Genomic DNA, 465867 nt, shown 5'->3' with positions numbered 1-465867 from the left:
TGGTCGAGCGATCAGGGATCCGCTCCTTCAAATTACACAGGTAATATTGCTGTGACCGTACTGCTGTGCTGCATTTATGCATTCTGTTTTAAAATAAAAGAGAACGTCAAATAATAAAGCAAACACTACTTTTGTGTATGATAAATTTGTACTTTCTCTGTGTGTGATATATACTGTAAGCTTAACAAAGGGCAAAACACACTTATAATTATTATGAATTCAGTTATCTTTACTTGAATTGCATTACTGTTTAAATGATGATACTTGTTAATAGTTTACGTAAAATGTAAGTTTACCTATGCAAAGTTAATTTACCTGCTGTAGGGTAGTGGCGCTTTCTATTTTCGAGCGAAACTGTCTCATTATACCAACGGGATAAGTATACAGGCCTAATTATGTCCAGTAACTGGAGGTCGTGTAAGCATATTAAACAAGAACAACATATTGAAATAAGCAGAAGAGAACGAAATAACAAATTACCTTTTAGCCTTATCGCAGTAGTAGAAATGCAACTTTAAAATTTTCGGAAAAGTATATCACAACTGTGTCAATTGGTATAGTAGATGGATTAGATGGTTTTGTTTTCAAGGGAGCAAAAATTGGGAGAACTTTAACGTTTTCGGGAACGTAGAATCGGCGACGGATGCTGACTACAAGAACCAAGCCTATGCCGCATTGCCTGTAAGTAACGTGAATTATAATTATTAGAAGTTCATCATGGAATTAGTATGTCAACATGCATCGTATTGCGCTGCTACAATGTAACTTGTTTGTTAAATAGTCGCAATAACAGTATTTTCCACAGGCTTATAAGGGTTTAATAATCGGTTATATTGTAGCTTGCTTAACGTAAACCATTGAATAGCGTGACAAAACCGATATTATATAACATTGGTGACTTTTATTGCATGCCGATTTGCTAGGCCTAATAAATTAATGAATAATTTAGTGTTACACTGCATTTTAGAAATTTGAAACTTTATGATTAAGCCCATGCTTTCGTTTTACGTTCAGCCCAAGATGTGACTTATGTGCTTCGACTGTGCTGGTAATTTATACTACATACTTAATAGGTGACTTTTTGTCAAGCTTAACTTGTTTTATAACGCTTAAAGGGTAATTAATCATTAACTGAAACGCAAGGAAACGACAGAATACTTGCTGTCCAAGCGATTTGAGACGTGAACCAGAAATATTTGAATTAAAAAGAACCACTATGTTTACTCTTATAGGCAACATGAAAACACAATTTTAAATTGTGACGCTAATTACCATACTGTACTCATTTACTTTGGACCCACAGGCCAGTGACGTCATGATTTGGCACGTTCCCAACGGAGCCGACGTGAGCCAGTGGTCGAGCCTTGCCTTCCTCAAGTATTACACAGACAACGGGTTCCTGACCGACAACGGTGGCAATCTACAGTCGATGTACTCCAAGTACTTCCCACTGAAGAGGGTCAGCAATGCAGGTGTGGAAAGATATTGTCTTACATAGGTTTGTTGTCTGGAACTGGCTAGCTCAGGGATGGGTAACGTACGGCCCGCGGACCAGACCCGGCCCGCCAACACAAATCATGCGGCCCCTGACCAATTTTACCAAGAGGGCAGAGGCCATGTCGTATATTTTTTGGCTAAAAGCATTTTTTTTACATTTACCGCAAATATTGTTCATCCATCGTTTGGTATCAATAGCTTGACTGAAAATGCCGCCGTTTTGCTGGCGGCAAAGCTAATTTAGAGTTATTGAATAAAAATTGTCGATTTATATCTGCATTTTGAAAGACAATAAAGAGATTGTTTATGCAAATTCATGCAATCTAAGATAAAATGGCTTAAAAGAGAACTAAAAATCAAGTATATTTTGTCAACCGTCATGCTCACATTCGTAGTCCAGCTATTTAAACAAAGTCTCTAGGTTATAAGAGACTTTTCAACCACATTAGAAGTCTAAGCCATTTAGGGTTGATTCTGCGCCATTTAAGCTTGCTTGTGCCCCAAGAAAAGCGCACAGCACTCGCAAAGGCAAACTGCTTCAGTGCTCAAAACTTTACCCCCACGTACAGGTACAGCACAAGAGGGCGTGGTGAGCATTCTGCGGGCTCTTAATGCTTCGGCCTCAGCCGTACGAAGCTCAATACCGAACTGGTACAGCTACACTTACGACTTCACGAGCGGCGCCACGCAAAACTACATCAGCGACGGCGGCGGGGACATGTACGACACCGGAAACAAGGCAAGGGCTTTAAATCCGAGCCTGTGTTACTCAGTGTTTTAATGTAGTTTGGGTGTTTACTGGTTATTAGGGAAAGTGGGAGATTGTTTTTATGCGTTGAGCCCTGTAGAGCACGATTGGCAAATTACCACACCTTGCTAGTTGTGAAACACTTTTTTACGTTTACAACACTTATACGTTTACAACGTTATACCATATCCTTAAACACACAAGGGTGTTGGGCGAGAATGATTTCTAGAGTTTTTACCTGCTAGATTATGCTAGAATGTTCACCAATCGTTTAGTTATTAGTGAATATTGCAGGCCACTTTTACAGATAATCTAAATTTCATGAATGACACTATTATTTAATCGATTATTTCAGGTCTATTCTACGTTAAAATGGCATAGAAACACGGTTAAGCTTTAAAGTTTAAACACAATGCCTGCTTGAATTGTAGGCCCAACCTAGTGAGGCCTAACGCAATAATACCCAATTAAGACAAACAAGTTTCTGTTTTTACGTATTCTTCAAATTTGATTCCTAGATGTACGATAGGTTTGCAAACTGCTTTTTCGTCACAACTATACGTTGTATGAATGGTTTCTTTCCTGTAATCGATATTTTATTGTTGTTTTTTTCGCAGGTGTACTACAAAATCGGCACTGGATCTTTTCAACAGATTACGTACAACAAGGTGTACAGGTAATTTACTTCACTGGTCCTGTAAAATGATGTAGGCTAAAAGCTTGCATAACCTATGGGAGTTATTCGAAATGCGCCACCATCAGTATTGCGTCTAAAATATAACGTCTACCTTGAGGCAAAGTACTAGTTTTGACAGCTGTGTCAAACGTGTTCCATTCCAACTCTCACTAGTTTTTTCGGCTTGTTTGTAAAGAAACCGTTGTTTTACTGTTGATTGACCATCATGTTATTTTCAGGGATCTGGTAAACGGCATAGAGGTGTCCAGTAGCACGGAGCATCCTTTTGTCATGTTGATGTGGATTGGAAACAGGGGTGGTGCCATCGAAAGTTTCCGCATTAAGGTGAGAAACCGCTCACAAGGCAAATTTCTTGTGTACAACCTGTATAGCATAGGCGACAATGTGCAGCGTTTTAAAGCCTTCCAACCCAGACAAAAAGTATATTTTTCAATTAGGGTATATTTGTGCGAATATGCATGTGGGTTATCAACCATTCTATAAATAATATCAAACATTTTCAAAAAGCAGGAAAACTGTGTCTTACCGATTGGAAAAAAATCTTTGTGAGGAGCAACGCAGTCAATTTTAACAAGTGGTCATTTCGAATTGTGTTTAATGCCGAGTGAAATTTTCCTAATTAAAAACACAATATTAATAATAAACTCAGAAATATACCGAAAGCCATTGCACATATGTGTGTTCAGGTTTCTTCAAACTCAGAAATATTAGAATTGTGTTCAAGCTTTTATAAGTGGAATTTTTACTCACAATAACTGATGGTTATAGAAGTGCTTATCAACAAGTGTTTATCAATTACTCGACCTTTTTGCATTTCAAATTTATATTTTCAAGCTATATGTTAAAAACAATATGGTGAAAGATACACAGTAAGGATGGGGTCCTTCTTGCCTAGTGTGATATCTGAATTGTCAGTATAAGGTTTTTTTCTATTTACTGCAGTGTTGTAAAAAGAGTTTTGAAATTAGTAAATCCCAGTCAGGTCATTTGTAAAACAAAGTCACGTCAAGTCATTTGAAATCAGTTACTTAAGTGCTCTTAAGTCAAGTCATTTACTAAAGTCATTACAACACTGCTATACCGGCACACTAAACTAAACCGATGAAACGTCAGTTTAAAACAAGCAGTTTTGTTGTGTTTTATTAACAAGTTGCATATGCAGGTTCAATCAGGAACGGGTGCTGACGGTAGTGGGTCCCATGCCAGCTATCGAGGCGAGATTTCCTACGAGGGCCTCATGGCTAAGTACAAGGCGTACAACGTTTACGACGCCAACGACCCCTCCATTTGCGAGGTCTATTTCTACGTTGCCAATCAAAACGTAAGCCTGTGTTGTGCTTTTTTGACACAAGTGGCCTAAACTTCGGTTGAGATACTTATCCGTAGAACATCGTTTCATTATAATCAAGATACTTATTCGAAGTAAGCTGTCGTTTAATTACATTTTCCTATTTTTTTCTAACCCCGTGTTAAAATTTTAAAAGTAATTTGTATGAATTTATTTTTTTTACTAGCTTTGTGTTGAAATGTTAATAGTAATACGAATAAATTCTGGAGCAACTTTTACCCTTTTTCTCCCTGTTTTTGTACCGTCTGTGTAAGGTAGTTCGCTTTAAAATTGACAAATTTATAAAATATAAAAAACATTTCTAGACATGGGGGTCGGTTCTTCCGAGCAATTTTGATAGCGTAGACTGGAGCACAGGAACCGATAGTTTGGTGAACAGCGTCCGAGCATCGGGCAGCCCGCAGAACATCTTGATGGGCTACACACTTTTGTCCAGGTGATAACAATACTGCAACGGCTGCACGTACTTATGTAATGCTTTAGATTTGCTGATCTTTATTTTTTCCTGGACACAGAATGTGCAATTGTGCCTATTTGTTAAAAAAACGTTTTTTACGACTCAAGTTGATATCGTTTTTGTCATAATTTCCAACAGCCTATATTGTGCAAAGGCCATCCGATTCGATGTAGCATAACCTGTTAAATATGACAAAATATTCAAAGAGATGAAATCACAACTTGCAAATGCAATTATTTTTAATCTGTTAAAAAATGACAAGTTATGTTTAAATATCAATCCTTTTTTTTCGGAAAAATTTACATTCTCAATTGTGAAAAACGTTACTTCATGGATGAAATATTCAAGTAAATTTGGTATCTGATCGGTACCGATATAACATGGATATCGACCAAGTGCCGATACTAGCACTTGGCATCGAGTATCTTTCCATTTACGATACTATCGGATCTCTGTTTTATTTCTTGTAACAAAAATATTTGTTTCCCTATACATTCCATAAGCGGCATTGTAGCTTGAGTTTCGATATAGTTTTTTTTTTAGTTTCGATATCTGGGTGTTTTACGTAACTTTTTGACGCTTCCTTTAGGGAGGATGATTACCAAGTGGAAGAGTCCCACGTTAGACGAGCACTTGAGCATATGCTGCAAGATATTGCCCACTTCAATCAAATTGAGAGTAAGTATATACTCTTTCTACTTGTCAGTGATAAAAGGTGTTTTCAGTTGCTATAGATATTGCGTCTCACATTTGCTCTGTACTGCAATTTTCGAAAAAACAAATCACTTCGAAATAACTGTATCCGACATGCTAATGAATATAAAACGTTAATCGCAAGTGATAATTTAAAAAATTAAATTCTAAATTTAAACAAATTGATGAAAAAAGTGCTGATACTGCGTTGGAGCGAAATACAATTAACTTTACATTGACTATAACCAACTTGTCGGGTTCACTGTAGGGTTTGAACTCAAACTTATTTCAGTTTATCCTGTTCATTGGGTTCAACACAAGATAAAGGCAACCGGTTGTCAATGAATTAACGATAAAAAATGATTTACTGCAACCTGGTTAGAAAGTTAAAATAATTCGTGACGAGTAATGCGACCGATCACTATGAGAAATAAGGACACAATTGTCATTTTGGATTGCTTTTATTTTACGTTTAAACGAAAAAATATTGAACAATATTTACAAGTTGGTTGCGTTTAAAAAGGGTCAAGACTAAATACAGTAAAATCAGTTATCACGGATATATACGACAGGGATAGATCACAGTATGTTCCCATGCGGATTCCATGGCTTAGTTGCTTGTTCCAGGCTTTCGATTCCCTAACATAGAGGCTTCAAAATTGTGCGTCGCGATGCTCTGGTGCATCGTTTTAATTTTCCAAAGGCGCCGCAACAAAATTCTGTTTGGTATCTCAACTCCATTGACTCAATGCAAAGCTTGCATATATGTTATTATCTCTAAAAATTTGCATTCGAAATTTTCGAATCGATTGTAATTTTCTGAAACAACAAATATATAAATAAATAAATAAATAAAAATTAGTAGCCTTAAATTCCTATATCTAGTGGCGTCGTAAATCTAATAAATCAGGCGTGGCAAGACAAATCTGTTTACAACCGCCTAATATCTTAATATGTGTAGTTGTATGTACGAACGCATACAGCAGACAACAGTGCTGTGATATTTTCTCGACCTGATCCCTCAGTTCTCACTGAACCTGTGTAGTTCAGTTGGTAAAGCAACGGCCCCGGTGTGGCTGAGGTCACGTATTCGAACCTCACCGCCGGCTAGATTTCTTTGGCTTGCCTTACTTCACCTTCCGTCCTAGTTAAACCTATTGATTTCAGTAACGCAGCCTTCCCCACGGCTATTTGTACACCGATTTAATTGATGCAAACCGAATATTTGAAAAAGAAGATATCTCCTCGCCCTAATGCACGTTAGTGACGACAATGACTTCGAATGACTTCTAGCTTCTATTTGAAATAAGAAACTGGCTTCTATTTGAAATAAGAAACTGGCTTCTATTTGAATAAGAGACTGATGATGCCGTGATTGGCGAAATATATTTCTCTTTTATAAACTAGAACCTATAGTGACTGATTTTGACTGAGACAAGAAAGTCTATACTGTTTTGCCGATTTAATTGATTGTGTTTCGTTGCAAGATTTCAACTGCAGTCGAGTCAACGAAAGTTTGGTGACCCCGGTACGCTACTTGTTGGGCGACAACGATGCCGTCATGGCCAGGGTTCCGCCAAATATACGCTCACAGGTGCAGCCCGGGTACATTCACTTTAGAGCCTACAGTCCAAAGGGAATCCCCAACGCCCTTTGTCCAGGAGTCAAGTAAGTGTTGAACGAAATTGTGTTATTGTTTTTGTCTTGCAGGGTTACGAATGGCGTTTTTTGGGAGTTGATCCGTTTACCTTATACTGTCTGTGATTTATGGATGGGTGTGGCATTGATGCAAATAGGTATAAAAATTCTAAGACCTCAGAAATTATGGCGGAAAGGTTTTGTTTATTTTATATCAAATCGAAAACTTCAGTTGAGCAATTGTTTTGGTCATAGCTTGTCAGGTAGCCTAATCTATGTTTGTATGGCGTCTTGTTTCTTGTAAAACAACAATATACTAATATTACGTAAAAAAAAATACTGTTAGCAAACTATAGTACTTTCAAGCATACCAGTGCTTATTTTAGTGCTTAGTAGACTAAAACTTCTCATCCCATATAGTTCATGCCTCCTTGTAAAAGTTTTTTGCGCACAAAATGCCGCCCCCTAAAAAAAAACACTATGGTTTATTTACGCCGCAGATCGGATGCTTGTTCACCGGCTTCTGTTTGCGTGGGAGGAATAAACACCTACAACAGCGACAGGCAATCGTGCGGAGACTTTGCAGGTACGTACCGTCCCAGGCATTGCAAAAGTTGCACTATACAGTTGGCTTTGTGTTTTACACTTTATCTCAATTCTCCAGGGTTTTTACAAAAGCGTATACTTTCAGATCGACACGCTTAAAGTTATAGGTATTTTTTTTTTGCTCTTAACTCGTATTATGTGGGTTTTATCAAAACACAAAATTCCTGCTTGATATTTGTACTTTTGACCTTGGATGCCGAAAATGACAGCTCATACAATTGGGCGGACGCATTATATCTAAAAACGCCATTTGCGGTATTTTGCAAGAAGAAAGATCTTTATTTTGACATATCACTGTACCGATTTCGTTATGTGCTAATAAAGAAAACCGGAAGCGCCAAAATTAAACGTTTTACAGAACCCTGAACAACTAGGCCATCGAACAAACAGTGATTTAATAAGGGATGGGCGGTTGATAATGACATAGACCGTATAAGTATAAGCAAAATTCTTAGGGATCGAGTGAAAAAATAATCCAAAATACATCAAGAAAGAATTTTTTAAATAAAGCTGTAAATGAACATTGTTTTGACAAGCTAGGCAGATTAGGAAAAACTAAAATTGCAAGTGAAATTCAGTTAACCAACGCAATCACAAATCACAATAAAACGTAAAGAGTTATTTTAACTTAAAAATATTACGTAAGTCGCGTGTTAGATTAAATTGCTTTGCAAATCGGACCCGGCACGCAGGCCGTACTTTGCCCAGATACGGATTAAAGCAATGATTTTCAACCGGGAGGCCGCGGCACTCTAGGATGCCATTTTTAACACTCAAGGGTGCCAAGAGATATTTAAAATTCTTTGGTATTCCAGTTTTTGCTCTATTGGTAAGCTTCTTGATACAATTTGTGTGTACGATTAAATTGCCAAAAAAAAAAAAAAAAAATTACACCTTGTTACACAGTTAATGTGCTGTTTCAATCTCGTTTATTGTAACGTTACAGTTAACCACTCAGCAAAAATACGAGCAAGGGTGCCGCGAACTATTGATAATTTCTGTAGGGTGCCGCAAGCCAAAAAAGGTTGCGAAACACTGGATTAAAGCAACTGTTTCTCGACACAGGATGGGCCGGCAATAGCGGCAACCAACCGACAAAAACGGAGCCGGACGGGATGGCGCATTCACTGGACGACATCGACTCCAGTATTCTGATCTTTACGCGAAAACAAACAACTGGAAAAGTTGTGACGAAGCCCAGGAAAACTTAAAGGTCCGGAGTTAAAGTTCCAGCAAAGGACCGCATTGAAAGTGTAGAGTTGAACCACGGATTTACTCAGATTTAATTTCGCTGTAATTACTTTTTATTTTTTTTTATTAGAATCGTTAATAGTACACCTGTATCAGAACTCAAAACACCATGTGTAGATTTTTACAGCGTTTTTCTTCTGAAAAAAGGCATGTGTTGATTTCTCTCGTCCCTTATATGTCGTAATCCCCAATTTGTAATTTCCCAGGTGCAGAATTTGTAAATAACTTCTCAATCACGTACGGAATAAATCGTCGATGAACTTGTGTCAGTTGTGTTGTAGTCAGCACGTATTTATCATTAACAAGAACAAGACCAATGATGAATTGAGTTCAATTAAACTAAAAAAAAATTAATAATTTTGAAAAATAACATCACAAACACATTGACGTCATTCGATCGGATGAGCACAAGCGGAAACACGTGTATCACATAACTTATAGAAATTAGAATAATAACGTGCATTGACGTGACCTTTAACTTAAACCAGTGTTATGTCATGGTTTTTTTCTAGTCGACCGCACGACAGTGTTTAACATTATCCTGTCATTCTGCTTTATGTTTATCTTAACTAAATGCTGATTTTCGCAAAAGCAATAAGAAATCTGGCCCAAAAGTATGCTAATATTTCTTTGGACAAAAAGCATAAAACAGTTATCGTTGCTGCTTGATAGTATTTATAAGTTATTACTAGTGGAATTTATATTGATAAGAAAATTCGTTTAAATTATGTAAATCCCCTAGTCGTGATTAACCGTAGATTGTCGAGTTTCGATCACGGTTACTCTTTCACAAATCGGACTTTTCTTACCTTAAAATATCCGATACTTAATGATTTAATTCGATAATCACGCTCACGCAAATTTTACGATCAAATTTTGCTGCTTTACGCTTAAATTTCCCTACTTAAAATATGGTTTCGTGTCAGGTCGTAGGGTCAACAACTCGGATTTTTCGACTTTTTTCGACATTGCCGACTGGTAACCATTAGCTTGCAATATTGGTCACGACCAAAATTTCCAACATTACAAACATAATTACCACCGCATGGGACAAAATAGATTCGATACTAAAATTCGATACTATTGCGAATTGTAACATTATCGTCTTATATATTAAGAAATCCATAGAAATCAGACCTACATTGTGACTCTGCTAGCACATGCTCTGAACGAGTTTGGCCTTGATCGTCAGAAAGGTATTTTAATGAATTAATGAAAGTCACGTGGTCCCGAAATGGGTAAAGTTAAGGCCTTAGTCCAGGGGCGTGCAACCTGCGGCCCGCGGGCCAAATGCGGCCCGCAGAATTAAAATATGTGGCCCGCGGTGTGCTTTGGTTTTTGACCCGCACCACTAAACATTCAGGTAACTGTTAAAATATTGAAACTTCTTGACTGTTCCTTAGTCTAGGTCGCCTTATATAGAATGTAAATTTTTAGTTTATTAGAATTAGAATAGAATGTGACCTGCTAACAAAATAAAACTACAAAATGTGTTTTGGATACTGTTGCGGAAAGTGTACAACTTTGTGTGAAAGTGAATTGCACTGAGCGCTGCAATTTATTTGTTCTTGAAATGCTTTCGAATAGCTACTTATGGCCACATAAAGAAAGCATATTAAAATGACCGTTTGATCTTTTTCGCTCATTTGAAATGTAATTGTTTTATATTCAATTTTAATGTTCATGTGAGTTGTAAAAAAAAGAAACCAATTTCTCTCTGCACGGCTAAAAGTACTTTTTTACCGCGAACATCTCGATATAAATAAGTTTCCACAGCTGAGAAAATTTGTTGCTTTTAAGGTGGCATTAAGGTGACATTGTTCGGTTCAACGTACGTGTATGTGTTTTTTTGTGGTAGTCCCTAACACAGTGGTAGGTCAACTGTGGACCGCGAGTTATTTTTGAATAGTTTGGTATTATCATGTACCGTAGTTGTTGGCCGCATGATAGCCGTACATTCATTGCACTTTATTTTAACAATTGGTGTGGCATATAATTTTTTAAATTGGGTCAGCTTAAAAAGACCCACGTGCCAAATGTGATCTTGTGAGCCTGTAAAACTATATTTTTTGCCAACTTTAACTCTATGTAAACGCAAATTTTTTCGCTCTTTGCGCGCATATTCTTTTTTATATAATGTTTTATATTGTAGCATGGCAGTGTTTTGGCCATTAGGCGCCGTAGAATATTTCACCTTAAAACCAAATATCCTCCTGAATTTGCCACTGTTTCTTCTCTTTTTTTTTTTTTTTTTCTATTCCACCGTGGTGAGTAAACTAGAATGGGCCTAACGAATAAATGACACAAGCCTTTCTAGCTTGGATAATTGGCAATTTACATAACACAGACGAATAGTAATCAATTATAGAAACACGTGACTGTGAAATGCGCTTACGCGATTACTGCCAAGGAAATTACACGAAGCGGGACCACAACAGTTTCCGTAGTGGTTTTACGTAGTGGGCCTTTAAGTAGTTCTGAAAACAGTACTTTGGGCCGCAACAAAAAGTTTGCCGACCACTGCACGAACAGGTAGACGACGAGATATGCAAGTGGCCCGTGGTCTAATCCGAATACACATATTTGGCCCGGCAGTATGAAAGGTTGCACGCCCCTGCCTTAGTCTATTTATTACGAAAACACGTTCTTTACAAAAATCGCTTAATTGAAGGGTATAGGGCTAAAGCATTTTATTTAAGATTTGTCTAGATAACGGCTGTGAAGTTATCTGAACTGCCTAATATATGTCACGATTGAATTTCCAAGACGGTAGCATCATTACGGCAAATGAAATGTTGCAGATTGAGCTCTTAAACGAGTGGATAATGCTGGCATATGGCAAATCACGAAAATGGTCTATTCGCTTAGTCAAACATGGCGCTTGAAGAAAATACCATATTCGTCATATTGAATGCGCGTTTCATGCTAAGTATTACCGTGGTTTTGTACAATAAAGGATTCCAGTGTAGCCACTTGCACTATTTGATGATTTCGATTATAAAAAATACTGTCTTCAAATATAATAAAAACTTTTTTTCAGAGCATTCCGCATTTAAAACGAGATTGTTAGAGAAAACTTACGATCTGTTTGACAATTTAATGTGGGTCCCATCGCTATTCTGTCAAAGTAAAAACCACAGAATCGAATGTTTGTGTGCGGTAATATTCTAGAGGACATGGCTTGGTAAAAATATATTATTATTTTACAATAACATTTTTTTTCGTAAAATTTTAACGAAACGCCATTCCCGGACCGTTTCGAATTCTTTTCACTACTGTTTCCAAGTAAATCAGAGTAAATCAGAAGTTGTTTGGATATGTTTGTAATATGATGCGGAATTTAAATATCTTTTGTCAAGTCCGTCTGTAATGTTGTTAAGATATAAGCTGTTCTTCATATTTGCCAACCAAACACTTACAAATATCTTTAAAACTGCAAAATTGCTACAGAAATAGCGCAACGCCCCCGTATATGCTTCGTCGTCAATGAGCACTGCAATGATTATCGACAAGATATAACTTTTAAACGGCGACGCTATTTTAGGCTGCGGTCCTTGGCGCTATCACGTGTTCGAAACTAATAAAATGGTACATGTTTTTCAAAGTTCGCGATCTTTGCGGTTTTGCATTTATATTTAGATCATTTTTGCAATGACAGTTGAAAAACGTTCCACACACATTTTTTTCTGTTTGTTCACAGACAAGTTCACTTTCGCAAGATTAAAAAATTCATCACTTTTCTTGAAATATGAATACATTAGGAGTTTAAATCCGCGTCAAAGGGGATCGCTTTTTTGCGCTAAAAAGTCCGTATTTTGGCAAAAATTTCAAAATCTGTACAATGTGTTTTTTTGCAGTTCGTGTGAACATTTTATGTTGCTTCTGTGCATCCCTACAGCTGTGCTATTAAAAACCATCACGACTTGTTTGCCAAAATCCACATGTCAATATTCATTCAAAAATCTGAATTAAAAGTTTTGCCTACAATTTTTTCGGAATATTTTTTATTTACATTTTTTCACACTCTACACTTATCTTGCTTGTTGAACAGCAGCTTTCTCAGATGCTCAGAAATGTTATAACTGCTTACTGTTACGTGTACCATAAACACAAATCCGGTTTGTAAGCGATTGTGCGTTTTCCAATATGTCAACCCTAACCTACTTAAAGGTCATGCCATCACCAGGACCCTCTTATAAGCCTTATAACTTGCAGTGGAAACCCAGCAGCATGCGTTTGTAAAATTATGCCAGTCATTGCCGACAGCGGTTCAAGCCACAAATAGACAACATAACGTGTTTGGGTGAAACCTTTCCCAGAAAACTGGCACACACAGGGTCAATAAGTCATGCCCCCAACCAGCAGCAAAACCGTGGACTTGGGCGCACGACTTTCTTGCTCAACCAATCACGGATACATTATTAGCCGAGGCTAGTAGTCCGTTGGAATTGCTCTTTAAGAAGTAACGACCGAACAAAAACATGCCCGACTGGCGTATTTCGGTGTATAATCGTTAATTATCCGGAGTTTCTTTTGCGCCCATTATATCCATAGTAGGATGGACGAGGCTAGTTAGCAGGATCGAATACCGAAAACAGATCGTAATCGCCATAGCTTACAAGTTGCACACGTTTTATTTTATTGCCATGACAGAAGCGACAAGAATAGGCGCACTGCAAAATCGCATTGCAACAAGAAACATTTATTGCGCCAAAGTGATTGCTTAAAAGCGTGTGGTTTAAATTGTACTGTGGCACTGTGGCAGCGTTGGTCGATTAAAATTGGGTATTTTTAAATCGCTTTTTGGCGACGTAATTTCCCCGTAATGGTAACAGAACGAAAGCACGTGAAACCATTTTAGGAAAAGCGGGGGTGGGCCAGATCAAAGGCCGTGATGCTTGTTTAATTACTGCAAACATTGTCACCAGCACGTTTATATATTTTCAATACATTCCAAACCAAATTAGAAAGTGGAATCGAAGCAACACTGCCAAGCAAAAAGAAAAGCTGTGGTTCTACGAGACGTTAAATATTTTACTTTAGACCGCCCGGCTTTACAAGATATGTTGCGAAAAAACAATTAAATGGATCAAATTTTCTATGCGCCTCGTTTTATCGCATCGAAGAAAAAAAAATACCGAATGTAGATATCAAAGTGTATGGCACATGTTCTAACCATGTGTCACATTTAAACATATTTTAAGTGTTAATGTGGAAATGTAACATAAAAAGTATTTGCATTTCTAAGGAATATTACCATGACAAAAAGCGATACCCCAATAACCGTTTTACAGATTCTAAATCATGTTTTATCGGGTATAATTGCCAAAGCAAACTTGGTGGGTTCTTTCTTAAAAAGAAGACCTTATTTTAGGGGGACGCTAAGATATTTAGGGCCCAAGTCACATTCTGGTTAATTTGGGAATTAAAATCGGTATTCGGGAATTTTTAATTCTCTCGGAGAGAAAACATTCCTTTTAGTAAAATGGCTGTTCAAAAAACTACCAGCTAGAAATTAACACGCCTCCTTGTACGTACACAATCCCCCTTAAATGGCACGCGACGTAAAACTCTGACCTCGGCCCTTTCAACTTAGACGTGGAACTTGTCGTAAAGGCGATCACGTAATTACTTAAGCTTCTTGAACATAAAGTTACGCCAAAGCGCCGCCGAACTGCTACGTTATAAATATAGCTGCTCACCATATAATAATGACTCAGTCACGATGCGCCTCCGCCTGATTTTTGGCGCGCGTGCCACGTTCATTTGTACAATGTGTTGTTTTTAATGTCTTTATCGGTCGCTTGGGAATTTTTTCGCCCACCATGATCTACCAAGCTGGTTGATCAATCAAGGTAATGGCGTCGTCCCACTCATTTCGCGTCGAGGCAGCGGCAACGAACGTTACAGTGAGATTAGACACCAACTTTCTTGAGGAATGTTTAATTTTAGGGGATATGTCAATATAAGGCGAGTGCAAAGTACCAGGCGGCAACAAGCAAGTATGAAACCACACTGGACTTAGGCTGCAGAATTTAGTGCCACAGTTTAATAATAACAAAACATACTGTTGGGATAGAATTTTCTATGCTGTTCAACCAATACGCCATGTACGATACAAATGCAAGATTTTTTATTTTGTGTGTCAAAAGTAAAACAAGCTGGTAATTTTTTTATGTAAAGAAATGAGAAATTAAAACGCAAATAAGAATTTCTAATTAAAAAGGAACACATATTTAACGTCGTAAAAGAGTCGTATTTAATGAAATCTACCGCAGAAAATATATTGTAAAAGAAAAAATCGTGCATTTTTTTTACTAATTTTACAAAATGATTTTATGCTTTATCCCTGTTTTTGAAACATTCTAATTATCAACATATTTTAAGGGGTTTAGTTATTCAGAAAAATATTTGGAAATACAAAATAAATATATGTTTCAAATTCGAGAAAATTAAATAAACCAAAGACTCGATAGCAGGGATTTATTTTCTAATATTTATAATTTTTGTATGGAATAAAGTGATAAAGTGGGCGCTTAGTTCTACTGAACAACATACGTAGCGCTACATGAATATACGGGAATGTTTTCAATCGTTTTTTTTTTATCAACTCGCCGAACGAAAAAATCATAACTCTCTGAGCAAGCTTACCAGCATTCAAAGCACGGATCGGTATTTCGGCTTTAACCTGTATAACGAAATAACAAACGGAGCATTGTATTTCGCGCATCAAACGACCATGAGGTTTGTTGGTGACAGTAAAAATTAAATAAGATCAGCCAATATGCGGCAGGCGCATGCTCAGAGAATACGTGAAACTATTTATGCCCACAATTGGTCGACTTTATTGCGGCATGCTGTCCTCTCGAGATTCATGTCTCGTAATCAACTATATAGTTTTATATTGGGGTTTACAACATGGGCAACAATAAGCCACTGGCACTTTAATGCCAAAACTAATCCATGCAGCCAATTCATCAAGGCCTATAACAGAATTCGAAGTTAAACAGGAGTCGCGAGCAAGTTAAACGTTTAACCGAAGTTTTTCGCGAAAGTGTTTTCATTTGCTTAAACTGAGTTTTAATATTAATGGTTAATGTCAATCAACCAGTGTTTACTTATCTAATTGTCTAATCGTACACACTGGTATAGAATGTTGACACATTTGCTTAGGTTAATACTAATTTGACTATTTTAGAGGGCGGAAAGTTTCCATCATATACATTTGAAATGCATTGTTGCATTTCTAGTATTTGTCAGTGGAAGATGTCTTGCGGTAACTATATTATGAATCTTTGTATATGGCCGTATTTGTCCTAATTCTAAATAGAGAAATCAGGTGGCACCGTATAAAGACAAATTGTATTTGATTCTCGACAAGCTTTCGCACAACCGTGCTTCATCAGGTCAAAGTATAAATGAAAAAATTTGTCTTTATACAGTGCCACCTGATTTCTCTATCTTATGAATGAAACCTAATTATATTAGTAACAAAACATCGAAAATAAAATGCAAATAAATTGCATTAAAATCGAGTATTGTTTTGAAAGCAAACGTTTCCAGACATGCGCAACCATTAGTTTTAAAACGTTTTAATGTACAGTAGCAATCGAGTCATCACAATAATTAATCAAGTTCTTCGCGAATCAAACGCTTAAGAAACATGATTTGCCATATTATTCTCCGTGGGCTTTGTTCGAAATCTTATTTAAATAATGTCATGACAAGGGCGATTATTTTTTGACCTAAAAATTGAGAAATTTTGACCTGAAAAATTGAAATTTTGACAAATTTTGACCTGAAAATATATTTTTTTGGCAAAATTTTAACCTATTAGAAATACATTGATTTAAACAACACGTTGACGTTTAATGTACTGCATTTGTGTCTTGGGGTCGTCAAACACACGTTTTTGATGTTTGGCTGACTACCGGTCGAACACAAATCAGTTATATTTCGGCTAATGCAAAACTTATGAAAACGCATAGTTAATATTTTTGTCATTAAAAAAAGACAAACAACTATTAAAATGGCAAAGAAAAACAACACGCTGTTTTTTTTTTAAAAACATTTGTGTAAATAGTTGAAATACTAAGCGATTTATGTGTATTTTTTAACGATTTTCATTGGAAATAATTTTGACAAATTTTGACCAAACGTGAAAATTTTGACAAAATTTTGACTTTTTTTGACAAGTCAAAAAATAATCGCCCTAGTCATGACAATTAATCGAGTATAGAATCTGGAGTCGTACTCGTTACTCTTTCTAGCTCAAGTTGGGTGCGTTGTGGCAAAATTCCACTCCAGTATGGTATTTTTTTAATGAGTCGCCGCCATAAACTTTTGGTGCCATTCCGAGATTACGTAAAGCGTGGGACAAAATTGGCCGTCCAATCACAATTGATACATTTCAACCAGCCCGATAAAACAGAAGCGCCTTATCCGGTGATTTCGCCCGGCTTAACGCTGTCGTCCTTAGATTTCGGACGCTCGTACCTGCTTCTGTTGGCCCATCCCTAATTACGGCGCTGATGAAACGAGAATTATTGCGGAGTGTTGTTGTGGTTGGTTTGACGATGGCGAGATTATTTACATGACAGTTATATGCAAGATGCATTGATAACTGGTTTGAGCCGTTGCGAACGTTGTATGGTGGAAGTTGAGGTATGTACAGGTTCAGTCTAAATAGAAAAGTTGAACTCGCCAGTTTGACGGGATTTTTATTTATGTTTAGACACTATGTTAAACAATGTGTTTTTCGACGTACAATGTATGTATAGGCCAATAACATTATACGCACAAAGGCCATACAGAAATAACAAATAAGGAATTTAAAAAATGACTTATTCCATAGGTAACAGCTAAAACACTTAGGTAAAACATTGTCAGGCAAAAAAATTGTAAAAAACACACAGGAAAATTTAGGTTCGTAACAGCTGCTTATTGAAATTACTTTACGTTAATAGAATCGTAAAGCGATAAGGTTGACTTTTTATTGACAAAATAAAATATTGGCTTAAGCAAAACAATCGTATCTTATGATTGCCTCTTTTCGATGAGATCACAATATACGCAAAATAAACAGTTTGTGATTTTAACGTAAAACGCGAGTCAGCCTAAGAAAAAAACTGCCAGCAAAAATTTTAAACTGTTAGAAATTAAGCTAAAACTTCACACCACATATAGCTTACGTTTGCTTTGGCGTACAGCTTTGAGTTCCGCAGATTTCACGAAAAAAACGTCGGATGGCTTCGCAGGGTTTTGCGCGATCGCTTGTAATAGTGACGTGCGTTTATATTTCAAACGCGATACTAATTAAAAGCGTCCTCCTTTATGTACGGGAGTGACAATGTATTAGGCGGTTTGTATGCAAACGGGTGTTTTGCTTTGAGGGGCCGTTGTGCTGGGTCCCGGGCCGGATTTCGGCCAAGGTGCCAATTAGCACAGACTGAATGCAAATCGTCCAGACTGGGTTTCGACTGGACAGCGGGCGGTTGTATAACTCGCCTATCGGACCAGCACCGCGCTAATTGCTCCTGTTCACTTCGCCTGGTTTTGCTTTGAGTTTGAGGCGGGAAACCGTCAGGCACGCGTCTCCAGCAACGAGCATTTTTTTGAGAGACGAGTTTGAATCTGATAAAGCATTAGAAAGCGGGCTGATAATTGTATTTAGCTTGTGTTTTTAGCGTTTAACCACAGGTTCTATTACGTGTATCGTCAGGTTGAACCAGGAAACATGCTTTGGTGTTTTTGTTAAACTAAGCTGCAAAAACAAACAGCGAGAAGAAACGATGAAGTATCAGATTGTACTAATGCTAGCTTGGACTCTCTCAATCGCCGCTCAGCAGCGCATCTACAGGGGTAAGTTTTATAAGGAGTTGTGGTAGGCAAATAACACGCCCAAGTCTGGTTTCAGTTTTACAACAGTTACTTGCCGATACATGTAAAACAACTATACACAGTTGCGCTCCTATGTCCTCCTTTCTAACGCCGAACAGGTCGTCTTGGTATAAACAAACATGGCGGGCAATCGTGAGCGCAAGTCGGCGTCAAAACCACGTCGACCCACGACAGCGCGCCGAGGTGCCGTTTATGACGCAATAAACTGTTGCGAACGCGGATGGATCGTATTTCAAGGAAAGATAAGCGTGCTCGAGACACATTTGTTGCGTTTTGAGCCCAATTTTCTCCGTTTATTACTCGGTCTGTTAAAATTGTCATTTGGAAGACGCCCAGGCTCCTTGTTTTGATACTATTTTGGATGCGTTAAGGTTTATAAACGATTAAAACACTAGAGCTAAAGTCTTTTAAAGCGTATATCGCAAGCAGCTAGGGTGAAAAAATGCACATTTGAAGCCTTGCACTCAACGACAAGACCATTGATCCAGTTCTGCTCTGTCGTAATATGCCTTGAGTCATAGTAATTGCAGAAGCAATATGCTGCTCATAATGTATTTTACCTAGGGACAGCGCAAATTGCTATGTGTCTAGTTCTACTATTTGAACACTTACAGTTGTATTTATTTTCTATTTCAGGTCAGGCTCATAACGCGGGAATTCCAGCAAAAGTCGGTGAGTTGCGATTCCAGTTTATCAGATCTACTCGGCTGTGTGTTGTTTATCTTGGAAATACCTATATATTGTGTAAACGTTTTACGCTGTTACTTTCGCCGGGTAAATCACGTACAATTAGCAATCGCAATTCGTAAGCCGTCTATACGAGGCAGATTTGGAATATATTTAAAATTGCTGTGGGTGCGTAAAAAGTTCTAATCTGTTTGGCTAATATTTTTATTATGTGAGTCGGCTTAGCGAGGCTTGAAATCACAGTTTGATTTTACTAAAGTGGCGAAATAAAGTGGCGAAATATAGGCTAACGACAAATTATATTGGATGTTGACAAGCTTTCGCACAACCGTGCTTCATCGGGTCAAAGTGGAAATGAAAGCAATTAAAATCCACTAAATGCTTTCATTTCTACTTTGACCTGATGAAACACAGTTGTTCGAAATCTTGTCAAGATTTCAAAACAACTTGTCTTTATATATATTTCCACCCGACTATAGGCTGTTTAGAACTAGACAAATAGAGTGATTTACAAATATTTATTAAACAAGTGTACAAGTAGATCTACCGATTGGCCTTGATCAGTAGATAATAGTGGGTGTCGTATCCTACTTTTGTGTGGTATTTGTATCTAATTAGCGGTACACACAGTCCATTTGACGGTGTTCAATCAATTACAGTCCGCGGAATATCGTGCCAAATAAATGACCACCACGAAAAGAGAGCAAATGTGAGGGATTTAGCGTGATTAGACTGGACTTTGTCAAAATTCTACTTTAAATTATAATTAAGTTCCAGGAACAAGTTTGTCACTTGATCTTAACAATAAAATCAAAACGTTGATTCTGGCGCTCTTGAAATTCGAAATTCGTCGAATCACGACAAAAAATAATCGAGCTTCGCCTGCGGCCTGTGCAGCTAGACATTAAACGTTACTCTAAACAAAGCACAAGCTAACGATATACGTTTTGTCTCAATTTACTGTAAATTGCGGGGTGCACCACGTTACCAAACCGCAGAGCATCAAACATTTCAGGATTTTGTAAACAGTGACGATTTTTAATAGCCACCCATTCAAAACAGCCTATACAATCTGCATAATGAGTTTCACATTTAAAAAATGCTTAAATTCAACGACAGATAGTTTTGCTCGCCCACGTCTGCCAAAGTAATGCTGAAACCCTTCATATATACCAAAGCAGTGGTTTTCAAACTTGTTATCTTACGCTACATGAAAAAAAACGCAGGGGCTTTTTATTTACAACTTATCCTACAATATTGCTATTATTCTGATCTAAGCCTCTTCCAACACTGTCAGATGTTGAACTTTTATCAATGTCATAGACCCAAAAGAACCACAAAGGTTAAAAAAATATCTAAAACAACTAAAACACAGAATACTACAGTGAAGCCAAAAACGACATCATCAATTTCTGCTAAAAACTTAATCCGTGTTTAAACACACATAGCTTGTGTTCGAATAACAAATATAGTTCCGCGTCCCATTTATCCTTTTTTCCAAAGTACACTGGCTGAGAAGCCCTGCTGCCACGATAAGAACCAACAACCGAACTGGTAAACTACAGCTTTTCTCAGTATACTGGCGCTTTTCGCTTGTTTTACTCATTTACCTGCAAAATTTCCGGCGACATACACTTTCTGCTGAATACAGACAAGGACTGCAAGTGTTGGGTGGAATGGTACAGGCGTGTGCCTTGCTCTGGTGGTGCCTACCTCTCCCAATCCTTCTGCGAGGCGGCCGGCTGCTGCTACTTCGCAGACAAGGAACACTATTCGGCACACAGGTGCTACCAGGCTTCAGGTATGTAGCCCATGCACTATTGTAGGAAGTAGTGTTTGAGGGTTTCATTTTTAGGTTTTGGCACGTTCTGGTTATCACTAAAGTGCTGTCATTATTTTTTTATCAGGCTAATGTACGTGTTTCTTTTTTCTATAAGGTGTTTAGGTCATCCATTTAGGTCATCTTTCGCTTTGTTTCATTTGTGATGTTTAAATTAAGTTTGAAACAATAGTCTTTAAATAGGAAGAATTTAAAGAATGGCTAAAAAGCAAGATACTGTTTTTTCCTGTGTTATACAGTTACCAATTTCTTTTTAATGCTTCCATTTTTTGACCGAGGATGTTGTTTTTGTCATTTATTACGCGATTTGTTCGCCGATGAGACGTTTCTTGTTTTTTGTTTCAGCTTTGAAGTCACTTATTAACTTATCAGTTATTTTTACTGGTTTTGTTTTAGATAATCGTGCAATTTTTACGACTAACCAGTTAACCACACCTTTCTCACTTTTAGGCCGCTGCCCGTCGCCCGAATGCATTGTCGACGTCACAAAGCGGAAAGCGTGCGAAAGCCAAAACCGCTACTTCGTTCCCCAGCATTTGTGCGCCAACAAGGGATGCTGTCACTCCAAGTTCGCCAAACCGAATTGCTACAAGGGAAAAGCGGGTAACTATGGGCTGCAAATGTCAAAAATCCGATTTTGTATTAATTTGTCGGTTTACTCGTGTAAATGGAAAAGTGTTAGGCTATAAGTTTATCATTTTTAATTTGCTTTAGGCGTAGCGGTGTGAAGTAGTTTTCTAAGAAGATTTAACAAATTTGTTGACGCTTGAGAAGGATAGATCGCACCCAGTATTATAGGGTTGTTGTCCAAAACTGATCTGAGCCGATACCCGATACCCGATACCAAGTGACAGGAGTATCGGTAGTCGTTCGATACTTAGGTGGTGTCAGTTCAAATGCGATACGAAATTTATGTCACGATTGTTAGTAATTTAATAACTAACCGTATTTCCACTTGGTGCACATTAACAATAGAGCGAACCTATTTCTCATAGCTAAATCAGATTTTGACTTACTTAACAACCTGGAAAACGATTTTATTTTATTTTTATTTTATTTTATTATTTTTTTTATTTAGTTAGCAGATTTGGGCTTAACAACCTGGAAAACGATTATTCATTTTCTTGGTACAAACTTTGCAGTGGCCAAGCCGACCCCATATTCACCCCCGGCTCCACACCCTTACTTCGCCCAAGACCGCCTCAAGCCCCACCTCTTCCAAAAACTCGACCGACTGGGACCCTTCCACTTGGTGGCGACCTGCTACCTCGAGCGCAAACGCTGTGGGGGTTACGGAGTTAGAAGGTTCGTGCTTTAGGCTTTGTAGTGGCTGTTCGGCGTATTCTGATTCTGGTCTTATCGCATCGAATCCCCTATTCCATTTTCTCGCATACCTTGTTACCGTGGGTCCCTTTTGCTTTGTTTAAGAAGGACATTTAATAAACATCCCACTACGATAATTACTCGAGCACATTGCCTGCAGTTAAAGCAATTTACCACCAATTCTAGACTGTTCTGCGTGACTTACTTTAACGGTTTTGAGTTTTGGGATTAACCACTAAATATCTTACATAGCGACTATAACTATTAGGCTGTATCACGGTATTACTTATACTAAGATTTAAAGTAGAAGCCTTACGACCAAAGCATTTGATTCTTATTGTATATTTTAAATCTAAATCACGCAATGGACTGTGATCACTATTTTATACAGTGACAACCGTGGTGGAAATATTTAGCTGCGCTGTCCTACTTAGGCGCCAAAACATACTAATTAAATAAACAAGAATGGGATTAAAATCACGTAAGCAAGATCGCTTAATTTGTATACTTGGCCTTCCTACGGAGAAATGGGACACCTGAGGTAATGTCTTAATCGTGGCGCGCCATTTCACCGAGCTAACGGCGACTTTTGACTTCCGCAGAGATCAGTGCATCCGCTTCGGCTGCTGCTGGCAAGCGAACGAAAACTACGGACTGATCAAGGCGGAGTGCTTCTCGGCGGTTCGGTTCTGGCTTGATTACCCATGTGAGTCCTTTGTTAGGGGCTTCTTTCAAATTTCGAACAGCTATGTTCCTGCTAATAAAGCTTTCACCTAAAACTGCTCAAATCAAAAACTATTTGTTCACACTTTTAGCAGTTCTAGATCATTTGCCAAGTCTTATTTGAATACATAAAATATCGTGTTCTGGCAACATAAAATGGAGAATATGAAAGTCGTTTGTTCATATAACCTTTAAATATTTCGTTTTACCAGTTTACTTCATTACCCTAAATGTTGTTGCGTTAATTAATAGTTGCCATTTGGCGCTACGTAATGACGCATTGCGTCAAAGCGGCATTAGAAAATATTGGGAGAGCCCCGTTATAAATACGTGATTGCCGTTGGCGCATATTTTGTGTCGCAATTAAACATATTCGGTCATTGGTTGATCATTGAGCATATTATAAAAAGTTGGTGGATCTTCTAAGAGTCTGCATGTTATTGTAAGGCCAAACGACAAACGAAAAATTTTGGTATTGAAAAAATATTAAACAATTAGAAAAATTATGTTTTTAATTGATTATAGTCAACGGTTTTAAATAGCAACGACCCGGTTAGTAATTACCCAAGGTATGTGTTTATATATTGCGGAGAAAAATTGCCCTGAGGGCTTCTATACCTTTCTGGTTACAGTCTTGATCAGGTTACATTTAAAAGTATGTCTGCAATTATTACACTGGGTGCAAAGTTTATCGCACACAACTAAATATGCATTTTTTGTCAGACATTGGGCTTTTCGTTTGCGGTAAAAAAATCCCACCGTCATTTTGACACAGCGTTTTGATTTAATCGCCGAATTCATTAGTGCTGCCTTATAATATGTATCACAACTCCAAAAATAGACTCGTTATCGCTTTTTTTTCACGTGACTAGCACAACGTCGCCTAAATTTTCGAAAGCGCTCATCGGCAAACCTATTTGCGTTATTCTAGCCTAAGGGGGAAAACAAGCCTGACAAATAACCGTACTAAAATAGTGATTTATCAAATCTGCTCTGTACTGTAACGCGCATTACCGGTAATAGGCAATCAACAATTTGTAACTAAATGTTAAATCGGAAATCTTCGCTTATCAAAGCGATGCCAATTTCATATTTTAATGCCTATATTGGACGCAGCCTTTGCCAACTATACGCAAGCCAAGCAATTAACGTTTATTTTCGAATTGGCAGGCGTTTTGTGATGCCAGGCGAGTCACGACCTTGCAATTAAGAACTCTGGTTTAAACAAAGCGGTGAATACAAGTTTCTTTGGCTTGGTCAATCATCGCCATTAAGCCGTGCCCACGTGGTTATACAACAACAACCGCGGATTTTTTGTCGGCCGCTGAAAAACCCACCGAACTAAATTGGGATAAACGTGACTATTTATTTGTGTCTAACCTGATCGGTGTGTATGCAAATCACATATCGTCAGTTCTATTTCGAATCCAAGTAACGTTAATTGAAAATTGAACCTTCCTCCATTACGCTAGGGTTTATTCATAACCAACTACCTGTAGTCATTAATCATTTAATCGTTGCGATATGTAGTTAGCAATATCTTTTAAACGTAACACAAGGGCTTCCTTATTAGCATTCTGATTGACAAATAATTTATCTAAGTCAAAAGCTCAATTGTAATACCAGCGATTTAAGCCTACTGCATTATAAAATGTATTTTCTTGCTTATCATTTATAATTATGCTAGTTATTTACTGATAATAATGACAACATTAAATTATCGAACAACCTTGACAAGAGTATTTTAAACGCTTTATATATGCGTTGCTTACTGCAGATCAATCACCTCCTAAAGCTGTATTATGGAGCATTTTTACTGAAGGTACATATCCCTGTTGTGTAATAAAAATAGCAATACTTCTATTGTTGTCCTTTTGAAGGTACACAATGCTATTTTGTCGATTGAATTTTGACACACAGCATGGTATTTTGGTGACGGTCAAATTTGTTTTTAAAAGACAAATTACCGTTTTTTGCTAGCTTGTTATGGGCTTGACGTTTGTTGGATGTTTCTATTTGCACATAGCTAACACCCTTCTAGCCATAGGATAAAAGTCAAGACCCAGGAAAGGACAAAGTACATCCTCAAACAATTCAAAATACCGTTTTGCAAAACTTTCAAACACCAAAGCAATAGTTAATTGTGGCAACAGCAATAATCGGGTTTCATGAGAAGTTGGTGGGGTTGTGGGTTTTTTTATTTTATGAGTACCGCGTCAAGTATAATTTTTTTTTTGTTTGATGATGCAATTGGTGAGTTTGTGCTTTGCTTTGATTTAATTAACCTGTGCTTCGATAAATACTTTTTTATCGAAAGTTTTATTCCTCAAAGGTAGGCCTTTTGCCGCCTTTACTGGTATACGACTGGTATAAATTAAACAAAATCGGTCTTGAATTAAACTGTTGGTTCGTGACATAAACTTTTTTGCCTACTTTTCATTTTTTTAAACAGTCAAACTCAAAGTTTAAAAACCCGACTAAAACAAGTATCAGACATTTTTTTAAAGGAATATATATTTCGCCTTTACTGGCATTGTTAGTTCCCCCCATTGTTTTATTCGAATTAAGGAACTGTGACGATGCCAGTATAGGCGAAATATATTGAATTAAGAAACTGGCGATACCAGTATAGGCAAATCATATATTCCTTAAAAAAATGTCTGATTCTAGTTTTACTTGGGTTTTTACACTTGTTTTTTTTTAGTGTTAATATACGCGTCAGCGGAACAGTGATCGACGCAGAAACCTGAAAACGGTTTTGGATTCCATAAACAGATACCCTTTTATATATATACAGTATATATATTAGCTTTTCATAGATTCAACAGCAGGAACAAATTAACGCAAACTTTATACATTTTAGTTGGTGACGCGACTTGGAACAATTGGAACAACTGGACTCCCTGCTCTGGGGCGCCGTGTGTATCAGGAACGCGCAAACGCACTCGGACCTGCAAAGGAGACTATCTGCCTGACAAAAGGTAACTATCTAGTTATACAATTATATTTGTATATGTATATAATAGCATGCGTTTTGCAGTATTGTAAAGTTGGAGAATAATCGCACCATACAAGCGACAACTGAATTTACGTTGAGCTGAGATTATGCATATTTACCAATTAAAGTCTAACTCTAAACAAAGAAAATTGAATATGTCAAGGAGTTTTCGAAATAAAATAGTCACCACATAAATAATTAGCCAATTTCGCGTTCATCTGGTAGAAAAACAATATGATCTGAAATTCTGAACACACTTCCTCTAAAGCAAGGTGTCTAAGAGACGATTGTTAGCAAGGTGTCTAAAAGACGATTGGCCTTAGAGTGGTTCGCACAATTTTATACTTCGCGGACCCGCCTTTGGTTCCTTAAATCACTAAGGATCTCATTCATTTTTAGGAAAAAAAACAACTAAAAATGTTACCAAATAACAGTTATTCTTATTACTTTTATATTTCAACTTCCGAGGGGCTTCCGAGGGGCTAGATCACAGATGTTATTAAACACATATGTTTGTGTGTGTCTTTCATTCATTTTATATTTCAGTTAGTTCTCTTACATACTATTTACTGCATAAAAGCTATCAATGATAGATTACAGAACAAAAGCTATCGATGATAGATGGGATTTTCTCTTGCTAATAATATCAGATTTGATATTGAGAATTCAACTGCGCTAATCCAATTGCAATTTGTACATTTCTATGTGGCCAAAAGGCTTTCTCTGTGTGTTCAAGTTTGTTTTCTGTCTCGATAAACAAAAAAGTGGAGCTTTATGATTGGCATTTTTGGCAAAACGTTTTCCCAACTAAGCTAATCAATAAAAGGAATCTTGATTAGCCAAAATATTGGTAAAATTCCAAAAGATGCACATTGTAAAAAAGTGGAAATACACGTTTCGCAGACATTTAGTGAGCTAACATTTTTTCAAACATTGAAAAAACGAAAATTGCAATATTTTCTGATAGGTGTCAATGATCTACTCAGGTTTATATGTTGTTGGGTTGTACATGTTATTCAAAATGCATTTTCTGCACTCCAACTTGAACTTCTTTCCAGAAAACCTTGGTTGAGCTAGTGAAAAAAAACGACATTTTAAGCTATAAGTCTCTTCATCAAGGTTTTAGAAAGACGGAATAATTGAAAGTACCTGATAGAATTTCTATCGTGACGACCTGAGTTATGTTCATAAAAAATGTACGTTTTAGACGTTTTAAAGGGCCATGTATTTTGATGGCCATGTAAACATTTTTAAGGGCCATGTACCGGTAATGCGCCACAGCTGTGCTATTTTTTTACAGCGTTTTTTCGGAAAATTTAAATTTGACGATATTTTAAAAATGTGATGTGCTAGAGAAAAACTAAAGGTAAAATCGAAATCAGCGCGAAAAATAAATTTAATTCCAACATAATTTTTTTTTTTCAGTTGTAGCGGGCCAACGCAAGAAGAGGAGCCGTGCAACGGAGACTGCGCTGGAGCCAGCTGGTCCCAATTCGTTCCGGGAACCTGCAACAGCCCGGAACCGGCCTGCGTATCCGGCCAGACCGTCGAGACCAGGACTTGCCTCTTAAGCGGAATGCCGGTGGCCGACTTCAATTGCGCGGGCTTGTCGACTAGAGTAAGTGTTCACGGGTGGTTTTTGGTAAATGTATTGCAAAATGCATTCAAGCAACAAGAATCAGATAGAAAGAAGCAATTAATCCATGTTTTATCTATATTACGTGGTGAGAGCATTTTTGGAAATGTGGCACAATATTAGAATAAATAGAGTTTCAAACAACCGCAAAACATACTAGGGAAACTCATTCCAATAATAGCAAGTCTCGACCTGAAAATCCCCTTGACAAATGTTGTAGGCCTAACCGTCGCTTCGCGAGTTTCACTAAGTTTAGTTGGTGACAAGAAACTTGGTCAAGACATTTTCTTGACATAAAACATTTGGGGCAAGGTATCACTTAGTTCAAGTATATTTCAACGTTAACTTCAAATAATACTTAGCCTATTTTTCTACGTTCGAGAGTAGTAACTAATTGATTGGACTTATTTAGGATTGCATTATAGTAAATGGAAAATGCCCTTTCAAACGCGAAATTGTTCATAAAAACGAGCTTGGTTCAGCCTATTTTTTTGGTTTCACTTAAAATCCTAAATGTGATTGACGTTTTAAATAGATGCGAGTTATTTTTTGTAAAAAGGCATCTACCTTTTCGTGTGGTTTGTACTGCATTCTCTTAACATCGTTCTATGTAAAGTGTTAAGAGTTCGAATCCAAATTACCAGATTACAATACATACCAATTACCACAATTATATTTGCTCAGTGGAAGTACACAAAAACACTAAAAAACATGCGTAAAAGACCTAAAAAAAGATTTTTTTAAGTTAACTTTGATTTAATCCATTCACATTTAGACTGCTACTTGCAACGGCCACCTTTGCTCTGCTTACGACACCTGGACACCATTCGACGGTTGTAGCGCGGAATGTGGAGCAGGTGTGAAGAGACGAACACGGACGTGTACCTCTCCTGGAACTGGCGTGTCGCCGGCCGAGTGCTCCCGACAGGAAATGAGCTGCAATTTGGGAGGTTGTCCAGGTAAGGACTTCGATAAACGTGTAAGACACTATAGAACTTGGCATGTCACTCCATTGACGGTCATTTTTACAACTAATTCGTAATTTACCAACATAGGTCCTATTAAGGCCTGGACTAACCATTAAGGAAAATAAGAAAGTGCTTGGGGCGCCAAGCGAAGGGGATACCACAAAAAGTTCATATTTGAATTTGCAATGGTGCTTCAGCGTTTAGTAAATAATTCGAATTTGTCAGACGACTCAGACCTCAATAGTCGACCGTTGTAACAAATTTTTGCTTCTTTTTCTTTCTCCATCTTAAACCACCATAAAACGCTTTTATCGTGCATAGCTTTTTTAAATAACACATATAGGGCACCAACGTCTTAAGTGATTTGTACCTATAAACATGACCTGGGAATGGTCCTATTATTCGGAAATTTGTTATCCTTTCTTATTTGAAATGACCCCAAATAAAATAATGACCGTGTAGGGTGTATTCTACAACATTAGTTATAGACTGCAAGAAATGGATTCAGCCACAATACGAAGTTAAATCTTGATTCTCTACTATTTCAGTTGCGGATTGGGGCCCTTTTTCGATCGGAACAACTTGCGCGAGCGATGAGCCCACTTGCTTGGCTGGCATTCGCAGAGACACGAGGCAATGTTTGTTGAAAGGGCAAGTGGTGGACGACAGCGAATGCACAGGAGTAAATTTCAGGGTAAACATTCCTGAATATAATTGTACGTAAAGCATATTGACAAACAAATAAAGCCAAGTAAGGTATGGCCCCGGGTAGACACTGTTTGGGTCATCAAAATTAATACAAAACGATTAAAAAATGCGGCATTCATATACACTATAATGAGAAGATAAGATCTACAAACGGAACTCCCAAAAATCGATCCATATTAATTTATACAGTCGATTCCCCCTTATAAGTTTAAAAAATTAAAGGAAATATTATCGATGGAAAAACCGTCTAGATTTATCTAAACAAACTTTTCTCTTCAAATGTAGGATGTCAGTTGCAATACGAACCTATGCCTTGTGTTTGACAACTGGATGCCATTCAGTACTTGCAGCCTGAAGTGTGGTAGTGGCATGAGAGACCGAACGCGAAATTGTATTTTACCTGGAGATCAACCTTCGTCTCCTGGATGCTTAGAGCAAACAGAAATTTGTAACAGACAAGATTGTGAAGGTAACTACGACAATCTGGTATTCAGAAGAGTGCGAACTACTTTTGTGACATTGTCCCTTTATTATCGGAAATATGGCGTTAAACAAACACAAATTTGTCATATGAAAGCCCTTGGCATGTAAAAACTTACTGAACAGATTTAGATTACAGGTTTTATGACAAAAAATTAACAAAGTTCTCGTTCCAAAAACAACATAAACTACAATGTCATTTTAATTAAGACTATAGGCCTATACTCTTTTGTAGGGGTTTAGGATAAAAAATGTAGATATAATGAGATTTTAGTCGGTTTTACAATATAGCCTACAAACCCAAGAATTAAGATTGCTGCAATTTTGAGTCACAATTAAAATTATTTTTTGTTGCATTTTTTTCAGGCAGCTTATGTTGGGAGACTTTATTTGTGTTCTCAAGGTTGACAATTTGTTTTTTTAGTATGCAAACTATTTTTAAACATCAGAAACGTTTCAGTTTACACATATCAATGGTCACAGTGTGAATTGTCTAAAATTGAGCAGTTCAATAAAGGACACAAGTACTGATGCGGGGAAAATATTTAATGTTTCTTCTTTTGTATTCCAGTTGCAGATTGGGGTGATTTTACGATCGGAACAACTTGCGTGAGCGATGAGCCCACTTGCTTGGCTGGCATTCGCAGAGACACGAGGCAATGTTTGCTGGTAGGGCAAGTTGTGGACGACAGCGAATGTTCGGGATTGAATTTCAGGGTAAACATTTCTAGATATAAATGTATTGAAAAATGATTGACAAACAAAGGTCGCCAGCAGGTTATGACACCAAACACACATTTCTCGACACATCAAACAACCACAAAGCACTCGTTTGAAACGAAAAGGTCTCAAACCCGAACTACGGAAAATGTTGTTCTAAAATCATTCACCTGTACCAGATTTCTCTCTAAAAAAGAGAAGAAATCTTGTCAAATAGGGCGAATTGTTGTTCTGACCACTTGTTGTATTTCAAATTAAGCTCATATTTTTTTATATAAATATAACGAAATTATTTCCTAATGTAGGAGGTCAGTTGCAACACGAACTTGTGCCTTATGCTCGACAACTGGATGCCATTCAGTACTTGCAGCCTAAAGTGTGGTAGTGGTGTGAGAGAACGAACGCGAAATTGTGTGTTACCTGGAAGCCAACCCTCGTCTCCTGGATGCTTAGAACAGACCGAGATTTGTAACCCACAAGACTGTCCAGGTAATTAAACAAACCTGCTGATCAATGGTTGTAATTATTTGAAGTACGTTAATTTATTCTCCCACACTAGTATAAATCGAGTTGAAATAAGTAAAGTCGTTACTCTAAAACAGGACAACTTTTTGTTAACACGGACCCCTAAAACCTTTTTTTAGATTGCGTGTTCGAAGGGATAACGTCGTATAACAATTTGACGTTTAACAAAAGTTTAAGAACCCGTCTCTAAAGATTTAACCGTAAAACAAATATACAAGGTTTTGATTAGGTCCTCATGAACCCTACAAAATAAAAAGGGTCTGTCGACCACAGACAATGTAGCTCTTCTTAAAGTGAAACATTCAGACCAGGCTTGTGGGGTCAATAGAGATGGTTGGGATAAGCTCGCAGCCCGATAAGACTATTTTATGAAAAAGGACATTTTCAAGAAAAATATTGAGGGCAATTATAAATTTAAGGATTTAAGCATCAGCTGAACCGATTCGGGTAAAGTTAGTTGCAAATATGTGCAACTATTAAAGTACAAAAATAACTAGTAATAAAATTCGGTTTAATTGTTGTGTTTCAATTAACAAACTTAATTGTGGGTCCTTTACTACATATATTGAGCTGAGATTACCTATGAATATAGCATGGTAAAACACTATTTCAGGAAAGCAATGGGCTACTCCTAGTAAATTATCCAATATAGCATTGTCAAAGACTGTGTGTTTCAAGTCAGAAAGAAACTAATTTGGAGAAGTTAATTCAAGTTTTGATTTGTGTGTGTGTTTTCAGTTGCAGATTGGGGGCCTTTTACGATCGGAACAACTTGTGTGAGTGACGAACCCACTTGCCTGGCAGGTCTTCGTAGAGATACAAGGCAATGTTTACTGGGGGGACAGGTTGTGGCCGACAACGAATGCATGGGATTGAATTTCAGGGTAAGTTTTCCTGCGTCTAAACCTGTAGTAAAATCGAGCATGAAAAAAAAGTAAGATACGCCTGTCACGCCAAAATTGGTCCGGCCAAAATCTGTCCGGGGTTAGGTTTAGGGTTAGGGTTAGGGTTAGGGTTAGGGTTAGGGTTAGGGTTAGGCCGGACCAGTTTTGGCCTAGCCGGACCTGTTTTAGCGGCTGTTCCAACGCTAAAATTGATCCGACCGGATCAGTTTTGGCCCCGGACCAAATTTCACGTTACACGCCCCAGGTACAGGCTTCTGGCCTGTGGAGTCTAAACTCAGATCTTGACTAACTCGGTTTGTTTGGCTGGAATCGGACTTGGGATTCGGTTTTGAGTTTGAAACCGACTCCGTGTTCTGTTTCTAGCCTCTATAAGTCACACCACTAACGACGTACACATACACAAATTGAAAAGCTATATAGCATTCTAATTTAAGTTGTGTTTTTGAAATTCATTTATAAGAATACCTTTCCAAATGTAGGAAGTCAGTTGCAACAAAAACCTGTGCCTTGTATTCGACAACTGGATGCCATTCAGTCCTTGCAGCTTAAAGTGTGGTAGTGGTGTGAGAGAACGAACGCGAACTTGTGCGTCACCTGGAAGCCAACCCTCGTCTCGTGGATGCTTAGAGCAGATGGAGATTTGTAACCCACAAGACTGTCCAGGTAGCTAATCAAACCAATAATTAAGATTGTATTATTATTTGTTTCTAATTAGTTTTACACCTGTCATAGTTAAATTATATTTCGCTCACACTTTTTTTATAATGTCTTTGGGAAGCATCACTTACGTTTTGCGGCTTGAGATTTTTATTTGTATTATAGTATAATTTTACTAGAACTAAACATAACCTACTTCAGTGCCAGCATTGCACATCATACAGCAGATATAATTGTCCAAAGCTCTAAAAATATATTAAGGCCTAAATTAAACAGCATTGATCCTTGTGTATTCCAGTTGCAGGTTGGGGCCCTTTTACGAACGGAACAACTTGTGTAAGCGACGAACCCGAGTGCTTGGCAGGTCTTCGCAGAGATACCAGGCAATGTTTGTTGGAAGGACAAGTGGTAGCGGACAGCGAATGCACAGGAATAAATTTTAGGGTACGTTGTGTTATTACACAAAGATGCCCCCGAAAAAGAATACCGAAATAAGTCAGCCTTATCAGGATGTCAAGGCCTGCGGCTAGAAAATTGTACACTATATATGGGATCCGTTATCGTTGACCAGTAGGACTACAAAAGGGCTTAATCAAAGAATTCACTTTATGTAGATGTATGTTTTATCTCGGCTACATAACAAACGCCACTTTCAAAACCAGTAATGTATACAATTGTTTTGGGGGAGCAGAAAGTTAGCTGCAATACGAACCTGTGCTCTCTGTTCGGCACTTGGACGGATTGGACGACTTGTGACCAACCCTGCGGCAATGGAAACCGGCAAAGAATACGAGACTGTGATAGCCCTGGCACTGAACTTCCAGCAAACCAGTGTATTTTCCAGTCGGAGACCTGCAACCTGGGAAGCTGCAACGGTAGGCATTTTTACAATAGCAAGCAACCTTTGATAACGTTGTACTGTCTGGAGCGGGAATAAGTTGTGACCAGCAATTAAGATTTTGAACAAACAAAATATATATATTTTTTTTTGGCGTTATAAATAGTTTACAGATGTCCATTGAAATAGAGCTGGCTATAACTAAGTATATGTATATCATGACATACAGGTACAGAAATTGAAACGCTTAATGTACTGCTGTGGGGTTAGTTACTAACAGTTTAGGAAACCCTGTGTTTGTGTATGACTTTATAAATCGTTAATCAATATGTCTTATTTAGAATTATATAAAAAAAATAATAAATGTTGTTAATTGTCAAACAATTCTACAATCTTCGTCAATTTTTTGCCTTCGTATAACCTTTGTATTGATGTTGTAATGATTACATAAGTCATTGTTTCCAAATAACTTGACTTGACTTAAGTATTTTGGAGAAAGGAATTGACTTGGCCTTGACTTAAGGCATTGTGTCAAATGACTTTGGTTGGAATAAAGCACTTTATGTTTTTCATTTTTTTGTATAAATTGAGTTATTTATTTTAATTGTAGCTCGTAAAACGATCAAATAGCTTCATGTTGTTTTTTCTTGTTTTAGATGACCTATGCTTTACATCGGACGAGTTTACAAATTTTAAAATTTATCGTTTTATTTCAATACAAAAGATTTAATTTGGAGATGACTTGCTCTAATAATGACTTGGACTGGGACTTGTCATTTTTTCAAAAGACTTGACTTGGAATTAATTTTTTTCACAAATGACTTGACTTGGCTGTAGTAAGAATATCACTACAGCCTCCAACCATTATGCTCCAAACTTGACTTGGAATTGGGTCATTTCAAAATGACTTGTTTATACACTGCCGTATATCATCCATTGGCTAATGCAGTTTGTACTGTTTTGCTTGCGCGGTGCGCGACTGAGATTTAAATAAATTGTATGTTGCTCAGTGGCGGTCGATGTAATCTTTCTCCTGGATGGATCGCTTCCAGTGGTCTCCAACGAGTTTGCTGCACAGAGGGCCTGGCTCCAGAATTTCGTCACCTTGCTGGATATCAGTTCTACGTCTCAAAATTCAAGGGACCGCGTTGGCATGGTAATTAAGCAGCTCACGAGGGTTTGCTGAGTGGTATACAAGATTGGGTGCCTCTAGCCAAAATGACCTATATGTAGGGCTTTTCAAACTTTGGTTTGCGTCAGAATTTTGGAATTGCGAGCTACCATAATGCTATGCGAAGTGCTACAACTGCTACATTCATATCAATTTGATCATTTCGAAGCAAGAAGAGTAAAACCAATGCGAACTATAACGGGGTTAAGATAAGATTTGCTGCAAAAAATCTGAGGGTGCAAAGGCAAATAAAAATAAAAGTTCTGTGTATTTCTGTTAAATCTTAAAGGTCGTTATCAATTTTATCAAATTAAAAAGGAGCCCACTTCGTTGTCGCGGCAAAAAAAAAACTTTCGTCGCATTTTGCTATAGTTCTTGCTAAATTATTCCTTTTGATTCAGATACGCTATGACGACGATGCTATCACACAATTTATACCAACTTCAAGGGATATTTTCGGACTACAAATATCTATTTCCGTTATCCGGGTAAGTCCAATCTCAATTATATAATTGATTTAATAGATTGACAGAATGTAGTCCAAAGAAATCATTATCGTTTTTTTATGATAAATCGGTGTATTTGACGGATTGCAAACTCTAAAAAGTTAAATATAACATAAATTATATTTTTAGGTAAAATGAGAAATTTTACAGCCACCTTAACAGTATAATTTTATTATTCCTTTTTATGATTATAAGTGGTATATTCATAACATAGATGGGCTTTATTATCGGTTATTTCAATGCCATTAAACACTATTTAAACAAACTGTAACAACCCAAACTCCAATAAAAGACAATGTTTTTTTTGCATTTTATTTATGCTCTTTAGGTTGTTTAAAGTCTAGTGACACAACACCGCTTGTAAAAAAAACACTGAGCGGTTGTGAAGCGCTGTGTTTAATATTCAATGACTTAAAACGTGCACGGAGCAAATTAGCCTAAACAAGTTTTTTTTTCTTTAACTTAGCAACGACCAAACAGCAGAAGATCGGCCATTGCAGCTGCCATAAACCAGGCTGTTATGTTTGATTTCCCGCTGGATCGTCCGGCCTCGAAAAAGGTCTTGGTTTTACTTGCCAGTGGATCTGCTACAGACCTACAGTACGTATATAGGAAAACAATATTTCATGAGCGATTGTCTTGTCATTTGAAATGGTAGCTTTCTAAGGAAGTATTAACCAGGTGATAGCGTACTACCCTGTTTTTAAAACAGTAAGCCACAGAAGGACTCCGTTACACTCACGAACAGAAATCCAATGACTTATTCGCACACACAACTTAAGAACAGAGGGATACTGGTGTATTCGCACACACAATTGATACACTTACAACACTCATACAGTCACGGCTCGCACACACTTAAGTACTTCGGCACCATTAATCACTCACGCACTAAAACCAGGGTTGCCAGATGGAAAAAATAAAAAAAGCCAAACTCACCTAAAAAAAAGCCAAAAAAGCCAAATCTACTACAAACTCTAACAAGCCTATGTTTTTCCTTAAATTAATAAAAATACAATAAATGATCATGCTTGTACATTGAATTTCTCTTTTTGTGGCAATTTTTCTCAATTTTTTGTCGCCTTTTGTAAAATTTTATTGGTATTTTATCTCTTTTTGTACATTTTTTTGGGCAATTTTTCTCTTTTTGTGATAGTTTGATCTCTTCTTAACATAAAACTCATGAAATTCTGGAATGAAACAAAAAAAGCGTAAAAAAGCCAAATTTCATTTGGATTTTTTTTTGACAATAAAAAATCCCAAGAGGTTCAAAAAAAGCCTAAATTTTCAAATTTGGCTTTAAAAAATCCAAACTGGCAACCCTGACTAAAACATCATCTTAAGTTAAATATACGAACTCACATTATCACAATATGTTACATTCATACATAAATACATAATCATAGTTCCAGTCGTCTAATTGGACGAATCGAGCAAAATGCTGGTTATTCTACTTATAGTATAATCAAATTTGTGGATGATTTTGTATCCTCATGCAATTTCTAATTTCCGATTTTGCCCAAATCCTACTTTGTCCAATGGTGTTTTTCAGTTTAAGTATATATAGTTGCGATTCTATATAATAATTTAGAAAATCTGAAATAATTAAATTTTAACTCAAACATAATTTGTAAAATAGAATTAGGCTATAGTTGTTCAATAAATATACTGTCACTACCAGGCATAGTATACTGAAAAGAAGCGTTTCCAGTAGCTACTTATTTTCTCCAACGTTTCGGTTATCCATACTGAATGCCTTCATCAGGAAATGCAACAACAGGCTACTGATGAAAGGTATCCTATATAGAAGGGGTGGGCAATTGTATTTGGCAGCAGGCCGCATAATAAATAAAAAAGTGGCGGGCCATGTTAAAAAAGGAATTTGGAATACACATAGTACAAAGTGTAATTCCTTTTAAAATATTCTTTAAATATCCTTGTTTTGACAAGCTGGTAAGAGTGGGAATAGGCAAGAATGCTTAACAAAAGTAATGTATAGTTAATACAATCTTTTCTGAAATCAAGAAAATAAATGTTAAGGCTTGAAAATGAGCCGCGGTCAGGTTATATTGTGTGGCGGGCCGGAGGTCGTAGTTTGCCCAGGTCTGCTGTATAGGTAGCCGAAGCTTTGGAGAAAATAGAAAAGTACTGCGAGAGATTTTTTGAAGTATAGTTGTCCAAGTGTGCCAGTTGCTGAAGCTGTCTTTCAGCGCCTTCGAACAACTTCCTTTAACGATGTGTGCTTGTTTTGAACAGAAATATTCCGGCGGCGATTGCAACAGCCGACGCAGCTAATGTGGAAAGGTACGCGGTTGGACTTTTAGGAACCGACAACACCGCCCTGCTCACGCAAATAGTCGGAGGCGATCCGGCACGAGTTTTACGGGAAAGTAGCATTAATAACCTGAGCGTTATCAACACTGCGCTCCTCAATCTTATTTATTCCTAACGAAGGGCCGTGCTAAGCCACTGCGGTTGGGGTAGATTTTAAATGTGGAGAGGCGAATCAATGGTTGGGCGTTCCAAGATGGAATTCTCTTTTGTTTGCGGCCGTCAAAGTGCGCAAAGATGAAAAACTAAAGAGCACAACAAAACGACACTTCGCACAATTCGCATTAATAAGATCCAGGCTTTTTTTTATGATTTTGAGGCCGATTGTTTGAAGCGAAACCGAAAGCAACTTTTCACAAGCCAATATTTTACATACCGGTCGGTGGTTTGTCAATCCAGATAAAACATCCCAACGTTGTCGGATCAGTCAATGACTGGCCCGCATACGCAGCTATTTATCCTGTAAAGTTCCTCTTTTATTTATTTTGTTTTTCTTTAGTTTTAGTTTTACGTTTGTTGTTACGTAAAATAGTTAATTTATAGAAATGTTATGCTGCGTTATGACGTTAAACGATATTCGTAACTGTGATACACTTATATTAAATGGGTCACGGACTTGCAAAGAAGTAGAAAACTCAACAAACAAACCGTTTATCACTTTTTCGAAAAGCTGCTTTGAGGCCGAAAAGAACTCTACAAACTCCAAAGTACTGCTTTTGCGGGTCAACAAAATCAATCCAGTTTACAATACAAGAAAAACGTCCCCCTTTACGTTCGATGCCACAAATTTTATCTATTTCTATTTCTCCTTCTAAACGAGACCATTATTTTAAGAAGTAACGAACAGAGAACAACTTTTATAAACCTCTCTAGCCTATATGTCTTGTCTATCTTGTTTCACACTTCCAGTCAAGGTATCTTGTTATCACAGTCGTCATGATTTGATGACGTATTTCCACAAATCATAGTTCAATTATCTTACGTTTTGTTTTTATTCCCGTATTGATTGTGGGCACTAAAAAAAAAATTGCACCCGGTAATATATTTAATATACGTGAAAACACCAAAGTTTTTTACAAACGTGCCCTACGTATTAGTTTTGCATTCTGTTGTAATTTTTTATTGATGATCGTTATTCTTGCCATTATGTTCCATATTTTATGCATTAGCTAATCGTCCCGTTGCCAATAAATTTGCATCTACAAATGGTATTTCAATTCCAAAACATTAAGTATTGAAACAAATTGTACCTAGGAGTTACGTTGGGTTAAATGATATTATTTGTGCTTTAAAACAGTTTGCAAGACCGCTAAAATGCAGCCTTTGTCTCGGTTATCTTGAATAAATTTATACTACCCAAAAAATAATAAATTAGTAGAACACACTAATAAAATTAGTAGAATTTTTTTAACTTCTTATTGCCAAGAACATACTACCTCCTACAAGCATACTAATACTGAACTAGCTGTGTGCTAACAATCAGCCCATCGTTGACCAATTGTACGCTATAATGACGTTTACGAATTTTTTTGCATTTTTCCGTAGCTCAAGCCCTACTTCTGTCGGCCCTGTGGGCTAGTAAAAGTTACTTGAATTTTCTAATTTTTCTATTTTTAATTTAAACGAGAGAGCAAGCGAATCCATTGCAATTTACCCTAAATTCTACTGGTATAGCGGTTTCCTATGCATAATGCGTGTACAACACTGCTTTATGATTTCCGTCGCATAATATTTAACGTTGTGAAAGCAATATATAATTTTTCATGAAAAGGGCACTTTTCCCCCCTTGTCCCCCTTAGCAAAGGACAGGGGTGCGCGAAATGAAAAATACTGGGAATTTTTATTCAAGAAATATATATACATTATATAAATATGTGTTAAAAGTAGAATCTGATAAAGCTGTTTAAATTAACCTTTGAGTTAAATACACGTATAGTGTAGAAACATTAATAAAATAAACAATATTACCGTTAGCCTCGAAGACCGCACATAGAACACAGAAAAAAAAAACATACATTTTTTGTAAGATTTCACAATCGTTGAACTAAACACGGAATAATCTGATTGTTTTAGTTTTAGTCGATCATTGGTAACGAAAAGTGTTGTTTGTTACGGATTATAGTAATTAATAGGTCCCTCTTATACGTTGTATAACTTGAAGTGAAAATCCAGCAGCAGTGAAAATCCAGCAGCATGCCCTCGACATTTGCGGAAATTTATGCCAGTCATTGCCGACAGCCTGTCAAGTCACTAAAAGACAATATCGTGTGTGGAAAAACCTTTCCCAGAAAACTGACATACATACGCAGGGTTCATAAGTCATGCCAAAATCAGCAGGTAGACATGAATGGTATTTTAAACTCCGTCGCGCGACATTTACACTTGGCAAATTGCAAAAAACGTTATCTGGCAAGAGTAAATAACTGTCTGTTGAATTTGCTCATTAGGAAGTAACGACCAGGTTTAAACATGTCCGACTGGCGTATTTTCGGTTAATGTTTCACGAGATGTTAAATCAGGGGTGGGCAAGTGTATTCAATGGAAGAGCCATTTGCAGAAAATACAAGCACGAAAAAGCCTCAAAATTATTTCAATACGTAAACGGTTAATAATACAAGGCCAGTCGCAATAACAACAGAATTGTAATATAACAAAACGGTAATAATCAACACAATAATAACGGTAATAGCAAAATAACACGCACAATATTTATTAATATCAGTCTTTTGTTAACTAACTCTTCGGCCTCTATGTCTAGTGTGACGTCATAAACGAAATGCTGGCCTAAAATAAAGAAAAGAAAAAGAGAGAAACGTTTATAAACGGTATTCTTGGTAACCTTTAGATTTTTTTTTTTTTGAAATATTACGATTCAACTAGAAGAGCCACAAAAAACAAGCCGGAGAGCCGCATGCGGCTCGCGAGTCGCAGTTTTTCCACCCTTGTGTTGAATGTTATACGCTAGAGCGCCCGGCTTTACAGGAAATGCTACTGATGAAAACCAACCAAATCGGTCACATTTTGTATTCGACTCTTTTGTCGCTTTGAAAAAAGATACCGAATAGCTATCAAAGTGTATGTGTATGGTACATCTTCTAACCATGTGCGGTATTTAAACATTTCACTATGACAAAAAAAAACGATACCCAAATAACTGTTTTACAAAAAAAAGTGTTTTATCAAGTTATCATTGCCAAAGCCAACCTTTTTTGGTGGGCGGTTATTGCGTAAAAAAAAGGTTATTTCAGGGGGCCACTAACATATTTAGGGTCCAAGAAAAATTGGGATAATTTGGTGATTGAAATTTGGGTTCGGGGATTTCACTTTTCGTAAAATATTACTTTTAGATAAAATGACTGTTCAGGAAATAAATTAACACGCCTGGTACGCACACAATCCTCCTTAAATGACCAGCGACGTAAGCTTCGACTGGAAACTTGGCGTACAGGCGATCACGTATTTACTCAAGTTTTAAAGAAAAGTTTTTCTTCTTTAAAGAAAAGTTACGTTATAAATATAGCTGTCGAACAATATGACTCAGTCACGAAACGCCTCTACCTGTTTCGACGCGCTAGCCACATTCTCCTATTTGTGTACTGTTTCGTTTTTCTTATGTGTTTTACCATGGCTTGGGAATTTTTAGCCCTCAATGATCTACCAAGAAAATTTGAGCTTATATGGCAATGTAAGGCTAGTGCAAAATATCAGGCGGCAAATAGCAAGGTTAAAAATCCAAACCTATATGATATTCGCTGTTATGTAATTGAAATTTATTCCAGTTTCACCCCTGGGTCACAGTTTAATCAAGTAAACCTTTTTCCAACTTAATTAGTAAATTAGTTTACCGTATTTTTTATTTTGCCAACTGTTTGAAGCTAACGTTGAAGTATCTTTGACTTAGTAGTTTTCAATGAAAAAGTAGGACAAATATAAAGAAATTTTAACCAAACTATTTGATATTTTGACAAATTTTGACCTAAAAATATATTTGTTTGACAAAAGTTTGAACTATTAGAACTACTTAGATTTAAACAACTTATTATTGATTTAACTATTGCATTAGTGTCTTTGCGTCGTCAACCACACGTTTTAGATGTTTTAGCCTACTGACTATCGGTCGAACGCTAATCAGTTGTTTTGGTTATTTTAGAAAAATGTTGCGTAAACAGTTTAAATAGAACGTAAAAATTATTTTAGAAAATTAACAAAGACCTAGTTATCGAAATAGGAATTGGAAAAATTGCAAATCACAAGCGATAAAAGACAGCAAATACTGTTCTAAACATTTGTCCAAAGCAGAGATAGGCTTAAACATTGAAGAAATATATTTAACTTACTGAAAATTCTTATAAAAATGTATTCCCAAGGTGTTTGGGAACTTAATCTAACTAGATCAATGCTGAAGTTATCAATAGAGATTTCAAAATGACTGATCGGAAAAAAATATTTTTATCTTAAAAAAATAAACAACTTTAATTATCTTTGTTTTATTTCCATTTAATTAAAAGACCTAGTTATCGAAATAGGAAGTTGGAAAATCCAAGCGAAAAAAGACAGCAAATACTGTTCTAAACATTTGTCCAAAGCAGAGATAGGCTTATAATGAAAAAACGAAGCAAGCTCATGTATATCGCATATTACTCTAATTAAGACATAATACAGTTAAAATATCGTTGAATAGAACTCAAAATTATTTTTTCTTAACTAAACGACATTTAAAAAGCTGACTATATTTTTTTTCTGATTTCGTAAAAGATTTATGTGCATTTTTAATCGATTTTGACTTAAACTGATTTAGTCAAATTTTGACCTAAGGTGCAAATTTTGACAAAATTTTGACTTTTTTTTAAAGGTCAAAAAGTAATGGTTCTTCTGATAAGACATTATAAATAGAGCTGATAATGGTTCGGTGCTTGTGTGTTTCTGCGTATAACAACGGGTTCTATTACGTGTATCGTCAGGTTGAAGCAGGGAAACATGCTTGAGTATTTTTGTTAAACTAAACTGAAAAAACAAACAGCAAAAAGGAACGATGAAGTTTCAGATTGTTCTATTGCTCGCCTGGACTCTCTCAATCACGGATCAGCAGCCCGTCTACAGGGGTAAGTTTTTTAAGTCGTAGGCAAATAACACGCCCGTCTTGACATAATAAAACATGGCGGGTAATCGAATTTCGTTTTGAGCCCACTTTTGTCTTGCCGCTTCAAAGACGCCCAGCAGGCTCTTTGTTTTGATTCTTTCGGAGTGCGTTTAGGTTTATAACTACTAAAAAAATGACGGTTTTAAGGTATATATGTCAACAATTCGGGGTGAAAGATGCAACAAAATATGTAAGAAGCCTTGCATTTAACTGCACGACCATGGAACCCGGTCTGATTTGCCGTGAAATGTAATATGGTATGGTAATGGCAGAAGCAATATGCTGCATATAATATATTTTAACCTATAGGAACACTGCAAATTACCTTGTGGCTTGTTCTACCATTTAAACTCTTGCAAGTGTATTTATTTTCTCATTCAGGTCAGACGTATGGAATTCCAGCAAAAGTTGGTGAGTTCCGTATCCAGTTTATTAAATTTACCCCGATATGTTGTCGTCTATCTTGGCAATACCCAGATTATATAAACCAGTCGTTCTCAATCTTTTTTCTACCGTTTCCCCCTTTGGTAATCATTCTGTGCCTTGCGCCACCCTTAGATATTAAACATTAATCAGACCAAAATAAATTGGGTATTTTTCAATCAGACAGCAGTAAAATAGAAAAGTTAACCTTTTATCGCGTGAAACGCAAAAAACTACAAAAATTGCTCGTGCTCGATATATTGGTTTACATCGAGCTGATTTTGACAAATTTGTAATGCGCAAAGTTTGTTGTTAAGTTTGGCCCCTGCGAATTGCTTGGGCGCCGTCTATTTAATATGTGACGCCACTCAGCTTAGTGAAGATTGAAATCACAGTTTGTCTTAGCAAGTGACCACAAAGACCGCGTCAAGTCAGTCTCATTTTAAAATAACGTCCTCTGAAATTAAAATTTTGTAATTTCATTTGACTGAAGTGGCGAAACGCGAACCTACTAGGCCTATGTAGCATGGTCAATATTTATTTGAAATATGATGAAATGATTTACCTATGATTTGAGGCATGACTCAATTGTGACGTACAGCTTTGAAACCTTTCTTCGACCAGCATGAATCCCCGCATAGTACGTGTACTGTACAGTCACTTAATTTTGTAGGGTAAAGAATTGTTTTTTTTTGTAAATTTGATAAAATGGAGGGAAATTTAGTATCAAAGCTGGGAAGTTTTTTAAATAAACTTTTAATCTAATGTTAAATAAGACAGACCTGTTCGAGATTTAAAAATAAATAAGACAGACCTGTTTCAGATTTAAAAGGTTTGCATCAGACGACTGGACGAAAAAAAAATAACTCGCAACTTTCAAAAAGATTGGTAGGCTACTCAAAAAAGGAGGGCTGTGTGGCTATGCTTTAAAAAATCGGCCTTTGTGCTTTACCTGTATCTTGATTTAAATTTTCTAACAAGTGTGAAAGCATATAGGCTAATGCTACTGTTTTTTAATTTTATTAGTACGATAACGTTTATCTTATGGCGAAAAAAGATTGTAACGTGACTTCAAAAAGAAAAAAAATAGTGCCTCACCATTTGGGAGCTTTACCGAAATTCACTGGAAGTACGACATAAAATACCACCTGGTTACCATATTTAGAATTAGACAAATACGCCATTTACAAATATTCATTAAACAAATGAAGTTCGATCTACCGGTTGACCCTTGATCGGTAGATAATAGTGGTTGCCGATAATAGTGGTAGCACTTTTTCATGGTGTTTGTGTCTAATTAGCGATATGGGTGTTCATAGTTCAATCATTTACAGTCCGCGGAAAAATCTGGCAAAATAAATGACCACCGTGACAAGAGAGCAAATGTGAGAGGATTTGGCGCGATTAGGATGAACTTTGTCAAAATGCTACTTTAAATTCAAATGAAGTTCCAGGAACAAATTTATCACTTGATCGTTAGCGTAAAATCAAATCGTGATTCGACGCCGCCTTGAATTTTCAAATTCCTTGAATCACGACCAAAAAAATGTCGAGCCTTACTGGCGGGATGTGCAGCTAGACATTAACCGTGGCCCAAATCAAAGCATATTTAAACGAAATAAAGTTGTTTTAACTTACTGTAAATTGCGGGTTGCACAACGTTCCCAAAAAACTTGTTAGGGTTTTGTAAACAACAGTGACTTTCAATATTCAAATAGGGATCTGCAAGTGGTTTTACATTTGAAACTCGTGTAAGGCTTAGATTTAATAACAGAACATTTTATTCGTCCCGGCCAAATTAAGACTAAATCTTTCGCATGTACCTATTCAGTGTTGTTTAACTTACTAAGTTTCGGTGCATATTTTACAATTTGACTTGTCAGTAAATCTACATGGCAAATATTTTTTTAGAAATCACAAAAAAGTGACAAATGGAGTGCATTGAAGTCAGGAATATTTGTCTGCGTCATACATAATTTTATATTATACGAGTAGGTTGTGTTTAAAAATTAAATAAAGTTCAGCGGCACCCTTAAACTTATTCCGATGCACACTGGTTGTAAACACCAGGCGCGGACCTAGGATTTCAGTTTGGGGAGGGCCATGAATTTTTTTCAGATATGACGTCACAATTTTTTCAGATATGACGTCACAAAAGTATACCATTGCGTGACGTCATAATTCAGGTAAAAATAACATCGGCTGGCCGAATAAACTAACTCCTGCAAAATAACGCGAAAAATAGACCTTTTGAAAGCACGAAAAAGTAATAAGGTTAGCCTCTACAATGGGTCGGTTTCCTAGTTTGACCCGGTATGAAGAATATAGCTGAAAGACGCTACCATGTCTATTGTCTACACACCTTGCTTTTTCCCAAAAAGGCGAGAGCAACCGCACATGCCACCAAAAACGCGCCGAGGCCACGTCGCAGTAAAACCATAGCGTTGTCTTCTGCGGTCAGCTGTGGTTCTTCCATGACACTTCTCTCAATTTTTAAGTTACCGTAGTTGGTTTGTGCCAAATAAGGTTGCTGAAATGAGCAAAACTCTATGCAGAGTTAATCCTAACATTGGATAAGTTATTCAAATCCGTACACAAGGGTCGGTAACCTTTGTGTAGTATAGTCGCGGGCCAAAACCAAACTCAGAAAGGTCTCTGTTATTAGAACTTTATGACAATTGTGAATCAGGTGGGCCTCGGATTTTTTTGCACTTTAAAACGTGTTTATAATTACTTTTAGGGAGGCAGTAAAGTCTTGGCGCAAATTCGATAAAAAAAAGCGTATACTTGGTTTAAAATTCGAGTCCACACGTCATCATCCCCCTACTACTATTAAAAAAGTGTAATAAAACTACTTTGAGAAAACGCGCTAAATTTGATAGTTAATCTATTTTAGTGTTTGTTAACCATTTGAGGCACACCTGGCGAGCGAAGCGAGCGCGATTTTTTTAGTATACCGGATTTCTTGTTTTGTTACATTAAAAAAAAATGGTTAAAATATATTTGTCGATTATGTTTGAATACGTTTTCCGTTTTTCCGCGACGCACTTGGCAGCTTTCCACGGCGCAACAGTAAAGAAGCGCTGATCTAGTTCAAAAAGAGCATCAAAACGTAAACACACTGGATGCACAAAGATCATTAGCGCGAAGCGCGAAAATTTTTCGCATTTACACGCATAAAATAGTCAAAACGTATTTAAAATGGACTCGTGTTTTTGTCAAAAGAGTTTTTTGTCAAAGAGGCGGCGGGCCGGATGAAGTATATTGACAGGCTGGTTCTGATACAGATGTGCATTAACAACAAAAAAGCTTTTAATTGTACTTGGATATAAGTTAGTTATTATATAGTCGAGGTCAGCGTACGGTCACTTAAGTCGTCTCTGCAAATCTGAAAAACGCCGCTTTGCGCGAGTGCGCGAAACGAATTTTACCATTTTTTGGAAATATTCATTATATGGCGCTATAAGCTCGTACACCACTACAAAGCTTAAAAATATGTCTTATTTTGGCGAAAATAGGCCATACTACCTAGGAAACCGCGACCCCCCCTAGATCCGCCCCTGGTAAACACCTGCTGAGCGACAGTTTCACTAGTGGTTGGGCCGGAACATTAACCAAAATTTCAACAAAAGAACTGTTATAACAACAGCGTCGCTCAATATGCTTGCACCATTGCTTGTTTGACTCATTTATTAAGTGTTGCTATAAAAGCCAAATTTCTGACGACTGACACTTGCTGCTGATCACAGACAAAGACTGCAAGTGTTGGGTGGAATGGTTCAGACGTTTACCTTGCTCCGGTGGTGGCTACCTCTCCCAATCCTTCTGCGAGGCGGCCGGCTGCTGCTACTTCGCAGACAAGGAACACTATTCGGCACACAGGTGCTACCAGGCTTCAGGTATGTATGTAAATGTACGGAGTATTGTATAAACAGTATGACGGGTAATTTTTGAAGACACGTTTTGGCTATAACTATAAGCTGTTGTTATTATTTTTTCTTAGGGTTTTTATTCTTAGTGTAATATACGCATTTTGCATGGCATTCTACTTGTTTATTTTGTCCTAGGATTATATAGTGTTTGGTGACACCCATCACTAATTATACTTCGTTTCGTTTCACTCAAATATGATGTTTATATTGAAATCAAAGAAGAAACGTCATCAAATAGGATGAATCTTAAAACTGCCTAAAAAGCAAGATGTTGTTTTTACCTCTGTTTGTTAAACACTCAATTCTTTCTTTTTAATGCATCTATTTTTCGACTAGGATGTGTTTTTCATATATAACGCAATATGTTCGCTGAGACGTTTCTCGTCTATTTTTACAGCTGCTACGCACTAATTAACATCAGTTATATTTCCTATTTTTATTTTGGTTTTTGCGCCATTTTTACGACTCGCCAAACCTGTCTTGCTTTCAGGCCGCTGCCCGTCGCCCGAATGCATTGTCGACGTCACAAAGCGGAAAGCGTGCGAAAGCCAAAACCGCTACTTCGTTCCCCAGCATTTGTGCGCGACCAAGGGATGCTGTCACTCCAAGTTCGCCAAACCGAATTGCTACAAGGGAAAAAAAGGTAACTGTGGGTTGCAAATTTTAATAATCCAACTTGGTCTACATATGTCTGTTTACCCGTTAAAAAAAATGTGAGTCCAAGTTTGCTATTTTTATTTGCTTTAGGCGTAGCGGTGCTATTTTTAGTATTTTTACTATAAGCAATTCAGGCCAGGCACTGTTGAAAAATGTTAAAATATATATATACATATTTCGCCATCAAGGTTTCGTCAGTATATCTTAATTCAAATGAATATATTCCTTTAAAAAAAATCAAAGTCATCTTTTAAAGTGTGATATACATAGCACGGCGTCTTTTAACTTTAACGATAGAGTTTCAAACTTTACAGATCGAGGCCAGCGTTATAGGCAGGGTTGCCACCGACATAGAACCCAAAAGAAGGAGAGTCGATTTTTTTTCTATTATAAACTAAATAAACGTTTTATAACAATTCTTTGCATTTATATGAGTGGAGCGCCGACGATAAACTGCGCACTATAGCTTCCAAATGGGTCGGGTGCGACATCTCGCAAAACCTCTTGACGTAAATGGGAAAAACGTTTTCAAACGTTTATAGGCGTGACCTAAAAATCAAGTCAAGTACATTGCCTTGGTAAAAATAAAATCTCATGAGTTTAGACTTTAATGTTTATAATGGCTTCTTGCCGTTTGTTTAACCACGTAAAACAGTCTCTTTCGCAAAATATTGTTGATTGCAGCGTTTTCTTTACCATTTTTTAGTTAGGAATCATGGTACACAAAGACAGCGTACAACAACCCTAAGCGAGTATAAGCTTCATAAAAATTGAACCGCGTTTGCAAAATACTGTGTTTATTGATTGCAGCGGTTTGAACACTAATTTACTTTTTAACCGGGATTTTCTTTTATTGGCTGCAATATGATACCTATTACGTACTTGAATTTTGCAGCAATTTGAACAATTGCAGCTACGACTTAAGGTTTTACTTTGTTAGTGGTTTAAGCAAAAGCTAAAAACACTTTGATGTTAAAAACCCCGATATTTGTTTGAATAATCGGCTATAACATGCGACTTCAGCAAGCTTAGAGTAGTGGTTCTCAAACTTTTTTAGAAAACTTGCGCAACGGTCCCTCAGCAACTTCTTAAATTGCTCACGGTCCCTTAAAAATATACACAAAATAACATTTGTTTTTATGGTATCAATGGAACGGGCGTACTTGCTACTATGCTATCAGCTCGGATTGTAGATTTTTTGTTGGGTGCTTCGCGGTCCCAGAAAATTGTCTCGCGGACCCCAAAAGGACCGCGGACCCCAGTTTAAGAACCACTGGCTTAGACCATGCTGGTACCACGCGATTTAGCGATTAAATGGCCACAGCGCGTTTGTGCCTTTACTTTAGTGACCTATTTCGGACACAAATCACAAAACTTGTTTTTAATTTATATTGTTGTTTTTTTCATTTTTATACGTCGGAGACAAAGAATTGATCTTTAAAGCCACGCAGATAAATTCGATAATTTATTAAACACGCCATTACAATACCGCCGCTTCCCCACAGAATGTAAGGCGTTAGATTGATAGTGGGAAAGCATTAGGTTTGCCGAATTCAGAAACACTTAGCGTCAAATAAAATAGGGACGACCAGCGCGTTAGCTTTTTGCAGTGTAGGCCTAACGCCTTTAGATTACTGCATGAAGCATAAAAACACATTACATGGTTTGAAATTTTTGTATCTAGTGACACGTTGTGCAAACGTTTGGGCATAAGTAAAATGTTATGCTATTTGAAAAAAATGGACTGATTTTTGTTTTTGTTTTACCGAGACAAAATGCAGGCATAGAATTCGTACATTATCGTGATTATTGTAGAAGTAATCAATTTTTTACCAGTTAGAATCAAACTGGTAAATATACTCTATTTATCCTGCTGGGCAACGTCAGGAATTTAATTTTATAGTTAAATATAAAGCGAAACTATTTCTCAAAGTTAAAGCAAAATTGGGCTTAACAACCTAGAAAACGATTTATTTATTTTCTTGTTTACAAACTTTGCAGTGGCCAAGCCGACCCCATATTCACCCCCGGCTCCACACCCTTACTTCGACAAAGACCGCCTCAAGCCCCACCTCTTCCAAAAACTCGACCGACTGGGACCCTCCCACTTGGTGGCGACCTGCTACCTCGAACGTAAACGCTGTGGGGGTTACGGAGTTAGAAGGTTCGTGCTTTAGGCTTTGTAGTTCTTTAGCTGTTTCGCGATTTTTTTTTATGCTGGTGTATCACATAACATCCCCTGATCCAGGTTCCCAACCTTTATTGTCCTGTGCACCCTTTTAGTCGAAATTCAAATCTAATTCCTCCCACTACAAATTTAGTTTGCCAAAATATCGTTTACATTAGTACTTTAATGTACTTTTACAACAGAAATTAAACTCTCGATTAGCTCTATAAAAATGACGTCACAATCAGCTCAATCCAGTGACCTAGACTTGCACAATAGTTCGTAAATAAGTACAAAGCTCTGTATTTTGTTTCTTTTCTTGAAATTTCTTCGTATATCCACTTTCTTCATTGCTGCCTTAAATCGATTACACAAGAACTTTCTTTTTCTCAGATCATAAATGGCATTTGCAGCAATACCACATATTGACACAAATCGCCCTACAAATTACACCCCCCCCCCCCGCGTAGTGGGGAATTTCCACCTGGTTGGGAACCACTGCCCTAATGCATTTGCTCGTAAACCCTTTTAGCGGGTGGGACCCTTTTGTTTTGCAAAGAAGGACAATAAAAACATCCCACCACAATAATTACTCGATTGCTTGCAGTTACGGCAATTCATTACCAAAGATAGACTTTTTGTTTTGCATTTCTTAATTTTAACGGTTTTTGGTTTTGGGATTAGTATCTCGAAATAGCCACTCTGACTATTTAGGCAGGGTTTTACCTGTATTGAGATTCAACGTCGACGCATTAGGACCTATACGCAGTTGATTCTTGTAGTATGTTTAAACCACGCAATGGTCTAGTCACTATGCAATACACATTAGCAAACTTAGCATGATAGCCTATACCGGTCATATTCAAATGGCGGATCGCGATCCGGTTCCGGATCTTTTCAGCATTTTGTGCGGATCTTCTAATGTAGTAAAAAAATAAACTTTCTACAGTGTTTTCATGTGAATACCAATTGTCGGTGTTAATGAATTTTGTAAAAAATCAAGCATAGAACGAGACTCCCAAATGCTAATCTTTGTGAGCGTTGGAGGATATCAGTAAGCGATAGAAAGCCCCAATTCGATGCTATTGTAAGACCTAAAGTCTGAAATAGGGGTCAGCAACCTACGACCCGCGAGCCGGATGCGCCCCGCCAATGTAATTCATTCGGTCCGCCGCCTCTTTGACAAACTAGATATGAGTCCATTTCAAATACTTTTAGACTATTTTAACTACGTAAGTGCGAAAACTTTTCCCGCTTCGCGCGAATCATCTTTCTAGATCAGTGCTTCGTTACCGTTAATGGAAAACGCATTAAAAAATATTGGACATTTATTTTTTAACATTTTGTATTTTCGGCAATGTACTAAAAACTTGCAAGAAATTTAAAAGAAATGTCGGTATACCTAAAAAAATCGCGCTCGCTTCGCTCGCCACGTGCGCCCTGACTTCTAAAGGTTAACAAATACTAAACAACATTAACTATTAAAGCCATGGCGTTTAAATAAATAAACCACCATAAAATTAAAGCGTATCCCATATGTTTACTATTCGTATTTGGTGGATCATCATGTTGTCAGGTTTGACTGTGGTGGATCATGGCAGAAATCATTTGAACACCCCTGGCCTACACATTAGAAACATTTAGCAGCGCTGTCCTTTGTCGAAAAATAATTTTGCCGAAACAAAACATTCTTGTTACCTCAAATTGAGTTTCTCAGTTATGAATCGGATCTACATCACTTTACAAAAGCGCATACAACAAGGCTTCGACATTGAAATTTGACACCTGAGAAAATGGCCAAATCGTGCCACGGCATTTTGAGTTAATGACGACTTGATTTATGCAGAGATCAATGTATCCGCTTCGGCTGCTGCTGGCAAGCAAACGAAAACTACGGAATGATTAAGGCGGAGTGCTTCAAGGAGGTTCGCTTTTGGCTTGATTACCCATGTGAGTCATTTGGAGCTTCTTTTAAAAATTGAACAGCTACTGTTCCTGCTAAATTAAGCTTTCGTCCAAATCTGTTTAAATGAACAAACTAGATGTTGACACATGTGTAGTTCCATTTGACAAGTCTTATTGGAATGCACGAAAAAAATGTGTTCTGGCAACTTCAAATTGGGAACATGGCAGTCTTAATTTGTCTGTCAGTTTGTTTTCCATATAGCCTTTAGAATTTTGGTTATACCAGTTAATACACTAACCTAAATGTTGTTTCGTTAATTGAAAGATTTCTACTGCCGGCGTAACGTCATGAAGTATTGCGTCAGAGTGGACTTTGGAAATCTAGAGGAAGTTAAAACTACTTGATTGTCTTTGGTTCCTTTTTCACAAATTTTGAGCTTTGTGTTAAATAGTCCCTATGGCCCCTCTGGCTACGCCTATGCTGATTATGCATATATTTGTCAGAAATTGGACTTTCTATTTGTTGTAAAGATTTAGCACAATCATTTTGACACAACAGTATTATATTAATCGCGGAACTCATTAGTGCTACCTTACATTTATCACAAATGAGAAAATAGACATGTTATCGCTTTTATTTTCTCATGATGAACACAAAGCCGCTTGAAATTTCCGAGTGCGTTCACCGGCAAACCTATTGTGTCAACCAAGCCCAGGGATCATGAACCACTCAACTGACACACTACAGATTTTTGATGAGCCACTTGTCTCTCTAGAAATAAGTGTTATCAATCATTTTCGGGAAAGGATAAATGTAAAAAAAAATCTTCGTTAAATAGAACTATGGTTTGACTAAGCTGTGCTTTGATAAATACTTTTATCGTAAGTTTCGTTTTGCAAAGGTGGGCCTTAATTGGTTATTGGTATCCCACTGGCTACGACTAAAGCGAAATCGGTCTTCAAGAAAATCGTTGGTTCGTCACATAAAAGCATTTGGCCTACGTTTCATTTGTTTAGATTTAAAATCAACAGCAGGACCGAAGTAACGAGAATTTTGTTAACTTCAGTCGGTGATGCAACTTTTAACAATTGGAACAACTGGACTCCGTGCTCCGGGGGGCCGTGTGTGTCAGGAACGCGCAAACGCACCCGGACCTGCAAAGGAGACTATCTGCCTCACAAAAGGTATCTATCACAAAACTCACATTTTTCAGCCCGTCCTGGTGCAAAAAGTTATATTTTTTTTAAAGTTATACGATTATTTTTATATATACAGAACTTCGTTCTACAAAGACAACGTCTTCTTTTACTATTACATTCTTAATTTAAACCAAACCAACAACCTATTCTTGAGATTAAAGTAGTTGCAAGAACAGACAATCACAAAAGGAAAATTTCTACAATTTTAAAAATTAGCACAAAGTATAAATGTTAAGCCAACTTGCGAACTTAACCATTGTACATCTCGAAACACTTGTGCTACTCGGATCTCAAAATACGGTGTATCAAAATTCGTGAGACGGTTTTATAGCTGAATCCCGCCACTGTATATATATGTATATAATACAGTTGACATCAGTTTTGCGGTATTGTAAAGTTGAAGAATAATCGCAATATAAAAGCGACAACTGAATTTGCGTTGAGCTTAGATCATGCAGATTTAACAACAAAATGTATAAAACAAACAAAATTGATTGTGTCAAAGGATTTTTGGATTGAGCTATTGAACTTGTGCTATAGTCACCGCATAAACAACTGGTAAACACTTTTATATATAGGTAGGAACACAATAAGACTAAAAGAACACCCAAACCAATTTTTCCGAGCAAAGTGTATAACAGGTAGTTGTCAATGATTGACTGACCTTAACCCCCCTAAGTGCGATTTTCGTTGGCCAATAGTATTATAGTTTATGTCAAGTTGGGTTGGTAATGTAATATATTTTCGCGCTTGGCAAATCTTTTGTAATAGAAACTTCTTTTTGTCGGAGTGACAAGATAAACGCACAGTTGCTTTGACTAAGTAAGGGCACTACGACAATTGTGAAAGCCTAATTTAAGCCTATAATGTGTGTGGTACACTTCGACAAGACGACCAGGTGTTAAAAGCCGTTGGCAAATCGCCCGCTTCCCACTTTTAATAACTATACGAACACGAAACACAATCACGCTTATGAAGTTGCCCAGAACCGGCCTGCGTAGCCGGCCAGACCGTCGAGACCAGGACTTGCCTCTTAAGCGGAATGCCGGTGGCCGACTTCAATTGCGCGGGCTTGTCGACTAGAGTAAGTTCACGGGTGGTTTTTGTATATTAAGGCTGTCAGAATACTTTCGGGCAACTACGGCCTTATCAGAACAAAGCAATTAGTTCATGTTTTATTTTGTTAGATTCCTCCGCAGGATCGTTTTTTGGAAGCACTATATTAGAACATTAGAATTCAGACAGCAAACATGCTATAGAGGAACAAATTGCAACAATAGCAGGTAATAACCTGAAAATCACCGTGACAATGTTGTAACTGTTGCTTCGAGGGTTTTGTTAAGCTTAGTTTTTGACAAGAAACTCCGCCAAACCATTTTTTTGATAAAAGACATATGGTGTATTACTTAATTAACGCAGATTGTAACATACTTTAACTGCAAATTTAAATTTATTTTATTGTAATGAACTTCAGGCTATAAGCATTCGTTAATTTTCAGGGTATAAACATTCGTATAAATATAATGAACGCATATAGAAGGCAGAACAAGCCAGGTAAGGTATGGCACCGAATATACGTTTCTTGGCTCATCAAAATGCTACAACGACCTAATACGCCAACTATATTCACTATAAAAAAGATAAGATCTTCAAGCGAAACTCTCCAAACAATAATCCATATTTATTAATGTAGTCTATTTACCCTTAACAATTAGGAAAAGTGTAGGAAATCTTATCGATAGAAAAACTGTCAAACTGCTTAAAAAAACTTTTTCTTTAAATGTAGAAGGTCGGTTGCAACACGAACTTGTGCCTTGTGTTAGGCAACTGGTCGCTATTCACTGCTTGCTCAGCAACATGCGGTGATGGTACCAGAATAAGAATACGAGATTGTCCGTCACCTGGAAGTGAATCACCGTCTCCCAGCTGCTTATTTGAGGCGGAGAATTGTAACTTACAAAACTGTCCAGGTCCAGGTAACCAATAAAACCTGCTTTAATCAAAGATTGTAATTAGTTTAAAGACGGTACTTTATTCTCCCAAAAATAGCAGCATTCGAGGCGAAATTAATAAAATCGCTACTCTATGGCGGCATTTGGCATTTTAAACTTTTCTAAAAGAAGTACCGTTCTTCTTATAAAAAAGATTGACAACTCAGTGATTCTTGAAGTACAACATACAGACCAGACACGTGTGTTCAACAACAAAAATGGTGGCAGGTTAGCTCACACCCCAATAAAACTATTTTGTCAAGCTAGTTGCAGATATGTGCATTGTGCAACCTTTAATGTCAAAAATATCTTGTAGTAAAATTTCGTTTTTTTTATATTTTGATTAAGACACTTGATTTTAAGTGCTCTACTTTACATATATTGAGCTGAAATTACTTAGGAATATGGAATAGATAAACACTCTTTCAGGAAGGCAATACGCCCAAAAAATATCCAACATCATTGTCCGAAACTATGCATTTTAAATGACAAAAACGTTTTTTTCAAAACAACATAAAATATAATGTCTATTAAGACTATATCTTTCAAGGGTGTGTGGGTTTTAGGCACAATGAAAGGATATTTATTGCAAATATACAAACAAACGACAAACAATACTTACAGGTACTTACGATACATACATACAATAATTACCTCCGTGTACGGTACGTAGCGATCTGACTCCAGCTAAGTGAACAGTGGAACTGCTGAATTAACGATTTACAACATTTCTTATATAGCCTACATCGGACAGATGTGAGTAATTACCAATTCGTTAGAAAACGCGACACAAAACACGACTTAGGAAATCGGCCATACGACCAACAAAATTACAATACGCGACGGGAAATTAAAGTGACAGCATGAGCGATTCAGCCGGCAGGCTGTTCATAGAATGGACAGAGTTGACGGGGTCACAGAGTTCCAAAGAATCCACTACAGGTGTGCGTTTTTTTAAAGATATAGATAAAGTTAAGTTTTGATCAGTTTTACAATAATCACATTTGAGATGGAGAATTAAAACTCAGGTATAGGCCTAATCCATGAAACCTGATGCAATTAAACAGAAGATTCTTCGTTCCGACAACGTAAAGTTTGGCAACATATGAGTAATCAAGCAATAAGAGTAAACTTCTTTTTTCAATAATTTTCTCTCTTTGTAAAGTAGAATTCGCTGCTTATTTTCCGCGTTAGTCTTGTGTCAGTTTTGCCATGCTTTTGTTAACACCCCAAATATTTGTTTTTAATACAAATAACGTAATCTAGGTGGGTCAGCATGACAAGGTCAACACTCAATCCGAAATACACCCTCAACTTTCAAATATACACACTACGGCCCTTCAACGTGGAACATAACTAACTAGAAGAGAATCAAATTTTGCATGCACAAAAACCAATATGCGGAATAAGAACCTTCAATCTACTCTATCGAAATACACAATAAATCTGTGAAACAACTTACACCAACAATTTGTCCGCTGGGAAAGGATCAATGTCGATTGCACCATAATCCTTATCCAAACCTTTTTACTTATCAAACCCTTTTACAAAAGAACTTTATTTCCAGTCCCTTTTGAATTGTCAGATAAAACCCAACAACCCCTTTCCTAAGGACAAAACTGTGGGGAATACAACAAACACGACTAGTTGTCACATAAGATCCATCCGAAATCAGGAATGGTTATGTCCATATACTTTTGGACAACCCAATAATTGTAATTATCACATCAGAAATATCAATATTTTATCCAACTGTCCTTTGGAACCGAATGTCGATTTTCCAGCAGAGAGGCACTGGTCGAACCAGTGCAAACAGCAACAAAAGTCATCCTCTGCAGCCTGTAACAAAATCAGCAACAACCAAGTTCTGGAGGAGCAATAAAAATATATCTCAACTGATTTCCATCGTTAATAAACAATCAAAACCAACCAGCAAACTGTCCTCCTTCACATGTCGGAAAAGGCAGCAGCAACGCCATCAGCGTAAAAACAAAACACCATGACGTAAACAATTTCCCTGCGCATACTCACACCCCTACCTAATCCCTCCCTGCCTCCAGACCAATCCACTCACTCCCTCTACAACACGCCCAGCCATAGGCGCCGCCCGTAGCGACCCCACCCCAGCGGGTAATCTAGCCCTATATGCCACCAGTAAAAACCTAATTAATTTACTTCAACAAGAAATAACAGACACTGTTTCAGAAGAAGCGTAAATTACACTTTCAAATATATTTGTTACAAATAATGCTTAGCGTAAAAATAATACATCTATATATGTTTACTCTTCTGGCCAACTGCCCCTTTACTTTTATATTTTCAGTGATCTCTCCTTGATATAATGGACGTGGATGATGAAACTCAAGTAGCGTCTGTCAACAAAATTCACAAAGTAAAGAAACTGGACAATGTTCTATCAACTTTGATAAAATCCTATGTAAATAAATATCAAATTGTATGTTAACACCACAAATTCTCGATAAGTTTACCGGAAATGCTTTTTTAGTTAACAGTCCCTTTCTTAACACATTATATAAGTATAGCACAACTCACAGCATCATAGTACGAAACCGGATACCGAAAATATTACTACAAATAAGGGTCTCAGACGGCAAAAAGCATCTACTTAACATTCACAATGTATACTTGCAGTCTGGAGATGTACAAATAATATGCTAAAAAACGTACATATGCTTAAAATAGTCATAACGAAACCATTGCAATGACCATGACCATAGCTGTAACCTTAAATATACCCATATTCATATCATCCTGGAGAATTTCTATTGTACTGAATAAGGATAATACATCAACAAGGCAAAAACAAGTACCGAAAACAATTAGAAGGTGGATAGTAGAAATGAGTCAACTTGTCCTGTTTAACTCCTTTCGGCCAATCTATCCACACAAAAAAGCATACCTGTAGGTTACATAACACCAACTCGACATCCAGGATTGACAGGATCTATAACACAAGGAGCCCGTCATCCTGGGTCAAATAAACTGGACACTTTCCTATGCCTTTTTGAACCATTTACCTTTAATTGAGATTAAATTTAGCTTAGTCGTTTGGATTTCCAGATAAAACATCCTTACGTTGTTACATCAGTTAATGACTCAGCTATTTATGCTCTAAAGTTACTTCTTTTATTTTTTTGGTTTTCTTTTGTTTTAGTTTCAAGTTTGTTTTTAGGTTACACGTCAAATAGTTACTTTATAGAAGTGTTATTCCGCGTTATGTCGTCAAACAATATTTGTAACTGTGATATATTTATCTCCAAAGGGTCACGGACTTATCAAAAATAGGAAACAACAAACATACTTTTTAACATTTTTTTAAATAACTGTTTACGAGGTTAAAAAAAGGTGTTTGCGAAGCCCAAAGTACCGTTTTCTTAGAGCGGGCAAACAATAATGGATCCAATTAGATTTCGTGGGTCGTGAACACAAATAAAACTTCCCCTTTACTTGGGACCCCACAAATTTGGTCCATGTGATTTCCTTTGAGCGTAGTTTTATAAAAGCACTCAAACTGCCATAATCCTGCCATACGAATCCTTTTCCGTCTAGATAAATTTTTGAAGAAGTAATCGACAGAAAACAACTTTTATAAACCTCTCTAGCCTATATGTTTTGTCTATCTTACACATTTGCCAGTCAAATTATGCTGTTAGCACAGTCTTAATGATTTGATGGCGCATTTCCACAAAGCATAATTCAATTTCCTTACGTTCTGCTTTTATTGCCTTATTGATTGTGAGAACTTGAAAAGTTCGCAAGAATTGGACCCGTCAATATAATTAACTTTAGTGAAAATAGTCACTTATCGCCAATGTGTATTTTGCAAAAGCGCCCTACATGTATTTGTTTTGCATTTTGTTGTATGTTTATATTAATGAACGTTATTCTTGCCATTATGTTCCATATTTTAGGCCAATCAATTACCTAATCGTCACTTTGTCAATACATTTGCATCGACGAATTGTAGAACTGTATTTCGAAGCATTAAGAGCTGAAGAATTGCTAGTGCTTTAACAATTAGTCCACCACCTAACGCAAAGAAAACAAAAACAGGTAAACGGCCATGAGGTATTACTCTTCGTCAAGTTGGGAAATCAGATTAATTACAAAAGCTAATATCGGTGTAATAAACAAGAAAAATTTGGCTGATTTAAAAACGAAACACTTTGGTTGACAAACCGGAACTCCGGGACAAAACCCTAAAAATCAGGACTAGGCTATGGTAAAGCCTGATGCCAATATTAGGGCTACCATATTTTCAGCACCCAAAAAGAGGACATTTTTTTTGCCGGCAAGTTAAACGAAAATAGAATTGTTACGTTTTAGTTTGACGATGTTTTACATTTCCTTGGTAGATGCAGGCAAAAATTTTAAAAACGAGCTAAAGCAAAAGTTACAAAAACAGACACAAAAACAACAAATCAAATCTATTTTTCAGATTAAATACTTTGCGGTTCCTTTAACTTTTACCAATAAGGAATGATCATTTTAAACGAGATCGTGAAATTGTTTTACACGACATCATTGAAATTATTTACAACCGTCAAAACAGTACTTTTTTGAAATAATACAACGTCTCATTAACATCTGTAAACCTGTTAAAATTAACCGCAAAACATTTTAATCATAACTTTAGGATTATTCACACATAGTGTAGTAAGAGAACACAGGGAAAGCAATATGCAGTTTATTAGGATTTCACAATCGTTGAAATCTTTTTAGTGCTGATTACAATTTCAGAATTTTAGCTACCACAAAAGGGAAAGCACCCAAAATAGCCTTATCAGAAATGCCGAGTCATCATTATAAGTTGTTTATAAACAATGATAGGACACTATAATTTAACGCTGGAAAATTCTTCACACTAGGTATAAAACCACTACTGTTGCGTACGTTTACTATTCTTTGTCAAGAATATATTGTTTGCTGTTTGATTTCGGATTCACTAAAATGTATCAAGAGTGGGCTAAAAATAGTTAGATGCATAAAAATAAAAACTTACACAGGCTTTAATTGATATTTTTGTTACTTTTAATTTTGTCGAATGATTAGCTTATAATCGCATTAAAAACTAATACTATTATATGTTAAAACGGGGTTATGAGATTATTAGTATAGCTTTTAGCAATAAAATTTATTCAACTCTTTCAATAGTTACAGGTTAAAAATGGCTGCTCTAAAAAATATTCACATCAAGGTGATTTCTGATATCATGTGACCCTGGTGTTGGGTCGGCAAAAGGAACCTGGAAACCGCCATGTCTGCCTGTAAAGATCAGTACAACTTTAAGGTAAGGCATTGTAAAAAATAAGTCATTTGTGAGCGTTTTGGATAGACCAAACCTGTAAATATTAAATCTGATTTTTTTTTAATTACAATCGTGTATACTTCTTTCAATTTGACTGTGACTCACCTGCTAGAATTTTAATTGCAATTTGTGGCCTCATCACATTTAATAAATTGCACACTTGATTATTTCTGACTTATAAGTGATTATTTTTCCCCTATTATTATAAAACGTTCAGGATTTGGCAAATTTTTTGTGTTGTGCACTGTTTTGATTGTTTATGTTAGGAAATAACTTTGATTGCTGAAATCTGATTTAAAGTAATTGACAGTGGCTGCTCATGTTCTGTAGCACTTAAAATATATAACTTACTGTAATGGAATGTGTTATTTATACCAGGTGACATGGGAGCCTTATCTTTTGCGACCCGATATGCCACCAGAGGGAGTTCTCAAGCCTCCGAGAAACAACCCAAGTGGCACTGGGTAAGTAAACAACAAAAGACAATTTTGAAACCAAATTAAACTTCCTAAGTTATTTGCAAAATATAGTAAAACTCAAAACGATGCCAACAAATAGAAAGTCAAGTTATCATCTATAAAATTAATGACATTGGTGTAAAAATGTTTAAATTGAACTGTTACTATCAGTAAATTTATTGGATTTTAAAGTTAAATGTCAAAAACACGGATACTATATTATAGTGAAAAGATTTAATTTTATAGTATCATTGTAGTTTTCTAATATTGTCTTGGTAAAGAACAACTTATCTTAATTTTTTATCATACATGTATTAAGTTTAAATGACATCTGCAAAAAAGTGTACATTTTAGTGAAAAAATTATGTTTTGGCCGTTTCTTCTGCAGAGATCGGCTGGTTACAATTGGAAAGTCAGTTGGCATTGATTTCACTTACAAGACACCAAAGTACCCCAACACTGTAGTGGCACATTGTGCACTGGAGCTTGCTTTGCAAAAAGACCCAAGTGGAAGTTTGCAAAACCAGGTAAGCTTTCAGTGAGTCTGTAGGTCCGTTTACAACAGCGGAGATCATATTCCTGCTGTGTTGTATCAATTGCCTTCTTTTTGTGTCTGCTTATATGCTTCTGTCTACTCTCTTCGGAAAAAAACGCCGTCTCTTGCATAGGCCAAAACACCTTCTCTGGTCTTCCTTGCTTCACAACCTTCTGTGATGCACTGTAGGGCATATCATAATGCATATTGCCGACTACTGGTTTACTTTAATTAAAGGCATATAAAATATTTCAGTTAATTTGTGAGTAATTTAGTGTATTTTAAAAATATGTTTGTTTTAAAATAAAAATTGTTTTGTTTTCTGACAAAGGTGAATAATTTATAACAATCTATTAACACCCCACTGTGATTTTTTCAATTTAGCTTCAGGAAGCATTATTCAAAAGCTATTTCACTGATGGAGGATATCCAGATGTAGAGTGTGTTTCGGATCTGGCCGCTGGCCTTGGAATGGACAAAGAGGAAGTGAAAAGCTATGTCAGTGCCGAAGCAAACCAGCACAAGATCAGGCAGAAAGCTGCTCAGGCATCAAGAATAGCAACAAGTGGTAAAGATTAATTGTTTTAATATAGATATGATGTATCTATTGCTTTCTTCACAATGAAGTATGTTTTTTACTTGACCAGAGAGTTGCTTTATTTTATGCATTCCATAAACTGCCATCTTAACACCTAACAGTAACAGTATTTGCACACAATTTTGACCTATTTGGCACTTCTATGTGACATGCAAACTTTATGTTAAAACGTTAGTAACATCTTTAATATACCACAACACATGCTTTTTCATTCTCTTTGCAAATTTTGGGATGGCAATCTTCAATAACCTTTTAATTTGATTTATTTATAGAATTAGTTTATTGCATTATAAGCATTTGTTTAGCTTCATCTTATAAAACTGAAATCTAGTACCATAATTAGTCACTTACTTCAGTAAATCACATAGAAGTTTAAGATTAGCTGGCATAGTATATCGGAGCTGAATTGCAATAAAATATATCAGTGGAATAAAACGCCAATGGACTATTTACACTATTTGTTAAGATTTAACTAACATCCACTAAAAATTAACACCTTACAAACTAAGTGTATGTGTCTTGCTTTGCGAGATGCCAACAAAATGTAAAGTAAGGTTACAATAAATTTGCGCACATAAAACATAAATAGATCGTTCACACAAAAATCCATATTTGCCTCTTTTTCAGGTGTGCCGTATTTTGTGGCCAATGGTCTCCCTGCCTTTGCTGGAGCACAGGAACCAAGGGCTTTCCAGAGTCTTTTCAATAATGTGGCTGAAAAGTTTCCCTTGCAAGCTTTGTAAATGTGTTTTTCGCTTTGCAAAGACGAATATTTAATGAAAAAAGAATCAAAACCTCTTTGAGGAAAATTCTTTTCGATGGTAATATATTCATTTTTGCTCATAAGTGAATCATACTTTTTTATATCGTGTTTTATAATTATGTTGTGTGACTTTGTGTGATAAATCGATGGTGTAACTAAAATTCTGAAAATATTGTTTTACTAAAATGCCACGTGTGAAAACCTGCTTGCAGTTATACTATGAATTATAAAAGGCAGTATTACCAAATGATGCAGCACTACGCTGCTACCCTTACTTTCAAGTCGAAGAGAGATTTGTTTAAAAAATGAGTCCCCTCTGAAATAGCTTTTAGGGGCAGCTAGTGGCCTCGTATGGCAAAGTCACAGATGTTATTGGCAAGACATTTTTTGTAATTTCCGATGCGGTAAACTGCCCTGTTGCGCCTGTTGCGGCCTTTTATCTTGATGCAAGGGGAGCCACATTCCGAATGCCATCCACATTTTATATGTGTCCGCAACTAGGATGCGGTGTAGGGTTTTGCGTTTTGGGCGATAGATAAAAATCCCCAGCGGAGAACTTAATTTCTAACCTGGACTGCGTGTCTTGAGACTCTCCTTAATGGTACATTTTTGTGTAACAACTAAACACAGTTTTAGACAGGACTGCGGAGTCGGAATCGGGACTCGACGGAGTCGGTTTGTTTCGCCGGAGTCGGACTCGAGTAAGACCGCGTAAAACTACCCGAGTCCGACGTGCGCATGCGCAGTATCAAATTTTTAAACTATTAAGGCGGCAAAATTTAAGTTGCAAAAGTGCAAATGGTGAAATATTTTTAAACCATGTATTGCGGATGGATCAATTATGACACCATTATGAGTGGTTTGCAGAAAATCCACCTTAACTTAGTTGCGTAAATGGGTAAAATACAGGCTGTAGCGTCAGACCTAGACTCGGAACTCGACAAAATCTCACATTTTGCCGGAGTCGGACCCGGGAGTCAGAATCGGGTGTATTTTTTTGGCCGGAATAGGACTCGGGAGTCGGACTCCGGTTGTTTTTAACCGACTCCGCAGCCCTGGTTTTAGTTATGCGAAGTGCAAAACGCGGTACACCACAACACACTTGTCAAATTGAAGCAACTATAACACTTGAAATGTCAATAAGTAAGTCAAAATTGAAGTTTGACGAACGTCAGAGACTCAACTAATTGTTTGCAACACTTTTGAGGACACAATGAAGAAGACTCACTCAAAGCTAGAACAAAATAATTGCTCTAATTAAATGACTTTAAACGTGTAGATTTAACTGCTTTTGTCGCTATTCGACAGGTGAAAAATAAAAATATAACGCTACGAAATATTTTACTGTAGTGTAGGCCTACAGTTATTTCACTAATATAGGAACAATTTTTAGGTTTCTTATGAGGGGAGAACACACTTTTTTGGTATGTTTTAAAAATGTAAAACAGCATGAAATTGAAAAGACGAACATCACAAGCAAAACTTGATTCCGTGAACAAAAAACGCGCATAAACCCGGAAAAAATAAAGAAAATTTTGTTTAATTACGTAATAGCTTCGAAAGAGGGGAATCACTGCAGTCATGCTTGGTTGGTTACGCATTTAGTGTTTGTTTGTTTCGACGAAATGTACACTAGCTTTCCATATAAGGTCTTCTTGTAGTTTTAGCAAACGCTTCGGCTTGATAGCAGATTGACTTCAAGCCAAGTATGACAGCCAATATTGTTGCGGAGAAGGCTAATATTAACTGTGGTTTAGGCATGTAACAGATAAGTTGTAGTGCAAAGAAAATATTTAGGTAAAAAAAATTGGGAAATCTATAAAATTTGTATTATTTTTTTATTCTTTTATTAATAAATAAGTGTATGATGTTTTAGAAAACATGTAAACATTATACCCCTTTCTTCAAACCATTTAATTAATTAATTACTTCTACAAAATAAATCATTTGATTTTATTTTGTTTCTTTTAGTGTAATCGCTACAAATTCATGGAATATTTAACCTGGTCAAGCATTCCTGAGCATATTTTGGTTGATATTTTTCAATGTTTGCCTGTTAACGACCGACTGAATGCCAGCTTGGTTTGCAAGTACTGGTCAGAGTGCTTTCACAATCCCAAGCTGTGGAGTAAATTTCTGTTTAAATTTGACACTGAAATTGACAATGAAGGTCAGGCGATAACTTGCATTGAGAAATACTGCAACGCTTTGCGAGATGTGGAGATCTACATTAACCAGTCACAAAAGATCAGCAGGGACAGAGCGTTGCAAGTTGTGGATGAGCTGTCGCTCGTCAAAAAAAAAAGACTGCAGAAATTTACTTTTAATTTCACAGGTCACAATCCTTTATGCTTCCGCGGTCAAGACATATTGGACAAGCTAAAACTGCTCTTTTCAAGACGGGAAGACGATGAAGTCCTGTTGCAATTAACATACGTGGATTTGAATCACTGTGACATTGCATTTGACAATGAACTGATTCTTTCTTTAGCAAAGCAACATAAAGCCTTGAAGTGTGTCCGTCTGCAGAATTCCTGCCTGGTCGACAACGTGACCCCAAGCAGCATTAAGAAACTGGTCACAAGCTGCCCTCTGCTAGAAGAACTGCATGTGTTTTATCATTACCTCGACAAGGAAGTAGTCGAAGAACTTTGCTGCAAGCGTGCTGCTAAATTAAAAGACCTTTCCCTCATGTGCAATCGCTGTGACAAGTATAAAGAAATTATTCAGGAAGAAACATGGCAGAAATTGACCGAGTCAAATCCAGATGTCAAGGTGGAGATTCATTTTCACCAAACAATGCCCCACCACCTCATCATACCAATCCTCTCCCCTGGCATACCTTTGACCAGGCTGTCTTTAAAAGTGTACGGCTGGCTCACAGATGAACTGACCCACGTAGCCGCCACTTTTTCCTGTACACTAACCTACATTAGTTTCAACACCAGTCTTGACCTGAGGGCGAAAGCACACCCCGGACTGGAAACTGCACTGCTCGAACTGGTGAGAAAATGTCGCAATCTCACAGAGCTGCATTGCCACTGTGCTCTCAAACAAGACACTGTAGAAAATATTAAATCATTGAGGCAGCTGGTTGCTTGCACACTTTATGCAACTCCAACGGACTGATAAGTGAAGCACAATTTTATTAAAGATTCATTGTAAACCTAGTTTTTATTATAAATGTTTAGACCTGTCACTGTAGCTCAATTAAGTTCAAAGCAGAAACGCCGCATGTTGCTGTTGATTTGAATGGCAAAATATTTTTTTATTTAATTGTTGTTGTGAACCGTTGAACTTTTAATAGTTGAATGTACTTATTAATAATTTAGTTTGCGATGTATGTAAATGTTTGTGATTTTACCTATTGACAATCCTTGTATAATGATATTTTATGTGATGAAAACTTGTTAGCACAACGTTTCCATAGATATGTGGGGATCTGGTTACTTTCCACATCTATGTAAAAAAAATTTTTTTCTTTGGTATTGTTTTTGTCAGTATTACAACTGTTTTCACTGTACATATATTTTGAAAGTTTTGTAAAGTTGCATTGTGCGCACTTATACCAGATATGTTACAAGTGAAAATGTGTAGATTTGGGTCACACTTTTTTTTTGTACGAATTGCAGTAATTTATTTCTATATCTTCATACGCTGTTGTTTAATGCATACAATTCATTTCAAACCATCATATGTCTGAAAGTTTATTTTAATTATTAGAGCATTTGGTATGAACCTTTCTTAGCTTGCTGGACAATTTAGCAAAAATACTCTCCACTCAGGTTTTTTACTGAACAACAATCAAGGCAATAGGAAAATGGCTTAATATCATTAGTTTTCTCATGGATGGAAAAAGTACGTCAAAACGCGACGGTAGAAAGTTTAACATAAACATGACGTCATAAATATACTTTCGATAATAAAACTACTTTGCCAAGATGTTGAATCGCGCTAAGCTAAAAACGCCTTTATATCGTTTGGGCTGCCAAATCCTTTACTTTTGAGGATACGATGAGACCCACGATGCTTTTTTGGCTAAAACGATTTTATCAAAATGGGATAAGACAGGGGAATTCAAGTCTTACTATTCACAAAAGCAGAAAATCCATCCACTGAAAAAAACATCAAAACGTGATATGTGCCGCGGCCGCCAAAATATGGACATATTATGCGGGTCGAATATGTGTGTGTGTGTGCGGAAAGAGCGACATGTGGCCCGAAGACCAAGTTTTACACATCTGGTTTTGAACGATATTTCCAATTCTAAACTGGCGAACCGGGCAAGTTTAGGATAGACTTCATTTGTTGGCAGTTAATTGGCAATAAGCTATTAAGCACATGGCAATAGTCTCTAATGCGACTATAGTGTGGTTTGTTTAAAGTTCACCCTAGCTGTACAAACCTCAAACTGACACAGCGTGATTTGTACAAAATGTGCTAACCCAGGGTGGTCCAAGGTTGACTGCATCGCGGGCCACAATATTTGTTGCATATTCTTTGCGGGCCGCATAAAGTAGGCTACATGTGTGCCAGGAGCGGATCAACGATTTCCGTTTGGCCGGGGCACAAAAAGTTTAAAAATGGCGTCGCAAAGTAACTTTGAAAGACACTTAAGCTCAATAAACTTGCTTGCATCGTCAAAGTTGTGCGCAATTGAAATCGAATGTTATGAGAATGGGGAAAAGGTGCGCGCGAAGCGCGAAAAATTTTCGTATTTAACAAAAATTTTTTTATAAGCGTTAAAATATTCGCGTAAGCCATAAACCGTGTGCGTATCTTACTCAAATTTTAAGAGAGATGTTGCATACTTCACAATCGCTAAATTACAAAGACGTTATAGTTTGGCGCTAAAAGGGTTTATTAATCACTTCGATTTGGTTTAAATTGCATCTTGGAAAGGGTCAGGGCGTTTAGCCTAAAGTCACAGTGAAAGCCTGTAAAACAATACTTTCGAGTTGCGCGATATATTGTATCGTACATTTACTTTTAAACGCAAATATAACTTATAAGTTCGCAAAACATCACTTTAGAAAGTTCCATATAGGACGCACTGCGGCTTCTCTCAAACCGGTCCAACACCTACCAAAAATTAAGTGTTCTTGCCACACCCTGGATCCGAATTTGGTGAGCGATAGGGAACTGTTTTTTACATGGTATAACCGGAAAAATGTAATCATAACCAAACAATTGCAGTATGCTTACTGTTCGTTGGTTAGCTTTCTTTGAATAAACCCTCAACTTTACGCTTTGCAATAATTCAACAGTGCTTCGCGGGCCACGAACAATGGTGTCGAGGGCCACATGTGGCCCGCGGGCCTGGGTTTGTACCACCCTGTGCTAACCTATTTATAAGCACTTGCCCAAAAAAAAATTATTTTTATTTTAAAAGGTTTTGGAAATTCAATTGTCCTGAGGGACCGCATGCCGCTCGCGGGCCATTGGTGAACAAGCCGACACTGTGCGAAATAACACTTACGTAAAATATTTATACCCGGTGGGCCACAGAATCTGAAGCTCTAAAAATGTTACTAAATACTAATAGTTATACTATGTCATGCTTTTACGTAGCTTGGTCCATCCATTCCGCTAAGAAAACATTTGAACGTTTCGGTAAGAATTTTTTTCCACATGTACCCATGCATATAGAATTGTAGCTAAATAGTATATTTAGTTTCAGCTTAAAATCCTATTGGCAACAACAAACAGAGGTGCAAACACCCGTTTACTGATTTTACAGCTGCATGTTTTATCATTCACAACTTTGGGGCCGTAAACTTTACCAATTTACTTTTACTGTATAATAGACTGTGTGATAAAACGAAACGATTTAGGCCACAGCGCAACAATGTTGAGAAATTTAAACAGTCGTAAACTGTGTCTACAAAGCGGGGCACTATGAGAACGCACTATTAAGGTGATTACTGTGACCAGGAATGTATTGTGGAATTTTGCTCTGTAAAATGCAGTCCAGCGTTCAGTTAATCGTTACAACCCCAAGAAGTTTATGGTGGGCTATTTTTCATTCTTCAAAGATTGCGTATTTATGCTGATATTAATTATATTAGTATGCTACAAATTGCCATAAAGAAGATTAGTAGTTTTCTGAAAGTCCGTTACCCTACCTAGTGGCTTTCAAACTGTTTTGATCCCATCTCACTTTAGTTTAATAACAGTTGAGTACCAAATTGCAATGAAAGAACTTAATGTGCTCCAACTATAGGCCTACCTAACAGTAAAACTATATACCGCTAGTTGTTCGATAATATCGAATTGAAACCGATGGCCGATAAGTGTAACGTGAATTTTGCTTTTTATAATTCAGTTATGCTGCTGAAAATAGAATAGTTGTTCAAAGATTTGCAGGAAAAGCATATGGCGCATCTACAAGCAGACTATCATTTCAAGTTAATAATAATTGGCGACGTCAGTGTTGGAAAAACGTCAATAGTAAGAAGAATAACAGACAATGAGTTTTCGCCCAACTACGTCGCCACCATAGGTAAGATGTTGTCAATTTTGTATTTGCAGCGTAGTGCCAGTCTGGTAAGCAACACCGTCAACAAAACTTTACCGTATAGCACAATTTTTATGGCAACCATATGCGTTCTAAAATTACATTAGTGGAAATGGACAGCTTTATCCTTTACAGGATAAGCTGGCGTAAAATCAATTGTAAGATATTTTAATTTTACACATTCTTTGTATAGTTAGAATTTTACACAGCTTTTTATAATAAGGATTATATTACAGTGAGTATCACAAATCTACCAACATTGATTCGAATTTGGTTGCAGGTTTATTGATAGACTTTATTTTAAGGACTTTGGCAACATTCAGATTATATAAGACTTCATTTTTGCTCCATGAGCCGTATCCTTTGCAAAAACGAAAGTCCATAAAAGGATTATCATGTGTGGGTAATGTTTCGGAATACTTTCAGAAAACATTGTTTGGCGGACAATAGCATATATGCAAAGCTATAAAGGTAATGTAAATAGGGATTTTTGGCCCAGAGTCGAACATTCACCTTACCTTTCACGTGTTAATCGTTTTCCGTTTTACCACTCAGAAAACATTAAGCGTTCTCGATCGTTAGTGCGTTAATGATATCGGTGTTTTTTATTTGACAGGAGTCGATTTTAGATTGAAAAAACTGACTGTTCGAAACAAATCTATCGCAGTCCAAATATGGTAAGACACTAAAAATAAAAAATAAAACAATTTACTTTTTTTCACTTAAAAGTTGATTGTTTGTAAATAACAGTTGTAAGTCAATTCGAAGTGACTTAAGTCCCAGCTATGTAATTTGAAGAAAAACTGAACGTCAAAGTCAAGTAAGAGTTAGTCTAGTCAATCTGAAACAGTTCACTAAATGCACAGTTACTTACTATAACACTGGTTTATAAGGACACCCTAATCATAAACAACGGTGAGAAATGCTGTACAATGATTTAACATGCAGCATAACACACATACGGTAAACGGAAATATAGAACTAATTAGGATTTAAAAATCCAAAAACGAACAGCTCAACGGTTTATTTATATACAACTAATATAATGTGCATTTCTAATAGGGATACAGCCGGACAGGACAGATACCAGGCAACCACAACCGTGTATTTAAGAGGTGCCAAAGGAGTGCTTGTGGTCTATGACATCACTAGCGATGTTTCGTTTCAAAATGTGAAGAAGTGGGTGCGACAATTCAGGCGGGTAAGAAAAAAGAAAAACGCCCTTAATAACGTGGGTTAATTAGGAAAAAAAGTTTAGTTTTCCTCTGGATTTTATGACAGTTTATAGCTTAGGAATTGCAATGCCCGATATTGTATTTTGTATATTAATACCAATACCCTATGTAGATATGTTAGTCAAAACATACCGCTGATTCAATTCGATACCAAATGACGTCAGGTCATACCAAGGTCAATTGAACAAAACAGATGAAATCGTAATGTATTCCGTATAGGTCAAACTTTTAAGCGCAGAACAACTCAGTTGTTTGTTGTTAATATGATATTTCCAAAAAGCAGTTACATTACAGAGTTGAAAGCGCTCAGTTGCAGCATACCATTGCCGAATTCCTTGAAACAATTTGGTATCGGTTAGCTCCGATACGGATGTTATCGAACATCGGAAATTACAAACTGCTATTGTTTTGTGTTCAGGTAACCAGGGAATCGTCAGTGTCAATGTTAATCGGCAATAAGTGCGACAAAAATACAATGAGGCAAGTACCTAAGGATAAAGCTGAGCAGGTAGGCAAGTAGCTTCGTGTGTAAAATGTATTACATGTGCACCACTCATAGCATGTTGTATTCCTGTTTATTTTAGGTGTATTTAAACAATAAGTTTTAAAGAAGATCTGTCTACGAAAATTCTGTTACTCAGTGCTCTACAACCCGTATGCACTATGCACCCTAGGCTGCACCAAACTAAACATGGGGTGCGGTACACAATTACGAAGTGGTACACAAGGGGGCATAGCAAATTTGCCAAAACCTATTATTTTAATAGTCGTTTTAGCCAAAATTTTCTATTAACCAACAAACGACTTTTAGAATTTAGCCTAGATGTGTCAAAGTCGTATAAAAAATATCGAAGAGTTTGAAAAATGATTTTTCCATCAACATTTAATTGCTAAATTCTGTAATACATTGGCATGACCGCATTGTTTATCGCATTTACAATTTTTTGCAACCAGAGCAATCTTTTTAAGATGACTGTCATACTGCCATTTCGCTATTCGGATAGGTTTACCTTCAAAGTATAGGTTGCCTGATTTTGTTACACCATCTTTCAGGGTGCCCCATAGAAAAAAGTTAAAGAGCACTGCTGTAACGCTTACTAACGGATACACTGAAATGGAAATGTTCGTCGAAACTTGGTTGATGCCAATTTGTTGCAGGTCAACCGATTGCGCACGTTGGAAATGCAAAACTGAAATTAAACTAATCACAAGCAATTTTTTGCGGCAGGTGGCTAAAGATTACGGCATGCTGTTTGCAGAAACAAGCGCCAAAACGGGCAAGAACGTAGATTCGGCCTTTCGAGAACTTGTAACAGCCATGGTAGACAAGGTATGTACTTTCAGTGACGCATTTGGTTTATTTAATAGGGTACTTTAAAAGTTTAAAACAAACCCAGTTGTTCGAAATGTTGCAGATATTGTAATGGCGTTAGTTAACACCCAATTTTAATTACATTGATAACAAATACGTATACCCTTTTTCAACAGCACCGAATGAACCAACATATGGGTCAAGGTTGTGAAGAAGCGAATGACACAGTGGACATCACCCAAAATAGTGAAACTTCCTCGAAATGTTGCTAAATAATACAATTTAATTGACGGACTTAATCGATCTGTGTTGGATTAAATCGATCTGTGTATTGTTGTATTTTTTACACCCTTGAAAGCTAGTTAGCTGATTCAAAATAATAAGTTTGGCGGCCACGTGTAAAATGTTGAAGTGTTGAAAACAGGCTTGTCTACAGCTTGAAATGTTACAAGCTACACAACATGATAACTTATATTTCGCGGGTCGCATACTAACATTGTAACCCAGTATTTAGAACCGTATATAGAGTCACTATACACACTGCGGGGCCAGTTCTAAAGCATATCAGTGCCTAGGCATTTTTAAATCGGAAGGATTATAGTTTTTGCGTTATCCGTAAGTTTCTTGTTGAAATTGATGTGAGCTGTACGATTTGAGTGAAATAAATTAAAACAAAACATTTTCCAGTATTATACAGAGCTGTTGTACGTTGTATAAATTTCGCTTAATGTGACATCACAGCTACTGAACTAAATCACCCAGCGATAATGCAAGTAAGAACGATTAAACTGTATGTTTAACCACGCAAAACTTAGACAGAGAGTTTGCAAAAATATATGTTGTGAGTTTCTTATGTTGGACGCCGTTTTGTCCCGGGATTACGTGTTTGCTTATATCACGCTAGTCCAGTGGTTCTGAAACCCTTTTTCTTGCGACGCCTTAAAAAAAGTTTGGTGGACTTGCGACGTATCGAGCTTGTGACGCAGTTTACTTATTTGTATTCATTCATTCCTATCAATATGGTACCACAAAATCAACATCAATTTGTGCAGTTTTCTTGAAAAAATGAATTCCAACGTATCTGTCGCAACACGTCAGCACATCAAATTAATTCTTTGTTTTATCGCCTTAATGTTGCGTCATGAAAGTTTTTCTTTAAATTCGATTGCCGATATCTCTTGCTAGAGTTTGCAACGAATGCCTTGTTACACCAATTTTTATGCGTCAGAGCTGTATGTGATGTTACGTATATCCGTTTAATGTGAGCGCTTTGTTTTGAAATTCGCCTTATTGTCAACAATCCATTATTTTAGAATCGAACGCCAGTTACGTCGCAATGTAGAGCGAAGCGCTTTTGTTCAAGCCATATTTGGACAAAAATATTATTTCCGTCTATAAGAGTCGAGAGAAAAAGGTTTAGACCACGCCTTGTTGTCACGTGATTTATTATTGAAAATCGTAAGAATATCTACGTCAATATTTCCTGTGCATTTTAGAAATCTTTTCGCCTATAAGTATAGTCGCACAATCGAATAAAAATCAGTATCAACTAGTATCAACCAGTATCAGTCAGTATCACCCAGTACTGCCTAGTGCAGGGAGAAAATACTAAGACAGCAAAATTGACTGTTCATGTATCTGAACTAAAGGAAGAATTGGACCTGAATGGCCTCACGAAGACAGGCCATCTCAAATCTTGTAGGAGTGTGGTCGATTCATCTTGGCAATTATATAAATGAAGACTCATTAATCGGACCCATACCCCCACATATCTATCATTGGACAGAAATACCTGAAGGCATACTGCTATTTAGTTGAGATAGAAAACAAAATCATTGTGTGGCGCGTCGCGCAGTTCGAGAAACACTGCGCTAGTCGAACAACTATACTGCTACCACCCAGGTTGTGTCCTTCACATATTTGATTCAGCATCAGAAAACTTACGCGGACATTGTACAACAAACCTACCTGGTAATCATTTGATGGTCATTTTGACCAAAGCTGACTTCGTCAAGAGTATTTAAGCACGCAAAGTTTAAGAAGAGTTCACACATTAGCGCGGTTATTGCAGTTGTATTTAAATAACATCGCCGGTACTGCGCGTATAGTTCTTTACCGGCTATACATCGGTCTGTGTGCTTGAACACAAAATGGTAAAAGGCGGCAAAACGGATATTTTATTCTCTTGACACATTTGTTTGTGTACGATTTACGTGCAACAAATGATTCTATTTCTCGCATTGTGTAGTAGGTTGTTTTCATTTTATTGTGACTATATATAACCACTTCTTATTATAATAAAGCACCACTGAAGATACTAGTAAGGTTGCCGCAGCTTATTTATTATTTGGTGAGAAACCTAAATCAAGCAGGTTTTGTCCACTGATGTAACCTATGTGAGGTGTAGTTCATAAAATGCGATTAGTAGATTAGGACATATCGACAAGTTAACAATTTGCCACACATCGGTCAGGCCGAATTTTGTTCAATTCGAATTTACAACCGAAAAATTGTTTTACAGTGAGAGCCACATTATAAGGTTGTGCGGAAAGCATGTTGTGCAGGCTGGTTTGAAGCTTTACCTGTAGCTCTTTTATCCATTAAAATTTAAAAACTCATAGACAGAAGTCACCATCGGAATTTTACTAGAAAGATAATATTTACTTGTAGTAAAAAATAGAGATCTACAGCTCTATTTTAAAGTTGTATGGACCTTTATGTCTGTATAGCAGCCTTTCTTAACCTGGGTAAATTTCCTCCTTTTGGAGGGTAAATCAATCAAAATATCCACATTGGTTGACGGGACTCATTTTCGTTGTGCATTATCTACCACTTTACCAGACATTGAACAAATCGTTGCCAAAAAGCAAGGGCATTCACCACATTCAATACAACTGGTGTAATTTTTTACTTACGTTTTTTAATGAGCACCATTTTATATATTGGGGATAAATCTGCTATTCATCTTTGTTAAACGGGAAAAACATACAAAAAATGGTTAAGAACCACTTTGTTGTCAAAAAGATTCGTCAAAGCCCCGCTTTTTACATACTACCTATAATGTTGAGATAGAAAGAAAGAAAGAAACTTACTTCGACCAGTGTTTCCTAATCAATACTTTATTTTACAACTTTTTAGGGGCGTTACTCCTAATGGAATTTAAGGCCATATTGTAACACATTCCATTCTTTGTGTTGAAAAATTCCTTTGAATTTCCAGTTACCTAAATTGAAAAACCCATTTCAACGCTTGAATTTATCATTGTTAAATTTCCAATTTGGAAAATGGAACTCTTTCGTATTAAATACCTTTGTAGGAGTTTATAAAAACTCAAGCTAACCCGTGCTATATCGTACATGGCTTTAAATGCTCTTATAAAAGTGAGTATTTTATTTGAATTGGAAGCTGTTAAATGCTTCGCAATATCATATTGCGTTTGCCGGAAATTTGCAGTCTTTTTGTCTCCCCTCAGTCATTAATTTCGCCTTCAATATATTTTAATTAAAAATCGGTGATGCTGTCGACTTGTTTTTGTTGAATTGTTTTTTTCGGTTTGTCGCATTCAAACAAACAGAGCACTGAACAAATTCGTGCGAGTTTGATAAACACACTGAAAAACTTAGAGACTCTATCAGAACCAATGTTTCAAATTCTAAAAAACATGGTTATGTATTGACATGTCTTTCGGAATTTGCATTCGTGCCTTCTGTTTTACCCCACAACAAAAAACGGTATAGAGAATAACGGAAATACACAAAACTAATACCTAAAAAGCAATAATATCCAAAGCAAACAATCTACATCATTAGTATTAGGAACAACATTATAATAAAGCCAATTCGTTAGTCGTATTTTGGTCTTCCGAAGTGTGTTTTATTCCGACGTTGATGTTGTTCTTATTTAGGTCTTATGTCTGGAGTCCACAAAAACTATTTCACGAAGCCAATAAAATACTAATCAGATTGTGATAAGTCAGTTAATTTTTTCGAAGTTAAGTCGTTGGGAATATAGTTCAAAAATACATTTAAGTAGCCAGGTCGCCACAGTTTATTCTCTCCTTTCTGTAATTGACCGTCCAGTGGATAAGCAAATTCAACACGACAGTAAGATGCTCGCCTAAGGAAAACATTTTCCAAACATCCATCATAATTTTTAATATTTAACTAAAGAGAAATGCTTCAAGTCATGTTCGAGATAGTTTCGATACGATCCGACGCTACGACCCTCAAGTCATAGCGCAAATTTCCGTGCGTTCCGGCTATCAATTCAGCCACAGATCCGCGCACGGGAAAAGCGCATATAAGTTCCCGCAGTTGGCCACATACGTTGGTCAGGTGCTTCAGGCCGTCTTCGAACTCGACGCTTTGAAGGGTTTTGCCTTCAAAAACGCCGCTGTTAAGTCGGAACACCTGCAGCGAGGAGGCGTACTGGTCTGCGATGTTAAACATTAGGTTACCTCCGGGCGCGTACATAACGTTCAAGTCCAACTGGACGAGCGGGATGTTCTCGCAAAGGATGCGCTCCACGGAAGAAATGGACGCGGTGTCTTCAACGAGAAGGGTGACCTGAAGTGGACACCCCCGAGTCGCCAGAGTGGCCCAGGCGCCGGCGGACACCGCCTTTCCGTGTTTATCACGATGGTTGCACACCAAACACAGCCGTTTTAAGACACAGTCTTCCGTGGCGCCGATTCCAGCCACCACGCTGTCGTCGATGCTGTGATAGAAGAGCTCGAGTGTTTCGAGGCGAAAACAGGAGCTGACAAGCTGGAGAACTCCGACGGGGCTCACGTTGTCGAACTCGCACTGGTTGCGCAGCCAGAGAGACTGCAGGTGCGGGTGGTTGGCGGCCAGCACGGAAAGGAACTCGTCGTCGAAAGGCACGTTGCAATGGCGTAGGTCGAGCACGCGCAGACGCAGCACGAACTCACGCTCTAGCGACTGCGAGAAAAGACTCTTGAGCGCTCGCAGAATTCCCGTACCGTCCAGAGCAGGTGGATTGATGCCTGTAAAGTGGAACGCGAAGTTCTTGAGGCGCTTTGACGGCGACGAGGCTATTTCGTTGAGGGTGTGAATCGCCTTTTCGCGACTAACGACCTGACTCGGGTTCAGGTACATCTCGACGTCGCGCAGCAAGCTACAGTACTCGTCAATTTGGCAGATAGCCTTAGTCTCGTCGGCTGCGTTTGAGTCGAACTTGAACTCGAACTTGGTCCAGAGACTCGGACTTTGAAAGCACTCGTTCCACCAGCGACAGACGCGCCGAGCGCTCAGTCGGTCGTTAACCGGCAGATAGGACACGATTTCACATAGGATTTGCTCGGGTATGACTGACCACGTCTCGTATTCCATCGTGGTATAAAATGTTATAATCAAACACCGTTACCTCGAGAATCACACAAGTTTCTAACTTGCGAAAGTTAGTTAGAAACGGCGCAACTCCGCATACCATCGCCGTTAAGGATAAAACTGCACGTAGACTTGTCTGATGATTAAACTACCAGTTAGCCTGTATACTAATAATTGTTCACATTAGTCGCGTCGCTTATTGTCATCATATAGCGCCTTTTTTGTAACAACAATATGTGCATTCACATGCTTATTTTTTAACCCGTAATGACAGGAACAAATGACTAGCAAGGCCGGAAATTGAACGCTTCTCAGTTTCTATACAGTACAAAGTAAATTATCGACAGCCCATCAACAACAATTAACACGCGGTTAAATGAGAGAGTAAAATGAGCAACGTGAAATTTAAAATCAACTTTTGATGCAATTTAGGGCAAATTAAAAGAGATCTACATACTCAAACATAATTTGAAAAGGCCACTAATATTTGTATTCGCAATATTATAAGAAAAGGTGCGGAAAGGTATCCACTCTTTTTACAAAATAAGTAAACTCTCCTGACATTTGACGTCGGAATGAAGCCTTGGAAAATCCTAAAACATGTAAAATACAAATGACGTTTCACTGTGTTGCTAGACGGCGTGAATATAAAGTACAAATAATAGGGTATTCTGTTAATGTATGCGATTTCCTTGCATACAAGTAATAAAAAGACGTTTCGTTACTTGCAGAAGTTGATAAGTTGCATCAAGAAAAAAACAATTAGTTAGAAAACTAACTATTTTATGTCCTTTCAAACAAACGGCTCTTTAAGGACGCTCATAAAAGGTTCGTTTCCTATCCCAGTAACTTTAAGCATCATACCTCTGCCAAGGATTGTAAGCGTGAGACAACAATATGCAAATTTCTACTTGATTGCTATTGTATGGGCAAATCGATGCCCGATAAAAAGACGGAACTGCTATTATTTTAAGCACAATACCCATCCACACCTTTCCTGGGCAACAAAATAGAAACGATAATAATATGCAACTTTAAAGCCAACGACGTATCGACTTTAAAACACTGCACAGTTGAAGAAAGGCAGTCAAGTTGTATCATTCTTTAGCGTCATTTACAAAGGTGAATTGGTATTTTTCAGTGGTATGGATTCGTATCTGGAGGCGTTATTTCAACGTTTACATAAGCAAACATTTCGTTTGATGTAAAGCAATTAAAATCAACACAGCTAATTCAATCAGTATAGATATGTCAGTTTTGCTCAATTTACGGGTCGCGACCCAAAATTGGGTGACTGTTTAGTTTGGTTGCTAAATATTTTGATCACGGCGAAAAAGGTTGGGCAACTCAGATAAGTGAAACGACAGTCGATTTCCATCCTTTTGGGATTAGGCATTTTGAGTTTCTCGCCCAAAATCAACAAATCAAGAGCTCCTGTAAGATCCAATTTGTTTGTTGTCTTGAAACAATTTATAGCTTTTGCGTTGCCTAAATGATTTTTAACGTATTACTTTGCCCGATTGAATGCAGTGCCTTCCTGCCAAAGATACATTGTTAATACACGCCAGTGACGTAATTTTGTGTGCAATATCGCCGGCTTAGGGAATTTACAATGAAAAATGGCCGTTTTTGCCGTATACATCGTCCTACTTTAACATAGGACTTAGGCCAAGAAACTTACGGCGTGAATCTTTGGCGGCCAGAAAAATTTTAGAATGCAGTCAATATACTGTGCAGCAAAATTAACTTAGAATTGATACAGCGGAAAAAACAAGTATCTTAGCTTTGGCTTTAAGTTGAACCTTAATAATGCAATAATTAGACTTATGCAGAAATTTCTGACAACTTAATCTTTACTCCAAAACGTGTTGCCGTAGACCAGTGGCCGGCAAACTATATTTGTCGCAGCTACAAATGCTCAAGAGCTCCCACTACGTGAAACCACTAAAACAACAGGGGCGGATCCAGGATTTTGTTGAGGGTGATAGGAATATAAAAAAAAACAGAAAATTACATTTATAAAAATTACATTATCAAAGTTCATCCTAAAACCTGTTGTTTTCAAGCGCGGATAATCCTTATATGGAGCTAAAAGCCTAGGCGTCAGCCTATAGTTTCGCGTAACGCGAAAAAATACGGTAATTGTTTAAATTAGCAAAACGTCAATTAAAAGCATATGTAACCCATAAAACATTTAAAAGATCAAAAATGAGCCTTAATAAAAATCTCATAACCACGCTATTTTTTAAATAAAAGACAATGGATGTACAGTAAGGCTATCGCGCATCCCACAACTAGTCCTATATGATAAAACTGAAATAATAAATAGTAGTTCGGCTCACTTTTGGGCCGCGGCCTACGGTTTGGCGACAACTGTTGAAGTAGTCCTATTTATATCCTACATATAATCTGGCTAGTAAATTAAACTTTAATGTTCGTCACAGCAAGTTACGTTTGAGCAGGTAACTAATACATAGGCTACGTTTTTATATAATACATAAAAATTGAAAAGAATACAGCAAATGAGAAACTTATTTGCCTTGTGACCGCATTACCGATGTTAGCCAAACGGCGTGGTGCCTCATGACGCAGTGTTTTTACGGCACGTTGTAAAGTAGACGCCACTGGTATGTGATCATCCAAGAAAAGCAAGTGTAAGGTCTCGTTTTTTGACAAACCGCGGTCCGTGCAAAGAATCATAGAGCACAATTTAGAACGACAGTTATTGTAAACATAGCTTGTCTAAGGCAGTATCCTGCTTTAAGGCTGGTTTAATGGAGTACCCATTTCATAACGGTTTGACTGCGAACATAAATGCCAGCAACACCAGGGAATCTGTCATTACAAACTACGTTGCATGTTAATCTTGCGTCGTCGCCTAAAAGGCGTATTTTAAACCTGGGTGGTTTTTCAGTCGCCGACGTTAGCTAACTGCGACTCGGCTTGTTCCACATGAACGGCCATAGCCATTGTGGCTCGTTAGCATATGATGAACTGATGCATGTTAATATGCTACTACTATTGCGTCGGCCGTCGGTGCAAATATATGCAGAGCGAAAAGCACAGGCGCAAAGGCTTTTCAGGTGCGACCACAGAAGTTAAGCTCAGTGGCTAAAACGTGTTGTTATTACTAAACGCTGTATTAACATTGGGGAAGATAGCTGTGATTTACTTTCGGCTAAATTCACTTTTGTGAGTATAATAAGGGGTGGAATGAATGTAACGGGCGGTTTATAAATAGGGTAATACGAAATACAATAGTTTCTACTAACTGAATCGGCTGTGGTAGCACGTACTGTTCAGTAGCCCAAGTTTATAACAGTTAATTGGCATTGTTTCTGTCATAAAAGCCGCAAAAGATTTTTTAGAATTTGTTTATGTCGCAAAGGAATGCAAACAGATTCAGGTGTAGGTGCTGACAGCGTACATACCAAATCAGTAAAGCACGTGCAACAACACTTGTCGTATTACCTACAGGACGTGGTCGAAATTTTAGCGTAGGTGTACACTCGTTTAGTGTTCGTGCGCAACGCTTCTCGTCAATATAGCCGTAAGTAAATACCGCCCACTTAATATCAATTGCAATTGTGTGCTGTAAGATTCAAATTTACACTCCAATGAGTGAATAAATAGTTGTAAACATTTTTCAGCAGTTTAACGAATTAATCGCAAAGCAAGGCGACTTTGCCGCGGTTGAATTCATTGCTAGCCGTTTACAATTCAGCCGTTCAGCCTCTTTATTATTTTGCTTTACAAAGTCAACGTCGTACAATAAGGGTAAATAGTCCTAAAATAGTATAACAGCGCAGCGCTAAAACATTTACGCCAAAATGTCAAAATACAAGCGTTAAATACTTGTAGCATATACGTTTACTCACGTTACTTCAGCTTTTCACTGACAGTTATTATTTAGAAAAGTTTTGTTTATAAATATGTATTTGTCCATTTGTGCCTGTTAAGTGTAAATGAATCAAACAAGAAGTCAGGGGTGTTCGTGTTCCATTGCCGAATTTAATTTCTCACAGGCCGGTCGTCTTAGTAACATTTGCGAAATCATAACTAGAGAGTTAATTGAGATGTTTTCAAACTAGAAAAACGAAAACTATTTGTACAGTATGGTGACGGAAGATTGATCCATCAAACAACTTCCAAAAGTCAATTACTGTCTAGTCTAGATTGAGACTTCTACAATACTGTTATACAGCTTGGTTTCGTACTCTGAATAGTAAAACACTTTTGTTAAGTTGGTATCATCGATATTGTTTAAATCTGGTAATCAGGCGTGGTATCGGTTATCAAATGCGATTCTATCGGTCATCTTTGAAATTATAGACACAACTATTAACAGCCATAGATTTGTCCTGCATTTTGCATGTATTGCGGAACTTACTCAAAGACTATACGCTTTATAATTATTTGTACTTTAGTTTCAGGCAATGTAGATTTCACTTGGCGTTACAATTGCTACGATGGATACCCTAAAGGCCGACTGGCAATGCAAGCTGATCATAATCGGCGACAGTGGAGTCGGCAAAACCTGCGTGATGCGAAGATTCACGGACAACGAGTTCTCCTACAATTTTGTTGCTACTATAGGCAAGTTCCTGCATTATAAACATAATTTAAGGTATAAAGGGGAGGGATTTAAATGTACATAGGGCAGGTATATATGACTCGAGCAACTAGTATACATAAATATTTCAAGCAGGCTGGAAAATATATCCTGGTGTTGGTGTAAAAGGTCTCTTTTTGCCTAATAACACGTTACTTCAAATACCATATTTCTACTGCATTTGAATGATGCCCCATAACAATGGGGCGCCAAACGTTTTAAAATCCCAGTTTAATTTCGTTTTCCAAGACGAAAATCCGAATTAACGGGGGAAACGACATTTAGAAAAGCCTCCGTTGTTTGCAGTGTTATACAGTCCGGTGGAAAATGCATATAGTTGTATATATACTTGGTATCCCTCGGTTATGTTTGCCAACATGAGAAGGCCAAACACGCCGTGGAAGGCTTTGACTGGCACCGAATGTGTGCTAAGCAATATAGTGCGAACGTTGTTTTTTAACAGCGAGGGCAAATGCGGGCAATTCACAAACAAGCGCCTGACCGCAATTGATTTCTAACTACAGGGACAGAGACATTTAATAGACGACCTGACGATTTAACGTCTTTCTAGAATCTAGATGAACTTAACTGTGCTCGTACAAACCAGCACTTTCACTTTTAAACAACTTTCGTTGAACGTTGTTTTGACGAAGAATGTTTACGATTAAACTAAGAATCCACGTGTGTTGGCCGCTTCGTTTTTTAGTGAATTTTTAGTAGATTTTATACTTCACAATAAATACACATGGTTTAAAAATTAAATTTTTTAGGAATCGACTTCAAGTTGCGAATGGTCAAGGTTCGAGACAAAGTAATTAAAGTTCAGATATGGTGAGCTTATTTTGTTACTCCAGCGCAGAATGAAGTAAATGCATTACTACAAGTTAATTAAAAAAAAGGATACTATCAAACATACCCAAAAATAGGTAAAATAACATTTTAGTTGCAAATTCCATATCCATATATGTCATTGAACTCCTCATCACCTTGTGGCTGACTTCTATTATGTAGGCCTGTCACGCCAAAATTGGTCCGTCCAAAACTGGTCCGGTCGGATCGATTTTGGCGTTGGAACAGCCGCTAAAACAGGTCTGGCTATTTTTGCAAATTTTTAAACGTTTCTACTAATAAGAAAACTTTTATTTTGCGCCAAAATTTATTTTCTTTTTTGTCTTTAGGGACACGGCTGGCCAAGAAAAATTCCGTTCTATCACCACCGCCTATTATAGAGGCGCCAAGGGGGTACTGATTGTCTATGACATCACAAGCGAGCTTTCTTTTCAAAACGTTGTCAAGTGGGTGAGGAACTTTCGCCGGGTAAGTTTTTGTACCAAAAAATGCAAAAAATAAAAGGTTTATTTAAAAAACTTGACGAGGCCAACCGTTCGCTTTAACCATGAGCACGTACAGTTATGAAAAATTGGCGTGGTTTAAACCAGTGCTTCCCAACCAGCTGTTAGTGACCCTTTGATTGACCGCAAAGCATTTCTAAGTGTTGCAGTTTTCTATTAGATCGGGAAACTATTGCATTATCATTACGTAACAATTCGATGTGCGTATTTAATATTTTACTACCGGTACGTTGAATGTGTATACATTGTTCCTTTTCTTATTAATTTATTGTTCATTCGTTTGGTCATATCTCATTGTAGGTCGCACAACAAAAACTTGCATTAAAAGTGGGCCGCGAACTGAAAAAGGTTGGGAAACACGTTTAAACTTAGAGGCAAAACAACGATCGGTCATGACGAAATATATCAGTTTTACATTTTTTGCCGCCACTTGTACTATCAAAGTTCGCTATACGTATTTGTAATTAAATATTAACTGTACAAGTTAACCGATTTACTTAACACTTGAACAGCCGATCAAGCCTGTTCATATGAGTAGCCTATACGACGTCGACAATGTTTAGTCTAAACTTGGTGTTTGCTCAGTGGGCCGGCGACGACATTGAGTCGATGCTGATCGGTAATAAAAATGACAGGGAGGAGGCAAGAGAGGTCACAAAGCACGTGGCAGAAAAGGTAAGGGCGTTCGATCAGAGATGTAATTTCTAGAATCTAAATCAATAACAAGTGCAAGTCACTTTTTTAAATGCGTTGGCTTGGCTTAAAAGTCATTCATGCCAAACGACTTGTCTATTGGACTTAAATTTATCCTGACATGATTTAATGAATTGGAATTTTAGAAGGAAATTAAGAGCCATACTTAAACACAATTTAGGCTTGCAAAATTTGGTTATTCACGTCAACTTCATTTTTTTCGTTTATTTTGCCAATAACTTGATTCTGATTTGCTTCGCTAGGCTTTGGCAATGACTCCGGCGGCTCCACAGATCGCAAATCGCAAAATTATGAACCGTTTTTCTTCGTTACTTACCTAAACATGTGTAATTTTAATATAAAGCGCAAGACAGCATGAAAGCGCAATTACCAACTAACGTAACATGGAAGCAATAAAATCATTATAAAAAGTTAAATATTGGAGTAGACCTCGCTCACCGGAGAATTGGTTGGCTGAATGGGAACCATATTTTTGGTCTTTTATAGCAAATATTTAAAACTAGACAACATTAGAACGTTGCCAAGGTTAAGCAGAGTCATATTAAATTATTAAATGTGGCCTCGTACTACATTCTTTGCATTTGTTGCAGGTGGCCAAGGAGAACGGCATGCTGTTTGCAGAGACAAGCGCGAAAGACGGCGTGAACGTAGACGCTGCTTTCAACGAGATTTTAACAATCATTGTCGATAAGGTTCGTCACATTTTTATTTGGAATGATGTAGCCTCATTATCCATACATGGGTTTCAACATAGTAAAACTTATTTTCCCGTTTCTACAAAGTGATACGTATTTTTATGTTTACACTAACCGAAAGACATAAAATAGACGCTCTTTTCCAAACAAATATAAAATATTTCTTTCTTTCTTGTAATATATACATTTTCGATCATACCATGTTCGGTGTTGAATATCAACCCAGAAACACACCTACATATATAAACGCGCTAAAGAAGCGTCCTTATTCTGCGAGCCAAGGCAGACTGCGGGTAGAACAAGGCTGCTTTGATCAAAATCTAGTCACCAATTAACAAATCACTTTTCTTGCAGCACCTAAAACGACTGGCCGAACAAACGGACGAAATGGACGGGAGAAGCGTCACACTTTCTAGCAAGGCTGGATCGGAAGACGGAAAAACATTTCCCTGCTGCGCAAAATGAAACGTAGAAAATTACCTGTTTTGCAAAAGATATATGACTGCTTCAGATGATATTCAACGGTTAGCTGCAAATTTACACCTTCTACGAATTTCGAAGGCAATTGGAAGCTGTGCATGTAGATGTGGTAATATTGGGCTATAAAGTGAATGCTTCGAGCATTTTAAGGTAATATCAAATCATGAAAGAAATGACGTTTTTAGAATTCCTTTTGTTCTCCTGGCCTCCTACCTTTCTGTATAGTAGAACGAAGAACCAAAACAGAAGAATATCGGCATATATTTTTACGACATGAAACAGAACACTCCCTAAAATTTCCTTTTTTTCTTTTGTGTTGCGTTTAAACTGTATCAGTGTCATTTAACTAAAAGTGTAAACCGTAAATCTAACGTGAGAACTAGACAAAGCACTGTGCTCCTTTGTTGTTGGGTTGAAACTGCATTGTTTTACTAGCAGTGACATCAACACGATTTTGTGATTTTTCTTTCCTGGTTGATAAATAATTAATTTTATGCAAATTATGGCAATCGTTTTGAGCAAAGCAAAGGTTTTTTTTGTGAAAGGAATTGCATTCTAATGCACTTATATGTACAGGGGTTATTTATTAGTATGAATAGGTATGTACACCATACGACAGTTTTTATTTTGAACTTTGTTGACAAAACATCTAACTATAACTTATTTAATTAATTGTGTGATTGTTATAATATTTCTTAAAACAAAAGTTTAAAGTTACGACCGAAGGGGCTTGAATGTTTTTTTTAGTTCTTCGATGCATCAAGCGTTGCACAACCAATGGTTAACAAAACTTTTCGAAATATTAAAAATAAACATCACTCGGATAAATATTTTACGCCTAGTCCTTTATCGAGTGAGTTTTAGTACCTGTTTCTTCTCTTTGCAGTATTTTTAAGATGTTTGAATCAAAGCTACATGTTAAAATTTATGTTTAGCCCAAATATTATCCATTCAATTGTGTGCAATAACAACGATTTAATATTTTAACGATAACGCAAAAAATCATTAGAACAATACAAGATTGTTTGATGTCAGTTCAAAGAACCTTCCTATTTTAAGTTCATCAACTGTTATTACCAATGGTTTAAAATGCCCTGCCAAATATCTTGTGTTCATTACATAACAAAAACAAAAAAGATAAATAAATTTGTAAACTATTTGATGCAGTGTGACACTAACAGTATTTATGTGAGGAACATCAGACCACAATCTGCATTTACCACTTCACTCTGGTGCAGCTAACACTGAGGCACTATGGTTCAAAAAGAGCTGGTGTGTCTTATTGGTAATACATCGACAAAGTCTTTCGCATGTGGGCCATTTCTTGTTTTTTCTGCAAAAAAATGCACACAAGTGTTTGACACATATAAGACCATTTTTTGAACTAATTTAAGATAAGCTTATGCACAGATCAACCATTTATATTGCACTTTTGTATAATATTAGGCAGTTCCTCAATAATAACTGAAGCAAAACTTTACGGTAGTGTTAAAACTTATTACACCATTGCTACATTTAAACACACCTTCGGACAGAAAAAGTATTGGTCACATTTATTTCATAGATAAAACCACAGTTTTATAAAAATTTATATTAAATGAAGTGGTTAGAATCAAAAGATTTGTAAAAGACTAATGTAGACAATAACAAAGGTATAGAAATTTATTTGAAATGAAACAACTTCTTACTGCATTGGTGATAAACTTGTTTTGAAGGACAACCATATCTCTATCGACTTCATCTGCCAAATCTTTACGTTCGGTGCCTTGGAGCTCAGCCACTTCTAACACACTAAAAGTGAAATTCCAAGTAAAAGTAATAATTTAACTAATACTTCCTCTGTGTGTAAGTCTAACACTGGGGTGGCCAACGTATGGCACATGTGCTAACAGTGGCAAATTCCATGATTAAGTGGAACTTATACAACAGAGATAATGCAAAATGAGGCATGTCTACTTGTAAAACAGTTACAACTAATTTCTAGAAAAACGGTACAGCAGGTACTGGAATAACGTATAGGAAGAAAAGTGAGTTTTAGTGGGAAAATTCTGGTCTCAGCATAACAGCAGTTGTTAGTATCAGGGCTGGGGAGTGGGACTCGAGTAAGACCACATAAAACTACCCGAGTCCCGAGTCCAACGTGCGGATGCACACTATCAAATTTTAAAACTGTTAAGGCGGCAAAATGTAAGTTGTAAAAGTGTAATAGCAATGGTGAAATATTTTTCAACCATGTAATGCAGGTGGATTAATTATGACACCAATATTAGTGGATTTCAGAAAATCAACCCTAATTTAGTTGCATAATTGGGTAAAATACAGGCTATAGAGTCAGAGCTGGACTCAGGACTCAACAAAATCTTACATTTGGCCGGAGTCGGATTCAGGTTGTTTTTAACTGACTCCGCAGCCCTGGTTAGTATGGTGCGCCTGGTAAATTTTTGAATATATACAAAACTATAAAAAAGTTTTTCCGAAAAGGTACGTAGTTTAGTGAAGCTTGTCGGACATTAAATATTATTATACAAATAAATATTAATGACTTAAAGGGATTCCAATTTACGCTATATTCATGTATGTTTTTATCTCCAGACTTTTGATTAGGGAAAAAGTTAATACATGCAAAACACAAAAATTTCCCACACATTACTCTCAGAGCTGCATGATATTCCACACAGGTCACATGCATACAGAAAAGAGTGAATGGCTATTGCAATTAAATGTAAATAATTGATTCTTTAATTTAGACATAGCTCTAAGAATTTGGAAAAAAGTTTCTTTAATTTAAAAAGATGTTGTGCAAAAATCCTGTTTAACAACACAAACATGCCCACTTGATAATAACAAACCTCTTGGTATATTGTTCGTGAAGTTGCTTTATCGATTTAAATCGTTGATTTTGAACTGCTCGGAATTGAGAGAGAAGTTTCAACTGCTGGTTGAACAGATTCTTTAAAAATCAATTAGGCTTATCAATAGGCATAAATTTATCACAAAATTCATGGATGAATAGTGTTGCATGTAAATTGTGGCACATTTAGAAATAAAATTATTAAAAAAACAAAAATTGCATGGAATTAGTTTTAAAATTAGTTTAGGACTATTCACTGTCGAAAATAAAGAGTTAATTACCAGTTTAATCCTGATTGGGTACTTAAAGTTGGACATATACTATTGCTATTAAAATTTTAAAATTTTTATTTGATATTGTATTAAGTTAACTAAACTGACATTAATTTTTTCTTCGCTTTCTTTTGCCTTCCCCACATCTTCTTCCCATTGTGACAAAATAGCGGCCACTTTCTTTTCATATTCTTCTAACAATTTCTGCCGGATCGAAGCCTGACCATGCAATTAACATGTATATATAATGCATTTATCACCATTAAATCTTGATCATAAAATAAACTTCTAAATAGTACTGACCAAAGTCACACATACAATTTTCTTTAACTGATTTCTTTCTGACCGTGGTTTCAACATTTTTTCTAAAAAAATACCTGACTTTGTAGAACGGTACCAATCTTTTCCTGTGAAGTCTTATAATGTTTAGAAATCGCTTCCATTTTTCGACGCTTTTCGCCAATAGTTTTTTGCACATCTGAGCCAAACTGTTCTAACATTGAAGTGACAGGCCTGAATTCGTAAATAAAACACCTTTGAACACTTTCTCAACAATACTACCTAGGTAAACAGCTTTTTCAACCTTGTTTTTTTTATAAATAAATCTGTTTTTAGGTAAAACCAAAGCCTAATGGTATCTAATTTAATCACCAACATGCGACTATAAAACTTGCTAATTTTCTTATTTTTTTAACATTTTACATTAAAAACATCAATTTTTTGTGATGGTCCTTTTCGACTATAAGCAATGCTGGCACTAGTTTTATATATACTAGGTCAATTTAAAAAAAAATTGTGTTAACTAGTATTGAACTACAAATTTATATAAAATTGCAAATATTAAACTAACAGAAATGAACTAACATAAAATCATCCCCTCTTTCTTGTCCTTCTTCGTCTGATTCATCTTTGGACTTTTCAATTTTTGTTACTTTTCGTTTACCAGCTTTGTTCGATTCTGAAAATAGCTTAGCTTGGAATTCTCAGTTAAACAGCTCCAAAAAATATCTAATATGTCATTTAGATTGGACACAACAGAAATAAATCAAGCTCACTGGAACTTTGTCAAACTTTATCTTCTAATTCGGTTTTACAGCATTTAAAACAATGTCAATATATAAGTCTCTATTTGAAGAATAATTAAGTCGATGTTGCAAATGAAGGCTTAAGTGCAAACTTTCGTCAAAGTAAAAGTGCATTAAATACATCTACATTGATTATACAGCTCTTCTGTATTCCATAATAAGTATAATCCTACTTTTTAAACATATAGGTGATAAAATTATAATTTAGTTGTACAAAGTGTAGGTTAACGCGGGCATTATAACTGCAGACAACAAGTATAACATGATCACTTACGTTTATTTTCTTTTTGTTTAGGTTTCGATTCCGATTCTTCTTCCTCACAAAAATCTGAAATGTACGTTTCTAACTTTTTAGGAACCAACTTTCGCGGCATTTTGGTATGTTATTTGGTCGGTGGAACGGCAATAGATTTACAATACAAACTTTTCAAAAAAAATTACTAACGCTTCTCTTAGGTTACAAAGTAAGCACAATCCTGGGCCCTTCGAGTTGCCACTGTCACGTGATGTTATTTTCACTCATCCGTGACGTCCGATCAAAGTTCCACCGTCACGTGATGCGGTTTTCACTCAACCGTACAGACAATCCTGGCCCTTTCGAGTTGCCACTATCACGTGATGCGGTTTTCGGTAGAATTATTTTTAACAAAAAACAACGGAGCCTTTCCTTCCTTCTACATATTATAAAAATACGCTTTTACCTACAATTGAATGTTTAAACTTTTAATGTTATAGAATATCGCAAATGTCGAATGTGTGTACCTATACTCATGTTTTTATTTTAATTAAAAAAGTGTTTCCAGACGAAGTGCTTTAAACCTGGGCGAACCTGACACGCCAAGATCTCCGAAAGTTGTGCCGCTAATAAGCTAATTTTTTTATACGTTCCCTGTGTTGGCTTTAACAGCAATCCCACTTTTGGCAAAAAATATTACTATTCAGCTCTATTGCCATATACTTGTCTTTCTCCGAGCTAAACTCAAGTCATACTCTTAAAAATGAGCATTCAATTGTAGTCAATATCAATGGGGCTATGCTTTTAATATTCGATAAAAAGTTCATTACCGCTCGTGTTCGACATATGGCCTTTTGATTTCAACGTCCCCAAACCACATTATGGTAGAGATGTAAAATTTTCACAAACACTCTGTATTGGCTTTAGCATTGAGAGGCGCCACACATTTGCACTATGCCGTGTTTTACATGAATAACTAATTATAAAGGAGTCCAAACTTATAGTTATTTATCAGCGTCATAAAATCTGCTCTGCCTCAGTTCAAGGAATTTGAACAAACACAGTTAAGTTAAAGCTTGCTGCATTTATTAAAACAAAAAATCGCAATTTTGAAAACGATTGCGTAAAACAAAGCACATGAGTGACATTAAAACTCAGGATTGCTACAGACGTGTCAAGTTGGGCTTAATCTTATAGCAATTTATTTGCAGAATTCCTGCTAGGCAAAAATAATTAATTAAGTATCAAGATTTTTTTTATAATTTTTATAACATTTGTCATTGGAATAATTATTATTTTATCACGGAACTTCCAGATCCGGTCCCGCTATCGAAAAAAAAACGAAAAATTATAATCACAAAAAGCTAAAATACATTCCAATGTATTAATATGTCACTACAACATTGAATGCAGCTGAAAAAGCAGTGTATAACATACTACATGTTTTAACAATTGTAACTAGGTAGCACTATATAAAAGAAATTGTATTAAAATCATGACAAGCTTTCCCACAACTGTTCTTTATCAGGTCGAGGTAGAATTTCTGTATTTCAAACCTTTTAATATATTCTGTCTTTAAAAAGTGCCACCTGATTACCCGATTAAAAATTAGACAAATACAGCGATTTACATAAATGTTAACATTCATTTTTGAAAGAAACACACATTTTATGTTTTTATACCAGCATAAACTTCAGATACAGTTTTTTGTACAATAACCATTAAAGTTTACTTTTAGTTGTTATTTACAAGCATCATCATACAGTTTATGCTCATAACACCCACAATACAGATAAAGCCGCATTCAAGTGGTTTTATAATTTAATATAAATCATTGTATTTATAATTAAACAGACCCCCAGTCAACATTAATTGTAATTTAATAAGGTTTTAAGAACTAGATTTTTCACAAAAAATCCAGATTTGAAAATTAATTGATAATTTATCATGGTAGAAAGATTATCGAAAAATTTAAAACCCAGGTCAAACATACAAAAAGCCAACGATGGACATGCAATACACTAAAAAATGGATAATAACAAGTGTTTAAATGTATGCAATGTTCAAACAAGTCAAACAAAAATTCATACCGTTAGTGACCAAGTTAAGAAGGTCTTATGAAATGTAACTAGTAAAGTTAAAGAAATTAACCTCATGCAAACCAATAAACAAATCATGCAATCCAATAAACAAATCATGCAATCCAATAAACAAATCATGCAAACTAAAATCAAATAAGAATAGAACTTTTTTTTTTCTTTTTTTTCAAAAAATAAGAGTTTTGGCTCTAAAAAGAGCCGGTTTAAAGTTTTGGCTCTAAAAAGAGCCGATTTAAAGTTTTGGCTCTAAAAAGAGCCGTTCTGTTACCCATTGTGGAATTGCAAATGTCGAACTGTGTGACCCTTTTTGCAGCAAAGCTGATGACTGGTAGTGTATTTCTAGTACAAAACAAAGTACAATTTACTTTTAGTTGAAGAGATAAATTAATATAAATTGAGTTTCTGGTTTGTAAAAGAACCTTTAAGAAATACATATACCTGAAATAAAAACCACACAATGACGTTTATGTCCTAAAATTAAAATATGTTAACTTACATGCATGATTACATATCCAAGACATATAGCTGAGTAGACTATATTTTAAGTGCACCAAATGATCCACCTTGACAGCAACAGCTGAATTTTGCTAAATGGATCACTTTTTTTCAATGACTCATTTCTAAGAGAATAATACACAAAGATAGGAGTAGTTTTAACAAACACAATAAATTACTTACATGTCTATAAACCTTATTTTGCCAAATAGATAGCTGAGTAGACTATATTTCAAGTGCACACAGAATGACCTATTTTGACTGTTGCAGCAAAACTTCATTCAAAATAAAATCATTCTTTTTCAACGACTCATTCATACCTAAAACAAACAGCGGTGAAAAACAAAATACCCAAGGTTTATAAAATTATCAATAATAATTTATCTTACATGCATGTTTAAATATTCAAAGTAGAACTTCAAGCTGAAACTTCTTTTAATAGAACTTATGGTTATAGTAGTTGTTTTGTTTTTGAACCAATTGTAAAACCTTCGATTGCAGCATTTTAGATTGCAAAAATTTTTGATTGTTCAACTTTGTAGAATTTTGAATTGTAAAACTTCTGATTGTAGGATTTCTGATAGTAGAACTTTCAATTAAAATTTCTGATTGTAGAACTTCCCATTGTAGATTTTTGTTAGTAAACTTCTCGTCGCAGAACTTTTGATTGTAGAGCTTCCGATTGTATAACTTCCAACAGAAAGATTGTTGACTGAGGTGTATCAGATTAGTGCACACTTGTTTATTAGATTAACTTTTATTTTCGACTAACACAACCCATACACATTCATATTAAATAATCCACAATATATATTGCACAATTTGAAACAGTAATAAAAAAGCACAGTAATAATAGAAATAAAAAACAAAAAATTTCAATAAATGTAATACATAAATTATGTTTAATAAAATAGTTTTGGAACCACAAGTAAACATAAAAAAACATTACAACCAACAAAAGAAATATGAAAATTGCTATAGTATTATCATGCAGATTGCAGGTCTTGTTCTTGTACTGTTGAACTCTGGTGCTTTGAACTGAAAGATGTTGACCCAAGGTAATCAGAATAGAGCATATTTGTTTAGTATATGATTTTTATTTTCGATTAAAAATACAGTTGTACAATTTTAAATAAAAATAAACAAGCAAATATTTTTCCCAATAAAATCACATAAGACATGTAATACATGAAGCAAGTTTACTCAAATTGATTTAAAATTGTTGTACATAAACATGTTACAACAAAAAGTATTAAACACAAAAGGTGATGCAAAACCATTTACACCATAAAAACGGTTAACCAACTGTTATATTGTAGACTTCAGAGATTCCAATTGTAGAACTTCTGGTTGTATCACTTTAAATTGCAGGACTTTAGGTGTAGACATTAGGACGGTTTCATTTGATTTAACTTCTGATTGTGGAACTGCATATTTTAATGAACGGAGAGGGGCTGAGGCTCTAAGGAGGGCCATTTCAACAATTGATTTGTCATGCTTAAATTACTTCTTGGTATCTGATTGTAAAAATAACCGGAGACTGATCGATTGATGGAGCAAGACTGAATTGTTTACGAAGAGCAGAACAATTGATTTATAAAAAATAATTGGAAACTGATTGATTTGGGAGCAAAACTGATTTGTTGACGAAGAGCAGAACAGTTGATGATAAAAAAAAATGATTGGAGAGGGGTTGATTGTTGGAGCAAGACTGATTTGTTGACGAAGAGCAGAACAATTGATTTATAAACAAATGATTGGAGAGGGGTTAATTGTTGGAACAAGACTGATTTGTTACAAAATGATTGAAGATTGATCTGTGAAGCAAGACTGATTTGTTGACGAAGAGCTGATAGAACAATTGATTTGTAAAAAATAATTGAAACTGATTGATTGATGGAGCAAAACTAACTTATAGAAAAAATGATTGGAGAGGGTTGATTGTTGGAGCAAGACTGATTTGTTGACGAAGAGCAGAACAATTGATATATAAAAAAAATGATTGGAGAGGGGTTGATTGTGGGAGCAAGGCTGATTTGTTGACGAAGAGCAGAACAATTGATTTGTTACAAAATGATTGAAGATTGATATTCTGCAGTGTTTTAGCGTCCATAGGTTGCCTTCTTTAGGGTGAATTTAACTAAATCTCCTAAAAAATTAATTCTTCTGGTTATTTCATATGGTATACTAAACACTTGTTATCTTATGCTTTATAAATACCTTTTCCAAACAAATAAAAACAAACTAACCTTATAATCGGGAAACACTTTTACTTCCTTTATAATAATTTTAGCTTTGCAATTCATTTTTTTTGATCCTTGAATGAGTAACTGTTTCTTTGTTGATTGTGGATGATCTAACAGCTGTGTTTTTTTGTTTTTTAAAAATGTTTTCAAAAATCATGCAAAACATCATCACCATCACTTACATGTTGTGGAGTTTTGGTTCTGCGTTTTTCATTTCTTGCCTTATTATAATCTTTCCCGTGCTGGCATATTAAAGTCTTTTGCTTCACAGCAATGTATGGAGTAACTTTATCTTCCTTCCACTCAACACAATTCTTTGTTATATCTGATTGCAAGTTATGTAAAATAAGTCAAAACTTTGGTAATGCTTAATTCTTGCTAAATAAGGTTACAAATTCTTACCAATGGTACGGCTGTTATAAAAAATAAATTTTGTTAAAGTAGATATTTCAAAATCTTCAACAGCTTGATTTGCTGAATCATAGGAAGAAAGCCACTAAAAATGAATTATAGTCTTTAATTTGAAATTTTATAAAATGATATATGTTTTATGGTATGTTACCTGAATGTTACTAGGTATATTATTTAGGCAATCCACATTTGATGTTTGACATTCATTAAAATTCTGCATTGTAAAATTTTGAAAGTTCAGAGGTGTTCATACAACTACTTATCACAACATAATAATTACCCGTAAACATTCTTGGGAAAATTTTAAACAATATGCTTGCTGTTTTTTCAATTTGGTGTTGTTGCTTGAAAGAGCTTTCCTAATAACTTGATTAGCAGTTTTTTTAAGCTGGAAATTATTCCACAATGATGCCTACAAATATATATTAAATAAGAAATTTAAATTTCCCAATCACATTTTTATATTTCACACAATATACAGTCAAGAAACAATATATTTAATTTACATACCTCATGTTGTGAAAACCTTAACACCTTTGACAGAACTGCTTTAAAATCTTTTACTGGCACAAATTTAGTGTTTGCATCCGTGCGCAAAACATATACTTCACTTTGCAAAATAATGTATGGGAAATTAGAATTTTCATCCCAACAAATGAAACTTTTTGAAGAATCTAAATATTTATTTTAAAAAACTATTACGTCAGTGGTCTCCAACCTTTTCAATAAGCGACCCTACGTTAAATAAATTGAAATCAGAATTACCATTGCAACCCCATTTTTGTTTTTATATATAATACTGCTGGAACTAAATAACACGAGAGACTATGCATATATTATCCACATTTGCAGAGAACAGTTACTACATATGTGCAACAAAATGATTTATTTTAGAAAATTTTACTGAAATTATGTATTTGAATTTAGCACACAAACGAACAGAAAATTTTTAATTTGTTTCAAACAGGGATGCGGAGCAGAGTCGGACTCTGCGGAGACCGTTTGTTTTGCTCGAGTTGGACTCAGGACTCAAATAAGACAATGTAAAGCTACCAGAGTCCGACATGGGCAGTTTCAAATTTAAAACTGAAACTGTCATCAACTATAATTCTTAAAAGTGTAATAGCAAATGGTGAAATATTTACCAAACATGGATTGTAAGTAAATGAAATATGTCACACCCTTATTCATGGATTTCTGAAAATCCACCTTAAATGAGTTACATAAATTAGTGAAATACGTGTTGTAGAGTTTGAGCCTGATTTGGGCTTTTGGGGAAATTGCACATTTAACAGGAGTCGGACTCTGGTTATTTTTAACCGACCCCGCAGCCCTGGATTCGAAACTAAATTACATTTAGTGTGATGGTTGCGCCTGCATATAGTGTCCACCAGTTCTGAATTTGGACAAAATCGGATAGATTAATTGCATCATAGTCCAAAAGTAAATATCTATTTGCTGAAATCTTTGTAACCTATAGCACAGCGGTTCTTAACCGGGGGTGGCGCCAAGCAATTCTTAGGGGCGCAAGCTCTACTTCATTATTTAGTTGTTTTTTTTCAGTAATTTATTGGTTTTATTTGGGTTGGGCACCACTCCTACAGCTGTAAGTTAAAAATAAATAAAAATATGATTTGATCAAATCATTTGTCTGCAACAAGTGGTACGCTTGACAATACAGAGCGTTGAAGTGGTACATGATCGGAAAAAGGTTGGGACCCCTGCTCTATGGTGATTCAATCCTGCGCAAACTAATGTTTTTCGTTTCTTTTTTCAAGTATTTCTAATTCAATCATGACTAAATTTTGCATCATAATCATTTCACGTGGGCAACCTATATTATTGCACCATAAGTAGTTTTTCGCCCGTTTTGATTATGGCAGTCAGCTACAGGAGCGTCTAGAATCCCACCACTTTTTTGCAGTAACAAAACGAGTTGTGAAAAGCAAAATAGCAAGAAGGAAATAAATACAATAAGAATACTTGACTCACGGACTCACCCAAGCCAAATCTCTTACCCTAACCCAAATATAGTTGCAATATAAACCCCCAGGCGACAATCCGACTAGACTAACTCGTTTAATATTCAAACACAACCCCAATATTATTTACTTTGAAATATTTAGACATAACTATAGGAACAAATTGTCATACCAAATTCTTTGGTACTTAATATCTTTAAAGACACATCTTTTGATTCCAATTTTTGTAAAGTATCTTTAGCTGCTGCATAGGACTCAAACCACTTCAAAATCTAAATATGAAAAGAATTTAACATATTCATACGTTCACAACGTTCACGTAATGTTTTAAAAAAATGCTATACCTGTATTTCATGGTTTGATGAGAATTTTTCTTCCGTAAGCATTCGCCGCGGAGTGGGCACACACATTCGACATTTACGGTATTCCCTGGGCTCGAAAAAATCCATCAAACAGGAAAACATCGTAATATATTTGCAATATGAATCTTTTGATATAAAACGCGTGTGGTTTCGTCGTTTTTTTCATAAAAAGTGATTAACGCGGTAAAACTAACGTCCCGGATGAGTGAAAATAACATCACGTGACAGTGGCAACTCGATAGGGCCAGGATTGTGCTTACTTTGTAACCCTTCTCTTAATCCAGTTGGGCGGGAAAAACCCAGTTTAAGCATAGAATACTAATAAAAAGAAGACTCAATACTGGGTCTTTGCATACGGTTACCTTTGTTAGTATAAGTGAATATATTAGAAAATAATTGGTTTAACATTTAACAATTGACTTTACAAAATAAACAATATCTTTTCATTTTTCATGTCCTACTTTTTATTCATAAAACACATTCTACGTTCTTTTTACAGTTGTAAGGGACTTCCATCATGTTTTACGCCAGGGGTCGGCAACCTTTTTCTAGTCGCGGGCCAAAATAAAATCAGAAAGATCTCTGCGGGCCGCTCAAAATGCTAACTAAGAATTGTGATATTTTAATGTTAGAACAACAGTAAATCAGCGGGGCATCGGATCGTTTTTGCACTTAAAAACGTGTTTTACCTGGAGGAAGTAGCGGGAAAAAGCGTTTGTTTTGTTTAAAATCCACACGCAGGCATCCACTCTATGATATACAACTAATGAAAAATGTAATAAAACTACTTTGAGGGAACACGATAACATTTCATGTTAATCTAGCTCAGTGTTTGTTAACATTTTGAAGTCAAGGCACACCTGGCGAGCGAAGCGAGCGCGATTTTTATGGGTATACTGGCATTTCTTTCAAATTTCTTGCAAGTTTTTATTAAATTGCCGAAATATATTGTTAAAAAAATATGGCCAAAATTTTGAATAGGTTTTCCGTTTTTCCGTTACGCATTTGGCGGCCTTCCACGGCACAACGGAAATGAAGCGCTGGTGTAGGTGAAGACACAGCATGAAAACGGAAACAAACCGGACGCAGAATAATGATTCGCGCGAGGCGCGAAAATTTTTTGCAATTGTTAAAATAAGTTAAAATAGTCAAAAAGTATGTGAAATGGACTCGTGTCTAGTTTGTCAAAGAGGCGGCGGGCCGGATGAACTACATTGGCGGGCCGTAGGTTGCCGACCCCGTTTTACGCAGTCAACGTAGTAATCAGTACCTATTCTATGGTTTAAGATAAGGCTTCAAGCATCTATCAATCTGCAATTGGGGTACGTGATACTTTCCAACGGGAACACACAATAAGACCTAAAAAGCAACAAGTCCGAAAGCAGAAAAACCTATAAACCTATAGTATTAAGACCAACGACATAATACAGAAAATTACGCAGTAATATCCCGTAAAGCATAAGATCAAAATCGTCTGAATAAAACCTAAATCTGTCGGAATAAGGCCTACATTCATCGGAATGAAACCTAAATTCATCGAAATTAGTCCTAAATCCATCGGAATAAAGACTAAGTTCATCGGAAAAAGGCCTAAATTCATTGGAATAAGTCCTAAATCCATCGGAATAAGGCCTAAATTCATCGGAAGAAGACCTAAATGGTCATAATAACGCCAGAACCTGTGGTTAGAGGGTATGGGACGATCAAGGGCTATCGGTCTAGCATCGGCCGTTTTGGTTCCAAGGTTTGGACGCCATAGTCTGACCGGCGCCGTCAGGGCGCCGCTGTTTTGGTAACGGAGTTTCGGTCCTATTTGGGGTTATTGGTGGGCAATTGGTGGGGTTTGAAAATGGGTTAGTGCTGAAATTATTAGGGGAATTAGTGATGTACTTAGGGGTGGGGTTTGGGGTTAGTTAAAGTGTTATTTAGGCCTGATTTTGACCTTTTAGGTCTTATTCTTACGGATTTGACTTATTCTGATTTAGACGTTAGTAATACCATAGTTATTAGTGCTATTTTGGCATTATTCCGAATTGTGTTTTATTCTGACGTTGGTGTTGTTCTTATATCGGTCTTATGGCTGGAGTCCTTTCCAACCTGTGATAAATCACGTGATGTGTCACTAGTCTGCCCGTTACTTTTCCCTCGATACTCACTTTTATGCTAAGAACGACTAAGTAAACCACGCCTTTTACATATAACCAAAAACTGCTTTCAACTAAAATAAATTTTAACTATATTACAATGTTTTCACGTTTATTGGATTTGATTTAGCCACAGGCAGTGGCGTAGCCAGCCGAAATTTATATTTGGTGGGAGGGCCCAAAAATTTTTTGTCTAGCTTTTATCATTGTATTAACTGCCGTAACGAACACAAATAACAATGTTAGCAAACGGTTTTGAGCAGCAAATACTCAAAAAAAACAGTCTAAAAGCAAAAACTGTCTAACTCTAAAAGTAGTAAAACCACATTATTGTAGGCAGGGCCGGATTTACCAATAGGCTAGGCAGGCTAAAGCTTAGGGCCTCAACCTCCAGGGGCCTCGAAATTCGGTTTCGAAGTTTGCAATTCTTTTAAAAACTTGAAAAGTTTAAACCCTACCTAAAGTATATTATATCAAGCTTTTCAAAGTAGAAAATTCTATACACAACTGGTTTCAACCACGTTGTAACAAAGTCATTATTACGTCGTTTGCATCACAATAAAGGCAATTATTACGCGCATTTTGATGAAAGCTTCTATGTCAAAGTACCGTAGTTTTCTCTGCAAACAGTATCGGTAGTTGACATGTTGCTGAAATAACTAATAGACATTGTGTTGCTTACTGTTAATGTGGTAAATTATACGTTTTATCAATTGAAATTTACTAATGTTATCGACTTACCTTATTATAAGATACCGTATTGCTAACCTGCGTTTAGATCAGCGGTCGGCAACCCACGGCCCGCGGGCCGGATGTGATTCATCCGGCCCGCCGCTTCTTTGACAAAAACGACACGAGTCTATTAAATATACTTTTTGACTATTATAACAACGTAATTGCAAAAAATTTTCGCACTTTGCCCGAATGTTCATTATATTTGCGGGTTGTTTGCGTCTTGATGCTGCCTTTTCAATGTAGCACAAAATGGGAAAAGTATAAAAACCAGACAAACGCTTTTTTTCGCGATTTGCACTAACACTTTATTGCCTCCTTAAATGTAATTAAACACGTTTAAGTGCAAAAAAATATCCGAGGCCTCCCTGATTTACAGTTGTTCTAACATTTTAATAACACAATTCTCAGTTATCATTTTGTGCGGCCCGCAGAGTCCTTTCTAAGTTTGGTTTTGGCCCGCGACTAGAAAAAGGTTGCCGACCCCTGGTTTAGATCAAGCAATAATCTTATTTCATAATTTTTTTTACTTCTTTTAATAAAAAAATTGCACTCGAAGAGCGTGAAAATAACGAAGAGTTTAATACCCTCATATTTTTAAAATTAAGCAATGACATGTGATGTTGTTTAGAGAGAAATTCTGATCTCTTGGGAATTTGGGAGGGGCCTCACAAAATGGAATAGCCTAGGGCCTCTCATGGTCTAAATACGGCCCTGATTGTAGGCTATAAGCAAATGTTATATTGACAAATTAAAAGTGTGGCATGCCTGTGATCGACTGTTGAGACACTGCTAATCAATGCTAAAAAAGAAGTTATTAAAAGTAAAATATTTATACATTTTTTTGGGGGGCCATGGCCCCTCAGGCTCCCCCCTATTACCACTTTAGCATTAATTATAGGTGTTACGCTGAGTCGCTGATCTAAAGTTAAATGTTTTAATAGCAATTTTTTTAATTTAGTAACAGTAGGCTCCCGGATCAAATTCTTTATAGGAATATACAGCCGTACGATAATTAATTAAACCCAACAACCAAATCAAAGCAACACTTTTTCACAAAACTCTAAAAAGGGACCTTTCGAAATTGTGACTAAATAAGAAAAGTGTATTTCCGAGACCAGTATGCTCAATTATAAAGTTTTTCAGACTAGCAATTTCGTAGACATAGGTTACGGTTTAGCAGTATTGTCCCGAAAGACCGGTGTTCAGAAAGAGAAAATCCCCATCCAGTCTATAGCGGTCCTGATTTAGGTTCCACATTGGAGCAGCATTCGGGCCGATCGTTGGATCACCGTTCTTGTACAGCGGCTGTGTGGCCAAACGCTTTCCTGCATAGAGTAGCTCGAACATGACTCCCATGCATTTCGACATGTGTGTCGGTTCACCGTTCAGGGTCCGTTCTGTGTCAACATAAAACTATAGTCGTTAAAAATGCAAACTATTCTAGGTGTTGGCCTAATCATATGATGAGCCGTTTTACCTAAAGTAAATGTAATAGTTTTTGTAAAAAATTGAATGGTGTAGCCTAGCAACAAGTCGAATATCCAAATGATCCAAATCAAGTCATATTTTCTTAACAAATCAAACTAAGATATTGAGAAAAAATGACAGATCTATATACTCACCTACGTAAAATCATTGACTGGTGGTGTACTAATATAACACATAATTACCACGGTAACTACAAACACTGCGTTACCCATAGATAGGAATAAAATAAGATTGACATAGACGCACTCAAACAAAAATATTGACTAAAGAAATTACAACACAAAATTAAATAAGATTGACTAAAGTGCACCGACAACCAGTTTCTGGCAAAATGCGCCCAAGGCTGCTTTACCCACTTACATTTTGGGACTATTTCTCAAATGTAGGTAAACCTAATTATGAGTAAAGTATATTAAAAACTATGACATACCCAAACATTGCAGCAGGCCAGTGTAAAGGTCGTCGAATTGATTCAACAGCGCAGCGGTTTCCTTATTAAGCTTGTGCTTTTTCGCGTTAATAAATTCTATCCCAAAAGGAACCGTCTCAAGCGGCCAGACGCCGCCCCTCTCCTCAAAAGCCAACGACCTTCCAGAAAAGCAAAACGACCAGCAGCTGGTCGCATTTTTGGGGTCGCAGACGCCGCAGAGCCCCTCGACTCGGGGCAGACACTCGACCTCGGACCAGGTAGGGGGCTTTCCCCGAACTGCAACCAGTTCCCTACCGTGCGCAATCTCCATAAAGCGAACGTAATGCGACTTCTCGAAGCTTGGCGACAAAGCGTCAGCTGCAAACGCGTCCGAGGCCCCGTACGACCCCAAGGCAGCCGATAGCTCGCGCGTCTGCTTCTGTGACGTCATAAGGGGTGAGCACGGGCTGCTGCCCTCGCCCTCGTAGACAATCTCGAAGGCGGCCTCCAGGGCGGACGTGAGGTCGCACACCGGGAACAGAAAGGCGCTCGAGCGCTTCTTTGTGACGTACCACTGACGGAAATCGAGCTGTCGCGAGAGGTTGGCGGTGAAAAGTGTCGCAGAGCTCGAGTTGAGTTTGACGCAGGCCTCAGCTCGCACCAACTGTAGCATTAGGTTGGCGTACAGGGCTCCGATGCTGTACACGTCACTGATGTAGGGAAGCTCGAGCGCTGCGTCAGCCATGCGGAACACCTTCTTCCAGAATGAGCCCGAGTTGCTTTTGGGAATCTGCAGGAAATTTAAACAATGTTTTTTTTTTGTTGGTGCTTTGCAACTATTGACCTTTCACCAAGTGTTCACACCGTATATAATTTTAATCTGACTCTCAAATTTTTTAAGAATTCTCTTAAAAGAGGATATGGTAGGCCCACGTAAAACAATGCACCTTTAATTTCGAACCAGCTTGAACAGCAACGTCAAACCATCTCGGTCCTCCAGAATCAGAAGGTTCCTCGTCACCTTCTTCATCAAAGTAAACATCTGCAACGACAATGTTATTTTGTTGAGGAGATATTTGTAATTATGCAATTGGGGATCGCTATTTGAAAACGTGTAATCTACATGTTTTAACACGAATTTAGCAACAAACGGAAAAGAACACTTCGAGAAATCACAAAGCCTAATAGAGGCTGTGTGAATTGAATGTGCACTGATTTCATGTTTTGGTAATATGGTAACAAGCTCATATATTTCACAAAGGCAGTCAATAATATTCGAGTTGGTAATTCAAGATTTGAGTATTTATTCTCATGGAAACAAATAGTTGTGTAATTCGAAAAAATAATAATGCACTTAACCTCTTTTAAAACAATCCTTTTAGAATACCCTGTACGTTGATAAAGCCATAAACTAATTAGCCACTTGTGTATGTTTTTTTATTGATTTATCGGTAATCGAAAAGCTCTATTAAATAAGGATTGAAATTAGAATAAATTTACTCAAAGGAACAGTTTCCTGCAAAGCCACAGACTCTGACTTTCACGTTACCTCTGAACTTTGTTTTCCCCGATGAGTCGGTGTACTTGCGCCACCTGCCGCAATTTGAAACCGGTAAATTATTCCACAAGAGAGCGATAGAGTGCAGTACTTCGTAGACCTCAGGGGAAGCCGGTTTCTCAATCTCGGCGAAAACTTCCTTGATAAGGTTTGTCGAGAAAGGCTTCAGTTCCATTATTAGATTTGGCCGCAACTGAAAAATCCATATTTTTGTTTCAGGCAATCGACGTTTTTGTTGGTGGAAAAACCTCCTATTTGTTAAACTGAATGCGAATATACTACGACATTTATTTTTGGTGTAAGTGTGAATTATCCAGGCGCGTTAATACAAGTAATATGTACAAATAAAATGGTCAAAACTTAACTTGTTTACCATTTCACCAATTTAACGCAACAACTGAAATGCCAGAAATGGATTTACATACCAAAAGAAAGGGCTATTGGTGCTCTATACCCGATTAGTCTATATACTTTAAACCGGTATTAACAATGATCTTGTTGTTTTAGTATTCTCCATTAAGTAAAAAATTATTAAAATGGTGGCGATAAATCGAACAGTCGTACTTCTGTTTTTCATTCTTTTGAAGAAAATAAAAAGTTGACATTTTCATCAAAACAAAAGCTTAACATTTCATCTAATTTCAAAAGTTATGTTTTCGTTACCTCGTAAAATTCCCGGGACGGAAATGACGTCGGATAGTTTGGAACCCAGTCGAGGTTCGTCAAGTTGGGACTTCCCCCTATTGAGTTTAGAACGTTCGCGGCCAAACTAAGGTGAAGCATCTCTTCCGCTGAAATGCTGCCGTTTGATTGGAAAATAAAAAGTTCGATACAAAATAAAGTTTCTATTAAAAAAATTGTTAAGTTTACCAGAAATAGAGTAACATGGTTATTTAAACATTTTTTCTGTTTTAAAGATGCTAAGTTGTTTGGCAAGCCGGGTCCAATTTAACATATATCACGTTTTAAAGCGTTTAACGAGATTAACGCTGCTTATTGGTTACCTCGGAAACAAATTACTAAATGTATTTTTCCCGCTCTGTGTTTACCTGAAAGACACAAAAAGTAACTGTAATTAAGTTCGTTTTTTGTCCGCTTCGTATCTACTGATGATAATTAATAACCGATTGTTTTCGCAGCTCGCAAAAAATGTGAACGCACTATCGATGGAAATCTAGTCATTAACCCTGAATCCACATTTGCTCTGAGGTTCTTAGATTGAGGGAAGGATTGGAAAACTACTTTTTAATAGGAAAGCAAGCAAGGAGATGTCAAATTAAATATTTTTAATGCCTCCTAAAGCATATCACCTCTTCAGCAACTTGGAGACTTGTTTAAAGCGGCCACGCTTGAGTGAGAAAAGGGCGGTCAGGTAAGGAGGGATCGTGTAAAGCTCGACCAGCATCGCAGTCTGGAAGTGGCGCCGGAGGTCGGTCAGCGTCTTCTCCAGGGCCGCCGCAGTTCCGCACACTTGGTGGCGTGCTTTTTTAAACTTTCTGAAGCAAAGACTTCCAAGGTGAACTACTTCTCAGACATTTAAGTATATGAAAGGAGTAATTCAATAGGCAGAAAATTCCGCATTCGTAGCTCGGGTCAATGGTTATTTGAGTTTTACCAGCTTAAAAAATGTTTTAAGAGCCTTAAATAACAATATAATCTAAATATAGGATATATGACATTAGGATAATGTGGTTAGGTTAGAGCCCAGAAGCCCAGTATTGTTGCAGGATGTTTTGTTTGCAGACGAAATACCATTTATTTAAGAATGCCCACCATCAAATCTGCCTGCTTTTTCTAAGTTGCAAGACACATGTTATCCTAAATAAAAACGCTGAAACTTAATTACAAAGTCTAGTTTCCACGGTTTATAAGACTAAAGAGCTGCAACGATAAAAGCAGCTTGGTAAACCACTTGCTTTTATAGTTTAAAGCTTGTTGTTTCTTCGCTAAAATGTATTTTAACAATCTAATGTAATTACCAACAATCAGAGAAAAATACCAGACGTCTCTACTCCTAATACCCCTTGTAAATCAGGTAAAATTCCAAGGTTTTACTTTCAAAAAGCATTTGAAATCCTCACCCAGACAAGTTCCTTGTCTTCTTGGATTTTCCCCCAACCTCACACTCTATCCACCTTCGCACGATCTCGGTTTTATCGGGCGAAAGATCGCGGGTGACCGGCATAAAGTTGGAGTTTTCCCAACCGTACGTGAACATCGACATGTTGATCAGGTGCATCTTGGACCTGAAATTTAATATAAACTTATTCGATAAGCTTGCATTTTTGAGAGACATATATCAATGAAAAACAACATTAGTGGTGGAGTTAACACTAGATGTCTTCAGAAAATCTTACTAAACCAGTCAGCTTGATTAGGATTTTAATGCAAGCTAAGCCAGGCTCGGAAAATCATTAGCCTGCAGCGAGGTTTCAATACACGTCCTCCGGCCATACCGGGACCGTTGCTCTACCAACTGCTCACAGTCTTAGAGGGGAATTTGTCGAGAAACAACCACAGCACCATTGCCTGCTGCATTCTTCGTAAATAACGTGGATCAACAGCATATATTTAGTTGTTGGTGGGGCTAAGTTAATACTCCTGCCGTAACACGGTAATGATTTTTTTTCCAACTTAGTGTTGTAATGACTCATTAGGCAAATACTTTAGTGCACTTAAGTCGCAATTTTTAAATGCCTTGGTTTTAGTCGTTCGGACAAATAAATGACTTAACTTGGACTTTGATTATTGAGGCAAACGACTTAAATAGGACTTACGTATTTTAAATAATTTTGTAAAATATATTTAGTTGTAGACCGAATTTCCAAAATTTTGATATAGCTTAATTTAAATAAGAACCAAGCGTACGAGCTAAAATTAATAAATTTGTAATAATAAACCTACAATTAAGTCTGTCAGTGTCCCTTCAATAAAGTAATGCAGTTCACTCCCCCTAGACCTCTACGCGTTTCGATCAAGGTTTGTTTGATCACATAACATATTTAATAATTAAAGTCACAATATTTTAATAATTAAAGTCAAATCTCCAAGCTATGCATAAATTTTTTATAAAAAAAAAGGTAGTATCCAAAATCCTTACTTTACGCTTTCAATCGATCTCAGGTTGATGATGTCATAGTGGGCCATAACAGGGAACATGTTGTAGTATAACTGGAAGATGGGTCTGATGTCCTCATCCCAAGTTGGGCACTCCTTCTCCATTACCGACGGCGACAAAGAACTAATTTAAAGTTTAATAAACGGTTTTGTTGTTGAAAAAGATTCATGAACATAGGATTGAGTTTTAATTTCATTGGATTAGTAAATATTATTAGGCAAAATGGTTTCATTGAAAGCAGGTGGTACTCAGTAACATTAAAAAGTCACTGTGCATGCATGGTACGCGGCCAAAGTGGGGTATGAAAACACTGCTATGAAGTCTGCATAACTACATGCCATTATATTTAATTCATTTAAAGGTTAACAACGTCTTTTAAAGCGGCCTGGTTAACTTACAAGCGTTAAATTGTCAACCACGAGACATCAAAGAGGTCTTAAGTCGAGTATATAACAAACCTGAAAACTTTCAATGCGAATGGAAAAGTATTGTATCCTGAAGTGAGCGAACACTGCTTGAGCATTTCATCGTATCCGGGTATCTTCTGATTTTTAAACTGACCCCCGTCCCCTACTCTGACCCTTACCCCGCTGGGTGAGGTGTAGCTTGCGATGATACCCATCGGGTAAATCTGCGGAAACACGGCAACCTTCAGGGTTTTGTAATAAGCAAACAACGGGCTGAAGTTTAACTCGTAACAAGTAAAGGATTGTTAATCTTCAAGCCCGTGTCGAATTTTCAAACCACGAAGCTTTTCCACTTATAAACGCAAATTAGATTTTATTCGGTTTTACTCATCTTTTGGTATTCTTTTGAACTGTGTTTTATCAAGCCGTTGCTGTTGCTTTACTTTTTTTATCTTATGGCTTGAATCCATTTGGAACGCTGTAAAAAAAACCCTGTGGAGGTCTGTTATTATGGGTTTACAAGCACAATAAAATTCCTTGTATATCCAAAAGGAAAAAAAATAAAAGTTTAAAACAAAACTAAAGTTATTCGATTTTGTATTATATGGGCAGAATGACTTCTATGGCGTAACAAGATCTACTATGACGTAATAGTGACCTGCCCATCCAATCCGCATCTTCTCGGGTGTCCGATGTTTCTGGTCACGTGCACAGAAAGTGTTCCCAAGCCGTTAAAGTCGGTAATCGCGTTCTTGCTCATTTTCAGGGCGTCTTGGGGCCACGACAAGTACGGGTCGCACTGTTTCTGTTGGGGCGTGAATAAACAATAAAGTATACAGGGTAAACGCGTGTTTCTGGGGGCAAAAATACACAAGAAATGTTATTTAAAAATAATGGCTGATTTGGTGTACGGTCCCCATAATAAAAAGAGGGTAAAGTAAAAAATAAAAAATAAAAAAAGATCATTATAACAAAACAAATTTCTAAAATAACTTTCAAGTATGGAATTCTTTCATTCCACTGCCGCGGTTTCAAACGGGATAGTTAGCAATATATTTGATTAATGCTTAAACAATCAATTTCGAGATTCGCAGGCCATAACAAACGTGAGGTCAAATTTTACGGCAATAGCTCTATTTTACCAGGATGATAAATGCAGAAAACTGCCAAAATAGTTTTTTACTCCATCAACATAAAGCCTTTTATGGAGTTGAAAGGTTATACTTTACACTGCGCTCCTTCCATAAGCAAACACAGGGCGATGAAAAAATGCATTTTCCGCAATGTTTTTACCAACTGACCTTCGGGTCGTAAACACACTTGGTCTGAGGTATGGACCTTTTCACGGCACTTAGATCGAGCCTGGCGCCCTGCAGAGGCCTCCCGAAACTAGTGACCAAAGTAGGAATCCTCCATGTTTGACCACGACTCAGGCGGTTGGTAAAGTGACTCGTCATCTGCGTGTAAAACTTAAGTTTAAAACCCCCCGATCAAAGTGGGTCAGGGATCCTGAATTGGTTCATGGCATGTTTGTGTTTCTTCCGATTTATTCAATCTTTGCAATATAAGTCAGCTATATCGCAAGAAACACATCGGCAACTTAAAGCCCTAAAAATCAAAAAGGAACATTGTAAGTGGTTCTTTACAAATTTCTATTTTACCCTTGAGGTGTTGGTTTAACACCCCCATCACCTTATTATTGCCAATAAATCGACGAATGTATACATATAGTTTATCTGTGCTTTGTATCGCGTCACCCATAGAAAGCCTGATGTTTCAAATAGGGATGTCCTATACTTTTACCAGATATAGGGCAACAAATATCGCGATTTGATTTTATTCCAAATGGCGTCAATATTGTTCTATATTTCGCGCAGGAATGCCACGATATTTTCCCAGTTGCGCATATATCAACGAAGCACATGTTTACCTTTACGTAAACCTGATCATAAAAATCACCTTGAAGTTGAATCCGAGCGGGTCTTCCAGTGCTACCACGTTGCACCTGCCCACACTGTTGCCGTTGTGCTCGTAGCAGTGATGGGGTAACATATCGCAAAGCTCGTAGCGCAGGCGCCGGCTACGGTAGGAAAACTCACTGGCTAGGACGGAGCGGTTGACCAGGGCCAAGCGGTGGTCGGGTAGAGCGTCCAGGATTCGATCAGGGATCCCATCAAGGGACTGCTGTACTATTCCTCCGAGGTAGTCGTACCTGATATTTTAAATAATCAGCCACCCTTAAAATTATAGGGCTTGGGTGATATTCGAACTCACGGCAGCAGGTTTACGCGACCATTGCTTTACCTACTGATCTATTAAGGTAATTTTTTTTTATACATATGGATACTGTATTTATTACTGGAAACAAAAGTATTGCCAGTTGAATTCCAATATAAAAACAGACTCCATAAGAGATTTGAGTTGAAATCTTTGTTCTGTTGCGACCTTGTAATTAGCTAACTAAGGTTGCACCACAATACTGATTAGTTAAATTGTTTCTGGATATAGTAGCTTTTAGTTTGTATTCGAATTCGCGACATGTCGTGCAAATACAAGAAGAGTCAAAAAAGGTCACCATGTTGCAGTGTTGTAAACAAGTCATTTTGAAATGACTTAAGTCCCAGTCAAGTTTTTTTGAATAAATAACAAGTCAAGTCCCAGTCAAGTCATAATTAGAGCAAGTCAACTTCAAGTCCAACCATTGTCAAAAAAACTAAAACTTTAAATTATGAAAACCGGCAAACTCCTTCGATTATTATGAGCAACTCAAGTAAAAACCAACATAAAAGAAACATATTACAAGCAAATTGTTTTATGTGCAACGATCGGGATAAATAACGCAATTTTATAAATAATTGCTTAATTAAAACAATTTATTTTAACCCAAGTCATTTGTCCAAATGACTTAAGTCAAGTCAAGTCATTTGCCCAAAATACTTAAGTCAAGTCAAGTCATTTTGCCCAAAAGACTTAAGTCAAGTCAAGTCATTTAAAAACAGTGACCTAAGTGCACTTAAGTCAAGTCATTGACTTAAGTCATTACAACACTGCCATGTTGAGCCATAAATATATGGCAAACCATAAAATATCTACGAGGTATGATTATGTACATGAAAAATTTCTCTAAGGCCAAGTTTAATCTTTTAAGACTAATCCAGATAATAGTGGTCTTGTTACGTATAAACTGGGCGCTTTTGCTTTCTACGGGGCTCTTTACCAGTGGTCGTTTTGGTGAATTCGGTCCAGTGCGCCTCCGGTGGTCACCAAGTAAAAATAATAGTCGCCGCACGATAGCGCTCGTGAGTAGCAGTCGGGGCTCTGGTCTTTACACAGGTTGCGATGGCTGAGTACGGCGATATCTACGTGCTGCAGCGTCGAGAATCTGAAACTTTCGTCAGGGTTGCTCTTTACCACAAAAGACAGGTCGGCGACAATTTGCTGCGGAAGAAAAGAGAACTCCGGTAATCTTCTGCATATTAGAGCTCACTTGTGCTTGCAGGTGTCTTTAGCGTTCTTGGTTAACTACAAGGGTAGGATTAAGAGGGAGACGGGGTGCACCAGTCATTGCCTAAACCTCTGCACTATTTAAATTTTTTTGAAACGAGGTTAAGTCTCTAAACTTAATTATATGTCAATATGTATCACGTTATGGCAAAGTAGTTATATTTTATCGGCCCAATGCGTTACGTCTCTGCTGAATTGTTTTTTGCCAATTTAAACTCAATAATTAAATTTCTTGTAAAGAAAATTTATGTTTTAACAACAAAATAACCAATATGTTCGGACAACAAACTATACAAGAACAAATATGTTGAAGCAACAAACTCCAAAGCACAATATGTTCTAACAACAAACTCGCACCATTTGCCGCAGGTCCAAGTTGAAGGGGACTTCCCATGTTGATTCCACATTGGGTGTGTGCGTTCTCATCACCCGACCCCCCCAAAGGTCGTCAGGGTCGTCTGGTGATGTCATCCCGATCGTGCCGGTCAGTCGGCCGCTTCTCAATTTGTACAGGCTGAGTAAATAAATACGATACGCCAATCAGATGTCCGAAAATTTATGGATCTCTCTATTAAACAAAGAAGTCATTTTTCAGTTGTTAGGCCTAAGTTTGCTTTCGCGATATAAAGTTGTGTTACCCTCAGTTGTTAACCTAATACTATTCAATATCCTTTCAAGATAGCATCGCAGCGTTTGATAAAAAATCATGGCTGAAATTTCTATTCAATGTAATGACGTAAGTAAGTTATATAAGTACACTTAAGTCACTGTTTTTAAATGACTAGAGTTGACTCAAGTCTTCCTGTCAAATAACTTGACTTAAGCTTCACTGTTTTTATTGACTAATTTTATATAAGGCTTGTATTTGTTTATGCTACCATTAGAGTTAAAAACAAAGTTGCAAATATATGTACATAGAGAAACTTACTAGTGGTCCAAGACAAAAGAGATCGAAAGAGAACTGGAATTCTTGAACTCGGTTTTAAATTTGTCGTTCAGCCATTCCACGTTGACCAACTTGCTCTTCATGTTGGGCGACATTTTGCTAACTACTGCACTACAAAGAAAGAAAGGCCTTGTTTAACAGGTTAAGAAAAATGAGTAAGGTGCTATTGTTTTGGTTACTGTGAAAATTCTTAAGGTGCTACACAGCGGTGAAAGAAGTACAATTCCTCATTAAAATTATAAAAAAGTCTTACCGAATCGCAAACATTTTACAGATGAGATCTGAAAGTTTTGTCATAAAACAATTAATATTGGAAAGCCCCAGGTTATCCTTTAAACTTGTGCACAAACAAGTTACTGGAATCTCAGCATTAATAAATTCCGAATGTCAAAAAATAATCGGAACAGCATAATTAAAACATTTTTTTGAGGTACAGCGTACCGGCAAATTTCTTTGGCGAAACGGTGTTGTGGACCATGCCGACTCACTTCATTACACTGCTATATCTCTTCAAAGTGGTAATACCCATTTAGTACCCCTTATTGGCGGTTGGTGTTCAACCTGTTGGAACAACTGTTACGCAAAAAAAAACATTCTATTTTCCCGTCTGAATTTAATTTAAAAAAAGCTTAAGTTAGGACATCACTTTAGTCAGTCGAAAATTAAATAGTTCTGAAGTCAGTCGAAAATTAAATTGTTCATCCAATGGTTAAAAAGAATAAATTAACTTTTAGTATCCAGCGCAAAATGCTTCACGTCATTATTACTTAACATCGGTAAAAATGCGGTAACGGACGCAGAAATTATATGGTCGAAATTGGAGCAATCGCAAGGGTCAGCCAAGCCCCTTAAAGTCTCCTTAAAAATCGCCCACGTGATCACGTTTTGTTTATCTCTTAATAGTGCGCCCATTTGCACTTGTGGTAGCAAACTAACAAATAAATACACCGTGATTCACTTAAAAGGGTACATGCTTACCCCGGAGAACGGAATGCGTTGTAATGCATCGGGGTGCGGAGCATTCAAGCTTTTAGCACGCCGTCCACCACTAGGTGGTATCCAATCACTTCCGATGCAAACTGCCAATCCGTATCAAGATCCACAATTCGCCCATGGCTCACACCTAAGGAAACGATTTTGGACAAAATGTCAGGCGAAACTAGCTGACAAGCGTAATACAAGTTAAAATAGCTTCTGGCTATTGTGTTGCACTGAAGCGTTGTTTGAATTCATATTGTACATCTTTGGTGTTCTGGTCTAGATGAATGGCTCATACAATGCCAGCCAGGGCTGCGGAGTAGGAGTCGGACTCGGGACTCGAGGAGTCGGTTTGTTTTGTTGGAGCTAGACTCGCGACTCGGGACTCGAGTAAGCCCACGAAAAACTACCCAAGTCCCGAGTCCGACATGCGCATGAACAGTAACAAATTTAAAACTTATATTGCCGCTAACTGGAAATTGTAAAGGCGGAATAGCATGTGGTGGATATTTTCCAACCATGTATTTTGAGTGAATGATTTATACGACACCCCTATAAGTGGATTGCTGAATATCCACCTTATTTTAGTTGCGTAAATTGGCAGAATACAGGCTGTAGAGTCAGGGCCGGACTCGGGACTCGACGAAATCGCACATTTGACCGGAGTTGGACTCGGGTTTTTCTTTTTTGACCGGAGTCCGACTCGGGTTATTTTTAACCGACTCCGCAGTTCTGATGTCAACTATGGCATTATTTCACTTATCTACATAATAAAAGAGAAAGTTTGTGAGATGTGTGTGTGTGTGGAAACATGTACGCACAGTCATTTTGCAATATATTTGTGTTACATCACAATGGAAATGTTACGTTACACTCAATGCGATTTACAACATGGTACAATGTTACCAAGATTGTGTTTAAGCATGTATCCAAAGCCCCAGCGTTAGTTAATTTAATATAGGTATATTTAGAAGTTTTTCTGGACCCCCGGTTGCGAACCACTGTTATAAACTATACTAACAAACGTATGCAACGTTCCAAGTAAAAACTTAAGTTTAACAATGCCAAATTTAGGCAGAGTTCGCAAAATATCGCGTTTGTTGTCGCAGTACATAAAATATAGTCCAAGTTTAACGTATCAAACTTTTTTTCACGCGCAATTACCTGCCGGGAAATAAAAAAATAAAATTAAGTATATTTCCTTAGTAAGGTACAATTTTAATGTTGCGAACTAAGACTATTATGTTTAGGAACTTATTGATGCCTGTTTATGCGTAAAATTTAGGTAGAGTTCGCAAATTTACGAAGAATTTCATTTTTATTTTAAGCCGTTTGTTAGCGATAGTGATTAAGGCAAAGCCTAATGACTTCTTACAATGTGTTTACCCACGCAATACTTAGCAGAGTTCGCGAAATATTGCGTTTATTGCAGTAGTTAGCAGTAAGCATTTGTTTTTTCAATGAGGATTTTTCTCACGTTTGACGCAGTTTAGCACCGGGATTACGTATTTGCTTAAACATGACGCTACCAAGCAAGTCTAAGCAATTGCTGCAGCAACCTAAAGTTTTACGTTTGGAAGTTATTCTCAATTGACAAATGTCACAGGTTTTCGTTACTTAAAAGATGTATTGCATGCTTAGCCAAGTGTTGTGCGCTATAGTTAACCGACTTCACATCTCATGATTTGAAATTTCTATTTAGAGACACTCATTTCAAACGTTTCGGCATAAGCAAATTTGTTATGACATTTAAAAAAACATGTTTGCATTATTTATTTCATCTACGAAGATCTTATGAATAATCGGTAAATATTCTATTTAACCTGGCCAACGCCGGGTATTTCGTCTAGTCTCTAAATAAAGCAGGCCATATTTTGGTATTCTTTTAAACAAAATCTAATTAAAACATATCAACTTCTTCGGGGTAAATATCACAGGAAATTTCAAGGCCACAGACACTGGCTAATAATCCAGCAAGGTTTAGCGCAATTCTTATACTCACCACCTACTGATCGCTTTACAGAAGCCCGGCACTTTTTCGTTGGTTCAAAGCACTCCGCAGTTGTAAAGGTTTTTTCAAAGTGGAAGTGCCCGTTTCCCATCGGAGTTTGTGACCTTATATTACGCTTGAACGTCTGAAATGGATTGGTTCGAGGAAATATTTAAAGCTGACTTGTCAAACATATATGTTAAATTTTATATGTGTATTGATATAGTGGTTTTCAATCCGACAACCTTGTTGTTTCTAGATCAATGGTTGTTAAACTGTAGGTAGATACTGCAAAACAGATGACTTACCAGCTAACATGTATGCTATAGGCTAAGTCTTTGATTTAATTTTATTCGACATGACCAACCACGTTCACGTTATACCAGTGGTTCTTAACCAGTGGGAAACTTTTAAGGTGGGCCACTGAACCAATTTAAAAAAGCGTGTGACTATACCACCTAGTTTTACAGCAATTGGAAAGGAATGTAAATGAACGCAAATTTATTGTTCAGAAGCAATACCTAATGCACAGTTGAATAAATAATCTGCTTTATTAAATGCTCCGCTATGTTTTGTTCTAAACCTTTTTATAGTTTGTTCTTTCATACAATTTTATTGGGCCACAGAATTTTTGTGCAACGAAAATGGTGCAAGAAAGAAAAAAGGTTGAGAATCACTGCCTTATACCAATGTTGTTGTTTACTAGGCTACGTAACAATAACCCGACGTAACAATGGTTTGGAATTGGCTTTGTTTTCTCAATTGCTATGTTTTCCGTTCATATTCTTAAAAAATTGGAGAAGTAAGCTGTGCTGTACCTTGCTAAGTAACTAATTGTTGGAATTTGTGTTTAGCAAAACTTAGGCAAATAAGCATATGTAGGGCTACCATATTTCCAGCACCAAAAAGAAGACAGTTTTTGCCTGCAAGTGAAACGAAAGTAGAATTGTTACGTTTGAGTTTGATGATGTTTTACATTTCCTTGGTAGTTGCAGGCAAAAGTTACAAAAACAGACACAAAAACAACACATCAAATTTATTTTTAAGAGTCAACCTATGATTAGCCTACTTATTCGCGGCACCCTTAATTTTTGCCAATAAGAAATAATCATTTTTAACGAGATAGTTTAATTGTTTACACGAAATATCATTAAAACTATATACAATCGCCAAGATGCTCGAAACGGATCCAACTAAAAAGCTGTCTTTTTTGCGCCACTGTAGCTGCATTAAGGAAAACATGCTTTCAACATTTGTATTATGAGCAACAATGCTAAAGTAAAATTGCGCGAATTTCAACAGTTCACTAAACATTTCTTCGGTTCTGGAATGTTGGAAATATTCTGTCCATTTTTATGTGCCATCATTTTAGAAAATGCAGTTGCATCAGTTTTATGTAATCAAGAAGGTAGGGCTTGTAGGACAATTTGTTGGAAAATCATTTTTAAGCCAGCAATTCAGCATGTTTTATGGCTACAGAATATTTTTGAAAATAAATACAACGTCTTGCATAAAAGTCTTCTTGAAGGTATAAGCAAGTAACTCGAAATGCGAAAAAGAGGACATTTGGGCGTTTTTGACCGTCCTCGGAGGACCATTTTCTTTTCTTTACAAAAGAGGACAAATCCACCTAAAAGAGGACATAGGGTAGGCCTAAGCATATGTGAAAAAATGAATGTAATTGAATAGACGCGAAAACAAATTTGGTAAGTTTAACTGACTTTGTTAATACGTTTATGTTCGTTATTTAGCAGTTGACTTTTTTGTTTAGAAACCGTGCTTCGTCCTATCGTACCACATAAAAGTACTTCGTTGCCGTGTTACGTTCTTCGCTGCTAATTGTGTGTACTGCGTGAATTTGGCGTCATTACACCAGGATTTGGAGACTGTCGTCGTTGTACGTTAGGCAAGGTGCGCGTTTCAACGTGGCAACTGACAACCTCCTTTGTGAGACTTAGACTGCAGATCGGCCGTTCAGAGTCTTCATATAGGGCAGGGGTGTCCAACTCAAACTTGCTGGCGTGCCAAATTTTATCCTATAACTTCTTCCCGTGCCAAAGTTTAGTAATATAATTCTTTCTAATAATAAAACCGTTTTTTTTACAAATAATGAAAACGTGTAGTTAGCAGTGCACATTACTGCATCTAAATGTCCGTCGGTGAGCTGACTTTTGCTTTTTGTTTTTTCACACCAAACTTTGTAGTTATGTGAATGCTAGCCTCCACTACAATATAATGTTATAGTATTAGAAGTAATTGTTAGTTGTCGTGATTGCAGCGATTATTTTATATTGTGAACAAACAATGGCAATTTACTGTATATAAAATTAGGTATTTTTTTACAATTGGCTGAATAGCAAATTAAGTAATTTAGGGGGCTTGCGTGCCATTTTTTATTTGGCACTTACATCGCCATGCTGGTGTGCCGCTGTCTGCCTCCGGGTGTTGCAGGTCGGACAGAAGGTCTCCGTGTTAAAAAAGCAGCGAAGGTTATTGGCGGTAGGAGCGTTAGCACTAAAGCGCCCATAGAAGTGAATCCGGGGCCAGCCGAGATAAGCTGCAAAAATGAAAGGCGAATGTATTTATCATAATTTAGTTAGTTGCGTAGATTCTTTCCACTAAGTTTGATGTTAAATTTTCCAGTTTCCAATATTGAGTTTTTAGGTGTTTTCCTGAAAACCGTTTGTTAATCGTTGCCGAATGCGTGTTTAATTTTCTGTGCTTATATTCGAATGATGTTAGTAATATATCTTTAACGCTTTTCCGCAAAATAGCACACTTTGATCGTGATATCTATCCAAAATATCAATTTATTTAAAACTAACGCTTCCCTGATTGTCTATTCGGCATACGCGGTTATCTAAAACAATTGCATAAGCTTCATGGTCATATGATATAATCTATGAGGCCACGCCGCTGGCTAAAGAACTGCAAATATGAATGATAAACTCAAGTCTGCTTACAGGGACATATAGCGTCGTGGCAAATCTTTTTCTGTTTCCATCCGCCTTTACACCGAGGTTGTCCGACCGCAAGGTGGCGGTAGCACAACCGTATTCGCACCTGAATTCCCTGGTCACAAGAGGCGCTGCAGGGAGTCCATTTTGACCAACGCGACCAAGCTAAAATACAGGGTGGGTAGAAATTACATGTTGGATTTAATCTAAATTTGATTTACTTATAAAAAAGCACGTAACTGATTGGTACTTATGGTTATTCTGAGATGAGGAATTGTTAATCATTTCAGTGCCGTTTGTTAAACACCATTATGAATATCAAAGACAGTGCCAACGCTCGTTATTTTCCGCTTTATATGTAAAGTGGAAAAGCGCTTATAATAAATCTGTTCAACAAACACTATAGGAAACTACCAACGTATTTGTTAAGTAGGCTTGTCGTCAATCCAACCTGGCGTCCGAATTTTTCTTTTTTGATACACCTAAAAAAGATGAATCAGCCAGCTTCCGGAGTTGGTTGAAGCCTATTGCCTGACATTTAAACAGAATTACGTTCTACGTATGGCCTAGGGATCCTTATACTCAAATAATTGCTCGTAAAGCTTGTCTTACCTTAACAATATGTTTCTTGTAATACAACGACTCGAATCGGTAATGATCAGACGGATATAATTAAATGTATGGTCGTAACTTGACTCAAAGCGATTAAAAGTATCTACTAATGAAGTAATAAATCATGGGAACCTGTATAACAATGTTTGGAAAGCAAGCAATTCGTTGTGTTTTCTCAAAGACAAAACAAATTACTTGTCAAAATGGTTTAATTATATTACTGTAATCATTAAATAGGAATACATTTTATGTAGTAATGGCCATAAACACATGGCCTAGATAACAAATATTGTTTAGAAATCACCATGGTCTGGTGTATTCTGGAATTTAAAAATGGATACCATGCACTATATGAGGCTTATTGGCGTAAACGGTAAACATGCTTGAGAACAAATTCCTTTTAAACAAACGACATCCTACTTGAATTTACAATGCTTAATTTTATATGGAAACAGTTAACTTTTGAGCAGCTCTCCACACCTTTCGCTGGACAAACTAAACATGCTTTCTTTTGTCTAGCTAGGATTCACAGAACGAAAAAAGAAATGCTTGCCTCAGCCGTCTGCTGATGACAGGATTCGGGCAGACTTAGATTAAATTAGAAATCCATGTACAGTTATTAAGACGGCATAGGACGTTAACTATAATACCTAAATTCAATTTTAACCCACTTTAACATTGCATCAATGATCGACATGTTCGGTGAGTCTGCAATGGCTTTTCAATGTACTTTAACAGCCTTTGTATTTTGTTTTACTTGCCACCTGACCATCCAATTTACCCAAACCTTTAAAACTATAATGTAGGCTAGTTTTCCAGAGTTTTGCTAGCGCTCTAAAGTATCACCAAGATTTATTTAAGTTTAAGCTTTACCAAGTAATTTGATCAATATCTCGATAAAAACAGTTAAGATCAGGGGTGTCCAACTCAAACATGCCGGCGTACCAATTTTTATTCTATAACTTCTTCCAGTGCCAAAGTTTAGTAATATAATTCGTTCTATAACTAAAAGCGTTTTTTTACAAATAATAAAAACGTGTAGTTAGCAGTGCGCATTACTGCATCTAAATGTCCGTCGGTGAGCTGACTCTTGCTTTTTGTTTCTTCCCCCCAAACTTTATAGTTATGTGAATGCTAGCCTCCACTACAATATAATGTTATAGTATTAGAAGTAATTGTTAGTTGTAGTGATCGATTGTTTTATATTATGAATAAACAATGGCAATTTACTGTATAAAAATGAGGTATTTTTTACAATTGGCTGAATAGCAAATTAAGTAATTTAGGGGGGCTTGCGTGTCATTTTTTATTTTGTCGCGTGCCGCTTGTTGGACATGCCTGAGTTAGATGCTTTCGAAGCGTTACTTTCAAACATAGAAAAAATAATGCTGAAATGTGTGGTAGAAAAAAGGGCCATATTAGTATTAAAAAGAAGCCATTTTAAAGTTTACAAGACGGAATTTAAAAGCACTAAGGCCACTTTTCGGCAAAGATTTTCCAGATTTTTTTTCATAAAAAAAGCCAAATTTTTAGTCTAAAGTACGTGGTTCCATTTTTACCTTGTTTATCACAGCGGTACGAAAACGTAGGTGCAAAACAATAATCAAAAAAAAAAAGAAACGCGGTGGGTAAACTTCCAAATAAACAAGTCTACAACTTATAGGCTTCCCGCTTTTTGACCTGGCCACTTACCCCTTGCATTTGTTCCATTGGCGAATAATAGAGCTGCCAGCGTTAAAAGTGAAGCAAGGGAAAGGAACAACCGACAGGCAATACGCATCTCCAAACCTCCTCTTGGGGCCTATGTTGGCACTACACGGCTCGTTTTCAAGAAAAAAGCTGAAAGTCAAACAACCATTGAAGTAGTTTTATAAAATAGCTAAAAGTAAAAGAAACATTAAAATAGTTTTCGTTTTTCAGACACAAACGCTGGAAACACAAGTTGGGGATGTCACTTCGTCTTTCTACGGCTTTGCAATTTAATGTGAAAAGAATATATCGGTAACTTAAATTTTTATTCAATTGTGTTGACCTTAGCACTGTGCAAGCTTACGACAATTGCATTTCCTATTTGGAATTGATAACTTAAATTTTTATTCAATTGCGTTGACCTTAGCACTGTGCAAGCTTACGAGAATTGCGTTTTCCATTTGGAATTGATAACTTAAATTTTTATTCAATTGCGTTGACCTTAGCACTGTGCAAGCTTACGACAATTGCGTTTCCTATTTGGAATTGATGCAAGATTAGAGCAAGTAGGCCTACAACCGACGATAATACCAGTGCGAGCTTAGTACAGTTTATATAAGAGACAACGCTTTTTTCATGTGCTCTAATCGAAAGTACGGCTGCCTGAAACAACATCAGCAAACTTTACGTTGCTGTACATCACATGGAACACATCAGCACTGCATGTGTTCCTATTCAACCTTTCTCAACTTTGCCAGTTACTTTGCTTTATTTCATTCTATACGTTTCTTTTGAATATTGAGAGACTTAAATCTTAGTAAGTGTGAGATTAATGCGGCAGAGGCTTCATTATAATATCATGTTCTGAAATGTACTTCATAGGCCTTATTTACAAATTGCATTGTAGGCGCCCAACCTACTTTTTAACTGCGTAGGGGAAGTTGTTGATTGAAAAACAACTAATTTTCAAATAAGCTAAAAAGAATCAAACGGCCTTGTTTATTACGCTTGTTACATGGACCGCAAGTAGCTATTCAAAAGCATACAAGATAAAAAAGCAGCGCTCAGCGTAATCCACACAATCAACTTTACCACAACTTGCACTTTCCGCAACCTAATAATACACAGCATTCACAAGGCATTTTGGCACTGGTTAAGAATCCTACCACTTTTGTTTTTACAATAACGAAACGTGTTGTCAAAATTAAGATTGAAATAAATAAATAAATATTGGAGAACAAATTTAATAATAATACTGGGTAATACTAATTTACGGAATGATGAATGGTCGGAATGGTCGGAACGCTCACTAATTTAAGTGTTACCCCGTTAAAACAATTATTAAACCAACGCACAATATTTGAGTTAGGGTGGGGGTTAGCGTTTGGGTGAAGGTGGGTCAAGTGTTATTATATTTAATAATAATACTGTGAGCGTTCCGACCATTTCGACCATTCATCATTCCGTAAATTAGTGTTACCCATAATACTTGGTCATCCCGAACCCAAACGCTAACCCGCACCCTCACCGTAACAATGTTAACAATTTAAACGCCTGGATAAAAATGTGATAGGATTTCAGACCATCGCCGGCAGTTTTCCAGTTTTGTGTAATTGGTAGTTAACATTCGTGTGGACTTACTGCCCTTTCTGCTTCCGCCCAGAATCGAATTTTGATAAAAATTGTTGGCTAACAATGTAACTAACTGTTACCAGCTACCGCAGCTTATGTTCCATGATTGTTTCAAAACAATAGCACAACAAAGGGTTATCGTTTAAGGCGATTTTAATCGTCGAGGAATTAGAATTTGCTTTACGCTCAAAATTACCGTTGGCGGTAATTTAAGGTCAACTGCTTTCTACGTCATAATGTGGTTATTTTAATAATCTAAACTATAAAGATTTGCATGCTAAATGCTGATCCAAACCTGGGGAAAATCGAGTATTATATTCTAACAGGAACCTAGGCAAAGATATAAACGATTAAAAATCAAAAACGGTCAAAACGACGGCACCGGTAATTCTAGTGTTGACAATACATTTTTAGAATTTCGATAATTCGAAACTCTGAGCTATATATCGTTCATACTAAAGTTTTAGTCAAGGCCAAGATATATCAAACATTACGAAAATACCTTTTTAATGTAAAAAGTTCACTTACTCGATGTTTTTAGGAGCCTTCAAACTGACAAATGTAATAAAATTGCATAAACGCACAGGCATACAAAAAACTACAAATTATGTTTGCTGACTATAGCCCATTGCGTTAGCGTGCCTAACAAAGCTTTAAACGGCTTTGGTAAATTGTGTTCAATATATTCGAATATCAATTGTTGGTAATGTTTTTCTCAGGAAAATACAACAATATAGATTTTTTTTTCAGGAAATGCTTTACACAATATATCTACTATTGTTTCGACTCGTGCACCCGACTAATATGGTTGCTAAATATGTCATGAACTAAAATAAATACTACATCAAATAATAAATATCTCTCGTAAAAAACATAAATACAAATAATGCAATCAATTTTAAAAAAACTGAAGATACACAAGCAATTTATTTATTTATTTTAGAGCAGTGGTTCTCAACATATTGTTTGCGACCAAAAAAAGGTTAGTCGTTTCAGGCAATACGAAAACGTGTCTAATGTGTATCACAAACCAACGTGTGAATGCTAATATCTTATGGTATGTTTGTTTACAACAGGGGTATACGGGGCCGCGCCGATGTAATTCATCCGGCCCGCCGCCTCTTAGATAAATTAGACACGAGCTAATTTCATAACTTTTTGACTATTTTAAGTAATAACGGCGAACAATTTTCGCAGTTCGCGCGAAGTTTCATTCTACGTTACGTTTGTTCAGTTTTGGTGCTAGTTTTTCAACTAGATCAGCGATTCTTTACTGCTGCGCCGACGAAGGCTGCCAAGTGCGTCGCGCAAAAACGGAAAACGTATTAAAAAATGTTGCACATATATTTTTTAAGATTGTTTTATTTTTTATTTTCGGCAATGTAATACAAACTTGCAAGAAATTGAAAGAAATACCTGTATACAACCAAAAAGTCGCGCTTGCTTCGCTCGCCAGATGCGCCTGTACTTAAAATGCTTAAATGAAATTAAACACGTTTTTAAGTGTTAAACTCGTTTTTGCAAAAAATATCCCAGCCCCGCCTGATTCACAGTTGTTCAAACATTTCAATACCACAATTCTTAGTTAACATTTTGTGCGCCCCGCAAAGACCTTTCTGAGGTTGGTTTTGGCCCGCGACTAGAAAAAGGTTGCCGACCCCTGGTTTACAATATGTCCAATAAAAAACATATGATCGCCAAAGCGTTACTGTTATATTTACGCCTAATATATTGGGTCGCCGCGAAAAAGGGTTGGGAAACTGTTTTTTTCATTTCGGCAACATATTTAAGCATGTTTAGCATGGTGTTTAGCATGGTACATTTCGCATGTTTAGCATGGTACATTTCGGCAAATATTTTAGCATGTTTAGCATGGTGTTTAGCATGGTACATTTCGCATGTTTAGCATGGTACATTTCGGCAAAATATTTAAGCATGTTTAGCATGGTGTTTAGCATGGTACATTTCGCATGTTTAGCATGGTACATTTCGGCAAATATTTAAGCATGTTTAGCATGGTGTTTAGCATGGTACATTTCGCATGTTTAGCATGGTACATTTCGGCAAATATTTAAGCATGCTTAGCATGGTGTTTAGCATGGTACATTTCGCATGTTTAGCATGGTACATTTCGGCAAATATTTAAGCATGTTTAGCATGGTGTTTAGCATGGTACATTTCGCATGTTTAGCATGGTACATTTCGGCAAAATATTTAAGCATGTTTAGCATGGTGTTTAGCATGGTACATTTCGCATGTTTAGCATGGTACATTTCGGCAAATATTTAAGCATGTTTAGCATGGTGTTTAGCATGGTACATTTCGCATGTTTAGCATGGTACATTTCGGCAAATATTTAAGCATGCTTAGCATGGTGTTTAGCATGGTACATTTCGCATGTTTAGCATGGTACATTTCGGCAAATATTTAAGCATGCTTAGCATGGTGGTTTGAGCTTAGACGCTGCACACAGTAAGCCTAAACTTAAATCACGAAACGTTAGCGGCGATTTCCTGAAATCATTGTTACGGAAAATCGAACATTATAACCAACATAACATCCATGCATTTTAACTTGCATAAACATTTCCCCTGGTACAATATCCAAAGTTTTCAATCTGGTATACTAGCAGGTTGCTTATATACTTGTTTGTTTAAGATCCTCTTTTTGACCCAGCCAACCTCAATAGTATACGTTTCTCATGCAGGCCCCTATCAAAATAATTGCCCACTCCTGCTATATCCAAACCATAAGAAGTTCCTTTAGGCGAGCAAGGCCAACAGAGGACGTGGCGTTATTTTACACAATGTGCGCAAAAATGTACACGCTAAAATGTGCAAAAAATGTGCGCACATTTTAAACTGCCTTCAAAAATGTGCGCACTTTTCTTACAATGCACAATTTTCAGAAGCCTTTAAATTGTGCGCACAATTTTAAGGTAGATTAGAGTAAGAGTAAGAGTTGGCAGCTCAAAATGTGCGCATATTATTGAAAAAAGTGTGCACATTTTTGAAAGCAGTTCAAAATGTACCCACATTGTTAAAAAGTGCGCACATTTTAAAGGCAGTTCAAAATGTGCGCACATTTTCAAAAATAGTACGAACATTTTAAAGGCAGTTGAAAATGTTTGCACATTTTTTGCAAATTTTTGCGCACATTGTGCAAAAAATGATCGCATCCCCGTCTCACAATTGCGCCTAGGTGAAAGCCAAGGAATCTAACCACTAGACCAGGGATGTCCAACCTGCGGCCCGCCTGATGTTAACGTACGCGGCCCGCCACTTATTCTCATATTCAGTAGCCTTTATTAAAATCCATTATTTCGACCATCATCAAAACGTGTAGAACGCGCAGTATTTGATGTAAGCCTAATCTTATGATTTTTTGGAGACTATAATCGAATCTAATGTCGCATTTCAAAATCCATCGAACACTTTGTGTACCCATCATTGCTAAGCAAGATGTGTGTTTTTCTTACAGTGTGTTTTGCGAACCGTTTTAAGGAAACATATCAGCCTAAACATGAAAAAACTCATATTTCGCGCATTCGCCGTAAAAATAAGGTCGAGATTACTTGCATATTTGCGCACAAGTTCACTATCGAAGAGCGGGTGTTTACAGGAAGTTGTTTTATGACGTCACGATATTACGTAAATTATAACGTCACCCATTTAATTTATGATCGTTTGCGGCGAAAATTTTTTAAGTAGCAATGCGGCCCATTTTGCTAAAAGTTGGACATCCCTGCACTAGGCCATCTGGGAGACGGTGACTACTTACAACGGGAGGTATGAAGCAAATACCATACATGAAAAATCAATTTCAATAGTTTTTTTTTCAAGACGTAAAGGAATTGATGCAGATGATCCTAAACAAGATCTGCTCATATACGAACGAAAATTCTAATTTTATTTAGAAATTTGTAATAAAATTTGCGCCCAATAAGGGACTTAAACCCTTGCCCGTTGGATTAAAAGTCCAACGCTCTATCGACTGAGCTAACCGGGCGTTGAAAAATGTTTATTTCTCTCAAAATAAGTGTATTGCCGACAAAAAACGGTCAGATAATGAGCTATAAAAGAGGGTAAACCATCGTTGCATCAACAGTAAAATCTTAATTTATATTTGCATAGAGGCACATTCTGGTAGCAGGGGGATACCAGTTCAGTTCAAAAGAAAAAAGTTTTCCAGACCGGGAATTGAACCCGGGCCTCCTGGGTGAGAGCCAGGAATCCTAATCACTAGCCCATCTGGGAGATGTCTTTGCTCAGTACAGGGATATTTGAAACCAATACACAATATTTATCTCGGCAGTTGAAGGTCTTTTAGTAACAAAGAAATAATTCCCAGACCGGGAAATGAACCCAGGCAGCCTGGGTGAAAGCCAGGAATCCTAACCACTAGACCATCTGGGAGACGGTGACTACTTACAACGAGAGGTATAAAGCAAATACCATACTTAAAAAATCTATTTCAATAGTTTCGTTTTTAAATCGTAAAGGAATTAATACGGATGATCCTAAACAAAATCTGCTCATATACGAACAAAAATTCTCAAAATTCAAATTTTATTTAGAAATTTGTAATAAAATTTGGGCCCAATAAGGGACTTGAACCCTTGACCGGTGGATTAAAAGTCCAACGCTCTACCGACTAAGCTAACCGGGCGTTGAAAAATATAAATTTCTCTCAAAATAAGTGTATTGCCAACGAAAAACGCTCACAAAATGAGCTATAAAAGAGGGTAAATCATCGTTGCATCAACAGTAAGAATCTTAGTTTATATTTGCATAGAGGCACATTGTGGTAGTAGGGATACTAGTTCAGATCACAAGAAAAAAGTTTCCCAGACCGGGAATTGAACCCGAGCCTCTTTGGTGAGAGCCAGGCATCCTAACCACTAGACCATGTTGGCGATGTCTTTGCTCAGTACAGGGATATTTGAAACAAATACACAATATTTATCTCGGCAGTTGAAGGTCTTTTAGTAACAAAGAAATAATTCCCAGACCGGGAAATGAACCCAGGCCGCCTGGGTGAAAGCCAGGAATCCTAACCACTAGACCATCTGGGAGACGGTGACTACTTACAACGAGAGGTATGAAGCAAATACCATCATTCAAAAATCAATTTCAATAGTTTCCTTTTTAAATCGCAAAGGAATTAAGACAGATCATCCTAAACAAAATCTGCTTATATACGAAAAAAAATTCTCAAAATACACATTTTATTTAGAAATTTGTAATAAAATTTGCGCCCGATAAGGGACTACCGACTGAGCTAACCGGGCGTTGAAAAATGTTCATTTCTCTCAAAATAAGTGTATTGCCGACGAAAAACGGTCACAAAATGAGCTATAAAAGAGGGTAAACCATAGTTGAATCAACAGTAAGAATCTTAGTTTATATTTGCAAAGAGGCAAATTGTGGTAGTAGGGGGATACTAGTTCAGTTCAAAAGAAAAAAGTTTCCCAGAGCGGGAATTGAACCCGGGCTGCCTGGGTGAGAGCCAGGAATCCTAACCACTAGACCATCTGGGAGAGGTCTTTGCTCAGTACAGGGATATTTGAAACCAATACACAAGATTTATCTCGGCAGTTGAAGGTCTTTAGTCACAAAGAAATAATTCCCAGACCGGGAATTGAACCCGGGCCGCCTGGGTGAAAGCCAGGAATCCTAACACTAGACCATCTGGGAGACGGTGACTACTTACAACGAGAGGTATGAAGCAAATACCATACTTAAAAAATCTATTTCAATAGTTCCGTTTTGAATTGTAAAGGAATTAATACAGATGATCCTAAACAAGATTTGCTCATATACGAACAAAAATTCTCAAAATACAAATTTTATTTAGAAACTTGTAATAAAATTTGCGCCCGATAAGAGACTTATAACCTTGACCGTTGGATTAAAAGTCCAACGCTCTACCGACTGAGCTAACCGGGCGTTGATAAATGTTTATTTCTCTCAAGATAAGTGTATTGCTGACAAAAACCGGTCACATAATGAGCTATAAAAGAGGTTAAACCAACGTTGCATCAACAGTAAGAATTTTAGTTTATATTTGCATAGAGGCACAATGTGGTAGTAGGGATACTAGTTCAGTTTAAAAGAAAAAAGTTTCCCAGACCGGGAATTGAACCTGGGCCGCCTGGGTGAGAGCCAGGAATCCTAACCACTAGACCATCTGGGAGATGTCTTTGCTCAGGACAGGGATATTTAAAACCAATACACAATATTTATGTAGGCAGTTGAAGATTTTTTAGTAACAAAGAATAAATTCCCAGACCGGGAATTGAACCCGGGACGCCTGGGTGAAAGCCAGGAATCCTAACCACTAGACCATCTGGGAGACGTTGACTAATTACAACGAGAGGTATGAAGCAAATACCATACTTAAAAAATCTATTTCAATAGTTTCGTTTTTAAATCGAAAAGGAATTAATACAGATGATCCTAAACAAGATCTGCTCATATACGAACAAAAATTCTCAAAATTCTGATTTTATTTAGAAACTTGTAATAAAATTTGCGCCCGATAAGGGACTTGAACCCTTGACCGTTGGATTAAAAGACCAACGCTCTACCGACTGAGCTAACCGGGGGTTAAGAAATTTTTATTTCTCTCAAAATAAGTGTATTGCCGACAAAATACGGTCACATAATGAGCTATAAAAGAGGGTAAACCATCGTTGTGTCAACAGTAAGAATCTTAATTTATATTTGCATAGAGGCACACTGTGGTAGTAGGGGGATACTAGTTCAGTTCAAAAGAAAAAAATTTCCCAGACCGGGAATTGAACCCTGGTCGCCTGGGTGAGAGCCAGGAATCCTAACCACTAGACCATCATGGAGACCTTGACTTCTTACAACGAGAGGTATGAAGCAAATACCATACTTAAAAAATAAATTTCAATAGTTTTGTTTTTAAATCGTAAAGGAATTAATACAGATGATCCTAAACAAGATCTGCTCATAAACAAACAAAAATTCTCAAAATTCTAATTTTATTTAGAAATTTGTAATAAAATTTGCGCACGATAAGGGAATTGAACCCTTGACCGTTGGATTAAAAGTCCAACGCTCTACCGACTGAGCTAACCGGGCGTTGAGAAATGTTTATTTGTCTCAAGATAAGTGTATTGCCGACAAAAACCGGTCAGATAATGAGCTATAAGAGAGGGTAAACCATCGTTGCATCAACAGTAAGAATCTTAGTTTATATTTGCATAGAGGCACAATGTGGTAGTAGGGATACTAGTTCAGTTTAAAAGAAAAAAGTTTCCCAGACCGGGAATTGAACCCGGGCCGTCTGGGTGAGAGCCAGGAATCCTAACCACTAGACCATCTGGGAGATGTCTTTGCTCAGTACAGGGATATTTGAAACCAATACACAATATTTATCTCGGCAGTTAAAGGTTTTTTAGTAACAAAGAAATAATTCCCAGACCGGGAATTGAACCCGGGCCGCCTGGGTGAAAGCCAGGAATCCTAACCACTAGACCATCTGGGAGACGTTGACTAATTACAACGAGAGGTATGAAGCAAATACCATACTTACAAAATCTATTTTAATAGTTTCGTTTTTAAATCGTAAAGGAATTAATACAGATGATCCTAAACAAGATCTGCTCATATACGAACAAAAATTCTCAAAATTCAAATTTTATTTAGAACTTGTAATAAAATTTGCGCCCGATAAGGGACTTGAACCTTGATATTTGAAACCTATACACAATATTCATCTTGGCAGTTGAAGGTCTTTTAGTAACAAAGAAATAATTCCCAGACCGGGAATTGAACCCGAGCCGCCTGGGTGAAAACAAGGAATCCTAACCACTAGACCATCTGGTAGACGTTGACTACTTACAACGAGAGGTATGAAGCAAATACCATCATTCAAAAATCAATTTCAATAGTTTCCTTTTTAAATCGTAAAGGAATTAAGACAGATCATCCTAAACAAAATCTGCTCATATACGAACAAAAATTCTCAAAATTCAAATTTTATTTAGAAATTTGTAATAAGATTTGCGCCCGATAAGGGACTACCGACTGAGCTAACCGGGCGTTGAGAAATGTTTATTTCTCTCAAAATAATTTAATTGCCGACAAAAAACGGTCACATAATGAGCTATAAAAGAGGGTAAACCATCGTTGCATCAATAGTAAGAATCTTAGTTTATATTTGCAAAGAGGCAAATTGTGGTAGTAGGGGGATACTAGTTCAGTTCAAAAGAAAAAAGTTTCCCAGACCGGGAATTGAATCCGGGCTGCCTGGGTGAGAGCCAGGAATCCTAACCACTAGACCATCTGGGAGATGGCTTTGCTCAGTACATGGATATTTGAAACCAATACACAATATTTTTCTCGGCAGTTAAAGGTTTTTTAGTAACAAAGAAATAATTCCCAGACCGGGAATTGAACCCGGGCCGCCTGGGTGAAAGCCAGGAATCCTAACCACTAGACCATCTGGGAGACGTTGACTAATTACAACGAGAGGTAGGAAGCAAATACCATACTTAAAAAATCAATTTCAATAGTTTCGTTTTTAAATCGTAAAGGAATTAATACAGATGATCCTAAAAAAGATCTGCTCATATACGAACAAAAATTCTCAAAATTTAAATTTTATTTAGAAACTAGTAATAAAATTTGCGCCCGATGCGGGACTTGAACCCTTGACCGTTGGATTAAAAGTCCAACGCTCTACCGACTGAGCTAACCGGGCGTTTAGAAATGTTTATTTCTCTCAAGATAAGTGTATTGCCGACAAAAACCGGTCACATAATGAGCTATAAAAGAGGGTAAACCATCGTTACATCAACAGTAAGAATCTTAGTTTATATTTGCATAGAGGCACACTGTGGTAGTAGGGGGATACTAGTTCAGTTCAAAAGAAAAAAATTTCCCAGACCGGGAATTGAACCCGGGTCGCCTGGGTGAGAGCCAGGAATCCTAACCACTAGACCATCATGGAGACCTTGACTTCTTACAACGAGAGGTATGAAGCAAATACCATACTTAAAAAATCAATTTCAATAGTTTTGTTTTTAAATCGTAAAGGAATTAATACAGATGATCCTAAACAAGATCTGCTCATAAACAAACAAAAATTCTCAAAATTCTAATTTTATTTAGAAATTTGTAATAAAATTTGCGCACGATAAGGGACTTGAACCCTTGACCGTTGGATTAAAAGTCCAACGCTCTACCGACTGAGCTAACCGCGCGTTGAGATATGTTTATTTGTCTCAAGATAAGTGTATTGCCGACAAAAACCGGTCAGATAATGAGCTATAAGAGAGGGTAAACCATCGTTGCATCAACAGTAAGAATCTTAGTTTATATTTGCATAGAGGCACAATGTGGTAGTAGGGATACTAGTTCAGTTTAAAAGAAAAAAGTTTCCCAGACCGGGAATTGAACCCGGGCCGTCTGGGTGAGAGCCAGGAATCCTAACCACTAGACCATCTGGGAGATGTCTTTGCTCAGTACAGGGATATTTGAAACCAATACACAATATTTATCTCGGCAGTTAAAGGTTTTTTAGTAACAAAGAATTAATTCCCAGACCGGGAATTGAACCAGGGCCGCCTGGGTGAAAGCCAGGAATCCTAACCGCTAGACCATCTGGGAGACGTTGACTAATTACAACGAGAGGTATGAAGCAAATACCATTCTTAAAAAATCAATTTCAATAGTTTTCGTTTTGAATTGTAAAGGAATTGAGACAGATTATCCTACACAAAATCTGCTCATATTCGAACAAAAATTCTCAAAATACAAATTTTATTTAGAAATTTGTAATAAAATTTGCGCCCGATAAGGGACTTGAACCCTTGACCGTTGGATTAAAAGTCCAACGCTCTACCGACTGAGCTAACCGGGCGTTAAGAAATTTTTATTTCTCTCAAAATAAGTGTATTGCCGACAAAATACGGTCACATAATGAGCTATAAAAGAGGGTAAACCATCGTTGTGTCAACAGTAAGAATCTTAGTTTATATTTGCATAGAGGCACACTGTGGTAGTAGGGGGATACTAGTTCAGTTCAAAAGAAAAAAATTTCCCAGACCGGGAATTGAACCCGGGCCGCCTGGGTGAGAGCCAGGAATCCTAACCACTAGACCATCATGGAGACCTTGACTACTTACAACGAGAGGTATGAAGCAAATACCATACTTAAAAAATCAATTTCAATAGTTTTGTTTTTAAATCGTAAAGGAATTAATACAGATGATCCTAAACAAGATCTGCTCATAAACAAACAAAAATTCTCAAAATTCTAATTTTATTTAGAAATTTGTAATAAAATTTGCGCCCGATAAGGGACTTGAACCCTTGACCGTTGGATTAAAAGTCCAACGCTCTACCGACTGAGCTAACCGGGCGTTGAGAAATGTTTATTTCTCTCAAGATAAGTGTATTGCCGAAAAAAACCGGTCAGATAATGAGCTATAAGAGTGGGTAAACCATCGTTGCATCAACAGTAAGAATCTTAGTTTATATTTGCATAGAGGCACAATATGGTAGTAGGGATACTAGTTCAGTTTAAAAGAAAAAAGTTTCCCAGACCGGGAATTGAACCCGGGCCGCCTGGGTGAGAGCCAGGAATCCTAACCACTAGACCATCTGGGAGATGTCTTTGCTCAGTACAGGGATATTTGAAACCAATACACAATATTTATCTCGGCAGTTAAAGGTTTTTTAGTAACAAAGAAATAATTCCCAGACCGGGAATTGAACCCGGGCCGCCTGGGTGAAAGCCAGGAATCCTAACCACTAGACCATCTGGGAGACGTTGACTAATTACAACGAGATGTATGAAGCCAATACCATACTTAAAAAATCTATTTCAATAGTTTCGTTTTTAAATCGTAAAGGAATTAATACAGATGATCCTAAACAAGATCTGCTCATATACGAACAAAAATTCTCAAATTTCAAATTTTATTTAGAACTTGTAATAAAATTTGCGCCCGATAAGGGACTTGAACCCTTAAGCTTTGGATTAAAAGTCCAACGCTCTACCGACTGAGCTAACCGGGCGTTGAGAAATGTTTATTTCTCTCAAGATAAGTGTATTGCCGACAAAAACCGGTCAGATAATGAGCTATAAAAGAGGGCAAACCATCGTTGCATCAACAGTAAGAATCTTAGTTTATATTTGCATAGAGGCACAATGTGGTAGTAGGGATACTAGTTCAGTTTAAAAGAAAAAAGTTTCCCAGACCGGGAATTGAACCCGGGCTGCCTGGGTGAGAGCCAGGAATCCTAACCACTAGACCATCTGGGAGATATCTTTGCTCAGTACAGGGATATTTGAAAACAATACACAATATTTATCTCGGCAGTTAAAGGTTTTTTAGTAACAAAGAAATAATTCCCAGACCGGGAATTGAACCCGGGCCGCCTGGGTGAAAGCCAGGAATCCTCACCACTAGACCATCTGGGAGAGGTTGACTAATTACAACGAGAGGTATGAAGCAAATACCATACTTAAAAAATCTATTTCAATAGTTTCGTTTTTAAATCGAAAAGTAATTAATACAGATGATCCTAAATAAGATCTGCTCATATACGAACAAAAATTCTCAAAATTCTGATTTTATTTAGAAACTTGTAATAAAATTTGCGCCCGATAAGGGACTTATACCCTTGACCGTTGGATTAAAAGTCCAACGCTCTACCGACTGAGCTAACCGGGCGTTGAGAAATGTTTTATTTCTCTCAAAATAAGTGTATTGCCGACAAACAACGGTCACATAATGAGCTATAAAAGAGGGTAAACCATCGTTGCATCAACAGTAAGAATCTTAGTTTATATTTGCATAGAGGCAAATTGTGGTAGTAGGGGGATACTAGTTCAGTTTAAAAGAAAAAAGTTTCCCAGACCGGGAATTGAACCTGGGCCGCCTGGGTGAGAGCCAGGAATCCTAACCACTAGACCATCTGGGAGATGTCTTTGCTCAGGACAGGGATATTTGAAACCAATACACAATATTTATCTCGGCAGTTAATGATTTTTTAGTAACAAAGAATAAATTCCCAGAACGGGAATTGAACCCGGGACGCCTGGGTAAAAGCCAGGAATCCTAACCACTAGACAATCTGGGAGACGGTGACTACTTACAACGAGAGGTGTGAAGGAAATACCATACTTAAAAAATCTATTTCAATAGTTTCCTTTTTAAATCGTAAAGGAATTAAGACAGATCATCCTAAACAAAATCTGCTCATCTACGAACAAAAATTCTCAAAATTCAAATTTTATTTAGAAATTTGTTATAAAATTTGCGCCCGATAAGGGACTTGAACCCTTGACCGTTGGATTAAAAGTCCAACGCTCTACCGACTGAGCTAACCGGGCGTTCAGAAATGTTTTATTTCTCTCAAAATAAGTGTATTGCCGACAAACAACGGTCACATGATGAGCTATAAAAGAGGGTAAACCATCGTTGCATCAACAGTAAGAATCTTAGTTTATATTTGCATAGAGGCAAATTGTGGTAGTAGGGGGATACTAGTTCAGTTTAAAAGAAAAAAGTTTCCCAGACCGGGAATTGAACCCGGGCCGCCTGGGTGAGAGCCAGGAATCCTAACCACTAGACCATCTGGGAGATGTCTTTGCTCAGTACAGGGATGTTTGAAACCAATACACAATATTTATCTCGGCAGTTAAAGGTTTTTTAGTAACAAAGAATTAATTCCCAGACCGGGAATTGAACCCGGGCCGTCTGGGTGAAAGCCAGGAATCCTAACCGCTAGACCATCTGGGAGACGTTGACTAATTAAAACGAGAGGTATGAAGCAAATACCATACTTAAAAAATCAATTTCAATAGTTTTCGTTTTGAATTGTAAAGGAATTGAGACAGATTATCCTACACAAAATCTGCTCATATTCGAACAAAAATTCTCAAAATACAAATTTTATTTAGAAATTTGTAATGAAATTTGCGCCCGATAAGGGACTTGAACCCTTGACCGTTGGATTAAAAGACCAACGCTCTACCGACTGAGCTAACCGGGCGTTAAGAAATTTTTATTTCTCTCAAAATAAGTGTATTGCCGACAAAATACGGTCACGTAATGAGCTATAAAAGAGGGTAAACCATCGTTGTGTCAACAGTAAGAATCTTAGTTTATATTTGCATAGAGGCACACTGTGGTAGTAGGGGGATACTAGTTCAGTTCAAAAGAAAAAAATTTCCCAGACCGGGAATTGAACCCGGGCCGCCTGGGTGAGAGCCAGGAATCCTAACCACTAGACCATCATGGAGACCTTGACTTCTTACAACGAGAGGTATGAAGCAAATACCATACTTAAAAAATCAATTTCAATAGTTTTGTTTTTAAATCGTAAAGGAATTAATACAGATGATCCTAAACAAGATCTGCTCATAAACAAACAAAAATTCTCAAAATTCTAATTTTATTTAGAAATTTGTAATAAAATTTGCGCACGATAAGGGACTTGAACCCTTGACCGTTGGATTAAAAGTCCAACGCTCTACCGACTGAGCTAACCGGGCGTTGAGAAATGTTTATTTGTCTCAAGATAAGTGTATTGCCGACAAAAACCGGTCAGATAATGAGCTATAAGAGAGGGTAAACCATCGTTGCATCAACAGTAAGAATCTTAGTTTATATTTGCATAGAGGCGCAATGTGGTAGTAGGGATACTAGTTCAGTTTAAAAGAAAAAAGTTTCCCAGACCGGGAATTGAACCTGGGCCGCCTGGGTGAGAGCCAGGAATCCTAACCACTAGACCATCTGGGAGATGTCTTTGCTCAGTACAGGGATATTTGAAACCAATACACAATATTTATCTCGGCACTTAAAGGTTTTTTAGTAACAAAGAAATAATTCCCAGACCGGGAATTGAACCCGGGCCGCCTGGGTGAAAGCCAGGAATCCTAACCACTAGATCATCTGGGAGACGTTGACTAATTACAACGAGAGGTATGAAGCAAATACCATACTTAAAAAATCTATTTTAATAGTTTCGTTTTTAAATCGTAAAGGAATTAATACAGATGATCCTAAACAAGATCTGCTCATATACGAACAAAAATTCTCAAAATTCAAATTTTATTTAGAAATTTGTAATAAGATTTGCGCCCGATAAGGGACTACCGACTGAGCTAACCGGGCGTTGAGAAATGTTTATTTCTCTCAAAATAATTTAATTGCCGACAAAAAACGGTCACATAATGAGCTATAAAAGAGGGTAAACCATCGTTGCATCAACAGTAAGAATCTTAGTTTATATTTGCAAAGAGGCAAATTGTGGTAGTAGGGGGATACTAGTTCAGTTCAAAAGAAAAAAGTTTCCCAGACCGGGAATTGAATCCGGGCTGCCTGGGTGAGAGCCAGGAATCCTAACCACTAGACCATCTGGGAGATGTCTTTGCTCAGTACATGGATATTTGAAACCAATACACAATATTTTTCTCGGCAGTTAAAGGTTTTTTAGTAACAAAGAAATAATTCCCAGACCGGGAATTGAACCCGGGCCGCCTGGGTGAAAGCCAGGAATCCTAACCGCTAGACCATCTGGGAGACGTTGACTAATTACAACGAGAGGTATGAAGCAAATACCATACTTAAAAAATCAATTTCAATAGTTTTCGTTTTGAATTGTAAAGGAATTGAGACAGATTATCCTACACAAAATCTGCTCATATTCGAACAAAAATTCTCAAAATACAAATTTTATTTAGAAATTTGTAATAAAATTTGCGCCCGATAAGGGACTTGAACCCTTAAGCTTTGGATTAAAAGTCCAACGCTCTACCGACTGAGCTAACCGGGTGTTGAGAAATGTTTATTTATCTCAAGATAAGTGTATTGCCGACAAGAACCGGTCACATAATGAGCTATAAAAGAGGGTAAACCATCGATGCATCAACAGTAAGAATCTTAGTTTATATTTGCATAGAGGCACAATGTGGTAGTAGGGATACTAGTTCAGTTTAAAAGAAAAAAGTTTCTTAGACCAGGAATTGAACCCGGACCGCCTGGGTGAAAGCCAGGAATCCTAACCACTAGACCATCTGGGAGATGTCTTTGCTCAGTACAGGGATATTTGAAACCAATACAAAATAATTTTCTCGGCAGTTAAAGGTTTTTTAGTAACAATGAAATAATTCCCAGACCGGGAATTGAACCCGGGCCGCCTGGGTGAAAGCCAGGAATCCTAACCACTAGACCATCTGGGAGACCGTGACTACTTACAACGTGAGGTATGATGCAAATACCATACTTAAAAAATAAATTTCAATAGTTTCCTTTTTAAATCGTAAAGGAATTAATACAGATCATCCTAAACAAAATCTGCTCATATACGAACAAAAACTCTCAAAATACAAATTTTATTTAGAAATTTGTAATAAAATTTGCGCCCGATAAGGGACTTGAACCCTTGACCGTTGGATTAAAAGTCCAACGCTCTACCGAGTGAGCTAACCGGGCGTTGAAAAATCATTCTTTCACTCAAATTAATTGTATTGCCGACCAAAAACTGTCATAAAATGAGCTATAAAAGAGGTTAAACCATCGTTGCATCAACAGTAAGAATCTTAGTTTATAATTGCATAGAGGCAAATTGTGGTAGTAGGGGGATACTAGTTCAGTTCAAAAGAAAAAATTTTCCCAGAACGGGAATTGAACCTGGGCCGCCTGGGTGAGAGCCAGGAATCGTAACCACTAGACCATCTTGGAGATGTATTTGCTCAGTACAGGGATATTTGAAACCAATACACAAGATTCATCTTGGCAGTTGAAGGTCTTTTAGTAACAAAGAAATAATTCCCAGACCGGGAATTGAACCCGAGCCACCTGGGTGAAAGCAAGGAATCCTAACCACAAGACCATCTGGTAGACGTTGACTACTTACAACGAGAGGTATGAAGCAAATACCATCATTCAAAAATCAATTTCAATAGTTTCCTTTTTAAATCGTAAAGGAATTAAGACAGATCATCCTAAACAAAATCTGCTCATATACGAACAAAAATTCTCAAAATACAAATTTTATTTAAAAATTTGTAATAAAATTTGCGCCCGATAAGGGACTACCGACTGAGCTAACCGGGCGTTGAGAAATGTTTATTTCTTTCAAAATAAGTTAATTGCCGACAAAAAACGGTCAGATAATGAGCTATAAAAGAGGGTAAACCATCGTTGCATCAATAGTAAGAATCTTAGTTTATATTTGCAAAGAGGCAAATTGTGGTAGTAGGGGGATACTAGTTCAGTTCAAAAGAAAAAAGTTTCCCAGACCGGGAATTGAACCCGGGCCGCCTGGGTGAAAGCCAGGAATCCTAACCACTAGACCATCTGGGAGACGTTGACTAATTACAACGAGAGGTATAACCTATACACAATATTTATCTCGGCAGTTAAAGGTTTTTTAGTAACAAAGAATTAATTCCCAGACCGGGAATTGAACCCGTGCCGCCTGGGTGAAAGCCAGGAATCCTAACCACGAGACCATCTGGGAGACGTTGACTAATTACAACGAGAGGTATGAAGCAAATAAATCAATTTCAATAGTTTCGTTTTTAAATCGTAAAAGAATTAATACAGATGATCCTAAACAAGATCTGCTCATATACGAACAAAAATTCTCAAAATTCAAATTTTATTTAGAAACTTGTAATAAAATTTGCGCCGATAAGGGACTTGAACCCTTGACCTCTGGATTAAAAGTCCAACTATCTACCGACTGAGCTAACCGGGCGTTGAGAAATGTTTATTTCTCTCAAGATAAGTTTATTGCCGACAAAAACCGGTCATATAATGAGCTATAAAAGAGGGCAAACCATCGTTGCATCAACAGTAAGAATCTTAGTTTATATTTGCATAGAGGCACAATGTGGTAGTAGGGATAATAGTTCAGTTTAAAAGAAAAAAGTTTCCCAGACCGGGAATTGAACCCGGGCCGCCTGGGTGAGAGCCAGGAATCCTAACCACTAGACCATCTGGGAGATGTCTTTGCTCAGTACAGGGATGTTTGAAACCAATACACAATATTTATCTCGGCAGTTAAAGGTTTTTTAGTAAGAAAGAATTAATTCCCAGACCGGGAATTGAACCCGGGCCGCCTGGGTGAAAGCCAGGAATCCTAACCACCAGACCATCTGGGAGACGTTGACTAATTACAACGAGAGGTATGAAGCAAATACCATACTTAAAAAATCAATTTCAATAGTTTCGTTTTTAAATCGTAAAGGAATTAATACAGATGATCCTAAACAAGATCTGCTCATATACGAACAAAAATTCTCAAAATTCAAATTTTATTTAGAAACTTGTAATAAAGTTTGCGCACGATAAGGGACTTGAACCCTTGACCGTTGGATTAAAAGTCCAACGCTCTACCGACTGAGCTAACCGGGCGTTGAGATATGTTTATTTCTCTCAAGATAAGTGTATTGCCGACAAAAACCGGTCAGATAATGAGCTATAAAAGAGGGCAAACCAACGTTGCATCAACTGTAAGAATCTTAGTATATATTTGCATAGAGGCACAATGTGGTAGTAGGGATACTAGTTCAGTTTAAAAGAAAAAAGTTTCCCAGACCGGGAATTGAACCCGGGCCGCCTGGGTGAGAGCCAGGAATCCTAACCACTAGACCATCTGGGAGATGTCTTTGCTCAGTACAGGGATATTTGAAACCAATACACAATATTTATCTCGGCAGTTAAAGGTTTTTTAGTAACAAAGAAATAATTCCCAGACCGGGAATTGAATCCGGGCCGCCTGGGTGAAAGCCAGGAATCCTAACCACTAGACCATCTGGGAGACGTTGACTGATTACAACGAGAGGTATGAAGCAAATACCATACTTAAAAAATCTATTTCAATAGTTTCCTTTTTAAATCGCAAAGGAATTAAGACAGATCATCCTAAACAAAATCTGCTCATCTACGAACAAAAATTCTCAAAATACAAATTTTATTTAGCAATTTGTTATAAAATTTGCGCCTGATAAGGGACTTGAACCCTTGACCGTTGGATTAAAAGTCCAACTATCTACCGACTGAGCTAACCGGGCGTTGAGAAATGTTTATTTCTCTCAAGATAAGTGTATTGCCGACAAAAACCGGTCAGATAATGAGCTATAAAAGAGGGTAAACCATCGTTGCATCAACAGTAAGAATCTTAGTTTATATTTGCATAGAGGTACATTGTGGTAGTAGGGGGATACTAGTTCAGTTCGAAAGAAAAAAGTTTCCCAGACCGGGAATTGAACCCGAGCCTCTTTGGTGAGAGCCAGGCATCCTAACCACTAGACCATGTTGGCGATGTCTTTGTTCAGTACAGGGATATTTGAAACCAATACACAATATTTATCTCGGCAGTTGAAGGTCTTTTAGTAACAAAGAAATAATTCCCAGACCGGGAAATGAACCCAGGCCGCCTGGGTGAAAGCCAGGAATCCTAACCACTAGACCATCTGGGAGACGGTGACTACTTACAACGAGAGGTATGAAGCAAATACCATCATTCAAATATCAATTTCAATAGTTTCCTTTTTAAATCGCAAAGGAATTAAGACAGATCATCCTAAACAAAATCTGCTCATATACGAAAAAAAATTCTCAAAATACAAATTTTATTTAGAAATTTGTAATAAAATTTGCGCCCGATAAGGGACTACCGACTGAGCTAACCGGGCGTTGAAAAATGTTCATTTCTCTCAAAATAAGTGTATTGCCGACGAAAAACGGTCACAAAATGAGCTATAAAAGAGGGTAAACCATAGTTGAATCAACAGTAAGAATCTTAGTTTATATTTGCAAAGAGGCAAATTGTGGTAGTAGGGGGATACTAGTTCAGTTCAAAAGAAAAAAGTTTCCCAGACCGGGAATTGAACCCGGGCTGCCTGGGTGAGAGCCAGGAATCCTAACCACTAGACCATCTGGGAGAGGTCTTTGCTCAGTACAGGGATATTTGAAACCAATACACAAGATTTATCTCGGCAGTTGAAGGTCTTTTAGTCACAAAGAAATAATTCCCAGACCGGGAATTGAACCCGGGCCGCCTGGGTGAAAGCCAGGAATCCTAACCACTAGACCATCTGGGAGACGTTGACTACTTACAACGAGAGGTGTGAAGCAAATACCATACTTAAAAAATCTATTTCAATAGTTTCCTTTTTAAATCGTAAAGGAATTAAGACAGATCATCCTAAACAAAATCTGCTCATCTACGAACAAAAATTCTCAAAATACAAATTTTATTTAGAAATTTGTTATAAAATTTGCGCCCGATAAGGGACTTGAACCCTTGACCGTTGGATTAAAAGTCCAACGCTCTACCGACTGAGCTAACCGGGCGTTGAGAAATGTTTATTTCTCTCAAGATAAGTGTATTGCCGACAAAAACCGGTCAGATAATGAGCTATAAAAGAGGGCAAACCATCGTTGCATCAACAGTAAGAATCTTAGTTTATATTTGCATAGAGGCACAGTGTGGTAGTAGGGATACTAGTTCAGTTTAAAAGAAAAAAGTTTCCCAGACCGGGAATTGAACCCGGGCCGCCTGGGTGAGAGCCAGGAATCCTAACCACTAGACCATCTGGGAGATGTCTTTGCTCAGGACAGGGATATTTGAAACCAATACACAATATTTATCTCGGCAGTTAAAGATTTTTTAGTAACAAAGAATAAATTCCCAGAACGGGAATTGAACCCGGGACGCCTGGGTGAAAGCCAGGAATCCTAACCACTAGAGAATCTGGGAGACGGTGACTACTTACAACGAGAGGTGTGAAGCAAATACCATACTTAAAAAATCTATTTCAATAGTTTCCTTTTCAAATCGTAAAGGAATTAAGACAGATCATCCTAAACAAAATCTGCTCATCTACGAACAAAAATTCTCAAAATACAAATTTTATTTAGAAATTTGTTATAAAATTTGCGCCCGATAAGGGACTTGAACCCTTGACCGTTGGATTAAAAGTCCAACGCTCTACCGACTGAGCTAACCGGGCGTTGAGAAATGTTTTATTTCTCTCAAAATAAGTGTATTGCCGACAAACAACGGTCACATAATGAGCTATAAAAGAGGGTAAACCATCGTTGCATCAACAGTAAGAATCTTAGTTTATATTTGCATAGAGGCAAATTGTGGTAGTAGGGGGATACTAGTTCAGTTTAAAAGAAAAAAGTTTCCCAGACCGGGAATTGAACCCGGGCCGCCTGGGTGAGAGCCAGGAATCCTAACCACTAGACCATCTGGGAGATGTCTTTGCTCAGTAGAGGGATGTTTGAAACCAATACACAATATTTATCTCGGCAGTTAAAGGTTTTTTAGTAACAAAGAATTAATTCCCAGACCGGGAATTGAACCCGGGCCGCCTGGGTGAAAGCCAGGAATCCTAACCACTAGACCATCTGGGAGACGTTGACTAATTACAACGAGAGGTATGAAGCAAATACCATACTTAAAAAATCAATTTCAATAGTTTCGTTTTTAAATCGTAAAAGAAATAATACAGATGATCCTAAACAAGATCTGCTCATATACGAACAAAAATTCTCAAAATTCAAATTTTATTTAGAAACTTGTAATAAAATTTGCGGCCGATAAGGGACTTGAACCCTTGACCATTGGATTAAAAGTCCAACTATCTACCGACTGAGCTAACCGGGCGTTGAGAAATGTTTATTTCTCTCAAGATAAGTGTATTGCCGACAAAAACCGGTCAGATAATGAGCTATAAAAGAGGGCAAACCATCGTTGCATCAACAGTAAGAATCTTAGTTTATATTTGCATAGAGGCACAATGTGGTAGTAGGGATACTAGTTCAGTTTAAAAGAAAAAAGTTTCCCAGACCGGGAATTGAACCCGGGCCGCCTGGGTGAGAGCCAGGAATCCTAACCACTAGACCATCTGGGAGATGTCTTTGCTCAGTACAGGGATATTTGAAACCAATACACAATATTTATCTCGGCAGTGAAAGGTTTTTTAGTAACAAAGAAATAATTCCCAGACCGGGAATTGAACCCGGGCCGCCTGGGTGAAAGCCAGGAATCCTAACCACTAGACCATCTGGGAGATGTTGACTAATTACAACGAGAGGTATGAAGCAAATACCATACTTAAAAAAATCTATTTCAATAGTTCCGTTTTGAATTGTAAAGGAATTAGTACAGATGATCCTAAACAAGATTAGCTCATATACGAACAAAAATTCTCAAAATACAAATTTTATTTAGAAACTTGTAATAAAATTTGCGCCCGATAAGAGACTTATAACCTTGACCGTTGGATTAAAAGTCCAACGCTCTACCGACTGAGCTAACCGGGCGTTGAGAAATGTTTATTTCTCTCAAGATAAGTGTATTGCCGACAAAACCCGGTCACATAATGAGCTATAAAAGAGGTTAAACCAACGTTGCATCAACAGTAAGAATCTTAGTTTATATTTGCATAGAGGCACAATGTGGTAGTAGGGATACTAGTTCAGTTTAAAAGAAAAAGTTTCCCAGACCGGGAATTGAACCTGGGCCGCCTGGGTGAGAGCCTGGAATCCTAACCACTAGACCATCTGGGAGATGTCTTTGCTCAGGACAGGGATATTTAAAACCAATACACAATATTTATCTCGGCAGTTAAAGATTTTTTAGTAACAAAGAATAAATTCCCAGAATGGGAATTGAACCCGGGACGCCTGGGTGAAAGCCAGGAATCCTAACCACTAGACCATCTGGGAGACGGTGACTACTTACAACGAGAGGTGTGAAGCAAATACCATACTTAAAAAATCTATTTCAATAGTTTCCTTTTTAAATCGTAAAGGAATTAAGACAGATCATCCTAAATAAAATCTGCTCATCTACGAACAAAAATTCTCAAAATACAAATTTTATTTAGAAATTTGTTATAAAATTTGCGTCCGATAAGGGACTTGAACCCTTGACCGTTGGATTAAAAGTCCAACGCTCTTCCGACTGATCTAACCGGGCGTTGAGAAATGTATTATTTCTCTCAAAATAAGTGTATTGCCGACAAACAACGGTCACATAATGAGCTATAAAAGAGGGTAAACCATCGTTGCATCAACAGTAAGAATCTTAGTTTATATTTGCATAGAGGCAAATTGTGGTAGTAGGGGGATACTAGTTCAGTTTAAAAGAAAAAAGTTTCCCAGACCCGGAATTGAACCCGGGCCGCCTGGGTGAGAGCCAGGAATCCTAACCACTAGACCATCTGGGAGATGTCTTTGCTCAGTACAGGGATGCTTGAAACCAATACACAATATTTATCTCGGCAGTTAAAGGTTTTTTAGTAACAAAGAATTAATTCCCAGACCGGGAATTGAACCCGGGCCGCCTGGGTGAAAGCCAGGAATCCTAACCACTAGACCATCTGGGAGACGTTGACTAATTACAACGAGAGGTATGAAGCAAATACCATACTTAAAAAATCAATTTCAATAGTTTCGTTTTTAAATCGTAAAGGAATTAATACAGATGATCCCAAACAAGATCTGCTCATATACGAACAAAAATTCTCAAAATTCAAATTTTATTTAGAAACTTGTATTACAATTTGCGGCCGATAAGGGACTTGAACCCTTGACCGTTGGATTAAAAGTCCAACGCTCTACCGACTGAGCTAACCGGGCGTTGAGAAATGTTTATTTCTCTCAAGATAAGTGTATTGCCGACAAAAACCGGTCAGATAATGAGCTATAAAAGAGGGCAAACCATCGTTGCATCAACAGTAAGAATCTTAGTTTATATTTGCATAGAGGCACAATGTGGTAGTGGGGATACTAGTTCAGTTTAAAAGAAAAAAGTTTCCCAGACGGGGAATTGAACCCGGGCCGCCTGGGTGAGAGCCAGGAATCCTAACCACTAGACCATCTGGGAGACGTTGACTAGTTACAACGAGAGGTATGAAGCAAATACCATACTTAAAAAATCAATTTCAATAGTTTTGTTTTTAAATCGTAAAGGAATTAATACAGATGATCCCAAACAAAATCTGCTCATAAACAAACAAAAATTCTCAAAATTCTAATTATTTAGAAACTAGTAATAAAATTTGCGCCCGATAAGGGACTTGAACCCTTGATCGTTGGATTAAAAGTCCAACGCTCTACCGACTGAGCTAACCGGGCGTTGAAAAATGTTTTATTTCTCTCAAAATAAGTGTATTGCCGACAAACAACGGTCACATAATGAGCTATAAAAGAGGGTAAACCATCGTTGCATCAACAGTAAGAATCTTAGTTTATATTTTCATAGAGGCAAATTGTGGTAGTAGGGGGATACTAGTTCAGTTTAAAAGAAAAAAGTTTCCCAGACCGGCAATTGAACCCGGGCCGCCTGGGTGAGAGCCAGGAATCCTAACCACTAGACCATCTGGGAGATGTCTTTGCTCAGTACAGGGATGTTTGAAACCAATACACAATATTTATCTCGGCAGTTAAAGGTTTTTTAGTAACAAAGAATTAATTCCCAGACCGGGAATTGAACCCGGGCCGCCAGGGTGAAAGCCAGGAATCCTAACCACTAGACCATCTGGGAGACCTTGACTAATTACAACGAGAGGTATGAAGCAAATACCATACTTAAAAAATCAATTTCAATAGTTTCGTTTTTAAATCGTAAAGGAATTAATACAGATGATCCTAAACAAGATCTGCTCATATACGAACAAAAATTCTCAAAATTCAAATTTTATTTAGAAACTTGTAATAAAATTTGCGGCCGATAAGGGACTTGAACCCTTGACCGTTGGATTAAAAGTCCAACGCTCTACCGACTGAGCTAACCGGGCGTTGAGAAATGTTTATTTCTCTCAAGATAAGTGTATTGCCGACAAAAACCGGTCACATAATGAGCTATAAAAGAGTTAAACCAACGTTGCATCAACAGTAAGAATCTTAGTTTATATTTGCATAGAGGCACAATGTGGTAGTAGGGATACTAGTTCAGTTTAAAAGAAAAAAGTTTCCCAGACCGGGAATTGAACCTGGGCCGCCTGGGTGAGAGCCAGGAATCCTAAACACTAGACCATCTGGGAGATGTCTTTGATCAGGACAGGGATATTTGAAACCAATACACAATATTTATCTCGGCAGTTAAAGATTTTTTAGTAACAAAGAATAAATTCCCAGACCGGGAATTGAACCCGGGACGCCTGGGTGAAAGCCGGGAATCCTAACCACTAGACCATCTGGGAGACGGTGACTACTTACAACGAGAGGTGTGAAGCAAATACCATACTTAAAAAATCTATTTCAATAGTTTTGTTTTTAAATCGTAAAGGAATTAAGACAGATCATCCTAAACAAAATCTGCTCATCTACGAACAAAAATTCTCAAAATACAAATTTTATTTAGAAATTTGTTATAAAATTTGCGCCTGATAAGGGACTTGAACCCTTGACCGTTGGATTAAAAGTCCAACGCTCTACCGACTTAGCTAACCGGGCGTTGAGAAATGTTTTATTTCTCTCAAAATAAGTATATTGCCGACAAACAACGGTCACATAATGAGCTATAAAAGAGGGTAAAGCATCGTTGCATCAACAGTAAGAATCTTAGTTTATATTTGCATAGAGGCAAATTGTGGTAGTAGGGGGATACTAGTTCAGTTTAAAAGAAAAAAGTTTCCCAGACCGGGAATTGAACCCGGGCAGCCTGGGTGAGAGCCAGGAATCCTAACCACTAGACCATCTGGGAGATGTCTTTGCTCAGTACAGGGATGTTTGAAACCAATACACAATATTTATCTCGGCAGTTAAAGGTTTTTTAGTAACAAAGAATTAATACCCAGACCGGGAATTGAACCCTGGCCGCGTGGGTGAAAGCCAGGAATCCTAACCACTAGACCATCTGGGAGACCTTGACTAATTACAACGAGAGGTATGAAGCAAATACCATACTTAAAAAATCAATTTCAATAGTTTCGTTTTTAAATCGTAAAGGAATTAATACAGATGATCCTAAACAAGATCTGCTCATATACGAACAAAAATTCTCAAAATTCAAATTTTATTTAGAAACTTGTAATAAAATTTGCGGCCGATAAGGGACTTGAACCCTTCACCGTTGGATTAAAAGTCCAACGCTCTACCGACTGAGCTAACCGGGCGTTGAGAAATGTTTATTTCTCTCAAGATAAGTGTATTGCCGACAAAAACCGGTCAGATAATGAGCTATAAAAGAGGGCAAACCATCGTTGCATCAACAGTAAGAATCTTAATTTATATTTGCATAGAGGCACAATGTGGTAGTAGGGATACTAGTTCAGTTTAAAAGAAAAAAGTTTCCCAGACCGGGAATTGAACCCGGGCTGCCTGGGTGAGAGCCAGGAATCCTAACCACTAGACCATCTGGGAGATATCTTTGCTCAGTACAGGGATATTTGAAAACAATACACAATATTTATCTCGGCAGTTAAAGGTTATTTAGTAACAAAGAAATAATTCCCAGACCGGGAATTGAACCCGGGCTGCCTGGGTGAAAGCCAGGAATCCTAACCACTAGACCATCTGGGAGACGTTGACTAATTACAACGAGAGGTATGAACAAATACCATACTTAAAAAATCTATTTCAATAGTTTCGTTTTTAAATCGAAAAGGAATTAATACAGATGATCCTAAACAAGATCTGCTCATATACGAACAAAAATTCTCAAAATTCTGATTTTATTTAGAAACTTGTAATAAAATTTGCGCCCGATAAGGGACTTATACCCTTGACCGTTGGATTAAAAGTCCAACGCTCTATCGACTGAGCTAACCGGGCGTTGAAAAATGTTTTATTTCTCTCAAAATAAGTGTATTGCCGACAAACAACGGTCACATAATGAGCTATAAAAGAGGGTAAACCATCGTTGCATCAACAGTAAGAATCTTAGTTTATATTTGCATAGAGGCAAATTGTGGTAGTAGGGGGATACTAGTTCAGTTTAAAAGAAAAAAGTTTCCCAGACCGGGAATTGAAGCCGGGCCGCCTGGGTGAGAGCCAGGAATCCTAACCACTAGACCATCTGGGAGATGTCTTTGCTCAGTACAGGGATGTTTGAAACCAATACACAATATTTATCTCGGCAGTTAAAGGTTTTTTAGTAACAAAGAATTAATTCCCAGACCGGGAATTGAACCCGGGCCGCGTGGGTGAAAGCCAGGAATCCTAACCACTAGACCATCTGGGAGACGTTGACTAATTACAACGAGAGGTATGAAGCAAATACCATACTTAAAAAATCAATTTCAATAGTTTCGTTTTTAAATCGTAAAGGAATTAATACAGATGATCCTAAACAAGATCTGCTCATATACGAACAAAAATTCTCAAAATTCAAATTTTATTTAGAAACTTGTAATAAAATTTGCGGCCGATAAGGGACTTGAACCCTTGACCGTTGGATTAAAAGTCCAACGCTCTACCGACTGAGCTAACCGGGCGTTGAGAAATGTTTATTTCTCTCAAGATAAGTGTATTGCCGACAAAAACCGGTCACATAATGAGCTATAAAAGAGTTAAACCAACGTTGCATCAACAGTAAGAATCTTAGTTTATATTCGCATAGAGGCACAATGTGGTAGTAGGGATACTAGTTCAGTTTAAAAGAAAAAAGTTTCCCAGACCGGGAATTGAACCCGGGCCGCCTGGGTGAGAGCCAGGAATCCTAACCACTAGACCATCTGGGAGATGTCTTTGCTCAGTACAGGGATGTTTGAAACCAATACACAATATTTATCTCGGCAGTTAAAGGTTTTTTAGTAACAAAGAATTAATTCCCAGACCGGGAATTGAACCCGGGCCGCGTGGGTGAAAGCCAGGAATCCTAACCACTAGACCATCTGGGAGACGTTGACTAATTACAACGAGAGGTATGAAGCAAATACCATACTTAAAAAATCAATTTCAATAGTTTCGTTTTTAAATCGTAAAGGAATTAATACAGATGATCCTAAACAAGATCTGCTCATATACGAACAAAAATTCTCAAAATTCAAATTTTATTTAGAAACTTGTAATAAAATTTGCGGCCGATAAGGGACTTGAACCCTTGACCGTTGGATTAAAAGTCCAACGCTCTTCCGACTGAGCTAACCGGGCGTTGAGAAATGTTTATTTCTCTCAAGATAAGTGTATTGCCGACAAAAACCGGTCAGATAATGAGCTATAAAAGAGGGCAAACCATCGTTGCATCAACAGTAAGAATCTTAGTTTATATTTGCATAGAGGCACAATGTGGTAGTAGGGATACTAGTTCAGTTTAAAAGAAAAAAGTTTCCCAGACCGGGAATTGAACCCGGGCTGCCTGGGTGAGAGCCAGGAATCCTAACCACTAGACCATCTGGGAGATATCTTTGCTCAGTACAGGGATATTTGAAAACAATACACAATATTTATCTCGGCAGTTAAAGGTTTTTTAGTAACAAAGAAATAATTCCCAGACCGGGAATTGAACCCGGGCCGCCTGGGTGAAAGCCAGGAATCCTAACCACTAGACCATCTGGGAGACGTTGACTAATTACAACGAGAGGTATGAAGCAAATACCATACTTAAAAAATCTATTTCAATAGTTTCGTTTTTAAATCGAAAAGGAATTAATACAGATGATCCTAAACAAGATCTGCTCATATACGAACAAAAATTCTCAAAATACAAATTTTATTTAGAAATTTGTTATAAAATTTGCGCCTGATAAGGGACTTGAACCCTTGACCGTTGGATTAAAAATCCAACGCTCTACCGACTTAGCTAACCGGGCGTTGAGAAATGTTTTATTTCTCTCAAAATAAGTGTATTGCCGACAAACAACGGTCACATAATGAGCTATAAAAGAGGGTAAAGCATCGTTGCATCAACAGTAAGAATCTTAGTTTATATTTGCATAGAGGCAAATTGTGGTAGTAGGGGGATACTAGTTCAGTTTAAAAGAAAAAAGTTTCCCAGACCGGGAATTGAACCCGGGCCGCCTGGGTGAGAGCCAGGAATCCTAATCACTAGACCATCTGGTAGACGTTGACTACTTACAACGAGAGGTATGAAGCAAATACCATCATTCAAAAATCAATTTGAATAGTTTCCTTTTTAAATCGTAAAGGAATTAAGACAGATCATCCTAAACAAAATCTGCTCATATACGAACAAAAATTCTCAAAATACAAATTTTATTTAGAAATTTGTAATAAAATTTGCGCCCGATAAGGGACTACCGACTGAGCTAACCGGGCGTTGAGAAATGTTTATTTCTTTCAAAATAAGTTAATTGCCGACAAAAAACGGTCACATAATGAGCTATAAAAGAGGGTAAACCATCGTTGCATCAATAGTAAGAATCTTAGTTTTTATTTGCAAAGAGGCAAATTGTGGTAGTAGGGGGATACTAGTTCAGTTCAAAAGAAAAAAGTTTCCCAGACCGGGAATTGAACCCGGGCCGCCTGGGTGAGAGCCAGGAATCCTAACCACTAGACCATCTGGGAGATGTCTTTGCTCAGTACAGGGATATTTGAAACCAATACACAATATTTTTCCCGGCAGTTAAAGGTTTTTTAGTAACAAAGAAATAATTCCAAGACCGGGAATTGAACCCGGGCCGCCTGGGTGAAAGCCAGGAATCCTAACCACTAGACCATCTGGGAGACGTTGACTAATTACAACGAGAGGTATGAAGCAAATACCATACTTAAAAAATCAATTTCAATAGTTTCGTTTTTAAATCGTAAAGGAATTAATACAGATGATCCTAAAAAAGATCTGCTCATATACGAACAATAATTCTCAAAATTTAAATTTTATTTAGAAACTAGTAATAAAATTTGCGCCCGATGCGGGACTTGAACCCTTGACCGTTGGATTAAAAGTCCAACGCTCTAACGACTGTGCAAACCGGGCGTTGAGAAATGTTTATTTCTCTCAAGATAAGGGTATTGCCGACAAAAACCGGTCACATAATGAGCTATAAAAGAGGGTAAACCATCGTTACATCAACAGTAAGAATCTTAGTTTATATTTGCATAGAGACACAATGTGGTAGTAAGGATACTAGTTCAGTTTAAAAGAAAAAAGTTTCCCAGACCGGGAATTGAACTTGGGCCGCCTGGGTGAGAGCCAGGAATCCTAACCACTAGACCATCTGGGAGATGTCTTTGCTCAGGACAGGGATATTTGAAACCAATACACAATATTTATCTCGGCAGTTAAAGATTTTTTAATAACAAAGAATAAATTCCCAGACCGGGAATTGAACCCGGGCCGCCTGGGTGAGAGCCAGGAATCCTAACCACGAGACCATCTGGGAGACGTTGACTAATTACAACGAGAGGTATGAAGCAAATAAATCAATTTCAATAGTTTCGTTTTTAAATCGTAAAAGAATTGATACAGATGATCCTAAACAAGATCTGCTCATATACGAACAAAAATTCTCAAAATAAAAATTTTATTTAGAAACTTGTAATAAAATTTGCGCCCGATAAGAGACTTATACCCTTGACCGTTGGATTAAAAGTCCAACGCTCTACCGACTGAGCTAACCGGGCGTTGAGAAATGTTTATTTCTCTCAAGATAAGTGTATTGCCGACAAAAACCGGTCACATAATGAGCTATAAAAGAGGTTAAACCAACGTTGCATCAACAGTAAGAATCTTAGTTTATATTTGCATAGAGGCACAATGTGGTAGTAGGGATACTAGTTCAGTTTAAAAGAAAAAAGTTTCCCAGACCGGGAATTGAACCCGGGCCGCCTGGGTGAGAGCCAGGAATCCTAACCACTAGACCATCTGGGAGATGTCTTTGCTCAGGACAGGGATATTTGAAACCAATACACAATATTTATCTCGGCAGTTAAAGTTTTTTAGTAACAAAGAATAAATTCCCAGACCGGGAATTGAACCCGGGACGCCTGGGTGAAAGCCAGGAATCCTAACCACTTGACCATCTGGGAGACGTTGACTAATTACAACGAGAGGTATGAAGCAAATACCATACTTAAAAAATCAATTTCAATAGTTTTTGTTTTGAATTGTAAAGGAATTGAGACAGATTATCCTACACAAAATCTGCTCATATACGAACAAAAATTCTCAAAATACAAATTTTATTTAGAAATTTGTAATAAAATTTGCGCCCGATAAGGGACTTGAACCCTTGACCGTTGGATTAAAAGTCCAACGCTCTACCGAGTGAGCTAACCGGGCGTTAAGAAATTTTTATTTCTCTCAAAATAAGTGTATTGCCGACAAAATACGGTCACATAATGAGCTATAAAAGAGGGTAAACCATAGTAGAATCAACAGTAAGAATCTTAGTTTATATTTGCAAAGAGGCAAATTGTGGTAGTAGGGGGATACTAGTTCAGTTCAAAAGAAAAAAGTTTCCCAGAACGGGAATTGAACCTGGGCCGCCTGGGTGAGAGCCAGGAATCCTAACCACTAGACCATCTGGGAGACGTTGTCTAATTACAACGAGAGGTATGAAGCAAATACCATACTTAAAAAATCTATTTCAATAGTTTCGTTTTTAAATCGTAAAGGAATTAATACAGATGATCCTAAACAAGATCTGCTCATATACGAACAAAAATTCTCAAAATTCAAATTTTATTTAGAACTTGTAATAAAATTTGCGCCCGATAAGGGACTTGAACCCTTGACCGTTGGATTAAAAGTCCAACGCTCTACCGACTGAGCTAACCGGGCGTTGAGAAATGTTTATTTCTCTCAAGATAAGTGTATTGCCGACAAAAACCGGTCACATAATGAGCTATAAAAGAGGGTAAACCACCGTTGCATCAACAGTAAGAATCTTAGTTTATATTTGCATAGAGGTAAATTGTGGTAGTAGGGGGATACTAGTTCAATTCAAAAGGAAAAAGTTTCCCAGACCGGGAATTGAATCCGGGACGCCTGGGTGAGAGCCAGGAATCCTAACCACTAGACCATCTGGGAGATGTCTTTGCTCAGTACAGGGATATTTGAAACCAATGCACAATATTTATCTCGGCAGTTGAAGGTCTTTTAGTAACAAAGAATTAATTCCCAGACCGGGAATTGAACCCGGGCCGCCTGGGTGAAACCAGGAATCCTAACTACTAGACCATCTGGGAGACGGTGACTACTTACAACGAGAGGTATGAAGCAAATACCATGCTTAAAAAATCAATTTCTGTAGTTTCCTTTTTAAATCGTAAATGAATTAAGACAGATCAACATAAACAAAATCTGCTCATATACGAACAAAAATTCTCAAAATACAAATTTTGTTTAGAAATTTGTAATAAAATTTGTGCCCGATAAGGGACTTGAACCCTTGACCGATGGATTAAAAGTCCAACGCTCTACCGACTGAGCTAACCGGGCGTTAAGAAATGTTTATTTCTCTCAAAATAAGTGTATTGCCGACAAAAAACGGTCACGCAATGAGCTATAAAAGAGGTTAAACCATCGTTGCATCAACAGTAAGAATCTTAGTTTATATTTGCATAGAGGCACATTGTGGTAGTAGGGGGAGATACTAGTTCAGTTCAAAAGAAAAAAATTTCCCAGACCGGGAATTGAACCCGGCCCGCCTGGGTGAGAGCCAGGAATCGTAACCACTAGACCATCTGGGAGATGTCTTTGCTCAGGACAGGGATATTTGAAACCAATACACAATATTTATCTCGGCAGTTAAAGTTTTTTAGTAACAAAGAATAAATTCCCAGACCGGGAATTGAACCCGGGACGCCTGGGTGAAAGCCAGGAATCCTAACCACTAGACCATCTGGGAGACGTTGACTAATTACAACGAGAGGTATGAAGCAAATACCATACTTAAAAAATCAATTTCAATAGTTTTTGTTTTGAATTGTAAAGGAATTAATACAGATGATCCTAAACAAGATCTGCTCATATACGAACAAAAATTCTCAAAATTCAAATTTTATTTAGAACTTGTAATAAAATTTGCGCCCGATAAGGGACTTGAACCCTTGACCTTTGGATTAAAAGTCCAACGCTCTACCGACTGAGCTAACCGGGCGTTAAGAAATTTTTATTTTTCTCAAAATAAGTGTATTGCCGACAAAATACGGTCACATAATGAGCTATAAAAGAGGGTGAACCATCGTTGCATCAACAGTAAGAATCTTAGTTTATATTTGCATAGAGGCAAATTGTGGTAGTAGGGGGATACTAGTTCAGTTTAAAAGAAAAAAGTTTCCCAGACCGGGAATTGAACCCGGGCCGCCTGGGTGAGAGCCAGGAATCCTAAGCAATAGACCATCTGGGAGAAGTCTTTGCTCAGTACAGGGATGTTTGAAACCAATACACAATATTTATCTCGGCAGTTAAAGGTTTTTTAGTAACAAAGAATTAATTCCCAGACCGGGAATTGAACCCAGGCCGCCTGGGTGAAAGCCAGGAATCCTAACCACTAGACCATCTGGGAGACGTTGACTAATTACAACGAGAGGTATGAAGCAAATACCATACTTAAAAAATCTATTTCAATAGTTTCGTTTTTAAATCGTAAAGGAATTAATACAGATGATCCTAAACAAGATCTGCTCATATACGAACAAAAATTCTCAAAATTCAAATTTTATTTAGAACTTGTAATAAAATTTGCGCCCGATAAGGGACTTGAACCCTTGACCGTTGGATTAAAAGTACAACGCTCTACCGACTGAGCTAACCGGGCGTTGAGAAATGTTTATTTCTCTCAAGATAAGTGTATTGCCGACAAAAACCTGTCACATAATGAGCTATAAAAGAGGGTAAACCATCGTTGCATCAACAGTAAGAATCTTAGTTTATATTTACATAGAGGTAAATTGTGGTAGTAGGGGGATACTAGTTCAATTCAAAAGGAAAAAGTTTCCCAGACCGGGAATTGAACCCGGGACGCGTGGGTGAGAGCCAGGAATCCTAACCACTAGACCATCTGGGAGATGTCTTTGCTCAGTACAGGGATATTTGAAACTAATTCACAATATTTATCTCGGCAGTTGAAGGTCTTTTAGTAACAAAGAATTAATTCCCAGACCGGGAATTGAACCCGGGCCGCCTGGGTGAAAGCCAGGAATCCTAACTACTAGACCATCTGGGAGACGGTGACTACTTACAACGAGAGGTATGAAGCAAATACCATACTTAAAAAATCAATTTCTGTAGTTTCCTTTTTAAATCGTAAATGAATTAAGACAGATCAACCTAAACAAAATCTGCTCATATACGAACAAAAATTCTCAAAATACAAATTTTATTTAGAAATTTGTAATAAAATTTGTGCCCGATAAGGGACTTGAACCCTTGACCGTTGGATTAAAAGTCCAACGCTCTACCGACTGAGTTAACCGGGCGTTAAGAAATGTTTATTTCTCTCAAAATAAGTGTATTGCCGACAAAAAACGGTCACGCAATGAGCTATAAAAGAGGTTAAACCATCGTTGCATCAACAGTAAGAATCTTAGTTTATATTTGCATAGAGGTACATTGTGGTAGTAGGGGGATACTAGTTCAGTTCAAAAGAAAAAAATTTCCCAGACCGGGAATTGAACCCGGCCCGCCTGGGTGAGAGCCAGGAATCCTAACCAATAGACCATCTGGGAGATGTCTTTGCTCAGGACAGGGATATTTGAAACCAATACACAATATTTATCTCGGCAGTTAAAGTTTTTTAGTAACAAAGAATAAATTCCCAGACCGGGAATTGAACCCGGGACGCACGGGTGAAAGCCAGGAATCCTAACCACTACACCATCTGGGAGACGTTTACTAATTACAACGAGAGGTATGAAGCAAATACCATACTTAAAAAATCAATTTCAATAGTTTTTGTTTTGAATTGTAAAGGAATTGAGACAGATTATCCTACACAAAATCTGCTCATATACGAACAAAATTCTCAAAATACAAATTTTATTTAGAAATTTGTAATAAAATTTGTGCCCGATAAGGGACTTGAACCCTTGACCGTTGGATTAAAAGTCCAACGCTCTACCGACTGAGTTAACCGGGCGTTAAGAAATGTTTATTTCTCTCAAAATAAGTGTATTGCCGACAAAAAACGGTCACGCAATGAGCTATAAAAGAGGTTAAACCATCGTTGCATCAACAGTAAGAATCTTAGTTTATATTTGCATAGAGGTACATTGTGGTAGTAGGGGATACAAGTTCAGTTCAAAAGAAAAAAATTTCCCAGACCGGGAATTGAACCCGGCCCGCCTGGGTGAGAGCCAGGAATCCTAACCACTAGACCATCTGGGAGATGCCTTTGCTCAGGACAGGGATATTTGAAACCAATACACAATATTTATCTCGGCAGTTAAAGTTTTTAGTAACAAAGAATAAATTCCCAGACCGGGAATTGAACCCGGGACGCATGGGTGAAAGCCAGGAATCCTAACCACTACACCATCTGGGAGACGTTGACTAATTACAACGAGAGGTATGAAGCAAATACCATACTTAAAAAATCAATTTCAATAGTTTTTGTTTTAAATTGTAAAGGAATTGAGACAGATTATCCTACACAAAATCTGCTCATATACCAACAAAAATTCTCAAAATACAAATTTTATTGAGAAATTTGTAATAAAATTTGCGCCCGATAAGGGACTTGAACCCTTGACCGTTGGATTAAAAGTCCAACGCTCTACCGACTGAGCTAACCGGGCGTTAAGAAATGTTTATTTCTCTCAAAATAAGTGTATTGCCGACAAAATACGGTCACATAATGAGCTATAAAAGAGGGTAAACCATCGTTGCGTCAACAGTAAGAATCTTAGTTTATATTTGCATAGAGGCACACTGTGGTAGTAGGGGGATACTAGTTCAGTTCAAAAGAAAAAAATTTCCCAGACCGGGAATTGAACCCGGGCCGCCTGGGTGAGAGCCAGGAATCCTAACCACTAGACCATCTGGGAGATGTCTTTGCTCAGTACAGGGATATTTGAAACCAATACACAATATTTATCTCGGCAGTTAAAGGTCTTTTAGTAACAATGAAATAATTCCCAGACCGGGAATTGAACCCGGGCCGCCTGGGTAAAGCCAGGAATCCTAACCACTAGACCATCTGGGAGACGTTGACTAATTACAACGAGAGGTATGAAGCAAATACCATACTTAAAAAACCAATTTCAATAGTTTCGTTTTTAAATCGTAAAGGAATTAATACAGATGATCCTAAAAAAGATCTGCTCATATACGAACAAAAATTCTCAAAATTCAAATTTTGTTTAGAAACTAGTAATAAAATTTGCGCCCGATGCGGGACTTGAACCCTTGACCGTTGGATTAAAAATCCAACGCTCTACCGACTGAGCTAACCGGGCGTTTAGAAATGTTTATTTCTCTCAAGATAAGTGTATTGCCGACAAAAACCGGTCACATAATGAGCTATAAAAGAGGGTAAACCATCGTTACATCAACAGTAAGAATCTTAGTTTATATTTGCATAGAGGCACAATGTGGTAGTAGGGATACTAGTTCAGTTTAAAAGAAAAAAGTTTCCCAGACCGGGAATTGAACCCGGGCCGCCTGGGTGAGAGCCAGGAATCCTAACCACTAGACCATCTGGGAGATGTCTTTGCTCAGTACAGGGATGTTTGATACCAATACACAATATTTATCTCGGCAGTTAAAGGTTTTTTAGTAACAAAGAATTAATTCCCAGACCGGGAATTGAACCCGGGCCGCCTGGGTGAAAGCCAGGAATCCTAACCGCTAGACCATCTGGGAGACGTTGACTAATTACAACGAGAGGTATGAAGCAAATACCATACTTAAAAAATCAATTTCAATAGTTTTCGTTTTGAATTGTAAAGGAATTGAGACAGATTATCCTACACAAAATCTGCTCATATTCGAACAAAAATTCTCAAAATACAAATTTTATTTAGAAATTTGTAATAAAATTTGCGCCCGATAAGGGACTTTAACCCTTGACCGTTGGATTAAAAGTCCAACGCTCTACCGACTGAGCTAACCGGGCGTTAAGAAATTTTTATTTCTCTCAAAATAAGTGTATTGCCGACAAAATACGGTCACATAATGAGCTATAAAAGAGGGTAAACCATCGTTGTGTCAACAGTAAGAATCTTAGTTTATATTTGCATAGAGGCACACTGTGGTAGTAGGGGGATACTAGTTCAGTTCAAAAGAAAAAAATTTCCCAGACCGGGAATTGAACCCGGGCCGCCTGGGTGAGAGCCAGGAATCCTAACCACTAGACCATCATGGAGACCTTGACTACTTACAACGAGAGGTATGAAGCAAATACCATACTTAAAAAATCAATTTCAATAGTTTTGTTTTTAAATCGTAAAGGAATTAATACAGATGATCCTAAACAAGATCTGCTCATAAACAAACAAAAATTCTCAAAATTCTAATTTTATTTAGAAATTTGTAATAAAATTTGCGCCCGATAAGGGACTTGAACCCTTGACCGTTGGATTAAAAGTCCAACGCTCTACCGACTGAGCTAACCGGGCGTTGAGAAATGTTTATTTCTCTCAAGATAAGTGTATTGCCGAAAAAAAACGGTCAGATAATGAGCTATAAGAGTGGGTAAACCATCGTTGCATCAACAGTAAGAATCTTAGTTTATATTTGCATAGAGGCACAATATGGTAGTAGGGATACTAGTTCAGTTTAAAAGAAAAAAGTTTCCCAGACGGGGAATTGAACCCGGGCCGCCTGGGTGAGAGCCAGGAATCCTAACCACTAGACCATCTGGGAGATGTCTTTGCTCAGTACAGGGATATTTGAAACCAATACACAATATTTATCTCGGCAGTTAAAGGTTTTTTAGTAACAAAGAAATAATTCCCAGACCGGGAATTGAACCCGGGCCGCCTGGGTGAAAGCCAGGAATCCTAACCACTAGACCATCTGGGAGACGTTGACTAATTACAACGAGAGGTATGAATCAAATACCATACTTAAAAAATCTATTTCAATAGTTTCGTTTTTAAATCGTAAAGGAATTAATACAGATGATCCTAAACAAGATCTGCTCATATACGAACAAAAATTCTCAAATTTCAAATTTTATTTAGAACTTGTAATAAAATTTGCGCCCGATAAGGGACTTGAACCCTTAAGCTTTGGATTAAAAGTCCAACGCTCTACCGACTGAGCTAACCGGGCGTTGAGAAATGTTTATTTCTCTCAAGATAAGTGTATTGCCGACAAAAACCGGTCAGATAATGAGCTATAAAAGAGGGCAAACCATCGTTGCATCAACAGTAAGAATCTTAGTTTATATTTGCATAGAGGCACAATGTGGTAGTAGGGATACTAGTTCAGTTTAAAAGAAAAAAGTTTCCCAGACCGGGAATTGAACCCGGGCTGCCTGGGTGAGAGCCAGGAATCCTAACCACTAGACCATCTGGGAGATATCTTTGCTCAGTACAGGGATATTTGAAAACAATACACAATATTTATCTCGGCAGTTAAAGGTTTTTTAGTAACAAAGAAATAATTCCCAGACTGGGAATTGAACCCGGGCCGCCTGGGTGAAAGCCAGGAATCCTCACCACTAGACCATCTGGGAGACGTTGACTAATTACAACGAGAGGTATGAATCCAATACCATACTTAAAAAATCTGTTTCAATAGTTTCCTTTTTAAATCGTAAAGGAATTAAGACAGATCATCCTAAACAAAATCTGCTCATCTACGAACAAAAATTCTCAAAATTCAAATTTTATTCAGAAATTTGTTATAAAATTTGCGCCCGATAAGGGACTTGAACCCTTGACCGTTGGATTAAAAGTCCAACGCTCTACCGACTGAGCTAACCGGGCGTTCAGAAATGTTTTATTTCTCTCAAAATAAGTGTATTGCCGACAAACAACGGTCACATAATGAGCTATAAAAGAGGGTAAACCATCGTTGCATCAACAGTAAGAATCTTAGTTTATATTTGCATAGAGGCAAATTGTGGTAGTAGGGGGATACTAGTTCAGTTTAAAAGAAAAAAGTTTCCCAGACCGGGAATTGAACCCGGGCCGTCTGGGTGAGAGCCAGGAATCCTAACCACTAGACCATCTGGGAGATGTCTTTGCTCAGTACAGGGATATTTGAAACCAATACACAATATTTATCTCGGCAGTTAAAGGTTTTTTAGTAACAAAGAAATAATTCCCAGACCGGGAATTGAACCCGGGCCGCCTGGGTGAAAGCCAGGAATCCTAACCACTAGACCATCTGGGAGACGTTGACTAATTACAACGAGAGGTATGAAGCAAATACCATACTTAAAAAATCTATTTTAATAGTTTCGTTTTTAAATCGTAAAGGAATTAATACAGATGATCCTAAACAAGATCTGCTCATATACGAACAAAAATTCTCAAAATTCAAATTTTATTTAGAACTTGTAATAAAATTTGCGCCCGATAAGGGACTTGAACCTTGATATTTGAAACCTATACACAATATTCATCTTGGCAGTTGAAGGTCTTTTAGTAACAAAGAAATAATTCCCAGACCGGGAATTGAACCCGAGCCGCCTGGGTGAAAACAAGGAATCCTAACCACTAGACCATCTGGTAGACGTTGACTACTTACAACGAGAGGTATGAAGCAAATACCATCATTCAAAAATCAATTTCAATAGTTTCCTTTTTAAATCGTAAAGGAATTAAGACAGATCATCCTAAACAAAATCTGCTCATATACGAACAAAAATTCTCAAAATTCAAATTTTATTTAGAAATTTGTAATAAGATTTGCGCCCGATAAGGGACTACCGACTGAGCTAACCGGGCGTTGAGAAATGTTTATTTCTCTCAAAATAATTTAATTGCCGACAAAAAACGGTCACATAATGAGCTATAAAAGAGGGTAAACCATCGTTGCATCAATAGTAAGAATCTTAGTTTATATTTGCAAAGAGGCAAATTGTGGTAGTAGGGGGATACTAGTTCAGTTCAAAAGAAAAAAGTTTCCCAGACCGGGAATTGAATCCGGGCTGCCTGGGTGAGAGCCAGGAATCCTAACCGCTAGACCATCTGGGAGATGGCTTTGCTCAGTACATGGATATTTGAAACCAATACACAATATTTTTCTCGGCAGTTAAAGGTTTTTTAGTAACAAAGAAATAATTCCCAGACCGGGAATTGAACCCGGGCCGCCTGGGTGAAAGCCAGGAATCCTAACCACTAGACCATCTGGGAGACGTTGACTAATTACAACGAGAGGTAGGAAGCAAATACCATACTTAAAAAATCAATTTCAATAGTTTCGTTTTTAAATCGTAAAGGAATTAATACAGATGATCCTAAAAAAGATCTGCTCATATACGAACAAAAATTCTCAAAATTTAAATTTTATTTAGAAACTAGTAATAAAATTTGCGCCCGATGCGGGACTTGAACCCTTGACCGTTGGATTAAAAATCCAACGCTCTACCGACTGAGCTAACCGGGCGTTTAGAAATGTTTATTTCTCTCAAGATAAGTGTATTGCCGACAAAAACCGGTCACATAATGAGCTATAAAAGAGGGTAAACCATCGTTACATCAACAGTAAGAATCTTAGTTTATATTTGCATAGAGGCACAATGTGGTAGTAGGGATACTAGTTCAGTTTAAAAGAAAAAAGTTTCCCAGACCGGGAATTGAACCCGGGCCGCCTGGGTGAGAGCCAGGAATCCTAACCACTAGACCATCTGGGAGATGTCTTTGCTCAGTACAGGGATGTTTGATACCAATACACAATATTTATCTCGGCAGTTAAAGGTTTTTTAGTAACAAAGAATTAATTCCCAGACCGGGAATTGAACCCGGGCCGCCTGGGTGAAAGCCAGGAATCCTAACCGCTAGACCATCTGGGAGACGTTGACTAATTACAACGAGAGGTATGAAGCAAATACCATACTTAAAAAATCAATTTCAATAGTTTTCGTTTTGAATTGTAAAGGAATTGAGACAGATTATCCTACACAAAATCTGCTCATATTCGAACAAAAATTCTCAAAATACAAATTTTATTTAGAAATTTGTAATAAAATTTGCGCCCGATAAGGGACTTGAACCCTTGACCGTTGGATTAAAAGTCCAACGCTCTACCGACTGAGCTAACCGGGCGTTAAGAAATTTTTATTTCTCTCAAAATAAGTGTATTGCCGACAAAATACGGTCACATAATGAGCTATAAAAGAGGGTAAACCATCGTTGTGTCAACAGTAAGAATCTTAGTTTATATTTGCATAGAGGCACACTGTGGTAGTAGGGGGATACTAGTTCAGTTCAAAAGAAAAAAATTTCCCAGACCGGGAATTGAACCCGGGCCGCCTGGGTGAGAGCCAGGAATCCTAACCACTAGACCATCATGGAGACCTTGACTACTTACAACGAGAGGTATGAAGCAAATACCATACTTAAAAAATCAATTTCAATAGTTTTGTTTTTAAATCGTAAAGGAATTAATACAGATGATCCTAAACAAGATCTGCTCATAAACAAACAAAAATTCTCAAAATTCTAATTTTATTTAGAAATTTGTAATGAAATTTGCGCCCGATAAGGGACTTGAACCCTTGACCGTTGGATTAAAAGTCCAACGCTCTACCGACTGAGCTAACCGGGCGTTGAGAAATGTTTATTTCTCTCAAGATAAGTGTATTGCCGAAAAAAAACGGTCAGATAATGAGCTATAAGAGTGGGTAAACCATCGTTGCATCAACAGTAAGAATCTTAGTTTATATTTGCATAGAGGCACAATATGGTAGTAGGGATACTAGTTCAGTTTAAAAGAAAAAAGTTTCCCAGACCGGGAATTGAACCCGGGCCGCCTGGGTGAGAGCCAGGAATCCTAACCACTAGACCATCGGGAGATGTCTTTGCTCAGTACAGGGATATTTGAAACCAATACACAATATTTATCTCGGCAGTTAAAGGTTTTTTAGTAACAAAGAAATAATTCCCAGACCGGGAATTGAACCCGGGCCGCCTGGGTGAAAGCCAGGAATCCTAACCACTAGACCATCTGGGAGACGTTGACTAATTACAACGAGAGGTATGAAGCCAATACCATACTTAAAAAATCTATTTCAATAGTTTCGTTTTTAAATCGTAAAGGAATTAATACAGATGATCCTAAACAAGATCTGCTCATATACGAACAAAAATTCTCAAATTTCAAATTTTATTTAGAACTTGTAATAAAATTTGCGCCCGATAAGGGACTTGAACCCTTAAGCTTTGGATTAAAAGTCCAACGCTCTACCGACTGAGCTAACCGGGCGTTGAGAAATGTTTATTTCTCTCAAGATAAGTGTATTGCCGACAAAAACCGGTCAGATAATGAGCTATAAAAGAGGGCAAACCATCGTTGCATCAACAGTAAGAATCTTAGTTTATATTTGCATAGAGGCACAATGTGGTAGTAGGGATACTAGTTCAGTTTAAAAGAAAAAAGTTTCCCAGACCGGGAATTGAACCCGGGCTGCCTGGGTGAGAGCCAGGAATCCTAACCACTAGACCATCTGGGAGATATCTTTGCTCAGTACAGGGATATTTGAAAACAATACACAATATTTATCTCGGCAGTTAAAGGTTTTTTAGTAACAAAGAAATAATTCCCAGACCGGGAATTGAACCCGGGCCGCCTGGGTGAAAGCCAGGAATCCTCACCACTAGACCATCTGGGAGAGGTTGACTAATTACAACGAGAGGTATGAAGCAAATACCATACTTAAAAAATCTATTTCAATAGTTTCGTTTTTAAATCGAAAAGTAATTAATACAGATGATCCTAAACAAGATCTGCTCATATACGAACAAAAATTCTCAAAATTCTGATTTCATTTAGAAACTTGTAATAAAATTTGCGCCCGATAAGGGACTTATACCCTTGACCGTTGGATTAAAAGTCCAACGCTCTACCGACTGAGCTAACCGGGCGTTGAGAAATGTTTTATTTCTCTCAAAATAAGTGTATTGCCGACAAACAACGGTCACATAATGAGCTATAAAAGAGGGTAAACCATCGTTGCATCAACAGTAAGAATCTTAGTTTATATTTGCATAGAGGCAAATTGTGGTAGTAGGGGGATACTAGTTCAGTTTAAAAGAAAAAAGTTTCCCAGACCGGGAATTGAACCTGGGCCGCCTGGGTGAGAGCCAGGAATCCTAACCACTAGACCATCTGGGAGATGTCTTTGCTCAGGACAGGGATATTTGAAACCAATACACAATATTTATCTCGGCAGTTAATGATTTTTTAGTAACAAAGAATAAATTCCCAGAACGGGAATTGAACCCGGGACGCCTGGGTAAAAGCCAGGAATCCTAACCACTAGACAATCTGGGAGACGGTGACTACTTACAACGAGAGGTGTGAAGGAAATACCATACTTAAAAAATCTATTTCAATAGTTTCGTTTTTAAATCGTAAAGGAATTAAGACAGATCATCCTAAACAAAATCTGCTCATCTACGAACAAAAATTCTCAAAATTCAAATTTTATTTAGAAATTTGTTATAAAATTTGCGCCCGATAAGGGACTTGAACCCTTGACCGTTGGATTAAAAGTCCAACGCTCTACCGACTGAGCTAACCGGGCGTTCAGAAATGTTTTATTTCTCTCAAAATAAGTGTATTGCCGACAAACAACGGTCACATAATGAGCTATAAAAGAGGGTAAACCATCGTTGCATCAACAGTAAGAATCTTAGTTTATATTTGCATAGAGGCAAATTGTGGTAGTAGGGGGATACTAGTTCAGTTTAAAAGAAAAAAGTTTCCCAGACCGAGAATTGAACCCGGGCCGCCTGGGTGAGAGCCAGGAATCCTAACCACTAGACCATCTGGGAGATGTCTTTGCTCAGTACAGGGATGTTTGAAACCAATACACAATATTTATCTCGGCAGTTAAAGGTTTTTTTAGCAACAAAGAATTAATTCCCAGACCGGGAATTGAACCCGGGCCGTCTGGGTGAAAGCCAGGAATCCTAACCGCTAGACCATTTGGGAGACGTTGACTAATTACAACGAGAGGTATGAAGCAAATACCATACTTAAAAAATCAATTTCAATAGTTTTCGTTTTGAATTGTAAAGGAATTGAGACAGATTATCCTACACAAAATCTGCTCATATTCGAACAAAAATTCTCAAAATACAAATTTTATTTAGAAATTTGTAATGAAATTTGCGCCCGATAAGGGACTTGAACCCTTGACCGTTGGATTAAAAGACCAACGCTCTACCGACTGAGCTAACCGGGCGTTAAGAAATTTTTATTTCTCTCAAAATAAGTGTATTGCCGACAAAATACGGTCACATAATGAGCTATAAAAGAGGGTAAACCATCGTTGTGTCAACAGTAAGAATCTTAGTTTATATTTGCATAGAGGCACACTGTGGTAGTAGGGGGATACTAGTTCAGTTCAAAAGAAAAAAATTTCCCAGACCGGGAATTGAACCCGGGCCGCCTGGGTGAGAGCCAGGAATCCTAACCACTAGACCATCATGGAGACCTTGACTTCTTACAACGAGAGGTATGAAGCAAATACCATACTTAAAAAATCAATTTCAATAGTTTTGTTTTTAAATCGTAAAGGAATTAATACAGATGATCCTAAACAAGATCTGCTCATAAACAAACAAAAATTCTCAAAATTCTAATTTTATTTAGAAATTTGTAATAAAATTTGCGCACGATAAGGGACTTGAACCCTTGACCGTTGGATTAAAAGTCCAACGCTCTACCGACTGAGCTAACCGGGCGTTGAGAAATGTTTATTTGTCTCAAGATAAGTGTATTGCCGACAAAAACCGGTCAGATAATGAGCTATAAGAGAGGGTAAACCATCGTTGCATCAATAGTAAGAATCTTAGTTTATATTTGCAAAGAGGCAAATTGTGGTAGTAGGGGGATACTAGTTCAGTTCAAAAGAAAAAAGTTTCCCAGACCGGGAATTGAATCCGGGCTGCCTGGGTGAGAGCCAGGAATCCTAACCACTAGACCATCTGGGAGATGGCTTTGCTCAGTACATGGATATTTGAAACCAATACACAATATTTTTCTCGGCAGTTAAAGGTTTTTTAGTAACAAAGAAATAATTCCCAGACCGGGAATTGAACCCGGGCCGCCTGGGTGAAAGCCAGGAATCCTAACCACTAGACCATCTGGGAGACGTTGACTAATTACAACGAGAGGTAGGAAGCAAATACCATACTTAAAAAATCAATTTCAATAGTTTCGTTTTTAAATCGTAAAGGAATTAATACAGATGATCCTAAAAAGGATCTGCTCATATACGAACAAAAATTCTCAAAATTTAAATTTTATTTAGAAACTAGTAATAAAATTTGCGCCCGATGCGGGACTTGAACCCTTGACCGTTGGATTAAAAGTCCAACGCTCTACCGACTGAGCTAACCGGGCGTTTAGAAATGTTTATTTCTCTCAAGATAAGTGTATTGCCGACAAAAACCGGTCACATAATGAGCTATAAAAGAGGGTAAACCATCGTTACATCAACAGTAAGAATCTTAGTTTATATTTGCATAGAGGCACAATGTGGTAGTAGGGATACTAGTTCAGTTTAAAAGAAAAAAGTTTCCCAGACCGGGAATTGAACCTGGGCCGCCTGGGTGAGAGCCAGGAATCCTAACCACTAGACCATCTGGGAGATGTCTTTGCTCAGGACAGGGATATTTGAAACCAATACACAATATTTATCTCGGCAGTTAAAGATTTTTTAGTAACAAAGAATAAATTCCCAGAACGGGAATTGAACCCGGGACGCCTGGGTGAAAGCCAGGAATCCTCACCACTAGACCATCTGGGAGAGGTTGACTAATTACAACGAGAGGTATGAAGCAAATACCATACTTAAAAAATCTATTTCAATAGTTTCGTTTTTAAATCGAAAAGTAATTAATACAGATGATCCTAAACAAGATCTGCTCATATACGAACAAAAATTCTCAAAATTCTGATTTCATTTAGAAACTTGTAATAAAATTTGCGCCCGATAAGGGACTTATACCCTTGACCGTTGGATTAAAAGTCCAACGCTCTACCGACTGAGCTAACCGGGCGTTGAGAAATGTTTTATTTCTCTCAAAATAAGTGTATTGCCGACAAACAACGGTCACATAATGAGCTATAAAAGAGGGTAAACCATCGTTGCATCAACAGTAAGAATCTTAGTTTATATTTGCATAGAGGCAAATTGTGGTAGTAGGGGGATACTAGTTCAGTTTAAAAGAAAAAAGTTTCCCAGACCGGGAATTGAACCTGGGCCGCCTGGGTGAGAGCCAGGAATCCTAACCACTAGACCATCTGGGAGATGTCTTTGCTCAGGACAGGGATATTTGAAACCAATACACAATATTTATCTCGGCAGTTAATGATTTTTTAGTAACAAAGAATAAATTCCCAGAACGGGAATTGAACCCGGGACGCCTGGGTAAAAGCCAGGAATCCTAACCACTAGACAATCTGGGAGACGGTGACTACTTACAACGAGAGGTGTGAAGGAAATACCATACTTAAAAAATCTATTTCAATAGTTTCGTTTTTAAATCGTAAAGGAATTAAGACAGATCATCCTAAACAAAATCTGCTCATCTACGAACAAAAATTCTCAAAATTCAAATTTTATTTAGAAATTTGTTATAAAATTTGCGCCCGATAAGGGACTTGAACCCTTGACCGTTGGATTAAAAGTCCAACGCTCTACCGACTGAGCTAACCGGGCGTTCAGAAATGTTTTATTTCTCTCAAAATAAGTGTATTGCCGACAAACAACGGTCACATAATGAGCTATAAAAGAGGGTAAACCATCGTTGCATCAACAGTAAGAATCTTAGTTTATATTTGCATAGAGGCAAATTGTGGTAGTAGGGGGATACTAGTTCAGTTTAAAAGAAAAAAGTTTCCCAGACCGGGAATTGAACCCGGGCCGCCTGGGTGAGAGCCAGGAATCCTAACCACTAGACCATCTGGGAGATGTCTTTGCTCAGTACAGGGATGTTTGAAACCAATACACAATATTTATCTCGGCAGTTAAAGGTTTTTTTAGCAACAAAGAATTAATTCCCAGACCGGGAATTGAACCCGGGCCGTCTGGGTGAAAGCCAGGAATCCTAACCGCTAGACCATTTGGGAGACGTTGACTAATTACAACGAGAGGTATGAAGCAAATACCATACTTAAAAAATCAATTTCAATAGTTTTCGTTTTGAATTGTAAAGGAATTGAGACAGATTATCCTACACAAAATCTGCTCATATTCGAACAAAAATTCTCAAAATACAAATTTTATTTAGAAATTTGTAATGAAATTTGCGCCCGATAAGGGACTTGAACCCTTGACCGTTGGATTAAAAGACCAACGCTCTACCGACTGAGCTAACCGGGCGTTAAGAAATTTTTATTTCTCTCAAAATAAGTGTATTGCCGACAAAATACGGTCACATAATGAGCTATAAAAGAGGGTAAACCATCGTTGTGTCAACAGTAAGAATCTTAGTTTATATTTGCATAGAGGCACACTGTGGTAGTAGGGGGATACTAGTTCAGTTCAAAAGAAAAAAATTTCCCAGACCGGGAATTGAACCCGGGCCGCCTGGGTGAGAGCCAGGAATCCTAACCACTAGACCATCATGGAGACCTTGACTTCTTACAACGAGAGGTATGAAGCAAATACCATACTTAAAAAATCAATTTCAATAGTTTTGTTTTTAAATCGTAAAGGAATTAATACAGATGATCCTAAACAAGATCTGCTCATAAACAAACAAAAATTCTCAAAATTCTAATTTTATTTAGAAATTTGTAATAAAATTTGCGCACGATAAGGGACTTGAACCCTTGACCGTTGGATTAAAAGTCCAACGCTCTACCGACTGAGCTAACCGGGCGTTGAGAAATGTTTATTTGTCTCAAGATAAGTGTATTGCCGACAAAAACCGGTCAGATAATGAGCTATAAGAGAGGGTAAACCATCGTTGCATCAACAGTAAGAATCTTAGTTTATATTTGCATAGAGGCACAATGTGGTAGTAGGGATACTAGTTCAGTTTAAAAGAAAAAAGTTTCCCAGACCGGGAATTGAACCTGGGCCGCCTGGGTGAGAGCCAGGAATCCTAACCACTAGACCATCTGGGAGATGTCTTTGCTCAGTACAGGGATATTTGAAACCAATACACAATATTTATCTCGGCAGTTGAAGGTCTTTTAGTAACAAGGAAATAATTCCCAGACCGGGAATTGAACCCGAGCCGCCTGGGTGAAAACAAGGAATCCTAACCACTAGACCATCTGGTAGACGTTGACTACTTACAACGAGAGGTATGAAGCAAATACCATCATTCAAAAATCAATTTCAATAGTTTCCTTTTTAAATCGTAAAGGAATTAAGACAGATCATCCTAAACAAAATCTGCTCATATACGAACAAAAATTCTCAAAATTCAAATTTTATTTAGAAATTTGTAATAAGATTTGCGCCCGATAAGGGACTACCGACTGAGCTAACCGGGCGTTGAGAAATGTTTATTTCTCTCAAAATAATTTAATTGCCGACAAAAAACGGTCACATAATGAGCTATAAAAGAGGGTAAACCATCGTTGCATCAATAGTAAGAATCTTAGTTTATATTTGCAAAGAGGCAAATTGTGGTAGTAGGGGGATACTAGTTCAGTTCAAAAGAAAAAAGTTTCCCAGACCGGGAATTGAATCCGGGCTGCCTGGGTGAGAGCCAGGAATCCTAACCACTAGACCATCTGGGAGATGGCTTTGCTCAGTACATGGATATTTGAAACCAATACACAATATTTTTCTCGGCAGTTAAAGGTTTTTTAGTAACAAAGAAATAATTCCCAGACCGGGAATTGAACCCGGGCCGCCTGGGTGAAAGCCAGGAATCCTAACCACTAGACCATCTGGGAGACGTTGACTAATTACAACGAGAGGTAGGAAGCAAATACCATACTTAAAAAATCAATTTCAATAGTTTCGTTTTTAAATCGTAAAGGAATTAATACAGATGATCCTAAAAAAGATCTGCTCATATACGAACAAAAATTCTCAAAATTTAAATTTTATTTAGAAACTAGTAATAAAATTTGCGCCCGATGCGGGACTTGAACCCTTGACCGTTGGATTAAAAGTCCAACGCTCTACCGACTGAGCTAACCGGGCGTTTAGAAATGTTTATTTCTCTCAAGATAAGTGTATTGCCGACAAAAACCGGTCACATAATGAGCTATAAAAGAGGGTAAACCATCGTTACATCAACAGTAAGAATCTTAGTTTATATTTGCATAGAGGCACAATGTGGTAGTAGGGATACTAGTTCAGTTTAAAAGAAAAAAGTTTCCCAGACCGGGAATTGAACCTGGGCCGCCTGGGTGAGAGCCAGGAATCCTAACCACTAGACCATCTGGGAGATGTCTTTGCTCAGGACAGGGATATTTGAAACCAATACACAATATTTATCTCGGCAGTTAAAGATTTTTTAGTAACAAAGAATAAATTCCCAGAACGGGAATTGAACCCGGGACGCCTGGGTGAAAGCCAGGAATCCTAACCACTAGACCATCTGGGAGATGGTGACTACTTACAACGAGAGGTGTGAAGCAAATACCATACTTAAAAAATCTATTTCAATAGTTTCCTTTTTAAATCGTAAAGGAATAAAGACAGATCATCCTAAACAAAATCTGCTCATCTACGAACAAAAATTCTCAAAATACAAATTTTATTTAGAAATTTGTTATAAAATTTGCGCCCGATAAGGGACTTGAACCCTTGACCGTTGGATTAAAAGTCCAACGCTCTACCGACTGAGCTAACCGGGCGTTGAGAAATGTTTTATTTCTCTCAAAATAAGTGTATTGCCGACAAACAACGGTCACATAATGAGCTATAAAAGAGGGTAAAGCATCGTTGCATCAACAGTAAGAATCTTAGTTTATATTTGCATAGAGGCAAATTGTGGTAGTAGGGGGATACTAGTTCAGTTTAAAAGAAAAAAGTTTCCCAGACCGGGAATTGAACCCGGGCCGCCTGGGTGAGAGCCAGGAATCCTAACCACTAGACCATCTGGGAGATGTCTTTGCTCAGTACAGGGATGTTTAAAACCAATACACAATATTTATCTCGGCAGTTAAAGGTTTTTTAGTAACAAAGAAATAATTCCCAGACCGGGAATTGAACCCGGGCCGCGTGGGTGAAAGCCAGGAATCCTAACCACTAGACCATCTGGGAGACGTTGACTAATTACAACGAGAGGTATGAAGCAAATACCATACTTAAAAAATCAATTTCAATAGTTTCGTTTTTAAATCGTAAAGGAATTAATACAGATGATCCTAAACAAGATCTGCTCATATACGAACAAAAATTCTCAAAATTCAAATTTTATTTAGAAACTTGTAATAAAATTTGCGGCCGATAAGGGACTTGAACCCTTGACCGTTGGATTAAAAGTCCAGCGCTCTACAGACTGAGCTAACCGGGCGTTGAGAAATGTTTATTTCTCTCAAGATAAGTGTATTGCCGACAAACAACGGTCACATAATGAGCTATAAAAGAGGGCAAACCATCGTTGCATCAACAGTAAGAATCTTAGTTTATATTTGCATAGAGGCACAATGTGGTAGTAGGGATACTAGTTCAGTTTAAAAGAAAAAAGTTTCCCAGACCGGGAATTGAACCCGGGCCGCCTGGGTGAGAGCCAGGAATCCTAACCACTAGACCATCTGGGAGATGTCTTTGCTCAGTACAGGGATGTTTGATACCAATACACAATATTTATCTCGGCAGTTAAAGGTTTTTTAGTAACAAAGAATTAATTCCCAGACCGGGAATTGAACCCGGGCCGCCTGGGTGAAAGCCAGGAATCCTAACCGCTAGACCATCTGGGAGACGTTGACTAATTACAACGAGAGGTATGAAGCAAATACCATACTTAAAAAATCAATTTCAATAGTTTTCGTTTTGAATTGTAAAGGAATTGAGACAGATTATCCTACACAAAATCTGCTCATATTCGAACAAAAATTCTCAAAATACAAATTTTATTTAGAACTTTGTAATAAAATTTGCGCCCGATAAGGGACTTGAACCCTTGACCGTTGGATTAAAAGTCCAACGCTCTACCGACTGAGCTAACCGGGCGTTAAGAAATTTTTATTTCTCTCAAAATAAGTGTATTGCCGACAAAATACGGTCACATAATGAGCTATAAAAGAGGGTAAACCATCGTTGTGTCAACAGTAAGAATCTTAGTTTATATTTGCATAGAGGCACACTGTGGTAGTAGGGGGATACTAGTTCAGTTCAAAAGAAAAAAATTTCCCAGACCGGGAATTGAACCCGGGCCGCCTGGGTGAGAGCCAGGAATCCTAACCACTAGACCATCATGGAGACCTTGACTACTTACAACGAGAGGTATGAAGCAAATACCATACTTAAAAAATCAATTTCAATAGTTTTGTTTTTAAATCGTAAAGGAATTAATACAGATGATCCTAAACAAGATCTGCTCGTAAACAAACAAAAATTCTCAAAATTCTAATTTTATTTAGAAATTTGTAATAAAATTTGCGCCCGATAAGGGACTTGAACCCTTGACCGTTGGATTAAAAGTCCAACGCTCTACCGACTGAGCTAACCGGGCGTTGAGAAATGTTTATTTCTCTCAAGATAAGTGTATTGCCGACAAAAACCGGTCAGATAATGAGCTATAAGAGTGGGTAAACCATCGTTGCATCAACAGTAAGAATCTTAGTTTATATTTGCATAGAGGCACAATGTGGTAGTAGGGATACTAGTTCAGTTTAAAAGAAAAAAGTTTCCCAGACCGGGAATTGAACCCGGGCCGCCTGGGTGAGAGCCAGGAATCCTAACCACTAGACCATCTGGGAGATGTCTTTGCTCAGTACAGGGATATTTGAAACCAATACACAATATTTATCTCGGCAGTTAAAGGTTTTTTAGTAACAAAGAAATAATTCCCAGACCGGGAATTGAACCCGGGCCGCCTGGGTGAAAGCCAAGAATCCTAACCACTAGACCATCTGGGAGACGTTGACTAATTACAACGAGAGGTATGAAGCAAATACCATACTTAAAAAATCTATTTCAATAGTTTCGTTTTTAAATCGTAAAGGAATTAATACAGATGATCCTAAACAAGATCTGCTCATATACGAACAAAAATTCTCAAATTTCAAATTTTATTTAGAACTTGTAATAAAATTTGCGCCCGATAAGGGACTTGAACCCTTAAGCTTTGGATTAAAAGTCCAACGCTCTACCGACTGAGCTAACCGGGTGTTGAGAAATGTTTATTTATCTCAAGATAAGTGTATTGCCGACAAGAACCGGTCACATAATGAGCTATAAAAGAGGGTAAACCATCGATGCATCAACAGTAAGAATCTTAGTTTATATTTGCATAGAGGCACAATGTGGTAGTAGGGATACTAGTTCAGTTTAAAAGAAAAAAGTTTCTTAGACCAGGAATTGAACCCGGACCGCCTGGGTGAAAGCCAGGAATCCTAACCACTAGACCATCTGGGAGATGTCTTTGCTCAGTACAGGGATATTTGAAACCAATACAAAATAATTTTCTCGGCAGTTAAAGGTTTTTTAGTAACAATGAAATAATTCCCAGACCGGGAATTGAACCCGGGCCGCCTGGGTGAAAGCCAGGAATCCTAACCACTAGACCATCTGGGAGACCGTGACTACTTACAACGTGAGGTATGATGCAAATACCATACTTAAAAAATAAATTTCAATAGTTTCCTTTTTAAATCGTAAAGGAATTAATACAGATCATCCTAAACAAAATCTGCTCATATACGAACAAAAACTCTCAAAATACAAATTTTATTTAGAAATTTGTAATAAAATTTGCGCCCGATAAGGGACTTGAACCCTTGACCGTTGGATTAAAAGTCCAACGCTCTACCGAGTGAGCTAACCGGGCGTTGAAAAATCTTTCTTTCACTCAAATTAATTGTATTGCCGACCAAAAACTGTCATAAAATGAGCTATAAAAGAGGTTAAACCATCGTTGCATCAACAGTAAGAATCTTAGTTTATAATTGCATAGAGGCAAATTGTGGTAGTAGGGGGATACTAGTTCAGTTCAAAAGAAAAAATTTTCCCAGAACGGGAATTGAACCTGGGCCGCCTGGGTGAGAGCCAGGAATCGTAACCACTAGACCATCTTGGAGATGTATTTGCTCAGTACAGGGATATTTGAAACCAATACACAAGATTCATCTTGGCAGTTGAAGGTCTTTTAGTAACAAAGAAACAATTCCCAGACCGGGAATTGAACCCGAGCCACCTGGGTGAAAGCAAGGAATCCTAACCACTAGACCATCTGGTAGACGTTGACTACTTACAACGAGAGGTATGAAGCAAATACCATCATTCAAAAAACAATTTCAATAGTTTCCTTTTTAAATCGTAAAGGAATTAAGACAGATCATCCTAAACAAAATCTGCTCATATACGAACAAAAATTCTCAAAATACAAATTTTATTTAAAAATTTGTAATAAAATTTGCGCCCGATAAGGGACTACCGACTGAGCTAACCGGGCGTTGAGAAATGTTTATTTCTTTCAAAATAAGTTAATTGCCGACAAAAAACGGTCAGATAATGAGCTATAAAAGAGGGTAAACCATCGTTGCATCAATAGTAAGAATCTTAGTTTATATTTGCAAAGAGGCAAATTGTGGTAGTAGGGGGATACTAGTTCAGTTCAAAAGAAAAAAGTTTCCCAGACCGGGAATTGAACCCGGGCTGCCTGGGTGAGAGCAAGGAATCCTAACCACTAGACCATCTGGGAGATGTCTTTGCTCAGTACAGGGATATTTGAAACCAATACACAATATTTTTCCCGGCAGTTAAAGGTTTTTTAGTAACAAAGAAATAATTCCCAGACCGGGAATTGAACCCGGGCCGCCTGGGTGAAAGCCAGGAATCCTAACCACTAGACCATCTGGGAGACGTTGACTAATTACAACGAGAGGTATAACCTATACACAATATTTATCTCGGCAGTTAAAGGTTTTTTAGTAACAAAGAATTAATTCCCAGACCGGAAATTGAACCCGTGCCGCCTGGGTGAAAGCCAGGAATCCTAACCACGAGACCATCTGGGAGACGTTGACTAATTACAACGAGAGGTATGAAGCAAATAAATCAATTTCAATAGTTTCGTTTTTAAATCGTAAAAGAATTAATACAGATGATCCTAAACAAGATCTGCTCATATACGAACAAAAATTCTCAAAATTCAAATTTTATTTAGAAACTTGTAATAAAATTTGCGCCGATAAGGGACTTGAACCCTTGACCGCTGGATTAAAAGTCCAACTATCTACCGACTGAGCTAACCGGGCGTTGAGAAATGTTTATTTCTCTCAAGATAAGTGTATTGCCGACAAAAACCGGTCATATAATGAGCTATAAAAGAGGGCAAACCATCGTTGCATCAACAGTAAGAATCTTAGTTTATATTTGCATAGAGGCACAATGTGGTAGTAGGGATACTAGTTCAGTTTAAAAGAAAAAGTTTCCCAGACCGGGAATTGAACCCGGGCCGCCTGGGTGAGAGCCAGGAATCCTAACCACTAGACCATCTGGGAGATGTCTTTGCTCAGTACAGGGATGTTTGAAACCAATACACAATATTTATCTCGGCAGTTAAAGGTTTTTTAGTAAGAAAGAATTAATTCCCAGACCGGGAATTGAACCCGGGCCGCCTGGGTGAAAGCCAGCAATCCTAACCACCAGACCATCTGGGAGACGTTGACTAATTACAACGAGAGGTATGAAGCAAATACCATACTTATAAAATCAATTTCAATAGTTTCGTTTTTAAATCGTAAAGGAATTAATACAGATGATCCTAAACAAGATCTGCTCATATACGAACAAAAATTCTGAAAATTCAAATTTTATTTAGAAACTTGTAATAAAGTTTGCGGCCGATAAGGGACTTGAACCCTTGACCGTTGGATTAAAAGTCCAACGCTCTACCGACTGAGCTAACCGGGCGTTGAGATATGTTTATTTCTCTCAAGATAAGTGTATTGCCGACAAAAACCGGTCAGATAATGAGCTATAAAAGAGGGCAAACCATCGTTGCATCAACTGTAAGAATCTTAGTATATATTTGCATAGAGGCACAATGTGGTAGTAGGGATACTAGTTCAGTTTAAAAGAAAAAAGTTTCCCAGACCGGGAATTGAACCCGGGCCGCCTGGGTGAGAGCCAGGAATCCTAACCACTAGACCATCTGGGAGATGTCTTTGCTCAGTACAGGGATATTTGAAACCAATACACAATATTTATCTCGGCAGTTGAAGGTTTTTTAGTAACAAAGAAATAATTCCCAGACCGGGAATTGAACCCGGGCCGCCTGGGTGAAAGCCAGGAATCCTAACCACTAGACCATCTGGGAGACGTTGACTAATTACAACGAGAGGTATGAAGCAAATACCATACTTAAAAAATCTATTTCAATAGTTTCCTTTTTAAATCGCAAAGGAATTAAGACAGATCATCCTAAACAAAATCTGCTCATCTACGAACAAAAATTCTCAAAATACAAATTTTATTTAGCAATTTGTTATAAAATTTGCGCCTGATAAGGGACTTGAACCCTTGACCGTTGGATTAAAAGTCCAACGCTCTACCGACTGAGCTAACCGGGCGTTGAGAAATGTTTTATTTCTCTCAAAATAAGTGTATTGCCGACAAACAACGGTCACATAATGAGCTATAAAATAGGGTAAAGCATCGTTGCATCAACAGTAAGAATCTTAGTTTATATTTGCATAGAGGCAAATTGTGGTAGTAGGGGGATACTAGTTCAGTTTAAAAGAAAAAAGTTTCCCAGACCGGGAATCGAACCCGGGCCGCCGGGTGAGAGCCAGGAATCCTAACCACTAGACCATCTGGGAGATGTCGTTGCTCAGTACAGGGATGTTTAAAACCAATACACAATATTTATCTCGGCAGTTAAAGGTTTTTTAGTAACAAAGAATTAATTCCCAGACCGGGAATTGAACCCGGGCGGCGTGGGTGAAAGCCAGGAATCCTAACCACTAGACCATCTGGGAGACGTTGACTAATTACAACGAAAGGTATGATGCAAATACCATACTTAAAAAACTCAATTTCCATAGTTTTGTTTTTAAATCGTAAAGGAATTAATACAGATTATCCTAAACAAGATCTGCTCATATACGAACAAAAATTCTCAAAATTCAAATTTTATTTAGAAACTTGTAATAAAATGTGCGGCCGATAAGGGACTTGAACCCTTGACCGTTGGATTAAAAGTCCAACGCTCTACCGACTGAGCTAACCGGGCGTTGAGAAATGTTTATTTCTCTCAAGATAAGTGTATTGCCGACAAAAACCGGTCAGATAATGAGCTATAAAAGAGGGCAAACCATCGTTACGTCAACAGTAAGAATCTTAGTTTATATTTGCATAGAGGCACAATGTGGTAGTAGGGATACTAGTTCAGTTTAAAAGAAAAAAGTTTCCCAGGCCGGGAATTGAACCCGGGCCGCCTGGGTGAGAGCCAGGAATCCTAACCACTAGACCATCTGGGAGATATCTTTGCTCAGTACAGGGATATTTGAAAACAATACACAATATTTATCTCGGCAGTTAAAGGATTTTTTAGTAACAAAGAAATAATTCCCAGACCGGGAATTGAACCCGGGCCGCCTGGGTGAAAGCCAGGAATCCTAACCACTAGACCATCTGGGAGACGTTGACCAATTACAACGAGAGGTATGAAGCAAATACCATAGTTAAAAAATCTATTTCAATAGTTTCGTTTTTAAATCGAAAAGGAATTAATACAGATGATCCTGAACAAGATCTGCTCATATACGAACAAAAATTCTCAAAATTCTAATTTTATTTAGAAACTTGTAATAAAATTTGCGCCCGATAAGAGACTTATACCTTTGACCGTTGGATTAAAAGTCCAATGCTCTACCGACTGAGTTAACCGGGCGTTGAGAAATGTTTTATTTTACTCAAAATAAGTGTATTGCCGACAAAATACGGTCACATAATTAGCTATAAAAGAGGGTAAACCATCGTTGCATCAACAGTAAGAATCTTAGTTTATATTTGCATAGAGGCAAATTGTGGTAGTAGGGGGATACTAGTTCAGTTTAAAAGAAAAAAATTTCCCAGACCGGGAATTGAACCTGGGCCGCCTGGGTAAAGGCCAGGAATCCTAACCACTAGACCATCTGGGAGATGTCTTTGCTCAGGACAGGGATATTTGAAACCAATACACAATATTTATCTCGGCAGTTAAAGATTTTTTAGTAACAAAGAATAAATTCCCAGAACGGAAATTGAACCCGGGACGCCTGGGTGAAAGCCAGGAATCCTAACCACTAGACAATCTGGGAGACGGTGACTACTTACAACGAGAGGTATGAAGCAAATACCATACTTAAAAAATCTATTTCAATAGTTTCCTTTTTAAATCGTAAAGGAATTAAGACAGATCATCCTAAACAAAATCTGCTCATCTACGAACAAAAATTCTCCAAATACAAATTTTATTTAGAAATTTGTTATAAAATTTGCGCCCGATAAGGGACTTGAACCCTTGACCGTTGGATTAAAGTCCAACGCTCTGCCGACTGAGCTAACCGGGCGTTGAGAAATGTTTTATTTCTCTCAAAATAAGTGTATTGCCGTCAAAATACGGTCACATAATGAGCAATAAAAGAGGGTAAACCATCGTTGCATCAACAGTAAGAATCTTAGTTTATATTTGCATAGAGGCAAATTGGGTTAGTAGGGGAATACTAGTTCAGTTTAAAAGAAAAAAGTTTCCCAGACCGGGAATTGAACCCGGGCCGCCTGGGTGAGAGCCAGGAATCCTAACCACTAGACCATCTGGGAGATGTCTTTGCTCAGTACAGGTATGTTTGAAACCAATACACAATATTTATCTCGGCAGTTAAAGGTTTTTTAGTAACAAAGAATTAATTCCCAGACCGGGAATTGAACCCGGGCCGCCTGGGTGAAAGCCAGGAATCCTAACCACTAGACCATCTGGGAGACGTTGATTAATTACAACGAGAGGTATGAAGCAAATACCATACTTAAAAAATCAATTTCAATAGTTTTCGTTTTGAATTGTAAAGGAATTGAGCTGATTATCCTACACAAAATCTGCTCATATACGAACAAAAATTCTCAAAATACAAATTTTATTTAGAAATTTGTAATAAAATTTGCGCCCGATAAGGGACTTGAACCCTTGGCCGTTGGATTAAAAGTCCAACGCTCTACCGACTGAGCTAACCGGGCGTTGAGAAATGTTTATTTCTCTCAAGATAAGTGTATTGCCGACAAAAACCGGTCACATAATGAGCTATAAGAGAAGGTAAACCATCGTTGCATCAACAGTAAGAATCTTAGTTTATATTTGCATAGAGGCACAATGTGGTAGTAGGGATACTAGTTCAGTTTAAAAGAAAAAAGTTTCCCAGACCGGGAATTGAACCCGGGCCGCCTGGGTGAGAGCCAGGAATCCTAACCACTAGACCATCTGGGAGATGTCTTTGCTCAGTACAGGGATATTTGAAACCAATACACAATATTTATCTCGGCAGTTAAAGGTTTTTTAGTAACAAAGAAATAATTCCCAGACCGGGAATTGAACCAGGGCCGCATGGGTGAAAGCCAGGAATCCTAACCACTAGACCATCTGGGAGACCTTGACTAATTACAACGAGAGGTATGAGGCAAATACCATACTTAAAAAATCTATTTCAATAGTTTCGTTTTTAAACCGTAAAGGAATTAATACAGATGATCCTAAACAAGATCTGCTCATATACGAACAAAAATTCTCAAAATTCAAATTTTATTTAGAACTTGTAATAAAATTTGCGCCCGATAAGGGACTTGAACCCTTGACGGTTGGATTAAAAGTCCAACGCTCTACCGACTGAGCTAACCGGGCGTTGAGAAATGTTTATTTATCTCAAGATAAGTGTATTGCCGACAAGAACCGGTCACATAATGAGCTATAAAAGAGGGTAAACCATCGATGCATCAACAGTAAGGATCTTAGTTTATATTTGCATAGAGGCACAATCTGGTAGTAGGGATACTAGTTCAGTTTAAAAGAAAAAAGTTTCCCAGACCGGGAATTGAACCCGGTCCGCCTGGGTGAAAGCCAGGAATCCTAACCACTAGACCATCTGGGAGATGTCTTTGCTCAGTACAGGGATATTTGAAACCAATACAAAATAATTTTCTCGGCAGTTAAAGGTTTTTTAGTAACAATGAAATAATTCCCAGACCGGGAATTGAACCCGGGCCGCCGGGGTTAAAGCCAGGAATCCTAACCACTAGAACATCTGGGAGACGTTGACTAATTACAACGAGAGGTATGAAGCAAATACCATACTTAAAAAATCAATTTCAATAGTTTCGTTTTTAAATCGTAAAGGAATTAATACAGATCATCCTAAACAAAATCTGCTCATATACGAAAAAAAATTCTCAAAATTCAAATTTTATTTAGAAACTTGTAATAAAATTTGCGCCCGATAAGGGACTTGAACCCTTGACCGTTGGATTAAAAGTCCAACGCTCTACCGACTGAGCTAACCGGGCGTTAAGAAATGTTTATTTCTCTCAAGATAAGTGTATTGCCGACGAAAAACGCTCACAAAATGAGCTATAAAAGAGGGTAAATCATCGTTGCATCAACAGTAAGAATCTTAGTTTATATTTGCATAGAGGCACATTGTGGTAGTAGGGATACTAGTTCAGATCACAAGAAAAAAGTTTCCCAGACCGGGAATTGAACCCGAGCCTCTTTGGTGAGAGCCAGGCATCCTAACCACTAGACCATGTTGGCGATGTCTTTGTTCAGTACAGGGATATTTGAAACCAATACACAATATTTATCTCGGCAGTTGAAGGTCTTTTAGTAACAAAGAAATAATTCCCAGACCGGGAAATGAACCCAGGCCGCCTGGGTGAAAGCCAGGAATCCTAACCACTAGACCATCTGGGAGACGGTGACTACTTACAACGAGAGGTATGAAGCAAATACCATCATTCAAAAATCAATTTCAATAGTTTCCTTTTTAAATCGCAAAGGAATTAAGACAGATCATCCTAAACAAAATCTGCTCATATACGAAAAAAAATTCTCAAAATACAAATTTTATTTAGAAATTTGTAATAAAATTTGCGCCCGATAAGGGACTACCGACTGAGCTAACCGGGCGTTGAAAAATGTTCATTTCTCTCAAAATAAGTGTATTGCCGACGAAAAACGGTCACAAAATGAGCTATAAAAGAGGGTAAACCATAGTTGAATCAACAGTAAGAATCTTAGTTTATATTTGCAAAGAGGCAAATTGTGGTAGTAGGGGGATACTAGTTCAGTTCAAAAGAAAAAAGTTTCCCAGACCGGGAATTGAACCCGGGCTGCCTGGGTGAGAGCCAGGAATCCTAACCACTAGACCATCTGGGAGATGTCTTTGCTCAGTACAGGGATATTTGAAACCAATACACAAGATTTATCTCGGCAGTTGAAGGTCTTTTAGTCACAAAGAAATAATTCCCAGACCGGGAATTGAACCCGGGCCGCCTGGGTGAAAGCCAGGAATCCTAACACTAGACCATCTGGGAGACGTTGACTACTTACAACGAGAGGTGTGAAGCAAATACCATACTTAAAAAATCTATTTCAATAGTTTCCTTTTTAAATCGTAAAGGAATTAAGACAGATCATCCTAAACAAAATCTGCTCATCTACGAACAAAAATTCTCAAAATACAAATTTTATTTAGAAATTTGTTATAAAATTTGCGCCCGATAAGGGACTTGAACCCTTGACCGTTGGATTAAAAGTCCAACGCTCTACCGACTGAGCTAACCGGGCGTTGAGAAATGTTTATTTCTCTCAAGATAAGTGTATTGCCGACAAAAACTGGTCAGATAATGAGCTATAAAAGAGGGCAAACCATCGTTGCATCAACAGTAAGAATCTTAGTTTATATTTGCATAGAGGCACAGTGTGGTAGTAGGGATACTAGTTCAGTTTAAAAGAAAAAAGTTTCCCAGACCGGGAATTGAACCCGGGCCGCCTGGGTGAGAGCCAGGAATCCCAACCACTAGACCATCTGGGAGATGTCTTTGCTCAGTACAGGGATGTTTGAAACCAATACACAATATTTATCTCGGCAGTTAAAGGTTTTTTAGTAACAAAGAATTAATTCCCAGACCGGGAATTGAACCCGGGCCGCCTGGGTGAAAGCCAGGAATCCTAACCACTAGACCATCTGGGAGACGTTGACTAATTACAACGAGAGGTATGAAGCAAATACCATACTTAAAAAATCAATTTCAATAGTTTCGTTTTTAAATCGTAAAGGAATTAATACAGATGATCCCAAACAAGATCTGCTCATATACGAACAAAAATTCTCAAAATTCAAATTTTATTTAGAAACTTGTATTACAATTTGCGGCCGATAAGGGACTTGAACCCTTGACCGTTGGATTAAAAGTCCAACGCTCTACCGACTGAGCTAACCGGGCGTTGAGAAATGTTTATTTCTCTCAAGATAAGTGTATTGCCGACAAAAACCGGTCAGATAATGAGCTATAAAAGAGGGCAAACCATCGTTGCATCAACAGTAAGAATCTTAGTTTATATTTGCATAGAGGCACAATGTGGTAGTGGGGATACTAGTTCAGTTTAAAAGAAAAAAGTTTCCCAGACGGGGAATTGAACCCGGGCCGCCTGGGTGAGAGCCAGGAATCCTAACCACTAGACCATCTGGGAGACGTTGACTAGTTACAACGAGAGGTATGAAGCAAATACCATACTTAAAAAATCAATTTCAATAGTTTTGTTTTTAAATCATAAAGGAATTAATACAGATGATCCTAAACAAAATCTGCTCATAAACAAACAAAAATTCTCAAAATTCTAATTATTTAGAAACTAGTAATAAAATTTGCGCCCGATAAGGGACTTGAACCCTTGATCGTTGGATTAAAAGTCCAACGCTCTACCGACTGAGCTAACCGGGCGTTGAAAAATGTTTTATTTCTCTCAAAATAAGTGTATTGCCGACAAACAACGGTCACATAATGAGCTATAAAAGAGGGTAAACCATCGTTGCATCAACAGTAAGAATCTTAGTTTATATTTGCATAGAGGCAAATTGTGGTAGTAGGGGGATACTAGTTCAGTTTAAAAGAAAAAAGTTTCCCAGACCGGGAATTGAACCCGGGCCGCCTGGGTGAGAGCCAGGAATCCTAACCACTAGACCATCTGGGAGATGTCTTTGCTCAGTACAGGGATGTTTGAAACCAATACACAATATTTATCTCGGCAGTTAAAGGTTTTTTAGTAACAAAGAATTAATTCCCAGACCGGGAATTGAACCCGGGCCGCCAGGGTGAAAGCCAGGAATCCTAACCACTAGACCATCTGGGAGACCTTGACTAATTACAACGAGAGGTATGAAGCAAATACCATACTTAAAAAATCAATTTCAATAGTTTCGTTTTTAAATCGTAAAGGAATTAATACAGATGATCCTAAACAAGATCTGCTCATATACGAACAAAAATTCTCAAAATTCAAATTTTATTTAGAAACTTGTAATAAAATTTGCGGCCGATAAGGGACTTGAACCCTTGACCGTTGGATTAAAAGTCCAACGCTCTGCCGACTGAGCTAACCGGGCGTTGAGAAATGTTTATTTCTCTCAAGATAAGTGTATTGCCGACAAAAACCGGTCACATAATGAGCTATAAAAGAGTTAAACCAACGTTGCATCAACAGTAAGAATCTTAGTTTATATTTGCATAGAGGCACAATGTGGTAGTAGGGATACTAGTTCAGTTTAAAAGAAAAAAGTTTCCCAGACCGGGAATTGAACCTGGGCCGCCTGGGTGAGAGCCAGGAATCCGAAACACTAGACCATCTGGGAGATGTCTTTGCTCAGGACAGGGATATTTGAAACCAATACACAATATTTATCTCGGCAGTTAAAGATTTTTTAGTAACAAAGAATAAATTCCCAGACCGGGAATTGAACCCGGGACGCCTGGGTGAAAGCCAGGAATCCTAACCACTAGACCATCTGGGAGACGGTGACTACTTACAACGAGAGGTGTGAAGCAAATACCATACTTAAAAAATCTATTTCAATAGTTTCCTTTTTAAATCGTAAAGGAATTAATACAGATGATCCTAAACAAAATCTGCTCATAAACAAACAAAAATTCTCAAAATTCTAATTATTTAGAAACTAGTAATAAAATTTGCGCCCGATAAGGGACTTGAACCCTTGATCGTTGGATTAAAAGTCCAACGCTCTACCGACTGAGCTAACCGGGCGTTGAAAAATGTTTTATTTCTCTCAAAATAAGTGCATTGCCGACAAACAACGGTCACATAATGAGCTATAAAAGAGGGTAAACCATCGTTGCATCAACAGTAAGAATCTTAGTTTATATTTGCATAGAGGCAAATTGTGGTAGTAGGGGGATACTTGTTCAGTTTAAAAGAAAAAAGTTTCCCAGACCGGGAATTGAACCCGGGCTGCCTGGGTGAGAGCCAGGAATCCTAACCACTAGACCATCTGGGAGATGTCTTTGCTCAGTACAGGGATGTTTGAAACCAATACACAATATTTATCTCGGCAGTTAAAGGTTTTTTAGTAACAAAGAATTAATTCCCAGACCGGGAATTGAACCCGGGCCGCCAGGGTGAAAGCCAGGAATCCTAACCACTAGACCATCTGGGAGACGTTGACTAATTACAACGAGAGGTATGAAGCAAATACCATACTTAAAAAATCAATTTCAATAGTTTCGTTTTTAAATCGTAAAGGAATTAATACAGATGATCCTAAACAAGATCTGCTCATATACGAACAAAAATTCTCAAAATTCAAATTTTATTTAGAAACTTGTAATAAAATTTGCGGCCGATAAGGGACTTGAACCCTTGACCGTTGGATTAAAAGTCCAACGCTCTACCGACTGAGCTAACCGGGCGTTGAGAAATGTTTATTTCTCTCAAGATAAGTGTATTGCCGACAAAAACCGGTCACATAATGAGCTATAAAAGAGGTTAAACCAACGTTGCATCAACAGTAAGAATCTTAGTTTATATTTGCATAGAGGCACAATGTGGTAGTAGGGATACTAGTTCAGTTTGAAAGAAAAAAGTTTCCCAGACCGGGAATTGAACCTGGGCCGCCTGGGTGAGAGCCAGGAATCCTAACCACTAAACCATCTGGGAGAGGTCTTTGCTCAGGACAGGGATATTTGAAACCAATACACAATATTTATCTCGGCAGTTAAAGATTTTTTAGTAACAAAAAATGAATTCCCAGACCTGGAATTGAACCCGGGACGCCTGGGTGAAAGCCAGGAATCCTAACCACTAGACCATCTGGGAGACGGTGACTACTTACAACGAGAGGTGTGAAGCAAATACCATACTTAAAAAATCTATTTCAATAGTTTCCTTTTTAAATCGTAAAGGAATTAAACAGATCATCCTAAACAAAATCTGCTCATCTACGAACAAAAATTCTCAAAATTCAAATTTTATTTAGAAACTTGTAATAAAATTTGCGACCGATAAGGGACTAGAACCCTTGACCGTTGGATTAAAAGTCCAACGCTCTACCGACTGAGCAAACCGGGCGTTGAGAAATGTTTATTTCTCTCAAGATAAGAGTATTGCCGACAAAAACCGGTCAGATAATGAGCTATAAAAGAGGGCAAACCATCGTTGCATCAACAGTAAGAATCTTAGTTTATATTTGCATAGAGGCACAATGTGGTAGTAGGGATACTAGTTCAGTTTAAAAGAAAAAAGTTTCCCAGACCGGGAATTGAACCCGGGCCGCCTGGGTGAGAGCCAGGAATCCTAACCACTAGACCATCTGGGAGACGTTGACTAATTACAACGAGAGGTATGAAGCAAATACCATACTTAAAAAATCAATTTCAATAGTTTTGTTTTTAAATCGTAAAGGAATTAATACAGATGATCCTAAACAAAATCTGCTCATAAACAAACAAAAATTCTCAAAATTCTAATTATTTAGAAACTAGTAATAAAATTTGCGCCCGATAAGGGACTTGAACCCTTGATCGTTGGATTAAAAGTCCAACGCTCTACCGACTGAGCTAACCGGGCGTTGAAAAATGTTGTATTTCTCTCAAAATAAGTGTATTGCCGACAAACAACGGTCACATAATGAGCTATAAAAGAGGGTAAACCATCGTTGCATCAACAGTAAGAATCTTAGTTTATATTTGCATAGAGGCAAATTGTGGTAGTAGGGGGATACTAGTTCAGTTTAAAAGAAAAAAGTTTCCCAGACCGGGAATTGAAGCCGGGCCGCCTGGGTGAGAGCCAGGAATCCTAACCACTAGACCATCTGGGAGATGTCTTTGCTCAGTACAGGGATGTTTGAAACCAATACACAATATTTATCTCGGCAGTTAAAGGTTTTTTAGTAACAAAGAATTAATTCCCAGACCGGGAATTGAACCCGGGCCGCGTGGGTGAAAGCCAGGAATCCTAACCACTAGACCATCTGGGAGACGTTGACTAATTACAACGAGAGGTATGAAGCAAATACCATACTTAAAAAATCAATTTCAATAGTTTCGTTTTTAAATCGTAAAGGAATTAATACAGATGATCCTAAACAAGATCTGCTCATATACGAACAAAAATTCTCAAAATTCAAATTTTATTTAGAAACTTGTAATAAAATTTGCGGCCGATAAGGGACTTGAACCCTTGACCGTTGGATTAAAAGTCCAACGCTCTACCGACTGAGCTAACCGGGCGTTGAGAAATGTTTATTTCTCTCAAGATAAGTGTATTGCCGACAAAAACCGGTCACATAATGAGCTATAAAAGAGTTAAACCAACGTTGCATCAACAGTAAGAATCTTAGTTTATATTCGCATAGAGGCACAATGTGGTAGTAGGGATACTAGTTCAGTTTAAAAGAAAAAAGTTTCCCAGACCGGGAATTGAACCTGGGCCGCCTGGGTGAGAGCCAGGAATCCTAAACACTAGACCATCTGGGAGATGTCTTTGCTCAGGACAGGGATATTTGAAACCAATACACAATATTTATCTCGGCAGTTAAAGATTTTTTAGTAACAAAGAATAAATTCCCAGACCGGGAATTGAACCCGGGACGCCTGGGTGAAAGCCAGGAATCCTAACCACTAGACCATCTGGGAGACCGTGACTACTTACAACGAGAGGTGTGAAGCAAATACCATACTTAAAAAATCTATTTCAATAGTTTTGTTTTTAAATCGTAAAGGAATTAATACAGATGATCCTAAACAAAATCTGCTCATATACGAACAAAAATTCTCAAAATTCTAATTATTTAGAAACTAGTAATAAAATTTGCTCCCGATAAGGGACTTGAACCCTTGATCGTTGGATTAAAAGTCCAACGCTCTACCGACTGAGCTAACCGGGCGTTGAGAAATGTTTTATTTCTCTCAAAATAAGTGTATTGCCGACAAACAACGGTCACATAATGAGCTATAAAAGAGGTTAAACCAACGTTGCATCAACAGTAAGAATCTTAGTTTATATTTGCATAGAGGCACAATGTGGTAGTAGGGATACTAGTTCAGTTTAAAAGAAAAAAGTTTCCCAGACCGGGAATTGAACCTGGGCCGCCTGGGTGAGAGCCAGGAATCCTAACCACTAAACCATCTGGGAGATGTCTTTGCTCAGGACAGGGATATTTGAAACCAATACACAATATTTATCTCGGCAGTTAAATATTTTTTAGTAACAAAAAATAAATTCCCAGACCGGGAATTGAACCTGGGACGCCTGGGTGAAAGCCAGGAATCCTAACCACTAGACCATCTGGGAGACGGTGACTACTTACAACGAGAGGTGTGAAGCAAATACCATACTTAAAAAATCTATTTCAATAGTTTCGTTTTTAAATCGTAAAGGAATTAAGACAGATCATCCTAAACAAAATCTGCTCATCTACGAACAAAAATTCTCAAAATACAAATTTTATTTAGAAATTTGTTATAAAATTTGCGCCTGATAAGGGACTTGAACCCTTGACCGTTGGATTAAAAGTCCAACGCTCTACCGACTTAGCTAACCGGGCGTTGAGAAATGTTTTATTTCTCTCAAAATAAGTATATTGCCGACAAACAACGGTCACATAATGAGCTATAAAAGAGGGTAAAGCATCGTTGCATCAACAGTAAGAATCTTAGTTTATATTTGCATAGAGGCAAATTGTGGTAGTAGGGGGATACTAGTTCAGTTTAAAAGAAAAAAGTTTCCCAGACCGGGAATTGAACCCGGGCCGCCTGGGTGAGAGCCAGGAATCCTAACCACTAGACCATCTGGGAGATGTCTTTGCTCAGTACAGGGATGTTTGAAACCAATACACAATATTTATCTCGGCAGTTAAAGGTTTTTTAGTAACAAAGAATTAATTCCCAGACCGGGAATTGAACCCGGGCCGCGTGGGTGAAAGCCAGGAATCCTAACCACTAGACCATCTGGGAGACGTTGACTAATTACAACGACAGGTATGAAGCAAATACCATACTTAAAAAATCAATTTCAATAGTTTCGTTTTTAAATCGTAAAGGAATTAATACAGATGATCCTAAACAAGATCTGCTCATATACGAACAAAAATTCTCAAAATTCAAATTTTATTTAGAAACTTGTAATAAAATTTGCGGCCGATAAGGGACTTGAACCCTTGACCGTTGGATTAAAAGTCCAACGCTCTACCGACTGAGCTAACCGGGCGTTGAGAAATGTTTATTTCTCTCAAGATAAGTGTATTGCCGACAAAAACCGGTCAGATAATGAGCTATAAAAGAGGGCAAACCATCGTTGCATCAACAGTAAGAATCTTAGTTTATATTTGCATAGAGGCACAATGTGGTAGTAGGGATACTAGTTCAGTTTAAAAGAAAAAAGTTTCCCAGACCGGGAATTGAACCCGGGCTGCCTGGGTGAGAGCCAGGAATCCTAACCACTAGACCATCTGGGAGATATCTTTGCTCAGTACAGGGATATTTGAAAACAATACACAATATTTATCTCGGCAGTTAAAGGTTTTTTAGTAACAAAGAAATAATTCCCAGACCGGGAATTGAACCCGGGCCGCCTGGGTGAAAGCCAGGAATCCTAACCACTAGACCATCTGGGAGACGTTGACTAATTCCAACGAGAGGTATGAAGCAAATAACATACTTAAAAAATCTATTTCAATAGTTTCGTTTTTAAATCGAAAAGGAATTAATACAGATGATCCTAAACAAGATCTGCTCATATACGAACAAAAATTCTCAAAATTCTGATTTTATTTAGAAACTTGTAATAAAATTTGCGCCCGATAAGGGACTTATACCCTTGACCGTTGGATTAAAAGTCCAACGCTCTACCGACTGAGCTAACCGGGCGTTGAGAAATGTTTTATTTCTCTCAAAATAAGTGTATTGCCGACAAAAAACGGTCACATAATGAGCTATAAAAGAGGGTAAACCATCGTTACATCAACAGTAAGAATCTTAGTTTATATTTGCATAGAGGCACAATGTGGTAGTAGGGGGATACTAGTTCAGTTTAAAAGAAAAAAGTTTCCCAGACCGGGAATTGAACCTGGGCCGCCTGGGTGAGAGCCAGGAATCCTAACCACTAGACCATCTGGGAGATGTCTTTGCTCAGGACAGGGATATTTGAAACCAATACACAATATTTATCTCGGCAGTTAAAGATTTTTTAATAACAAAGAATAAATTCCCAGAACGGGAATTGAACCCGGGACGCCTGGGTGAAAGCCAGGAATCCTAACCACTAGACCATCTGGGAGATGGTGACTACTTACAACGAGAGGTGTGAAGCAAATACCATACTTAAAAAATCTATTTCAATAGTTTCCTTTTTAAATCGTAAAGGAATAAAGACAGATCATCCTAAACAAAATCTGCTCATCTACGAACAAAAATTCTCAAAATACAAATTTTATTTAGAAATTTGTTATAAAATTTGCGCCCGATAAGGGACTTGAACCCTTGACCGTTGGATTAAAAGTCCAACGCTCTACCGACTGAGCTAACCGGGCGTTGAGAAATGTTTTATTTCTCTCAAAATAAGTGTATTGCCGACAAACAACGGTCACATTATGAGCTATAAAAGAGGGCAAACCATCGTTGCATCAACAGTAAGAATCTTAGTTTATATTTGCATAGAGGCACAATGTGGTAGTAGGGATACTAGTTCAGTTTAAAAGAAAAAAGTTTCCCAGACGGGGAATTGAACCCGGGCCGCCTGGGTGAGAGCCAGGAATTCTAACCACTAGACCATCTGGGAGATGTCTTTGCTCAGTACAGGGATGTTTGAAACCAATACACAATATTTATCTCGGCAGTTAAAGGTTTTTTAGTAACAAAGAATTAATTCCCAGACCGGGAATTGAACCCGGGCCGCCTGGGTGAAAGCCAGGAATCCTAACCACTAGACCATCTGGGAGACGTTGACTAATTACAACGAGAGGTATGAAGCAAATACCATACTTACAAAATCAATTTCAATAGTTTCGTTTTTAAATCGTAAAGGAATTAATACAGATGATCCTAAACAAGATCTGCTCATATACGATCAAAAATTCTCAAAATTCAAATTTTATTTAGAAACTTGTAATAAAATTTGCGCCCGATAAGGGACTTATACCCTTGACCGTTGGATTAAAAGTCCAACGCTCTACCGACTTAGTTAACCGGGCGTTGAGAAATGTTTATTTCTCTAAAGATAAGTGTATTGCCGACAAAAATCGGTCACATAATGAGCTATAAAAGAGGTTAAACCAACGTTGCATCAACAGTAAGAATCTTAGTTTATATTTGCATAGAGGCACAATGTGGTAGTAGGGATACTAGTTCAGTTTAAAAGAAAAAAGTTTCCCAGACCGGGAATTGAACCAGGGCCGCTTGGGTGAGAGCCAGGAATCCTAACCACTAGACCATCTGGGAGACGTTGACTAATTACAACGAGAGGTATGAAGCAAATACCATACTTAAAAAATCAATTTCAATAGTTTTGTTTTTAAATCGTAAAGGAATTAATACAGATGATCCTAAACAAAATCTGCTCATAAACAAACAAAAATTCTCAAAATTCTAATTTTATTTAGAAATTTGTAATAAAATTTGCGCCCGATAAGGGACTTGAACCCTTGACCGTTGGATTAAAAGTCCAACGCTCTACCGACTGAGCTAACCGGGCGTTGAGAAATGTTTATTTCTCTCAAGATAAGTGTATTGCCGACAAAAACCGGTCAGATAATGAGCTATAAAAGAGGGTAAACCATCGTTGCATCAACAGTAAGAATCTTAGTTTATATTTGCATAGAGGCACAATGTGGTAGTAGGGATTCTAGTTCAGTTTAAAAGAAAAAAGTTTCCCAGACCGGGAATTGAACCCGGGCCGCCTGGGTGAGAGCCAGGAATCGTAACCACTAGACCATCTTGGAGATGTATTTGCTCAGGGCATGGATATTTGAAACCTATACACAATATTCATCTTGGCAGTTGAAGGTCTTTTAGTAACAAAGAAATAATTCCCAGACCGGGAATTGAACCCGAGCCACCTGGGTGAAAACAAGGAATCCTAACCACTAGACCATCTGGTAGACGTTGACTACTTACAACGAGAGGTATGAAGCAAATACCATCATTCAAAAATCAATTTGAATAGTTTCCTTTTTAAATCGTAAAGGAATTAAGACAGATCATCCTAAACAAAATCTGCTCATATACGAACAAAAATTCTCAAAATACAAATTTTATTTAGAAATTTGTAATAAAATTTGCGCCCGATAAGGGACTACCGACTGAGCTAACCGGGCGTTGAGAAATGTTTATTTGTCTCAAGATAAGTGTATTGCCGACAAAAAACGGTCACATAATGAGCTATAAAAGAGGATAAACCATCGTTGCATCAATAGTAAGAATCTTAGTTTATATTTGCAAAGAGGCAAATTGTGGCAGTAGGGGGATACTAGTTCAGTTTAAAAGAAAAAAGTTTCCCAGACGGGGAATTGAACCCGGGCCGCCTGGATGAGAGCCAGGAATCCTAACCACTAGACCATCTGGGAGATGTCTTTGCTGAGTACAGGGATATTTGAAACCAATACACAATATTTTTCCCGGTAGTTAAAGGTTTTTTAGTAACAAAGAAATAATTCCAAGACCGGGAATTGAACCCGGGCCGCGTGGGTGAAAGCCAGGAATCCTAACCACTAGACCATCTGGGAGACGTTGACTAATTACAACGAGAGGTATGAAGCAAATACCATACTTAAAAAATCAATTTCAATAGTTTCGTTTTTAAATCGTAAAGGAATTAATACAGATGATCCTAAAAAAGATCTGCTCATATACGAACAATAATTCTCAAAATTTAAATTTTATTTAGAAACTAGTAATAAAATTTGCGCCCGATGCGGGACTTGAACCCTTGACCGTTGGATTAAAAGTCCAACGCTCTACCGACTGTGCTAACCGGGCGTTGAGAAATGTGTATTTCTCTCAAGATAAGTGTATTGCCGACAAAAACCGGTCACATAATGAGCTATAAAAAAGGGTAAACCATCGTTACATCAACAGTAAGAATCTTAGTTTATATTTGCATAGAGGCACAATGTGGTAGTAAGGATACTAGTTCAGTTTAAAAGAAAAAAGTTTCCCAGACCGGGAATTGAACTTGGGCCGCCTGGGTGAGAGCCAGGAATCCTAAACACTAGACCATCTGGGAGATGTCTTTGCTCAGGACAGGGATATTTGAAACCAATACACAATATTTATCTCGGCAGTTAAAGATTTTTTAATAACAAAGAATAAATTCCCAGACCGGGAATTGAACCCGGGCCGCCTGGGTGAGAGCCAGGAATCCTAACCACTAGACCATCTGGGAGATGTCTTTGCTCAGTACAGGGATGTTTGAAACCAATACACAATATTTATCTCGGCAGTTAAAGGTTTTTTAGTAACAAAGAATTAATTCCCAGACCGGGAATTGAACCCGGGCCGCCTGGGTGAAAGCCAGGAATCCTAACCACGAGCCCATCTGGGAGACGTTGACTAATTACAACGAGAGGTATGAAGAAAATAAATCAATTTCAATAGTTTCGTTTTTAAATCGTAAAAGAATTAATACAGATGATCCTAAACAAGATCTGCTCATATACGAACAAAAATTCTCAAAATAAAAATTTTATTTAGAAACTTGTAATAAAATTTGCGCCCGATAAGAGACTTATACCCTTGACCGTTGGATTAAAAGTCCAACGCTCTACCGACTGAGCTAACCGGGCGTTGAGAAATGTTTATTTATCTCAAGATAAGTGTATTGCCGACAAAAACCGGTAACATAATGAGCAATAAAAGAGGTTAAACCAACGTTGCATCAACAGTAAGAATCTTAGTTTATATTTGCATAGAGGCACAATGTGGTAGTAGGGATACTAGTTCAGTTTAAAAGAAAAAATTTCCCAGACCGGGAATTGAACCCGGGCCGCCTGGCTGAGAGCCAGGAATCCTAACCACTAGACCATCTGGGAGATGTCTTTGCTCAGTACAGGGATGTTTGGAACCAATACACAATATTTATCTCGGCAGTTAAAGGTTTTTTAGTAACAAAGAATTAATTCCCAGACCGGGAATTGAACCCGGGCCGCCTGGGTGAAAGCCAGGAATCCTAACCACCAGACCATCTGGGAGACGTTGACTAATTACAACGAGAGGTATGAAGCAAATACCATACTTAAAAAATCTATTTCAATAGTTTCCTTTTTAAATCGTAAAGGAATAAAAACAGATCATCCTAAACAAAATCTGCTCATATACGAACAAAAATTCTCAAAATACAAATTTTATTTAGAAATTTGTTATAAAATTTGCGCCCGATAAGGGACTTGAACCCTTGACCGTTGGATTAAAAGTCCAACGCTCTACCGACTGAGCTAACCGGGCGTTGAGAAATGTTTTATTTCTCTCAAAATAAGTGTATTGCCGACAAACAACGGTCACATAATGACCTATAAAAGAGGGCAAACCATCGTTGCATCAACAGTAAGAATCTTAGTTTATATTTGCATAGAGGCACAATGTGGTAGTAGGGATACTAGTTCAGTTTAAAAGAAAAAAGTTTCCCAGACGGGGAATTGAACCCGGGCCGCCTGGGTGAGAGCCAGGAATCCTAACCACTAGACCATCTGGGAGATGTATTTGCTCAGTACAGGGATGTTTGAAACCAATACACAATATTTATCTCGGCAGTTAAAGGTTTTTTAGTAACAAAGAATTAATTCCCAGACCGGGAATTGAACCCGGGCCGCCTGGGTGAAAGCCAGGAATCCTAACCACTAGACCATCTGGGAGACGTTGACTAATTACAACGAGAGGTATGAAGCAAATACCATACTTAAAAAATCAATTTCAATAGTTTCGTTTTTAAATCGTAAAGGAATTAATACAGATGATCCTAAACAAGATCTGCTCATATACGATCAAAAATTCTCAAAATTCAAATTTTATTTAGAAACTTGCAATAAAGTTTGCGGCCGATAAGGGACTTGAACCCTTGACCGTTGGATTAAAAGTCCAACGCTCTACCGACTGAGCTAACCGGGCGTTGACATATGTTTATTTCTCTCAAGATAATTGTATTGCCGACAAAAACCGGTCAGATAATGAGCTATAAAAGAGGGCAAACCATCGTTGCATCAACAGTAAGAATCTTAGTATATATTTGCATAGAGGCACAATTCGGTAGTAGGGATACTAGTTCAGTTTAAAAGAAAAAAGTTTCCCAGACCGGGAATTGAACCCGGGCCGCCTGGGTGAGAGCCAGGAATCCTAACCACTAGACCATCTGGGAGATGTCTTTGCTCAGTACAGGGATGTTTAAAACCAATACACAATATTTATCTCGGCAGTTAAAGGTTTTTTAGTAACAAAGAATTAATTCCCAGACCGGGAATTGAACCCGGGCCGCGTGGGTGAAAGCCAGGAATCCTAACCACTAGACCATCTGGGAGACGTTGACTAATTACAACGAGAGGTATGAAGCAAATACCATACTTAAAAAATCAATTTCAATAGTTTCGTTTTTAAATCGTAAAGGAATTAATTCAGATGATCCTAAACAAGATCTGCTCATATACGAACAAAAATTCTCAAAATTCAAATTTTATTTAGAAACTTGTAATAAAATTTGCGCCCGATAAGGGACTTGAACCCTTGACCGTTGGATTAAAAGTCCAACGCTCTACCGACTGAGCTAACCGGGCGTTGAGAAATTTTTATTTCTCTCAAGATAAGTGTATTGCCGACAAAAACCGGTCAGATAATGAGCTATAAAAGAAGGCAAACCATCGTTGCATCAACAGTAAGAATCTTAGTTTATATTTGCATAGAGGCACAATGTGGTAGTAGGGATACTAGTTCAGTTTAAAAGAAAAAAGTTTCCCAGACCGGGAATTCAACCCGGGCCGCCTGGGTGAGAGCCAGGAATCCTAACCACTAGACCATCTGGGAGATGTCTTTGCTCAGTACAGGGATGTTTAAAACCAATACACAATATTTATCTCGGCAGTTAAAGGTTTTTTAGTAACAAAGAATTAATTCCCAGACCGGGAATTGAACCCGGGCCGCGTGGGTGAAAGCCAGGAATCCTAACCACTAGACCATCTGGGAGACGTTGACTAATTACAACGAGAGGTATGAAGCAAATACCATACTTAAAAAATCAATTTCAATAGTTTTAAATCGTAAAGGAATTAATACAGATGATCCTAAACAAGATCTGCTCATATACGAACAAAAATTCTCAAAATACAAATTTTATTTAGAAACTTGTAATAAAATTTGCGCCCGATAAGGGACTTGAACCCTTGACCGTTGGATTAAAATTCCAACGCTCTACCGACTGAGCTAACCGGGCGTTGAGAAATGTTTATTTCTCTCAAGATAAGTGTATTGCCGACAAAAACCGGTCAGATAATGAGCTATAAAAGAGGGCAAACCATCGTTGCATCAACAGTAAGAATCTTAGTTTATATTTGCATAGAGGCACAATGTGGTAGTAGGGATACTAGTTCAGTTTAAAAGAAAAAAGTTTCCCAGAACGGGAATTGAACCCGGGCCGCCTGGGTGAGAGCCAGGAATCCTAACCACTAGACCATCTGGGAGATGTCTTTGCTCAGTACAGGGATGTTTGAAACCAATACACAATATTTATCTCGGCAGTTAAAGGTTTTTTAGTAACAAAGAATTAATTCCCAGTCCGGGAATTGAACCCGGGCCGCCTGGGTGAAAGCCAGGAATCCTAACCGCTAGACCATCTGGGAGACGTTGACTAATTACAACGAGAGGTATGAAGCAAATACCATACTTAAAAAATCAATTTCAATAGTTTTCGTTTTGAATTGCAAAGGAATTGAGACAGATTATCCTACACAAAATCTGCTCATATTCGAACAAAAATTCTCAAAATACAAATTTTATTTAGAAATTTGTAATAAAATTTGCGCCCGATAAGGGACTTGAACCCTTGACCGTTGGATTAAAAGTCCAACGATCTACCGACTGAGCTAACCGGGCGTTAAGAAATTTTTATTTCTCTCAAAATAAGTGTATTGCCGACAAAATACGGTCACATAATGAGCTATAAAAGAGGGTAAACCATCGTTGTGTCAACAGTAAGAATCTTAGTTTATATTTGCATAGAGGCACACTGTGGTGGTAGGGGGATACTAGTTCAGTTCAAAAGAAAAAAATTTCCCAGACCGGGAATTGAACCCGGGCCGCCTGGGTGAGAGCCAGGAATCCTAACCACTAGACCATCATGGAGACCTTGACTACTTACAACGAGAGGTATGAAGCAAATACCATACTTAAAAAATCTATTTCAATAGTTTTGTTTTTAAATCGTAAAGGAATTAATACAGATGATCCTAAACAAGATCTGCTCATAAACAAACAAAAATTCTCAAAATTCTAATTTTATTTAGAAATTTGTAATAAAATTTGCGCCCGATAAGGGACTTGAACCCTTGACCGTTGGATTAAAAGTCCAACGCTCTACCGACTGAGCTAACCGGGCGTTGAGAAATGTTTATTTCTCTCAAGATAAGTGTATTGCCGACAAAAACCGGTCAGATAATGAGCTATAAGAGAGGGTAAACCATCGTTGCATCAACAGTAAGAATCTTAGTTTATATTTGCATAGAGGCACAATGTGGTAGTAGGGATACTAGTTCAGTTTAAAAGAAAAAAGTTTCCCAGACCGGGAATTGAACCCGGGCCGCCTGGCTGAGAGCCAGGAATCCTAACCACTAGACCATCTGGGAGATGTCTTTGCTCAGTACAGGGATATTTGAAGCCAATACACAATATTTATCTCGGCAGTTAAAGGTTTTTTAGTAACAAAGAAATAATTCCCAGACCGGGAATTGAACCCGGGCCGCCTGGGTGAAAGCCAGGAATCCTAACCACTAGACCATCTGGGAGATGTCTTTGCTCAGTACAGGGATATTTGAAACCAATACAAAATAATTTTCTCGGCAGTTAAAGGTTTTTTAGTAATAATGAAATAATTCCCAGACCGGGAATTGAACCCGTGCCGCCTGGGTGAAAGCCAGGAATCCTAACCACTAGACCATCTGGGAGACGGTGACTACTTACAACGTGAGGTATGAAGCAAATACCATACTTAAAAAATAAATTTCAATAGTTTCCTTTTTAAATCGTAAAGGAATTAATACAGATCATCCTAAACAAAATCTGCTCATATACGAACAAAAACTCTCAAAATACAAATTTTATTTAGAAATTTGTAATAAAATTTGCGCCCGATAAGGGACTACCGACTGAGCTAACCGGGCGTTGAGAAATGTTTATTTCTTTCAAAATAAGTTAATTGCCGACAAAAAACGGTCACATAATGAGCTATAAAAGAGGGTAAACCATCGTTGCATCAATAGTAAGAATCTTAGTTTATATTTGCAAAGAGGCAAATTGTGGTAGTAGGGGGATACTAGTTCAGTTTAAAAGAAAAAAGTTTCCCAGACGGGGAATTGAACCCGGGCCGCCTGGGTGAGAGCCAGGAATCCTAACCACTAGACCATCTGGGAGATGTCTTTGCTCAGTACAGGGATATTTGAAACCAATACACAATATTTTTCCCGGTAGTTAAAGGTTTTTTAGTAACAAAGAAATAATTCCAAGACCGGGAATTGAACCCGGGCCGCCTGGGTGAAAGCCAGGAATCCTAACCACTAGACCATCTGGGAGACGTTGACTAATTACAACGAGAGGTATGAAGCAAATACCATACTTAAAAAATCAATTTCAATAGTTTCGTTTTTAAATCGTAAAGGAATTAATACAGATGATCCTAAAAAAGATCTGCTCATATACGAACAATAATTCTCAAAATTTAAATTTTATTTAGAAACTAGTAATAAAATTTGCGCCCGATGCGGGACTTGAACCCTTGACCGTTGGATTAAAAGTCCAACGCTCTACCGACTGTGCTAACCGGGCGTTGAGAAATGTTTATTTCTCTCAAGATAAGTGTATTGCCGACAAAAACCGGTCACATAATGAGCTATAAAAGAGGGTAAACCATCGTTACATCAACAGTAAGAATCTTAGTTTATATTTGCATAGAGGCACAATGTGGTAGTAAGGATACTAGTTCAGTTTAAAAGAAAAAAGTTTCCCAGACCGGGAATTGAACTTGGGCCGCCTGGGTGAGAGCCAGGAATCCTAACCAATAGACCATCTGGGAGATGTCTTTGCTCAGGACAGGGATATTTGAAACCAATACACAATATTTATCTCGGCAGTTAAAGATTTTTTAATAACAAAGAATAAATTCCCAGACCGGGAATTGAACCCGGGCCGCCTGGGTGAGAGCCAGGAATCCTAACCACTAGACCATCTGGGAGATGTCTTTGCTCAGTACAGGGATGTTTGAAACCAATACACAATATTTATCTCGGCAGTTAAAGGTTTTTTAGTAACAAAGAATTAATTCCCAGACCGGGAATTGAACCCGGGCCGCCCGGGTGAAAGCCAGGAATCCTAACCACTAGACCATCTGGGAGACGTTGACTAATTACAACGAGAGGTATGAAGCAAATACCATACTTAAAAAATCTATTTCAATAGTTTCGTTTTTAAATCGAAAAGGAATTAATACAGATGATCCTAAACAAGATCTGCTCATACACGAACAAAAATTCTCAAAATTCAAATTTTATTTAGAAACTTGTAATAAAATTTGCGCCCGATAAGGGACTTATACCCTTGACCGTTGGATTAAAAGTCCAACGCTCTACCGACTGAGCTAACCGGGCGTTGAGAAATGTTTATTTATCTCAAGATAAGTGTATTGCCGACAAACAACGGTCACATAATGAGCTATAAAAGAGGTTAAACCAACGTTGCATCAACAGTAAGAATCTTAGTGTATATTTGCATAGAGGCACAATGTGGTAGTAGGGATACTAGTTCAGTTTAAAAGAAAAAAGTTTCCTAGAACGGGAATTGAACCCGGGCCGCCTGGGTGAGAGCCAGAAATCCTAACCACTAGACCATCTGGGAGATGTCTTTGCTCAGTACAGGGATATTTGAAACCAATACACAATATTTATCTCGGCAGTTAAAGGTTTTTTAGTAACAAAGAAATAATTCCCAGACCGGGAATTGAACCCGGGCCGCCTGGGTGAAAGCCAGGAATCCTAACCACTAGACCATCTGGGAGACGTTGACTAATTACAACGAGAGGTATGAAGCAAATACCATACTTAAAAAATCAATGTCAATAGTTTCCTTTTTAAATCGTAAAGGAATTAAGACAGATCATCCTAAACAAAATCTGCTCATATACGAACAAAAATTCTCAAAATACAAATTTTATTTAGAAATTTGTTATAAAGTTTGCGCCTGATGAGGGACTTGAACCCTTGACCGTTGGATTAAAAGTCCAACGCTCTACCGACTGAGCTAACCGGGCGTTGAGAAATGTTTTATTTCTCTCAAAATAAGTGTATTGCCGACAAACAACGGTCACATAATGAGCTATAAAAGAGGGTAAAGCATCGTTGCATCAACAGTAAGAATCTTAGTTTATATTTGCATAGAGGTAAATTGTGGTAGTAGGGGGATACTAGTTCAGTTTAAAAGAAAAAAGTTTCCCAGACCGGGAATTGAACCCGGGCCGCCGGGTGAGAGCAAGGAATCCTAACCACTAGACCATCTGGGAGATGTCTTTGCTCAGTACAGGGATGTTTAAAACCAATACACAATATTTATCTCGGCAGTTAAAGGTTTTTTAGTAACAAAGAATTAATTCCCAGACCGGGAATTGAACCCGGGCCGCGTGGGTGAAAGCCAGGAATCCTAACCACTAGACCATCTGGGAGACGTTGACTAATTACAACGAGAGGTATGAAGCAAATACCATACTTAAAAAATTCAATTTCCATAGTTTCGTTTTTAAATCGTAAAGGAATTAATACAGATTATCCTAAACAAGATCTGCTCATATACGAACAAAAATTCTCAAAATTCAAATTTTATTTAGAAACTTGTAATAAAATTTGCGACCGATAAGGGACTTGAACCCTTGACCGTTGGATTAAAAGTCCAACGCTCTACCGACTGAGCTAACCGGGCGTTGAGAAATGTTTATTTCTCTCAAGATAAGTGTATTGCCGACAAAAAACGATCAGATAATGAGCTATAAAAGAGGGCAAACCATCGTTACATCAACAGTAAGAATCTTAGTTTATATTTGCATAGAGGCACAATGTGGTAGTAGGGATACTAGTTCAGTTTAAAAGAAAAAAGTTTCCCAGGCCGGGAATTGAACCCGGGCCGCCTGGGTGAGAGCCAGGAATCCTAACCACTAGACCACCTGGGAGATATCTTTGCTCAGTACAGGGATATTTGAAAACAATACACAATATTTATCTCGGCAGTTAAAGGTTTTTTTAGTAACAAAGAAATAATTCCCAGACCGGGAATTGAACCCGGGCCGCCTGGGTGAAAGCCAGGAATCCTAACCACTAGACCATCTGGGAGACGTTGACTAATTACAACGAGAGGTATGAAGCAAATACCATAGTTAAAAATCTATTTCAATAGTTTCGTTTTTAAATCGAAAAGGAATTAATACAGATGATCCTAAACAAGATCTGCTCATATACGAACAAAAATTCTCAAAATTCTAATTTTATTTAGAAACTTGTAATAAAATTTGCGCCCGATAAGAGACTTATACCCTTGACCGTTGGATTAAAAGTCCAACGCTCTACCGACTGAGTTAACCGGGCGTTGAGAAATGTTTTATTTCTCTCAAAATAAGTGTATTGCCGACAAACAACGGTCACATAATGAGCTATAAAAGAGGGTAAACCATCGTTGCATCAACAGTAAGAATCTTAGTTTATATTTGCATAGAGGCAAATTGTGGTAGTAGGGGGATACTAGTTCAGTTTAAAAGAAAAAATTTCCCAGACCGGGAATTGAACCTGGGCCGCCTGGGTGAGGGCCAGGAATCCTAACCACTAGACAATCTGGGAGACGGTGACTACTTACAACGAGAGGTGTGAAGCAAATACCATACTTAAAAAATCTATTTCAATAGTTTCCTTTTTAAATCGTAAAGGAATTAAGACAGATCATCCTAAACAAAATCTGCTCATCTACGAACAAAAATTATCAAAGTACAAATTATATTTTGAAATTTGTTATAAAATTTGGGCCCGATAAGGGACTTGAACCCTTGACCGTTGGATTAAAGTCCAACGCTCTACCGACTGAGCTAACCGGGCGTTGAGAAATGTTTTATTTCTCTCAAAATAAGTGTATTGCCGACAAAATACGGTCACATAATGAGCTATAAAAGAGGGTAAACCATCGTTGCATCAACAGTAAGAATCTTAGTTTATATTTGCATAGAGGCAAATTGTGGTAGTAGGGGAATACTAGTTCAGTTTAAAAGAAAAAAGTTTCCCAGACCGGGAATTGAACCCGGGCCGCCTGGGTGAGAGCCAGGAATCCTAACCACTAGAACATCAGGGAGATGTCTTTGCTCAGTACAGGTATGTTTGAAACCAATACACAATATTTATCTCGGCAGTTAAAGGTTTTTTAGTAACAAAGAATTAAATCCCAGACCGGGAATTGAACCCGGGCCGCATGGGTGAAAGCCAGGAATCCTAACCACTAGACCATCTGGGAGACGTTGATTAATTACAACGAGAGGTATGAAGCAAATACCATACTTAAAAAATCAATTTCAATAGTTTTCGTTTTGAATTGTAAAGGAATTGAGCAGATTATCCTACACAAAATCTGCTCATATACGAACAAAAATTCTCAAAATACAAATTTTATTTAGAAATTTGTAATAAAATTTGCGCCCGATAAGGGACTTGAACCCTTGACCGTTGGATTAAAAGTCCAACGCTCTACCGACTGAGCTAACCGGGCGTTGAGAAATGTTTATTTCTCTCAAGATAAGTGTATTGCCGACAAAAACCGGTCAGATAATGAGCTATAAGAGAGGGTAAACCATCGTTGCATCAACAGTAAGAATCTTAGTTTATATTTGCATAGAGGCACAATGTGGTAGTAGGGATACTAGTTCAGCTTAAAAGAAAAAAGTTTCCCAGACCGGGAATTGAACCCGGACCGCCTGGGTGAAAGCCAGGAATCCTAACCACTAGACCATCTGGGAGATGTCTTTGTTCAGTACAGGGATATTTGAAACCAATACAAAATAATTTTCTCGGCAGTTAAAGGTTTTTTAGTAACAATGAAATAATTCCCAGACCGGGAATTGAACCCGGGCCGCCGGGGTGAAAGCCAGGAATCCTAACTACTAGACCATCTGGGAGACGGTGACTACTTACAACGAGAGGTATGAAGAAAATACCATGCTTAAAAAATCAATTTCAATAGTTTCGTTTTTAAATCGTAAAGGAATTAATACAGATGATCCTAAAAAAGATCTGCTCATATACGAACAAAAATTCTCAAAATTCAAATTTTATTTAGAAACTTGTAATAAAATTTGCGCCCGATAAGGGACTTGAACCCTTGACCGTTGGATTAAAAGTACAACGCTCTACTGACTGAGCTAACCGGGCGTTGAGAAATGTTTATTTCTCTCAAGATAAGTGTATTGCCGACAAAAACCGGTCACATAATGAGCTATAAAAGAGGGTAAACCATCGTTGCATCAACAGTAAGAATCTTAGTTTATATTTGCATAGAGGTAAATTGTGGTAGTAGGGGGATACTAGTTCAATTCAAAAGAAAAAAGTTTCCCAGACCGGGAATTGAACCCGGGCCGCCTGGGTGAGAGCCAGGAATCCTAACCACTAGACCATCTGGGAGATGTCTTTGCTCAGTACAGGGATATTTGAAACCAATGCACAATATTTATCTCGGCAGTTGAAGGTATTTTAGTAACAAAGAATTAATTCCCAGACCGGGAATTGAACCCGGGCCGCCTGGGTGAAAGCCAGGAATCCTAACTACTAGACCATCTGGGAGACGGTGACTACTTACAACGAGAGGTGTGAAGCAAATACCATACTTAAAAAATCAATTTAAATAGTTTTTGTTTTGAATTGTAAAGGAATTGAGACAGATTATCCTACACAAAATCTGCTCATATACGAACAAAAATTCTCAAAATACAAATTTTATTTAGAAATTTGTAATAAAATTTGCGCCCGATAAGGGACTTGAACCCTTGACCGTTGGATTAAAAGTCCAACGCTCTACCGACTGAGCTAACCGGGCGTTAAGAAATTTTTATTTCTCTCAAAATAAGTGTATTGCCGACAAAATACGGTCACATAATGAGCTATAAAAGAGGGTAAACCATAGTAGAATCAACAGTAAGAATCTTAGTTTATATTTGCAAAGAGGCAAATTGTGGTAGTAGGGGGATACTAGTTCAGTTCAAAAGAAAAAATTTTCCCAGACCGGGAATTGAACCCGGGCCGCCTGGGTGAGAGCCAGGAATCCTAACCACTAGACCATCTGGGAGATGTCTTTGCTCAGTACAGGGATATTTGAAACCAATACACAATATTTATCTCGGCAGTTAAAGGTTTTTTAGTAACAAAGAAATAATTCCCATACCGGGAATTGAACCCGGGCCGCCTGGGTGAAAGCCAGGAATCCTAACCACTAGACCATCTGGGAGACGTTGTTTAATTACAACGAGAGGTATGAAGCAAATACCATACTTAAAAAATCTATTTCAATAGTTTCGTTTTTAAATCGTAAAGGAATTAATACAGATGATCCTAAACAAGATCTGCTCATATACGAACAAAAATTCTCAAAATTCAAATTTTATTTAGAACTTGTAATAAAATTTGCGCCCGATAAGGGACTTGAACCCTTGACCGTTGGATTAAAAGTCCAACGCTCTACCGACTGAGCTAACCGGGCGTTAAGAAATGTTTATTTCTCTCAAAATAAATGTATTGCCGACAAAAAACGGTCACGCAATGAGCTATAAAAGAGGTTAAACCATCGTTGCATCAACAGTAAGAATCTTAGTTTATATTTGCATAGAGGCACATTGTGGTAGTAGGGGGATAGTAGTTCAGTTCAAAAGAAAAAAAATTCCCAGACCGGGAATTGAACCCGGCCCGCATGGGTGAGAGCCAGGAATCCTAACCACTAGACCATCTGGGAGATGTCTTTGCTCAGGACAGGGATATTTGAAACCAATACACAATATTTATCTCGGCAGTTAAAGATTTTTTAGTAACAAAGAATAAATTCCCAGACCGGGAATTGAACCCGGGCCGCCTGGGTGAAAGCCAGGAATCCTAACTACTAGACCATCTGGGAGACGGTGACTACTTACAACGAGAGGTATGAAGAAAATACCATGCTTAAAAAATCAATTTCAATAGTTTCGTTTTTAAATCGTAAAGGAATTAATACAGATGATCCTAAAAAAGATCTGCTCATATACGAAAAAAAATTCTCAAAATTCAAATTTTATTAAGAAACTTGTAATAAAATTTGCGCCCGATAAGGGACTTGAACCCTTGACCGTTGGATTAAAAGTACAACGCTCTACCGACTGAGCTAACCGGGCGTTGCGAAATGTTTATTTCTCTCAAGATAAGTGTATTGCCGACAAAAACCGGTCACATAATGAGCTATAAAAGAGGGTAAACCATCGTTGCATCAACAGTAAGAATCTTAGTTTATATTTGCATAGAGGTAAATTGTGGTAGTAGGGATACTAGTTCAATTCAAAAGGAAAAAGTTTCCCAGACCGGGAATTGAACCCGGGACGCCTGGGTGAGAGCCAGGAATCCTAACCACTAGACCATCTGGGAGATGTCTTTGCTCAGTACAGGGATATTTCAAACCAATGCACAATATTTATCTCGGCAGTTGAAGGTCTTTTAGTAACAAAGAATTAATTCCCAGACCGGGAATTGAACCCGGGCCGCCTGGGTGAAAGCCAGGAATCCTAACTACTAGACCATCTGGGAGACGGTGACTACTTACAACGAGAGGTATGAAGCAAATACCATGCTTAAAAAATCAATTTCTGTAGTTTCCTTTTAAAATCGTAAATGAATTAAGACAGATCAACATAAACAAAATCTGCTCATATACGAACAAAAATTCTCAAAATTCAAATTTTGTTTAGAAATTTGTGCCCGATAAGGGACTTGAACCCTTGACCGTTGGATTAAAAGTCCAACGCTCTACCGACTGAGCTAACCGGGCGTTAAGAAATGTTTATTTCTCTCAAAATAAGTGTATTGCCGACAAAAAACGGTCACGCAATGAGCTATAAAAGAGGTTAAACAATCGTTGCATCAACAGTAAGAATCTTAGTTTATATTTGCATAGAGGCACAATGTGGTAGTAGGGATACTAGTTCAGTTTTAAAAGAAAAAAGTTTCCCAGACCGGGAATTGAACCCGGGCCGCCTGGGTGAAAGCCAGGAATCCTAACCACTAGACCATCTGGGAGATGTCTTTGCTCAGTACAGGGATATTTGAAACCAATACAAAATAATTTTCTCGGCAGTTAAAGGTTTTTTAGTAACAATGAAATAATTCCCAGACCGGGAATTGAACCCGGGCCGCCTGGGTGAAAGCCAGGAATCCTAACCACTAGGCCATCTGGGAGACGTTGACCAATTACAACGAGAGGTATGAAGCAAATACCATACTTAAAAAATCAATTTCAATAGTTTCGTTTTTAAATCGTAAAGGAATTAATACAGATGATCCTAAACAAGATCTGCTCATAAACAAACAAAAATTCTCAAAATTCTAATTTTATTTAGAAATTTGTAATAAAATGTGCGCCCGATAAGGGACTTGAACCCTTGACCGTTGGATTAAAAGTCCAACGCTCTACCGACTGAGCTAACCGGGCGTTGAGAAATGTTTATTTCTCTCAAGATAAGTGTATTGCCGACAAAAACCGGTCAGATAATGAGCTATAAGAGAGGGTAAACCATCGTTGCATCAACAGTAAGAATCTTAGTTTATATTTGCATAGAGGCACAATGTGGTAGTAGGGATACTAGTTCAGTTTAAAAGAAAAAAGTTTCCCAGACCGGGAATTGTACCCGGGCCGCCTGGGTGAAAGCCAGGAATCCTAACCACTAGACCATCTGGGAGACGTTGTCTAATTACAACGAGAGGTATGAAGCAAATACCATACTGAAAAAATCTATTTCAATAGTTTCGTTTTTAAATCGTAAAGGAATTAATACAGATGATCCTAAACAAGATCTGCTCATATACGAACAAAAATTCTCAAAATTCAAATTTTATTTAGAACTTGTAATAAAATTTGCGCCCGATAAGGGACTTGAACCCTTGACCGTTGGATTAAAAGTCCAACGCTCTACCGACTGAGCTAACCGGGCGTTAAGAAATGTTTATTTCTCTCAAAATAAATGTATTGCCGACAAAAAACGGTCACGCAATGAGCTATAAAAGAGGTTAAACCATCGTTGCATCAACAGTAAGAATCTTAGTTTATATTTGCATAGAGGCACATTGTGGTAGTAGGGGGATAGTAGTTCAGTTCAAAAGAAAAAAAATTCCCAGACCGGGAATTGAACCCGGCCCGCATGGGTGAGAGCCAGGAATCCTAACCACTAGACCATCTGGGAGATGTCTTTGCTCAGGACAGGGATATTTGAAACCAATACACAATATTTATCTCGGCAGTTAAAGATTTTTTAGTAACAAAGAATAAATTCCCAGACCGGGAATTGAACCCGGGCCGCCTGGGTGAAAGCCAGGAATCCTAACTACTAGACCATCTGGGAGACGGTGACTACTTACAACGAGAGGTATGAAGAAAATACCATGCTTAAAAAATCAATTTCAATAGTTTCGTTTTTAAATCGTAAAGGAATTAATACAGATGATCCTAAAAAAGATCTGCTCATATACGAAAAAAAATTCTCAAAATTCAAATTTTATTAAGAAACTTGTAATAAAATTTGCGCCCGATAAGGGACTTGAACCCTTGACCGTTGGATTAAAAGTACAACGCTCTACCGACTGAGCTAACCGGGCGTTGCGAAATGTTTATTTCTCTCAAGATAAGTGTATTGCCGACAAAAACCGGTCACATAATGAGCTATAAAAGAGGGTAAACCATCGTTGCATCAACAGTAAGAATCTTAGTTTATATTTGCATAGAGGTAAATTGTGGTAGTAGGGATACTAGTTCAATTCAAAAGGAAAAAGTTTCCCAGACCGGGAATTGAACCCGGGACGCCTGGGTGAGAGCCAGGAATCCTAACCACTAGACCATCTGGGAGATGTCTTTGCTCAGTACAGGGATATTTCAAACCAATGCACAATATTTATCTCGGCAGTTGAAGGTCTTTTAGTAACAAAGAATTAATTCCCAGACCGGGAATTGAACCCGGGCCGCCTGGGTGAAAGCCAGGAATCCTAACTACTAGACCATCTGGGAGACGGTGACTACTTACAACGAGAGGTATGAAGCAAATACCATGCTTAAAAAATCAATTTCTGTAGTTTCCTTTTAAAATCGTAAATGAATTAAGACAGATCAACATAAACAAAATCTGCTCATATACGAACAAAAATTCTCAAAATTCAAATTTTGTTTAGAAATTTGTGCCCGATAAGGGACTTGAACCCTTGACCGTTGGATTAAAAGTCCAACGCTCTACCGACTGAGCTAACCGGGCGTTAAGAAATGTTTATTTCTCTCAAAATAAGTGTATTGCCGACAAAAAACGGTCACGCAATGAGCTATAAAAGAGGTTAAACAATCGTTGCATCAACAGTAAGAATCTTAGTTTATATTTGCATAGAGGCACAATGTGGTAGTAGGGATACTAGTTCAGTTTTAAAAGAAAAAAGTTTCCCAGACCGGGAATTGAACCCGGGCCGCCTGGGTGAAAGCCAGGAATCCTAACCACTAGACCATCTGGGAGATGTCTTTGCTCAGTACAGGGATATTTGAAACCAATACAAAATAATTTTCTCGGCAGTTAAAGGTTTTTTAGTAACAATGAAATAATTCCCAGACCGGGAATTGAACCCGGGCCGCCTGGGTGAAAGCCAGGAATCCTAACCACTAGGCCATCTGGGAGACGTTGACCAATTACAACGAGAGGTATGAAGCAAATACCATACTTAAAAAATCAATTTCAATAGTTTCGTTTTTAAATCGTAAAGGAATTAATACAGATGATCCTAAACAAGATCTGCTCATAAACAAACAAAAATTCTCAAAATTCTAATTTTATTTAGAAATTTGTAATAAAATGTGCGCCCGATAAGGGACTTGAACCCTTGACCGTTGGATTAAAAGTCCAACGCTCTACCGACTGAGCTAACCGGGCGTTGAGAAATGTTTATTTCTCTCAAGATAAGTGTATTGCCGACAAAAACCGGTCAGATAATGAGCTATAAGAGAGGGTAAACCATCGTTGCATCAACAGTAAGAATCTTAGTTTATATTTGCATAGAGGCACAATGTGGTAGTAGGATACTAGTTCAGTTTAAAAGAAAAAAGTTTCCCAGACCGGGAATTGAACCCGGGCCGCATGGGTGAGAGCCAGGAATCCTAACCACTAGACCATCTGGGAGACGTTGACTAATTACAACGAGAGGTATGAAGCAAATACCATACTTAAAAAATCAATTTCAAAAGTTTTCGTTTTGAATTGTAAAGGAATTGAGACAGATTATCCTAAACAAAATCTGCTCATATACGAACAAAAATTCTCAAAATACAAATTTTATTTAGAAATTTGTAATAAAATTTGCGCCCGATAACGGACTTGAACCCTTGACCGTTGGATTAAAAGTCCAACGCTCTACCGACTGAGCTAACCGGGCGTTAAGAAATTTTTATTTTTCTCAAAATAAGGGTATTGCCGACAAAATACGGTCACATAATGAGCTATAAAAGAGGGTAAACCATCGTTGTGTCAACAGTAAGAATCTTAGTTTATATTTGCATAGAGGCACATTGTGGTAGTAGGGGGATAGTAGTTCAGTTCAAAAGAAAAAAAATTCCCAGACCGGGAATTGAACCCGGCCCGCATGGGTGAGAGCCAGGAATCCTAACCACTAGACCATCTGGGAGATGTCTTTGCTCAGGACAGGGATATTTGAAACCAATACACAATATTTATCTCGGCAGTTAAAGATTTTTTAGTAACAAAGAATAAATTCCCAGACCGGGAATTGAACCCGGGCCGCCTGGGTGAAAGCCAGGAATCCTAACTACTAGACCATCTGGGAGACGGTGACTACTTACAACGAGAGGTATGAAGAAAATACCATGCTTAAAAAATCAATTTCAATAGTTTCGTTTTTAAATCGTAAAGGAATTAATACAGATGATCCTAAAAAAGATCTGCTCATATACGAACAAAAATTCTCAAAATTCAAATTTTATTAAGAAACTTGTAATAAAATTTGCGCCCGATAAGGGACTTGAACCCTTGACCGTTGGATTAAAAGTACAACGCTCTACCGACTGAGCTAACCGGGCGTTGCGAAATGTTTATTTCTCTCAAGATAAGTGTATTGCCGACAAAAACCGGTCACATAATGAGCTATAAAAGAGGGTAAACCATCGTTGCATCAACAGTAAGAATCTTAGTTTATATTTGCATAGAGGTAAATTGTGGTAGTAGGGATACTAGTTCAATTCAAAAGGAAAAAGTTTCCCAGACCGGGAATTGAACCCGGGACGCCTGGGTGAGAGCCAGGAATCCTAACCACTAGACCATCTGGGAGATGTCTTTGCTCAGTACAGGGATATTTCAAACCAATGCACAATATTTATCTCGGCAGTTGAAGGTCTTTTAGTAACAAAGAATTAATTCCCAGACCGGGAATTGAACCCGGGCCGCCTGGGTGAAAGCCAGGAATCCTAACTACTAGACCATCTGGGAGACGGTGACTACTTACAACGAGAGGTATGAAGCAAATACCATGCTTAAAAAATCAATTTCTGTAGTTTCCTTTTAAAATCGTAAATGAATTAAGACAGATCAACATAAACAAAATCTGCTCATATACGAACAAAAATTCTCAAAATTCAAATTTTGTTTAGAAATTTGTGCCCGATAAGGGACTTGAACCCTTGACCGTTGGATTAAAAGTCCAACGCTCTACCGACTGAGCTAACCGGGCGTTAAGAAATGTTTATTTCTCTCAAAATAAGTGTATTGCCGACAAAAAACGGTCACGCAATGAGCTATAAAAGAGGTTAAACAATCGTTGCATCAACAGTAAGAATCTTAGTTTATATTTGCATAGAGGCACAATGTGGTAGTAGGGATACTAGTTCAGTTTTAAAAGAAAAAAGTTTCCCAGACCGGGAATTGAACCCGGGCCGCCTGGGTGAAAGCCAGGAATCCTAACCACTAGACCATCTGGTAGATGTCTTTGCTCAGTACAGGGATATTTGAAACCAATACAAAATAATTTTCTCGGCAGTTAAAGGTTTTTTAGTAACAATGAAATAATTCCCAGACCGGGAATTGAACCCGGGCCGCCTGGGTGAAAGCCAGGAATCCTAACCACTAGGCCATCTGGGAGACGTTGACCAATTACAACGAGAGGTATGAAGCAAATACCATGCTTAAAAAATCAATTTCTGTAGTTTCCTTTTAAAATCGTAAATGAATTAAGACAGATCAACATAAACAAAATCTGCTCATATACGAACAAAAATGCTCAAAATTCAAATTTTGTTTAGAAATTTGTGCCCGATAAGGGACTTGAACCCTTGACCGTTGGATTAAAAGTCCAACGCTCTACCGACTGAGCTAACCGGGCGTTAAGAAATGTTTATTTCTCTCAAAATAAGTGTATTGCCGACAAAAAACGGTCACGCAATGAGCTATAAAAGAGGTTAAACAATCGTTGCATCAACAGTAAGAATCTTAGTTTATATTTGCATAGAGGCACAATGTGGTAGTAGGGATACTAGTTCAGTTTTAAAAGAAAAAAGTTTCCCAGACCGGGAATTGAACCCGGGCCGCCTGGGTGAAAGCCAGGAATCCTAACCACTAGACCATCTGGGAGATGTCTTTGCTCAGTACAGGGATATTTGAAACCAATACAAAATAATTTTCTCGGCAGTTAAAGGTTTTTTAGTAACAATGAAATAATTCCCAGACCGGGAATTGAACCCGGGCCGCCTGGGTGAAAGCCAGGAATCCTAACCACTAGGCCATCTGGGAGACGTTGACCAATTACAACGAGAGGTATGAAGCAAATACCATACTTAAAAAATCAATTTCAATAGTTTCGTTTTTAAATCGTAAAGAAATTAATACAGATGATCCTAAACAAGATCTGCTCATAAACAAACAAAAATTCTCAAAATTCTAATTTTATTTAGAAATTTGTAATAAAATGTGCGCCCGATAAGGGACTTGAACCCTTGACCGTTGGATTAAAAGTCCAACGCTCTACCGACTGAGCTAACCGGGCGTTGAGAAATGTTTATTTCTCTCAAGATAAGTGTATTGCCGACAAAAACCGGTCAGATAATGAGCTATAAGAGAGGGTAAACCATCGTTGCATCAACAGTAAGAATCTTAGTTTATATTTGCATAGAGGCACAATGTGGTAGTAGGGATACTAGTTCAGTTTAAAAGAAAAAAGTTTCCCAGACCGGGAATTGTACCCGGGCCGCCTGGGTGAAAGCCAGGAATCCTAACCACTAGACCATCTGGGAGACGTTGACTAATTACAACGAGGGGTCTGAAGCAAATACCATACTTAAAAAATCTATTTCAATAGTTTCGTTTTTAAATCGTAAAGGAATTAATACAGATGATCCTACACAAGATCTGCTCATATACGAACAAAAATTCTCAAAATTCAAATTTTATTTAGAACTTGTAATAAAATTTGCGCCCGATAAGGGACTTGAACCCTTGACCGTTGGATTAAAAGTCCAACGCTCTACCGACTGAGCTAACCGGGCGTTGAGAAATGTTTATTTATCTCAAAATAAGTGTATTGCCGACAAGAACCGGTCACATAATGAGCTATAAAAGAGGGTAAACCATCGTTGCATCAACAGTAAGAATCTTAGTTTATATTTGCATAGAGGCAAATTGTGGTAGTAGGGGGATACTAGTTCAGTTTAAAAGAAAAAAGTTTCCCAGACCGGGAATTGAACCCGGGCCGCATGGGTGAGAGCCAGGAATCCTAACCACTAGACCATCTGGGAGACGTTGACTAATTACAACGAGAGGTATGAAGCAAATACCATACTTAAAAAATCAATTTCAAAAGTTTTCGTTTTGAATTGTAAAGGAATTGAGACAGATTATCCTAAACAAAATCTGCTCATATACGAACAAAAATTCTCAAAATACAAATTTTATTTAGAAATTTGTAATAAAATTTGCGCCCGATAACGGACTTGAACCCTTGACCGTTGGATTAAAAGTCCAACGCTCTACCGACTGAGCTAACCGGGCGTTAAGAAATTTTTATTTTTCTCAAAATAAGGGTATTGCCGACAAAATACGGTCACATAATGAGCTATAAAAGAGGGTAAACCATCGTTGTGTCAACAGTAAGAATCTTAGTTTATATTTGCATAGAGGCACACTGTGGTAGTAGGGGGATACTAGTTCAGTTTAAAAGAAAAAAATTTCCCAGACCGGGAATTGAACCCGGGCCGCCTGGGTGAAAGCCAGGAATCCTAACCACTAGACCATCTGGGAGACGTTGACTAATTACAACGAGAGGTATGAAGCAAATACCATACTTAAAAAATCAATTTCAAAAGTTTTCGTTTTGAATTGTAAAGGAATTGAGACAGATTATCCTAAACAAAATCTGCTCATATACGAACAAAAATTCTCAAAATACAAATTTTATTTAGAAATTTGTAATAAAATTTGCGCCCGATAACGGACTTGAACCCTTGACCGTTGGATTAAAAGTCCAACGCTCTACCGACTGAGCTAACCGGGCGTTAAGAAATTTTTATTTTTCTCAAAATAAGGGTATTGCCGACAAAATACGGTCACATAATGAGCTATAAAAGAGGGTAAACCATCGTTGTGTCAACAGTAAGAATCTTAGTTTATATTTGCATAGAGGCACACTGTGGTAGTAGGGGGATACTAGTTCAGTTTAAAAGAAAAAAATTTCCCAGACCGGGAATTGAACCCGGGCCGCCTGGGTGAGAGCCAGGAATCCTAACCACTAGACCATCTGGGAGATGTCTTTGCTCAGTACAGGGATATTTGAAACCAATACACAATATTTATCTCGGCAGTTAAAGGTTTTTTAGTAACAAAGAAATAATTCCAAGACCGGGAATTGAACCCGGGCCGCGTGGGTGAAAGCCAGGAATCCTAACCACTAGACCATCTGGGAGACGTTGACTAATTACAACGAGAGGTATGAAGCAAATACCATACTTAAAAAATCAATTTCAACAGTTTCGTTTTTAAATCGTAAAGGAATTAATACAGATGATCCTAAAAAAGATCTGCTCATATACGAATAAAAATTCTCAAAATTCAAATTTTATTTAGAAACTTGTAATAAAATTTGCGCCCGATAAGGGACTTGAACCCTTGACCGTTGGATTAAAAGTACAACGCTCTACCGACTGAGCTAACCGGGCGTTGAGAAATGTTTATTTCTCTCAAGATAAGTGTATTGCCGACAAAAACCGGTCACATAATGAGCTATAAAAGAGGGTAAACCATCGTTGCATCAACAGTAAGAATCTTAGTTTATATTTGCATAGAGGTAAATTGTGGTAGTAGGGGGATACTAGTTCAATTCAAAAGGATAAAGTTTCCCAGACCGGGAATTGAACCCGGGACGCCTGGGTGAGAGCCAGGAATCCTAACCACTAGACCATCTGGGAGTTGTCTTTGCTCAGTACAGGGATATTTGAAACCAATGCACAATATTTATCTCGGCAGTTGAAGGTCTTTTAGTAACAAAGAATTAATTCCCAGACCGGGAATTGAACCCGGGCCGCCTGGGTGAAAGCCAGGAATCCTAACTACTAGACCATGTGGGAGACGGTGACTACTTACAACGAGAGGTATGAAGCATATACCATGCTTAAAAAATCAATTTCTGTAGTTTCCTTTTTAAATCGTAAATGAATTAAGACAGATGAAACTAAACAAAATCTGCTCATATACGAACAAAAATTCTCAAAATACAAATTTTGTTTAGAAATTTGTAATAAAATTTGTGCCCGATAAGGGACTTGAACCCTTGACCGTTGGATTAAAAGTTCAACGCTCTACCGACTGAGCTAACCTGGCGTTAAGAAATGTTTATTTCTCTCAAAATAAGTGTATTGCCGACAAAAAACGGTCACGCAATGAGCTATAAAAGAGGTTAAACCATCGTTGCATCAACAGTAAGAATCTTAGTTTATATTTGCCTAGAGGCACATTGTGGTAGTAGGGGGATACTACTTCAGTTCAAAAGAAAAAAATTTCCCAGACCGGGAATTGAACCCGGCCCGCCTGGGTGAGAGCCAGGAATCCTAACCACTAGACCATCTGGGAGATGTCTTTGCTCAGGACAGGGATATTTGAAACCAATACACAATATTTATCTCGGCAGTTAAAGTTTTTTAGTAACAAAGAATAAATTCCCAGACCGGGAATTGAACCCGGGACGCCTGGGTGAAAGCCAGGAATCCTAACCACTAGACCATCTGGGAGACGTTGACTAATTACAACGAGAGGTATGAAGCAAATACCATACTTAAAAAATCAATTTCAATAGTTTTTGTTTTGAATTGTAAAGGAATTGAGACAGATTATCCTACACAAAATCTGCTCATATACGAACAAAAATTCTCAAAATTCAAATTTTATTTAGAAATTTGTAATAAAATTTGCGCCCGATAAGGGACTTGAACCCTTGACCGTTGGATTAAAAGTCCAACGCTCTACCGACTGAGCTAACCGGGCGTTAAGAAATTTTTATTTCTCTCAAAATAAGTGTATTGCCGACAAAATACGGTCACATAATGAGCTATAAAAGAGGGTAAACCATAGTAGAATCAACAGTAAGAATCTTAGTTTATATTTGCAAAGAGGCAAATTGTGGTAGTAGGGGGATACTAGTTCAGTTCAAAAGAAAAAATTTTCCCAGACCGGGAATTGAACCCGGGCCGCCTGGGTGAGAGCCAGGAATCCTAACCACTAGACCATCTGGGAGATGTCTTTGCTCAGTACAAGGATATTTGAAACCAATACACAATATTTATCTCGGCAGTTAAAGGTTTTTTAGTAACAAAGAAATAATTCACAGACCGGGAATTGAACCCGGGCCGCCTGGGTGAAAGCCAGGAATCCTAACCACTAGACCATCTGGGAGACGTTGTCTAATTACAACGAGAGGTATGAAGCAAATACCATACTTAAAAAATCTATTTCAATAGTTTCGTTTTTAAATCGTAAAGGAATTAATACAGATGATCCTAAACAAGATCTGCTCATATACGAACAAAAATTCTCAAAATTCAAATTTTATTTAGAACTTGTAATAAAATTTGCGCCCGATAAGGGACTTGAACCCTTGACCGTTGGATTAAAAGTCCAACGCTCTACCGACTGAGCTAACCGGGCGTTGAGAAATGTTTATTTATCTCAAGATAAGTGTATTGCCGATAAGAACCGGTCACATAATGAGCTATAAAAGAGGGCAAACCATCGATGCATCAACAGTAAGAATCTTAGTTTATATTTGCATAGAGGCACAATGTGGTAGTAGGGATACTAGTTCAGTTTAAAAGAAAAAAGTTTCACAGACCGGGAATTGAACCCGGGCCGCCTGGGTGAAAGCCAGGAATCCTAACCACTAGACCATCTGGGAGATGTCTTTGCTCAGTACAGGGATATTTGAAACCAATACAAAATAATTTTCTCGGCAGTTAAAAGTTTTTTAGTAACAATGAAATAATTCCCAGACCGGGAATTGAACCCGGGGCGCCTGGGTGAAAGCCAGGAATCCTAACCACTAGACCATCTGGGAGACGTTGACTAATTACAACGAGAGGTATGAAGCAAATACCATACTTAAAAAATCAATTTCAACAGTTTCGTTTTTAAATCGTAAAGGAATTAATACAGATGATCCTAAAAAAGATCTGCTCATATACGAACAAAAATTCTCAAAATTCAAATTTTATTAAGAAACTTGTAATAAAATTTGCGCCCGATAAGGGACTTGAACCCTTGACCGTTGGATTAAAAGTCCAACGCTCTACCGACTGAGCTAACCGGGCGTTGCGAAACGTTTATTTCTCTCAAGATAAGTGTATTGCCGACAAAAACCGGTCACATAATGAGCTATAAAAGAGGGTAAACCATCGTTGCATCAACAGTAAGAATCTTAGTTTATATTTGCATAGAGGTAAATTGTGGTAGTAGGGATACTAGTTCAATTCAAAAGGAAAAAGTTTCCCAGACCGGGAATTGAACCTGGGCCGCCTGGGTGAGAGCCAGGAATCCTAACCACTAGACCATCTGGGAGATGTCTTTGCTCAGGACAGGGATATTTGAAACCAATACACAATATTTATCTCGGCAGTTGAAGGTCTTTTAGTAATAAAGAATTAATTCCCAGACCGGGAATTGAACCCGGGCCGCCTGGGTGAAAGCCAGGAATCCTAACTACTAGACCATCTGGGAGACGGTGACTACTTACAACGAGAGGTATGAAGCAAATACCATGCTTAAAAAATCAATTTCTGTAGTTTCCTTTTTAAATCGTAAATGAATTAAGACAGATCAACATAAACAAAATCTGCTCATATACGAACAAAAATTCTCAAAATACAAATTTTGTTTAGAAATTTGTAATAAAATTTGTGCCCGATGAGGGACTTGAACCCTTGACCGTTGGATTAAAAGTCCAACGCTCTACCGACTGAGCTAACCTGGCGTTAAGAAATGTTTATTTCTCTCAAAATAAGTGTATTGCCGACAAAAAACGGTCACGCAATGAGCTATAAAAGAGGTTAAATCATCGTTGCATCAACAGTAAGAATCTTAGTTTATATTTGCATAGAGGCACAATGTGGTAGTAGGGGGATACTAGTTCGGTTCAAAAGAAAAAAATTTCCCAGACCGGGAATTGAACCTGGGCCGCCTGGGTGAGAGGTAGGAATCCTAACCACTAGACCATCTGGGAGATGTCTTTGCTCAGGACAGGGATATTTGAAACCAATACACAATATTTATCTCGGCAGTTAAAGATTTTTTAGTAACAAAGAATAAATTCCCAGTCGGGAATTGAACCCGGGCCGCCTGGGTGAAAGCCAGGAATCCTAACTACTAGACCATCTGGGAGACGGTGACTACTTACAACGAGAGGTATGAAGCAAATACCATGCTTAAAAAATCAATTTCAATAGTTTTTGGTTTTGAATTGTAAAGGAATTAATACAGATGATCCTAAAAAAGATCTGCTCATATACGAACAAAAATTCTCAAAATTCAAATTTTATTAAGAAACTTGTAATAAAATTTGCGCCCGATAAAGGACTTGAACCCTTGACCGTTGGATTAAAAGTACAACGCTCTACCGACTGAGCTAACCGGGCGTTGAGAAATGTTTATTTCTCTCAAGATAAGTGTATTGCCGACAAAAACCGGTCACATAATGAGCTATAAAAGAGGGTAAACCATCGTTGCATCAACAGTAAGAATCTTAGTTTATATTTGCATAGAGGTAAATTGTGGTAGTAGGGGGATACTAGTTCAATTCAAAAGGATAAAGTTTCCCAGACCGGGAATTGAACCCGGGACGCCTGGGTGAGAGCCAGGAATCCTAACCACTAGACCATCTGGGAGTTGTCTTTGCTCAGTACAGGGATATTTGAAACCAATGCACAATATTTATCTCGGCAGTTGAAGGTCTTTTAGTAACAAAGAATTAATTCCCAGACCGGGAATTGAACCCGGGCCGCCTGGGTGAAAGCCAGGAATCCTAACTACTAGACCATGTGGGAGACGGTGACTACTTACAACGAGAGGTATGAAGCATATACCATGCTTAAAAAATCAATTTCTGTAGTTTCCTTTTTAAATCGTAAATGAATTAAGACAGATGAAACTAAACAAAATCTGCTCATATACGAACAAAAATTCTCAAAATACAAATTTTGTTTAGAAATTTGTAATAAAATTTGTGCCCGATAAGGGACTTGAACCCTTGACCGTTGGATTAAAAGTTCAACGCTCTACCGACTGAGCTAACCTGGCGTTAAGAAATGTTTATTTCTCTCAAAATAAGTGTATTGCCGACAAAAAACGGTCACGCAATGAGCTATAAAAGAGGTTAAACCATCGTTGCATCAACAGTAAGAATCTTAGTTTATATTTGCCTAGAGGCACATTGTGGTAGTAGGGGGATACTACTTCAGTTCAAAAGAAAAAAATTTCCCAGACCGGGAATTGAACCCGGCCCGCCTGGGTGAGAGCCAGGAATCCTAACCACTAGACCATCTGGGAGATGTCTTTGCTCAGGACAGGGATATTTGAAACCAATACACAATATTTATCTCGGCAGTTAAAGTTTTTTAGTAACAAAGAATAAATTCCCAGACCGGGAATTGAACCCGGGACGCCTGGGTGAAAGCCAGGAATCCTAACCACTAGACCATCTGGGAGACGTTGACTAATTACAACGAGAGGTATGAAGCAAATACCATACTTAAAAAATCAATTTCAATAGTTTTTGTTTTGAATTGTAAAGGAATTGAGACAGATTATCCTACACAAAATCTGCTCATATACGAACAAAAATTCTCAAAATACAAATTTTATTTAGAAATTTGTAATAAAATTTGCGCCCGATAAGGGACTTGAACCCTTGACCGTTGGATTAAAAGTCCAACGCTCTACCGACTGAGCTAACCGGGCGTTAAGAAATTTTTATTTCTCTCAAAATAAGTGTATTGCCGACAAAATACGGTCACATAATGAGCTATAAAAGAGGGTAAACCATAGTAGAATCAACAGTAAGAATCTTAGTTTATATTTGCAAAGAGGCAAATTGTGGTAGTAGGGGGATACTAGTTCAGTTCAAAAGAAAAAATTTTCCCAGACCGGGAATTGAACCCGGGCCGCCTGGGTGAGAGCCAGGAATCCTAACCACTAGACCATCTGGGAGATGTCTTTGCTCAGTACAAGGATATTTGAAACCAATACACAATATTTATCTCGGCAGTTAAAGGTTTTTTAGTAACAAAGAAATAATTCACAGACCGGGAATTGAACCCGGGCCGCCTGGGTGAAAGCCAGGAATCCTAACCACTAGACCATCTGGGAGACGTTGTCTAATTACAACGAGAGGTATGAAGCAAATACCATACTTAAAAAATCTATTTCAATAGTTTCGTTTTTAAATCGTAAAGGAATTAATACAGATGATCCTAAACAAGATCTGCTCATATACGAACAAAAATTCTCAAAATTCAAATTTTATTTAGAACTTGTAATAAAATTTGCGCCCGATAAGGGACTTGAACCCTTGACCGTTGGATTAAAAGTCCAACGCTCTACCGACTGAGCTAACCGAGCGTTGAGAAATGTTTATTTATCTCAAGATAAGTGTATTGCCGATAAGAACCGGTCACATAATGAGCTATAAAAGAGGGCAAACCATCGATGCATCAACAGTAAGAATCTTAGTTTATATTTGCATAGAGGCACAATGTGGTAGTAGGGATACTAGTTCAGTTTAAAAGAAAAAAGTTTCACAGACCGGGAATTGAACCCGGGCCGCCTGGGTGAAAGCCAGGAATCCTAACCACTAGACCATCTGGGAGATGTCTTTGCTCAGTACAGGGATATTTGAAACCAATACAAAATAATTTTCTCGGCAGTTAAAAGTTTTTTAGTAACAATGAAATAATTCCCAGACCGGGAATTGAACCCGGGGCGCCTGGGTGAAAGCCAGGAATCCTAACCACTAGACCATCTGGGAGACGTTGACTAATTACAACGAGAGGTATGAAGCAAATACCATACTTAAAAAATCAATTTCAACAGTTTCGTTTTTAAATCGTAAAGGAATTAATACAGATGATCCTAAAAAAGATCTGCTCATATACGAACAAAAATTCTCAAAATTCAAATTTTATTAAGAAACTTGTAATAAAATTTGCGCCCGATAAGGGAATTGAACCCTTGACCGTTGGATTAAAAGTCCAACGCTCTACCGACTGAGCTAACCGGGCGTTGCGAAATGTTTATTTCTCTCAAGATAAGTGTATTGCCGACAAAAACCGGTCACATAATGAGCTATAAAAGAGGGTAAACCATCGTTGCATCAACAGTAAGAATCTTAGTTTATATTTGCATAGAGGTAAATTGTGGTAGTAGGGATACTAGTTCAATTCAAAAGGAAAAAGTTTCCCAGACCGGGAATTGAACCTGGGCCGCCTGGGTGAGAGCCAGGAATCCTAACCACTAGACCATCTGGGAGATGTCTTTGCTCAGGACAGGGATATTTGAAACCAATACACAATATTTATCTCGGCAGTTGAAGGTCTTTTAGTAATAAAGAATTAATTCCCAGACCGGGAATTGAACCCGGGCCGCCTGGGTGAAAGCCAGGAATCCTAACTACTAGACCATCTGGGAGACGGTGACAACTTACAACAAGAGGTATGAAGCAAATACCATGCTTAAAAAATCAATTTCTGTAGTTTCCTTTTTAAATCGTAAATGAATTAAGACAGATCAACATAAACAAAATCTGCTCATATACGAACAAAAATTCTCAAAATACAAATTTTGTTTAGAAATTTGTAATAAAATTTGTGCCCGATGAGGGACTTGAACCCTTGACCGTTGGATTAAAAGTCCAACGCTCTACCGACTGAGCTAACCTGGCGTTAAGAAATGTTTATTTCTCTCAAAATAAGTGTATTGCCGACAAAAAACGGTCACGCAATGAGCTATAAAAGAGGTTAAATCATCGTTGCATCAACAGTAAGAATCTTAGTTTATATTTGCATAGAGGCACAATGTGGTAGTAGGGGGATACTAGTTCAGTTCAAAAGAAAAAAATTTCCCAGACCGGGAATTGAACCTGGGCCGCCTGGGTGAGAGGTAGGAATCCTAACCACTAGACCATCTGGGAGATGTCTTTGCTCAGGACAGGGATATTTGAAACCAATACACAATATTTATCTCGGCAGTTAAAGATTTTTTAGTAACAAAGAATAAATTCCCAGTCGGGAATTGAACCCGGGCCGCCTGGGTGAAAGCCAGGAATCCTAACTACTAGACCATCTGGGAGACGGTGACTACTTACAACGAGAGGTATGAAGCAAATACCATGCTTAAAAAATCAATTTCAATAGTTTTTGGTTTTGAATTGTAAAGGAATTAATACAGATGATCCTAAAAAAGATCTGCTCATATACGAACAAAAATTCTCAAAATTCAAATTTTATTAAGAAACTTGTAATAAAATTTGCGCCCGATAAAGGACTTGAACCCTTGACCGTTGGATTAAAAGTACAACGCTCTACCGACTGAGCTAACCGGGTGTTGCGAAATGTTTATTTCTCTCTAGATAAGTGTATTGCCGACAAAAACCGGTCACATAATGAGCTATAAAAGAGGGTAAACCATCGTTGCATCAACAGTAAGAATCTTAGTTTATATTTGCATAGAGGTAAATTGTGGTAGTAGGGATACTAGTTCAATTCAAAAGGAAAAAGTTTCCCAGACCGGGAATTGAACCCGGGACGCCTGGGTGAGAGCCAGGAATCCTAACCACTAGACCATCTGGGAGATGTCTTTGCTCAGTACAGGGATATTTCAAACCAATGCACAATATTTATCTCGGCAGTTGAAGGTCTTTTAGTAACAAAGAATTAATTCCCAGACCGGGAATTGAACCCGGGCCGCCTGGGTGAAAGCCAGGAATCCTAACTACTAGACCATCTGGGAGACGGTGACTACTTACAACGAGAGGTATGAAGTAAATACCATGCTTAAAAAATCAATTTCTGTAGTTTCCTTTTTAAATCGTAAATGAATTAAGACAGATCAACATAAACAAAATCTGCTTATATACGAACAAAAATTCTCAAAATACAAATTTTGTTTAGAAATTTGTAATAAAATTTGTGCCCGATAAGGGACTTGAACCCTTGACCGTTGGATTAAAAGTCCAACGCTCTACCGACTGAGCTAACCGGGCGTTAAGAAATGTTTATTTCTCTCAAAATAAGTGTATTGCCGACAAAAAACGGTCACGCAATGAGCTATAAAAGAGGTTAAACCATCGTTGCATCAACAGTAAGAATCTTAGTTTATATTTGCATAGAGGCACAATGTGGTAGTAGGGGGATACTAGTTCAGTTCAAAAGAAAAAAATTTCCCAGACCGGGAATTGAACCCGGCCAGCATGGGTGAGAGCCAGGAATCCTAACCACTAGACCATCTGGGAGATGTCTTTGCTCAGGACAGGGATATTTGAAACCAATACACAATATTTATCTCGGCAGTTAAAGTTTTTTAGTAACAAAGAATAAATTCCCAGACCGGGAATTGAACCCGGGACGCCTGGGTGAGAGCCAGGAATCCTAATCACTAGACCATCTGGGAGATGTCTTTGCTCAGTACAGGGATATTTGAAACCAATGCACAATATTTATCTCGGCAGTTGACCCGGGGCGCCTGGGTGAAAGCCAGGAATCCTAACTACTAGACCATCTGGAAGACGGTGACTACTTACAACGAGAGGTATGAAGCAAATACCATCTTAAATAATCAATTTCTGTATTTTCCTTTTTAAATCGTAAATGAATTAACACAGATCAACCTAAACAAAATCTGCTCATATACGAACAAAAATTCTCAAAATACAAATTTTGTTTAGAAATTTGTAATAAAATTTGTGCCCGATAAGGGACTTGAACCCTTGACCGTTGGATTACAAGTCCAACGCTCTACCGACTGAGCTAACCGGGCGTTAAGAAATGTTTATTTCTCTCAAAATAAGTGTATTGCCGACAAAATACGGTCAAACAATGAGCTATAAAAGAGGGTAAACCATCGTTGTGTCAACAGTAAGAATCTTAGTTTATATTTGCATAGAGGCACAATGTGGCTGTAGGGGGATACTAGTTCAGTTCAAAAGAAAAAAAATTCCCAGACCGGGAATTGAACCCGGGCCGCCTGGGTGAGAGCCAGGAATCCTAACCACTAGACCATCTGGGAGATGTCTTTGCTCAGTACAGGGATATTTGAAACCAATACACAATATTTATCTCGGCAGTTAAAGGTTTTTTAGTAACAAAGAAATTTATCTCAAGATAAGTGTATTGCCGACAAGAACCGGTCACATAATGAGCTATAAAAGAGGGTAAACCATCGATGCATCAACAGTAAGAATCTTAGTTTATATTTGCATAGAGGCACAATGTGGTAGTAGGGATACTAGTTCAGTTTAAAAGAAAAAAGTTTCCCAGACCGGGAATTGAACCCGGGCCGCCTGGGTGAAAGTCAGGAATCCTAACCACTAGACCATCTGGGAGATGTCTTTGCTCAGTACAGGGATATTTGAAACCAATACAAAATAATTTTCTCGGCAGTTAAAGGTTTTTTAGTAACAATGAAATAATTCCCAGACCGGGAATTGAACCCGGGCCGCCTGGGTGAAAGCCAGGAATCCTAACCACTAGACCATCTGGGAGACGTTGACTAATTACAACGAGAGGTATGAAGCAAATACCATACTTAAAAAATCAATTTCAACAGTTTCGTTTTTAAATCGTAAAGGAATTAATACAGATGATCCTAAAAAAGATCTGCTCATATACGAACAAAAATTCTCAAAATTAAAATTTTATTTAGAAACTTGTAATAAAATTTGCGCCCGATAAGGGACTTGAACCCTTGACCGTTGGATTAAAAGTACAACGCTCTACCGACTGAGCTAACCGGGCGTTGAGAAATGTTTATTTCTCTCAAGATAAGTGTATTGCCGACAAGAACCGTTCACATAATGAGCTATAAAAGAAGGTAAACCATCGTTGCATCAACAGTAAGAATCTTAGTTTATATTTGCATAGAGGTAAATTGTGGTAGTAGGGGGATACTAGTTCAATTCAAAAGGAAAAAGTTTCCCAGACCGGGAATTGAACCCGGGACGCCTGGGTGAGAGCCAGGAATCCTAACCACTAGACCATCTGGGAGATGTCTTTGCTCAGTACAGGGATATTTGAAACCAATGCACAATATTTATCTCGGCAGTTGAAGGTCTTTTAGTAACAAAGAATTAATTCCAAGACCGGGAATTGAACCCGGGCCGCCTGGGTGAAAGCCAGGAATCCTAACTACTAGACCATCTGGGAGACGGTGACTACTTACAACGAGAGGTATGAAGCAAATACCATGCTTAAAAAATCAATTTCTGTAGTTTCCTTTTTAAATCGTAAATGAATTAAGACAGATGAACCTAAACAAAATCTGCTCATATACGAAAAAAATTCTCAAAATACAAATTTTGTTAAGAAATTTGTAATAAAATTTGTGCCCGATAAGGGACTTGAACCCTTGACCGTTGGATTAAAAGTCCAACGCTCTACCGACTGAGCTAACCGGGCGTTAAGAAATGTTTATTTCTCTCAAAATAAGTGTATTGCCGACAAAAAACGGACACGCAATGAGCTATAAAAGAGGTTAAACCATCGTTGCATCAACAGTAAGAATCTTAGTTTATATTTGCATAGAGGCACATTGTGGTAGTAGGGGGATACTAGTTCAGTTCAAAAGAAAAAAAATTCCCAGATCGGGAATTGAACCCGGCCCGCCTGGGTGAGAGCCAGGAATCCTAACCACTAGACCATCTGGGAGATGTCTTTGCTCAGGACAGGGATATTTGAAACCAATACACAATATTTATCTCGGCAGTTAAAGTTTTTTAGTAACAAAGAATAAATTCCCAGACCGGGAATTGAACCCGGGACGCCTGGGTGAAAGCCAGGAATCCTAACCACTAGACCATCTGGGAGACGTTGACTAATTACAACGAGAGGTATGAAGCAAATACCATACTTAAAAAATCAATTTCAATTGTTTTTGTTTTGAATTGTAAAGGAATTGAGACAGATTATCCTACACAAAATCTGCTCATATACGAACAAAAATTCTCAAAATACAAATTTTATTTAGAAATTTGTAATAAAATTTGCGCCCGATAAGGGACTTGAACCCTTGACCGTTGGATTAAAAGTCCAACGCTCTACCGACTGAGCTAACCGGGCGTTAAGAAATTTTTATTTCTCACAAAATAAGTGTATTGCCGACAAAATACGGTCACATAATGAGCTATAAAAGAGGGTAAACCATAGTTGAATCAACAGTAAGAATCTTAGTTTATATTTGCAAAGAGGCAAATTGTGGTAGTAGGGGGATACTAGTTCAATTCAAAAGGAAAAAGTTTCCCAGACCGGGAATTGAACCCGGGACGCCTGGGTGAGAGCCAGGAATCCTAACCACTAGACCATCTGGGAGATGTCTTTGCTCAGTACAGGGATATTTGAAACCAATGCACAATATTTATCTCGGCAGTTGAAGGTCTTTTAGTAACAAAGAATTAATTCCCAGACCGGGAATTGAACTCGGGCCGCCTGGGTGAAAGCCAGGAATCATAACTACTAGACCATCTGGGAGACGGTGACTACTTACAACGAGATGTATGAAGCAAATACCATGCTTAAAAAATCAATTTCTGTAGTTTCCTTTTTAAATCGTAAATGAATTAAGACAGATGAACCTAAACAAAATCTGCTCATATACGAACAAAAATTCTCAAAATACAAATTTTGTTTAGAAATTTGTAATAAAATTTGTGCCCGATAAGGGACTTGAACCCTTGACCGTTGGATTAAAAGTCCAACGCTCTACCGACTGAGCTAACCGGGCGTTAAGAAATGTTTATTTCTCTCAAAATAAGTGTATTGCCGACAAAAAACGGTCACGCAATGAGCTATAAAAGAGGTTAAACCATCGTTGCATCAACAGTAAGAATCTTAGTTTATATTTGCATAGAGGCACATTGTGGTAGTAGGGGGATACTAGTTCAGTTCAAAAGAAAAAAATTACCCAGACCGGGAATTGAACCCTGCCGGCCTGGGTTAGAGCCAGGAATCCTAACCACTAGACCATCTGGGAGATGTCTTTGCTCAGGACAGGGATATTTGAAACCAATACACAATATTTATCTCGGCAGTTAAAGTTTTTTAGTAACAAAGAATAAATTCTCAGGCTGGGAATTGAACCCGGGACGCCTGGGTGAAAGCCGGGAATCCTAACCACTAGACCATCTGGGAGACGTTGACTAATTACACCGAGAGGTATGAAGCAAATACCATACTTAAAAAATCAATTTCAATAGTTTTTGTTTTGAATTGTAAAGGAATTGAGACAGATTATCCTACACAAAATCTGCTCATATACGAACAAAAATTCTCAAAATACAAATTTTATTTAGAAATTTGTAATAAAATTTGCGCCCGATAAGGGACTTGAACCCTTGACCGTTGGATTAAAAGTCCAACGCTCTACCGACTGAGCTAACCGGGCGTTAAGAAATTTTTATTTCTCTCAAAATAAGTGTATTGCCGACAAAATACGGTCACATAATGAGCTATAAAAGAGGGTAAACCATAGTTGAATCAACAGTAAGAATCTTAGTTTATATTTGCAAAGAGGCAAATTGTGGTAGTAGGGGGATACTAGTTCAGTTCAAAAGAAAAAAGTTTCCCAGACCGGGAATTGAACCCGGGCCGCCTGGGTGAGAGCCAGGAATCCTAACCACTAGACCATCTGGGAGATGTCTTTGCTCAGTACAGGGATATTTGAAACCAATACACAATATTTATCTCGGCAGTTAAATGTTTTTTAGTAACAAAGAAATAATTCCCAGACCGGGAATTGAACCCTGGCCGCCTGGGTGAAAGCAAGGAATCCTAACCACTAGACCATCTGGGAGACGTTGTCTAATTACAACGAGAGGTATGAAGCAAATACCATACTTAAAAAATCTATTTCAATAGTTTCGTTTTTAAATCGTAAAGGAATTAATACAGATGATCCTAAACAAGATCTGCTCATATACGAACAAAAATTCTCAAAATTCAAATTTTATTTAGAACTTGTAATAAAATTTGCGCCCGATAAGGGACTTGAACCCTTGACCGTTGGATTAAAAGTCCAACGCTCTACCGACTGAGCTAACCGGGCGTTGAGAAATTTTTATTTATCTCAAGATAAGTGTATTGCCGACAAGAACCGGTCACATAATGAGCTATAAAAGAGGGTAAACCATCGATGCATCAACAGTAAGAATCTTAGTTTATATTTGCATAGAGGCACAATGTGGTAGTAGGGATACTAGTTCAGTTTAAAAGAAAAAAGTTTCCCAGACCGGGAATTGAACCCGGGCCGCCTGGGTGAAAGCCAGGAATCCTAACCGCTAGACCATCTGGGAGATGTCTTTGCTCAGTACAGGGATATTTGAAACCAATACAAAATAATTTTCTCGGCAGTTAAAGGTTTTTTAGTAACAATGAAATAATTCCCAGACCGGGAATTGAACCCGGGCCGCCTGGGTGAAAGCCAGGAATCCTAACCACTAGACCATCTGGGAGACGTTGACTAATTACAACGAGAGGTATGAAGCAAATACCATACTTAAAAAATCAATTTCAACAGTTTCGTTTTTAAATCGTAAAGGAATTAATACAGATGATCCTAAAAAAGATCTGCTCATATACGAACAAAAATTCTCAAAATTCAAATTTTATTTAGAAACTTGTAATAAAATTTGCGCCCGATAAGGGACTTGAACCCTTGACCGTTGGATTAAAAGTACAACGCTCTACCGACTGAGCTAACCGGGCGTTGAGAAATGTTTATTTCTCTCAAGATAAGTGTATTGCCGACAAAAACCGGTCACATAATGAGCTATAAAAGAGGGTAAACCATCGTTGCATCAACAGTAAGAATCTCAGTTTACATTTGCATGGAGGTAAATTGTGGTAATAGGGGGATACTAGTTCAATTCAAAAGGAAAAAGTTTCCCAGACCGGGAATTGAACCCGGGACGCCTGGGTGAGAGCCAGGAATCCTAACCACTAGACCATCTGGGAGATGTCTTTGCTCAGTACAGGGATATTTCAAACCAATGCACAATATTTATCTCGGCAGTTGAAGGTCTTTTAGTAACAAAGAATTAATTCCCAGACCGGGAATTGAACCCGGGCCGCCTGGGTGAAAGCCAGGAATCCTAACTACTAGACCATCTGGGAGACGGCGACTACTTACAACGAGAGGTATGAAGCAAATACCATGCTTAAAAAATCAATTTCTGTAGTTTCCTTTTTAAATCGTAAATGAATTAAGACAGATCAACCTAAACAAAATCTGCTCATATACGAACAAAAATTCTCAAAATACAAATTTTGTTTAGAAATTTGTAATAAAATTTGTGCCCGATAAGGGACTTGAACCCTTGACCGTTGGATTAAAAGTCCAACGCTCTACCGACTGAGCTAACCGGGCGTTAAGAAATGTTTATTTCTCTCAAAATAAGTGTATTGCCGACAAAAAACGGTCACGCAATGAGCTATAAAAGAGGTTAAACCATCGTTGCATCAACAGTAAGAATCTTAGTTTATATTTGCATAGAGGCACATTGTGGTAGTAGGGGGATGCTAGTTCAGTTCAAAAGAAAAAAATTTCCCAGACCGGGAATTGAACCCGGGCCGCCTGGGTGAGAGCCAGGAATCCTAACCACTAGACCATCTGGGAGATGTCTTTGCTCAGGACAGGGATATTTGAAACCAATACACAATATTTATCTCGGCAGTTAAAGTTTTTTAGTAACAAAGAATAAATTCCCAGACCGGGAATTGAACCCGGGACGCCTGGGTGAAAGCCAGGAATCCTAACCACTAGACCATCTGGGAGACGTTGACTAATTACAACGAGAGGTATGAAGCAAATACCATACTTAAAAAATCAATTTCAATAGTTTCGTTTTTAAATCGTAAAGGAATTAATACAGATGATCCTAAAAAAGATCTGCTCATATACGAACAAAAATTCTCAAAATACAAATTTTATTTAGAAATTTGTAATAAAATTTGCGCCCGATAAGGGACTTGAACCCTTGACCGTTGGATTAAAAGTCCAACGCTCTACCGACTGAGCTAACCGGGCGTTAAGAAATTTTTATTTCTCTCAAAATAAGTGTTTTGCCGACAAAATACGGTCACATAATGACCTATAAAAGAGGGTAAACCATCGTTGTGTCAACAGTAAGAATCTTAGTTCATATTTGCATAGAGGCACACTGTGGTAGTAGGGGGATACTAGTTCAGTTCAAAAGAAAAAAATTTCCCAGACCGGGAATTGAACCCGGGCCGCCTGGGTGAGAGCCAGAAATCCTAACCACTAGACCATCTGGGAGATGTCTTTGCTCGGTACAGGGATATTTGAAACCAATACACAATATTTATCTCGGCAGTTAAAGGTTTTTTAGTAACAAAGAAATAATTCCCAGACCGGGAATTGAACCCGGGCCGCCTGGTTGAAAGCCAGGAATCCTAACCACTAGACCATCTGGGAGACGTTGACTAATTACAACGAGAGGTATGAAGCAAATACCCTACTTAAAAGATCTATTTCAATAGTTTCGTTTTTAAATCGTAAAGGAATTAATACAGATGATCCTAAACAAGATCTGCTCATATACGAACAAAAATTCTCAAAATTCAAATTTTATTTAGAACTTGTAATAAAATTTGCGCCCGATAAGGGACTTGAACCCTTGACCGTTGGATTAAAAGTCCAACGCTCTACCGACTGAGCTAACCGGGCCTTGAGAAATGTTTATTTATCTCAAGATAAGTGTATTGCCGACAGGAACCGGTCACATAATGAGCTATAAAAGAGGGTAAACCATCGATGCATCAACAGTAAGAATCTTAGTTTATATTTGCATAGAGGCACAATGTGGAAGTAGGGATACTAGTTCAGTTTAAAAGAAAAAAGTTTCCCAGACCGGGAATTGAACCCGGGCCGCCTGGGTGAAAGCCAGGAATCCTAACCACTAGACCATCTGGGAGATGTCTTTGCTCAGTACAGGGATATTTGAAACCAATACAAAATAATTTTCTCGGCAGTTAAAGGTTTTTTAGTAACAATGAAATCATTCCCAGACCGGGAATTGAACCCGGGCCGCCTGGGTGAAAGCCAGGAATCCAAACCACTAGACCATCTGGGAGACGTTGACTAATTATAACGAGAGGTATGAAGAAAATACCATACTTAAAAAATCAATTTCAACAGTTTCGTTTTTAAATCGTAAAGGAATTAATACAGATGATCCTAAAAAAGATCTGCTCATATACGAACAAAAATTCTCAAAATTCAAATTTTATTTAGAAACTTGTAATAAAATTTGCGCCCGATAAGGGACTTGAATCCTTGACCGTTGGATTAAAAGTACAACGCTCTACCGACTGAGCTAACCGGGCGTTGAGAAATGTTTATTTCTCTCAAGATAAGTGTATTGCCGACAAAAACCGGTCACATAATGAGCTATAAAAGAGGGTAAACCATCGTTGCATCAACAGTAAGAATCTTAGTTTATATTTGCATAGAGGTAAATTGTGGTAGTAGGGGGATACTAGTTCAATTCAAAAGGAAAAAGTTTCCCAGACCGGGAATTGAACCCGGGACGCCTGGGTGAGAGCCAGGAATCCTAACCACTAGACCATCTGGGAGATGTCTTTGCTCCGTACAGGGATATTTGAAACCAATGCACAATATTTATCTCGGCAGTTGAAGGTCTTTTAGTAACAAAGAATTAATTCCCAGACCGGGAATTGAACCCGGGCCGCCTGGGTGAAAGCCAGGAATCCTAACTACTAGACCATCTGGGAGACGGTGACTACTTACAACAAGAGGTATGAAGCAAATACCATGCTTAAAAAATCAATTTCTGTAGTTTCCTTTTTAAATCGTAAAGGAATTAAGACAGATGAACCTAAACAAAATCTGCTCATATACGAACAAAAATTCTCAAAATACAAATTTTGTTTAGAAATTTGTAATAAAATTTGTGCCCGATAAGGGACTTGAACCCTTGACCGTTGGATTAAAAGTCCAACGCTCTACCGACTGAGCTAACCGGGCGTTAAGAAATGTTTATTTCTCTCAAAATAAGTGTATTGCCGACAAAAAACGGTCACGCAATGAGCTATAAAAGAGGTTAAACCATCGTTGCATCAACAGTAAGAATCTTGGTTTATATTTGCATAGAGGCACATTGTGGTAGTAGGGGGGTACTAGTTCAGTTCAAAAGAAAAAAATTTCCCAGACCGGGAATTGAACCCGGCCCGCCTGGGTGAGAGCCAGGAATCCTAACCACTAGACCATCTGGGAGATGTCTTTGCTCAGGACAGGGATATTTGAAACCAATACACAATATTTATCTCGGCAGTTAAAGTTTTTTAGTAACAAAGAATAAATTCCCAGACCGGGAATTGAACCCGGGACGCCTGGGTGAAAGCCAGGAATCCTAACCACTAGACCATCTGGGAGACGTTGACTAATTACACCGAGAGGTATGAAGCAAATACCATACCTAAAAAATCAATTTCAATAGTTTTTGTTTTGAATTGTAAAGGAATTGAGACAGATTATCCTACACAAAATCTGCTCATATACGAACAAAAATTCTCAAAATACAAATTTTATTTAGAAATTTGTAATAAAATTTGCGCCCGATAAGGGACTTGAACCCTTGACCGTTGGATTAAAAGTCCAACGCTCTACCGACTGAGCTAACCGGGCGTTAAGAAATTTTTATTTCTCTCAAAATAAGTGTATTGCCGACAAAATACGGTCACATAATGAGCTATAAAAGAGGGTAAACCATAGTTGAATCAACAGTACGAATCTTAGTTTATATTTGCAAAGAGGCAAATTGTGGTAGTAGGGGGATACTAGTTCAGTTCAAAAGAAAAAAGTTTCCCAGACCGGGAATTGAACCCGGGCCGCCTGGGTGAGAGCCAGGAATCCTAACCACTAGACCATCTGGGAGATGTCTTTGCTCAGTACAGGGATATTTGAAACCAATACACAATATTTATCTCGGCAGTTAAATGTTTTTTAGTAACAAAGAAATAATTCCCAGACCGGGAATTGAACCCGGGCCGCCTGGGTGAAAGCCAGGAATCCTAACCACTAGACCATCTGGGTGACGTTGTCTAATTACAACGAGAGGTATGAAGCAAATACCATACTTAAAAAATCTATTTCAATAGTTTCGTTTTTAAATCGTAAAGGAATTAATACAGATGATCCTAAACAAGATCTGCTCATATACGAACAAAAATTCTCAAAATTCAAATTTTATTTAGAACTTGTAATAAAATTTGCGCCCGATAAGGGACTTGAACCCTTGACCGTTGGATTAAAAGTCCAACGCTCTACCGACTGAGCTAACCGGGCGTTGAGAAATGTTTATTTATCTCAAGATAAGTGTATTGCCGACAAGAACCGGTCACATAATGAGCTATAAAAGTGGGTAATCCATCGTTGCATCAACAGTAAGAATCTTAGTTTATATTTGCATAGAGGCACAATGTGGTAGTAGGGATACTAGTTCAGTTTAAAAGAAAAAAGTTTCCCAGACCGGGAATTGAACCCGGGCCGCCTGGGTGAAAGCCAGGAATCCTAACCACTAGACCATCTGGGAGATGTCTTTGCTCAGTACAGGGATATTTGAAACCAATACAAAATAATTTTCTCGGCAGTTAAAGGTTTTTTAGTAACAATGAAATAATTCCCAGACCGGGAATTGAACCCGGGCCGCCTGGGTGAAAGCCAGGAATCCTAACCACTAGACCATCTGGGAGACGTTGACTAATTACAACGAGAGGTATGAAGCAAATACCATACTTAAAAAATCAATTTCAACAGTTTCGTTTTTAAATCGTAAAGGAATTAATACAGATTATCCTAAAAAAGATCTGCTCATATACGAACAAAAATTCTCAAAATTCAAATTTTATTTAGAAACTTGTAATAAAATTTGCGCCCGATAAGGGACTTGAACCCTTGACCGTTGGATTAAAAGTACAACGCTCTACCGACTGAGCTAACCGGGCGTTGAGAAATGTTTATTTCTCTCAAGATAAGTGTATTGCCGACAAAAACCGGACACATAATGAGCTATAAAAGAGGGTAAACCATCGTTGCATCAACAGTAAGAATCTTGATCAACAGTAAGAATCTTGTTGCATCAACAGTAAGAAGTTGAAGGTCTTTTAGACCATCTGGGAGATGTCTTTGCTCCGTACAGGGATATTTCAAACCAATTCACAATATTTATCTCGGCAGTTGAAGGTCTTTTAGTAACAAAGAATTAATTCCCAGACCGGGAATTGAACCCGGGCCGCCTGGGTGAAAGCCAGGAATCTTAACTACTAGACCATCTGGGAGACGGTGACTACTTACAACGAGAGGTATGAAGCAAATACCATACTTAAAAAATCAATTTCTGTAGTTTCCTTTTTAAATCGTAAATGAATTAAGACAGATGAACCTAAACAAAATCTGCTCATATACGAACAAAAATTCTCAAAATACAAATTTTGTTTAGAAATTTGTAATAAAATTTGTGCCCGATAAGGGACTTGAACCCTTGACCGTTGGATTAAAAGTCCAACGCTCTACCGACTGAGCTAACCGGGCGTTAAGAAATGTTTATTTCTCTCAAAATAACGCCGACAAAAAACGGTCACGCAATGAGCTATAAAAGAGGTTAAACCATCGTTGCATCAACAGTAAGAATCTTAGTTTATATTTGCATAGAGGCACATTGTGGTAGTAGGGGGATACTAGTTCAGTTCAAAAGAAAAAAATTTCCCAGACCGGGAATTGAACCCGGCCCGCCTGGGTGAGAGCCAGGAATCCTAACCACTAGACCATCTGGGAGATGTCTTTGCTCAGGACAGGATATTTGAAACCAATACACAATATTTATCTCGGCAGTTAAAGTTTTTTAGTAACAAAGAATAAATTCCCAGACCGGGAATTGAACCCGGGACGCCTGGGTGAAAGCCAGGAATCCTAACCACTACACCATCTGGGAGACGGTGACTAATTACAACGAGAGGTATGAAGCAAATACCATACTTAAAAAATCTATTTCAATAGTTTCGTTTTTAAATCGTAAAGGAATTAATACAGATGATCCTAAACAAGATCTGCTCATATACGAACAAAAATTCTCAAAATTCAAATTTTATTTAGAACTTGTAATAAAATTTGCGCCCGATAAGGGACTTGAACCCTTGACCGTTGGATTAAAAGTCCAACGCTCTACCGACTGAGCTAACCGGGCGTTGAGAAATGTTTATTTATCTCAAGATAAGTGTATTGCCGACAAAAACCGGTCACATAATGAGCTATAAAAGAGGGTAAACCATCGTTGCATCAACAGTAAGAATCTTAGTTTATATTTGCATAGAGGTACATTGTGGTAGTAGGGGGATACTAGTTCAGTTCAAAAGAAAAAAAATTCCCAGACCGGGAATTGAACCCGGGCCGCCTGGGTGAGAGCCAGGAATCCTAACCACTAGACCATCTGGGAGATGTATTTGCTCAGTACAGAGATATTTGAAACCAATACACAATATTTATCTCGGCAGTTAAAGGTCTTTTAGTAACAAAGAAACAATTCCTAGACCGGGAACTGAACCCGGGCCGCCTGGGTGAAAGCCAGGAATCCTAACCATTAGACCACCATGGAGACCTTGACTACTTACAACGAGAGGTATGAAGCAAATACCATACTTAAAAAATCAATTTCAATAGTTTTGTTTTTAAATCGTAAAGGAATTAATACAGATGATCCTAAACAAGATCTGCTCATATACGAACAAAAATTCTCACAATTTAAATTTTATTTAGAACTTGTAATAAAATTTGCGCCCGATAAGGGAATTGAACCCTTGACCGTTGGATTAAAAGTCCAACGCTCTACCGACTGAGCTAACCGGGCGTTGAGAAATGTTTATTTATCTCAAGATAAGTGTATTGCCGACAAGAACCGGTCACATAATGAGCTATAAAAGAGGGTAAACCATCGATGCATCAACAGTAAGAATCTTAGTTTATATTTGCATAGAGGCACAATGTGGTAGTAGGGATACTAGTTCAGTTTAAAAGAAAAAAGTTTCCCAGACCGGGAATTGAACCCGGGCCGCCTGGGTGAAAGCCAGGAATCCTAACCACTAGACCATCTGGGAGATGTCTTTGCTCAGTACAGGGATATTTGAAACCAATACAAAATAATTTTCTCGGCAGTTAAAGGTTTTTTAGTAACAATGAAATAATTCCCAGACCGGGAATTGAACCCGGGCCGCCTGGGTGAAAGCCAGGAATCCTAACCACTAGACCATCTGGGAGACCTTGACTAATTACAACGAGAGGTATGAAGCAAATACCATACTTAAAAAATCAATTTCAATAGTTTCGTTTTTAAATGGTAAAGGAATTAATACAGATGATCCTAAAAAAGATCTGCTTATATACGAACAAAAATTCTCAAAATACAAATTTTATTTAGAAATTTGTAATAAAATTTGCGCCCGATAAGGGACTTGAACCCTTGACCGTTGGATTAAAAGTCCAACGCTCTACCGACTGAGCTAACCGGGCGTTAAGAAATTTTTATTTCTCTCAAAATAAGTGTATTGCCGACAAAATACGGTCACATAATGAGCTATAAAAGAGGGTAAACCATCGTTGTGTCAACAGTAAGAATCTTAGTTTATATTTGCATAGAGGCACACTGTGGTAGTAGGGGGATACTAGTTCAGTTCAAAAGAAAAAAATTTCCCAGACCGGGAATTGAACCCGGGCCGCCTGGGTGAGAGCCAGGAATCCTAACCACTAGACCATCTGGGAGATGTATTTGCTCAGTACAGGGATATTTGAAACCAATACACAATATTTATCTCGGCAGTTAAAGGTTTTTTAGTAACAAAGAAATAATTCCCAGACCGGGAATTGAACCCGGGCCGCCTGGGTGAAAGCCAGGAATCCTAACCACTAGACCATCTGGGAGACGTTGACTAATTACAACGAGAGGTATGAAGCAAATACCATACTTAAAAGATCTATTTCAATAGTTTCGTTTTTAAATCGTAAAGGAATTAATACAGATGATCCTAAACAAGATCTGCTCATATACGAACAAAAATTCTCAAAATTCAAATTTTAATTAGAACTTGTAATAAAATTTGCGCCCGATAAGGGACTTGAACCCTTGACCGTTGGATTAAAAGTCCAACGCTCTACCGACTGAGCTAACCGGGCGTTGAGAAATTTTATTTATCTCAAGAGAAGTGTATTGCCGACAAGAACCGGTCACATAATGAGCTATAAAAGAGGGTAAACCATCGATGCATCAACAGTAAGAATCTTAGTTTATATTTGCATAGAGGCACAATGTGGTAGTAGGGATACTAGTTCAGTTTAAAAGAAAAAAGTTTCCCAGACCGGGAATTGAACCCAGGCCGCCTGGGTGAAAGCAAGGAATCCTAACCACTATACCATCTGGGAGATGTCTTTGCTCAGTACAGGGATATTTGAAACCAATACAAAATAATTTTCTCGGCAGTTAAAGGTTTTTTAGTAACAATGAAATAATTCCCAGACCGGGAATTGAACCCGGGCCGCCTGGGTGAGAGCCAGGAATCCTAACCACTAGACCATCTGGGAGATGTCTTTGCTCTGTACAGGGATATTTGAAACCAATACACAATATTTATCTCGGCAGTTAAAGGTTTTTTAGTAACAAAGAAATAATTCCCAGACCGGGAATTGAACCCGGGCCGCCTGGGTGAGAGCCAGGAATCCTAACCACTAGACCATCTGGGAGATGTCTTTGCTCAGTACAGGGATATTTGAAACCAATACACAATATTTATCTCGGCAGTTAAAGGTTTTTTAGTAACAAAGAAATAATTCCCAGACCGGGAATTGAACCCGGGCCGCCTGGGTGAAAGCCAGGAATCCTAACCACTAGACCATCTGGGAGACGTTGACTAATTACAACGAGAGGTATGAAGCAAATACCATACTTAAAAGATCTATTTCAATAGTTTCGTTTTTAAATCGTAAAGGAATTAATACAGATGATCCTAAACAAGATCTGCTCATATACGAACAAAAATTCTCAAAATTCAAATTTTATTTAGAACTTGTAATAAAATTTGCGCCCGATAAGGGACTTGAACCCTTGACCGTTGGATTAAAAGTCCAACGCTCTACCGACTGAGCTAACCGGGGGTTGAGAAATGTTTATTTATCTCAAGATAAGTGTATTGCCGACAAGAACCGGTCACATAATGAGCTATAAAAGAGGGTAAACCATCGATGCATCAACAGTAAGAATCTTAGTTTATATTTGCATAGAGGCACAATGTGGTAGTAGGGATACTAGTTCAGTTTAAAAGAAAAAAGTTTCCCAGACCGGGAATTGAACCCGGGCCGCCTGGGTGAAAGCCAGGAATCCTAACCACTAGACCATCTGGGAGATGTCTTTGCTCAGTACAGGGATATTTGAAACCAATACAAAATAATTTTCTCGGCAGTTAAAGGTTTTTTAGTAACAATGAAATAATTCCCAGACCGGGAATTGAACCCGGGCCGCCTGGGTGAAAGCCAGGAATGCTAACCACTAGACCATCTGGGAGACGTTGACTAATTACAACGAGAGGTATGAAGCAAATACCATACTTAAAAAATCAATTTCAATAGTTTCGTTTTTAAATCGTAAAGGAATTAATACAGATGATCCTAAACAAGATCTGTTCATAAACAAACAAAAATTCTCAAAATTCTAATTTTATTTAGAAATTTGTAATAAAATGTGCGCCCGATAAGGGACTTGAACCCTTGACCGTTGGATTAAAAGTCCAACGCTCTACCGACTGAGCTAACCGGGAGTTGAGAAATGTTTATTTCTCTCAAGATTAGTGTATTGCCGACAAAAACCGGTCAGATAATGAGCTATAAGAGAGGGTAAACCATCGTTGCATCAACAGTAAGAATCTTAGTTTATATTTGCATAGAGGCACAATGTGGTAGTAGGGATACTAGTTCAGTTTAAAAGAAAAAAGTTTCGTAGACCGGGAATTGAACCCGGGCAGCCTGGGTGAGAGCCAGGAATCCTAACCACTAGACCATCTGGGCGATGTCATTGCTTTGTACAGGGATATTTGAAACCAATACACAATACTTATCTCGGCAGTTAAAGGTTTTTTAGTAACAAAGAAATAATTCCCAGACCGGGAATTGAACCCGGGCCGCCTGGGTGAAAGCCAGGAATCCTAACCACTAGACCATCTGGGAGACGTTGACTAATTACAACGAGGGGTATGAAGCAAATACTATACTTAAAAAATCTATTTCAATAGTTTCGTTTTTAAATCGTAAAGGAATTAATACAGATGATCCTAAACAAGATCTGCTCATATACGAACAAAAATTCTCAAAATTCAAATTTTATTTAGAACTTGTAATAAAATTTGCGCCCGATAAGGGACTTGAACCCTTGACCGTTGGATTAAAAGTCCAACGCTCTACCGACTGAGCTAACCGGGCGTTGAGAAATTTTATTTATCTCAAGAGAAGTGTATTGCCGACAAGAACTGGTCACATAATGAGCTATAAAAGAGGGTAAACCATCGATGCATCAACAGTAAGAATCTTAGTTTATATTTGCATAGAGGCACAATGTGGTAGTAGGGATACTAGTTCAGTTTAAAAGAAAAAAGTTTCCCAGACCGGGAATTGAACCCAGGCCGCCTGGGTGAAAGCAAGGAATCCTAACCACTAGACCATCTGGGAGATGTCTTTGCTCAGTACAGGGATATTTGAAACCAATACAAAATAATTTTCTCGGCAGTTAAAGGTTTTTTAGTAACAATGAAATAATTCCCAGACCGGGAATTGAACCCGGGCCGCCTGGGTGAGAGCCAGGAATCCTAACCACTAGACCATCTGGGAGATGTCTTTGCTCAGTACAGGGATATTTGAAACCAATACACAATATTTATCTCGGCAGTTAAAGGTTTTTTAGTAACAAAGAAATAATTCCCAGACCGGGAATTGAACCCGGGCCGCCTGGGTGAAAGCCAGGAATCCTAACCACTAGACCATCTGGGAGACGTTGACTAATTACAACGAGAGGTATGAAGCAAATACCATACTTAAAAGATCTATTTCAATAGTTTCGTTTTTAAATCGTAAAGGAATTAATACAGATGATCCTAAACAAGATCTGCTCATATACGAACAAAAATTCTCAAAATTCAAATTTTATTTAGAACTTGTAATAAAATTTGCGCCCGATAAGGGACTTGAACCCTTGACCGTTGGATTAAAAGTCCAACGCTCTACCGACTGAGCTAACCGGGGGTTGAGAAATGTTTATTTATCTCAAGATAAGTGTATTGCCGACAAGAACCGGTCACATAATGAGCTATAAAAGAGGGTAAACCATCGATGCATCAACAGTAAGAATCTTAGTTTATATTTGCATAGAGGCACAATGTGGTAGTAGGGATACTAGTTCAGTTTAAAAGAAAAAAGTTTCCCAGACCGGGAATTGAACCCGGGCCGCCTGGGTGAAAGCCAGGAATCCTAACCACTAGACCATCTGGGAGATGTCTTTGCTCAGTACAGGGATATTTGAAACCAATACAAAATAATTTTCTCGGCAGTTAAAGGTTTTTTAGTAACAATGAAATAATTCCCAGACCGGGAATTGAACCCGGGCCGCCTGGGTGAAAGCCAGGAATGCTAACCACTAGACCATCTGGGAGACGTTGACTAATTACAACGAGAGGTATGAAGCAAATACCATACTTAAAAAATCAATTTCAATAGTTTCGTTTTTAAATCGTAAAGGAATTAATACAGATGATCCTAAACAAGATCTGTTCATAAACAAACAAAAATTCTCAAAATTCTAATTTTATTTAGAAATTTGTAATAAAATGTGCGCCCGATAAGGGACTTGAACCCTTGACCGTTGGATTAAAAGTCCAACGCTCTACCGACTGAGCTAACCGGGAGTTGAGAAATGTTTATTTCTCTCAAGATTAGTGTATTGCCGACAAAAACTGGTCAGATAATGAGCTATAAGAGAGGGTAAACCATCGTTGCATCAACAGTAAGAATCTTAGTTTATATTTGCATAGAGGCACAATGTGGTAGTAGGGATACTAGTTCAGTTTAAAAGAAAAAAGTTTCCCAGACCGGGAATTGAACCCGGGCAGCCTGGGTGAGAGCCAGGAATCCTAACCACTAGACCATCTGGGCGATGTCATTGCTTTGTACAGGGATATTTGAAACCAATACACAATATTTATCTCGGCAGTTAAAGGTTTTTTAGTAACAAAGAAATAATTCCCAGACCGGGAATTGAACCCGGGCCGCCTGGGTGAAAGCCAGGAATCCTAACCACTAGACCATCTGGGAGACGTTGACTAATTACAACGAGGGGTATGAAGCAAATACTATACTTAAAAAATCTATTTCAATAGTTTCGTTTTTAAATCGTAAAGGAATTAATACAGATGATCCTAAACAAGATCTGCTCATATACGAACAAAAATTCTCAAAATTCAAATTTTATTTAGAACTTGTAATAAAATTTGCGCCCGATAAGGGACTTGAACCCTTGACCGTTGGATTAAAAGTCCAACACTCTACCGACTGAGCTAACCGGGCGTTGAGAAATGTTTATTTATCTCAAAATAAGTGTATTGCCGACAAGAACCGGTCACATAATGAGCTATAAAAGAGGGTAAACCATCGTTGCATCAACAGTAAGAATCTTAGTTTATATTTGCATAGAGGCAAATTGTGGTAGTAGGGGGATACTAGTTCAGTTTAAAAAAAAAATGTTTCCCAGACCGGGAATTGAACCCGGGCCGCCTGGGTGAGAGCCAGGAATCCTAACCACTAGACCATCTGGGAGATGTCTTTGCTCAGTACAGGGATGTTTGAAACCAATACACAATATTTATCTCGGCAGTTAAAGGTTTTTTAGTAACAAAGAATTAATTCCCAGACCGGGAATTGAACCCGGGCTGCCTGGGTGAAAGCCAGGAATCCTAACCACTAGACCATCTGGGAGACGTTGACTAATTACAACGAGAGGTATGAAGCAAATACCATACTTAAAAAATCAATTTCAATAGTTTTCGTTTTGAATTGTAAAGGAATTGAGACAAATTATCCTACACAAAATCTGCTCATATACGAACAAAAATTCTCAAAATACAAATTTTATTTAGAAATTTGTAATAAAATTTGCGCCCGATAAGGGACTTGAACCCTTGACCGTTGGATTAAAAGTCCAACGCTCTACCGACTAAGCTAACCGGGCGTTAAGTAATTTATATTTTTCTCAAAATAAGTGTATTGCCGACAAAATACGGTCACATAATGAGCTATAAAAGAGGGTAAACCATCGTTGTGTCAACAGTAAGAATCTTAGTTTATATTTGCATAGAGGCACACTGTGGTAGTAGGGGGATACTAGTTGAGTTTAAAAGAAAAAAATTTCCCAGACCGGGAATTGAACCCGGGCCGCCTGGGTGAGAGCCAGGAATCCTAACCACTAGACCATCTGGGAGATGTCTTTGCTCAGTACAGGGATATTTGAAACCAATACACAATATTTATCTCGGCAGTTAAAGGTTTTTTAGTAACAAAGAAATAATTCCCAGACCGGGAATTGAACCCGGGCCGCCTGGGTGAAAGCCAGGAATCCTAACCACTAGACCATCTGGGAGACGTTGACTAATTACAACGAGAGGTATGAAGGAAATACCATACTTAAAAAATCTATTTCAATAGTTTCGTTTTTAAATCGTAAAGGAATTAATATGATGATCCTAAACAAGATCTGCTCATATACGAACAAAAATTCTCAAAATTCAAATTTTATTTAGAACTTGTAATAAAATTTGCGCCCGATAAGGGACTTGAACCCTTGACCGTTGGATTAAAAGTACAACGCTCTACCGACTGAGCTAACCGGGCGTTAAGAAATGTTTATTTCTCTCAAGATAAGTGTATTGCCGACAAAAACCGGTCACATAATGAGCTATAAAAGAGGGTAAACCATCGTTGCATCAACAGTAAGAATCTTAGTTTATATTTGCATAGAGGTACATTGTGGTAGTAGGGGGATACTAGTTCAGTTCAAAAGAAAAAAATTTCCCAGACCGGGAATTGAACCCGGGCCGCCTGGGTGAAAGCCAGGAATCCTATCCACTAGACCATCTGGGAGATGTCTTTGCTCAGTAAAGGGATATTTGAAACCAATACAAAATATTTTTCTCGGCAGTTAAAGGTTTTTTAGTAACAATGAAATAATTCCCAGACCGGGAATTGAACCCGGGCCGCCTGGGTGAAAGCCAGGAATCCTAACCACTAGACCATCTGGGAGACGTTGATTAATTACAACGAAAGGTATGAAGCAAATACCATACTTAAAAAATCAATTTCAATAGTTTTTGTTTTGAATTATAAAGGAATTGAGACAGATTATCCTACACAAAATCTGCTCATATACGAACAAAAATTCTCAAAATACAAATTTTATTTAGAAATTTGTAATAAAATTTCCGCCCGATAAGGGACTTGAACCCTTGACCGTTGGATTAAAAGTCCAACGCTCTACCGACTGAGCTAACCGGGCGTTAAGAAATTTTTATTTCTCTCAAAATAAGTGTATTGCCGACAAAATACGGTCACATAATGAGCTATAAAAGAGGGTAAACCATAGTTGAATCAACAGTAAGAATCTTAGTTTATATTTGCAAAGAGGCAAATTGTGGTAGTAGGGGGATACTAGTTCAGTTCAAAAGAAAAAAGTTTCCCAGACCGGGAATTGAACCCGGGCCGCCTGGGTGAGAGCCAGGAATCCTAACCACTAGACCATCTGGGAGATGTCTTTGCTCAGTACAGGGATATTTGAAACCAATACACAATATTTATCTCGGCAGTTAAAGGTTTTTTAGTAACAAAGAAATAATTCCCAGACCGGGAATTGAACCCGGGCCGCCTGGGTGAAAGCCAGGAATCCTAACCACTAGACCATCTGGGAGACGTTGTCTAATTACAACGAGAGGTATGAAGCAAATACCATACTTAAAAAATCTATTTCAATAGTTTCGTTTTTAAATCGTAAAGGAATTAATACAGATGATCCTAAACAAGATCTGCTCATATACGAACAAAAATTCTCAAAATTCAAATTTTATTTAGAACTTGTAATAAAATTTTCGCCCGATAAGGGACTTGAACCCTTGACCGTTGGATTAAAAGTCCAACGCTCTACCGACTGAGCTAACCGGGCGTTGAGAAATGTTTATTTATCTCAAGATAAGTGTATTGCCGACAAGAACCGGTCACATAATGAGCTATAAAAGAGGGTAAACCATCGATGCATCAACAGTAAGAATCTTAGTTTATATTTGCATAGAGGCACAATGTGGTAGTAGGGATACCAGTTCAGTTTAAAAGAAAAAAGTTTCCCAGACCGGGAATTGAACCCGGGCCGCCTGGGTGAAAGCCAGGAATCCTAACCACTAGACCATCTGGGAGATGTCTTTGCTCAGTACAGGGATATTTGAAACCAATACAAAATAATTTTCTCGGCAGTTAAAGGTTTTTTAGTAACAATGAAATAATTCCCAGACCGGGAATTGAACCCGGGCCGCCTGGGTGAAAGCCAGGAATCCTAACCACTAGACCATCTGGGAGACGTTGTCTAATTACAACGAGAGGTATGAAGCAAATACCATACTTAAAAAATCTATTTCAATAGTTTCGTTTTTAAATCGTAAAGGAATTAATACAGATGATCCTAAACAAGATCTGCTCATATACGAACAAAAATTCTCAAAATTCAAATTTTATTTAGAACTTGTAATAAAATTTTCGCCCGATAAGGGACTTGAACCCTTGACCGTTGGATTAAAAGTCCAACGCTCTACCGACTGAGCTAACCGGGAGTTGAGAAATGTTTATTTATCTCAAGATAAGTGTATTGCCGACAAGAACCGGTCACATAATGAGCTATAAAAGAGGGTAAACCATCGATGCATCAACAGTAAGAATCTTAGTTTATATTTGCATAGAGGCACAATGTGGTAGTAGGGATACCAGTTCAGTTTAAAAGAAAAAAGTTTCCCAGACCGGGAATTGAACCCGGGCCGCCTGGGTGAAAGCCAGGAATCCTAACCACTAGACCATCTGGGAGATGTCTTTGCTCAGTACAGGGATATTTGAAACCAATACAAAATAATTTTCTCGGCAGTTAAAGGTTTTTTAGTAACAATGAAATAATTCCCAGACCGGGAATTGAACCCGGGCCGCCTGGGTGAAAGCCAGGAATCCTAACCACTAGACCATCTGGGAGACCTTGACTAATTACAAGGAGAGGTATGAAGCAAATACCATACTTAAAAAATCAATTTCAATAGTTTCGTTTTTAAATCGTAAAGGAATTAATACAGATGATCCTAAACAAGATCTGCTCATAAACAAACAAAAATTCTCAAAATTCTAATTTTATTTAGAAATTTGTAATAAAATGTGCGCCCGATAAGGGACTTGAACCCTTGACCGTTGGATTAAAAGTCCAACGCTCTACCGACTGAGCTAACCGGGAGTTGAGAAATGTTTATTTCTCTCAAGATTAGTGTATTGCCGACAAAAACCGGTCAGATAATGAGCTATAAGAGAGGGTAAACCATCGTTGCATCAACAGTAAGAATCTTAGTTTATATTTGCATAGAGGCACAATGTGGTAGTAGGGAAACTAGTTCAGTTTAAAAGAAAAAAGTTTCCTAGACCGGGAATTGAACCCGGGCAGCCTTGGTGAGAGCCAGGGATCCTAACCACTAGACCATCTGGGAGATGTCTTTGCTCTGTACAGGGATATTTGAAACCAATACACAATATTTATCTCGGCAGTTAAAGGTTTTTTAGTAACAAAGAAATAATTCCCAGACCGGGAATTGAACCCGGGCCGCCTGGGTGAAAGCCAGGAATCCTAACCACTAGACCATCTGGGAGATGTTGACTAATTACAACGAGGGGTATGAAGCAAATACCATACTTAAAAAATCTATTTCAATAGTTTCGTTTTTAAATCGTAAAGGAATTACTACAGATGATCCTAAACAAGATCTGCTCATATACGAACAAAAATTCTCAAAATTCAAATTTTATTTAGAACTTGTAATAAAATTTGCGCCCGATAAGGGACTTGAACCCTTGACCGTTGGATTAAAAGTCCAACACTCTACCGACTGAGCTAACCGGGCGTTGAGAAATGTTTATTTATCTCAAAATAAGTGTATTGCCGACAAGAACCGGTCACATAATGAGCTATAAAAGAGGGTAAACCATCGTTGCATCAACAGTAAGAATCTTAGTTTATATTTGCATAGAGGCAAATTGTGGTAGTAGGGGGATACTAGTTCAGTTTAAAAGAAAAAAGTTTCCCAGACCGGGAATTGAACCCGGGCCGCCTGGGTGAGAGCCAGGAATCCTAACCACTAGACCATCTGGGAGATGTCTTTGCTCAGTACAGGGATGTTTGAAACCAATACACAATATTTATCTCGGCAGTTAAAGGTTTTTTAGTAACAAAGAATTAATTCCCAGACCGGGAATTGAACCCGGGCCGCCTGGGTGAAAGCCAGGAATCCTAACCACTAGACCATCTGGGAGACGTCGACTAATTACAACGAGAGGTATGAAGCAAATACCATACTTAAAAAATCAATTTCAATAGTTTTCGTTTTGAATTGTAAAGGAATTGAGACAGATTATCCTACACAAAATCTGCTCATTTACGAACAAAAATTCTCAAAATACAAATTTTATTTAGAAATTTGTAATAAAATTTGCGCCCGATAAGGGACTTGAACCCTTGACCGTTGGATTAAAAGTCCAACGCTCTACCGACTGAGCTAACCGGGCGTTAAGAAATTTTTATTTTTCTCAAAATAAGTGTATTGCCGACAAAATACGTTCACATAATGAGCTATAAAAGAGGGTAAACCATCGTTCTGTCAACAGTAAGAATCTTAGTTTATATTTGCATAGAGGCACACTGTGGTAGTAGGGGGATACTAGCTGAGTTTAAAAGAAAAAAGTTTCCCAGACCGGGAATTGAACCCGGGCCGCCTGGGTGAAAGCCAGGAATCCTAACCACTAGACCATCTGGGAGATGTCTTTGCTCAGTACAGGGATATTTGAAACCAATACAAAATAATTTTCTCGGCAGTTAAAGGTTTTTTAGTAACAATGAAATAATTCCCAGACCGGGAATTGAACCCGGGCCGCCTGGGTGAAAGCCAGGAATCCTAACCACTAGACCATCTGGGAGACCTTGACTAATTACAAGGAGAGGTATGAAGCAAATACCATACTTAAAAAATCAATTTCAATAGTTTCGTTTTTAAATCGTAAAGGAATTAATACAGATGATCCTAAACAAGATCTGCTCATAAACAAACAAAAATTCTCAAAATTTTAATTTTATTTAGAAATTTGTAATAAAATGTGCGCCCGATAAGGGACTTGAACCCTTGACCGTTGGATTAAAAGTCCAACGCTCTACCGACTGAGCTAACCGGGCGTTGAGAAATGTTTATTTCTCTCAAGATTAGTGTATTGCCGACAAAAACCGGTCAGATAATGAGCTATAAGAGAGGGTAAACCATCGTTGCATCAACAGTAAGAATCTTAGTTTATATTTGCATAGAGGCACAATGTGGTAGTAGGGAAACTAGTTCAGTTTAAAAGAAAAAAGTTTCCTAGACCGGGAATTGAACCCGGGCAGCCTGGGTGAGAGCCAGGGATCCTAACCACTAGACCATCTGGGAGATGTCTTTGCTCTGTACAGGGATATTTGAAACCAATACACAATATTTATCTCGGCAGTTAAAGGTTTTTTAGTAACAAAGAAATAATTCCCAGACCGGGAATTGAACCCGGGCCGCCTGGGTGAAAGCCAGGAATCCTAACCACTAGACCATCTGGGAGATGTTGACTAATTACAACGAGGGGTATGAAGCAAATACCATACTTAAAAAATCTATTTCAATAGTTTCGTTTTTAAATCGTAAAGGAATTAATACAGATGATCCTAAACAAGATCTGCTCATATACGAACAAAAATTCTCAAAATTCAAATTTTATTTAGAACTTGTAATAAAATTTGCGCCCGATAAGGGACTTGAACCCTTGACCGTTGGATTAAAAGTCCAACACTCTACCGACTGAGCTAACCGGGCGTTGAGAAATGTTTATTTATCTCAAAATAAGTGTATTGCCGACAAGAACCGGTCACATAATGAGCTATAAAAGAGGGTAAACCATCGTTGCATCAACAGTAAGAATCTTAGTTTATATTTGCATAGAGGCAAATTGTGGTAGTAGGGGGATACTAGTTCAGTTTAAAAGAAAAAAGTTTCCCAGACCGGGAATTGAACCCGGGCCGCCTGGGTGAGAGCCAGGAATCCTAACCACTAGACCATCTGGGAGATGTCTTTGCTCAGTACAGGGATGTTTGAAACCAATACACAATATTTATCTCGGCAGTTAAAGGTCTTTTAGTAACAAAGAAACAATTCCTAGACCGGGAACTGAACCCGGGCCGCCTGGGTGAAAGCCAGGAATCCTAACCATTAGACCATCATGGAGACCTTGACTACTTACAACGAGAGGTATGAAGCAAATACCATACTTAAAAAATCAATTTCAATAGTTTTGTTTTTAAATCGTAAAGGAATTAATACAGATGATCCTAAACAAGATCTGCTCATATACGAACAAAAATTCTCAAAATTTAAATTTTATTTAGAACTTGTAATAAAATTTGCGCCCGATAAGGGAATTGAACCCTTGACCGTTGGATTAAAATTCCAACGCTCTACCGACTGAGCTAACCGGGCGTTGAGAAATGTTTATTTATCTCAAGATAAGTGTATTGCCGACAAGAACCGGTCACATAATGAGCTATAAAAGAGGGTAAACCATCGATGCATCAACAGTAAGAATCTTAGTTTATATTTGCATAGAGGCACAATGTGGTAGTAGGGATACTAGTTCAGTTTAAAAGAAAAAAGTTTCCCAGACCGGGAATTGAACCCGGGCCGCCTGGGTGAAAGCAAGGAATCCTAACCACTAGACCATCTGGGAGATGTCTTTGCTCAGTACAGGGATATTTGAAACCAATACAAAACAATTTTCTCGGCAGTTGAAGGTTTTTTAGTAGCAATGAAATAATTCCCAGACCGGGAATTGAACCCGGGCCGCCTGGGTGAAAACCAGGAATCCTAACCACTAGACCATCTGGGAGACGTTGACTAATTACAACGAGAGGTATGAAGCAAATACCATACTTAAAAAATCAATTTCAATAGTTTCGTTTTTAAATCGTAAAGGAATTAATACAGATGATCCTAAAAAAGATCTGCTCATATACGAACAAAAATTCTCAAAATACAAATTTTATTTAGAAATTTGTAATAAAATTTGCGTCCGATAAGGGACTTGAACCCTTGACCGTTGGATTAAAAGTCCAACGCTCTACCGACTGAGCTAACCGGGCGTTAAGAAATTTTTATTTCTCTCAAAATAAGTGTATTGCCGACAAAATACGGTCACATAATGAGCTATAAAGAGGGTAAACCATCGTTGTGTCAACAGTAAGAATCTTAGTTTATATTTGCATAGAGGCACACTGTGGTAGTAGGGGGATACTAGTTCAGTTCAAAAGAAAAAAATTTCCCAGACCGGGAATTGAACCCGGGCCGCCTGGGTGAGAGCCAGGAATCCTAACCACTAGACCATCTGGGAGATGTCTTTGCTCAGTACAGGGATATTTGAAACCAATACACAATATTTATCTCGGCAGTTAAAGGTTTTTTAGTAACAAAGAAATAATTCCCAGACCGGGAATTGAACCCGGGCCGCCTGGGTGAAAGCCAGGAATCCTAACCACTAGACCATCTGGGAGACGTTGACTAATTACAACGAGAGGTATGAAGCAAATACCATACTTAAAAGATCTATTTCAATAGTTTCGTTTTTAAATCGTAAAGGAATTAGTACAGATGATCCTAAACAAGATCTGCTCATATACGAACAAAAATTCTCAAAATTCAAATTTTATTTAGAACTTGTAATAAAATTTGCGCCCGATAAGGGACTTGAACCCTTGACCGTTGGATTAAAAGTCCAACGCTCTACCGACTGAGCTAACCGGGCGTTGAGAAATGTTTATTTCTCTCAAAATAAGTGTATTGCCGACAAAAAACGGACACGCAATGAGCTATAAAAGAGGTTAAACCATCGTTGCATCAACAGTAAGAATCTTAGTTTATATTTGCATAGAGGCACATTGTGGTAGTAGGGGGATACTAGTTCAGTTCAAAAGAAAAAAATTTTCCAGATCGGGAATTGAACCCGGCCCGCCTGGGTGAGAGCCAGGAATCCTAACCACTAGACCATCTGGGAGTTGTGTTTGCTCAGGACAGGGATATTTGAAACCAATACACAATATTTATCTCGGCAGTTAAAGTTTTTTAGTAACAAATAATACATTCCCAGACCGGGAATTGAACCCGAGACGCCTGGGTGAAAGCCAGGAATCCTAACCACTAGACCATATGGGAGACGTTGACTAATTACACCGAGAGGTATGAAGCAAATACCATACTTAAAAAATCAATTTCAATAGTTTTTGTTTTGAATTGTAAAGGAATTGAGACAGATTATCCTACACAAAATCTGCTCATATACGAACAAAAATTCTCAAAATACAAATTTTATTTAGAAATTTGTAATAAAATTTGCGCCCGATAAGGGACTTGAACCCTTGACCGTTGGATTAAAAGTCCAACGCTCTACCGACTGAGCTAACCGGGCGTTAAGAAATTTTTATTTCTCTCAAAATAAGTGTATTGCCGACAAAATACGGTCACATAATGAGCTATAAAAGAGGGTAAACCATAGTTGAATCAACAGTAAGAATCTTAGTTTATATTTGCAAAGAGGCAAATTGTGGTAGTATGGGGATACTAGTTCAGTTCAAAAGAAAAAACTTTCCCAGACCGGGAATTGTACCCGGGCCGCCTGGGTGAGAGCCAGGAATCCTAACCACTAGACCATCTGGGAGATGTCTTTGCTCAGTACAGGGATATTTGAAACCAATACACAATATTTATCTCGGCAGTTAAATGTTTTTTAGTAACAAAGAAATAATTCCCAGACCGGGAATTGAACCCAGGCCGCCTGGGTGAAAGCCAGGAATCCTAACCACTAGACCATCTGGGATACGTTGTCTAATTACAACGAGAGGTATGAAGCAAATACCATACTTAAAAAATCTATTTCAATTGTTTCGTTTTTAAATCGTAAAGGAATGAATACAGATGATCCTAAACAAGATCTGCTCATATACGAACAAAAATTCTCAAAATTCAAATTTTATTTAGAACTTGTTATAAAATTTGCGCCCGATAAGGGACTTGAACCCTTGACCGTTGGATTAAAAGTACAACGCTCTACCGGCTGAGCTAACCGGGCGTTGAGAAATGTTTATTTATCTCAAGATAAGTGTATTGCCGACAAGAACCGGTCACATAATGAGCTATAAAAGAGGGTAAACCATCGATGCATCAACAGTAAGAATCTTAGTTTATATTTGCATAGAGGCACAATGTAGTAGTAGGGATACTAGTTCAGTTTAAAAGAAAAAAGTTTCCCAGACCGGGAATTGAACCCGGGCCGCCTGGGTGAAAGCCAGGAATCCTAACCACTAGACCATCTGGGAGATGTCTTTGCTCAGTACAGGGATATTTGAAACCAATACAAAATAATTTTCTCGGCAGTTAAAGGTTTTTTAGTAACAATGAAATAATTCGCAGACCGGGAATTGAACCCGGGCCGCCTGGGTGAAAGCCAGGAATCCTAACCACTAGACCATCTGGGAGACGTTGACTAATTACAACGAGAGGTATGAAGCAAATACCATACTTAAAAAATCAATTTCAATAGTTTCGTTTTTAAATCGTAAAGGAATTAATACAGATGATCCTAAAAAAGATCTGCTCATATACGAACAAAAATTTTCAAAATACAAATTTTATTTAGAAATTTGTAATAAAATTTGCGCCCGATAAGGGACTTGAACCCTTGACCGTTGGATTAAAAGTCCAACGCTCTACCGACTGAGCTAACCGGGCGTTAAGAAATTTTTATTTCTCTCAAAATAAGTGTATTGCCGACAAAATACGGTCACATAATGAGCTATAAAAGAGGGTAAACCATCGTTGTGTCAACAGTAAGAATCTTAGTTCATATTTGCATAGAGGCACACTGTGGTAGTAGGGGGATACTAGTTCAGTTCAAAAGAAAAAAATTTCCCAGACCGGGAATTGAACCCGGGCCGCCTGGGTGAGAGCCAGGAATCCTAACCACTAGACCATCTGGGAGATGTCTTTGCTCAGTACAGGGATATTTGAAACCAATACACAATATTTATCTCGGCAGTTAAAGGTTTTTTAGTAACAAAGAAATAATTCCCAGACCGGGAATAGAACCCGGGCCGCCTGGGTGAAAGCCAGGAATCCCAACCACTAGACCATCTGAGAGAAGTTGACTAATTACAACGAGAGGTATGAAGCAAATACCATACTTAAAAGATCTATTTCAATAGTTTCGTTTTTAAATCGTAAAGGAATGAATACAGATGATCCTAAACAAGATCTGCTCATATACGAACAAAAATTCTCAAAATTCAAATTTTATTTAGAACTTGTTATAAAATTTGCGCCCGATAAGGGACTTGAACCCTTGACCGTTGGATTAAAAGTACAACGCTCTACCGGCTGAGCTAACCGGGCGTTGAGAAATGTTTATTTATCTCAAGATAAGTGTATTGCCGACAAGAACCGGTCACATAATGAGCTATAAAAGAGGGTAAACCATCGATGCATCAACAGTAAGAATCTTAGTTTATATTTGCATAGAGGCACAATGTGGTAGTAGGGATACTAGTTCAGTTTAAAAGAAAAAAGTTTCCCAGACCGGGAATTGAACCCGGGCCGCCTGGGTGAAAGCCAGGAATCCGAACCACTAGACCATCTGGGAGATGTCTTTGCTCAGTACAGGGATATTTGAAACCAATCCAAAATAATTTTCTCGGCAGTTAAAGGTTTTTTAGTAACAATGAAATAATTCCCAGACCGGGAATTGAACCCGGGCCGCCTGGGTGAAAGCCAGGAATCCTAACCACTAGACCATCTGGGAGACGTTGACTAATTACAACGAGAGGTATGAAGCAAATACCATACTTAAAAAATCAATTTCAAAAGTTTCGTTTTTAAATCGTAAAGGAATTAATACAGATGATCCTAAAAAAGATCTGCTCATATACGAACAAAAATTCTCAAAATTCAAATTTTATTTAGAAACTTGTAATAAAATTTGCGCCCGATAAGGGACTTGAACCCTTGACCGTTGGATTAAAAGTCCAACGCTCTACCGACTGAGCTAACCGGGCGTTAAGAAATTTTTATTTCTCTCAAAATAAGTGTATTGCCGACAAAATACGGTCACATAATGAGCTATAAAAGAGGGTAAACCATAGTTGAATCAACAGTAAGAATCTTAGTTTATATTTGCAAAGAGGCAAATTGTGGTAGTAGGGGGATACTAGTTCAGTTCAAAAGAAAAAACTTTCCCAGACCGGGAATTGTACCCGGGCCGCCTGGGTGAGAGCCAGGAATCCTAACCACTAGACCATCTGGGAGATGTCTTTGCTCAGTACAGGGATATTTGAAACCAATACACAATATTTATCTCGGCAGTTAAATGTTTTTTAGTAACAAAGAAATAATTCCCAGACCGGGAATTGAACCCGGGCCGCCTGGGTGAAAGCCAGGAATCCTAACCACTAGACCATCTGGGAGATGTCTTTGCTCAGTACAGGGATATTTGAAACCAATACAAAATAATTTTCTCGGCAGTTAAAGGTTTTTTAGTAACAATGAAATAATTCGCAGACCGGGAATTGAACCCGGGCCGCCTGGGTGAAAGCCAGGAATCCTAACCACTAGACCATCTGGGAGACGTTGACTACTTACAACGAGAGGTATGAAGCAAATACCATACTTAAAAAATCAATTTCAATAGTTTCGTTTTTAAATCGTAAAGGAATTAATACAGATGATCCTAAAAAAGATCTGCTCATATACGAACAAAAATTCTCAAAATACAAATTTTATTTAGAAATTTGTAATAAAATTTGCGCCCGATAAGGGACTTGAACCCTTGAACGTTGGATTAAAAGTCCAACGCTCTACCGACTGAGCTAACCGGGCGTTAAGAAATTTTTATTTCTCTCAAAATAAGTGTATTGCCGACAAAATACGGTCACATAATGAGCTATAAAAGAGGGTAAACCATCGTTGTGTCAACAGTAAGAATCTTAGTTCATATTTGCATAGAGGCACACTGTGGTAGTAGGGGGATACTAGTTCAGTTCAAAAGAAAAAAATTTCCCAGACCGGGAATTGAACCCGGGCCGCCTGGGTGAGAGCCAGGAATCCTAACCACTAGACCATCTGGGAGATGTCTTTGCTCAGTACAGGGATATTTGAAACCAATACACAATATTTATCTCGGCAGTTAAAGTTTTTTAGTAACAAAGAAATAATTCCCAGACCGGGAATTGAACCCGGGCAGCCTGGGTGAAAGCCAGGAATCCTAACCACTAGACCATCTGGGATACGTTGTCTAATTACAACGAGAGGTATGAAGCAAATAGCATACTTAAAAAATCTATTTCAATTGTTTCGTTTTTAAATCGTAAAGGAATGAATACAGATGATCCTAAACAAGATCTGCTCATATACGAACAAAAATTCTCAAAATTCAAATTTTATTTAGAACTTGTTATAAAATTTGCGCCCGATAAGGGACTTGAACCCTTGACCGTTGGATTAAAAGTACAACGCTCTACCGGCTGAGCTAACCGGGCGTTGAGAAATGTTTATTTATCTCAAGATAAGTGTATTGCCGACAAGGACCGGTCACATAATGAGCTATTAAAGAGGGTAAACCATCGATGCATCAACAGTAAGAATCTTAGTTTATATTTGCATAGAGGCACAATGTAGTAGTAGGGATACTAGTTCAGTTTAAAAGAAAAAAGTTTCCCAGACCGGGAATTGAACCCGGGCCGCCTGGGTGAAAGCCAGGAATCCTAACCACTAGACCATCTGGGAGATGTCTTTGCTCAGTACAGGGATATTTGAAACCAATACAAAATAATTTTCTCGGCAGTTAAAGGTTTTTTAGTAACAATGAAATAATTCGCAGACCGGGAATTGAACCCGGGCCGCCTGGGTGAAAGCCAGGAATCCTAACCACTAGACCATCTGGGAGACGTTGACTAATTACAACGAGAGGTATGAAGCAAATACCATACTTAAAAAATCAATTTCAATAGTTTCGTTTTTAAATCGTAAAGGAATTAATACAGATGATCCTAAAAAAGATCTGCTCATATACGAACAAAAATTTTCAAAATACAAATTTTATTTAGAAATTTGTAATAAAATTTGCGCCCGATAAGGGACTTGAACCCTTGACCGTTGGATTAAAAGTCCAACGCTCTACCGACTGAGCTAACCGGGCGTTAAGAAATTTTTATTTCTCTCAAAATAAGTGTATTGCCGACAAAATACGGTCACATAATGAGCTATAAAAGAGGGTAAACCATCGTTGTGTCAACAGTAAGAATCTTAGTTCATATTTGCATAGAGGCACACTGTGGTAGTAGGGGGATACTAGTTCAGTTCAAAAGAAAAAAATTTCCCAGACCGGGAATTGAACCCGGGCCGCCTGGGTGAGAGCCAGGAATCCTAACCACTAGACCATCTGGGAGATGTCTTTGCTCAGTACAGGGATATTTGAAACCAATACACAATATTTATCTCGGCAGTTAAAGGTTTTTTAGTAACAAAGAAATAATTCCCAGACCGGGAATAGAACCCGGGCCGCCTGGGTGAAAGCCAGGAATCCTAACCACTAGACCATCTGAGAGACCTTGACTAATTACAACGAGAGGTATGAAGCAAATACCATACTTAAAAGATCTATTTCAATAGTTTCGTTTTTAAATCGTAAAGGAATGAATACAGATGATCCTAAACAAGATCTGCTCATATACGAACAAAAATTCTCAAAATTCAAATTTTATTTAGAACTTGTTATAAAATTTGCGCCCGATAAGGGACTTGAACCCTTGACCGTTGGATTAAAAGTACAACGCTCTACCGGCTGAGCTACCGGGCGTTGAGAAATGTTTATTTATCTCAAGATAAGTGTATTGCCGACAAGAACCGGTCACATAATGAGCTATAAAAGAGGGTAAACCATCGATGCATCAACAGTAAGAATCTTAGTTTATATTTGCATAGAGGCACAATGTGGTAGTAGGGATACTAGTTCAGTTTAAAAGAAAAAAGTTTCCCAGACCGGGAATTGAACCCGGGCCGCCTGGGTGAAAGCCAGGAATCCGAACCACTAGACCATCTGGGAGATGTCTTTGCTCAGTACAGGGATATTTGAAACCAATACAAAATAATTTTCTCGGCAGTTAAAGGTTTTTTAGTAACAATGAAATAATTCCCAGACCGGGAATTGAACCCGGGCCGCCTGGGTGAAAGCCAGGAATCCTAACCACTAGACCATCTGGGAGACGTTGACTAATTACAACGAGAGGTATGAAGCAAATACCATACTTAAAAAATCAATTTCAAAAGTTTCGTTTTTAAATCGTAAAGGAATTAATACAGATGATCCTAAAAAAGATCTGCTCATATACGAACAAAAATTATCAAAATTCAAATTTTATTTAGAAACTTGTAATAAAATTTGCGCCCGATAAGGGACTTGAACCCTTGACCGTTGGATTAAAAGTACAACGCTCTACCGACTGAGCTAACCGGGCGTTGAGAAATGTTTATTTCTCTCAAGATAAGTGTATTGCCGACAAAAACCGGTCACATAATGAGCTATAAAAGAGGGTAAACCATCGTTGCATCAACAGTAAGAATCTTAGTTTATATTTGCATGGAAGTAAATTGTGGTAGTAGGGGGATACTAGTTCAATTCAAAAGGAAAAAGTTTCCCAGACCGGGAATTGAACCCGGGACGCCTGGGTGAGAGCCAGGAATCCTAACCACTAGACCATCTGGGAGATGTCTTTGCTCAGTACAGGGATATTTGAAACCAATGCACAATATTTATCTCGGCAGTTGAAGGTCTTTTAGTAAAAAAGAATTAATTCCCAGACCGGGAATTGAACCCGGGCCGCCTGGGTGAAAGCCAGGAATCCTAACTACTAGACCATCTGGGAGACGGTGACTACTTACAACGAGAGGTATGAAGCAAATACCATGCTTAAAAAATCAATTTCTGTAGTTTCCTTTTTAAATCGTAAATGAATTAAGACAGATGAACCTAAACAAAATCTGCTCATATACGAACAAAAATTCTCAAAATACAAATTTTGTTTAGAAATTAGTAATAAAATTTGTGCCCGATAAGGGACTTGAACCCTTGACCGTTGGATTAAAAGTACAACGCTCTACCGACTGAGCTAACCGGGCGTTAAGAAATGTTTATTTCTCTCAAAATAAGTGTATTGCCGACAAAAAACGGACACGCAATGAGCTATAAAAGAGGTTAAACCATCGTTGCATCAACAGTAAGAATCTTAGTTTATATTTGCATAGAGGCACATTGTGGTAGTAGGGGGATACTAGTTCAGTTCAAAAGAAAAAAATTTCCCAGACCGGGAATTGAACCCGGCCCGCCTGGGTGAGAGCCAGGAATCCTAACCACTAGACCATCTGGGAGATGTCTTTGCTCAGGACAGGGATATTTGAAACCAATACACAATATTTATCTCGGCAGTTAAAGTTTTTTAGTAACAAATAATACATTCCCAGACCGGGAATTGAACCCGGGACGCCTGGGTGAAAGCCAGGAATCCTAACCACTAGACCATATGGGAGACGTTGACTAATTACACCGAGAGGTATGAAGCAAATACCATACTTAAAAAATCAATTTCAATAATTTTTGTTTTGAATTGTAAAGGAATTGAGACAGATTATCCTACACAAAATCTGCTCATATACGAACAAAAATTCTCAAAATACAAATTTTATTTAGAAATTTGTAATAAAATTTGCGCCCGATAAGGGACTTGAACCCTTGACCGTTGGATTAAAAGTCCAACGCTCTACCGACTGAGCTAACCGGGCGTTAAGAAATTATTATTTCTCTCAAAATAAGTGTATTGCCGACAAAATACGGTCACATAATGAGCTATAAAAGAGGGTAAACCATAGTTGAATCAACAGTAAGAATCTTAGTTTATATTTGCAAAGAGGCAAATTGTGGTAGTAGGGGGATACTAGTTCAATTCAAAAGGAAAAAGTTTCCCAGACAGGGAATTGAACCCGGGACGCCTGGGTGAGAGCCAGGAATCCTAACCACTAGACCATCTGGGAGATGTCTTTGCTCAGTACAGGGATATTTGAAACCAATGCACAATATTTATCTCGGCAGTTGAAGGTCTTTTAGTAACAAAGAATTAATTCCCAGATCGGGAATTGAACCCGGGCCGCCTGGGTGAAAGCCAGGAATCCTAACTACTAGACCATCTGGGAGACGGTGACTACTTACAACGAGAGGTATGAAGCAAATACCATGCTTAAAAAATCAATTTCTGTAGTTTCCTTTTTAAATCGTAAATGAATTAAGACAGATGAACCTAAACAAAATCTGCTCATATACGAACAAAAATTCTCAAAATACAAATTTTGTTTAGAAATTTGTAATAAAATTTGTGCCCGATAAGGGACTTGAACCCTTGACCGTTGGATTAAAAGTCCAACGCTCTACCGACTGAGCTAACCGGGCGTTAAGAAATGTTTATTTCTCTCAAAATAAGTGTATTGCCGACAAAAAACGGTCACGCAATGAGCTATAAAAGAGGTTAAACCATCGTTGCATCAACAGTAAGAATCTTAGTTTACATTTGCATAGAGGCACATTGTGGTAGTAGGGGGATACTAGTTCAGTTCAAAAGAAAAAAATTTCCCAGACCGGGAATTGAACCCGGCCCGCCTGGGTGAGAGCCAGGAATCCTAACCACTAGACCATCTGGGAGATGTCTTTGCTCAGGACAGGGATATTTGAAACCAATACACAATATTTATCTCGGCAGTTAAAGTTTTTTAGTAACAAATAATACATTCCCAGACCGGGAATTGAACCCGGGACGCCTGGGTGAAAGCCAGGAATCCTAACCACTAGACCATATGGGAGACGTTGACTAATTACACCGAGAGGTATGAAGCAAATACCATACTTAAAAAATCAATTTCAATAATTTTTGTTTTGAATTGTAAAGGAATTGAGACAGATTATCCTACACAAAATCTGCTCATATACGAACAAAAATTCTCAAAATACAAATTTTATTTAGAAATTTGTAATAAAATTTGCGCCCGATAAGGGACTTGAACCCTTGACCGTTGGATTAAAAGTCCAACGCTCTACCGACTGAGCTAACCGGGCGTTAAGAAATTTTTATTTCTCTCAAAATAAGTGTATTGCCGACAAAATACGGTCACATAATGAGCTATAAAAGAGGGTAAACCATAGTTGAATCAACAGTAAGAATCTTAGTTTATATTTGCAAAGAGGCAAATTGTGGTAGTAGGGGGATACTAGTTCAGTTCAAAAGAAAAAAGTTTCCCAGACCGGGAATTGAACCCGGGCCGCCTGGGTGAGAGCCAGGAATCCTAACCATTAGACCATCTGGGAGATGTCTTTGCTCAGTACAGGGATATTTGAAACCAATACGCAATATTTATCTCGGCAGTTAAATGTTTTTTAGTAACAAAGAAATAATTCCCAGACCGGGAATTGAACCCGGGCCGCCTGGGTGAAAGCCAGGAATCCTAACCACTAGACCATCTGGGAGACGTTGTCTAATTACAACGAGAGGTATGAAGCAAATACCATACTTAAAAAATCTATTTCAATTGTTTCGTTTTTAAATCGTAAAGGAATGAATACAGATGATCCTAAACAAGATCTGCTCATATACGAACAAAAATTCTCAAAATTCAAATTTTATTTAGAACTTGTTATAAAATTTGCGCCCGATAAGGGACTTGAACCCTTGACCGTTGGATTAAAAGTACAACGCTCTACCGGCTGAGCTAACCGGGCGTTGAGAAATGTTTATTTATCTCAAGATAAGTGTATTGCCGACAAGAACCGGTCACATAATGAGCTATAAAAGAGGGTAAACCATCGATGCATCAACAGTAAGAATCTTAGTTTATATTTGCATAGAGGCACAATGTAGTAGTAGGGATACTAGTTCAGTTTAAAAGAAAAAAGTTTCCCAGACCGGGAATTGAACCCGGGCCGCCTGGGTGAAAGCCAGGAATCCTAACCACTAGACCATCTGGGAGATGTCTTTGCTCAGTACAGGGATATTTGAAACCAATACAAAATAATTTTCTCGGCAGTTAAATGTTTTTTAGTAACAATGAAATAATTCCCAGACCGGGAATTGAACCCGGGCCGCGTGGGTGAAAGCCAGGAATCCTAACCACTAGACCATCTGGGAGACGTTGACTAATTACAACGAGAGGTATGAAGCAAATACCATACTTAAAAAATCGATTTCAATAGTTTCGTTTTTAAATCGTAAAGGAATTAATACAGATGATCCTAAAAAAGATCTGCTCATATACGAACAAAAATTTTCAAAATACAAATTTTATTTAGAAATTTGTAATAAAATTTGCGCCCGATAAGGGACTTGAACCCTTGACCGTTGGATTAAAAGTCCAACGCTCTACCGACTGAGCTAACCGGGCGTTAAGAAATTTTTATTTCTCTCAAAATAAGTGTATTGCCGACAAAATACGGTCACATAATGAGCTATAAAAGAGGGTAAACCATCGTTGTGTCAACAGTAAGAATCTTAGTTCATATTTGCATAGAGGCACACTGTGGTAGTAGGGGGATACTAGTTCAGTTCAAAAGAAAAAAATTTCCCAGACCGGGAATTGAACCCGGGCCGCCTGGGTGAGAGCCAGGAATCCTAACCACTAGACCATCTGGGAGATGTCTTTGCTCAGTACAGGGATATTTGAAACCAATACACAATATTTATCTCCGCAGTTAAAGGTTTTTTAGTAACAAAGAAATAATTCCCAGACCGGGAATAGAACCCGGGCCGCCTGGGTGAAAGCCAGGAATCCTAACCACTAGACCATCTGAGAGACCTTGACTAATTACAACGAGAGGTATGAAGCAAATACCATACTTAAAAGATCTATTTCAATAGTTTCGTTTTTAAATCGTAAAGGAATGAATACAGATGATCCTAAACAAGATCTGCTCATATACGAACAAAAATTCTCAAAATTCAAATTTTATTTAGAACTTGTTATAAAATTTGCGCCCGATAAGGGACTTGAACCCTTGACCGTTGGATTAAAAGTACAACGCTCTACCGGCTGAGCTAACCGGGAGTTGAGAAATGTTTATTTATCTCAAGATAAGTGTATTGCCGACAAGAACCGGTCACATAATGAGCTATAAAAGAGGGTAAACCATCGATGCATCAACAGTAAGAATCTTAGTTTATATTTGCATAGAGGCACAATGTGGTAGTAGGGATACTAGTTCAGTTTAAAAGAAAAAAGTTTCCCAGACCGGGAATTGAACCCGGGCCGCCTGGGTGAGAGCCAGGAATCCTAACCACTAGACCATCTGGGAGATGTCTTTGCTCAGTACAGGGATATTTGAAACCAATACACAATATTTATCTCCGCAGTTAAAGGTTTTTTAGTAACAAAGAAATAATTCCCAGACCGGGAATAGAACCCGGGCCGCCTGGGTGAAAGCCAGGAATCCTAACCACTAGACCATCTGAGAGACCTTGACTAATTACAACGAGAGGTATGAAGCAAATACCATACTTAAAAGATCTATTTCAATAGTTTCGTTTTTAAATCGTAAAGGAATGAATACAGATGATCCTAAACAAGATCTGCTCATATACGAACAAAAATTCTCAAAATTCAAATTTTATTTAGAACTTGTTATAAAATTTGCGCCCGATAAGGGACTTGAACCCTTGACCGTTGGATTAAAAGTACAACGCTCTACCGGCTGAGCTAACCGGGAGTTGAGAAATGTTTATTTATCTCAAGATAAGTGTATTGCCGACAAGAACCGGTCACATAATGAGCTATAAAAGAGGGTAAACCATCGATGCATCAACAGTAAGAATCTTAGTTTATATTTGCATAGAGGCACAATGTGGTAGTAGGGATACTAGTTCAGTTTAAAAGAAAAAAGTTTCCCAGACCGGGAATTGAACCCGGGCCGCCTGGGTGAGAGCCAGGAATCCTAACCACTAGACCATCTGGGAGATGTCTTTGCTCAGTACAGGGATATTTGAAACCAATGCACAATATTTATCTCGGCAGTTGAAGGTCTTTTAGTAACAAAGAATTAATTCCCAGACCGGGAATTGAACCCGGGCCGCCTGGGTGAAAGCCAGGAATCCTAACTACTAGACCATCTGGGAGACGGTGACTACTTACAACGAGAGGTATGAAGCAAATGCCATGCTTAAAAAATCAATTTCTGTAGTTTCCTTTTTAAATCGTAAATGAATTAAGACAGATGAACCTAAACAAAATCTGCTCATATACGAACAAAAATTCTCAAAATACAAATTTTGTTTAGAAATTTGTAATAAAATTTGTGCCCGATAAGGGACTTGAACCCTTGACCGTTGGATTAAAAGTACAACGCTCTACCGACTGAGCTAACCGGGCGTTAAGAAATGTTTATTTCTCTCAAAATAAGTGTATTGCCGACAAAAAACGGACACGCAATGAGCTATAAAAGAGGTTAAACCATCGTTGCATCAACAGTAAGAATCTTAGTTTGTATTTGCATAGAGGCACATTGTGGTAGTAGGGGGATACTAGTTCAGTTCAAAAGAAAAAAATTTTCCAGATCGGGAATTGAACCCGGCCCGCCTGGGTGAGAGCCAGGAATCCTAACCACTAGACCATCTGGGAGTTGTCTTTGCTCAGGACAGGGATATTTGAAACCAATACACAATATTTATCTCGGCAGTTAAAGTTTTTTAGTAACAAATAATACATTCCCAGACTGGGAATTGAACCCGGGACGCCTGGGTGAAAGCCAGGAATCCTAACCACTAGACCATATGGGAGACGTTGACTAATTACACCGAGAGGTATGAAGCAAATACCATACTTAAAAAATCAATTTCAATAGTTTTTGTTTTGAATTGCAAAGGAATTGAGACAGATTATCCTACACAAAATCTGCTCATATACGAACAAAAATTCTCAAAATACAAATTTTATTTAGAAATTTGTAATAAAATTTGCGCCCGATAAGGGACTTGAACCCTTGACCGTTGGATTAAAAGTCCAACGCTCTACCGACTGAGCTAACCGGGCGTTAAGAAATTTTTATTTCTCTCAAAATAAGTGTATTGCCGACAAAATACGGTCACATAATGAGCTATAAAAGAGGGTAAACCATAGTTGAATCAACAGTAAGAATCTTAGTTTAAATTTGCAAAGAGGCAAATTGTGGTAGTAGGGGGATACTAGTTCAGTTCAAAAGAAAAAAGTTTCCCAGACCGGGAATTGAACCCGGGCCGCCTGGGTGAGAGCCAGGAATCCTAACCACTAAACCATCTGGGAGATGTCTTTGCTCAGTACAGGGATATTTGAAACCAATACACAATATTTATCTCGGCAGTTAAATGTTTTTTAGTAACAAAGAAATAATTCCCAGACCGGGAATTGAACCCGGGCCGCCTGGGTGAAAGCCAGGAATCCTAACCACTAAACCATCTGGGAGACGTTGTCTAATTACAACGAGAGGTATGAAGCAAATACCATACTTAAAAAATCTATTTCAATTGTTTCGTTTTTAAATCGTAAAGGAATGAATACAGATGATCCTAAACAAGATCTGCTCATATACGAACAAAAATTCTCAAAATTCAAATTTTATTTAGAACTTGTTATAAAATTTGCGCCCGATAAGGGACTTGAACCCTTGACCGTTGGATTAAAAGTACAACGCTCTACCGGCTGAGCTAACCGGGCGTTGAGAAATGTTTATTTCTCTCAAGATAAGTGTATTGCCGACAAGAACCGGTCACATAATGAGCTATAAAAGAGGGTAAACCATCGATGCATCAACAGTAAGAATCTTAGTTTATATTTGCATAGAGGCACAATGTAGTAGTAGGGATACTAGTTCAGTTTAAAAGAAAAAAGTTTCCCAGACCGGGAATTGAACCCGGGCCGCCTGGGTGAGAGCCAGGAATCCTAACCATTAGACCATCTGGGAGATGTCTTTGCTCAGTACAGGGATATTTGAAACCAATGCACAATATTTATCTCGGCAGTTGAAGGTCTTTTAGTAACAAAGAATTAATTCCCAGATCGGGAATTGAACCCGGGCCGCCTGGGTGAAAGCCAGGAATCCTAACTACTAGACCATCTGGGAGACGGTGACTACTTACAACGAGAGGTATGAAGCAAATACCATGCTTAAAAAATCAATTTCTGTAGTTTCCTTTTTAAATCGTAAATGAATTAAGACAGATGAACCTAAACAAAATCTGCTCATATACGAACAAAAATTCTCAAAATACAAATTTTGTTTAGAAATTTGTAATAAAATTTGTGCCCGATAAGGGACTTGAACCCTTGACCGTTGGATTAAAAGTCCAACGCTCTACCGACTGAGCTAACCGGGCGTTAAGAAATGTTTATTTCTCTCAAAATAAGTGTATTGCCGACAAAAAACGGTCACGCAATGAGCTATAAAAGAGGTTAAACCATCGTTGCATCAACAGTAAGAATCTTAGTTTATATTTGCATAGAGGCACATTGTGGTAGTAGGGGGATACTAGTTCAGTTCAAAAGAAAAAAATTTCCCAGACCGGGAATTGAACCCGGCCCGCCTGGGTGAGAGCCAGGAATCCTAACCACTAGACCATCTGGGAGATGTCTTTGCTCAGGACAGGGATATTTGAAACCAATACACAATATTTATCTCGGCAGTTAAAGTTTTTTAGTAACAAATAATACATTCCCAGACCGGGAATTGAACCCGGGACGCCTGGGTGAAAGCCAGGAATCCTAACCACTAGACCATATGGGAGACGTTGACTAATTACACCGAGAGGTATGAAGCAAATACCATACTTAAAAAATCAATTTCAATAATTTTTGTTTTGAATTGTAAAGGAATTGAGACAGATTATCCTACACAAAATCTGCTCATATACGAACAAAAATTCTCAAAATACAAATTTTATTTAGAAATTTGTAATAAAATTTGCGCCCGATAAGGGACTTGAACCCTTGACCGTTGGATTAAAAGTCCAACGCTCTACCGACTGAGCTAACCGGGCGTTAAGAAATTTTTATTTCTCTCAAAATAAGTGTATTGCCGACAAAATACGGTCACATAATGAGCTATAAAAGAGGGTAAACCATAGTTGAATCAACAGTAAGAATCTTAGTTTATATTTGCAAAGAGGCAAATTGTGGTAGTAGGGGGATACTAGTTCAATTCAAAAGGAAAAAGTTTCCCAGACAGGGAATTGAACCCGGGACGCCTGGGTGAGAGCCAGGAATCCTAACCACTAGACCATCTGGGAGATGTCTTTGCTCAGTACAGGGATATTTGAAACCAATGCACAATATTTATCTCGGCAGTTGAAGGTCTTTTAGTAACAAAGAATTAATTCCCAGATCGGGAATTGAACCCGGGCCGCCTGGGTGAAAGCCAGGAATCCTAACTACTAGACCATCTGGGAGACGGTGACTACTTACAACGAGAGGTATGAAGCAAATACCATGCTTAAAAAATCAATTTCTGTAGTTTCCTTTTTAAATCGTAAATGAATTAAGACAGATGAACCTAAACAAAATCTGCTCATATACGAACAAAAATTCTCAAAATACAAATTTTGTTTAGAAATTTGTTATAAAATTTGCGCCCGATAAGGGACTTGAACCCTTGACCGTTGGATTAAAAGTCCAACGCTCTACCGGCTGAGCTAACCGGGCGTTGAGAAATGTTTATTTCTCTCAAAATAAGTGTATTGCCGACAAAAAACGGTCACGCAATGAGCTATAAAAGAGGTAAACCATGGTTGCATCAACAGTAAGAATCTTAGTTTACATTTGCATAGAGGCACATTGTGGTAGTAGGGGGATACTAGTTCAGTTCAAAAGAAAAAAGTTTCCCAGACCGGGAATTGAACCCGGGCCGCCTGGGTGAAAGCCAGGAATCCTAACCACTAGACCATCTGGGAGATGTCTTTGCTCAGTACAGGGATATTTGAAACCAATACAAAATAATTTTCTCGGCAGTTAAAGGTTTTTTAGTAACAATGAAATAATTCCCAGACCGGGAATTGAACCCGGGCCGCCTGGGTGAAAGCCAGGAATCCTAACCACTAGACCATCTGGGAGACGTTGACTAATTACAACGAGAGGTATGAAGCAAATACCATACTTAAAAAATCGATTTCAATAGTTTCGTTTTTAAATCGTAAAGGAATTAATACAGATGATCCTAAAAAAGATCTGCTCATATACGAACAAAAATTTTCAAAATACAAATTTTATTTAGAAATTTGTAATAAAATTTGCGCCCGATAAGGGACTTGAACCCTTGACCGTTGGATTAAAAGTCCAACGCTCTACCGACTGAGCTAACCGGGCGTTAAGAAATTTTTATTTCTCTCCAAATAAGTGTATTGCCGACAAAATACGGTCACATAATGAGCTATAAAAGAGGGTAAACCATCGTTGTGTCAACAGTAAGAATCTTAGTTCATATTTGCATAGAGGCACACTGTGGTAGTAGGGGGATACTAGTTCAGTTCAAAAGAAAAAAATTTCCCAGACCGGGAATTGAACCCGGGCCGCCTGGGTGAGAGCCAGGAATCCTAACCACTAGACCATCTGGGAGATGTCTTTGCTCAGTACAGGGATATTTGAAACCAATACACAATATTTATCTCGGCAGTTAAAGGTTTTTTAGTAACAAAGAAATAATTCCCAGACCGGGAATAGAACCCGGGCCGCCTGGGTGAAAGCCAGGAATCCTAACCACTAGACCATCTGAGAGACCTTGACTAATTACAACGAGAGGTATGAAGCAAATACCATACTTAAAAGATCTATTTCAATAGTTTCGTTTTTAAATCGTAAAGGAATGAATACAGATGATCCTAAACAAGATCTGCTCATATACGAACAAAAATTCTCAAAATTCAAATTTTATTTAGAACTTGTTATAAAATTTGCGCCCGATAAGGGACTTGAACCCTTGACCGTTGGATTAAAAGTACAACGCTCTACCGGCTGAGCTAACCGGGAGTTGAGAAATGTTTATTTATCTCAAGATAAGTGTATTGCCGACAAGAACCGGTCACATAATGAGCTATAAAAGAGGGTAAACCATCGATGCATCAACAGTAAGAATCTTAGTTTATATTTGCATAGAGGCACAATGTGGTAGTAGGGATACTAGTTCAGTTTAAAAGAAAAAAGTTTTCCAGACCGGGAATTGAACCCGGGCCGCCTGGGTGAGAGCCAGGAATCCTAACCACTAGACCATCTTGGAGATGTCTTTGCTCAGTACAGGGATATTTGAAACCAATGCACAATATTTATCTCGGCAGTTGAAGGTCTTTTAGTAACAAAGAATTAATTCCCAGACCGGGAATTGAACCCGGGCCGCCTGGGTGAAAGCCAGGAATCCTAACTACTAGACCATCTGGGAGACGGTGACTACTTACAACGAGAGGTATGAAGCAAATGCCATGCTTAAAAAATCAATTTCTGTAGTTTCCTTTTTAAATCGTAAATGAATTAAGACAGATGAACCTAAACAAAATCTGCTCATATACGAACAAAAATTCTCAAAATACAAATTTTGTTTAGAAATTTGTAATAAAATTTGTGCCCGATAAGGGACTTGAACCCTTGACCGTTGGATTAAAAGTACAACGCTCTACCGACTGAGCTAACCGGGCGTTAAGAAATGTTTATTTCTCTCAAAATAAGTGTATTGCCGACAAAAAACGGACACGCAATGAGCTATAAAAGAGGTTAAACCATCGTTGCATCAACAGTAAGAATCTTAGTTTGTATTTGCATAGAGGCACATTGTGGTAGTAGGGGGATACTAGTTCAGTTCAAAAGAAAAAAATTTTCCAGATCGGGAATTGAACCCGGCCCGCCTGGGTGAGAGCCAGGAATCCTAACCACTAGACCATCTGGGAGTTGTCTTTGCTCAGGACAGGGATATTTGAAACCAATACACAATATTTATCTCGGCAGTTAAAGTTTTTTAGTAACAAATAATACATTCCCAGACCGGGAATTGAACCCGGGACGCCTGGGTGAAAGCCAGGAATCTTAACCACTAGACCATATGGGAGACGTTGACTAATTACACCGAGAGGTATGAAGCAAATACCATACTTAAAAAATCAATTTCAATAGTTTTTGTTTTGAATTGTAAAGGAATTGAGACAGATTATCCTACACAAAATCTGCTCATATACGAACAAAAATTCTCAAAATACAAATTTTATTTAGAAATTTGTAATAAAATTTGCGCCCGATAAGGGACTTGAACCCTTGACCGTTGGATTAAAAGTCCAACGCTCTACCGACTGAGCTAACCGGGCGTTAAGAAATTTTTATTTCTCTCAAAATAAGTGTATTGCCGACAAAATACGGTCACATAATGAGCTATAAAAGAGGGTAAACCATAGTTGAATCAACAGTAAGAATCTTAGTTTAAATTTGCAAAGAGGCAAATTGTGGTAGTAGGGGGATACTAGTTCAGTTCAAAAGAAAAAAGTTTCCCAGACCGGGAATTGAACCCGGGCCGCCTGGGTGAGAGCCAGGAATCCTAACCACTAGACCATCTGGGAGATGTCTTTGCTCAGTACAGGGATATTTGAAACCAATGCACAATATTTATCTCGGCAGTTGAAGGTCTTTTAGTAACAAAGAATTAATTCCCAGACCGGGAATTGAACCCGGGCCGCCTGGGTGAAAGCCAGGAATCCTAACTACTAGACCATCTGGGAGACGGTGACTACTTACAACGAGAGGTATGAAGCAAATGCCATGCTTAAAAAATCAATTTCTGTAGTTTCCTTTTCAAATCGTAAATGAATTAAGACAGATGAACCTAAACAAAATCTGCTCATATACGAACAAAAATTCTCAAAATACAAATTTTGTTTAGAAATTTGTAATAAAATTTGTGCCCGATAAGGGACTTGAACCCTTGACCGTTGGATTAAAAGTCCAACGCTCTACCGACTGAGCTAACCGGGCGTTAAGAAATGTTTATTTCTCTCAAAATAAGTGTATTGCCGACAAAAAACCGTCACGCAATGAGCTATAAAAGAGGTTAAACCATCGTTGCATCAACAGTAAGAATCTTAGTTTATATTTGCATAGAGGCACATTGTGGTAGTAGGGGGATACTAGTTCACTTCAAAAGAAAAAAAATTTCCAGACCGGGAATTGAACCCGGCCCGCCTGGGTGAGAGCCAGGAATCCTAACCACTAGACCATCTGGGAGATGTCTTTGCTCAGGACAGGGATATTTGAAACCAATACACAATATTTATCTCGGCAGTTAAAGTTTTTTAGTAACAAATAATACATTCCCAGACCGGGAATTGAACCCGGGACGCCTGGGTGAAAGCCAGGAATCCTAACCACTAGACCATCTGGGAGACGTTGACTAATTACACCGAGAGGTATGAAGCAAATACCATACTTAAAAAATCAATTTCAATAGTTTTTGTTTTGAATTGTAAAGGAATTGAGACAGATTATCCTACACAAAATCTGCTCATATACGAACAAAAATTCTCAAAATACAAATTTTATTTAGAAATTTGTAATAAAATTTGCGCCCGATAAGGGACTTGAACCCTTGACCGTTAGATTAAAAGTCCAACGCTCTACCGACTGAGCTAACCGGGCGTTAAGAAATTTTTATTTCTCTCAAATTAAGTGTATTGCCGACAAAATACGGTCACATAATGAACTATAAAAGAGGGTAAACCATAGTTGAATCAACAGTAAGAATCTTAGTTTATATTTGCAAAGAGGCAAATTGTGGTAGTAGGGGGATACTAGTTCAGTTCAAAAGAAAAAAGTTTCCCAGACCGGGAATTGAACCCGGGCCGCCTGGGTGAGAGCCAGGAATCCTAACCACTAGACCATCTGGGAGATGTCTTTGCTCAGTACAGGGATATTTGAAACCAATACACAATATTTATCTCGGCAGTTAAATGTTTTTTAGTAACAAAGAAATAATTCCCAGACCGGGAATTTAACCCGGGCCGCCTGGGTGAAAGCCAGGAATCCTAACCACTAGACCATCTGGGAGACGTTGTCTAATTACAACGAGAGGTATGAAGCAAATACCATACTTAAAAAATCTATTTCAATAGTTTCGTTTTTAAATCGTAGAGGAATTAATGCAGATGATCCTAAACAAGATCTGCTCATATACGAACAAAAATTCTCAAAATTCAAATTTTATTTAGAACTTGTAATAAAATTTGCGCCCGATAAGGGACTTGAACCCTTGACCGTTGGATTAAAAGTCCAACGCTCTACCGACTGAGCTAACCGGGCGTTGAGAAATGTTTATTTATCTCAAGATAAGTGTATTGCCGACAAGAACCGGTCACATAATGAGCTATAAAAGAGGGTAAACCATCGATGCATCAACAGTAAGAATCTTAGTTTATATTTGCATAGAGGCACAATTTGGTAGTAGGGATACTAGTTCAGTTTAAAAGAAAAAAGTTTCCCAGACCGGGAATTGAACCCGGGCCGCCTGGGTGAAAGCCAGGAATCCTAACCACTAGACCATCTGGGAGATGTCTTTGCTCAGTACAGGGATATTTGAAACCAATACAAAATAATTTTCTCGGCAGTTAAAGGTTTTTTAGTAACAATGAAATAATTCCCAGACCGGGAATTGAACCCGGGCCGCCTGGGTGAAAGCCAGGAATCCTAACCACTAGACCATCTGGGAGACGTTGACTAATTACAACGAGAGGTATGAAGCAAATACCATACTTAAAAAATCAATTTCAACAGTTTCGTTTTTAAATCGTAAAGGAATTAATACAGATGATCCTAAAAAAGATCTGCTCATATACGAACAAAAATTCTCAAAATTCAAATTTTATTTAGAAACTTGTAATAAAATTTGCGCCCGATAAGGGACTTGAACCCTTGACCGTTGGATTAAAAGTACAACGCTCTACCGACTGAGCTAACCGGGCGTTGAGAAATGTTTATTTATCTCAAGATAAGTGTATTGCCGACAAAAACCGGTCACATAATGAGCTATAAAAGAGGGTAAACCATCGTTGCATCAACAGTAAGAATCTTAGTTTATATTTGCATAGAGGTAAATTGTGGTAATAGGGGGATACTAGTTCAATTCAAAAGGAAAAAGTTTCCCAGGCCGGGAATTGAACCCGGGACGCCTGGGTGAGAGCCAGGAATCCTAACCACTAGACCATCTGGGAGATGTCTTTGCTCAGTACAGGGATATTTGAAACCAATAAACAATATTTATCTCGGCAGTTAAAGGTTTTTTAGTAACAATGAAATAATTCCCAGACCGGGAATTGAACCCGGGCCGCCTGGGTGAAAGCCAGGAATCCTAACCACTAGACCATCTGGGAGACGTTGTCTAATTACAACGAGAGGTATGAAGCAAATACCATACTTAAAAAATATATTTCAATAGTTTCGTTTTTAAATCGTTAAGGAATTAATACAGATGATCCTAAACAAGATCTGCTCATATACGAACAAAAATTCTCAAAATTCAAATTTTATTTAGAACTTGTAATAAAATTTTCGCCCGATAAGGGACTTGAACCCTTGACCGTTGGATTAAAAGTCCAACGCTCTACCGACTGAGCTAACCGGGCGTTGAGAAATGTTTATTTATCTCAAGATAAGTGTATTGCCGACAAGAACCGGTCACATAATGAGCTATAAAAGAGGGTAAACCATCGATGCATCAACAGTAAGAATCTTAGTTTATATTTGCATAGAGGCACAATGTGGTAGTAGGGATACTAGTTCAGTTTGAAAGAAAAAAGTTTCCCAGACCGGGAATTGAACCCGGGCCGCCTGGGTGAAAGCCAGGAATCCTAACCACTAGACTATCTGGGAGATGTCTTTGCTCAGTACAGGGATATTTGAAACCAATACAAAATAATTTTCTCGGCAGTTAAAGGTTTTTTTAGTAACAATGAAATAATTTCCAGACCGGGAATTGAACCCGGGCCGCCTGGGTGAAAGCCAGGAATCCTAACCACTAGACCATCTGGGAGACCTTGACTAATTACAACGAGAGGTATGAAGCAAATACCATACTTAAAAAATCAATTTCAATAGTTTCGTTTTTAAATCGTAAAGGAATTAATACAGATGGTCCTAAACAAGATCTGCTCATAAACAAACAAAAATTCTCAAAATTCAAATTTTATTTAGAACTTGTAATAAAATTTGCGCCCGATAAGGGACTTGAACCCTTGATCGTTGGATTAAAAGTCCAACGCTCTACCGACTGAGCTAACCGGGCGTTGAAATATGTTTATTTATCTCAAAATAAGTGTATTGCCGACAAGAACCGGTCACATAATGAGCTATAAAAGAGGGTAAACCATCGTTGCATCAACAGTAAGAATCTTAGTTTATATTTGCATAGAGGCAAATTGTGGTAGTAGGGGGATACTAGTTCAGTTTAAAAGAAAAAAGTTTCCCAGACCGGGAATTGAACCCGGGCCGCCTGGGTGAGAGCCAGGAATCCTAACCACTAGACCATCTGGGAGATGTCTTTGCTCAGTACAGGGATGTTTGAAACCAATACACAATATTTATCTCGGCAGTTAAAGGTTTTTTAGTAACAAAGAATAAATTCCCAGACCGGGAATTGAATCCGGGCCGCCTGGGTGAAAGCCAGGAATCCTAACCACTAGACCATCTGGGAGACGTTGACTAATTACAACGAGAGGTATGAAGCCAATACCATACTTAAAAAATCAATTTCAATAGTTTCGTTTTGAATTGTAAAGGAATTGAGACAGATTATCCTACACAAAATCTGCTCATATACGAACAAAAATTCTCAAAATACAAATTTTATTTAGAAATTTGCAATAAAATTTGCGCCCGATAAGGGACTTGAACCCTTGACCGTTGGATTAAAAGTCCAACGCTCTACCGACTGAGCTAACCGGGCGTTAAGAAATTTTTATTTTTCTCAAAATAAGTGTATTGCCGACAAAATACGGTCACATAATGAGTTATAAAAGAGGGTAAACCATCGTTGTGTCAACACTAAGAATCTTAGTTTATATTTGCATAGAGGCACACTGTGGTAGTAGGGGGATACTAGTTCAGTTTAAAAGAAAAAAATTTCCCAGACCGGGAATTGAACCCGGGCCGCCTGGGTGAGAGCCAGGAATCCTAACCACTGGACCATCTGGGAGATGTCTTTGCTCAGTACAGGGATATTTGAAACAAATACACAATATTTATCTCGGCAGTTAAAGGTTTTTTAGTAACAAAGAAATAATTCCCAGACCGGGAATTGAACCCGGGCAGCCTGGGTGAAAGCCAGGAATCTTAACCACTAGACCATCTGGGAGACGTTGACTAATTACAACGAGAGGTATGAAGCAAATACCATACGTAAAAAATCTATTTCAACAGTTTCGTTTTTAAATCGTAAAGGAATTAATACAGATGATCCTAAACAAGATCTGCTCATATACGAACAAAAATTCTCAAAATTCAAATTTTATTTAGAACTTGTAATAAAATTTGCGCCCGATAAGGGACTTGAACCCTTGACCGTTGGATTAAAAGTACAACGGTCTACCGACTGAGCTAACCGGGCGTTGAGAAATGTTTATTTCTCTCAAGATAAGTGTATTGCCGACAAAAACCGGTCACATAATGAGCTATAAAAGAGGGTAAACCATCGTTGCATCAACAGTAAGAATCTTAGTTTATATTTGCATAGAGGTAAATTGTGATAGTAGGGGGATACTAGTTCAATTCAAAAGGAAAAAGTTTCCCAGACCGGGAATTGAACCCGGGACGCCTGGGTGAGAGCCAGGAATCCTAACCACTAGACCACCTGGGAGATGTCTTTGCTCAGTACAGGGATATTTCAAACCAATTCACAATATTTATCTCGGCAGTTGAAGGTCTTTTAGTAACAAAGAATTAATTCCCAGACCGGGAATTGAACCCGGGCCGCCTGGGTGAAAGCCAGGAATCCTAACTACTAGACCATCTGGGAGACGGTGACTACTTACAACGAGAGGTATGAAGCAAATACCATACTTAAAAAATCAATTTCTGTAGTTTCCTTTTTAAATCGTAAATGAATTAAGACAGATCAACCTAAACAAAATCTGCTCATATACGAACAAAAATTCTCAAAATACAAATTTTGTTTAGAAATTTGTAATAAAATTTGTGCCCGATAAGGGACTTGAACCCTTGACCGTTGGATTAAAAATCCAACGCTCTACCGACTGAGCTAACCGGGCGTTAAGATATGTTTATTTCTCTCAAAATAAGTGTATTGCCGACAAAAAACGGTCAAGCAATGAGCTATAAAAGAGGTTAAACCATCGTTGCATCAACAGTAAGAATCTTAGTTTATATTTGCATAGAGGTACATTGTGGTAGTAGGGGGATACTAGTTCAGTTCAAAAGAAAAAAATTTCCCAGACCGGGAATTGAACCCGGCCCGCCTGGGTGAGAGCCAGGAATCCTAACCACTAGACCATCTGGGAGATGTCTTTGCTCAGGACAGGGATATTTGAAACCAATACACAATATTTATCTCGGCAGTTAAAGTTTTTCAGTAACAAAGAATAAATTCCCAGACCGGGAATTGAACCCGGGACGCCTGGGTGAAAGCCAGGAATCCTAACCACTACACCATCTGGGAGACGTTGACTAATTACAACGAGAGGTATGAAGCAAATACCATACTTAAAAAATCAATTTCAATAGTTTTTGTTTTGAATTGTGAAGGAATTGAGACAGATTATCCTACACAAAATCTGCTCATATACGAACAAAAATTCTCAAAATACAAATTTTATTTAGAAATTTGTAATAAAATTTGCGCCCGATAAGGGACTTGAACCCTTGACCGTTGGATTAAAAGTCCAACGCTCTACCGACTGAGCTAACCGGGCGTTAAGAAATGTTTATTTCTCTCAAAACAAGTATATTGACGACAAAAAACGGTCACGCAATGAGCTATAAAAGAGGGTAAACCATCGTTGCGTCAACAGTAAGAATCTTAGTTTATATTTGCATAGAGGCACACTGTGGTAGTAGGGGGATACTAGTTCAGTACAAAAGAAAAAAATTTCCCAGACCGGGAATTGAACCCGGGCCGCCTGGGTGAGAGCCAGGAATCCTAACCACTAGACCATCTGGGAGATGTCTTTGCTCAGTACAGGGATATTTGAAACCAATACACAACATTTATCTCGGCAGTTAAAGGTTTTTTAGTAACAAAGAAATAATTCCCAGACCGGGAATTGAACCCGGGCCGCCTGGGTGAAAGCCAGGAATCCTAACCACTAGACCATCTGGGAGACGTTGACTAATTACAACGAGGGGTATGAAGCAAATACCATACTTAAAAAATCTATTTCAATAGTTTCGTTTTTAAATCGTAAAGGAATTAATACAGATGATCCTAAACAAGATCTGCTCACATACGAACAAAAATTCTCAAAATTCAAATTTTATTTAGAACTTGTAATAAAATTTGCGCCCGATAAGGGACTTGAACCCTTGACCGTTGGATTAAAAGTCCAACGCTCTACCGACTGAGCTAACCGGGCGTTGAGAAATGTTTATTTATCTCAAAATAAGTGTATTGCCGACAAGAACCGGTCACATAATGAGCTATAAAAGAGGGTAAACCATCGTTGCATCAACAGTAAGAATCTTAGTTTATATTTGCATAGAGGCAAATTGTGGTAGTAGGGGGATACTAGTTCAGTTTAAAAGAAAAAAGTTTCCCAGACCGGGAATTGAACCCGGCCCGCCTGGGTGAGAGCCAGGAATCCTAACCACTAGACCATCTGGGAGATGTCTTTGCTCAGTACAGGGATGTTTGAAACCAATACACAATATTTATCTCGGCAGTTAAAGGTTTTTTAGTAACAAAGAATTAATTCCCAGACCGGGAATTGAACCCGGGCCGCCTGGGTGAAAGCCAGGAATCCTAACCACTAGACCATCTGGGAGACGTTGACTAATTACAACGAGAGTTATAAAGCAAATACCATACTTAAAAAATCAATTTCAATAGTTTTCGTTTTGAATTGTAAAGGAATTGAGACAGATTATCCTACACAAAATCTGCTCATATACGAACAAAAATTCTCAAAATACAAATTTTATTTAGAAATTTGTAATAAAATTTGCGCCCGATAAGGGACTTGAACCCTTGACCGTTGGATTAAAAGTCCAACGCTCTACCGACTGAGCTAACCGGGCGTCAAGAAATTTTTATTTTTCTCAAAATAAGTGTATTGCCGACAAAATACGGTCACATAATGAGTTATAAAAGAGGGTAAACCATCGTTGTGTCAACACTAAGAATCTTAGTTTATATTTGCATAGAGGCACACTGTGGTAGTAGGGGGATACTAGTTCAGTTTAAAAGAAAAAAATTTCCCAGACCGGGAATTGAACCCGGGCCGCCTGGGTGAGAGCAAGGAATCCTAACCACTAGACCATCTGGGAGATGTCTTTGCTCAGTACAGGGATATTTGAAACCAATACACAATATTTATCACGGCAGTTAAAGGTTTTTTAGTAACAAAGAAATAATTCCCAGACCGGGAATTGAACCCGGGCCGCCTGGGTGAAAGCCAGGAATCCTAACTACTAGACCATCTGGGAGACGGTGACTACTTACAACGAGAGGTATGAAGCAAATACCATACTTAAAAAATCAATTTCTGTAGTTTCCTTTTTAAATCGTAAATGAATTAAGACAGATCAACCTAAACAAAATCTGCTCATATACGAACAAAAATTCTCAAAATACAAATTTTGTTTAGAAATTTCTAATAAAATTTGTGCCCGATAAGGGACTTGAACCCTTGACCGTTGGATTAAAAATCCAACGCTCTACCGACTGAGCTAACCGGGCGTTAAGATATGTTTATTTCTCTCAAAATAAGTGTATTGCCGACAAAAAACGGTCACGCAATGAGCTATAAAAGAGGTTAAACCATCGTTGCATCAACAGTAAGAATCTTAGTTTATATTTGCATAGAGGTACATTGTGGTAGTAGGGGGATACTAGTTCAGTTCAAAAGAAAAAAATTTCCCAGACCGGGAATTGAACCCGGCCCGCCTGGGTGAGAGCCAGGAATCCTAACCACTAGACCATCTGGGAGATGTCTTTGCTCAGGACAGGGATATTTGAAACCAATACACAATATTTATCTCGGCAGTTAAAGTTTTTTAGTAACAAAGAATAAATTCCCAGACCGGGAATTGAACCCGGGACGCCTGGGTGAAAGCCAGGAATCCTAACCACTACACCATCTGGGAGACGTTGACTAATTACAACGAGAGGTATGAAGCAAATACCATACTTAAAAAATCAATTTCAATAGTTTTTGTTTTGAATTGTAAAGGAATTGAGACAGATTATCCTACACAAAATCTGCTCATATACGAACAAAAATTCTCAAAATACAAATTTTATTTAGAAATTTGTAATAAAATTTGCGCCCGATAAGGGACTTGAACCCTTGACCGTTGGATTAAAAGTCCAACGCTCTACCGACTGAGCTAACCGGGCGTTGAGAAATGTTTATTTATCTCAAGATAAGTGTATTGCCGACAAGAGCCGGTCACATAATGAGCTATAAAAGAGGGTAAACCATCGATGCATCAACAGTAAGAATCTTAGTTTATATTTGCATAGAGGCACAATGTGGTAGTAGGGATACTAGTTCAGTTTAAAAGAAAAAGTTTCCCAGACCGGGAATTGAACCCGGGCCGCCTGGGTGAAAGCCAGGAATCCTAACCACTAGACCATCTGGGAGATGTCTTTGCTCAGTACAGGGATATTTGAAACCAATACAAAATAATTTTCTCGGCAGTTAAAGGTTTTTTAGTAACAATGAAATAATTCCCAGACCGGGAATTGAACCCGGGCCGCCTGGGTGAAAGCCAGGAATCCTAACCACTAGACCATCTGGGAGATGTCTTTGCTCAGGACAGGGATATTTGAAACCAATACAAAATAATTTTCTCGGCAGTTAAAGGTTTTTTAGTAACAATGAAATAATTCCCAGAGCGGGAATTGAACCCGGGCCGCCTGGGTGAAAGCCAGGAATCCTAACCACTAAACCATCTGGGAGATGTTGACTAATTACAACGAGAGGTATGAAGCAAATACCATACTTAAAAAATCTATTTCAATGGTTTCGTTTTTAAATCGTAAAGGAATTAATACAGATGATCCTAAACAAGATCTGCTCATATACGAACAAAAATTCTCAAAATTCAAATTTTATTGAGAAACTTGTAATAAAATTTGCGCCCGATAAGGGACTTGAACCCTTGACCGTTGGATTAAAAGTCCAACGCTCTACCGACTGAGCTAACCGGGCGTTGAGAAATGTTTATTTCTCTCAAGATAAGTGTATTGCCGACAAGAACCGGTCACATAATGAGCTATAAAAGAGGGTAAACCATCGATGCATCAACAGTAAGAATCTTAGTTTATATTTGCATAGAGGCACAATGTGGTAGTAGGGATACTAGTTCAGTTTAAAAGAAAAAAGTTTCCCAGACCGGGAATTGAACCCGGGCCGCCTGGGTGAGAGCCAGGAATCCTAACCACTAGAACATCTGGGAGATGTTTTTGCTCAGTACAGGGATATTTGAAACCAATACACAATAATTTTCTCGGCAGTTAAAGATTTTTTAGTAACAAAGAATAAAATCCCAGAACGGGAATTGAACCCGGGACGCTTGGGTGAAAGCCAGGAATCCTAACCACTAGACCATCTGGGAGACGGTGACTACTTACAACGAGAGGTGTGAAGCAAATACCATACTTAAAAAATCTATTTCAATAGTTTCCTTTTTAAATCGTAAAGGAATTAAGACAGATCATCCTAAATAAAATCTGCTCATCTACGAACAAAAATTCTCAAAATACAAATTTTATTTAGAAATTTGTTATAAAATTTGCGCCCGATAAGGGACTTGAACCCTTGACCGTTGGATTAAAAGTCCAACGCTCTACCGACTGAGCTAACCGGGCGTTGAGAAATGTTTATTTCTCTCAAAATAAGTTAATTGCCGACAAACAACGGTCACATAATGAGCTATAAAAGAGGGTAAACCATCGTTGCATCAACAGTAAGAATCTTAGTTTATATTTGCATAGAGGCAAATTGTGGTAGTAGGGGGATACTAGTTCAGTTTAAAAGAAAAAAGTTTCCCAGACCGGGAATTCAACCCGGGCCGCCTGGGTGAGAGCCAGGAGTCCTAACCACTAGACCATCTGGGAGATGTCTTTGGTCAGTACAGGGATGTTTGAATCCAATACACAATATTATCTCGGCAGTTAAAGGTTTTTTAGTAACAAAGAATTAATTCCCAGACCGGGAATTGAACCCGGGCCGCGTGGGTGAAAGCCAGGAATCCTAACCACTAGACCATCTGGGAGACGTTGACTAATTACAACGAGAGGTATGAAGCAAATACCATACTTAAAAAATCAATTTCAATAGTTTCGTTTTTAAATCGTAAAGGAATTAATACAGATGATCCTAAACAAGATCTGCTCATATACGAACAAAAATTCTCAAAATTCAAATTTTATTTAGAAACTTGTAATAAAATTTGCGGCCGATAAGGGACTTGAACCCTTGACCGTTGGATTAAAAGTCCAACGCTCTACCGACTAAGCTAACCGGGCGTTGAGAAATGTTTATTTCTCTCAAGATAAGTGTATTGCCGACAAAAACCGGTCAGATAATGAGCTATAAGAGAGGGTAAACCATCGTTGCATCAACAGTAAGAATCTTAGTTTATATTTGCATAGAGGCACAATGTGGTAGTAGGGATACTAGTTCAGTTTAAAAGAAAAAAGTTTCCCAGACCGGGAATTGAACCCGGGCCGCCTGGGTGAGAGCCAGGAATCCTAACCACTAGACCATCTGGGAGATGTCTTTGCTCAGTACAGCGATATTTGAAACCAATACACAATATTTATCTTGGCAGTTAAAGGTTTTTTAGTAACAAAGAAATAATTCCCAGACCGGGAATTGAACCCGGGCCGCCTGGGTGAAAGCCAGGAATCCTAACCACTAGACCATCTGGGAGACGTTGACTAATTACAACGAGAGGTATGAAGCAGATACCATATTTAAAAAATCTATTTCAATAGTTTCGTTTTTAAATCGTAAAGGAATTAATACAGATGATCCTAAACAAGATCTGCTCATATACGAACAAAAATTCTCAAAATTCAAATTTTATTTAGAACTTGTAACAAAATTTGCGCACGATAAGGGACTTGAACCCTTGACCGTTGGATTAAAAGCCAACGCTCTACCGACTGAGCTAACCGGGCGTTGAGAAATGTTTATTTATCTCAAGATAAGTGTATTGCCGACAAGAACCGGTCACATAATGAGCTATAAAAGATGGTAAACGATCGATGCATCAACAGTAAGAATCTTAGTTTATATTTGCATAGAGGTAAATTGTGGTAGTAGGGGGATACTAGTTCAATTCAAAAGAAAAAGTTTCCCAGACGGGGAATTGAACCCGGGCCGCCTGGGTGAGAGCCAGGAATCCTAACCACTAGACCATCTGGGAGATGTCTTTGTTCAGTACAGGAATATTTGAAACCAATGCACAATATTTATTATGGCAGTTGAAGGTCTTTTAGTAACAAAGAATTAATTCCCAGACCGGGAATTGAACCCGGGCCGCCTGGGTGAAAGCCAGGAATCCTAACCACTAGACCATCTGGGAGAAGGTGACTAATTACAACGAGAGGTATGAAGCAAATACCATACTTAAAAAATCAATTTCTAGAGTTTCCTTTTTAAATCGTAAATGAATTAAGACAGATCATCCTAAACAAAATCTGCTCATATACGAACAAAAATTCTCAAAATACAAATTTTGTTTAGAAATTTGTAATAAAATTTGTGCCCGATATGGGACTTGAACCCTTGACCGTTGGATTAAAAGTCCAACGCTCTACCGACTGAGCTAACCGGGCGTTAAGAAATGTTTATTTCTCTCAAGATAAGTGTATTGCCGACAAAAACCGGTCAGATAATGAGCTATAAAAGAGGGTAAACCATCGTTGCATCAACAGTAAGAATCTTAGTTTATATTTGCATAGAGGCACAATGTGGTAGTAGGGATACTAGTTCAGTTTAAAAGAAAAAAGTTTCCCAGACCGGGAATTGAACTCGGGCCGCCTGGGTGAGAGCGACGAATCCTAACCACTAGACCATCTGGGAGATGTCTTTGCTCAGTACAGGGATATTTGAAACCAATACACAATAATTTTCTCGGCATTTAAAGTTTTTTTAGTAACAATGAAATAATTCCCAGACCGGGAATTGAACCCGGGCCGCCTGGCTGAAAGCCAGAAATCCTAACCACTAGACCATCTGGGAGACGTTGACTAATTACAACGAGAGGTATGAAACAAATACCATACTTAAAAAATCAATTTCAATAGTTTCGTTTTTAAATCGTAAAGGAATTAATAGAGATGATCCTAAAAAAATCTGCTCATATAGGAACAAAAATTCCCAAATTCAAAATTTATTTAGAAACTTGTAATAAAATTTGCGCCCGATGAGGGACTTGAATCCTTGACCGTTGGATTAAAAGTCCAACGCTCTACCGACTGAGCTAACCGGGCGTTAAGAAATGTTTATTTCTCTCAAGATAAGTGTATTGCCGACAAGAACCGGTCACAAAATGAGCTATAAAAGAGGGTAAACCATCGATGCATCAACAGTAAGAATCTTAGTTTATATTTGCATAGAGGTAAATTGTGGTAGTAGGGGGATACTAGTTCAATTCAAAAGAAAAAAGTTTCCCAGAACGGGAATTGAACCCGGGCCGCCTGGGTGAGAGCCAGGAATCCTAACCACTAGACCATCTGGGAGATGTCTTTGCTCAGTACAGGGATATTTGAAACCAATGCACAATATTTATCTCGGCAGTTGAAGGTCTTTTAGTAACAATGAATTAATTCCCAGACCGGGAATTGAACCCGGGCCGCATGGGTGAAAGCCAGCAATCCTAACCACTAGACCATCTGGGAGACGGTGACTACTTACAACGAGAGGTTTGAAGCAAATACCATACTTAAAAAATCAATTTCTATAGTTTCCTTTTTAAATCGTAAATGAATTAAGACAGATCATCCTAAACAAAATCTGCTCATATACGAACAAAAATTCTCAAAATACAAGTTTTGTTTAGAAATTTGTAATAAAATTTGCGCCCGATAAGGGACTTGAACCCTTGACCGTTGGATTAAAAGTCCAACGCTCTACCGACTGAGCTAACCGGGCGTTGAAAAATGTTCATTTCTCTCAAAATAAGTGTATTGCCGACGAAAAACGGTCACAAAATGAGCTATAAAAGAGGCTAAACCATAGTTGAATCAACAGTAAGAAACTTAGTTTATATTTGCATAGAGGCAAATTGTGGTAGTAGGGGGATACTAGTTCAGTTTTAAAGAAAAAAGTTTCCCAGACCGGGAATTGAACCCGGGCCGCCTGGGTGAGAGCCAGGAATCCTAACCACTAGACCATCTGGGAGATGTCTTTGCTCAGTATAGGGATATTTGAAACCAATACACAATATTTATCTCGGCAGTTAAAGGTTTTTTAGTAACAAAGAAATAATTCCCAGACCGGGAATTGAACCCGGGCCGCCTGGGTGAAAGCCAGGAATCCTAACCACTAGACCATCTGGGAGACGTTGACTAATTACAACGAGAGGTATGAAGCAAATACCATACTTAAAAAATCAATTTCAATAGTTTCGTTTTTAAATCGTAAAGGAATTAATACAGATGATCCTAAACAAGATCTGCTCATATACGAACAAAAATTCTCAAAATTTAAATTTTATTTAGAAACTTGTAATAAAATTTGCGCCCGATAAGGGACTTGAACCCTTGACCGTTGGATTAAAAGTCCAACGCTCTACCGACTGAGCTAACCGGGCGTTGAGAAATGTTTATTTCTCTCAAGATAAGTGTTTTGCCGACAAAAACCGGTCAGATAATGAGCTATAAAAGAGTGTAAACCATGGTTGCATCAACAGTAAGAATCTTAGTTTATATTTGCATAGAGGCAAAATGTGGTAGTAGGGATACTAGTTCAGTTTAAAAGAAAAAAGTTTCCCAGACCGGGAATTGAACCCGGGCCGCCTGGGTGAGAGCCAGGAATCCTAATCACTAGACCATCTGGGAGACGGTGACTACTTACAACGAGAGGTGTGAAGCAAATACCATACTTGAAAAATCTATTTCAATAGTTTCCTTTTTAAATCGTAAAGGAATTAAGACAGATCATCCTAAACAAAATCTGCTCATATACGAACAAAAATTCTCAAAATTCAAATTTATTTAGAAACTTGTTATAAAATTTGAGCCCGATAAGGGACTTGAACCCTTGACCGTTGGATTAAAAGTTTAACGCTCTACCGACTGAGCTAACCGGGCGTTGAAAAATGTTCATTTCTCTCAAAATAAGTGTATTGCCGACGAAAAACGGTCACAAAATGTGCTATAAAAGAGGGTAAACCATAGTTGAATCAACAGTAAGAATCTTAGTTTATATTTGCAAAGAGGCAAATTGTGGTAGTAGGGGGATACTAGTTCAGTTCAAAAGAAAAAAGTTTCCCAGACCGGGAATTGAACCCGGGCTGCCTGGGTGAGAGCCAGGAATCCTAACCACTAGACCATCTGGGAGATGTCTTTGCTCAGTACAGGGATATTTGAAACCAATACACAAGATTTATCTCGGCAGTTGAAGGTCTTTTAATAACAAAGAAATAATTCCCAGACCGGGAATTGAACCCGGGCCGCCTGGGTGAAAGCCAGGAATCCTAACACTAGACCATCTTGGAGACGGTGACTACTTACAACGAGGTGTGAAGCAAATACCATACTTAAAAAATCTATTTCAATAGTTTCCTTTTTAAATCGTAAAGGAATTAAGACAGATCATCCTAAACAAAATCTGCTCATCTACGAACAAAAATTCTCAAAATACAAATTTTATTTAGAAATTTGTAATGAAATTTGCGCCCGATAAGGGACTTGAACCCTTGACCGTTGGATTAAAATTCCAACGCTCTACCGACTGAGCTAACCGGGCGTTGAGAAATGTTTTATTTCTCTCAAAATAAGTGTATTGCCGACAAACAACGGTCACATAATGAGCTATAAAAGAGGGTAAACCATCGTTGCATCAACAGTAAGAATCTTAGTTTATATTTGCATAGAGGCAAATTGTGGTAGTAGGGGGATACTAGTTCAGTTTAAAAGATTAAAGTTTCCCAGACCGGGAATTGAACCCGGGCCGCCTGGGTGAGAGCCAGGAATCCTAACCACTAGACCATCTGGGAGATGTCTTTGCTCAGTACAGGGATGTTTGAAACCAATACACAATATTTATCTCGGCAGTTAAAGGTTTTTTAGTAACAAAGAATTAATTCCCAGACCGGGAATTGAACCCGGGCCGCCTGGGTGAAAGCCAGGAATCCTAACCACTAGACCATCTGGGAGACGTTGACTAATTACAACGAGAGGTATGAAGCAAATACCATACTTAAAAAATCAATTTCAATAGTTTCGTTTTTAAATCGTAAAGGAATTAAGACAGATCATCCTAAACAAAATCTGCTCATCTACGAACAAAAATTCTCAAAATTCAAATTTTATTTAGAAATTTGTAATAAAATGTGCGGCCGATAAGGGACTTGAACCCTTGACCGTTGGATTAAAAGTCCAACGCTCTACCGACTGAGCTAACCGGGCGTTGAGAAATGTTTATTTCTCTCAAGATAAGCGTATTGCCGACAAAAACCGGTCAGATAATGAGCTATAAAAGAGGGCAAACCATCGTTGCATCAACAGTAAGAATCTTAGTTTATATTTGCATAGAGGCACAATGTGGTAGTAGGGATACTAGTTCAGTTTAAAAGAAAAAAGTTTCCCAGACCGGGAATTGAACCCTGAGAGCCAGTAATCCTAACCACTAGACCATCTGGGAGATGTCTTTGCTCAGTACAGGGATATTTGAAACCCATACACAATATTTATCTCGGCAGTTAAAGGTTTTTTAGTAACAAAGAAATAATTCCCAGACCGGGAATTGAACCCGGGCCGCCTGGGAGAAAGCCAGGAATCCTAATCACTAGACCATCTGGGAGACGTTGACTAATTACAACGAGAGGTATGAAGCAAATACCATACTTAAAAAATCTATTTCAATAGTTTCGTTTTTAAATCGAAAAGGAATTAATACAGATGATCCTAAACAAGATCTGCTCATATACGAACAAAAATTCTCAAAATGTAAATTTTATTTAGAAACTTGTAATAAAATTTGCGCCCGATAAGGGACTTGAACCCTTGACCGTTGGATTAAAAGTCCAACGCTCTACCGACTGAGCTAACCGGGCGTTGAGAAATGTTTATTTCTCTCAAGATAAGTGTATTGCCGACAAAAACCGGTCAGATAATGAGCTATAAAAGAGTTTAAACCATCTTTGCATCAACAGTAAGAATCTTAGTTTATATTTGCATAGGGACAAAATGTGGTAGTAGGGATACTAGTTCAGTTTAAAAGAAAAAAGTTTCCCAGACCGGGAATTGAACCCGGGCCGCCTGGGTGAGAGCCAGGAATCCTAACCACTAGACCATCTGGGAGATGTCTTTGCTCAGTACAGGGATGTTTGAAACCAATACACAATATGTATCTCGGCAGTTAAAGGTTGTTTAGTAACAAAGAATTAATTCCCAGACCGGGAATTGAACCCGGGCCGCCTGGGTGAAAGCCAGGAATCCTAACCACTAGACCATCTGGGAGACGTTGACTAATTACAACGAGAGGTATGAAGCAAAAACCATACTTAAAAAATCAATTTCAATAGTTTCGTTTTTAAATCGTAAAGGAATTAATACAGATGATCCTAAACAAGATCTGCCTATATACGAACAAAAATTCTCAAAATTCAAATTTTATTTAGAAATTTGAAATAAAATGTGCGGCCGATAAGGGACTTGAACCCTTGACCGTTGGATTAAAAGTCCAACGCTCTACCGACTGAGCTAACCGGGCGTTGAGAAATGTTTATTTCTCTCAAGATAAGCGTATTGCCGACAAAAACCGGTCAGATAATGAGCTATAAAACAGGGCAAACCTTCGTTGCATCAACAGTAAGAATCTTAGTTTATATTTGCATAGAGGCACAATGTGGTAGTAGGGATACTAGTTCAGTTCAAAAGAAAAAAGTTTCCCAGACCGGGAATTGAACCCGGGCTGCCTGGGTGAGAGCCAGGAATCCTAACCACTAGACCATCTGGGAGATGTCTTTGCTCAGTACAGGGATATTTGAAACCAATACACAATATCTATCTCGGCAGTTCAAGGTCTTTTAGTAACAAAGAAACAATTCCTAGACCGGGAATTGAACCCGGGCCACCTGGGTGAAAGCCGGAATCCTAACCACTAGACCATCTGGGAGACGTTGACTAATTACAACGAGAGGTATGAAGCAAATACCATACTTAAAAAATCAATTTCAATAGTTTCGTTTTTAAATCGTAAAGGAATTAATACAGATGATCCTAAACAAGATCTGCTCATATACGAACAAAAATTCTCAAAATTCAAATTTATTTAGAAATTTGTTATAAAATTTGCGCCCGATAAGGGACTTGAACCCTTGACCGTTGGATTAAAAGTTTAACGCTCTACCGACTGAGCTAACCGGGCGTTGAAAAATGTTCATTTCTCTCAAATAAGTGTATTGCCGACGAAAAACGGTCACAAAATGAGCTATAAAAGAGGGTAAACCATAGTTGAATCAACAGTAAGAATCTTAGTTTATATTTGCAAAGAGGCAAATTGTGGTAGTAGGGGGATACTAGTTCAGTTCAAAAGAAAAAACTTTCCCAGACCGGGAATTGAACCCGGGCTGCCTGGGTGAGAGCCAGGAATCCTAACCACTAGACCATCTGGGAGATGTCTTTGCTCAGTACAGGGATATTTGAAACCTATACACAATATTCATCTTGGCCGTTGAAGGTCTTTTAGTAACAAAGAATAAATTCCCAGACCGGGAATTGAACCCGGGCCGCCTGGGTGAAAGCAAGGAATCCTAACCACTAGACCATCTGGGAGACGTTGACTACTTACAACGAGAGGTATGAAGCAAATACCATCATTCAAAAATCAATTTCAATAGTTTCCTTTTCAAATCGTAAAGGAATTAAGACAGATCATCCTAAACAAAATCTGCTCATATACGAACAAAAATTCTCAAAATACAAATTTTATTTAGAAATTTGTAATAAAATTTGCGCCCAATAAGGGACTAACGACTGAGCTAACCGGGCGTTGAGAAATGTTTATTTCTCTCAAAATAAGTTAATTGCCGACAAAAAACGGTCACATAATGAGCTATAAAAGAGGGTAAACCATCGTTGCATCAATAGTAAGAACCTTAGTTTATATTTGCAAAGAGGCAAATTGTGGTAGCAGGGGGATACTAGTCCAGTTCAAAAGAAAAAAGTTTCCCAGACCGGGAATTGAACCCGGGCTGCCTGGGTGAAAGCCACGAATCCTAACCACTAGACCATCTGGGAGACGGTGACTACTTACAACGAGAGGTCTGAAGCAAATACCATACTTAAAAAATCTATTTCAATAGTTTGCTTTTTAAATCGTAAAGGAATTAAGACAGATCATCCTAAACAAAACCTGCTCATATACGAACAAAAATTCTCAAAATACAAGTTTATTTAGAAATTTGTTATAAAATTTGAGCCCGAAAAGGGACTTGAACCCTTGACCGTTGGATTAAAAGTTTAACGCTCTACCGACTGAGATAACCGGGCGTTGAAAAATGTTCATTTCTCTCAAAATAAGTGTATTGCCGACGAAAAACGGTCACAAAATGAGCTATAAAAGAGGGTAAACCATAGTTGAATCAACAGTAAGAATCTTAGTTTATATTTGCATAGAGGCACAATGTGGTAGTAGGGATACTAGTTCAGTTTAAAAGAAAAAAGTTTCCCAGACCGGGAATTGAACCCGGGCCGCCTGGGTGAGAGCCAGGAATCCTAACCACTAGACCATCTGGGAGATGTCTTTGCTCAGGACAGGGATATTTGAAACCAACACACAATATTTATCTCGGCAGTTAAAGATTTTTTAGTAACAAAGAATAAATTCCCAGAACGAGAATTGAACCCGGGACGCCTGGGTGAAAGCCAGGAATCCTAACCACTAGACCATCTGGAGACGGTGACTACTTACAACGAGAGGTATGAAGCAAATACCATACCTAAAAAATCAATTTCAATAGTTTCGTTTTTAAATCGTAAAGGAATTAATACAGATGATCCTAAACAAGATCTGCTCATATACGAACAAAAATTCTCAAAATTCAAATTTTTTTAGAAACTTGTAATAAAATAAGAGCCCGATTAGGGACTTAAACCCTTGACTGTTGGATTAAAAGTCCAACGCTCTACCGACTGATCGAACCGGGCGTTGAAAAATGTTCATTTCTCTCAAAATAAGTATATTGCCGACGAAAAACGGTCACAAAATGAGCTATAAAAGAGGGTAAACCATAGTTGAATCAACAGTAAGAATCTTAGTTTATATTTGCATAGAGGCAAATTGTGGTAGTATGGGGATGCTAGTTCAATTCAAAAGAAAAAAGTTTCCCAGACCGGGAATTGAACCCGGGCCGCCTGGGTGAGAGCCAGGAATCCTAACCACTAGACCATGTGGGAGATGTCTTTGCTCAGTACAGGGATATTTGAAACCAATGCACAATATTATCTCGGCAGTTGAAGGTCTTTTAGTAACAAAGAATTAATTCCCAGACCGGGAATTGAACCCGGGCCGCCTGGGTGAAAGCCTGTAATCCTAACCACTAGACCATCTGGAAGACGTTGACTAATTGCAACGAGAGGTATGAAGCAAATACAATACTTAAACAATCAATTTCAATAGTTTTCGTTTTGAATTGTAAAGGAATTGAGACAGATTATCCTACACAAAATCTGCTCATATACGAACAAAAAGTCTCAAAATACAAATTTTATTTAGAAATTTGTAATAAAATTTGCGCCCGATAAGGGACTTGAACCCTTGACCGTTGGATTAAAAGTCCAACGCTCTACCGACTGAGCTAACCGGGCGTTAAGAAATTTTTATTTCTCTCAAACTAAGTGTATTGCCGACAAAATACGGTCACATAATGAGCTATAAAAAAGGGTAAACCATCGTTGTGTCAACAGTAAGAATCTTAGTTTATATTTGCATAGAGGCACAATGTGGTAGTAGGGGGATACTAGCTCAGTTCAAAAGAAAAAAAATTCCCAGACCGGGAATTGAACCCGGGCCGCCTGGGTGAGAGCCAGGAATCCTAACCACTAGACCATCTGGGAGATGTCTTTGCTCAGTACAGGGATGTTTAAAACCAATACACAATATTTATCTCGGCAGTTAAAGGTCTTTTAGTAACAAAGAATTAATTCCCAGATCGGGAATTGAACCCGGGCCGCCTGGGTGAAAGCCAGGAATCCTAACCACTAGACCATCTGGGAGACGTTGACTAATTACAACGAGAGGTATAAAGCAAATACCATACATAAAAAATCAATTTCTATAGTTTCCTTTTTAAATCGTAAATGAATTAAGACAGATCATCCTAAACAAAATCTGCTCATATACGAACAAAAATTCTCAAAATACAAATTTTGTTTAGAAACTTGTAATAAAATTTGCGCCCGATAAGGGACTTGAACCCTTGACCGTTGGATTAAAAGTCCAACGCTCTACCGACTGAGCTAACCGGGCGTTGAGAAATGTTTATTTCTCTCAAGATAAGTGTATTGCCGACAAGAACCGGTCACATAATGAGCTATAAAAGAAGGTAAACCATCGTTGCATCAACAGTAAGTATCTTAGTTTATATTTGCATAGAGGCACAATGTGGTAGTAGGGATACTAGTTCAGTTTAAAAGGAAAAAAGTTTCCCAGACCGGGAATTGAACCCGGGCCGCCTGGGTGAGAGCCAGGAATCCTAACCACTAGACCATCTGGGAGACGTTGACTAATTACAACGAGAGGTATGAAGCAAATACCATACTTAAAAAATCAATTTCAATAGTTTCGTTTTTAAATCGTAAAGGAATTAATACAGATGATCCTAAAAAAGATCTGCTCATATACGAAGAAAAATTCTCAAAATTCAAATTTTATTTAGAAACTTGTAATAAAATTTGCGCCCGATAAGGGACTTGAACCCTTGACCGTTGGATTAAAAGTACAACGCTCTACCGACTGAGCTAACCGGGCGTTGAGAATTTTTTTTTCTCTCAAGATAAGTGTATTGCCGACAAAAACCGGTCACATAATGAGCTATAAAAGAGGGTAAACCATCGTTGCATCAACAGTAAGAATCTTAGTTTATATTTGCATAGAGGTAAATTGTGGTAGTAGGGGGATACTAGTTCAATTCAAAAGGAAAAAGTTTCCCAGACCGGGAATTGAACCCGGGACGCCTGGGTGAAAGCCAGGAATCCTAATCACTAGACCATCTGGGAGATGTCTTTGCTCAGTACAGGGATATTTGAAACCAATGCACAATATTCATCTCGGATGTTGACCCGGGCCGCCTGGGTGAAAGCCAGGAATCCTAACTACTAGACCATCTGGGAGACGGTGACTACTTACAACGAGAGGTATGAAGCAAATATCATACTTAAATAATCAATTTCTGTAGTTTCCTTTTTAAATCGTAAATGAATTAACACAGATCAACCTAAACAAAATCTGCTCATATACGAACAAAAATTCTCAAAATACAAATTTTGTTTAGAAATTTGTAATAAAATTTGTGCCCGATAAGGGACTTGAACCCTTGACCGTTGGATTAAAAGTACAACGCTCTACCGACTGAGCTAACCGGGCGTTAAGAAATGTTTATTTCTCTTAAAATAAGTGTATTGCCGACAAAAAACGGACACGCAATGAGCTATAAAAGAGGTTAAACCATCGTTGCATCAACAGTAAGAATCTTAGTTTGTATTTGCATAGAGGCACATTGTGGTAGTAGGGGGATACTAGTTCAGTTCAAAAGAAAAAAATTTTCCAGATCGGGAATTGAACCCGGCCCGCCTTGGTGAGAGCCAGGAATCCTAACCACTAGACCATCTGGGAGTTGTCTTTGCTCAGGACAGGGATATTTGAAACCAATACACAATATTTATCTCGGCAGTTAAAGTTTTTTAGTAACAAATAATACATTCCCAGACCGGGAATTGAACCCGGGACGCCTGGGTGAAAGCCAGGAATCCTAACCACTAGACCATGTTGGAGACGGTGACTACTTACAACGAGAGGTGTGAAGCAAATACCATACTTAAAAAATCTATTTCAATAGTTTCGTTTTTAAATCGTAAAGGAATTAATACAGATGATCCTAAACAAGATCTGCTCATATACGAACAAAAATTCTCAAAATACAAATTTTATTTAGAAATTTGTTATAAAATTTGCGCCCGATAAGGGACTTGAACCCTTGACCGTTGGATTAAAAGTCCAACGCTCTACCGACTGAGCTAACCGGGCGTTGAGAAATGTTTATTTCTCTCAAAATAAGTGCATTGCCGACAAAATACGGTCACATAATGTGCTATAAAAGAGGGTAAACCATCGTTGTGTCAACAGTAAGAATCTTAGTTTATATTTGCATAGAAGCAAAATGTGGTAGTATGGATACTAGTTCAGTTTAAAAGAAAAAAGTTTCCCAGACCGGGAATTGAACCCGGGCCGCCTGGGTGAGAGCCAGGAATGCTAACCACTAGACCATCTGGGAGATGTCTTTGCTCAGTACAGGGATATTTGAAACCTATACACAATATTCATCTTGGCCGTTGAAGGTCTTTTAGTAACAAAGAATAAATTCCCAGACCGGGAATTGAACCCGGGCCGCCTGGGTGAAAGCAAGGAATCCTAACCACTAGACCATCTGGGAGACGTTGACTACTTACAACGAGAGGTATGAAGCAAATACCATCATTCAAAAATCAATTTCAATAGTTTCCTTTTCAAATCGTAAAGGAATTAAGACAGATCATCCTAAACAAAATCTGCTCATATACGAACAAAAATTCTCAAAATACAAATTTTATTTAGAAATTTGTAATAAAATTTGCGCCCAATAAGGGACTAACGACTGAGCTAACCGGGCGTTGAGAAATGTTTATTTCTCTCAAAATAAGTTAATTGCCGACAAAAAACGGTCACATAATGAGCTATAAAAGAGGGTAAACCATCGTTGCATCAATAGTAAGAACCTTAGTTTATATTTGCAAAGAGGCAAATTGTGGTAGCAGGGGGATACTAGTCCAGTTCAAAAGAAAAAAGTTTCCCAGACCGGGAATTGAACCCGGGCTGCCTGGGTTAAAGCCACGAATCCTAACCACTAGACCATCTGGGAGACGGTGACTACTTACAACGAGAGGTCTGAAGCAAATACCATACTTAAAAAATCTATTTCAATAGTTTGCTTTTTAAATCGTAAAGGAATTAAGACAGATCATCCTAAACAAAATCTGCTCATATACGAACAAAAATTCTCAAAATACAAGTTTATTTAGAAATTTGTTATAAAATTTGAGCCCGAAAAGGGACTTGAACCCTTGACCGTTGGATTAAAAGTTTAACGCTCTACCGACTGAGATAACCGGGCGTTGAAAAATGTTCATTTCTCTCAAAATAAGTGTATTGCCGACGAAAAACGGTCACAAAATGAGCTATAAAAGAGGGTAAACCATAGTTGAATCAACAGTAAGAATCTTAGTTTATATTTGCATAGAGGCACAATGTGGTAGTAGGGATACTAGTTCAGTTTAAAAGAAAAAAGTTTCCCAGACCGGGAATTGAACCCGGGCCGCCTGGGTGAGAGCCAGGAATCCTAACCACTAGACCATCTGGGAGATGTCTTTGCTCAGGACAGGGATATTTGAAACCAACACACAATATTTATCTCGGCAGTTAAAGATTTTTTAGTAACAAAGAATAAATTCCCAGAACGAGAATTGAACCCGGGACGCCTGGGTGAAAGCCAGGAATCCTAACCACTAGACCATCTGGAGACGGTGACTACTTACAACGAGAGGTATGAAGCAAATACCATACCTAAAAAATCAATTTCAATAGTTTCGTTTTTAAATCGTAAAGGAATTAATACAGATGATCCTAAACAAGATCTGCTCATATACGAACAAAAATTCTCAAAATTCAAATTTTTTTAGAAACTTGTAATAAAATAAGAGCCCGATTAGGGACTTAAACCCTTGACTGTTGGATTAAAAGTCCAACGCTCTACCGACTGATCGAACCGGGCGTTGAAAAATGTTCATTTCTCTCAAAATAAGTATATTGCCGACGAAAAACGGTCACAAAATGAGCTATAAAAGAGGGTAAACCATAGTTGAATCAACAGTAAGAATCTTAGTTTATATTTGCATAGAGGCAAATTGTGGTAGTAGGGGGATGCTAGTTCAATTCAAAAGAAAAAAGTTTCCCAGACCGGGAATTGAACCCGGGCCGCCTGGGTGAGAGCCAGGAATCCTAACCACTAGACCATGTGGGAGATGTCTTTGCTCAGTACAGGGATATTTGAAACCAATGCACAATATTATCTCGGCAGTTGAAGGTCTTTTAGTAACAAAGAATTAATTCCCAGACCGGGAATTGAACCCGGGCCGCCTGGGTGAAAGCCTGTAATCCTAACCACTAGACCATCTGGAAGACGTTGACTAATTGCAACGAGAGGTATGAAGCAAATACAATACTTAAACAATCAATTTCAATAGTTTTCGTTTTGAATTGTAAAGGAATTGAGACAGATTATCCTACACAAAATCTGCTCATATACGAACAAAAAGTCTCAAAATACAAATTTTATTTAGAAATTTGTAATAAAATTTGCGCCCGATAAGGGACTTGAACCCTTGACCGTTGGATTAAAAGTCCAACGCTCTACCGACTGAGCTAACCGGGCGTTAAGAAATTTTTATTTCTCTCAAACTAAGTGTATTGCCGACAAAATACGGTCACATAATGAGCTATAAAAAAGGGTAAACCATCGTTGTGTCAACAGTAAGAATCTTAGTTTATATTTGCATAGAGGCACAATGTGGTAGTAGGGGGATACTAGCTCAGTTCAAAAGAAAAAAAATTCCCAGACCGGGAATTGAACCCGGGCCGCCTGGGTGAGAGCCAGGAATCCTAACCACTAGACCATATGGGAGATGTCTTTGCTCAGTACAGGGATGTTTAAAACCAATACACAATATTTATCTCGGCAGTTAAAGGTCTTTTAGTAACAAAGAATTAATTCCCAGATCGGGAATTGAACCCGGGCCGCCTGGGTGAAAGCCAGGAATCCTAACCACTAGACCATCTGGGAGACGTTGACTAATTACAACGAGAGGTATAAAGCAAATACCATACATAAAAAATCAATTTCTATAGTTTCCTTTTTAAATCGTAAATGAATTAAGACAGATCATCCTAAACAAAATCTGCTCATATACGAACAAAAATTCTCAAAATACAAATTTTGTTTAGAAACTTGTAATAAAATTTGCGCCCGATAAGGGACTTGAACCCTTGACCGTTGGATTAAAAGTCCAACGCTCTACCGACTGAGCTAACCGGGCGTTGAGAAATGTTTATTTCTCTCAAGATAAGTGTATTGCCGACAAGAACCGGTCACATAATGAGCAATAAAAGAAGGTAAACCATCGTTGCATCAACAGTAAGAATCTTAGTTTATATTTGCATAGAGGCACAATGTGGTAGTAGGGATACTAGTTCAGTTTAAAAGGAAAAAAGTTTCCCAGACCGGGAATTGAACCCGGGCCGCCTGGGTGAGAGCCAGGAATCCTAACCACTAGACCATCTGGGAGACGTTGACTAATTACAACGAGAGGTATGAAGCAAATACCATACTTAAAAAATCAATTTCAATAGTTTCGTTTTTAAATCGTAAAGGAATTAATACAGATGATCCTAAAAAAGATCTGCTCATATACGAAGAAAAATTCTCAAAATTCAAATTTTATTTAGAAACTTGTAATAAAATTTGCGCCCGATAAGGGACTTGAACCCTTGACCGTTGGATTAAAAGTACAACGCTCTACCGACTGAGCTAACCGGGCGTTGAGAAATTTTTATTTCTCTCAAGATAAGTGTATTGCCGACAAAAACCGGTCACATAATGAGCTATAAAAGAGGGTAAACCATCGTTGCATCAACAGTAAGAATCTTAGTTTATATTTGCATAGAGGTAAATTGTGGTAGTAGGGGGATACTAGTTCAATTCAAAAGGAAAAAGTTTCCCAGACCGGGAATTGAACCCGGGACGCCTGGGTGAAAGCCAGGAATCCTAATCACTAGACCATCTGGGAGATGTCTTTGCTCAGTACAGGGATATTTGAAACCAATGCACAATATTCATCTCGGATGTTGACCCGGGCCGCCTGGGTGAAAGCCAGGAATCCTAACTACTAGACCATCTGGGAGACGGTGACTACTTACAACGAGAGGTATGAAGCAAATACCATACTTAAATAATCAATTTCTGTAGTTTCCTTTTTAAATCGTAAATGAATTAACACAGATCAACCTAAACAAAATCTGCTCATATACGAACAAAAATTCTCAAAATACAAATTTTGTTTAGAAATTTGTAATAAAATTTGTGGCCGATAAGGGACTTGAACCCTTGACCGTTGGATTACAAGTCCAACGCTCTACCGACTGAGCTAACCGGGCGTTAAGAAATGTTTATTTCTCTCAAAATAAGTGTATTGCCGACAAAATAGGTCAAATAATGAGCTATAAAAGAGGGTAAACCATCGTTGTGTCAACAGTAAGAATCTTAGTTTATATTTGCATAGAGGCACACTGTGGTAGTAGGGGGATACTAGTTCAGTTCAAAAGAAAAAAATTTCCCAGACCGGGAATTGAACCCGGGCCGCCTGGGTGAGAGCCAGAAATCCTAACCACTAGACCATCTGGGAGATGTCTTTGCTCAGTACAGGGATATTTGAAACCAATACACAATATTTATCTCGGCAGTTAAAGGTTTTTTAGTAACAAAGAAATAATTCCCAGACCGGGAATTGAACCCGGGCCGCCTGGGTGAAAGCCAGGAATCCTAACCACTAGACCAACTGGGAGACGTTGACTAATTACAACGAGAGGTATGAAGCAAATACCATACTTAAAAAATCTATTTCAATAGTTTCGTTTTTAAATCGTAAAGGAATTAATACAGATGATCCTAAACAAGATCTGCTCATATACGAACAAAAATTCTCAAAATTCAAATTTTATTTAGAACTTGTAATAAAATTTGCGCCCGATAAGGGACTTGAACCCTTGACCGTTGGATTAAAAGTCCAACGCTCTACCGACTGAGCTAACCGGGCGTTGAGAAATGTTTATTTCTCTCAAGATAAGTGTATTGCCGACAAAAACCGGTCACATAATGAGCTATAAAAGAGGGTAAACCATCGTTGCATCAACAGTAAGAATCTTAGTTTATATTTGCATAGAGGTAAATTGTGGTAGTAGGGGGATACTAGTTCAATTCAAAAGGAAAAAGTTTCCCAGACCGGGAATTGAACCCGGGACGCCTGGGTGAGAGCCAGGAATCCTAACCACTAGACCATCTGGGAGATGTCTTTGCTCAGTACAGGGATATTTGAAACCAATGCACAATATTTATCTCGGCAGTTGAAGGTCTTTTAGTAACAAAGAATTAATTCCCAGACCGGGAATTGAACCCGGGCCGCCTGGGTGAAAGCCAGGAATCCTAACTACTAGACCATCTGGGAGACGGTGACTACTTACAACGAGAGGTATGAAGCAAATACCATGCTTAAAAAATCAATTTCTGTAGTTTCCTTTTTAAATCGTAAATGAATTAAGACAGATGAACCTAAACAAAATCTGCTCATATACGAAAAAAATTCTCAAAATACAAATTTTGTTTAGAAATTTGTAATAAAATTTGTGCCCGATAAGGGACTTGAACCCTTGACCGTTGGATTAAAAGTCCAACGTTCTACCGACTGAACTAACCGGGCGTTAAGAAATGTTTATTTCTCTCAAAATAAGTGTATTGCCGACAAAAAACGGACACGCAATGAGCTATAAAAGAGGTTAAACCATCGTTGCATCAACAGTAAGAATCTTAGTTTATATTTGCATAGAGGCACATTGTGGTAGTAGGGGGATACTAGTTCAGTTCAAAAGAAAAAAAATTCCCAGATCGGGAATTGAACCCGGCCCGCCTGGGTGAGAGCCAGGAATCCTAACCACTAGACCATCTGGGAGATGTCTTTGCTCAGGACAGGGATATTTGAAACCAATACACAATATTTATCTCGGCAGTTAAAGTTTTTTAGTAACAAAGAATAAATTCCCAGACCGGGAATTGAACCCGGGACGCCTGGGTGAAAGCCAGGAATCCTAACCACTAGACCATCTGGGAGACGTTGACTAATTACAACGAGAGGTATGAAGCAAATACCATACTTAAAAAATCAATTTCAATTGTTTTTGTTTTGAATTGTAAAGGAATTGAGACAGATTATCCTACACAAAATCTGCTCATATACGAACAAAAATTCTCAAAATACAAATTTTGTTTAGAAATTTGTAATAAAATTTGTGCCCGATAAGGGACTTGAACCCTTGACCGTTGGATTAAAAGTCCAACGCTCTACCGACTGAGCTAACCGGGCGCTGAGAAATGTTTATTTATCTAAAGATAAGTGTATTGCCGACAAGAACCGGTCACATAATGAGCTATAAAAGAGGGTAAACCATCGATGCATCAACAGTAAGAATCTTAGTTTATATTTGCATAGAGGCACAATGTGGTAGTAGGGATACTAGTTCAGTTTAAAAGAAAAAAGTTTCCCAGACCGGGAATTGAACCCGGGCCGCCTGGGTGAAAGCCAGGAATCCTAACCACTAGACCATCTGGGAGATGTCTTTGGTCAGTACAGGGATATTTGAAACCAATACAAAATAATTTTCTCGGCAGTTAAAGGTTTTTTAGTAACAATGAAATAATTCCCAGACCGGGAATTGAACCCGGGCTGCCTGGGTGAAAGCCAGGAATCCTAACCACTAGACCATCTGGGAGACGTTGACTAATTACAACGAGAGGTATGAAGCAAATACCATACTTAAAAAATCAATTTCAATAGTTTCGTTTTTAAATCGTAAAGGAATTAATACAGATGATCCTAAAAAAGATCTGCTCATATACGAACAAAAATTCTCAAAATACAAATTTTATTTAGAAATTTGTAATAAAATTTGCGCCCGATAAGGGACTTGAACCCTTGACCGTTGGATTAAAAGTCCAACGCTCTACCGACTGAGCTAACCGGGCGTTAAGAAATTTTTATTTCTCTCAAAATAAGTGTTTTGCCGACAAAATACGGTCACATAATGACCTATAAAAGAGGGTAAACCATCGTTGTGTCAACAGTACGAATCTTAGTTCATATTTGCATAGAGGCACACTGTGGTAGTAGGGGGATACTAGTTCAGTTCAAAAGAAAAAAATTTCCCAGACCGGGAATTGAACCCGGGCCGCCTGGGTGAGAGCCAGGAATCCTAACCACTAGACCATCTGGGAGATGTCTTTGCTCAGTACAGGGATATTTGAAACCAATACACAATATTTATCTCGGCAGTTAAAGGTTTTTTAGTAACAAAGAAATAATTCCCAGACCGGGAATTGAACCCGGGCCGCCTGGGTGAAAGCCAGGAATCCTAACCACTAGACCATCTGGGAGACGTTGACTAATTACAACGAGAGGTATGAAGCAAATACCATACTTAAAAGATCTATTTCAATAGTTTCGTTTTTAAATCGCAAAGGAATTAATACAGATGATCCTAAACAAGATCTGCTCATATACGAACAAAAATTCTCAAAATTCAAATTTTATTTAGAACTTGTAATAAAATTTGCGCCCGATAAGGGACTTGAACCCTTGACCGTTGGATTAAAAGTCCAACGCTCTACCGACTGAGCTAACCGGGCGTTGAGAAATGTTTATTTATCTCAAGATAAGTGTATTGCCGACAGGAACCGGTCACATAATGAGCTATAAAAGAGGGTAAACCATCGATGCATCAACAGTAAGAATCTTAGTCTATATTTGCATAGAGGCACAATGTGGTAGTAGGGATACTAGTTCAGTTTAAAAGAAAAAAGTTTCCCAGACCGGGAATTGAACCCGGGCCGCCTGGGTGAAAGCCAGGAATCCTAATCACTAGACCATCTGGGAGACGTTGACTAATTACAACGAGAGGTATGAAGCAAATACCATACTTAAAAAATCAATTTCAATAGTTTCGTTTTTAAATCGTAAAGGAATTAATACAGATGATCCTAAAAAAGATCTGCTCATATACGAAGGAAAATTCTCAAAATTCAAATTTTATTTAGAAACTTGTAATAAAATTTGCGCCCGATAAGGGACTTGAACCCTTGACCGTTGGATTAAAAAGTACAACGCTCTACCGACTGAGCTAACCGGGCGTTGAGAAATGTTTATTTCTCTCAAGATAAGTGTATTGCCGACAAAAACCGGTCACATAATGAGCTATAAAAGAGGGTAAACCATCGTTGCATCAACAGTAAGAATCTTAGTTTATATTTGCATAGAGGTAAATTGTGGTAGTAGGGGGATACTAGTTCAATTCAAAAGGAAAAAGTTTCCCAGACCGGGAATTGAACCCGGGACGCCTGGGTGAGAGCCAGGAATCCCAACCACTAGACCATCTGGGAGATGTCTTTGCTCAGTACAGGGATATTTGAAACCAATGCACAATATTTATCTCGGCAGTTGAAGGTCTTTTAGTAACAAATAATTAATTCCCAAACCGGGAATTGAACCCGGGCCGCTTGGGTGAAAGCCAGGAATCCTAACCACTAGACCAACTAGGGAGACGTTGGCTAATTACAACGAGAGGTATGAAGCAAATACCATACTTAAAAAATCTATTTCAATAGTTTCGTTTTTAAATCGTAAAGGAATTAATACAGATGATCCTAAACAAGATCTGCTCATATACGAAGAAAAATTCTCAAAATTCAAATTTTATTTAGAACTTGTAATAAAATTTGCGCCCGATAAGGGACTTGAACCCTTGACCGTTGGATTAAAAGTCCAACGCTCTACCGACTGAGCTAACCGGGCGTTGAGAAATGTTTATTTCTCTCAAAATAAGTGTTTTGCCGACAAAATACGGTCACATAATGAGCTATAAAAGAGGGTAAACCATCGTTGTGTCAACAGTAAGAATCTTAGTTCATATTTGCATAGAGGCACACTGTGGTAGTAGGGGGATACTAGTTCAGTTCAAAAGAAAAAAATTTCGCAGACCGGGAATTGAACCCGGGCCACCTGGGTGAGAGCCAGAAATCCTAACCACTAGACCATCTGGGAGATGTCTTTGCTCAGTACAGGGATATTTGAAACCAATACACAATATTTATCTCGGCAGTTAAAGGTTTTTTAGTAACAAAGAAATAATTCCCAGACCGGGAATTGAACCCGGGCCGCCTGGGTGAAAGCCAGGAATCCTAACCACTAGACCATCTGGGAGACGTTGACTAATTACAACGAGAGGTATGAAGCAAATACCATACTTAAAAGATCTATTTCAATAGTTTCGTTTTTAAATCGTAAAGGAATTAATACAGATGATCCTAAACAAGATCTGCTCATATACGAACAAAAATTCTCAAAATTCAAATTTTATTTAGAACTTGTAATAAATTTTGCGCCCGATAAGGGACTTGAACCCTTGACCGTTGGATTAAAAGTCCAACGCTCTACCGACTGAGCTAACCGGGCGTTGAGAAATGTTTATTTATCTCAAGATAAGTGTATTGCCGACAGGAACCGGTCACATAATGAGCTATAAAAGAGGGTAAACCATCGATGCATCAATAGTAAGAATCTTAGTCTATATTTGCATAGAGGCACAATGTGGTAGTAGGGATACTAGTTCAGTTTAAAAGAAAAAAGTTTCCCAGACCGGGAATTGAACCCGGGCCGCCTGGGTGAAAGCCAGGAATCCTAACCACTAGACCATCTGGGAGACGTTCACTAATTACAACGAGAGGTATGAAGCAAATACCATACTTAAAAAATCAATTTCAATAGTTTCGTTTTTAAATCGTAAAGGAATTAATACAGATGATCCTAAAAAAGATCTGCTCATATACGAAGAAAAATTCTCAAAATTCAAATTTTATTGAAAAACTTGTAATAAAATTTGCGCCCGATAAGGGACTTGAAGCCTTGACCGTTGGATTAAAAGTACAACGCTCTACCGACTGAGCTAACCGGGCGTTGAGAAATGTTTATTTCTCTCAAAATAAGTGTATTGCCGACAAAATATGGTCAAATAATGAGCTATAAAAGAGGGTAAACCATCGTTGTGTCAACAGTAAGAATCTTAGTTTATATTTGCATAGAGGTAAATTGTGGTAGTAGGGGGATACTAGTTCAATTCAAAAGGAAAAAGTTTCCCAGACCGGGAATTGAACCCGGGACGCCTGGGTGAGAGCCAGGAATCCCAACCACTAGACCATCTGGGAGATGTCTTTGCTCAGTACAGGGATATTTGAAACCAATGCACAATATTTATCTCGGCAGTTGAAGGTCTTTTAGTAACAAAGAATTAATTCCCAAACCGGGAATTGAACCCGGGCCGCCTGGGTGAAAGCCAGGAATCCTAACTACTAGACCATCTGGGAGACGGTGACTACTTACAACGAGAGGTATGAAGCAAATACCATACTTAAAAAATCTTTTTCAATAGTTTCGTTTTTAAATCGTAAAGGAATTAATACAGATGATCCTAAACAAGATCTGCTCATATACGAACAAAAATTCTCAAAATTCAAATTTTATTTAGAACTTGTAATAAAATTTGCGCCCGATAAGGGACTTGAACCCTTGACCGTTGGATTAAAAGTCCAACGCTCTACCGACTGAGCTAACCGGGCGTTGAGAAATGTTTATTTATCTCAAGATAACTGTATTGCCGACAAGAACCGGTCACAGAATGAGCTATAAAAGAGGGTAAACCATCGATGCATCAACAGTAAGAATCTTAGTTTATATTTGCATAGAGGCACAATGTGGTAGTAGGGATACTAGTTCAGTTTAAAAGAAAAAAGTTTCCCAGACCGGGAATTGAACCCGGGCCGCCTGGGTGAAAGCCAGGAATCCTAACCACTAGACCATCTGGGAGATGTCTTTGCTCAGTACAGGGATATTTGAAACCAATACAAAATAATTTTCTCGGCAGTTAAAGGTTTTTTAGTAACAATGAAATCATTCCCAGACCGGGAATTGAACCCGGGCCGCCTGGGTGAAAGCCAGGAATCCTAACCACTAGACCATCTGGGAGACGTTGACTAATTATAACGAGAGGTATGAAGCAAATACCATACTTAAAAAATCAATTTCAACAGTTTCGTTTTTAAATCGTAAGGGAATTAATACAGATGATCCTAAACAAGATCTGCTCATATACGAACAAAAATTCTCAAAATTCAAATTTTATTTAGAACTTGTAATAAAATTTGCGCCCGATAAGGGACTTGAACCCTTGACCGTTGGATTAAAAGTCCAACGCTCTACCGACTGAGCTAACCGGGCGTTGAGAAATGTTTATTTATCTCAAGATAAGTGTATTGCCGACAAGAACCGGTCACATAATGAGCTATAAAAGAGGGTAAACCATCGATGCATCAACAGTAAGAATCTTAGTTTATATTTGCATAGAGGCACAATGTGGTAGTAGGGATACTAGTTCAGTTTAAAAGAAAAAAGTTTCCCAGACCGGGAATTGAACCCGGGCCGCCTGGGTGAAAGCCAGGAATCCTAACCACTAGACCATCTTTGAGATGTCTTTGCTCAGTACAGGGATATTTGAAACCAATACAAAATAATTTTCCCGGCAGTTAAAGGTTTTTTAGTAACAATGAAATAATTCCCAGACCGGGAATTGAACCCGGGCCGCCTGGGTGAAAGCCAGGAATCCTAACCACTAGACCATCTGGGAGACGTTGACTAATTACAACGAGAGGTATGAAGCAAATACCATACTTAAAAAATCAATTTCAACAGTTTCGTTTTTAAATCGTAAAGGAATTAATACAGATGATCCTAAAAAAGATCTGCTCATATACGAACAAAAATTCTCAAAATTCAAATTTTATTGAAAAACTTGTAATAAAATTTGCGCCCGATAAGGGACTTGAACCCTTGACCGTTGGATTAAAAGTACAACGCTCTACCGACTGAGCTAACCGGGCGTTGAGAAATGTTTATTTCTCTCAAGATAAGTGTATTGCCGACAAAAACCGGTCACATAATGAGCTATAAAAGAGGGTAAACCATCGTTGCATCAACAGTAAGAATCTTAGTTTATATTTGCATAGAGGCAAATTGTGGTAGTAGGGGGATACTAGTTCAGTTTAAAAGAAAAAAGTTTCCCAGACCGGGAATTGAACCCGGGCCGCCTGGGTGAGAGCCAGGAATCCTAACCACTAGACCATCTGGGAGATGTCTTTGCTCTGTACAGGGATATTTGAAACCAATACACAATATTTATCTCGGCAGTTAAAGGTTTTTTAGTAACAAAGAAATAATTCCCAGACCGGGAATTGAACCCGGGCCGCCTGGGTGAAAGCCAGGAATCCTAACCACTAGACCATCTGGGAGACGTTGACTAATTACAACGAGGGGTATGAAGCAAATACCATACTTAAAAAATCTATTTCAATAGTTTCGTTTTTAAATCGTAAAGGAATTAATACAGATGATCCTAAACAAGATCTGCTCATATACGAACAAAAATTCTCAAAATTCAAATTTTATTTAGAACTTGTAATAAAATTTGCGCCCGATAAGGGACTTGAACCCTTGAACGTTGGATTAAAAGTCCAACGCTCTACCGACTGAGCTAACCGGGCGTTGAGAAATGTTTATTTATCTCAAAATAAGTGTATTGCCGGCAAGAACCGGTCACATAATGAGCTATAAAAGAGGGTAAACCATCGTTGCATCAACAGTAAGAATCTTAGTTTATATTTGCATAGAGGCAAATTGTGGTAGTAGGGGGATACTAGTTCAGTTTAAAAGAAAAAAGTTTCCCAGACCGGGAATTGAACCCGGGCCGCCTGGGTGAGAGCCAGGAATCCTAACCACTAGACCATCTGGGAGATGTCTTTGCTCTGTACAGGGATATTTGAAACCAATACACAATATTTATCTCGGCAGTTAAAGGTTTTTTAGTAACAAAGAAATAATTCCCAGACCGGGAATTGAACCCGGGCCGCCTGGGTGAAAGCCAGGAATCCTAACCACTAGACCATCTGGGAGACGTTGACTAATTACAACGAGGGGTATGAAGCAAATACCATACTTAAAAAATCTATTTCAATAGTTTCGTTTTTAAATCGTAAAGGAATTAATACAGATGATCCTAAACAAGATCTGCTCATATACGAACAAAAATTCTCAAAATTCAAATTTTATTTAGAACTTGTAATAAAATTTGCGCCCGATAAGGGACTTGAACCCTTGACCGTTGGATTAAAAGTCCAACGCTCTACCGACTGAGCTAACCGGGCGTTGAGAAATGCTTATTTATCTCAAAATAAGTGTATTGCCGACAAGAACCGGTCACATAATGAGCTATAAAAGAGGGTAAACCATCGTTGCATCAACAGTAAGAATCTTAGTTTATATTTGCATAGAGGCAAATTGTGGTAGTAGGGGGATACTAGTTCAGTTTAAAAGAAAAAAGTTTCCCAGACCGGGAATTGAACCCGGGCTGCCTGGGTGAGAGCCAGGAATCCTAACCACTAGACCATCTGGGAGATGTCTTTGCTCAGTACAGGGATGTTTGAAACCAATACACAATATTTATCTCGGCAGTTAAAGGTTTTTTAGTAACAAAGAATTAATTCCCAGACCGGGAATTGAACCCGGGCCGCCTGGGTGAAAGCCAGGAATCCTAACCACTAGACCATCTGGGAGACGTTGATAATTACAACGAGAGGTATGAAGCAAATACCATACTTAAAAAATCTATTTCAATAGTTTCGTTTTTAAATCGTAAAGGAATTAATACAGATGATCCTAAACAAGATCTGCTCATATACGAACAAAAATTCTCAAAATTCAAATTTTATTTAGAACTTGTAATAAAATTTGCGCCCGATAAGGGACTTGAACCCTTGGCCGTTGGATTAAAAGTACAACGCTCTACCGACTGAGCTAACCGGGCGTTAAGAAATGTTTATTTCTCTCAAGATAAGTGTATTGCCGACAAAAACCGGTCACATAATGAGCTATAAAAGAGGGTAAACCATCGTTGCATCAACAGTAAGAATCTTAGTTTATATTTGCATAGAGGCACAATGTGGTAGTAGGGATACTAGTTCAGTTTAAAAGAAAAAAGTTTCCCAGACTGGGAATTGAACCCGGGCCGCCTGGGTGAAAGCCAGGAATCCTAACCACTAGACCATCTGGGAGATGTCTTTGCTCAGTACAGGGATATTTGAAACCAATACAAAATAATTTTCTCGGCAGTTAAAGGTTTTTTAGTAACAATGAAATAATTCCCAGACCGGGAATTGAACCCGGGCCGCCTGGGTGAAAGCCAGGAATCCTAACCACTAGACCATCTGGGAGACGTTGACTAATTACAACGAGAGGTATGAAGCAAATACCATACTTAAAAAATCAATTTCAATAGTTTCGTTTTTAAATCGTAAAGGAATTAATACAGATGATCCTAAAAAAGATCTGCTCATATACGAACAAAAATTCTCAAAATACAAATTTTATTTAGAAATTTGTAATAAAATTTGCGCCCGATAAGGGACTTGAACCCTTGGCCGTTGGATTAAAAGTACAACGCTCTACCGACTGAGCTAACCGGGCGTTAAGAAGAGTTTATTTCTCTCAAGATAAGTGTATTGCCGACAAAAACCGGTCACATAATGAGCTATAAAAGAGGGTAAACCATCGTTGCATCAACAGTAAGAATCTTAGTTTATATTTGCATAGAGGCACAATGTGGTAGTAGGGATACTAGTTCAGTTTAAAAGAAAAAAGTTTCCCAGACTGGGAATTGAACCCGGGCCGCCTGGGTGAAAGCCAGGAATCCTAACCACTAGACCATCTGGGAGATGTCTTTGCTCAGTACAGGGATATTTGAAACCAATACAAAATAATTTTCTCGGCAGTTAAAGGTTTTTTAGTAACAATGAAATAATTCCCAGACCGGGAATTGAACCCGGGCCGCCTGGGTGAAAGCCAGGAATCCTAACCACTAGACCATCTGGGAGACGTTGACTAATTACAACGAGAGGTATGAAGCAAATACCATACTTAAAAAATCAATTTCAATAGTTTCGTTTTTAAATCGTAAAGGAATTAATACAGATGATCCTAAAAAAGATCTGCTCATATACGAACAAAAATTCTCAAAATACAAATTTTATTTAGAAATTTGTAATAAAATTTGCGCCCGATAAGGGACTTGAACCCTTGACCGTTGGATTAAAAGTCCAACGCTCTACCGACTGAGCTAACCGGGCGTTAAGAAATTTTTATTTCTCTCAAAATAAGTGTATTGCCGACAAAATACGGTCACATAATGAGCTATAAAAGAGGGTAAACCATCGTTGTGTCAACAGTAAGAATCTTAGTTTATATTTGCATAGAGGCACATTGTGGTAGTAGGGGGATACTAGTTCAGTTCAAAAGAAAAAATTTTCCCAGACCGGGAATTGAACCCGGGCCGCCTGGGTGAGAGCCAGGAATCCTAACCACTAGACCATGTGGGAGATGTCTTTGCTCAGTACAGGGATATTTGAAACCAATACACAATATTTATCTCGGCAGTTAAAGGTTTTTTAGTAACAAAGAAATAATTCCCAGACCGGGAATTGAACCCGGGCCGCCTGGGTGAAAGCCAGGAATCCTATCCACTAGACCATCTGGGAGACGTTGACTAATTACAACGAGAGGTATGAAGCAAATACCATACTTAAAAGATCTATTTCAATAGTTTCGTTTTTAAATCGTAAAGGAATTAATACAGATGATCCTAAACAAGATCTGCTCATATACGAACAAAAATTCTCAAAATTCAAATTTTATTTAGAACTTGTAATAAAATTTGCGCCCGATAAGGGACTTGAACCCTTGACCGTTGGATTAAAAGTCCAACGCTCTACCGACTGAGCTAACCGGGCGTTGAGAAATGTTTATTTATCTCAAGATAAGTGTATTGCCGACAAGAACCGGTCACATAATGAGCTATAAAAGAGGGTAAACCATCGATGCATCAACAGTAAAAATCTTAGTTTATATTTGCATAGAGGCACAATGTGGTAGTAGGGATACTAGTTCAGTTTAAAAGAAAAAAGTTTCCCAGACCGGGAATTGAACCCGGGCCGCCTGGGTGAAAGCCAGGAATCCTAACCACTAGACCATCTGGGAGATGTCTTTGCTCAGTACAGGGATATTTGAAACCAATACAAAATAATTTTCTCGGCAGTTAAAGGTTTTTTAGTAACAATGAAATAATTCCCAGACCGGGAATTGAACCCGGGCCGTCTGGGTGAGAGCCAGGAATCCTAACCACTAGACCATCTGGGAGATGTCTTTGCTCAGTACAGGGATATTTGAAACCAATACACAATATTTATCTCGGCAGTTAAAGGTTTTTTAGTAACAAAGAAATAATTCCCAGACCGGGAATTGAACCCGGGCCGCCTGGGTGAAAGCCAGGAATCCTAACCACTAGACCATCTGGGAGACGTTGACTAATTATAACGAGAGGTATGAAGCAAATACCATACTTAAAAAATCAATTTCAACAGTTTCGTTTTTAAATCGTAAAGGAATTAATACAGATGATCCTAAACAAGATCTGCTCATATACGAACAAAAATTCTCAAAATTCAAATTTTATTTAGAACTTGTAATAAAATTTGCGCCCGATAAGGGACTTGAACCCTTGACCGTTGGATTAAAAGTCCAACGCTCTACCGACTGAGCTAACCGGGCGTTGAGAAATGTTTATTTATCTCAAGATAAGTGTATTGCCGACAAGAACCGGTCACATAATGAGCTATAAAAGAGGGTAAACCATCGATGCATCAACAGTAAGAATCTTAGTTTATATTTGCATAGAGGCACAATGTGGTAGTAGGGATACTAGTTCAGTTTAAAAGAAAAAAGTTTCCCAGACCGGGAATTGAACCCGGGCCGCCTGGGTGAAAGCCAGGAATCCTAACCACTAGACCATCTGGGAGATGTCTTTGCTCAGTACAGGGATATTTGAAACCAATACAAAATAATTTTCTCGGCAGTTAAAGGTTTTTTAGTAACAATGAAATAATTCCCAGACCGGGAATTGAACCCGGGCCGCCTGGGTGAAAGCCAGGAATCCTAACCACTAGACCATCTGGGAGACGTTGACTAATTACAACGAGAGGTATGAAGCAAATACCATACTTAAAAAATCAATTTCAACAGTTTCGTTTTTAAATCGTAAAGGAATTAATACAGATGATCCTAAAAAAGATCTGCTCATATACGAACAAAAATTCTCAAAATTCAAATTTTATTGGAAACTTGTAATAAAATTTGCGCCCGATAAGGGACTTGAACCCTTGACCGTTGGATTAAAAGTACAACGCTCTACCGACTGAGCTAACCGGGCGTTGAGAAATGTTTATTTCTCTCAAGATAAGTGTATTGCCGACAAAAACCGGTCACATAATGAGCTATAAAAGAGGGTAAACCCTCGTTGCATCAACAGTAAGAATCTTAGTTTTTATTTGCATAGAGGTAAATTGTGGTAATAGGGGGATACTAGTTCAATTCAAATGGAAAAAGTTTCCTAGACCGGGAATTGAACCCGGGCAGCCTGGGTGAGAACCAGGAATCCTAACCACTAGTACATCTGGGAGATGTCTTTGCTCTGTACAGGGATATTTGAAACCAATACACAATATTTATCTCGGCAGTTAAAGTTTTTTAGTAACAAAGAAATAATTCCCAGACCGGGAATTGAACCCGGGCCGCCTGGGTGAAAGCCAGGAATCCTAACCACTAGACCATCTGGGAGACGTTGACTAATTACAACGAGGGGTATGAAGCAAATACCATACTTAAAAAATCTATTTCAATAGTTTCGTTTTTAAATCGTAAAGGAATTAATACAGATGATCCTAAACAAGATCTGCTCATATACGAACAAAAATTCTCAAAATTCAAATTTTATTTAGAACTTGTAATAAAATTTGCGCCCGATAAGGGACTTGAACCCTTGAACGTTGGATTAAAAGTCCAACGCTCTACCGACTGAGCTAACCGGGCGTTGAGAAATGTTTATTTATCTCAAAATAAGTGTATTGCCGGCAAGAACCGGTCACATAATGAGCTATAAAAGAGGGTAAACCATCGTTGCATCAACAGTAAGAATCTTAGTTTATATTTGCATAGAGGCAAATTGTGGTAGTAGGGGGATACTAGTTCAGTTTAAAAGAAAAAAGTTTCCCAGACCGGGAATTGAACCCGGGCCGCCTGGGTGAGAGCCAGGAATCCTAACCACTAGACCATCTGGGAGATGTCTTTGCTCTGTACAGGGATATTTGAAACCAATACACAATATTTATCTCGGCAGTTAAAGGTTTTTTAGTAACAAAGAAATAATTCCCAGACCGGGAATTGAACCCGGGGCGCCTGGGTGAAAGCCAGGAATCCTAACCACTAGACCATCTGGGAGACGTTGACTAATTACAACGAGGGGTATGAAGCAAATACCATACTTAAAAAATCTATTTCAATAGTTTCGTTTTTAAATCGTAAAGGAATTAATACAGATGATCCTAAACAAGATCTGCTCATATACGAACAAAAATTCTCAAAATTCAAATTTTATTTAGAACTTGTAATAAAATTTGCGCCCGATAAGGGACTTGAACCCTTGACCGTTGGATTAAAAGTCCAACGCTCTACCGACTGAGCTAACCGGGCGTTGAGAAATGCTTATTTATCTCAAAATAAGTGTATTGCCGACAAGAACCGGTCACATAATGAGCTATAAAAGAGGGTAAACCATCGTTGCATCAACAGTAAGAATCTTAGTTTATATTTGCATAGAGGCAAATTGTGGTAGTAGGGGGATACTAGTTCAGTTTAAAAGAAAAAAGTTTCCCAGACCGGGAATTGAACCCGGGCTGCCTGGGTGAGAGCCAGGAATCCTAACCACTAGACCATCTGGGAGATGTCTTTGCTCAGTACAGGGATGTTTGAAACCAATACACAATATTTATCTCGGCAGTTAAAGGTTTTTTAGTAACAAAGAATTAATTCCCAGACCGGGAATTGAACCCGGGCCGCCTGGGTGAAAGCCAGGAATCCTAACCACTAGACCATCTGGGAGACGTTGATAATTACAACGAGAGGTATGAAGCAAATACCATACTTAAAAAATCTATTTCAATAGTTTCGTTTTTAAATCGTAAAGGAATTAATACAGATGATCCTAAACAAGATCTGCTCATATACGAACAAAAATTCTCAAAATTCAAATTTTATTTAGAACTTGTAATAAAATTTGCGCCCGATAAGGGACTTGAACCCTTGGCCGTTGGATTAAAAGTACAACGCTCTACCGACTGAGCTAACCGGGCGTTAAGAAATGTTTATTTCTCTCAAGATAAGTGTATTGCCGACAAAAACCGGTCACATAATGAGCTATAAAAGAGGGTAAACCATCGTTGCATCAACAGTAAGAATCTTAGTTTATATTTGCATAGAGGCACAATGTGGTAGTAGGGATACTAGTTCAGTTTAAAAGAAAAAAGTTTCCCAGACTGGGAATTGAACCCGGGCCGCCTGGGTGAAAGCCAGGAATCCTAACCACTAGACCATCTGGGAGATGTCTTTGCTCAGTACAGGGATATTTGAAACCAATACAAAATAATTTTCTCGGCAGTTAAAGGTTTTTTAGTAACAATGAAATAATTCCCAGACCGGGAATTGAACCCGGGCCGCCTGGGTGAAAGCCAGGAATCCTAACCACTAGACCATCTGGGAGACGTTGACTAATTACAACGAGAGGTATGAAGCAAATACCATACTTAAAAAATCAATTTCAATAGTTTCGTTTTTAAATCGTAAAGGAATTAATACAGATGATCCTAAAAAAGATCTGCTCATATACGAACAAAAATTCTCAAAATACAAATTTTATTTAGAAATTTGTAATAAAATTTGCGCCCGATAAGGGACTTGAACCCTTGACCGTTGGATTAAAAGTCCAATGCTCTACCGACTGAGCTAACCGGGCGTTAAGAAATTTTTATTTCTCTCAAAATAAGTGTATTGCCGACAAAATACGGTCACATAATGAGCTATAAAAGAGGGTAAACCATCGTTGTGTCAACAGTAAGAATCTTAGTTTATATTTGCATAGAGGCACATTGTGGTAGTAGGGGGATACTAGTTCAGTTCAAAAGAAAAAATTTTCCCAGACCGGGAATTGAACCCGGGCCGCCTGGGTGAGAGCCAGGAATCCTAACCACTAGACCATCTGGGAGATGTCTTCGCTCAGTACAGGGATATTTGAAACCAATACACAATATTTATCTCGGCAGTTAAAGGTTTTTTAGTAACAAAGAAATAATTCCCAGACCGGGAATTGAACCCGGGCCGCCTGGGTGAAAGCCAGGAATCCTAACCACTAGACCATCTGGGAGACGTTGACTAATTACAACGAGAGGTATGAAGCAAATACCATACTTAAAAGATCTATTTCAATAGTTTCGTTTTTAAATCGTAAAGGAATTAATACAGATGATCCTAAACAAGATCTGCTCATATACGAACAAAAATTCTCAAAATTCAAATTTTATTTAGAACTTGTAATAAAATTTGCGCCCGATAAGGGACTTGAACCCTTGACCGTTGGATTAAAAGTCCAACGCTCTACCGACTGAGCTAACCGGGCGTTGAGAAATGTTTATTTATCTCAAGATAAGTGTATTGCCGACAAGAACCGGTCACATAATGAGCTATAAAAGAGGGTAAACCATCGATGCATCAACAGTAAAAATCTTAGTTTATATTTGCATAGAGGCACAATGTGGTAGTAGGGATACTAGTTCAGTTTAAAAGAAAAAAGTTTCCCAGACCGGGAATTGAACCCGGGCCGCCTGGGTGAAAGCCAGGAATCCTAACCACTAGACCATCTGGGAGATGTCTTTGCTCAGTACAGGGATATTTGAAACCAATACAAAATAATTTTCTCGGCAGTTAAAGGTTTTTTAGTAACAATGAAATAATTCCCAGACCGGGAATTGAACCCGGGCCGTCTGGGTGAGAGCCAGGAATCCTAACCACTAGACCATCTGGGAGATGTCTTTGCTCAGTACAGGGATATTTGAAACCAATACACAATATTTATCTCGGCAGTTGAAGGTCTTTTAGTAACAAATAATTAATTCCCAGACCGGGAATTGAACCCGGGCCGCCTGGGTGAAAGCCAGGAATCCTAACTACTAGACCATCTGGGAGACGGTGACTACTTACAACGAGAGGTATGAAGCCAATACCATGCTTAAAAAATCAATTTCTGTAGTTTCCTTTTTAAATCGTAAATGAATTAAGACAGATCAACCTAAACAAAATCTGCTCATATACGAACAAAAATTCTCAAAATACAAATTTTATTTAGAAATTTGTAATAAAATTTGCGCCCGATAAGGGACTTGAACCCTTGACCGTTGGATTAAAAGTCCAACGCTCTACCGACTGAGCTAACCGGGCGTTAAGAAATGTTTATTTCTCTCAAAATAAGTGTATTGCCGACAAAAAACGGTCACGCAATGAGCTATAAAAGAGGTTAAACCATCGTTGCATCAACAGTAAGAATCTTAGTTTATATTTGCATAGAGGCACATTGTGGTAGTAGGGGGATACTAGTTCAGTTCAAAAGAAAAAAAATTCCCAGACCGGGAATTGAACCCGGCCCGCCTGGGTGAGAGCCAGGAATCCTAACCACTAGACCATCTGGGAGATGTCTTTGCTCAGGACAGGGATATTTGAAACCAATACACAATATTTATCTCGGCAGTTAAAGTTTTTTAGTAACAAAGAATAAATTCCCAGACCGGGAATTGAACCCGGGACGCCTGGGTGAAAGCCAGGAATCCTAACCACTAGACCATCTGGGAGACGTTGACTAATTACAACGAGAGGTATGAAGCAAATACCATACTTAAAAAATCAATTTCAATAGTTTTTGTTTTGAATTGTAAAGGAATTGAGACAGATTATCCTACACAAAATCTGCTCATATACGAACAAAAATTCTCAAAATACAAATTTTATTTAGAAATTTGTAATAAAATTTGCGCCCGATAAGGGACTTGAACCCTTGACCGTTGGATTAAAAGTCCAACGCTCTACCGACTGAGCTAACCAGGCGTTAAAAAAATTTTATTTCTCTCAAAATAAGTGTATTGCCGACAAAATACTGTCACATAATGAGCTATAAAAGAGGGTAAACCATAGTTGAATCAACAGTAAGAATCTTAGTTTATATTTGCAAAGAGGCAAATTGTGGTAGTAGGGGGATACTAGTTCAGTTCAAAAGAAAAAAGTTTCCCAGACCGGGAATTGAACCCGGGCCGCCTGGGTGAGAGCCAGGAATCCTAACCACTAGACCATCTGGGAGATGTCTTTGCTCAGTACAGGGATATTTGAAAACAATACACAATATTTATCTCGCCAGTTAAAGGTTTTTTAGTAACAAAGAAATAATTCCCAGACCGGGAATTGAACCCGGGCCGCCTGGGTGAAAGCCAGGAATCCTAACCACTAGACCATCTGGGAGACGTTGACTAATTACAACGAGAGGTATGAAGCAAATACCATACTTAAAAGATCTATTTCAATAGTTTCGTTTTTAAATCGTAAAGGAATTAATACAGATGATCCTAAACAAGATCTGCTCATATACGAACAAAAATTCTCAAAATTCAAATTTTATTTAGAACTTGTAATAAAATTTGCGCCCGATAAGGGACTTGAACCCTTGACCGTTGGATTAAAAGTCCAACGCTCTAGCGACTGAGCTAACCGGGCGTTGAGAAATGTTTATTTATCTCAAGATAAGTGTATTGCCGACAAGAACCGGTCACATAATGAGCTATAAAAGAGGGTAAACCATCGATGCATCAACAGTAAGAATCTTAGTTTATATTTGCATAGAGGCACAATGTGGTAGTAGGGATACTAGTTCAGTTTAAAAGAAAAAAGTTTCCCAGACCGGGAATTGAACCCGGGCCGCCTGGGTGAAAGCCAGGAATCCTAACCACTAGACCATCTGGGAGATGTCTTTGCTCAGTACAGGGATATTTGAAACCAATACAAAATAATTTTCTCGGCAGTTAAAGGTTTTTTAGTAACAATGAAATAATTCCCAGACCGGGAATTGAACCCGGGCCGCCTGGGTGAAAGCCAGGAATCCTAACCACTAGACCATCTGGGAGATGTCTTTGCTCAGTACAGGGATATTTCAAACCAATGCACAATATTTATCTCGGCAGATGAAGGTCTTTTAGTAACAAATAATTAATTCCCAGACCGGGAATTGAACCCGGGCCGCCTGGGTGAAAGCCAGGAATCCTAACTACTAGACCATCTGGGAGACGGTGACTACTTACAACGAGAGGTATGAAGCAAATACCATGCTTAAAAAATCAATTTCTGTAGTTTCCTTTTTAAATCGTAAATGAATTAAGACAGATCAACCTAAACAAAATCTGCTCATATACGAACAAAAATTCTCAAAATACAAATTTTGTTTAGAAATTTGTAATAAAATTTGTGCCCGATAAGGGACTTGAAGCCTTGACCGTTGGATTAAAAGTCCAACGCTCTACCGACTGAGCTAACCGGGCGTTAAGAAATGTTTATTTCTCTCAAAATAAGTGTATTGCCGACAAAAAACGGTCACGCAATGAGCTATAAAAGAGGTTAAACCATCGTTGCATCAACAGTAAGAATCTTAGTTTATATTTGCATAGAGGCACATTGTGGTAGTAGGGGGATACTAGTTCAGTTCAAAAGAAAAAAATTTCCCAGACCGGGAATTGAACCCGGCCCGCCTGGGTGAGAGCAGGGAATCCTAACCACTAGACCATCTGGGAGATGTCTTTGCTCAGGACAGGGATATTTGAAACCAATACACAATATTTATCTCGGCAGTTAAAGTTTTTTAGTAACAAAGAATAAATTCCCAGACCGGGAATTGAACCCGGGACGCCTGGGTGAAAGCCAGGAATCCTAACCACTAGACCATCTGGGAGACGTTGACTAATTACAACGAGAGGTATGAAGCAAATACCATACTTAAAAAATCAATTTCAATAGTTTTTGTTTTGAATTGTAAAGGAATTGAGACAGATTATCCTACACAAAATCTGCTCATATACGAACAAAAATTCTCAAAATACAAATTTTATTTAGAAATTTGTAATAAAATTTGCGCCCGATAAGGGACTTGAACCCTTGACCGTTGGATTAAAAGTCCAACGCTCTACCGACTGAGCTAACCGGGCGTTAAGAAATTTTTATTTCTCTCAAAATAAGTGTATTGCCGACAAAATACGGTCACATAATGAGCTATAAAAGAGGGTAAACCATAGTTGAATCAACAGTAAGAATCTTAGTTTATATTTGCAAAGAGGCAAATTGTGGTAGTAGGGGGATACTAGTTCAGTTCAAAAGAAAAAAGTTTCCCAGACCGGGAATTGAACCCGGGCCGCCTGGGTGAAAGCCAGGAATCCTAACCACTAGACCATCTGGGAGACGTTGTCTAATTACAACGAGAGGTATGAAGCAAATACCATACTTAAAAAATCTATTTCAATAGTTTCGTTTTTAAATCGTAAAGGAATTAATACAGATGATCCTAAACAAGATCTGCTCATATACGAACAAAAATTCTCAAAATTCAAATTTTATTTAGAAACTTGTAATAAAATTTTCGCCCGATAAGGGACTTGAACCCTTGACCGTTGGATTAAAAGTCCAACACTCTACCGACTGAGCTAACCGGGCGTTAAGAAATTTTTATTTTTCTCAAAATAAGTGTATTGCCGACAAAATACGGTCACATAATGAGCTATAAAAGAGGGTAAACCATCGTTGTGTCAACAGTAAGAATCTTAGTTTATATTTGCATAGAGGCACACTGTGGTAGTAGGGGGATACTAGTTGAGTTTAAAAGAAAAAAAATTCCGATACCGGGAATTGAACCCGGGCTGCCTGGGTGAGAACCAGGAATCCTAACCACTAGACCATCTGGGAGATGTCTTTGCTCAGTACAGGGATATTTGAAACCAATACACAATATTTATCTCGGCAGTTAAAGGTTTTTTAGTAACAAAGAAATAATTCCCAGACCGGGAATTGAACCCGGGCCGCCTGGGTGAAAGCCAGGAATCCTAACCACTAGACCATCTGGGAGACGTTGACTAATTACAACGAGAGGTATGAAGCAAATACCATACTTAAAAAATCAATTTCAATAGTTTTTGTTTTGAATTGTAAAGGAATTGAGACAGATTATCCTACACAAAATCTGCTCATATACGAACAAAAATTCTCAAAATACAAATTTTATTTAGAAATTTGTAATAAAATTTGCGCCCGATAAGGGACTTGAACCCTTGACCGTTGGATTAAAAGTCCAACGCTCTACCGTCTGAGCTAACCGGGCGTTAAGAAATTTTTATTTCTCTCAAGATAAGTGTATTGCCGACAAAATACGGTCACATAATGAGCTATAAAAGAGGGTAAACCATAGTTGAATCAACAGTAAGAATCTTAGTTTATATTTGCAAAGAGGCAAATTGTGGTAGTAGGGGGATGCTAGTTCAGTTCAAAAGAAAAAAGTTTCCCAGACCGGGAATTGAACCCGGGCCGCCTGGGTGAGAGCCAGGAATCCTAACCACTAGACCATCTGGGAGATGTCTTTGCTCAGAACAGGGATATTTGAAACCAATACACAATATTTATCTCGGCAGTTAAAGGTTTTTTAGTAACAAAGAAATAATTCCCAGACCGGGAATTGAACCCGGGCCGCCTGGGTGAAAGCCAGGAATCCTAACCACTAGACCATCTGGGAGACGTTGTCTAATTACAACGAGAGGTATGAAGCAAATACCATACTTAAAAAATATATTTCAATAGTTTCGTTTTTAAATCGTAAAGGAATTAATACAGATGATCCTAAACAAGATCTGCTCATATACGAACAAAAATTCTCAAAATTCAAATTTTATTTAGAACTTGTAATAAAATTTTCGCCCGATAAGGGACTTGAACCCTTGACCGTTGGATTATAAGTCCATCGCTCTACCGACTGAGCTAACCGGGCGTTGAGAAATGTTTATTTATCTCAAGATAAGTGTATTGCCGACAAGAACCGGTCACATAATGAGCTATAAAAGAGGGTAAACCATCGATGCATCAACAGTAAGAATCTTAGTTTACATTTGCATAGAGGCACAATGTGGTAATAGGGATACTAGTTCAGTTTAAAAGAAAAAAGTTTCCCAGACGGGGAATTGAACCCGGGCCGCCTGGGTGAAAGCCAGGAATCCTAACCACTAGACCATCTGGGAGATGTCTTTGCTCAGTACAGGGATATTTGAAACCAATACAAAATAATTTTCTCGGCAGTTAAAGGTTTTTTAGTAACAATGAAATAATTCCCAGACCGGGAATTGAACCCGGGCCGCCTGGGTGAAAGCCAGGAATCCTAACCACTAGACCATCTGGGAGACCTTGACTAATTGCAACGAGAGGTATGAAGCAAATACCATACTTAAACAATCAATTTCAATAGTTTCGTTTTTAAATCGTAAAGGAATTAATACAGATGATCCTAAACAAGATCTGCTCATAAACAAACAAAAATTCTCAAAATTCTAATTTTATTTAGAAATTTGTAATAAAATGTGCGCCCGATAAGGGACTTGAACCCTTGACCGTTGGATTAAAAGTCCAACGCTCTACCGACTGAGCTAACCGGGAGTTGAGAAATGTTTATTTCTCTCAAGATTAGTGTATTGCCGACAAAAACCGGTCAGATAATGAGCTATAAAAGAGGGTAAACCATCGTTGCATCAACAGTAAGAATCTTAGTTTATATTTGCATAGAGGCACAATGTGGTAGTAGGGATACTAGTTCAGTTTAAAAGAAAAAAGTTTCCTAGACCGGGAATTGAACCCGGGCAGCCTGGGTGAGAGCCAGGAATCCTAACCACTAGACCATCTGGGAGATGTCTTTGCTCAGGACAGGGATATTTGAAACCAATACACAATATTTATCTCGGCAGTTAAAGGTTTTTTAGTAACAAAGAAATAATTGCCAGACCGGGAATTGAACCCGGGCCGCCTGGGTGAAAGCCAGGAATCCTAACCACTAGACCATCTGGGAGACGTTGACTAATTACAACGAGGGGTATGAAGCAAATACCATACTTAAAAAATCTATTTCAATAGTTTCGTTTTTAAATCGTAAAGGAATTAATACAGATGATCCTAAACAAGATCTGCTCATATACGAACAAAAATTCTCAAAATTCAAATTTTATTTAGAACTTGTAATAAAATTTGCGCCCGATAAGGGACTTGAACCCTTGACCGTTGGATTAAAAGTCCAACACTCTACCGACTGAGCTAACCGGGCGTTGAGAAATGTTTATTTATCTCAAAATAAGTGTATTGCCGACAAGAACCGGTCACATAATGAGCTATAAAAGAGGGTAAACCATCGTTGCATCAACAGTAAGAATCTTAGTTTGTATTTGCATAGAGGCAAATTGTGGTAGTAGGGGGATACTAGTTCAGTTTAAAAGAAAAAAGTTTCCCAGACCGGGAATTGAACCCGGGCAGCCTGGGTGAGAGCCAGGAATCCTAACCACTAGACCATCTGGGAGATGTCTTTGCTCTGTACAGGGATATTTGAAACCAATACACAATATTTATCTCGGCAGTTAAAGGTTTTTTAGTAACAAAGAATTAATTCCCAGACCGGGAATTGAACCCGGGCCGCCTGGGTGAAAGCCAGGAACCCTAACCACTAGACCATCTGGGAGACGTTGACTAATTACAACGAGAGGTATGAAGCAAATACCATACTTAAAAAATCAATTTCAATAGTTTTTGTTTTGAATTGTAAAGGAATTGAGACAGATTATCCTACACAAAATCTGCTCATATACGAACAAAAATTCTCAAAATACAAATTTTATTTAGAAATTTGTAATAAAATTTGCGCCCGATAAGGGACTTGAACCCTTGACCGTTGGATTAAAAGTCCAACGCTCTACCGACTGAGCTAACCGGGCGTTAAGAAATTTTTATTTCTCTCAAAATAAGTGTATTGCCGACAAAATACGGTCACATAATGAGCTATAAAAGAGGGTAAACCATAGTTGAATCAACAGTAAGAATCTTAGTTTATATTTGCAAAGAGGCAAATTGTGGTAGTAGGGGGATACTAGTTCAGTTCAAAAGAAAAAAGTTTCCCAGACCGGGAATTGAACCCGGGCCGCCTGGGTGAGAGCCAGGAATCCTAACCACTAGACCATCTGGGAGATGTCTTTGCTCAGTACAGGGATATTTGAAACCAATACAAAATAATTTTCGCGGCAGTTAAAGGTTTTTTAGTAACAATGAAATAATTCCCAGACCGGGAATTGAACCCGGGCCGCCTGGGTGAAAGCCAGGAATCCTAACCACTAGACCATCTGGGAGACCTTGACTAATTACAACGAGAGGTATGAAGCAAATACCATACTTAAAAAATCAATTTCAATAGTTTCGTTTTTAAATCGTAAAGGAATTGAGACAGATTATCCTACACAAAATCTGCTCATATACGAACAAAAATTCTCAAAATACAAATTTTATTTAGAAATTTGTAATAAAATTTGCGCCCGATAAGGGACTTGAACCCTTGACCGTTGGATTAAAAGTCCAACGCTCTACCGACTGAGCTAACCGGGCGTTAAGAAATTTTTATTTCTCTCAAAATAAGTGTATTGCCGACAAAATACGGTCACATAATGAGCTATAAAAGAGGGTAAACCATAGTTGAATCAACAGTAAGAATCTTAGTTTATATTTGCAAAGAGGCAAATTGTGGTAGTAGGGGGATACTAGTTCAGTTCAAAAGAAAAAAGTTTCCCAGACCGGGAATTGAACCCGGGCCGCCTGGGTGAGAGCCAGGAATCCTAACCACTAGACCATCTGGGAGATGTCTTTGCTCAGTACAGGGATATTTGAAACCAATACAAAATAATTTTCGCGGCAGTTAAAGGTTTTTTAGTAACAATGAAATAATTCCCAGACCGGGAATTGAACCCGGGCCGCCTGGGTGAAAGCCAGGAATCCTAACCACTAGACCATCTGGGAGACCTTGACTAATTACAACGAGAGGTATGAAGCAAATACCATACTTAAAAAATCAATTTCAATAGTTTCGTTTTTAAATCGTAAAGGAATTAATACAGATGATCCTAAACAAGATCTGCTCATAAACAAACAAAAATTCTCAAAATTCTAATTTTATTTAGAAATTTGTAATAAAATGTGCGCCCGATAAGGGACTTGAACCCTTGACCGTTGGATTAAAAGTCCAACGCTCTACCGACTGAGCTAACCGGGCGTTAAGAAATGTTTATTTCTCTCAAGATAAGTGTATTGCCGACAAAAACCGGTCAGATAATGAGCTATAAGAGAGGGTAAACCATCGTTGCATCAACAGTAAGAATCTTAGTTTATATTTGCATAGAGGCACACTGTGGTAGTAGGGGGATACTAGTTGAGTTTAAAAGAAAAAAATTTCCCAGACCGGGAATTGAACCCGGGCCGCCTGGGTGAGAGCCAGGAATCCTAACCACTAGACCATCTGGGAGATGTCTTTGCTCAGTACAGGGATATTTGAAACCAATACACAATATTTATCTCGGCAGTTAAAGGTTTTTTAGTAACAAAGAAATAATTCCCAGACCGGGAATTGAACCCGGGCCGCCTGGGTGAAAGCCAGGAATCCTAACCACTAGACCATCTGGGAGACGTTGACTAATTACAACGAGAGGTATGAAGCAAATACCATACTTAAAAAATCTATTTCAATAGTTTCGTTTTTAAATCGTAAAGGAATTAATACAGATGATCCTAAACAAGATCTGCTCATATACGAACAAAAATTCTCAAAATTCAAATTTTATTTAGAACTTGTAATAAAATTTTCGCCCGATAAGGGACTTGAACCCTTGACCGTTGGATTAAAAGTACAACGCTCTACCGACTGAGCTAACCGGGCGTTAAGAAATGTTTATTTCTCTCAAGATAAGTGTATTGCCGACAAAAACCGGTCACATAATGAGCTATAAAAGAGGGTAAACCATCGTTGCATCAACAGTAAGAATCTTAGTTTATATTTGCATAGAGGTACATTGTGGTAGTAGGGGGATACTAGTTCAGTTCAAAAGAAAAAAATTTCCCAGACCGGGAATTGAACCCGGCCCGCCTGGGTGAGAGCCAGGAATCCTAACCACTAGACCATCTGGGAGATGTCTTTGCCCAGGACAGGGATATTTGAAACCAATACACAATATTTATCTCGGCAGTTAAAGTTTTTTAGTAACAAAGAATAAATTCCCAGACCGGGAATTGAACCCGGGACGCCTGGGTGAAAGCCAGGAATCCTAACCACTACACCATCTGGGAGACGTTGACTAATTACAACGAGAGGTATGAAGCAAATACCATACTTAAAAAATCAATTTCAATAGTTTTTGTTTTGAATTGTAAAGGAATTGAGACAGATTATCCTACACAAAATCTGCTCATATACGAACAAAAATTCTCAAAATACAAATTTTATTTAGAAATTTGTAATAAAATTTGCGCCCGATAAGGGACTTGAACCCTTGACCGTTGGATTAAAAGTCCAACGCTCTACCGACTGAGCTAACCGGGCGTTAAGAAATGTTTATTTCTCTCAAAATAAGTGTATTGCCGACAAAATACGGTCACATAATGAGCTATAAAAGAGGGTAAACCATCGTTGTGTCAACAGTAAGAATCTTAGTTTATATTTGCATAGAGGCACAATGTGGTAGTAGGGATACTAGTTCAGTTTAAAAGAAAAAAGTTTCCCAGACCGGCAATTGAACCCGGGCCGCCTGGGTGAAAGCAAGGAATCCTAACCACTAGACCATCTGGGAGATGTCTTTGCTCAGTACAGGGATATTTGAAACCAATACAAAACAATTTTCTCGGCAGTTAAAGGTTTTTTAGTAGCAATGAAATAATTCCCAGACCGGGAATTGAACCCGGGCCGCCTGGGTGAAAGTCAGGAATCCTAACCACTAGACCATCTGGGAGACGTTGACTAATTACAACGAGAGGTATGAAGCAAATACCATACTTAAAAAATCAATTTCAATAGTTTCGTTTTTAAATCGTAAAGGAATTAATACAGATGATCCTAAAAAAGATCTGCTCATATACGAACAAAAATTCTCAAAATACAAATTTTATTTAGAAATTTGTAATAAAATTTGCGTCCGATAAGGGACTTGAACCCTTGACCGTTGGATTAAAAGTCCAACGCTCTACCGACTGAGCTAACCGGGCGTTAAGAAATTTTTATTTCTCTCAAAATAAGTGTATTGCCGACAAAATACGGTCACATAATGAGCTATAAAAGAGGGTAAACCATCGTTGTGTCAACAGTAAGAATCTTAGTTTATATTTGCATAGAGGCACACTGTGGTAGTAGGGGGATACTAGTTCAGTTCAAAAGAAAAAAATTTCCCAGACCGGGAATTGAACCCGGGCCGCCTGGGTGAGAGCCAGGAATCCTAACCACTAGACCATCTGGGAGATGTCTTTGCTCAAGACAGGGATATTTGAAACCAATACACAATATTTATATAGGCAGTTAAAGATTTTTTAGTAACAAAGAATAAATTCCCAGAAAGGGAATTGAACCCAGGACGCCTGGGTGAAAGCCAGGAATCCTAACCACTAGACCATCTGGGAGACGGTGACTACTTACAACGAGAGGTGTGAAGCACATACCATACTTAAAAAATCTATTTCAATAGTTTCCTTTTTAAATCGTAAAGGAATTAAGACAGATCATCCTAAATAAAATCTGCTCATCTACGAACAAAAATTCTCAAAATACAAATTTTATTTAGAAATTTGTTATGAAATTTGCGCCCGATAAGGGACTTGAACCCTTGACCGTTGGATTAAAAGTCCAACGCTCTACCGACTGAGCTAACCGGGCGTTGAGAAATGTTTATTTATCTCAAGATAAGTGTTTTGCCGACAAAAACCGGTCAGATAATGAGCTATAAAAGAGGGCAAACCATCGTTGCATCAACAGTAAGAATCTTAGTTTATATTTGCATAGAGGCACAATGTGGTAGTAGGGATACTAGTTCAGTTTAAAAGAAAAAAGTTTCCCAGACCGGGAATTGAACCCGGGCCGCCTGGGTGAGAGCCAGGAATCCTAACCACTAGACCATCTGGGAGATGTCTTTGCTCAGTTCAGGGATATTTGAAACCAATACACAATATTTATCTCGGCATCCTAACCACTAGACCATCTGGGAGACGTTGACTAATTACAACGAGAGGTATGATGCAAATACCATACTTAAAAAATCAATTTCAATAGTTTTGTTTTTAAATCGTAAAGGAATTAATACAGATGATCCTAAACAAGATCTGCTCATAAACAAACAAAAATTCTCAAAATTCTAATTTTATTTAGAAATTTGTAATAAAATGTGCGCCCGATAAGGGACTTGAACCCTTGACCGTTGGATGAAAAGTCCAACGCTCTACCGACTGAGCTAACCGGGCGTTGAGAAATGTTTATTTCTCTCAAGATAAGTGTATTGCTGACAAAAACCGGTCAGATAATGAGCTATAAGAGAGGGTAAACCATCGTTGCATCAACAGTAAGAATCTTAGTTTATATTTGCATAGAGGCACAATGTGGTAGTAGGGATACTAGTTCAGTTTAAAAGAAAAAAGTTTCCCAGACCGGGAATTGAACCCGGGCCGCCTGGGTGAGAGCCAGGAATCCTAACCACTAGACCATCTGGGAGATGTCTTTGCTCAGTACAGCGATATTTGAAACCAATACACAATATTTATCTCGGCAGTTAAAGGTTTTTTAGTAACAAAGAAATAATTCCCAGACCGGGAATTGAACCCGGGCCGACTGGGTGAAAGCCAGGAATCCTAACCACTAGACCATCTGGGAGATGTCTTTGTTCAGTACAGGGATATTTGAAACCAATGCACAATATTTATCTCGGCAGTTGAAGGTCTTTTAGTAACAAAGAATTAATTCCCAGACCGGGAATTGAACCCGGGCCGCCTGGGTGAGAGCCAGGAATCCTAACCACTAGACCATCTGGGAGATGTCTTTGTTCAGTACAGGGATATTTGAAACCAATGCACAATATTTATCTCGGCAGTTGAAGGTCTTTTAGCAACAAAGAATTAATTCCCAGACCGGGAATTGAACCCGGGCCGCCTGGGTGAAAGCCAGGAATCCTAACCACTAGACCATCTGGTAGACGTTGACTAATTACAACGAGAGGTATGAAACAAATACCATACTTAAAAAATCAATTTCAATAGTTTCGTTTTTAAATCGTAAGGAATAAATAGAGATGATCCTAAAAAAATCTGCTCATATAGGAACAAAAATTCCCAAATTCAAATTTTATTTAGAAACTTGTAATAAAATTTGCGCCCGATGAGGGACTTGAATCCTTGACCGTTGGATTAAAAGTCCAACGCTCTACCGACTGAGCTAATCGGGGGTTGAGAAATGTTTATTTCTCTCAAGATAAGTGTTTTGCCGACAAAAACCGGTCACATAATGAGCTATAAAAGAGGGTAAACCATCGTTGCATCAACAGTAAGAATCTTAGTTTATATTTGCATAGAGGTAAATTGTGGTAGTAGGGGGATACTAGTTCAATTCAAAAGAAAAAAGTTTCCCGGACCGGGAATTGAACCCGGGCCGCCTGGGTGAGAGCCAGGAATCCTAACCACTAGACCATCTGGGAGATGTCTTTGCTCAGTACAGGGATGTTTGAAACCAATGCACAATATTTATCTCGGCAGTTGAAGGTCTTTTAGTAACAATGAATTAATTCCCAGACCGGGAATTGAACCCGGGCCGCATGGGTGAAAGCCAGCAATCCTAACCACTAGACCATCTGGGAGCCGGTGACTACTTACAACGAGAGGTTTGAAGCAAATACCATACTTAAAAAATCAATTTCTATAGTTTCCTTTTTAAATCGTAAATGAATTAAGACAGATCATCCTAAACAAAATCTGCTCATATACGAACAAAAATTCTCAAAATACAAGTTTTGTTTAGAAATTTGTAATAAAATTTGCGCCCGATAAGGGACTTGAACCCTTGACCGTTGGATTAAAAGTCCAACGCTCTACCGACTGAGCTAACCGGGCGTTAAGAAATTTTTATTTCTCTCAAAATAAGTGTATTGCCGACAAAATACGGTCACATAATGAGCTATAAAAGAGGGTAAACCATCGTTGTGTCAACAGTAAGAATCTTAGTTTATATTTGCATAGAGGCAAATTGTGGTAGTAGGGGGATACTAGTTCAGTTTTAAAGAAAAAAGTTTCCCAGACCGGGAATTGAACCCAGGCCGCCTGGGTGAGAGCCAGGAATCCTAACCACTAGACCATCTGGGAGATGTCTTTGCTCAAGACAGGGATATTTGAAACCAATACACAATATTTATATCGGCAGTTAAAGATTTTTTAGTAACAAAGAATAAATTCCCAGAAAGGGAATTGAACCCAGGACGCCTGGGTGAAAGCCAGGAATCCTAACCACTAGACCATCTGGGAGACGGTGACTACTTACAACGAGAGGTGTGAAGCACATACCATACTTAAAAAATCTATTTCAATAGTTTCCTTTTTAAATCGTAAAGGAATTAAGACAGATCATCCTAAATAAAATCTGCTCATCTACGAACAAAAATTCTCAAAATACAAATTTTATTTAGAAATTTGTTATGAAATTTGCGCCCGATAAGGGACTTGAACCCTTGACCGTTGGATTAAAAGTCCAACGCTCTACCGACTGAGCTAACCGGGCGTTGAGAAATGTTTTATTTCTCTCAAAATAAGTGTATTGCCGACAAACAACGGTCACATAATGAGCTATAAAAGAGGGTAAACCATCGTTGCATCAACAGTAAGAATCTTAGTTTATATTTGCATAGAGGCAAATTGTGGTAGTAGGGGGATACTAGTTCAGTTTAAACGATTAAAGTTTCCCAGACCGGGAATTGAACCCGGGCCGCCTGGGTGAGAGCCAGGAATCCTAACCACTAGACCATCTGGGAGATGTCTTTGCTCAGTACAGGGATGTTTGAAACCAATACACAATATTTATCTCGGCAGTTAAAGGTTTTTTAGTAACAAAGAATTTATTCCCAGACCGGGAATTGAACCCGGGCCGCCTGGGTGAAAGCCAGGAATCCTAACCACTAGACCATCTGGGAGACGTTGACTAATTACAACGAGAGGTATAAAGCAAATACCATACTTAAAAAATCAATTTCAATAGTTTCGTTTTTAAATCGTAAAGGAATTAAAACAGATGATCCTAAACAAGATCTGCCTATATACGAACAAAAATTCTCAAAATTCTAATTTTATTTAGAAATTTGTAATAAAATGTGCGCCCGATAAGGGACTTGAACCCTTGACCGTTGGATGAAAAGTCCAACGCTCTACCGACTGAGCTAACCGGGCGTTGAGAAATGTTTATTTCTCTCAAGATAAGTGTATTGCTGACAAAAACCGGTCAGATAATGAGCTATAAGAGAGGGTAAACCATCGTTGCATCAACAGTAAGAATCTTAGTTTATATTTGCATAGAGGCACAATGTGGTAGTAGGGATACTAGTTCAGTTTAAAAGAAAAAAGTTTCCCAGACCGGGAATTGAACCCGGGCCGCCTGGGTGAGAGCCAGGAATCCTAACCACTAGACCATCTGGGAGATGTCTTTGCTCAGTACAGCGATATTTGAAACCAATACACAATATTTATCTCGGCAGTTAAAGGTTTTTTAGTAACAAAGAAATAATTCCCAGACCGGGAATTGAACCCGGGCCGACTGGGTGAAAGCCAGGAATCCTAACCACTAGACCATCTGGGAGATGTCTTTGTTCAGTACAGGGATATTTGAAACCAATGCACAATATTTATCTCGGCAGTTGAAGGTCTTTTAGTAACAAAGAATTAATTCCCAGACCGGGAATTGAACCCGGGCCGCCTGGGTGAGAGCCAGGAATCCTAACCACTAGACCATCTGGGAGATGTCTTTGTTCAGTACAGGGATATTTGAAACCAATGCACAATATTTATCTCGGCAGTTGAAGGTCTTTTAGCAACAAAGAATTAATTCCCAGACCGGGAATTGAACCCGGGCCGCCTGGGTGAAAGCCAGGAATCCTAACCACTAGACCATCTGGTAGACGTTGACTAATTACAACGAGAGGTATGAAACAAATACCATACTTAAAAAATCAATTTCAATAGTTTCGTTTTTAAATCGTAAGGAATAAATAGAGATGATCCTAAAAAAATCTGCTCATATAGGAACAAAAATTCCCAAATTCAAATTTTATTTAGAAACTTGTAATAAAATTTGCGCCCGATGAGGGACTTGAATCCTTGACCGTTGGATTAAAAGTCCAACGCTCTACCGACTGAGCTAATCGGGGGTTGAGAAATGTTTATTTCTCTCAAGATAAGTGTTTTGCCGACAAAAACCGGTCACATAATGAGCTATAAAAGAGGGTAAACCATCGTTGCATCAACAGTAAGAATCTTAGTTTATATTTGCATAGAGGTAAATTGTGGTAGTAGGGGGATACTAGTTCAATTCAAAAGAAAAAAGTTTCCCGGACCGGGAATTGAACCCGGGCCGCCTGGGTGAGAGCCAGGAATCCTAACCACTAGACCATCTGGGAGATGTCTTTGCTCAGTACAGGGATGTTTGAAACCAATGCACAATATTTATCTCGGCAGTTGAAGGTCTTTTAGTAACAATGAATTAATTCCCAGACCGGGAATTGAACCCGGGCCGCATGGGTGAAAGCCAGCAATCCTAACCACTAGACCATCTGGGAGCCGGTGACTACTTACAACGAGAGGTTTGAAGCAAATACCATACTTAAAAAATCAATTTCTATAGTTTCCTTTTTAAATCGTAAATGAATTAAGACAGATCATCCTAAACAAAATCTGCTCATATACGAACAAAAATTCTCAAAATACAAGTTTTGTTTAGAAATTTGTAATAAAATTTGCGCCCGATAAGGGACTTGAACCCTTGACCGTTGGATTAAAAGTCCAACGCTCTACCGACTGAGCTAACCGGGCGTTGAAAAATGTTCATTTCCCTCAAAATAAATGTATTGCCGACGAAAAACGGTCACAAAATGAGCTATAAAAGAGGCTAAACCATAGTTGAATCAACAGTAAGAAACTTAGTTTATATTTGCATAGAGGCAAATTGTGGTAGTAGGGGGATACTAGTTCAGTTTTAAAGAAAAAAGTTTCCCAGACCGGGAATTGAACCCAGGCCGCCTGGGTGAGAGCCAGGAATCCTAACCACTAGACCATCTGGGAGATGTCTTTGCTCAGTACAGGGATATTTGAAACCAATACACAAGATTTATCTCGGCAGTTGAAGGTCTTTTAATAACAAAGAAATAATTCCCAGACCGGGAATTGAACCCGGGCCGCCTGGGTGAAAGCCAGGAATCATAACACTAGACCATCTTGGAGACGGTGACTACTTACAACGAGGTGTGAAGCAAATACCATACTTAAAAAATCTATTTCAATAGTTTCCTTTTTAAATCGTAAAGGAATTAAGACAGATCATCCTAAACAAAATCTGCTCATCTACGAACAAAAATTCTCAAAATACAAATTTTATTTAGAAATTTGTTATAAAATTTGCGCCCGATAAGGGACTTGAACCCTTGACCGTTGGATTAAAAGTCCAACGCTCTACCGACTGAGCTAACCGGGCGTTGAGAAATGTTTTATTTCTCTCAAAATAAGTGTATTGCCGACAAACAACGGTCACATAATGAGCTATAAAAGAGGGTAAACCATCGTTGCATCAACAGTAAGAATCTTAGTTTATATTTGCATAGAGGCAAATTGTGGTAGTAGGGGGATACTAGTTCAGTTTAAACGATTAAAGTTTCCCAGACCGGGAATTAAACCCGGGCCGCCTGGGTGAGAGCCAGGAATCCTAACCACTAGACCATCTGGGAGATGTCTTTGCTCAGTACAGGGATGTTTGAAACCAATACACAATATTTATCTCGGCAGTTAAAGGTTTTTTAGTAACAAAGAATTTATTCCCAGACCGGGAATTGAACCCGGGCCGCCTGGGTGAAAGCCAGGAATCCTAACCACTAGACCATCTGGGAGACGTTGACTAATTACAACGAGAGGTATAAAGCAAATACCATACTTAAAAAATCAATTTCAATAGTTTCGTTTTTAAATCGTAAAGGAATTAAAACAGATGATCCTAAACAAGATCTGCCTATATACGAACAAAAATTCTCAAAATTCAAATTTTATTTAGAAATTTGTTATAAAATGTGCGGCCGATAAGGGACTTGAACCCTTGACCGTTGGATTAAAAGTCCAACGCTCTACCGACTGAGCTAACCGGGCGTTGAGAAATGTTTATTTCTCTCAAGATAAGCGTATTGCCGACAAAAACCGGTCAGATAATGAGCTATAAAAGAGGGCAAACCATCGTTGCATCAACAGTAAGAATCTTAGTTTATATTTGCAAAGAGGCAAATTGTGGTAGTAGGGGGATACTAGTTCAGTTCAAAAGAAAAAAGTTTCCCAGACCGGGAATTGAACCCGGGCTGCCTGGGTGAGAGCCAGGAATCCTAACCACTAGACCATCTGGGAGATGTCTTTGCTCAGTACAGGGATATTTGAAACCAATACACAAGATTTATCTCGGCAGTTGAAGGTCTTTTAATAACAAAGAAATAATTCCCAGACCGGGAATTGAACCCGGGCCGCCTGGGTGAAAGCCAGGAATCCTAACACTAGACCATCTTGGAGACGGTGACTACTTACCACGAGGTGTGAAGCAAATACCATACTTAAAAAATCTATTTCAATAGTTTCCTTTTTAAATCGTAAAGGAATTGAGACAGATCATCCTAAACAAAATCTGCTCATCTACGAACAAAAATTCTCAAAATACAAATTTTATTGAGAAATTTGTTATAAAATTTGCGCCCGATAAGGGACTTGAACCCTTGACCGTTGGATTAAAAGTCCAACGCTCTACCGACTGAGCTAACCGGGCGTTGAGAAATGTTTTATTTCTCTCAAAATAAGAGTATTGCCGACAAACAACGGTCACATAATGAGCTATAAAAGAGGGTAAACCATCGTTGCATCAACAGTAAGAATCTTAGTTTATATTTGCATAGAGGCAAATTGTGGTAGTAGGGGGATACTAGTTCAGTTTGAAAAATTAAAGTTTCCCAGACCGGGAATTGAACCCGGGCCGCCTGGGTGAGAGCCAGGAATCCTAACCACTAGACCATCTGGGAGATGTCTTTGCTCAGTACAGGGATGTTTGAAACCAATACACAATATTTATCTCGGCAGTTAAAGGTTTTTTAGTAACAAAGAATTAATTCCCAGACCGGGAATTGAACCCGGGCCGCCTGGGTGAAAGCCAGGAATCCTAACCACTAGACCACCTGGGAGACGTTGACTAATTACAACGAGAGGTATGAAGCAAATACCATACTTAAAAAATCAATTTCAATAGTTTCGTTTTTAAATCGTAAAGGAATTAAAACAGATGATCCTAAACAAGATCTGCCTATATACGAACAAAAATTCTCAAAATTCAAATTTTATTTAGAAATTTGTAATAAAATGTGCGGCCGATAAGGGACTTGAACCCTTGACCGTTGGATTAAAAGTCCAACGCTCTACCGACTGAGCTAACCGGGCGTTGAGAAATGTTTATTTCTCTCAAGATAAGCGTATTGCCGACAAAAACCGGTCAGATAATGAGCTATAAAAGAGGGCAAACCATCGTTGCATCAACAGTAAGAATCTTAGTTTATATTTGCAAAGAGGCAAATTGTGGTAGTAGGGGGATACTAGTTCAGTTCAAAAGAAAAAAGTTTCCCAGACCGGGAATTGAACCCGGGCTGCCTGGGTGAGAGCCAGGAATCCTAACCACTAGATCATCTGGGAGATGTCTTTGCTCAGTACAGGGATATTTGAAACCAATACACAAGATTTATCTCGGCAGTTGAAGGTCTTTTAATAACAAAGAAATAATTCCCAGACCGGGAATTGAACCCGGGCCGCCTGGGTGAAAGCCAGGAATCCTAACACTAGACCATCTTGGAGACGGTGACTACTTACAACGAGGTGTGAAGCAAATACCATACTTAAAAAATCTATTTCAATAGTTTCCTTTTTAAATCGTAAAGAAATTAAGACAGATCATCCTAAACAAAATCTGCTCATTTACGAACAAAAATTCTCAAAATACAAATTTTATTTAGAAATTTGTTATAAAATTTGCGCCCGATAAGGGACTTGAACCCTTGACCGTTGGATTAAAAGTCCAACGCTCTACCGACTGAGCTAACCGGGCGTTGAGAAATGTTTTATTTCTCTCAAAATAAGAGTATTGCCGACAAACAACGGTCACATAATGAGCTATAAAAGAGGGTAAACCATCGTTGCATCAACAGTAAGAATCTTAGTTTATATTTGCATAGAGGCAAATTGTGGTAGTAGGGGGATACTAGTTCAGTTTAAAAGATTAAAGTTTCCCAGACCGGGAATTGAACCCAGAGAGCCAGTAATCCTAACCACTAGACCATCTGGGAGATGTCTTTGCTCAGTACAGGGATATTTGAAACCAATACACAATATTTATCTCGGCAGTTAAAGGTTTTTTAGTAACAAAGAAATAATTCCCAGACCGGGAATTGAACCCGGGCCGCCTGGGAGAAAGCCAGGAATCCTAACCACTAGACCATCTGGGAGACGTTGACTAATTACAACGAGAGGTATGAAGCAAATACCATACTTAAAAAATCTATTTCAATAGTTTCGTTTTTAAATCGAAAAGGAATTAATACAGATGATCCTAAACAAGATCTGCTCATATACGAACAAAAATTCTCAAAATTTAAATTTTATTTAGAAACTTGTAATAAAATTTGCGCCCGATAAGGGACTTGAACCCTTGACCGTTGGATTAAAAGTCCAACGCTCTACCGACTGAGCTAACCAGGCGTTGAGAAATGTTTATTTCTCTCAAAATAAGTGTTTTGCCGACAAAAACCGGTCAGATAATGAGCTATAAAAGAGTGTAAACCATCGTTGCATCAACAGTAAGAATCTTAGTTTATATTTGCATAGAGGCACAATGTGGTAGTAGGGATACTAGTTCAGTTCAAAAGAAAAAAGTTTCCCAGACCGGGAATTGAACCCGGGCTGCCTGGGTGAGAGCCAGGAATCCTAACCACTAGACCATCTGGGAGATGTCTTTGCTCAAGACAGGGATATTTGAAACCAATACACAATATTTATCTCGGCAGTTGAAGGTCTTTTAATAACAAAGAAATAATTCCCAGACCGGGAATTGAACCCGGGCCGCCTGGGTGAAAGCCAGGAATCCTAACACTAGACCATCTTGGAGACGGTGACTACTTACAACGAGAGGTGTGAAGCAAATACCATACTTAAAAAATCTATTTCAATAGTTTCCTTTTTAAATCGTAAAGGAATTAAGACAGATCATCGTAAACAAAATCTGCTCATCTACGAACAAAAATTCTCAAAATACAAATTTTATTTAGAAATTTATTATAAAATTTGCGCCCGATAAGGGACTTGAACCCTTGACCGTTGGATTAAAAGTCCAACGCTCTACCGACTGAGCTAACCGGGCGTTGAGAAATGTTTATTTCTCTCAAGATAAGCGTATTGCCGACAAAAACCGGTCAGATAATGAGCTATAAAAGAGGGTAAACCATCGTTGCATCAACAGTAAGAATCTTAGTTTATATTTGCATAGAGGCACAATGTGGTAGTAGGGATACTAGTTCAGTTTAAAAGAAAAAAGTTTCCCAGACCGGGAATTGAACCCTGAGAGCCAGTAATCCTAACCACTAGACCATCTGGGAGATGTCTTTGCTCAGTACAGGGATATTTGAAACCAATACATAATATTTATCTCGGCAGTTAAAGGTTTTTTAGTAACAAAGAAATAATTCCCAGACCGGGAATTGAACCCGGGCCGCCTGGGTGAAAGCCAGGAATCCTAACCACTAGACCATCTGGGAGACGTTGACTAATTACAACGAGAAGTATGAAGCAAATACCATACTTAAAAAATCTATTTCAATAGTTTCGTTTTTAAATCGAAAAGGAATTAATACAGATGATCCTAAACAAGATCTGCTCATATACGAACAAAAATTCTCAAAATTCAAATTTTATTTAGAAACTTGTTATAAAATTTGCGCCCGATAAGGGACTTGAACCCTTGACCGTTGGATTAAAAGTCCAACGCTCTACCGACTGAGCTAACTGGGCGTTAAGAAATTTTTATTTCTCTCAAAATAAGTGTATTGCCGACAAAATACGGTCACATAATGTGCTATAAAAGAGGGTAAACCATCGTTGTGTCAACAGTAAGAATCTTAGTTTATATTTGCATAGAGGCAAATTGTGGTAGTAGGGGGATACTAGTTCAGTTCAAAAGAAAAAAATTTCCCAGACTGGGAATTGAACCCGGGCCGCCTGGGTGAGAGCCAGGAATCCTAACCACTAGACCATCTGGGAGATGTCTTTGCTCAGTACAGGGATATTTGAAACCAATACACAATATCTATCTCGGCAGTTCAAGGTCTTTTAGTAACAAAGAAACAATTCCTAGACCGGGAATTGAACCCGGGCCGCCTGGGTGAAAGCCAGGAATCCTAACACTAGACCATCTTGGAGACGGTGACTACTTACAACGAGAGGTGTGAAGCAAATACCATACTTAAAAAATCTATTTCAATAGTTTCCTTTTTAAATCGTAAAGGAATTAAGACAGATCATCGTAAACAAAATCTGCTCATCTACGAACAAAAATTCTCAAAATACAAATTTTATTTAGAAATTTATTATAAAATTTGCGCCCGATAAGGGACTTGAACCCTTGACCGTTGGATTAAAAGTCCAACGCTCTACCGACTGAGCTAACCGGGCGTTGAGAAATGTTTATTTCTCTCAAGATAAGCGTATTGCCGACAAAAACCGGTCAGATAATGAGCTATAAAAGAGGGTAAACCATCGTTGCATCAACAGTAAGAATCTTAGTTTATATTTGCATAGAGGCACAATGTGGTAGTAGGGATACTAGTTCAGTTTAAAAGAAAAAAGTTTCCCAGACCGGGAATTGAACCCTGAGAGCCAGTAATCCTAACCACTAGACCATCTGGGAGATGTCTTTGCTCAGTACAGGGATATTTGAAACCAATACATAAGATTTATCTCGGCAGTTAAAGGTTTTTTAGTAACAAAGAAATAATTCCCAGACCGGGAATTGAACCCGGGCCGCCTGGGTGAAAGCCAGGAATCCTAACCACTAGACCATCTGGGAGACGTTGACTAATTACAACGAGAAGTATGAAGCAAATACCATACTTAAAAAATCTATTTCAATAGTTTCGTTTTTAAATCGAAAAGGAATTAATACAGATGATCCTAAACAAGATCTGCTCATATACGAACAAAAATTCTCAAAATTCAAATTTTATTTAGAAACTTGTTATAAAATTTGCGCCCGATAAGGGACTTGAACCCTTGACCGTTGGATTAAAAGTCCAACGCTCTACCGACTGAGCTAACTGGGCGTTAAGAAATTTTTATTTCTCTCAAAATAAGTGTATTGCCGACAAAATACGGTCACATAATGTGCTATAAAAGAGGGTAAACCATCGTTGTGTCAACAGTAAGAATCTTAGTTTATATTTGCATAGAGGCAAATTGTGGTAGTAGGGGGATACTAGTTCAGTTCAAAAGAAAAAAATTTCCCAGACCGGGAATTGAACCCGGGCCGCCTGGGTGAGAGCCAGGAATCCTAACCACTAGACCATCTGGGAGATGTCTTTGCTCAGTACAGGGATATTTGAAACCAATACACAATATCTATCTCGGCAGTTCAAGGTCTTTTAGTAACAAAGAAACAATTCCTAGACCGGGAATTGAACCCGGGCCACCTGGGTGAAAGCCAGGAATCCTAACCACTAGACCATCTGGGAGACGTTGACTAATTACAACGAGAGGTATGAAGCAAATACCATACTTAAAAAATCAATTTCAATAGTTTCCTTTTTAAGTCGTAAAGGAATTAAGACAGATCATCCTAAACAAAATCTGCTCATATACGAACAAAAATTCTCAAAATACAAATTTTATTTAGAAATTTGTAATAAAATTTGCGCCCGATAAGGGACTTGAACCCTTGACCGTTGGATTAAAAGTCCAACGCTCTACCGACTGAGCTAACCGGGCGTTAAGAAATTTTTATTTCTCTCAAAATAAGTGTATTTCCGACAAAATACGGTCACATAATGAGCTATAAAAGAGGGTAAACCATCGTTGCATCAACAGTAAGAATCTTAGTTTATATTTGCATAGAGGCACATTGTGGCAGTAGGGGGATACTAGTTCAGTTCAAAAGAAAAAAAATTCTCAGACCGGGAATTGAACCCGGGCCGCCTGGGTGAGAGCCAGGAATCCTAACCACTAGACCATCTGGGAGACGTTGACTAATTACAACGAGAGGTATGAAGCAAATACCATACTTAAAAAATCAATTTCAATAGTTTTGTTTTTAAATCGTAAAGGAATTAATACAGATCATCCTAAACAAGATCTGCTCATAAACAAACAAAAATTCTCAAAATTCTAATTTTATTTAGAAATTTGTAATAAAATTTGCGCCCGATAAGGGACTTGAATCCTTGACCGTTGGATTAAAAGTCCAACGCCCAACCGACTGAGCTAACCGGGCGTTGAAAAATGTTCATTTCTCTCAAAATAAGTGTATTGCCGACGAAAAACGGTCACAAAATGAGCTATAAAAGAGGCTAAACCATAGTTGAATCAACAGTAAGAATCTTAGTTTATATTTGCATAGAGGCAAATTGTCGTAGTATGGTGATAATAGTTCAGTTCAAAAGAAAAAACTTTCCCAGACCGGGAATTGAACCCGGGCCGCCTTGGTGAGAGCCAGGAATCCTAACCACTAGACCATCTGGGAAATGTCTTTGCTCAGTACAGGGATATTTGAAACCAATACACAATATTTATCTCGGCAGTTAAAGGTGTTTTAGTAGCAAAGAAATAATTCCCAGACCGGGAATTGAACCCGGGCCGCCTGGGTGAAAGCCAGGAATCCTAACCACTAGACCATCTGGGATACGTTGACTAATTACAACGAGAGGTATGAAGCAAATACCATACTTAAAAAATCAATTTCAATAGTTTCCTTTTTAAATTGTAAAGGAATTGCGACTGATCATCCTAAACAAAATCTGCTCATATACGAACAAAAATTCTCAAAATACAAATTTATTTAGAAATTTGTAATAAAAGTTGAGCCCGATAAGGGACTTGAACCCTTGACCGTTGGATAAAAAGTACAATGCTCTACCGACTGATCTAACCGGTCGTTGAAAAATGTTCATTTCTCTAAAAATAAGTGTATTGCCGACGAAAAACGGTCACAAAATGAGCTATAAAAGAGGGTAAACGATGGTCGAATCAACAGTAAGAATCTTAGTTTATATTTGCATAGAGGCAAATTGTGGCAGTAAGAGGATACTAGTTCAGTTTAAAAGAAAAAAGTTTCCCAGACGGGGAATTGAACCCGGGCCGCCTGGGTGAGAGCCAGGAATCCTAACCACTAGACCATCTGGGAGATGCCTTTGCTCAGTACAGGGATATTTTAAACCAATACACAATATTTATCTCGGACGTTAAAGGTTTTTTAGTAACAAAGAATAAATTCCCAGACCGGGAATTGAACCCGGGACGCCTGGGTGAAAGCCAGGATTCCTAACCATTAGACCATCTGGGAGATGTCTTTGCTCAGTACAGGGATATTTCAAACCAATACACAATATTTATCTTGGCAGTTAAAGGTCTTTTAGTAACAAAGAAATAATTCCCAGACCGGGAATTGAACCCGGGCCGCCTGGGTGAAAGCCAGGAATCCTAACCACTAGACCATCTGGGAGACGTTGACTAATTACAACGAGAGGTATAAAGTAATACCATACTTGAAAAATCAATTTCAATATTTTTGTTTTTAAATCGTAAAGGAATTAATACAGATGATCCTAAACAAGATCTGCTCATATACGAACAATAATTCTCAAAATTCAAATTTTATTTAGAAACTTGTAATAAAATTTGCGCCCGATAAGGGACTTGAACCCTTGACCGTTGGATTAAAAGTCCAACGCTATACCGACTGAGCTAACCGGGCGTTGAGAAATGTTTATTTCTCTCAAGATAATGTATTGCCGACAAAAACCGGTCAGATAGTGAGCTATAAAAGAGGGTAAACTATCGTTGCATCAACAATAAGAATCTTATTTTATAATTGCATAGAGGCACAATGTGATACTAGGGATACTAGTTCAGTTTAAAAGGAAATAGTTTCCCAGACCGGGAATTGAACCCGGGCCGCCTGGGTGAGAGCCAGGAATCCTAACCACTAGACCATCTGGGAGATCTCTTTGCTCAGGACAGGGATATTTGAAACCAATACACAATATTTATCTCGGCAGTTAAAGGTTTTTTAGTAACAAAGAAATAATTCCCAGACCGGGAATTGAACCCGGGCCGCCTGGGTGAAAGCCAGGAATCCTAACTACTAGACCATCTGGGAGACGGTGACTACTTACAACGAGAGGTGTGAAGCAAATACCATACTTAAAAATCTATTTCAATAGTTTGCTTTTTAAATCGTAAAGGAATTAAGACAGATCATCCTAAACAAAATCTGCTCATATACGAACAAAAATTCTCAAAATACAAATTTATTTAGAAATTTGTTATAAAATTTGAGCCCGATAAGGGACTTGAACCCTTGACCGTTGGATTAAAAGTTTAACGCTATACTGACTGAGCTAACCGGGCGTTGAAAAATGTTCATTTCTCTCAAAATAAGTGTATTGCCGACGAAAAACGGTCACAAAATGAGCTATAAAAGAGGGTAAACCATAGTTGAATCAACAGTAAGAATCTTAGTTTATATTTGCATAGAGGCACAATGTGGTAGTAGGGATACTAGTTCAGTTTAAAAGAAAAAAGTTTCCCAGACCGGGAATTGAACCCGGGCCGCCTGGGTGAGAGCCAGGAATCCTAACCACTAGACCATCTGGGAGATGTCTTTGCTCAGGACAGGGATATTTGAAACCAACACACAATATTTATCTCGGCAGTTAAAGATTTTTTAGTAACAAAGAATAAATTCCCAGAACGAGAATTGAACCCGGGCTGCCTGGGTGAAAGCCACGAATCCTAACCACTAGACCATCTGGGAGACGGTGACTACTTACAACGAGAGGTGTGAAGCAAATACCATACTTAAAAAATCTATTTCAATAGTTTGCTTTTTAAATCGAAAAGGAATTAATACAGATGATCCTAAACAAGATCTGCTCATATACGAACAAAAATTCTCAAAATTCAAATTTTATTTAGAAACTTGTAATAAAATTTGCGCCCGATAAGGGAATGAACCCTTGACCGTTGGTTAAAAGTCCAACGCTCTACCTACTGAGCTAACCGGGCGTTGAAAAAAGTTCATTTCTCTCAAAATAAGTGTATTGCCGACGAAAAACGGTCACAAAATGAGCTATAAAAGAGGGTAAACCATAGTTGAATCAACAGTAAGAATCTTAGTTTATATTTGCATAGAGGCTAATTGTGGTAGTAGGAGGATACTAGTTCAGTTTAAAAGAAAAAAGTTTCCCAGACCGGGAATTGAACCCGGGCCGCCTGGGTGAAAGCCAGGAATCCTAACCATTAGACCATCTGGGAGATGTCTTTGCTCAGTACAGGGATATTTGAAACAAATGCACAATATTTATCTCGGCAGTTGAAGGTCTTTTAGTAACAAAGAATTAATTCCCAGACCGGGAATTGAACCCGGGCCGCCTGGGTGAAAGCCAGGAATCCTAATCACTAGACCATCTGGGAGACGGGACTACTTAAAACGAGAGGTATGAAGCAAATACCATACTTAAAAAATCAATTTCAATAGTTTCCTTTTTAAATCGTAAATGAATTAAGAAAGATCATCCTAAACAAAATCTGTTCATATACGAACAAAAATTCTCAAAATACAAATTTTATTTAGAAATTTGTAATAAAATTTGCGCGCGATAAGGGACTTGAACCCTTGACCGTTGGATTAAAAGTCCAACGCCCTACCGACTGAGCTAACCGGGCGTTAAGAAATGTTTATTTCTCTCAAAATGAGTGTATTGCCGACAAAATACGGTCACATATTGAGCTATAAAAGAGGGTTAACCATCGTTGCATCAACAGTAAGAATCTTAGTTTATATTTGCATAGAGGCACATTGTGGTAGTAGGGGGATACTAGTTCAGTTCAAAAGAAAAAAATTTCCCAGACCGGGAATTGAACCCGGGCCGCCTGGGTGAGAGCCAGGAATCCTAACCACTAGACCATCTGGGAGATGTCTTTGCTCAGGACAGGGATATTTGAAACCAATACACAATATTTATCTCGGCAGTTAAAGTTTTTTAGTAACAAAGAATAAATTTCCAGCCCGGGAATTGAATCCGGGACGCCTGGGTGAAAGCCAGGAATCCTAACCACTAGACCATCTGGGAGACGGTGACTACTCACAACGAGAGGTATGAAGCAAATACCATACTTAAAAAATCAATTTCAATAGTTTCCATTTTAAATTGTAAATGAATTGAGACAGATCATCCTAAACAAAATCTTCTCATATACGAACAAAAATTCTCACAATACAAATTTATTTAGAAATTTGTAATAAAATTTGAGCTCGATAAGGGACTTGAACCTTTGACCGTTGGATTAAAAGTCCAACGCTCTACCGACTGAGCTAACCGGGCGTTAAGAAATTTTTATTTCTCTCAAAATAAGTGTATTGCCGACAAAATACGGTCACATAATGTGCTATAAAAGAGGGTAAACCATCGTTGCATCAACAGTAAGAATCTTAGTTTATATTTGCATAGAGGCACATTGAGGTAGATAGGGGGATACTAGTTCAGTTCAAAAGAAAAAAAATTCCCAGTCCGGGAATTAAACCCGGGCCGCCTGGGTGAGAGCCAGGAAACCTAACCACTAGACCATCTGGGAGATGTCTTTGCACAGTACAGGGATATTTGAAACCAATACACAATATTTATCTCGGCAGTTAAAGTTTTTTTGTAACAAAGAAATAATTCCCAGGCCGGAAATTGAACCCAGGACGCCTGGGTGAAAGCCAGGAATCCTAACCATTAGACCATCATGGAGTCCTTGACTACTTACAACGAGAGGTATGATGCAAATACCATACTTAGAAAATCAATTTCAATAGTTTTGTTTTTAAATCGTAAAGGAATTAATACAGATGATCCTAAGTAAGATCTGCTCATAAACAAACAAAAATTCTCAAAATTCTAATTTTATTTAGAAATTTGTAATAAAAATTGCGCCCGATAAGGGACTTGAACCCTTGACCGTTGGATTAAAAGTCCAACGCTCTACCGACTGAGCTAACCGGGCGTTGAGAAATGTTTATTTCTCTCAAGATAAGTGTATTGCCCACAAAAATCTGTCACATGAGCTATAAAAGAGGGTAAACCATCGTTGCATCAACAGTAAGAATCTTAGTTTATATTTGCATAGAGGCACATTGAGGTAGATAGGGGGATACTAGTTCAGTTCAAAAGAAAAAAAATTCCCAGACCGGGAATTAAACCCGGGCCGCCTGGGTGAGAGCCAGGAATCCTAACCACTAGACCATCTGGGAGATGTCTTTGCTCAGAACAGGGATATTTGAAACCAATACACAATATTTATCTCGGCAGTTAAAGTTTTTTAGTAACAAAGAAATAATTCCCAGACCGGAAATTGAACCCAGGACGCCTGGGTGAAAGCCAGGAATCCTAACCATTAGACCATCATGGAGTCCTTGACTACTTACAACGAGAGGTATGAAGCAAATACCATACTTAGAAAATCAATTTCAATAGTTTTGTTTTTAAATCGTAAAGGAATTAATACAGATGATCCTAAGTAAGATCTGCTCATAAACAAACAAAAATTCTCAAAATTCTAATTTTATTTAGAAATTTGTATAAAATTTGCGCCCGATAAGGGACTTGAACCCTTGACCGTTGGATTCAAAGTCCAAAGCTCTACCGACTGAGCTAACCGGGCGTTGAGAAATGTTTATTTCTCTCAAGATAAGTGTATTGCCCACAAAAACCTGTCACATAATGAGCTATAAAAGAGGGTAAACCATCGTTGCATCAACAGTAAGAATCTTAGTTTATATTTGCATAGAGGCACAATGTGGTAGTAGGGATACTAGTTCAGTTTAAAAGAAAAAAGTTTCCCAGACCGGGAATTGAACCTGGGCCGCCTGGGTGAGAGCCAGGAATCCTAACCACTAGACCATCTGGGAGATGTCTTTGCTCAGTACAGGGATATTTGAAACCAATACACAATATTTATCTCGGCAGTTAAAAGTTTTTTAGTAACAAAGAAATAATTCACAGACCGGAAATTGAACCCGGGACGCCTGGGTGAAAGCCAGGAATCCTAACAACTAGACCATCTGGGAGACCGTGACTACTCACAACGAGAGGTATGAAGCAAATACCATACTTAAAAAATCAATTTCAATAGTTTCCGTTTTAAATTGTAAAGGAATTGAGACAGATCATCCTAAATAAAACCTTCTCATATACGAACAAAAATTCTCAAAATACAAAGTTATTTAGAAATTTGTAATAAAATTTGAGCCCGATAAGTGACTTGAACCCTTGACCGTTGGATTAAAAGTACAACGCTCTACCGACTGAGCTAACCGGGCGTTGAAAAATGTTCATTTCTCTCAAAATAAGTGTATTGCCGACGAAAAACGGTCACAAAATGAGCTATAAAAGAGGGTAAACCATCGTTGAATCAACAGTAAGAATCTTAGTTTATATTTGCATAGAGGCAAATTGTGGTAGTAGGGGGTACTAGTTCAGTTTAAAAGAAAAAAGTTTCCCAGACCGGGAATTGAACCCGGGCCGCCTGGGTGAGAGCCAGGAATCCTAACCACTAGCCCATCTGGGAGAAGTCTTTGCTCAGTACAGGGATATTTGAAACCAATACACAATATTTATCTCGGCAGTTAAAGGTTTTTTAGTAACAAAGAAATAATTCCCAGACCGGGAATTGAACCCTGGCCGCCTGGGTGAAAGCCAGGAATCCTAACCAATAGACCATCTGGGAGACGGTGACTACTTACAACGAGAGGTATGAAGCAAATACCATACTTAAAAAATCAATTTCAATAGTTTTGTTTTTAAATCGTAAAGGAATTAATACAGATCATCCTAAACAAAATCTGCTCATATACGAACAAAAATTCTCAAAATACAAATTTTATTTAGAAATTTGTAATAAAATTTGCGCCCGATAAGGGACTTGTACCCTTGACCGTTGGATTAAAAGTGCAACGCTCTACCGACTGAGCTAACCGGGCGTTGAGAAATGTTTATTTCTCTCAAAATAAGTGTATTGCCGACAAAAAATCGAACACATAATGAGCTATAAAAAAGGGTAAACCATCGTTGCATCAACAGCAAGAATCTCAATTTATATTTGCATCAAGGCAAATTGTGGTAGTAGGGATACTAGTTCAGTTTAAAAGAAAAAAGTTTCCCAGACCGGGAATTGAACCCGGGACGCATGGGTGAGAGACAGGAATCCTAACCACTAGACCATCTGGGAGATGTCTTTGCTCAGTACAGGGATATTTGAAACCAATACACAATATTTATCTCGGCAGTTGAAGATCTTTTAGTAAAAAAGAAATAATTCCCAGACAGGGAATTGAACCCGGGCCGCCTGGGTGAAAGCCAGGAATCCTAACCACTGGACCATCCGGGAGACGTTGACTACTTACAACGAGAGGAATGAACCAAATACCATACTTAAAAAATCAATTTCAATAGCTTCATTTTTAAATCGTAAAGGAATTAATACAGATAATCCTAAACAAAATCTGCCCATATACAAACAAAAATTCTCAAAATACAAATTTTATTTAGAAATTTGTAATAAAATTTGCGCCCGATAAGGGACTTGAACCCTTGACCGTTGGATTAAAAGTCCAACGATCTACCGACTGAGCTAACCGGGCGTTGAGAAATGTTTATTTATCTCAAGATAAGTGTATTGCCGACAAGAACCGGTCACATAATGAGCTATAAAAGAGGGTAAACCATCGTTGCATCAACAGTAAGAATCTTAGTTTATATTTGCATAGAGGCACATTGTGGTAGTAGGTGGATACTAGTTCAGTTTAAAATAAAAAAGTTTCCCAGACCGGGAATTGAACCTGGGCCGCCTGGGTGAGAGTCAGGAATCCTAACCACTACTAGACCATCTGGGAGATGTCTTTGCTCAGTACAGGGATATTTGAAACCAATACACAATATTTATCTCGGCAGTTAAAAGTTTTTTAGTAACAAAGAAATAATTCCCAGACCGGAAATTGAACCCGGGACGCCTGGGTGAAAGCCAGGAATCCTAACCACTAGACCATCTGGGAGACCGTGACTACTCACAACGAGAGGTATGAAGCAAATACCATACTTAAAAGATCAATTTCAATAGTTTCCGTTTTAAATTGTAAAGGAATTGAGACAGATCATCCTAAACAAAATCTTCTCATATACGAACAAAAATTCTCAAAATACAAATTTATTTAGAAATTTGTAATAAAATTTGAGCCCGATAAGGGACTTGAACCCTTGACCGTTGGATTAAAAGTCCAACGCTCTACCGACTGAGCTAACCTGGCGTTAAGAAATTATTATTTCTCTCAAAATAAGTGTATTGCCGACAAAATACGGTCACATAATGAGCTATAAAAGAGGGTAAACCATCGTTGCATCAACAGTAAGAATCTTAGTTTATATTTGCATAGAGGCACATTGTGGTAGTAGGGGGATACTAGTTCAGTTCAAAAGAAAAAAATTTCCCAGACCGGGAATTGAACCCGGGCCGCCTGGGTGAGAGCCAGGAATCCTAACCACTAGACCATATGGGAGATGTCTTTGCTCAGTACAGGGATAATTTAAACCAATACACAATATTTATCTTGGCAATTAAAGGTTTTTAGTAACAAAGAATAAATTCCCAGACCGGGAACTGAACTCGGGCAGCCTGGGTGAAAGCCAAGAATCCTAACCATTGGACCATCATGGAGACCTTGACTACTTACAACGAGAGGTATGAAGCAAATACCATACTTAAAAAATCAATTTCAATAGTTTTGTTTTTAAATCGTAAAGGAATTAATACAGATGATCCTAAACAAGATCTGCTCATAAACAAACAAAAATTCTCAAAATTCTAATTTTATTTAGAAATTTGTAATAAAATTTGCGCCCGATAAGGGACTTGAACCCTTGACCGTTGGATTAAAAGTCCAACGCTCTACCGACTGAGCTAAACGGGCGTTGAGAAATGTTTATTTCTCTCAAAATAAGTGTATTTCCCACAAAACCTGTCACATAATGAGCTATAAAAGAGGGTAAAACATCGTTGCATCAACAGTAAGAATCTTAGTTTATATTTGCATAGAGGCACAATGTGGTAGTAGGGATACTAGTTCAGTTTAAAAGAAAAAAGTTTCCCAGACCGGGAATTGAACCCGGGCCGCCTGGGTGAGAGCCAAGAATCCTAACCACTAGACCATCTGGGAGATGTCTTTGCTCAGTACAGGGATATTTGAAACCAATACACAATATTTATCTCGGCATTTAAAGGTTTTTTAGTAACAAAGAAATAATTCCCAGACCGGGAATTGAACCCGGGCCGCCTGGGTGAAAGCCAGGAATCCTAACCACTAGACCATCTGGGAGACGTTGTCTAATTACAACGAGAGGTATGAAGCAAATACCATACTTAAAAAATCAATTTCAATAGTTTCCTTTTTAAATTGTAAAGGAATTAACACAGATCATCCTAAACAAAATCTGCTCATATACGAACAAAAATTCTCAAAATTCTAATTTTATTTAGAACTTGTAATAAAATTTGCGCCCGATAAGGGACTTGAAGCCTTGACCGTTGGATTAAAAGTCCAACGCTCTACCGACTGAGCTAACCGGGCGTTGAGAAATGTTTATTTCTCTCAAGATAAGTGTATTGCCCACAAAAACCTGTCACATAATGAGCTATAAAAGAGGGTAAATCATCGTTGCATCAACAGTAAGAATCTTAGTTTATATTTGCATAGAGCCACATTGTGGTAGTAGGGGGATACTAGTTCAGTTCAAAAGAAAAAAATTTCCCAGACCGGGAATTGAACCCGGGCCGGCTCGGTGAGAGCCAGGAATCCTAACCACTAGACCATCTGGGAGATGTCTTTGCTCAGGGCAGGGATATTTGAAACCAATACACAATATTTATCTTGGCAGTTAAAGGTTTTTTAGTAACAAAGAAATAATTCCAAGACCGGAAATTAAACCCAGGACGTCTGGGTGAAAGCCAGGAATCCTAACCACTAGACCATCTGGGAGACCGTGTCTTCTCACAACGAGAGGTATGAAGCAAATACCATACTTAAAAAATCAATTTCAATAGTTTCCATTTTAAATTGTAAAGGAATTGAGACAGATCATCCTAAACAAAATCTTCTCATATACGAACAAAAATTCTCAAAATACAATTTTATTTAGAAATTTGTAATAAAATTTGAGCTCGATAAGGGACTTGAACCTTTGACCGTTGGATTAAAAGTCCAACGCTCTACCGACTGAGCTAACCGGGCGTTAAGAAATTTTTATTTCTCTCAAAATAAGTGTATTGCCGACAAAATACGGTCACATAATGAGCTATAAAATAGGGTAAACCATCGTTGCATCAACAGTAAGAATCTTAGTTTATATTTGCATAGAGGCACATTGTGGTAGATAGGGGGATACTAGTTCAGTTCAAAAGAAAAAAAATTCCCAGACCGGGAATTGAACCCGGGCCGCCTGGGTGAGAGCCAGGAATGCTAACCACTAGACCATCTGGGAGATGTCTTTGCTCAGTACAGGGATATTTGAAACCAATACACAATATTTATCTCGGCAGTTAAAGGTTTTTTAGTAACAAAGAAATAATTCCCAGACCGGAAATTGAACCCAGGACGCCTGGGTGAAAGCCAGGAATCCTAACCATTAGACCATCATGGAGTCCTTGACTACTTACAACGAGAGGTATGAAGCAAATACCATACTTAGAAAATCAATTTCAATAGTTTTGTTTTTAAATCGTAAAGGAATTAATACAGATGATCCTAAGTAATATCTGCTCATAAACAAACAAAAATTCTCAAAATTCTAATTTTATTTAGAAATTTGTAATAAAATTTGCTCCCGATAAGGGACTTGAACCCTTGACCGTTGGATTAAAAGTCCAACGCTCTACCGACTGAGCTAACCGGGCGTTGAGAAATGTTTATTTCTCTCAAGATAAGTGTATTGCCCACAAAAACCTGTCACATAATGAGCTATAAAAGAGGGTAAACCATCGTTGCATCAACAGTAAGAATCTTAGTTTATATTTGCATAGAGGCACAATGTGGTAGTAGGGATACTAGTTCAGTTTAAAAGAAAAAAGTTTCCCAGACCGGGAATTGAACCCGGGCCGCCTGGGTGAAAGCCAGGAATCCTAACAACTACTAGACCATCTGGGAGATGTCTTTGCTCAGTACAGGGATATTTGAAACCAATACACAATATTTATCTCGGCAGTTAAAGGTTTTTTAGTAACAAAGAAATAATTCCCTAACCGGGAATTGAACCCGGGCTACCTGGGTGAAAGCCAGGAATCCTAACCACTAGACCATCTGGGAGACGGTGACTACTCACAACGAGAGGTATGAAGCAAATACCATACATAAAAAATCAATTTCAATAGTTTTCTTTTTAAATTGTAAAGGAATTAAGACAGATCATCTTAAACAAATCTGCTCATATACGAACAAAAATTCTCAAAACACCAATTTTTTTTAGAAATGTGTCATAAAAATTGCGCCCGATAAGGGACTTGAAGCCTTGACCGCTGGATTAAAAGTCCAACGCTCTACCGACTGAGCTAACCGGGCGTTGAGAAATGATTATTTCTCTCAAAATAAGTTAATTGCCGACAAAAAACCGTCACATATTGAGCTATAAAAGAGGGTAAACCAACGTTGCATCAACAGTAAGAATGTTAGTTTATATTTGCATAGAGGCACATTGTGGTAGTAGGGATACTAGTTCAGTTCAAAAGAAAAAAGTTTCCCAGACCGGTAATTGAACCCGGGCCGCCTGGGTGAGAGCCAGGAATCCTAACCACTAGACCATCTGGGAGATGTATTTGCTCAGTACAGGGATATTTGAAACCTATACACAATTTTTATCTTGGCAGTTGAAGGTCTTTTAGTAACAAAGAAATAATTCCCAGACCGGGAATTGAACCCGGACCGGCTGGGTGAGAGCCAGGAATCCTAACCATTAGACCAACTGGGAGACGTTGACTACTTACAACGAGAGGTATGAAGCAAATACCATACTTAAAAAATCAATTTTCATACTTTCCTTTTTAAGTCGTAAAGGAATTAATACAGATTATCCCAAACAAGATCTGCTCATATACGAACAAAAATTCTCAAAATTCAAATTTTATTCAGAAATTTGTAATAAAATTTGCCCCCGATAAGGGACTTGAACCCTTGACCGTTGGATTAAAAGTCCAACGCTCTACCGACTGAGCTAACCGGACGTTGAGAAATGTTTATTTCTCTCAAGATAAGTGTATTGCCGACAAAAACCGGTCACATAATGAGCTATAAAAGAGGGTAAACCATCGTTGCATCAACAGTAAGAATCTTAGTTTATATTTGCATAGAGGCAAATTGTGGTATTAGGGGTATACTAGTTCAGTTCAAAAGAAAAAAGTTTCCCAGACCGGGAATTGAACCCGGGCCGCCTGGGTGAGAGCCAGCAACCCTAACCACTAGACCATCTGGGAGATGTCTTTGGTCTGTACAGGGATATTTGAAACCAATACACAATATTAATCTCGGCAGTTGAAGGTCTTTTAGTAACAAAGAAATAATTCCCAGACCGGGAATTGAACCCGGGCCGCCTGGGTGAAAGCCAGGAATCCTAACCACTAGACCATCTGGGAGACGGTGACTGTCAGAACGGTGTTTAAATTTGAACACCAAAACGGTCTAAGCACGTTTAAAATCTAAACACTTAAACACCTAATTTAAACACCTTTGTGTTTAATTTGAATTTTGATGTTTAAATTCTAAACACCTGAACGATTTTATGCTAAACACCTGATATTTTGACGTGTTTAACATAGAATATTGGGAGATTTTAAGCACAATTAACGATTTTAAACATGTTGACGATTAAACACTTGATATTTTAACATGTTGATTGTTAGATATGTTTAGTTCGATACATTCTTGCAAAGTTTTAGCTTAAGCCATTTATGTTGATGTGATGAGACATTGTTGAGAGAGGTATTGTTATTTTAAAGCACTGAGCGGCTGTTTTTTGTTCGATTGCGTCTATCGATTTCGTCAAATATTTAACAAGTTAGCATATATGGTCGTAACAGATCACAATAAACAAAATTACTTAAATCTTGGTTTCCTAACTTAACATCTGTTCGGCCTATTTGGTATTATGTTAAAATTATAAATATACGGGTTAGTGTGCTTAACGCGCCATTAAATCCAATATAGGATTTCATCAATGTAGCTTGCCTATAGCTTTGTACCAAAGTACAAACTCGAGGCTGTGCGGTCTTGTGCCGCCATGACCTACTTAAATTGGGCCAGCAATAAAAATACGCGCGATGAAAACAATCTACGGCACGGATTTTTTCTAGAGAAAAGCTGTATCGCCATGAAGCTTGTATATTTTTCAAGAATAAATTGTTTGACATATGACGAACGGTAAGTATTCTTTATTAAGTATTCGATTTACGATATATTTTAACTAATTATAGTAATTATTTTTTGTTTCAAAACAATTTTCTGTGTACATAAGTTCATTCAATAAATAAAGTTATAAGGTATTTGAAATTGATTCGGTCCGCTGAATAACGCGCTGGCCTGTGACGAACGCGGGATATTGAAACGTCAAACAGAAAAAAAAGCTTAGAACTTTTACAAGTTATACTTTTCAGTTAAAGCCGGTTTTGCGTATATTTGGCTTTCGAGTTACTAACATTTATGTTAAACAAATACTATTAAGTGTATAGTGGTGACATATATACTTTAATTTGCTTTTTGATAAATGTGTAGTAATAATGTTTTATTAGCTGTGCAAGACTGTCAGGTTAAGAATCTAAAATGTATGTTACAAAAGCCTTGTCTTGGAAAACGAAGTGACTGAATTTGGATTTTTGTTTCAGAATTTAGGTATTTCATTCATAAATCCAAAAGCAATGAAAGTTGTAAAGACTATTTCATTATGATTTGTTGCTTTACACTTTATGAAAGGATTAAATTAAATGAATCATTTAAGGTTTGTATGTTTTTTTTATCCTAAATAGAAATTTAATTTTTCTGTTAAACAATCAAGTATGCTTTTAACAATTTAATAATATTAAAGATACTAAGATTACACTGCTTTGTTTCAGGGCAATCAATGACAGCCAACCGATTGCTCTTTTCGACTTCAAAAATTACTTGCCTCATGGACGATTAAGGTTAAAAATGTAAGTAAATTTTACTTACATATTTTATATTAATATAGGTTATTCACATTTGGCTTTATTTTGTATGTAGCGGCCAGCGAGGAGAAATATTGCTTTTCAAATTTGACTAATGTATAAGTTTTTGCTTAGAACCTTTCATCATAGAATAAGTAAAAAAATATGGTAAATATTATTCCAACATTTTCACCAATTTTGATGTTTTTTCAATCTCTATAAAATTTCTGAGGTACTTGAATATGTGTTATGCCTAAAAAAATCTTTCAACTTTGATATTTCCTTAGCGTACTTCTTGACTTATGTTGTGTTATCTTTTCAGATACTGACGATGATTTTAATAGCGAAATATATTTATCAATTTATAACATCCAAACAAACTGATTTTCGGTTTTTCTTTTCCATTGTTTAAATCTTACTTTGAAGCTTTAAATGTAAAATTTAATCTGTGGTACTTTGGATTGCTACTGGACCTTTAATAAATTAAATAATTTACATAACTTTTTTATTTATTTACAGGAATTTTAACTGCAAAGTGTAAGATGGGAAAATAAAAGTCTGTGACAAAGTTCAAGTGGAAATCAACAAAAGAGTATAGATCACAAGGTAAAAAACTTAAATTTTATTTTTCTTAATCTTAAGTTCATTTATCCAATTTTTAAATTGGTGGTTAATACGTTTAATTTATATGTGTTGTGTCTAATGTTTGGTCTGCATATCCCAGTAATGGGCATCTTTTTTGAGTTAGATTGTGTATCACTAGTTTAAGCACAAATTTCAATAGCACATAATGTCCAATACAATAATCTGGAACACATATTACCTTTTTGTATGAAATTATTTAATGATTTAATTTGTTTTCAAAGTAGGGTGAACCTTTTTTTTTAATTTTAGTGGGTTATGAAGATATCAACTACAATCAAAATGAACTTGTTTTACAATCATTGCACTGTCATTCAGTTAAAGTGTAACATAAATAATACATTTCTCAATGCTATGCTTAAAGAATGCATTGCCACAAACTTAGTACAAGTCATAATAATATGTTTTTGTGGTGGTTAATGACAGACTAAAACATATTTTTATGACATGACTTGCAGTGGTTCTAGTCGGTAACTTGAAAATTTTACTATGTTTAGCAAGTAAAAAAAAAGTTGTTCAGTGGCAGTGTATACTTTAATTATTGCAGTATATTATATTGATCTAAATGTTATTTTTTAGGCAGCCATGCTCAACTCGTCTTATAGAAAAGCTCTTCAAGGCTTTATTGGGCAAACCTTTGTAGGGCACAGCAGCATTTCTGCATTTGTATATTAGTGGATGGAATGGACATTAAATTTGTGGAAGAACAACACTTTTTGAACAAATTGTTTAGTTATATTTTCATTGATATTCAAGCCTGTTAATATACACAGGATTTAAGTTATCCACCCTGTTGCTCTGTGTTTATATGTTTTTAAACCACCTACTTAAGGCCCCACCTTGAAAATTTGCCAAGCATAGCAATTATAAATATTATAAAAAAGGGTTTCAACTTTGTAAAATATCTCCTTTTCTGTGTTTTTTTAACTTTTTCTGTTTTTTTTACTGTTTATCACATACCCAGTTTTGTTTGCATTAACGCCTTCATTGTATTTAATATGCGATATTTATACTATTACTAAATATGGTTTTAAACAACCCACTAAAGACCCCACCTTGAAAAATTTGCCAAGTATAGAAATTATAAATATTAAAACAAATATCTTTTTTTGTTGTTTTTATTTACTTTTTTAATTTTTGTTGTAGATATATTTTTGTTTGCGTAAACACTTCATTGTATCCAATTCCAACATGTTATTTTGTGTATTATATATGTTTTCCGTTTTCCTACTTCTTTTCATTTCTAATATAAGCTCTTCAATTTTTAATGTATAGTTTTCTTTTTCAAGTTTTGCATTTTTCGAAACTTTCACTGTGTTAAGCTTTTTGTGTTGTTTTTCACCTTTTTCGCGCAATAAAATGGTTTACCCAATGAAATTTTGTGGAATTGATTTGGAAACACTGAATACTAGCATTAAACACCTGATCGAATAAAGGGCAAAACGTCTAAACACCTAAAATTGAAACACGTTTATTTTTAAACATGTTACATTTTCGCCCATTTCAGGTGTTTAATCTTGGTGTTTAATCGAATGACAGTGATTTGAGATAGCTCTGTGGTGTTGCGGCTTGAATATTCTTAGCTGTGCGAGAGGTATGAAGCTTTTAGTAACAAAGAAATAATTCTCAGACAGGGAATTGAACCCGGGCCGCCTGGGTGAAAGCCAGGAATCCTAATCACTAGACCATCTGGGAGACGTTGAATTCTTACAACGAGAGGTATGAAGCAAATACCATACATAAAAAATCAATTTTCATACTTTCGTTTTTAAGTCGTTATGTAATTAATACAGACAATCCTAAACAAGATCTGCTCATAAACAAACAAAAATTCTCAAAATTCTAATTTCATTTAGGAATTTGTAATAAAATTTGCGCCCGATAAGGGACTTGAACCCTTGACCGTTGGATTAAAAGTCCAACGCTCTACCGACTGAGCTAACCGGGCGTTGAGAAATGTTTATTTATCTCAAGATAAGTGTATTGCCGACAGGAACCGGTCACATAATGAGCTATAAAAGAGGGTAAACCAACGTTGCATCAACAGTAAGAATCTTAGTTTATATTTGCATAGAGGCACAATGTGGTACTAGGGATACTACTTCAGTTTAAAAGAAAAAAGTTTCCCAGACCGGGAATTGAACCCGGGCCGCCTGGGTGAGAGCCAGGAATCCTAACCATTAGACCATCTGGGAGATGTCTTTGCTCAGGACAGGGATATTTGAAACCAATACACAATATTTATCTCGGCAGTTAAAGGTCTTTTAGTAACAAAGAAATAATTCCCAGACCGGGAATTGAACCCGGGCCGCCTGGGTGAAAGCCAGGAATCCTAACCACTAGGCCATCTGGGAGAAGGTGACTACTTACAACGAGAGTTATGAAGCAAATACCATACATAAAAAATCAATTTCAATAGTTTCCTTTTTAAATCGTAAATGAATTAAGACAGATCATCCTAAACAAAACCTGCTCATATACGAACAAAAATCCTCAAAATACAAATTTTATTTAAAAATTTGTAATAAAATTTGCGCCCGATAAGGGACTTGAACCCTTGACCGTTGGATTAAAAGTCCAACGCTCTACCGACTGAGCTAATCGGGCGTTGAGCAATGTTTATTTCTCTCAAGATAAGTGTATTGCCGACAAAAACCGGTCACATAATGAGCTATAAAAGAGGGTAACCATCGTTGCATCAACAGTAAGAATCTTAGTTTATATTTGCATAGAGGCAAATTGTGGTAGTAGGGATATTAGTTCAGTTTAAAAGAAAAAAGTTTCCCAGACCGGGAATTGAACCTGGGCCGCCTGGGTGAGAGCCAGGAATCCTAACCACTACTAGACCATCTCGGAGATGTCTTTGCTCAGTACAGGGATATTTGAAACCAATACACAATATTTATCTCGGCAGTTAAAGGTTTTTTAGTAACAAAGAAATACTTCCCAGACCGGGAATTGAACCCGGGACGCCTGGGTGAAAGCCAGGAATCCTAATCACCAGACCATCTGGGAGACGGTGACTACTCACAACGAGAGATATGAAGCAAATACCATACATAAAAAATCAATTTCAATAGTTTCCGTTTTAAATTGTAAAGGAATTAAGACAGATCATCCTAAACAAAATCTGCTCATATACGAACAAAAATTCTCAAAATACAAATTTGTTTAGAAATTTGTAATAAAATTTGAGCCCGATAAGGGACTTGAAGCCTTGACCGTTCGATTAAAAGTCCAATGCTCTACCGACTGAGCTAACCGGGCGATGAAAAATGTTTATTTCTCTCAAAATAAGTGTACTGGCGACGAAAAACGGTCACAAAATGAGCTATAAAAGAGGGTAAACCATAGTTGAATAAATAGTAAGAATCTTAATTAGTACATATTTGCATAGAGGCAAATTGTGGTAGTAGGGGGATACTAGTTCAGTTTAAAAGAAAAAAGTTTCCTAGACCGGGAATTGAACCCGGGCCGCCTGGGTGAGAGCCAGGAATCCTAACCACTAGACCATCTGGGAGATGTCTTTGCTCAGTACAGGGATATTTGAAACCAATACACAATATTTATCTCGGCAGTTAAAGGTTTTTTTGTAACAAAGAAATACTTCCCAGACCGGGAATTGAACCCGGGACGCCTGGGTGAAAGCCAGGAATCCTAATCACCAGACCATCTGGGAGACGGTGACTACTCACAACGAGAGATATGAAGCAAATACCATACATGAAAAATCAATTTCATTAGTTTCCGTTTTAAATTGTAAAGGAATTGAGACAGATCATCCTAAACAAAATCTGCTCATATAGGAACAAAAATTCTCAAAATTCAAATTTTATTTAGAAACTTGTAATAAAATTTGAGCCCGATAAGGGACTTGAACCCTTGACCGTTGGATTAAAAGTCCAACGCTCTACCGACTGAGCTAACCGGGCGATGAACAATGTTTATTTCTCTCAAAATAAGTGTATTGCCGACAAAAACCAGTCACAAAATGAGCTATAAAAGAGGGTAAACCATCGTTGCATCAACAGTAAGAATCTTAGTTTATATTTGCATAGAGGCAAATTGTGGTAGTAGGGGGATACTAGTTCAGTTTAAAAGAAAAAAGTTTCCCAGCCTGGGAATTAAACCCGGGCCGCCTGGGTGAGAGCCAGGAATCCTAACCACTAGACCATCTGGAGATGTCTTTGCTCAGTACAGGGATATTTGAAACAAATTCATAATATTTATCTCGTCAGTTGAAGGTCTTTTGGTAACAAAGAAATAATTCCCAGACCGGGAATTGAACCCGGACCGCCTGGGTGAAAGCCAGGTATCCTAACCACTAGACCATCTGGGAGATGTGTTTGCTCAGTACAGGGATATTTAAAACCAATACACAATATTTATCTCGGCAGTTAAAGGTCTTTTAGGAACAAAGAAATAATTCCCAGACCGGGAATTGAACCCGGGACGCCTGGGTGAAAGCCAGGAATCCTAACCACTAGACCATCTGGGAGACGTTAACTACTTACAACGAGAGGTATGAAGCAAATACCATACTTAAAAAATCAATTTCAATAGTTTCCTTTTTAAATCGTAAAGGAATTAGCATAGATGATCCTAAACAAGATCTGCTCATATACGAACAGAAATTCTCAAAATTCAAATTTCATAGAGAAATTTGTAATAAAATTTGCGCCCGATAAGGGACTTGAACCCTTGACCGTTGGATTAAAAGTCCAACGCTCTACCGACTGAGCTAACCGGGCGTTGAGAAATGTTTATTTCTCTCAAAACAAGTTTATTGCCGACGAAAAACCGACACATAATGAGCTATAAAAGAGGGTAAACCATCGTTGCATCAACAGCAAGAAACTTAGTTTATATTTGCATAGAGGCAAATTGTGCTAGAAGGGATACTAGATCAGTTTGAAAGAAAAAAGTTTCCCAGACCGGGAATTGAACCCGGGCCGCCTGGGTGAAAGCCAGGAATCCTAACCACTAGACCATCTGGGAGACGCTGACTACTTACAACGAGAGGTATGAAGCAAATACCATACTTAAAAAATCAATTTCAATAGTTTCCTTTTTAAATTGTAAAGGAATTTAGACAGATCATCCTAAACAAAATCTGCTCACATACGAAAAAAAATTCTCAAAATATTAATTTTATTTAGAAATTTGTATTAAAATTTGCGCCCGATAAGGGACTTGAACCCTTGACCGTTGGATTAAAAGTCCAACGCTCTACCGACTGAGCTAACCGGGTGTTGAGCAATGTTTATTTCTCTCAAAATAAGTGCATTGCCGACAAAAACCGGTCACATAATGAGCTATAAAGGAGGGTAAACCATCGTTGCATCAACAGTAATAATCTTAGTTTATATTTGCATAGAGGCAAATTGTGGTAGAAGTGATACTATTCAGTTTAAAAGAAAAAAGTTTCCCAGACCGGGAATTGAACCTGGGCCGCCTGGGTGAGAGCCAGGAATCCTAACCACTACTAGACCATCTCGGAGATGTCTTTGCTCAGTACAGGGATATTTGAAACCAATACACAATATTTATCTCGGCAGTTAAAGGTTTTTTAGTAACAAAGAAATAATTCCCAAACCGGAAATTGAACCCGGTCCACCTGGGTGAAAGCCAGAAATCCTAACCACTAGACCATCTGGGAAACGGTGACTACTCACAACGAGAGGTATGAAGCAACTACCATACTTAAAAAATCAATTTCAATAGTTTCCTTTTTAAATTGTAAAGGAATTGATACAGATGATCCTAAACAAGATCTGCTCATATACGAACAAAAATTCTCAAAATACAAATTTTATTTAGAAATGTGTAATAAAATTTGCGACCGATAAGTGGCTTGAAGCCTTGACCGTTGGATTAAAAGTCCAACGCTCTACCGACTGAGCTAACCGGGCGCTGAGAAATGTTTATTTCTCTCAAAATAAGTTAATTGCCGACAAAAAACGGTCACATAATGAGCTATAAAAGAGGGTAAACCATCGTTGCATCAACAGTAAGATTCTTAGTTTATATTTGCATACAGGCAAATTGTGGTAGTAGGGGGATACTAGTTCAGTTCAAAAGAAAAAAATTTCCCAGACCGGGAATTGAACCCGGGCCGCCTTAAAGAGAGCTAGGAATCCTAACCACTAGACCATCTGGGAGATGTGTTTGCTCAGTACAGGGATATTTAAAACCTATACACAATATTTATCTTGGCAGTTGAAGGTCTTTTAGTAACAATGAACTAATTCCCAGACCGGGAATTGAACCCGGGCCGCCTGGGTGAGAGCCAGGAATCCTGACCACTAGACCATCTGGGAGATGTCTTTGCTCAATACAGGGATATTTGAAACCAATACACAATATTTATCTCGGCAGTTGAAGGTCTGTTAGTAACAAAGAAATAATTCCAGGCCGGGAATTGAAATCGGGCCGCCTGGGTGAAAGCCAGGAATCCAAACCACTAGACCATCTGGGAAACAGTGATTACTTACAACGAGAGGTATGAAACAAATACCATACTTAAAAAATCAATTTCAATAGTTTCGTTTTTAAATCGTAAAGGAATTAATACAGATCATCCTAAACAAGATCTACTCATATACGAACAAAAATTCTCAAAATACAAATTTTATTTAGAAATTTGTAATAAAATTTGCGCCCGATAAGGGACTTGAACCCATGACCGTTGGATTAAAAGTCCAACGCTCTTCCGACTGAGCTAACCGGGCGTTGAAAAATGTTTATTTCTCTCAAAATTAGTGTATTGCCGACGAAAAACGGTCACAAAATGAGCTATGAAAGAGCGTAAACCATAGTTGCATCAACAGTAAGAATCTTAGTTTATATTTGCAAAGAGGCACATTGTGGTAGTAGGATACTAGTTCAGTTTAAAAGAAAAAAGTTTCCCAGACCGGGAATTGAACCCGGGCCGCCTGGGTGAGAGCCAGGAATCCAAACCACTAGACCATCTCGGACATGTCTTTGCTCAGAACAGGTATATTTGAAACCAATACACAATATTCATCTCAGCAGTTGAAGGTCTTTTAGTAACAAAGAAATGATTCCCACACCGGGAATTGAAGCCGGGCCGCCTGGGTGAAAGCCAGGAATCCTAACCGATGGACCATCCGGGAGACGTTGACTACTTACAACGAGAGGTATGAAGCAAATACCATACTCAAAAAATCAATTTCAATAGTTTCGTTTTCAAATCGTAAAGGAATTAATACAGATTATCCTAAACAAGATCTGCTCATATACGAACAAAAATTCTCAAAATTCAAATTTAATTTAGAAACTTGTAATAAAATTTGCGCCCGATAAGGGACTTGAACCCTTGGCCGTTGGATTAAAAGTCCAACGCTTTACCGACTGAGCTAACCGGGCGTTAAGAAATGTTTATTTCTCTCAAAATAAGTGTATTGCCGACAAAACCGGTCACATAATGAGCTATAAAAGAGGGTAAACCATCGTTGCATCAACAGTAAGAATCTTAGTTTATATTTGCATAGAAGCACATTGTGGTAGTAGGGGGATACTAGTTCACTTCAAAAGTAAAAATTTCCCAGACCGGGAATTGAACCCGGGCCGCCTGGGTGAGAGCCAGGAATCCTAACCACTAGACCATCTGGGAGATGTCTTTGCTCAGGACAGGGATATTTGAAACCAATACACAATATTTATCTCGGCAGTTAAAGATTTTTTAGTATTAAAGAATAAATTCCCAGACCGGGAATTGAACCCTGGACGCCTGGGTGAAAGCCAGGAATCCTAACCACTAGACCATCTGGGAGACCGTGACTATACTCACAACGATAGGTATGAAGCAAATACCATACTTAAAAAATCTATTTCAATAGTTTCCTTTTCAAATCGTAAAGGAATTAATACAGATGATCCTCAACAAGGTCTACTCAGATACGAACAAAAATTCTAAAAATACAAATTTTATTTAGAAATTTGTAATAAAATTTGCGGCGGATAAGGGACTTGAACCCTTGACCGTTGGATTAAAAGTCCAACGCTCTACCGACTGAGCTAACCGGGCGTTGAAAAATGTTTATTTCTCTCAAAATAAGTGTATTGCCGACAAAAAACGATCACAAAATGAGCTATAAAAGAGGATAAACCATGGTTGCATCAAAAGTGAGAATCTTAGTTTATATTTGCATAGAGGCACATTGTGGTAGTAGGGGGATACTAGTTCAGTTTAAAAGAAAAAAGTTTCCCAGACCGGGAATTGAACCCGGGCCGCCTGGGTGAGAGCCAGGAATCCTAACCACTAGAAAATCGGGGAGATTTCTTTGCTCAGTACCGGGATATTTGAAACCAATTTATCTCGGCAGTTGAAGGTCTTTTAGTAACAAAGAAATAATTCCCAGACCAGGAATTGAACCCGGGCCGCCTGGGTGAAAGCCAGGAATCCTAACCACTAGACTATCTGGGAGACGGTGACTACTTACAACGAGAGGTATGAAGCAAATACCATACTTAAAAAATCAATTTCAATAGTTTCCTTTTTAAATCGTAAAGAAATTAACATAGATGATCCTAAACAAGATCTGCTCATATACGAACAGAAATTCTCAAAATTCAAATTTCATTGAGAAATTTGGAATAAAATTTTCGCCCGATAAGGGACTTGAACCCTTGACCGTTGGATTAAAAGTCCAACGCTCTACCGACTGAGCTAACCGGGCGTTGAGAAATGTTTATTTCTCTCAAGATAAGTGTATTGCCGACGAAAAACCGGACACATAATGAGCTATAAAAGAGGGCAAACCATCGTTGCATCAACAGTAAGAATCTTAGTTTACATTTGCATAGAGGCACAATGTGGTACTAGGGATACTAGTTCAGTTTAAAAGAAAAAAGTTTCCCAGACAGGGAATTGAACACGGGCCGCCTGGGTGAGAGCCAGGAATCCAAACCACTAGACCATCTGGGATGATGAATTTGCTCAGTACAGGGATATTTGAAACCAATACATAATATTTCTCTCGGCAGTTGTAGGTCTTTTAGTAACAAAGAATTAATTCCCAGACCGGGAATTGAACCCGGACCGCCTGGGTGAAAGCCAGGAATCCTAACCACTAGACCATCTGGGAGATGTCTTTGCTCAGTACAAGGATATTTGAAACCAATACACAATATTTATCTCGGCAGTTAAAGGTCTTTTAGTAACAAAGAAATAATTCCCAGACCGGGAATTGAACCCGGGCTGCCTGGGTGAGAGTCAGGAATCCTAACCACTAGACCATCTGGGAGATGTCTTTGCTCAGTACAGGGATATTTGAAACCAATACACAATATTTTTCTCGGCAGTTGAAAGTCTTTTAGTAACAAAGGAATAATTCCCAGACCGGGAATTGAACCCGGGCCGCCTGGGTGAAAGCCAGGAATCCTAACCACTAGACCATCTGGGAGACGGTGACTACTTACAACGAGAGGTATGAAACAAATACCATACTTAAAAAATCAATTTCAATAGTTTCCTTTTTAAATCGTAAAGGAATTATTACAGATGATCCTAAACAAGATCTGTTCATATACGAACAGAAATTCTCAAAATTCAAATTTTATTTAGAAATTACTTCTAAAATTTGCGCCAGATAAGGGACTTGAACCCTTGACCGTTGGATTAAAAGTCCAACGCTCTACCCACTGAGCTAACCGGGCGTTGAGAAACGTTTATTTCTCTCAAAATAAGTGTATTGCCGACAAAAAACGGTCACATAATGAGCTATAAAAGAGTGTAAACCATCGTTGCATCAACAGTAAGAATCTTAGTTAATATTTGCATAGAGGCACATTGTGGTAGTAGGGGGATACTAGTTCAGTTTAAAAGAAAAAAGTTTCCCAGATCGCGAATTGAACCCGGGCCGCCTGGGTGAGAGCCAGGAATCCTACCCACTAGACAATCGGGGAGATGTCTTTGCTCAGTACAGGGACATTGTGGTAGTAGGGGGATACTAGTTCAGTTTAAAAGAAAAAAGTTTCCCAGACCGGGAATTGAACCCGAGCCGCCTGGGTGAGAGCCAGGAATCTTAACCACTAGACCATCTGTGAGATGTCCTTGCTCAGTACAGGGATATTTGAAACCAATACACATTATTTATCTCGTCAGTTGAAGGTCTTTTAGTAACAAAGAAATAATTCCCAGACCGGGAATTGAACCCGGGCCGCCTGGGTGAAAGCCAGGAATCCTAACCACTAGATCATCTGGGAGACGTTGACTAATTACAACGAGAGGTATGAAGCAAATACCATACTTAAAAAATCAATTTCAATAGTTTCGTTTTTAAATCGTAAAGGAATTAATACAGATGATCCTAAACACGATCTGCTCACATACGAACAAAAATTCTCAAAATTCAAATTTTATTCAGAAACTTGTAATAAAATTTGCGGCCGATAAGGGACTTGAAACCTTGACCGTTGGATTAAAATCCAACGCTCTGCCGACTGAGCAAACAGGGCGTTAAGAAATGTTTATTTCTCTCAAAATAAGTGTATTGCCGACAAAATACGGTCACATAATGAGCTATAAAAGAGGGTAAACCATCGTTGCATCAACAGTAAGAATCTCAGTTTATATTTGCTAGAGGCAAATTGTGGTAGTAGGGGGATACTAGTTCAATTCAAAAGAAAAAAGTTTCCCAGACCGGGAATTGAACCCGGGCCGCCTGGGTGAGAGCCAGGAATCCTAACCACTAGACCATCTGGGATGATTTCTTTGCTCAGTACAGGGATATTTGAAACCAATACATAATATTTATCTCGGCAGTTGAAGGTCTTTTAGTAACAAAGAATTAATTCCCAGACCGGGAATTGAACCCGGGCCGCCTGGGTGAAAGCCAGGAATCCTAACCACTAGACCATCTGGGAGACGCTGACTACTTACAACGAGAGGTATGAAGCAAATACCATACTTAAAAAATCCATTTCAATAGTTTCCTTTTTAAATCGTAAATGAATTAAGACAGATCATCCTAAACAAAATCTGCCCATATACGAACAAAAATTCTCAAAATACAAATTTTATTTAGAAAATTTGTAATAAAATTTGCGCCCGATAAGGGACTTGAACCCTTGACCGTTGGATTAAAAGTCCAACGCTCTACCGACTGAGCTAACAGGGCATTAAGAAATGTTTATTTCTCTCAAAATAAGTGTATTGCCGACAAAATGCGGTCACATAATGAGCTATAAAAGAGGGTAAACCATCGTTGCATCAACAGTAAGAATCTTAGTTTATATTTGCATAGAGGCACATTGTGGTAGTAGGGGGTTAGTTCAGTTCAAAAGAAAAAAAATTCCCAGATCCGGAATTGAACCCGGGCCGCCTGGGTGAGAGCAAGGAATCCTAACCACTAGACCATCTGGGAGATGTCTTTGCTCACTACAGGGATATTTAAAACCTATACACAATATTTATCTTGGCAGTTGAAGGTCTTTTAGTAACAACGAAATAATTCCCAGACCGGGAATTGAACCCGGGCCGCCTGGGTGAGAGCCAGGAATCCTAACCACTAGACCATCTTGGAGATGTGTTTGCTCAGTACAGGGATATTTGAAACCAATACACAATATTTATCTCGGCAGTTAAAGGTCTTTTAGTAACAAAGAGATAATTCCCAGACCGGGAATTGATCCCGGGCCGCCTGGGTGAAAGCCAGGAATCCTAACCACTAGACTATCTGGGAGACGGTGACTACTTACAACGAGAGGTATGAAACAAATACCATACTTAAAAAATCGATTTCAATAGTTTCCTTTTTAAATCGTAAAGGAATTAATACAGATCATCCTAAACAAAATCTGCTCACATACGAACAAAAATTCTCAAAATACAAATTTTATTTAGAAATTTGTAATAAAATTTGCGCCCGATAAGGGACTTGAACCCTTGACCGTTGGATTAAAAGTCCAACGCTCTACCGACTGAGCTAACCGGGCGTTGAAAAATGTTTATTTCTCTCAAAATTCGTGTATTGCCGACGAAAAACGGACACAAAATGAGCTATAAAAGAGGGTAAACCACCGTTGCATCAACAGTAAGAATCTTAGTTTATATTTGCAAAGAGGCACATTGTGGTAGTAGGATACTAGTTTAGTTTAAAAGAAAAAAGTTTCCCAGAATGGGAATTGAACCCGGGCGGCCTGGGTGAAAGCCAGGAATCCTAACCACTAGACCATCTGGGAGACGGTGACTACTTAAAACGAGAGTTATGAAGCAAATACCATACATAAAAAATCAATTTTCATAGTTTCCTTTTTAAATCGTAAAGGAATGAATACAGATGATCCTAAACAAGATCTGCTCATATACGAACAAAAATTCTCAAAATACAAATTTTATTTAGAAATTTGTAATAAAATTTGCGCCCGATAAGGGACTTGAACCCTTGACCGTTGGATTAAAAGTCCAACGCTCTACCGATTGAGCTAACCGGGCGCTGAGAAATGTTTATTTCTCTCAAAATAAGTTAATTGCCGACAAAAAACGGTCACATAATGAGCTATAAAAGAGGGTAAACCATCGTTGCATCAACAGTAAGAATCTTAGTTTACATTTGCATAGAGGCACATTGTGGTAGTAGGGATACTAGTTCAGTTCAAAAAAAAAAAGTTTCCCAGAACAGGAATTGAACCCGGGCCGCCTGGGTGAGAGCCAGGAATTCTAACCACTAGACCATCTGGGAGATGTCTTTGCTCAGTACAGGGATATTTAAAACCAATACACAATATTTATCTCGTCAGTTGAAGGTCTTTTAGGAACAAAGAAATAATTCCCAGACCGGGAATTGAACCCGGGACGCCTGGGTGAAAGCCAGGAATCCTAACCACTAGACCATCTGGGAGACGTTAACTACTTTCAACGAGAGGTATGAAGCAAATACCATACATAAAAAATCAATTTTCATAGTTTCCTTTTTAAGTCGTAAAGTAATTAATACAGATAATCCTAAACAAGATCTGCTCACAAACAAACAAAAATTGTTAAAATTCGAATTTTATTTAGAAACTTGTAATAAAATTTGCGGCCGATAAGGGACTTGAAACCTTGACAGTTGGATTAAAATCCAACGCTCTACCGACTGAGCTAACAGGGCGTTAAGAAATGTTTATTTCTCTCAAAATAAGTGTATTGCCGACGAAAAACGGTCACAAAATGAGCTATAAAAGAGGGTAAACCATCGTTGCATCAACAGTAAGAATCTTAGTTTATATTTGCATAGAGGCACATTGTGGTAGTAGGGGGATACTAGATCAGTTTAAAAGAAAAAAGTTTCCCAGACCGGGAATTGAACCCGGGCCGCTAGGGTGAAAGCCAGGAATCCTAACCACTAGACCATCTGGGAGACAGTGACTACTTACAACGAGAGGTATGAAGCAAATACCATACATAAAAAATCAATTTTCATAGTTGCCTTTTTAAGTCGCAAAGTAATAAATACAGATAATCCTAAACAAGATCTACAAATAAACAAACAAAAATTCTCAAAATTCTAATTTTATTTAGAAATTTGCAATAAAATTTGCGCCCGATAAGGGACTTGAACCCTTGACCGTTGGATTAAATGTCCAACGCTCTACCGACTGAGCTAACCTGGCGCTGAGAAATGTTTATTTCTCTCAAAATAAGTTAATTGCCGACAAAAAACGGTCACATAATGAGCTGTAAAAGAGGGTAAACCAACGTTGCATGAACAGTAAGAATCTTAGTTTATATTTGCATAGAGCACATTGTGGTAGTAGGGATACTAGTTCAGTTCAAAAGAAAACAGTTTCCCAGACTGGGAATTGAACCCGGGCCGCCTGGGTGAGAGCCAGGAATCCTAACCACTAGACCATCTTGGAGATGTCTTTGCTAGTACAGGGATATTTGAAACCTATACACAATGTTTATCTTGGAAATTGAAGGTCTTTTAGTAACAAAGAAATAATTCTCAGACCGGGAATTGAACCCGGGCCGCCTGGGTGAAAGCCAGGAATCCTAACCACTAGACCATCTGGGAGACGTTGACTACTTACAACGAGAGGTATGAAGCAAATACCATACTTAAAAAATCAATTTCAATAGTTTCGTTTTAAAATCGTAAAGGAATTAATACAGATGATCCTAAACAAGATCTGCTCATACACGAAAAGAAATTCTCAAAATTCAAATTTTATTGAGAAATTTGCGCTCGATAAGGGACTTGAACCCTTGACAGTTGGATTAAAAGTCCAACGCTCTACCGACTGAGCTAACCGGGCGTTGAGAAATGTTTATTTCTCTCAAAATAAGTGTATTGCCAACAAAAAACGGTCACATAATGAGCTATAAAAGAGGGTAAACCATCGTTGCATCAACAGTAAGAATCTTAGTTTATATTTGCGTAGAGGCACATTGTGGTAGTAGGGGGATACTAGTTCAGTTCAAAAGAAAAAGTTTCCCAGACCGGGAATCGAACACGGGCGGCCTGGGTGAGAGCCTGGAATCCTAACCACTAGACCATCTTGAAAATGTCTTTGCTCAGTACAGGGTTATTTGAAACCTATACACAATATTTATCTTGACAGTTGAAGGTCTTTTAGTAACAAAGAAATAATTCCCAGACCGGGAATTGAACCCGCACCGTCTGGGAGAAAGCCAGGAATACTAACCACTAGACCATCTGGGAGACGGTGACTACTTACAACGAGAGGTATGAAGCAAATACCATTCTTAAAAAAATCAATTTCAATAGTTTCCTTTTCAAATCGTAAAGGAATTAATACAGATGATCCTAAACAAAATCTGCGCATATACGAACAAAAATTCTCAAAATACAAATTTTATTTAGAAATTTGTATTAAAATTTGCGCCCGATAAGGGACTTGAACCCTTGACCGTTGGATTAAAAGTCCAACGCTCTACCGATTGAGCTAACCGGGCGCTGAGAAATGTTTATTTCTCTCAAAATTAGTTAATTGCCGACAAAAACGGTCACATAATGAACTATAAAAGAGGGTAAACCATCGTTGCATCAACAGTAAGAATCTTAGTTTACATTTGCATAGAGGCACATTGTGGTAGTAGGGATACTAGTTCAGTTCAAAAAAAAAGAAGTTTCCCAGAACAGGATAAAAGAGGGTAAACCATCGTTGCATCAACAGTAAGAATCTTAGTTTATATTTGCATAGAGGCACATTGTGGTAGTAGGATACTAGTTCAGTTCAAAAGAACAAAGTTTCCTGGACCGGGAATTGAACCCGGGCAGCCTGGGTGAAAGCCAGGAATCCTAACCAGTAGACCACCTGGGAGACCGTGACTAATTACAACGAGAGTTTTGAAGCAAATACCATACATAAAAAATCCATTTCAATAGATTCCTTTTTTGAGTCGTAAAGGAATTAATACAGATAATCCTAAACAAGATCTGCTCGTAAACAAACAAAAAATATTAAAATGCTAATTTTATATGGATAATTGTAATAAAATTTGCGCTCGATAAGGGACTTGAACCCTTGACAGTTGGATTAAAAGTCCAACGCTCTACCGACTGAGCTAACCGGGCGCTGAGAAATGTTTAATTCTCTCAAAATAAGTGTATTGCCGTCGAAAAACGGTCAAAAAATGAGCTATAAAAAGAGGGTAAACCATCGTTGCATCAACAGTAAGAATCTTAGTTTATATTTGCATAGAGGCACATTGTGGTAGTAGGGATAGGGGAAGGTTGCCCATGATGGGACACGTTTTTTCAAATGATTGTACCGAGTTCTCAATAATAACAATAATTTTGAATAATATCATGCCTACTTGATACCTCTGCCCTTTACGCTCAAAAAACACTTATAACTTTGCCTCTAGCGTTCGAACTTTTTTATAAAATCGTCTTAGAAAACACGTTGTTGTGTCCCGTCTTTAGAAACCAGAGTTTCATATGATCGGGACAGTGCGATTCGCAAGATAGGACAGGAAGAATCCGTTGTTTTAAATTGATCAATTTGTACCACAAGCATTAAAACAACTTTAACTCCACCTGCTACACTTACCTAAGTTTAAAACTAGCCTGTTTAGAACAATTCACAGAATCTTAGAACGAATTTGCTGTGGTAAGCGAAAATTAATATTTTTAAATTAACAGGTCAAGTGCGTGGCAAAGAGTGACTGTCTTGGAACTTTAGTTTTGTTGTGTCTATATTTTTGCATTGAATACTTTTCTACAAACATCTGCCTGTGTTAATAGCTCTCAACGCAAACGACCTAGGCCAAATCTTGTCTGTTTGCTCGTTTGTTTTTTAGTGAACTTTTAAGCAATAATTTTGTTTTAATTGGAATAGGTATGGTTTTTGTTAAGTGAAGTTTTACCTGCATTTTTAATATTTCTTACAAACATGTTAATACGATGATTTCTTTTAACCAGTTGCATTTCTTAACGTATTTTATGGATGGGGAAACCGTATAAAATGTTTTACGTCATACATAAAAAATTAAAACCTAACCATATTAAAATTTGTTAGTTGAAAACATTTTGAACCATAAAAAAATGTTAGCTTCTTCAAAAGAGGTAATGTCAAGTCCATATTTTTGTCACAATAACCCAAAATGTAGGTTGCAACAATTAGTTCCTCACTTGGGAACGGCCTGTCGTATCTTACGCGCCCCACATCACCATATAGGGGAAAACCGGGACCTATGATCAGGCCGGACCGATGAGCCACCCCCAATAACTTTAATATTTTAACACTTTAGCGCCTCTAACTTAGTTAGGTCTTTCAAGCATGTTATAATGGCTTCCTAACGACAGAATCAGCGGGATCGTATGTTGTAAAATTTAGGTAGAAAAATGCATTTTGTCAGGTTGAAACTAAATTTTTTAAGGTTTACTATTTTATTTTTATGTGTTTCAAAGAGTTATTATTAAAATTATCTTTACTTAATATACAAAGTAGGGACAGTACTCTGTCAGATTAGCCAGTATTTTACAAATTTAAAAGTTTTTATAAACCTTTTTTGGCGCTCTTTCACTATTGTACGTGAAAAGTTATGCAAAAAAAAATAATAATAATACCGCATACCACAACGCATATTGTTTGGGTTAGGGTGCGGATTAGCGTTTCGGTGAGGGTGGGTCAAGTAATATTATGTTTATTATTACTAATAACTTGACCCACCCTTAACCATTAATTTTTTTTCAATAGTGAAAGAGCGCCCCTTTTTTTGCTAAGATAGTCAACATTAGTGGTGCGGGACCGATGAGACAATAAAAACAGGGACCTTTGAGCCACTGGTTTCTTGGGGGTGGTACTAAATACCGAATGGAACCGAATGGTACCGAATGGCACCGAATGGAACCACATGGGATCGAATGCTAACGAATGCCAACCAAACTACACGTCTGTTTTACTCCTAAATCTGATTTAATTTTACACGAAGGATATCTTGTCACATGAGAGTATTTTAGAACGCATGAGGCCTAAGGAGGGATGCAATGAACATGGTACCGAATAAAACCAAATGAAACCCAAAATAACCCATTGTAACTCGTAGAATAATCACGAAATACCGAATGGAACCCAATGGAACCCAAAAGAATCCAATAGGACCTAATGTAGCTCGTTCGACCCAATGTCGTAGGAGATTTACCGTACTAAATACCGAACGGTACCGAATGGTATCGAATGGTACCGAATGGAACCCAATGGAACCGAATGGTACCAAATGATACCCACTGGAACCCAATTGAACCCAAAAGTACTCATAGAAGAATCACTGAATACCGAATGGAACCCAATGGAACCCAATTATCTCGTAGGATTATCGCTAAATACCGAATGGTACCGAATTGAACCCAATATAACCGTTTAGTGATTCTCCTACGAGTTACAATGGGTTCTATTTGGTTCCATTCGTTGCCATTCGGTACCATTCGGTATTTAGTGTTTCTATTACGAGTTACAATGGGTTCTATTTGCTTCCATTCCGTACCATTCGGTATTTAGTGTTTCTATTACGAGTTACAGTGGGTTCTATTGGGTTCCGTTCGGTTCCATTCGGTGCCATTTGGTTCCATTCGGTACCATTCGGTATTTAGCGTTCCTATTACGAGTTACAATGGGTTCTATTTGCTTCCATTCCGTACCATTCGGTATTTAGTGTTTCTATTACGAGTTACAGTGGGTTTTATTGGGTTCCGTTCGGTTCCATTCGGTGCCATTCGGTGCCATTCGGTGCCATTCGGTACTATTCGGTACCATTCGGTATTTAGTGTTTCTATTACGAGAGACAATAGGTTCTATTGGGTTCCATTCGGTTCTATCCGGTACCATTCGGTATTTAGTGTTTCTAGTACGAGTTACAATAGGTTTCATTGGGTTTCATTCGGTACCATGTATATTGCAACCCTCCTTAGGCCTCGTTTTAAAATACTCTCATGCGACATCATATCCTTCGTGTAAAATCAAATCAGATTTAGGAGTAAACCAGACGTTTAGTTTGGTTGGCATTCGTTAGCATTCGATCCCATGTGGTTCCATTCAGTGCCATTCGGTACCATTCGGTACCATTCGGTGCCATTCGGTGCCATTCGGTACCATTCGGTACCATTCGGTATTTAGTACCACCCGTTTCTTGGTAACTGCAGCCAATGTAATACATATTAGTAATATTTATAGTTTACATAACATAATACAAAATGTCTATTAAAAAAATATTGCAGAAATACTATGTGGCACCTTTTTAGCAGGATTTATGAAGCTTGCTGTGAAAGATGCTAATGATAAATTTTAATCAAAAAGATTGTAAGCTGAAGCTCACTCTGTTCATCAAAGTATCATGTCAATATATGTTAAACACGCAAGCCTAAAGGGATAACATCAAGTTGCTTTTAAAATGTCACAATACAGGTAAGAAAATGTAAAAAAAATACCACAATAAGGACTTATAAAGTTTATTATTAAAATGGATTTTTTGTTCTACATGGCTTTTGGAACAAATTTAGCTGTTTAGTTTGCTTATTGGTTTAATCATTGAGTTTTTACCCATTGTTGTCTTTTTGAGCTGTTGATAGTTTTTGTTTTGTCAAATAACTTTATTTAATACATTTTACAGGCATTTACAAACATTGACATGGAATCTTTGCACCATAAGATGTTTCCAAATGTCTAATTACCAAGTTGGATTTCAAGAGCCTGATTTTTAGTTTGCTGTTTCAAGCTTAAAAATGCCCCCTCTTTAGATGAAAAAGATGTGTTTAAAGGCTTTATTTATCTACTACTATGCCTGTTAGAATCACAAGTCTGATACAAAAAAGATTGCAGAAAAAACGTGAAGTTAAAGTTTAATAACATTTTTTTTAACTGCAAAAATTAATAGTTATGTTGTTGTGTATAAGTATAAAGATAATAAAAGTGTGCATTATTATGTAGGTCATTTCTTAATGATAAAGATGGTGATTTTTAAATATATTTTTAGGTAAGGACAATAAAAGCAGATTTGTTGAGTCCTCAATGAAAGATATTCTGTGCAACTTTCTGAGTACCAATGCTGCTTCCAAATGAAAACTTGTATTGTTATTTGAAATGTTGTTTTTCGTCTATTAAATATACCATTTTAAAGCAATGTGCTGTTTGACTTTGTTTTTCAATTAAAATTAACGTTTAAATAACGTGTCTCAAGGGTCCCTCCATCGTGGTTCAACGGACCCGACTATGAGGGTCTCTTAAGCCATTTTAAAGACCCCGACGTTTCAGTTTCTCAATTAAAAGGTTTGAATGTAAACCATTTAAAACTTCAACACAGTCAACCTACAGCTCTAAAGCACCATCTGTCCAATTATTAGCCATAACGGATTAGAAACGCAAAAGTTACGGGCGAAAGTTCAAAAAGTGGCTCACAGGTCCCGGTTTTCCCCTACAGAAGCTGGCTGCTTATAGGTACAAGGTAATATGAAAAACTTACCTGTATAAGTAAGCCTGGTAAATTACCCATATATTAGTAAAAAATGAATTTTATACAACTTCAAGAAATATGAAATAACTCAAATATAAAAATAATAAAACCAGCAAGAAAACACCCCCATTTTCTTTAGATTGATATGTTGTAAAAACACCGTCAGCCTACCGAAATGTTTTTGTGTTAAAATGATTGCTACCATTGGGTGCTTCAAAAAATAATTGAGAATTGGGGCTACCTAATGGCACATTGATATAATCCACAATTCCCGACTCAGGAAACGTCCCATCTAGGGCATCCTTCCCCTACTAGTTCAATTTAAAAAAAATACGTTTTCTCAGACTGGCAATTGCGCCCGATAAAGGACTTGAACCCTTGACCGTTTTGATTAAAAGTCCAACGCTCCACCGACTGAGCTAACCGGGCGTAGATAAGTGTAGTTTATTTCAAAATAAGTATGATGGAAACGAAAATCTGTCACAAAATGTGCTGTTAAAGAGGGTAAATCATCGTCGAATTAATAATAAGATTATAATTGTGAATTTTTGCCAATTGTTTTACTGGAAAGCTGAGTTCATTTCCATATCAATACAAGTTTTCCCAGAACTGGAATTGAACCCGGGCCGCCTGAGTGTGAGCCAGAAATCACTACTAAAGCAAGGGTGCTCGCAAACTGTGTACGGGGATGCTGAAATCCGACACAGAAAGTGTATAACTGTAGCCTAATTAGTTTCTTTGTTCCGTTAAATGTTAAACTAACTCACATATTTTAGTATTCTGTTACTTTGTTATCACTTACTTTGTTATAGGCTACCGGTATGTATAAAAATTAAATTACAACGTTATTGTTCGAGCAATTCTTGATTGCGATATGGTGCGATATGTGGTTGATGATTTGAAAAGGTTTCAACAAAGAAAAAAGTCAAGAACTACTGTACTAAACCAACTGGGATATGCAGTTAAAAGGTGCACAAAAAAATGTCCGGGGATTGAACCCAGCAGGGCGTCTTGGTGTAAGCCAGGGATCCTAACTACGTCATTTTGTAATGACCGAATGTCCAAGTCAAGTGCTTTGCAAGAAACAAATAATAGGCTCAACTCCAAATTTGTGATTGCTTGATTTATATAATATTATATATAAATATAATATTACCAGCTGTATATTGGATTATGTGCAATTTCGCATGCTTGCTCTGCATGCATATTTATAGGCCAACACAAGGACATACGTTTAGATCTAACTCCGTGAAGCCACGTTTTGTAAAACTATGTGATTTCACGTTATGACACAACGTGACGTCCTATTTGAAAGAATTTTCGTGTTTCTACCCCCTAAGCAAAAATCTTGTACCTGCGCCTACAAAGAATAGAGGATTATATAGGGTTAATAGGTAGGCTGATCTGAAAATGTAAGTTTTAAATTATAACAGTTTATTAAGGGCAAATTATTGTTTGAGTATACTGGTGTAAGATAACTGTTCTCCTGGTATGGGGGCACAATGGTCTAGCACTCTAGCCCAGTGGTCGGCAATCGCCGGTCCGCGGACCGGTGCCGCGAGGAGTTCATTACCGGTCCGTAGCTGGGTTTCCAGATGATATTTTGATAAAAATACAACTCCTCGTACGTACAATATATCGAAAACGGGCCATATATAATTTTTTTTGATGTTCAGCAAGCGTTCTCACCCCAAAGTGCAATAGAATCAAATCATGCAAACAATGTCTGTAAACAATGTTGATGTTCAGACAGGAAATTTTAGAAAAAACGCATGCATTTTAATTAGGACATTGAAAAAAGTTGTTCCTTTACTGCACATTTGTTGTTTTTAAGGCCGGTCCGCGACAAAATTTCAGTTTTAAACCGGTCCGCAGTGTAAAAAAGGTTGCCGACCCCTGCTCTAGCCTACTTAAATATTGTGGATTAATATTTTATGTAATCCCATGACAAATCTTCCTACTTACTCGTGGGATTTCGAAACAAACAAACAATAGAATTAGTTTTGCGAAACACATCACACACAACTAACACTTCTGCAAACTTGTAGCCATAAACAAGAACACAGAACACCTTAGGTATGTCATTGTATGTTGACATGAATTTTCACAGCCCGAGTGCCATGAACTAATCACGGGACTTTTTTGCTGAATTCCCTCTCCCAAAGAGGACTCAACACACAAATCAACGTAGCAATGAAATTCGCGCGAAACGCAAAAATTTTGCATTGGCGCGTCTGTTAGCTGAACGGATAAATAAAAGTTTTTGACGGGCCGGGGTCGGCTGTTAAGAACGTCTTGGTCTGGGCCTGTTTCTTCGTTGAGCTCCGGTTTTCGTGACTGAGAGACAACCTCATTTATAAATGTATAATGTAATGCTATTATTAGAACCACAAAGTAATACAGAGTGTTTTTCTTTCGATGCGGAAAATGTTATGCTATTGCTATCTTCAGTAATTTTCGCCAACACATTACCTACAACAGTTTAATATTTTTGAAGGCTGCACACATGGCTTAACTGCACTTTTGTTAAAAGGCTTTGTTAGTTTTCATTATTTGTGAAGTGATATTTTCTTTAATTGGCCAACTAGACCTATGTAAAATAGGTTCGTTTTTAAGTAAACGCACCACATGGTTTTATCAATAGTGACGCGTTATCTACAGACTGCAATCAAGAAAGCATTTTCGTCTGCCTGCCGAGCAAAGCAGTGGCAAACCTCGCCTGGGGAACAGCTAACCTTAAAAATACGACGCCAGGCAATGGTTGAAGGGGCCCCCCGCATGAGGAGTGCAGCGTTCTGCAGTAAAACTTCAAGATATGTAAAAAGTAAACTTTAAAAGATCGCTTTCCATGTAAAATATATCCTAGCAGAAAAACAATTACAAAGACCTTAGGCGACGAATGAGCGAGGAAAACCTAAACTTTGAGGCAAAACGAAACAGGAAGGCAGCAATGCACCGAATCCACCCCCAATACGTTTCGGTCATAGGTTCTACTAAAAAAAGCACGACGAACAATAAGAATCGACAGGCCCGTAGCAGTGCGGGCTATTTATTGGCAGTGGGGAACGAAACAGGATGTTGGTGTGATTTGTTTTCCGTTAGAACTTCCACTTTTCCGTGTCGACCTGAATAGACTCGACCAGGCCGCATCCGAGCGCTTTAAAGTCCTCCAAGATAGCTCGGACATTGGGCGCGCATTTTCCGTCCTCGGTTAATTCAATGCGAGACGCTGTGGCGATCTGGTCAGACGACATACGAAAGGGTGGTTGGTGTCGTGTTGGGCGCGCTATACGTTTGGGGGGAATGACCGAATGGCTGGGCTATATCAGCGAAAGGTTTTCAAATGACGGGGAAGAATTTGATGTTTTTGTCAATTTCATTAGTGGAGAAGTCAAAACATACTTCTGTCAAATTTAAAAGAATCGAAATAAATACTTTTAAATAAAATAAAAAAAACTTATGTCAAACTAAATAGCGCCAAGGTGTTTAAAATAACATTTGCCAAATTAAAAAAAAGTGCGTCAAATCAGTGGGTCATGCCATACACCCAAAACTAAGGATATCATACGCAGAAAATATAATATGCTCAATTTGCCACCAGTTTAATTAACAAAACAATGTAGGTGTATGTCATAAGAACAAGTCATTTTGATGCCAGTCTAATTTTTCGCAAGATAACAATTTTTTAGAATGTTAATACTTTCCAACAGTATGGGGTCGGTGGGCCTCAATGGCCTTTAAATTACGGCATAAATGCCGAAGCTGTTTATATCGCAAATGCAATGTAAGATCAGGGAATTTATGGCGGTTGAAAAAAATGCAGATCATTTTAAAATGTTCAAAAGCATGGCAAATCTTTCACTTGTATTAAACTCAATGATTTCGTAACTTAAAATTACATTCAAAGACCATTCTATCATCAATGGCGAATTCCGCTTTGCCAGCTTACTACTCTTGAGCCTAAACGGAATTCACAATGCACCTAAAAACCTAACATTGTAAAGTAATCTTGATTTGCACTGCATTTAAACGCAAGAGCAAAATTTAGTATTGCTGTTTATTTGACAAAGTAGTCGATAAGTTTTGTAAATGCACAGTTTAACATAGACTTATAGTGATAATTACTAAACAAAGTGATACTTACTTTGAAGGGTTTGGGACTAAAGGCGTTAGGTCGCCACAGAACTCCTATGACGTCACCGCCGTTTACGTCATGAAAGAACAGGGCAAGATCTCCGAATGAATCCTGGTTAGGATGATATGGCGTTAAAAATATATTCCTAGATTGATTTGCGGTTCAGTAAGATAGCATGTTACCGTTAGGAGAGATTATGTAAATGTTGTTTAGAAACAATTTAAATCTGATTTTTGAATTTAAATATTTTTAAATCAACCTCAAGATCGTCGAGGTAGAATTGAACCGGGTCAAAACCGACCACAGGCAGAACTTTAGAAGACTGCTCCTCATAGAAATCGCATTCCTTCTTGGCGGCGCCCGCGTGCGATTTGGCGCTCTGCTCGTGTCGCCTTGGCAACCAGCGCGCTTTTAAACGAATTACGACATCGTAAGCGCCGAGAGAAGGAGTGAAAATCACCTGTGAAGTTACAAAAACTTTTTAGGGCGCTTTTCATAAACTCAGGGCTGGGGGTTGTTTTCCGGGCTTTGGAAAGTCAAAGGTACTAAAAAAACAAAATGGACCTACAGCAAGTTAATACCAAATGCAGTGATAAATAATCGGACCTGCAGTTAAACCACAAACTTAATTCTATAGTATGCGTGCTTATAACTTAAAAACAAAATCATACCACTGCAAAATGTTCCTGTAAACCCCATGGGCTTATTTTAAAAACCATTGCTCGGCTGGAGGTTCCAAACTTTTGTATTGCGAAACCCTAAAACTTATAAAGCTATTCGTGACCTTTCACGCTTTGAAGTAAATAAATATCGAAAAAATTCCCCTACTCAGATTCGGCACGTATTCACTGAGATTAGGGGTATTTCCGGGCGTCCGTTTAGTTTGACTTTTGAACAGCAAGGCCACAAAATACAAGTATTACAGATGTAACACTGGCATAAAACTGGTGAAGGCCTATCTTGCATTATCTTGCAGTGTATTCATGCTTATATTGCTCACTTCTCATTGGGGCTTTTTGCCTGCTGGGGGCAAACCTTGGTTCTGGCCACCGTAATATATTGATGCATGCTCCGTAAAACTAATTGCATTTGTAAAGGAAATATTTTTGGCTGCTTCATCAAGTTCAAAGTTTCAATACAAGTTATTTCATAGGAAGCTTCGACTAACACTAAAACTCGTCGCGAGACCTACCGGTGTGTCGCGGCCCTCAAACTGGAAAAACTTATCTATTCGCGATAAATTTAGCCGTGAGAAAAATAAATACATTTTAAAAGGCCTGAAAAAATCACCGCTAATTTTTCGTCCGTCCCGTTAAGCGCAAAACGGCTTTCGGCGTTTTGGAGTGACAGCCTTGCCAGATCGCGCAATCGCCGCAGTATAACGTGACCAGGACTCTGTGACGTCCACATCGAGTGAGTGCGGTCTTGTGACGTCATAATGGCGAGGGGAGGAAGGGTCTGGCGGTGCTGCTTGAAGCCGGTCAGTATCGCATCGACGTCGGACCCTGGTTAAAATAAGTTTGGTGGAAGCTGATTGGAAATATGATATATTTAGAATAGAACGTGCGCCTGTGGAACTGTTTGATCGTCTGTCGTCTATCGCCTTTACTTTATGCGCTTGTGTCTCACTTGTTTTCACTGTTTTTTTATTCTTACTCTCACGAAGCACGGTTTCGTTAACTTAAACTAACAAATTGTCAACACGCCGCTTGTTTTCAGTATTTCAATAAAACAAATACGACTAAATCATCAAAGAGTTTAAATAGTTGTTCTCAAACTGTGATCCGTATGTAAAAGTTTGAAGCGGTTGGGATAAAATCTTTTAAATAGATCAACGTATAAGTTTTAATAGCCAGAACACACCTAACAAATGAGTTTTAGATTAATAAATCATTTAACAGCATACTAAGTCAGTATATTGTAAAAGAACTGATTAAATATTACCGTTATTTGTAACGTATTTTTGGTAATTTTTCCTTGTTAAAAAAATAAAACAAACAAAAAGGGTCCATCATTAATTCAAAGAAAGGATATTATGGCGTCCACAAGACAAAAAGGTGTAAGAACCACTGTACTTTGAATTGGCCCGGAAATAAACAACAATAAAATAAGTAATTATTTCTAGGAAACGCAGATACAAATTCAGTAAAATTTTTGAACCGCGAACAGGAGAGTTACTCAAGGGATCGTAGTAAAAAATATAAAGAACCATTGCTTTGTGCTAATCGGTCTATAAAATGCCCGTGTTTATCACAACTCAACACAGAGTTATTACCTTACATAACGGAAATAATTTCAAACCTCCGTTAAAACAGTGTCAAAAAGGTCTGAACTTACACAATACTCGCAATTGATAAGCATTATCCTATAGAAACGATCTTTAATAAGAATGCTTACCACTCATATCGTTGTTAATGTCGACAACTAAAGGAGAAGCAGCGAAATCAAACGTCGTCCAAAAACGGAGAAACCTCAAGAACCCGGACTGACCGGAGCTGCGACAATAAAAATACAAATTATGTTGATTAAACTTGTCAAATGAATTGCAGGTAATACAGCATGCAATTGTATAAATTATTTCAGTTTTCAAATAAAAGGATAAAATAATGACAATAGTGTAAACCAGTGGTTCTTAACTAGGGTTCGATTGAACCCTTGGGGTTCGACGCAGCGGTTTCAAGGGTTCAGCGAGGACGTCCTCTGGAGCATAAATGCTTTTATTTCAAGCTAAATTCGAATCTCGTTTTTGCGCCAAGGTGTCATGTAACGTTATAAATTAAAAGTTTGGCTAATTTAACCTCTATAACAACAAGTTTATAATTTGATTATGCCCAGTTTTAGCTGCTAGAAGAAAGGAACGAATACTGAGCGAAAATTTGGGGTTCGACGAAAGCTTGCACAATAGCATAGGGGTTCGACAGGTTGCCAAAGGTTAAGAACCACTGAAGAAAACTGTACACAATTTATTGGTTGTTCCGGGTAGACATCAGTTTAAAGGCAAGGCGAAAATCGTAAAATTTTTAAAAATATTCATTATTCAATATTTATGTATAGAAGCAAAAATACATTCCTTTTGTCCTTGTGAACATTAGATCATTTAAATCCTAATGAATGTTTACAAACTTCAAAGGTGTGCTCAGAAAGTTTACACAACCCTTATATATTTTTTTTTTAATATTTTATTGTTTACTTTTATTGGTTTGTTGATGGCTGCGCTATGAGTTTATTTATTTATTTGTACTCTTACAGGAACTGATGATGCCACTTGGCGAAATATATTTTCCTTTAAACAACACATCTGATCCTGTTTTTACTCATGTTTTTAACTATGAGTTTTACTTGTTAATATACGCGTCAGCGGAGCAGTGATCGACTGGCTAAAACCTGCCGCCCGATGGTTTTGGATTCTATAAAGATACACCCTATTGTAGTATCGAACGAGTACCGCTCCTACCACTTTATACATTAGACAATATAGGACACCCCGGCCCCGGTACTAACCCTGGTTCGGTGTAGGGAAAGGGATTTGTGAAGAGCGATGCCACCACGAGCTCGAGTGCTTCTGTACTGATGTGACGCGAGAGAAGGTGAGAGTTGATCCAACGCTTGGCGAGTCGACAAGTTTCGCCGAAGGAGGCGTGCCGCTGTCGTAAGCTGTAAAGCATAAGGTAGCGTCAGAAAAAAACGTTTTTACGTTAACTATAACTACCACTGTAGCTTGATGATGAATCTCAAAGCTAAAAAGATCGAATACATCGAAATATCATGATAAAGATGTTTTGATACGCACTTGTTCATAGCTCACTTATAAAAGGTGGAACGCAATTCTTACTATTTTGAGTAACTTTTTATTAAGCTACATTTCGGATCCGTGCATAGTGTACCTAAATACCACTGCTTAAATCGAACTCATAAAGGTGATAAAGAAAGCCGTTGTTCTCCCGTTGACGTTTGTTGGAAAGTGAAAGCAAAAGTTTATGGACCTTCACGCGAATGAGGGTCATTGGCGCACCGATTTCTAATTCGATTTACCTTGATTTTTCTCGGGCGACCCAAACGCTTATGGCCGCTCGTAAAAACTTTCCAGCCCTTATGTGTACTTTTTACTAGGCCTTTATATCTTCAACGGTTAACAAGAAAATGCGACGAATAACTGATTTAACCAGGTGAACCACTGGTAAGCCACCAAACCAAACAAAACAGAGATTTACTTTACGCGCGACTAATGGGACCTTTGGAACAAGCATGTTAAACGGACGCGAAGGTTGTGAACCGAAAATCTTAACGGACCAACCGACAAAACAACGCTAAGCGGCACTTGTTCCAAAAGGTCCCATCAGTCACGCGTATAGTAAATCTCTGTTTTGCCGACAAAACCCAACCGACAAAAACAACGCTAAGCGGCTCAACGAAATTTAAAACAAAAAAGTGTCAAACCAACCCGTGAAGTGCGCTGGCAAGCTGCGGCAGATGTACGGTGCGTTTGGCAAGTGCCAGTGACTCCGGGGTGTTTCCTATCTTCACCATTCCATCGGGTGTTTTGTGCGTTTGCAGGACGTTTACCTCGCGCTGGTAAGCGATGCACACTCGGAACACGAAGCCGTTCTGCGAACAAACAAAAGGGTCAAGTATCGTGGTAAGTAGGGTGAGGTATGGAAATGCTGTGTGGCCTACATCGCTGTACTGGTGCATAGCACAAGCACGAACACGCGTGGTTGCCAAACTACTGACTTTCAAAATATGTAACTCGTTTCTTGGGATCAAGGTTTTGGAACGAAAGTAGTACTTTTGGTTTCAAGCTTTCTTTTTCCTAGAATTTTTCAATTTATTTTTTAATTTTTTAGTCATTTCTTATGCTTCCTTGTCTTTCAAATACATAAAAAAACACTAACTTTGTCAAAAATAGTAAGCATCCTTGTTTGAAAGCAGTTAAAGTGGGGATTTAAAGAGATAAAAAATACGCAATCCAGCAGTATTATGTTTATGGTGGTAACTGGTAACCACTTTTTTTTACTTACCATCATAACGTCGATGTGACTCTGCGATGGAACGCACGCCAGTTCGGGGAACTGTCGCTTCAGCTCATCCGACATTGCGAGGTGGAAGGCTGCCTTCAGTCGGCGAAGTGCTTGCGCCTCTTGTGGCCACTTACCGCTACCCTCCATGTGGCAAATTACTGAAGAAATAGAAAGAACCGTTATCGTTCAAAGACCTTTATATGTGTGTAGGTATATTTGGGAAAGGACTGTAGCAATCTGCAGAATAAAACTTAACTTTTAGCTGTGACTGAAAAACTTTTTGACTGTGGCCGATGTTACTGTTATAAATCCATGGTAAATTAAGTGTAGTAATGTTTTTATTAAACTTACAAGACCTTTAGAGAAAACATATTAAGTGTTGTTTATAATTAACAAATGATCAGACGAAAATATCATTGCTGTTAGTACGCACGGCATATCAACGTATTAAAACAAACATGTTTTTCGTTTTTTAAAAGCGACCATTAAAACTTCGCTAACAATTCACTTTCAAAAAATAAGTTTAAGGGTAGGATACAATTTACGCGTTTGGCTATATTTTCAATGTATGACAAAATGACCAAACTTTCAATGTTTAACTTAGTTCCAAAACTTAAGTCGTGCGCAAGTCAAGAAACAAAAAATATAATGTGATGCCGCTTCAGTAACCCTGTATCTTTTACAAACGCATAACGCATATATATAATCGGTAACTTTGTGCTTTACATTTGGTAAATAACATCTAAAAAATAATTAAATATATGAAACTTACTCTCAATGGGCGCAACAAAAGAGGGGCACTTTTTGGCCGGTACAGGAACCTGAAGCGTGTTCCCAGAAATAATAATCGAAGGGTTCCGATCGTTGATCTGGCATCGACACGGGGGAAACACCTGAATACGAGTGAGTTGATTACCACGGCAATTATTGGAATAATGATTAACACTATGGAGGCGGTAACGGTTGGATATTGGCTTTAGCAGAAAATAAAACAGGATTTTTTTATCTAACATTTAAATCCAAAGTCAAGTGACTAGCTGGGGTTTAAAGGATGTGAGATTTATTATTGAAATATTTTACACTTAAATTAAAAAACGGTGTTTATCAACACGTAAAAGACAATAACTTTATTAAACTGTCGATGTCGAATACTATAAATGCACTTTCCGAGTAATAATTTTTCTAAACCTAACGATGTTATGGCATTGTGTTGCTTTATGTAATGCAAGACAATAGATTTTAAATAAGCACATCGGCGAAATATGAATTTCAAATGACGATGTTCTATACTTCTATACTACATTAGAGTCAGTACGCAATCTGCTGGTTGGTAGGCAAATAAGCATTGCCGAAAGCAACAAATGTAGGCCGGTAGGTATAATCAGTTTTAATCTGTCTATAGAGCAAGCGACGCCAAAATAAAGTATGTCAAATTTATAGGAAATATTCCGCTATCATGTTGAACGAATACTGGGAAAATTGGACATGCAAGCATCGGTGATATGTAGAAGGACGTACAGTAGTTTGCATTGAAAACAACGCCAAGAAGTACCTCCGTGTATCTGAGTACTGGCGAAATTCCTTGCAGATTTGTGATTGACAGGGGAAGCGACTTCAAGTTGCGCAATTTAAGGCAGAGTTCGTTGTAGGAGAGAACGACCTCCAAGTTTATTTCGTCGCCTGAAAACCAAGGTTAGCTGTAAAAATACGGTTTCTAATATATGCTACTGTTTAAAACAAGCAGTGTACAAGAAAAAGTTAACAATTTAAAAAAACTCAAATCTTTAAGCGACGGTATCTACGATTGTTGCAATGACTAAAGTCATTGACTTGACTTTAGTGCACTTAAGCCATCTTTTAAAATGACTTGACTTAACATAGTCTTTGGACAAATTAGGTTATAATCTGCTGGCTATAGACACCGTTTTGTGTTATTTTTTAGTTGAGTAATTGATCATAATCGGGACGAGTTTACCAATTGAAATGGAATACCATTTAATTTTTAGGACAAGGACGACTTGGAATGGACTTATTCTAATAACGACTTGACTGGGACTTGATTATTTTCAAAATTTACAAACACTGGCATCTACCATACGTGTCGCTTAAACATTTAATTTAATTCTAGTCTAAGTTTATAATAAGTATTATTTTGTTAATTAAAAAAGCATGAACTATAATTCAATGCAAAACCTGTTCCAACAAATCCAATTTCTGTTCCACTTTTCAAAACTTTTCTCGGAATACTTATAAAATCGTCGAACTTGGAAGAATGCGTTACAAGTGCGGATTGTGAAATGTCGCAGTGCCTGGGAAAACAAATACAATGTATCAGATATAAAAAGTAATATTGCAAACTAACTTCCATAAAAACACGAAAATATTTTAAATTGCAACATTTTCCATTAATCATTTAATAAATGTTTGTATATTTATGAATGAATTTTCTATTTTTCGCAAAATTAGAACTCTTGTTATTACTTTTTTAATAAATATTTGCATATTTGCATGGGAATTTCCCGCTTTTCCGCAGAATTGGAACAGTTCCAAACGACCGCTTCGCAAATCGCTCCATCTTTAAATCTTCTCAGCTCCGACTTTTCTCCCCAAAATTCGCGGAAACCAGAGGCCTGAAAAATTAAACAAAAATTTTATAATTTCATATATTTATTCTACACCTGATTATCTGAAAACACTTCAATATGTAATTTTCTACATCCGCATTTAAGAAGCAAAATAAAGCAATCAAAAATAATATTTGTTGTAAGGTTTAATAAAGGTTTTTATTAAGTAAGGCAATGATTTTAAAAAAAATACCGAAATAAAGTACACGGTTAATGTTCTTAACTCAGGTTATTAGAAAACACGGTTGAGCAGACAGGCATTTATATTAAAAGTGAATGTCATGTCTGAGTTGAGACTATAAACTAAACACAATATTAGTTATATAGGCATAATGTCAATGCGTAAAAGAACGAATGCGCATAATTTGTTTAAAATTTAATCGACTTAAGCAAAAGGAGAAAAATGGATATTGCACATAACATGATAGGCCAGTGGTTCTCAAACTTTTTTTAAAAAATTACGCAACGGCCCCTGGCATTTTTTAAAATTGTTCACGGTCTTCGTCTTCTTAAAAATATACACAAATAAACACAAAATAACACATTGTTTTTAATGGTATCAATGGGTCGGGTGCACTAGCTTCTTTGAGGATTAAGCACGGCATAGTTATTATTATTGTGTTTGTTAGGCTTGATTTGGCAAAGTAAGTTGCCTAAAAATTGTATTGCACAAAAAAATTTCTTCTTCAGGAGCGTCGTGTTGATTTTTTGTTAGGTGCTTCGCGATCCAAGGAAATTGTCTAGCGGACTCCAAAAGGACCACGGATCCCAGTTTGCAAACCACTGTGATAGGCAGTCAGGCATATATATTTTAAAAGCAAATGCGCACCAGATTTGCTATATAAGCCCAATAGGCGTGTATGTACCTCAGCTGAGTCGGCTGATGGTCCCCTCTCCAACACCTCGGACGAGTTCGTTCTGTTGAGAATCAAACCAAACGAAATTCCTTGGGACACTTCTTTCCACGTAGGCGGACTCTCGCCGATATTCCACTGACAATAAAATCAAAATATTAGAACTCGCGAGAGACTTGAACTGTCCGAACAAATACAGCTCGAAAAAATAATGCCAGGTTAAGCTTTAGGTTTTATATTGGCTTGGTGTAAAATCACGATTTTTTAGACATTGAACACAAGAATGCTTCTTAACTGCCAAAAATCGAGTAAACACAATGGGGTGGTAAAAACTGGAACGACGGTATATTAATAAGACAAGGATTTGATTTTGTATTGGACAAGGACTTAATAACATTACGTAGAATGCAAGAGTGTTTCGCACGTTTCCGTTTAAGGATATGCTATAGTTGTTTTACATACGCTTAATTGTTTCCAAACGAACAGAGGTTTGTGCATTCGATGTTAGCAGCGTTTGTCGTAATACCAGAAACTGTTAATTTATTGTATATAATTTCAAGTTTACATTGCGCGACATATTTCAGTCAACATAAGATTTTGCACTTGAATTATAAATACTAAAACAATTTTAGCCGGACTTTTAATAAGTTTGGAAATCTTTAGTCTTTACTTATCATTCTCACGAATACTTTACTTTATTTGCGATAGTTCATCTTTGAAATGTAATATTATCTTTATGTAACACTGCAATGATCCATAATATTTGTACATTCAGCAAAAAAAATGTGCTCTATTTATAAACAGTAAATCAGAATACAGTCTTTTTAATGCCTGATTTACCGAGTTGAAAGAGTGCATCAGAACACCTAGTTGGTGCACTCTATTTCCAAGACCTTTGCTCAATAGTTTAGCAAAATATGGAAACACAGTTGTAAGGCAGTTTCCCCCTTGGTCCATCACGGTCGATTGTAGTCCCAACTTTTCCACTACTTTTTTAACTGCACCAATTTTGCCAAGTCTAAAACAAATTTACAACCAAGCTAGGTAAAATAATATTTTATTAATGCTAATTTGAATAAAAATGTTAAAAAAAATACAAATATACAGGTCCAAAAAACAGTATAGATAGACTGCTGCATACTCAACAATTTGGTCAAACTTCTCCGCAAATTTGACAGGTTGCATAAAAACAGGCGCAAATCCACAATTCTTGCTATCCAACGCATCTAAGGAAAGTTTGGCCTCATGACACACCTACACAAACAATACAAAACGTTTAAGGAACCAAAAAAATATTAAATCAAAATACACCTTTTATGTATAATACATATTTTATAAATAGAACTTAATTCATAAAATATGTATACTAAGTCATGCAATAAGGAAGGTTGGGATCAATTAAATTTTGTTTGCTGTTTAGGACATTTCAACTTAGGTAATTACATAAACTACAGCTACCATAAATCAACTGGGTGTTGAGTTATTAGTAATTATCAACTTAATTATCTAGAAGACTTTACCTGCTTATACATAAGGGATGACATGTTTGCACAAAGATTCAGCTTTCCTGTCGGATCCATAAATACAACTTCATAATGTTGGTGAAAAAGGGAATAATCTTCAGATTTGTCAAATGCGACACCTTCCCCAGTCCAATCGCTAATAGCTAAAATACAATCAAAAATCAATACTAAAAATATACATACTGGACTACTGGTGTTACCAGGCCTAATATTAATCAAAATAGTGTTTCGTGTACATATATTTCTTTTCTAAGTTTAGGCAACCTATCCAAGTTGCCTTCTTAACCGTGAATGCTGTTGAATGCTTGTAGTAAAACTTATGGCAAAATGTTGTAATACAAATTCTAAAAGCAGGTGTTTGGGGCCCTTAACCCCAGTCTGGTGGACAACTAACAATACATAATTTATTAATGTGCATATCTTAAAGCAAAATCAAGGAAGATATTTTAGTTGTGAGATCCATAACATAATTTATTTTACAGTATATTATTTTTACTGCAAGCTAAACTAAATATTGCATGAAATTTTCAGTGTGATTTTGGGAATCTATGTTTTTATATTCATGGTGTTAAAATTTATACAAGCAATTGATGTAAACTGTATTTTAAAACATAAACATTTTAGCTACACAGTAAGTAACATACCCAAATACTGAAAGGTGTTGCGTACAATTTGATAGCTGCTCATCAATTTACTGATTTTGTTAATGTGCAACAAATAGGAAAGGAGCATAGACATCAGAAATCCGTTAAAACTTCCATAACCCTACAATTAAAATAAATCAAACAGCATTAAATATATATATGCAAAACTCACAACAAATAGATTTATCAATTAATAAGACAACTTATACAGGTAATCAGGTATACATACAGATGATACAGCATTCCCGCTAAGCGCAATTTGTTTTTGAGCAAAAGGGCAAATTTTTCGGCACTTGTGCTAGACTGTGCACTTTACTTTTACAAAAACGCAAAAGCCTTCCAAAATTTTAATAAGTTCTGTGTTTTGCAAGCATATTAAAATTTAATACCTTTAGTACCCAATCTTTAATTAACCAAAGTTAGAAATGTGTACAAATTACCTAACCTGCCGAATTTAGACACTTTTTTGGGCATTTTACCTTTGAACTGTTTTTTGACTTATATGCAAAATTTTGTCCATCTGCGCCCATTTTTTTTTAATAAAGTAAACAAAAATAACAGAACTGATAAAAATTAGATTGCGAAAAAAACAGCTTTTTACCAGTGTTGAGCTACCTCTTGTCAAGGCAGGATCATAAGTTACCTGGTCAAGACTACGTTGGTGTAGCCACACTTTGAGCAGTCTAACTGCGTCTTTAAATGCTCGAAAATCATTGGCTGTATCGTACAAGAAATACAAATGTGATTCCATCAGCAGGTCCATCATAATACAGCTGTTGTAATGTGGAGATGGACAAAAGCTCTCATCTAAAACATAAACATTCAAATAAGATAAATATATAGGCCTAAATAACTTTTGACTTAATAAGTAAGATTTTTTCAAATCCGTAAAGGAAAACACTTGCCTTTTTCCGTTGAGCCGAAAAACCAGCTTAATCTCAAGTTGCTTTTTGATGGAGCAAAGCGATCAATCTTAAGGCATTCTTCCCCAGGACCAGCATGAAGTCTTATTGTCAGACTCTTCTGAAGATTGCCTATTAAGTTATATTTTAACATATACATTTGTTCCCCCAAAGTTTTCAGCTGGAGTGGAGCAAATTAATTTAATAGTTTTTGACAGAGGCTGTTGCTGATCAAATAGGGGTTAGAAACTGCTAATAGGTGTGTTAGAAAATTTTATTTAAAAAAAGTTTTAAGTTAATAATCAAACTAGATAATAAAGATCTAAAAATGAATTATTTGAGCAAATAATGGGTCTTTCTATTCTGAATACAAACACCTGTCAATCTTACTACTTATTTACCTGCTGGGGTCAGCATTACAATTGGTTTCAGGGTGTCATCCATGAAGTAAGAAAACTGAACGTTTTCAATAAGGGAGTTACTTGACAGGTTGGCGGCCACATGGGTGAGGTAGAGAGCATGTTTTCTCAAATAACGCTGGTTCAGGTGGTCTTTCGCTTGAAAGCAGTCCTTGAATTTTGTTTACAAACTAAAGTTTTATTATCTGGCACAAAATACAACACTAGGTTACTGTACTAATTAGAAATGAATGCCATATATATTACTTTTATAGTCCTAACAACTAGCAAAATTTGGTGAATGACTTTTTTTATTAGGCAAAAAAAATCCTGACAGCAGGTTTTAATGTTAACTTGCTTGACAATTAAACAAACATAAAAAAATCATTTATAGGATAGGAAACAATGTTTAGATGATTATAGCCAACAAACCTTAGGCATAATTAGCAGCAGATCCACATTCAGGTTTTGCTTTAGAGTCGTGTCAAGCTGGTAACTTCCCACCACCTTGATTTCACTTGGAGGAAGAAAGGGCATATTCCCCTTTACTTTTATTGGTTGTCGTACAAAGGGCAGAACAACAGATGTGTCAAGCCATGTGGGTTTTTGCAACTGCAAATCAGACAAAGCGTTTAATTACTTTATTTAAACTTGTCCTTTTAGTTGACTACACGATTTGACCAACACCTACAGAGAAAAAGTAAAAAACATTATCTCAGACCTTACCAGGTCTGCGGAAGTCCATTTAAAACAACACAAACTGATGTTGGTGTACAACTGTACATCAATTGACTCACAGGAGTATCATAAAACTCAACCACACATATAACCGGAGTAAAAACATTTCAGACTATGCTATCCACCTTTTACAATTTGAAGACTTGTCTGTTCTGAATTTGATAATTAGCATGCACATATTTTACTTATAAAACTAACTGTATAGAGTCCCTAGTTTCAAGTTTGACTCCCTGCTACTTACTAGCAATTGGAGTTAAATATTAATACAGAAATACAGACTTGAACTTACCAAAGCTGACTCTGTAGCAGGTATTTTCATAATTGCATCATGGATGGAATGAAGGATCCCATCAACTTGCTTTCTTTTTTGCTCACTTATTGAAACCTCATTTAATGTTTCAGCAATCTTAAAAAAAATACGTATATATATAAGAATAAGATATTACAGTAATAAAAGTAAATAATTGCATCTTTAGAAATAAAGCACAGTCTTGTCAAGGAACTTTAACTATATATATTTTATCACTGTAAATATTATGAGAAAACATTTTATTTCAGATGTAAGTTTTTATAAATTTACACTTTAGAAAGCAACCATTTTTTCAAATGTGAATCAATGGTTGCTTTCTCAAGTGTAAATTTCTAAAAACTTACATCTGAAATAAAAAACAGTAGAATGTTCACTGTTGATAAAAAAATATAGGCATAGAAGACAAAGTCCTTGACTTTAAATCCCAATCTGTTTGTATGCTAAAATAAAAAAAATGCTCTAATTCGGTATTCAAATAATTTTTTACCTGAAGTTTGACTAGATTTGAATGGAAGAGCATCTCCGTTTCGTGTAAATCCGCAAGTTCCTCATTTGTGGGTGGCTTGTAAAGCTCACTTCTTGAAAGCTTTGCAGGTGGTGGTCCATCGGGTTCAGCCATTACAACATCAGGCATCTCCCTAATATTGCTTTAACAAATCTCGCGCTAAGAAAAACACAACCAAACCTAACCTAAGAAAAGCAAAATACATTGGAGTGAAGGTTTAAACTTACACAAAAAGGCTTGTTCCATGTATACTGGCCAATTATAATTAAAGAGAAGTATTTAAAATTGTTGAATTGCAGAAAAGTCAAAATGCTCAACCAGCCAACATCACCATAAAATTTTATCTATTTATATCACCTTAAAATAACATATCAGGGAGGGTGCAATCAGTTAAAGAAGCAAACCAACAAGAATAAAATTACAATGCTGACCTTACCCAAGAGTATATGACAAGTGCTATTTTAATTCTACACTTATCAAGACGTATGACAGTACACATGTACTTGAAAATATTGCAAAAAATGTTTGTCAGCATCAGAGATTGTTGAATAGCAACAAACTCTATTTTCAAACTAGAAAAACTAAACACCACATGCTTTAACCTTGCATTTAGTACAATGCAAACAGCAAGGAAGAATGTTGAATGGCTTCATTGTAATGTGCAGACCCTGATTAACAGCCATAATATTTGTGCACATTTGGGGCAGTTAGGCTACAGTGATGCCAAAACGTTCAGCCCTCTTGCGTTTCTTTTCATCAACATCGCCAGACAGTCCACCGCCACCTGCACTTGGACCAAAGCGCTGCTGGCGCTTTCTCTTTTTTTCTTCCTCGTCAGTTTTTGACAGAGTCTCGGACACGACAACGCCAAACCTCTCGGCACGGGATTTCAACTTCTCTGTGTCCGCTCCGGTCGGAGTATCAGACTTAACGCTGCCCCCAAATCGCTTGGAGCGATGGGCAAGTCTGTCAGCATTGGATAACTCATTAGCTTTGAGGCCAAACTTTTTAGCCCTGGCAGCTTTGCGTTCCTCGTCAGTCATGCTTTTAGTTGGCTTGAGTTCAGCAACTGTTGCCGCTGTGGCGTCCTTGGTTTCTTCAACTGCAGGTTCCTGAAAAAAACGCCAGTGTTATAAGCTAAAGACAAATTCTATTAGCAGCCTTTAACTGAGCAAGCTACTCCGGGTTTTAAACGTTTTATATTTCACTAGAGGCTTTATAAAGTTTAAGTATTTGAAAAATTAAGGCTTACCACCATTGCAAAATATGTCAAGCACTATGGAGAAATAAACCCAATTTAATTGCAAAATGTAGTGTTGTCAAGGTTATGAAGCAAAAAGTTGGAAAACTTCACATATATGCCAGTCTACATTCTGTGGCCATTAATTTATAAAAAAAAATTGTATGTACACCTCAATTTCTAAAAACATTTGCTGTGTCATGGAAGTCCAAACCTCAGGTTTGTAAAAAAACATGATTCAGAGATCTCAGCGAACAGTGCAATGAGATGCAGTTCAAAAATATTAAACCGAAAATTATTGCTAATATCCCATTTTCTAAAATAAATTCATTAGAAGTTAAAATACAAATTTAGATCTGATATAATCCAGTTATTCATAAAATTTAGAGATAGACCGATGTATTGGTATATATACTGATAATATCGCCTGATATTTAACTTCTACCGTTATATTGGTATCAGTAAATGTAGGCTGATACTTTGGCGGACATTTTAGTATGAAATTATGAGAACAATTTTTTGCTGTACAACAAACAACATATTTTTTTCTCAAAAAATTGGCTTTTAGCATCACGCTAAGTTAACGTGCAAAAAATAGATGAATAATTAATAAAGGTATATATAATAAAATGTTATTTGGATTTCATTATTTAGTAATTCAAGTTTTGAACATTTCCCTATTATCTACATAAAAAAATCGGTATCGGTTGACAAAGTTGTTATAAATCGGGTATCAGTATCAGTCCAGAAAAGTGATATTGGTTAATTTTTAGGGATCTTCAAAGTAGAATCCCAAGGTATTCTAGAATAATTAGGTTTCGAATCTAGAATAACGAATCCAGAATAGCGAATCCTAGTATATTTTTATTAAATTATTTTAAATATTTAACCTCGATTTTGTTTGGGGAAGAGATTAATCTTAATCTACCCTACAGGGCCCACAATCACAGCAATAAATCGCCCAAACAATTTTCTAACATGTGTACATTAAAATAAAAAAAATCTCCCATATGTTTAACATTCTTAACAACTGTCATTTGAAGCAGTTGTGTAAACTGTAATATGTCAACTGTCCAGGTTGTTGCCAAAACTTATATATTTGCCAATAGTGAGTACAATGCAACACTGCACACAGAAGTCTTAAGCAATTCGATCCTGTTTTTTCAAGCATTGTTGGGTCTTAGAGCTTATTTTTTCACTAACGAGATCTGTAATGCAGTCAAATAATGTACTGCAAAGAATACAAAGTTACTATTGACTTAACGAATTCTTGACAATTACACTGCGCAATGCGCATAACTGCATACCTCGCTGAATATTGGCCTAAAGTTGACCTTAAGTAACCCTATAGCGCATTTTGTGGACGGCCAGCACGTTTTTACATTTAAAGCAAGCACTGTAAATTGGTTACCTCAACGAGAGGCCAACTTATCACACGCGTTTGTGCAATTAGGCGCAACAATCCGAGGTAAAACATTAAATTATATCGGTTCCAATTACCCGAAATAAACGGCAGAATTGGATTCAAATCCCATCTGGATTCGAATCCAAGGATTCGATATTCTACTTTGAACATCCCTATTAATTTCTAATAAAAATCTGTGAAAACAACCTCCGCTTCTTCTTCCTCTTCTTGCTTGGGAGGTTCTTCCTCCAGCTTTACATCCTCCTCCAGCTGGGGCTCATCCAGGTCTTCTTCCTCCTCTTCCAAGATTCCAGTGTCATCTTCATCGTCCACCTCTGCTCCCTCGTGCTCCTCCAGATACTGTTGGAGGCGCTGGATCAGGTCGTGTTTGTTGCCGGACACCTTCTGGCCGCGGAGCTGGAGCTCACGCTTCAGGTCGGCCATCTTCATCTTGTTAAGGTCGAGCACGAATTCTTCATCAGCCATCTTGAGGTTTTGGCTTGCGTTTTTTGTTTTTGTTTTAAAGTATTACAAAGCTTTTGCAATTTTGTTAGAGATTTAAAAGTGAAGACTTTGGAAATAAGAACATAAGTCTGTTTAATTTTATCAATGCAAACAAAGTCCTTACAAATAAATGACCCTTGCTAGTATTGTTAATCGTCAGGGTGACTTAGACTTTTTGATCTTGTTAGCATATGCGATACATTCTGGACAGGTAGATAAATTAATTGGCCATAGCCATGAATTTTAGAAAAATCACCTGGAAAAGCATTCAATCTCGAAGGTCAAGAAAGCAAAATTTTAGTTGTCATAACCTCTTATGCCTTTAATCTATTTGGCGTTTTAAAAACACCAAGCGAAATGGCAAAAAAATTTGCCGGGATTCCCTGGAATTTTCATTTTTCAATCCTGTTTCTTAGCAGTGAAAAAATCTGGGAAAAAAAAGGAATCCTACTTCAGTTACACTTATGGTTTAGGGCACATTTAAATAATAAATATAATAATACTTAACCCAGCAACACCAAAACAAAGGAAACTTTAGATTTTACGCGAGGGAGACGATTTTGCAGCTTTAAATTGCGCAACTGAAATCCCCGAGCAGGCTATACTTTCATCGCTGAAGCTGGTATCCAAAAAGCTAATCCGCACGCTGATCCAAATATTGTGCGTAGATTTAATATTTGTTACAACGTTGTGGCTGTATTCTATACCAGCGCTAATATTACAAATAAAATCAATTGAACAAAACAATACAACTATTCTTTCCATGTTTCTAAAAACATCAATACAGTGCAAGTTAAGTGCAAAGTTAGAACGCGCTTCTGTTTCAATCTACAAACGGATTAAAAAAGTTTGAAATGAGACGCCATTTTATTTCTACTAATTTTCAAGCATAAAACTATAACATATAAATTACAAGATTATTAGTCCGTAAAAACTAACAAAGAAATAAATAAGTGTTATTAAATTGAGTAGAATTTTTATTAAATACTTCGATCAAACATTTCAAACTGTATATTGAAACAACATGGAGGATTTCTCAAACTCAATGCCTGAAAGTTTATTTTCACATAGGTTAAATGTTATTTACAAAATTACATGCATAATTATGCCACGCGTTACGCATATCTCTCCCTTATTTGCCTTTTCAATTTAACATTGGTAAACCGAATGTGCGTACTTGAGTAAAAAGAAGTGTAAGGATTTAGAAAAATACACATTTAAATCTTCAAGCTTTCTCTTGTAAAGCCGTACTATATTGAAGAACACATCGAAACTCATTTCTTGCGTAGACAAAAGGCTTTTGGTCGCTTATGACAATCGTTATTTGGTTTAATCAAGTGGTAGCCGGTTGTCGATTTACTTTTTGTGTTTGAAAATGAATTTCGTTTGTGATTTACTTGAGTTGGTAAAACAATAAAGTGGTATGACGATTCTATAATAAACCCCCTTTATACTTTTCTCTATAAGCCTTATCTTTGCAAACCACGATGGTCTAAGACTCAAGAATTTGCAACGTAGTTGTATAGCATTTCCAGTATGTTAGACCGAGGGGTGGGCAATTATTTTTATAGGAGGGAGTATAACAATAATGTTTTTTGAAGGATCTGCTAAAAAACGTGAACTGAAACTGCACATAATATGAAGTTTAAATTTTTTTTCTTAAAATCTGTAAAATTATTGTTTCAGCGAGCTAATGTGAGTAGGAATGCGTAAGGTCGCCTTGCAGTTCTAAATTGTTCAATAACATACTGTATTCTTAAATCAAAGTTTAAAATGTCAAGGATTATTTTTTAAATAAAAACGTTTTATTGAAAATGAGCCGCGGGCAGGCTAAATTGCTCTACAAGCCAGACCAGGTCTGTGTAAGACAGTACTAAAATGTTGTACGCTTTTTTTAAATACAACTTTATAAAAAATGATCCATAGTTTTATTGGCACAATTTTTATGTTGCCTACTTGCAGTGATAAAACGAAAACAACGATAAAACAGTAAAAAAATGCAGAAATGCCTCCTGCGCGAGTACACAGTACACCTGTCTTGCTATTTACCCAATAAAACATTAAACACAGAGGACAACACTTAATTGCATGCAGGAAGAAAAAAAAGTATTTTGCGCTACGATCTTTCGGCCTCCTTTAATTTCGATTCCAATATGGACAATACATTGTTAAATGCAACATTTTTGTCCATCCTGACGTATTCCTGCTTCCTTACTGTGGTAACCGCCGCCCATGACCCAGAATTGCTGGCAAGCATGTGAATAAGACCGTCAACAGTTCCTGAAACAAAAAAATTATATCCTAAACTGAAAATCCTAACCACTACATATTAGTTACTCTGGGTATATATTTGCTACTCAACAGTCCTTTAAAGAACAAAAGAACAAAATATATTTAACCGAAAATCTTTCTAAAATTAACCTAATCCAATTGGCCGTTTTCAGGTTGAATAGCACCCCCTGGATTTTACTAAAATTACATGAGAATTTAGGTTCCTGCCAAAATAAGTTGGTGCATTTTTTCAGTTGTGGAGGGTCTCTCGTTTCAAAAATAAATATTCGTTCATAATGTTGCACTGAATATCTGATAATAGAAATCACCTTAACCCTTGCAAGATAAATGTCGACCTTATTTCCTGATCAGTAACAGCAACATACTCCAGAAAAGCTAGCAATTCAGGTCAGACACAATAAACAGATCTTAAAAGATATATATATATTTTGCCAACAAAGGCATCGTCAGTAAAAAAATATATATATCTTTTAAGATCTGTTTATTGTGTCTAGGGATGCTCAAAGTAGAATATCGAATCCTTGGATTCGAATCCAGATGGGATTCGAATCCAATTCTGCCGTTTATTTCGGGTAATTGGAACCGATATAATTTAATGATTTGGCGCCGATTGTTGCGCCTAATTGCACAAACGCGTGTGGTAAGTTGGCCTGTCGCTGCGGCGACCAATTTATAGTGCTTACTTTAAATGCAACCTGGTAGTGCAGTGTCAGCGTTTTTTCGGGCGACCAATTACCGCGTCTCGCGATAACGTTCGTCTAATAATTAAGTGTCAATCAAGCATTATTGGGCGAGCGACTAACGTGTAAAGTCTGGTGTGGAGTGCGCAATTTCCCTAAAAAAACGTTCTGGCCGTCCACAAAATGCGCTATAGGGTTACTTAAGGTCAACTTTAGGCCAAGATTCAGGACCGAACTGCTTAAGACTTCTGTGTGCAGTGTTGCATTCTACTCACTATTGGCAAAAATATAAGTTTTGGCAACAACCTGGACAGTTGACGTATTACAGTTTACACAACTGCTTCAAATGACAGTTGTTAAGAATGTTAAACATATGGGAGATTTTTTTTATTATAATGTACACATGTTAGCAAATTGTTTGGGCGATTTATTGCTGTGATTGTGGGCCCTGTAGGGTAGATTAAGATTAATCCCTTCCCCAAACAAAATCGAGGTTAAATAATTTAATAAAAATATACTAGGATTCGTTATTCTGGATTCGTTATTCTAGATTCGAAACCTATTATTCTAGAATACCTTGGGATTCTACTTTGAACATCCCTAATTGTGTCTGACCTGAATTGCTAGCTTTTCTGGAGTATGTTGCTGTTACTGATCAGGAAATAAGGTCGACTTTTATCTTTAAGGGCCTAGGTGATTTCTATTATCACATATTCAGTGCAACATTATGAACGAATATTGACTTTTGAAACGAGTAATTTTGCTGGTTCATAGTGACAATTCATAAAAAAAAAAATACTTAATTATGACTTTTTTATTTGAAAGCAATCAGCGAAAATTCCTTACCGACTGTGAATGTCGAACTCATTGCACAAAGTTTTCCGGTGACGTAATCAAAGGGCAAAGCACTTTTCTTTTCTGCCAGAAAAAGCCTGAAATAAATCCTTACCGTTAGACACTTGATAAAACGACAAACAAACACTAGGCTGGTGGTGGTTTGCGGTAATGTTACCAGGTAACTTTTGTAAAGCCATTAGGCAACCTTGGAGCATAATGGTTGGAGGTTGGAGTAAGACGTAATAAGAATATCAAAGCCCATACAGAAGTAGCTATCATTTTGAACGTTTCGAATAACTCTTTTTTATTTTTAACATAGATGTTAAATGAATAAAGAGTTATTCGAAACGTTCAAAATGAATACCTACTTCTGTATGGGCTTTGATATTCTAATTAGGCAACCGTTCTTACATTCTTAATGCTTTGGCAAGATCAGGCAGGACTTTTAGCATTGATATCTTCTTCTCATCTTCATCAGACCGTATCATATTGCGCAATTTTTTATCTGCTTCTTTTTCCCTTATCTGTAAACAAAACCAGATAGGTAAAAACGAAAAATGCTGATCAGTTACTTTAAAGAATTGGGTATTGGGTAAACAATAAAACTGTTTAACTATAAATTACAATAATACCATTACCACCTATTAAAGACATTCTTTTGAGCATTAAACTCACACCTTAAAGCTTACAAATTGAAACAAGTTTATCTATTAAAATGTAAAATTAAATCACAGCAAGCTGTTTAAAACTAAATATTGTTACCAGTGGTAGGTTATGTAAAGCAAACCTAAACCTTGTAGTTTTGTCAGATTCTAACCCTTTTTAGAGTGCGGTGTAGAAACAAATGCATTATTCTTACTTTGGCCAGTAACGAGCCTGAGACTCCCTTCAGAGATGATTTTTGTGTTGGTTTCTTTACTGGTGTCACATTGTTGTTTTCTTCACCCACAACAGGACTTTGTGCTTGCTTTTGCTTCTCTGGTGTCGGCACACACTTTTCTGCAACCTTTTTAAGTGCTTCGACAGCCTAGAATAAAGGTTGTTTTGGTTATTTGAAAAATATATTTTTAAGAATTTTAACTAAACTGAGCTTTTTCGAATTTGTTTTTGAGTTTTAATAATCGCATAATGTTGCCTAAAAGATAGCTCTTTATTCTTAACAAACTTGGCAATCTTAAGTCAAGTTTTTTAATACGTTGGATATGGTTGAGTAACACACCCAAACTTCATCAATTATGTCCTAAACATAAATCTGAACAACATTTTGCCGGTAATCCATACTTTAGAAACAACGTTAGGTTTCTCAACAAAGATTTACGTTTAATAAATTCACTGTGCAAAAAATTAAAAAAAGTGACATAATCTTTAATATTACCTTCTTTGTTAATCTGTCTTTAGCTTTGTCCAAAACATCTTTTGCCGACTGGCATCGTTTGGCATCGTGATTTGGTGCCAAGGGCAAGTCAGATGTAGGAACCTCGGGAACCTGGTCCAAAAGAAATTGTGGGTGCCAGCGACGTATTTTGGCCTCGTCAACTTTTATTTCGGGGTCAATGGAATGAAGAAAGGCCTGGGTCACACAAGGATGAATCTATTAGTAAGAACACCTACACAAATATACAAAGCCCCAGATTTTGTTTCTGATTGAAGCAATGAGTTTGAAGTAACAATAATGAAAAACATTTTGTAATGCAAATATATAAAACAAGTAAATATTGTCACAACTTTCATTTTAAATTTTGTTTCTGCAACATTTGTATGAAGGTTAGCATGAAAAAATAAAGTGCATAGCAGTGCCTAATGCCTAAAATCAGATTTTTGGCTGGCTTGAACTTTTCAAAGCGATTTAATATAATGATGACCCTGTAGTTCAGTCTACATATGCAATGCACTCAATTCAAATAAGCTTATTTACAGTAAGTTAAATACTTTATAAAACCAAATATATACCCTGTGATGTCCCTTGACAATGTTAAGAAGCTCAAGATGGAAATGATGTCTTCTTTTCACCAACATACTGCTGGTTAACTTCAGTGACTGGCCTTCAAGCTTATCACATTCTTAAAGACAAAACACGAACAGGTTTAGTAACAAAACAATATATAATGGGAATTTGTAGATATCTACATATTCATTATAAGACATCTTACAAAACAGATTTAACTGAGTCTAAATAAGTAAAAGTTTGCCAAAATTAAACTTAAAATCAAAGTTAGAACTCTTTATAGTCAAAGCAATACCAAATTTCTAAACAAAGATACATATTGAAGAGTTGGGAAAAGTGGACTTGAAATTTAATGTTAAAATGCATTTTACACTTGTATTATGATTTATGGATCTTATACAACCCCGTTAGTTTAAAACCGAATAAAAATGTAATTATTTACCTTCATCATCCAAAATGGGTTCCAGTGTTAGCTGATAGTCGGATGACTTAACATGGTCACTATACGTTGGAATGTCTTTCTCTTGTCGATAAAGATATGCCTCAGGAAAGACTGTTTTGATTTTCCCAACATCAGTCTTCTCAAAGTTTCTGAAGATTTATGACAACAATTTTACATTATAAACTCCTGGCAACACACATTGTACAATGTACATACTTAACAGACTTTCAAAAGTGATTTTAAACCTAGGTCAAAATAGGTCAGTGGTTATCCTAGAGGTGTCCTCGTGTTTTCAATAACCAAATTAGTTTTAAAGCAAATGGAATAACGTAACTTTAGAGATGAAAAGCATTACAAAATCCAAAATAAAACTAATTTAGCAATTTATCAAACATAGTAATATAAAAAAACAAAGAATGTGAGCACATATACTTGTTATAAAATAAAGAATATTTTTAAACAATGTACGAGAGTTACAGATTTTCGATAATAATGGTTACAAACTTTATATATTTCTGGAAAATTTACCTTACAAGTTGGAAAACGCTACTTTAAACAGCAAACCATGGTAGGTTAGTTTTGCATTAGGGCCACCTCGCTAGTGTTAACAAGAACTGGCACTAACACCTGGTATATGGCATGGCGTTAATCTAGTTAAAAATGTGCACTGTTGCTGTTTATATGTTAATAGAGTACAATAAACAACATACTTGCAAATCATGTCCTTTACAGATTGCTGAACCTTTGTCCATGTTGCAGTTTCCTGTCGGTTGAATAACATTCCAATCACAGTGTCAGCACTTCTAAACATCTCTTGTAAAATCTAAAAAAAAAAGTACCTCAAAATTTGTAACAAACCACAGGCTATTGTTATTGAGTGTGTTTTTAAAATAGTTTTTTTTTATATTTTGTACCGTATCGTTGATTTTTACATTATTAAGTGAACTCCAATATTTATTTGGATTTTATCAGTCAAATATTCAAAAGCAAAGTATAAAAGTCATGAATACCTTGTATTTAAAAGGCAAGGAAAGGCCTTTAGGAATCTCCTGCGCAAGACTATGCAGTCTGCTATATGCATATTCCTTTTTCTTGACAATTTCTTTTTTCTCCTCAACTGGTTTCTTTGCTTTGGGTTTCTTGGTCTTTCTTTTTAGGTCACGCATTTTGAGTAAAGTATCCTGAAAGAATATAGGTCAGAACATGTCAAAAAAGCACAATGATAGAAAAAATATCGCAAAAAATCGTTATAAAACAAATGCTTTCATACAAGTTACTATACCTGCAAATCCTTAAGATTGCCTTGTTTCTTTAAAGATTCCTGAACAGTTTCTTTGGATTCCTTAACAAAACATAAAATTAAATAAATGTAAATCGCTGACATTATGTAAACAAATATTGTTAGCTCTTATAAAATACCTTCTTTTTAAGCAAAAGTTTTTCTGCAAGTTGTACGGCATCAGATACAGCTGTGGCACTGGATTTTTTATTTGAAACTTTCTTTGAACGCACAGTTTTATTCGGTTTCTTATTTTCAACATTGCCATCGTCAGTATTATTGTTTACCATGTCAGACTGGTGATTTTGCAAGGCTTCTTTCTCAGCCTGCAACACCAAGCGCTTCCGGGCAGTTCTTGTCAGCTTAGGACCATTCTCTGCAAAGGCTACATTTGGCTCCGTTGCTTCAGGCGGTTCAAAGTTGTAGCCCTTTTCTTTGGGACTGACTCTTCCACGCTTTTCACCAACTTCAATGTTCAAATCTTTGCAATGACTTCGTTTAGGCGACGTTGGGATGTTGTGATCGTCAATTGCGGCTGTCGTTACTGATACAGCGGGATTAGAGGATACAATGTCTTTATTGGATTTTGTTTTGCGCGGCTTAACCAATTTTGGTGAAATATATTCTGAAAATCAAGTCAGAGAATTAAAGTTGCTGCTGAATAATCCCAAAATTTTAATAAACAGACATGTAATTCTGATAATTAATTAATACTTAATCATACCTACTATAATGTATGTATAATAGTTATACTTTATAAGTGCGAAGTAGAGTATACAAATGTTGTAAGTAAATCAAAAAATAATATAACAAAAAACATTTGTTTTTAATTCTTACCATCCAAAGTGTTAAGAACCGGTGCAGTTTTAGTTTTCCGAGCATTTGATCTTGTCACTCGAGTTTGTTTTTCAGCAACTGTCTTATTTTTAGTAACAATTTTAATTTCTTCAACAGAGTTTTTAAGATGACTTTTTTCCTTGCATAGTTCTCCCTCTACAGTCACATCTGATGAGATTGTCCCAACGCGCTTTCGCTTTGAAGCTTGAATTTGTGATCGCTGTCTCTTGCGTGTAAAATAGTCAGTTACCACTGCTTGTTGTGCCATTGCTTAGCACACAAAGTCAAACCCTTTTTAAATTGACAAACTGTCCTATGGAAAAATTAAAGAAACTCCAACGATTTCCTGTAGACTTGTAGAAAGATTAAAAACAGTAGTTTAAAACAAGGAAATCATTTGTTTTTTATAAGTTTTAAGTTAGACACAAGAGTGGAGAATAAGTTTGCAACTCAGTAGCAACTAGCACTATATTACATTACTTAAAAAAAAAATAAAAATGAATCATTTCAAAATAAAAGTAAAGCTAAAGCCATTGACAAGAATTACAGATTCAAAATATTAATATTGAACCAAAGCCCTAACCAAATAATGAATGTTCAATTATTAATTATTTTAACTCAGGGAAAAAGACCAAACTAGAGTGAGAATAAAAGTTTTATTTGAGGTAATAAACTTATAGCATTGCTATGTCACACATTAAATTATTAGGATCAATGCATTCAACTATATGTTAAAACAAAGCACATTATTTTGCTTAGGATGCGCTTAGCTTTAGGGTTCAAGGGGGGTCAAGTAAAACTATAAACTGAATTTAATTTCTTAGGTATTTTTTTATGATTTAATCCCTTATAAAAAATCACGGGAAAATGCAAAACAGGAAAAATAAAGTTAGCTGAAAATTACTTTTAAAATCTTAACTTAGGCCGGAAGCTATGTCTGTTGATAAGGCTGCGCCTAACCTGTAAACAAATGCAAATATTGTGTGCTTTTATGAAATATATTAAATCAGTAAATGCGTTTTGGTTTCACATTATTTTGTACCTGCTCCTGAACTTTGAAACAAAATAGAAAATCCAAATCCGAAAATAGGCAAAACTTCGATCGCGTGTTCTGATTAACTGATTGACTGCCGCCGAATTTTAGCAGTAACTTTATTGCAACTGCACATTTAAAAAAATCTATCCGGAACAGAGTTTCCAATCTGGAACTTATACTGTACTGAGTAACTGAATATTGAACAACTAAATAATATGTAAACGTTTTTAAACTGGCCCAGTGCAATAAACGGAAAATTAGGTCGCGTTAAGTTCAAGTTGAATGCGTTTGCTGTTTAGAACGATTAACACTTAAACTTAACAAGCACAGCAACTATATACATACATAACATGGTCTGTTTTAAGTAAATATACAAAGAAGTAAACATTCCCAGCTGCAAAACTTGGTCGCTTTTTACATTTACATACAGCTAATCGAGAAAAAATATTTATGGATTTGCTTTCTAAAACCTATAATATTACTCTGCAATTACATAAGTTACATTTATAATTTTAAAAAATAGTTTTATCTTTTAAACTGTAAGATTTTAGAGTAATACGTTATAATATTTGTTAAAAATACCATCAATATATCGCTGTTAAAGTTTCCTTATAACTTTCCCGCCAAACAAATGATTTCTGATTTCTATGCTACAAAAACGAACTATCAAACTGATCTCTATGAATTGGACACAACCTATCTTTTTTACTAAGCACAAACTTGGACAATAACGTTCTCCCTAAATTGCACAATGTGCTAGATTTGTCAATGAAAAAGGCAACGCTGACCGGCGATAACATCACTATCTTACCATTATTGATTTTCAAGCAACACTATCACAGCAAGATTTTATCTCCGCAGTGAAAGGTGTGAAGTGTAGATAGAAAACAATTATCACTTTATTGTTGGCATTTTTGTAATATGTGCGACTTACGTTGTGTTAGATTCAAACATAGCATCATTCAATTTAATATATGAACCTAATTTCGACTTGAAAATGTTGGAAGTTTGTTTGTACAATTACCGTTTTGATGTATCGCGTCATAAGTAATAATTAGTGGATAATTTGGAATTTATCATATTGCATATTTTTACCTCGTTTGAAAACTGTGTGGATTTGTAATCAGACTACAACAATACTTATTGAAGCAATAGTGTGTTTTTATAGTTTTACATGATTACCCTATCTACCTCAAAAACAAGTAGGTATTAGATCATGTTCAGAAAAATAACTTAGTTTGTGAACTTTGTGGCCGGTGAAATCAAAAAAATGACTACAGCAAACCCATTCTATGTATAAAAAAATTCGGAAATCGGTATTTTCAACCTATAAGGGATTGTTTATATGAGGAGTCGGAAACCTACGGCGCGCGGGCCGGATTCGACCCGCCGATGTAAATCACCCGGCGAGCCGCCTCTTAACAAATTCGCGGGTCTATTTCACATACTTTTTGACACGGGTCTATTTCACATACTTTTTGACAATTTTAACTGCGTTACTGCGAAAAATTTTCGCAAATGTTCATTATATGTCCGGTTTGTTTACGATTTGATGCAGCCTTTTCAACTAGATCAGCGATTCTTTACCGTTGCGCCGTGGAAGGCTGCCAAGTGCGTAGCGCAAAATGGGAAAAAGTAGTAAAATATATTGGATATATATTTTTAAACATTTTTTTATTTTTTACTTTCGGCAATGTAATAAAAACTTAAATTTAGAAGAAATACCGGTATACCAAAAAAATCGCGCTCGCTACGCTCGCCAGGTGCGTCTTGACTTTGAAACAGTTTTAGAGACTGCGTTTTTAACCATTATGGGTGTTATTTAAAATACTTTAAAGACTCGGCCCTACTCCAGGTTATTTATTTAACGAATGTTTTTACGTTTAATACTCGAAAACTATTAAATACAATCCGCACTATTATTGTAGGCTATTTGTTAAAACCTCACAATTGCGCCACGGTCGACTTAAGTCACAGTTTAATTTTATTCTTATTGCAATTTTGTAATATCTGAATACATACACATTAAACAACTTCGTATTTTTTCTTTGACAAAAAATACAAGCAAATACATAATCTGCATATTAAATCAAGTTAAGGTTATGAATTTTCCAAAGTGTATATATAGCCTACGAATAGAATTAGCTTCCTGGACAAAATCCCGGGGTCCAAGCCGGAGGATTGAAACTTAGGGGATCGTATGTACTCGATTTGGTGTTGTCAATCGCGTTCACTACCTTCTTCTTTTCTTTCTTTAACTTCCTTATCATCTTTTTCAACTTCTTTGTTTCTATTGAGGCGATATTCTTTGTCTCGTAGGGGTCGTCTGTACAGCGATATTATTTGTTGTAGTCATTTGGAAAGCAGTTTTACATGCCGGAATCGAATCTTCACAAACGTCTCTAAACAGTTAGTTTAAACCAGGGATGTCCAACCTTTTAGTAGAATGGGCAGAATTGCCACTTTAAAAATTTCGATAGGCCGCAAAACCTTTCAAATTAAAGGAGTGACGTCATGAGTTACGTTGAGTTTTTAGAGGTTTGGGCTGATATATTTCCTAAAAACGGTCCGCAAAAACACACGTAGAAAAACACACATCTTGCTTAGCAATGATGCGTGCACAAAGTGTTCGATGGATGTTGAAATGCAACATTTGACTCGATTATAGTCTCAGAAAAAGCATAATATCAGGCCTACATCAAATACTGCGCGTTCTACACCCGTTGATATTAGTCGAAACAATTGTTTTGAATAAAGGCTACTGAAAGTGGCCGCAGTTTGGACATCCCTGATTTAAACTAGATACAGCAACCCTATTTGCTTGACAATAGCATTCAAATGTAATACTTCGGTTAAGGTATTAAAACAATGTCGTTGACGCTATTTATGCAAAAAACACTGTTCCACAGAAGAAACTATTGATGCGCAATTAAACCTACAAGCATTTTTTTAAACCTAGAATGGTAATAACGTTTTCTTACGGAGAAGGTTAATACTACGGACAAACTGTCTAACGTAAAGCGCAAACACGAGTAGTTTATTAGGACAAAAGGGTGAACGTTTAATGCGGGATTTCTTTTTTCTATAGATTTGCACAAAAAATATATTAGATTGATTTTTAATAAGTAGGCTAAATTACTGTTAGCGTTATAGAATAATAGATTCTACTCAACAAACCATAATGTAGCTTACCTTTAAGATCGAATAGATAATAGTCCTTGCCTTTGAAATTGTATGGCCCGTACTGGTCAATCGTTAGATTACCGATTGGATTGAAGGTCCTGTTTTCGCGAGGCTGCACCCAACTAGTCACTGTGAAACGAATTCATTCTCTAGTTTTCCTTTTTCAAATTAACATTATAGGTGATTTTGTCAAAAAAACTAATCTAGTTTTATTTATAATGTAGTGATGCTTAACTTATCACGGCAAAGTAATCAACAACATATGGGATAAATATAAGTCGGTGTTTTTCTTATACTTACGGCCGTTATTTGTAAGAGAAGGCATCCCTTCGATGAGTTTTAGATTTTTGAATCTTATAGCAGCCCGATCTTCCGTAACGCTTGCAGGATTGGCCGACGTAGAGGATCGGATGATGTTGTACACTAAACTTGTCCTAAAGCGCCGAATAATGTCAGACTTACATGTTACAGATCATAGGCGTAGCCAGGAGGGGGCTTGAGGGGCCATGGCTCCCTCAAAAAAACTTTATCTCCTAATAATTTAGTTTTTTTTAGCATTTATGAGCAGTAGCACAACAGTCGATCACAGGCAAGTAACACCTCAAATTGTCATGCAATGGTACGTCACAAACAATGTATTGTATATTACGTTTGCTATACATTAATGTAGTTTCACTACTTTTAGACATTTTTTGCTCTTTGAATAGTTTTTGAGTATTGCGTTAACACTCAGTCAGTTGCTGCTCGAAACGATGTGCTAACATTGTCATTTGTGTTCGTTACGGCAGTTAATACAATGACAAAAGCTAAACAAAAAAGTTCCAAAGTTTTACCTCGGCGACCTCTTGTTTTTTCTAATGGTATCCCACACGTTCTTTCCATCAATTCCGCTGGGAATAGTGACGCCAGCCAAATGAAGGAAGGTGGCAAAAATGTCGGTAATGTGGATTAACCTTGAACCAGAATAGTTAAGAAACATATATTCACAAGGACATTGTACATACATGTATTTTTACATATTTTTTAAGGAACATGTGATTGCTTACTTATGGCGATCGACTGCTGGTTATGGTTTACCCGATATTTTATTTTTGCTTTATATAAATAATAAATAAACCAAGAAATCCCACCTGTTATTAACATAGCCAGTCTTCTTTAGAAGGCTGCTTCGCACAAAAGCCGGCACCCTGTAGCCTCCTTCATAAAGAGTGTTCTTTCTACCTCGAAGTGGATAATTATTTCCACCTTGTCCATTTGTAGGCGCTGCACCGCCGTTCTGAGAATTCAAGTAATCAAAAACGTGAGCGAAGCATCACATATCAAAAACAATCTTCGTACTGTTAAATAACGCGGTTAAACAGGTTAAAGTATTCCTAACCCCTATGTTTCCATCGTAATGAGCAAAACAATTTTAAGTAATCAGAATCAATTGCTTACAGCTATTAGGAAAGTATTAAAAAATAATTTTTAAACACAGGAGATATAGTTTTAATTAACATGAACACAATTTTAAAAGTATGTTTTTTTCAAGAAGTGGTATATACTCACATCGGAATAAAATACAAACACGGTGTCATCCCACATTCCTTTGGCAATTAATGCATCCTCCAATCTTTTTACTTGATCGTCCAGAGCAGTGATCATTCCTAGGTAAATGCCACGATTTCCAGTGCGAAGATTGGGATACATATCTATGTATGATTGTGAAACCTAAAAACCATGACGAAAAGTTCGCTTAAAGATGCGGTATTGCTTTTTCGTTCAGTTTGGATTCAAACTGCGTAAGTTATAATGTGAACTTGTAAGTTGGCCACACATATGCAAATTTGAATCATACTGGCGGCGAGCCAGGAGTCACACTGACTTAATAAAACGACTCTATATCTTTGGAAAACCGGGACGTCTAGTTAATAATTGTTGTGTTTGTCTTATCAAATATTAGATTTTCAAATAGCGCTGCCGGCAATTAATCCATGTTGATTGTATTAATTCGTTGCTAACGCTAACTTCGCAAACAGACGTTAATTCGAGCATGGTTAGGTTACGTAAACAGAAAACACTTTGTCCAAGAATGCATTCAAAAATTCGCATTCGGCTGGCAAACCATTGATTGCCCACTTCTGGCATATGAAATCAGCGAACCGCTTGGTAAAATTTTGTACAAAGTTTATATACAGCATGCTCAATAAGAGAATTACGTCCAAAGGGCCGTGCGGTGCATTGTAAGCCATGTAGAGAAACATAGGCTGACTGGTGTTATGGGCCTCGATCTTTCTAATGGCTTGGTCGGTAAAGTCCGTTGTCGTGTAATTTCCTGTCGCCTCCACATTTAACCTCAAGTCATCGCGGTAATCAAGAGCAACTGCAAGTAACAAATTCGGTCGCCACATTGGTGTTTTTGTCTAAAAACAAACTGGCTCAAAACTTATTTAAGACAGTGATCAACATAGAACAGTGGTTCTTAATTTGCACCCATTTAAAATCATAAAATAATTCTCGCACACCTTTCATATCATCAACCAATCCTCGCACCCACTTTTACCACTGTAAGAACAGTTCTCGCACACCCAAGGGGTGCGAGTACCTCTGGTTAAGAAGCCGACATAAAGGCAGGCTAGCAGTGTTCTTAGGACACTTTTGAATAGGTTAGGTAGCCAGTCATTTAATTTTCTGAATTACTTAAATCCATGGTCATTTAGAAAAAAATGTAAGTTAAGACCCAGACAAATTCATTGGGATAACAACTGAAATCTATGATATCAAAATATGAGAACATCTGAACGGTAGAATTTGAGCTTAGCGTGAGCTTATCAAATCTTTTTTAATTCATACTTACGTTCGGATTCTTCTTCGCTTTCGTGGGTATTATAATTAATTCCACTGTTGTAAAATCCGTAATGGGATTTAAATCCTCTGAAAATAACATATTCAGTATATCTTTTAATTTCAATATCTCTTTTAATTTATTTTGTATTTTGCATTCGTTTGGCGATAAATGAAGAGTAAAACAAAATAGAGTGTTTTGTATAGGTTATCCCCACACATTTTGTAAGGATAAAGGTATAAATGATGTGAGCAATGTAGAAAAAATATTTTGTTCGCTGTTAGAATTTTGACTAAGATGTATCCTGAAACAAACCAAAATCATTTCAACGTCCAACAATAGGTTTCTAAAAAAAAAAACGAAATTTATCTTCAATAAGTAACTTTAAAATGTGCATTGACTCGTAACGTCTGATTGTTGCTCTTCCATAAAACCAGGCTAACTTATTTCAATGACTTCATAGTTAGGCCTATACGATAAGGTGTGTGCGATTTTCATTTCTAAACCCGTGTCCTGAAAGGACATTTTTCGCGCTTTCTAGCGTTTCTATCGTCGTCCTACCTCTTGGTTGGAGTGTATGTCTCGTTACAGTATCCGAGATGCCATTTGCCGAGCATGTGGGATGCATATCCGGCGTCGTTCAGGTATTCGGGCAGCAGTTTCAAGGTAAGGGGAAGACCATTAAGCTGTTTTCCGGTCACCACACCTTCCTAAGTGACAAACGAGAAGACTTTTTGTGATAAACTCAGATTGACAGAATGGGTTCAACTTAGATAGCTGCCAACTTACTGGAACTTTTAGGCAGTCGCGCACAAAAAATTATAGCAGCTCCATCTGTGGCATCGCCTCGATTGGATGTGACACTTCAACGTGACGTAAAATGTTTATAGCCTACTAGACTAGAAGGATTGTTCAACTTTACGAGTCGCCACCCCTTGAGATAATTTATTGAAAATTGCGCCCCCTCCCTGAAACGGTACACCCTCGATCCTTGCTAACCCTTCTCGAATTGTCTATCTAACGAACCCTTTAGGCTTCCGGGGGACGCGAACCCTAGTTTAGGAACCCCTGGTTTAAAAATTTAGAATAATTGCTTAAAATACAAAAAACCCTTGCGGGAAACCGCGCTAACCAGAATTTCGTTTACTTTAAAATAATTAAATGCATGATGCTTTACTAAGACAACTATAGGGCAAGTCAGTAAAAAACAACATTTGCACCATTAGTATTTTGTTTTACATAACGCGAAGTAATGCGAATTTGCAAAAAAAGTCTCGTATTTGACTAACATCTTCCCCTTTGTCAAATATTGTCAACGAATTAAACAAGCTAACTTGTAATTGTCCCTCGTATCACGTTACGACATTTTTAACGAGTTTTCTCCAAAACATCCCTCCTAATCTTTGAAGCATATTGGTTCAAGTAAAAGCCCATACTAAAATAGAAACCATTTTGAATGTTTCGAAAAATCGTAATTTATTTTCAACATGTTTATATTCTTACTACATCTCTCCCAATAAATGCTGTATTTACAATAGAGGCTTCCCGTCACTTCTAAACCCCACCTGCATTCCGATGTGAACCGGGTAATAGCCGGTCAAAAGGGCGGCTCTAGAAGGCGTGCATATTTCCTGGGCGTAAGCTTGATCCAGAATCACTCCTTCTGATGCAAGGCGGGCCAGGTTGTCCATTATGACAAAATCGTTGTGCCAAGAAACGTCATTCCAACCTATTTGTTTTTATAGGCAAACTTGGCGAACAAGTAACTATTATATTGATTACTAGTTTCAACTCTCGTAGACAACAATTCTATTGAATGTGCGATTTCAACATCTACGATCCTGTTTTCTCTTACGTTGTGAAAAAACTAAGTCAGGGGTTTCCAACCTTTTTTGCTGCTCGCACCCCTTTGTAAGGTCAGAGCGTTCTACGTACCCACCCAAAAAAATCCTGATGGAATTTTTCAGATATATTGCTAAATCACATTGATTTTATAGCTCAATTAAAAGTTAAAACAGTAATTCACTACAAATGCAAAAATTGGAAAGAAATTAAATGTCAGTTATTTTATTTGTCATTTCTAAGTAAGGTATTTCTTAATTGCTTCAAATTCATTGCTAAAATTGGTTCAAACGATGGTTCGAATATACTCAAGGCAACACGTAAATCATCTGCAGTTAAAAAAAACCATTGTTAAGTGTAAGAAAAAGATGTTTCGTACGGTAACTAACAACAACAATTATATGTAGTTAATTGTTTTGTTTTTTAAAGCAAGGATTGTGATGTCAATATCATTTACAATTCCAAAATAAAACTGTACTGTGAAATCTGTTTGAAAAGCGGCTCTGTGGCCCAAGAATCTTCGTACCCAAGGTGTTGGGAACCCCTGAACTAAGTCATAGGCCCTTTTCAGTGAGAGCATAACACGAAATTGAATTGAAAGGGTCAATCCTACGTTACTTAAGCAAATGTTTATAGTTACCGTACCATTAAAAGCGAAAATGTGGTGCTTTCAAGACTAATTTTGACAATACCATAGTATTATTCTCTAACCACGATACACAAAATGACATAGCCTACTGTGAGCCTATAGTTGTTTGTTATCAAAAATCATAAAATTAAATAGGTCATTATCAGTAGTTAAAATCGGAGGTATTGAAATACAATACGTTTATTTCAAGGAGTTTTGTACACGACAAAACATAAAAAGTTTGCAATACGCACCCATATCATCGACATACACCATAACTATATTGGGAGCTCCATTACCTCCTGTAAAATAAAGAAACAAGAGAAACTTTGCTCTGATTCTATTAGTCCGAAACAACAGGATGCATTAATCAATACTACCCGTTTGGTTTATTCGCCATTGTTTGGCCAAGGTTTCGCAATTTTATAAGTTAAAGGTGGCCAAACCTGTACTATATGTGATATTTAAAAACCTAATCTACTGTTTTAATTTTTTGCATTTAATTGCTTTAAATAAATTTCATTGCTGCTTGGAAAAAGTTAATTTGACTTAACAAGTTTATTTTAACTAATATGTTCCGGTACTATTATCATATCGAAAAATCAGAGGCTAATAATTTTATTTTATAAGGATTCATATAAAACTTACAAACTTACCGTTCGGCATTAAAATTAGCAGAGCAAGCTGCCATAAGAACAATCTAATTCTACTCTCCATTATCGTAAAGTCCTGTTTTAGGGAGACAAATGAAGGACACGGCGGAGTTTGTTAAGATCAACACAACAAAGCACCACAGTGATTTTTATCTGAAAAAAAGAACTGACATTAAAATTCTTACGGCAGACAGAGCTTTATCGTACTGTTTTACAGCTCCACTTAACAGAATAAAGCCTACTATTGTCACTGATCTCTATGAAACCTTTTTCATAGAGATCAATGACTATTGTACAATAATTACCACTAGTGGCGCTGAATCTGAAAAAAGAGAACATTTTTATGTTCGTGAAAAGTTTGCGTTTAATTGTTTACATTAATGTAACACTAACGCCCATTGTAATTGCATATTTCTTAGTACATTTACACACCAAAATTGCAAAAGCCGACTGACGTTTATTAGTGTTCTATATCAGTGTCGTTCGTTTGGTAATTTTGCTTTATTACTCAACATTATTTGGAAGTGTATTTCCCATTGCATTTTATCTTATCAATATTCGCAAAATGGACAGCAGTAAAAGATTTCGAGCTACAATTCTCGATAGACAACTGAGCAAAGGCAAACAGGAGGTTTCTTTGAGTGTTTTTGCCCTGCTCTTTAGCGAAATGATTCAATATTCACAAAACAGAGTTCGCTCTGTGTCTGAACTGCAAACCAAACTGTCTGATCTTGGATACAGCGTTGGCTCGCGATTGGTCGATCTACTCTGCCTTAGAGAAAAGGGCTACAAAAGAGAAACCAAACTTATTAATGTGCTCATGTTTGTCAAGGTTCAACTGTGGAAGTCACTCTTCGGAAAAGAAGCAGACAAACTAGAGCAAGCAAGTGACGATGACAAAATCTATTACATCATCGAGAAAGAGCCAATAATTTCGACTTTTATTTGTGTCCCTCGTGACAAGGGCTCCTTAAACTGTGCCTCATTCATTGCTGGGATTGTGGAGGCTGTACTAGAACTCTCAAATTTTCCTGCAAAAGTTTCGGCACATTGGCACAAGGGAACTACTCTGATGATAAAGTTTGATGAAGCGGTTATTGCAAGAGACAAGGCTGTTGTTTAATCTTATTTTAAAATAGTTTTTGTTAGTTTTCTTAGATAAGTGCAGACTAATAATTTATAAATTGTCTAAAAAAACAAAAGTTTTCTCTCAAAACACGTGAAACTAAACAAACAAATGTAACAAAAAAATATTATTTAAACAAAAATTGCCACTGGTCTAAAATCGTACCCTTGACAATATAAATGCTTTGAGTTGTATGTGACTATCTGCCTTGCATATAGTTTTTACAAAGTTCAAATGAATAATGAAAGCTACAGTTCAAAGTGATGTTTTGTTGTAGTAAATTTGTGTTTTATGGCAATCCCAATAAAATCAACATTTAAACAAGTTGTAATTATTTGGCTTTGAAAATTTTAGTAATTTTTTTATCCCAATGTATTTTCTAGTATATGTTCGTTAGTGCAATCGCTTTAAGGCTAAAAAGTCCTATTTTGTTTTTAAAGGATAACTCTAAAAAAACAGTGTGTCATTTTAGGTAACCTAGCAATATAGCTCTTTAAGGTGAGGATCCGGTAACCATGGGGGAAGTGCCTCACTCAGAAGTGATTTCTAGTGTCCAAAAGAAGAGATGGCTAGACTTCCGGCCAAAGCTCAACTACAAGTCAAACTTACTCTGTTCGATGCCACCAACAATCGATCCCAGAAATTGGAAACCAATCACCCCCGGAGAAGCTACTGCGCACCAGCAGAGGCTTGAGATTCGTGGTCGCTTGCGTCGCGAGTATTGGACCAAGGCCTACCACCCTGTCAACTACAAGCATTTCAACCATTACTTAACTGACAAGGCATTCACCCATTTCAACAAGGCTAAGGGCGTCTACCATTTGAAGGAAACTTTTCAGTTGAAGTCTGTTGGTACATTGAAAGCCTTTATAGCCGGATGTGTCCTTCCTGTTTCCTACTTTGTGTATTTTGCCAAATACTACAAGGCAAGCCCAAAGATGAAATCAGTTGTTCAAGACTAATGCCGGAACTGTTTGCATTTTGTAGCTTCCTGGTTTTTGTCTTTGTTTTGTTTGCTTCTTATAATTTGAGTAAAATTGAAATTTAGGCATATACTATTGTAATGCTTGGTCAAATATATTGTGTTTGTCATTTAGGTTGTTTAGGATAGAATAATTTTCACGGACATTTAAACTATGTCGTCATTATCTACCTTCATAACATCTTTGTATGAAGCTCAACCAAATAAACACGAAAATCATTGGGAACAAGAGAACAAAAAGCAATGGCGACCAATTGGCACAAAAATGTAAGTGAATCTATATTTCCTTTCTATAGAGTCAACACAACTTTTAAAAAAACAAAAAAATATTTTTGTAAAACCACATTGATGAGTTTCTTTCCCAGTTTAGTAAGAACATAACATAAAAAAGCCCATAAAACAGTGATTTCGCCATTGACAGGCTTCTTAGGTATTTTAGCTTGACAATTAAAGAAATAGCTCTGTTTTAAAGCCTTCACTTTCTATTTTCATAGTTGTATAGCTTTGGGAAATCCATTTAAAATCTTTCTAAAGTTGTTGTTAAACATTTTATTTTCCAAAAACCTCATGCAGCTTGTGAAATAAACGAGGTAAATTATGCTGCTCTAGACTAGTTAATGAAATTTTAGATTTTGTAAATGTGCTAAGCCTGCTTAATTTATCAGCAATAATGGCACCAGTCGTGTTAAGTTAATATTTCAAAATTAATAAAAAAACATTTTTATGCCTACTTTTTGTGTTTACCAATAAGAAATACTTACTAAGTAAAATTTATACCTGTTGGACCAAACAAATACTTTTTTGTTGCAGCAAACTTTCCCAACTTCCATGTCGTCGCATATATTCCAATATGGGAAAGAATTATGATGTTGCCCTATATTGTGTCCATGAAAAGTTTTATGCTATAAATGCAAGGTGTCCACATATGGGTAAGAATGTATTATTTTTCTAAGCCTACCATTATATGTACTGCCCTAAAAGAGGCTTATTTTACTGTTAAAGAATTTATTATTATACTCCTTTTTTTGGATAATTTCGTTTTTGGATAAAGGTTTATAAATGGCAAAAGTCATACAAACTAGTCTATTTTAGTTGTCAAATTCACAATCTAAATAATTGGGGCTTGCCTTCGATTTTATAATATGAAACATTGAAAAAGAAAATGATTAGACATCATGCTTTTTGAACTTAAGCGTCATACCAAAAATAGACATAAAATTATTATTTTATTGAGAGATGAGAAGCAAAATGTAAATGAAAAAACCCCAGGACATTTGGGCATTCCAGTATCCTATAATGAATATTTATTTTTATTTGGAAAAGAAGACGTATGGTAGTACTATATTTGTGCCCGCACTGATTTTGTTCAGTTATTTATTTTAAATCCTTTACTGCAAATTAAAATGATACTAATAAAATTAACTTTACTTTAATAAATTTATTGGTTAAATAGGTTGTAGTTGTACAGAGCTTTCAAGGATTAGTGAAAATTTTTTTATCAGGGGGCCCTTTGGATGTTATCGTGGATTTAGAAGAACTCATGAACATGGCAGTGCCCCATGCAATGTGCCCTTGGCATCTTTATGCATACAATCTAACAAATGGGAATTCTCCTCAGGGCATACAGGTCAGATAATAGGTTTGATTTATATGATAAAGTTGTGTAATGCTTGACCTATTATATTAAAAAAAAAGAAGAAAAATCAATTTTTTTTATTAATTCCTTGAAATGTTAGGACTTTACACCAGTTTTTTTTTTTATGATTGTGTAAAATTATAAATCGATACAAAATAGGTGTTGTATAATGTAACTAGTGGATAATCTTTAAGTAATGTTTTGCAAACACTGTGAAAATGCCAACAATGTTAAGGACGGGTTGATCTCTTTTCTGCTATTACAGCATTATTATTACAATCTATATTTGGGTACACTATGCACAGATCTGTAATGTAGCTTAATCATAACTTTCAAAGTTAAAAAGGTCGAGTAGATCGACAGCATCTTGATTAAGACGTTTCGATACGAACTTGTATCATCTTCAGTTAGCGGTCACTAACTGAAGATGATACAAGTTCGTATTGAAACGTCTTATTCAAGATGCTGTCGATCTACTCGACCATTTTGGCTTTGAAATTTATTATTAAGCACCATCTATATTGTTTTAGAATAATAGTTGTTGGTTGCAATGACAAGCAATAAAGGCTCGTTTACACTACAGCTGCACTGAGCGGAGCAGGGCTGCACTCGGCGTGAAATTGTTTTCACTACAGCTGCAGTGAGCTGCGCTAGACGTAAAAATCTCGACGTTTTTCTACAGCTGCACGGGGCTTGAGTTTAGCAAAGCATGAAACGCTCGCCACAATAGAATTCAAATGCAAATTACGCTTTGCTCAGCTCAGTGCAGCTGTAGTGTAAACGGGCCTTAAGTGTTCACCAGTTATCAAAAACACATAAGAGATTCCTTCTATATGCTGTATGTGTGTGTGTGTGAGAAACATTTCGTGCTTTTTATTTTAACAACTTTGTTGGTTAAACTAAAATCCTATGTAATATTTTCAAATTTTGAACTTCCATTAAAAGTTGAAAAAAGAACCTAGCATGTTGTTTTGTGGATTAATCATTGTATGCCTTACTTTTGCATATTGTATAACAGTTTTTCTAGACATGCAAGAGTATTTTTTTGATGACACAAGAAAATGCAATTTAATCAATAATGCCAGATGTATTCTTGCGGCCCGTTGATTTTTAGTTTTAGTTATATAACTCTATAGTTTAAACCTATTAAATTTGTTGTTAATTACAGGCTGAAACACATGAAGTGAAGGTTGAAAATGGTTATGTTTCTATACTTCATGAAGGCAAGCTTTCAATTCATCCATATGAAACAGAAATAGACTAATCATGTTTTTTTTTGTTTTCAAATGTTTTATATTAGGCAACCCCTTTGGTTTAAAGTTAAACATTTTTGCCATTGTTACATGTTGATATTGTATAAAAAATGTAAACCTAACCATATTGAAATATCTTGGTGCATTGTGTTTCTTTACTTTAAAAAAACATAATTATACTTTACCTGAAATTTTCTAGTCGGTTTATGCAAATGACATTAGGATTAAAGACTTGATTAAAAATAGAATTGAATTTTAATTTAACTACTTTCAATGTTAATGCTTTATTTTTAAGTCTCTGTGTTTTAGATTTATTTAAAATTCCTAAAATCTAATTTTCCCCTGTTAGGTGCCATAATGGAATGCTATATTGCGTGCAAAAACTCTTCAAATATATTTCTGTGCTTTATCTTGTCATTTTACTATGGTACGATATTTTTTTAGCATTGCCATTTTAGTGTTTAAATGATTTACCGTTTTCCTTCTATTATACCAATATTTTTTTAAATGATAAGCTGAAAGTGCTTTGTGGAAATTGTTAACACTTTTATAGAAAGATCTGTAGTGTTTAATAGGAGGAAATTTAAACGTTGCCTGTTCTATGACATTATTCATTCTGCTTGATTTCCTATTAAACACACAATGGAAAATTAGTAGCGTCATTTCTAGTTTTGATTTTTCCCAACAAATAAATCTCATTTTAACACCTGTTTTATGAAGGCTGCTCTTTGTTAGATTTGTAGGATTTGTTGGTAATTGTGTAACTGATTTTTGTTTTGTTTGTTCGTGCAATGCATAAAAAGCTGTTATTTTTTTTACAAATTTTATTTTTTGATGTGTCTAAAGTGTTAAAAATTCCATAATATTGGAAACTGGATTTTGTGCGGAGTGAAATATGCTTGTGTTACCCTTCCAGCGATTGCTTTGTTTTCTTCTACTTCATTTTTACTGCAATGTGATGTGGCAGGTAACACTGTGACAAACTTATTCGTTTCTTCAAATGCTTTTCGCCCTGAGATTTTAGTTTTTTTTATTAATTTTAACTGCCCCTTGTCTTTTAAAAACATACCTGCTGTGAAAAAAACATGGTTAACTATGTTTTACTATTGTTTTTTTTTATTAGCACCACATTTTTCTTTATTAGTTTTGCCATATGCGATTGACAGTGTGACTGTTTATGTTTAACATAATAAAATTGTTTATAGTTGTTTTTGGTTTGATTTTTTGTGGCGACATGTTCTTAACGGACCCTTTACAACATTTGTATATCACACCGCTAATGGTAAAAGCCTATATTTTTGTAAGTAGTAGTAGAGTTTGCCCTATTTACTAATCTTATGATCTGTCACTGATTCGTGGCAAAAAATATGTTTGGTTTAATTAGTAGAAATTATATGAAATGTGCGAGAAATCTTATGTGACAAAACACAATAGGATTAATAAATAAATGTGAAAGGTATACAGTTTGCGTTTTACTGCCAATCTGTTTTCCAAAAGCAATACTGTAGTTTTACTAAACTTTCTGCCAAGCGAAAGGATAACGCCACGTTTGGTATAAATGTAGATGAGACTTGACTCAATAGCGCCGTTCAAACAAGGGGTTGTCAAAATATGGTACGAGAGTAAAAAATGAGGATTTCTGTTACTGTGGCGATTTTCCGTAAGAGTGATTTCAGGAAATCTCTGCTAACCTTTAGTGATATGTAAGTTTAGGCTTACTTGGTGCAGCGTTCAAACTGAAACAACCATCCTGAACATGCTTATAATTGCCGAAAAGTGAAAAACAGTGTTTCTCAACCCTTTTTCGCGACGACCCAAATATTAGGCGTAAATATAACAGCAAAGCTTTGGCAACCTATTTTTTTTCCATTGAACATATTGTAAGCAAACATATCATACGACATTCGCACTCACAAGTTTCTTTGTAATAACATTATACATGTTCTCGTACTGCCTAAAACGACCAACCTATTTTTGGTCTCAAACTATATGTTAAGAAGCACTGCTCTAAAAGAAATGTATGACACGACAAATTGCTTTTATATCTCCAGTTTTGTCAAAGTTGATGCCATTATACAGATTTATGCCTTATGCGAGAGATACTCATGAACTGATGCAGTTTTGCTTTTAGTTCATGACACATTGTGCAACCATATTAGTCCGGTGCACCAGTCGAAACTATAGTAAATATATTGTGTGAAGCATTTCCTGAAAAAAAATTCTATATTGTTGTATTTTCCTGAAAAAAAGGTTCCCAACGATTGATACTTCGAATATATCGAACACAATTTACAAAAGCCATTTAAAGCTTTGTACGCTAGCTCCATAGGCTATAGTCAGCAAACATAATTTAAAGTTTCCACTTGGTAATAAAAATTAAAGGTCGCTTTGTAATAAAATCACTGCAATCACTGCACGTTCATGTAAGTGCAATGCTTGTGTATGTTTTGATATTTCTGGCAAAGAAAGTAACAGACAAGGTGAGAAAGGTTGATTAGGGAAACAGGCAAGACTGATGTGTTCCAAGTGATGTGCAGTAACGTAAAGTTTGCTGATGTTGTTTCAGGCAGCCGTACTTTCGATTAAAGTCATTGCAAAACGGTGCTAAACTCGCCCCGGTATTATCGGGCTGCTGTAGCCTATACTTGCTCTAATCTTGCGTCAACTCTGCTCCAAACAGAAAGCACATAAAGGTTAACGTAATTTAAATACAAATTAAAGTTACTGATATATTATTTTCGAATTAAATTGCAAAGCCGTAAAAAAAACAAAATGACACCGAACTTTTTCATGTGTTTCCAGCGTTTCTGTCTGTAAAACGAAAACTAGTTTAATTTTTGTTTTATTCACAAGCCGTCCAGTGCCAATGTAGGCCCAAAGAATAGGTTTGGAGATGCGTATTGCCTGTCGATCGTTCCTTTCCATTGCATCACTCGCAACGCTGGCAGCCCTATTGTTCGCCAATGGAACAAATGCAAGCGGTGAGTGGCCAGGTAGAAAATCAAGAAACCTTGAAGTTTTGGTTTATTAAATTGAAAGTTTACCGACAGCGCTTCCTTCTTTTATGATCTCTGGTTTGCACATTCGTTTTCGTACCACGGTGGTGAACACGATGAAAATGAAATCACCTAATTTTAAACTAAAAATTAGGCTATTTATAAAAAATATAGAAAACCAAAAAACGGGCCTTGTAACTTTAAAATGGTTTATTTTTACAGCTACGCCCCTTTTTCATCACGCATTTGGGCATTCTTTTTTCTATGTTTGAAAGCCACGCTTCAAAGGCACCTAACTAACAAGTTTTGTCGAGATTTATAACAAATTGCTTTTCCAGACTTTTTTTTTCCAGATTTTTAATTTCTGCAGCAAAAGCTGTAGAGAGCTACTAAAAGGTTAACTGCTGCCTTATAAAATTAAGCATTGGAAATGTAAGTAGAATGTCGTTTGTTTGAAAGGTGTTTTGGTCTCTAGGATGTTTACCCTTTACGCCCATAAGCCTCTGATTTCAATAGTGTCTAGGCCAGGGGTGGGCAATTATTTTTAACCGCTGGCCGCATGAGAAACATAAAATGTTGTGGCGGGCCAAGTCAAAAATAGGATCTCAAGTTCACGCAATATGACGTCATAAAACAAATAGGTTTAGCAAATTTGTTATAACGTTTGGAGTTGTGAGAAAATGTGCCATTTAAGTTGAATTTAGGGAAGGCCACAAGACGTCGCGCGAAGCGCGAAAAAATTACGACTATGTTTGTTTTAAAATGCTAAAAAAAAAAAAAAATGTTTTAAAATGCAAACTTTATTTGAGATTTTGAGGGGGGCGCATTGAGCACAGACAAAAAATGTACATTGCTTGATGCATTGGCGTTTATCAAGTTGTGGGGCGCGCTGAACCAAAAGTTAAGATCAAAATATGTAAAAATTTCGTGCAAAAAACTTTTGATTTTTTAAGCTAAAAGTTACCGATGTGTTACTTGCGGCACAGTGGCCATATTGCGAAGACGATTTAAATCGGGAGAAACACACAACATGGAATTAACTAAATTAGGTTTACAGGATGTGAATCCGTGTATTTTAGAGTTTAGAAAAGGGTAGGTATTTCGTTTATATTTTAAAGACTGATTACTTTCGACGCGCAAAAAATATTTGAATATTAGGCAAAAGTTTGTTAAACTTTCGTTGGAGAGAGTGCCACAGTGCATTGGACGCTATTTGTCTGTAAAGTTTCCCAAAAATTGCACGGAAGATACGAGAAAGACAGAAAAGATTCGCGTGAAGCGCGAAAACGATTTCCGTTTTTGTGTTTCAAACAAGCTAAAATCGAATTTGGCGGGGTCATGACTAGATCCATTCCTGAAAAGAGTGTTTCCGATGCAACCAAACATGTAGAAACTCACTCTGGTTTTTGCTTAGTATGTACTTTGAGGAAAACAAGCCGCTGGCCGGATTAAACTGCTTCGCGGGCCGGATCCGGCCCGCGGTCCGTATATTGCCCAGGTCTGGTCTAGGCCAATGTGTTTAGAAAACGTGTTTATTTCCAGAATACACAATGGTGATTTCTAAACACTATATTTGTTATCTGTACGACACTTTTATGACCATTGCTACATAAGATGTATTCCAATTTAATCCTTAATATAAAGCCATTTTGACAAGTAATTTGTTTTTTCAATAAGAAAGCACATCGATTTGTCTGCTGTCCAAACGTTTTTACACAGCAGGTTTCATGATTCATTACTTCGTTAGTTGATACTTTTAATCGTTTCAAATCAAGTTACCCAAGTCCGTCTAGGCATTACAAGAAATATATTGCTAATATCAACAAGATTTCCGAGCAATTATGGCAATTGGGTCTCTAGGGCTGTAGTCTATACGTAGAACGTTTCTCTGTTTAAATTTCAGGCAATAGGCTACAACCAACTTCGGAAGCTAGCTGATTCAACCTTTTTACTATTATCAAAAAAACAAATACTGAACAATTAAGTTGGTAGTTTCCAAGTGTTTGGTGCACATATATATTATACGTGCTTTCCAATATAGGCCTATACACATAAAAATGAAAATAGCTAGCGTTGGCAATGTCTTTGATATTAACAATGGTGTTGCACAAACGGTACTGAAATGATTAACAGTTCATCAATTCATTACGATAAGTTCCATTCTGGAGAGGTACAGGATTTTTTGTAACTAAGTCACCAATTCAGAATAAATCAAACATATGATTTCTACTCAACCTATATTTCAGCTTGGTCGCGTTGGTCAAAATGGACTCCCTGCAGCGCCTCTTGTGACCAGGGAATTCAGGTGCGAATACGGTTGTGCTACCGCCACCTTGCGGTAGAACAACACCGGTGCAAAGGCGGATGGAAACAGAAAAAGATTTGTCACGACGCTATATGTCCCTGTAAGCAGACTTGAGTTTATCAGTCATATCTGTAGTTCAGCGACGTGGCTTAATAGATCATTATCATATGACCCTGTAATTGTTTTAGATAACCGCGTATGTCGAATAGACAATCAGGGAAGCGTTTATTTTTAAACGATTTATTATTTTGGATGGATAAAACGATTAAAGTGTGCCATTTTGCCGTTCTCGTCGTGCGCCGCAAACCTAAAATATCTAAAACATTGGTCTATAACAGCGGTTCCCAAACTGGAGTCCGCGGACCAAATGGGTTCCGTACAGCAGTTTCAGAGGGTCCGCAAGGAGAATTAGTCTTTAAGTATTTCAACATTAGGCTTCAGCGAATATTTTTGAACATTATCTGTTATCATTATTGTCTTTAGTTAAATGCTTTATCATTCGATCATATAGCGTGTTTTCTGATGTCTCTTGTGACATCATAAAGCATATAATATGCTGACTACCTGCTATCAGACTTGGACAACTAGATAATTCTAGTTTTTAATTCATTGAATTAGAGCAAAATGCGGCTAATTCTACGTCAAATCTAATTTGTGAATTGCTTGTTTGCTCTAATTCTAATTCTAATCTAATTTGGATTTTACCAAAAATGCTACTTTGTCCAACCGCATTTTTAGTCTTTCAGTTCAAACACAGAATTTCAATTAAAATTTTCTGGTTGGAACGACTTGTATGTAATTTTTACAGGCTAAAAAGCATAAAAATGCATGCAAATTAGCACACACATATTTACCATTCACGTTCTTATAAGAATAAATTGTGATTAAATTAAATTGGTTGTAAAAACTAAATGTGATTCTAGTTCAAATTCTAGTTGAAATTTGATTTTTTAGGAATTCGGTAATTCTAATTCTAATCAAATTTGAAAAAAAACTCAAAACGATCTAATCTTAATTCTAATCTAATTTAAAAAAGCTAAAATAAATCTAGTTGTCCAAGTCTGCCTGCTATCAGTGAATCGTTCCCATTAGTTAGAAAGGTGTTTTATTAGATTTGGAAAGAAACGAGACTCCACTAGTGGACTACAAAAACATGGTTGAACTGACCCTTGAATTTTTATAGGGCCGCGAAATATCAAAATAATTGGAACGGGTCCACCAGGCAATTTTTTAAAAAAAATTTGGGAACCGCTGGTATTTAAGTAATAAAATATGTAAGAGAAATCAACACACAATGTTTTAAAATGGTTTTAGCGATCTTAAAATGACACATTAAGAGCTGCGAGTAAATGAGTAGAAACATTTGTTGGTGTGATGTTCCCTTTCTCCAATTACAGTACAACATAGGTCTGTCTGACTTCTGTTTAAACATACTGGTCAGTTTTCGACGTCGAAACAAACATAGACAAGAATTGACAATTTGCAAACTGTGTCCTTTTAGTAAAAAATTCATACAACATTAAAATAACTTTGTCGACAGTCTAACTTTGCCGTCAGTCTATAACGTAAAAACAAAACCTCTGGCATGATTAAAGACACTTATTAAATTTAAAAACGTAAATATAACTTGCATACTTAACTAACCCTACATAAACAGAGAAGGTATACAAAATTTTATACTATACAAGTTCGTGAGACATCTACGAGGAAAAGCTTTAGAGATATGTTACTGAAATCATTCGAATATAAGCACAAGGAATTAAACATGCATTCGGAGATATTCGGCTTAGTTTACTAAACTCCTGCCAAAGGTGGCCCACAAAATTGAAAATCTCTTGACCGAAAGCAGGCTGACCGAAGCAGGCCGCCAAACACGACGCTATACCGACTTACGTTTATTTGGAAAATCAAAGTGTGCTCTATGGTACTTTCTCGCAACAAACCTAATGAAGATAAATCCTATTCGCCCTTCTTTTTTGCAGCTTATCTCGGCTGGCCCCGAATTCACTTCTATGGTCGCTTTACTGCTAACGTTCCTACCGCCAACAACCTTCGCTGCTTGTATAAGCTGGAGACCTTCTGTCCGACCTGCAACACCCAGAGGCTGACAGCGGTAAAGCAACACGGCAATGTAAGTGGGTCACGAAACTGGCAAGGCAGCATTTGGTGCCATGCAGTGTTGTAAACTATAGTCATTTCGAAATAACTCAAGTCCAAGTCAAGTTGTTTTAAACAAAGAAGTTTCAACCCCATTTCTAAGTGACGCAAATCAATTTTTTGCAGAGTTACCATAAAACAAAATTATCTTAAATTGTTCAAAATGGTAAACACCTTAGCGCACTGCCCAATATTTGTCAACGCAAACAAATAAACGAAACAAAGTTAAAATTGATAGCTTTTAATAATTAGCTCAAATAACACAATTTTACTAATAATTAGCTCAAATAACACAATTTTACTAATAATTAGCTCAAATAACACAATTTTACTAATAATTAGTTCAAATAACACAATTTTACTAATAATTAGCTCAAATAACACAATTTTACTAATAATTAGCTCAAATAACACAATTTTACTAATAATTAGCTCAAATAACACAATTTTACTAATAATTAGCTCAAATAACACAATTTTACTAATAATTAGCTCAAATAACACAATTTTTACTAAAAGTAATTAATTAAAGCACCTTAACATACGCCAAGTCGAAGTCTAATTTGTCTAAATAACTTAAGTCAAGTTAGGTCATTTATCATAAGGACTTAAGTCAAATCAGGTTATTTAAAAAAATTTGACTTAAGTCTTGCAATACTTTTAGGTGCTAACGCAGTTATCAGATGAAAGTGTTGCAAATAAGTCATTTCAAAATGACCCAAATTCCCGGTTTAAGTCATTTGTAAAATAAGTTATGTCCAATCCTAGTATTTTGCAAAATGAAACTAAAATCCAAATCAACAGATGCCCTAGTCAAGTCCCATGTTTTATTCTTTATTTCTTCCAACCAATCTATTCCAGGAGTTCGAGCGTATTCATATTTCGGAAACTCCGATGGGAAACGGGCACTTCTACTTTGAAAAGACCTTTACAACTGCGGAGTGTTTTGAACCAACGAAAAAATGCCGGGCTGCTATAAAGCGGTCAGTAGGCGGTGAGTATAATAATTGCGCCAAACCTTGATGGATTCTTAGACAGTGTTTGTGACTATTTAATTTCTTGTGATCCTTACACTTAAGAAGAAGTTATTGAGTTTTAATTAGCTTTTGTTACCAAATATGCCAAAATATGCCTTTTAATCAACAAATAAAATAATATCGTGTTTGTATTCTCGCAAGCATGCTTGGCTTGGTATGAGTCATCCATCTAGAACACCAAAGGTGTACCATTTCAAAAGCTCAGTGTAACACAATAGCCCAGGGGTGACCAACACGCGGCCCGCGAGCAACATGTGGTTTCCAACAAGTTCCATGCTCTTGGGCCTAAGTTTTTGGCTGTATTTGAGTTTCAATTTAGTGAAAAATTTAGTGAAAAACATTGTGTCTTAGCAAGTTTTAAAAATCGTGGTAGAATGAATACGCTGTAATTTTCGTTGTACATTTTCGAACGAGACTTAGGCTATTTTATGGTGTTACGTTTTACCCAGTCCCCTTAGCAAAATTACGGGATACATCCCTAGTCAGATAATTTTCCTTTTTTTGTAAAATCAAGTAAGATTTAGAAAACTTTGACTGCGTGGTAACATTTATTCAAAAGTTTTGCAATGTGAATGAAAAATCGCTAAATGAAGCCCACACAACATTGTCAGTGTGCAGCATTTATAGGAAATCTAGCTGAGCAAAGGCTTTTGTGTAAGTGAAAAAGAAACAGGATGATATTTAATCTGCCCATGTGAAAGGTGTGTCTTTTTGCGCTTAACCAGCAACAAGTGCGACTCTTCGTCTCTTACTGCTTGGCCAGCCTGTAATAGCCACACCAGCTGTTTTAATTGATATTGCGCCTGACATTTTTCCAAATTGCTTGCTTAGGTGTGAGCCATGGGCGAATGGTGGATCTCGATCCTGATTGGCAGTTCGCATCCCAAGTAATAGGATACCACCTAGTGGTGGATGGCGTGCTGAAAGCTCGAATGCTCACCAGCCAGATTCACTACAACGCTATTCGTTTTCCGGGGTAAGCGTATATCTTAAAATGACATTAAAAATACGTTAAAAATTCCTGGCCTACCTTTTGACAAATGGAAAATAAGAAATACTTAACTCTTTTTTTTATTTAGTAAAAAAGAAACAAGGGTGCATATGTGGTTTCTGTCAGTTAACCCTATTTTTACCCATGTTGAGTCATAATAACGCGAAGCAGTCTTACTTACAGTTGATGCGATGATACGAAAAGTTAATTTATGTTTTTAATCTTTGGGTCCCATTTAATGTTCGACTAACTTGAGGCCTGCAAGTGGTGTCGTAACTTTAACCCAATTAAATTTGGATGGGAAAATAGGATGTCCTACTGCGTAACAGTTATTCCAACAGGTTGAATACCACCACTAATCAGAAGTACTAAATTGGTATTACCACTTTCAAGTGATGTAGCAGTGCAAAAAGTACTGCTAAGTAAGTCAGAATGGTCCACAACAGCCTTGTGGTAAAACAGTTTTTGCTGGTAGGCCTAGTGTGTAACTGAAAAAAAATTTAACCTGTTTTAATTATGTTGTGGCCGATTGGTTTTGGGCAATATCCTGGAATGGTAGATTTCCAAAAAATTGTTTGCGCACGAGTTCAAACAATAACACGAGGCTTCCAAATGTTACTTGCTTTATGACGTAACTCTGTGATCTCTCTGTAAAAAAATGTTTGCGTTTCGGAAAAACTTTTTTATCTTTTCAATAAATAAGTTGTACTCCATTCACCCCTGTGTAGCACCTTAAAGTATTCATAGTAACCACAAAATAAAACCTTACCCTTTTTTCTTAACCCAGGGTTCTTAAACTGGGGTCCATGGACCCCTTGAGGGTCCGTGAACTAATTTTAGGGGGCCATGAAGCCCTAATTGAAATATTAGTGTATATTTAAGAAGTGGGTAATCAATTTTTCAAAGAAATCAGTTCATTTAAAAATAAAACTGATTTGCACAGAATGTATTTAAACTTCATTTAACTTTTACATATTTGGACCGAAATCAACAGATTTATGAAATGTTTTTGTTGTAACGTCAATTTATGACGAATTTTCTTGCCGACCCTGGTTCACTACAAGCCAAAAAAAAAGTAAGGGGTCCGCGATAAAAAAAAGTTTAAGAATCCCTGTCTTAACCTGTTGAACAAGGCCTTTCTTTCTCAGCAATGAACGACATCCAGGAATGTCGCCCAAAGTAAAGAGCAAGTTGGTCAACGTGGAATGGCTGAACGACAAATATAAAACCGAGTTCAAGAATTCCAGTTCCCTTTCGATCTCTTTTGTCTTGGACCACTAGTAAGTTTCCTTAGTTCCTAGCGTTTATACTATATATATATCTATTTGCTGCTTCAGTTAAACGGTTCGATCCGCCCTTTTTCTTCAAATACAAGTCTTATGGAAACAACATTTTGAAACTTTATTCTTTAGATTTTGTTAACGATATGCCAACCTTATTCCTGGCTAACCTTAGTTGAAATGCAGTTCTATAAGATATTTGAAACGTGGGCCCTGGTCGATTTATTTACAGATTAATTTAGGATTTTAAATCAAGTCATATGCGAAAAGTTTCACGTCAATTTCCAGTTTATCGATTCTCATAGCAAGTCAAGTCCAAGCCAAATTATTATCAGCTTCATAAAAACTTATACGATCCACAGAGATACTTTAATTAGCAAATGATCAAAGCGCAACACACAGCAAGAATATCAAAAAAATAGCAAATATAATACAATTTATCAAAAATTATTTAATGAAAACACTGAAGCCCAAGTCAAGTTAGTTGTCCAAAAGACTTAAGTTAAATGAAGTAATTTTGCAGAAAATTCTTAAGCTAAGTCAAGTCATTTAAAAACAGTGACTTTAGTGTGCTTACTTATATTTTATTCACTTCAGTTGTTTCAACATTGTCATTACATTATATAGAAGTGTCAGCCATGATTTGTTATTCAACGCAGCGATTTTTTCTTGAAAGAATATTTTTAAAAACAATATTAGGTTAACAACCTAAGGTATTTCGACTTTATAACGCGAAGGCAAATTTTGACCTAGTTTGCTATCGGGTGGGATGGCGTTACTTCCATATACATACATCGAGCATCCCTATTAATATTGGTTCAGATATTACATTCTTGGTCACCCAAGAAAAGTCTTACAGTTCCGCATTTTATTTGCTATTTGCCAAAATTGTGTACGACAAAAATGTTTCATTTTGTTATACCAGATCGTTGGATCCAATCCAATACTTTCGGAAATCTCAATGGCGTATTGTTTTTTTATTTACTTAGCGTATTCGAAGTGAGGAGAGGCCGGCTGACCGGCACCATCGGGATGACGTCACCCGACGACCCAGACAACCTTTGGGGGGGTCGGGTGATGAGAACGCACACCCCCAATGTGGAATCAACATGGGAAGTCCCCTTCAACTTGGACCTGCGGCAAATGGTGCAAGTTTATTGTTAGAACATTTTGTGTTCTTTAGTAGGTTGTTGATAAAACATCTTGTGTTTTGTTGTTTGTTGTTAGAACTTCTTGTGTTCTGTTGTTTGTTGTTAGAACTTCTTGTGTTCTGTTGTTTGTTGTTAGAACATCTTGTGTTCTGTTGTTTGTTGTTAGGACATCTTGTGTTCTGTTGTTTGTTGTTAGAACATCTTGTGTTCTGTTGTTTGTTGTTAGAACATATTGTGTTCTGTTGTTTGTTGTTAGAACTTCTTGTGTTCTGTTGTTTGTTGTTAGAACATCTTGTGTTCTGTTGTTTGTTGTTAGAACATCTTGTGTTCTGTTGTTTGTTGTTAGAACATATTGTGTTCTGTTGTTTGTTGTTAGAACTTCTTGTGTTCTGTTGTTTGTTGTTAGAACGTCTTGTGTTCTGTTGTTTGTTGTTAAAACATCTTGTGTTCTGTTGTTTGTTGTTAGAACTTCTTGTGTTCTGTTGTTTGTTGTTAGGACATCTTGTGTTCTGTTTTTTGTTGTTAGAACATCTTGTGTTCTGTTGTTTGTTGTTAGAACATATTGTGTTCTGTTGTTTGTTGTTAGAACTTCTTGTGTTCTGTTGTTTGTTGTTAGAACATCTTGTGTTCTGTTGTTTGTTGTTAGAACATATTGTGTTATGTTGTTTGTTGTTAGAACATATTGTGTTCTGTTGTTTGTTGTTAGAACTTCTTGTGTTCTGTTGTTTGTTGTTAGAACATCTTGTGTTCTGTTGTTTGTTGTTAGAACTTCTTGTGTTCTGTTGTTTGTTGTTAGGACACATTGTGTTCTGTTGTTTGGTGTTAGAACATCTTGTGTTCTGTTGTTTGTTGTTAGAACATTTTGTGTTGTGTAGGTTGTTGTTAGAACATCTTGTGTTCTGTTGTTTGTTGTTAGAACATCTTGTGTTCTGTTGTTTGTTGTTAGAACATCTTGTGTTGTATGGTTTGTTGTTAGAACATCTTGTGTTATTTGGTTTGTTATTAGAACATCTTGTGTTCTGTTGTTTGTTGTTTGAACATCTTGTGTCGTATAGTTTGTTGTTAGAACATATTGCGTACTGTTATTTGTTGTTAGAACATATTGTGTTCTGTTGTTTGTTGTTAGAACATCTCGTGTTATTTGGTTTGTTGTTAGAACATCTTGTGTTTTGTAGGTTGTTGTTAGAACATATTCTGTTCTGTAATTTGCTGTTAGAACATCTTGTGTTCTGTTGTTTGTTGTTAGAACATCTTGTGTTCTGTTGTTAGAACATCTTGTGTTCTGTTGTTTGTTGTTAGAATATTTTGTCTTCTGTTGTTTGTTGTTAGAACATCTTGTGTTTTGTTGTTTGTTGTTCGAACATCTTGTGTTCTGTTGTTTGTTGTTAGAACATCTTGTGTTGTATGGTTTGTTGTTAGAACATCTTGTGTTGTATGGTTTGTTGTTAGAACATCTTGTGTTCTGTTGTTAGAACATCTTGTGTTCTGTTGTTAGAACATCTTGTGTTCTGTTGTTAGAACATCTTGTGTAGCTGTTGTTTGTTGTTAGAATATTTTGTCTTCTGTTGTTTGTTGTTAGAACATCTTGTGTTTTGTTGTTTGTTGTTCGAACATCTTGTGTTCTGTTATTTGTTGTTAGAACATCTTGTGTTGCATGATTTGTTGTTAGAACATCTTGTGTTATTTGGTTTGTTGTTAGAACATCTTGTGTTCTGTTGTTTGTTGTTAGAATATCTTGTCTTCTGTTGTTTGTTGTTAGAACATCTTGTGTTTTGTTGTTTGTTGTTAGAACATATTGTGTTTTGTAGGTTGTTGTTAGAACATATTCTGTTCTGTAATTTGCTGTTAGAACATATTCTGTTCTATAATTTGCTGTTTGAACATATTGTGTTTTGTGGTTTGTTAATAGAACTTTTTATGTTTTGTAGTCATAACATTTTTGAAAATCCCACCATTGGTATTTCTCTTTTACAATTTCTTTGTAAAGCGAAAATAAGTTAGTCGTTTTAGCTTGAAATTAAATTACAGTATAGCGCATACTGTATACAAACGTGTAGAAAGCACTGTAAAACGACTATAACAAAAAATATCAAACAGTCTTAAATCGGCATGTTTTCGCACAAACATGCCTCAAATGAGTGTCAAAACAAAACAAAGAGTATTATATACAGTAAATATAAACGCAAGGGCAATGGGTAAACGTTTCATATAAAAGTAAGTCATATATAGTAAAAACGTGTTGTAACCGAGCTGAAGTAGAATCATATTATTACTTGAACGAAAACATATATATTAGAGATGACGCTACAAATTTACGTCATAGCGGGATGCCATAAAAAATTACTATTAGAAAATTTAGATTGTCTGAATGCATTCAATGAGGTGATGACAAGGCATTTGTTCGACAAGATATTTATTTATTGGGTTTAAATGGCAAAAACATTTTAGCAGGGACGTAAAGCATTGGACCAAAAAAATGTTATTTGAGAATATGTTTTGCATAAGCTGATTGAAATTGGCCTATAATAAAGTTTGGGGACATAACCTACTTTTAAAAAACTTAATGTGTGCCGGAACATCGTACTTTGCCGTTCCGGAGCGTCCAAGCTATCTTTCGCCAAGATTTTCCGCAAACCTTTTCCACTTGCTGCACACCAACAAAGATAAAACAATTCAGCGGCACACCTACGTTATATATGTCGATTAACAATAGACAACATCAGCAAATATTCATTTGTATTAAACGCGCCAAAGGTGCAAAAAATATTTACGTATTACTTTACTTATTTTTTGATTTTTGACAGACTTTCTAAAACTTGGGAAGGCGGTCGAAGTCCTTGATAGCTTTGATAGCATTTGAAAAAAAATAAAACCTGACATTGGTGCTTTGTATTTTTTGCGTAATTTATTTTTCGAAAAGCTGCCGAGGTTAATCATACAATCACAAAACACCAATAATATATTTACAAAGATATGTCATGGGTTTCAAGCGTTTGGTTAATTTTCCTTTCCGCTTTGCTATAGATTTGAAAACAATTGTGGTATGTTTACAACAAAAAAATGATTTTCTGTGATAGAAGATAACTTTATTAGATCTACATTTTCGCGTAAATTCGACTGATTATTATTAGGTACCCTTAAAATGTAGCACACCTATGGCACGTCGAGGTATGGGCTCGCGGCACATCGGTTGCGAAGTACTGCTATACGCTACAGATAAAACAGGGCCAGATTTAGGATTTCTTTGTGTGGACGTTATGAAACATTCCAGGACAAAGTTTTACGTTATAACGTGACGGCTGAAACTGTCAAATCTTTCAAATACGGAAAAGACGTGACGATTTAGGCAGATTGCATATTGCCTAAAATAGCAGCTTGATGTCTAATTTAACAGGTTTCGCACTTTGTAGTGTTTAAGTCACACGGCGCTACATGTCAAACTGTACATTGCGTGGTTGGGTTGAGTTCATTCTTAAACAATCAAGAAACTTAAAACACGAAAACTTTTTTCATTTATATAGTAAGAGTTTGCAAAAAATCGTATAGGAATTTTGGCAAGGCCTGATTTACCAATCCCCTGAATCCGACCCTGGGATGTAACCATAAACGCAAAATACACCTGAAAGCGAAAGTGATTATTTCTTCTCTCATTATTATTTCTTCTTTGTGCAGAAATTTACCGGTGTTCTCTTACTTTTCGCAGCAAATTGTCGTTGACATGTCTTTTATGGTGAGATGCAGCCCCGATGAAGGTTTCAGATTCTCGACGCTGCAGCACGTAGATATCGCCGTACTCAGCCATCGCAACCTGTGTAAAGACCAGAGCCTCGACTGCTACTCGCGAGCGCTGTTATGCGGCGGCTATCACTTTTACTTGGTGACTACCGGAGGCGCTCTGGACCGAGTCCACCAAAACGACCAGTGGTACGGAACACCGTACAAAGCCAAAGTGCCCGATTTATACATAACAAGACCACTAGTATAAGGATTAACCATAAGAAAGATTAAATTTGGCCTTAGAGCAATGTTTCAAGTATATAATCATACATCATAGATATTTTATGGTTTGTCATTTAATTATGGCACAACGTGCTGACCTTTTATGACTCCTGTTGTATTTGCACAATAAGTCACGAACTCGAATACAGACTAAAAGCTGCTCTATCCAGAACAATTTAACTAATCAGTAGAGTGGTGCATCCTTAGTTAGCTAATTTACAAGCTCGCAATAAAACAACGATTTTTACCCAAATTTCTTATTTAGTCTGTTTTTATACTGCAATTTAATTCGCAATACTTTTATTACCAGTAACAGTATCGATATGTATTTCAAAACCCGTTAGCTTGATGGCTTAGTCGGTAAGGCAATGGTCGCGTAATCCTGCTGTCGTGAGTTCGAATGTCACCCATGTCCCAGTTTTATTGTTGCTGATTTATTAACATATCAGGTACGACCACCTTGGAGGAATAGTACAGCAGTCCCTTGATGGGATCCCTGATCGAATCCTGGACGTTCTACCCGACCACCGCTTGGCCCTGGTCAACCGGTCCGTCCTAACCAGTGAGTTTTACTACCGTTGCCTGCGCCTGCGGTACGAGCTTTGCGATATGTTACCCCACCACTGCTACGAGCACAACGGCAACAGTGTGGGCAGGTGCAACGTGGTAGCGCTGGAAGACCCGCTCGGATTCAACTTCAAGGTGATTTTTATGACGCGTATATCGTTTGGTGAAATATTTTGCAACCATGTATCTTGGGATGATGATTGACACCCCAATGAGTGGATTGCTGTATAATTAATCCAGGGCGAGTCCCAGCCGGACACGGACCCGACGAAGTAGACACATTTAGCCGGAATAGAAAGCGGGACTAGGTAATCGCTTTCCAATTTATGTTTTCGGTCAGACTCGTCTTGTTTTTACCCGGCTGCCAAACCATGTTAAGCTAAAAATTGCGTCATAAATTTAACTTGAATAACTTTGCCAAGAGTATGCCAACGGTGAGAGTTGTGAAAAAGAACGAGTTTACGTTCTCTTGGAACAAATATAATGTTGTTTTTTTCAAATTAAGTTTAGTTTTAATCTGAGAGAGGCGTTTTCGCATTATTAGGCTTTCAAGTACAATATCTCGTTTTGTATCTAACCTATTCGAAACGTTTTTTAAGTTTGTTTTTCACCACCGCACTCCAAGGCAGTATTTTTGCAGAGTTGTATAAATAAGTTGCTCGATGCATGTAAAGAGCATTGTTTGTCGGTTTTTGTATAAACCTATTTGTTATATGACTATTATGGTATTGGCCTGCGCGAAATATAGCATACTATTGACGTTATTTGGTATAGCACCAAATCTCGACACTTTTCCCAAAAAATATCAGGTAAAAGTTTCGGATATTCCTATTCAGAACATGAAATGCCTGATAAAAGTCCGAAAATGCCAGATGGTTTCTGTTTAACAACCACTCAAACATTCCCCTGACCCACTTGTATCGGGGTTATTAAACTTGAGTTTTACACGCAGACGACCGGTCGCTTTACCAACCGCTTAAGTCGTGGTCAAACATGGAGGATTCCTACTTTGGTCACTAGTTTCGGGAAGCCTTTGCAGGGCGCCAGGCTTGATCTAAGTGCCGTGAAAAGGTCCGCGCCTCAGCCCAAGTGTGTTTACGACCCAAAGGTCAGTTGGTGAAAACATTACGGTAAATCGATTTTCTTCGTCGTGTGTTTGTTATTGGAACATAAGTAGCGGTAATATAAGAAAGACCATATGTTGATAGGCCGGTTTCATGTAGCATCCACTAACGCGTATTTAAGCATTAATACAAATAGGTCAAATCTAGAACTAAACGTTTGTTTCACGCAATGTGTATTGATTTTATTCAACAAAAGGCTAGTATCTGATGATGCCGCTTAAGCGACTTATATATAAGCAGAAATTTGCTGACAATGGTTTCGAATTCTATAAAGATACAACTTTTATTATCTCACCTGTATTGAGCCCGGGTTTCGCAGACAATTTATGCAGTTTGGCTTCAAAATATAATTTATCAAAGTTTTTTTAGGCCAGATAAAAGCTTTTTTTAATTTAACTAGATAAATTAAAACATTTTAGTTGCACACACAAGGGTCGCGCCAAGTTTTGTTTTAAGGTCGGGGTAATTACGTAATACCACAAATAAAAAAGATTTGCACTGAACATCACGTGTATCATTTAATTTGGATTTTAAATATTTTGAAAAGCCACCATGTTATACATAGTTTTTTGTCTCATGTATCTTCCCCTGTTAGCTTTCGTGCTGGCCTTTGGGTAAAACGCTTTTCTAGGATGGCTATAATCCGCATATAACACATGTATTTACTTCCTTTTATTGTGATTCGGTGTACGGTATGTATACTTATGTAATAATTGGTAACGATAATTTCTGGTTCAGTCCGTTCTGAATTGTTAAAACTAGACCTAGACAGTTAGTTTTCATAAACTTACATTTTTTGTATTTCTATTATAGTCGTCAAGCTTTACATTTTCTTTTGATATTATGTTTTCTTTTGCCTTTTTACTTTAATGTTTGACTTTGCTCTCCTTTTCTTATAGGGGCCGTAAAAAAATAGCTATTATTCTCTAATAGCATTTCTTGTTTATTTTTGACACCAGAAACACGCGTTTACCCTGTATACTTTATTGTTTATTCACGCCCCAACAGAAACAGTGCGACCCGTACTTGTCGTGGCCCCAAGACGCCCTGGAAATGAGCAAGAACGTGATTACCGACTTCAACGGCTTGGGCACGCTTTCTGTGCACGTGACCAGAAACATCGGACACCCGAGAAGATGCGGATTGGATGGGCAGGTAACTATTACGTCATAGTAGAACCTGCTACGCCACACGAGTCATTTAGTCACGTGGCCATGGGCACCCAAACGTCACGTGGCTATGGGCACCAAAATCTGGATTTAAACAAAACAAACACGAATCTGGATTACGTTTGTAGTATGTCTTTACCCATTTGGATAAGAGTTTTTGGCATAAAATCGTGCGTCTCATCCCACCATCGAAAAGTTACAGTTTTGAGAACCTTTCGATATAAAAGCGTTTTTTCGCGTTGGGCTTCGATAACATCTTTGTAAAGTTTAGCTTTGTATTGAAAGTTACACCTCTCCAATCAATAACTTCAGCAAAATAAACGAATTGTGTTGTGTACTTAAGATTACTTCTTTATGACGTTACGATTAGATTAATTTGTGACGTCACGTTTCGACATAAGTTTATAACGACACATTATGACGTAACTTTGTGATGTCATCTTTGAAAAAATACTTTATGCCCCACGTTGACAAAGCAGATTGACCTCACTTTTTCTAACGATATGGTTTGTAAGTTCTACTTGGCCTTAAACATTAACAATTCTTTACGTGTTAAATAGCTAAAGTTTAGCCTGTGGTTTTCTAATCACAAAACCCTAAATGTTGCCATGTTTTCACAGATTTACCCGCTGGGTATCATCGCAAGCTACACCTCACCCAGCGGGGTAAGGGTCAGAGTGGGGGACGGGGGTCAGTTTAACGATCACAAGATACCCGGACATGGCGCAATGCTCAAGCAATGTTCGCTTACTTCAGGATACAACACTTTTCCTTTCGCGTTGAAAGTTTTCAGGTTGGTTATATACTCGACTTAAAGCCTCTTTTATGTCTCATTATAATATAGGAGTCATTTTAAGGTTTGTAAGTTAACTAGACCACACTTTAAAAAAAGTTGATGAACTTTAAAATGCAGTTTGATCACGAATAATTTGTTTGGGGATTTTCATATTGGACTCGTGTTTACATTTAAAACACGATAACTTCGTAAAAAATTAATGATATGCAGTTATGCAGACTTCATATAGCAGTGCTTCCATACCCTTTTGGCCACGTAAAAATAAACTTAAAATGAAATATGTATATTATATATTTAAAATATTTTACCAGTGGTAATTTTACTGTCGCTGAGTACCAGCTTTCAATAGAAACAATTTTACTTAACATTCTAATGTTTTCTAATCAAATGAAATAAACTCAATCACTATAGGATGAATATTTTCTGACCTAAACATGACACGTTTGGATACATAAAATCTTTTAGTGTTTTGGCGTTAGTGACTTCGTTTTGTTAATTTACTGACGACTGGTGAAAAAGAACGTTATTTTCAGGTCATTGTTTTGTTATGTTTAACTCTTTAAATTACTTATTTGACACTTTTGCATATCAAAATGACAAAAAGCAAGATATTGATAAAGACCTAAAATATTATCGAAATCGGAAATGGAATAAGCTAACTTTATAAAATTTTGACATTTTGGCCTAACCAAAAAATAATCGCTCTGCCTATCAGTATTTGCTGATTTGGTAAATTTAATTATTTATTAAACTTGTTCAATAACAAAACGGTTTAATAAAACTTAAATTAGTTCTCTGTCGCCGTCGGTAATGGAGAAGGAGTGTCCAACTTGGGATGAGGACATCAGACCCATCTTCCAGTTCTACTACAACATGTTTCCTGTTATGGCCCACAATGACATCATCAACCTGCGATCGATCGAAAGCGTAAAGTAAGGATTTTAGATTAATGAAATAATTCTGTAACATCTTTTGCGACAGTAGACGTTCTGTCCAAAAATGTTCTACCGCCTAAATTTGTAAACATGCTATATAATTAAACAACCCTTGATCAAAACGCGTAGAGGTGTAGGGGTGGTGAACTGTAATATTTTTTAAAGCACACTGACAGACTTGATTATAGGTTTATTTTTACAAACTTATAAATTTCAGCTGATACGTTTGAATCTGATTTATAGAAAGCAGATTCCGGAAACAACTAAACATATTTTACCAAAAACCATTTAAAACACATAAGTCGAATTTAAGTCGTTTGCTTCAATATTCATAGTCCAAGTTAAGTATTCTATTTGTCCGAAAACCTCAAATCAAGTCATTTAACAATAGCGGCTTAAGTATTTGTCTAAGTCAATACAACCGTGAGTTCCTGACACAAAAGCTTTACCATTTACGGCAGAGTATTAATTGGGCCCCCCAACAACCAAAGCTACGGGTGTTGATCCTCGTTTTATGTACAAACAGGATGCATCAGGCAATGGTTCCATGGTTGTTTCTCGACTCGCTCCCCTCTGAGACTGCATAGCGGTTGAAACAGCCACTGTACCGGTATGACGGGAGTCATGCGTTCGAACCTCACCGTAAGCTAGTAGCTTTCCCAGCCTAGGCTTGCTATGCCTTTCCGAAGACATCCGCCCCACCAATTAATTAATGTTGTTTCTCATTGATATGGATCTCAATAAATTATGTTTATCACTTTTGCTTGCAGTACAATCGTGATCAGACTGAATGATTGCGGTAAACCGTTCCGAAGACATCTAGTATTAGCCCCACCAATTATTGTTGTTTCTCATAGATATATATGGTCTAAAAAAGTTTATCGAGTAAGTTGATATTTCATTTCAGGTCCAAGATGCACCTGATCAACATGTCGATGTTCACGTACGGTTGGAACGACGCCAACTTTATGCCGGTCACCCGCGATCTTTCGCCCGATAAAACCGAGATCGTGCGAAGGTGGATCGAGTGTGAGGTTGGGGGAAAACCCAGGACGTCAAGAAACTTGTCTGGGTGAGGATTGCAATTGCTTGTCGAATATAAGACCTTAGATTTTTATCTGATTTACCAGGGTCATTTGGAGTAGCGGAGATGTTTGTAATTATTTCAGATTGTTAGAAATTACTTGAGATTGTTAAAATACATTTTTTAAAACAAATACCTTTAAAATAAAAAATCAGCTCGTTTTTAAACCCTGAAAACTACACCTTGTAATTAAGTTTAGAATTTTTGTTTTAATTGCTATAGGTTTGCGTCTTGCATCTTAGAACAAACCAGCAGTTTTGATGCTAGGAATTCACTAAAAACGGTATTTTTTCTGCAAATAAACATCATGTAACGTGCACAGACACACTAGCCTAAGCACATTATTCTAATGTCAAATAGTTTATATTTGAAATATTTGGTTATTTAAAGCTGATAGTAATCAACCTGACAGGCAAAACTAAATTAACCATTGACATAAGCGATATCTAACTTTTCTGCCTTTTTAATGATATCTTTGGTATACTTAAATTCATCTTGGAAGTCTTTGTTCCAGAAAGTTCAACAAAGCGCGCCATCAAGTTTGCGGGACCGCGGCGGCCCTGGAGAAGACGCTGACCGACCTCCGGCGCCACTTTCAGACTGCGATGCTGGTCGAGCTTTACACGATCCCTCCTTACCTGACCGCCCTTTTCTCACTCAAGCGTGACCGCTTCAAGCACGCCTCCAAGTTGCTGAAGAGGTATTTGTTTTAGGAGGCATTTGAAATTTTATTTGACATTTCCTTGCTCACTTTCGTATTGAAAGTTGCTTTCCAGTCCTGAATACCATACGATTGCGACTGGTGGTAACCTCAGACAAAACACTTTGTTCTTTACCGGTAAACATAGAGCTACAAACCAATTTTACATTTTTTTTGGTTTCATCCTAGGATCTTTAAAACAAACAAAATGTTTGAATAACCATGTTACTTTATGCCGTGTAAACTTGACTATTTATTACAGAAACCCTCATTCTGTATCTAACTTAGCGTTATTTACTCTTTTGATTCCAATGGCAGCATTTCAACGGAAGAGATGCTTCACCTCAGTTTAGCCGCGAACATTCTAAACTCGATCGGGGGAAGTCCCAATTTGACGAACCTCGACTGGGTTCCAAACTATCCGACGTCATTTCCGTCCCGGGAATTTTACGAGGTTAAGTATACATGACTTTTCTCTTATGAAATTAGATGGAGTACAAACTTCGTTTATTTTCTTCAAAAGACTAAAACAAACATCAAGTACGACTGTTCGATATATTGATTATTATATCATAAAAAGTAGTCTCCTTCATGCAAATGTCATCTTGGGCTGCATAGGCCATACACTGGTAGGCCTCTTTTCATTATGAAAATCCGTTTTCTGCCATTTAAAGTTGTTGCGTTCACTTGAAGAAATGGTAAGCAAAGTTTATCAGACCACATGATCTCATGTATTACTTGAATCAATGTGCCTGTCTGTTTCACACTTACACCAAAAATTAAGATACTCATTTAGTAGAACAAATGTGAGATTTTTCCAACTACAAAAACGTCGAATGCAGCGTTCACTCGCAATTGCGCAGCCACACCAGACAAATTGAGCACTAAAATTCGCCTTTTTCGCACTTATACATCATTCTCAAATTAAAACTAAAATATCTTCACTTTTTGTCACAACAGTTAGAGCATTTCGCATTAGCTTTTGAGCATTTTCGCATTGTTTTTTCGTTGATGTTTGCAGCTAAAAACAAGTAAACATTCATGCTGTGTACGTTTTTGTTATCTCACGGAGAATTAAAGGTCTACACAGAAAAACCAAGCTAAAAGTGGAGTGATTGACAATAATTCGGGATCATGAAACCGAAATACATTTTTGGGGACAAATAATTTTAACACAACCGCAATTTATACGTGATTTCTGTGCAGATACAGCTGTGGAGTCAATTAAAATGGCCTTCATATATTGGCTTATTCATCTTTAGAAATGCAAATGAGCAAGTAGTTCGAGATTCTTGATTGTGTGCTAAAGGCATCAAGTATCCTATCTTGCTAAATTGGACGTTTTGTAAATTTAACCCAAATAATCGGATATCATTTGGTGCAACCGCTTGGTTGCCATATGTGAACGTATTTAAATCCGATTGCAGTTGCACATACAAGCTCCTTGGTTTGTGACGTCATGTCTAAAAAAATCGAAAACAAATTTCTTAGAGGGAACACTGGTCGAATGCCTAAAATAATGTTTTTTTTTCAGTTACGACCAAATCTAATAATGGAACTTAAGCCTTTCTCGAGAAATCTTATAAAGGAAGTTTTCGCCGAGATTGAGAAACCGGCTTCACCCGAGGTCTACAAAGTACTGCACTCTATCGCTCTCTTGTGGAATAATTTACCGGTTTCGAATTGCGGCAGGTGGCGCAAGTCCACCGACTCGTCGGGTAAAACAAAGTTCAGAGGTATGCTCATTTTTAAATTTCACGAGAAAGTCAGAGTTTGTGGCTTTCTGAGAAACTGTTCCTTTTGAAAAAGTAAAGTCTAATTTCAAATCACATTTCGAGTTTTTCCGTTGCCTATGAATCATTAAGGGGCAAACATAAGCAAGTGGCTGGATTATGTGCATTACTAGTTTTTCGAATTATACAAATATTTGTTTCAATTAGCATAAATACTCAAAAACTCTAGAATTATTAACAGCCTTTGTGCAGTACATGAGCTAGTATATCATATTACGAAAATATGAAATCAGTGCATATTCAACTCACACAGCCTCCACTTGGTTTGTGATTTTTCGATGTCTTCTTTCCCGTTTGTTAATGAATTCGTGTGAAAGACATGTAGAGCTTCACATGTTTTTAAATAGCGATCCCCAATAATTACAAATATCTCCTCAACAAAATAATATTCGTGTTGCAGATGTTCACTTTGATGAAAAAGGTGACAAGGAACCTTCTGATTCTGGAGGACCGATATGGTTTAAGGTTGCGGCTCAAACTGGTTCAAAATTAAAGGTGATTAGGACTACAATATGTCCAGCGCAGGGTAAAACCATAATGGTGTAAACACTTGGTTAACTGAATGGTCAATTGTTTCAAAAGCCCAAAAAAAACATTATTTAAACTTCCTCTTAGATCCCCAAAAGCAACTCGGGCTCGTTCTGGAAGAAGGCGTTCCGCATGGCTGATGCAGCGCTCGAGCTTCCCTACATCAGTGACGTGTACAGCATAGGAGCCCTGTACGCCAACCTAATGCTGCAGCTCGTGCGAGCCGAGGCCTGCGTCAAACTCAACTCGAGCTCTGCGACACTTTTCACTGCCAACCTCTCGCGACAGCTCGATTTCCGTCAGTGGTACGTCACAAAGAAGCGCTCGAGCGCCTTTTTGTTCCCGGTGTGCGACCTCTCGTCCGCCCTGGAGGCCGCCTTCGAGATTGTTTACGAGGGCGAGGGCAGCAGCCCATGCTCACCCCTTATGACGTCACAGAAGCAGACGCGCGAGCTTTCGACAGCTTTGGGGTCGTACGGGGCCTCGGACGCGTTTGCAGCTGACGCTTTGTCGCCAAGTTTGGAGAAGTCGCATTACGTTCGCTTTATGGAGATCGCGCACGGTAGGGAACTGGTGGCTGTTCAGGGAAAGCCTCCGGCCTGGTCCGAGATCGAGTGTCTGCCCCGAGTCGAGGGCCTCTGCGGGGTCTGCCACCCCAAGAATGCGACCAGCTGCTGGTCGTTTTGCTTTTCCGGCAGGTCGTTGACGTTTGAAGAAAAAGGCGGCGTCTGGCCGCTTGAGACGGTGCCTTTTGGGATAGAGTACATGAACACGAAAAAGCACAAGCTTAATAAGGAAACCGCTGCGCTGCTGAATCAGTTCGACGACCTCTACACTGGCCTGCTGCAATGTTTGGGTATGTAAAGCAGTGTTTTATATATTTCACTCAATATTAAGCAGCCATAGAGCTTTTCGCCAGAAACTGGTTGTCGGTGCATCTTAATAATTATTTTATTGCCATTTGTACAGTCAATATTTTTGTTTTATTGCACCTATAGTCTATTTCTATTTTATTTTATTCCTAGCTATGTAGGTTAAAGCAGTTTTTCTAAATACTGTAACTATTATTTATGTTAGTACAGGGGTCGGCAACCTTTTTACACTGCGGATTGGTTTAAAACTAAAATTTTGTCGCGGACCGGCCTTAAAAACAACAAATGTTCAGTAAAGGAAATTTATAACAACATTTTTCAATGTCCTAATTAAAATGCAGGCGTTTTTTCGAAAATTTCCTGTCTGAACATCAATATTGTTTATAAACATTGTTTGCATGATTTGATTCTATTGGACTTTTGGGTGAGCACGCTTGAACATTAAAAAAACGTTATATATGGCTCGTTTTCAATATATTGTACGTACGAGGAGTAAGATTGTCCAATAAAAAAATCGGGTTTTGATCAAAATATCATCTGGAAACCCTGGTACGGACCGGTAATGGACGCCTTGCGGACCGGTTCCGGTCCGCGGACCGGCGATTTCCGACCACAGTGTTAGAACATCAATCAATGATTTTTCGTTTTACGAAAATAAGACTTGATTTGGATCATTTAGAAATTCGACATGTTGCTACAACCATTCATTTTAAAACGTTAAAGGTTCTTCATGTGATATTACCTCTCAAATAGTTTTATTTTAACGACAATAGCTTCATGTTGACGCAGAACGGACCCTGAACGGTGAACCGACACACATGTCGAAATGCATGGGAGTCATGTTCGAGCTACTCTATGCAGGAAAGCGTTTGGCCACACAGCCGCTGTACAAGAACGGTGATCCAACAATCGGCCCGAATGCTGCTCCAAGGTGGAAAATGAATGAGGATCGTTATAGACTGAATGGAGATTTTCTATATCTGAACACCGGTCCTTCGGGACAATACTGCTAAACGTGTAGCCTATATGTCTACGAAATCGCTAATCCGAAATTCTTTGCAATGACCTGAAAATAGTTTAGGTCTTAGTCACAATTTTGAGAGGCTCGTTTTTGGAGTTTTGCGAAAAAGAGGTTGCTTTGATTTGGTTATTCGGTTTGACTTATGTAGGCTAGAAATATTCGGATGAAAAAATTTATACTGTTACTAATTTTGAAAAGTGTTTGCTATTATTACGGTTTAATGTTAGAGCGTTTAACGCCTAACTATTGCTATAGTGGTAATGTTTTTTTTCTAAATTCGGGAAGTTAACCTGATTAATTGCTTTAAAATGTTAAGGGTGTTCACTAATATCAGGTGGGACGCGGGGGGGGGGGGGCAAGTGCCCCTCCTGCCCCTTGCTAAGGAGGGCAAGGGGGGGAAAACTGCCCTTTTCATAAAAAATGATATATTGCTTTCACAACGTTAAATATTTGCGACGGAAATTATATAACAGTGTTGTACACGCATTTCTTAAAGTTTCTTTAATTTTCTATTGTTTTCTATTGTTTAAAAGTAGAATTTAGGGTAAATTACAACGGATTCGCTTGATATCTTGTTTTACTTAAAAATGGAAAATTCGAAAATTCAAGTAACTTTTACTAGTCCACAGGGCAGCCAGGAGTAGGGCTTGAGCTACGGAAAAATGCAAAAAAATCGTAAAATGACATGGTTGACATTTGTTAAAACATTTTTGGCACCATTTTAAGCCAATCTAGAGGGCGTGGCTGCAAATTTTTTTCCGGGGGAGTACTCCCGGTCCCCCCAATATTTCGGCGAGCTACTCTCGCCTGCGGTTTATGCTGCCCTTGCCAAAAAAGGCGCCCCCCTTGCCCTGAAATCGCTCCGGCGTCCCTGACTAATATTTCCCTGTTTGTGGAGCGAACCAGACAAAAACATGAAAAATTGTTATTATTTGACATCTTTTGGATTCAATTAATTTTGTTTTCGCACATCTATAATACGTTGTATATTTTGAGGGTATTTCAGCCGCATGATTAGGTTTATTCGCGTTTTGTCGATTGCTGCAATATGTTTATAGTTGTTTAAACTTACTTCGCTGGTCAAATGTTTTGGGGCGAACTGTGATATGTGTGCGCCTTTCCCATCTGTTTGTTTTTGTCAAGTTTGACAAAGTCCCTGGCATACAAGGCCCTAGCATACGTTTTCAGAAATATTTACTTGAATAGTTTAATTGAATCTCAATTGCAACTCTTTTCTGTTTTTGCGTGGTGTAGTTCAGATTAAAAAACAGGTCCTTGCATTCTGAAAGGTTGGCCACCCCTCTATTATGATTCATTTTGTCGCTTTTAAAGTGATACATTTTTGGTTTTAATAAACCAACTAAAATTTTATTGTGTTTGTTGATACTTTTTCAACTGTGGTAGAGTAGACTTTCTGGCGCGACAGACAGATTCAGATTAACTTGTTCTGGTGGCTTAAGCAACATTTTGGCGGCCCGGATTCAATTCTCGGTCTGGGAGGTCTTTCTTTGTCAGTCAAATAGTTGTAACTGCCGAGACAAGTATTGTATAATGGTTTCAAATATCCCTTTATCCAGCTATAACATCTCACAGATGGTCTAGTGCAGTGGTTCTCAACATTTTTTTCTTTCGTATCTCATTTTTGTTTTACAAAAATTCTGTGGCTCAGTAAATTTTCATGATAAAAAAAGGTATGAAATAGGTTTAGTTAGCACAAACAGAAGCAGGGCATGTTATAAGACAGAGTATTTAATTAACCGTGCATTAGAGAGAATTTTGCTGCTGAACTCCATCGATCAATTCATCAATATTTGGAGGGTTGAAAAGAGTGCTTGCACAACCAGTGTTCACTCTAAAAAAAATTTCTACTGCGCAAATGTTTTTTGTAATGAGCCAGAGTATTTTCAGGCAGCGCTGGCAGGGGCCCGCGACAGATCATTTTTTTTGTATTGGGGCGAGGCGTCAAAATTTTAAAGATGACGTCACAAAGTGTTACGTCATGAAACAATTATTTTCAATAAACTTGCACGTGGAACTGAAATTCGAGTAATATGTTCAAGGATATGGCAACAAAGCGGTTGCTTGAAAAAATATACGAATGTTTGGGTTAAATTGACAAAAGGTATATTTTTCAAAAATAGGATGTTTATCGCACAATCAAGAATCACCCACTATTCGCTCATTTGCATTTATCAAGATGATTTTGTCAACTTGTGAGGGCTTTGAGGGCCATCACTGACCCAACGACTGTATCAGCACAGAAATCGTGTAAAAACTGCAAGTTTTTATTGGGTTAAAAATTTTAAGTGATGTGCAATCGGTTTCATAATCCCGAATTATTGTCAAACACTCCACTGCTGTGTTCGGCACTATTCTAAACTTAGTTTTTCTTTGATTTCCTGAGTAGACGTTTAATTTTACGTGGAATAAAAAACAGTAAACACACACAGCAGCCGATTAGACAAAGCGATATATTACGTCACAATCGTCAATGCGGATTTGATTTTTTTACTTGCTTTTAGCTACCAACATCAACGAAAAAATGACAAATGCGAAATGCTCTGTTGTAGCAAAAAAGGGAAGATATTTAAGTTTTAATTTGAAAACGATCTAAGTGCGCAAAGGCAAATTTCACTGCGCAATTTGCCTGGTGTTGCTGCGCAATTGCGCAGTTGCACACCTTGGATTAGAGGGAACAGTAATTAAGTATATTCGGTTATGATTTGAAAGAAACTCACTACCACTTGCAGTATCAAGTTTTAATTGAGTAAGTCCTTCTGTGCGCATGTCGGACTCGGGTAGTTTTACGTAGTCTTACTCGAGTCTCGAGTCTGACTCCGGCAAAACAAACCGACTCCCCGAGTCCCGAGTCCGACTCCGCAGCCCTGGTTGCAAGTAACATTCCCTTGTAGAACGTGCTGGCCTTGGACAAAATGCGCTACACGGTTACATAAGGTCAACTTTTGGCCAATATTCAGCCAGGTTGTGTACACCGTGATCGGCCTGGCAAGTCTGCTTTGACAGAAATCAGACTACTTTAAGCGGTTGTGTTTTTCTGGTCTCCCTGCGCGGCCAGGATAGTCTCAGAAAGTCAAAGCAAAGAAAAATTCTGCAAAAACCCGTAGATTTTATTATAATTTTTTCTGAGACTGGCCTGGCCGCGCAGGGAGACCAGGAAAAATACAACCGCTTAAAGTAGTCTGATTTCTGTCAAAGCAGACTTGCCAGGCCGAATTAAATACGAGGAATTTTGTGACAGTTCTAGAATCCACAGCCTTCTCTAAATGGCAAAGGTTCTTTAATTGGGGTTCATGGATACCTTGGGGATACATTGACTACTTTTAAGGGTCAAATTGTTTTTAGTCGGTTGGCTTTTAATAGAACCCCTGCTCTATGGGAACAGGAAGCTTTTATGCGCTTGGGGGACCTCAAACATTGAGGTCGAATAAGGTGTAAATCGGAATAACGCCTACTTAATCTGTCAGTGCAAGACATAAACAGCCAGAATATGGTCTAAAAGCGTTTACCCAACCTCCAAACATCCCTGATCCACCAAAGCAATATCCCAAATTCAAACCTTACCCGGTACTTCCCCCTGAATACTAAATCCGATACAGGACATTCTTAAAGAAAGTTTCGCGATCCGATTCGATTATAAAACACGTCATTACTATGCTCAATGAACATGCACAGTGCACACACATATGTGTGTTTACAACTGAGTTCTAGTCCTTCTGAGGCTGCTTTCTGACCAACGATTACGGATTACGTATAATTAGCACACCGAAAGACATCGGAGACTCTTAACCCAAGGTGTTGATCGAAGGTGGTAGTAGGGCAGACTAGAAAAACAACTAGCCTGCAGTGAGGTTCGAACTCACGACCTCCGGTCAAGCCGGGACCGTCGCTATACTCAACTGAGCTGTGCAGGCTCTTGGATTTGCCAAAAAATGGCTGAAAATCCTTTATGTTAATTCATTATTGAATCACCACCTGCACTACCCGTTTTTTGCGGAGATTCCTACCCCTGCCTCTAAAGGCAATGCAGTAGCCGTTCAAACTAAGGCCCCCAAAGGTCGATACCAAAACGGCCAACCCCAGACCAGTGGTCCCCGGTCATCCCACACCCTCTCCGTGCGGTTTGTAAAGGTTCATTAGGCCCAGGTACTTTTCCGACTAAATTTCGACTTTTTCCAAAATGTTTAGGTCTTTTTAAGACGATTATTTTAATGTGTCGTGGATATAACTAGCCTATGTGTTTGGCGTTATAATGTCGTTGGTATTAAAGCTACGGTATAACATAAAATTCCACGTTAGATATTGTTGCTTTATAAGTCTTATTGTGTTCCCAATCAAATGTGAAAGTATTTTTGTCAACTATAGATTTGAACAAAAAAGCAAGTTTGTAATGCTAAAATTCACGAATTGCAAATTGTTACACACTAAAAGCCTTCACCTTGACATTATATGCTCAACCTAATATTTTGCCAATTTAGTGAGTACAACAGTACACAATGGACTCTTTTCGACTCGCAATTAGGTCCTGTTTTCTAAAACCATGTTGTGTGTCAGTTCTACATTTTTTGACTAACTTAATATGTTATGCAGTCGAATAATGTAGTCAAAATAATATACAACGTTACCATTGCCGTAACCAATACTTGACGATCACGGTGTGCACAACCTCGCTGAGTATTGGCCTAAAGTTGACCTTATGTAACCGTGTAGCGCATTTTGTCCAAGGCCAGCACGTTCTACAAGGGAATGTTACTTGCAACGAGGGCTGCGGAGTCGGACTCGGACTCGGGACTCGAGGAGTCTGTTTGTTTTGACGGAGTCGGACTTAGGACTCGAGGAAGACCACGTAAAACTACCCGAGTCCCGTATCCGACATGCGCGCATGCGCAGTACCGAATTTTAAAACTGATACGGCCACCAAATGGAAATTGTGGTGGTGTAGCGAACCTACCGATGTACATCCACGTTCATCGAAGCGTGCAGATCGCCTTTTTCCTATTTTGCCATTGTTCATTTATAAACGCGTGTTTGTGCTGAGCTATCCCTTTTTACCTGACTTAACCATGTCGCAACTATACGTAATAAAGCAACATCCGCTTTAGTGGAATATTATATGGTGGAAATACTTTTAAACCATGTATTATAAGTGAATGAATTATACGACACCCCAATAAGCGGATTGCTAAATATCCACGTTATTTTAGTTACGTAAATTTGTTTAGTTACGTAGAAAAATTGAAATACAGGTTGCAGAGTCCGGGCTGTACTCGGGAGTCGGACTCGGGTTATTTTCAACCAATTCCGCAGCGCTGCTTGCAACTTACCGCAGTTAGGGAAATTGCGATTTCCGCACCTGGCATTACACATTAGTCGCTCGCCCAGTAACGCTTGATTAACACTTAATTACTAGGCGAAGGTTATTGCGAAACGCGAAGTAAATGTTCGCCCGAAAATACGTCGAAACCGCAATACCAGGCTACATGTACTATAAATGTGTCGCCGCTGAAACAGGCCTTTATCCAAACTAGCCACTCGTTTATGTAAAATTAGGCGCAACCATCGGTCGTAAAACATTAAATTATATCGGTTCCAATCAGGAACACACAGCAAGACGTAAAAGGAAATAATACCTTAAACAAAATCTATAAAACCAAAGTACTAAGACCAACGACATAATAAAGTCAATTACGCAATAATATCTAAATGCAACGGAATAAGGCCTGAATGGCCAAAATAACGCCTGTAACTGAAGGGGTGTGGGACAATCGGGGACCATGGGTGCGTCATCGGCCGTTCGGTGTCGACGTATGGAAGCCTAGTTTGACCGGCGCCGTTAAGGTTGAAATGGGTTACGGTTGAAATTATTAGGGGAGTTGGTGATCCAGTGACGTGCGGTAAGGTTCCTAGAGGGTGATTCACTAATTTCGTCACGTTAAGATTGGAAGTTTAGTTTTGAACCATGTATCACCTTAGATACTAAATCTTTCTCCATTTTAGTACAATTTGGTACGAAAAAATCGAATACTTTACAAGATAGCCTACACGAGTAAACGACGTCGACACATGTGCTATGCGGGTATGCGGCCGGTTCAGCTTAACGAAGAAAGGTTCATAGTTGTGACATCATAATTGCGACAGGCCTCAAATCATGGCAAAATCGTTCAATGGTTTTTGACTTTGCGAAAGCGAAAGAAAAAGGCACGACTACAGCGTATATAACTCTAGCCTGCCTCTCGTCGCGTATTTCGCCATAATTAGTCTTCGAAAAAGTTACTTCGTTTGAAAACGGTGAATGGGTACCCTTAGAGACCAATGTCATTGAAATAAGAGATGTTTAGAGTTGCATTTCTGCAATTTTCAGTTCATTCTTCAATAAGGAAATAATATTGTCCTTCGCTAAACTTGGTAAGCCGTCACTAATTCGCGTATTTTGCTCTAATTAGTCTTCGAAAAAGCTATTTCGTTGGAAAACGGTGAATGGCTACCCTTAGAGACCAATGTCATTCAAAAGAGAGGTGTTTAGACTTGCATTTCTGCAATTTTCAGCTCATTCTGCAATAAGGAAATAATATTGTCCTTCGCTAAACTTGGTAAGCCGTCGCTAATTCGCGTATTTTGCCCTAATTAGTCTTCGAAAAAGCTATTTCGTTGGAAAACGGTGAATGGGTACCCTTAGAGACCAATGTCATTCAAAAGAGAGGTGTTTAGACTTGCTTTTTTGCAATTTTCAGCTCATTCTGCAATAAGGAAATAATATTGTCCTTCGCTAAACTTGGTAAGCCGTCGCTAATTCGCGTATTTTGCTCTAATTAGTCTTCGAAAAAGCTATTTCGTTGGAAAACGGTGAATGGCTACCCTTAGAGACCAATGTCATTCGAAAGAGAGGTGTTTAGACTTGCATTTCTGCAATTTTCAGCTCATTCTGCAATAAGGAAATAATATTGTCCTTCGATAAACTTGGTAAGCCGTCACTAATTCGCGTATTTTGCTCTAATTAGTCTTCGAAAAAGCTATTTCGTTGGAAAACGGTGAATGGCTACCCTTAGAGACCAATGTCATTCAAAAGAGAGGGTAACTTGCACACATTCAAAAGAGAGGGTAACTTGGGATAAATCCCCCGCGCAACAGCACCTTCAGCCGCGGTCACAGCCGCGCATTTTATAGAAAATGTGTTCAGCTGCGCAAATCTGACTCAAGCAAACGCGCAAAACTTCAGCCGCGCAAACTTCTGTATGGAACTAAATTACCTAAAAATGAGTAATACTACTAAAATATAAATACGGGCTTTAACAAACTTTACTATTTACGAGAAGTATATTAACATAATAGAAACGTTAGTATGGCTCCTGTAATACTGACGTCACATTTATTCACTCACCACTCGTGTATGACCGAAAATGTGTCACCTTAAATCAGGCCTGCACAACTAAAATGGTACAAGGGCCACAACAAGCACAAAAAAAACTTGGCGGGCCGCATACTGAAGTTGCATAACATTTTTAAGCGCTAGTCTATAAGACGTATATAATTATAATGCATCATATAGAATCCCCTGCGAAACGCTCAAAACGCACAGTTCGGCGTTTTGGTCACGCATCAGTGCACAACGGTCACGTGTTTAGTGACGTCAAATTAGGCAATATCGAGTAATATTGCATATTAAATGCTACACTATCAAACTTTTTAAATATTTAGCTGTGCCCGCACACCAACCAAAAATTGCTCAGTGCTTCAAGTATTCCATGAACGCTGTAAACCTGTAAGTTTATTATAATGTCGCAACTTACAACGTTCGGTAGCCTGGTGGTTTATTTTCAGCCGCGCAAGTTTAAGTCGAAATTTTATTTTCAGCCGCGCATTTTTTCAGCTGCAAAACATCTCCCCCGCGCAATATCCAAAGTTTCCAATCTGGGCGCCAAACCCGAGATCTCTATGCGAAGTGCCATAAAATGCAAACTGGGTGATGGGGTTAAACTCAGCTTGTCCGGCTGTATCAAGCTGTCTATTGACTTTCAGCCGCATGTTTTAAATTTGTTCATTTTTTTCTTGTCGCCATTAACAAAGTATTAACCATCAACATTTGGCCAATGTATGATATTTATGAACCAGCAAAAATTGTTAAAATCAGCGGTCACATTTGGTTCATTTTGTAAAGACGGGTGCCTTAATTGAGTTCGGGTGTGCTGGGCAAATTTCCTAATTTTTACAGGCAGCCCTAATTACACAGATACAAATTTTCTGCCGCCTTACATATTACTAGCACAGAAAAACCATAATACGAAAAAAACAGAACGCAAGGATTTTTAGAAAAATGAAAAACACTCAGACCGTGGCTACCAAATTGCCAGTGTTATTTTTTTTACTAAAGATTGTTAAAAATATTTTGCTAAAACATTGTCTTAAGCGTAAACTGCTTTATGGGTCATTAATTTGTTATCCGTGCTTGGAAATAAACAACCAGAATTTTACAAAAACTACTGTTTACGTATGAAAACCACAAAACAGAATAACGATAACCCCAGAAATAACCGCGCTAGGACGAAAATTTCCAGAACAAATTTGGCGAGTGTTATTTCGTCCGGGCGAGTACCGATTGATTGGCGAGTTTAAATTTTTGCTTAGGGTCAACCCTGCCATCGCTTATAAGTAATGCTTGAATTGCTTCTCAGTCACATTAACTGAAGATGATACCAGCTTTTATCAAATCGTGTTATTTTCTAACAACATACTGTTTCAGTTTCAGTGTTCATAGTTCTGTTTGTTTTTCAGCCATAATTATAGCTAAATATATAAACAAAGTAAAAGTATGTCTGATTTGCAATGGCAGTGGACAAACCAAAATGATGATGTTTCTTCAGATGATGATTCACAAGTTTACATTCCAGGCTGGCTTGAGTTTTATCAGATTCACTCTGCAAATGACTTTCTTGATTTTATGGAAAGACAATATTTGTTGAAGCAAAGTGATTTGTTTACTGACAAGGACCCTTATAAAGTAATGCTAGACAACATATTTCAAGAACAAAGTTGTAACATTAAGAAGGAAAAACATGAAAGGGAAAGTACACCCCCTGTTAACCTCATAAATCCACCAAAAAATAAAGACTGCAACAAATGTTTAACTTTAGATGAACATGGTGATAATAACATCATTGAACAAATTCACATTAAAGAGAAATCATTTAAATGTGATGATTGTGGAAAACAATTTTGCAGCTCTAGACTGTTGTGTATACACAAAAGAGTTCACGCTGGAGAAAATCCTTTTAAATGTGATGATTGTGGAAAATGTTTCAAACGATCTAGTAATTTGTTTGTACATAAAAGAATTCACACTCGAGAAAAACCTTTTAAATGCAAATATTGTGGAAAATGTTTCAGCCAATCTAGTGTTTTGTATAGACACAAAATAATTCATACTGGAGAAAAACCTTTTAAGTGTGATGATTGTGGAAAATGTTTCGGGCAATCTAGTGTTTTGTATGCACACAAAAGAATTCACACTGGACAAAAACCTTTTAAATGTGATGATTGTGGAAAATGTTTCAACAGTCATAGTAATTTGTTCAGACATAAAAGAGTTCACACTGGAGAAAAACCTTTTAAATGTGATGATTGCGGAAAATGTTTCATTCAATCTAATGACTTGTTTAAAAACAAAAGGGTTCACACTGGGGAAAAACCTTACAAATGTGCTGATTGCGGAAAATGTTTCAATCGATCTGATACTTTGAAAATTCACAAAAGAAGTCACACTGGAGAAAAACCCTTCAAATGTGATGATTGTGGAAAATGTTTCAACAGTCATGGTAATTTGAATGTACATAAAAGAATTCACACCGGAGAAAAACCTTTTAAATGTGATGATTGTGGAAAGTGTTTCAGTCAATCTAATCAATTGTTTATACACAAAAGAGTTCACACTGGAGTAAAACCTTTCAAATGTGATGATTGTGGAAAATGTTTCGGCCGCTCTAGTGACTTGTTAAAACACAAAAGAGTTCACACTGGAGAAAAACCTTTTAAATGTGATGATTGTGAAAAATGTTTTAGTGAGTCTGGTACTTTGTATAAACACAAAAGAATTCACACTGGAGAAAAACCCTTTAAATGTGATGATTGTGGAAAATGTTTCAGGCAATCTAATCAATTGTTTATACACAAAAGAGTTCACACTGGAGTAAAACCTTTCAAATGTGATGATTGTGGAAAATGTTTCGGCCGTTCTAGTGACTTGGTAAAACACAAAAGAGTTCACACTGGAGAAAAACCCTTTAAATGTGATGATTGTGGAAAGTGTTTTAATCGTTCTAGTACCCTATACACTCACAAAAAATTGCACAATAGGAAGAAACCCTAAAATACACCCACCATTTTTTAAAATGTTGTGCGTATTTTTAGCGCTTTATTGAAAAATCCTATAAATGTGTTTACTGTGTACAATTTTCTGGCAATTAGGGATTCTGGACGGACATCCTTTAAAAAGTGAAACAAATATAAATGTGATGATTGTAAAAAACATTTCTACAAATCTAGTCAAAAGTTTTCACTGAAAGGTAACGTTATAAATGTTGTTCCTGTAATATCACTGTGTCTCAACCAGTATGACAGAATGCTGGCGACTATGTGGCCGAAGAATTAGCCAGAAAACCGAAGAAATTAGTGTAAAAAAATAATTTTTTTTTTTTTAGTAAATTCTGTTTTTCATTTTCTTTTTTCTTCATTTTACAAATACCTTGTGGTTGTTGCCACACATATTTATTCAAATCTATTTTTCAAATGCGGAAATATGTTGTTACACACTAGAATTCAGCATATTAAGGATGTACCAGACTATGCCTCTCCATCTAAGGTCTAAAGCAGAGGTTCCCAAACTGTAATTTGTAATCTCGTTTTAGTTACCTTTGGTTTCGCACGTTAATGGCGTAACACTTATCTTGCTTAACATAATACAACGCTAAAATTGTTAGCTGGTTTCATATGTATATAATAATAATGAACTGATAGCAGCAGTGTAGTACTGTCGTTTGTATATTGATATTTCCATCATATTGAACTACTGTGTTTTTTTTTAACTAAATTTTGTTAAAAATAACTTAATTACGTATATTTTTTTCGAAAAAAAATTTTACCACCGTCTTGAGAATCGACTATGTTTCTTAGATTTTGAAAAAAAAAATTAATATTCGAAAAAATATTAATATTCAATATTAATATTCGCTATAAAAAATAAATTAAAAATTTCATCCCAGGTTGAAACTCATTTTTTTAAGTAGCGCAGGAGTAAACCTTTCCAATGATGCCTCGCTTGCTATAAATTTGTTGGGGAGTAAGGGTTTAATTCGGCAAAAACCGATATTAATATTCATGACATATCCCAAAAATTTTCCAAAGTTTCTATGACATATCGCGTTGCCTTTGTTTTGATTCAAGCGCGTAGTGCTAAAAAATTCCTTTGTTTAATCAATTGTTAGCCCTCAATGTCCTTCTGCGAGTTTTTTTCTGTCTCTGCAAGATACTATTGTTCTTCTAAAAGCTAAAGGATGTGTTATCACTTCGCACCAATTTTAGCACTGTCGGTATGAAGCGAAAAAGTTCTTATGGACCACAGCTTTTTATAAGTTCAATTTCATGGTCATTTCATTTCAGTTTTAAGATCGTGATGAGTATACATTATATAAAGCATGGTTTAATCAGGCAGGAACTGTTGCTGAAATCTATTTTCAAATAAGTGGAATCCAGTAGTGTTTTTGTCAAATGAAGGTGCTGGGTCAGGAGCGGTTGTCCGTTGTGGAATGTTGTAGTACAAATGGCGCTGTGTTGTACGAGGGCAGTTGTGGCAGCAGCAGCAGCAATGCTTCGGATTTTGACATCAGTGATAGTTTTCCTCGCATGGATAAATTAGACGTTGTTTTGAAAAATGAGAGTAACGACGTTACACGAGATAACAAAATTACGTCGATAAAAGTCGCCATTGAATCGTTCGATTTCGATCCTGCGTGTGGTAGTAGCTGGATAACTTTGTTAGGTAAATTGAAAGCCAAAAATTTTTCTAAAAAACAAATTAGAGGTGAAGTTCGTAAGCTTAAGGGTTTTTTTGCTAAACATGGTGATGAATTTAACAAGGTGCTGGGTCAGGAGCGGTTGTCCGTTGTGGAATGTTGTAGTACAAATGGCGCTGTGTTGTACGAGGGCAGTTGTGGCAGCAGCAGCAGCAATGCTTCGAATTTTGACATCAGTGATAGTTTTCCTCGCATGGATAAATTAGACGTTGTTTTGAAAAATGAGAGTAACGACGTTACACGAGATAACAAAATTACGTCGATAAAAGTCGCCATTGAATCGTTCGATTTCGATCCTGCGTGTGGTAGTAGCTGGATAACTTTGTTAGGTAAATTGAAAGCCAAAAATTTTTCTAAAAAACAAATTAGAGGTGAAGTTCGTAAGCTTAAGGGTTTTTTTGCTAAACATGGTGATGAATTTAACAAGGTGCTGGGTCAGGAGCGGTTGTCCGTTGTGGAATGTTGTAGTACAAATGGCGCTGTGTTGTACGAGGGCAGTTGTGGCAGCAGCAGCAGCAATGCTTCGGATTTTGACATCAGTGATAGTTTTCCTCGCATGGATAAATTAGACGTTGTTTTGAAAAATGAGAGTAACGACGTTACACGAGATAACAAAATTACGTCGATAAAAGTCGCCATTGAATCGTTCGATTTCGATCCTGCGTGTGGTAGTAGCTGGATAACTTTGTTAGGTAAATTGAAAGCCAAAAATTTTTTTTTGTTCTTTGGCAAACTACGCCTAGTTTCGTTCGATTGTGATTTTTAATAAGGGTACTAGATACTTTCAAAAATTATCGCGATATGTCATGAATATTAATATCGGTTTTTGCCGAATTAAACCCTTACTCCCCAACAAATTTATAGCAAGCGAGGCATCATTGTAAAGGTGAGATCAATGTCTATGCAATGTGTTTGGTTTTATGGTGGGATGAAAGTTATTTGTGCCTATTGTGGTCGGATGTTTTTTGGGTGAAAAATCGCGATATCGGGACTATTAATAGATTAATATGAAATTTATAAAACTTTGAAATTTTTTAAATTTTTTTGTTCTTTGGCAAACTACACCTTTGAAAATGAACGGGTGAAAGTTTCGTTCGATTGTGATTTTTAATAAGGGTACTAGAGACTTTCAAAAATTATCGCGATATGTCATGAATATTAATATCGGTTTTTGCCGAATTAAACCCTTACTCCCCAACAAATTTATAGCAAGCGAGGCATCATTGGAAAGGTGAGATCAATGTCTATGCAATGTGTTTGATTTTATGGTGGGATGAAAGTTATTTGTGCCTATTGTGGTCGGATGTTTTTTGGGTGAAAAATCGCGATATCGGGACTATTAATAGATTAATATGAAATTTTTAAAACTTTGAAATTTTTTAAATTTTTTTGTTCTTTGGCAAACTACGCCTCTAAAAATGAACGTGTGAAAGTTTCGTTCGATTGTGATTTTTAATAAGGGTACTAGAGACTTTCAAAAATTATCGCGATATGTCATGAATATTAATATCGGTTTTTGCCGAATTAAGCCCTTACTCCCCAACAAATTTATAGCAAGCGAGGCATCATTGGAAAGGTGAGATCAATGTCTATGCAATGTGTTTGGTTTTATGGTGGGATGAAAGTTATTTGTGCCTATTGTGGTCGGATGTTTTTTGGGTGAAAAATCGCGATATCGGGACTATTAATAGATTAATATGAAATTTATAAAACTTTGAAATTTTTTAAATTTTTTTGTTCTTTGGCAAACTACACCTTTGAAAATGAACGGGTGAAAGTTTCGTTCGATTGTGATTTTTAATAAGGGTACTAGAGACTTTCAAAAATTATCGCGATATGTCATGAATATTAATATCGGTTTTTGCCGAATTAAACCCTTACTCCCCAACAAATTTATAGCAAGCGAGGCATCATTGGAAAGGTGAGATCAATGTCTATGCAATGTGTTTGATTTTATGGTGGGATGAAAGTTATTTGTGCCTATTGTGGTCGGATGTTTTTTGGGTGAAAAATCGCGATATCGGGACTATTAATAGATTAATATGAAATTTTTAAAACTTTGAAATTTTTAAAATTTTTTTGTTCTTTGGCAAACTACGCCTCTAAAAATGAACGTGTGAAAGTTTCGTTCGATTGTGATTTTTAATAAGGGTACTAGAGACTTTCAAAAATTATCGCGATATGTCATGAATATTAATATCGGTTTTTGCCGAATTAAACCCTTACTCCCCAACAAATTTATAGCAAGCGAGGCATCATTGTAAAGGTGAGATCAATGTCTACGCAATGTGGTTGGTTTTATGGTGGGATGAAAGTTATTTGTGCCTATTGTGGTCGGATGTTTTTTGGGTGAAAAATCGCGATATCGGGACTATTAATAGATTAATATGAAATTTTTAAAACTTTGAAATTTTTTAAATTTTTTTGTTCTTTGGCAAACTACACCTTTGAAAATGAACGGGTGAAAGTTTCGTTCGATTGTGATTTTTAATAAGGGTACTAGAGACTTTCAAAAATTATCGCGATATGTCATGAATATTAATATCGGTTTTTGCCGAATTAAACCCTTACTCCCCAACAAATTTATAGCAAGCGAGGAATCATTGGAAAGGTTTACTCCTGCGCTACTTAAAAAAATGAGTTTCAACCTGGGATGAAATTTTTAATTTATTTTTTATGGCGAATATTAATATTGAATATTAATATTTTTTCGAATATTAATTTTTTTTTTCAAAATCTAAGAAACATAGTCCATTCTCAAGACGGTGGTAAAATTTTTTTTCGAAAAAAATATACGTAATTAAGTTTATTTTGACGTTGAAATAATCTGCCAGAAATTATTTGCTGACTAGCTTTTGGTCCTTTGAGGGGGTGGGTCAGATTAATGAGTCATCATTTATATAATTGCCAAGATGAATCGACCACACTCCTTCAAGATTTGAAATGGCCTGTCTTCACCTGGGCGAAGTTGGCGCGCTGGATTGGTTTTGGGCAATATCTCCAAAAGTTGTGACGATACAAAGTTGAAATTTCTACGCAATCCTTATATTGCTTACATCTTTCCAGCAATCACACTTTTAACGAAAAAATATTAATATTCATTTTTATGAATATTAATATTCAGCTATATTAACACCTAATTTTTAAACTTTCTCGCTAATTTTTTCACGAAATAAACTACAAGACATACTCTTCAAAATGAGCCATAGCTTGTAGTCAATATCAATCGGGCCTTGCTTTAATATGCGATCAAAAATTTCATACCTGCTCAAATTCGACATATGGCCTTTCGATTTCAAATGCCCCAAATACCATCTAATATTCACGTTAGAGATCTGAAATTTTCACACACGCCTTATAATAGCTTCAGCAATCCAGCAATCACACTTTTAGAAAAAAATATTAAAAACATATTAATATTCATTTTTATGAATATTAATATTCAGCTATATTAACACCTAATTTTCAAACTTTCTCGCTAATTTTTTCACGAAATAAACTACAAGACATACTCTTCAAAATGAGCCATAGCTTGTGGTCAATATCAATTGGGCCTTGCTTTAATATGCGATCAAAAATTTCATAACTGCTCAAATTCGACATATGGCCTTTCGATTTCAAATGCCCCAAATACCATCTAATATTCACGTTAGAGATCTAAAATTCATAGGGTCTGTTTGTTTCCCTTCATTTACCAAAAGGTACTTAAGACTCTTGCCGGAATCAGATCGATGATTACCTCTAGTTTCCTAAAGAACGACTGACTCAACTCGTGAAGGCCAGACCATGAGAGTCATTAAATAACATGATTTGTTTATTTACAATTTGAAATCCAAATTAAATTATTTCAAAAATTTGTTTTTATTAATATAAATTCATTTACCGGAACAGGAAAAAACGATATTTGATCTATCCGATTTATTCCAACGATGACATTTAAAAACAAACGAGCAATATCCGTTAGATTGTTTTAAATATTTTCTGATTATATCGCTCCAGTTCTTGTTTTTAATATAACGTCCTTGGACAGAACTACAAATTAAATCCCAATCTTGGGGGGTTAAGACAAAATCTGCGGAATTGCTGAGCGGCTTCGTGGGCATCCAGTAATCGACCTCATCATTTACGCCGTCGACGCAGGTGGATAACTTTACGTCCGGTTTTTGCATGGTAAGCCTCGCGGGTTCGTTGGCAATTATATTGCCGCTGGGATTAGTAGAAACTGGCGAATCCTCAAGCGCAGTATCGTCAGTGTTTTGGAGCTCAGTAATATTTGGTTCTGCGTTAGACAACATTACACTTTTATCTTGGAAGCATTGACTATAATCCTCGGGTGTTGCATTAGTTTTCCACAAATACCTAACACGCGCAACTTGCTTTTTTATATCTTTTTTTGAAAATTTTGAACCGAATAAAAATGAAATTACGGCTTCCCAACAAGCTGTGGAACTTGGGTTAAACGAGTTAATTGAGCTAATGGCCCTTTTTAAATCCGCAATTGTGATAGCTTTTTTAGCACCTCCTAACAAACGAACACTACTAACCTTTTTCTTCAGTTGACTTGTAGTTGGATACTTAGCTTCTGTCGTCCGCCCAACGGTCTTTACAACTGCCGTCCTTCCGACGGTCTTCGCCTCGGGAGCCTTAGCTCCTGCCGCTCGCCCAACGGTCTTTACAACTGCCGTCCTTCCGACGGTCTTCGCCTCGGGAGCCTTAGCTCCTGCCGCTCGCCCAACGGTCTTTACAACTGCCGTCCTTCCGACGGTCTTCGCCTCGGGAGCCTTAGCTCCTGCCGCTCGCCCAACGGTCTTTACAACTGCCGTCCTTCCGACGGTCTTCGCCTCGGGAGCCTTAGCTCCTGCCGCTCGCCCAACGGTCTTTACAACTGCCGTCCTTCCGACGGTCTTCGCCTCGGGAGCCTTAGCTCCTGCCGCTCGCCCAACGGTCTTTACAACTGCCGTCCTTCCGACGGTCTTCGCCTCGGGAGCCTTAGCTCCTGCCGCTCGCCCAACGGTCTTTACAACTGCCGTCCTTCCGACGGTCTTCGCCTCGGGAGCCTTAGCTCCTGCCGCTCGCCCAACGGTCTTTACAACTGCCGTCCTTCCGACGGTCTTCGCCTCGGGAGCCTTAGCTCCTGAAAAGATTTCTAATATGCACAGGAAATATTGACGTAGATATTCTTACGATTTTCAATAATAAATCACGTGACAACAAGGCGTGGTCTAAACCTTTTTCTCGCGACTCTTATAGACGGAAATAATATTTTTGTCCCAATATGGCTTGAACAAAAGCGCTTCGATCTACACTGCGACGTAACTGGCGTTCGATTCTAAAAATACCGGATTGTTGACAATAAGGCGAATTTCAAAACAAAGCGCTCACATTAAACGGATATACGTCACATCACATACAGCTCTGACGCATAAAAATTGGTGTAACAAGGCATTCGTTGCAAACTCTAGCAAGAGATATCGGCAATCGAATTCAAACAAAAACTTTCCGTGACGCAACATTAAGGCGATAAATAATTTGATGTGCTGACGTGTTGCGACACCTTACTCGATTGTTTAAACGAGAAGTTCAGTTTCAGTTCTACCTGTTTTCTCTATTACACAGAGGTGCCCTGGCTCTCACATCCACGCATCAAAACTATTTACTGTGTTTTGTATAATTTATGGCTTTTATGTCTTCCTTAAATGACGTTTGTTAAACTTTAACACACCTTCATGCTCATTTTCTTATTTATATGCTAAAATAGTTAATAGTTTGAGATATTCCAGTCAGATGTCACTAAGTGGTACATGAACACTGTACAAAAGCTCAAAATGGTACGCGAGGAAAAAAGTTTGGGAATCACTGATCTAAGGCCTAAAGTATACTTTTGGTCGTTTTAATTACGCAAATGCAAAAATTTTTCGCACTTCGCGCCAACTTTGACCGGATTTTCCTAGGTTTATGTGTCTTTGTTTTAAACAAATCTATCTAGCCCAAAGATAATATGCATGCTATGTGGCATATTGCACTGTGACAATTTCTATTAAATTTTATTATATCACTATTTCGAGCTATATAATTGGAAATTTATCCTAATGTGTCCAAAGAATGCTTTTTTCTTGTCAATCTGGTTTTGAGCTGCATGTTTTCACACAAGTTTGACTGAAAACAGCTTATCTATGTAACAGTTGTTTGAAAAACAGACATGTGCACCCCCAGACCCCAGGTTGTACTTTCACATGCCCTTTATACAGTGGTGGAATTCAAACTTTTTGTCAGCCGGTTCTATCACGAAAGTCATGCATTTCAGCCGATTCCTTTACAAAAAGTCATATTTTCCGGATAATAATTAAAGCAAAGTCTCTATAGAAATCACAAGTTTTCGCTCTTAGTTATAGCGAAATGGACGTGTATATTTCAACAGGGTGAGACATGACCACCGTGCTATCTGAACTCCACTAAATCGAAACTAAACAAACTGTCATAGCATTTCAAAGTGCATACTGTCAGGTCGCTTATAGATTTATTGTACATTCACATAATTGACCATATTTCGCTTTCAATAAAAGAGCTTACAGCGCAGTAAAAACGATATGCTTGTTGTCAACAATGTCTATTGCAACTGATTTTATACCGCACCACTTCTGTAGTCATTTGGTTTCCCCTTATTTAGTTTGTTTGTGTTGCATTTTGTTATTTATTTTGTGCATTGTTTTTACTATTTGTGAAAGAATAGAATTTATAATAAAATAAACCAAAAAAATTGTTTTTTCTATTTAACAGTCTTTGGTAAGTGCTTTTATATTGGCAAGTTTTAATCTTCAATTGAAATAAATATAACAAAATCACAATAATTGCAAACATTTGTTATAATTTCACATAAACACACAATTTTATTAAAAATGAATTCTCAAGAATGTAAATAAAACCAAAAATAAAACTTAAATAAAGGAAGTTTACTTTTCATGTTTACAGTGTAGCTTAAAAACAATGTTGAACAATTTTTTTGTTAAATTATAATTTCCTTTAAAAAATCCTCTTGATGCAGTAAAGATATCTTGCAAATCTTAGAGCAGGGAGTCCGGTAACAGCAGGATTTTAAATATTTGTACTATTCTGTTAAAAACAGGGGTACATCTGCTGTAAGACAATGTGCTAAGTTTTATTTTAAACATATTCAGATATTTTGTTATCGATTCATAGGAAACCTACAAAAATAATTGGCCATTTTAATTTTCCGATAATTGCATTATTTTCATGATTAATTTTCCGACTCATTTAAGTAATTTCTTAGCCGGGTAAATAACCAAAACTGTACATATTGGCTATTAGCCTGGCACGCCACACTGGAGTAGGCACACACTATAATTCTACCACAGTTATGCAATTAACGCACAAAATTTGGGTTAAGGTGTGAGTTAGCGTTTGGGAGTAGGTGGGTCAAATAATATTTATTTAATTATAATACTTGACCCACCGTAGCCCCAACTCTAATCCGCACCCTAACCCAAATAATGCTTCTTGTGGTAGGATTCTAGACCAACGCCCCACTTGTAATTATATATGCATTTACCTACTTTGTAATCCGGGTAAAAATAGCGTCTCACCTAACTAAAATGCCTAAACCTATAGTTGCTATTTTTTCGTTCGAACGCCAATATAACCAATACCATTAAGGCCCGTTTACACTAGAGCTGCACTGAGCTGAGCAAAGCGTAATTTGCATTTAAATTCTATTGTGACGAGAGTTTCAAGCTTTGCTAAACTCAAGCCCCGTGCAGCAGCTGCAGCTAGCTTAAAAATACGCTTTGGAGCGATTTTCACGCTTTGCTAAACTCAAGCCCAGTGCAGCTATAGAAACACATTACGTTTGGAGCGATTTTTACGCCCAGCGCAGCTCACTGCAGCTGAAATGAAAACAATTTCACGCCCAGTGCAGCTCAGTGCAGCTCAGTGCAGCTGTAGTGTAAACGGGCCTTTATACCTATGCAATCTTGATCTAACCAAATTAATGCGATATAACACACAAATCTAACATATTTTAACTTAATTCGGTGTATTATACATATACGTTTGTATATTGGGTCGTTACAATTTGCAAAATTGCCAAAAAAAAATTAAAAACGACGATTTTCTATTTTGCTCCCATAAGAGCCCATTATAAATTGATGCAATTTGAGAAACATTTGAGCGCGCATGAATTTGAGTTGCACAACTTGTATAATTCCTATGGACTTTGAATTAAAGTAGTTGCAAGACAAGAATGCAACGTTAGGTTCCAACGAATGCTGCGAACTGCGAACTGGCTGAAATCCATCAGTGCACACTAAAAAGCAGCAGTCGTCTTATGACTTGTACTTATGACGCAACAATTAAATTGTAGACAAACAATCACGTAATGAAAATTACCACAGCTATAAAAATTAACACAATGTATGACAATCATGTGCGACCTTGACCATTGCACGTTTGAAAAAAACACGTGAGCTACGATCTCTTAATATTCCGCTTGACGGTTCTATAGAACCGGTGCGAACTGGCTGAATCCCACCACTGCCCTTATATATTTGTTAATGAATTAGTGTCACAAAAAAATTGTGCAAAAAACATGCCAAGGTTCATACATTCCTTAGGCTTAGGCAAACGCATCATTGTAGTTTCGGGGCGGGACCAAAAACTGAAGAATTTAGTCCAAAAATGCTTGTCACCAGAAGGCTGGCATGATTCTGCCAGCCTTTACCAATGTGTTGAAACCTACTTTGTTGCTCACATTCCAAAATTTGCGTAATACAATTACTAATCCATCCGCTCGCAGTGGCGTAGTCAGCCGAAAATCTTGGGGGTGGCCAAAAAGTTTGAACTTTATTGTTTAGCTTTTGTCATTGTACTAAAACTGCCGTAACGAACACAAATAACAATGTTAGCAAACCGTTTCGAGCAGTAACGAAATAAAATAGTAAAACTACATTTGTGTTTAGCAAACGTAATATGAACTGCATCGTTTGTGACGTAACAGTAGGCCTACAGGACAATTGAAGGTGCTGCATGCCTGTGATCGACTGTTATGGTACTGCTCATAAATACTAAAAAAAACAAATTATTAAGAGTAAAATGTTTATAAATTTTTGGGGGGCATGGCCCCTAAGCTCCCTGCTCTCTAACACATTTATTTTACACGCGAAACAAAACTACAATTTTATAAGAATTTTTAAAACCCATCTAGAATTAGTTAGATTTTTGAACGCTTCGAAAAACTCGTAATTCATTTCTATGGGCTTTAATATTCGTAGCCTATACTACGTCTTACTACAACTTCCAAACATTATGCCTTATAACAACAATGCATTAAACATTTCTTTTGTGAAAATTTTGTTACATTTCCTAAAAAGGTTTTGTGTTGCAATCCCAAGTACAATACGATTTATTACCTTGTATTTCATAGTCGGGCTTCCATATTTTAATGGCAAAAAAAACAGGATAAAAGTACCGGTACAATGCAAGTATGGTTTGACTTTAGACAATTTATCAATTTTTTGAAAAATTATGCGCATTTTCTGCAAAAGGAATGACAAAATAGACACGAAAACTGAATTAACATAGACAACACAACAACTCTTTTTCACTTACGGTTTTTCCAAATGCGATAATTATGTTCGTTTGGATAAGAACAAAATTCGTATTTGATCTGTATTAGTGCGGTACTAGCAGTAACATGCCCGCATAATTACAATTACATTGCAATTACTGTATAATATAATTACACAACAACAAATGGGACAAATTACGATGGAACATTTGAACTGGCGATAGCTTCCATAAAACAAGAGCAGCTTACGGCCATTCTGTTAAATCAGTTGATTTTGACCGGTGTTCTATGAAACATTATTCAAAATAATAAATTATGAGTTCTACCACGGAACGCTGGTTTTCCGCGGGACCCCGGTTAAAAGTCATTGTTGTATAAGCATGGCTCCGGAGTTCGTTAAAATTCTCCCGACTCCTGGCAAATGTACGATTTCGTCGAGTCCCGAGCCGACTGTGACTGTACAGCCTGTATTTCACCCTTTTACGTTACTAAAATAAGAGTGATATTCAGCAATTCATTCATAGGAATGAATGAATAGTCAAGTCATTATTAGAGCAAGTCAACTAGTCCAGCCCTTGTCAAAATAGTAAAAATTTAATTATTAAAACCGGCAAACTTCTCTGATTATTATGAGCAACTCAAGTAAAATATAACACAAAAGCAGCATATTACAAGCAAAGTCTTTGATGTGCAAAGATTGGGTTAAACAACGCAATTTTATAAATAATTGCTTAATTAAAACACTTTATTTTAACCAAAGTCATGTGTCCAAATGACTTAAGTCAAGTCAAGTCATTTAAAAACAGTGACTTAAGTGCACCGAAGTCAAGTCATTGACTTAAGTCATTACAACACTGAAGAATACCTTCAAAAATAAACACTAACAGCAAACTGATTATAAAAAATAGCTAGGCTAGCCGTTAGCTTAGCGGATACAAGAAAAATCTTACTATTTCGCCACATAAAAATAAACTACGGAAACTGGCCACAAAAATTAATTATCACTATGACGAAACAATTGTAAAAATGATAAAATATCCTTGTGGTTGTTTTAAAAGGACTCAAAACTTCAAAAAAGTGTAAGTAATAAAACAACTTTGTTACAACCATAATTCTAAATATTCTGGTTCAGCTGATTACCTGCCTGCTATCCTGAAATGTGGGTAACTTACCCAAGATTAAGAACCGCTGCCCTAAAGCATTAGAAACAGCACCACGGTTGAAAAACACTATATTCTGCGAAAACAGAAATTCAATATTATATTTTCTTGACAAAAGATGGCGTCTATTTAACGTTTGCCCATTTAAGGAGTGGCGTATTTGTTTATAAACAGATATTTTAGCGGGAGAAATCAGCTGTTTACAAGAAAGCAAAACAAAAACTTTTAAAAATTACGCGAATACACATAGATTTAGAATTTGGGATTCATCCTAGATGTGTACCGCTATTTTATGTTTATTGTGCAGCTTTTGTTTTTTTGGAATTGTAGTTGTAGCAGCTTAAAAAAAGTGTTCTGTTCGGGTCATTTTTCTAGTCGTTTTAAACGACGTTAACAGAATATTTTGAATATACCATCAACATCTGTTCGATGTAGGATATTTATAAACCAGCAAAAATCATTAAAATTACCAGTCACATTTGGTTCATTTCGTGGAAATGAATGCATCATTTCCAGTATTTTAGTACAGCTGTAAGTACCGATTTGCTGTTTGTTCATTGTAATAAATTTGTCAAAGGGTTCCTCTTTCACCCAGCTTTCTAACTTCAGAGAAACGAGATTGAAAAATAAAAATTTCCGGGATTCCCAATAAAATTATTTTACTTTCTGTGCCTAATTAAGCCCTTCTGATGTTTAAAATTTTTTTATATTAGTTTAAAACATTTAATTAGGCTCATTTATGTTCTGTAGTACAAGATTGGAAACTTTGCATTTTTCTGAGGGAAACTATTTTGCAGCTTGAAATTGTGCGTCTGTAATAATATTTCTGTTCAAATTTGCTCGGCTCTAATAACTCTATTTGTAAAACTTGCACGGTTGAAAATGGAATATTATACTAAAAACCAGTAGCGTGCCTTAAGTTTTGCGCGTTTGAGCATTTTATGCGCTGCTGACCGCATTTTACGTTGAGGCCCTTACTTTTTCCACGACGTTTGTCATCAGCATTACAATTTTATATCCGCACAAGTGCGTACCATCCCACGGGTTGGAAAGCACTGAACTAGATAATGGAATTTTGAAATTTTGTTGATATTAAACTCTCCAATTTTTACAACAACTCACTTGATTTCTTGAGAAAAGGGTAACTCTCCAACTTTGTGTTTAGTATTATTACAGCAGGATAGTTCTAGTAGATTTCCACTATACAAGGAAATTTCCACTGTGCCTTTGTATCACGTTTCGAACGTGATGTATTTAGTTTAAATGCGTCTGTCAAAATTGCCTTGTCACACGTTTTTGTATTTCTTTCCTAGCTGTCTTTTTTAAGACCTATTGTAACGCTGTTTAATAACAACCACCTATATATTAATGTAAATTAGTAGACTAAAAT

The 465867-nt window shown here is 37.6% G+C and overlaps 15 protein-coding genes, 1 long non-coding RNA gene, 865 other non-coding genes and 1 pseudogene across 881 annotated transcripts in view; 10 read left to right on the top strand and 872 right to left on the bottom strand.

Moving 5' to 3' along the window:
* Positions 1-8895, top strand: part of LOC146162481 (uncharacterized) — an 11417-nt gene extending 2522 nt beyond the window's left edge. The window contains exons 5-16 of the mRNA XM_083385207.1: positions 1-40; positions 590-681; positions 1304-1472; positions 2067-2236; positions 2863-2921; positions 3161-3266; positions 4105-4263; positions 4596-4726; positions 5337-5425; positions 6928-7108; positions 7579-7664; positions 8750-8895. The exon at positions 1-40 is cut by the window's left edge and continues 96 nt beyond it. Coding sequence (XP_083241333.1) covers positions 1-40; positions 590-681; positions 1304-1472; positions 2067-2236; positions 2863-2921; positions 3161-3266; positions 4105-4263; positions 4596-4726; positions 5337-5425; positions 6928-7108; positions 7579-7664; positions 8750-8895 — 1428 coding nt within the window. The remainder of the gene's footprint in view (positions 41-589; positions 682-1303; positions 1473-2066; positions 2237-2862; positions 2922-3160; positions 3267-4104; positions 4264-4595; positions 4727-5336; positions 5426-6927; positions 7109-7578; positions 7665-8749) is intronic.
* A 51233-nt stretch (positions 8896-60128) lies between these two features.
* On the top strand, positions 60129-63137 carry LOC146162480 (uncharacterized). The gene is made up of 6 exons (XM_083385488.1): positions 60129-60155; positions 60442-60577; positions 60974-61059; positions 61442-61580; positions 61973-62156; positions 62814-63137. Exons 2-6 carry the CDS (start codon positions 60455-60457, stop codon positions 62927-62929), a joined length of 648 nt encoding a protein of 215 aa, XP_083241614.1. The 5' UTR covers positions 60129-60155; positions 60442-60454; the 3' UTR covers positions 62930-63137.
* Positions 63138-64929: 1792 nt separating this feature from the next.
* LOC146162479 (F-box/LRR-repeat protein 8-like) lies at positions 64930-66553 on the top strand. The gene has a single exon (XM_083385429.1). It carries the CDS (start codon positions 64939-64941, stop codon positions 66076-66078), a length of 1140 nt encoding a protein of 379 aa, XP_083241555.1. The 5' UTR covers positions 64930-64938; the 3' UTR covers positions 66079-66553.
* Positions 66554-69324: 2771 nt separating this feature from the next.
* On the top strand, positions 69325-72285 carry LOC146162478 (ras-related protein Rab-8B-like). The gene is made up of 6 exons (XM_083385206.1): positions 69325-69451; positions 70083-70143; positions 70529-70667; positions 71120-71209; positions 71930-72031; positions 72190-72285. The coding sequence occupies exons 1-6, from the start codon at positions 69325-69327 to the stop codon at positions 72283-72285; spliced, it is 615 nt and encodes a 204-aa protein (XP_083241332.1).
* Positions 72286-76191: 3906 nt separating this feature from the next.
* On the bottom strand, positions 76192-77364 carry LOC146162477 (F-box/LRR-repeat protein 8-like). The gene has a single exon (XM_083385205.1). It carries the CDS (start codon positions 77362-77364, stop codon positions 76192-76194), a length of 1173 nt encoding a protein of 390 aa, XP_083241331.1.
* Positions 77365-81811: 4447 nt separating this feature from the next.
* LOC146162476 (ras-related protein Rab-13-like) lies at positions 81812-86306 on the top strand. The gene is made up of 6 exons (XM_083384279.1): positions 81812-81957; positions 82744-82804; positions 83152-83290; positions 83911-84000; positions 84630-84731; positions 85089-86306. Exons 1-6 carry the CDS (start codon positions 81831-81833, stop codon positions 85197-85199), a joined length of 630 nt encoding a protein of 209 aa, XP_083240405.1. The 5' UTR covers positions 81812-81830; the 3' UTR covers positions 85200-86306.
* On the bottom strand, positions 85130-89839 carry LOC146162475 (synaptonemal complex protein 3-like). The gene is made up of 7 exons (XM_083385204.1): positions 89697-89839; positions 89202-89295; positions 88715-88850; positions 88446-88556; positions 88064-88164; positions 86903-87005; positions 85130-86547 (listed from the first exon to the last, which is right to left on the bottom strand). The coding sequence occupies exons 1-7, from the start codon at positions 89794-89796 to the stop codon at positions 86494-86496; spliced, it is 699 nt and encodes a 232-aa protein (XP_083241330.1). The 5' UTR covers positions 89797-89839; the 3' UTR covers positions 85130-86493.
* Positions 89840-101304: 11465 nt separating this feature from the next.
* On the bottom strand, positions 101305-111656 carry LOC146162474 (uncharacterized). The gene is made up of 15 exons (XM_083385202.1): positions 111544-111656; positions 110967-111129; positions 110329-110549; positions 109071-109323; positions 108413-108568; positions 107770-107916; positions 107163-107335; positions 106687-106827; positions 105668-105832; positions 104897-105082; positions 104250-104385; positions 103578-103779; positions 102976-103070; positions 102050-102818; positions 101305-101528 (listed from the first exon to the last, which is right to left on the bottom strand). The coding sequence occupies exons 1-15, from the start codon at positions 111654-111656 to the stop codon at positions 101305-101307; spliced, it is 3144 nt and encodes a 1047-aa protein (XP_083241328.1).
* A 13698-nt stretch (positions 111657-125354) lies between these two features.
* Positions 125355-125427, bottom strand: Trnak-uuu (transfer RNA lysine (anticodon UUU)). The gene has a single exon. It is a non-coding gene; the product is annotated as a tRNA-Lys (tRNA).
* Positions 125428-125603: 176 nt separating this feature from the next.
* Trnae-cuc (transfer RNA glutamic acid (anticodon CUC)) lies at positions 125604-125675 on the bottom strand. Its single transcript has one exon. It is a non-coding gene; the product is annotated as a tRNA-Glu (tRNA).
* A 339-nt stretch (positions 125676-126014) lies between these two features.
* Trnak-uuu (transfer RNA lysine (anticodon UUU)) lies at positions 126015-126087 on the bottom strand. The gene has a single exon. It is a non-coding gene; the product is annotated as a tRNA-Lys (tRNA).
* Positions 126088-126421: 334 nt separating this feature from the next.
* Trnae-uuc (transfer RNA glutamic acid (anticodon UUC)) lies at positions 126422-126493 on the bottom strand. Its single transcript has one exon. It is a non-coding gene; the product is annotated as a tRNA-Glu (tRNA).
* Positions 126494-126886: 393 nt separating this feature from the next.
* Trnae-cuc (transfer RNA glutamic acid (anticodon CUC)) lies at positions 126887-126958 on the bottom strand. The gene has a single exon. It is a non-coding gene; the product is annotated as a tRNA-Glu (tRNA).
* An 86-nt stretch (positions 126959-127044) lies between these two features.
* Trnae-uuc (transfer RNA glutamic acid (anticodon UUC)) lies at positions 127045-127115 on the bottom strand. The gene has a single exon. It is a non-coding gene; the product is annotated as a tRNA-Glu (tRNA).
* Positions 127116-127542: 427 nt separating this feature from the next.
* Trnae-cuc (transfer RNA glutamic acid (anticodon CUC)) lies at positions 127543-127614 on the bottom strand. Its single transcript has one exon. It is a non-coding gene; the product is annotated as a tRNA-Glu (tRNA).
* An 87-nt stretch (positions 127615-127701) lies between these two features.
* Trnae-uuc (transfer RNA glutamic acid (anticodon UUC)) lies at positions 127702-127773 on the bottom strand. Its single transcript has one exon. It is a non-coding gene; the product is annotated as a tRNA-Glu (tRNA).
* A 180-nt stretch (positions 127774-127953) lies between these two features.
* Trnak-uuu (transfer RNA lysine (anticodon UUU)) lies at positions 127954-128026 on the bottom strand. Its single transcript has one exon. It is a non-coding gene; the product is annotated as a tRNA-Lys (tRNA).
* Positions 128027-128203: 177 nt separating this feature from the next.
* Positions 128204-128275, bottom strand: Trnae-cuc (transfer RNA glutamic acid (anticodon CUC)). Its single transcript has one exon. It is a non-coding gene; the product is annotated as a tRNA-Glu (tRNA).
* Positions 128276-128455: 180 nt separating this feature from the next.
* On the bottom strand, positions 128456-128528 carry Trnak-uuu (transfer RNA lysine (anticodon UUU)). Its single transcript has one exon. It is a non-coding gene; the product is annotated as a tRNA-Lys (tRNA).
* Positions 128529-128703: 175 nt separating this feature from the next.
* Trnae-cuc (transfer RNA glutamic acid (anticodon CUC)) lies at positions 128704-128775 on the bottom strand. The gene has a single exon. It is a non-coding gene; the product is annotated as a tRNA-Glu (tRNA).
* An 87-nt stretch (positions 128776-128862) lies between these two features.
* On the bottom strand, positions 128863-128934 carry Trnae-uuc (transfer RNA glutamic acid (anticodon UUC)). Its single transcript has one exon. It is a non-coding gene; the product is annotated as a tRNA-Glu (tRNA).
* A 734-nt stretch (positions 128935-129668) lies between these two features.
* On the bottom strand, positions 129669-129740 carry Trnae-cuc (transfer RNA glutamic acid (anticodon CUC)). The gene has a single exon. It is a non-coding gene; the product is annotated as a tRNA-Glu (tRNA).
* Positions 129741-129827: 87 nt separating this feature from the next.
* On the bottom strand, positions 129828-129899 carry Trnae-uuc (transfer RNA glutamic acid (anticodon UUC)). Its single transcript has one exon. It is a non-coding gene; the product is annotated as a tRNA-Glu (tRNA).
* Positions 129900-130079: 180 nt separating this feature from the next.
* Trnak-uuu (transfer RNA lysine (anticodon UUU)) lies at positions 130080-130152 on the bottom strand. Its single transcript has one exon. It is a non-coding gene; the product is annotated as a tRNA-Lys (tRNA).
* A 177-nt stretch (positions 130153-130329) lies between these two features.
* Positions 130330-130401, bottom strand: Trnae-cuc (transfer RNA glutamic acid (anticodon CUC)). Its single transcript has one exon. It is a non-coding gene; the product is annotated as a tRNA-Glu (tRNA).
* A 180-nt stretch (positions 130402-130581) lies between these two features.
* On the bottom strand, positions 130582-130654 carry Trnak-uuu (transfer RNA lysine (anticodon UUU)). The gene has a single exon. It is a non-coding gene; the product is annotated as a tRNA-Lys (tRNA).
* A 175-nt stretch (positions 130655-130829) lies between these two features.
* Positions 130830-130901, bottom strand: Trnae-cuc (transfer RNA glutamic acid (anticodon CUC)). Its single transcript has one exon. It is a non-coding gene; the product is annotated as a tRNA-Glu (tRNA).
* Positions 130902-131240: 339 nt separating this feature from the next.
* Trnak-uuu (transfer RNA lysine (anticodon UUU)) lies at positions 131241-131313 on the bottom strand. Its single transcript has one exon. It is a non-coding gene; the product is annotated as a tRNA-Lys (tRNA).
* Positions 131314-131490: 177 nt separating this feature from the next.
* On the bottom strand, positions 131491-131562 carry Trnae-cuc (transfer RNA glutamic acid (anticodon CUC)). The gene has a single exon. It is a non-coding gene; the product is annotated as a tRNA-Glu (tRNA).
* Positions 131563-131742: 180 nt separating this feature from the next.
* Positions 131743-131815, bottom strand: Trnak-uuu (transfer RNA lysine (anticodon UUU)). Its single transcript has one exon. It is a non-coding gene; the product is annotated as a tRNA-Lys (tRNA).
* Positions 131816-131990: 175 nt separating this feature from the next.
* Positions 131991-132062, bottom strand: Trnae-cuc (transfer RNA glutamic acid (anticodon CUC)). Its single transcript has one exon. It is a non-coding gene; the product is annotated as a tRNA-Glu (tRNA).
* An 87-nt stretch (positions 132063-132149) lies between these two features.
* Trnae-uuc (transfer RNA glutamic acid (anticodon UUC)) lies at positions 132150-132221 on the bottom strand. The gene has a single exon. It is a non-coding gene; the product is annotated as a tRNA-Glu (tRNA).
* Positions 132222-132400: 179 nt separating this feature from the next.
* On the bottom strand, positions 132401-132473 carry Trnak-uuu (transfer RNA lysine (anticodon UUU)). Its single transcript has one exon. It is a non-coding gene; the product is annotated as a tRNA-Lys (tRNA).
* A 175-nt stretch (positions 132474-132648) lies between these two features.
* On the bottom strand, positions 132649-132720 carry Trnae-cuc (transfer RNA glutamic acid (anticodon CUC)). Its single transcript has one exon. It is a non-coding gene; the product is annotated as a tRNA-Glu (tRNA).
* Positions 132721-132807: 87 nt separating this feature from the next.
* Positions 132808-132879, bottom strand: Trnae-uuc (transfer RNA glutamic acid (anticodon UUC)). Its single transcript has one exon. It is a non-coding gene; the product is annotated as a tRNA-Glu (tRNA).
* A 180-nt stretch (positions 132880-133059) lies between these two features.
* Positions 133060-133132, bottom strand: Trnak-uuu (transfer RNA lysine (anticodon UUU)). The gene has a single exon. It is a non-coding gene; the product is annotated as a tRNA-Lys (tRNA).
* Positions 133133-133310: 178 nt separating this feature from the next.
* On the bottom strand, positions 133311-133382 carry Trnae-cuc (transfer RNA glutamic acid (anticodon CUC)). The gene has a single exon. It is a non-coding gene; the product is annotated as a tRNA-Glu (tRNA).
* A 339-nt stretch (positions 133383-133721) lies between these two features.
* On the bottom strand, positions 133722-133794 carry Trnak-uuu (transfer RNA lysine (anticodon UUU)). The gene has a single exon. It is a non-coding gene; the product is annotated as a tRNA-Lys (tRNA).
* Positions 133795-133972: 178 nt separating this feature from the next.
* On the bottom strand, positions 133973-134044 carry Trnae-cuc (transfer RNA glutamic acid (anticodon CUC)). Its single transcript has one exon. It is a non-coding gene; the product is annotated as a tRNA-Glu (tRNA).
* Positions 134045-134131: 87 nt separating this feature from the next.
* Positions 134132-134203, bottom strand: Trnae-uuc (transfer RNA glutamic acid (anticodon UUC)). The gene has a single exon. It is a non-coding gene; the product is annotated as a tRNA-Glu (tRNA).
* A 180-nt stretch (positions 134204-134383) lies between these two features.
* Trnak-uuu (transfer RNA lysine (anticodon UUU)) lies at positions 134384-134456 on the bottom strand. The gene has a single exon. It is a non-coding gene; the product is annotated as a tRNA-Lys (tRNA).
* A 177-nt stretch (positions 134457-134633) lies between these two features.
* Trnae-cuc (transfer RNA glutamic acid (anticodon CUC)) lies at positions 134634-134705 on the bottom strand. Its single transcript has one exon. It is a non-coding gene; the product is annotated as a tRNA-Glu (tRNA).
* A 180-nt stretch (positions 134706-134885) lies between these two features.
* Positions 134886-134958, bottom strand: Trnak-uuu (transfer RNA lysine (anticodon UUU)). The gene has a single exon. It is a non-coding gene; the product is annotated as a tRNA-Lys (tRNA).
* A 175-nt stretch (positions 134959-135133) lies between these two features.
* Trnae-cuc (transfer RNA glutamic acid (anticodon CUC)) lies at positions 135134-135205 on the bottom strand. The gene has a single exon. It is a non-coding gene; the product is annotated as a tRNA-Glu (tRNA).
* Positions 135206-135292: 87 nt separating this feature from the next.
* Trnae-uuc (transfer RNA glutamic acid (anticodon UUC)) lies at positions 135293-135364 on the bottom strand. Its single transcript has one exon. It is a non-coding gene; the product is annotated as a tRNA-Glu (tRNA).
* A 393-nt stretch (positions 135365-135757) lies between these two features.
* Positions 135758-135829, bottom strand: Trnae-cuc (transfer RNA glutamic acid (anticodon CUC)). Its single transcript has one exon. It is a non-coding gene; the product is annotated as a tRNA-Glu (tRNA).
* Positions 135830-135916: 87 nt separating this feature from the next.
* Trnae-uuc (transfer RNA glutamic acid (anticodon UUC)) lies at positions 135917-135988 on the bottom strand. The gene has a single exon. It is a non-coding gene; the product is annotated as a tRNA-Glu (tRNA).
* Positions 135989-136168: 180 nt separating this feature from the next.
* Positions 136169-136241, bottom strand: Trnak-uuu (transfer RNA lysine (anticodon UUU)). Its single transcript has one exon. It is a non-coding gene; the product is annotated as a tRNA-Lys (tRNA).
* Positions 136242-136575: 334 nt separating this feature from the next.
* Positions 136576-136647, bottom strand: Trnae-uuc (transfer RNA glutamic acid (anticodon UUC)). Its single transcript has one exon. It is a non-coding gene; the product is annotated as a tRNA-Glu (tRNA).
* Positions 136648-136827: 180 nt separating this feature from the next.
* Positions 136828-136900, bottom strand: Trnak-uuu (transfer RNA lysine (anticodon UUU)). Its single transcript has one exon. It is a non-coding gene; the product is annotated as a tRNA-Lys (tRNA).
* Positions 136901-137701: 801 nt separating this feature from the next.
* Positions 137702-137773, bottom strand: Trnae-uuc (transfer RNA glutamic acid (anticodon UUC)). The gene has a single exon. It is a non-coding gene; the product is annotated as a tRNA-Glu (tRNA).
* A 572-nt stretch (positions 137774-138345) lies between these two features.
* Trnae-cuc (transfer RNA glutamic acid (anticodon CUC)) lies at positions 138346-138417 on the bottom strand. Its single transcript has one exon. It is a non-coding gene; the product is annotated as a tRNA-Glu (tRNA).
* An 87-nt stretch (positions 138418-138504) lies between these two features.
* Trnae-uuc (transfer RNA glutamic acid (anticodon UUC)) lies at positions 138505-138576 on the bottom strand. The gene has a single exon. It is a non-coding gene; the product is annotated as a tRNA-Glu (tRNA).
* Positions 138577-138756: 180 nt separating this feature from the next.
* Positions 138757-138829, bottom strand: Trnak-uuu (transfer RNA lysine (anticodon UUU)). The gene has a single exon. It is a non-coding gene; the product is annotated as a tRNA-Lys (tRNA).
* A 175-nt stretch (positions 138830-139004) lies between these two features.
* Positions 139005-139076, bottom strand: Trnae-cuc (transfer RNA glutamic acid (anticodon CUC)). Its single transcript has one exon. It is a non-coding gene; the product is annotated as a tRNA-Glu (tRNA).
* An 87-nt stretch (positions 139077-139163) lies between these two features.
* Positions 139164-139235, bottom strand: Trnae-uuc (transfer RNA glutamic acid (anticodon UUC)). The gene has a single exon. It is a non-coding gene; the product is annotated as a tRNA-Glu (tRNA).
* Positions 139236-139824: 589 nt separating this feature from the next.
* On the bottom strand, positions 139825-139896 carry Trnae-uuc (transfer RNA glutamic acid (anticodon UUC)). The gene has a single exon. It is a non-coding gene; the product is annotated as a tRNA-Glu (tRNA).
* A 393-nt stretch (positions 139897-140289) lies between these two features.
* Positions 140290-140361, bottom strand: Trnae-cuc (transfer RNA glutamic acid (anticodon CUC)). Its single transcript has one exon. It is a non-coding gene; the product is annotated as a tRNA-Glu (tRNA).
* Positions 140362-140448: 87 nt separating this feature from the next.
* On the bottom strand, positions 140449-140520 carry Trnae-uuc (transfer RNA glutamic acid (anticodon UUC)). Its single transcript has one exon. It is a non-coding gene; the product is annotated as a tRNA-Glu (tRNA).
* Positions 140521-140700: 180 nt separating this feature from the next.
* Trnak-uuu (transfer RNA lysine (anticodon UUU)) lies at positions 140701-140773 on the bottom strand. The gene has a single exon. It is a non-coding gene; the product is annotated as a tRNA-Lys (tRNA).
* A 175-nt stretch (positions 140774-140948) lies between these two features.
* Trnae-cuc (transfer RNA glutamic acid (anticodon CUC)) lies at positions 140949-141020 on the bottom strand. The gene has a single exon. It is a non-coding gene; the product is annotated as a tRNA-Glu (tRNA).
* A 339-nt stretch (positions 141021-141359) lies between these two features.
* Trnak-uuu (transfer RNA lysine (anticodon UUU)) lies at positions 141360-141432 on the bottom strand. The gene has a single exon. It is a non-coding gene; the product is annotated as a tRNA-Lys (tRNA).
* Positions 141433-141610: 178 nt separating this feature from the next.
* Trnae-cuc (transfer RNA glutamic acid (anticodon CUC)) lies at positions 141611-141682 on the bottom strand. The gene has a single exon. It is a non-coding gene; the product is annotated as a tRNA-Glu (tRNA).
* Positions 141683-141769: 87 nt separating this feature from the next.
* On the bottom strand, positions 141770-141841 carry Trnae-uuc (transfer RNA glutamic acid (anticodon UUC)). Its single transcript has one exon. It is a non-coding gene; the product is annotated as a tRNA-Glu (tRNA).
* Positions 141842-142269: 428 nt separating this feature from the next.
* Positions 142270-142341, bottom strand: Trnae-cuc (transfer RNA glutamic acid (anticodon CUC)). The gene has a single exon. It is a non-coding gene; the product is annotated as a tRNA-Glu (tRNA).
* Positions 142342-142428: 87 nt separating this feature from the next.
* Trnae-uuc (transfer RNA glutamic acid (anticodon UUC)) lies at positions 142429-142500 on the bottom strand. The gene has a single exon. It is a non-coding gene; the product is annotated as a tRNA-Glu (tRNA).
* Positions 142501-142927: 427 nt separating this feature from the next.
* Positions 142928-142999, bottom strand: Trnae-cuc (transfer RNA glutamic acid (anticodon CUC)). The gene has a single exon. It is a non-coding gene; the product is annotated as a tRNA-Glu (tRNA).
* Positions 143000-143589: 590 nt separating this feature from the next.
* Trnae-cuc (transfer RNA glutamic acid (anticodon CUC)) lies at positions 143590-143661 on the bottom strand. Its single transcript has one exon. It is a non-coding gene; the product is annotated as a tRNA-Glu (tRNA).
* An 87-nt stretch (positions 143662-143748) lies between these two features.
* Trnae-uuc (transfer RNA glutamic acid (anticodon UUC)) lies at positions 143749-143820 on the bottom strand. The gene has a single exon. It is a non-coding gene; the product is annotated as a tRNA-Glu (tRNA).
* A 178-nt stretch (positions 143821-143998) lies between these two features.
* On the bottom strand, positions 143999-144073 carry Trnak-uuu (transfer RNA lysine (anticodon UUU)). Its single transcript has one exon. It is a non-coding gene; the product is annotated as a tRNA-Lys (tRNA).
* Positions 144074-144248: 175 nt separating this feature from the next.
* On the bottom strand, positions 144249-144320 carry Trnae-cuc (transfer RNA glutamic acid (anticodon CUC)). Its single transcript has one exon. It is a non-coding gene; the product is annotated as a tRNA-Glu (tRNA).
* Positions 144321-144498: 178 nt separating this feature from the next.
* Positions 144499-144571, bottom strand: Trnak-uuu (transfer RNA lysine (anticodon UUU)). The gene has a single exon. It is a non-coding gene; the product is annotated as a tRNA-Lys (tRNA).
* Positions 144572-144749: 178 nt separating this feature from the next.
* Positions 144750-144821, bottom strand: Trnae-cuc (transfer RNA glutamic acid (anticodon CUC)). Its single transcript has one exon. It is a non-coding gene; the product is annotated as a tRNA-Glu (tRNA).
* Positions 144822-144908: 87 nt separating this feature from the next.
* Positions 144909-144980, bottom strand: Trnae-uuc (transfer RNA glutamic acid (anticodon UUC)). The gene has a single exon. It is a non-coding gene; the product is annotated as a tRNA-Glu (tRNA).
* Positions 144981-145158: 178 nt separating this feature from the next.
* On the bottom strand, positions 145159-145233 carry Trnak-uuu (transfer RNA lysine (anticodon UUU)). The gene has a single exon. It is a non-coding gene; the product is annotated as a tRNA-Lys (tRNA).
* A 174-nt stretch (positions 145234-145407) lies between these two features.
* On the bottom strand, positions 145408-145479 carry Trnae-cuc (transfer RNA glutamic acid (anticodon CUC)). Its single transcript has one exon. It is a non-coding gene; the product is annotated as a tRNA-Glu (tRNA).
* An 87-nt stretch (positions 145480-145566) lies between these two features.
* Trnae-uuc (transfer RNA glutamic acid (anticodon UUC)) lies at positions 145567-145638 on the bottom strand. The gene has a single exon. It is a non-coding gene; the product is annotated as a tRNA-Glu (tRNA).
* A 180-nt stretch (positions 145639-145818) lies between these two features.
* Trnak-uuu (transfer RNA lysine (anticodon UUU)) lies at positions 145819-145891 on the bottom strand. The gene has a single exon. It is a non-coding gene; the product is annotated as a tRNA-Lys (tRNA).
* A 178-nt stretch (positions 145892-146069) lies between these two features.
* Trnae-cuc (transfer RNA glutamic acid (anticodon CUC)) lies at positions 146070-146141 on the bottom strand. The gene has a single exon. It is a non-coding gene; the product is annotated as a tRNA-Glu (tRNA).
* A 337-nt stretch (positions 146142-146478) lies between these two features.
* On the bottom strand, positions 146479-146553 carry Trnak-uuu (transfer RNA lysine (anticodon UUU)). The gene has a single exon. It is a non-coding gene; the product is annotated as a tRNA-Lys (tRNA).
* A 175-nt stretch (positions 146554-146728) lies between these two features.
* Trnae-cuc (transfer RNA glutamic acid (anticodon CUC)) lies at positions 146729-146800 on the bottom strand. The gene has a single exon. It is a non-coding gene; the product is annotated as a tRNA-Glu (tRNA).
* Positions 146801-146887: 87 nt separating this feature from the next.
* On the bottom strand, positions 146888-146959 carry Trnae-uuc (transfer RNA glutamic acid (anticodon UUC)). The gene has a single exon. It is a non-coding gene; the product is annotated as a tRNA-Glu (tRNA).
* Positions 146960-147389: 430 nt separating this feature from the next.
* Positions 147390-147461, bottom strand: Trnae-cuc (transfer RNA glutamic acid (anticodon CUC)). Its single transcript has one exon. It is a non-coding gene; the product is annotated as a tRNA-Glu (tRNA).
* Positions 147462-147548: 87 nt separating this feature from the next.
* Trnae-uuc (transfer RNA glutamic acid (anticodon UUC)) lies at positions 147549-147620 on the bottom strand. Its single transcript has one exon. It is a non-coding gene; the product is annotated as a tRNA-Glu (tRNA).
* A 178-nt stretch (positions 147621-147798) lies between these two features.
* Positions 147799-147873, bottom strand: Trnak-uuu (transfer RNA lysine (anticodon UUU)). The gene has a single exon. It is a non-coding gene; the product is annotated as a tRNA-Lys (tRNA).
* A 174-nt stretch (positions 147874-148047) lies between these two features.
* Positions 148048-148119, bottom strand: Trnae-cuc (transfer RNA glutamic acid (anticodon CUC)). Its single transcript has one exon. It is a non-coding gene; the product is annotated as a tRNA-Glu (tRNA).
* An 87-nt stretch (positions 148120-148206) lies between these two features.
* Trnae-uuc (transfer RNA glutamic acid (anticodon UUC)) lies at positions 148207-148278 on the bottom strand. The gene has a single exon. It is a non-coding gene; the product is annotated as a tRNA-Glu (tRNA).
* Positions 148279-148456: 178 nt separating this feature from the next.
* Positions 148457-148531, bottom strand: Trnak-uuu (transfer RNA lysine (anticodon UUU)). Its single transcript has one exon. It is a non-coding gene; the product is annotated as a tRNA-Lys (tRNA).
* A 175-nt stretch (positions 148532-148706) lies between these two features.
* Positions 148707-148778, bottom strand: Trnae-cuc (transfer RNA glutamic acid (anticodon CUC)). The gene has a single exon. It is a non-coding gene; the product is annotated as a tRNA-Glu (tRNA).
* Positions 148779-148865: 87 nt separating this feature from the next.
* On the bottom strand, positions 148866-148937 carry Trnae-uuc (transfer RNA glutamic acid (anticodon UUC)). The gene has a single exon. It is a non-coding gene; the product is annotated as a tRNA-Glu (tRNA).
* Positions 148938-149368: 431 nt separating this feature from the next.
* On the bottom strand, positions 149369-149440 carry Trnae-cuc (transfer RNA glutamic acid (anticodon CUC)). The gene has a single exon. It is a non-coding gene; the product is annotated as a tRNA-Glu (tRNA).
* Positions 149441-149833: 393 nt separating this feature from the next.
* Positions 149834-149905, bottom strand: Trnae-cuc (transfer RNA glutamic acid (anticodon CUC)). Its single transcript has one exon. It is a non-coding gene; the product is annotated as a tRNA-Glu (tRNA).
* An 87-nt stretch (positions 149906-149992) lies between these two features.
* Trnae-uuc (transfer RNA glutamic acid (anticodon UUC)) lies at positions 149993-150064 on the bottom strand. The gene has a single exon. It is a non-coding gene; the product is annotated as a tRNA-Glu (tRNA).
* A 428-nt stretch (positions 150065-150492) lies between these two features.
* Positions 150493-150564, bottom strand: Trnae-cuc (transfer RNA glutamic acid (anticodon CUC)). The gene has a single exon. It is a non-coding gene; the product is annotated as a tRNA-Glu (tRNA).
* An 87-nt stretch (positions 150565-150651) lies between these two features.
* Positions 150652-150723, bottom strand: Trnae-cuc (transfer RNA glutamic acid (anticodon CUC)). Its single transcript has one exon. It is a non-coding gene; the product is annotated as a tRNA-Glu (tRNA).
* Positions 150724-151139: 416 nt separating this feature from the next.
* Trnae-cuc (transfer RNA glutamic acid (anticodon CUC)) lies at positions 151140-151211 on the bottom strand. Its single transcript has one exon. It is a non-coding gene; the product is annotated as a tRNA-Glu (tRNA).
* Positions 151212-151297: 86 nt separating this feature from the next.
* Trnae-uuc (transfer RNA glutamic acid (anticodon UUC)) lies at positions 151298-151369 on the bottom strand. Its single transcript has one exon. It is a non-coding gene; the product is annotated as a tRNA-Glu (tRNA).
* A 180-nt stretch (positions 151370-151549) lies between these two features.
* Trnak-uuu (transfer RNA lysine (anticodon UUU)) lies at positions 151550-151622 on the bottom strand. Its single transcript has one exon. It is a non-coding gene; the product is annotated as a tRNA-Lys (tRNA).
* Positions 151623-151799: 177 nt separating this feature from the next.
* Trnae-cuc (transfer RNA glutamic acid (anticodon CUC)) lies at positions 151800-151871 on the bottom strand. Its single transcript has one exon. It is a non-coding gene; the product is annotated as a tRNA-Glu (tRNA).
* Positions 151872-152050: 179 nt separating this feature from the next.
* Positions 152051-152123, bottom strand: Trnak-uuu (transfer RNA lysine (anticodon UUU)). The gene has a single exon. It is a non-coding gene; the product is annotated as a tRNA-Lys (tRNA).
* Positions 152124-152300: 177 nt separating this feature from the next.
* Positions 152301-152372, bottom strand: Trnae-cuc (transfer RNA glutamic acid (anticodon CUC)). Its single transcript has one exon. It is a non-coding gene; the product is annotated as a tRNA-Glu (tRNA).
* A 338-nt stretch (positions 152373-152710) lies between these two features.
* Positions 152711-152783, bottom strand: Trnak-uuu (transfer RNA lysine (anticodon UUU)). The gene has a single exon. It is a non-coding gene; the product is annotated as a tRNA-Lys (tRNA).
* A 179-nt stretch (positions 152784-152962) lies between these two features.
* On the bottom strand, positions 152963-153034 carry Trnae-cuc (transfer RNA glutamic acid (anticodon CUC)). The gene has a single exon. It is a non-coding gene; the product is annotated as a tRNA-Glu (tRNA).
* An 86-nt stretch (positions 153035-153120) lies between these two features.
* On the bottom strand, positions 153121-153192 carry Trnae-uuc (transfer RNA glutamic acid (anticodon UUC)). Its single transcript has one exon. It is a non-coding gene; the product is annotated as a tRNA-Glu (tRNA).
* A 179-nt stretch (positions 153193-153371) lies between these two features.
* Trnak-uuu (transfer RNA lysine (anticodon UUU)) lies at positions 153372-153444 on the bottom strand. Its single transcript has one exon. It is a non-coding gene; the product is annotated as a tRNA-Lys (tRNA).
* Positions 153445-153621: 177 nt separating this feature from the next.
* Positions 153622-153693, bottom strand: Trnae-cuc (transfer RNA glutamic acid (anticodon CUC)). The gene has a single exon. It is a non-coding gene; the product is annotated as a tRNA-Glu (tRNA).
* Positions 153694-153780: 87 nt separating this feature from the next.
* Positions 153781-153852, bottom strand: Trnae-uuc (transfer RNA glutamic acid (anticodon UUC)). The gene has a single exon. It is a non-coding gene; the product is annotated as a tRNA-Glu (tRNA).
* A 179-nt stretch (positions 153853-154031) lies between these two features.
* Positions 154032-154104, bottom strand: Trnak-uuu (transfer RNA lysine (anticodon UUU)). The gene has a single exon. It is a non-coding gene; the product is annotated as a tRNA-Lys (tRNA).
* A 177-nt stretch (positions 154105-154281) lies between these two features.
* On the bottom strand, positions 154282-154353 carry Trnae-cuc (transfer RNA glutamic acid (anticodon CUC)). The gene has a single exon. It is a non-coding gene; the product is annotated as a tRNA-Glu (tRNA).
* Positions 154354-154440: 87 nt separating this feature from the next.
* On the bottom strand, positions 154441-154512 carry Trnae-uuc (transfer RNA glutamic acid (anticodon UUC)). The gene has a single exon. It is a non-coding gene; the product is annotated as a tRNA-Glu (tRNA).
* A 180-nt stretch (positions 154513-154692) lies between these two features.
* On the bottom strand, positions 154693-154765 carry Trnak-uuu (transfer RNA lysine (anticodon UUU)). Its single transcript has one exon. It is a non-coding gene; the product is annotated as a tRNA-Lys (tRNA).
* A 177-nt stretch (positions 154766-154942) lies between these two features.
* On the bottom strand, positions 154943-155014 carry Trnae-cuc (transfer RNA glutamic acid (anticodon CUC)). Its single transcript has one exon. It is a non-coding gene; the product is annotated as a tRNA-Glu (tRNA).
* A 337-nt stretch (positions 155015-155351) lies between these two features.
* On the bottom strand, positions 155352-155424 carry Trnak-uuu (transfer RNA lysine (anticodon UUU)). Its single transcript has one exon. It is a non-coding gene; the product is annotated as a tRNA-Lys (tRNA).
* Positions 155425-155600: 176 nt separating this feature from the next.
* Positions 155601-155672, bottom strand: Trnae-cuc (transfer RNA glutamic acid (anticodon CUC)). Its single transcript has one exon. It is a non-coding gene; the product is annotated as a tRNA-Glu (tRNA).
* Positions 155673-156009: 337 nt separating this feature from the next.
* On the bottom strand, positions 156010-156082 carry Trnak-uuu (transfer RNA lysine (anticodon UUU)). Its single transcript has one exon. It is a non-coding gene; the product is annotated as a tRNA-Lys (tRNA).
* A 177-nt stretch (positions 156083-156259) lies between these two features.
* Trnae-cuc (transfer RNA glutamic acid (anticodon CUC)) lies at positions 156260-156331 on the bottom strand. The gene has a single exon. It is a non-coding gene; the product is annotated as a tRNA-Glu (tRNA).
* A 338-nt stretch (positions 156332-156669) lies between these two features.
* On the bottom strand, positions 156670-156742 carry Trnak-uuu (transfer RNA lysine (anticodon UUU)). Its single transcript has one exon. It is a non-coding gene; the product is annotated as a tRNA-Lys (tRNA).
* Positions 156743-156917: 175 nt separating this feature from the next.
* Positions 156918-156989, bottom strand: Trnae-cuc (transfer RNA glutamic acid (anticodon CUC)). The gene has a single exon. It is a non-coding gene; the product is annotated as a tRNA-Glu (tRNA).
* An 87-nt stretch (positions 156990-157076) lies between these two features.
* Positions 157077-157148, bottom strand: Trnae-uuc (transfer RNA glutamic acid (anticodon UUC)). The gene has a single exon. It is a non-coding gene; the product is annotated as a tRNA-Glu (tRNA).
* Positions 157149-157328: 180 nt separating this feature from the next.
* Positions 157329-157401, bottom strand: Trnak-uuu (transfer RNA lysine (anticodon UUU)). Its single transcript has one exon. It is a non-coding gene; the product is annotated as a tRNA-Lys (tRNA).
* A 177-nt stretch (positions 157402-157578) lies between these two features.
* Trnae-cuc (transfer RNA glutamic acid (anticodon CUC)) lies at positions 157579-157650 on the bottom strand. Its single transcript has one exon. It is a non-coding gene; the product is annotated as a tRNA-Glu (tRNA).
* A 180-nt stretch (positions 157651-157830) lies between these two features.
* Positions 157831-157903, bottom strand: Trnak-uuu (transfer RNA lysine (anticodon UUU)). The gene has a single exon. It is a non-coding gene; the product is annotated as a tRNA-Lys (tRNA).
* Positions 157904-158078: 175 nt separating this feature from the next.
* Trnae-cuc (transfer RNA glutamic acid (anticodon CUC)) lies at positions 158079-158150 on the bottom strand. The gene has a single exon. It is a non-coding gene; the product is annotated as a tRNA-Glu (tRNA).
* Positions 158151-158237: 87 nt separating this feature from the next.
* On the bottom strand, positions 158238-158309 carry Trnae-uuc (transfer RNA glutamic acid (anticodon UUC)). The gene has a single exon. It is a non-coding gene; the product is annotated as a tRNA-Glu (tRNA).
* A 179-nt stretch (positions 158310-158488) lies between these two features.
* Positions 158489-158561, bottom strand: Trnak-uuu (transfer RNA lysine (anticodon UUU)). Its single transcript has one exon. It is a non-coding gene; the product is annotated as a tRNA-Lys (tRNA).
* Positions 158562-158736: 175 nt separating this feature from the next.
* Trnae-cuc (transfer RNA glutamic acid (anticodon CUC)) lies at positions 158737-158808 on the bottom strand. The gene has a single exon. It is a non-coding gene; the product is annotated as a tRNA-Glu (tRNA).
* An 87-nt stretch (positions 158809-158895) lies between these two features.
* Positions 158896-158967, bottom strand: Trnae-uuc (transfer RNA glutamic acid (anticodon UUC)). Its single transcript has one exon. It is a non-coding gene; the product is annotated as a tRNA-Glu (tRNA).
* A 180-nt stretch (positions 158968-159147) lies between these two features.
* On the bottom strand, positions 159148-159220 carry Trnak-uuu (transfer RNA lysine (anticodon UUU)). The gene has a single exon. It is a non-coding gene; the product is annotated as a tRNA-Lys (tRNA).
* Positions 159221-159398: 178 nt separating this feature from the next.
* Trnae-cuc (transfer RNA glutamic acid (anticodon CUC)) lies at positions 159399-159470 on the bottom strand. Its single transcript has one exon. It is a non-coding gene; the product is annotated as a tRNA-Glu (tRNA).
* Positions 159471-159557: 87 nt separating this feature from the next.
* On the bottom strand, positions 159558-159629 carry Trnae-uuc (transfer RNA glutamic acid (anticodon UUC)). The gene has a single exon. It is a non-coding gene; the product is annotated as a tRNA-Glu (tRNA).
* Positions 159630-160363: 734 nt separating this feature from the next.
* Trnae-cuc (transfer RNA glutamic acid (anticodon CUC)) lies at positions 160364-160435 on the bottom strand. The gene has a single exon. It is a non-coding gene; the product is annotated as a tRNA-Glu (tRNA).
* An 87-nt stretch (positions 160436-160522) lies between these two features.
* On the bottom strand, positions 160523-160594 carry Trnae-uuc (transfer RNA glutamic acid (anticodon UUC)). The gene has a single exon. It is a non-coding gene; the product is annotated as a tRNA-Glu (tRNA).
* Positions 160595-160774: 180 nt separating this feature from the next.
* Trnak-uuu (transfer RNA lysine (anticodon UUU)) lies at positions 160775-160847 on the bottom strand. Its single transcript has one exon. It is a non-coding gene; the product is annotated as a tRNA-Lys (tRNA).
* A 175-nt stretch (positions 160848-161022) lies between these two features.
* Positions 161023-161094, bottom strand: Trnae-cuc (transfer RNA glutamic acid (anticodon CUC)). Its single transcript has one exon. It is a non-coding gene; the product is annotated as a tRNA-Glu (tRNA).
* Positions 161095-161181: 87 nt separating this feature from the next.
* Trnae-uuc (transfer RNA glutamic acid (anticodon UUC)) lies at positions 161182-161253 on the bottom strand. The gene has a single exon. It is a non-coding gene; the product is annotated as a tRNA-Glu (tRNA).
* Positions 161254-161433: 180 nt separating this feature from the next.
* Trnak-uuu (transfer RNA lysine (anticodon UUU)) lies at positions 161434-161506 on the bottom strand. The gene has a single exon. It is a non-coding gene; the product is annotated as a tRNA-Lys (tRNA).
* Positions 161507-161683: 177 nt separating this feature from the next.
* Positions 161684-161755, bottom strand: Trnae-cuc (transfer RNA glutamic acid (anticodon CUC)). The gene has a single exon. It is a non-coding gene; the product is annotated as a tRNA-Glu (tRNA).
* Positions 161756-161935: 180 nt separating this feature from the next.
* On the bottom strand, positions 161936-162008 carry Trnak-uuu (transfer RNA lysine (anticodon UUU)). Its single transcript has one exon. It is a non-coding gene; the product is annotated as a tRNA-Lys (tRNA).
* A 175-nt stretch (positions 162009-162183) lies between these two features.
* On the bottom strand, positions 162184-162254 carry Trnae-cuc (transfer RNA glutamic acid (anticodon CUC)). The gene has a single exon. It is a non-coding gene; the product is annotated as a tRNA-Glu (tRNA).
* Positions 162255-162341: 87 nt separating this feature from the next.
* Positions 162342-162413, bottom strand: Trnae-uuc (transfer RNA glutamic acid (anticodon UUC)). Its single transcript has one exon. It is a non-coding gene; the product is annotated as a tRNA-Glu (tRNA).
* A 179-nt stretch (positions 162414-162592) lies between these two features.
* Positions 162593-162665, bottom strand: Trnak-uuu (transfer RNA lysine (anticodon UUU)). Its single transcript has one exon. It is a non-coding gene; the product is annotated as a tRNA-Lys (tRNA).
* A 175-nt stretch (positions 162666-162840) lies between these two features.
* On the bottom strand, positions 162841-162912 carry Trnae-cuc (transfer RNA glutamic acid (anticodon CUC)). Its single transcript has one exon. It is a non-coding gene; the product is annotated as a tRNA-Glu (tRNA).
* Positions 162913-162999: 87 nt separating this feature from the next.
* Trnae-uuc (transfer RNA glutamic acid (anticodon UUC)) lies at positions 163000-163071 on the bottom strand. The gene has a single exon. It is a non-coding gene; the product is annotated as a tRNA-Glu (tRNA).
* A 180-nt stretch (positions 163072-163251) lies between these two features.
* On the bottom strand, positions 163252-163324 carry Trnak-uuu (transfer RNA lysine (anticodon UUU)). Its single transcript has one exon. It is a non-coding gene; the product is annotated as a tRNA-Lys (tRNA).
* Positions 163325-163502: 178 nt separating this feature from the next.
* On the bottom strand, positions 163503-163574 carry Trnae-cuc (transfer RNA glutamic acid (anticodon CUC)). Its single transcript has one exon. It is a non-coding gene; the product is annotated as a tRNA-Glu (tRNA).
* Positions 163575-163913: 339 nt separating this feature from the next.
* Positions 163914-163986, bottom strand: Trnak-uuu (transfer RNA lysine (anticodon UUU)). Its single transcript has one exon. It is a non-coding gene; the product is annotated as a tRNA-Lys (tRNA).
* Positions 163987-164164: 178 nt separating this feature from the next.
* Trnae-cuc (transfer RNA glutamic acid (anticodon CUC)) lies at positions 164165-164236 on the bottom strand. The gene has a single exon. It is a non-coding gene; the product is annotated as a tRNA-Glu (tRNA).
* A 340-nt stretch (positions 164237-164576) lies between these two features.
* Positions 164577-164649, bottom strand: Trnak-uuu (transfer RNA lysine (anticodon UUU)). The gene has a single exon. It is a non-coding gene; the product is annotated as a tRNA-Lys (tRNA).
* Positions 164650-164826: 177 nt separating this feature from the next.
* Trnae-cuc (transfer RNA glutamic acid (anticodon CUC)) lies at positions 164827-164898 on the bottom strand. The gene has a single exon. It is a non-coding gene; the product is annotated as a tRNA-Glu (tRNA).
* A 180-nt stretch (positions 164899-165078) lies between these two features.
* Positions 165079-165151, bottom strand: Trnak-uuu (transfer RNA lysine (anticodon UUU)). The gene has a single exon. It is a non-coding gene; the product is annotated as a tRNA-Lys (tRNA).
* A 177-nt stretch (positions 165152-165328) lies between these two features.
* On the bottom strand, positions 165329-165400 carry Trnae-cuc (transfer RNA glutamic acid (anticodon CUC)). Its single transcript has one exon. It is a non-coding gene; the product is annotated as a tRNA-Glu (tRNA).
* Positions 165401-165487: 87 nt separating this feature from the next.
* On the bottom strand, positions 165488-165559 carry Trnae-uuc (transfer RNA glutamic acid (anticodon UUC)). The gene has a single exon. It is a non-coding gene; the product is annotated as a tRNA-Glu (tRNA).
* A 180-nt stretch (positions 165560-165739) lies between these two features.
* On the bottom strand, positions 165740-165812 carry Trnak-uuu (transfer RNA lysine (anticodon UUU)). The gene has a single exon. It is a non-coding gene; the product is annotated as a tRNA-Lys (tRNA).
* Positions 165813-165987: 175 nt separating this feature from the next.
* Positions 165988-166059, bottom strand: Trnae-cuc (transfer RNA glutamic acid (anticodon CUC)). Its single transcript has one exon. It is a non-coding gene; the product is annotated as a tRNA-Glu (tRNA).
* An 87-nt stretch (positions 166060-166146) lies between these two features.
* On the bottom strand, positions 166147-166218 carry Trnae-uuc (transfer RNA glutamic acid (anticodon UUC)). The gene has a single exon. It is a non-coding gene; the product is annotated as a tRNA-Glu (tRNA).
* Positions 166219-166398: 180 nt separating this feature from the next.
* Trnak-uuu (transfer RNA lysine (anticodon UUU)) lies at positions 166399-166471 on the bottom strand. Its single transcript has one exon. It is a non-coding gene; the product is annotated as a tRNA-Lys (tRNA).
* A 178-nt stretch (positions 166472-166649) lies between these two features.
* On the bottom strand, positions 166650-166721 carry Trnae-cuc (transfer RNA glutamic acid (anticodon CUC)). The gene has a single exon. It is a non-coding gene; the product is annotated as a tRNA-Glu (tRNA).
* Positions 166722-167060: 339 nt separating this feature from the next.
* Positions 167061-167133, bottom strand: Trnak-uuu (transfer RNA lysine (anticodon UUU)). Its single transcript has one exon. It is a non-coding gene; the product is annotated as a tRNA-Lys (tRNA).
* Positions 167134-167311: 178 nt separating this feature from the next.
* Trnae-cuc (transfer RNA glutamic acid (anticodon CUC)) lies at positions 167312-167383 on the bottom strand. The gene has a single exon. It is a non-coding gene; the product is annotated as a tRNA-Glu (tRNA).
* Positions 167384-167723: 340 nt separating this feature from the next.
* Positions 167724-167796, bottom strand: Trnak-uuu (transfer RNA lysine (anticodon UUU)). Its single transcript has one exon. It is a non-coding gene; the product is annotated as a tRNA-Lys (tRNA).
* A 177-nt stretch (positions 167797-167973) lies between these two features.
* Trnae-cuc (transfer RNA glutamic acid (anticodon CUC)) lies at positions 167974-168045 on the bottom strand. Its single transcript has one exon. It is a non-coding gene; the product is annotated as a tRNA-Glu (tRNA).
* Positions 168046-168225: 180 nt separating this feature from the next.
* Trnak-uuu (transfer RNA lysine (anticodon UUU)) lies at positions 168226-168298 on the bottom strand. The gene has a single exon. It is a non-coding gene; the product is annotated as a tRNA-Lys (tRNA).
* Positions 168299-168473: 175 nt separating this feature from the next.
* Positions 168474-168545, bottom strand: Trnae-cuc (transfer RNA glutamic acid (anticodon CUC)). The gene has a single exon. It is a non-coding gene; the product is annotated as a tRNA-Glu (tRNA).
* A 552-nt stretch (positions 168546-169097) lies between these two features.
* Trnae-cuc (transfer RNA glutamic acid (anticodon CUC)) lies at positions 169098-169169 on the bottom strand. Its single transcript has one exon. It is a non-coding gene; the product is annotated as a tRNA-Glu (tRNA).
* An 87-nt stretch (positions 169170-169256) lies between these two features.
* Positions 169257-169328, bottom strand: Trnae-uuc (transfer RNA glutamic acid (anticodon UUC)). Its single transcript has one exon. It is a non-coding gene; the product is annotated as a tRNA-Glu (tRNA).
* A 180-nt stretch (positions 169329-169508) lies between these two features.
* Positions 169509-169581, bottom strand: Trnak-uuu (transfer RNA lysine (anticodon UUU)). The gene has a single exon. It is a non-coding gene; the product is annotated as a tRNA-Lys (tRNA).
* Positions 169582-169756: 175 nt separating this feature from the next.
* On the bottom strand, positions 169757-169828 carry Trnae-cuc (transfer RNA glutamic acid (anticodon CUC)). The gene has a single exon. It is a non-coding gene; the product is annotated as a tRNA-Glu (tRNA).
* An 87-nt stretch (positions 169829-169915) lies between these two features.
* On the bottom strand, positions 169916-169987 carry Trnae-uuc (transfer RNA glutamic acid (anticodon UUC)). Its single transcript has one exon. It is a non-coding gene; the product is annotated as a tRNA-Glu (tRNA).
* Positions 169988-170167: 180 nt separating this feature from the next.
* Positions 170168-170240, bottom strand: Trnak-uuu (transfer RNA lysine (anticodon UUU)). The gene has a single exon. It is a non-coding gene; the product is annotated as a tRNA-Lys (tRNA).
* A 178-nt stretch (positions 170241-170418) lies between these two features.
* Positions 170419-170490, bottom strand: Trnae-cuc (transfer RNA glutamic acid (anticodon CUC)). Its single transcript has one exon. It is a non-coding gene; the product is annotated as a tRNA-Glu (tRNA).
* Positions 170491-170577: 87 nt separating this feature from the next.
* Positions 170578-170649, bottom strand: Trnae-uuc (transfer RNA glutamic acid (anticodon UUC)). Its single transcript has one exon. It is a non-coding gene; the product is annotated as a tRNA-Glu (tRNA).
* Positions 170650-171077: 428 nt separating this feature from the next.
* On the bottom strand, positions 171078-171149 carry Trnae-cuc (transfer RNA glutamic acid (anticodon CUC)). The gene has a single exon. It is a non-coding gene; the product is annotated as a tRNA-Glu (tRNA).
* Positions 171150-171236: 87 nt separating this feature from the next.
* Trnae-uuc (transfer RNA glutamic acid (anticodon UUC)) lies at positions 171237-171308 on the bottom strand. The gene has a single exon. It is a non-coding gene; the product is annotated as a tRNA-Glu (tRNA).
* Positions 171309-171488: 180 nt separating this feature from the next.
* Positions 171489-171561, bottom strand: Trnak-uuu (transfer RNA lysine (anticodon UUU)). Its single transcript has one exon. It is a non-coding gene; the product is annotated as a tRNA-Lys (tRNA).
* A 177-nt stretch (positions 171562-171738) lies between these two features.
* Trnae-cuc (transfer RNA glutamic acid (anticodon CUC)) lies at positions 171739-171810 on the bottom strand. Its single transcript has one exon. It is a non-coding gene; the product is annotated as a tRNA-Glu (tRNA).
* Positions 171811-171990: 180 nt separating this feature from the next.
* On the bottom strand, positions 171991-172063 carry Trnak-uuu (transfer RNA lysine (anticodon UUU)). Its single transcript has one exon. It is a non-coding gene; the product is annotated as a tRNA-Lys (tRNA).
* A 175-nt stretch (positions 172064-172238) lies between these two features.
* Positions 172239-172310, bottom strand: Trnae-cuc (transfer RNA glutamic acid (anticodon CUC)). The gene has a single exon. It is a non-coding gene; the product is annotated as a tRNA-Glu (tRNA).
* Positions 172311-172397: 87 nt separating this feature from the next.
* Positions 172398-172469, bottom strand: Trnae-uuc (transfer RNA glutamic acid (anticodon UUC)). The gene has a single exon. It is a non-coding gene; the product is annotated as a tRNA-Glu (tRNA).
* A 179-nt stretch (positions 172470-172648) lies between these two features.
* Trnak-uuu (transfer RNA lysine (anticodon UUU)) lies at positions 172649-172721 on the bottom strand. The gene has a single exon. It is a non-coding gene; the product is annotated as a tRNA-Lys (tRNA).
* A 334-nt stretch (positions 172722-173055) lies between these two features.
* On the bottom strand, positions 173056-173127 carry Trnae-uuc (transfer RNA glutamic acid (anticodon UUC)). The gene has a single exon. It is a non-coding gene; the product is annotated as a tRNA-Glu (tRNA).
* A 180-nt stretch (positions 173128-173307) lies between these two features.
* Positions 173308-173380, bottom strand: Trnak-uuu (transfer RNA lysine (anticodon UUU)). Its single transcript has one exon. It is a non-coding gene; the product is annotated as a tRNA-Lys (tRNA).
* Positions 173381-174181: 801 nt separating this feature from the next.
* Trnae-cuc (transfer RNA glutamic acid (anticodon CUC)) lies at positions 174182-174253 on the bottom strand. Its single transcript has one exon. It is a non-coding gene; the product is annotated as a tRNA-Glu (tRNA).
* An 87-nt stretch (positions 174254-174340) lies between these two features.
* Trnae-uuc (transfer RNA glutamic acid (anticodon UUC)) lies at positions 174341-174412 on the bottom strand. Its single transcript has one exon. It is a non-coding gene; the product is annotated as a tRNA-Glu (tRNA).
* Positions 174413-174983: 571 nt separating this feature from the next.
* Trnae-cuc (transfer RNA glutamic acid (anticodon CUC)) lies at positions 174984-175055 on the bottom strand. The gene has a single exon. It is a non-coding gene; the product is annotated as a tRNA-Glu (tRNA).
* A 337-nt stretch (positions 175056-175392) lies between these two features.
* Trnak-uuu (transfer RNA lysine (anticodon UUU)) lies at positions 175393-175467 on the bottom strand. The gene has a single exon. It is a non-coding gene; the product is annotated as a tRNA-Lys (tRNA).
* A 175-nt stretch (positions 175468-175642) lies between these two features.
* Trnae-cuc (transfer RNA glutamic acid (anticodon CUC)) lies at positions 175643-175714 on the bottom strand. Its single transcript has one exon. It is a non-coding gene; the product is annotated as a tRNA-Glu (tRNA).
* An 87-nt stretch (positions 175715-175801) lies between these two features.
* On the bottom strand, positions 175802-175873 carry Trnae-uuc (transfer RNA glutamic acid (anticodon UUC)). The gene has a single exon. It is a non-coding gene; the product is annotated as a tRNA-Glu (tRNA).
* Positions 175874-176053: 180 nt separating this feature from the next.
* On the bottom strand, positions 176054-176126 carry Trnak-uuu (transfer RNA lysine (anticodon UUU)). The gene has a single exon. It is a non-coding gene; the product is annotated as a tRNA-Lys (tRNA).
* A 178-nt stretch (positions 176127-176304) lies between these two features.
* Positions 176305-176375, bottom strand: Trnae-cuc (transfer RNA glutamic acid (anticodon CUC)). The gene has a single exon. It is a non-coding gene; the product is annotated as a tRNA-Glu (tRNA).
* Positions 176376-176713: 338 nt separating this feature from the next.
* On the bottom strand, positions 176714-176788 carry Trnak-uuu (transfer RNA lysine (anticodon UUU)). The gene has a single exon. It is a non-coding gene; the product is annotated as a tRNA-Lys (tRNA).
* Positions 176789-176963: 175 nt separating this feature from the next.
* Trnae-cuc (transfer RNA glutamic acid (anticodon CUC)) lies at positions 176964-177035 on the bottom strand. Its single transcript has one exon. It is a non-coding gene; the product is annotated as a tRNA-Glu (tRNA).
* Positions 177036-177123: 88 nt separating this feature from the next.
* Positions 177124-177195, bottom strand: Trnae-uuc (transfer RNA glutamic acid (anticodon UUC)). The gene has a single exon. It is a non-coding gene; the product is annotated as a tRNA-Glu (tRNA).
* Positions 177196-178287: 1092 nt separating this feature from the next.
* On the bottom strand, positions 178288-178359 carry Trnae-cuc (transfer RNA glutamic acid (anticodon CUC)). The gene has a single exon. It is a non-coding gene; the product is annotated as a tRNA-Glu (tRNA).
* Positions 178360-178446: 87 nt separating this feature from the next.
* Trnae-uuc (transfer RNA glutamic acid (anticodon UUC)) lies at positions 178447-178518 on the bottom strand. Its single transcript has one exon. It is a non-coding gene; the product is annotated as a tRNA-Glu (tRNA).
* Positions 178519-178697: 179 nt separating this feature from the next.
* Trnak-uuu (transfer RNA lysine (anticodon UUU)) lies at positions 178698-178770 on the bottom strand. Its single transcript has one exon. It is a non-coding gene; the product is annotated as a tRNA-Lys (tRNA).
* A 175-nt stretch (positions 178771-178945) lies between these two features.
* Positions 178946-179017, bottom strand: Trnae-cuc (transfer RNA glutamic acid (anticodon CUC)). Its single transcript has one exon. It is a non-coding gene; the product is annotated as a tRNA-Glu (tRNA).
* A 338-nt stretch (positions 179018-179355) lies between these two features.
* Positions 179356-179428, bottom strand: Trnak-uuu (transfer RNA lysine (anticodon UUU)). The gene has a single exon. It is a non-coding gene; the product is annotated as a tRNA-Lys (tRNA).
* Positions 179429-179603: 175 nt separating this feature from the next.
* On the bottom strand, positions 179604-179675 carry Trnae-uuc (transfer RNA glutamic acid (anticodon UUC)). The gene has a single exon. It is a non-coding gene; the product is annotated as a tRNA-Glu (tRNA).
* Positions 179676-180014: 339 nt separating this feature from the next.
* Positions 180015-180087, bottom strand: Trnak-uuu (transfer RNA lysine (anticodon UUU)). The gene has a single exon. It is a non-coding gene; the product is annotated as a tRNA-Lys (tRNA).
* Positions 180088-180421: 334 nt separating this feature from the next.
* On the bottom strand, positions 180422-180493 carry Trnae-uuc (transfer RNA glutamic acid (anticodon UUC)). Its single transcript has one exon. It is a non-coding gene; the product is annotated as a tRNA-Glu (tRNA).
* Positions 180494-180886: 393 nt separating this feature from the next.
* On the bottom strand, positions 180887-180958 carry Trnae-cuc (transfer RNA glutamic acid (anticodon CUC)). Its single transcript has one exon. It is a non-coding gene; the product is annotated as a tRNA-Glu (tRNA).
* An 87-nt stretch (positions 180959-181045) lies between these two features.
* Positions 181046-181116, bottom strand: Trnae-uuc (transfer RNA glutamic acid (anticodon UUC)). Its single transcript has one exon. It is a non-coding gene; the product is annotated as a tRNA-Glu (tRNA).
* A 180-nt stretch (positions 181117-181296) lies between these two features.
* Positions 181297-181369, bottom strand: Trnak-uuu (transfer RNA lysine (anticodon UUU)). Its single transcript has one exon. It is a non-coding gene; the product is annotated as a tRNA-Lys (tRNA).
* A 175-nt stretch (positions 181370-181544) lies between these two features.
* Positions 181545-181616, bottom strand: Trnae-cuc (transfer RNA glutamic acid (anticodon CUC)). Its single transcript has one exon. It is a non-coding gene; the product is annotated as a tRNA-Glu (tRNA).
* Positions 181617-181703: 87 nt separating this feature from the next.
* Positions 181704-181775, bottom strand: Trnae-uuc (transfer RNA glutamic acid (anticodon UUC)). The gene has a single exon. It is a non-coding gene; the product is annotated as a tRNA-Glu (tRNA).
* Positions 181776-181953: 178 nt separating this feature from the next.
* Trnak-uuu (transfer RNA lysine (anticodon UUU)) lies at positions 181954-182028 on the bottom strand. Its single transcript has one exon. It is a non-coding gene; the product is annotated as a tRNA-Lys (tRNA).
* A 175-nt stretch (positions 182029-182203) lies between these two features.
* Positions 182204-182275, bottom strand: Trnae-cuc (transfer RNA glutamic acid (anticodon CUC)). The gene has a single exon. It is a non-coding gene; the product is annotated as a tRNA-Glu (tRNA).
* A 178-nt stretch (positions 182276-182453) lies between these two features.
* On the bottom strand, positions 182454-182526 carry Trnak-uuu (transfer RNA lysine (anticodon UUU)). Its single transcript has one exon. It is a non-coding gene; the product is annotated as a tRNA-Lys (tRNA).
* Positions 182527-182704: 178 nt separating this feature from the next.
* Trnae-cuc (transfer RNA glutamic acid (anticodon CUC)) lies at positions 182705-182776 on the bottom strand. The gene has a single exon. It is a non-coding gene; the product is annotated as a tRNA-Glu (tRNA).
* Positions 182777-182863: 87 nt separating this feature from the next.
* On the bottom strand, positions 182864-182935 carry Trnae-uuc (transfer RNA glutamic acid (anticodon UUC)). Its single transcript has one exon. It is a non-coding gene; the product is annotated as a tRNA-Glu (tRNA).
* A 178-nt stretch (positions 182936-183113) lies between these two features.
* Trnak-uuu (transfer RNA lysine (anticodon UUU)) lies at positions 183114-183188 on the bottom strand. Its single transcript has one exon. It is a non-coding gene; the product is annotated as a tRNA-Lys (tRNA).
* Positions 183189-183521: 333 nt separating this feature from the next.
* Trnae-uuc (transfer RNA glutamic acid (anticodon UUC)) lies at positions 183522-183593 on the bottom strand. Its single transcript has one exon. It is a non-coding gene; the product is annotated as a tRNA-Glu (tRNA).
* A 178-nt stretch (positions 183594-183771) lies between these two features.
* Trnak-uuu (transfer RNA lysine (anticodon UUU)) lies at positions 183772-183844 on the bottom strand. Its single transcript has one exon. It is a non-coding gene; the product is annotated as a tRNA-Lys (tRNA).
* Positions 183845-184022: 178 nt separating this feature from the next.
* On the bottom strand, positions 184023-184094 carry Trnae-cuc (transfer RNA glutamic acid (anticodon CUC)). Its single transcript has one exon. It is a non-coding gene; the product is annotated as a tRNA-Glu (tRNA).
* Positions 184095-184181: 87 nt separating this feature from the next.
* On the bottom strand, positions 184182-184253 carry Trnae-uuc (transfer RNA glutamic acid (anticodon UUC)). Its single transcript has one exon. It is a non-coding gene; the product is annotated as a tRNA-Glu (tRNA).
* Positions 184254-184431: 178 nt separating this feature from the next.
* Positions 184432-184506, bottom strand: Trnak-uuu (transfer RNA lysine (anticodon UUU)). Its single transcript has one exon. It is a non-coding gene; the product is annotated as a tRNA-Lys (tRNA).
* Positions 184507-184681: 175 nt separating this feature from the next.
* On the bottom strand, positions 184682-184753 carry Trnae-cuc (transfer RNA glutamic acid (anticodon CUC)). The gene has a single exon. It is a non-coding gene; the product is annotated as a tRNA-Glu (tRNA).
* Positions 184754-185339: 586 nt separating this feature from the next.
* Trnae-cuc (transfer RNA glutamic acid (anticodon CUC)) lies at positions 185340-185411 on the bottom strand. The gene has a single exon. It is a non-coding gene; the product is annotated as a tRNA-Glu (tRNA).
* A 178-nt stretch (positions 185412-185589) lies between these two features.
* Trnak-uuu (transfer RNA lysine (anticodon UUU)) lies at positions 185590-185662 on the bottom strand. The gene has a single exon. It is a non-coding gene; the product is annotated as a tRNA-Lys (tRNA).
* Positions 185663-185840: 178 nt separating this feature from the next.
* Positions 185841-185912, bottom strand: Trnae-cuc (transfer RNA glutamic acid (anticodon CUC)). The gene has a single exon. It is a non-coding gene; the product is annotated as a tRNA-Glu (tRNA).
* An 87-nt stretch (positions 185913-185999) lies between these two features.
* On the bottom strand, positions 186000-186071 carry Trnae-uuc (transfer RNA glutamic acid (anticodon UUC)). The gene has a single exon. It is a non-coding gene; the product is annotated as a tRNA-Glu (tRNA).
* A 178-nt stretch (positions 186072-186249) lies between these two features.
* Trnak-uuu (transfer RNA lysine (anticodon UUU)) lies at positions 186250-186324 on the bottom strand. The gene has a single exon. It is a non-coding gene; the product is annotated as a tRNA-Lys (tRNA).
* A 174-nt stretch (positions 186325-186498) lies between these two features.
* Trnae-cuc (transfer RNA glutamic acid (anticodon CUC)) lies at positions 186499-186570 on the bottom strand. The gene has a single exon. It is a non-coding gene; the product is annotated as a tRNA-Glu (tRNA).
* Positions 186571-186657: 87 nt separating this feature from the next.
* On the bottom strand, positions 186658-186729 carry Trnae-uuc (transfer RNA glutamic acid (anticodon UUC)). The gene has a single exon. It is a non-coding gene; the product is annotated as a tRNA-Glu (tRNA).
* A 176-nt stretch (positions 186730-186905) lies between these two features.
* On the bottom strand, positions 186906-186980 carry Trnak-uuu (transfer RNA lysine (anticodon UUU)). Its single transcript has one exon. It is a non-coding gene; the product is annotated as a tRNA-Lys (tRNA).
* A 176-nt stretch (positions 186981-187156) lies between these two features.
* Positions 187157-187228, bottom strand: Trnae-cuc (transfer RNA glutamic acid (anticodon CUC)). The gene has a single exon. It is a non-coding gene; the product is annotated as a tRNA-Glu (tRNA).
* An 87-nt stretch (positions 187229-187315) lies between these two features.
* Positions 187316-187387, bottom strand: Trnae-uuc (transfer RNA glutamic acid (anticodon UUC)). The gene has a single exon. It is a non-coding gene; the product is annotated as a tRNA-Glu (tRNA).
* A 180-nt stretch (positions 187388-187567) lies between these two features.
* Trnak-uuu (transfer RNA lysine (anticodon UUU)) lies at positions 187568-187640 on the bottom strand. Its single transcript has one exon. It is a non-coding gene; the product is annotated as a tRNA-Lys (tRNA).
* Positions 187641-187818: 178 nt separating this feature from the next.
* Trnae-cuc (transfer RNA glutamic acid (anticodon CUC)) lies at positions 187819-187890 on the bottom strand. The gene has a single exon. It is a non-coding gene; the product is annotated as a tRNA-Glu (tRNA).
* Positions 187891-187977: 87 nt separating this feature from the next.
* On the bottom strand, positions 187978-188049 carry Trnae-uuc (transfer RNA glutamic acid (anticodon UUC)). Its single transcript has one exon. It is a non-coding gene; the product is annotated as a tRNA-Glu (tRNA).
* A 178-nt stretch (positions 188050-188227) lies between these two features.
* Trnak-uuu (transfer RNA lysine (anticodon UUU)) lies at positions 188228-188302 on the bottom strand. The gene has a single exon. It is a non-coding gene; the product is annotated as a tRNA-Lys (tRNA).
* Positions 188303-188477: 175 nt separating this feature from the next.
* On the bottom strand, positions 188478-188549 carry Trnae-cuc (transfer RNA glutamic acid (anticodon CUC)). Its single transcript has one exon. It is a non-coding gene; the product is annotated as a tRNA-Glu (tRNA).
* Positions 188550-188636: 87 nt separating this feature from the next.
* Positions 188637-188708, bottom strand: Trnae-uuc (transfer RNA glutamic acid (anticodon UUC)). Its single transcript has one exon. It is a non-coding gene; the product is annotated as a tRNA-Glu (tRNA).
* A 180-nt stretch (positions 188709-188888) lies between these two features.
* On the bottom strand, positions 188889-188961 carry Trnak-uuu (transfer RNA lysine (anticodon UUU)). The gene has a single exon. It is a non-coding gene; the product is annotated as a tRNA-Lys (tRNA).
* Positions 188962-189139: 178 nt separating this feature from the next.
* Positions 189140-189211, bottom strand: Trnae-cuc (transfer RNA glutamic acid (anticodon CUC)). Its single transcript has one exon. It is a non-coding gene; the product is annotated as a tRNA-Glu (tRNA).
* An 87-nt stretch (positions 189212-189298) lies between these two features.
* Trnae-uuc (transfer RNA glutamic acid (anticodon UUC)) lies at positions 189299-189370 on the bottom strand. The gene has a single exon. It is a non-coding gene; the product is annotated as a tRNA-Glu (tRNA).
* A 180-nt stretch (positions 189371-189550) lies between these two features.
* Trnak-uuu (transfer RNA lysine (anticodon UUU)) lies at positions 189551-189623 on the bottom strand. The gene has a single exon. It is a non-coding gene; the product is annotated as a tRNA-Lys (tRNA).
* Positions 189624-189799: 176 nt separating this feature from the next.
* On the bottom strand, positions 189800-189871 carry Trnae-cuc (transfer RNA glutamic acid (anticodon CUC)). Its single transcript has one exon. It is a non-coding gene; the product is annotated as a tRNA-Glu (tRNA).
* Positions 189872-189958: 87 nt separating this feature from the next.
* Positions 189959-190030, bottom strand: Trnae-uuc (transfer RNA glutamic acid (anticodon UUC)). The gene has a single exon. It is a non-coding gene; the product is annotated as a tRNA-Glu (tRNA).
* Positions 190031-190458: 428 nt separating this feature from the next.
* On the bottom strand, positions 190459-190530 carry Trnae-cuc (transfer RNA glutamic acid (anticodon CUC)). The gene has a single exon. It is a non-coding gene; the product is annotated as a tRNA-Glu (tRNA).
* Positions 190531-190710: 180 nt separating this feature from the next.
* Positions 190711-190783, bottom strand: Trnak-uuu (transfer RNA lysine (anticodon UUU)). Its single transcript has one exon. It is a non-coding gene; the product is annotated as a tRNA-Lys (tRNA).
* Positions 190784-190958: 175 nt separating this feature from the next.
* Positions 190959-191030, bottom strand: Trnae-cuc (transfer RNA glutamic acid (anticodon CUC)). Its single transcript has one exon. It is a non-coding gene; the product is annotated as a tRNA-Glu (tRNA).
* Positions 191031-191582: 552 nt separating this feature from the next.
* Positions 191583-191654, bottom strand: Trnae-cuc (transfer RNA glutamic acid (anticodon CUC)). The gene has a single exon. It is a non-coding gene; the product is annotated as a tRNA-Glu (tRNA).
* A 746-nt stretch (positions 191655-192400) lies between these two features.
* On the bottom strand, positions 192401-192472 carry Trnae-cuc (transfer RNA glutamic acid (anticodon CUC)). The gene has a single exon. It is a non-coding gene; the product is annotated as a tRNA-Glu (tRNA).
* A 574-nt stretch (positions 192473-193046) lies between these two features.
* Positions 193047-193118, bottom strand: Trnae-cuc (transfer RNA glutamic acid (anticodon CUC)). Its single transcript has one exon. It is a non-coding gene; the product is annotated as a tRNA-Glu (tRNA).
* Positions 193119-193205: 87 nt separating this feature from the next.
* On the bottom strand, positions 193206-193277 carry Trnae-uuc (transfer RNA glutamic acid (anticodon UUC)). The gene has a single exon. It is a non-coding gene; the product is annotated as a tRNA-Glu (tRNA).
* A 180-nt stretch (positions 193278-193457) lies between these two features.
* Positions 193458-193530, bottom strand: Trnak-uuu (transfer RNA lysine (anticodon UUU)). Its single transcript has one exon. It is a non-coding gene; the product is annotated as a tRNA-Lys (tRNA).
* Positions 193531-193706: 176 nt separating this feature from the next.
* Trnae-cuc (transfer RNA glutamic acid (anticodon CUC)) lies at positions 193707-193778 on the bottom strand. The gene has a single exon. It is a non-coding gene; the product is annotated as a tRNA-Glu (tRNA).
* An 87-nt stretch (positions 193779-193865) lies between these two features.
* Trnae-uuc (transfer RNA glutamic acid (anticodon UUC)) lies at positions 193866-193937 on the bottom strand. Its single transcript has one exon. It is a non-coding gene; the product is annotated as a tRNA-Glu (tRNA).
* A 178-nt stretch (positions 193938-194115) lies between these two features.
* On the bottom strand, positions 194116-194190 carry Trnak-uuu (transfer RNA lysine (anticodon UUU)). Its single transcript has one exon. It is a non-coding gene; the product is annotated as a tRNA-Lys (tRNA).
* Positions 194191-194365: 175 nt separating this feature from the next.
* On the bottom strand, positions 194366-194437 carry Trnae-cuc (transfer RNA glutamic acid (anticodon CUC)). Its single transcript has one exon. It is a non-coding gene; the product is annotated as a tRNA-Glu (tRNA).
* An 87-nt stretch (positions 194438-194524) lies between these two features.
* Positions 194525-194596, bottom strand: Trnae-uuc (transfer RNA glutamic acid (anticodon UUC)). Its single transcript has one exon. It is a non-coding gene; the product is annotated as a tRNA-Glu (tRNA).
* A 180-nt stretch (positions 194597-194776) lies between these two features.
* Positions 194777-194849, bottom strand: Trnak-uuu (transfer RNA lysine (anticodon UUU)). The gene has a single exon. It is a non-coding gene; the product is annotated as a tRNA-Lys (tRNA).
* A 175-nt stretch (positions 194850-195024) lies between these two features.
* Positions 195025-195096, bottom strand: Trnae-cuc (transfer RNA glutamic acid (anticodon CUC)). The gene has a single exon. It is a non-coding gene; the product is annotated as a tRNA-Glu (tRNA).
* Positions 195097-195183: 87 nt separating this feature from the next.
* On the bottom strand, positions 195184-195255 carry Trnae-uuc (transfer RNA glutamic acid (anticodon UUC)). Its single transcript has one exon. It is a non-coding gene; the product is annotated as a tRNA-Glu (tRNA).
* Positions 195256-195429: 174 nt separating this feature from the next.
* Positions 195430-195502, bottom strand: Trnak-uuu (transfer RNA lysine (anticodon UUU)). Its single transcript has one exon. It is a non-coding gene; the product is annotated as a tRNA-Lys (tRNA).
* A 175-nt stretch (positions 195503-195677) lies between these two features.
* Trnae-cuc (transfer RNA glutamic acid (anticodon CUC)) lies at positions 195678-195749 on the bottom strand. Its single transcript has one exon. It is a non-coding gene; the product is annotated as a tRNA-Glu (tRNA).
* Positions 195750-196088: 339 nt separating this feature from the next.
* Trnak-uuu (transfer RNA lysine (anticodon UUU)) lies at positions 196089-196161 on the bottom strand. Its single transcript has one exon. It is a non-coding gene; the product is annotated as a tRNA-Lys (tRNA).
* A 177-nt stretch (positions 196162-196338) lies between these two features.
* Trnae-cuc (transfer RNA glutamic acid (anticodon CUC)) lies at positions 196339-196410 on the bottom strand. Its single transcript has one exon. It is a non-coding gene; the product is annotated as a tRNA-Glu (tRNA).
* A 180-nt stretch (positions 196411-196590) lies between these two features.
* Trnak-uuu (transfer RNA lysine (anticodon UUU)) lies at positions 196591-196663 on the bottom strand. Its single transcript has one exon. It is a non-coding gene; the product is annotated as a tRNA-Lys (tRNA).
* Positions 196664-196838: 175 nt separating this feature from the next.
* Positions 196839-196910, bottom strand: Trnae-cuc (transfer RNA glutamic acid (anticodon CUC)). Its single transcript has one exon. It is a non-coding gene; the product is annotated as a tRNA-Glu (tRNA).
* An 87-nt stretch (positions 196911-196997) lies between these two features.
* On the bottom strand, positions 196998-197069 carry Trnae-uuc (transfer RNA glutamic acid (anticodon UUC)). Its single transcript has one exon. It is a non-coding gene; the product is annotated as a tRNA-Glu (tRNA).
* Positions 197070-197156: 87 nt separating this feature from the next.
* Positions 197157-197228, bottom strand: Trnae-uuc (transfer RNA glutamic acid (anticodon UUC)). The gene has a single exon. It is a non-coding gene; the product is annotated as a tRNA-Glu (tRNA).
* A 393-nt stretch (positions 197229-197621) lies between these two features.
* Positions 197622-197693, bottom strand: Trnae-cuc (transfer RNA glutamic acid (anticodon CUC)). The gene has a single exon. It is a non-coding gene; the product is annotated as a tRNA-Glu (tRNA).
* An 87-nt stretch (positions 197694-197780) lies between these two features.
* Positions 197781-197852, bottom strand: Trnae-uuc (transfer RNA glutamic acid (anticodon UUC)). Its single transcript has one exon. It is a non-coding gene; the product is annotated as a tRNA-Glu (tRNA).
* A 587-nt stretch (positions 197853-198439) lies between these two features.
* Trnae-cuc (transfer RNA glutamic acid (anticodon CUC)) lies at positions 198440-198511 on the bottom strand. Its single transcript has one exon. It is a non-coding gene; the product is annotated as a tRNA-Glu (tRNA).
* An 87-nt stretch (positions 198512-198598) lies between these two features.
* Trnae-uuc (transfer RNA glutamic acid (anticodon UUC)) lies at positions 198599-198670 on the bottom strand. Its single transcript has one exon. It is a non-coding gene; the product is annotated as a tRNA-Glu (tRNA).
* Positions 198671-198850: 180 nt separating this feature from the next.
* Positions 198851-198923, bottom strand: Trnak-uuu (transfer RNA lysine (anticodon UUU)). Its single transcript has one exon. It is a non-coding gene; the product is annotated as a tRNA-Lys (tRNA).
* Positions 198924-199098: 175 nt separating this feature from the next.
* Positions 199099-199170, bottom strand: Trnae-cuc (transfer RNA glutamic acid (anticodon CUC)). The gene has a single exon. It is a non-coding gene; the product is annotated as a tRNA-Glu (tRNA).
* An 87-nt stretch (positions 199171-199257) lies between these two features.
* On the bottom strand, positions 199258-199329 carry Trnae-uuc (transfer RNA glutamic acid (anticodon UUC)). Its single transcript has one exon. It is a non-coding gene; the product is annotated as a tRNA-Glu (tRNA).
* Positions 199330-199509: 180 nt separating this feature from the next.
* Trnak-uuu (transfer RNA lysine (anticodon UUU)) lies at positions 199510-199582 on the bottom strand. The gene has a single exon. It is a non-coding gene; the product is annotated as a tRNA-Lys (tRNA).
* Positions 199583-199918: 336 nt separating this feature from the next.
* Trnae-uuc (transfer RNA glutamic acid (anticodon UUC)) lies at positions 199919-199990 on the bottom strand. The gene has a single exon. It is a non-coding gene; the product is annotated as a tRNA-Glu (tRNA).
* A 179-nt stretch (positions 199991-200169) lies between these two features.
* Positions 200170-200244, bottom strand: Trnak-uuu (transfer RNA lysine (anticodon UUU)). Its single transcript has one exon. It is a non-coding gene; the product is annotated as a tRNA-Lys (tRNA).
* Positions 200245-200419: 175 nt separating this feature from the next.
* Trnae-cuc (transfer RNA glutamic acid (anticodon CUC)) lies at positions 200420-200491 on the bottom strand. The gene has a single exon. It is a non-coding gene; the product is annotated as a tRNA-Glu (tRNA).
* An 88-nt stretch (positions 200492-200579) lies between these two features.
* Trnae-uuc (transfer RNA glutamic acid (anticodon UUC)) lies at positions 200580-200651 on the bottom strand. The gene has a single exon. It is a non-coding gene; the product is annotated as a tRNA-Glu (tRNA).
* A 429-nt stretch (positions 200652-201080) lies between these two features.
* Trnae-cuc (transfer RNA glutamic acid (anticodon CUC)) lies at positions 201081-201152 on the bottom strand. The gene has a single exon. It is a non-coding gene; the product is annotated as a tRNA-Glu (tRNA).
* Positions 201153-201582: 430 nt separating this feature from the next.
* Trnae-cuc (transfer RNA glutamic acid (anticodon CUC)) lies at positions 201583-201654 on the bottom strand. The gene has a single exon. It is a non-coding gene; the product is annotated as a tRNA-Glu (tRNA).
* Positions 201655-201741: 87 nt separating this feature from the next.
* Trnae-uuc (transfer RNA glutamic acid (anticodon UUC)) lies at positions 201742-201813 on the bottom strand. Its single transcript has one exon. It is a non-coding gene; the product is annotated as a tRNA-Glu (tRNA).
* Positions 201814-201992: 179 nt separating this feature from the next.
* On the bottom strand, positions 201993-202065 carry Trnak-uuu (transfer RNA lysine (anticodon UUU)). Its single transcript has one exon. It is a non-coding gene; the product is annotated as a tRNA-Lys (tRNA).
* A 175-nt stretch (positions 202066-202240) lies between these two features.
* Positions 202241-202312, bottom strand: Trnae-uuc (transfer RNA glutamic acid (anticodon UUC)). The gene has a single exon. It is a non-coding gene; the product is annotated as a tRNA-Glu (tRNA).
* Positions 202313-202901: 589 nt separating this feature from the next.
* Positions 202902-202973, bottom strand: Trnae-cuc (transfer RNA glutamic acid (anticodon CUC)). Its single transcript has one exon. It is a non-coding gene; the product is annotated as a tRNA-Glu (tRNA).
* Positions 202974-203060: 87 nt separating this feature from the next.
* Positions 203061-203132, bottom strand: Trnae-uuc (transfer RNA glutamic acid (anticodon UUC)). The gene has a single exon. It is a non-coding gene; the product is annotated as a tRNA-Glu (tRNA).
* Positions 203133-203312: 180 nt separating this feature from the next.
* Positions 203313-203385, bottom strand: Trnak-uuu (transfer RNA lysine (anticodon UUU)). The gene has a single exon. It is a non-coding gene; the product is annotated as a tRNA-Lys (tRNA).
* Positions 203386-203562: 177 nt separating this feature from the next.
* Trnae-cuc (transfer RNA glutamic acid (anticodon CUC)) lies at positions 203563-203634 on the bottom strand. Its single transcript has one exon. It is a non-coding gene; the product is annotated as a tRNA-Glu (tRNA).
* An 87-nt stretch (positions 203635-203721) lies between these two features.
* On the bottom strand, positions 203722-203793 carry Trnae-uuc (transfer RNA glutamic acid (anticodon UUC)). The gene has a single exon. It is a non-coding gene; the product is annotated as a tRNA-Glu (tRNA).
* Positions 203794-203972: 179 nt separating this feature from the next.
* On the bottom strand, positions 203973-204045 carry Trnak-uuu (transfer RNA lysine (anticodon UUU)). Its single transcript has one exon. It is a non-coding gene; the product is annotated as a tRNA-Lys (tRNA).
* A 177-nt stretch (positions 204046-204222) lies between these two features.
* Trnae-cuc (transfer RNA glutamic acid (anticodon CUC)) lies at positions 204223-204294 on the bottom strand. Its single transcript has one exon. It is a non-coding gene; the product is annotated as a tRNA-Glu (tRNA).
* An 87-nt stretch (positions 204295-204381) lies between these two features.
* Positions 204382-204453, bottom strand: Trnae-uuc (transfer RNA glutamic acid (anticodon UUC)). The gene has a single exon. It is a non-coding gene; the product is annotated as a tRNA-Glu (tRNA).
* A 180-nt stretch (positions 204454-204633) lies between these two features.
* On the bottom strand, positions 204634-204706 carry Trnak-uuu (transfer RNA lysine (anticodon UUU)). Its single transcript has one exon. It is a non-coding gene; the product is annotated as a tRNA-Lys (tRNA).
* Positions 204707-204881: 175 nt separating this feature from the next.
* Trnae-cuc (transfer RNA glutamic acid (anticodon CUC)) lies at positions 204882-204953 on the bottom strand. The gene has a single exon. It is a non-coding gene; the product is annotated as a tRNA-Glu (tRNA).
* An 87-nt stretch (positions 204954-205040) lies between these two features.
* On the bottom strand, positions 205041-205112 carry Trnae-uuc (transfer RNA glutamic acid (anticodon UUC)). Its single transcript has one exon. It is a non-coding gene; the product is annotated as a tRNA-Glu (tRNA).
* Positions 205113-205280: 168 nt separating this feature from the next.
* Positions 205281-205353, bottom strand: Trnak-uuu (transfer RNA lysine (anticodon UUU)). The gene has a single exon. It is a non-coding gene; the product is annotated as a tRNA-Lys (tRNA).
* Positions 205354-205529: 176 nt separating this feature from the next.
* Positions 205530-205601, bottom strand: Trnae-uuc (transfer RNA glutamic acid (anticodon UUC)). Its single transcript has one exon. It is a non-coding gene; the product is annotated as a tRNA-Glu (tRNA).
* An 87-nt stretch (positions 205602-205688) lies between these two features.
* Trnae-uuc (transfer RNA glutamic acid (anticodon UUC)) lies at positions 205689-205760 on the bottom strand. Its single transcript has one exon. It is a non-coding gene; the product is annotated as a tRNA-Glu (tRNA).
* Positions 205761-205940: 180 nt separating this feature from the next.
* On the bottom strand, positions 205941-206013 carry Trnak-uuu (transfer RNA lysine (anticodon UUU)). Its single transcript has one exon. It is a non-coding gene; the product is annotated as a tRNA-Lys (tRNA).
* A 175-nt stretch (positions 206014-206188) lies between these two features.
* Positions 206189-206260, bottom strand: Trnae-uuc (transfer RNA glutamic acid (anticodon UUC)). The gene has a single exon. It is a non-coding gene; the product is annotated as a tRNA-Glu (tRNA).
* A 179-nt stretch (positions 206261-206439) lies between these two features.
* On the bottom strand, positions 206440-206512 carry Trnak-uuu (transfer RNA lysine (anticodon UUU)). The gene has a single exon. It is a non-coding gene; the product is annotated as a tRNA-Lys (tRNA).
* Positions 206513-206689: 177 nt separating this feature from the next.
* Positions 206690-206761, bottom strand: Trnae-cuc (transfer RNA glutamic acid (anticodon CUC)). Its single transcript has one exon. It is a non-coding gene; the product is annotated as a tRNA-Glu (tRNA).
* Positions 206762-206848: 87 nt separating this feature from the next.
* Positions 206849-206920, bottom strand: Trnae-uuc (transfer RNA glutamic acid (anticodon UUC)). Its single transcript has one exon. It is a non-coding gene; the product is annotated as a tRNA-Glu (tRNA).
* Positions 206921-207100: 180 nt separating this feature from the next.
* Trnak-uuu (transfer RNA lysine (anticodon UUU)) lies at positions 207101-207173 on the bottom strand. The gene has a single exon. It is a non-coding gene; the product is annotated as a tRNA-Lys (tRNA).
* A 175-nt stretch (positions 207174-207348) lies between these two features.
* Trnae-cuc (transfer RNA glutamic acid (anticodon CUC)) lies at positions 207349-207420 on the bottom strand. Its single transcript has one exon. It is a non-coding gene; the product is annotated as a tRNA-Glu (tRNA).
* Positions 207421-207507: 87 nt separating this feature from the next.
* On the bottom strand, positions 207508-207579 carry Trnae-uuc (transfer RNA glutamic acid (anticodon UUC)). Its single transcript has one exon. It is a non-coding gene; the product is annotated as a tRNA-Glu (tRNA).
* A 168-nt stretch (positions 207580-207747) lies between these two features.
* Positions 207748-207820, bottom strand: Trnak-uuu (transfer RNA lysine (anticodon UUU)). Its single transcript has one exon. It is a non-coding gene; the product is annotated as a tRNA-Lys (tRNA).
* Positions 207821-207996: 176 nt separating this feature from the next.
* Positions 207997-208068, bottom strand: Trnae-uuc (transfer RNA glutamic acid (anticodon UUC)). Its single transcript has one exon. It is a non-coding gene; the product is annotated as a tRNA-Glu (tRNA).
* Positions 208069-208155: 87 nt separating this feature from the next.
* Positions 208156-208227, bottom strand: Trnae-uuc (transfer RNA glutamic acid (anticodon UUC)). Its single transcript has one exon. It is a non-coding gene; the product is annotated as a tRNA-Glu (tRNA).
* A 180-nt stretch (positions 208228-208407) lies between these two features.
* Trnak-uuu (transfer RNA lysine (anticodon UUU)) lies at positions 208408-208480 on the bottom strand. The gene has a single exon. It is a non-coding gene; the product is annotated as a tRNA-Lys (tRNA).
* Positions 208481-208654: 174 nt separating this feature from the next.
* On the bottom strand, positions 208655-208726 carry Trnae-cuc (transfer RNA glutamic acid (anticodon CUC)). Its single transcript has one exon. It is a non-coding gene; the product is annotated as a tRNA-Glu (tRNA).
* A 180-nt stretch (positions 208727-208906) lies between these two features.
* On the bottom strand, positions 208907-208979 carry Trnak-uuu (transfer RNA lysine (anticodon UUU)). The gene has a single exon. It is a non-coding gene; the product is annotated as a tRNA-Lys (tRNA).
* A 177-nt stretch (positions 208980-209156) lies between these two features.
* On the bottom strand, positions 209157-209228 carry Trnae-cuc (transfer RNA glutamic acid (anticodon CUC)). Its single transcript has one exon. It is a non-coding gene; the product is annotated as a tRNA-Glu (tRNA).
* An 87-nt stretch (positions 209229-209315) lies between these two features.
* Positions 209316-209387, bottom strand: Trnae-uuc (transfer RNA glutamic acid (anticodon UUC)). Its single transcript has one exon. It is a non-coding gene; the product is annotated as a tRNA-Glu (tRNA).
* Positions 209388-209567: 180 nt separating this feature from the next.
* On the bottom strand, positions 209568-209640 carry Trnak-uuu (transfer RNA lysine (anticodon UUU)). The gene has a single exon. It is a non-coding gene; the product is annotated as a tRNA-Lys (tRNA).
* Positions 209641-209815: 175 nt separating this feature from the next.
* Positions 209816-209887, bottom strand: Trnae-cuc (transfer RNA glutamic acid (anticodon CUC)). Its single transcript has one exon. It is a non-coding gene; the product is annotated as a tRNA-Glu (tRNA).
* An 87-nt stretch (positions 209888-209974) lies between these two features.
* Trnae-uuc (transfer RNA glutamic acid (anticodon UUC)) lies at positions 209975-210046 on the bottom strand. Its single transcript has one exon. It is a non-coding gene; the product is annotated as a tRNA-Glu (tRNA).
* A 168-nt stretch (positions 210047-210214) lies between these two features.
* On the bottom strand, positions 210215-210287 carry Trnak-uuu (transfer RNA lysine (anticodon UUU)). Its single transcript has one exon. It is a non-coding gene; the product is annotated as a tRNA-Lys (tRNA).
* Positions 210288-210463: 176 nt separating this feature from the next.
* Positions 210464-210535, bottom strand: Trnae-uuc (transfer RNA glutamic acid (anticodon UUC)). The gene has a single exon. It is a non-coding gene; the product is annotated as a tRNA-Glu (tRNA).
* Positions 210536-210622: 87 nt separating this feature from the next.
* Trnae-uuc (transfer RNA glutamic acid (anticodon UUC)) lies at positions 210623-210694 on the bottom strand. Its single transcript has one exon. It is a non-coding gene; the product is annotated as a tRNA-Glu (tRNA).
* Positions 210695-210862: 168 nt separating this feature from the next.
* On the bottom strand, positions 210863-210935 carry Trnak-uuu (transfer RNA lysine (anticodon UUU)). Its single transcript has one exon. It is a non-coding gene; the product is annotated as a tRNA-Lys (tRNA).
* A 176-nt stretch (positions 210936-211111) lies between these two features.
* On the bottom strand, positions 211112-211183 carry Trnae-uuc (transfer RNA glutamic acid (anticodon UUC)). Its single transcript has one exon. It is a non-coding gene; the product is annotated as a tRNA-Glu (tRNA).
* An 87-nt stretch (positions 211184-211270) lies between these two features.
* Positions 211271-211342, bottom strand: Trnae-uuc (transfer RNA glutamic acid (anticodon UUC)). Its single transcript has one exon. It is a non-coding gene; the product is annotated as a tRNA-Glu (tRNA).
* A 180-nt stretch (positions 211343-211522) lies between these two features.
* Trnak-uuu (transfer RNA lysine (anticodon UUU)) lies at positions 211523-211595 on the bottom strand. The gene has a single exon. It is a non-coding gene; the product is annotated as a tRNA-Lys (tRNA).
* Positions 211596-211770: 175 nt separating this feature from the next.
* Positions 211771-211842, bottom strand: Trnae-uuc (transfer RNA glutamic acid (anticodon UUC)). Its single transcript has one exon. It is a non-coding gene; the product is annotated as a tRNA-Glu (tRNA).
* Positions 211843-212021: 179 nt separating this feature from the next.
* Trnak-uuu (transfer RNA lysine (anticodon UUU)) lies at positions 212022-212094 on the bottom strand. Its single transcript has one exon. It is a non-coding gene; the product is annotated as a tRNA-Lys (tRNA).
* Positions 212095-212271: 177 nt separating this feature from the next.
* On the bottom strand, positions 212272-212343 carry Trnae-cuc (transfer RNA glutamic acid (anticodon CUC)). Its single transcript has one exon. It is a non-coding gene; the product is annotated as a tRNA-Glu (tRNA).
* Positions 212344-212523: 180 nt separating this feature from the next.
* Trnak-uuu (transfer RNA lysine (anticodon UUU)) lies at positions 212524-212596 on the bottom strand. Its single transcript has one exon. It is a non-coding gene; the product is annotated as a tRNA-Lys (tRNA).
* A 177-nt stretch (positions 212597-212773) lies between these two features.
* Trnae-uuc (transfer RNA glutamic acid (anticodon UUC)) lies at positions 212774-212845 on the bottom strand. The gene has a single exon. It is a non-coding gene; the product is annotated as a tRNA-Glu (tRNA).
* A 180-nt stretch (positions 212846-213025) lies between these two features.
* Trnak-uuu (transfer RNA lysine (anticodon UUU)) lies at positions 213026-213098 on the bottom strand. The gene has a single exon. It is a non-coding gene; the product is annotated as a tRNA-Lys (tRNA).
* Positions 213099-213275: 177 nt separating this feature from the next.
* Positions 213276-213347, bottom strand: Trnae-cuc (transfer RNA glutamic acid (anticodon CUC)). Its single transcript has one exon. It is a non-coding gene; the product is annotated as a tRNA-Glu (tRNA).
* A 339-nt stretch (positions 213348-213686) lies between these two features.
* On the bottom strand, positions 213687-213759 carry Trnak-uuu (transfer RNA lysine (anticodon UUU)). Its single transcript has one exon. It is a non-coding gene; the product is annotated as a tRNA-Lys (tRNA).
* Positions 213760-213936: 177 nt separating this feature from the next.
* On the bottom strand, positions 213937-214008 carry Trnae-cuc (transfer RNA glutamic acid (anticodon CUC)). Its single transcript has one exon. It is a non-coding gene; the product is annotated as a tRNA-Glu (tRNA).
* Positions 214009-214347: 339 nt separating this feature from the next.
* Trnak-uuu (transfer RNA lysine (anticodon UUU)) lies at positions 214348-214420 on the bottom strand. The gene has a single exon. It is a non-coding gene; the product is annotated as a tRNA-Lys (tRNA).
* Positions 214421-214597: 177 nt separating this feature from the next.
* Positions 214598-214669, bottom strand: Trnae-cuc (transfer RNA glutamic acid (anticodon CUC)). The gene has a single exon. It is a non-coding gene; the product is annotated as a tRNA-Glu (tRNA).
* An 86-nt stretch (positions 214670-214755) lies between these two features.
* On the bottom strand, positions 214756-214827 carry Trnae-uuc (transfer RNA glutamic acid (anticodon UUC)). Its single transcript has one exon. It is a non-coding gene; the product is annotated as a tRNA-Glu (tRNA).
* Positions 214828-215007: 180 nt separating this feature from the next.
* On the bottom strand, positions 215008-215080 carry Trnak-uuu (transfer RNA lysine (anticodon UUU)). The gene has a single exon. It is a non-coding gene; the product is annotated as a tRNA-Lys (tRNA).
* A 177-nt stretch (positions 215081-215257) lies between these two features.
* On the bottom strand, positions 215258-215329 carry Trnae-cuc (transfer RNA glutamic acid (anticodon CUC)). Its single transcript has one exon. It is a non-coding gene; the product is annotated as a tRNA-Glu (tRNA).
* An 87-nt stretch (positions 215330-215416) lies between these two features.
* Positions 215417-215488, bottom strand: Trnae-uuc (transfer RNA glutamic acid (anticodon UUC)). Its single transcript has one exon. It is a non-coding gene; the product is annotated as a tRNA-Glu (tRNA).
* A 179-nt stretch (positions 215489-215667) lies between these two features.
* On the bottom strand, positions 215668-215740 carry Trnak-uuu (transfer RNA lysine (anticodon UUU)). Its single transcript has one exon. It is a non-coding gene; the product is annotated as a tRNA-Lys (tRNA).
* Positions 215741-215915: 175 nt separating this feature from the next.
* Positions 215916-215987, bottom strand: Trnae-uuc (transfer RNA glutamic acid (anticodon UUC)). The gene has a single exon. It is a non-coding gene; the product is annotated as a tRNA-Glu (tRNA).
* An 87-nt stretch (positions 215988-216074) lies between these two features.
* Positions 216075-216146, bottom strand: Trnae-uuc (transfer RNA glutamic acid (anticodon UUC)). Its single transcript has one exon. It is a non-coding gene; the product is annotated as a tRNA-Glu (tRNA).
* A 180-nt stretch (positions 216147-216326) lies between these two features.
* On the bottom strand, positions 216327-216399 carry Trnak-uuu (transfer RNA lysine (anticodon UUU)). The gene has a single exon. It is a non-coding gene; the product is annotated as a tRNA-Lys (tRNA).
* A 175-nt stretch (positions 216400-216574) lies between these two features.
* On the bottom strand, positions 216575-216646 carry Trnae-cuc (transfer RNA glutamic acid (anticodon CUC)). The gene has a single exon. It is a non-coding gene; the product is annotated as a tRNA-Glu (tRNA).
* Positions 216647-216733: 87 nt separating this feature from the next.
* Trnae-uuc (transfer RNA glutamic acid (anticodon UUC)) lies at positions 216734-216805 on the bottom strand. Its single transcript has one exon. It is a non-coding gene; the product is annotated as a tRNA-Glu (tRNA).
* Positions 216806-216985: 180 nt separating this feature from the next.
* On the bottom strand, positions 216986-217058 carry Trnak-uuu (transfer RNA lysine (anticodon UUU)). The gene has a single exon. It is a non-coding gene; the product is annotated as a tRNA-Lys (tRNA).
* Positions 217059-217896: 838 nt separating this feature from the next.
* Positions 217897-217968, bottom strand: Trnae-cuc (transfer RNA glutamic acid (anticodon CUC)). The gene has a single exon. It is a non-coding gene; the product is annotated as a tRNA-Glu (tRNA).
* A 339-nt stretch (positions 217969-218307) lies between these two features.
* Positions 218308-218380, bottom strand: Trnak-uuu (transfer RNA lysine (anticodon UUU)). The gene has a single exon. It is a non-coding gene; the product is annotated as a tRNA-Lys (tRNA).
* Positions 218381-218557: 177 nt separating this feature from the next.
* Trnae-cuc (transfer RNA glutamic acid (anticodon CUC)) lies at positions 218558-218629 on the bottom strand. The gene has a single exon. It is a non-coding gene; the product is annotated as a tRNA-Glu (tRNA).
* An 86-nt stretch (positions 218630-218715) lies between these two features.
* Positions 218716-218787, bottom strand: Trnae-uuc (transfer RNA glutamic acid (anticodon UUC)). Its single transcript has one exon. It is a non-coding gene; the product is annotated as a tRNA-Glu (tRNA).
* Positions 218788-218967: 180 nt separating this feature from the next.
* Trnak-uuu (transfer RNA lysine (anticodon UUU)) lies at positions 218968-219040 on the bottom strand. The gene has a single exon. It is a non-coding gene; the product is annotated as a tRNA-Lys (tRNA).
* Positions 219041-219217: 177 nt separating this feature from the next.
* Trnae-cuc (transfer RNA glutamic acid (anticodon CUC)) lies at positions 219218-219289 on the bottom strand. Its single transcript has one exon. It is a non-coding gene; the product is annotated as a tRNA-Glu (tRNA).
* An 87-nt stretch (positions 219290-219376) lies between these two features.
* Trnae-uuc (transfer RNA glutamic acid (anticodon UUC)) lies at positions 219377-219448 on the bottom strand. The gene has a single exon. It is a non-coding gene; the product is annotated as a tRNA-Glu (tRNA).
* Positions 219449-219627: 179 nt separating this feature from the next.
* On the bottom strand, positions 219628-219700 carry Trnak-uuu (transfer RNA lysine (anticodon UUU)). The gene has a single exon. It is a non-coding gene; the product is annotated as a tRNA-Lys (tRNA).
* A 175-nt stretch (positions 219701-219875) lies between these two features.
* On the bottom strand, positions 219876-219947 carry Trnae-uuc (transfer RNA glutamic acid (anticodon UUC)). The gene has a single exon. It is a non-coding gene; the product is annotated as a tRNA-Glu (tRNA).
* An 87-nt stretch (positions 219948-220034) lies between these two features.
* Positions 220035-220106, bottom strand: Trnae-uuc (transfer RNA glutamic acid (anticodon UUC)). The gene has a single exon. It is a non-coding gene; the product is annotated as a tRNA-Glu (tRNA).
* Positions 220107-220286: 180 nt separating this feature from the next.
* On the bottom strand, positions 220287-220359 carry Trnak-uuu (transfer RNA lysine (anticodon UUU)). Its single transcript has one exon. It is a non-coding gene; the product is annotated as a tRNA-Lys (tRNA).
* Positions 220360-220534: 175 nt separating this feature from the next.
* Positions 220535-220606, bottom strand: Trnae-cuc (transfer RNA glutamic acid (anticodon CUC)). The gene has a single exon. It is a non-coding gene; the product is annotated as a tRNA-Glu (tRNA).
* Positions 220607-220693: 87 nt separating this feature from the next.
* Trnae-uuc (transfer RNA glutamic acid (anticodon UUC)) lies at positions 220694-220765 on the bottom strand. The gene has a single exon. It is a non-coding gene; the product is annotated as a tRNA-Glu (tRNA).
* A 180-nt stretch (positions 220766-220945) lies between these two features.
* Trnak-uuu (transfer RNA lysine (anticodon UUU)) lies at positions 220946-221018 on the bottom strand. Its single transcript has one exon. It is a non-coding gene; the product is annotated as a tRNA-Lys (tRNA).
* An 836-nt stretch (positions 221019-221854) lies between these two features.
* On the bottom strand, positions 221855-221926 carry Trnae-cuc (transfer RNA glutamic acid (anticodon CUC)). Its single transcript has one exon. It is a non-coding gene; the product is annotated as a tRNA-Glu (tRNA).
* Positions 221927-222013: 87 nt separating this feature from the next.
* Positions 222014-222085, bottom strand: Trnae-uuc (transfer RNA glutamic acid (anticodon UUC)). Its single transcript has one exon. It is a non-coding gene; the product is annotated as a tRNA-Glu (tRNA).
* A 180-nt stretch (positions 222086-222265) lies between these two features.
* On the bottom strand, positions 222266-222338 carry Trnak-uuu (transfer RNA lysine (anticodon UUU)). The gene has a single exon. It is a non-coding gene; the product is annotated as a tRNA-Lys (tRNA).
* Positions 222339-222515: 177 nt separating this feature from the next.
* Trnae-cuc (transfer RNA glutamic acid (anticodon CUC)) lies at positions 222516-222587 on the bottom strand. Its single transcript has one exon. It is a non-coding gene; the product is annotated as a tRNA-Glu (tRNA).
* An 86-nt stretch (positions 222588-222673) lies between these two features.
* Positions 222674-222745, bottom strand: Trnae-cuc (transfer RNA glutamic acid (anticodon CUC)). The gene has a single exon. It is a non-coding gene; the product is annotated as a tRNA-Glu (tRNA).
* A 293-nt stretch (positions 222746-223038) lies between these two features.
* Positions 223039-223111, bottom strand: Trnat-ugu (transfer RNA threonine (anticodon UGU)). Its single transcript has one exon. It is a non-coding gene; the product is annotated as a tRNA-Thr (tRNA).
* Positions 223112-223288: 177 nt separating this feature from the next.
* On the bottom strand, positions 223289-223360 carry Trnae-cuc (transfer RNA glutamic acid (anticodon CUC)). Its single transcript has one exon. It is a non-coding gene; the product is annotated as a tRNA-Glu (tRNA).
* Positions 223361-223604: 244 nt separating this feature from the next.
* On the bottom strand, positions 223605-223676 carry Trnae-uuc (transfer RNA glutamic acid (anticodon UUC)). Its single transcript has one exon. It is a non-coding gene; the product is annotated as a tRNA-Glu (tRNA).
* Positions 223677-223763: 87 nt separating this feature from the next.
* Positions 223764-223835, bottom strand: Trnae-uuc (transfer RNA glutamic acid (anticodon UUC)). Its single transcript has one exon. It is a non-coding gene; the product is annotated as a tRNA-Glu (tRNA).
* Positions 223836-224015: 180 nt separating this feature from the next.
* Trnak-uuu (transfer RNA lysine (anticodon UUU)) lies at positions 224016-224088 on the bottom strand. Its single transcript has one exon. It is a non-coding gene; the product is annotated as a tRNA-Lys (tRNA).
* Positions 224089-224265: 177 nt separating this feature from the next.
* Trnae-cuc (transfer RNA glutamic acid (anticodon CUC)) lies at positions 224266-224337 on the bottom strand. Its single transcript has one exon. It is a non-coding gene; the product is annotated as a tRNA-Glu (tRNA).
* A 338-nt stretch (positions 224338-224675) lies between these two features.
* Trnak-uuu (transfer RNA lysine (anticodon UUU)) lies at positions 224676-224748 on the bottom strand. The gene has a single exon. It is a non-coding gene; the product is annotated as a tRNA-Lys (tRNA).
* Positions 224749-224925: 177 nt separating this feature from the next.
* Trnae-cuc (transfer RNA glutamic acid (anticodon CUC)) lies at positions 224926-224997 on the bottom strand. Its single transcript has one exon. It is a non-coding gene; the product is annotated as a tRNA-Glu (tRNA).
* Positions 224998-225083: 86 nt separating this feature from the next.
* Trnae-uuc (transfer RNA glutamic acid (anticodon UUC)) lies at positions 225084-225155 on the bottom strand. The gene has a single exon. It is a non-coding gene; the product is annotated as a tRNA-Glu (tRNA).
* Positions 225156-225335: 180 nt separating this feature from the next.
* On the bottom strand, positions 225336-225408 carry Trnak-uuu (transfer RNA lysine (anticodon UUU)). Its single transcript has one exon. It is a non-coding gene; the product is annotated as a tRNA-Lys (tRNA).
* Positions 225409-225585: 177 nt separating this feature from the next.
* Trnae-cuc (transfer RNA glutamic acid (anticodon CUC)) lies at positions 225586-225657 on the bottom strand. Its single transcript has one exon. It is a non-coding gene; the product is annotated as a tRNA-Glu (tRNA).
* A 339-nt stretch (positions 225658-225996) lies between these two features.
* Positions 225997-226069, bottom strand: Trnak-uuu (transfer RNA lysine (anticodon UUU)). The gene has a single exon. It is a non-coding gene; the product is annotated as a tRNA-Lys (tRNA).
* A 587-nt stretch (positions 226070-226656) lies between these two features.
* Positions 226657-226729, bottom strand: Trnak-uuu (transfer RNA lysine (anticodon UUU)). The gene has a single exon. It is a non-coding gene; the product is annotated as a tRNA-Lys (tRNA).
* Positions 226730-226906: 177 nt separating this feature from the next.
* Positions 226907-226978, bottom strand: Trnae-cuc (transfer RNA glutamic acid (anticodon CUC)). Its single transcript has one exon. It is a non-coding gene; the product is annotated as a tRNA-Glu (tRNA).
* Positions 226979-227316: 338 nt separating this feature from the next.
* Positions 227317-227389, bottom strand: Trnak-uuu (transfer RNA lysine (anticodon UUU)). The gene has a single exon. It is a non-coding gene; the product is annotated as a tRNA-Lys (tRNA).
* Positions 227390-227564: 175 nt separating this feature from the next.
* Trnae-uuc (transfer RNA glutamic acid (anticodon UUC)) lies at positions 227565-227636 on the bottom strand. Its single transcript has one exon. It is a non-coding gene; the product is annotated as a tRNA-Glu (tRNA).
* An 87-nt stretch (positions 227637-227723) lies between these two features.
* Trnae-uuc (transfer RNA glutamic acid (anticodon UUC)) lies at positions 227724-227795 on the bottom strand. The gene has a single exon. It is a non-coding gene; the product is annotated as a tRNA-Glu (tRNA).
* A 180-nt stretch (positions 227796-227975) lies between these two features.
* Trnak-uuu (transfer RNA lysine (anticodon UUU)) lies at positions 227976-228048 on the bottom strand. Its single transcript has one exon. It is a non-coding gene; the product is annotated as a tRNA-Lys (tRNA).
* Positions 228049-228225: 177 nt separating this feature from the next.
* Positions 228226-228297, bottom strand: Trnae-cuc (transfer RNA glutamic acid (anticodon CUC)). Its single transcript has one exon. It is a non-coding gene; the product is annotated as a tRNA-Glu (tRNA).
* An 87-nt stretch (positions 228298-228384) lies between these two features.
* Positions 228385-228456, bottom strand: Trnae-uuc (transfer RNA glutamic acid (anticodon UUC)). Its single transcript has one exon. It is a non-coding gene; the product is annotated as a tRNA-Glu (tRNA).
* A 180-nt stretch (positions 228457-228636) lies between these two features.
* Positions 228637-228709, bottom strand: Trnak-uuu (transfer RNA lysine (anticodon UUU)). The gene has a single exon. It is a non-coding gene; the product is annotated as a tRNA-Lys (tRNA).
* A 177-nt stretch (positions 228710-228886) lies between these two features.
* Trnae-cuc (transfer RNA glutamic acid (anticodon CUC)) lies at positions 228887-228958 on the bottom strand. Its single transcript has one exon. It is a non-coding gene; the product is annotated as a tRNA-Glu (tRNA).
* Positions 228959-229044: 86 nt separating this feature from the next.
* Positions 229045-229116, bottom strand: Trnae-uuc (transfer RNA glutamic acid (anticodon UUC)). The gene has a single exon. It is a non-coding gene; the product is annotated as a tRNA-Glu (tRNA).
* Positions 229117-229296: 180 nt separating this feature from the next.
* Positions 229297-229369, bottom strand: Trnak-uuu (transfer RNA lysine (anticodon UUU)). Its single transcript has one exon. It is a non-coding gene; the product is annotated as a tRNA-Lys (tRNA).
* A 177-nt stretch (positions 229370-229546) lies between these two features.
* Positions 229547-229618, bottom strand: Trnae-cuc (transfer RNA glutamic acid (anticodon CUC)). Its single transcript has one exon. It is a non-coding gene; the product is annotated as a tRNA-Glu (tRNA).
* An 87-nt stretch (positions 229619-229705) lies between these two features.
* On the bottom strand, positions 229706-229777 carry Trnae-uuc (transfer RNA glutamic acid (anticodon UUC)). Its single transcript has one exon. It is a non-coding gene; the product is annotated as a tRNA-Glu (tRNA).
* Positions 229778-229956: 179 nt separating this feature from the next.
* Trnak-uuu (transfer RNA lysine (anticodon UUU)) lies at positions 229957-230029 on the bottom strand. Its single transcript has one exon. It is a non-coding gene; the product is annotated as a tRNA-Lys (tRNA).
* Positions 230030-230204: 175 nt separating this feature from the next.
* On the bottom strand, positions 230205-230276 carry Trnae-uuc (transfer RNA glutamic acid (anticodon UUC)). Its single transcript has one exon. It is a non-coding gene; the product is annotated as a tRNA-Glu (tRNA).
* Positions 230277-230363: 87 nt separating this feature from the next.
* On the bottom strand, positions 230364-230435 carry Trnae-uuc (transfer RNA glutamic acid (anticodon UUC)). The gene has a single exon. It is a non-coding gene; the product is annotated as a tRNA-Glu (tRNA).
* A 430-nt stretch (positions 230436-230865) lies between these two features.
* Trnae-cuc (transfer RNA glutamic acid (anticodon CUC)) lies at positions 230866-230937 on the bottom strand. The gene has a single exon. It is a non-coding gene; the product is annotated as a tRNA-Glu (tRNA).
* An 87-nt stretch (positions 230938-231024) lies between these two features.
* Positions 231025-231096, bottom strand: Trnae-uuc (transfer RNA glutamic acid (anticodon UUC)). Its single transcript has one exon. It is a non-coding gene; the product is annotated as a tRNA-Glu (tRNA).
* A 180-nt stretch (positions 231097-231276) lies between these two features.
* Trnak-uuu (transfer RNA lysine (anticodon UUU)) lies at positions 231277-231349 on the bottom strand. Its single transcript has one exon. It is a non-coding gene; the product is annotated as a tRNA-Lys (tRNA).
* A 177-nt stretch (positions 231350-231526) lies between these two features.
* Positions 231527-231598, bottom strand: Trnae-cuc (transfer RNA glutamic acid (anticodon CUC)). The gene has a single exon. It is a non-coding gene; the product is annotated as a tRNA-Glu (tRNA).
* Positions 231599-231684: 86 nt separating this feature from the next.
* Trnae-uuc (transfer RNA glutamic acid (anticodon UUC)) lies at positions 231685-231756 on the bottom strand. Its single transcript has one exon. It is a non-coding gene; the product is annotated as a tRNA-Glu (tRNA).
* Positions 231757-231936: 180 nt separating this feature from the next.
* Positions 231937-232009, bottom strand: Trnak-uuu (transfer RNA lysine (anticodon UUU)). Its single transcript has one exon. It is a non-coding gene; the product is annotated as a tRNA-Lys (tRNA).
* Positions 232010-232186: 177 nt separating this feature from the next.
* On the bottom strand, positions 232187-232258 carry Trnae-cuc (transfer RNA glutamic acid (anticodon CUC)). The gene has a single exon. It is a non-coding gene; the product is annotated as a tRNA-Glu (tRNA).
* An 87-nt stretch (positions 232259-232345) lies between these two features.
* Trnae-uuc (transfer RNA glutamic acid (anticodon UUC)) lies at positions 232346-232417 on the bottom strand. Its single transcript has one exon. It is a non-coding gene; the product is annotated as a tRNA-Glu (tRNA).
* A 179-nt stretch (positions 232418-232596) lies between these two features.
* On the bottom strand, positions 232597-232669 carry Trnak-uuu (transfer RNA lysine (anticodon UUU)). The gene has a single exon. It is a non-coding gene; the product is annotated as a tRNA-Lys (tRNA).
* A 175-nt stretch (positions 232670-232844) lies between these two features.
* Positions 232845-232916, bottom strand: Trnae-uuc (transfer RNA glutamic acid (anticodon UUC)). Its single transcript has one exon. It is a non-coding gene; the product is annotated as a tRNA-Glu (tRNA).
* Positions 232917-233003: 87 nt separating this feature from the next.
* Positions 233004-233075, bottom strand: Trnae-uuc (transfer RNA glutamic acid (anticodon UUC)). Its single transcript has one exon. It is a non-coding gene; the product is annotated as a tRNA-Glu (tRNA).
* A 180-nt stretch (positions 233076-233255) lies between these two features.
* Trnak-uuu (transfer RNA lysine (anticodon UUU)) lies at positions 233256-233328 on the bottom strand. Its single transcript has one exon. It is a non-coding gene; the product is annotated as a tRNA-Lys (tRNA).
* A 261-nt stretch (positions 233329-233589) lies between these two features.
* Positions 233590-233661, bottom strand: Trnae-uuc (transfer RNA glutamic acid (anticodon UUC)). Its single transcript has one exon. It is a non-coding gene; the product is annotated as a tRNA-Glu (tRNA).
* A 180-nt stretch (positions 233662-233841) lies between these two features.
* On the bottom strand, positions 233842-233914 carry Trnak-uuu (transfer RNA lysine (anticodon UUU)). The gene has a single exon. It is a non-coding gene; the product is annotated as a tRNA-Lys (tRNA).
* Positions 233915-234085: 171 nt separating this feature from the next.
* On the bottom strand, positions 234086-234157 carry Trnae-cuc (transfer RNA glutamic acid (anticodon CUC)). The gene has a single exon. It is a non-coding gene; the product is annotated as a tRNA-Glu (tRNA).
* Positions 234158-234493: 336 nt separating this feature from the next.
* On the bottom strand, positions 234494-234566 carry Trnak-uuu (transfer RNA lysine (anticodon UUU)). The gene has a single exon. It is a non-coding gene; the product is annotated as a tRNA-Lys (tRNA).
* A 177-nt stretch (positions 234567-234743) lies between these two features.
* On the bottom strand, positions 234744-234815 carry Trnae-cuc (transfer RNA glutamic acid (anticodon CUC)). The gene has a single exon. It is a non-coding gene; the product is annotated as a tRNA-Glu (tRNA).
* Positions 234816-235153: 338 nt separating this feature from the next.
* Trnak-uuu (transfer RNA lysine (anticodon UUU)) lies at positions 235154-235226 on the bottom strand. Its single transcript has one exon. It is a non-coding gene; the product is annotated as a tRNA-Lys (tRNA).
* Positions 235227-235401: 175 nt separating this feature from the next.
* Trnae-uuc (transfer RNA glutamic acid (anticodon UUC)) lies at positions 235402-235473 on the bottom strand. The gene has a single exon. It is a non-coding gene; the product is annotated as a tRNA-Glu (tRNA).
* Positions 235474-235560: 87 nt separating this feature from the next.
* Trnae-uuc (transfer RNA glutamic acid (anticodon UUC)) lies at positions 235561-235632 on the bottom strand. Its single transcript has one exon. It is a non-coding gene; the product is annotated as a tRNA-Glu (tRNA).
* Positions 235633-235812: 180 nt separating this feature from the next.
* Trnak-uuu (transfer RNA lysine (anticodon UUU)) lies at positions 235813-235885 on the bottom strand. The gene has a single exon. It is a non-coding gene; the product is annotated as a tRNA-Lys (tRNA).
* A 177-nt stretch (positions 235886-236062) lies between these two features.
* Trnae-cuc (transfer RNA glutamic acid (anticodon CUC)) lies at positions 236063-236134 on the bottom strand. Its single transcript has one exon. It is a non-coding gene; the product is annotated as a tRNA-Glu (tRNA).
* Positions 236135-236221: 87 nt separating this feature from the next.
* Positions 236222-236293, bottom strand: Trnae-uuc (transfer RNA glutamic acid (anticodon UUC)). Its single transcript has one exon. It is a non-coding gene; the product is annotated as a tRNA-Glu (tRNA).
* A 179-nt stretch (positions 236294-236472) lies between these two features.
* Positions 236473-236545, bottom strand: Trnak-uuu (transfer RNA lysine (anticodon UUU)). Its single transcript has one exon. It is a non-coding gene; the product is annotated as a tRNA-Lys (tRNA).
* Positions 236546-236878: 333 nt separating this feature from the next.
* On the bottom strand, positions 236879-236950 carry Trnae-cuc (transfer RNA glutamic acid (anticodon CUC)). The gene has a single exon. It is a non-coding gene; the product is annotated as a tRNA-Glu (tRNA).
* Positions 236951-237037: 87 nt separating this feature from the next.
* On the bottom strand, positions 237038-237109 carry Trnae-cuc (transfer RNA glutamic acid (anticodon CUC)). The gene has a single exon. It is a non-coding gene; the product is annotated as a tRNA-Glu (tRNA).
* An 87-nt stretch (positions 237110-237196) lies between these two features.
* On the bottom strand, positions 237197-237268 carry Trnae-uuc (transfer RNA glutamic acid (anticodon UUC)). Its single transcript has one exon. It is a non-coding gene; the product is annotated as a tRNA-Glu (tRNA).
* Positions 237269-237447: 179 nt separating this feature from the next.
* Positions 237448-237520, bottom strand: Trnak-uuu (transfer RNA lysine (anticodon UUU)). The gene has a single exon. It is a non-coding gene; the product is annotated as a tRNA-Lys (tRNA).
* Positions 237521-237695: 175 nt separating this feature from the next.
* On the bottom strand, positions 237696-237767 carry Trnae-uuc (transfer RNA glutamic acid (anticodon UUC)). Its single transcript has one exon. It is a non-coding gene; the product is annotated as a tRNA-Glu (tRNA).
* A 339-nt stretch (positions 237768-238106) lies between these two features.
* Positions 238107-238179, bottom strand: Trnak-uuu (transfer RNA lysine (anticodon UUU)). Its single transcript has one exon. It is a non-coding gene; the product is annotated as a tRNA-Lys (tRNA).
* Positions 238180-238354: 175 nt separating this feature from the next.
* Trnae-cuc (transfer RNA glutamic acid (anticodon CUC)) lies at positions 238355-238428 on the bottom strand. The gene has a single exon. It is a non-coding gene; the product is annotated as a tRNA-Glu (tRNA).
* Positions 238429-238513: 85 nt separating this feature from the next.
* On the bottom strand, positions 238514-238585 carry Trnae-uuc (transfer RNA glutamic acid (anticodon UUC)). The gene has a single exon. It is a non-coding gene; the product is annotated as a tRNA-Glu (tRNA).
* Positions 238586-238764: 179 nt separating this feature from the next.
* On the bottom strand, positions 238765-238837 carry Trnak-uuu (transfer RNA lysine (anticodon UUU)). Its single transcript has one exon. It is a non-coding gene; the product is annotated as a tRNA-Lys (tRNA).
* A 333-nt stretch (positions 238838-239170) lies between these two features.
* Positions 239171-239242, bottom strand: Trnae-cuc (transfer RNA glutamic acid (anticodon CUC)). The gene has a single exon. It is a non-coding gene; the product is annotated as a tRNA-Glu (tRNA).
* An 87-nt stretch (positions 239243-239329) lies between these two features.
* Positions 239330-239401, bottom strand: Trnae-uuc (transfer RNA glutamic acid (anticodon UUC)). The gene has a single exon. It is a non-coding gene; the product is annotated as a tRNA-Glu (tRNA).
* A 179-nt stretch (positions 239402-239580) lies between these two features.
* Positions 239581-239653, bottom strand: Trnak-uuu (transfer RNA lysine (anticodon UUU)). The gene has a single exon. It is a non-coding gene; the product is annotated as a tRNA-Lys (tRNA).
* Positions 239654-239828: 175 nt separating this feature from the next.
* Positions 239829-239900, bottom strand: Trnae-uuc (transfer RNA glutamic acid (anticodon UUC)). Its single transcript has one exon. It is a non-coding gene; the product is annotated as a tRNA-Glu (tRNA).
* A 339-nt stretch (positions 239901-240239) lies between these two features.
* Positions 240240-240312, bottom strand: Trnak-uuu (transfer RNA lysine (anticodon UUU)). The gene has a single exon. It is a non-coding gene; the product is annotated as a tRNA-Lys (tRNA).
* A 175-nt stretch (positions 240313-240487) lies between these two features.
* Positions 240488-240559, bottom strand: Trnae-cuc (transfer RNA glutamic acid (anticodon CUC)). The gene has a single exon. It is a non-coding gene; the product is annotated as a tRNA-Glu (tRNA).
* An 87-nt stretch (positions 240560-240646) lies between these two features.
* Positions 240647-240718, bottom strand: Trnae-uuc (transfer RNA glutamic acid (anticodon UUC)). The gene has a single exon. It is a non-coding gene; the product is annotated as a tRNA-Glu (tRNA).
* Positions 240719-240897: 179 nt separating this feature from the next.
* On the bottom strand, positions 240898-240970 carry Trnak-uuu (transfer RNA lysine (anticodon UUU)). The gene has a single exon. It is a non-coding gene; the product is annotated as a tRNA-Lys (tRNA).
* Positions 240971-241147: 177 nt separating this feature from the next.
* Trnae-cuc (transfer RNA glutamic acid (anticodon CUC)) lies at positions 241148-241219 on the bottom strand. The gene has a single exon. It is a non-coding gene; the product is annotated as a tRNA-Glu (tRNA).
* Positions 241220-241306: 87 nt separating this feature from the next.
* Trnae-uuc (transfer RNA glutamic acid (anticodon UUC)) lies at positions 241307-241378 on the bottom strand. The gene has a single exon. It is a non-coding gene; the product is annotated as a tRNA-Glu (tRNA).
* Positions 241379-241558: 180 nt separating this feature from the next.
* On the bottom strand, positions 241559-241631 carry Trnak-uuu (transfer RNA lysine (anticodon UUU)). Its single transcript has one exon. It is a non-coding gene; the product is annotated as a tRNA-Lys (tRNA).
* A 177-nt stretch (positions 241632-241808) lies between these two features.
* On the bottom strand, positions 241809-241880 carry Trnae-cuc (transfer RNA glutamic acid (anticodon CUC)). Its single transcript has one exon. It is a non-coding gene; the product is annotated as a tRNA-Glu (tRNA).
* Positions 241881-241967: 87 nt separating this feature from the next.
* On the bottom strand, positions 241968-242039 carry Trnae-uuc (transfer RNA glutamic acid (anticodon UUC)). Its single transcript has one exon. It is a non-coding gene; the product is annotated as a tRNA-Glu (tRNA).
* A 178-nt stretch (positions 242040-242217) lies between these two features.
* Positions 242218-242290, bottom strand: Trnak-uuu (transfer RNA lysine (anticodon UUU)). The gene has a single exon. It is a non-coding gene; the product is annotated as a tRNA-Lys (tRNA).
* A 177-nt stretch (positions 242291-242467) lies between these two features.
* Positions 242468-242539, bottom strand: Trnae-uuc (transfer RNA glutamic acid (anticodon UUC)). The gene has a single exon. It is a non-coding gene; the product is annotated as a tRNA-Glu (tRNA).
* An 87-nt stretch (positions 242540-242626) lies between these two features.
* Positions 242627-242698, bottom strand: Trnae-uuc (transfer RNA glutamic acid (anticodon UUC)). The gene has a single exon. It is a non-coding gene; the product is annotated as a tRNA-Glu (tRNA).
* A 180-nt stretch (positions 242699-242878) lies between these two features.
* On the bottom strand, positions 242879-242951 carry Trnak-uuu (transfer RNA lysine (anticodon UUU)). The gene has a single exon. It is a non-coding gene; the product is annotated as a tRNA-Lys (tRNA).
* A 177-nt stretch (positions 242952-243128) lies between these two features.
* Trnae-cuc (transfer RNA glutamic acid (anticodon CUC)) lies at positions 243129-243200 on the bottom strand. The gene has a single exon. It is a non-coding gene; the product is annotated as a tRNA-Glu (tRNA).
* Positions 243201-243287: 87 nt separating this feature from the next.
* Trnae-uuc (transfer RNA glutamic acid (anticodon UUC)) lies at positions 243288-243359 on the bottom strand. Its single transcript has one exon. It is a non-coding gene; the product is annotated as a tRNA-Glu (tRNA).
* Positions 243360-243538: 179 nt separating this feature from the next.
* On the bottom strand, positions 243539-243611 carry Trnak-uuu (transfer RNA lysine (anticodon UUU)). The gene has a single exon. It is a non-coding gene; the product is annotated as a tRNA-Lys (tRNA).
* A 175-nt stretch (positions 243612-243786) lies between these two features.
* On the bottom strand, positions 243787-243858 carry Trnae-uuc (transfer RNA glutamic acid (anticodon UUC)). Its single transcript has one exon. It is a non-coding gene; the product is annotated as a tRNA-Glu (tRNA).
* Positions 243859-243945: 87 nt separating this feature from the next.
* Positions 243946-244017, bottom strand: Trnae-uuc (transfer RNA glutamic acid (anticodon UUC)). The gene has a single exon. It is a non-coding gene; the product is annotated as a tRNA-Glu (tRNA).
* Positions 244018-244196: 179 nt separating this feature from the next.
* Trnak-uuu (transfer RNA lysine (anticodon UUU)) lies at positions 244197-244269 on the bottom strand. The gene has a single exon. It is a non-coding gene; the product is annotated as a tRNA-Lys (tRNA).
* Positions 244270-244444: 175 nt separating this feature from the next.
* Trnae-uuc (transfer RNA glutamic acid (anticodon UUC)) lies at positions 244445-244516 on the bottom strand. The gene has a single exon. It is a non-coding gene; the product is annotated as a tRNA-Glu (tRNA).
* Positions 244517-244603: 87 nt separating this feature from the next.
* On the bottom strand, positions 244604-244675 carry Trnae-uuc (transfer RNA glutamic acid (anticodon UUC)). Its single transcript has one exon. It is a non-coding gene; the product is annotated as a tRNA-Glu (tRNA).
* Positions 244676-244855: 180 nt separating this feature from the next.
* Positions 244856-244928, bottom strand: Trnak-uuu (transfer RNA lysine (anticodon UUU)). The gene has a single exon. It is a non-coding gene; the product is annotated as a tRNA-Lys (tRNA).
* Positions 244929-245262: 334 nt separating this feature from the next.
* Positions 245263-245334, bottom strand: Trnae-uuc (transfer RNA glutamic acid (anticodon UUC)). The gene has a single exon. It is a non-coding gene; the product is annotated as a tRNA-Glu (tRNA).
* Positions 245335-245513: 179 nt separating this feature from the next.
* Trnak-uuu (transfer RNA lysine (anticodon UUU)) lies at positions 245514-245586 on the bottom strand. The gene has a single exon. It is a non-coding gene; the product is annotated as a tRNA-Lys (tRNA).
* Positions 245587-245763: 177 nt separating this feature from the next.
* Trnae-cuc (transfer RNA glutamic acid (anticodon CUC)) lies at positions 245764-245835 on the bottom strand. Its single transcript has one exon. It is a non-coding gene; the product is annotated as a tRNA-Glu (tRNA).
* Positions 245836-245922: 87 nt separating this feature from the next.
* Trnae-uuc (transfer RNA glutamic acid (anticodon UUC)) lies at positions 245923-245994 on the bottom strand. The gene has a single exon. It is a non-coding gene; the product is annotated as a tRNA-Glu (tRNA).
* A 180-nt stretch (positions 245995-246174) lies between these two features.
* Trnak-uuu (transfer RNA lysine (anticodon UUU)) lies at positions 246175-246247 on the bottom strand. The gene has a single exon. It is a non-coding gene; the product is annotated as a tRNA-Lys (tRNA).
* Positions 246248-246424: 177 nt separating this feature from the next.
* On the bottom strand, positions 246425-246496 carry Trnae-uuc (transfer RNA glutamic acid (anticodon UUC)). The gene has a single exon. It is a non-coding gene; the product is annotated as a tRNA-Glu (tRNA).
* Positions 246497-246583: 87 nt separating this feature from the next.
* On the bottom strand, positions 246584-246655 carry Trnae-uuc (transfer RNA glutamic acid (anticodon UUC)). The gene has a single exon. It is a non-coding gene; the product is annotated as a tRNA-Glu (tRNA).
* A 180-nt stretch (positions 246656-246835) lies between these two features.
* On the bottom strand, positions 246836-246908 carry Trnak-uuu (transfer RNA lysine (anticodon UUU)). The gene has a single exon. It is a non-coding gene; the product is annotated as a tRNA-Lys (tRNA).
* A 175-nt stretch (positions 246909-247083) lies between these two features.
* Positions 247084-247155, bottom strand: Trnae-cuc (transfer RNA glutamic acid (anticodon CUC)). Its single transcript has one exon. It is a non-coding gene; the product is annotated as a tRNA-Glu (tRNA).
* An 87-nt stretch (positions 247156-247242) lies between these two features.
* Trnae-uuc (transfer RNA glutamic acid (anticodon UUC)) lies at positions 247243-247314 on the bottom strand. The gene has a single exon. It is a non-coding gene; the product is annotated as a tRNA-Glu (tRNA).
* Positions 247315-247493: 179 nt separating this feature from the next.
* Positions 247494-247566, bottom strand: Trnak-uuu (transfer RNA lysine (anticodon UUU)). Its single transcript has one exon. It is a non-coding gene; the product is annotated as a tRNA-Lys (tRNA).
* Positions 247567-247743: 177 nt separating this feature from the next.
* On the bottom strand, positions 247744-247815 carry Trnae-cuc (transfer RNA glutamic acid (anticodon CUC)). Its single transcript has one exon. It is a non-coding gene; the product is annotated as a tRNA-Glu (tRNA).
* A 338-nt stretch (positions 247816-248153) lies between these two features.
* Positions 248154-248226, bottom strand: Trnak-uuu (transfer RNA lysine (anticodon UUU)). Its single transcript has one exon. It is a non-coding gene; the product is annotated as a tRNA-Lys (tRNA).
* Positions 248227-248401: 175 nt separating this feature from the next.
* Positions 248402-248473, bottom strand: Trnae-uuc (transfer RNA glutamic acid (anticodon UUC)). The gene has a single exon. It is a non-coding gene; the product is annotated as a tRNA-Glu (tRNA).
* Positions 248474-248560: 87 nt separating this feature from the next.
* On the bottom strand, positions 248561-248632 carry Trnae-uuc (transfer RNA glutamic acid (anticodon UUC)). Its single transcript has one exon. It is a non-coding gene; the product is annotated as a tRNA-Glu (tRNA).
* A 180-nt stretch (positions 248633-248812) lies between these two features.
* On the bottom strand, positions 248813-248885 carry Trnak-uuu (transfer RNA lysine (anticodon UUU)). Its single transcript has one exon. It is a non-coding gene; the product is annotated as a tRNA-Lys (tRNA).
* Positions 248886-249061: 176 nt separating this feature from the next.
* Trnae-cuc (transfer RNA glutamic acid (anticodon CUC)) lies at positions 249062-249133 on the bottom strand. Its single transcript has one exon. It is a non-coding gene; the product is annotated as a tRNA-Glu (tRNA).
* Positions 249134-249220: 87 nt separating this feature from the next.
* Trnae-uuc (transfer RNA glutamic acid (anticodon UUC)) lies at positions 249221-249292 on the bottom strand. The gene has a single exon. It is a non-coding gene; the product is annotated as a tRNA-Glu (tRNA).
* A 179-nt stretch (positions 249293-249471) lies between these two features.
* Positions 249472-249544, bottom strand: Trnak-uuu (transfer RNA lysine (anticodon UUU)). The gene has a single exon. It is a non-coding gene; the product is annotated as a tRNA-Lys (tRNA).
* Positions 249545-249721: 177 nt separating this feature from the next.
* Trnae-cuc (transfer RNA glutamic acid (anticodon CUC)) lies at positions 249722-249793 on the bottom strand. The gene has a single exon. It is a non-coding gene; the product is annotated as a tRNA-Glu (tRNA).
* A 338-nt stretch (positions 249794-250131) lies between these two features.
* Positions 250132-250204, bottom strand: Trnak-uuu (transfer RNA lysine (anticodon UUU)). The gene has a single exon. It is a non-coding gene; the product is annotated as a tRNA-Lys (tRNA).
* Positions 250205-250381: 177 nt separating this feature from the next.
* Trnae-cuc (transfer RNA glutamic acid (anticodon CUC)) lies at positions 250382-250453 on the bottom strand. Its single transcript has one exon. It is a non-coding gene; the product is annotated as a tRNA-Glu (tRNA).
* Positions 250454-250540: 87 nt separating this feature from the next.
* On the bottom strand, positions 250541-250612 carry Trnae-uuc (transfer RNA glutamic acid (anticodon UUC)). The gene has a single exon. It is a non-coding gene; the product is annotated as a tRNA-Glu (tRNA).
* A 179-nt stretch (positions 250613-250791) lies between these two features.
* Trnak-uuu (transfer RNA lysine (anticodon UUU)) lies at positions 250792-250864 on the bottom strand. Its single transcript has one exon. It is a non-coding gene; the product is annotated as a tRNA-Lys (tRNA).
* Positions 250865-251039: 175 nt separating this feature from the next.
* On the bottom strand, positions 251040-251111 carry Trnae-uuc (transfer RNA glutamic acid (anticodon UUC)). Its single transcript has one exon. It is a non-coding gene; the product is annotated as a tRNA-Glu (tRNA).
* Positions 251112-251198: 87 nt separating this feature from the next.
* Trnae-uuc (transfer RNA glutamic acid (anticodon UUC)) lies at positions 251199-251270 on the bottom strand. The gene has a single exon. It is a non-coding gene; the product is annotated as a tRNA-Glu (tRNA).
* Positions 251271-251450: 180 nt separating this feature from the next.
* Positions 251451-251523, bottom strand: Trnak-uuu (transfer RNA lysine (anticodon UUU)). Its single transcript has one exon. It is a non-coding gene; the product is annotated as a tRNA-Lys (tRNA).
* A 177-nt stretch (positions 251524-251700) lies between these two features.
* Trnae-cuc (transfer RNA glutamic acid (anticodon CUC)) lies at positions 251701-251772 on the bottom strand. Its single transcript has one exon. It is a non-coding gene; the product is annotated as a tRNA-Glu (tRNA).
* A 338-nt stretch (positions 251773-252110) lies between these two features.
* Positions 252111-252183, bottom strand: Trnak-uuu (transfer RNA lysine (anticodon UUU)). The gene has a single exon. It is a non-coding gene; the product is annotated as a tRNA-Lys (tRNA).
* Positions 252184-252358: 175 nt separating this feature from the next.
* Positions 252359-252430, bottom strand: Trnae-uuc (transfer RNA glutamic acid (anticodon UUC)). The gene has a single exon. It is a non-coding gene; the product is annotated as a tRNA-Glu (tRNA).
* An 87-nt stretch (positions 252431-252517) lies between these two features.
* Trnae-uuc (transfer RNA glutamic acid (anticodon UUC)) lies at positions 252518-252589 on the bottom strand. The gene has a single exon. It is a non-coding gene; the product is annotated as a tRNA-Glu (tRNA).
* Positions 252590-252769: 180 nt separating this feature from the next.
* Positions 252770-252842, bottom strand: Trnak-uuu (transfer RNA lysine (anticodon UUU)). Its single transcript has one exon. It is a non-coding gene; the product is annotated as a tRNA-Lys (tRNA).
* Positions 252843-253019: 177 nt separating this feature from the next.
* Trnae-cuc (transfer RNA glutamic acid (anticodon CUC)) lies at positions 253020-253091 on the bottom strand. Its single transcript has one exon. It is a non-coding gene; the product is annotated as a tRNA-Glu (tRNA).
* Positions 253092-253178: 87 nt separating this feature from the next.
* Trnae-uuc (transfer RNA glutamic acid (anticodon UUC)) lies at positions 253179-253250 on the bottom strand. Its single transcript has one exon. It is a non-coding gene; the product is annotated as a tRNA-Glu (tRNA).
* An 87-nt stretch (positions 253251-253337) lies between these two features.
* On the bottom strand, positions 253338-253409 carry Trnae-uuc (transfer RNA glutamic acid (anticodon UUC)). Its single transcript has one exon. It is a non-coding gene; the product is annotated as a tRNA-Glu (tRNA).
* Positions 253410-253589: 180 nt separating this feature from the next.
* On the bottom strand, positions 253590-253662 carry Trnak-uuu (transfer RNA lysine (anticodon UUU)). Its single transcript has one exon. It is a non-coding gene; the product is annotated as a tRNA-Lys (tRNA).
* Positions 253663-253839: 177 nt separating this feature from the next.
* Trnae-cuc (transfer RNA glutamic acid (anticodon CUC)) lies at positions 253840-253911 on the bottom strand. Its single transcript has one exon. It is a non-coding gene; the product is annotated as a tRNA-Glu (tRNA).
* Positions 253912-253997: 86 nt separating this feature from the next.
* Positions 253998-254069, bottom strand: Trnae-uuc (transfer RNA glutamic acid (anticodon UUC)). The gene has a single exon. It is a non-coding gene; the product is annotated as a tRNA-Glu (tRNA).
* A 179-nt stretch (positions 254070-254248) lies between these two features.
* Positions 254249-254321, bottom strand: Trnak-uuu (transfer RNA lysine (anticodon UUU)). The gene has a single exon. It is a non-coding gene; the product is annotated as a tRNA-Lys (tRNA).
* Positions 254322-254496: 175 nt separating this feature from the next.
* On the bottom strand, positions 254497-254568 carry Trnae-uuc (transfer RNA glutamic acid (anticodon UUC)). The gene has a single exon. It is a non-coding gene; the product is annotated as a tRNA-Glu (tRNA).
* An 87-nt stretch (positions 254569-254655) lies between these two features.
* Positions 254656-254727, bottom strand: Trnae-uuc (transfer RNA glutamic acid (anticodon UUC)). Its single transcript has one exon. It is a non-coding gene; the product is annotated as a tRNA-Glu (tRNA).
* Positions 254728-254907: 180 nt separating this feature from the next.
* Trnak-uuu (transfer RNA lysine (anticodon UUU)) lies at positions 254908-254980 on the bottom strand. The gene has a single exon. It is a non-coding gene; the product is annotated as a tRNA-Lys (tRNA).
* Positions 254981-255157: 177 nt separating this feature from the next.
* On the bottom strand, positions 255158-255229 carry Trnae-cuc (transfer RNA glutamic acid (anticodon CUC)). Its single transcript has one exon. It is a non-coding gene; the product is annotated as a tRNA-Glu (tRNA).
* Positions 255230-255814: 585 nt separating this feature from the next.
* Trnae-uuc (transfer RNA glutamic acid (anticodon UUC)) lies at positions 255815-255886 on the bottom strand. Its single transcript has one exon. It is a non-coding gene; the product is annotated as a tRNA-Glu (tRNA).
* An 87-nt stretch (positions 255887-255973) lies between these two features.
* Trnae-uuc (transfer RNA glutamic acid (anticodon UUC)) lies at positions 255974-256045 on the bottom strand. The gene has a single exon. It is a non-coding gene; the product is annotated as a tRNA-Glu (tRNA).
* A 180-nt stretch (positions 256046-256225) lies between these two features.
* Positions 256226-256298, bottom strand: Trnak-uuu (transfer RNA lysine (anticodon UUU)). Its single transcript has one exon. It is a non-coding gene; the product is annotated as a tRNA-Lys (tRNA).
* A 177-nt stretch (positions 256299-256475) lies between these two features.
* Positions 256476-256547, bottom strand: Trnae-cuc (transfer RNA glutamic acid (anticodon CUC)). Its single transcript has one exon. It is a non-coding gene; the product is annotated as a tRNA-Glu (tRNA).
* An 87-nt stretch (positions 256548-256634) lies between these two features.
* On the bottom strand, positions 256635-256706 carry Trnae-uuc (transfer RNA glutamic acid (anticodon UUC)). Its single transcript has one exon. It is a non-coding gene; the product is annotated as a tRNA-Glu (tRNA).
* A 180-nt stretch (positions 256707-256886) lies between these two features.
* Trnak-uuu (transfer RNA lysine (anticodon UUU)) lies at positions 256887-256959 on the bottom strand. Its single transcript has one exon. It is a non-coding gene; the product is annotated as a tRNA-Lys (tRNA).
* Positions 256960-257136: 177 nt separating this feature from the next.
* Trnae-cuc (transfer RNA glutamic acid (anticodon CUC)) lies at positions 257137-257208 on the bottom strand. Its single transcript has one exon. It is a non-coding gene; the product is annotated as a tRNA-Glu (tRNA).
* A 338-nt stretch (positions 257209-257546) lies between these two features.
* Trnak-uuu (transfer RNA lysine (anticodon UUU)) lies at positions 257547-257619 on the bottom strand. Its single transcript has one exon. It is a non-coding gene; the product is annotated as a tRNA-Lys (tRNA).
* Positions 257620-257796: 177 nt separating this feature from the next.
* Trnae-cuc (transfer RNA glutamic acid (anticodon CUC)) lies at positions 257797-257868 on the bottom strand. Its single transcript has one exon. It is a non-coding gene; the product is annotated as a tRNA-Glu (tRNA).
* A 339-nt stretch (positions 257869-258207) lies between these two features.
* Trnak-uuu (transfer RNA lysine (anticodon UUU)) lies at positions 258208-258280 on the bottom strand. The gene has a single exon. It is a non-coding gene; the product is annotated as a tRNA-Lys (tRNA).
* Positions 258281-258457: 177 nt separating this feature from the next.
* Positions 258458-258529, bottom strand: Trnae-cuc (transfer RNA glutamic acid (anticodon CUC)). The gene has a single exon. It is a non-coding gene; the product is annotated as a tRNA-Glu (tRNA).
* Positions 258530-258867: 338 nt separating this feature from the next.
* Trnak-uuu (transfer RNA lysine (anticodon UUU)) lies at positions 258868-258940 on the bottom strand. The gene has a single exon. It is a non-coding gene; the product is annotated as a tRNA-Lys (tRNA).
* A 177-nt stretch (positions 258941-259117) lies between these two features.
* On the bottom strand, positions 259118-259189 carry Trnae-cuc (transfer RNA glutamic acid (anticodon CUC)). The gene has a single exon. It is a non-coding gene; the product is annotated as a tRNA-Glu (tRNA).
* An 87-nt stretch (positions 259190-259276) lies between these two features.
* Positions 259277-259348, bottom strand: Trnae-uuc (transfer RNA glutamic acid (anticodon UUC)). Its single transcript has one exon. It is a non-coding gene; the product is annotated as a tRNA-Glu (tRNA).
* Positions 259349-259527: 179 nt separating this feature from the next.
* On the bottom strand, positions 259528-259600 carry Trnak-uuu (transfer RNA lysine (anticodon UUU)). The gene has a single exon. It is a non-coding gene; the product is annotated as a tRNA-Lys (tRNA).
* A 175-nt stretch (positions 259601-259775) lies between these two features.
* Trnae-uuc (transfer RNA glutamic acid (anticodon UUC)) lies at positions 259776-259847 on the bottom strand. The gene has a single exon. It is a non-coding gene; the product is annotated as a tRNA-Glu (tRNA).
* An 87-nt stretch (positions 259848-259934) lies between these two features.
* Trnae-uuc (transfer RNA glutamic acid (anticodon UUC)) lies at positions 259935-260006 on the bottom strand. The gene has a single exon. It is a non-coding gene; the product is annotated as a tRNA-Glu (tRNA).
* Positions 260007-260186: 180 nt separating this feature from the next.
* Trnak-uuu (transfer RNA lysine (anticodon UUU)) lies at positions 260187-260259 on the bottom strand. Its single transcript has one exon. It is a non-coding gene; the product is annotated as a tRNA-Lys (tRNA).
* Positions 260260-260436: 177 nt separating this feature from the next.
* Positions 260437-260508, bottom strand: Trnae-cuc (transfer RNA glutamic acid (anticodon CUC)). Its single transcript has one exon. It is a non-coding gene; the product is annotated as a tRNA-Glu (tRNA).
* A 586-nt stretch (positions 260509-261094) lies between these two features.
* Positions 261095-261166, bottom strand: Trnae-cuc (transfer RNA glutamic acid (anticodon CUC)). Its single transcript has one exon. It is a non-coding gene; the product is annotated as a tRNA-Glu (tRNA).
* Positions 261167-261752: 586 nt separating this feature from the next.
* Positions 261753-261824, bottom strand: Trnae-cuc (transfer RNA glutamic acid (anticodon CUC)). The gene has a single exon. It is a non-coding gene; the product is annotated as a tRNA-Glu (tRNA).
* Positions 261825-261911: 87 nt separating this feature from the next.
* Positions 261912-261983, bottom strand: Trnae-uuc (transfer RNA glutamic acid (anticodon UUC)). Its single transcript has one exon. It is a non-coding gene; the product is annotated as a tRNA-Glu (tRNA).
* Positions 261984-262163: 180 nt separating this feature from the next.
* On the bottom strand, positions 262164-262236 carry Trnak-uuu (transfer RNA lysine (anticodon UUU)). Its single transcript has one exon. It is a non-coding gene; the product is annotated as a tRNA-Lys (tRNA).
* A 177-nt stretch (positions 262237-262413) lies between these two features.
* Trnae-cuc (transfer RNA glutamic acid (anticodon CUC)) lies at positions 262414-262485 on the bottom strand. Its single transcript has one exon. It is a non-coding gene; the product is annotated as a tRNA-Glu (tRNA).
* Positions 262486-262823: 338 nt separating this feature from the next.
* Positions 262824-262896, bottom strand: Trnak-uuu (transfer RNA lysine (anticodon UUU)). The gene has a single exon. It is a non-coding gene; the product is annotated as a tRNA-Lys (tRNA).
* A 177-nt stretch (positions 262897-263073) lies between these two features.
* On the bottom strand, positions 263074-263145 carry Trnae-cuc (transfer RNA glutamic acid (anticodon CUC)). The gene has a single exon. It is a non-coding gene; the product is annotated as a tRNA-Glu (tRNA).
* An 87-nt stretch (positions 263146-263232) lies between these two features.
* On the bottom strand, positions 263233-263304 carry Trnae-uuc (transfer RNA glutamic acid (anticodon UUC)). The gene has a single exon. It is a non-coding gene; the product is annotated as a tRNA-Glu (tRNA).
* Positions 263305-263483: 179 nt separating this feature from the next.
* Positions 263484-263556, bottom strand: Trnak-uuu (transfer RNA lysine (anticodon UUU)). The gene has a single exon. It is a non-coding gene; the product is annotated as a tRNA-Lys (tRNA).
* Positions 263557-263731: 175 nt separating this feature from the next.
* Trnae-cuc (transfer RNA glutamic acid (anticodon CUC)) lies at positions 263732-263803 on the bottom strand. The gene has a single exon. It is a non-coding gene; the product is annotated as a tRNA-Glu (tRNA).
* Positions 263804-264142: 339 nt separating this feature from the next.
* Positions 264143-264215, bottom strand: Trnak-uuu (transfer RNA lysine (anticodon UUU)). Its single transcript has one exon. It is a non-coding gene; the product is annotated as a tRNA-Lys (tRNA).
* Positions 264216-264392: 177 nt separating this feature from the next.
* Trnae-cuc (transfer RNA glutamic acid (anticodon CUC)) lies at positions 264393-264464 on the bottom strand. Its single transcript has one exon. It is a non-coding gene; the product is annotated as a tRNA-Glu (tRNA).
* Positions 264465-264802: 338 nt separating this feature from the next.
* Positions 264803-264875, bottom strand: Trnak-uuu (transfer RNA lysine (anticodon UUU)). The gene has a single exon. It is a non-coding gene; the product is annotated as a tRNA-Lys (tRNA).
* A 177-nt stretch (positions 264876-265052) lies between these two features.
* Trnae-cuc (transfer RNA glutamic acid (anticodon CUC)) lies at positions 265053-265124 on the bottom strand. Its single transcript has one exon. It is a non-coding gene; the product is annotated as a tRNA-Glu (tRNA).
* A 339-nt stretch (positions 265125-265463) lies between these two features.
* Trnak-uuu (transfer RNA lysine (anticodon UUU)) lies at positions 265464-265536 on the bottom strand. The gene has a single exon. It is a non-coding gene; the product is annotated as a tRNA-Lys (tRNA).
* A 176-nt stretch (positions 265537-265712) lies between these two features.
* Trnae-uuc (transfer RNA glutamic acid (anticodon UUC)) lies at positions 265713-265784 on the bottom strand. The gene has a single exon. It is a non-coding gene; the product is annotated as a tRNA-Glu (tRNA).
* An 87-nt stretch (positions 265785-265871) lies between these two features.
* Positions 265872-265943, bottom strand: Trnae-uuc (transfer RNA glutamic acid (anticodon UUC)). Its single transcript has one exon. It is a non-coding gene; the product is annotated as a tRNA-Glu (tRNA).
* Positions 265944-266123: 180 nt separating this feature from the next.
* Positions 266124-266196, bottom strand: Trnak-uuu (transfer RNA lysine (anticodon UUU)). Its single transcript has one exon. It is a non-coding gene; the product is annotated as a tRNA-Lys (tRNA).
* Positions 266197-266373: 177 nt separating this feature from the next.
* Positions 266374-266445, bottom strand: Trnae-cuc (transfer RNA glutamic acid (anticodon CUC)). The gene has a single exon. It is a non-coding gene; the product is annotated as a tRNA-Glu (tRNA).
* A 586-nt stretch (positions 266446-267031) lies between these two features.
* Positions 267032-267103, bottom strand: Trnae-cuc (transfer RNA glutamic acid (anticodon CUC)). Its single transcript has one exon. It is a non-coding gene; the product is annotated as a tRNA-Glu (tRNA).
* An 87-nt stretch (positions 267104-267190) lies between these two features.
* Trnae-uuc (transfer RNA glutamic acid (anticodon UUC)) lies at positions 267191-267262 on the bottom strand. Its single transcript has one exon. It is a non-coding gene; the product is annotated as a tRNA-Glu (tRNA).
* Positions 267263-267442: 180 nt separating this feature from the next.
* Trnak-uuu (transfer RNA lysine (anticodon UUU)) lies at positions 267443-267515 on the bottom strand. Its single transcript has one exon. It is a non-coding gene; the product is annotated as a tRNA-Lys (tRNA).
* Positions 267516-267692: 177 nt separating this feature from the next.
* Trnae-cuc (transfer RNA glutamic acid (anticodon CUC)) lies at positions 267693-267764 on the bottom strand. The gene has a single exon. It is a non-coding gene; the product is annotated as a tRNA-Glu (tRNA).
* Positions 267765-268102: 338 nt separating this feature from the next.
* Positions 268103-268175, bottom strand: Trnak-uuu (transfer RNA lysine (anticodon UUU)). The gene has a single exon. It is a non-coding gene; the product is annotated as a tRNA-Lys (tRNA).
* Positions 268176-268352: 177 nt separating this feature from the next.
* Positions 268353-268424, bottom strand: Trnae-cuc (transfer RNA glutamic acid (anticodon CUC)). Its single transcript has one exon. It is a non-coding gene; the product is annotated as a tRNA-Glu (tRNA).
* An 87-nt stretch (positions 268425-268511) lies between these two features.
* Positions 268512-268583, bottom strand: Trnae-uuc (transfer RNA glutamic acid (anticodon UUC)). Its single transcript has one exon. It is a non-coding gene; the product is annotated as a tRNA-Glu (tRNA).
* A 180-nt stretch (positions 268584-268763) lies between these two features.
* On the bottom strand, positions 268764-268836 carry Trnak-uuu (transfer RNA lysine (anticodon UUU)). Its single transcript has one exon. It is a non-coding gene; the product is annotated as a tRNA-Lys (tRNA).
* A 177-nt stretch (positions 268837-269013) lies between these two features.
* On the bottom strand, positions 269014-269085 carry Trnae-cuc (transfer RNA glutamic acid (anticodon CUC)). The gene has a single exon. It is a non-coding gene; the product is annotated as a tRNA-Glu (tRNA).
* Positions 269086-269171: 86 nt separating this feature from the next.
* Positions 269172-269243, bottom strand: Trnae-uuc (transfer RNA glutamic acid (anticodon UUC)). Its single transcript has one exon. It is a non-coding gene; the product is annotated as a tRNA-Glu (tRNA).
* A 180-nt stretch (positions 269244-269423) lies between these two features.
* Positions 269424-269496, bottom strand: Trnak-uuu (transfer RNA lysine (anticodon UUU)). The gene has a single exon. It is a non-coding gene; the product is annotated as a tRNA-Lys (tRNA).
* A 177-nt stretch (positions 269497-269673) lies between these two features.
* On the bottom strand, positions 269674-269745 carry Trnae-cuc (transfer RNA glutamic acid (anticodon CUC)). Its single transcript has one exon. It is a non-coding gene; the product is annotated as a tRNA-Glu (tRNA).
* An 87-nt stretch (positions 269746-269832) lies between these two features.
* On the bottom strand, positions 269833-269904 carry Trnae-uuc (transfer RNA glutamic acid (anticodon UUC)). The gene has a single exon. It is a non-coding gene; the product is annotated as a tRNA-Glu (tRNA).
* A 179-nt stretch (positions 269905-270083) lies between these two features.
* Positions 270084-270156, bottom strand: Trnak-uuu (transfer RNA lysine (anticodon UUU)). Its single transcript has one exon. It is a non-coding gene; the product is annotated as a tRNA-Lys (tRNA).
* A 175-nt stretch (positions 270157-270331) lies between these two features.
* On the bottom strand, positions 270332-270403 carry Trnae-uuc (transfer RNA glutamic acid (anticodon UUC)). The gene has a single exon. It is a non-coding gene; the product is annotated as a tRNA-Glu (tRNA).
* Positions 270404-270490: 87 nt separating this feature from the next.
* Trnae-uuc (transfer RNA glutamic acid (anticodon UUC)) lies at positions 270491-270562 on the bottom strand. Its single transcript has one exon. It is a non-coding gene; the product is annotated as a tRNA-Glu (tRNA).
* A 180-nt stretch (positions 270563-270742) lies between these two features.
* Trnak-uuu (transfer RNA lysine (anticodon UUU)) lies at positions 270743-270815 on the bottom strand. The gene has a single exon. It is a non-coding gene; the product is annotated as a tRNA-Lys (tRNA).
* A 177-nt stretch (positions 270816-270992) lies between these two features.
* Positions 270993-271064, bottom strand: Trnae-cuc (transfer RNA glutamic acid (anticodon CUC)). The gene has a single exon. It is a non-coding gene; the product is annotated as a tRNA-Glu (tRNA).
* An 87-nt stretch (positions 271065-271151) lies between these two features.
* On the bottom strand, positions 271152-271223 carry Trnae-uuc (transfer RNA glutamic acid (anticodon UUC)). The gene has a single exon. It is a non-coding gene; the product is annotated as a tRNA-Glu (tRNA).
* Positions 271224-271402: 179 nt separating this feature from the next.
* Trnak-uuu (transfer RNA lysine (anticodon UUU)) lies at positions 271403-271475 on the bottom strand. Its single transcript has one exon. It is a non-coding gene; the product is annotated as a tRNA-Lys (tRNA).
* Positions 271476-271650: 175 nt separating this feature from the next.
* Trnae-uuc (transfer RNA glutamic acid (anticodon UUC)) lies at positions 271651-271722 on the bottom strand. The gene has a single exon. It is a non-coding gene; the product is annotated as a tRNA-Glu (tRNA).
* Positions 271723-271810: 88 nt separating this feature from the next.
* Positions 271811-271882, bottom strand: Trnae-uuc (transfer RNA glutamic acid (anticodon UUC)). Its single transcript has one exon. It is a non-coding gene; the product is annotated as a tRNA-Glu (tRNA).
* A 179-nt stretch (positions 271883-272061) lies between these two features.
* On the bottom strand, positions 272062-272134 carry Trnak-uuu (transfer RNA lysine (anticodon UUU)). The gene has a single exon. It is a non-coding gene; the product is annotated as a tRNA-Lys (tRNA).
* Positions 272135-272311: 177 nt separating this feature from the next.
* On the bottom strand, positions 272312-272383 carry Trnae-cuc (transfer RNA glutamic acid (anticodon CUC)). Its single transcript has one exon. It is a non-coding gene; the product is annotated as a tRNA-Glu (tRNA).
* An 87-nt stretch (positions 272384-272470) lies between these two features.
* Positions 272471-272542, bottom strand: Trnae-uuc (transfer RNA glutamic acid (anticodon UUC)). Its single transcript has one exon. It is a non-coding gene; the product is annotated as a tRNA-Glu (tRNA).
* A 179-nt stretch (positions 272543-272721) lies between these two features.
* Positions 272722-272794, bottom strand: Trnak-uuu (transfer RNA lysine (anticodon UUU)). The gene has a single exon. It is a non-coding gene; the product is annotated as a tRNA-Lys (tRNA).
* A 177-nt stretch (positions 272795-272971) lies between these two features.
* Trnae-cuc (transfer RNA glutamic acid (anticodon CUC)) lies at positions 272972-273043 on the bottom strand. Its single transcript has one exon. It is a non-coding gene; the product is annotated as a tRNA-Glu (tRNA).
* An 87-nt stretch (positions 273044-273130) lies between these two features.
* Positions 273131-273202, bottom strand: Trnae-uuc (transfer RNA glutamic acid (anticodon UUC)). Its single transcript has one exon. It is a non-coding gene; the product is annotated as a tRNA-Glu (tRNA).
* A 429-nt stretch (positions 273203-273631) lies between these two features.
* Trnae-cuc (transfer RNA glutamic acid (anticodon CUC)) lies at positions 273632-273703 on the bottom strand. The gene has a single exon. It is a non-coding gene; the product is annotated as a tRNA-Glu (tRNA).
* Positions 273704-273790: 87 nt separating this feature from the next.
* Positions 273791-273862, bottom strand: Trnae-uuc (transfer RNA glutamic acid (anticodon UUC)). The gene has a single exon. It is a non-coding gene; the product is annotated as a tRNA-Glu (tRNA).
* Positions 273863-274042: 180 nt separating this feature from the next.
* On the bottom strand, positions 274043-274115 carry Trnak-uuu (transfer RNA lysine (anticodon UUU)). Its single transcript has one exon. It is a non-coding gene; the product is annotated as a tRNA-Lys (tRNA).
* Positions 274116-274292: 177 nt separating this feature from the next.
* On the bottom strand, positions 274293-274364 carry Trnae-cuc (transfer RNA glutamic acid (anticodon CUC)). The gene has a single exon. It is a non-coding gene; the product is annotated as a tRNA-Glu (tRNA).
* A 338-nt stretch (positions 274365-274702) lies between these two features.
* Trnak-uuu (transfer RNA lysine (anticodon UUU)) lies at positions 274703-274775 on the bottom strand. Its single transcript has one exon. It is a non-coding gene; the product is annotated as a tRNA-Lys (tRNA).
* A 177-nt stretch (positions 274776-274952) lies between these two features.
* Trnae-cuc (transfer RNA glutamic acid (anticodon CUC)) lies at positions 274953-275024 on the bottom strand. The gene has a single exon. It is a non-coding gene; the product is annotated as a tRNA-Glu (tRNA).
* Positions 275025-275111: 87 nt separating this feature from the next.
* Trnae-uuc (transfer RNA glutamic acid (anticodon UUC)) lies at positions 275112-275183 on the bottom strand. Its single transcript has one exon. It is a non-coding gene; the product is annotated as a tRNA-Glu (tRNA).
* Positions 275184-275362: 179 nt separating this feature from the next.
* Positions 275363-275435, bottom strand: Trnak-uuu (transfer RNA lysine (anticodon UUU)). The gene has a single exon. It is a non-coding gene; the product is annotated as a tRNA-Lys (tRNA).
* A 177-nt stretch (positions 275436-275612) lies between these two features.
* Positions 275613-275684, bottom strand: Trnae-cuc (transfer RNA glutamic acid (anticodon CUC)). Its single transcript has one exon. It is a non-coding gene; the product is annotated as a tRNA-Glu (tRNA).
* Positions 275685-275771: 87 nt separating this feature from the next.
* On the bottom strand, positions 275772-275843 carry Trnae-uuc (transfer RNA glutamic acid (anticodon UUC)). The gene has a single exon. It is a non-coding gene; the product is annotated as a tRNA-Glu (tRNA).
* A 180-nt stretch (positions 275844-276023) lies between these two features.
* Positions 276024-276096, bottom strand: Trnak-uuu (transfer RNA lysine (anticodon UUU)). Its single transcript has one exon. It is a non-coding gene; the product is annotated as a tRNA-Lys (tRNA).
* A 177-nt stretch (positions 276097-276273) lies between these two features.
* On the bottom strand, positions 276274-276345 carry Trnae-cuc (transfer RNA glutamic acid (anticodon CUC)). The gene has a single exon. It is a non-coding gene; the product is annotated as a tRNA-Glu (tRNA).
* An 87-nt stretch (positions 276346-276432) lies between these two features.
* On the bottom strand, positions 276433-276504 carry Trnae-uuc (transfer RNA glutamic acid (anticodon UUC)). The gene has a single exon. It is a non-coding gene; the product is annotated as a tRNA-Glu (tRNA).
* A 180-nt stretch (positions 276505-276684) lies between these two features.
* Trnak-uuu (transfer RNA lysine (anticodon UUU)) lies at positions 276685-276757 on the bottom strand. The gene has a single exon. It is a non-coding gene; the product is annotated as a tRNA-Lys (tRNA).
* Positions 276758-276934: 177 nt separating this feature from the next.
* On the bottom strand, positions 276935-277006 carry Trnae-cuc (transfer RNA glutamic acid (anticodon CUC)). Its single transcript has one exon. It is a non-coding gene; the product is annotated as a tRNA-Glu (tRNA).
* A 338-nt stretch (positions 277007-277344) lies between these two features.
* On the bottom strand, positions 277345-277417 carry Trnak-uuu (transfer RNA lysine (anticodon UUU)). The gene has a single exon. It is a non-coding gene; the product is annotated as a tRNA-Lys (tRNA).
* A 174-nt stretch (positions 277418-277591) lies between these two features.
* Trnae-uuc (transfer RNA glutamic acid (anticodon UUC)) lies at positions 277592-277663 on the bottom strand. Its single transcript has one exon. It is a non-coding gene; the product is annotated as a tRNA-Glu (tRNA).
* An 87-nt stretch (positions 277664-277750) lies between these two features.
* On the bottom strand, positions 277751-277822 carry Trnae-uuc (transfer RNA glutamic acid (anticodon UUC)). Its single transcript has one exon. It is a non-coding gene; the product is annotated as a tRNA-Glu (tRNA).
* Positions 277823-277909: 87 nt separating this feature from the next.
* Positions 277910-277981, bottom strand: Trnae-uuc (transfer RNA glutamic acid (anticodon UUC)). The gene has a single exon. It is a non-coding gene; the product is annotated as a tRNA-Glu (tRNA).
* Positions 277982-278161: 180 nt separating this feature from the next.
* Trnak-uuu (transfer RNA lysine (anticodon UUU)) lies at positions 278162-278234 on the bottom strand. Its single transcript has one exon. It is a non-coding gene; the product is annotated as a tRNA-Lys (tRNA).
* A 175-nt stretch (positions 278235-278409) lies between these two features.
* On the bottom strand, positions 278410-278481 carry Trnae-cuc (transfer RNA glutamic acid (anticodon CUC)). The gene has a single exon. It is a non-coding gene; the product is annotated as a tRNA-Glu (tRNA).
* Positions 278482-278820: 339 nt separating this feature from the next.
* Positions 278821-278893, bottom strand: Trnak-uuu (transfer RNA lysine (anticodon UUU)). The gene has a single exon. It is a non-coding gene; the product is annotated as a tRNA-Lys (tRNA).
* A 177-nt stretch (positions 278894-279070) lies between these two features.
* Positions 279071-279142, bottom strand: Trnae-cuc (transfer RNA glutamic acid (anticodon CUC)). Its single transcript has one exon. It is a non-coding gene; the product is annotated as a tRNA-Glu (tRNA).
* An 86-nt stretch (positions 279143-279228) lies between these two features.
* Positions 279229-279300, bottom strand: Trnae-uuc (transfer RNA glutamic acid (anticodon UUC)). The gene has a single exon. It is a non-coding gene; the product is annotated as a tRNA-Glu (tRNA).
* A 178-nt stretch (positions 279301-279478) lies between these two features.
* Trnak-uuu (transfer RNA lysine (anticodon UUU)) lies at positions 279479-279553 on the bottom strand. The gene has a single exon. It is a non-coding gene; the product is annotated as a tRNA-Lys (tRNA).
* A 175-nt stretch (positions 279554-279728) lies between these two features.
* Positions 279729-279800, bottom strand: Trnae-cuc (transfer RNA glutamic acid (anticodon CUC)). Its single transcript has one exon. It is a non-coding gene; the product is annotated as a tRNA-Glu (tRNA).
* Positions 279801-279887: 87 nt separating this feature from the next.
* Trnae-uuc (transfer RNA glutamic acid (anticodon UUC)) lies at positions 279888-279959 on the bottom strand. Its single transcript has one exon. It is a non-coding gene; the product is annotated as a tRNA-Glu (tRNA).
* A 427-nt stretch (positions 279960-280386) lies between these two features.
* Positions 280387-280458, bottom strand: Trnae-cuc (transfer RNA glutamic acid (anticodon CUC)). The gene has a single exon. It is a non-coding gene; the product is annotated as a tRNA-Glu (tRNA).
* An 87-nt stretch (positions 280459-280545) lies between these two features.
* Trnae-uuc (transfer RNA glutamic acid (anticodon UUC)) lies at positions 280546-280617 on the bottom strand. Its single transcript has one exon. It is a non-coding gene; the product is annotated as a tRNA-Glu (tRNA).
* A 180-nt stretch (positions 280618-280797) lies between these two features.
* Positions 280798-280870, bottom strand: Trnak-uuu (transfer RNA lysine (anticodon UUU)). The gene has a single exon. It is a non-coding gene; the product is annotated as a tRNA-Lys (tRNA).
* Positions 280871-281204: 334 nt separating this feature from the next.
* Trnae-uuc (transfer RNA glutamic acid (anticodon UUC)) lies at positions 281205-281276 on the bottom strand. Its single transcript has one exon. It is a non-coding gene; the product is annotated as a tRNA-Glu (tRNA).
* Positions 281277-281454: 178 nt separating this feature from the next.
* On the bottom strand, positions 281455-281527 carry Trnak-uuu (transfer RNA lysine (anticodon UUU)). The gene has a single exon. It is a non-coding gene; the product is annotated as a tRNA-Lys (tRNA).
* Positions 281528-281704: 177 nt separating this feature from the next.
* On the bottom strand, positions 281705-281776 carry Trnae-cuc (transfer RNA glutamic acid (anticodon CUC)). Its single transcript has one exon. It is a non-coding gene; the product is annotated as a tRNA-Glu (tRNA).
* Positions 281777-282115: 339 nt separating this feature from the next.
* On the bottom strand, positions 282116-282188 carry Trnak-uuu (transfer RNA lysine (anticodon UUU)). Its single transcript has one exon. It is a non-coding gene; the product is annotated as a tRNA-Lys (tRNA).
* Positions 282189-282365: 177 nt separating this feature from the next.
* On the bottom strand, positions 282366-282437 carry Trnae-cuc (transfer RNA glutamic acid (anticodon CUC)). The gene has a single exon. It is a non-coding gene; the product is annotated as a tRNA-Glu (tRNA).
* An 87-nt stretch (positions 282438-282524) lies between these two features.
* Positions 282525-282596, bottom strand: Trnae-uuc (transfer RNA glutamic acid (anticodon UUC)). The gene has a single exon. It is a non-coding gene; the product is annotated as a tRNA-Glu (tRNA).
* Positions 282597-282776: 180 nt separating this feature from the next.
* On the bottom strand, positions 282777-282849 carry Trnak-uuu (transfer RNA lysine (anticodon UUU)). Its single transcript has one exon. It is a non-coding gene; the product is annotated as a tRNA-Lys (tRNA).
* Positions 282850-283024: 175 nt separating this feature from the next.
* Positions 283025-283096, bottom strand: Trnae-cuc (transfer RNA glutamic acid (anticodon CUC)). The gene has a single exon. It is a non-coding gene; the product is annotated as a tRNA-Glu (tRNA).
* Positions 283097-283275: 179 nt separating this feature from the next.
* Trnak-uuu (transfer RNA lysine (anticodon UUU)) lies at positions 283276-283348 on the bottom strand. The gene has a single exon. It is a non-coding gene; the product is annotated as a tRNA-Lys (tRNA).
* Positions 283349-283525: 177 nt separating this feature from the next.
* On the bottom strand, positions 283526-283597 carry Trnae-cuc (transfer RNA glutamic acid (anticodon CUC)). Its single transcript has one exon. It is a non-coding gene; the product is annotated as a tRNA-Glu (tRNA).
* Positions 283598-283933: 336 nt separating this feature from the next.
* Trnak-uuu (transfer RNA lysine (anticodon UUU)) lies at positions 283934-284006 on the bottom strand. Its single transcript has one exon. It is a non-coding gene; the product is annotated as a tRNA-Lys (tRNA).
* A 178-nt stretch (positions 284007-284184) lies between these two features.
* Positions 284185-284256, bottom strand: Trnae-cuc (transfer RNA glutamic acid (anticodon CUC)). Its single transcript has one exon. It is a non-coding gene; the product is annotated as a tRNA-Glu (tRNA).
* Positions 284257-284343: 87 nt separating this feature from the next.
* On the bottom strand, positions 284344-284415 carry Trnae-uuc (transfer RNA glutamic acid (anticodon UUC)). The gene has a single exon. It is a non-coding gene; the product is annotated as a tRNA-Glu (tRNA).
* Positions 284416-284593: 178 nt separating this feature from the next.
* Trnak-uuu (transfer RNA lysine (anticodon UUU)) lies at positions 284594-284668 on the bottom strand. Its single transcript has one exon. It is a non-coding gene; the product is annotated as a tRNA-Lys (tRNA).
* A 574-nt stretch (positions 284669-285242) lies between these two features.
* On the bottom strand, positions 285243-285315 carry Trnak-uuu (transfer RNA lysine (anticodon UUU)). The gene has a single exon. It is a non-coding gene; the product is annotated as a tRNA-Lys (tRNA).
* Positions 285316-285490: 175 nt separating this feature from the next.
* Positions 285491-285562, bottom strand: Trnae-cuc (transfer RNA glutamic acid (anticodon CUC)). The gene has a single exon. It is a non-coding gene; the product is annotated as a tRNA-Glu (tRNA).
* Positions 285563-285649: 87 nt separating this feature from the next.
* On the bottom strand, positions 285650-285721 carry Trnae-uuc (transfer RNA glutamic acid (anticodon UUC)). Its single transcript has one exon. It is a non-coding gene; the product is annotated as a tRNA-Glu (tRNA).
* Positions 285722-285899: 178 nt separating this feature from the next.
* Trnak-uuu (transfer RNA lysine (anticodon UUU)) lies at positions 285900-285974 on the bottom strand. The gene has a single exon. It is a non-coding gene; the product is annotated as a tRNA-Lys (tRNA).
* A 175-nt stretch (positions 285975-286149) lies between these two features.
* On the bottom strand, positions 286150-286221 carry Trnae-cuc (transfer RNA glutamic acid (anticodon CUC)). The gene has a single exon. It is a non-coding gene; the product is annotated as a tRNA-Glu (tRNA).
* Positions 286222-286558: 337 nt separating this feature from the next.
* Positions 286559-286631, bottom strand: Trnak-uuu (transfer RNA lysine (anticodon UUU)). Its single transcript has one exon. It is a non-coding gene; the product is annotated as a tRNA-Lys (tRNA).
* Positions 286632-286807: 176 nt separating this feature from the next.
* Positions 286808-286879, bottom strand: Trnae-cuc (transfer RNA glutamic acid (anticodon CUC)). Its single transcript has one exon. It is a non-coding gene; the product is annotated as a tRNA-Glu (tRNA).
* Positions 286880-286966: 87 nt separating this feature from the next.
* Positions 286967-287038, bottom strand: Trnae-uuc (transfer RNA glutamic acid (anticodon UUC)). The gene has a single exon. It is a non-coding gene; the product is annotated as a tRNA-Glu (tRNA).
* Positions 287039-287930: 892 nt separating this feature from the next.
* On the bottom strand, positions 287931-288002 carry Trnae-cuc (transfer RNA glutamic acid (anticodon CUC)). Its single transcript has one exon. It is a non-coding gene; the product is annotated as a tRNA-Glu (tRNA).
* A 587-nt stretch (positions 288003-288589) lies between these two features.
* Trnae-cuc (transfer RNA glutamic acid (anticodon CUC)) lies at positions 288590-288661 on the bottom strand. Its single transcript has one exon. It is a non-coding gene; the product is annotated as a tRNA-Glu (tRNA).
* Positions 288662-288999: 338 nt separating this feature from the next.
* Trnak-uuu (transfer RNA lysine (anticodon UUU)) lies at positions 289000-289072 on the bottom strand. The gene has a single exon. It is a non-coding gene; the product is annotated as a tRNA-Lys (tRNA).
* A 177-nt stretch (positions 289073-289249) lies between these two features.
* On the bottom strand, positions 289250-289321 carry Trnae-cuc (transfer RNA glutamic acid (anticodon CUC)). The gene has a single exon. It is a non-coding gene; the product is annotated as a tRNA-Glu (tRNA).
* An 87-nt stretch (positions 289322-289408) lies between these two features.
* Positions 289409-289480, bottom strand: Trnae-uuc (transfer RNA glutamic acid (anticodon UUC)). Its single transcript has one exon. It is a non-coding gene; the product is annotated as a tRNA-Glu (tRNA).
* A 180-nt stretch (positions 289481-289660) lies between these two features.
* On the bottom strand, positions 289661-289733 carry Trnak-uuu (transfer RNA lysine (anticodon UUU)). Its single transcript has one exon. It is a non-coding gene; the product is annotated as a tRNA-Lys (tRNA).
* A 176-nt stretch (positions 289734-289909) lies between these two features.
* On the bottom strand, positions 289910-289981 carry Trnae-cuc (transfer RNA glutamic acid (anticodon CUC)). Its single transcript has one exon. It is a non-coding gene; the product is annotated as a tRNA-Glu (tRNA).
* Positions 289982-290161: 180 nt separating this feature from the next.
* Positions 290162-290234, bottom strand: Trnak-uuu (transfer RNA lysine (anticodon UUU)). Its single transcript has one exon. It is a non-coding gene; the product is annotated as a tRNA-Lys (tRNA).
* Positions 290235-290410: 176 nt separating this feature from the next.
* Positions 290411-290482, bottom strand: Trnae-uuc (transfer RNA glutamic acid (anticodon UUC)). Its single transcript has one exon. It is a non-coding gene; the product is annotated as a tRNA-Glu (tRNA).
* Positions 290483-290776: 294 nt separating this feature from the next.
* On the bottom strand, positions 290777-290849 carry Trnak-uuu (transfer RNA lysine (anticodon UUU)). Its single transcript has one exon. It is a non-coding gene; the product is annotated as a tRNA-Lys (tRNA).
* Positions 290850-291436: 587 nt separating this feature from the next.
* Trnak-uuu (transfer RNA lysine (anticodon UUU)) lies at positions 291437-291509 on the bottom strand. The gene has a single exon. It is a non-coding gene; the product is annotated as a tRNA-Lys (tRNA).
* A 175-nt stretch (positions 291510-291684) lies between these two features.
* Trnae-cuc (transfer RNA glutamic acid (anticodon CUC)) lies at positions 291685-291756 on the bottom strand. Its single transcript has one exon. It is a non-coding gene; the product is annotated as a tRNA-Glu (tRNA).
* Positions 291757-291843: 87 nt separating this feature from the next.
* Trnae-uuc (transfer RNA glutamic acid (anticodon UUC)) lies at positions 291844-291915 on the bottom strand. Its single transcript has one exon. It is a non-coding gene; the product is annotated as a tRNA-Glu (tRNA).
* Positions 291916-292807: 892 nt separating this feature from the next.
* Positions 292808-292879, bottom strand: Trnae-cuc (transfer RNA glutamic acid (anticodon CUC)). The gene has a single exon. It is a non-coding gene; the product is annotated as a tRNA-Glu (tRNA).
* Positions 292880-293466: 587 nt separating this feature from the next.
* Positions 293467-293538, bottom strand: Trnae-cuc (transfer RNA glutamic acid (anticodon CUC)). The gene has a single exon. It is a non-coding gene; the product is annotated as a tRNA-Glu (tRNA).
* A 338-nt stretch (positions 293539-293876) lies between these two features.
* On the bottom strand, positions 293877-293949 carry Trnak-uuu (transfer RNA lysine (anticodon UUU)). The gene has a single exon. It is a non-coding gene; the product is annotated as a tRNA-Lys (tRNA).
* A 177-nt stretch (positions 293950-294126) lies between these two features.
* Positions 294127-294198, bottom strand: Trnae-cuc (transfer RNA glutamic acid (anticodon CUC)). The gene has a single exon. It is a non-coding gene; the product is annotated as a tRNA-Glu (tRNA).
* An 87-nt stretch (positions 294199-294285) lies between these two features.
* Positions 294286-294357, bottom strand: Trnae-uuc (transfer RNA glutamic acid (anticodon UUC)). Its single transcript has one exon. It is a non-coding gene; the product is annotated as a tRNA-Glu (tRNA).
* Positions 294358-294537: 180 nt separating this feature from the next.
* Trnak-uuu (transfer RNA lysine (anticodon UUU)) lies at positions 294538-294610 on the bottom strand. The gene has a single exon. It is a non-coding gene; the product is annotated as a tRNA-Lys (tRNA).
* A 176-nt stretch (positions 294611-294786) lies between these two features.
* Positions 294787-294858, bottom strand: Trnae-cuc (transfer RNA glutamic acid (anticodon CUC)). Its single transcript has one exon. It is a non-coding gene; the product is annotated as a tRNA-Glu (tRNA).
* A 180-nt stretch (positions 294859-295038) lies between these two features.
* On the bottom strand, positions 295039-295111 carry Trnak-uuu (transfer RNA lysine (anticodon UUU)). Its single transcript has one exon. It is a non-coding gene; the product is annotated as a tRNA-Lys (tRNA).
* A 177-nt stretch (positions 295112-295288) lies between these two features.
* On the bottom strand, positions 295289-295360 carry Trnae-uuc (transfer RNA glutamic acid (anticodon UUC)). The gene has a single exon. It is a non-coding gene; the product is annotated as a tRNA-Glu (tRNA).
* A 294-nt stretch (positions 295361-295654) lies between these two features.
* Trnat-ugu (transfer RNA threonine (anticodon UGU)) lies at positions 295655-295727 on the bottom strand. Its single transcript has one exon. It is a non-coding gene; the product is annotated as a tRNA-Thr (tRNA).
* Positions 295728-295903: 176 nt separating this feature from the next.
* On the bottom strand, positions 295904-295975 carry Trnae-cuc (transfer RNA glutamic acid (anticodon CUC)). Its single transcript has one exon. It is a non-coding gene; the product is annotated as a tRNA-Glu (tRNA).
* An 87-nt stretch (positions 295976-296062) lies between these two features.
* Positions 296063-296134, bottom strand: Trnae-uuc (transfer RNA glutamic acid (anticodon UUC)). Its single transcript has one exon. It is a non-coding gene; the product is annotated as a tRNA-Glu (tRNA).
* Positions 296135-296313: 179 nt separating this feature from the next.
* On the bottom strand, positions 296314-296386 carry Trnak-uuu (transfer RNA lysine (anticodon UUU)). The gene has a single exon. It is a non-coding gene; the product is annotated as a tRNA-Lys (tRNA).
* A 177-nt stretch (positions 296387-296563) lies between these two features.
* Positions 296564-296635, bottom strand: Trnae-cuc (transfer RNA glutamic acid (anticodon CUC)). The gene has a single exon. It is a non-coding gene; the product is annotated as a tRNA-Glu (tRNA).
* An 87-nt stretch (positions 296636-296722) lies between these two features.
* Trnae-uuc (transfer RNA glutamic acid (anticodon UUC)) lies at positions 296723-296794 on the bottom strand. The gene has a single exon. It is a non-coding gene; the product is annotated as a tRNA-Glu (tRNA).
* Positions 296795-296973: 179 nt separating this feature from the next.
* Positions 296974-297046, bottom strand: Trnak-uuu (transfer RNA lysine (anticodon UUU)). Its single transcript has one exon. It is a non-coding gene; the product is annotated as a tRNA-Lys (tRNA).
* A 177-nt stretch (positions 297047-297223) lies between these two features.
* On the bottom strand, positions 297224-297295 carry Trnae-cuc (transfer RNA glutamic acid (anticodon CUC)). The gene has a single exon. It is a non-coding gene; the product is annotated as a tRNA-Glu (tRNA).
* Positions 297296-297381: 86 nt separating this feature from the next.
* Positions 297382-297453, bottom strand: Trnae-uuc (transfer RNA glutamic acid (anticodon UUC)). The gene has a single exon. It is a non-coding gene; the product is annotated as a tRNA-Glu (tRNA).
* Positions 297454-297633: 180 nt separating this feature from the next.
* On the bottom strand, positions 297634-297706 carry Trnak-uuu (transfer RNA lysine (anticodon UUU)). Its single transcript has one exon. It is a non-coding gene; the product is annotated as a tRNA-Lys (tRNA).
* A 175-nt stretch (positions 297707-297881) lies between these two features.
* Positions 297882-297953, bottom strand: Trnae-uuc (transfer RNA glutamic acid (anticodon UUC)). Its single transcript has one exon. It is a non-coding gene; the product is annotated as a tRNA-Glu (tRNA).
* Positions 297954-298040: 87 nt separating this feature from the next.
* Trnae-uuc (transfer RNA glutamic acid (anticodon UUC)) lies at positions 298041-298112 on the bottom strand. Its single transcript has one exon. It is a non-coding gene; the product is annotated as a tRNA-Glu (tRNA).
* Positions 298113-298292: 180 nt separating this feature from the next.
* Positions 298293-298365, bottom strand: Trnak-uuu (transfer RNA lysine (anticodon UUU)). Its single transcript has one exon. It is a non-coding gene; the product is annotated as a tRNA-Lys (tRNA).
* Positions 298366-298542: 177 nt separating this feature from the next.
* Trnae-cuc (transfer RNA glutamic acid (anticodon CUC)) lies at positions 298543-298614 on the bottom strand. The gene has a single exon. It is a non-coding gene; the product is annotated as a tRNA-Glu (tRNA).
* An 87-nt stretch (positions 298615-298701) lies between these two features.
* Positions 298702-298773, bottom strand: Trnae-uuc (transfer RNA glutamic acid (anticodon UUC)). The gene has a single exon. It is a non-coding gene; the product is annotated as a tRNA-Glu (tRNA).
* Positions 298774-298952: 179 nt separating this feature from the next.
* Positions 298953-299025, bottom strand: Trnak-uuu (transfer RNA lysine (anticodon UUU)). Its single transcript has one exon. It is a non-coding gene; the product is annotated as a tRNA-Lys (tRNA).
* Positions 299026-299200: 175 nt separating this feature from the next.
* Trnae-uuc (transfer RNA glutamic acid (anticodon UUC)) lies at positions 299201-299272 on the bottom strand. Its single transcript has one exon. It is a non-coding gene; the product is annotated as a tRNA-Glu (tRNA).
* A 431-nt stretch (positions 299273-299703) lies between these two features.
* Trnae-cuc (transfer RNA glutamic acid (anticodon CUC)) lies at positions 299704-299775 on the bottom strand. The gene has a single exon. It is a non-coding gene; the product is annotated as a tRNA-Glu (tRNA).
* Positions 299776-300114: 339 nt separating this feature from the next.
* Positions 300115-300187, bottom strand: Trnak-uuu (transfer RNA lysine (anticodon UUU)). The gene has a single exon. It is a non-coding gene; the product is annotated as a tRNA-Lys (tRNA).
* A 177-nt stretch (positions 300188-300364) lies between these two features.
* Trnae-cuc (transfer RNA glutamic acid (anticodon CUC)) lies at positions 300365-300436 on the bottom strand. Its single transcript has one exon. It is a non-coding gene; the product is annotated as a tRNA-Glu (tRNA).
* Positions 300437-300523: 87 nt separating this feature from the next.
* Positions 300524-300595, bottom strand: Trnae-uuc (transfer RNA glutamic acid (anticodon UUC)). The gene has a single exon. It is a non-coding gene; the product is annotated as a tRNA-Glu (tRNA).
* Positions 300596-300774: 179 nt separating this feature from the next.
* Trnak-uuu (transfer RNA lysine (anticodon UUU)) lies at positions 300775-300847 on the bottom strand. Its single transcript has one exon. It is a non-coding gene; the product is annotated as a tRNA-Lys (tRNA).
* Positions 300848-301022: 175 nt separating this feature from the next.
* Positions 301023-301094, bottom strand: Trnae-uuc (transfer RNA glutamic acid (anticodon UUC)). Its single transcript has one exon. It is a non-coding gene; the product is annotated as a tRNA-Glu (tRNA).
* Positions 301095-301524: 430 nt separating this feature from the next.
* On the bottom strand, positions 301525-301596 carry Trnae-cuc (transfer RNA glutamic acid (anticodon CUC)). The gene has a single exon. It is a non-coding gene; the product is annotated as a tRNA-Glu (tRNA).
* An 87-nt stretch (positions 301597-301683) lies between these two features.
* Trnae-uuc (transfer RNA glutamic acid (anticodon UUC)) lies at positions 301684-301755 on the bottom strand. The gene has a single exon. It is a non-coding gene; the product is annotated as a tRNA-Glu (tRNA).
* Positions 301756-301934: 179 nt separating this feature from the next.
* Trnak-uuu (transfer RNA lysine (anticodon UUU)) lies at positions 301935-302007 on the bottom strand. The gene has a single exon. It is a non-coding gene; the product is annotated as a tRNA-Lys (tRNA).
* A 175-nt stretch (positions 302008-302182) lies between these two features.
* On the bottom strand, positions 302183-302254 carry Trnae-uuc (transfer RNA glutamic acid (anticodon UUC)). The gene has a single exon. It is a non-coding gene; the product is annotated as a tRNA-Glu (tRNA).
* Positions 302255-302341: 87 nt separating this feature from the next.
* Trnae-uuc (transfer RNA glutamic acid (anticodon UUC)) lies at positions 302342-302413 on the bottom strand. Its single transcript has one exon. It is a non-coding gene; the product is annotated as a tRNA-Glu (tRNA).
* A 179-nt stretch (positions 302414-302592) lies between these two features.
* On the bottom strand, positions 302593-302665 carry Trnak-uuu (transfer RNA lysine (anticodon UUU)). Its single transcript has one exon. It is a non-coding gene; the product is annotated as a tRNA-Lys (tRNA).
* A 334-nt stretch (positions 302666-302999) lies between these two features.
* On the bottom strand, positions 303000-303071 carry Trnae-uuc (transfer RNA glutamic acid (anticodon UUC)). The gene has a single exon. It is a non-coding gene; the product is annotated as a tRNA-Glu (tRNA).
* A 180-nt stretch (positions 303072-303251) lies between these two features.
* On the bottom strand, positions 303252-303324 carry Trnak-uuu (transfer RNA lysine (anticodon UUU)). Its single transcript has one exon. It is a non-coding gene; the product is annotated as a tRNA-Lys (tRNA).
* A 177-nt stretch (positions 303325-303501) lies between these two features.
* Trnae-cuc (transfer RNA glutamic acid (anticodon CUC)) lies at positions 303502-303573 on the bottom strand. Its single transcript has one exon. It is a non-coding gene; the product is annotated as a tRNA-Glu (tRNA).
* Positions 303574-303660: 87 nt separating this feature from the next.
* On the bottom strand, positions 303661-303732 carry Trnae-uuc (transfer RNA glutamic acid (anticodon UUC)). The gene has a single exon. It is a non-coding gene; the product is annotated as a tRNA-Glu (tRNA).
* A 179-nt stretch (positions 303733-303911) lies between these two features.
* Trnak-uuu (transfer RNA lysine (anticodon UUU)) lies at positions 303912-303984 on the bottom strand. Its single transcript has one exon. It is a non-coding gene; the product is annotated as a tRNA-Lys (tRNA).
* Positions 303985-304161: 177 nt separating this feature from the next.
* Positions 304162-304233, bottom strand: Trnae-cuc (transfer RNA glutamic acid (anticodon CUC)). Its single transcript has one exon. It is a non-coding gene; the product is annotated as a tRNA-Glu (tRNA).
* An 87-nt stretch (positions 304234-304320) lies between these two features.
* On the bottom strand, positions 304321-304392 carry Trnae-uuc (transfer RNA glutamic acid (anticodon UUC)). Its single transcript has one exon. It is a non-coding gene; the product is annotated as a tRNA-Glu (tRNA).
* Positions 304393-304571: 179 nt separating this feature from the next.
* Trnak-uuu (transfer RNA lysine (anticodon UUU)) lies at positions 304572-304644 on the bottom strand. Its single transcript has one exon. It is a non-coding gene; the product is annotated as a tRNA-Lys (tRNA).
* Positions 304645-304821: 177 nt separating this feature from the next.
* Trnae-cuc (transfer RNA glutamic acid (anticodon CUC)) lies at positions 304822-304893 on the bottom strand. The gene has a single exon. It is a non-coding gene; the product is annotated as a tRNA-Glu (tRNA).
* Positions 304894-304980: 87 nt separating this feature from the next.
* Positions 304981-305052, bottom strand: Trnae-uuc (transfer RNA glutamic acid (anticodon UUC)). Its single transcript has one exon. It is a non-coding gene; the product is annotated as a tRNA-Glu (tRNA).
* A 178-nt stretch (positions 305053-305230) lies between these two features.
* Positions 305231-305303, bottom strand: Trnak-uuu (transfer RNA lysine (anticodon UUU)). The gene has a single exon. It is a non-coding gene; the product is annotated as a tRNA-Lys (tRNA).
* Positions 305304-305478: 175 nt separating this feature from the next.
* Trnae-uuc (transfer RNA glutamic acid (anticodon UUC)) lies at positions 305479-305550 on the bottom strand. The gene has a single exon. It is a non-coding gene; the product is annotated as a tRNA-Glu (tRNA).
* Positions 305551-305637: 87 nt separating this feature from the next.
* Positions 305638-305709, bottom strand: Trnae-uuc (transfer RNA glutamic acid (anticodon UUC)). The gene has a single exon. It is a non-coding gene; the product is annotated as a tRNA-Glu (tRNA).
* Positions 305710-305889: 180 nt separating this feature from the next.
* Positions 305890-305962, bottom strand: Trnak-uuu (transfer RNA lysine (anticodon UUU)). The gene has a single exon. It is a non-coding gene; the product is annotated as a tRNA-Lys (tRNA).
* A 175-nt stretch (positions 305963-306137) lies between these two features.
* On the bottom strand, positions 306138-306209 carry Trnae-uuc (transfer RNA glutamic acid (anticodon UUC)). The gene has a single exon. It is a non-coding gene; the product is annotated as a tRNA-Glu (tRNA).
* An 87-nt stretch (positions 306210-306296) lies between these two features.
* Trnae-uuc (transfer RNA glutamic acid (anticodon UUC)) lies at positions 306297-306368 on the bottom strand. Its single transcript has one exon. It is a non-coding gene; the product is annotated as a tRNA-Glu (tRNA).
* Positions 306369-306548: 180 nt separating this feature from the next.
* Positions 306549-306621, bottom strand: Trnak-uuu (transfer RNA lysine (anticodon UUU)). The gene has a single exon. It is a non-coding gene; the product is annotated as a tRNA-Lys (tRNA).
* A 177-nt stretch (positions 306622-306798) lies between these two features.
* Trnae-cuc (transfer RNA glutamic acid (anticodon CUC)) lies at positions 306799-306870 on the bottom strand. Its single transcript has one exon. It is a non-coding gene; the product is annotated as a tRNA-Glu (tRNA).
* An 87-nt stretch (positions 306871-306957) lies between these two features.
* Positions 306958-307029, bottom strand: Trnae-uuc (transfer RNA glutamic acid (anticodon UUC)). The gene has a single exon. It is a non-coding gene; the product is annotated as a tRNA-Glu (tRNA).
* Positions 307030-307208: 179 nt separating this feature from the next.
* Trnak-uuu (transfer RNA lysine (anticodon UUU)) lies at positions 307209-307281 on the bottom strand. The gene has a single exon. It is a non-coding gene; the product is annotated as a tRNA-Lys (tRNA).
* A 175-nt stretch (positions 307282-307456) lies between these two features.
* Trnae-uuc (transfer RNA glutamic acid (anticodon UUC)) lies at positions 307457-307528 on the bottom strand. The gene has a single exon. It is a non-coding gene; the product is annotated as a tRNA-Glu (tRNA).
* An 87-nt stretch (positions 307529-307615) lies between these two features.
* On the bottom strand, positions 307616-307687 carry Trnae-cuc (transfer RNA glutamic acid (anticodon CUC)). Its single transcript has one exon. It is a non-coding gene; the product is annotated as a tRNA-Glu (tRNA).
* An 87-nt stretch (positions 307688-307774) lies between these two features.
* On the bottom strand, positions 307775-307846 carry Trnae-uuc (transfer RNA glutamic acid (anticodon UUC)). The gene has a single exon. It is a non-coding gene; the product is annotated as a tRNA-Glu (tRNA).
* Positions 307847-308025: 179 nt separating this feature from the next.
* On the bottom strand, positions 308026-308098 carry Trnak-uuu (transfer RNA lysine (anticodon UUU)). The gene has a single exon. It is a non-coding gene; the product is annotated as a tRNA-Lys (tRNA).
* Positions 308099-308273: 175 nt separating this feature from the next.
* Positions 308274-308345, bottom strand: Trnae-uuc (transfer RNA glutamic acid (anticodon UUC)). The gene has a single exon. It is a non-coding gene; the product is annotated as a tRNA-Glu (tRNA).
* An 87-nt stretch (positions 308346-308432) lies between these two features.
* On the bottom strand, positions 308433-308504 carry Trnae-uuc (transfer RNA glutamic acid (anticodon UUC)). The gene has a single exon. It is a non-coding gene; the product is annotated as a tRNA-Glu (tRNA).
* A 179-nt stretch (positions 308505-308683) lies between these two features.
* Positions 308684-308756, bottom strand: Trnak-uuu (transfer RNA lysine (anticodon UUU)). Its single transcript has one exon. It is a non-coding gene; the product is annotated as a tRNA-Lys (tRNA).
* Positions 308757-309091: 335 nt separating this feature from the next.
* On the bottom strand, positions 309092-309163 carry Trnae-uuc (transfer RNA glutamic acid (anticodon UUC)). The gene has a single exon. It is a non-coding gene; the product is annotated as a tRNA-Glu (tRNA).
* A 179-nt stretch (positions 309164-309342) lies between these two features.
* On the bottom strand, positions 309343-309415 carry Trnak-uuu (transfer RNA lysine (anticodon UUU)). Its single transcript has one exon. It is a non-coding gene; the product is annotated as a tRNA-Lys (tRNA).
* Positions 309416-309592: 177 nt separating this feature from the next.
* Positions 309593-309664, bottom strand: Trnae-cuc (transfer RNA glutamic acid (anticodon CUC)). Its single transcript has one exon. It is a non-coding gene; the product is annotated as a tRNA-Glu (tRNA).
* Positions 309665-309751: 87 nt separating this feature from the next.
* On the bottom strand, positions 309752-309823 carry Trnae-uuc (transfer RNA glutamic acid (anticodon UUC)). Its single transcript has one exon. It is a non-coding gene; the product is annotated as a tRNA-Glu (tRNA).
* A 179-nt stretch (positions 309824-310002) lies between these two features.
* Trnak-uuu (transfer RNA lysine (anticodon UUU)) lies at positions 310003-310075 on the bottom strand. The gene has a single exon. It is a non-coding gene; the product is annotated as a tRNA-Lys (tRNA).
* Positions 310076-310252: 177 nt separating this feature from the next.
* On the bottom strand, positions 310253-310324 carry Trnae-cuc (transfer RNA glutamic acid (anticodon CUC)). Its single transcript has one exon. It is a non-coding gene; the product is annotated as a tRNA-Glu (tRNA).
* An 87-nt stretch (positions 310325-310411) lies between these two features.
* On the bottom strand, positions 310412-310483 carry Trnae-uuc (transfer RNA glutamic acid (anticodon UUC)). The gene has a single exon. It is a non-coding gene; the product is annotated as a tRNA-Glu (tRNA).
* Positions 310484-310661: 178 nt separating this feature from the next.
* Positions 310662-310734, bottom strand: Trnak-uuu (transfer RNA lysine (anticodon UUU)). Its single transcript has one exon. It is a non-coding gene; the product is annotated as a tRNA-Lys (tRNA).
* Positions 310735-310909: 175 nt separating this feature from the next.
* Trnae-uuc (transfer RNA glutamic acid (anticodon UUC)) lies at positions 310910-310981 on the bottom strand. The gene has a single exon. It is a non-coding gene; the product is annotated as a tRNA-Glu (tRNA).
* Positions 310982-311068: 87 nt separating this feature from the next.
* Positions 311069-311140, bottom strand: Trnae-uuc (transfer RNA glutamic acid (anticodon UUC)). Its single transcript has one exon. It is a non-coding gene; the product is annotated as a tRNA-Glu (tRNA).
* A 180-nt stretch (positions 311141-311320) lies between these two features.
* Positions 311321-311393, bottom strand: Trnak-uuu (transfer RNA lysine (anticodon UUU)). The gene has a single exon. It is a non-coding gene; the product is annotated as a tRNA-Lys (tRNA).
* A 177-nt stretch (positions 311394-311570) lies between these two features.
* Trnae-cuc (transfer RNA glutamic acid (anticodon CUC)) lies at positions 311571-311642 on the bottom strand. Its single transcript has one exon. It is a non-coding gene; the product is annotated as a tRNA-Glu (tRNA).
* An 87-nt stretch (positions 311643-311729) lies between these two features.
* Positions 311730-311801, bottom strand: Trnae-uuc (transfer RNA glutamic acid (anticodon UUC)). The gene has a single exon. It is a non-coding gene; the product is annotated as a tRNA-Glu (tRNA).
* A 179-nt stretch (positions 311802-311980) lies between these two features.
* On the bottom strand, positions 311981-312053 carry Trnak-uuu (transfer RNA lysine (anticodon UUU)). The gene has a single exon. It is a non-coding gene; the product is annotated as a tRNA-Lys (tRNA).
* Positions 312054-312228: 175 nt separating this feature from the next.
* Positions 312229-312300, bottom strand: Trnae-uuc (transfer RNA glutamic acid (anticodon UUC)). The gene has a single exon. It is a non-coding gene; the product is annotated as a tRNA-Glu (tRNA).
* Positions 312301-312387: 87 nt separating this feature from the next.
* Trnae-cuc (transfer RNA glutamic acid (anticodon CUC)) lies at positions 312388-312459 on the bottom strand. Its single transcript has one exon. It is a non-coding gene; the product is annotated as a tRNA-Glu (tRNA).
* An 87-nt stretch (positions 312460-312546) lies between these two features.
* Trnae-uuc (transfer RNA glutamic acid (anticodon UUC)) lies at positions 312547-312618 on the bottom strand. Its single transcript has one exon. It is a non-coding gene; the product is annotated as a tRNA-Glu (tRNA).
* A 180-nt stretch (positions 312619-312798) lies between these two features.
* On the bottom strand, positions 312799-312871 carry Trnak-uuu (transfer RNA lysine (anticodon UUU)). The gene has a single exon. It is a non-coding gene; the product is annotated as a tRNA-Lys (tRNA).
* A 177-nt stretch (positions 312872-313048) lies between these two features.
* On the bottom strand, positions 313049-313120 carry Trnae-cuc (transfer RNA glutamic acid (anticodon CUC)). Its single transcript has one exon. It is a non-coding gene; the product is annotated as a tRNA-Glu (tRNA).
* An 86-nt stretch (positions 313121-313206) lies between these two features.
* Trnae-uuc (transfer RNA glutamic acid (anticodon UUC)) lies at positions 313207-313278 on the bottom strand. The gene has a single exon. It is a non-coding gene; the product is annotated as a tRNA-Glu (tRNA).
* Positions 313279-313458: 180 nt separating this feature from the next.
* Trnak-uuu (transfer RNA lysine (anticodon UUU)) lies at positions 313459-313531 on the bottom strand. Its single transcript has one exon. It is a non-coding gene; the product is annotated as a tRNA-Lys (tRNA).
* Positions 313532-313708: 177 nt separating this feature from the next.
* Trnae-cuc (transfer RNA glutamic acid (anticodon CUC)) lies at positions 313709-313780 on the bottom strand. The gene has a single exon. It is a non-coding gene; the product is annotated as a tRNA-Glu (tRNA).
* An 87-nt stretch (positions 313781-313867) lies between these two features.
* Trnae-uuc (transfer RNA glutamic acid (anticodon UUC)) lies at positions 313868-313939 on the bottom strand. Its single transcript has one exon. It is a non-coding gene; the product is annotated as a tRNA-Glu (tRNA).
* A 179-nt stretch (positions 313940-314118) lies between these two features.
* On the bottom strand, positions 314119-314191 carry Trnak-uuu (transfer RNA lysine (anticodon UUU)). The gene has a single exon. It is a non-coding gene; the product is annotated as a tRNA-Lys (tRNA).
* Positions 314192-314366: 175 nt separating this feature from the next.
* On the bottom strand, positions 314367-314438 carry Trnae-uuc (transfer RNA glutamic acid (anticodon UUC)). Its single transcript has one exon. It is a non-coding gene; the product is annotated as a tRNA-Glu (tRNA).
* An 87-nt stretch (positions 314439-314525) lies between these two features.
* Trnae-uuc (transfer RNA glutamic acid (anticodon UUC)) lies at positions 314526-314597 on the bottom strand. The gene has a single exon. It is a non-coding gene; the product is annotated as a tRNA-Glu (tRNA).
* An 87-nt stretch (positions 314598-314684) lies between these two features.
* On the bottom strand, positions 314685-314756 carry Trnae-uuc (transfer RNA glutamic acid (anticodon UUC)). The gene has a single exon. It is a non-coding gene; the product is annotated as a tRNA-Glu (tRNA).
* Positions 314757-314936: 180 nt separating this feature from the next.
* Positions 314937-315009, bottom strand: Trnak-uuu (transfer RNA lysine (anticodon UUU)). The gene has a single exon. It is a non-coding gene; the product is annotated as a tRNA-Lys (tRNA).
* A 335-nt stretch (positions 315010-315344) lies between these two features.
* Positions 315345-315416, bottom strand: Trnae-uuc (transfer RNA glutamic acid (anticodon UUC)). Its single transcript has one exon. It is a non-coding gene; the product is annotated as a tRNA-Glu (tRNA).
* Positions 315417-315596: 180 nt separating this feature from the next.
* Trnak-uuu (transfer RNA lysine (anticodon UUU)) lies at positions 315597-315669 on the bottom strand. Its single transcript has one exon. It is a non-coding gene; the product is annotated as a tRNA-Lys (tRNA).
* Positions 315670-315846: 177 nt separating this feature from the next.
* Positions 315847-315918, bottom strand: Trnae-uuc (transfer RNA glutamic acid (anticodon UUC)). The gene has a single exon. It is a non-coding gene; the product is annotated as a tRNA-Glu (tRNA).
* A 180-nt stretch (positions 315919-316098) lies between these two features.
* On the bottom strand, positions 316099-316171 carry Trnak-uuu (transfer RNA lysine (anticodon UUU)). The gene has a single exon. It is a non-coding gene; the product is annotated as a tRNA-Lys (tRNA).
* A 336-nt stretch (positions 316172-316507) lies between these two features.
* Trnae-uuc (transfer RNA glutamic acid (anticodon UUC)) lies at positions 316508-316579 on the bottom strand. Its single transcript has one exon. It is a non-coding gene; the product is annotated as a tRNA-Glu (tRNA).
* Positions 316580-316759: 180 nt separating this feature from the next.
* On the bottom strand, positions 316760-316832 carry Trnak-uuu (transfer RNA lysine (anticodon UUU)). The gene has a single exon. It is a non-coding gene; the product is annotated as a tRNA-Lys (tRNA).
* Positions 316833-317009: 177 nt separating this feature from the next.
* On the bottom strand, positions 317010-317081 carry Trnae-cuc (transfer RNA glutamic acid (anticodon CUC)). Its single transcript has one exon. It is a non-coding gene; the product is annotated as a tRNA-Glu (tRNA).
* Positions 317082-317168: 87 nt separating this feature from the next.
* On the bottom strand, positions 317169-317240 carry Trnae-uuc (transfer RNA glutamic acid (anticodon UUC)). Its single transcript has one exon. It is a non-coding gene; the product is annotated as a tRNA-Glu (tRNA).
* Positions 317241-317419: 179 nt separating this feature from the next.
* Trnai-uau (transfer RNA isoleucine (anticodon UAU)) lies at positions 317420-317492 on the bottom strand. Its single transcript has one exon. It is a non-coding gene; the product is annotated as a tRNA-Ile (tRNA).
* A 175-nt stretch (positions 317493-317667) lies between these two features.
* Trnae-uuc (transfer RNA glutamic acid (anticodon UUC)) lies at positions 317668-317739 on the bottom strand. Its single transcript has one exon. It is a non-coding gene; the product is annotated as a tRNA-Glu (tRNA).
* Positions 317740-317826: 87 nt separating this feature from the next.
* On the bottom strand, positions 317827-317898 carry Trnae-uuc (transfer RNA glutamic acid (anticodon UUC)). The gene has a single exon. It is a non-coding gene; the product is annotated as a tRNA-Glu (tRNA).
* Positions 317899-318078: 180 nt separating this feature from the next.
* Positions 318079-318151, bottom strand: Trnak-uuu (transfer RNA lysine (anticodon UUU)). The gene has a single exon. It is a non-coding gene; the product is annotated as a tRNA-Lys (tRNA).
* Positions 318152-318326: 175 nt separating this feature from the next.
* On the bottom strand, positions 318327-318398 carry Trnae-cuc (transfer RNA glutamic acid (anticodon CUC)). Its single transcript has one exon. It is a non-coding gene; the product is annotated as a tRNA-Glu (tRNA).
* Positions 318399-318485: 87 nt separating this feature from the next.
* Positions 318486-318557, bottom strand: Trnae-uuc (transfer RNA glutamic acid (anticodon UUC)). Its single transcript has one exon. It is a non-coding gene; the product is annotated as a tRNA-Glu (tRNA).
* Positions 318558-318736: 179 nt separating this feature from the next.
* Positions 318737-318809, bottom strand: Trnak-uuu (transfer RNA lysine (anticodon UUU)). Its single transcript has one exon. It is a non-coding gene; the product is annotated as a tRNA-Lys (tRNA).
* Positions 318810-318986: 177 nt separating this feature from the next.
* Trnae-cuc (transfer RNA glutamic acid (anticodon CUC)) lies at positions 318987-319058 on the bottom strand. The gene has a single exon. It is a non-coding gene; the product is annotated as a tRNA-Glu (tRNA).
* Positions 319059-319145: 87 nt separating this feature from the next.
* Positions 319146-319217, bottom strand: Trnae-uuc (transfer RNA glutamic acid (anticodon UUC)). The gene has a single exon. It is a non-coding gene; the product is annotated as a tRNA-Glu (tRNA).
* A 180-nt stretch (positions 319218-319397) lies between these two features.
* On the bottom strand, positions 319398-319470 carry Trnak-uuu (transfer RNA lysine (anticodon UUU)). Its single transcript has one exon. It is a non-coding gene; the product is annotated as a tRNA-Lys (tRNA).
* A 177-nt stretch (positions 319471-319647) lies between these two features.
* Positions 319648-319719, bottom strand: Trnae-cuc (transfer RNA glutamic acid (anticodon CUC)). The gene has a single exon. It is a non-coding gene; the product is annotated as a tRNA-Glu (tRNA).
* Positions 319720-319806: 87 nt separating this feature from the next.
* On the bottom strand, positions 319807-319878 carry Trnae-uuc (transfer RNA glutamic acid (anticodon UUC)). Its single transcript has one exon. It is a non-coding gene; the product is annotated as a tRNA-Glu (tRNA).
* Positions 319879-320058: 180 nt separating this feature from the next.
* On the bottom strand, positions 320059-320131 carry Trnak-uuu (transfer RNA lysine (anticodon UUU)). The gene has a single exon. It is a non-coding gene; the product is annotated as a tRNA-Lys (tRNA).
* Positions 320132-320308: 177 nt separating this feature from the next.
* On the bottom strand, positions 320309-320380 carry Trnae-cuc (transfer RNA glutamic acid (anticodon CUC)). The gene has a single exon. It is a non-coding gene; the product is annotated as a tRNA-Glu (tRNA).
* Positions 320381-320467: 87 nt separating this feature from the next.
* On the bottom strand, positions 320468-320539 carry Trnae-uuc (transfer RNA glutamic acid (anticodon UUC)). The gene has a single exon. It is a non-coding gene; the product is annotated as a tRNA-Glu (tRNA).
* Positions 320540-320719: 180 nt separating this feature from the next.
* Positions 320720-320792, bottom strand: Trnak-uuu (transfer RNA lysine (anticodon UUU)). Its single transcript has one exon. It is a non-coding gene; the product is annotated as a tRNA-Lys (tRNA).
* Positions 320793-320969: 177 nt separating this feature from the next.
* Positions 320970-321041, bottom strand: Trnae-cuc (transfer RNA glutamic acid (anticodon CUC)). The gene has a single exon. It is a non-coding gene; the product is annotated as a tRNA-Glu (tRNA).
* Positions 321042-321128: 87 nt separating this feature from the next.
* Trnae-uuc (transfer RNA glutamic acid (anticodon UUC)) lies at positions 321129-321200 on the bottom strand. Its single transcript has one exon. It is a non-coding gene; the product is annotated as a tRNA-Glu (tRNA).
* A 179-nt stretch (positions 321201-321379) lies between these two features.
* Trnak-uuu (transfer RNA lysine (anticodon UUU)) lies at positions 321380-321452 on the bottom strand. The gene has a single exon. It is a non-coding gene; the product is annotated as a tRNA-Lys (tRNA).
* A 177-nt stretch (positions 321453-321629) lies between these two features.
* Positions 321630-321701, bottom strand: Trnae-cuc (transfer RNA glutamic acid (anticodon CUC)). The gene has a single exon. It is a non-coding gene; the product is annotated as a tRNA-Glu (tRNA).
* Positions 321702-322039: 338 nt separating this feature from the next.
* Positions 322040-322112, bottom strand: Trnak-uuu (transfer RNA lysine (anticodon UUU)). Its single transcript has one exon. It is a non-coding gene; the product is annotated as a tRNA-Lys (tRNA).
* Positions 322113-322446: 334 nt separating this feature from the next.
* Trnae-uuc (transfer RNA glutamic acid (anticodon UUC)) lies at positions 322447-322518 on the bottom strand. Its single transcript has one exon. It is a non-coding gene; the product is annotated as a tRNA-Glu (tRNA).
* A 180-nt stretch (positions 322519-322698) lies between these two features.
* On the bottom strand, positions 322699-322771 carry Trnak-uuu (transfer RNA lysine (anticodon UUU)). Its single transcript has one exon. It is a non-coding gene; the product is annotated as a tRNA-Lys (tRNA).
* Positions 322772-322948: 177 nt separating this feature from the next.
* Positions 322949-323020, bottom strand: Trnae-cuc (transfer RNA glutamic acid (anticodon CUC)). Its single transcript has one exon. It is a non-coding gene; the product is annotated as a tRNA-Glu (tRNA).
* Positions 323021-323359: 339 nt separating this feature from the next.
* Trnak-uuu (transfer RNA lysine (anticodon UUU)) lies at positions 323360-323432 on the bottom strand. Its single transcript has one exon. It is a non-coding gene; the product is annotated as a tRNA-Lys (tRNA).
* A 175-nt stretch (positions 323433-323607) lies between these two features.
* On the bottom strand, positions 323608-323679 carry Trnae-cuc (transfer RNA glutamic acid (anticodon CUC)). Its single transcript has one exon. It is a non-coding gene; the product is annotated as a tRNA-Glu (tRNA).
* Positions 323680-323940: 261 nt separating this feature from the next.
* On the bottom strand, positions 323941-324013 carry Trnak-uuu (transfer RNA lysine (anticodon UUU)). Its single transcript has one exon. It is a non-coding gene; the product is annotated as a tRNA-Lys (tRNA).
* Positions 324014-324188: 175 nt separating this feature from the next.
* Positions 324189-324260, bottom strand: Trnae-cuc (transfer RNA glutamic acid (anticodon CUC)). The gene has a single exon. It is a non-coding gene; the product is annotated as a tRNA-Glu (tRNA).
* Positions 324261-324347: 87 nt separating this feature from the next.
* Trnae-uuc (transfer RNA glutamic acid (anticodon UUC)) lies at positions 324348-324419 on the bottom strand. Its single transcript has one exon. It is a non-coding gene; the product is annotated as a tRNA-Glu (tRNA).
* Positions 324420-324506: 87 nt separating this feature from the next.
* On the bottom strand, positions 324507-324578 carry Trnae-cuc (transfer RNA glutamic acid (anticodon CUC)). The gene has a single exon. It is a non-coding gene; the product is annotated as a tRNA-Glu (tRNA).
* An 87-nt stretch (positions 324579-324665) lies between these two features.
* On the bottom strand, positions 324666-324737 carry Trnae-uuc (transfer RNA glutamic acid (anticodon UUC)). Its single transcript has one exon. It is a non-coding gene; the product is annotated as a tRNA-Glu (tRNA).
* Positions 324738-325164: 427 nt separating this feature from the next.
* Positions 325165-325236, bottom strand: Trnae-cuc (transfer RNA glutamic acid (anticodon CUC)). The gene has a single exon. It is a non-coding gene; the product is annotated as a tRNA-Glu (tRNA).
* A 339-nt stretch (positions 325237-325575) lies between these two features.
* On the bottom strand, positions 325576-325648 carry Trnak-uuu (transfer RNA lysine (anticodon UUU)). Its single transcript has one exon. It is a non-coding gene; the product is annotated as a tRNA-Lys (tRNA).
* Positions 325649-325825: 177 nt separating this feature from the next.
* Positions 325826-325897, bottom strand: Trnae-cuc (transfer RNA glutamic acid (anticodon CUC)). The gene has a single exon. It is a non-coding gene; the product is annotated as a tRNA-Glu (tRNA).
* A 339-nt stretch (positions 325898-326236) lies between these two features.
* Positions 326237-326309, bottom strand: Trnak-uuu (transfer RNA lysine (anticodon UUU)). The gene has a single exon. It is a non-coding gene; the product is annotated as a tRNA-Lys (tRNA).
* Positions 326310-326487: 178 nt separating this feature from the next.
* Positions 326488-326559, bottom strand: Trnae-cuc (transfer RNA glutamic acid (anticodon CUC)). The gene has a single exon. It is a non-coding gene; the product is annotated as a tRNA-Glu (tRNA).
* An 87-nt stretch (positions 326560-326646) lies between these two features.
* Trnae-uuc (transfer RNA glutamic acid (anticodon UUC)) lies at positions 326647-326718 on the bottom strand. The gene has a single exon. It is a non-coding gene; the product is annotated as a tRNA-Glu (tRNA).
* A 180-nt stretch (positions 326719-326898) lies between these two features.
* On the bottom strand, positions 326899-326971 carry Trnak-uuu (transfer RNA lysine (anticodon UUU)). The gene has a single exon. It is a non-coding gene; the product is annotated as a tRNA-Lys (tRNA).
* Positions 326972-327146: 175 nt separating this feature from the next.
* On the bottom strand, positions 327147-327218 carry Trnae-cuc (transfer RNA glutamic acid (anticodon CUC)). The gene has a single exon. It is a non-coding gene; the product is annotated as a tRNA-Glu (tRNA).
* An 87-nt stretch (positions 327219-327305) lies between these two features.
* Trnae-uuc (transfer RNA glutamic acid (anticodon UUC)) lies at positions 327306-327377 on the bottom strand. Its single transcript has one exon. It is a non-coding gene; the product is annotated as a tRNA-Glu (tRNA).
* Positions 327378-327464: 87 nt separating this feature from the next.
* Positions 327465-327536, bottom strand: Trnae-cuc (transfer RNA glutamic acid (anticodon CUC)). Its single transcript has one exon. It is a non-coding gene; the product is annotated as a tRNA-Glu (tRNA).
* An 87-nt stretch (positions 327537-327623) lies between these two features.
* On the bottom strand, positions 327624-327695 carry Trnae-uuc (transfer RNA glutamic acid (anticodon UUC)). The gene has a single exon. It is a non-coding gene; the product is annotated as a tRNA-Glu (tRNA).
* A 427-nt stretch (positions 327696-328122) lies between these two features.
* Trnae-cuc (transfer RNA glutamic acid (anticodon CUC)) lies at positions 328123-328194 on the bottom strand. Its single transcript has one exon. It is a non-coding gene; the product is annotated as a tRNA-Glu (tRNA).
* Positions 328195-328533: 339 nt separating this feature from the next.
* On the bottom strand, positions 328534-328606 carry Trnak-uuu (transfer RNA lysine (anticodon UUU)). Its single transcript has one exon. It is a non-coding gene; the product is annotated as a tRNA-Lys (tRNA).
* Positions 328607-328783: 177 nt separating this feature from the next.
* Positions 328784-328855, bottom strand: Trnae-cuc (transfer RNA glutamic acid (anticodon CUC)). Its single transcript has one exon. It is a non-coding gene; the product is annotated as a tRNA-Glu (tRNA).
* A 336-nt stretch (positions 328856-329191) lies between these two features.
* On the bottom strand, positions 329192-329264 carry Trnak-uuu (transfer RNA lysine (anticodon UUU)). Its single transcript has one exon. It is a non-coding gene; the product is annotated as a tRNA-Lys (tRNA).
* Positions 329265-329442: 178 nt separating this feature from the next.
* Trnae-cuc (transfer RNA glutamic acid (anticodon CUC)) lies at positions 329443-329514 on the bottom strand. Its single transcript has one exon. It is a non-coding gene; the product is annotated as a tRNA-Glu (tRNA).
* An 87-nt stretch (positions 329515-329601) lies between these two features.
* On the bottom strand, positions 329602-329673 carry Trnae-uuc (transfer RNA glutamic acid (anticodon UUC)). The gene has a single exon. It is a non-coding gene; the product is annotated as a tRNA-Glu (tRNA).
* Positions 329674-329851: 178 nt separating this feature from the next.
* Positions 329852-329926, bottom strand: Trnak-uuu (transfer RNA lysine (anticodon UUU)). The gene has a single exon. It is a non-coding gene; the product is annotated as a tRNA-Lys (tRNA).
* Positions 329927-330103: 177 nt separating this feature from the next.
* On the bottom strand, positions 330104-330175 carry Trnae-cuc (transfer RNA glutamic acid (anticodon CUC)). Its single transcript has one exon. It is a non-coding gene; the product is annotated as a tRNA-Glu (tRNA).
* Positions 330176-330511: 336 nt separating this feature from the next.
* Trnak-uuu (transfer RNA lysine (anticodon UUU)) lies at positions 330512-330584 on the bottom strand. Its single transcript has one exon. It is a non-coding gene; the product is annotated as a tRNA-Lys (tRNA).
* Positions 330585-330762: 178 nt separating this feature from the next.
* Trnae-cuc (transfer RNA glutamic acid (anticodon CUC)) lies at positions 330763-330834 on the bottom strand. The gene has a single exon. It is a non-coding gene; the product is annotated as a tRNA-Glu (tRNA).
* An 87-nt stretch (positions 330835-330921) lies between these two features.
* Positions 330922-330993, bottom strand: Trnae-uuc (transfer RNA glutamic acid (anticodon UUC)). The gene has a single exon. It is a non-coding gene; the product is annotated as a tRNA-Glu (tRNA).
* A 178-nt stretch (positions 330994-331171) lies between these two features.
* On the bottom strand, positions 331172-331246 carry Trnak-uuu (transfer RNA lysine (anticodon UUU)). Its single transcript has one exon. It is a non-coding gene; the product is annotated as a tRNA-Lys (tRNA).
* Positions 331247-331423: 177 nt separating this feature from the next.
* Trnae-cuc (transfer RNA glutamic acid (anticodon CUC)) lies at positions 331424-331495 on the bottom strand. Its single transcript has one exon. It is a non-coding gene; the product is annotated as a tRNA-Glu (tRNA).
* Positions 331496-331831: 336 nt separating this feature from the next.
* On the bottom strand, positions 331832-331904 carry Trnak-uuu (transfer RNA lysine (anticodon UUU)). Its single transcript has one exon. It is a non-coding gene; the product is annotated as a tRNA-Lys (tRNA).
* A 325-nt stretch (positions 331905-332229) lies between these two features.
* On the bottom strand, positions 332230-332301 carry Trnae-uuc (transfer RNA glutamic acid (anticodon UUC)). Its single transcript has one exon. It is a non-coding gene; the product is annotated as a tRNA-Glu (tRNA).
* Positions 332302-332481: 180 nt separating this feature from the next.
* Trnak-uuu (transfer RNA lysine (anticodon UUU)) lies at positions 332482-332554 on the bottom strand. Its single transcript has one exon. It is a non-coding gene; the product is annotated as a tRNA-Lys (tRNA).
* A 175-nt stretch (positions 332555-332729) lies between these two features.
* Positions 332730-332801, bottom strand: Trnae-cuc (transfer RNA glutamic acid (anticodon CUC)). Its single transcript has one exon. It is a non-coding gene; the product is annotated as a tRNA-Glu (tRNA).
* A 338-nt stretch (positions 332802-333139) lies between these two features.
* Trnak-uuu (transfer RNA lysine (anticodon UUU)) lies at positions 333140-333212 on the bottom strand. The gene has a single exon. It is a non-coding gene; the product is annotated as a tRNA-Lys (tRNA).
* A 322-nt stretch (positions 333213-333534) lies between these two features.
* On the bottom strand, positions 333535-333606 carry Trnae-uuc (transfer RNA glutamic acid (anticodon UUC)). The gene has a single exon. It is a non-coding gene; the product is annotated as a tRNA-Glu (tRNA).
* A 180-nt stretch (positions 333607-333786) lies between these two features.
* Trnak-uuu (transfer RNA lysine (anticodon UUU)) lies at positions 333787-333859 on the bottom strand. Its single transcript has one exon. It is a non-coding gene; the product is annotated as a tRNA-Lys (tRNA).
* A 177-nt stretch (positions 333860-334036) lies between these two features.
* On the bottom strand, positions 334037-334108 carry Trnae-cuc (transfer RNA glutamic acid (anticodon CUC)). Its single transcript has one exon. It is a non-coding gene; the product is annotated as a tRNA-Glu (tRNA).
* A 338-nt stretch (positions 334109-334446) lies between these two features.
* On the bottom strand, positions 334447-334519 carry Trnak-uuu (transfer RNA lysine (anticodon UUU)). Its single transcript has one exon. It is a non-coding gene; the product is annotated as a tRNA-Lys (tRNA).
* A 322-nt stretch (positions 334520-334841) lies between these two features.
* Trnae-uuc (transfer RNA glutamic acid (anticodon UUC)) lies at positions 334842-334913 on the bottom strand. Its single transcript has one exon. It is a non-coding gene; the product is annotated as a tRNA-Glu (tRNA).
* Positions 334914-335093: 180 nt separating this feature from the next.
* On the bottom strand, positions 335094-335166 carry Trnak-uuu (transfer RNA lysine (anticodon UUU)). Its single transcript has one exon. It is a non-coding gene; the product is annotated as a tRNA-Lys (tRNA).
* A 177-nt stretch (positions 335167-335343) lies between these two features.
* On the bottom strand, positions 335344-335415 carry Trnae-cuc (transfer RNA glutamic acid (anticodon CUC)). The gene has a single exon. It is a non-coding gene; the product is annotated as a tRNA-Glu (tRNA).
* An 87-nt stretch (positions 335416-335502) lies between these two features.
* On the bottom strand, positions 335503-335574 carry Trnae-uuc (transfer RNA glutamic acid (anticodon UUC)). The gene has a single exon. It is a non-coding gene; the product is annotated as a tRNA-Glu (tRNA).
* A 180-nt stretch (positions 335575-335754) lies between these two features.
* Positions 335755-335827, bottom strand: Trnak-uuu (transfer RNA lysine (anticodon UUU)). Its single transcript has one exon. It is a non-coding gene; the product is annotated as a tRNA-Lys (tRNA).
* Positions 335828-336004: 177 nt separating this feature from the next.
* Positions 336005-336076, bottom strand: Trnae-cuc (transfer RNA glutamic acid (anticodon CUC)). The gene has a single exon. It is a non-coding gene; the product is annotated as a tRNA-Glu (tRNA).
* A 430-nt stretch (positions 336077-336506) lies between these two features.
* Positions 336507-336578, bottom strand: Trnae-cuc (transfer RNA glutamic acid (anticodon CUC)). The gene has a single exon. It is a non-coding gene; the product is annotated as a tRNA-Glu (tRNA).
* Positions 336579-336665: 87 nt separating this feature from the next.
* Positions 336666-336737, bottom strand: Trnae-uuc (transfer RNA glutamic acid (anticodon UUC)). The gene has a single exon. It is a non-coding gene; the product is annotated as a tRNA-Glu (tRNA).
* A 429-nt stretch (positions 336738-337166) lies between these two features.
* Positions 337167-337238, bottom strand: Trnae-cuc (transfer RNA glutamic acid (anticodon CUC)). The gene has a single exon. It is a non-coding gene; the product is annotated as a tRNA-Glu (tRNA).
* Positions 337239-337484: 246 nt separating this feature from the next.
* Positions 337485-337556, bottom strand: Trnae-uuc (transfer RNA glutamic acid (anticodon UUC)). The gene has a single exon. It is a non-coding gene; the product is annotated as a tRNA-Glu (tRNA).
* A 179-nt stretch (positions 337557-337735) lies between these two features.
* On the bottom strand, positions 337736-337808 carry Trnak-uuu (transfer RNA lysine (anticodon UUU)). The gene has a single exon. It is a non-coding gene; the product is annotated as a tRNA-Lys (tRNA).
* A 174-nt stretch (positions 337809-337982) lies between these two features.
* Trnae-cuc (transfer RNA glutamic acid (anticodon CUC)) lies at positions 337983-338054 on the bottom strand. The gene has a single exon. It is a non-coding gene; the product is annotated as a tRNA-Glu (tRNA).
* Positions 338055-338141: 87 nt separating this feature from the next.
* Trnae-uuc (transfer RNA glutamic acid (anticodon UUC)) lies at positions 338142-338213 on the bottom strand. The gene has a single exon. It is a non-coding gene; the product is annotated as a tRNA-Glu (tRNA).
* Positions 338214-338639: 426 nt separating this feature from the next.
* Trnae-cuc (transfer RNA glutamic acid (anticodon CUC)) lies at positions 338640-338711 on the bottom strand. Its single transcript has one exon. It is a non-coding gene; the product is annotated as a tRNA-Glu (tRNA).
* Positions 338712-339298: 587 nt separating this feature from the next.
* On the bottom strand, positions 339299-339370 carry Trnae-uuc (transfer RNA glutamic acid (anticodon UUC)). The gene has a single exon. It is a non-coding gene; the product is annotated as a tRNA-Glu (tRNA).
* Positions 339371-339457: 87 nt separating this feature from the next.
* On the bottom strand, positions 339458-339529 carry Trnae-uuc (transfer RNA glutamic acid (anticodon UUC)). The gene has a single exon. It is a non-coding gene; the product is annotated as a tRNA-Glu (tRNA).
* A 179-nt stretch (positions 339530-339708) lies between these two features.
* On the bottom strand, positions 339709-339781 carry Trnak-uuu (transfer RNA lysine (anticodon UUU)). The gene has a single exon. It is a non-coding gene; the product is annotated as a tRNA-Lys (tRNA).
* A 177-nt stretch (positions 339782-339958) lies between these two features.
* Positions 339959-340030, bottom strand: Trnae-cuc (transfer RNA glutamic acid (anticodon CUC)). The gene has a single exon. It is a non-coding gene; the product is annotated as a tRNA-Glu (tRNA).
* A 337-nt stretch (positions 340031-340367) lies between these two features.
* Positions 340368-340440, bottom strand: Trnak-uuu (transfer RNA lysine (anticodon UUU)). Its single transcript has one exon. It is a non-coding gene; the product is annotated as a tRNA-Lys (tRNA).
* A 588-nt stretch (positions 340441-341028) lies between these two features.
* On the bottom strand, positions 341029-341101 carry Trnak-uuu (transfer RNA lysine (anticodon UUU)). The gene has a single exon. It is a non-coding gene; the product is annotated as a tRNA-Lys (tRNA).
* Positions 341102-341276: 175 nt separating this feature from the next.
* Positions 341277-341348, bottom strand: Trnae-cuc (transfer RNA glutamic acid (anticodon CUC)). The gene has a single exon. It is a non-coding gene; the product is annotated as a tRNA-Glu (tRNA).
* Positions 341349-341685: 337 nt separating this feature from the next.
* Positions 341686-341758, bottom strand: Trnaq-uug (transfer RNA glutamine (anticodon UUG)). The gene has a single exon. It is a non-coding gene; the product is annotated as a tRNA-Gln (tRNA).
* Positions 341759-341933: 175 nt separating this feature from the next.
* Positions 341934-342005, bottom strand: Trnae-cuc (transfer RNA glutamic acid (anticodon CUC)). The gene has a single exon. It is a non-coding gene; the product is annotated as a tRNA-Glu (tRNA).
* Positions 342006-342592: 587 nt separating this feature from the next.
* On the bottom strand, positions 342593-342664 carry Trnae-cuc (transfer RNA glutamic acid (anticodon CUC)). The gene has a single exon. It is a non-coding gene; the product is annotated as a tRNA-Glu (tRNA).
* A 588-nt stretch (positions 342665-343252) lies between these two features.
* Trnae-cuc (transfer RNA glutamic acid (anticodon CUC)) lies at positions 343253-343324 on the bottom strand. The gene has a single exon. It is a non-coding gene; the product is annotated as a tRNA-Glu (tRNA).
* An 87-nt stretch (positions 343325-343411) lies between these two features.
* Positions 343412-343483, bottom strand: Trnae-uuc (transfer RNA glutamic acid (anticodon UUC)). Its single transcript has one exon. It is a non-coding gene; the product is annotated as a tRNA-Glu (tRNA).
* A 180-nt stretch (positions 343484-343663) lies between these two features.
* Trnak-uuu (transfer RNA lysine (anticodon UUU)) lies at positions 343664-343736 on the bottom strand. The gene has a single exon. It is a non-coding gene; the product is annotated as a tRNA-Lys (tRNA).
* Positions 343737-343913: 177 nt separating this feature from the next.
* Trnae-cuc (transfer RNA glutamic acid (anticodon CUC)) lies at positions 343914-343988 on the bottom strand. Its single transcript has one exon. It is a non-coding gene; the product is annotated as a tRNA-Glu (tRNA).
* An 87-nt stretch (positions 343989-344075) lies between these two features.
* On the bottom strand, positions 344076-344147 carry Trnae-uuc (transfer RNA glutamic acid (anticodon UUC)). The gene has a single exon. It is a non-coding gene; the product is annotated as a tRNA-Glu (tRNA).
* Positions 344148-344326: 179 nt separating this feature from the next.
* Trnak-uuu (transfer RNA lysine (anticodon UUU)) lies at positions 344327-344399 on the bottom strand. The gene has a single exon. It is a non-coding gene; the product is annotated as a tRNA-Lys (tRNA).
* A 177-nt stretch (positions 344400-344576) lies between these two features.
* On the bottom strand, positions 344577-344648 carry Trnae-cuc (transfer RNA glutamic acid (anticodon CUC)). The gene has a single exon. It is a non-coding gene; the product is annotated as a tRNA-Glu (tRNA).
* A 338-nt stretch (positions 344649-344986) lies between these two features.
* Positions 344987-345059, bottom strand: Trnak-uuu (transfer RNA lysine (anticodon UUU)). Its single transcript has one exon. It is a non-coding gene; the product is annotated as a tRNA-Lys (tRNA).
* A 174-nt stretch (positions 345060-345233) lies between these two features.
* Trnae-cuc (transfer RNA glutamic acid (anticodon CUC)) lies at positions 345234-345305 on the bottom strand. Its single transcript has one exon. It is a non-coding gene; the product is annotated as a tRNA-Glu (tRNA).
* Positions 345306-345392: 87 nt separating this feature from the next.
* Trnae-uuc (transfer RNA glutamic acid (anticodon UUC)) lies at positions 345393-345464 on the bottom strand. Its single transcript has one exon. It is a non-coding gene; the product is annotated as a tRNA-Glu (tRNA).
* Positions 345465-345643: 179 nt separating this feature from the next.
* Trnak-uuu (transfer RNA lysine (anticodon UUU)) lies at positions 345644-345716 on the bottom strand. Its single transcript has one exon. It is a non-coding gene; the product is annotated as a tRNA-Lys (tRNA).
* Positions 345717-345893: 177 nt separating this feature from the next.
* On the bottom strand, positions 345894-345965 carry Trnae-cuc (transfer RNA glutamic acid (anticodon CUC)). The gene has a single exon. It is a non-coding gene; the product is annotated as a tRNA-Glu (tRNA).
* Positions 345966-346303: 338 nt separating this feature from the next.
* Trnak-uuu (transfer RNA lysine (anticodon UUU)) lies at positions 346304-346376 on the bottom strand. The gene has a single exon. It is a non-coding gene; the product is annotated as a tRNA-Lys (tRNA).
* A 178-nt stretch (positions 346377-346554) lies between these two features.
* Positions 346555-346626, bottom strand: Trnae-cuc (transfer RNA glutamic acid (anticodon CUC)). The gene has a single exon. It is a non-coding gene; the product is annotated as a tRNA-Glu (tRNA).
* A 337-nt stretch (positions 346627-346963) lies between these two features.
* Trnak-uuu (transfer RNA lysine (anticodon UUU)) lies at positions 346964-347038 on the bottom strand. Its single transcript has one exon. It is a non-coding gene; the product is annotated as a tRNA-Lys (tRNA).
* A 588-nt stretch (positions 347039-347626) lies between these two features.
* Trnak-uuu (transfer RNA lysine (anticodon UUU)) lies at positions 347627-347699 on the bottom strand. The gene has a single exon. It is a non-coding gene; the product is annotated as a tRNA-Lys (tRNA).
* A 175-nt stretch (positions 347700-347874) lies between these two features.
* Trnae-cuc (transfer RNA glutamic acid (anticodon CUC)) lies at positions 347875-347946 on the bottom strand. Its single transcript has one exon. It is a non-coding gene; the product is annotated as a tRNA-Glu (tRNA).
* A 337-nt stretch (positions 347947-348283) lies between these two features.
* Positions 348284-348358, bottom strand: Trnak-uuu (transfer RNA lysine (anticodon UUU)). The gene has a single exon. It is a non-coding gene; the product is annotated as a tRNA-Lys (tRNA).
* A 177-nt stretch (positions 348359-348535) lies between these two features.
* Positions 348536-348607, bottom strand: Trnae-cuc (transfer RNA glutamic acid (anticodon CUC)). Its single transcript has one exon. It is a non-coding gene; the product is annotated as a tRNA-Glu (tRNA).
* Positions 348608-348694: 87 nt separating this feature from the next.
* Positions 348695-348766, bottom strand: Trnae-uuc (transfer RNA glutamic acid (anticodon UUC)). Its single transcript has one exon. It is a non-coding gene; the product is annotated as a tRNA-Glu (tRNA).
* Positions 348767-349969: 1203 nt separating this feature from the next.
* Positions 349970-352017, top strand: LOC146161649 (uncharacterized). Its single transcript, XR_014494719.1, has 4 exons — positions 349970-350124; positions 350240-350317; positions 350831-350917; positions 351533-352017. It is a non-coding gene; the product is annotated as an uncharacterized LOC146161649 (long non-coding RNA).
* An 811-nt stretch (positions 352018-352828) lies between these two features.
* Positions 352829-352901, bottom strand: Trnak-uuu (transfer RNA lysine (anticodon UUU)). The gene has a single exon. It is a non-coding gene; the product is annotated as a tRNA-Lys (tRNA).
* A 175-nt stretch (positions 352902-353076) lies between these two features.
* Positions 353077-353148, bottom strand: Trnae-cuc (transfer RNA glutamic acid (anticodon CUC)). Its single transcript has one exon. It is a non-coding gene; the product is annotated as a tRNA-Glu (tRNA).
* An 87-nt stretch (positions 353149-353235) lies between these two features.
* On the bottom strand, positions 353236-353307 carry Trnae-uuc (transfer RNA glutamic acid (anticodon UUC)). The gene has a single exon. It is a non-coding gene; the product is annotated as a tRNA-Glu (tRNA).
* A 180-nt stretch (positions 353308-353487) lies between these two features.
* Trnak-uuu (transfer RNA lysine (anticodon UUU)) lies at positions 353488-353560 on the bottom strand. Its single transcript has one exon. It is a non-coding gene; the product is annotated as a tRNA-Lys (tRNA).
* Positions 353561-354147: 587 nt separating this feature from the next.
* On the bottom strand, positions 354148-354220 carry Trnak-uuu (transfer RNA lysine (anticodon UUU)). The gene has a single exon. It is a non-coding gene; the product is annotated as a tRNA-Lys (tRNA).
* Positions 354221-354401: 181 nt separating this feature from the next.
* Positions 354402-354473, bottom strand: Trnae-cuc (transfer RNA glutamic acid (anticodon CUC)). The gene has a single exon. It is a non-coding gene; the product is annotated as a tRNA-Glu (tRNA).
* Positions 354474-354812: 339 nt separating this feature from the next.
* Positions 354813-354885, bottom strand: Trnak-uuu (transfer RNA lysine (anticodon UUU)). The gene has a single exon. It is a non-coding gene; the product is annotated as a tRNA-Lys (tRNA).
* A 335-nt stretch (positions 354886-355220) lies between these two features.
* Positions 355221-355292, bottom strand: Trnae-uuc (transfer RNA glutamic acid (anticodon UUC)). Its single transcript has one exon. It is a non-coding gene; the product is annotated as a tRNA-Glu (tRNA).
* Positions 355293-355379: 87 nt separating this feature from the next.
* Trnae-uuc (transfer RNA glutamic acid (anticodon UUC)) lies at positions 355380-355451 on the bottom strand. The gene has a single exon. It is a non-coding gene; the product is annotated as a tRNA-Glu (tRNA).
* Positions 355452-355631: 180 nt separating this feature from the next.
* On the bottom strand, positions 355632-355704 carry Trnak-uuu (transfer RNA lysine (anticodon UUU)). Its single transcript has one exon. It is a non-coding gene; the product is annotated as a tRNA-Lys (tRNA).
* A 175-nt stretch (positions 355705-355879) lies between these two features.
* Trnae-uuc (transfer RNA glutamic acid (anticodon UUC)) lies at positions 355880-355951 on the bottom strand. Its single transcript has one exon. It is a non-coding gene; the product is annotated as a tRNA-Glu (tRNA).
* Positions 355952-356131: 180 nt separating this feature from the next.
* Positions 356132-356204, bottom strand: Trnak-uuu (transfer RNA lysine (anticodon UUU)). Its single transcript has one exon. It is a non-coding gene; the product is annotated as a tRNA-Lys (tRNA).
* Positions 356205-357201: 997 nt separating this feature from the next.
* On the bottom strand, positions 357202-357273 carry Trnae-cuc (transfer RNA glutamic acid (anticodon CUC)). Its single transcript has one exon. It is a non-coding gene; the product is annotated as a tRNA-Glu (tRNA).
* A 338-nt stretch (positions 357274-357611) lies between these two features.
* Trnak-uuu (transfer RNA lysine (anticodon UUU)) lies at positions 357612-357684 on the bottom strand. The gene has a single exon. It is a non-coding gene; the product is annotated as a tRNA-Lys (tRNA).
* Positions 357685-357858: 174 nt separating this feature from the next.
* On the bottom strand, positions 357859-357930 carry Trnae-cuc (transfer RNA glutamic acid (anticodon CUC)). The gene has a single exon. It is a non-coding gene; the product is annotated as a tRNA-Glu (tRNA).
* Positions 357931-358269: 339 nt separating this feature from the next.
* Trnak-uuu (transfer RNA lysine (anticodon UUU)) lies at positions 358270-358342 on the bottom strand. Its single transcript has one exon. It is a non-coding gene; the product is annotated as a tRNA-Lys (tRNA).
* A 175-nt stretch (positions 358343-358517) lies between these two features.
* Positions 358518-358589, bottom strand: Trnae-cuc (transfer RNA glutamic acid (anticodon CUC)). The gene has a single exon. It is a non-coding gene; the product is annotated as a tRNA-Glu (tRNA).
* An 87-nt stretch (positions 358590-358676) lies between these two features.
* On the bottom strand, positions 358677-358748 carry Trnae-uuc (transfer RNA glutamic acid (anticodon UUC)). Its single transcript has one exon. It is a non-coding gene; the product is annotated as a tRNA-Glu (tRNA).
* Positions 358749-358928: 180 nt separating this feature from the next.
* On the bottom strand, positions 358929-359003 carry Trnak-uuu (transfer RNA lysine (anticodon UUU)). Its single transcript has one exon. It is a non-coding gene; the product is annotated as a tRNA-Lys (tRNA).
* A 327-nt stretch (positions 359004-359330) lies between these two features.
* Trnae-uuc (transfer RNA glutamic acid (anticodon UUC)) lies at positions 359331-359402 on the bottom strand. Its single transcript has one exon. It is a non-coding gene; the product is annotated as a tRNA-Glu (tRNA).
* Positions 359403-359582: 180 nt separating this feature from the next.
* On the bottom strand, positions 359583-359655 carry Trnak-uuu (transfer RNA lysine (anticodon UUU)). The gene has a single exon. It is a non-coding gene; the product is annotated as a tRNA-Lys (tRNA).
* A 336-nt stretch (positions 359656-359991) lies between these two features.
* Positions 359992-360063, bottom strand: Trnae-uuc (transfer RNA glutamic acid (anticodon UUC)). Its single transcript has one exon. It is a non-coding gene; the product is annotated as a tRNA-Glu (tRNA).
* Positions 360064-360150: 87 nt separating this feature from the next.
* Positions 360151-360222, bottom strand: Trnae-cuc (transfer RNA glutamic acid (anticodon CUC)). The gene has a single exon. It is a non-coding gene; the product is annotated as a tRNA-Glu (tRNA).
* Positions 360223-360309: 87 nt separating this feature from the next.
* On the bottom strand, positions 360310-360381 carry Trnae-uuc (transfer RNA glutamic acid (anticodon UUC)). Its single transcript has one exon. It is a non-coding gene; the product is annotated as a tRNA-Glu (tRNA).
* A 180-nt stretch (positions 360382-360561) lies between these two features.
* Positions 360562-360634, bottom strand: Trnak-uuu (transfer RNA lysine (anticodon UUU)). Its single transcript has one exon. It is a non-coding gene; the product is annotated as a tRNA-Lys (tRNA).
* Positions 360635-360952: 318 nt separating this feature from the next.
* On the bottom strand, positions 360953-361024 carry Trnae-cuc (transfer RNA glutamic acid (anticodon CUC)). The gene has a single exon. It is a non-coding gene; the product is annotated as a tRNA-Glu (tRNA).
* An 87-nt stretch (positions 361025-361111) lies between these two features.
* Positions 361112-361183, bottom strand: Trnae-uuc (transfer RNA glutamic acid (anticodon UUC)). The gene has a single exon. It is a non-coding gene; the product is annotated as a tRNA-Glu (tRNA).
* Positions 361184-361611: 428 nt separating this feature from the next.
* Positions 361612-361683, bottom strand: Trnae-cuc (transfer RNA glutamic acid (anticodon CUC)). Its single transcript has one exon. It is a non-coding gene; the product is annotated as a tRNA-Glu (tRNA).
* An 88-nt stretch (positions 361684-361771) lies between these two features.
* Positions 361772-361843, bottom strand: Trnae-uuc (transfer RNA glutamic acid (anticodon UUC)). The gene has a single exon. It is a non-coding gene; the product is annotated as a tRNA-Glu (tRNA).
* Positions 361844-362024: 181 nt separating this feature from the next.
* On the bottom strand, positions 362025-362097 carry Trnak-uuu (transfer RNA lysine (anticodon UUU)). The gene has a single exon. It is a non-coding gene; the product is annotated as a tRNA-Lys (tRNA).
* A 333-nt stretch (positions 362098-362430) lies between these two features.
* Trnae-cuc (transfer RNA glutamic acid (anticodon CUC)) lies at positions 362431-362502 on the bottom strand. The gene has a single exon. It is a non-coding gene; the product is annotated as a tRNA-Glu (tRNA).
* Positions 362503-362589: 87 nt separating this feature from the next.
* On the bottom strand, positions 362590-362661 carry Trnae-uuc (transfer RNA glutamic acid (anticodon UUC)). Its single transcript has one exon. It is a non-coding gene; the product is annotated as a tRNA-Glu (tRNA).
* A 180-nt stretch (positions 362662-362841) lies between these two features.
* On the bottom strand, positions 362842-362914 carry Trnak-uuu (transfer RNA lysine (anticodon UUU)). Its single transcript has one exon. It is a non-coding gene; the product is annotated as a tRNA-Lys (tRNA).
* A 426-nt stretch (positions 362915-363340) lies between these two features.
* Trnak-uuu (transfer RNA lysine (anticodon UUU)) lies at positions 363341-363413 on the bottom strand. Its single transcript has one exon. It is a non-coding gene; the product is annotated as a tRNA-Lys (tRNA).
* Positions 363414-363588: 175 nt separating this feature from the next.
* On the bottom strand, positions 363589-363660 carry Trnae-cuc (transfer RNA glutamic acid (anticodon CUC)). Its single transcript has one exon. It is a non-coding gene; the product is annotated as a tRNA-Glu (tRNA).
* Positions 363661-363747: 87 nt separating this feature from the next.
* On the bottom strand, positions 363748-363819 carry Trnae-uuc (transfer RNA glutamic acid (anticodon UUC)). The gene has a single exon. It is a non-coding gene; the product is annotated as a tRNA-Glu (tRNA).
* Positions 363820-364747: 928 nt separating this feature from the next.
* On the bottom strand, positions 364748-364819 carry Trnae-cuc (transfer RNA glutamic acid (anticodon CUC)). Its single transcript has one exon. It is a non-coding gene; the product is annotated as a tRNA-Glu (tRNA).
* Positions 364820-364905: 86 nt separating this feature from the next.
* Positions 364906-364977, bottom strand: Trnae-uuc (transfer RNA glutamic acid (anticodon UUC)). The gene has a single exon. It is a non-coding gene; the product is annotated as a tRNA-Glu (tRNA).
* Positions 364978-365145: 168 nt separating this feature from the next.
* Positions 365146-365218, bottom strand: Trnak-uuu (transfer RNA lysine (anticodon UUU)). Its single transcript has one exon. It is a non-coding gene; the product is annotated as a tRNA-Lys (tRNA).
* Positions 365219-365806: 588 nt separating this feature from the next.
* On the bottom strand, positions 365807-365879 carry Trnak-uuu (transfer RNA lysine (anticodon UUU)). The gene has a single exon. It is a non-coding gene; the product is annotated as a tRNA-Lys (tRNA).
* A 549-nt stretch (positions 365880-366428) lies between these two features.
* On the bottom strand, positions 366429-366501 carry Trnak-uuu (transfer RNA lysine (anticodon UUU)). The gene has a single exon. It is a non-coding gene; the product is annotated as a tRNA-Lys (tRNA).
* Positions 366502-373309: 6808 nt separating this feature from the next.
* LOC146161607 (nucleolar protein 6-like) lies at positions 373310-388709 on the bottom strand. The gene is made up of 23 exons (XM_083383469.1): positions 388511-388709; positions 388003-388119; positions 387408-387587; positions 386979-387147; positions 386581-386709; positions 386319-386482; positions 385676-385796; positions 385029-385174; positions 384650-384762; positions 384349-384526; positions 383521-383646; positions 382512-382660; positions 382224-382339; positions 381583-381710; positions 380803-380923; positions 380031-380188; positions 379454-379617; positions 378514-378666; positions 377410-377507; positions 376303-376517; positions 375272-375472; positions 375022-375123; positions 373310-374116 (listed from the first exon to the last, which is right to left on the bottom strand). Exons 1-23 carry the CDS (start codon positions 388655-388657, stop codon positions 373976-373978), a joined length of 3336 nt encoding a protein of 1111 aa, XP_083239595.1. The 5' UTR covers positions 388658-388709; the 3' UTR covers positions 373310-373975.
* Positions 388710-388713: 4 nt separating this feature from the next.
* On the bottom strand, positions 388714-391741 carry LOC146161606 (SAP domain-containing ribonucleoprotein-like). The gene is made up of 2 exons (XM_083383470.1): positions 391381-391741; positions 388714-389640 (listed from the first exon to the last, which is right to left on the bottom strand). The coding sequence occupies exons 1-2, from the start codon at positions 391657-391659 to the stop codon at positions 389236-389238; spliced, it is 684 nt and encodes a 227-aa protein (XP_083239596.1). The 5' UTR covers positions 391660-391741; the 3' UTR covers positions 388714-389235.
* Positions 391742-393648: 1907 nt separating this feature from the next.
* Positions 393649-400329, bottom strand: LOC146161605 (DNA replication factor Cdt1-like). Its single transcript, XM_083384757.1, has 12 exons — positions 399990-400329; positions 399293-399777; positions 399156-399215; positions 398884-399054; positions 398584-398696; positions 397874-398022; positions 397437-397546; positions 396862-397056; positions 396346-396513; positions 395898-396010; positions 395496-395581; positions 393649-393957 (listed from the first exon to the last, which is right to left on the bottom strand). Exons 1-12 carry the CDS (start codon positions 400255-400257, stop codon positions 393794-393796), a joined length of 2082 nt encoding a protein of 693 aa, XP_083240883.1. The 5' UTR covers positions 400258-400329; the 3' UTR covers positions 393649-393793.
* A 2837-nt stretch (positions 400330-403166) lies between these two features.
* LOC146161604 (arylsulfatase B-like) lies at positions 403167-410219 on the bottom strand. The gene is made up of 12 exons (XM_083385201.1): positions 410159-410219; positions 409757-409804; positions 408598-408761; positions 407594-407742; positions 407045-407121; positions 406407-406570; positions 405757-405918; positions 405339-405484; positions 405042-405161; positions 404509-404642; positions 404218-404337; positions 403167-403351 (listed from the first exon to the last, which is right to left on the bottom strand). The coding sequence occupies exons 1-12, from the start codon at positions 410217-410219 to the stop codon at positions 403167-403169; spliced, it is 1530 nt and encodes a 509-aa protein (XP_083241327.1).
* Positions 410220-410491: 272 nt separating this feature from the next.
* On the top strand, positions 410492-411790 carry LOC146161603 (trafficking protein particle complex subunit 5-like). The gene has a single exon (XM_083383541.1). The coding sequence runs from the start codon at positions 410721-410723 to the stop codon at positions 411276-411278; it is 558 nt and encodes a 185-aa protein (XP_083239667.1). The 5' UTR covers positions 410492-410720; the 3' UTR covers positions 411279-411790.
* Positions 411791-412238: 448 nt separating this feature from the next.
* Positions 412239-416354, top strand: LOC146161602 (Rieske domain-containing protein-like). Its single transcript, XM_083383542.1, has 4 exons — positions 412239-412530; positions 413074-413192; positions 413766-413890; positions 415068-416354. Exons 1-4 carry the CDS (start codon positions 412418-412420, stop codon positions 415161-415163), a joined length of 453 nt encoding a protein of 150 aa, XP_083239668.1. The 5' UTR covers positions 412239-412417; the 3' UTR covers positions 415164-416354.
* Positions 416355-420245: 3891 nt separating this feature from the next.
* Positions 420246-441649, top strand: LOC146161601 (uncharacterized). Its single transcript, XM_083385200.1, has 20 exons — positions 420246-420262; positions 420354-420553; positions 422436-422584; positions 423472-423604; positions 424479-424623; positions 425787-425918; positions 426908-427070; positions 430773-431005; positions 431518-431770; positions 432588-432743; positions 433768-433914; positions 434549-434721; positions 435516-435656; positions 436567-436731; positions 437258-437443; positions 437762-437897; positions 438978-439179; positions 439637-439731; positions 439852-440620; positions 441426-441649. Exons 1-20 carry the CDS (start codon positions 420246-420248, stop codon positions 441647-441649), a joined length of 3819 nt encoding a protein of 1272 aa, XP_083241326.1.
* Positions 441650-450451: 8802 nt separating this feature from the next.
* LOC146161600 (uncharacterized) lies at positions 450452-452306 on the top strand (annotated as a pseudogene).
* Positions 452307-465867: the final 13561 nt, after the last annotated feature.

Source organism: Ascidiella aspersa, chromosome 3 (assembly GCF_963924565.1).
Source record: "Ascidiella aspersa chromosome 3, kaAscAspe10.2, whole genome shotgun sequence".
In the NCBI taxonomy this organism is placed as follows: domain Eukaryota; kingdom Metazoa; phylum Chordata; class Ascidiacea; order Phlebobranchia; family Ascidiidae; genus Ascidiella; species Ascidiella aspersa.
Note: the sequence above shows the minus strand (reverse complement) of the source record. Positions and strands in the feature narration are given on the sequence as shown.

Excerpts from the sequence above, each read along its gene's own strand:
- LOC146161605 (XM_083384757.1), bottom strand. The coding sequence starts at position 400,257 with ATGGCACAACAAGCAGTGGTAACTGACTATTTTACACGCAAGAGACAG. Across the intron at positions 399,216-399,292 it reads AACTTTTGCTTAAAAAGAAG|GAATCCAAAGAAACTGTTCA; the intron begins GTATTTTATAAG and ends TGTTTTGTTAAG. Across the intron at positions 398,697-398,883 it reads CCTTGCCTTTTAAATACAAG|ATTTTACAAGAGATGTTTAG; the intron begins GTATTCATGACT and ends TTTTTTTTTTAG.
- LOC146161607 (XM_083383469.1), bottom strand. The coding sequence starts at position 388,657 with ATGCCTGATGTTGTAATGGCTGAACCCGATGGACCACCACCTGCAAAG. Across the intron at positions 380,924-381,582 it reads CAGTACTCAGATACACGGAG|GTGTTTCCCCCGTGTCGATG; the intron begins GTACTTCTTGGC and ends ACTCGTATTCAG. Across the intron at positions 379,618-380,030 it reads GTCACATCGACGTTATGATG|AACGGCTTCGTGTTCCGAGT; the intron begins GTAAGTAAAAAA and ends GTTTGTTCGCAG.
- LOC146162479 (XM_083385429.1), top strand. The coding sequence starts at position 64,939 with ATGGAATATTTAACCTGGTCAAGCATTCCTGAGCATATTTTGGTTGAT.
- LOC146161601 (XM_083385200.1), top strand. Across the intron at positions 434,722-435,515 it reads TTCGCGTTGAAAGTTTTCAG|TTCTCTGTCGCCGTCGGTAA; the intron begins GTTGGTTATATA and ends AACTTAAATTAG. Across the intron at positions 437,898-438,977 it reads CGTCCCGGGAATTTTACGAG|TTACGACCAAATCTAATAAT; the intron begins GTTAAGTATACA and ends TTTTTTTTTCAG.
- LOC146161604 (XM_083385201.1), bottom strand. The coding sequence starts at position 410,219 with ATGGAGAGTAGAATTAGATTGTTCTTATGGCAGCTTGCTCTGCTAATT. Across the intron at positions 405,919-406,406 it reads CACCGCACGGCCCTTTGGAC|GTTTCACAATCATACATAGA; the intron begins GTAATTCTCTTA and ends CATGGTTTTTAG. Across the intron at positions 404,338-404,508 it reads TTCTCTTACAAATAACGGCC|TGACTAGTTGGGTGCAGCCT; the intron begins GTAAGTATAAGA and ends TTCGTTTCACAG.
- LOC146162477 (XM_083385205.1), bottom strand. The coding sequence starts at position 77,364 with ATGGAATACGAGACGTGGTCAGTCATACCCGAGCAAATCCTATGTGAA.
- LOC146161603 (XM_083383541.1), top strand. The coding sequence starts at position 410,721 with ATGGACAGCAGTAAAAGATTTCGAGCTACAATTCTCGATAGACAACTG.
- LOC146161606 (XM_083383470.1), bottom strand. The coding sequence starts at position 391,659 with ATGGCTGATGAAGAATTCGTGCTCGACCTTAACAAGATGAAGATGGCC. Across the intron at positions 389,641-391,380 it reads AAGAGGAAGAAGAAGCGGAG|GAACCTGCAGTTGAAGAAAC; the intron begins GTTGTTTTCACA and ends CGTTTTTTTCAG.
- LOC146162478 (XM_083385206.1), top strand. The coding sequence starts at position 69,325 with ATGGCGCATCTACAAGCAGACTATCATTTCAAGTTAATAATAATTGGC. Across the intron at positions 70,144-70,528 it reads TCTATCGCAGTCCAAATATG|GGATACAGCCGGACAGGACA; the intron begins GTAAGACACTAA and ends CATTTCTAATAG. Across the intron at positions 72,032-72,189 it reads TAACAGCCATGGTAGACAAG|CACCGAATGAACCAACATAT; the intron begins GTATGTACTTTC and ends CTTTTTCAACAG.
- LOC146161602 (XM_083383542.1), top strand. The coding sequence starts at position 412,418 with ATGTCGTCATTATCTACCTTCATAACATCTTTGTATGAAGCTCAACCA. Across the intron at positions 413,193-413,765 it reads TGCAAGGTGTCCACATATGG|GGGGCCCTTTGGATGTTATC; the intron begins GTAAGAATGTAT and ends TTTTTTTATCAG. Across the intron at positions 413,891-415,067 it reads ATTCTCCTCAGGGCATACAG|GCTGAAACACATGAAGTGAA; the intron begins GTCAGATAATAG and ends TGTTAATTACAG.
- LOC146162474 (XM_083385202.1), bottom strand. The coding sequence starts at position 111,656 with ATGTCGCCCAACATGAAGAGCAAGTTGGTCAACGTGGAATGGCTGAAC. Across the intron at positions 111,130-111,543 it reads TCTTTTGTCTTGGACCACTA|CCTGTACAAATTGAGAAGCG; the intron begins GTAAGTTTCTCT and ends TTATTTACTCAG. Across the intron at positions 105,083-105,667 it reads AAGACAAGGAACTTGTCTGG|AAAGTTTAAAAAAGCACGCC; the intron begins GTGAGGATTTCA and ends TCTTTGCTTCAG.
- LOC146162476 (XM_083384279.1), top strand. The coding sequence starts at position 81,831 with ATGGATACCCTAAAGGCCGACTGGCAATGCAAGCTGATCATAATCGGC. Across the intron at positions 82,805-83,151 it reads GTAATTAAAGTTCAGATATG|GGACACGGCTGGCCAAGAAA; the intron begins GTGAGCTTATTT and ends TTTTGTCTTTAG. Across the intron at positions 84,001-84,629 it reads CAAAGCACGTGGCAGAAAAG|GTGGCCAAGGAGAACGGCAT; the intron begins GTAAGGGCGTTC and ends CATTTGTTGCAG.
- LOC146162475 (XM_083385204.1), bottom strand. The coding sequence starts at position 89,796 with ATGCCGCGAAAGTTGGTTCCTAAAAAGTTAGAAACGTACATTTCAGAT. Across the intron at positions 88,557-88,714 it reads GTACCGTTCTACAAAGTCAG|GCTTCGATCCGGCAGAAATT; the intron begins GTATTTTTTTAG and ends TTGCATGGTCAG. Across the intron at positions 88,165-88,445 it reads AAAGCGAAGAAAAAATTAAT|AATCTGTTCAACCAGCAGTT; the intron begins GTCAGTTTAGTT and ends TGATTTTTAAAG.